Source organism: Lissotriton helveticus, chromosome 9, assembly GCF_964261635.1.
Source record: "Lissotriton helveticus chromosome 9, aLisHel1.1, whole genome shotgun sequence".
Lineage (NCBI taxonomy): Eukaryota > Metazoa > Chordata > Amphibia > Caudata > Salamandridae > Lissotriton > Lissotriton helveticus.
In genome coordinates, this window is record NC_136070.1 from 692,218,546 (window position 1) to 692,795,261 (window position 576,716).

General features: G+C 46.1%; 1 protein-coding gene across 8 annotated transcripts; it reads right to left on the reverse strand.

The window, feature by feature from the left end:
- Positions 1–26,020: 26,020 nt before the first annotated feature.
- PELI3 (pellino E3 ubiquitin protein ligase family member 3) lies at positions 26,021–332,180 on the reverse strand. Of its 8 annotated transcripts, none has more exons than XM_078660792.1 (8): positions 331,953–332,180; positions 249,838–249,993; positions 79,979–80,108; positions 76,730–76,831; positions 64,523–64,720; positions 60,350–60,538; positions 27,568–27,612; positions 26,021–26,632 (listed from the first exon to the last, which is right to left on the reverse strand). In XM_078660792.1, the coding sequence occupies exons 2-8, from the start codon at positions 249,990–249,992 to the stop codon at positions 26,066–26,068; spliced, it is 1,386 nt and encodes a 461-aa protein (XP_078516918.1). In that variant the 5' UTR covers position 249,993; positions 331,953–332,180; the 3' UTR covers positions 26,021–26,065. The 8 variants fall into 8 exon arrangements, with proteins under 8 accessions (XP_078516918.1, XP_078516916.1, XP_078516915.1 ...); XM_078660790.1 differs by having other exon boundaries at positions 79,967–80,108; XM_078660789.1 differs by having other exon boundaries at positions 79,937–80,108.
- Between the last annotated feature and the right edge of the window lie 244,536 nt (positions 332,181–576,716).

Genomic DNA, 576,716 nt, shown 5'->3' on the forward strand with positions numbered 1-576,716 from the left:
CCCCCGGTCAAGAGATCTGGGTTAAATCCATCATTCTTTTGCTCACCATGCCACCCCAGTTTAGACCTGGCCATATGCAAATCAGTCTTGACCCTGTGCCTCATGGGAACAGCCCAGCCCAAACTGCCAAGCCAGGTCCTCCCTGGACCGGAAACAAGCATCCTAGGACCGGTTTCGGGGTTTCACCTCTCTTCAGCCAGGATATCTTGATTTCAGTGGCACAGTGAACCCAGGACTCACGTCTGGGCAAACCTGGCGCACTTAGGGCGAGAAAGCAAAAGACACACATACATATACTGAGCCTAGCTTTAGTAGTAGCATAAATAAAAAGTATGCACAATCACTACTGCTTAACTAAGCCTGATGCCAGAGGCTAACTACAGAAAAGTAAAAACTCACTGCTACAGCTTACCTCTGCTTGAACACAGATAGCCCATTGAATAATTATCTCCTTGGAGCACAAGGGCTCTTAATTCGTCATTCATTATGATATTTTAGGGCAGGTCTAGGTAAATATTTACTGTGTTTTCCACTGGGATATCAAAAAAGTCTGGGCACTATATTTTGTGCATGTGATGGTAGATCTGGGCAAATTATGTTTCATTTGACTTTATTCTGAAAATCTTATAATACAAAATATACTAATCAATTTTCAATTCCCCTTTTGAAATTGCAGAAATTCAGGCATTCAGGGCCAGCGTTCAGTTTTCTCCCTCTGCACATTGATAAGTGGTGTTGTTTGGCTCCATGTCAGCGTCGCCTGCTTTGGAAGTGACATCACATGACCATAAAGACGCCACCCCAGTGTGCTGCCATTAATTTCTTTTGTGACGATTCCCGCACCAAGAACACAGAGCCATGTAAAAACTTATGTTTCTGTTTTGACCACTGTGCAGAGTCTAACAAAATCTTTTGAATGAAGAGCCCAGTTTACAAAGCAGAGAGAAGGGGAGGGTAAGAGAGAAATCGGTAGTCAGAGTCTCTGCCAGAAAAAGCTTTACTGAAGGTAAGTTACTGGTTCTTCTGACTTCTAACCGCAAGATTCCTCACCCTGGAACAAATACCCAAGCAATACGTCCCTGGAGGTGGGTCTGCGAACTGGCTTAGACCAAAAAGTCCTGGAGGACCAAATAGACGAAAAGCCCATCACGACGGACCTGACTGTCCAAGCAATAGTGCTTTAAGAATGTGTGGAGTCGTCCACGTGGCAGTGCAGCAGATATCTAGGACAGGGACCCAGCATTCTAACGCAGTAGTGGCTGTCTTGATCCTGGATGCTGGCTTGGCCCTGGATGAGAAACCTGGGAGATGGTCCGTTTCTGCACAGCGTTGCCCTTCTTTGTAACGATGAAACCAATGACGAGTTGTTCATCCACCCAAAGGTCTTTAGTGCAATCAATATATAAGGAGAGCCCTCTTAGGGATATGATGGAGTCTCTCCTCCTTGGAAGGATGAGCTGGAGCAAACAAAGCAGGCAGAGTGATACTCTGCCTGATGAGGAGGTATGTCAACAGGTTGGCACCTTCCTGAGAGCCTCTGTGCAGTCTTGAAGCACAATGCAGCTTGATTATTGTATCACCTTCAACCTGTATGTAAGAGTCGGAATGCAAAGTGCTTTTGTGCATAAGACTGTTTTCTATCGCATTTTTTAACAGCGGTCTTTTATGTAGAATCTAACACATTGCACCTATGAATAGAGAAACATATCAAAGAAGGCATATTCTCTAGTAAAGCTTCTACCAAGGATACAATTAGTTTCACCAGCAATCAGTTTATGCTATTATAGACTTTTGGTATGAAATGTATTGTTGATATTATCAGCTACTCTGTTTTAAGTAACTCATTTCTCTTCATCTAATAATTATTTTCTCTTTAGTTGTTCGACAAAGTATTCGGCTTTAAGGTTATTAATTGGATTTGTCTCTAATTCTTCATAACAATGTATTCGCTGCCTCATCGCTTACTCTAGTTTGACTTTTGTTCATCAAGAGCACATTGGCTTAAGGCTTAATTATATCACTCATCTTTTTTACGCCTGATGGACATCCTCTACTCATTTTGATGGCCTTTCTCTTCCATTGTGATGCGTAAACAACTTATTTTCCACTGCTGATTCATTGCAGATATCAATTACCAGTGTCTGAAAGCTTACTGAGCAAACTCTTGCCCTCTTGTATACTTTAGATGGCCATTCATTTTTTTTTAATTGGATGATAAAACGAGCAGTCCATCCACACAGTAAGTAAAGTAGGTATAACAAGATCTCCATCTTAGCAAAAAACAAAATAGGAGACCGGTCAGAGCGAGCAGCACAATGAGCAAGTAGAGCTGCACAACATGTATCAAATGGAATAACAAACAGGCCATTCTCTGTTCATATGTACAAGTCGATCTTTCTCGTCGCAGTCTCTACGTAGCTTAATATCCTTCACTACCAGTTCATGAAAGATATCTATAGCCTTACCCTTAGATAAAGTGGGATGTAATCCTACATCCAGCCCCCTTTGTTTTCCGACATATTTTCTAGCGTCTCATATTGTGTCTTGTGTGAGTGTTGAATCTCCAGCACACATTTGTTCTCCCGATGCCTCAGATCTTCTAAACTGCTAACTGAGTCAGACATTGTCTTTTTATTCATCTGCAGAAGGTTGAGCTTGAAGGAATTACATAATTTAATCTCCCTTATGCATTGATATGAATCAATTTGGATATTCGCACAGCTGAAGAAGGTAAAACGGCAACCAAGGAGCTCACATTTTATGTTGCTCCGAAGTCTTCTTGAGGTGTTAATAACAGTTTTTTTCTGTTTTTGACATGTCTCTATTTCTGTTCATTCTTGCCTCTGTGATGATGTACTTAGTCTCTGGGGTGGCATCATCCTGTTTCCTCTGGAATTCCTTCCTTGTCTTGCTGGTAATCTTTTTCATGCCTCCCATTCTATCACCCCCTCCACAGGGGGTGGCATTTCTAATTAAACATTAACTAACAGCCACTGGCTGATTCTCTATCTGAGCTTTCCCAAAAAAAAATCCTCTTTTAGTGCACCCTCTTGTTGGTCCTTTCCTTTTGATTCTTCCCATACAAAGCGATTCTCAAAGGTGTATACATGTCCACAAGGTAAATCAGTCTAATGTCACAAAAGTTTTATTATTATTTCTCCGTCAAATACTTAAAAGCTTATTCAAATTATCCGATATTTTGTTTTACCTTGCTCTTGTTTTTTTGCTTTCAAATCTGTTTAGAGGAGGACCACGATTTGCTCTTGTATTGATATGCTATTTTGAAATGTTTCTCAGTGCTTTGAATGGCCGCTTACGGTGCGTTAAATGGGAATACAGACGTGAAGGTACTTACTCTACAGAGCTGCTTGTTCCTATAATGTGCTGGTACTTTCTCAATAAACTCATTGTAGCGGTATTAAGAAGTGCAGGTACTCTGAACTGGGACAGTAACTGCCCATTTAAAGCACTGGGTTTTGCTAACAGCTTGAATGCACTCCTTTATTTCAGTTGAATCGGGGATTGATGAGATTAGCTCTAGATACAAATTGCATTTTATGCAATACCACAAACGTCCATTTTTTAGGTTATAATTTTTGATGTGCTCGAATGCTTCCAATTTCTTTTTTTCTCTGGTTAAGCATTTATCAAATAGTTGGGTAGCTACCTCCACCGAAGATACTTCTTTATGTGGAACATTTGAAGTCTATTCACTTCTAATGACAGAACGTATTTACTACTTGCCAGGTTGAGCTGCAGTGTTACCCTTGATAATTATGTAGTTCAGTTCTGGTAGCACTGGGCACTGGAAATGATACCATATGCTGTCAGTTAATTCTGTTTACCATTCACTGTTAACTGCTACTCAGATAATGCACTTCATCTTCATAAATGTGTTTACCACTTGCTCGGCAGCTCCTCCCTCGCACGTTCCCATTTTATGTGTAGCTCGTACCCAAATAATGGACAGCTCGTATTAGTGCTTATCCAGAAAATAGTGACAAACTCTTACTGGTGGGCTGTCCCTGCTGTGTTCTCTGATCCTCCTCATACACGTGCAATGACTGCCGCTCACAGTGTCCTTCCCGTTCCTGGTGATCTGCTGAGGGAGTGAATACTTTTTTAACCCGCATACCTTGTGAAGACCAAGCCTCCCCATTGCAGCGGACTCGCTGGTGTGAGCGCGGCTTGCAATCGGCAAGACCTGACATCGCTCCCAGCTGGAGTCCACTGGGTTGAGGCTCCGAGGCAAGTAACAGCGTGAAGGGCACCGACCGGGGGACTGCGAGGACCAGCATTCCACAGTCAGCTCAGCTGGTTCCTCTTCCCCCGGCGGCCACGCCCACCGCCTACACGCATTTAACTGTCATCACGCCCCCCGCGACGCGGGACGCGCGTGGGACGGAGCTCGGGGCGAAGCCCGGGCAAAGGGGGGGCCCTCTACGGCCCTCCAAGGCCAGACAAGGCTCGGCTTGGCCGATCGCTTAACGTTTTCCATCTTGTATCAGGGATCAGATTAGCTACACGTTCCACTATATCGTCCCTGAAATGTCAACACCTGCCGATGATGATCTTCCAACTAGGGTAGGTGTTTCTTTTTTGGGCCCCCTGGATAAATACTTTACAAGAGCTGTAGCCGATGTCGATAGGGACTTGGCCCTGGCAGAGCGTAGAGCTGCTCTCAGGCTCTCTATTGAGCAACTTAAAAGCACTGCATTAGACCCTTCTCTTAAAGTTATCCCTGATTCGCATTTGCACAACGCCTCCAGGGAAAACCCCGACGCTGACCTGTTTAACACGCAAAATATCCCTCTAATTTTTCAGGTCAGCTCGTCCCCAAAAAATTACACATCTACTGCCAGTCAACTTGAACTATCTATCTCCAGCACAAATCAAACTATGGACCTCATTGACCTTGTCACCCCTAAAACTCTCAAAGCCCCTGAACCTGTTAGTTCAAGCACTACAGACTACAGAAGTATTAATGCCCCTGGATGTCGAACAGCTATCTTCAACCCAAAATCCTTTCTCGCAACAAAAGGGCCCAAAGACATCGACGGTAAAACATTTTCGAAAACAGAAACTTTTTCGCTCACCCCCGAAAAAACGTAGGAAAAGAGGTTTGGGAAATATAGATGCCTTCGCTCGCAAAAAAATGCCTTCCAAGGATCTACTTAGGAAAGAACCACTTCAAATAGTGGAAGGGGCGCCAAATGTACCCGAAAACACACTTCCCTCTCATACTCCACCTCCCATAAAAGATTTTGTAGATGCGATGGAGCACTTATTGAAAGCACTACTACTCCCAATAGTCGAGAGAGTAAAGAGACTAGGCGATCAACTGGATACTCTTATTAAAGGTTCAAATTTAAAAATTACAACTAGTAAGGTTCAAGTCAATTCATTATACACAAAGGAGGCAGAGAAACCATCTAAAGAGGCCAAAACAAGACCTACACCAGTTCCAAATATTTCCACTGTACAACCCTCTTCTGGAAAATTGAACTTAGTTAATAACATTCCAGTCGCCCAGAAAAACAGCCTATTAATCGCCAGCCCTACTCTGTCCAAATAAATTCGCTTATGGAATCAGCCAGAACAGGGTTTAAAAATCCCGCACGGGATAAGAATAAGGCCGATTTTAAATCTAAAAGACCTACATATGAAAGAAATGTGGATTTACCACCGGCAGCTTCACACAATGTTATTGTTTTAACGGGGGTTTTGCCCTTACCATCAGGAATGTATGAACACCATACCAGTCTAAAGAATAAAGTCATTTTTTGGCTAAAAAACAACAGGCCATTGCCACCTCATATAAATGGTGACATTATTATGGTGCGAAGAACAAATTGGGTCGGCATACGTCCCAAAGACATAGAGGGAGACGTAGTAATTATTACTTTTAGAGACCCTAGAATCATCGCGCATATAAGGGACTGGTTTACAGGCCTAAATAGTGGCCCGATTACACCTAAAGAGGTATCATACTTCTACCCTGAAGCACTTATGTCTAGAAAGTCGAATTGCCCTAAATCGCATTATGACCTTTTTCCCAACCAACAGCACCAAAGATTACCCTATAGCACTTATCCTTCTAGGCATGGTATGATGGAAAACTTACGCCCCCCACCTTCTACACACAACTTTGCTGGATACGGTCAATATTTTCCCCCTAAAACCCCCACCTGGAACCTACCTTGCTACAATTATTATGAATCCCTTGGGGGCCTGGACGAAAATGAATGACTCTCCTCATCTGGCACTCCCTCCAACGTACCACTCACAAATGGATCTTTGGGGTGTAGTAACCGAGGAGAAAGGAGGCTTGTAAGGGATGCTATTATCACTACCGTCCCAACAACCATGTTTCCTCTCGCTCAACAGCCAAACATCACAATCAATTCCTCCATCCAGCTGGAAAACCAGAAACTATCTTCTAACTTACAGATACTTAGCTGGAATGTGGCTGGCATCTCCTCAAAAATTACTCAACCAGGATGGCTGGATGTGGTAACTTCCTGCTCAGTTCTGTGCTTTCAGGAAACCTGGGCACAGACCCCGGTACATTTATTGGGCTATCAGACCTTCCACTCGCCAGCGACAGAGAGCAAGCATGGTAGACCTAGGGGGGGCTTGACTATATATGTTAGTGTGGGCTTAGGATTAAGGATTCGGAAACACCTCCTTAGGGATTCCTACCAAATAATCCTCTTTGAAATGGGCCCTTCCTTGACTCTATTAATAATCAACTTTTATAATAATATGCTTCCAGAGGGGTTGGAGAAAGTACTAAATGACCTGTTCAATGTCGTTGTTTCGATAAAAGAATGGTGTGGGGGTGAGTGTGCGACTGCTTTCATGGGTGATTTCAACTGTCATATTTGCCAAAACACTCCAAGAGGCCCTTGCGATCTTTCTCCCACACAGGAAAATGAATTTGAAGTTGTTATTTCAAATCACTTCCTACACACCAAAACAGGGGAGGCATTAAACAATTTTATGGCTTCTTTTAATTTAGTTTTTGCAAACAACATATGTTCTCCACCGAGACCTTTTAAACCCTCCTTTCACGGACGAGGAGCAAATTCTACTATTGACTTTGTTCTTTTTTCAAGGACACATGCTCCCCTCATATCATCCTGGGATACCCTTGATCACCTATATGGTGACCATTATCCACTGACTCTATCTATTGTGGTACCATCTCCAACACTTCGCCACAAATACCCTTTAATAACATACGAGCAACCCATTAAAATAGGAGCATTAAATGGCTACACCCTAAAATGGGAAAAAATTAACCCACTGAGCCTTCTTAAAAATCTTTTAAAGTTGAGGTGGGAGGAGGTACACACATGTTTGTCCCTGACTGAACAGCCCCAAGTAATCCTTGAAGCTTTCCTGAAAATACAGGAAAGTTTAAAAAAGCTACTTACCCGCCAGTTCAAATCAGGTCCCATTGCCCCCAAAGGGTGGTTCGATAAAGCCTGCACTAAAGCACAAAAATTACTGAAGAAAGCCTTACACTCGAGCCCAAAGCTGCCCACGGAGATACGTGAGGCCAGACTTCAATATCGCCTAGCCATAAAAAACAGGAAAAGAACTCTGAAGGCGGAAGCCTGGCAGACTTTGCTGACAACCTGTGGGAACCGTGACTCCTCAGCATTTTGGAAATTCGTTAATGCCCCACTGCCATGGGTAAACATTCCTGCGAGGAATTTGGATCTTGCTATTGACGGAGATACCTACTTTCAAAAACTATATAGTAGACCTATTTCTCTCAATACTTCTTCATCGGACTCCACTCCTTCCTCAACCCCTACCACAATGGCTTCAAGAAAGGGCACTTCCAGTATTGTTTTTACGTGTGAGGAGGTCATGCTTGCAATAAGGGAGAGCCCTTCCGGAAAGGCACCTGGGCCAGATGCCATCCCAGCGGATGTTTTCAAGGCGGAGCCAGACTTTTGGGCCCCAGTCTTAACCTCTGCCTTGAACTCAGCAAATGCGCATGGCCAAATACCCACCTGGACAGAGGCAATTGTGATACCCATTTATAAAAAAGGAGATAGGCATCTACCATCTTGCTATCGGCCCATCTCCTTGATTGACTCTCTAATGAAGGTCGCGGGCCGTATAATTTTAAAACGTTTACAGAACTGGTCTGAGGAGGATGATGTTCTTTCAAGACTACAATATGGTTTTCGAACTGGAAGGGGCACGGTGGAACAGAGCCTCAATTTACATCTCCTTATGTCCAAATATGCGGAGGTAAAAAGGGGCAATCTTTACATAACATATATAGATCTAACCTCCGCTTTTGATTGTGTGGTCCATGATCAGTTATGGAAGGTTCTTGAGCAGATGGGGATAAATCCATCTATCCTCGACTTCATCAAAAATTTGTATAGAGATGCGGGGGCCAGGGTGCGGTTTGGTCTGAGGGGGGAGTGCTCTCCAAGGTTTACCATCACCAGAGGGGTGAGGCAGGGGTGCATATTAGCCCCCCTGCTTTTCCCTCTCTATATAAACGCCATCGGAGATCACTTGAAAAACATCGAATGTGACTACCGAAAGTGGGAGGACATGCCGTACCAATCTTGTTGTATGCCGACGATGCGGCTATTTTATCTCAAACACGGCTGGGCCTACAAAGAGCTGTTACTGCTTTTTCAAATTTTATGCAGGGAAGGGTTCTGAAAGTGAACATTGGCAAGACTTTTTCCATGGTATGCAGTAAGGGATTAAAGAAAATCCCATGTCCCATATTCATTGAAGGCTAAAGAATAGACACAGTTGATCATTTTCCGTATCTGGGCATCTGTGTCCATAGAAAGGAGATATGGCAGGCTGCCGTTAAAGCTAGGAAACTTGCTTTTGTTAGAGCAATTGGGGCGCTCCGAGATTTTGCCAGCAAAATAGGGGGGAGACCAGTAAAACAGCTTATTATTATCTATAAAGCCAAATGTGTCTCAACGGCAATCTATGGGGCTGGTCTGTGGGGGATTGAGAATATATCATCTATCCAAATAGTAGAAAACCATTTTTTAAGGTATCTACTAGCAACACCGAAATCAACATCAGTTTATATAACCCACATATAGTTAGGCCTACCATACATTTCAGATGTAATTAAAGTTGAGGCACTTCTCTTATGGCATAAAATCTGGTCCACACCGGAAGCTGCATTAAATCGAGAAGTAATTTTGGACATTCTTAAACTAGAAGGGGCAAAAGACACGAAATGGCTGGCATACGTAAAAAGTGTTTTTTGTGAAATTGGACGCCCAGATTTTTATACTGACCCTATGTCTTTGGAGAACATCTCTAGGAAAACCCTGAGAAAGATCTTAATGGACCATCTGGAAGCCAAGAGGTGGGCTATCCAAAAATTAAATAAAACAACTTTGGACTTCCAAATGATTACTTTAAATAAGGGTCTCCAATTGTATCCTTCCACTGATTTTTCTTATTTTTCTTACTTTTCTAGAATGCTTCTTACCAGATTTAGATTGGGCTCCTTCTATCGTCTAATAACATTCCCTTCTTGTAATAATTGGTCTCGAAATCTGTGCACCTGCCCTTGTGATGACCTTTCTCCTCAATCGAACATTCATTCCATATTATTCTGTACATATTATCTAGTTCCCAGAACATTTTTATTGAGACCTCTTTTGAAGAAATGGGGCTTGAGGACTTGTAGAGATGCCTTTGTTCGGTTGCAACAGTTGGAGGACAAAGATGTCATATGCACTATGGAACAGTTTTTGAAATTGCTGCTCAAATTCAGGAAATCTTTATGATAGCCCATGTATTTTTGTGTTTTTAAATCAGTGGCTGTTTTCTACTTTTTAATATTTTTATGATGATTGTGTTTCAACAAAATGTAATGATTGCTTTTATGATATCCTTTGTGAATATCGAATAAAGCTTATTTTGATTTGATTTGATTTGACTGCAGCTACATCTTTTTGTTCAAATCTGTTTTTATTGTGAACACAGCGATAAGCCTACAACCCCTCATCGGGGCCGGCCGCGCAGATAGAAATCAATAATAGGAGTAGGTAACCAGGTGGGGTGGAATCCTTAAACACAGCGCCCTGCCTACAACCCCCAGGGGGCCGGCCGCGTGGCCTAAGGGAGTAGAAAGCAAGAGGTGGCCATGTGCTGGCAATGTGCCATAGTACGGGGGAGGCGCGTATGGGAAGGAGAGCAGCGGTGTCACATTAACAAAGGCCCGACAGGGGCCAAACTGCCCCAAAAGGGGGGCGAAAGCCAGAGTGGCAAGGCAAGGAAAAAGAGAAAGTCGGAAGAGGAAGAGCAGGGGTGAGGTGGAGAGGGGCCAGGGAGGTGTATCTGCGGTCGCCCACAAGAGGCATAAGACGCAAACCAGCATTGAGGGAAGTGACTATGAGCCTAGTCTGCTTGGGTCGGCAGGGATGAGGGCGTCCTCAAACAATTGCAAAGCGCGGAGCCTGGGAGGCATGTGGCGGGCATAGCTTATGGAGCACAGGTGACGCACGAGGGGTTCCCACACTGCCTTGAATCGCACCCCCCTTGATTGTATCCGTGCCGTGAGCAGCTCCATGGTCAGGACCTGCCAGAGGCGCACGAACCAGGAAGCTATCGGCGGTGCCTCAGTCCGCTTCCAGTATAGTGCAATGAGTTGTTTGGCAGCGCCTAGCATGTGGAGGGTGAGGATCCAGTCGCTGCGCGTGAGTGCTTTAAGTGTGGGGGGTCGTATACCCAGCAATAGTGTGCAAACCTCCTCAGGGAGGGGAAAACCCAACACCTCCTTAATGTGACTGAGGACCTCCTTCCAAAAGACAGCCAGGGCAGGGCACGACCACCAGATGTGTATGAAATCGCCAGTCGCAGTGCCACATCTCCAGCACAGCGGTGAGGAGGCAGGGAACATTTTGCTTAGTCGCAGGGGGGTGTAGTACCATTGTGTTAACATCTTGTATGCATTTTCCCTCTGCGGGATGCTGCGGTAGGATTTGGGGATGTCGTTCCAGAGCCTAGACCACTGAGATGGCGTGATCTCAGTGCCAGTTGCCGTCTGCCACTGCCTTTGGTAGGGATGCGCAGGCGGAGTGGTGGGATGCTGCAAGATGTTGTAGATTTGGGAGATGAGTCGTTTCAGTCCCCCGAGGGAGCGTGCCAACTTTTCAAATGGAGTGTGCGCCCTGGAAGCGGCCTGATACATGTCATCTCCCGAGGTCCAGTGGCGCAGCTGCGCGTACTGCAAGCTAGCAGTCGAGGGGAGGTTGAACTCCTCTTTGCAGTCCAGCCACGATTTAGGCGACCCACAAAGAAAAAGATCTCCTGCAACCCTGCAGTCTCCTTGAGTCCAGCTCTCGAACGCCCGGGTCTGAGCAGCAGGGGGAAAGTGCGGGTTGCCGGCAATGGGGGTATGCGGAGAGGGGAACGTGGTCAGACCTTTGGACACTGCCACTCTGTCCCATACTTCAAGAACCGTCCTCGTGGGGACCGCCATGTATGCACTTCTGGAGCGCGCCACCCGCGGTAACCAAGGCAGGTCCCATATGGTGCGCCCCGTAACCACTCGGTCCATGTGGAACCAGTGCTTGTCGCTTTCGCGTGCACCCCATTCTATCACGAACCGGAGATGGGCCGCCCAGTAGTAGTGGAGAAGATTCGGGCAGGCTAGGCCGCCCCTGTCCCTCGGCTCCATGAGGACTTTCTGTGAGAACCGGGGTCGTTTGCCTCCCCATATGAAAGACGTGAGGTCGCGTTGGAGGGTCTTGATGCAGTGAATCGGTATCGGGGTGGGGAGGCACTGGAAGACATATAGAATGCGGGGGAGGATCGACATCTTGACCGCGTTGAGCCGCCCTAACCAGGAAATCATCAGGGGTTTCCATTTCCGCAGGTCCGCCAGGACATCCTTTCGGCAAGCAGCCCAGTTTTTCGAGGACCACGAGTCGAGGCGAGGAGTGAGGTCCAGACCCAGGTATTTGATGTGTTCATCCGCCCAACGGTAGGGCGTGACCTCCCTCAGCAGGCAGACCTCCTCCTCGGGGATGGTGAGGTTAAGCGCCCAAGATTTGGTGTGGTTAATTTTAAGGCCAGACGCCCGCTCGAACAGTGTGAGGGCGTCGTGTACCGCTGGGAGTGAGACTCGAGGGTTCGTGAGAGTAAGGATCAGGTCGTCCGCAAACAGCGCTACTTTGTTAGCACGCCCCCCGTGGGGGATGCCATGGATGTCAGGGGTACGCCTAATCAACTCCGCCAGTGGCTCGACCGCCAGGGCGAACAGGAGCGGCGAGAGCGGGCATCCCTGCCTCGTACCCCTGTGGATCGAGAGCGGCGGTGTCAGTTGGCCGTTGACCCGGATTCTAGCCTGTGGTCCAATGTAAGGGGCCATGCACCTGGAGATCATGGTAGGGCCAAGACCCAGTTTCTCAAGGACCGCCCTCAGGAAGGTCCAGTCGACCCGGTCGAAGGCCTTTTCCGCGTCTAGCGAGAGGAGGCAGGCCGGGATTTTCCAATGGTGTACCTTTCCCACCAAGTGTGCCAACCTGCGAACATTATCGGCCCCCTGGCGGTCTCGTATAAAACCCACCTGGTCCGGGTTCACCAGACCCGGCATATGTGGATCCAGCCGTTTGGCCAGGATCTTAGTGTAAATCTTAAGATCGGTGTTAAGGAGGGCGATGGGGCGATAGGAAGCACACAAGTCGGGGTCCTTCCCAGGTTTGGGGATCAAGGCTATTTCCGCCAGGCCCATATCGGGGGACGGGCCGATAGCGTCAGAAAAGGATCCATAGAGGCGCAGTAGATGTGGGCGGAGCTGGGTCAGGAACAGGCGATAGAAGGCCAATGGCAGGCCATCCGGCCCCGGGGTTTTCCCCACGGGGAGGTCCCCTATAGCCTCTGTCACTTCCTCCTCCCGCAGGGGGTCCTCCAACGTGGCTGCACACGCCGGGGACAGCGGGGATCCCTCAAAGTTCGCGAGCACGGCCTCCCGCGCCTCCGCAGAAGTGGGCTCCTCGGCGTATAGAGAGGAGTAATACTCAATGAACGCAGCCTGTTTGGCCCTCTCAGAGGTGGCACGGGTGCCATCCTGCCGCTTGACATTAGCGATGTGGGCCCTAGCGGCGCGCGCCCGCAGTCTGCCTGCCAGTAGGCGACCCACTTTGTCCCCTCCCTCATAATACCGTTGCTTGAGCGCCAGCAGGGAGAATTCCGCCTTGGTAGTGCGCAGGGCGCGAAGTTGTCCCCTGAGATTGGCAAGGGCTCTCTTTGTCGCCCGAGTGGGGGCGTCCCGATCCTGGGCCTCCGCCAGCTTGATCTCGCTGGCCAGGTCAGTTTCCAACTTGAACACCTCTTTCCTCCGTGCCGCCGCCAAGGAAGTGATGTGGCCCCGAATGGTGGCCTTGAAGGCGTCCCACACCGTGTGAAAGGGCATGTCAGGGGTGTCGTTAACAGTGAAATACGAGTCTATGGCGTCACGGATGCTGGCAACGTCATCCGGGTCTCGAAGGACTCCCGGCGGGAGCACCCACCTGCGTTCGCGAGCGGCACGAGCCTGGGGGTCCTGCAGTAACAGCTCCACGTGGGCGTGGTCCGACAGGGAGATGTCGGATATAGCAGCAGCTAAGGAGTCTCGGGTCAGTTCAAGAGAGGTAAACAGATAGTCGATACGGGAGTACGTCCGGTGGGAATGCGAGTAGAAGGAGTAATCTCGGGACCCCGGGTTATGGTAGCGCCATATGTCCACGAGACCCAGGTCCGTAAGCTGCGTCTTGAGGGTAGAAGACATCGCTCCCGCGCCGTTAAAGGGGGCGCCCGCGCGGTCCAGCTCGGGGTCCCAAACAAGATTGAAGTCACCGCCCAGGATTGTATTAGCGTCGCCCATTGGGAAGTGTTCCCGCAATAATGTCTGGAGGTACTTGTCCTGCGACTGGTTGGGTGCATACACACACCCTAGAGTGAACTGTGCACAGCCTATCTGTACCGTGGTTCGGAGGAAGCGCCCGTCAGTGCTTTTAAAGGGTTTCACGGGTCCCCGCCTAATGCCAGCCCTACAGAGGATTGCCACCCCCGCCGTCTTGGTGTCAGAGGATGCCCAGAACTGTGTGGGGTATCTAGGGTGCGTCATGCGTTTGATGTCTCCCCTGAGGAGGTGTGTCTCCTGGAGGAGAACAATGTCGGGGGAGTGGTGCAGGAGATAGCGCCATACCTGCCTTCGCTTGTTGGGAGAGTTGAGCCCCTTGACGTTAAGGGAAAGGACCTTCAAGGGTGCAGGGATGTTTGCTGTCATAGCGCTAAGGGGGTTTGGAGTCGCACAGATCCCGGCCTAGCAGACCTCCCCGCGAGCGGGACAGCAGAAGCGTCAACTCGTCGCCAGCGCGGCAACTCCCGCAGGACCCACCATGCCACCCCTCCGCAAGCGCGGGGAAGGAACAGGAAGAGGGGGATGTGTAAGGGGGAAGTAGGAAGAGAGGAGAGAAAGAAAGAAGAAAAGGCGCAGAGGGGGAAGAGAACCAAAACAGGCCAACGGGCCCAATGTACAGTGTCCCAGGTACCGGACATCCTCTACCCGAGGGTTAGGATGAACTCAGGAATGTCACTTCCTACGGGACAAAGGGAGGGAGCGGAGATCCGGGAAAGTAGTGTTCAAACAAGTCGTCTCAGAGCCCGTCTACCCCGCTGCTTCAAGGTAGTTCGGGGGGTGCGCCGGGCCGTGGGGTCCATTCGGCCCGGTCAGGCACCCACAGGGCGCTGGAGCTCGGCGATGCGGTGCTCGGCCTGGAAGAAGCGAAGAGTGTTGTCCATTTCTAGAGCAGTGGGATCAGGCCACCGTGATGAAAGAGGGCAAGACCAAGCGCCCAGCTGGCAAGCGAACGCCCAGGGTAGCATGTGATACAACAGCAGCGATCAGCAGCCATCCGGCGTTGAGGGGCGATCCCCACCCTCCGAGCCAGAAGCGAGGAGCTGGGAGGCCTGCCCCTCGCGGTCGCCCTCAAGGGAGCGGATGTGTGCGATAATGTCCTGTTTGGACTGAGAAGTAGAGAGCGCGTCCACCGGAGGGGACCTTCGTCGGGGGCGCACAGTGGACCAATCTGGGCGCGGGGGGCCCCTCTCCGAGCGGGGGGGGCGAGTCGGGCTGTGGTCCGGGGACTCCGGCATGCTTAGCAGGTGCGCCGCTTCTCGGTAGGACCGGAGAGCCCTACGCTTGCCCTCCCACTTGAAGATGAGAGCAAAAGGGTGGCCCCACTGGTAGGGGACGTTGAGGGTCCGGAGCCTCTCGGTGATCGGGCGAAAGACCTTTCTCCTGTGGAGTGTTGTGGGGGCCAAGTCTTGGTAGATCTGGATTTTGTGGCCTTCGTACCGCAGGTCCGGATTGTCCCTAGCTACCTTCAGAATGGCCTCCTTCTCAGTAAAGTAGTGGAGTCTAGTGACGATGTCAGGCAAGAGGCCCGCTTTTCCTCCCGCTCCAAAGACCCGGTGTGCACGGTCGAGGCGCGGCGGGGGGGCGTCCTCCTCGCCCCACACCGCTTGCAAGAGCAGGGCCACATAGGCCATGGTATTAGTCCCCTCTTCTCCAAGTGGCACGCCCCGTATGCGGAGGTTGTTGCGTCTTCCCCTGTTTTCCAGGTCCTCCTGCTTAATCTGAAGCTGGATGTGTTGTTCCTCAAGGGTCGCCACTCTCTGCCAGATCTGCTCCAGATCTTCGGTGCGGGAGTCGACCGTTTTCTCCAGGCCGTCGACTCGATCTCCAAGGTCAGTGACTTCCCTGCGCATTTCTTTGACGCAGGTGTGGACCTCCGTTCTGAGGGATCCAATCTCCGTCTTCAGATCGGCCATGAAGGAGGTCATGAAGGCCTGCGTCACCGGTGGAGAGTCGGACGGCGGCGGGGGTTTTCCCCCTGACGCCGATGAGGGGCCTCCGGAAGACGGCGGGGAGCCCGCCTTGCCCCACATAGAAGCTACTGATGCCCCTCTGGTCGTCGTGGGCGGGGGTTCCAGCTTGGTCCCCTTGCCGCGAGTCATGATCCACTCAAGGCGGCACGGGGCAGTGGGGGACAGGATCGGCTTCCACGCACAGTCGCCGGGTCGAGGTGGGGGTTGCTTCGAGGGAGGATGCACTGGTGCCCTGCGGCGTAGCTGCCCGGGTCCCACGATCTAGGGCCCAAGGTCACGGTGCAGGAGATGGCAATGCGTGCCGCTGCCCACGCTGTCTGTAGCCAGGTCCGTCCTCTAACAAGGCGTGGGGCGCACTCAAGTTGAAGGAGTCCAGAATGTGGTGGGGCCGCCGGAGCGGGAGCAGCGACCGGGGAGGCAAGGTAGCAATGAGGCAGGATAGACGTTAGGTGCGTGATGACTACAGGTGTCCCACGGCAGATCGCGTCTGGGGCCCACAGGCGGGGGCCTCCCGAAGAGTCCCGGCCAGGCTCAGTCCCCTCGTCCCACCAAGGTCAGGGCCTGTTCCCAGAGCAGCGTCCAGCCAGCCCCTCCACAGCAGTCGAGGAGTATCCAGGAAGGCCCCCCAGGCGTCACAGCTCCCTAGCTGCGGGAGGCCCAGCGCCGGGAAAAGCAGAAGGCAAAGGCTCCCGGGGTCCCCGCGTGGTCGCGGCAGGTGTGCCCAGTCTGCGGCCCACCAGGCTTGGCGGGGCCTTAGCAGGGAGGCGGTCAGAAGATTTGCCCAGAAGATATGGGGCTCACCAAGGCTCAGGGTCCGCTTGCACACTGCCAGTGAGTCCAGGGCAGCCGGGGGCACTCCAGCAAGGATCGTCCGTCAGCGGGATCAGCGGGATCAGCCCTCAGCCGAGGGGGGAAAATGGCGGGTAGGCCAACCGCCAAGCCCCGCAACCGCCGGACCCCCCGGGAAGGCAGCAGGGGGGGGGAAGGAGGTCAGCGCGCTGCAGCTCACCGGGTGGGTCCAGCGACGGGCGATGGAGCAAGGGCTCGTGGGCAGGGTCCGCTGGCAAGTCCTCGGGTCTGGGCCTGTTCTTCCCGCCGAAGCCGGGGGCTCGCGTAGGCTCGGCGTCCAGGCCGCCGCCGTGTGCTCCGCTCGTGGCAGCCCGGCTTCAACAGCTCCGGCGCGACTCCGCCGGCGACAGGCTGGTTCCGCTGGTGCAGGGAGCCCCACGGGTGGGAGCAGGGGTGCTCCGGAGTCTCACCCGGGACGCAGGGTCGGGCCTCCCCCCGGGCGCCAGGCCAGGCGCGTGAGCGGGGGCAGGTAGTGCAGCCAGGGGGGTGTTGTAGCTAGTAGGCCGGAGAGGCGTCAGGGGGGCGATGGCGGCAGGCGTCCCACGGTGGGCCGGGCTTGGTGCCCAGTTGGCCGTGTCAAAGAAGGCCCCCGGGATCACCCCAGCTGCAAGAGTCCCAGGAGCAGGGGAGGGTGACGGTGGAGGCCCCCGGAGTCCCCGTAGGTGCGCAGCAGGGTCGCCAAGTCAGCAGCTCACAAGGTCCGGCAGGGGCGGGCCGCGTCGAAGAGGGAGCCAGGGGGCGAGGGCGGCTGTGCTGAGGGCCCCCAGGGCGCAGGCCTCACCGGTATGCAGCGGCGGGAGTTCTTTTCAGTTCATCCACCCCGGCAGGGATCTTCCGTATGCTGGGGCCAGTCCCCCACCAAGAGGGCAGAATGGCGGGCAGGCCCGCGGCCGGGCCTCGATGTCCCCGGGTCCCCGGGAGATGGTGCTCACCGGAGGAGTCCGATGGTGGGCGGGGGGGCCGCGGCCAGGGCCCGCAGGCGGGAGGTCTCCGGCAATCCCTCTGGGTCGGGCCTGGTGCTCCGGCTCAAGCCGGGGACTCGCGTGGTCTCAGTGCCCGGGCAGCTGCTGTGTGTCCCGCCTTCGGCAGTCCGGCCCCGACAGTACCGGCACGTCCCCTATGGCGTCAGGCTGGTTCCGTTGCAGTGGAGCCACAAGAGGGGTCAGGGGTGTACCGGTGCCTCACCCGAACCACAGTGTTGGTCGTTGCCGTGGGGGCCGATCCAAGCGGCCCGGCAGCAGGCCCCGTTGTAAGATGGCGGCTAACGGCCGGTCTCAGGAGCTCCGGATTTTGATGCCGCTGCCGCGTGTGGACTTCCAGCCGCAGATCACCACCAGAGAGGGACCTCAACAGGTCCAGTGGTACACAGAGGGTCACCAGGAGTGTGTGCCCCCCGAAAACTACGCTAATACAGGCTCGAGAAAGCAGCGGGGCAACGGAGCTCGCTCGAGACACGTCTTCTCACATCGCTGTCTCGGCCACGCCCCTCCCAGCTACATCTTTTAATTGGCAACCTTAGAGAAAACCGTGTCACAGATGTGGCAATTCTTCTGCAGAGAAGGCGCAGTGTGTTCTAAGACATACAAACCACCGTAACATTTTTTTCTAAACATAGTCATTCGCTAATAAAGTTATTAAAACACTGGATTCGTTCTAATCTTGAATATTTATTAGTAAGGATGAAACAGCTTTATGAACTTAAAGTGGTGTTGCTTTCTCGTTATTTCATTTCAGAGGGAATGCCCCCATCAATGTTTGTTGAAGTGCCTGTGCTGTGCAACTCTGCATAGTCCAAGAAAAGTGCCATCCTTCAGTGCTCACTGTGGTTGTATCAAACTAGTGCAACTCTGCACAGCATAAGAAAAGTGCCATCCTTCAGTGCTCACTGTGGTTGTATCAAACTAGTGCAACTCTGTTTAGCCCAAGAAAAGTGCCATCCTTCAGTGCTCACTGTGGTTGTATCAAACTAGTGCAGCTCTGCACAGCCCAAGAAAAGTGCCATCCTTCAGTGCTCACTGTGGTTGTATCAAACGAGTGCAACTCTGCACAGCATAAGAAAAGTGCCATCCTTCAGTGCTCACTGTGGTTGTATCAAACAAGTGCAACTCTGTTTAGCCCAAGAAAAGTGTCATCCTTCAGTGCTCACTGTGGTTGTACCAAACTATTTTTGTGCAAAAAAACAAACAAAAAAACCTTACAAGGATCCATTAGAAGTCATTCAGATTATTCAATGTTGTCATTCATATCAACACTCGATTCAATAGCCTTCTTGGCTTTCCTCAGGGATAAGGCTTTTTAATGGCTTTCTGTAGCTACTAATTCCTTGTTAACCAACACATAGCTTCTGCACCTTCTACATCATGAGTTTCATTGTTTTGTTTTTATATTGTATACATTTTCACAGAAGTAACAATATATTTAGGTAAAAATGTCAGATAAAACATAAAATTTTAAATTAAACAATTTACTGAAATTCGCCAGTTATAGTGAAATCAAGTAACTATTACTTGCATCCTCACCACGCAGAGTGATGTCATCAATGTTGTAATATCAGTTGTCATCAGTAATGTTCTTAATGATGTCACAGAACATGTCATGAGTTTTGAAGTATGGGAGGTCAAAAGCAATGCATGGCGAGGGCACAAGTTATAGTTGCTTGAGTTAACTGAATTTTTAAACTAACTATAATGTTACTACATTAACCTTTGTTTTTTTCCAGTGAATTTCTTATTTTTTAGATATTATTTCCATACCTAGCTTTTACTGTCACTTTCATCTGTTGTTTCAGTGTATTTTTAGTTTTTTTAACATTAAGATTTCATTACCATCCATAACTTTAGCACTTTTTTTTAAATGTTATGTTATAACATAAAGGTTCACCTAAATATGTCACTTTAACCTTTATGTTTTTTCAGTGAATTTCAGATTTTTTAAAGGGAAAGTAATATTTTCCTTTTTAATAATAACATAACTACAGCCTTTGTTTTGTCCGTGAAATTTTAGGGCTTTTAACATGAGGTAAGACTTTATTACCATATATAACTTTAGCTATTTATTTATTAAAGTTTACCTTCAGTAATGTTTTTCTGGTAGAGACTATCTAACCACAGATTCTTCACCTTAGAATATCCCCAGGAGGTAGACTGGTTCTGGAAAATCTTGAACAGTCACTCTGCACGCCGATAAGTGGTGTTGTTTGGCTCCATGTCAGCGTCGTCCGCGTTGGACGTGACATCACGGTGCCCATAAAGACGTCACCCCGGTGTGCTGCCATTAGTTTCTTTTGTGACTATTCCCGCACCAAAAACAGAGAACCATGTAAAAAAAACGATGCTTCTGTTTTGACCAGTGTGCAAAGTCTTTTGGATGAAGACATTAGTTTACAGAGCAGGGAGAATGGGAGGGTCAGTGAGGAATCTGCAGTTAGAGTCTCTGCCAGAAAAAGCTTTACCAAAGGTAAGTATCTTGTACTTCTGATAGAGACATTTAACCGAAAGATTCCGCACCCTTGAACAGATGCCCAAGCAATACTTCCCTGGAGGGCGGTCTGCAAACTGGCTTAGACCAAAAAGTACTGGAAGATCAAATGGACAATAAGCCCAATACGACGGACCTGACTGTCCAAGCAGTAGTGCTTCGTGAATGTGTGGAGAGCGTCTACGTGGCAGCTCAGCAGATTTCTAGGACAGGGACCAAGCACGCTAATGCAGTAGTGGCTGCCTTGGTCCTGGAGGAGTGAGCCTGGGAGATGGTCAGTTTCTACACAGTTGTGCCTTTTTTTGTTACGGTGAATCCAATGATAAGTTGTTCATCCACCCGATGGTCTTTGGTGCAATCAATTTATAAGGAGAGTGCCGCTTAGGGTCTAAATAATGGAGCCTCTTCTCCTCCTTCGAAGAAAGAGCTGGAGCAAACAAAGCAGAGCAAGAGGAAAGAGGCACAAGTTTGAAGGACCAGCTTGTCCAGGAAGAAGTTGGTGTGGGGAGGGGGAACCGACAGAGCCTTAAGCTCATTGACCCACTTAGTGGATGAAATTGCCATCTGGAAAACCATTTTGTTGGTTAAGTTCTGTAAAGAGCACTCATGCAGGGGTCAAAGGCAGAACACATGAGGTAAGTAAGGATCAAATAAAGATCCCATTGGGGCATCCCCAAGGGAGTACGTGGGAATAAATGTTATAAACCTTTAACAAAATGAGTCACAACTAGTGATTGGAACAAGAACGGTTGATCAGGCAGCTGCAAAAAAAGCCCAAATAGCTGACCAGTAACCCTTAAATGCCCAGGGCACTGCCTTGTCAGGCTTAAGTGCACACAAACAGCAAATCTTCTGCCAAATGTACAGTGAGGAGTACACATGGCATGAGGAACACCAGGCCACAAACTGATCCCAGACAGTTTTAGTGGATGGACGCCTGGCTGCCAAGATGACATCACAAACTTTGAGAGCGAGATCAAAAATCCTCAACTGTTTCCACTCAATCTCCAAGCAAGAAGGTGGAGTTTGCGCAGGTTCAGGTGCAGAACCCTGCCCTGTACCTGACACCTGCCCTGTTCCTGATAGGAGGGCAGATGCTCATGTTTAAGAGTTCGGGATAACATATTCTCTGTGCCCAATCCAGAGCCACTAGTATGGCTTTGGTTCAAAGCAGATCATGTTTCAGAACGAGAGCTGCTTTGAAAACTCCAGCATACAGAAGTGCAGATACTGCATGTTCTCATCAGTGGCCAACAGACTGTGTCAAGGTTCTTCTCAGTCCCAGAAGAGACCTTACACCACCTCCTGAAGTAGATGTCATTCATGTTACACAAGGCATCCGCAAATGTGTTTGTCCGCCCTGGTGGTCAGCGACCCCGCCAGGTGCTGTATGACAAAGAAGATTGTTGGAATACCACATGGCAGTGGTGGTGTCCGCAAACACCCGAACCAGCTTTCACTTGATGGACTTTTCACAGCCAAGAAAATATCCCTCAACTTCAACAAATTGATGTTGAGTTGAGACTACACCGGAGACTAGAGTCCCCTGATCTCTACCAGACAGCCACCTCCAACCCAGAAGTGAGGCATCAGTCACCACTGTGAACTCTGGTGTGCAAGGGAAAGGCGTCTGCCACTGATCTTTAGCAGTTCCCTCCGATATCTGGACCAGGCCGGAAAGACTTCCCTGATACTGCGCCCACTGGGACTTCAGGTCCCACTGCAGAGCCCGCATATGCCATCTCGCATTATTTACCACCAAGATGCAGGAGGCTAAGAGACCCATTAGCCTCAGAGTCAGTCTCACTGAAATCCAAGATAAAGGCCAGAACACAGGAATCACTGCGTGTATATCCTTAACTTGCCGCTCCAGAGGATAGGCGCAGAACTGCACTGTGTCCAGAATGACAATGATGAAATGGAGCATCTGAGAATGGGTCAGGTGTGACTTTGGCAAGTTGATGGTGAACCCCAACAAAAGCAGGTTTGCCATAGTCCGGAGTTGGGCGACAACTGCCTGGGGCGAGTCCACCTTTAACAGCCAGTTGTCAAAGTAGGGGAACACTGGAACCCCTGGCCCATGCAGACGTGCTTCAACCAACGCCATCACTTTCATGAACATCTGACGGGCACAGGTGAGGCCAAAGGGGACCACAGCAAACTAGAAATGCTTGTGGTCCACCATTAAGGCATTGTCCCAGCATCAGGAAACTCAGGATAGAATTGAGCAGGCCCTGACGCCAGCTCCGCAGGTAGAGAGTGGAAGTATGCTTTGACTTCTTCTGCGTGAGCTTCTTCGACTTACCAGACTCCAACAAGGAGGTCCTGGAGTAGGAAGATGATCATTCGCAGGAGCAGCTTTAGGAGTGGCCCAAGGTCTTCCACAGGAACAACGTGGAACATTCTTTTGCCACACCACCAGGAGATTTGTTGCTTGCTTGTGAATTACCTTCCGGTACATTGACTCACAATCGACAATGGCCGTGGGTCGTGTTCCAACCCCAGGCACCAGAAACACACCAAGTGGGGATCGGGCAGAAAGTTCTGCCTGTGACAATAACCCCAAAGCTTGAAACCTGAAGGTTTCACCGATGACATGTCTAACTCACTGAGAGCAAAAGCTCAAATTGTTTCACCATCAGTAGAAAAACGTTGGTCAAAAAATGACCATGGTAGCACTCCAGATTCGTGCTGTTGGCCTGGAAAGAAAGGAACTGATATCAGCGCGCTGGGGTGGTGCCTAAGGGGACTGCAACGCCGCTTCAGAAACAGAGCAGAACGCTGTCAGCTACTGGCATTCAGAGGTACTGCTCAAAACTTTTTCAGACCCAGTCTGACACCTGGAGAACACTGTAAGGTAAGGAATCTGTGGTTGTAAGTCTCTATCAGAACGTTATGTCTCAACTGAAATTTACACCAAACTATAAAGTCACTTTAACCTTTGTTTTATTCAGTAAATTTCTGAGGTGTATTTTTAAGGTAAAGTAAGATTATTTCCATACCTAGTTATAATGTCACATTAACCTTTTGCTTTTTTAATGAATTTGTAATTTTTTTTTAACGTAAAGTAAGATTTTATTACCATACATAACTTTAGCAATTGCTCACCGCACATGGCCTTAGGCCGTGCGCAGCACAGGGTTGGCTACAGGGTCTCTAGTGTGACCTGGCACTGCTCCCAACCCCTGCCGTGCAAGGCCTTTGGCTGTGCATGCCAATAGGGTTGCTAGGGGCTTGGCCTGCGGCACGGTTAGCCACAATTGTATAGGCCCTGCACCTACTGTCCCACAGGTGGCCAACCGTCTCAACCAAAACAGACACCCAACTCCCCCTTTTTTGTTAGAAATTGTTTTCTAGATCCCATGGGATTCTCGCAGGAGCCAGGAGGACGAGCTGTTATAGTGCGTGAGTCTAGGGACCGGCCCTGTAACCTAAGTGGCACCCGTAAAAAAACATTTTAATTTTTTTTTATTTAGGGGCTCCTTTTGGGACCCCCTCATAAGTTGCAGGGGGTCAGGGTACTCCTACTCTAACCCTTACATCCTACTGTATTTCATTTTCAGGACATGGGGACCAAGTCCCCAAGTTCTGTAATGGCAGCTGCAACATTATTGTTCAGGTTTCGGCCTCCAATCAGAGCATGAGTTCTCGTGGGATCCTCTCTCTCCCCTGAGAGCGAGGAGGCCAACTGGAAAAAAGTCCCCATGTCCAATTGGATCACCTTGTTTTCTAAAGTTGTGTGCCCACATACACAAACATAGATATCTATACATTATGAGACTTAATTTCTCAAAGTCTACGGAACAGATTTACACCAAATCACAAAAATCATGCTTTCTGAGTAAAGATGTAGCTTTCTACCAAATCTGGTGTATTTCTGTTCAGCTGTTTTTGCTGTGGGGCTTTCACAAAAATTGCAAGGGAAACTGCATTTTAGGACCACCCCTTTTTCTCTGCCCCTTCTAGTCAGACCAACCTAAAACTTCCAAGGAAGGAGCTGAGGTGGCTGAACTTTGCTTTTAGAAAGTTTTGTAAAGATTTGTCAAATGGTACAAAAGTTATTAACAAACCCAAAAATTCAATGTTCTATTGTTCAAAAGAGGTAAACAAACTACAATGATGACCTCTCTTGGAATATGGCAACACCAGGGGTTTCTTTTGCCACAATGCTGACAACCAAGTGATCCAATGAAACCATGCAACAGCCGCTATGAAGTGCCATTTCGGAATTCAGGAAGGCAGTAAATGCTGTAAGAAGAAGGTTATTTGTTGGGTTCAGGAGACCACTGCCCCACTCATTAAGGGTGTTGCCATCTCTGCAGACCAACACTGGTGCCTTTTGCTCTGCCTCTTTCCCCCAGGACTAGGTCAGGAAGTATAAAACTGAGCCTGAGCTTTGGCCAGAAGAGGACCATTTTCTGGTCAGGGAAATTTTATACCCCTCTCCAGCTAAGTTCAAACATAGGCGCTGCCCAGAAAAGCATATTACTTTTATTTTGAGAGTTTTATTATACAGTTTAGCATATTATTAGTTGTAGCAAGAGGATATCCAGAATTCCCACAGGATCATGCAACTTAATGCGAGTGAAACGACAAAATCTAACGAAGTGTGAAATGCTTCCAAGACACTGAACTAAAATAAGATTTTATTATGATTCTAAAGAGGACGGGCTACTTCCAACTAATAACTTTTGCAAAAGAAGACAACAACTGGTAATACTACAATACAAAACTTCAGGTATAGTCCAGGAACAAAATCCATTGTAAAGGGAATTGGACTAACATTTAAAACAACTGCACAGAAAGTTCACACAGCTAAATTCTAAAGGAACTGGAAAAAAAAACTTCTACATGGGGTAACAATCAATGATGCTTATTTTGACTGTATATGTCCATGAAATGTATGTAGTTACATTAAATTTTGCCCAAAAAATGAGTATCATACCATATCTCATACGACTGTCTACAACTGTAGAATAACAGCTTGGAGTAGGCAAACCACTTTGTGGTTTAAATTAGTTCTGCAAGAAACGCTCCTTTTGGAGTACTTTTCGCCTGAAATCAATTTTACATTCTAGGGTTACCTTGGAAAATGCATTTTTATGTACAAATAGTTTACAACACAAAAGTATCTACGTTTCTTTAGCGTACATTCACTCATATTATCTGTGCTTTCACTCAGTAGGCAAACCAATGGTGGCATTACCAGAATTCTCCTGGCTGGGAAATAATCTTCAAGTATGCTCCAATGCAGAATATGCACACATTTTAAATAAAATTATTTCACAACCCTGCTGAAAGTTTAAAAACTTAATTGCCTCTCTGAAAGTCTGGAATTTATTCTGCCTCTATGGGGAAAAGAGTGTCTAACCTCTTGTGTCTGACCTCTCCCTGTTGAGTGAAAGCAGTTGGTGCTCTGCCACCAGAGCTGCTGTGCTTACCTTTTCCCACCACAGGCTGTCTGAGCTCTTTTAAACGTGCCGCAGGTCTGACCATTTCATAGTACCAAATCGTAGAATCCATTTAATTGAACTTCAGTTATGAATTTTCTACCCTATCAACAGTAGGAATTCTGTATCACAAGCTGCAGTTCTGACTGCTCTCAAGTATCAGCAGCAAAAGTTTAACTAGAGCTGTACTTCTTACCTTGCCTCATTTGAAGTAAAAGTGGCTCTATTATAATGGGCTGTACTGTAGATCACTCCCTATTTGGAAGTCTGAGCTCTTTTAACATGAGATGTATTCTTCATCTCTTGCCATTTGAAATATCTTCATGAAATAAAGACACAAGTAGAATAGCTTTCTTTTCTCCATTTATTTATGTTCTTTGCTCTGCCTTCCCCAATTAGTCGACAGGCCCCTGAAAGATGAGTTTGATCTGTCCTTGTTCCCCTGTCAGCCAGGTCCCGCAGAATGGGCAGGCAGCGTGGAACGCGTGTGTACCATGCGGCAGTGGAATCTGGGACCAATATTTTACAGTCCTTTCTGAACAGACATGCCCACAGGGGCAGAAGGCATGGGATGGCTGCCCGGCATCCAGGTACAGCCCAGCTTCGCAGCCCAGCCAAAGGGGCACATAGGGACCCACACGACGGCACATCGGGCACTCCCGCTCGTGTTCTCCCTTCTCCTTCCGAAACCCCCAATTGTGATAGCCATGCACGTGCCCACAGTTGACATATGCCCATGGCTGCTTCTTTTCAACAACTTCCCTCTGTGCCAAGCTGGGAAAGACAAGGGTATTGAAACCCACAGGGCACTGGGGCCGAGCCGCGTTGATTTCTTGTCGAAGGGTCTCTAGTTGTTTCAGTGTTGGAGTGCGCTGCAGGCCTTCTGTTGTTCTCCAGAGCAAAGTGGCGCCGCATAGGTCAATTAGGGAGCCATCCTGGAGGACGTTGGACTCATTTTCCACCTGCAAAGTATACAAACAGTTAAAAGTTAATTTCAAAGAATCCCCGAGAGATTAAAGGTCAAATTACAAAATTAGGGAAAGGTAATTAAACATTTTAACATACATAAAACATGTATTCTCCTTGTAGGCAACGTCTGCTATGGCCTCAGAAACAGAAGTGCCTGCCAGAGTGAAGTCGGGCTGTATCTTCAGAGTGGTAATGAAGAACCTAAACTGAACTTGCAAGTCCTCCTGAATTGAACACTTTGCCTATCCTTTGGGGGCAAGAAAACCTAACCTTGGTGTGACCTCTAAATGGAAGACCATGATTTAAAATGAATATCTGTGCCTTGAATTTAAGCTCAGGGGCCCTAAATACCAAAATTACATTTATGACCCAATGAAAAAGGAAAATAAGCTACTCTTTATTTAGGTACCCCCTAGTTCTAGAGTACCCAATATTGTTTCAAGTGTGCTGGATCCATATCAATTTTTCGTTATACCCACAAGAAAGATTTGCTTATTATAACATTGTTTACTAAGTCAATGGTTATGTTGAAAATCTAGCATGGCTGCTCCCCGTGAACACCAATATTGTTCACTTGGGCCATTAAGCAGAATCTCAATCATATTTCTGTTGCTACTTGAGTGTTCTGGTGATGTAGCCACAGGGAAAGGGAGAAGCAGCTTAGATCACCAAGATTGGTAAACCTTCATAATGGTCTTTCAGGTGTTGCAGCCAGAAGCAGAATGAGATCAGAGAAATGGATGTATTCTTCTACAAATGTCGCACTGTAGGCTCAGCTACTGTATATGGGATAGGTTTATACATTTATTCTTCCTTTCACTGCGACAACACAGAAGCAAGGCACTGCGTATCCTGGAGGAAATCAATTAACTGTATTTCAGAAAAGTAAATAAAAAGATCTTCACTGTACTAATGAAAAATTACTCACTTCTAATCCTAAATCTCCACCGAAGGTATTCTCTCCAATATATCCCTGTGAATAGGATTCGTAAAAAACTCTTAAAGTCATACAACTGTAGTTAGAACATAATTTAGAAGAGAAGTCTACATTTCAAGAAAGCCTATGAACCTGAATTGGTCACATAGGGTACATTAGGTTGCAAAAAACACTTTATGCAAAACCATAACAAAACAGAAAAAGAAAAAAAAATGTTGTTCCTTGCAAAGACTGTTGTAAAAATGAATAACATACTGCTTCTTTCAAGAATTTCAGAGGTTGGACTGTCCCATCATGTTCAGGAGGATCTGTGAGGCAGTTTGTTTTTGAAGATCAATATGAGGAAGGACCAAAGAAGACTCATGTGCCATCCAAGTTCTTGGACTCAAGCAGAATGTTCAATATTTATGAACTCCGAGAATAAGATTGGTGGAGAAGAAATGGTTACCTACTTGTAGTCCTGGTTTTGCATATCTTTTGAGAACTCCAGTGTTGTTATTTCTCAAGCAGCTGTGGACTTGCGGCTTTAACAGCGGTAGGAATAATTTCTCTTTGATTTATTACTTTAGACCTGGCATCAATGGAACGGCCTTTGCGAACTCAGTTGAAGCCTCTTCATTATCACAGACACCGATGTCTGGGGTGCTTCCACAGGGATATTCAATTTTGAGACTCTTCTTACAAGTACATCATGGAAGGTGCTTATGTCCTCCATTGGAGAAACCCTTATTGAAGAACTTGCTGGAAATGTGAGTGTGCATGAAGACCCCTGAATCCCCATCATATGAGCACAACTAAAGTTACATAGGTGAATAAGTGTAAGGGGAGTCTGAATCCCCTAAATAAGAATAAGGATTTTGAGGTGCAGCATGGTGATAGCGGCTTATTTCATACAAGCAACACTGATGCCTGCTGTAAAGCCATTTTTGGAAGAGGGAGGTTAAGCAGCCACAATGACCATCTGCAAAGGGTCTTCAGCATGGAAGACAAAATGCTGAGGTCACAAGGGTTAGGAGACAGTTCTCCTACGGGTGATAGTTTGTCTTTTCTTAGGTAGCTCAGGAGAGAACATTGGTGAAGATTGTGATATTGATCTGGGCAACGAAGAGCGGTAATGTGACATTGGTAGCAATGCAATGAATGTTGAAGTGGAAGGGACTGGATAGTATGGCTAAATGGTGAAGGAGATGCTGTTGTGCATCTGGAAGGCTTCTTTGGTGATTGTGATGCTGTTCTGAGCTTTAAGAGCTTTGGCACTGAAGTCTTGATAGAGTGGTGGTGGTGATTGTGCCTCGTCATTGATGTTTAGCCAGTTTTCGACAGCAAGCATGTCAGGCTGAGGCTATTGACAGCAAAGCCATGGTCTTTAACAACATTTGCAAATGTCAACTGGGCACATGTCGATGATGCTTTTCATTTTTATCAACTTTTCCAGACCTCGGAGCATCCACCCATATGGATCATTTCACCCTCAGACAACAATATGGCATATTCTGCGACAGGTTAAAATCTTACCCGGTGGAGCCTGATGACTTCCCACTCTTGTCGCTCGTGCTCTCGTCAATAGATGGATCTGCGCTAGTATCCAGACTTTACCAGTCTTCCTTGGCTGAGATATTGGTGGGTGCAGAGGGTACACAAACTGACTGGGAGCCCGATTTAGTTCACCCCATACTGGACAAAGTTTTGTGTTTTTGCTGCACTCAAACAAAACTTGTCTCTCCAAACCACTTGTATAAATTGCTGCATTATACATGCCAACACCACGCATACACTACTACACATGGCATAGCAAAAATGTATACCACGCACTCGAATAACTGACCAAAGTGCGATCTTACCCAGGGCCGGACTGGCTACCGGGCAGTTGTGTGTGCTGCCGAGCAGAGGGCTAATTTCTCTGTGGTGTGGGCTTATTTCGTTGATGGGGACCTGCGTGCGCTTTGAAATAAAAAAAGCTAAACGATTTTCGTTTTGCACACACAGGTCCCCATCAACGAAATCATCCCCCTGCTCGGCAGCACACACAACTGCCCGGTAGCCAGTCCGGCCCTGATCTTACCCATACGGACTTTGCACACCTCACATGGAACTGTCCTGTCATTTAATCATATTGGACACAGGTTCTCGCATCGATTTCAAGGATGACAGAGCTTACTGCTGAACTCAACCCTTTGCTGGAATTGTTGGGTTATGTAAAGCCTCTGCTGCTTAATATTAGGTACTCTACTGCCATTGCGTTGTTGCTGGCCAAATGCTGGATCGCCATATTTTGGGGTAGTAGAGGAGCCCCCACTAAGGATGCCTGATTAATGGACTTTTTTTTCCCTTTTCAAAAACCTTTAGTAAGGACCAGCAATATACGTACATTACCATTTACTGCCTACAACCGTTTCACAGCCGGCATGGCAACATTCCATATATAAAAGATGGATAGGTATCGGGGGTAGGGGGATACACAGTCAGCCGCCAACAACCCCTTCGGGCCGGCCGCGTCAGTGGGAGTATTCGACATTGAAGGTTGAGTCATCATTGCGAGCATATATGGTATTTATAACAATAATGCATAAACAAAGGCGTGTTGCAAAAGAAAAAGAAGGAAAAAAACAACCTAATTTCACTTATATATATCACATGTCAGCAAAGTCGTAATCGTGATGAATAGGTATCGTGGCCCATGAGTGCTATATCCGCGGCTTACACCGTCTCAAGCCTACTGATGTACGGCAGGTGCCCGTGTTGCAGGGGGGTGACCGTCAGAGAATAGATGATACGTATCATTAGGAGTTCGCGCTATTAGCCGCAGTGTGTTCTATTAAATAGGTCTGCAGCGGACCCCATATATCTCTTGGACGTGATGAGGTGGGTTGGAGTTCTGCATATATGTGCAACTGCTCCTGGCAGCATACCAGATCCTGGAGCCAGTCCTTAAATTTTGACGCTCTCCCCCTCCCCCATCTACAGGAGATTTTCCTTTTTGCAAGTAGTAGAGCCATGGAGGTGTATTTCCGCATTTTAGCAGCAATGGGTTCGGTATACCCCAAGAGAGCAGTGAATGGGTCAGTAGGTACATGCAAGCCAGTCATAAGGTCCAGCGCAGCAAGCACTTCTGCCCAGTAACGCTGTACAGGTGGGCAATCCCAGGCTAAATGTCTAAAAGTCAGCATCACCCCTGCCACACCGATCACAGCGGTCATTATCACGTAATTTCAGCCTGTACAGTCGAGCTGGCGTGTAATATAATTGGTGTAAGTATTTGTAATGTATCATCCTAAATCTGCTGTTGGAAGATATTTCACCCGTCTGTGCACAGCAGTATGACCATTGCTCCTCGGTTATAGGGTGACCAAGGTCTATCTCCCATTTGCTCTGGGACAGTGGTGGATCGTACACTCTATTGGTTTGGACGGTGCGATACAATTTGGACAGCACATGTTCAGGGGAGTCCTGTTGTAGTAGGATATGTAGCGGGGGCATCACTGGAGGTTCTAAAGGAAAAGAGGGTGTGGCAGTTCACGTCCTGACGGAGTCTGATGTAATAGAAGTGATCTAATGGAGTGGGGTCTGCGTCTTTAAAGAATTCTTCGCTATTACTGAACTTCCCAGCGGTGGATAGATGTCCCCAGGTATGTATGGAGAGTTTACGAAGAAGCTGTCGACATCCGCCCTCCTGTGTGACTGGGAGGTCCTGTCGCCCCTGAAGGGGGAGAAGAGGAGAATATAGTGGTGTGCAGTTGGTCTGTGTAGCTAGGTCGTGCCATGCGCTAAGTGTACATTGAACGGTGGTGGATGCATTGTGTCTGGGGACCGCAGGAACGCTGATGTAGGCCGTGCTGGGGGTGGGACGCATGTATCCATGCTCAATCGCCAGGTGAGGCATATAGGGGGGGCTTCATCCAATATATGGCAAAGTATGCCTGCGTGCAGCTGAAATACAAGTCGTAATCGGGTACAGAAAACTCTCCCGCTTTATAAGGGCGCGTGAGTGTGTCCCATCTGAGTCTGGCCTGTTTCCCTCCCCATAATAGTCGTATCAATTGGGACTTCATAGCAGAGAAAAAATGTCGGCTAGGGGCATACGGGATATTAACAAATAAGTATAGGAGTTTAGGTAGGATAACCATCTTAATCAATGTTGTCCTGCCGGCCATGGATAGAGGTAGCGCAATCCACCTTGCGATTTTATCGGTCATGGAGTCTAGAGCCTTCCCGTAGTTAGCTGTCATAAGTTAAGCACGTGACCGGGACACAATGAGGCCCAGGTAGGTGAGAGTGTCATCGCACCACTTAAGGGGGAAGTCCGGGGTGAATCTAGTGGTAGAGTCAGTAAGTGGGTAGATTTGGGACTTAGACCAGTTGATGTTGACCCTTGATAGTTGTCCAAATATGACAAACAGGCGCAGTATAGGATTCAGACTGACGTCAGGATTACGTAGATATAGAGTAATATCGCCGGCGTATAAAGAAATGAGAATCTGCCGCTCTGGATAGACGATAGCATGATCTCGATAATGTTGCCTGATTTTCGCAGCGAGAGGTTCTACAGCCAATGCAAATAGAGGGGAAAGGGGACAGCCCTATCTTGTGCCCCTCGCCAATGGAAAAGAGGAAGAGCGCATTCCATTCACCATCACAGTGGCGCGCAGCCCAGTATATAACAAGTTTATCCAGGCCAGGAAGGGGGGGGGGGGGAACCCATGCGTACTAATACAAAGGAAAGGTAGTCCCACTCTAGGGAGTCAAATGCCTTTGTGGCATCAAGAAATATGGCAGCCACATTGTCCTCAGGATCGATATCGTGAAGTAAGGCAAATAGGGTTCTCAGGTTATGAGCGGTACTCCTGGTCGGGACAAAGCCCGATTGGTCCGGGAGGACCAGTACTGGCATCAAATGGCTGATGAGGTTGGCAATTAGTTTGGCGAGAATTTTGGCATCCACGTTTATAAGGGAGAGGGGCCTGTATGAATCCAATTGCGTGGGCGATTTGTTCGGCTTGTGTATTGATATAATAAGGGCCTCTTGCATTGTGCGGGGCAAGATGCCAGACTTGCGGGCCTCCTCGAACACATGCCGCAGCACTGGAATAATGAGATGTTTATATAATTTATAGAATTCGGCCGGAAGGCCGTCAGGCCCTGGGGCTTTGGTTGATTGTAATTGCATGATAGCCGTGATCATTTTGTCATCTTCATGATGAGCTAGTAGGAATTCCCTTTGGCCATTCCCTAACCAGGCTATGGCAGTGTCGTCAAAGAAGGATTCAAAATCCACTGGGGTGTGTCAGTGAGTAGAGTATAAACCCTTATAAAATTGCCTAAATGCCGCTAGAATGTCCAAAGAGTTGCGGCGTAGCAAGCCGTCTTCGTCTTCAATTTCCAGGACTGTGTTCGTGAAGCGGGGTGGGCGGATAGAGGAAGCTAACCCTCTTCCCGGTCTTTCGCCCTCTCCATAGCACAGGGTTTTCGCGTATTTCCCCCTGAACTTGCACTCACACTCTGCAGTTTCTTGGTATTCATTAAGGAGTTCATATGTTCGTGCTTGTAATGTGGGAGAGGGTGTAGACTGGAGGGTAGTCTAAGTGTGTTTCAGCTCTACCTCTAATTTGTGGAGTGTGTATCTTATGTCTCTCAGTATCCCGCCACTCTTTGCGATGCAGACGCCCCTGATGGTGGCTTTAAAAGCCTCCCATATGGTAGAGTATAGGGGGACAGAGCCTTCATTATGAAGGAAAAAATCTGATATTTCTTGCTTTACCTCATCTTTGAAGACAGGGTTAAGTAATGATTATTGATTGAGGCGCCAGGCTAGGTTACGGGGTTCTTCCTGCGGCGGGGTAAGCGTCAGCAATACTGGAGAGTGGTCCGAGTATGTGCGTGATAAGTAGGCGGTGTGTGATGTCCAAGTCGCTAATCCCCGGTAAACAACCTTTACCACAAAGTTTTTACCACGCGGTACCTTTACCACGCGGCCGTTACAACGCAAGTCGTTACCACGACTTGCGCTGGAGGGCGCTGTGGGATAAGGAATTTTATAAATTTATATTCCAACACCTTCCCTACTGTTACTGGGACTGGTGTTGGAATATAAAATTATAAAAATCCTAAATCCGCGCCCTCCAACGCAAGTCGTGGTAACGACTTGCGTTGTAGCGGCCGTGTGGTAAAGGTATGCGTTGTTACAACCTGCGTTGTAACAACGTACATCCTAATCCCCTATCCACTAACCAGTAATCTATGCGCGACCAGGAGGCGTGTACAGAGGAGTAGCAGGAGCCCTGCCGTGTCGCTGGATGGTGAGTTCTCCACGGGTTCGCAAGTCTGTGTTCCTCCACTATATCTCAGAGGGTTCGCTGCGCAGCCGTGTAGTGATGCGACTGGGGGTGCGATCTGTCCAGGCTGGGGTTAAGCGCAACATTAAAGTCTCCACCCCAGAGTAAGTGAGTGGTGTCTACATCTTGTATCTTTCCCCACAACACTCTAAAAAACTCCGGATCATCTGAATTTGGGCATAGCACGATACCATAGTAATGGACTGCCCCAGTAGCCTCCCCCACATAACAATATATCTTCCTTGAGGGTCTGCGTATGAGCCGATAGGAGTGTATGGGAATGTATGCCGTACTAATATAGCAGTACCCCGAGCATATGAGGAGTAACAGGAGAATGCTCTGTGAGCAGCCCAGCGGGCAGCGAAGGTAGGGGAAGAGTTAGGGGATAGATGTGCTTCTTGTAGCATAGCGCAATGAACATTATGGCGGTCTAGATAGGCAAGAATGTGACAACGTTTACGGGGTTCAGCTAAGCCGCGCACATTCCACGATTGGAAGTTATATTTAAGCACGGTGGGACGAATCTCTGTCATGGTCGCAGTAAAAGAATACGTGATGGGCTATAGTGTGTGTAGTGGCATCTGGATAAATTAAGCAGTGGAATCGCGACGAATGTTGGAATAAAAGGAACTTGAAAAACAATACCCACTCTCCCCCTCCTCCCACAACGGCAACCCCAACCTGCCTTGCATAGCAACCTCCCCCCTCCCATTAGTCCCACAATTCCCAGTCCCAACAGGGGACAAAAAGAAAACATTGCAACCATGTCGCACAAAGTCACATATTAGGGTTTACCTGGTGGATGGCTTCAAGAGGGCAACCAGGTTCTCCTCGCGAAAGGCGAGGGTGTTCGGGTGGATGATGTGCAGGTCCATCCAGAAGACTGAAAAAGTGGAGATGAGTGGACGGAGCACGCCTAAAGCAACAATGGGTATCCCATGCATGGGTCAATTTAGACATTGCAGGCCAAGCTCGGGAACCGTCCTCTCACCTTGGGCCAAAAGGAGAATGTGGCCTGGTCAGGTGATGTGGGCCTCTTACGATACCAAGGGTCATGTTTTTACCGCCGGGGGGGGGGTGAGGGCCGTTGTTAAAATCCTGCGCATGATTCGTACTTCCTGCAGCCAATGACCGAGCTTTCGGTTAGGTGCACAGTGCCCTTCGTGGGAAGTCCCAGCCGCAGAACTTTGTATGGTCATTTACTCAATGTCCGATGCTCTCCTATTCTCCTCCGTCATGGTTTCATGGCCTGGGCTCCCATGGTGCTAGAGTTAGTCACATCATGAAAGGGGAGTTAAGTCCATCGTCTTGAGTGTGCACACGACCGTCACTACTACAGCTGGATTCCCAATAAACCGCCTTGCGGATGAGGCCAATCGAAAAGGGAAACTGTACATGTGCAATGATAAGACCAATTAATCAATGTCCGCTGCATACCTATTCTCGTCTTTTTGCCTCGTAGGAGAGGGGCGCCCCTCCGTCAGTTTAGGTAGAGTTTTGATGAAGTCCTGAGCATGTTGCGGATTTGTAAAGAAGCGTTGCTACCCTTGGGCTGTGACTTTAAAGCGGGCCGGGAACAACATGGAATAGAGGATGCCAAGCTGCTGAAGTTTCCTTTTGACTGGAAGGAATTTACGCATTTGCTCCTGTACTGCCATGGTAAAGTCGGGATATAGGGAAATCTCCGACCCTTCATGAACAAGGCGACCTTTCTCTCTGGGGAGGCGGAGGACAGTGCCTCTGTTGCGATAGTTTAGCATTTGAGCTATTATGGGGTGAGGGGGAGTGCCAGGGGGAGGACGACTTGCCAACGTGCGGTGTGCCCTCTCGACCACAAAAACTGCTAGGAATTCCTCCCTGCTAAACAGCGTTATAAGGAGGTGTTCCACGTAGTCTTCCATTTTCCCGGTAGCAGTTGACTCCGATATCCCCAGAATGCGGAGGTGGTTTCTCCTTGAGCGCGATTCCAACTCCTTGTTTTTAGCGGCAATCACCCTCAGCACCTTCTCCATTTCGAGTGTGCGAGTGTTAGTGGTGGCAGTGGTGTCCTCTAGATCCGATATCCGCCTCTCCGCTTCTGTCAATCGGTCATCATATTTTTCTACCCTATGCGTGAGCCATCCATTCTGGCAGACATAGATTCCATTTTGGATTCAATAGAGGTCAAGCTCGACTGTATCGCAAGGAGTAGTTCTTTTAGGTCCGCCGTTGATGTGGTCGCAGTTTCAGCTTGCGCGTCATCATGTTCCGTCTGGGATCGGGGGGTCTTTCTGGAATCAAAGTTGAGCTTTGGCTGCTTATTGTCAGGTTTCCCCATCGTGACCAGACGGGAGGATCTGCGATGCAGTGGGACGTCAGGGGGATCCGAATCCCCCGCTACCAGCGCGCCCCCGTGGGCACAGGACAGTCGGCCTCCGGTGTGCGTCTTTTCTGTACGGTCAGTAGGAACCTCTGGTCCCTCGCGCCCTGCGCCGTAGGCCGCCACCAGTTCGTCTGCCCCTTCAGCTGGTCCTGCCAGGTCCCCGGCGCCGGTCCAGTAGCCACAGGCGACAGCTGCCGCGTGTTGGTCGCACTCTTCGAAGGGTGCGGACGCCCCCGCCACCACAGAAGCCCACAGTGCCGAAGCGATACGTCACGTCAGGGCGTCTCCTCCCAACCAGGAGCACAAGTATGCAGAGCCGCCACCATAGAAAGGTCCAGCTAAGTGTACGCACAGCGCAGTAGGTCACAGATGGGGGTCTTTCAGAGCGACGATCAGACCAGTTGGGACCTGCACTATAACTGGAGTGTATCGGGCCGTGTCGCTAGGCCCAGGCTCAGCTCGACTGCAGCTCCCCGCAACGGGTACCCGCCTCCACGCTCCTTGCCTGGCAGCAGCAGACTAATTGAACAGGTGTGGTCAGTCCAGGCTTCCCAGACTGCGGCAGCTGGAGGGGATCACAGGCAGTCAGTGCGGGCCGCCGATCTCAGAAATGGGCGCTAGATGACAGTCTGTTGTGTTAATGTCTAGTTGTTGTTTCCCCTTTGGTATATATATAGTCCCTTGACAGCAATGACGTAGGGTGAGAAGCACTGGGTTACTAAAAGGCCCGTTTTTCCATTAGCGCTTACAGTTATATTTGGCAGATTAGTCCTTTGCTAAGAGCACTTTCCCCGACATTTCACAGTTAAAGCCAGTCATGCATCTGGTCTCGCCACCTTCATAACGTGTGCCGATGCTTTTGTCACATTTACATTGACATGTGCTGTGCATAGACTCGATTACAGCCCTTTTCCCAAGTTTTTGCTCAGCATGCACTAACTGTAATTCCCACTATCTTCAATTAATCTTCCTTTCGGCAGTCTGTTTTTCCCGTTGTTCCCCCGCAGTTTTCAAATGCCATTCATGTTTCCTTCTCTCATGCGTGGATGTGCCGGTTCGCTGCTGCTCCGCATTCTCCGCGGCACCCGTCCTCCAGAAGTCAGGCCTCGCACATCTAGGTCGGATACCCGTCCCGCTGCCGGTGAAGGGTGAGCCGGCGGGCTGCCTCTCCAGGCCCGCCCACGCCGCCAGCAGCCTCTACCCCACCGCAGCGTTGATCAGCCACTTCGGACAGACGGGAGCGCACCAGGCCCGTCAAGCAGCAGCGGCAATGGGGTGCAGCCGATCCCCGGAGCGAGCCCTCACAGACAGTCACCACAGCGCGGATCTCACTCGCAGTCCTCCCTCAAGGCAGCAGCGAGGTCTTCGGAGCAGCGTCCCTCCTCCAGGCCGGCAGGGAACGGCCCCAGCTCAGACACTCCTCTCACGCAGCAGAGAGAGCCAGGGAACCACGTAGACGGACGGAGGGCAGCAGGACCAGTCGCGACTCAGCAGCAGGGGAGCCGTCCGCCGCAGCAGCCACTCAGTGGGTGGTAGTCTGCAGCACAACGGCAGGATACAGACGGAGTGCCGATCCCGGGCAAAAGCGTTTACCACTGAATCCTCTCCCTAGGCAGCCAGCTCCGTCGTCATTTCGGGAGCAGGAGCTCAGCAGTCCTCGCCGCAGGCCAAGACCCTCCAGGTAGGAAGAGACCGCCTTTCCTGGACCCAGGCAATCCTTGAAATGTTATTCATGCATATGTGGCCAGTAGTGCTAGGTTTTAGTGCTGGATGGCCAGGATATTAGAAGGATTTGGGCCTGAACTGCAAGAGCCTCATATGAGCGCGGTCATCTTGCTTGGCGCCCTGTAGCGCCCCCCCTGCCTGATTAAAGGACTTAATTTACTGGGACACCACCAGCGAAGTCCATGCCACATTGCAACAGCCAGCGTCCAGATGCAACGACATTTGGCAACCTTTACATGATCATCTGCTAACTCTGGAAGATGAGATCTCTGCAGAGGTGCTAAAGTTTAGACCCACACCCATAGTTCGACATGTAATCCATGAGTACTAGCTCCCTCTCATCTGAACATGGACGCTCAGCCACACAGTGTCCCTTCTACTGTTTATATCTTGCTTATATTGTACCCCATGGACATCCCAGTCAGCACTCTGTTCCTTTATTGTTACTCTGGCGCACAATGTGTGTCTTCAGTAACCTTTTCTCCCCAGTTCTCCTTTTTTGGGTTCTTTGGAGTTGTAAGCACTGTCTCTATGGAAAAAGAGACTCTAGTGGGCTTGTTAGGTCTTTTTTTTCGCCTTTGCCCTTAAATCTTCCAACTTGCCACAGAGTCTTATTACCTATCTATTCTTTAGTGTGCTCTTTGACATTTGGTTTTCAAAAGTCACAAACGTTCATGAAGTAAGAGGAAGCAACAAATATCTGTGTGGGGCTGAAGCAGCTTTCTTTCGCCCTTATAGAGCACTTAATACAAAAACATGGAATTATGACAGGAAAATTCCCGAAGAAACAATACATTAATATTATGGACATACATTATTTATTTATGTTTGTGTGTGTGTATGTGTTTGTGTATATATATATATATATATATATATATATATATATATATATATATATATATATATAAACACACGTTATTTATGCGTGTGCACCCCTTTTTATGTCAACTGAGGTTTAGGGGCCATGGTGAGTGTGTGCTTAACCTTGGCATAGCTCATCTGAATGCACTTAACTATCCAGCACGCAATGCCTTTTTTGGAAATGGCATGTCCCATGTGGGGTTTTGCAGATGCTATATAAACCAGAGTAGCATTTCCATAAATCTTAGTTCCATCACTTTAGGACACAAGCGCTCTCATGACATATAGTGTATGAAGGACTCTTTCTGCAACAGACTCTGGTTGTCAAAATAATAGGCAGTTTAGTAGGTCTGATCATTCGGAAAGGTGAAACAATCTTTGGGTGAAATTGGTGGCTGGTACGAAGAACTGCGATGTTTATAAACTTGATTAATTTGTCCTTGGACTACAAGAGCTTAAATCTTGCTAATGTTTCTAAAGGAGCTGAATGTGGTTATGAAAACCACCTTTAAAGACAAGAACTGTAATTTACCTGAGTTTAGGGGTTCAAAACGAGGACCCATGATTAAGGTGAGGACTGCACTGAGGTTCCAGACAGATGCGGGGGAGTCTTTGGAGTATTACCCTCAGGTTAACTTCTATTAAGACTTTATTGACTGGTATTTTAAACAGGGAGGAGTGATGTCTGTTTTGAAGGGAAGCCACCAAGGTAGTCAAGTGTCAACATTAGAAATGTAAGCAAGGCCTTCCTTGTATAAGTGCAGAAGGTAAGAAATAACCTTGACGGCCTGATAGGCTCCTTCAGAGGAGAAGTCCCTGGAAGGCTTTTCACTTCCTAAGTTTCACATCAGGCAGCCCACTTGTGGATATTAGGGGAATAATCCAACACTGAAACTATTCAAATGTAGGATCTAAATTCACATGTAAGCACACCAATACACTCAGTCCTTTATCTGTGGGATATGCTGACGATCAGGAGCCGGCTAACCTTCTCCTGAGCCTTCACTGCTATTCAATTCTCAGACAAGTTCTCCCTTGCCAGGCTTCTGGGCCCCTTTCAAAAATTGAAAGTAGGATTCTGCAGGATAGTGCTGTGGTTTGTGAAAGGTACTGTCATGCACGCACCTTCTTGTCTCGGAAGTGTCCTGGAGTCACGATGCTAAGCACCCAGCCTCCCCCGTCACCCTCCGGGAGCCAGGAAAAAACACTGACACCCAAAAAGTAACAAGGGGGAAAACAGGGGAACAAACAAGGGTAGGAAGGGAAGAAAACTAACGCTCCACAGTCTTCTTAAGGTCAGAAGATGATCTATCGTCTGAGACTGCTTCTGTGAAAAATAAATAACAAAGAGTGAATATCCCCTCCCTTAATGTTCCCAAATGTTTGTAAGCTAATGTAATGTAATGTTACCTTTGTGACAGTGGAGGGAGAGACGATACAGAAATAAAGTGGTAACAACTGGAACTCCAATACCAATCTTGGTCTGTTATGTCCCATGTAACATATATCTACAATGCAGGAGAACACTGTGAGTAGAGTTATGTTATGTTATGTTACTGTTTGTTTTGTAGAGCGCTCAGCTACTCCAAAGAGCGTCCCGGCGCTAAAGATCATCACACCAAATACCAGCAACTAACACAAAGCCATGACGGCACCAGAATTAACCATAACAGCATTACAGGGCAAAAAGATAAGTTTTAAGTCACTTCCTGAAAACAGAGAGATTGGTGCACGTCCGCAACGTCAGGGGCAGAGTGTTCCAGAGACGGGGTGCAAGGTAACTGAAGGAACGACCTCCACTGCGAGCACGCTTCACTGTTGGGACGATAGCCTTCGCCTGGGCAGCAGATCTCAAAGGTCTAGATGGGAGATAGAAATTGACCCTTCTCTGCAGATATTCAGCGCCGAAGTTGTGAAGCGCCCTAAAAGCTGTAATTAAGGTATTGAAAGAGATGCGCTTACGAATCGGCAGCCAATGCAGAGAGACAAGGAGATTGCTGGCCCTGGCTCTTCTAGTTAGACCGAAGATTGCCCTGGCTGCAGAGTTTTGAACTATCTGCAGACGAGTCAGCAGATATTCAGGCAGACCTAAGTAAAGGATGTTAGCGTAGTCTAGGCGCGAGCCTATTAGTGCTTGCACCGTGATCTTCTTATGCTCAAAAGATAGATAAGGCAAAAACTTACGCAACATCCTTAAGATGGCAAAGCACTTCCCAGTCAAGCCAGCAACCTGGGCTTTGAAGGAAAGAGTGTCATCAACCATCATACCCAAATTCTTCGCTGTGACCGAATCGCTGGCAGGGGGAGACATGGCCGAAGGCCACCATTGCTTCCATCTTGGGTTTGCAGGACAGCCAAAGAACAATATTTCGGATTTGTCGGAGTTGCATTTGAGGCCACTTTTTCCGAGCCATTCAAACACAAACTCCAAGCACTTCCGAATGGCTGCTCCATCGAAGTCACAACCCCTGTCACAAGTGAACAGGAGTTGTGTATCATCCGCATAGGATATGATCTGGGCCCCTAGCTCCTCCACCCGTGCCGCCAGAGGTGTAAGGAAGATATTAAAGAGGGAGGGACTGAGTATGGAGCCCTGCGGGACCCCTATCTCAAGCTTCGGCATCAGGACGGAGAAAGGGGGAGCCCAGATCGTTTGTCTCCGGTCGGCCAAAAAAGACTGAAACCATGCAAACACCGTTCCCCGCAGCCCAATCTCCCAGAGTCTAGTTAGGAGGAGGTCGTGGGGAACGGTGTCGAAGGCCGCCGACAAATCGAGCATGATAAGCAGGGCCTTTCCACCCCTGTCGAGGGTTTCCTTCACAGCCTCGGTTACCTCAAGTAGAGCGGTTTCGGTGCTCAGGTTAGATCTAAATCCAGACTGTGACTGGTGTAAAAGGGAGTTACCCTCTAAAAAGTTAGTAAGGGTGGTGTGAACATACTTTTCAGTAACTTTGGCCAGGGCAGGAAGCAGCGAGATTGGCCTGTAGTTCGAATGCAGTTTGGCGTCTGCATTCGGTTTTTTAATGAGGGGAAGAACTAGGGCCTGTTTCCACAAGGAGGGGACTTTGCCCGATTTGAGAGATGCATTAATGAGAGGGTTGATGATCGGGTTAAGGGCAGGTGCCAGGGTCGCAAGACACTTGGCAGGACAAGGGTCCAGTGGAGAGCCAGATTTCAGGCCAGATAAAAGATCAAGCGAGGTCTGAGGCTCTAAAGGAGGAAAACAATGCAGGGTAGGGCCCAAAGAATCCGTATGCATTGCCGTTGGGCATAACCAGGGGTTAGAAGGGCCGTCGATCGCTGAACCCGTGCTCAAGATGTTCTGGGTTCCTTGCAAAGCTGACTGGATGGTGCGGATTTTATTAGTAAAAAAAGCTGCAAGCTCCATGATCCAAGGTTCCGAGAAAGCAGACGCAGGAGTGCAGCAGGAGGGAGATGTGAATTCTTTAACAATCTTAAAGATCTCTTCGCAGGAGCTATCTGCTTCCTCGATCCTTTTAGCTAAAAAGGATTTTTTCTCTAATACGATCTCCCTATGATATTCTTTCACTGCTAATCTGTAGAACTGCTTAGCAGAAGTATCATAGTGCCTCCTCCAAATTCTCTCCAGCCTCTTGCACTGCCTTCTCTTAGCCGCCAAGGCAGCAGAGAACCACAGGGCTGATGCTCTTGTCAGTTCAGATCTAGCCTGGCGAGGTGATGCCAAGGCTTCCAAACGTGCAGTGAGCCAGTTCTGAAAACACACCACATCGTCCTCCAAACTACCCGTGATAACACAAGGATGGGTTTCTAAAGCCTGGGTGAGCATGGCCGGGGTGACTTTATGGAAGGCTCTAGAGCTACGAGCAGCTAGCCGCTGCGGAATGCGGGCGGTCACTGGCTGATGTACTAATGTGAAATCCGCTAAGAAATGGTCCGACCAGAGTACTGGGGCAAGGGAGGAAAGGGCCACCGGAGCGGTCGAAAAAATTTGATCTAGAATATGCCCCTTCTCATGTGTAGGTGACTGCAGGTACATATGAAGTCCCACCGACGATGTCATATCCAAGAATTTTTGCACTTCAGGATCCTCACCCTTATCCATGTGGATGTTAAAGTCTCCGAGTATTAGGCAAAGTTTTGTCCTAAGACTCAGTGTGGAGATGATCGATAGCAAATCCTCCGTGAAGGAGCCAAGAGGGCCGGGTGGTCTATAAAGCAAAAGCCCCAAACAAGATTGATGGGGGGATAGGGCCAGGGAGAAGGCAAGGATTTCACAGACAGGCAAATCATCAGTTGACAAGATGGTACAAGGAATGTGCCTCTTAATGATAAGTGCTACTCCGCCTCCCCTTCCCTTGCATCTATCTCGGCGGAAAATAGCATATGAAGGAGGGATGGCAATAGCCAAATCAGGTTCCGAACCCTCACCAAGCCACGTTTCTGTGAGAAAGAGACAATCTAAGTCATCATGTGATAAAAGATTATGGATGTCGAGAGCGTGCTGAGGAAGGGACCTGGTGTTTAACAAGGCGCATTTACTACCTAATGGAGGGAGCTTACCCGAGCAGGGATTAATAGGGACCGGCACCCACCCACACGTGGGGCACGTAGTGATGTCCCCGGCGGAATAGGGGATAGCTCGCTGGCATGGAGCCGTGTGTGTATTGTAAGACAGAAGGTCATCTCTAGTGTACATAAAGCAGAGAACTGAATCAAACAAACAGGACTCGCTCCCGAGCGCCACCGGGACGCTGACGGGCGCAGACGGGCCGACTCAGGCGAGACTCCGGCGCAGGGACAGCGCCCCCGCAAACGCGACTGCTAGCGCGGTAGACCACTGATTCCTTATATCTGGTACACTAGAGCGCTCCCACCACTCTAGCCCCCACTCAAGATGGCCGCCGAGTGCAGAAAAGCCTGACCCCGGTTTGAGGCTCTAACGAAGCTAGCGCCGTGAAAGATGAGCGAAAATGCGTGCAAATATGTTAGAAGTATGCTGAGTGCATTACAGAATGGAAATACATCAGTTTTAAAAATCGCTAAAATTCTCCAAAAACGATCCGTTTTGTTCACGGAGCGCAGGATAAAATACACGTGCTCTGTGCTACACCAATGTCAATTCTAACTGGTACAGAGGATAGATCTCGCGAGCGCAGCTTCAGGGCTCCTTATATCTGGTACACTAGAGCCCTAGAGTCCAAACAATACTACTAACTACAAAATCTCTACTATCTCTGCAACTCACCGATAGTATATTACAGAACGCTTGTACCAAAAGAACCCAAAGTTCACCCTGAACGTTAAAGTAATAATCAAGTAAACACCACTCCAATATGAGCGGTAAGAAACGTGGAATAGAATTCAAGCAGACAATATCCACAAGATAGCAAAAACCACTATTTAAGTCAAAGCGGTATAAACAAATAGAATACTAAACAATAAATAGGGTTATAGCCCAGAAGCAAGTCGCTTCCTAGGACTTACGATATCAGGAACGGAATACAAGAACTCGAGCGGGGACGAACTCCAACCCCAACGACCCGCTAGCTCCTCGGACGCCTTCACCGTGACCCGGAACGAAACTGGATACAGCTGGCTAACGCGAAGCACTTCCTGAGTGTTTGGGGCGGGTTTAAGTCTCGCATCATGTATCTTCTACGCCTGCGCGAACACTGTGCATGCACCATGGACCCTGTATAACATTTGCAACCATTGCCAACCACGTTCTCTCTAGCAGTGGGCTGCAATACAATTCTGGAAATAAAACGGGCTCGTCTGTCTCATGGTCTGCTGTGCACACGACAGGCATGACAGGTACAATGAGAATATTTTGTCAGTGCAAAGAAGCAGTCGTGTTACATAAGGGGAATAGATAATGCAGCATGTGCCACTAAGGCACTGGATGCAGCCTCATGCAAACCTATTGCTTAGAGGGTGCAAATATGGTGATGGGTGTCCTCTTTGGGAATAGTACTGTCAGATGTACATGGATTAAAAGTACTTGTGCGAAGATACAGTATGAGTGAACTGAACATGCAAACTTGTCAATAAGAATATCTAATTAAAAAACAGAAAGAGACACAGGAGTGAGAGATCTGTTATTCCCAGCCTCCTTACACAGAACTCTAAGGTGAACACCCGCTCTGTCTTTCAGCCTTCTGTAGGACATCTGTAGGCAAATTCACATCCTTTAATAGTGTGAGAAGCCAAAAGGCAGACCAGGCAGACCATTGTTGTTGGCCTTCTTGGATATTTTCTCACCACACACACACATGATGGACACTTTTATACTCATGCAACAAGAACAACTGATGAACAGAATGCCGAACAATGTCAAACATTCAGCCCATTACAGAGATCTGTGCCTAAATCCATAGTTTGTTTTGCTCCCCGTGCAATTGCATATGGACCTAGCCATATGCAAATCAGCCTTGACCCTGCTCCCTATGAGAACAGTCCAGCCCGAACTGCCAGGCCAGGTCCTCCCTGGACTGGAAACAAGCATCCTGGGACCGGTCTTGGGGTTTCACCTCTCACCAGCCAGCCAAGCTTGACTCCAGAGGCATGGAGAGCACAGGACCCACGTCTGGGCATACCCGTCCCACTTAGGGTCGGAATGTTTGCCTTGTTCAGCATTCCGTCCATCATTTGTTCCTTTTGCTTTTGTCGCCCTAAGTGGGAAAGGCATACCTAGATGTGAGTCCTGTGCTCACTGTGTCACTGGATTCAAGCTAGCCTGGCTGATGAGGGGTGATATCCCGAAACCGGTCCCAGGATGCTTGTTTCTGGTCCAGGGATGACCTGGTTTGGCAGTTCAGGCTGGACTGTTCCCATGACGAGCAGAGTCAAGACTGAGTTGCATATGGCTAGGTCCAAACTGGGGTGGCGTGGTGAGCAAAAGAACAATGGATTAAACCCAGATCCTTGTGACAGGGGGGTGAATGTTTGCATAGTTCAGAATTCCGTCCATCACTTGTTCCTTTTACTTATATACTCACAGAATGATATTAGTCACCATCATACTGTAAAACTATAGCCACTACACACAGAACAAGAAAGACTGTGGCGCTAACATGGGCAGGTGGCACAAGCAATTGTCGTACAATAACCGTTGCCTTGTTTTTTTTCTCTTTACTTATTGATAGCAGCTATCACAGCACCAGAAACGAATGAAGCATGATTATCTCGATATTATTTGGTGCATGTACCAATACTGATGACATTGTTTTGTACATCATATGTTACTCAAGGTTCTTATTCCCAATTTCATATGAAGGCTGTCATCTGGAGAGATTTTATATTCTCCCAAGAATTAATTACGCTTCCAGTACAGCAGCCAGGTTTTGCTTTCATTCACTGTATATGAGTGTGCGGAGCATCCTGTTAGCGCTTCTCAATCCCTCTGTACGGACTCTCCATCTTCAAACAATTTTTCACAGGACAAGCCCTCGCTAGAACTACAGGAAACCACATACAGGTACATTTGTGTCTCCAGTTATTTGCTGGATGTTTATGGAAACCTATTATCTCAAGCAAAAGGTTTATTTACAGGTGCAGATTCATAATCTTTTGGCATCTGTGGACCCCATCTGAATCACTACTCGAAGCCAAGGACTCCAGCCTTAGTACTTTCCATGATTTGAACCTCAAAACAATCCACAAGAATACAATAACAAATATACATCAAACAAGTACACAAAGCTTTTCAAAATGTAGTTTTAATCCAAAAAAACGAAGCAATGGGCTACATTCAAGCATGCCACTTTGTCTTTTTTTGTTTATGATGCATGCTCTCCTTGTGACTGTGTATACCACGGTTTCAATCAACGCCACCAATTATCCATAAAAGGGGCTTCTTTGGAACAATGCATTTCCCCATAGACACACAAAAGGTAAAACCCTCTGATATCTTAGGTCCCCGATTCTGTTTTAAGATTTGCAATCCAAATGTACTAAAGCATGTGAAAGGATTGTGCTGTAAGACATCTTGAGGAAGCCTAGAGTATTTTTTGTTTCGATTCTAAAAGCTGCTAAGAGGAAACAGCAGCTCCCTTCAACACTGACACACATTTCATTTTTAGACTGTTTTAACATGCTAACACACACACACACACACACACATATATATATATATATATATATATATATATATATATATATATATATATATATGGTCAGGATTTGTGACACTGACGTAAAGGATATTATTGTTTTTTTCAGATATTTGAAGCATACATGTATATTACTGTAGAATCGTAATATACAATCGTAATATAATAGCCCCATCGTACCTGCTGTCTGCCGCTGTGCCCTGTTTCCAGCTGTCTTCCGGGGCCAGCGAGGGGAAGGCAGAGCAACTGGACTGTTAGTCCCAGCATTCCAAGCGGTGCCCGAGCCACCAACGTCACCTTAACGCGCTAGGAGGCGCTTAAATCATGGCCGGGCTCCCACCGCATGGGACGAGCGCGTACTTGTCCGGGCTGTGCCCATGCAAAGCCTGGGTCAAGGGCGGGCCCGTCTGCACCCGTACGCGGCTGGTTAAGGCCGGGCCCCCCTTCTCGGTCAGGGGCGTAACAAACGACCCCGCAGCCCACGCGGTGCGGGGGGGCCTCACTCTCTACAGTTAATGAAGGGGGCCCCAGGGGGCCCCGGCCCTTTCAGCTCTTCTGGGAGCTGTGAGAGAGGCTTGCGCTGAAGCAAGCCTCTCTCTCTCTGCGTCTGAAGCAGGTGCAGGCTGTCTGCAGCCTGCTCGGAGTCCCTCGCCCCCTCCCTCTGACTCAAGAGAAACAAAATATCAATATCCATTGTTTCTCTTCAGTCAGAGCCGGAGGCAGGCCCGGAATGAGGGTGGGGGTGGGGGCCCAGAGACAGCAGTCTCCACTGCTCCTCCAAGTCAGCACAGAGCCAGGCCCCCACTCTCTCCTCTCGATAAGCAAAGCCCACCCCACAAGAGAAAAGAAGAGACAGGGACAAGGATGGGGTGGGGGCCCCACCCCACAAGAGAAGAGAAGAGACAGGGACAAGGATGGGGTGGGGGCCTCAGAGAGCAAGTTCAGGAGAGAGCACATAGCAGTGCTCGGGACCCGGACATGGGTGGGAGTGGGGGCCCCCAGAGAGAGCATTCTCCAGGGCAAAGCTCACATGAGAAGGGACGAGGCAGCAAAATGGTGCCCTCAGGTAAGCACTCTTGTTAGAACACACCATGGGCGTCCGCAGGGAGAGAGGAAGGGGGGCCAAGAAGGGTGCAAGGCAGAGGGGGAGAAGGGTGCAAGGCAGAGAAGAGAAGGGTGCAAGGCAGAGAAGAGAAGGGTGCAAGGCGGAGGGGAGAAGGGTGCAAGGTGGTGGGGAGAAGGGTGCAAGGTGGAGGGGAGAAGGGTGCAAGGCAGAGGGGAGAAGGGTGCAAGGCAGAGGGGAGAAGGGTGCAAGGCAGAGGGGAGAAGGGTGCAAGGCAGAGGGGAGAAGGGTGCAAGGCAGAGAGGAGAAGGGTGCAAGGCAGAGGGGAGAAGGGTGCAAGGCAGAGGGGAGAAGGGTGCAAGGTGGTGGGGAGAAGGGTGCAAGGTGGTGGGGAGAAGGGTGCAAGGTGGACGGGAGAAGGGTGCAAGGCAGAGGGGAGAAGGGTGCAAGGCAGAGGGAAGAAGGGTGCAAGGCAGAGGGGAGAAGGGTGCAAGGCAGAGAGGAGAAGGGTGCAAGGAAGAGAGGAGAAGGGTGCATGGTAGAGAAGGGTGCAAGGCGGAGGGGGAGAAGGGTGCAAGGCAGAGTGGAGAAGTGTGCAAGGCAGAGAAGAGAAGGGTGCAAGGCAGAAAGGAGAAGGGTGCAAGGCAGAGGGGAGATGGGTGCAATGCGGAGGGGAGAAGGGTGCAAGGTGGTGGGGAGAAGGGTGCAAGGCGAGGGGAGAAGGGTGCAAGGCAGAGGGGAGAAGGGTGCAAGGCAGAGGGGAGAAGGGTGCAAGGCAGAGGGGAGAAGGGTGCAAGGCAGAGGGGAGAAGGGTGCAAGGCAGAGGGGAGAATGGTGCAAAGTAGAAAAGGGTGCAAGGTGGAGGTGGACTAGGGTACAAGGGGAAGGGGAGAAGGGTGCAAGGGGGCGGAGAAAGGTGCAGGAGGGAGGGCAAGAAGGGTGCAAGGCAGAGGGGAGAAGGGTGCAAAGGGGATGTGATGAAGTTAAAAATGTGCCCCCCCTGGAAACATTTCTGCGGATGCCCATGGAACGCAAGGCAGAGGGGAGAAGGGTGCAAGGCAGAGAGGAGAAGGGTGCAAGGCAGAGGGGAGAAGGGTGCAAGGCAGAGGGGAGAAGGGTGCAAGGTGGTGGGGAGAAGGGTGCAAGGTGGTGGGGAGAAGGGTGCAAGGTGGACGGGAGAAGGGTGCAAGGCAGAGGGGAGAAGGGTGCAAGGCAGAGGGAAGAAGGGTGCAAGGCAGAGGGGAGAAGGGTGCAAGGCAGAGAGGAGAAGGGTGCAAGGAAGAGAGGAGAAGGGTGCATGGTAGAGAAGGGTGCAAGGCGGAGGGGGAGAAGGGTGCAAGGCAGAGTGGAGAAGTGTGCAAGGCAGAGAAGAGAAGGGTGCAAGGCAGAAAGGAGAAGGGTGCAAGGCAGAGGGGAGATGGGTGCAATGCGGAGGGGAGAAGGGTGCAAGGTGGTGGGGAGAAGGGTGCAAGGCGAGGGGAGAAGGGTGCAAGGCAGAGGGGAGAAGGGTGCAAGGCAGAGGGGAGAAGGGTGCAAGGCAGAGGGGAGAAGGGTGCAAGGCAGAGGGGAGAAGGGTGCAAGGCAGAGGGGAGAATGGTGCAAAGTAGAAAAGGGTGCAAGGTGGAGGTGGACTAGGGTACAAGGGGAAGGGGAGAAGGGTGCAAGGGGGCGGAGAAAGGTGCAGGAGGGAGGGCAAGAAGGGTGCAAGGCAGAGGGGAGAAGGGTGCAAAGGGGATGTGATGAAGTTAAAAATGTGCCCCCCCTGGAAACATTTCTGCGGATGCCCATGGAACGCATACTACTCTGTGAGGGAGAGTGGAGAGAGAGAGAGTGGAGAGAGAGAGTGGAGAGAAACAGTGGAGAGAGAGAGAGTGGAGAGAGACAGTGGAGAGAGAGTAGACAGTGGAGAGAGAGTGGAGATAGACAGTGGAGAGAGAGACAGTGGAGAGAGAGTGGAGAGAGCATGGAGAGACACTAGAGAGAGAGAGAGTGGAGAGAGAGACAGTGGAGAGAGAGAGTGGAGAGAGAGCGGAGAGAGAGAGTGGAGAGAGAGCGGAGAGAGAGACAGTGGAGAGAGCGTGGAGAGAGAGAGAGGAGAGAGAGTGGAGAGAGAGAGTGGCGAGAGAGTAGAGAGAATAGAGAGAGGGTGGAGGGAGACAGTGGAGAGAGAATAAGTGGAGAGAGAGAGAGAGTGGAGAGAGAGTAAAGAGAGGGTGGAGAGAGAGTAGAGAGAGGGTGGAGAGAGAGTGAAGAGAGAGAGTAGAGAGGGAGTGGAGAGCGTGTAGAGAGAGAGAAGGGAGAGAGGGGGGAGAGAGAGAGATAGTGAGAGAGTGGAGAGAGAGAAGAGATAGGGGGAGAAGGGTGCAAGGCAGAGGGGAGAAGTGTGCAAGGCAGAGGGGAGAAGGGTGCAAGGGGGATGGTGATGAAGTTAAAAATGTCCTCCCTGGAATCATTTCTGCAAATGCCCATGGAACGCACACTACTCTGTGAGGGAGAGTGGGAGAGAGAGAGTGGAGAGAGAGAGAGTGGAGAGAGAGAGTGGAGAGAGAGTAGACAGTGGAGAGAGAGTGGAGATAGACTGTGGAGAGAGAGACAGTGGAGAGAGAGTGGAGAGAGCATGGAGAGACACTGGAGAGAGAGAGAGTGTGGAGAGAGAGAGACAGTGGAGAGAGAGACAGTGGAGAGAGAGCGGAGAGAGAGACAGTGGAGAGAGCGTGGAGAGAGAGAGAGAGTGGAGAGATTTGAGAGAGAGAGTGGCGAGAGAGTAGAGAGAATAGAGAGAGGGTGGAGGGAGACAGTGGAGAGAGAGTGGAGAGAGAGAGAGTGGAGAGAGAGAGATTGGAGAGAGAGTAAAGAGAGGGTGGAGAGAGAGTAGAGAGAGGGTGGAGAGAGAGTGGAGAGAGAGTGGAGAGAGAGAGTGGAGAGAGAGTGGAGAGAGAGTAGAGAGGGAGTGGAGAGAGAGTAGAGCGCGAGAAGAGAGAGAGGGTGGAGAGAGAGATAGTGAGAGAGTGGAGAGAGAGAAGAGATAGACAAAGTGGAGAGCGAGACAGAGGAGAGACAGTGGAGAGAGAGACAGTAGAGATAGAGTGGACAGAGTTGAGAGAGAGAATGGAGAGAGCGAATGGAGAGAGTGGAGAGAGAGTAGAGACTGACGGACTGACTCAGAGACTGAATACTGACTGACCGAGAGACTGACTGACTGTCCAGGATAACTATGATGATCTAGGCCGCCAGAAGAGCTGTGCATCTCCCCAGTACCCATTACTTGCCATCTTGAGTGATATTGCCAGCGACAAAGGAGGTAGGATTGTCTAGTGGGGTGGACTGGGCTTGTCTCATGACTGCTTATGACTGTTTGAATCTGATAACACCCCGATAACATTGCTCGTGGCTGATTTCTCGTCCAGAGGATCTGCTTTATTCCCTCTTTTACCAGTGTCTACCGGCGTCCAGTTTTACGTCTCTATTTTCTGATTATTTAGCCATGGTTAGGCGCAAGGTTTCGCAAGTTACAGCCTTGGTGAAGGGAAAGACTGGCTCCTCTGCTACGGTTACCACTATGGATTCTTTCTTGCAGAGGGCTGCAGCAGTGATAGATAAGGAGATCGAGCTAATGAATAGGCGCCACTTGAGGTCTCCGATTAGTATCTCTCATCTCCCCCTCATAGATACTCTTGCAACTCAGACAGAGGGTGATTATGAACTTCTGAGCCAGTCCAGTAGCCCTGGGATTTCTGCGGTCTCACAGTTTAGCGCTGGGGAAACTAGTTTGGTGATTGCCCACTCAAAGCAAACGCCTACGCCTAGGCCAATTCTTCTCTCACCTATAATATGCAACTAGAGGGGTCATGACCCTACTTCTACACAGAGAAATGCTATTCACACGATCAGTAAGCCGTTGGAAGCATCTTCAGCCTGTAGAAGTCAAGATGTAACTCTGTCAGCTAAGGGAACATGTGCTTGGGCGTGGGCTCTAAAAGGAAAATTCAATCTTCGGGGGGTAAGGCGAAGAAACCTAAACCTAACATGGTCTCTAAGCCCCCAGCACCTGCTACAGCACATCCTATCGCCATCCCTGCCTTGGATCTACCTGGGGCACTGGAAGCTTTCCAGGGAATGATGACCAGCATGCTGGACTCAAAACTGGGGCCCAGCCTGGAGAGGATGATTCAGAACGAGAAAATCTTAGGATCTCGAAACATGAACATGAATGACATGCCGCCTCTAACAGGAGCGCCGAGTGTCGACTTGAACCAGAGATCTGCACAGAACTCTGATATGAGGACAAACCCAATGGACTCCATCTTGGACCTGTCACAACCACTACCTCAGAAACAAAAACAGCCTGTAGTATGGGGGGGCCTGGAGCAATAAATCTAGATGCATGCGAGAAGAGGGATATCCCCGTACAGGCTAGAGCCACAGATGAAAGTCATTGTTTAAGGGCCGGGAGGTTAATCAGCAGAGAGGCTTAGCCATCGAATCTACCTGTAATTGATCTACCAGCTGAATCCACCTCTTATGTTTTAGTCCTAGGGAATGTCCCACCTCTCCACCGGGGGGTTAACGAAGATTACGGGCAGTTAAAAAACAAAGTACTTCACTGGCTATCAAACAACACCACCTTGGGGGCACGAGTGGCTAAAAATATCATGGACCGCAGAGTTAGCTGGATTGGTAGTTCTTGTAAAACTGTAACGGGCGATATTGTCATTATTAACTTTGATAGTTTTCACCTTGCTAGTAGGATACTGTTCAGGGACACACACCCCGCTTTTACCAAACCTGGATCTGTCATTAGGGCCCTACCATTGGATTTTTTGAACAAACCCGACCCCCCTGGGGATATTGATAGGAACATTTCCAGGGAAGCTCCCCGTGGTGGGTGGATACACAGATTTCCGCCTGCATTCACGCAACTGCCTACACCCGCAGTTCATGCTACAGGTTGCCATTAGCAGGGTTGGAGGAGTGTGATTGACTCAGGAGCCTTTCAATCTCTGGCATCTATCCTGAGGTAAATAGGCAGCACTCACCAGTGGTAGTTGAGGGGGACTCTTGCATGTTTGCTAACAATATTCTATCATGGAATATTGCGGGCCTGGCTAACAAGTTTCACAATCCAACCTGGTTGCAATTCGTGAACCAATTTCCTGTGATTAATTTACAGGAAAAGTGGTTGGTGGATTGTGGTTTATTTTTGGAAAGTTATAAATCTTTCTTTGCGCCTGCTTCCCCTTAGGTGAGTGGAAGACCTAAGGGTGGTCTAGTTACCTACATATCCCTGGCAGTCGACTGCCATATTCAGGTTGTGCCGTCTTCAAACGCAGGTATACTGGCATTGTTATTAAAAAGGTGGGTTACTAGATTGAGTCTTATTAATTTCTATAATTGTGTGGCATGCCCTTCAGATAAATGTAACATTACAGCCTAGGATACATTTATAAGGCAGTTCTATGGTTCCATTCTACACAACCTCCTGGTCCTCGGTGATTTTAAAATCCACCCTTGTGGAGTCCCAAAGACAACCTGCATTGCTGAGTTAGGTTGCCCTCGGATGAAGGGGTTACTCTTGGAACACCTTGCTCAGGGGGCACAATTAAATAATTTACTAAATGAATTTGATATGATGTGCCTGATGTCTTACTCTGACCCGCATAGGACATTTCCCATCCCCACCTTTAAAGGGAGAGGTGGAGGGTCTTTTATAGATTACATTTTAATTTCATCATCTTTACAAACGTTATTCTGTGGTTTCAACATCGTGGAGAGTGACTACAGTGACCATAACCCACTCTGTGTCCAAATGTGTGGTCCGCTTTTAGCACGAATTAGCAGCGCGGCAAATAAAGGTACGCTTTAGACCAACTGATGGCACACGTCGGCTTAAATGGCCCCAGATTTCTCCAGATTACTTTTATCGTGCAGTAAGAGAGTCCTGTGCTTCAGAGATAGCGTTGTGTACCTCTGTAAGTACATTCCCTGGTGATGTTATTAGTTCCTACAATTTCATCTCCACCAAGGTTGGTGTACTTTTAAACGCACGGGCCCGCAGAACAGCGTCCTCTACCCCTAAAATGGTTTCATTCTTCTTGCTCCCATGCTGTGAAAAAGCTGAGGGAAGCCCTGTTAGCGAAGCCGAGAAGTCAATCTCAGGTTAGCACGTGTTGCAAAGAATATAAAACAACATTGGCCAAACGGAAGGGAGTCCTGAAGGAGGAGGCTTGGAGGGAGTTGATTGAGTCAAGTACCCTCAGGAATAGCTCTAGGTTTTGGAGCATTGTTAAGAGACCGCTCTTTGAATATGAATCTGGGGGGGCTCTTGATTCGCATATTACTGAGGAGGAATGGGTGCTCCAATTTTAAATCAATATTTGAAAGCCCTATGGAGCAATCTGGTCAGGCATATCGTGATATGAATGCCTCTGTAGTGATCTTTGAACAGGGAGAGGTTGAGGCTGGCATTGCAGGTTAACCAGCAACAAAGCCCCAGGACCAGATGGTATTCCCCCGGATTTGTTTAAGTATGATCCATCTTTTTGGGCACCGGTCCTCGTGGCTGTGTTTAACACAGCTGCTTCGAATGGTTGCCCTGAGTCCTGGGCTACCTCTACTATAGTCCCTACCTTCAAGAAGGGTGATTGTAATAGCACTTATTGCTATATGCCAATCTCTCTTCTTGATTCCGTGGTTAAGGTTGTGGGCCGTGTACTTTTAGAAAGATTATCCACCTGGATGGAGGAGTTTAAGATTTTGTCTGACGTCCAGTATGGATTTCGTCCTGGGCGATTAACCATCACCCAATACCTTCATTTTACTATGTTTTTAAACAAATATACAGTTGCGCGCCCAGGCACCCTCTACCTAGCCTTCATGGACTTGTCCACCGCATTTGATTGAGTGAATAGGGTTAAACTGTGGCAGTCCATTAGGGCTATGGGGGTAGAGAATAACATTGTTAATTTTTTAGAGGACCTTCACAAGTCAACCAAGGCCAATGTTGGATTTGCCCAGGACCTCCGTGTCTCAAGGGATTTTGAGATAAAGAGGGTTGTACAGCAAGGCTGCATTCGGGCTCCATTTTTGTTTAATTTTTATATTAATGAATTGGATAGAGTTTTAAGAGCTACTGGGGTAGATTATCCACATGTAGGGCGGCGTGGCCTTCCAGTCCTACTTTATGCAGACAATGCCGTCCTTTTATCGAGAACTGCTATCGGTCTACAGTCCTTGCTAGATGCATTTTCAAACTTCATGGTGGACCACCTATCAATTAACAATTTGAAATCATATATAATGCATGTTGGGTCTCGACCCTAAAAAAGTTTTCAATTTAGAGTCGGCCCTGCTTAAGTCCCCCCGCACTGATGTTTTTTCATATCTAGGGGTCCTTATGGATGATCAAATAAAATGGGGGACTCTGATTTCTAGGAAAAGGGGGGATCTGGCCTGTGTGAATGCGGCAATTTTGCCTCAAAACTAGGGAAGCGACCAATTGCAGCTCTGCTAAAAGTGTACCAAGCGAAAGTTGTGGCTATAGCTAGTTATGGAAGTAAAATATGGGGCCATATCGCTGCAGATTCTCTCCAGGTGATCGAGAATATTTTTTTGAAGCGCTTGTTGTGTGTGCGTGGTCTGTCAAATTTGGCAGCCCTCGAGGAATTGGGGGTCCCCTTTCTAAGTGATACTCTGGCACTACGCCCACTTGTGTTTTGGTTGAACCAGGCTTTATCTCTTAATCCTCTCATTTTAAAAGAGTGCATGTCACTCAATAATGTTCCCGAATACCGTGGCTTAGTTATATTAAAAGCAGCCTCGATGGGTTAGGACGTGCTAATCTATATTCTAACCCTGAAACCATTGTAAAAAAGGACGTGGAATTAATCAGGGAATCCTTTCTCCCATTAAGGAAATTGGAAAGGGATGAGCGGGAAATCATGAAACCGAGTGTTCACACTTTTTTAATGCTCAAAACAACCCCTTCTACCGAGCCTTACCTCCTGGGGTCTTTGTCCACACATGAGCGGTTTTTACTGACGAGGTTTCGCATGAATCTTTTTCACCTCCTGCTAGCCAGGCCCAAAGGGTGCAGTAGAGGTCAAGTGTTAGCACCCTGTGGCTTCGATGGACAGTCTCCACAGGATTTGCTACATTTTATGCTTTTTTGTAAAATTTTTGCGATCCCTCGAAGGCATTTTTTAGTCCCTATTTTAAAGAGGATGAATTTTATCCAGGCACGTCCTGCCCTCCTGTATCTTCCACTGTTGAAGGAGGATTGCATATTTTTTATTGTGGGCTACCTTAAATCCACCATGAAAACCAGGGTTTGCTTGGACATGTAGCCATTTGCTTGATGAATCACCAGGGTCTGAGAGGTCGAGGAGGACTAGCTCATCCTCGAAGGAAAAATCCAACCTAAGGGAGATGCTTTTATGGCACTATGCACTTTATTATCTTAGATTAAAATAGGAGGTTGTGCAATGTTTTTTTTTCATATTTCATAAAGTGTGTTATTTAATTAATTAATGTTTTATTGTATTATGGATTTTAAGCAACTTTTATGGCTTTATCTATGTGAAACCGAATAAAGTTTATTTGAATTTACTGTAGAAAGAACACTAGCTGAGGCTCTGGTGATACAATGGATAGGTATTGTTGCTTACTATTGGGGATTTCCTCACAGCTCATGGCAATTACATGCTAAAATTACTCCTTATTGTTACAGTGATTTTTTTTCTCACCATTTAAGCACCACAAAATCTCAGGAAAAGAAAATCCCTGCCAAACTGACGGTCCAGGTCTGCAGTTTTTCTCTGCTCATTGCCCAACCACCCTAAATTTCTCTTGGTATTTTGTTGTCACAAAAAATTTCAGAGATTCTCGTGGGCGAGATGGGAGTATCATCCAGATCAAGTATAACCCAGAGGAGGTATCTAAACTCTGGCATCTCTACAGAGAGGAGAAGATGAGAACACCTCAACAAAAAGGCAGAAACAAACAATTGAAAAATGTAGAAAACCGCCCTCAGACATCAAATATGGGTAGAAATAATCCAGATAAACAGATTTCAGTTCAAAATGCCTTATTTTTAAGAGCTTATCCTCCAGATCAAGGATAACCCATAAGTGGCATCTAAACTCTGGCATCTCTACAGAGAGAAGATGAGAACACCCCCCAAAAAAGGCAGAAACAAACAATTAAAAAATGCAGAAAACTGCCCTTAGACATGTATACTATATTAATTAATTTGTACTGTAGGATAATTGAGTTATGGATTATGGATTTTACTAATGCATTTTTTATTTTACTGTTTACTGTGGACATATACCTTGATGGTTTGTAACAACCAAATAAAGTATATATATATATATATATATATATATATATTTATTTTTTTTACACACTATCCTTCCCGACAGGAAGAAAAAATGGGCCGCACTCCTGAAGTACTATTTTAGAATTTTGGTTTATTTTTTATCTTACTCCTTCATTTTTAAGGGTTTCTTTAGCGAGATCAGATCGTGTTTCGGTATCCCTGATACCTTGCTCTTGATCAACTGATCACTTGCCAAGTTTCTATTCCAATATTGAGATAGACATCATGTTCCTGTTTGTGTCACAAGTGCCCCTTTGCATTCTGGACAATGTAGTTTATTATTCTTTCATTTGAAGTGAATGACTTTATGGTGACTTGCATATTTCTCTTCTCTTCTCCTGGTTTTACAATTCCTTTATTTTCCGGCATATTCTGTTCAATTTATCTCACATTTTGAGTTTTCAAATATCTATTTTTTCTTTTCTTTTTTTCACTCTTTGTTATTTTTGCTTAATACAACTTTATTTGTCCTTGTGATATCCCATTCTTGGGCAAGCCATCCTCAGTTTTTTGTTTCTGTTCTCTTTGTTTATTGTTTTATGCCTCCTGTTTTCCTTATAACTCCCGCTCTATCCCCCTCCAGTGGGGCTACTCCTGTCACCCTCCTTCATTTAAGTTTGTAAGAATTTCTCTTCAGCATTATCGAGGATTCCTCTTTTCTTATAAATGTATGTACATTTCCTCAGATTGATTCAGGCCGTGCAGGCTTAATGTCAAGTTTAAGATATGGTGTGATTCTTTCTGGCGCAATACTTTTTCTCTATCACCACCACGTTCTCTTTTTGGGACTGTCTCAATTCCAAATTCCAGAATTTTAATTGCTTCCAATCTCCTCAATGGAATTGCTCCATATGTTTTGAAACAGCGTTTGTACGGTCCTTATGCATGGTTGCCCTCACATGCTCCATTATTCTTTTCTTCAGCTCACAGATGGTACTTCCCACGTACCTCTGTGGGCATGGCATTCCACTACATATACCGTACATTGTCTTTTACAAGTGATTAGTTGACGGATTTCCCACATTTTATTGTTAGCCATTCTCACTTCTTTTGTTTGTTTGGCTATTTGGCACATTTTGCACGAATGGCATTTCAGGAAGCCCCTTGTTTTCAACCACGTTTCTTCCTTTTTCTTGCCTCTTCAATGACTGTGAATAAGTTGATCCTTTACATTGTTTGCTCTTCTATATGCACCGTGGTATGTTTCCCCACTGATTCTTTCACAGTATTGTCCAATTGGAGGATTTTTCAGTTCTTCTTTAGAATTTTCACAATTTGATTACTTTCTTGTGAATAATCCATTATCAATCGGTTTGGCTCTGATTCATCCTTCTGTTTTCCACTCTTTTCCACTAGGCAGTCCTCTCGTTTTCTTCTGTTTGTTCTCTCCCAGCATTTATTGACCGCCCCTGGATTGTATTTTCTTCTTTTAAAGCGTTCTGCTGTTTTTTCACTGTGTTCTCTCCATTCCTCCTCCTCGCTACAAATCCTTTGAATTCTTAAGAATTCCCCATATGAGATGCTGGAAATTAGAGAGTGTTGGTGGAAGCTAGTTGCCTCCAGAATGCATTCGTTGCTGTGTCCTTCCTATGCAGCGTTGTTTGGATTTGGTTATCCTTAATATAAATTTCAGTATCCAGAAATACTACTCTTTCATTGCTTATTACATAAGTAAATTTCAGATTTTTTGTGCAGTTGTTGATGACTTCAAAGTATTCCTGGAATTCTGCAGTTGTGCCATTCTAGATTATAAGTATATCGTCAATGAAGCTTTTCCAACTGACGATTTTCTTCAGTGTCTGATCATTCATTACATTCCACGCTCTTTCTTTTTCCCACCATCCCACGGCTAAACAGGCGTAGCTGGGACTGAAAGAAAATCCCATTGCGGTTCCACTGTTTTTGCAGAATATTTCCTCGCCAAATACGAAAACATTTTGATTGAGACAGATGGAGATCATGTCTAGCAGCATTTTGTTTTTGTTGTGATTACTGTATTTGATGTTCCTATCTTGCAGGAAGTAAGTACATGCCTCGATCCCAATGTCATTTCCAATGTTCGTGTAGAGGGATATAACATCCATTGTTATTAGTTTGTATGTTCCCTGCCATGGTGTATTTTGCAGTAGTCTCAACAAATCACTTATATCCTGTACATAGAAGCTCAGTTGGGCCACATAAGGTCTAAAAAAATAATCAATGAAGTTAGCTATTGGCTCTTAGAGATCCAGTCGATTATTGTTTACCTATTGTGCCCCCATTGTGCTGTGATGCGAACATGAAGAGAACCCATGACCATATAAACAAATATGTAACTAGAAACATATACGTTTTTTGAACTTGCAAATTACAAAATGACATTGCCCATTCAGGGCTATATGAAAATATAGTAAATTCTCGAAGCAATATCACTGATTATTATTAGCCCATTTGGGGGTACAATAGGTAAACAATAATCGACTTAAGGCACATGCCCATCTGTGGGCAGTAGTAAGGTATAGATGTATTAACATTTGTACATAGTTGTAAATAATGGCAGTTATGAATTTATCTGCTGGATATTGGTGCCGTAGTGCAGAACAGGAAAGTACACTATGAAATTATGTTTTTCAATGTAATTTTGCATGTTCCAAGATGGTGCTGAAAGATTTGTGTCTGTTTTCATTATCAATGTATGTGTCAGAATACAAGAAAAAAGTTACATAAATTCAGGCTGTTTCCGGCGCGCCAAATCACCATCGAAAAAGGAGTCTGTTGAAACGCGTCTGGTTGTGTTTGTGAGTCGAAATAAAACATCTATGGACTTGCCACCTTGAGTGCTTTTCCTTTTTGAAAGTAAAGAAGGCTGGAAGCTGATATATATATATACACACATATATATATACACACAGTCAACACACAAATAAAATGAGGAGAGGGAAAAATAGACAAAACATTACAGATAGTCCATACCATGCTACATACCAGCTTTCCTCTCTGCTGAGCTGACCGGCTTTCCCGCAGAGCATACACATTTCCACAAACAGATATCTCCCTCCACACGCCCGGCAAGGAGTCTTCCGAAAAGCCACCAGTGGGGTGCATCACCAGAACACCGTTAGTGGTTAAACCATCCATCAAGCCATCCGGAGTCCGCCATTTTGCTGCCCTCTCCTGCCAATGATTGTAGACACCAGTGTGACATCACAAGTTAAAGGATATTCAAAAAATAGAACTATTCATACCATTAAACTAAAACAATCTTCTTCTCTCCATTTCTACAACACACGTCAGCAATGGACAGCCAAACATTTCTCACTGTAGGAGTGTACACAATGATTTCTAATTTTGTTTATGAAGCATTAAAATTTTTGAACTTCAGTTCATGTTTTAACTTATTCCACAAAAAAATATTCAAGTCCATCTATTTACATTTTGGAAACCGTAGGTTGTAAACATTTTATGAATGTTCTACCCTAAATATTTTGAACTCTTTATTTTCACAGGTATCCTTTTTGTAAACTGTTCCCTATTTGGGAATATAACATATTTATAAGTACTTCCTGCTAATGAGAATATCAGTTCCACTGGCGGGTGGGGAGTTGCGAGAGGGACCAAGGGGGAATCAGACGTCTGTTTTTTTCTAAAATGTGGACTATGGATGAAAAGAACTAAGCGTTGGCTCTGCCAAACCAGAAGACAATATGCCCCAGAAGACTTGCAGTAGTGAGGAAGGTAAAGCTGGTCAAATACAGCTATACAAATCGCCTGCTCCTCTTTGTCTTGCCTCCACTAGACATACCTTAATTAGTTTAGGACTACGGTATCAGTCAGGACCTGCTTTTTTACTGAACATAGAATACATTTCTGAACATGTAAACAATCAACCTCTAAGCTAAACTGGCTTTCATCTAGTTAGAAGGCAGCACCAGTTGGCTCTACTGACGTACATTGAACTGGTGAGGCTACAGGGGTCGAAAAACAATTATGAGGGAAGATGAAATCCTAATGGGTGTGAAATTCTGTGCTTCTCGGCACCCATGATGGGAAAAGGGAAACATCATTGGAACAACTATAGGCTCTGGTATTACACACATGGGTTACAAGTGAAGGACTGGTCCAAGAAATACTTTTTGTGGCGGGTGTAAGAGGGTGAAAACGTACTTCTACCACGCCCTGTCTGCATCAGGATACCAACGTAACCCATGGTCCACCCGGATAACAAAGCATTTGGAGCAGGTGGCACAGAATTTAGGGGTTCTGACAACCTTTGATTGTGGCTCTGCTAATAATCTAACCAACTATCACTGAACAACACAGCCTGAAACCTATGCAAATGTACTGTATCATGTAGGCAAAATCATACAGTCTAATTGGCACTTTGACAACTGTGAGGTACAAGGTCTTTTTGCCTGATTAACAAAGTATGTTGATTAGCCCTGTTCAGTCTCTGGCGCCAACAAAGACCTCTTTTGGGTATTTAAACTTAATTTCATGTTATTATAAAGCAATCGTTAGGATTACAATCTCAGTGAGACTATAACATCTGCTGATGTTTAAGCCTGTACGGATATGAAGAAAAGTCTGAAGAATTATCAAAAGAAATCTAAATCAATATTTTGTTATTTGCGACTGGCTTTAATCCGCAGAAAGATAAAATGGTGCAATATTTGAAACAAAGGAATGTGTCACTTTTTTTAGGCCCAATCAGGTACCTGTAAGTCTCCTACTCTCATCTTCCTTTGAAGAGGAAGAGTAGTAAATCAATAGCAGAAAATGAGCCTACAAGCAATGAAGGAATTGTGGACCCTTTTACTCCAAGAAATGAGACCTATGTAGTAGCAAGAAACTCTGGATGGTGGAAATTCTTCACCACTAGAGTAACCCAAAACTATCCAGTTCTCTGACTTTAGCAATATGAATAGGCAAGAGACTCCTACACGGATTTTAGTTTAAACTGCAGATAAGCAATGCTACTACATGAGAAAATTGATGGGGTTATAACGCAAATCCAGGAAACTAAATAGTAGTCCTAGCAAATATGCTTCTGACCTGCTGATGAAAGTAGAGTATTTAGATCAACTTTAAAAGCAGATCTTATGGCATGAACCCACTCACTCAACGAGTGGAATAAGAAGGGTGTCTTAAGACAGACATCTAAAACAAAAGCGTCTCATGATTTGACAGTGGCAATCCGTAGAGAGTAATGGGGTGTACCATGCAGATGCATGGGAGGGGGCATTTTGAGGAATGCTAACCTATAGCACTGTAAAGATGGTCTTAAAAGGATGGGTGGTTCATCTAGCCTTTGAACGTGTAACCGGCAGGTCACACCAGATGACAGGGAAGATCCTTTAACGAATCGAACCATCTTACTGGCCACTGATAGTATAGTATGCACCAAAAAGGAAATATTGTTCACATAAAGAAATATTTTCAACTAAATAATATAAAAGCCAACAGTTGACTACAGGATTTTGGAATAGGGGTTAAAGTAGTATCCTCGTCCCTAACCTTCAATCAAGTGTAAGTCACTCTAAGTAAAGAAAAAAGAGGGTGCTTCTGGTCTGATATTGATAAACTTACAAAACGAATCAGCTATACAATTCCAAGTACAAGAAAGACCTTATGTTAAAGATTTCCATATATTATTAGGAAGAGGGAGATGTAATCTCTCACTTAGGATACATTCCTGAATAATCCTATTTCAGACACTCTTAGACCTCTAATTTAAAAAGTGTGCTGGCAATCATGCACAAGGAAGACTGCAGCCAGTAGGATGTGTAGATTGCTAGCCTTTTGGATAATAGATTGTACTGAGCTTCACTGCAACTCTGCAGCCAAATGCCTCTCAGATTCCTGCTTTCACATCTCGATGTTTTCATTTTGGCAACCAAGAGCAAAGAGAAGACAAAGTCAAGCACAGGGGAATAGGTCTAGGAAAGCACACAACTGTGTTCTATGACCTTACCTATAGTAGAAAACCCAGCCAGGATTTGAATACTACCAAAATTAATATGTATCAGGAAAAGTATATATAATGAAATATCAGTCACGTATATCTATATATTTGTTGGTCAATCTGAAAAAGTATTAATCATAGAGGGCCCCTCTGTTAAATGAAGGGATTTTTCTTCCCACTTAGATATTTGTTTGGAAAACAATACGTTTTCCTTAAATAACCCTCAACCATCAGGGCAGCCCCTTGGTGACACAGGCCTGCGCTCACCTTAAAGCAAGGGAGTAGCATTGAGGCAAGTGTGACTACAGGAGTCCCTTCCCCCGTATGGTCTCATGTTGCAATTAAGAGGCAACTAATATGTGATACTAATCTATCAATATATTTCCTCCTAACTATTAGGGTTTGTAAGAGTGGTACCAGGGAACTCACTAATCTTTGGTCCTGAAGAATAGCCTTGGGGTAGGGTTAGAAACATGTCGACCAGCGAACCAAGGCCCATTAACTCCTTCAAGTTAAATTTGTTTCCATATTTTAACCATACCTGATAGAGGTAATAGTAAAGAATCTTGTTTTCAATTTTTCCTCTACCTCCCCCTTTTTTGAAGCAGTCAGAAAAAGTGACTGGATTTTACTATTTGGTGGAGTGATGTGTCCAACCACTATCAACCGGTGAGTTTATCTGCAAACTTCATTTATTTGTCTTAATGATACCTTTTTATTCATGAATTTTCACTTTTTGTAGAGGAAAGTGCAGGACTATAGTAGCTTTATTGCCTTATGTCAGGCTGTTATGCTATAATTGGTGCTGATCATAAAGGCATACATTTAGAGCTTCATGAAGTCATATATGGGGATCACTTGAAGCCATTGAAGATTACTGAAGGACTCTTTTTAATGCTGGGATCATAAACACTAGACCCCTCCCCCCCATCAACCAAAAAAGGATCTGTAAGATGTTAAGCATTATAAAGTAGATGTGTAATAGACGGTACAGTCAAACCCAACATTCACAGTCTAAGTATGGCCTGACTGTAGTTTGATTGCCTCAAATTAGATGAGCACAATTATCATCAACCACTCTTTTTATTTGAACCATAGTTCCATTATATGGCTCACCACTTCTAACATCTCAGTGAACATCACTGCCTAAATCGTTTGTTATTGGTGGCTTTGTGACACTTTAAGGACTGACTTACTCCAAGGAAGATATTTCGTGAGGCATCAAAGCCAGCCGCATAAATCCTGGCTGTGTAGGGGGGACCACGTTCGCAGATGACTCTGCAGGCATAGCGGGAAATGGTGCTCTGGGCAGACTGACCATCACTGTTGCCGGTTCCCCCAGGTGCTGTGTCCGTGACCACAAAGTCTATCATGCTTTCTGTGGATCTGCCAATCTTTAAATGAAAAACCAAGAATGTAGAATGAAAAGTTAAGAGATTTTAAAAAAAGACACAATGTTCTTTTTATTGGAAGTATTTACTTCACTGAGAGGCCAAACATAAAAAGATTCTCCAAAAAATGTGCAAACCAGAAACTGTATGCTAAGATAATATAATGCATATACAGTGTAACACTGAAGATTTAGTATTTTTAAACTGGATTAACATAGCATATAACATTTCATTATATGCAACTAGTAATCTATCTGAATGATCGAAAGTGGAGTGCTACAATCGTTATAAGGTTTCACTTCAAGTTGGCTACTCCCTGTCAGTTACCAGAACTAAGTGGATGCAGTGCACTTTTTATCCCCATACATTTCCATCCGCAGTGTGGATTTAATTTGCTTCTTTCCATTAAGATCAAAATGGTGTTCACACCAGCATCCTGGACATTCACATATTTTTCATAGGTAGGAATTCTAGATTTACCTAAAATTGTGCTGTACACAAGTCGCTCATATATAAGGAGTTTTGCCTTCCAGTGACAGAAAGTAGAAACTGCAGTCAAAATGAACATAACTCACACAGATATATGTCACAATCACATATGCTTTCACAAAGCATGCCATTACAAAGCGGGCAATACAACGAACGTGGTGTTACCACACGTTCAATTACAATGCAAGTTGTTACAAGAACTTGCCTTAGGGAAGCGCTGGACTTTGGAATAGTATATTTTAATATTACAACTCCAGTCTGTGCAACAGTAGGGAAGGTGTTGGATTTAAAATACAACAACATGTTCCCTAATGCAAGTTGTTGTAACGACTTGCATGGCAATGGAACGCATAGTAACAATGCGTTCGGTGTATTGCCCACGTTGTAATGGAACTGCATAGTTCGGGCTGAGTAATAAAGGCTGTTTCCCAACTCACACTGTTCTGACAGTAAGAGTGATAGGATATGCTCTGACATAAAGGATAAAAGAAAGGTGAGATAAAAATCAAACAAAAATAAGTATGAATCCCATTGGAACATACATGTTAAATATAATTCAATAACAACGAATTGGTGTTATGAATGTCAATACCCTCAGGCATCAGTTCCTAAAGAAATTAACCTTTAGGTACATGCAGATTATAAAGAAAATCAATTTATCACAGTAAAACCTGTCTTAAATTTTAAAAAAGGAAAACGAAAAAACTATTCAATCACTATTGTATGTTATACACATATTGAATAGCGAAATGTGAGTTAATGGAACATACAAGATGGTGCAAGCAACCCAGTGCAAGTGTAAAGTTAAACATATTTTAGTTTAAAACATAAAATAAAATTTGCGAAACAAGAGAAGAGCATTTCTACTGCTGGACTTTTTTTTTTATATAGATCGATTTTCCTATTCTGTAACTAGAAAAATTAAATTTTCGAAGTCATAATCAGGACTGGTGTTGTATTGGGGAAAAGATGACTCCACAAGGGGAAAGCATTCCGACAGGAACGGTTTATTTAAGCAACCACATTCCAGCTATACTCTACCAGTAATAGTCCAACTGTCATATTTGGAATCTTAAACCGTCTCGCGTTCGTAGCACGAGACGAGCACAACCATCAGGAAGAAAGAAATGAGGGATGGGGGAACAACAACATAATAGAAAGGGGCAAGTTCAATATAATATAATGCAAACATAACACGTGGCAATATTGTCGATGTAACCACTCATCTACTAGTTTACAGTGATCCTTGAGCAAAACAAAAGTATTTCAATTGAGCCAATATCATCACAACCGGACTAGTAAATTTAAATGTTCTGTGCCACATTATGAAATAAACTATTGCTAATCTTGCCGCTGAATATACTATGCAGAAAAAAATACTTTGTCAAGGAACTACATCTTTCTGCAGAGAATATAATTTGAAGAAAAGCAGGTACATCGAAATATGTCCTTACTGTTTGGGACTCGTAAAACTAAATGACATCACTTGAAACATATAGCAAGTACTGGGCACACGTGAGATATAAATAACTTCAAGTAATATGGTCTTACGAGACAAAAACAAAGGACACCGGTTGTATAGTGAAAACAATATATTGAAATTCATATAAGGCTCTCCTGATCACTCAACCCCAATACGGCCCGGAGCAACCAGCTTCCCACAGGAGACCCGGCCACAGTCATACCCGATTGTTCCCGCGCAAGTCATCCGTCCTTTGACCCTTGCTGCTCATTTCCATCCAGATTGCTACAATTTCACCGTTACCCCGATTTGAACACACGCCGCTCGCAGCCCTGATGAGTCACAGACACTGTCCTGTTGACGAAACACGTGTCGGCTGGCGTTTGTAAAACAAAAAAAGAAAAGAAGACTTATATGAATTTCAATATATTGTTTTCACTATACAACCGGTGTCCTTTGTTTTTGTCTCGTAAGACCATATTACTTGAAGTTATTTATACCTCACGTGTGCCTAGTACTTGCTATATGTTTCATATGGTGTTCTGGCATCTCTTGCCCGACCGCCTTTGAGTGGTTTCAAGGTTTTCCTCTTTACTGGTAGCACCGTCCAACACATCTCCTTTCTGTCCATCATCACACACCACTACTGCATTGTGTGAGCGCCCTACACTGTACAATCCAAACCTTCAGCCGAATCTGTCTAAATGACATCACTTGTTACAAAAAAAATAAAAAAAAATAAAGGAAAAATAATTCTGTTGCCAAAAAGAAAAGTATACATGTTCTTCTCTTATTTCTCAAATATTTCTATTTGAATGTGGTTCTAAAGAACAAGTTACTTACCTTTGGTAACTGTCTTCATGGTGCATACTATATCCCACCACAGATTCCACACATCTAGAATATCCCTAAGCTCTATACTGGATTTGGAAACACAATAGTGCTCCCAAGCACCTGTGCGTGGCGCAGTGCTTCTGACCTCGGTTACTTTCTTCAGTCTGCCCGTGCCCTTGGACGCTGAGCCCACAAACCAATCAGAGTACCAATGTACGGTCTTGCTTGAGACCTTTTTAGATGGACAGAAACCATTCCACAGAACAGGGAGGTGGGAGGGCAGTGAGAAATCTGTGGCTAGCCAGAGTATCCGCTAGAAAGAGAGTTACTAAAGGTAAGAAATATGTTCTTCTGTGGGATACCTCATATTCCTCCCTTTTAAAATAGACACTGAAGCAGTACTTCTCAAGGTGGAGGGTCTGTGGAAAAGGCCCAGACCAAAATTTCCTAGAGGACGGTTGTCAAGGTAGTATTGCATCATGAATGTGTGTATGGATGCCACGTCGCAGCCCGACAAAATAAGGCCACGTTGATCACCAGTTTGTCTGGGAAAAGGGTGGTGAAGGCTGCTGCACTAAGAAAGTATGAAGCTCAGTAATTCGAGAGCTGAAGTAATCACAACAAGAAACATAGTCTTCAAAGTCAGAATACGCAATGAGCAGCAGTACATAGGCTCAAATGAAGTACCCATGAGGATCATTAGGACCAAACTGAGGTCCCATTGTGGCATCACAAAGGGTTTGGAGGGAAACATTTATAATAAACCTTTTAGAAACCTCATCACAACAGGTGATTTAAACAAGGACATCTGGTCCGGCAAATGCAAAAATGCCAAAAGGGTGCCCGCTGCAATTCCTTGTGGGGTCAAAGACAAAACAAAGGATAAGACATCTGACTGTTTGGTCTGTAATGAGTACGTGTTGTGGACACCACATCAGTCCCCAAATTTGTCCCAGTGCTTGCTGTAATTGCACTTAATAGAGAGGTGCCAAGAAGCAAGGAAAAAATCCGGAACCTCAGGAGGACGATCAAATGCAGTCAACCGCTGCCTCTCAATCTCCACCCATGGAGGTTATGTAGATTGTGAAGACCTGTGTGTAGAATTGCTGCTCTGACAGATCTTTTCAAAGTGGAAGCCTGATCAGGGAGCAGATGCGCATGCCAAGCCTTTTAAGTACCAAGTTCTCCTGGCCCCATCCAGAGCCACTAGGATAACTTGGGATTGGTCTTTCCTGATGTTCAGCAGAACTCAGGGCAGAAAACAAAGAGGTGAAAGGGTGTACAGGAGTCTTTTGCTCTAGCCTGAATGTATCTCCTATAGCGAGTGTTCTTAGGGAATCCATTGCACAGAAGATTGGTCACTGAGTGTTTGACTGTGCCTACCTTAACTCACGGGTAACATCTGTGGGACTTCAGGATGGGTCTAAGAAAATACACATCATGCAATTCCAGGGCTATGGTTCACTCACCCGGATTCAAGGCAAACAGAATCTGGGCAACTGTGAGCATGTTGAACCTGTCCTTCAGCAGCAAGGTGTTCAGAGGGCAAAGTTCTAAAATAGGACAATAGCCTCAGTAGTTCTTAGGCATGGATAAAGAGAGGGAGTAACAACCAGTCTCTATTTCTGAGGCTGGTAGCCTCTCTACGCCCCTTTTGGACAACAGAGCCTGACCTCCTGCAAACAAAATGGTCATGTGCTCCACTGAAAGCAGTTCTGATGTGGATAAACGATGCAGTGGGCTGGAATAGAGGGCTGTAGCCCTGTTGAAATATCTGGAGGATTCATTTGCCACCCTTGGAGAAAGTACTGGATTCAACCTCCTACAGGATGGTTGTGTGCCACTAAGGGCAAACTATGGTGGCTTGCAGACTGATTCCACAGGGGAGGGGGACTGGTAGGATCTCTGCCCTTTGGGTCCTGCACGTTGAGTGCCTCAACCCCATCCCCACCATCGAAGGGACTTGGTCATGTGTTTTGGGGACCCCTGGCGATGCCTATACACCCAACTTCACAGATAACCTAGAAGGGTCAAAATTGTTGAGGGAACTGTCTGGCAAACGTCGAAAGGCCCGAAGTACGTTCTGTGACCTTACTCTCCTTTTTTTTAATTGTTATTTTAATGTTTAGTAAACAAATACAGGAACAGATAAAGGGGACAATACAGCCCAGGGGAGGGAAGGTAATCGAAAAACAGAATCTTCAGGGGTGAATAGATAAAAAAGGGGGATACTAATGCCAAGAGGGGTGCTAGTTATACAGACAGATATTTTTCCATGTTGACTCCCAGATGCAAGTACATGGTATTACGCACATAAAACGCTAAATGTCTTTCTCTGTTCTAGGTGGTCGCAGCAGCAAACAATGTACACATAATAAACATTTTGAGCATCCCCATAAGAAAAGGAGGGTCAAGAGGGAATAATAATAGGGGAGGAAGAGTAGAGGGGCAATGTGAGGGGGGAGAGAACCGCATTAGTGTTCTAAGATAACTAGGCGTAACAACCTAAGAGGCCATGACTGCTTTGAGGGGATACTGGGGTGGGGTGGGTGGAGGGGCGTTGGATTGTGTAGATACGTTCCATGTATGGCAGGTTAGAACCAGACCGGTGCCCCTATTTGGGGCGGTTCTTGCTACTGATCTGAAACATTTGTGGGCGTCGAATCAATTATGGGTGCAGGGGAGACGAGTTGTAGCGGGTGTAAAAAGAGGTGGAATAAATGCCAAATATCGTTGGGCCTTGAGGGAAGGGGCTGAATCGAGGAGTATATCTCAGTGTGCATATCACAGTATGTCATGCTGCTGAGCCATGCTTCCTTCGTGGGAAGTTGTCTAGTGCCCCAGTGTAGTGCAATTTCTCTTTTTGCTAACAGTAGTGGTATAGCAGTGAATATTTGGTGGCTGAGCGGGATATCAATGACAATTTCTAACAGGGCTAGTTTGGGGAGGGGGGGGCATCATGGAGGTTATATCTGAAATCACTTAAAATATTGTGGTCCAGTAAGCGGATATACAGGGACAAGTCCATTTCATGTGAACGAAGTCGGTGTCAGGTAAAACGCATTTTGGGCACTGGGGTGATTTGGAGGGATTGTATCTGGTTCGCTCAGTCAGTGTGAAGTATATTCGATGAATGAATTTAAAATGAAGCAGTTTGTGTCTGTGGTTGGGAGACACCCTTTTAATTTGTTCAAGGCTACATGTCCATTCCCTATCGGATAGGGGGTGGTCTAGGTTCTCTTCCCAGCGGCGCTGAGCCCCTCTGTCCCTCACATGTTTGAGTGCCATACATGCCCGATATAGTTTAGTGACAAGATGTGAGCCGTCTTGATCAGTTATTAGCAGTGTAAGAGGCGTAAACACCTCTGGAAAGAGGGAGAAGGAGGGAATCATAGAGCGGAGAGCAGCAAGTACTCTGGTTGCTATGTAATTGTCCATGTAAGACTTCTTGGTCTGCGTTGCCAGCTCAGTCAGTGATACTGCGTGGTCATTGGGGAATAAGGACCCAATAGTGTGATGTTGTAACTTACGTAATGTGCGCTGGACCACTTTTTCAGTTTTGGGTGGGATAAGCGGGTTCTGTGGTAAAGGGAGGTTGGGTGAACATAAGGAGCCTGAGCCTAAAAGTAGGCTCAATTTTCTCCAGGCCCAGCAAGTGGTAGCTAAGGGTTGTATGTCGCTAGGATCCAATCGCATGCCCATTGGGAATATTGCTACCAGCGGGGTTGGCTCATACAGATCTTGCTCGGGTTTGGCATTTGGTATGCGAGCGTCAGGATAGAACCCGTGATAGGCAAATTGGGCTTGTGCGACTAGATAATATAAATGTAGGTAGGGAAAACGAATCCCCCTCTCTTGTAGGGGAGGTTCAGAGTGTCCCAGGCTAATCGTGGTCTCAGTCCCGTCCAGACCAGGCGGATCAGCAACCCATGGAGATGCAGAAAAAAGGCTTTAGTTAATGGGATTGGTATATTGGTGAATAAATATAAGAATCGGGAAAGAACGTTCATTTTAATGGGAGCTATGCGGCCAGCCATAGACAGTGGATGCTTGATACAGCGTTCCACTTGCAGTGCAAGCCTGTCAATGGCAGGCCCATAGTTTAAACCTGACGCTCCTTGAAGCATTCCAGGGCAGAAACAGCCTTCTCACCAAACAGATGAGACACATCGAAAGGCACATCCATAAGGGCTGTATGGTCATTTTCATGGAAGCCCACAGACCTCAGGCATGCATGGTGATGGAGCACCACACTAGCGCCATCTGCTCGTCCCAAGCAATCTGTGGTTTGTAGAATAAATTAGATATTTGACTCCATCCTGAATACTTTGAGCCAGGGATCTCCGACACGATCTATCCGACCATGTGTCCGAGGGCTTATGTGTAACACCAATAATCAGGCAGCTGACTCTGACGGGCTCTCTGGCCAGGCTGGCCCACAAGAACATTTGTTTCCCAAATGCCTCGATCCTCTTTGATTCTCTGTCCAGGGGTTGTGGGGACAGGATTGGGGATTACCTTGCTGGTGGCAGCCTGTACCACCGGACTGTCAGAAGTAAATGCTGGGTCAAAAACTCTGGGTTGCCTGGTGCCGATCCGTGGTATTTGGCTACCTGTCAGTTAACCACTGGGCAAGAACAGGGTTTAACCATGTTCCAATTAATGTGTCAGTTAGGGCTATATTAAACCATAGTGAGGACTCAAATGCCTGTCCAGGCTACAGAACATCTGTAAATACATTAGTTTTAACTTCCTAAGAGGGGATTTAGGTCCAACACCTTCATTGCATGTTTAATCACTAACAGCAAAGGAAACACTTTCTTCTGTTGGTGACTCCAGTGGGGAATCAACCCGGTATCAGTGGAAGTATCAAGCTCACTGACATCTTCTAGATCATGAGAGGGAAATTCATCCCGATCATGTCCATTGCCATTCCCAAGTGTGGGTTGGCTTTGATGCGAGTCGGAGCCAAAAAGCAGATGGAGAACCTGATTGCAGCTCTATTGTGTCTGAATCTGACTGTTTGTGGACCAGGTGCATCAGAGATAAATCAAGACACGACCTTGGTCGACACTGAGACGAGTTTGGTTCAAAGTTAGACACCGATATTGGTAAGGTGCACATCTCCAGTGCCGGTGGTTCAGGGTCTGTGTCAACATTGAAGGGACTGACGAAGATTGTGGCGCAAAAGTGGAAATTGGCTCCAGAGACATGATGGAACCAGAAGCAGGTTCAAGAAGCACAGACGGGGGGGAGGAGCCTAGCTCGCGTCCGAGATGGCCGCGTTTTAGCTCGGCTCCGTTCGCCTGCCTGTTTTAATCGTCTATCCTGTCGTTATCCTGCCCCGGGAAGCCCTCTTTGCTGTGCTGTAGTGCGAAGACGCCTTGCAGGCACTCACCCTTTGCTCCGGTGGTCCTGGGTGCCGTGGATCCTGTGCGGCGCTCCCGCTCGCTTCGGAGCCTCCGGGGCGGGCTGGCCTGGACCTCTCGGCGGCGCCCGGACGGGACGGAGCACGATGATCAGCCCTTGATGGCGCAGTGGACGTGGTCGTGGAGGCCGTTGTGCGTGTAGGCCGGCTGTGCTTGCTGGCCGACTCCGGTGGGCCGGAGGCCTTGGGTGGAGGCGCTGCCGTCCATTGGCTGGGCTACTCGTATATCTGGCTTGCTCCCCCTTTGTTCTCCGGTCCGGCCATTTTGATTTCTTCCGCCCGGACTCGGAGAACGGGACCGGCGGCACTGGGGAGCCGGCGATTACCCTTCTTCTGGTGGCCCTCCTTCCTGCCCCGGGATGCCCTGCCGCCGGTCGGCTGGTCTTCATTTGTCTCGCTGCTGCCCCGACGGAGGTTGCCGGCTGCCGCGGCCTCGCCGGGCTTCCAAGATGGCGGCCGACCCTGAGTGTCTCAGCCGGGCCTGGACGAGCGCTGGAGGCCCGCCGCATGGCCCGGGTGCCGGATGTGGTAAAGGTTCTCCTACACTTCTGGATATCCTGGATGCCCTGCACTCCTGGCGAGCTTCTGTGGCTGCACCCGTTTTCGCTCTGGAGGCGGATCCTCTCTTTGGGCCGTTTGGGCCCCCAACATCGGGGGTGGCCTCACCGTTGCTGGGTGCGGCTGGAAATATCCTGGGAAGTATGGCCCCGGCGACAGCCGCGTCTGTGGGTGTACGGGGTTCCGTTGCCCTTCATCGTCCTGTGCGGTCTCCTTTGCCGCTGGTCTGGGGGCCGGATTCCGTCTGGCCTGGACTCGATGACTCTTCCTGCCCCTTCTCGCCTCGGCTGGCCGGCCATGGCTCCTGCGCCAACCCAGCTGGGTCGGCCTCGCTTGAACTGTCCCTGGAACTGTGCCTGCGATGTGTGCGATGTACCATGACTTTCCTGGATCTTCCGTGTTTTACTCCACGTGCCTTATCCGGACTGCCGTCAGATCTCCCTGTTCTATGCCTTCGGTTCTTCGCGGTCTGGTTCTTGTTGGATCGGACGGCTATGACTTTGGACAAACAAGGACAGGGTTGATATATATTTGCCTCTATGTGCGGTAGTCTTGTATTGGTTGGATGATCGGCATGTTACGGTATGATTATGTGTGACTTTAAGGTGCTCCTGGAGTGTATCCTGATAATTTTGACTTCCCGTGGGCTCTGCCCTTTTTCTCAGGCGGGTGGGTGGGTGCAGATAATACTGTCCCTTGGCCCTCTCCCGTGTGTGATTCCTTCCCTTTTCCTTTCCCCTCCCCCGTTTTTGTCCTTTGTTTCCGTCCTGTCTTTGCTCTTCTATATTTCGGGTTCTAATTAGGGCGACAGGCACGCTGCCGGGGGGTAGGCCATAGCCTTCTGCAGGGGTGCAGGGTGGGCTTGTGGGGTGGGCGGGGGGGTCTGTCATTTTGGGGGGTCTTTTTCCTCCCCTTTTTTCTCCCTTTTTTGTTCTATGGCTCTTTAGTATTCACTGTTTCGGGACTCTGTCTCGTCATGTGTCCCCCTGGTGTATTTTTGATGCATTTACCTTCCGGTCGTACTGTGATTGTGGTTCGCTATGTGTTCTATCATCAACCTTTAATGTATGCTGTGTACCGGATTCTGTTTTCCTGCCTGTCGCCGGGGGGCGCGTGATTGGGTAGGAGTCCCTTCTCTTTCCTTTTTCTTCCTTCCCCTCCCTTTTTGTGAAGGGTTTCTTTCCTTATGTTGGGGTGCGTATCGTATTGTTTTTTTACGGTGGGGTCCTTTTTTTGTACTTAGGTTTGTCAAGTCGGGTGGTTGCTGTGGTGGGTGGGCGCTGGACGGCGAACGCCATTGCCTCTCCTTGTGGTCCTCCGATTGGGCTTGTACTTATTGCTATGTTTACTTCATGTTGGTTTTATCCTGTATTTTTATGATCGCCGGACCGCGGCTCACCACGGCCCCTCCCTTGTTGTTGGATTCACTGCCCGTCATGATCCTGTACTCCCCGCCCTGTTAAAAAAAAGAAAATTACCCTTCTAATTTCCTGTTCCTGCTGATTGCTCTATGGCTTTTGGTGTATCTCCTGTTTTCTTGCCGTCATATCCTGTGTATACTTTTATATTGCTACTTATGCTTTCGCTATGTGGTGGCCGGCCCGTTGGGTTGTAGGCCCGTATTTGTGAGCACTCTTTGTACAATAAAGGTTTTAAAAAAAAAAAAAAAAAAAAAAAAAGAAGCACAGACGGCACTGAGGGCGAACCTGCAGGCAGGAATCCAAATGGAGGCCGTTGCAGGTCCTTGTGGACCAAATGTGCGCCACAGCCGAAGATGAGCAAAGTGGCCTCCCTAAAGGCTTCAATTTTCTGCAATGTTTAAGATGATCTGGAAAACTCAAGACTAACTGCGGAATGGGCTCTTCAATGGATCGGGAGAGAGACAGAGTAGCACGTTGATGCCCTTGTATCTCTCTGGAAATAAGAAAGTGGTTCATTGAGGTAAGAGTCCTGCTTGGCTTCCTTTTGTTTCCTCTTTGACTTCACCTTGGTCTAATCAAATGACTTTGAACACAATGAAGACCATTCACTGAAATGAACTCGGGATCAGGTCTGCTCTCTCAACTTAGAATGATAAGGGGACTTACATGGATTCTTCTGGTAGTTAGTAACATGCAGCTTTGCTTCATGGTTCCAGATCACCTTTGGATTCTTGAGGGCACATTCCTGAAACAACTTAAAGGCATATACTGAGCCTAAACACCAAAGGCATACCTCATGTGGGTTTGTCTCAGGCATTTGTTTGTGACAGATCCAGCAAGGTTGCCATGCTGCAGATTTAGGAGGGGACATTATTCCGTTGCACACTGGATGGAGGATTCTTGAGAAGAAAATCTTATCAAACTGACAAAGAAAAAAGGAGAGCAGAGCTCTGGATCTGCATTTGAAAGGGTTGATAGAAAGGAACAGACATCAGAACACAGGAGTAGGGCTTATAGGCAGCTCAGTTCATCACTTCTGGACGGAACAAAGCCTACGCAGAGCCACATGGTGCCACCTAATGGCACGCGATAGCATTGCTAGGTTAAAGTTTGCGGATCTAGTCTGATGCCTGAGGATATTCTTAAGGTGAGGAATCTGCAGTTAGAAGTATCCATCAAAACTAAATATACTCTTATTTACATTTTCACTGGTTGCACAGACCAACTTATATGTTTGATCACACTTAATAGCACCACACAATATGTGTACATCATAGAACTGTCTTCTGTATGAAAAATAAACCAGAACATATTTTATTATATTATATAGCTTAAAGGTATATATGTAAAGCAAACAAATATGTTATTTGTGAATTACAATGAAGTTGTATTCATACAAGTAAGCCTTTTTTGTTTTGCTTAATTTACCAGGTTTCCCAGGGGATAGAGGACTGCCCTATATTCTTGGCAGAAGATACAAAGGCAGATTCCTCTTTTATAACCATCGACGAGGGCTCCCATATGCTGCTGGCTGGCAAAAAAATATTATATTTTTCGAGTGTATTCTTAACATATATCTAAAATATAACCTCATGAAAAATAGTATAGCAAACTCTCAAGTAGGTATAAAAAGCTTCTGGGTATGCATAAACAGCTTTATTTGTAATGTTCTGGATTTAGATCTCAACGTGGCAACACCCCACCTACCTCCATATGCTGTTGCTCCTCTTTTCCACTGTTGAACACAAAAGCCACAGGCCACATATAATAAAGACACACAGGCCTACCAAGTGTGATCATTACAATTCTTATCTCCATACCTGAAACATGTCCGTCTCATTGTCATGCGTGTACTCCACGATTACAGAATGACTGCGGGATAATGTGTACGAGATGCTGTGCTGTCCTTTGTTGCTCAGCGCCTGGGGCAGAGAGCACAGAAAAAAAGGATAGTGCCTTAATGGGGTGGGGATTCAGTGTAGGAATAAGTATAATTTATAACAAGTCGCTGGATCCATCAGCTACCAGGCCAGGTCCATCTAGCAAGGTTGGTACATATAAGGAACTTTATGTCTCAACCTTGTTCACTGATATTGCAAAATGGAGGCAAACAGCAAAGATGTTTCCTCTTAGCCTGGTCCATAACAAAAGCCAGAATACAATTCAACCGCAAGTGGTGACCATGAATTTGCCTGGTTACAATTAATTAAGGTATTATACGTATACTTAGTAAATGAAAATTTAATTTGAACAATGAGTCCTCAGACTACAGAAACTAGTTCTATGAAGGCCCTGTTGGGGGTGACAAATTCTACAAGTATGAAATGTACAATACAAACTAGGACATACATATCCCAGTGATGACATATGAATGCCAACTCTCCCACAAGTCCATTTGGTTCACCTTGTGGACAAATTCTCATGGAATGTTAAACTCAGGAGTGTCCACCATTAGTCCATGAGTGCCTGATCAATGGCACATTTTCAGGATACCCCCATTATATAACGCTTGGCATTTAGATGGATTTTAGGTACGTGTAATTCATGTATATATATCCTGAAAATCTGTCATAGTTATAAGTGGACTGGAGGGGAGAAGCGGGGATGCCATCACTGTAAAAGCATTTGAATATTGGTATGAACACACATAAACTGAAGAACATGAGTAACAAATGGCAGTGACACGAAGCATTTTAAATGGCTATTAAGTGTCCATAAATAACAAACTAAAACAATGTAATTGCTTACACAAAACACACATATATCCTACAACAATACATCAAATACGGTCAGAGAAAATCCAAAGATTCACTGGCGACAACATAAATTCATATGGTATGTAAATGGAATGTTCTGGAAAAAGTTAAAGGAACAAGCTGAGGCCTTCTCAGGGAAATGGGAATGTGCGCACCCCACAAATGTTTACTGCATCTTATCCCAGTTAGAAAATGCATTGACATTTGTATGGAATGCAGATCAGGTGTGCACACTTCATGCACATGTCAAACTATCGAGGTGGCAATGATTGTTTACACAGAAGCACTGGCGAGGAAACACATGAAAGCATCTGTAAAATGGATGCAACGTTTTTTAGGTCGAGCTTGGGCAGTGCATGCGCTGCGAGCCATGTTGTATTGAGTTAGGGATTCGAAGCTCCGCCCATATTTTTCATTGACTTGTGTCCTTGTCTTTTGTAAATGCTGGCTTCTAATTCCTTAATTGCCTAGTTAGTCCCTCCTTAGTACCGCCTTGTCTTCACTTGAAACCTCCATGGCAACTGGCCCTTTTACTTCTGTTGGGACACGGTATGTTTAATTTGGTCTGTTAGCACTATTTTCTTTAACGGGTTTTGCCCTACGGCAGGCACGATGTGCTTTCCTTACATTCAGCGCGCCATGCATTCCAAGCAGCTGGGACAATTACCAGTTGTTTGCATAGGCAATTTACTGCTTCAAATGCGTTTCGAGTGGCTCGCTAACTGTGCTAATGAGAAGCAGAAGAGGATACCACCTGGTGTCTTGCTGAGGAACCTGGTGTTGGGAAAGCCTGGGCGTATGCCTGCAACACATTGATGAAAGGTCTAGCCACGTCTGCTGGATGTGACTCATGTGGCTCAGCGCTGAGGAAAAACACAGACAGTGGGATAGGGCGTCTGCTAAATGTGGCATGTGCGGATCGGGAGTCAGTGGGTCGAAGCTTAAGCAAAACACCAACAGAGGGTTAGCCTAGGAGGGTTACACTTACTTAAAGCAGTGTGGGGAAACATCTTTATGAAGCGCTTTGTGGAGAGCCCCGTGTTTGGTACGGCCTGCACGTCCCACGGGGAGCACTAGTTAAATGCAGACAACAGAACACTTACACTTTCGGAGGCAGAGAGCACAGCAGGGGTCACGGGTGATCGCTTCGGGGCCTCACCACTTACTTAAAGTTGTGCTCAGAAGTCTGTACACTAGTTGTATGAGGAGCGGTCAAGTAACGTCAGGAACCAAGCATTTGCAATGCAACAGGTCTCGCATTTACGCGACTTTGACCTTTTGGCACTGTAAATGACAATGCTTTTTATTTATGTTTTGGTTTTTAAAACATAAATCAAAGACATTGTCATTTACAATGCTAATAGCTTAAACTCTTGCAAATGTGAGACCTATTGCATTGCAAATGCTTGTTCAGTGTAGCATCCATTTTTTAGATGCCTTTTCCAGCACTTGCACTGCAGTGGTGCTAGGAAGTTAAACAGCCAATTTTAGATGTAACTGACTCCCTATTGCATTCACATGGAGGCGGAATGACACATCAGACCATTCAACAGAAAAACGGGGCGACTAAAATACTACACTGGGCTGAATGTAGATATGATTGACAGTGTCTCAAACCAATGGCTGATGACTATTAAGCAGAGTAAGGTGATAGCCAAAGGAGGCTGAGCCAAAGCCCTTTAAAGTACCTATATAGTTCAATATGTTCTCCATTAATAGGGCACAAATACAAAATGGCCATGGTTACACAGATTTAGCAACAGTTTTTCCAATTGGAGGGTGCTCAGCTTGACCAGCCACGCTTTCATGTACCAGCATTAGTGATTTGAAATATTGGGCTACTGTAGAATGTGATGTTATAATCAAATCGTAGGAAACTTGGGAGAAGATCAGTGAATAAAATGTTCTGCTAAACTCACTGTGGTATCCATCTGATGACTTGCCGCCATAAAGACTAATGTAAGGTTAAATTCTGTTGGATATACTTTTCAAGTAAAGCAACCGGTTAGGTTAAGTACAAGTGAAAATGATTTGGAAATACCTTTGAAATTCATGCACAAGAGAATAATTACTTCTTAGACTATCTGAGAAAATCGAAATAATTTGTTTACCCGCAATACTTCTTATGTTTGTTTGCAAAACAATTAAGACAGTTAAAGAATGGTACTTTTACATTCCCGGCGCTGCATCAGTTTAATACAGTAGCACTTTTGTCCAGTACAGTCCAGTTGTAAGGAAACACATGCCCACAGAGTCTGAAGGGTGACATACAGGGGAGAAGTTGTGCATGGAAGAACTGACTTCAACCCTTGCCTTGGACACCAGTGGCGTGGAGATGTGGTGGATGACATCTGGCTTCACCCCATTTGCCTTGGGTCTCCTTGACAGTGCCAAGCGACTGCGACGTCGACCTTTGTCCCCATTCGCCAGGGAGCCATTGTAGCTATGAAAGAAAAGAGACTTTTCAGGACAGTGCTTTTTCGTGTGTCACCAGCATAAACTTTTATATATAGTTTGCCCTGAAAATAAAGCAGCCATTTTGACTTCTGATATACTGGTGAAACGGCAACACTGCACACACACAGGTTTAACGTATTCATTTGTAAAAGATCAATCATTTCCCAAAACTTTCTTTAAGGGGGCATACAGAGTCTTTTCTTGCACATGGGCAATATTCGCAATACTCTATAAATATCTACCAGCAATCTCTAAAGAGAGGATACAAACTCAGACACCGACTATACCCAGGTTGTATTTCAAACACGAACACTGGCAAAGTCAACAGGTCTGGCTGCAACAAGTGTGTGAATGTTTTTTAATTTAGTTTTGTTCACAGGTATAATTTTAAAACAAAAATTGTTCAAATATAAAAATAATGGAATGGCTGGCCATCCAAGCAGATGTGCGTGTAATCAGGTTAAATGCAATCACTCACAGTGTAAGACAGCTAATTGATGAAGTAAGCTAAAGTGGTCTGTAGGTCAGACCTAAAAATGACATTCCCCTTAGTTATGCATTGACAACTGCCCAACACTTAAACTGTGACAGCACACTTCCCTTGTATTCAGGGTTAGGGTTAAGAAATCTCCTACTGAAGGAGTTGAACGTGAACTGAAAGAGAACCACGCTTCTGGAAAAAAAAAATAGGGAAAAGGTCAACGAATAAAAAAAGAAACAAGCAATGTGAAAATGTGCATCACCAAACTCCAGTCTGTTACATCTGGTCACCTGCCTATTTACAGGTGGCAAGAATATAGCCTTATAGCCCGCCGTAGAGGGCTATACCGGCTATTAAAGGCCCTCTCCAGCGTTAAAGGCCCCGAGCCGAAGGCGAGGGCCTTTAACAAGGGAGAGGGACTTTAATAGCGGTATAGCCCATCTACGAAGGGCTATAAGGCTATTAGAACATTCTGTCACTAGAGGACAGAATGCTCTAACAAAAAAAACAAAGCCTTTTGAAAGCGTGAGGGAATTGGAATCCCCTCAGGCTCCCTGAAGACTTTGTTCACAGCCAGAGCTGTGAACTAAGAAGCATTGGAATGTTGGCGCTCCAGGCTTATACCAGCCATTATAGGCCCAGAGCACTCCATTGTTTTCAATGGAGCTCCCAACATTCCAATGTTCTAATAAGGCTTCACCCAGGTAGCCCATCAAAGTATATGTGAGCACATCATTAACGAAAAGCAAGGGCTCAGATGTGGTTGTATGTTATTACAACGAATTCCGTTGCAACGCATGCCTTTACCACGCATGCGTTACAACGGAATGCTATTTCAACAAATAACCTTTTCCTCTAATTGTTCGTGGTGACGTCATACGTCGTTAAGAGGAAGCGGGTTTCTTTCTGTTTCCTCTTAAACGACGCCGAGTGACTTTAGGTGAGTTTCTTTTTCTTAGGGGGGAGACCCCCCAAACCCCCTTTTTTAATGTTAGCCTTTACCACACATGCCTTTACTACGTACCTCGTAGTAAAGGTATGCGTGGTATTTTGTGGTAACCACGCATGCGTTGTAATGCATGCGGGGTTAATGTTTCCGTGGAAACGGCCGCGTTGTAGTGGCCGTTTCCCCTCAGATGTGGATGGCCCAGGCTGCAGGATCTCGGTTAGGACTTTTTTTTAATCTTAACTGAAGGTAGCTGTAATTCTCGTGCCTCAGCTATCCTCCAGTTCATCGCCGCAAATGAGGCACTCTCTTTGGTTGGTGGCGAAGTGGCAGGCCAAGCCCTGTCTCTGATGACGTGTCAAGCCAATTGGTGTCCTGTAAATCAATGTATAAGGCATCATCATAATTATAGTGAGAGGGAGCAAGCCATAGCCGTCACCATCATTATAATCTTAGGGTACCTCCTACTCTTGCATAGAATCAGAGTCAGAAACAAATAGCCAATGGAGCATCTGCTAGGTGCAAATTGGCAGATGCACTAGGTCAGAATCAGGTTGTGAGATGACTGGTTGTGCTTTTGTTATTTTGTAGTGCGAAATGGGTTGGGCTTGAGCTGAAGTTGGTTTGGGATCAAACATTGGCATCAGCACTGGTTCCACTTTTGACACTGGTGATGTTATTCCCGGTGTTAAAGCAAAAGAGGCCGCCATCAATCGTGGGGCAAGAGTAGAAGTCTGCACTGGAGTCGGTAAGGGCCCGGTGACGGGTTCAAAGGGGACAGACAGTGCGAGGGGTAGACCTGTCGACAGTAATCTAGCTGTGAGCCTGTGTTTTGTGGGGTCCAAAGGCACATCAGAGGGATCCAGTAGGGTACCAAAAATTTACTGCATTGCCTACTTGTGAAGGATTGACAACGCCCTTGGAAGTTTGGGGTGTGTGAAGACCAGCTGAAGCTTTGGTCCTGTGGCCGGACTGGTTGGTGATACCCTTGCTACTTTCTTTTGGAGTCAGAGTGGCGGGATGGGGTCGAATCCTGCTTCGCTTTCTTACACCTGCACTTGGACTGACCAGACAACTTAGAGAGCGAAGTCGAGCAGTTACAGGAGAGGCCTGGGGCCCAGGCCTGGGTCTGTGCTTTGGATCAGGAACCAAACTGACTTGAAGGATGCAACGTCTTGTGTTTGGTGACATACAGCTTCGCATCTAGGGCTCAGATTGCCTTCAAGTGCATGAGGGCCCACTCATTGCACTACTTAAGAGGCATGGCCTGAGCCCCAGACACCAAAGACACAACTTGTGCGGGCTTGTAACCAACATCTGCTGGATGGGGAAATCCTCCCTATCACACTGGCTGAAATCATTTAGAAGTCGTCAGAAAACTGACTATGTTGGGAGCACGGCTCCGACTTCCTTTTGAAGAAAGCAATTGACGTAAGCACACAGGAGTTGTGTGATCCGTCACTTCCAGGGCAGTGAGGAGTCAAGATGGCGCCATACTGCGCTACCTTGTGGCGCAGGGGAGCACTACTGTGGATACAGTTTTCTAGATCCTGTTTGGCGCCTGGGGGATTATTCCAAGGAAAGGAATCTGCAGTGAAAAGTATCCATCATAAAGTTGTCTTTTGTGAAAGACCTATCCAGTAGCAGTGCTGGGAAGATGGATTTCGGGGTTCGATGTTTCAGAGTTTGTGCAGACTTTCATGGAAATTAAAGGCAAAGAAAAAAGATTTTCAATGCACAGGATGGTCTGAAGGACTACACAGTATTCCAATAGTATTGGATGATCATGTGTTTGTGACTTATTTTTCAGAGGCTTCTGTCCTTTTTTAGGTTTTGCCTAGCAAATGCGTACGAAGTGCGCATGCGCTAGGAAAAATCTTATGTTTTTCTCTGTGGGGTCGGGTATCCGCCCCCTCCTCCCATTGGCTAGCTCCATAAATGGAGGCTAGCCATTGGGAGACGGCTCTGTCCGTCAATCCCGGACCAGATTCGGGGGCGTTCCCGAGATTTTTTCTCTCTCCACCCACTTCTGATCGTCATCGCGGCGGTGGGTGTGTGTTATTTTTTTTTTTTGAGTCGGCCTGTTTTCTTCTTTTTCCAAGTGTTTGTTGTTGGAGTTGGCTGCAAGATTTGAGTTCCCACGAAGCGATCAGGTAAGGAGCATTTTCTTTATAAATGTGTTTTCCCTTAGTATGTTTACGTATTTTGACGTTTTAGAACTAGCTTTCACTCCTAATGTGTATTTTTTCTCTTCCGTTTGTAGGTTCGGCGTGTCGTGTGACCTTAGCTCTCCTCCGTCTCGCTCCCCCCCACCTCCCTCCGCCCGCAGCTCTCCTCTGTGACTGCCAACTCCCTTTAACGCTGTTAAAAAAATACACGCATTTGCAGGAGATCTCGCGTCTGACTCGCTGCCTTTAAAAAACAATTTGGGTGCTAATAGCACGTAATGCTAAGCGGCTTCCCTCCCTACCGGGCGGATGTTTGAGCAATGGCACCTCTGAATTACCTTTTGGGAAACAGGGTGGGGGCGATCGCTCCTCCAGAGGGCCCACTGGACGGGAGATGGGCCGCTGGTGATTTCCAAAGAGCGGTCTTGAGTGTTTCAATGACTTGTGCATTAACAGTTAGCGACTCATCGGCCGCGCTGTTCTCAGCTTTTGCTCCTTTTAACATCTGAAAAGTTTGTGGTGCGACCAGGTCTCGGTTTGTGAACTGCTGTGAATTGTGTGTTTTTTTCGCTGTGTTCTTGTGTGGTTTCGGTTTGAAGGCTTCGGCCATCTTGCTGCGGATCTTGCTGCGGATCCTTGACACCCCTCTTTTTCTTGTCGTCCTGCTCAGGGGAGAAGCCCTTCCAGTGCGAGTTCGAGGGCTGCGACCGACGCTTCGCCAACAGCAGCGACAGCAAGAAGCACATGCACGTGCACACCTCGGACAAGCCCTACCTGTGCAAGATGTGCAACAAGTCGTACACGCACCCCAGCTCCCTGCGGAAACACATGAAGGTGCGAGCCTCTGACTGCTGTGGGGAACTGCTGTGCCGCCGATGAGGGGGGTATGACTCCTGCCTGTGGCAGTGGGGTCTCGCATGGCATAGGGGTATAACTCCCTCCTGGGGTGGTGGGCTGTTATGGGACGGGCATGCAGGCCTTGGATTTGAGGGGAGGTATGACCCCTACCTGGGGCAGTGAGGGCAGGGGGCTCTCATGGCATCGGAAGGACCCTGTAGGCCTTGGATGTGAAGGGGACTCTTGGACGCCCTGTCCCCCGCCGCCGTGTCTGCGGTGCACAACGTGGCGGCCAGCGGGGTTAATGCGGGGCACGGAGGCCTCTCCTCCAACTTCAACGAGTGGTACGTCTAGGGCGAATTGGGGGCGGGGGGGGGCTAAACCCGGTCCAGGACTCAGGCAGGTGGCCCCCTGATTAGCCCCCACTTGATTAGCCTTTCTCCCCTTCCTTGCCCAGCTGCAGCGAGACGGTTGTTTACTTATATTTTTGGCACCATAGTTATATTTCAGGGACTTGTACTGATCGATGGATTAGACCATCACTTCGTATTTTGTACACACGTTAAAACTAGCTGATTTTCTTAGCTGGGGCTAGCTTGGATGCGTGGCTTTGTGCGTTTTTTTTTTTTTAATTACATTTTTTTTGTATTTTGGCAGTGTAAGCCCGTCTAATACCAATTATTATTATTTTTTTTAAACTTGTTTAATGCCCCGTTATTTTTAGGTACTATGCCGAACAAGTTATTACCGGTGCACATGTGTATCGACCTAGGGAGGCTGAAGGATGTGTCGCTCCTTTCTAGTTTAAAATGTATGACCTACAGGTCCTTGCAAGTGTAGACAGCTTAATGTGTTCAAACCCCCTCCCAACCTCACGTGTTGTATGAGTCCCAGGGTACCTCAGCGGGTTGAAAGCCCATCTTTTATACTTCTCAGGGGTTACCATCCTGGCAAGGTAGGTTGTGCCTTCCATGCGAAGTGTGGTACGTTGAGTACTTGTAAATGCAGCACGGGCTGTGCCCGAGCGTGGTAAAGGCGATCTACCCAAAAAACATTTGTCGACACTTTTTGCCGAAACTTGTTCACCCAAACCTTCCGAGTGCAGTCAGTGCCTGCAGAAGATGTTCTACTCTTTCCGACTACGTGTGTGTGTATACGTGTGTGTGTATATACATGTGTGTGTATATACGTGTGTGTGTCTGTACGTGTGTCTATACGTGTGTATGTAATTTTGTTTGCTTTTGACTGAAGCTGGGATTTTCTAGGTGGCTGCATGTTATTGGGAGCACTCAACACTTATTCTGCCTTGGTTTTCAAAATTGATACCAAAAGAAATCGCCCTGCTCAGTCCCTTCTAGGTGGCAGATCATCAATTCAGATAAAGCCCCATTTTTTTATTCATTTATTTACTCTTTGGCTCGGGAGCCCTGGGGAGGAGACTTCAAAACAAAGGTCTCTCAGGGTCGGAATGTTCTGATGCCTGGGAAAAGCCACTGATCTCTGGCTGCCTGGCCAGGTAAACTGCCAATGGTTTATGAAGAACCATGTGTGTGGGGGGTGTGTGTGGGGTGGGGATGTGTTTGTGTGTGTGTGTGTATAGATAGATAGTCGTGTCCTCACCCCCCCCTCCCCACGAGGACGTACGCACCCCGATGTTCATGCGGTGGGGGGGGGTCGGCATCGCAAACCCTCCAGTGCTCTAGTCCGGCTACATACCACCACCACCTTACCTGGAGATCAAAAGTCTCATTTCTCAGCGGGTAAAGGGGCGCCCAAGGTACGGTATTTGCACTGAGACTTGATGTCCTCCCATTTCATAATGCACTCGAGATTTTAAGCTACCTCACTGGCTTGTTTCTAGAATGCTTTGAAGCGCTGAAGGGGGTATTGGACTGGCGATTTCTTTGCCTATTTTTTTTTTTACCGCACCCGAATACTTTGCACCGTGAGGGGAAATTTATTTAAAAAGGCTGTTTTTACACGATAAATTAATCGTGGACCGCGAAGGTGCGGCTTGAATATGCTCTACCACGTGTATCTGCACTGAATTACTTGGTGAGAGTATAGAAAAGTTTGCGGTCCTTTTTTGTTCTAGGAAGGTAGAATGAGTGGTGTGGCACAGCCGTCACACATGCGTAATGTGTAACCCGTAGAGAGTAGAGACCCTCGCCGGGAACAGGCGCAGCCCCTGTCCTTGCCCTGCACGGATGACCTTGGGCGCTGGCACCGAGGCCAGTGCCTCCTGCATCAGTCCTTCTTGGATACAGCCCCCGCTCCTGGGACGGGAAACCGCCATTGTGCACTGACGACTACACCAGGGTCTCACCTCTCAGACAGGCGAGTTATGCCGCGGATTTACTTTGTGTGGCTATTACCCCTTCTTCCCCTAACGCTTGAGGCACTTGCGCGGTTTTACCAGAGGACGCATCTTTGTTGTGTGCTTAAGTTTTCTTCTCGGGCTCTGCCGCTTTCTGTGGCAGCGCTGACTGGCGGTGCGAGGAACGCTGGCTCAGTTAATAGGCTGCCTATGGCGCTGTAGAGTGGCAAGTCTAGGCACTGCATTGTGCTGTTTAAATACACTGGTGTGTGTATGTATGTGTATATGTGTGTATATATGTGTGTATATATGTGTATATATATTATATGTGTGTATATATATATATATATATATATATATATATATATATATATATATATATATATATATATATATATATATATATATATATATATATATAATATAGGCTTTTGGCGCTTTTTATGTATGCACCTGCACCGGACCCTGTTTTCGGATCCCGGTAGCTCTAGGGTTGTTGCTCTTGGACTAGGGTGCCATTGGTTTTTCAATACATGGCGGCGTTTGGTCGCTGTTAAATACGATTGCTCTTGGCGCAGTATTGTACCCGTTGTAGCTAATGGAGCTACAGTCATTTTTATTTTTACTCTGTGGCTCTAAGCATGTAATGCAGTTTAAAACAAGTGGTTGCACTTGGGCTCTATGTTGGGGGTACCGTGTTGAGCCTGGGGCTGCTACTGGCGCCGAATGTTGTGCTATCCCTCCATCCACCTACCCCTATCTCTTTCCTCCTCTCCATCCATGCTTCCCTCCGTCCACCTACCCCTACCTCTCTTTCTCCTCTCCGTCCATGCTTCCCTCCATCCACCTACCCCTCTACCTCTCTTTCTCCTCTCCGTCCATGATTCCCTCCATCCACCTACCCCTCTACCTCTTATCCTCCTCTCCGTCCATGCTTCCCTCCATCCACTTACCCCCTACTTTTCATCCCCCTCTCCGTCCATGCTTCCCTCCATCCACTTACCCCCTACTTTTTATCCCCCTCTCCTTCCATGCTTCCCTCCATCCACCTACCCCACCATCCATGCTTCCCTCCATCCACCTACCTCTATCTCATCCTCTCCATCCATGCTTGCCTCCGTCCATCTACCCCTCTGCCTCTCATCCTCCTCTCCGACCATGATTCCCACCATCCACCTACCTCTCTCTCTTATCCTCCTCCTCATCCATGCTTCCCTCCATCCACCTACCCCTATCTCTTTCCTCCTCTCCATCCATGCTTTCCTCCGTCCACCTACCCCTACCTCTCTTTCTCCTCTCCGTCCATGCTTCCCTCCATCCACCTACCCCTCTACCTCTTATCCTCCTCTCCGTCCATGCTTTCCTCCATCCACCTACCCCTCTACCTCTTATCCTCCTCTCCGTTCATGCTTTTCTCCATCCACCTAACCCCTACCTCTCATCCTCTTCTCCGTCCATTCTTCCTTCCATCCACTTACCCCCTACTTCTCACCCCCCTCTCCTTCCATGCTTCCCTCCATCCACCTACCCCCTACCTCTCCGTCCTCGCTTCCCTCCATCCACCTACCTCTCTACCTCTTATCATCCTCTCCGTCCATGCTTCCCTCCACCACCTACCCACCTACCCTCAATCAATCAATCAATCAATCATGCTTTTGTGTAGCTCGGCTACTCACCCGTGAGGGTTTCAAGGCGCTGACCCATCTACCTCTTATCCTTCTCTCCATCCACCCACACATCTATCGCCCATCCTTCTCTCCTCCATCCCTTCAGTCTGTCCTCTTTCCATTCATCCGTCTATCGACCCCCTTTCTCTCCATCCACATGCGTATCTGTCACAACCTTAATGCTCACCTTCCACCCCCTCCCCCCCTCTCCCCCTCTCCCCTGTGCTCTCTTGTAGCTCTTCCCATAGCCCCATCATGCAGTTCTCTTCCACAGACCTGCCTCTCCGACTGAAGTCAAAGGAGCTGTAAACACCCCTGTAAGTGCCTGACACGACACGGGACATTCTAGTAGCCCCCCTCGCCCCCCCCCCCCGGCGCGAGATACTAACGTGAGAGGCGGGTTGGTGTGGCCGGTTCATGGCGCCCCCGCTTTGATGATAAATATCTATTGTGGCGCTGATAGTCACTGCCTTTGTCACAGCAGCCTCCAAGCACGTGCCAAGTGTCGGGCTCCTCGAGGGTCTATTGGCACAAGGGCTCCCCAGGGGTCCCCGCCTGGGCCTCTCCGTGCGGCCTCCGCACCTACCCCTTTAGCAATGTATCAAAGTGCATAGCAAATGTGTGCGTGTGCCTGACCATTAGCGCCCCCCTAAGGTTACCAGGTGACTCCAGCACGCTATCTCGGATTTAACAGCCTAATGCATTCTGGGAGTTGTAGTATTTATTTCTAGTCTAACAGTTGTCTCCGCACCTGGAAACAATGTTTTGTGAAAGAAAAGGGGTGGAACACTGATGGTGACATGAGGTGATCTGCTCAGTTTAGCCCCAGGGTCGGATTGGGATTGAAAGTCGGCCCGGGCACACAAATAACCCAAAAATCGCCCCCCATTTGCATAATGCCTTTCCTCAAATCACTGCTTCAGCGCAATTGCATTAAAAAGGAGGGGGGGGCTTAAAAAATGCACGCATTAGTTTACACTAGTGAAACACATCTGAAAACAAGTGAGGCCACTTCTACTGAGGCCCCCTGCTCTGCTCAGTATGTGCATACATTAATTGGCCGGCCAGCGAGACAAAGGGAGTGATACCACTGCCTGTTGCTAAACCGGCGGTGGGGGACCGGCAGTGTGTGGGGGGGCTCGCAGTGTGTGGGGGGGGCTCGCAGTGTGTGGGGGGGCTCGCAGTGTGTGGGGGGCTCGCAGTGTGTGGGGGGCTCTGTGTGGGTGTGTGTGGGGGGGCTTTGTGTGGCTGTGTGTGGGGGGGGCTCTGTGTGGGTGTGTGTGTGGGGGGCCTCTGAGTGTGTGTTGGGGGGGGCTCTCTGTGGATGTTTGTGTGTGTCATTTGCGAGAGATAAAGCTAGTGGCATTGTAAATGACAATGCCATTTATTTATGTTAAAAAAACCAAATAAAAATAATGTCAAGAGCAATGCCAATAGCTCAAACTTTAACAAAGGCAAAACCATTGCATTGTAAATGCTTGTTGTATAAATGTCTCTGTTGTTTGCTGAATATTATAGTTAAGAAAGAATGCATTATTCTCGTCTTTATGTAACTTTCATCATCGGCGCCAGCTAGTAAATTATACATACTTTTGAACATTTGACAAAATAAATGATCAATTTTCCTTTTCAGTGGGAGGGGGAGGGGTCGAGGGTTCAACTGGTACATAGAGGGAAACGCTTGCACAATATCTGCAGAATTGTTGGAAACAAGATTGAATTTACAAGGATGTACATTTTGTTTGAGAATTGAAGGGGAGATAATCATAATTTGGCACAAATTTCACCTTCTGCTATGAAACTTAGCACTGAGAACCATTCTACTCATCAGTTCTTGTTGTAAAGTAGATAATTTATGCAGAGTGGCTGTGGCGTGTCGTTTAATATGATGAACCAAACTAAAAAACACCGATGTGACCAGATTCACAAACACCTTACTCTTTTGAGTATGTTTACTCTAGTTTGGTATTCACAAACTCCAAGCACAAGTTACTACTACCACCCCAACAAAAAAAAACAGTAGTAAGTCCAGGACTACACCTGGCCAACCACTGATACTGCAAAAACCTCCCATAGAAAAAAAAGTACAGTTTGTGAATATCTAAAAGTAGTAAACTTGCACAAAAATCTAAACTTACTCAAAAGTGCAGTTTGGGGGTGTGTGGTCTCGCTAAACATGGAATGAGACGCACGCAGTGGGAGCTCCGGTCTGCCGCTGCCTTCTTAAGCTTCTACTGCAGAATCAAGGCTTTCTCGGCGGCGCTATTTGGGGTACCTGGGCGCCGGAGGTGACCGGGAATCTCTTGCCCGTTTGACACATGACTGCTGCTGGAGGTGCCCTTAGCGGCTTTGGTGCTGAGGCCTGGCTCGAGTGCCTGTGGCCGCCATTTTCTATCCCCCGGGACTCGGAGCCCCCCCGGACAGCAAGGCTCTTCCTTCGTCCTTCCACGATACCCCGGGGAGCCTTACCTGTTTTCCTAAGTTCCGGAGCTGAGGTCCAGCGGCCCAAATCCATTGTTGGGACACACAGAGGGTGTGTTGCTCTACGACTGATGTGAGGGCAGCCATCTTGCGCCTTCCATCTTGCGCGAGCACCCGGGCAGCGGGCCCCTCGACTACCTCCCGCCGACTCTCAGTGACGTCGCTTGGTATGCCTGGGCGCCGGAGGTAACTGGACATCGCTTGCCTGTCCGGCACACTCATTGGACTGCTGCTGGTTATTTTGGTGTGGGAGCCTGCTCTGGGTACACGCGGCCGCCATTTTGTGTCACACGGGCTGCAGCGAGTTCCTGGATAGTGGGGGCCCGCTACTGACTTTCAGTGACATTCTGAGGGACCCTGCCTGACTCCCTGGGGACTGGAGCGAGGTCCTGGTGGCTCGGCCCTATCCTTTTGGCGCACCGATGGTGTGTCGCCCCGCGGCCTTTGGGAGCACCGCCATCTTGGGCCTTCCAGCACGGGGAGGGAGAAGGGGCTGCAGAGCCTTTGGCAGACTTTCTGACACAGAATCAGCCCTTTGGAGGCACTGAGTGGCTTCCTCCCGCGCTGAGGTGAGTGGCGACTCCCACCGGATTCCTCACCTCGGCCTATCTCTTCTCTCTGCCTCTAGCCCGCGCCACACCAGGACCCTGGACTGACTTTGCAGCTCCCCCGTATCTCCTTCTCAAAGGCCTGCTGGAGGAGCATCTCTCAATACCGGCAAGCTCTTGAGGCATTGGATTTTTGCTGAGTCCTCACCTTCTGCCTGGGTCGCGTCTGCTGGGGGGCCTCCCGCTCCTAGCTTCCTGAGCCCTGCTGCCGGAGCGCGCTTGGGCTTCTTAGTACATCACATTGAGGGCCTGGGTGTGCTCTTCCCGCGCACCCTTGCAAGTGGCCTCCTCCTCCTGCTACATACCTGGCTCTTGCTTCTATGGGGCTGGGGAACCACAGCATCTGCTGAGGTTTCATGTAGGACCCACTGGGCTCTCTCCCTCATCCCACCAGTGACCTCGGCCTCCTCACGTGGCTCGGGAGGGGCCTGGGGGGGAGCACCAGACTCTTAAGGGGACAAGCCCTCGATACTCTCCCCTTTGCTGCGGATTGCCATGCTCCTCCGTACAGCGGCTGCCTTTACTACATACGGGGGAGACACCCGGCCTCCTGTTACACTCTTCTGCCCTGGCTCCACATTCGGCACGTGGGTACCGGAGGGGTCATGCCACGCTCTAAGGCTGGGAAAGACACGGCCGCACCTCCGAAGGACAACCTTGTGATGGTCCTGTGGAAAAAACCTGGTTCTACCTCTACTGCGGTTATGTCTTCTTCGACTGGGGGCCCCTCCGACCCGGTTAAACTGAGGTACAAACCTGCATTAAGGAACACAGGAGAGACGTGACGAAAATTGGTGGGAGAGTGGACGACCTTGAGAAGACACTCGACGCTCGCATGGAGGATCAAGAGCAACTCTGGCAACGAGTGGCCCTCTTGGAGGAACAACATATTGAGCTCCACATTAAGCAGGACGACTTAGAAAACCGGAGCCACCACAACAATCTGCCCCTGAGAGGTGTCCCGGCAGGGGCAGAGGGCTCTGGCATTATTACTTTAGTTGCTGATCTCCTACACAACATCAGAGGGGATGACGATGCCTTTCTGCCTGCACTTGATCAAGCTCATTGAGTGTCTGGTCCTTCTGGTCATTCCGGTCTGGTCCCTGATATATTGGCCAGGGTCCACTTCTTCACAGAAAAGGAGGCCATCTTAAAGGCAGAACGTTCCAAGTCGGAGTTAACCTGCAAGGGCTCTCCTATACAGTTATTCCATGACCTAGTTCTGACCATGCTTCGCCGCCGCAGGGACTTCAAACTTGTCACTGACAAACTTCGAGAATTGGGCGTCCAATACCAGGGGGCCATCCTTTTGCACTCATCTTTCAATGGGAATCTAAGAGCCGGGTGCTACGATCCTTTCAGAGGCCTCCCAACTGCTTCACCTCTCGATCACTTCCCCGCCGTCCAGGCCTTCACGACTGCCGCCCTTGGGCCGAGAGCTTGCAAAGCCACAGTGCGCTAGAGTGCTTAGACCGTGGCACCTGTCTAAATGAGGGGAACTCTACTCTTCCCAAGCTAAACAGGACATCATCCAGCATGTTCGCTCCCTGGACGGGGGGTGGTCCCCGCCCCTGCTCTCAGCCTAAAGAGAACTGAACGATTAGCCATATTTCAGAAGGACATAATTCTTCTTCATCCTCTGCAGTTCCCCTTTTTGGAGGGAGGGGATATTTTTGCTCCCATGTGTGCGGCATATCTCAATCGAGGGCTGTTACTTGCTGTATTGGCCCCTCTCTACATTGCGCCGGGCATTGCGATATATACCTGTTGTGTTTGCTTTTTATGGGGGTTTGACGGGGGAAGTTGTGTAGTGCTGCCATATAATCTATTCTCCTTACTCGTGATGTCGCCTGTGTGTAGTCTGCCCTTACCATGACTGCTGTACCCTGCTTGAACTTTCTCTCCCTTAATGGGAAAGGTCTCAACTCCCCCAACAAGCGCCGCCAGTTTTGGCGTAATCTATTACAACAGAACCCAGACGTTTTCTTCCTACAGGAGACTTATCTGTTAAAGGCAGACGTTCCTTGTATGGCTCATCCTAGATATTATCTCCAATACTGGGCATCTGCACCCACCAAACAGCTGGAGTGGCTTTCCTCTGCAGGGTATATATTCAACAGGGGGTCCCCAAAGTGGTCTGTGGCAAAGAGGGTAGATTCCTTAAATTGGAGGTCAGGATTGGGCCGCGGACACTCACACTTTGCAATATTTATGCTCCAAACCAAGCGCAGGATCTCTTCATCAGGGAATTCCTACAGGATCAGATAACACATGATGACCACCAGATTATCCTGGGGGTGATTGCAATCTGGTATGGGATGCGGACTAGATCGTAGTGATGGCTCGTTTCATGGGGTGGGGGCCATGTCCTCTTTGAAAAAAAACCTTACTGATCTTAGCTTAATAGGCATCTGGTGCTACTACTTCCCAGCCGTGCAAGACTACTACTAATATTCACATGTCCACTGTTCCTATTCTCGCACTGATTATCTATTTGTTTGGCACTCTCTGATACGTGAAGCCCTTTCGGCGTCTATGTCTGATATTTCCATCTTGGACCATGCCCATGTGGAGCGTCTGTTGCACAAACACACATCCCACTCACATCACCCTCCAAGTTGGCGACTCCCTCCCCAGGTTCTCCGGGACCTCATGGAAGTATCTATTTCTTGTTCAATGACCTACCTGAAACTGTTTCCCCCGTGGTCTGGGGTGCTTTTAAAGCCACGATTTGGGGTCGTATCACCTCTATAGCGATAGCTCGGGCAGCTCGCCTCTTTGAGGACACTCTGTCTCGTGACATAAAAACGCTAGAAAAACTGGATCAGGGACATCCTCTAGCCCTCCACAAGCGACGCCTAGCAATTCTCCGTGGCCAGCTATGGACCCATAGAACTAACAAGGCAGAGCATGCTCTCCTGGCGTTGAAGCAACAATATTATGGGGTGGGATAAGTTGGGAACGGTTCAGGCTCGTCGCCTCCGGAAGCGGGCCGCAAAGGCACACATTGCTAAAATAAGATCGGATGACGGCACGTGGGCTACCACTGAAGCCGCTAAACTGAAAGCCTTCCACGACTACTACTCATCTCTCTACGCACGGGATCCATCCAACCTGGACCAGATCCTGGCAGTGCTGGGGGCATGTAATTGGTCCCCGATCGGCCGACACCATGCACAACTCCTTGAGGACCCACTTATGCTGGAGGAACTTACTGGTGCTCTAAAAGGACCTCCCTCTTGGTAAATCCCCGGGTCCGGGTGGCTTCCCGGTCTCCTTTCATCACACTTTTCTTCAACAGCTTCAAGAGCATTTACTTCGCCTTTCGAACTCATTCTCAGATACTGGAGGGCCCTCCGCCTCTATGGCGCTGGCCGAGATCGCACTGCTTCCCAAACCAGGGAAGGACCTCACATTAGGTTCCTCTTTCCGCCCCATTGCGCTTTTAAACACGGACCCTAAACTCTATACCAAAATTCTGGCCAAACGACTCAACGCGCATCTACCCAGGCTTATTAAGCCAGATCAGGTTGGCTTCATTCGCCATCTGCAGGGGACAGACAATGTGCGGCGCATCGCTCACTTGGTTGGGAAGGCTCACCACTGGAACATACCTGGGTGCTTATTGTCACTCAATGCTGAAAAAGCATTTGACCGGATGGATTGGGCCTTTCTCCGGGCTGTCCTGCATAAAATAGGGCTGGGACCTCGAATGATTGCTAGGATCATGGCTCCCTACATCTCACCTCTAGCCCAGGTACGGGTCAACGGCCAACTTATGGGTCCCATTTCTGTCCATAGGGGCACCGACATGGCTGCCCTATATCCCCCCTATTATTTGCACTTGTTGTAGAGCCCCTCGCCGTCATGATACGCCAGTCTCCTGGTATTATTGGCATCACTCTTGGAGGTGTGGACCATAAAATAGCTGTGTTTGTGGATGACCTCCTCCTCACATTGTCCCGCCCGTGAACTTCTTTACCCACCCTTCATGGGCAGCTTCAGTCGTTCAAACTTGTTTCGGGCCTCAAAATCAACCACGTTAAATCGTGGGCATTGAATCTCACAATCCCTAAATCAGAGATCCCCGTGCTCCAGTCTCTTGTCCCCTATTAATGGGCTTCCCATTCCATTCGGTACCTAGGTCTCAACTTGACCCCTAACCATAACAAGTGGTCGCAAGCCAATTGGCAAGAATGTAAGAAGGCCGTTGTAGAGGATTTGCGCACATGGAAGTTTCTCTCCCTTTCCTGGCTGGGCCGCATGTACACAGTTAAAATGTCGGTGCTACCGAAAATATGATATCTCTTCCAGACTTTATCCACGCCTTTCCCGCAGCACCAGATTCAGAACCTTCAGCGTGAACTTACTAACATCTTTTGGGGGGGGCATCGGGCACGCTTCTCTAATAAAATACTTTTGCTACCGCAAGATGGGGGGGCTGGCTTGTCCCTATTTAAGGGAGTATTATTGGGCCTCTCAGCTTTGTTTTATTTTGGAAAGGACTGCCTGGGAGAGCGAGAAGGTCTGGTTTCATATGGGTAGGCCGGTGGCCTGCAGACCCATATGGGAACTTGCCTGGCTTCCACGGGAGTCCCGACAAAATCTGTACTAGATATCTGGGATAAGCTAGCATTGTCCAGTGGTCTCACTTCTTTCCCATCTCCTCACACCTATTGCACGCAACCCACGCTTCCCGCCTGCTTTGTATTCACACTCCTTCTTGGCCTGGTCAGAAAGGGGGTGCTGGACACTCCGAGAGCTTTTTAAGGGGAATTCCTTTAAATCCTTCAACCAATGCAAATAGGACTTTAAGCTTTCCGAGGGGGCTAGACTACAGTATCTTCAACTTCAGCACTGGGTACAGGTGTCATCCTCCCTTTGCAGGACTGTCAGAGGATTTAAATGGGCACATGGGAACAGATAAGGAAAACAGTGCACATAAGTGGCAGGTATACAGCTTCACATTTCATATATAATAAGAAACAGAGATCTTAAAAGGCTCTAGGTTACCAACAGTGAGCGAAAAATGTTTACAAAAATTTTCAAAACTCTTCAGCCATAATAATGCAACCTAGGATCAAAGGTAAGGAGAAGACAGACAAACCAATCTACAAGCAATAATAAGATTGCCCAAGTGAAGGTGAGTCAGAGACAAGGATTGTACAGATATACAGCATGTGAGTAAAAAGATGTAAAGATGTACATAATCAGGCTTTAAGTGTCACACAAAGAACAAACAACAGAGCACCTAAGTGAGGTCGCCAAGTTCTATCTTGTACATGTAATCACTTAATTATGCAATTTTCCATCTGATTCTCCAAAACCAGCAGTCCTCGCAGTAGCGAGCTGCAAATCCCCCACGTTAATTAAGCGATTTAGATACCATACATCCACCTTCTCTAAGGGATTTAATCATTTTGGGGGTTGGAATCAGCTAGCTAACCCAATGACTCCCAACCAGACTTCTTTTGACAACAAATACTACTTGAAAATTATCCTATCTTATATTCATCAGTATCCCAAAATGTGTGTGGGTCATACTTGGACTCATTTTCCCAGAACCCGGATTAAACTATAACCTCTGAAGGCAGGTGTTATTCACTCTTTCATCTGAGTTATGTTTACAGTGCTAGGGGTGCGTGGAAGTTGACAAACTTATCAGAGAATCTTGTGCTCTTGAAAGTGAAAACTAAGGGTGCATACACAAAGATTGGTATTGTATAATGCTATCAGCCAAGCAAATATCGGTATTTTATTAACATATGAGTAAGAAATATCGTCATTTTGAGGAATATCTCAACAATGAATATTAATTTAAGAGTGCAAGATATATCCCAAACTGTTAATCACACATCACTAACCTAGAAGGCTGAACACTTCCAGTTGCATTGCTGCATAGTTCCATACAATACCTGTTGCATAACTGTAATTCAGGAGACTTCTAAATTGGTACCTCGTTTCACAGCACTTTTCCCAGCCACCAGTTTTTCTTCTGCACCTCAATTGCAAGTAGCTTTTATACCTTTTTCCCCATCTGAACACTACTGCAGGTGGGTGCATTTGAGCTCAGAACAGTGTTTGGCACTTGAAGCAGGAGGCAATGCTTCTTTTAAAAGTATTAGAATGTAATGAAGCAACAACCATTGTAACTTTTGAATTCTGCAAGTCCAAAGCTGCATAAGGTCAATATGCAGAGGCCTTTCAAAGACGCAGGCACCGCAAAAATTCAACAGAGAATTGTAGTGTCTTGTGCGTTAAACTCTTTTGGCTCCTGAGGGACTCCGTAGAACTGTGACATAAGTGTTAGAGTGGAATGCATTGATGACTGATTTAGAAGGTTTAGTTTGCAGTCACACGCAGACGAATAAAGATGAATAAGGAAAATGCTACTTACCCAGTATGCATCTGTTCTTGGCATGTAGAGCTGTAGAGTCATATGCTGTGCACAGATCGCCATCTAGTGTCAGGTCCGGATGTTTGCACTTTGTTTTTCTTCAAAGAAGTTGTAGGATTCTCATGTAATGCTGTAATTTTCCTTTTCACCTTGTCCCGAGCTGCTCAGACAGTGTGAGTGTTCCGTGTAGAATGTTGGTGTGATTGACATTAGTGGAATGCTTGGGTGCCTGGTGTGAGTGTTGTCAGTTGGAAGATGGACTGAGCAGCTAGCAGGCTGCTCCTTGTGGGGCTTGCTGTAACTACTTAATAAATTACGTGAAACTCAACTCGGTTACGTCTACCATGTCTCCTGAATGCGTGGGGAAGTCTTTCCTGTCACAAGGTAGGTGACTCCTCTTTTCGGTGATAGTGCGCATGGGCGTTGACTCCATTGTTAGATTGTTGTCCCACAGAGGGTGATAATGGAGTTAGTGAAAGTAGTAATAAGAGATGTACATGAATGCATGTATCTAAATAAGACATTACTGCAACAGGTGTAGGTACCCGGGGAGGCGAGTGGGAGCATATGACTCTACAGCTCTATATGACAAGAACAGATGCATACTGGCTAAGTAGCATTTTCCGTTTGAGGCATATGAGCTGGAGATCATATGCTGTGCATAGACTATATTGCAGTCATCTCCCAGAGCGGTGACTAACCTGTATCTATTGCAGTAGTCTGAAATAGTGTACATAAAACTGCCTGCCCACTCTAGCTTGCTGTTTTGCTAACAGATCTACGCAATAATGTTTTGTGAATGTGTGAGGTGCAGACCATGTTGCAGCTTTGCATATGTCATCTATGGGTGTATTCCCTAAGAATGCCATAGAAGCCCCCAGTTTGCGTGAAGAGTGTGCTCTAGGGGGAGCTGTTAACGTTTGTTTTGCTTTTGCATATAATATTTGAATACACTTGACTATCCACCGTGCAATACCTGATTTTGATATGGGATTGCCTATGTGTGGCAGAGCAGAAGCGACAAAAAGTTGATTTGTGTTACGGAAAGGTTTTGTCCTTTCTATGTAATAAAGCAATGCTCTCTTCACATCCAATTTGTGTAAGGCATGTTCTGCCACTGAATCTGGTTGAGGGAAGAACACCGGTAACTCAACAGATTGATTGATATGAAAAGCAGAAATGAATTTAGGAAGGAATTTAGGATTAGTCCGAAGAACCACTTTATTTTGGTGCATTTGTAAAAAGGGTTCTTCTATACGTAATGCCTGAAGCTCATCCACTCTTCTGAGTGATGTGATAGCAGCAAGGAAAGCAACCTTCCATGTGAGAAATTGCAGTTCACGTTTGTGCAATGGTTCAAAGGGTGGACCCATTAGTCTGGTGAGAACAATGTTGAGATTCCACACTGGAGCAGGTGGACGTCTCGGGGGAATGACTCTTTTGAGTCCCTCCATAAAGGCTTTGATAACAGGCACTTTAAAAAGCGATAGATGTTCTCTATTCTGGAGGTATGCAGCTATTGCAGCCAAATGTAAACATATGGATGTGTACGCTAAATTGAATGTTCTAGATGTAGCAGATAACATATAATGTTTTGTACAGAAGCATCAAGTGGGTTAATGTGGTTGTTATACAGTATATCAGAAACCGCTTCCTTTGATGCATAGCAAGCTCTTGTGGTAGGACGTCTAGCCTCTTTGATAATATTTATGCAGTCTGGCAGTAAATTAAGATAGCCAAACTCTAAGACTGCGGGAGCCAGATCGCCAGATTGAGTAGACTGGGATCTGAATGTCTTATGTTTCCATGGCTCTGTGTGAGAAGATTGGGTGTAAGACGTTGTTTCTGATGAGGAACAACTGAGAGTTCCAAAAGGGCTGAGAACCAAGGCTGACATGCCCATGTGGGAGCAACTAGGATTAGTGTCAGGGACGCTTGGTTGAGTTTCCAAACCACTAATGGAATGAGTGGGAGGCGGAAAGGCGGAAAAGCGTAAGCAAATATCCCTGACCAATTCATCAATTGTGCATTGCCTTAGGACAATGGGTGTGGATACCTGGACTCAAAGTTTGTGCATTTAGAGTTCTGGTATGTGGCGAACAGGTCAATGTGACAGACTCCCCAACGTTGAAAGTATGGAAGGAGGACCTGAGGGTGGAGTTCCCATTCGTGTATTTGCTGTTTCTGCCTGCTGAGGAGATCTGCAATCTGGTTGTTGACTCCTGGGAGATGTTCCGCTAGGAGATACATTTTGTGTTGAATAGCCCACCTTCAGATGTCTTAGGCTAAGTGGGACAGTTGGAGAGAGTGCCCCCCCCTGTTTTTGTATGTAAAACATAGCTGTCATGTTGTCTGTACGAATTAGGACAGCTTTGCCCTCTAGGTGAGTTTAAAACGCTTTGAGTGCTAGGAATATTGCAAGAAGCTCTACGGGATTGATGTGGAGCTCCTTCTGAAGGTGGCTTCACAAGCCTTGCACTGTCTGCTGTTGTAGATGAGCTCCCCAGCCAGTGAGGGACGCGTCCGCTGTCAGTACTATCTGTGGAATCGGGGCTATGAACGGCTGTCCTTTTGATACATTTTGTGTGTTCCACCACAGCAGAGAGCGATGAGTACAACCGCTTACCAACACTAGATCGGTCAACAGACCTTGTGACTGGTTCCACTGACTGGCTAAGCATTCTTGAAGTGGACGCATGTGCAGTCCGGCATGAGGAACTATCATGATGCAGGATGACATCATTACCAGTAGCTGCATGTAAGTTCGAGCTGAATCCAATGGCTGGGTTGAAAGAGGAAAACTAAAGCCTGAATATTTCGAATTCTGGCTGAGCTGGGAAAAGCGAGAGTTTTTGGAGCATCAATTGTGGCGCCTAGGTAGTCCTTTGTATTGGTTCGTTGGAGATGTGACTTTGGCACATTGATTGTGAACCCTAGTTGATGCAGTAACCGAATTGTCCTGAAAGTGTGCTGCAGACATTGTTTGTATATGTTGGCTTTGATAAGCCAGTCTTCTAAGTACGGGAAGACGTGAATTTTTTGTCTCCTTAGGTGAGCAGCTACTACCGCCACACACTTTGTGAAGACTCTGGAGGCGGTATTGACTCCGAATGGGAGTACCCTGAACTGATAGTGTTGACCCACTACCACAAACCTGAGGAATTTGCGATGAGCAGGGTGAACTGGCATATGAAAGTAGGCGATTTGAGATCTAGAGTAGATAGAAAATCACCTTTTTGTAGTACAGAAAGTACCTGTTGAAGTGTCACCATGTGGAAATGGTCTGACTGAATGTACCGGTTGAGTTTTCTGAGATCTAAAATTGGTCTGAGAGAACCGTCTTTTTGTGGGAATTAGGAAATAAAAGGAGTATACGCCCAACCCGTGATGTTGGGGCGGCACAGTCTCTATAGCCCCTTTTAGAAGTAGAGACTGAACCTCTTGTTTGAGGAGGTGTAGATGGTCTGGTGATAGTTTGTGGGGCTTTGGTGGAATATTTGGAGGCGTGTTGATAAATTCCAGGCAGTAACCAGAACAGATAATTTGGAGTGCCCAATTGTCTGTTGTTATTGATTGCCAGATTGGTAGAAAATCTGACAGTCTTCCCCCGAAAGGTGTTGAGTGCTCGGGAGAAAGTGGAGGCAAGTCACTGCTTGTGTTGGCAGGGGAGGTGCGTGTGTTTGAACCCCGGCCCTTACCCTTACCGTTGTTACCTCTGTAACCTCCTCTGAAATAACCCCTAGATGAAGAGGGTTGGTTATTGCCCTTATAGGTGGAGGTAGCCTCTGATGAGGTGTTCGTGGAACCTTCTCAGTAAAACGAGCGTCAAAAGAAAGCACAACCCTGTGGACTGAAGAGCTCCCACAGATTTGGCTACCTCAGTGTCTTTCTTCATTTTCTCAAGTTAAAGAATCTACCACTGGGCAAAACAGATGTTCCTTATCGAATGGGGTATTTAAAATGGAGGTTTGAACCTCAGGTTTAAAACCAGATATACGGAGATAGGCATGCCTTCTTAGAAGGACACTAGTGTTTATAGCTCTAGCAAAGGTGTCTGCAGTATCTAAAGAGCATCTTATTTGATTGTTAGCAATAAGTTGCCCTTCATGAACCAGATCTTGTGCTTTTGATTTGTGTTCCTGGGATAAATATTGTATTACTTATTCCATTTCATCCCAGTGTGCACAGTCATATTGTGTTAACAGTGCCTGAGTGTTGGAGACATGCCAGAAATTGGCTGCATGAGAAGCTACTCTTTTCCCAGTGCGTCAATAGGTTTTGATTCCTTATCAGGAGGTGGAGCCTCTCTGTTATCTGGGAGTTGGCTCTTTTTCTTGCATTGGAGACAACCCGAGAGTCTAGTGGCATTTGTCCCCTTATATATACTGAGTCCGATGGTGCTGGCTTGTACTTTTTGTCCACTCTAGGGGTAAGAATACGAGCTTTAACTGGGTCATAAAAATGCCATCTACATGCCTGACCATCCCTTTAAGCACGGGTAGTGTATGTAATGACTTCTGTGTGGTACTGAGGGTTTCAAAGAGGATATCCTCTTCTAATGACTCCTTATGTAGCTGCACCCCATGGTAGTTGGCGGCTCTACCCAGTAACTCAATGTAGCCTACACTATCATCTGGTGGAGAGGGTTAGGTAGGGTACAGGTCTGGACCATTGCCTGTGGGCGAATTGGTGTTATAATCTTCCCATGGGTCTTGTAATGGCTGATCATCATCCCTATCCTGATCATCCTCCCTATCATCATGGTTGTCAGGTGTATGTGGTGGTGAATGTTCAGGTGAAATTGGTTGCAGCTGGGTGATGAAGGAAGAATAGGTGGAGGAAAAGGAAGAGGGGAAGGGTTAGTTCCAACAGATCTCTTCTTTAGAGGGATTTGATATTCTTCTTCTGCATCAGCCCTTCTTTTGAGAGTCACTTTAGTGGTGGTATGGCCAGACTGTGGATGGATATACAAAATCTTTTGTTTCTGATCCGGTTTTTCGGTTGGGGCCTCGAAACTGGGCTTTGCAGTTGTTTTTTGCATTTATGTCTGTTTCGGCGCAAACATTTTCAGTGCTGCAGTCGAAACTGCTGATGCCTTCGGATCCGACAATTTTTTGGGGGCCGAATGGTGGGGGTGGGTGCCGGACTTGTGCTTCGATCCCGAAGGTCTGGGCTTCAAACTCAGTTTGGAGAAGTCTTTTCGGAGCCGAAAGGCTTTTTGGAAGACTTCGATGATGAGCCAGAGGGCGGGGCTTCAGAAGGGTGATATCGGTGCCGACTGGGGCCCTAGTTGGACCGGAGCCTATTTTTTACTGTGAATTGTCTCTTGGGACGAGGGGGGAGCTGTACTCACAGTACGCTGACTCTGTGGGATATCTTCCTCTTGGTCGGAGTCGAGTTCTGAGATAGCGATTGGTTCCTGCTCCTCTTCGGTTCCCATGGCCTCGCCGGTCTCTTCGTCGGAATGTTGACCAAAGATGTCCGGAATGGAGCTTGTATGCTGGCTCTGCATGTTGCGTTGTCAAGCCTGACGATCGCGGAGTGAGTTCTTGGAGCAGAAAGCCTGGCAAGCATTGCAGTCTTGTTCTCTGTGTTCGGAGGACAAACACAGATTACACACTTTGTGTGATTCGGTGCGCGGGTATTTCGTGTGCCACCGAGGGCAGAATTTGAAGGGAGTTTGTTCGATCGACTGCAGGTAGGCCCGACGGCCTTCCACGAACTTCCGGATCGAAAGATTATTTGATGTGTGGTAGAAAAGGAGACGCGATCGAAAGCAATACTATTGAGGGTGAGTATCTTGCGCGCCGAGGGGAACCGAAGGAACAGTGTTGAACCGGAGTGCAACGATAAACGTCCGAGCCCGATGGCTGAAAAAACAATCTAACAATGGAGTTGATGCCCATGTGCACTATCACCGAAAGAAGGTGTAACCTACCTCATGACTGGAAAGACTTCTTCGAAGAAAAACTAAGTGCAAACATCCGGAACCAACACTAGATGGCGATCTATGCACAGCATATGATCTACAGCTCATATGCCTCGAACAACTAAGCTCCGTATGTGGCGTAGTCATTGGCGGGTACCTTGAATGGGGAAGACGCTACAACTTGCGACAAGTTACGGGATAAGTAACCCGAAGATCGACAGTGCTCTCCCAGAGAGTTTGCCGTGGTCCGAGCAAACTGCTGGTGCGTGCCACACATGTTTGTTGCAGTCGATGCATGGAATCGATGCTTAACTCGTGTGGAGTCAAAACTCCAGCAGCTGTAAAGAAGTCGAAAACAACAAACGCATTGCAAAGAAATCTACAAATCATTGACCAAATACCTGCTTGCTAGACCGTACATTAACATACTGTGCTACTACGCAATATACAGTTATACATAATCCGCAGCGTTAACGCTAAAGGCCGTTACAACCAGGTTTTCAAAGAGCAGCTATTAATAATCACAAGTTGCAAGATAACATTACACTTTGAAAGTGGTGAAGACAAAGTGCACGCAACGAGATGTAAAAGAATAAAACAATTGTTTACTCACCAGAACGTGAGTAAAGTGAGCCGGTACACTCACAAGCAGATGCCACAATGGAGGCAAAAACCGATGCTGTCGTTTCAAAAATCATCAATGAAGATTCAGAGGCCAGCACATCTCAAGGCTGTAGAGATGGCCCACATAAACTGATTCAGGATGAACTGCTGAGGGAGGTGAAGAGAGATCCACCTTCAATATCAACCATTCCCATAAATGGTTCAACGCTGACGCTTTTCTGAAACCAACACCACCGTTTGATATCGCCAAAAACGCAAAATACTGACAAAAGATGGACTGCTTGGGTAGAGATCTTTGATTATTTTATTAATGCACTTAAAAGACTGATTACAAAAAGATTATCAAGTATCTCAAATAGCTTTTAGGTGATGGGGCAAAACAAGTGATATAGAAAATGTTGCAACCTGACAAAGTTGTCACATATCAAATAAAAGGAGTGTTGAATCCGATGCCAAATGTTGATTACGAACCATGCATCTTCAACCAAGAATGGCAGAAAGTTGATGAAACCATTGACAAATTTGTGGAGAGACACGATACACTCATCAAGCATGGTAAGTTTATTGATTTTAATGGTGAGGAAGCTTTGTAACTTTTTCCGGGGTTGCTTGTCCAAATCATTCAGGAGACAAATGCTGAGAGAAACTCTTAGTCTGGAGTGAGTGTTGATGGCTGCCAGAGCTGAGGAGCGAGCTGAAAGACCAGCTGCTGAAATGGAGGCCAGAGGTGCCCAGAGTAAATCAGCCATTGCCTGAAGAACACAAAGTGATGTCTAAACGTAAAAAAGAAGCTGTGTTGTAGATGTGGATTCTCGTTTGCACACAAAGGTAAATGTGCTGCTTTTGGACAGATATGTAAAGGCTGTGGGAAGGAGAACTATTTTATGACAGTTTGCAAAGCGAAGGAAAAAGTAAGTGCGCCATGGCGCAAAGACAAAATGGCTGCCAGAACGTTCCAGAAGCAACATCCGACGTACACCCAAAAGGCCAAGCGGCAACATCAGTTGAGACAAATCGTCAATGATTGAAGTCAATCGTCATCCAAAGCATAGTCAAACTGTTCTTCTGTATCAGTATCAAGTGAAAGTAATGGAAATCATTGTGCCATGTCAGGAAAGCGTGTGCATGTTGGTTTGGCCGCTTGTGAAGAAAAATGACAGTCAAAGAAAGATCAACATGCCAAAGCACCAAAGTCATTCAAACATTGTCCGAAGATAACACTGAAAGCAAATGGTTGTTCGATACCTTTCAATATCAACAGTGGTGCATCGATAAACATTATCCCTGAGAAGAAATACAATGAGCTATTGCCATTGCTGCAACTTATGCCATCGAAAACCAAGGTAGACACTTGGGCTGCATCGAGCGCTATTAAAAAGTCAAGGTTCATTTGTAGTAACAATGAAACACAAGAAAATGAAGGTGCAAGCACCCATCCAAGTGCTTCCATGCATGGGGTCAAGTACCTGTCTACTCAGTTTCAGCACAACACTGATATGGAACTGATTTCGGTGAATTACAACATGAATGCTCACCAAGGAGTAGTAAGTCAGTTCCCTTCGTTATTTCATGGTTTGGAAAACCTTAGACTATGAAATAAAGTTGCATATTAATGAGGAAGTCGGTCATGTTGCTCAGAGACATAGAAAGATTGCTTTTCATTTGCAAGAACTTTTGAAAAAGAACTTGAAGCATTACTTAAGCATGACATTACTGAGCGTTCAACTGGTTCAATGCCATTGGTTTCTCCCATAGTGGTAGTGCCTAAAAAGAACAGTGAAGGAGCTGTATGCATATGCGTAGACATGTTTCAGGCAAACAAAGCACTTGAACAAGAACGACATCCACATTGACATTTAACTGACATGATAACACAATTAAATGTTACAAACGTCTTCTCTCACCTTGATTTAAATAAAGAATATCATCAGTTAGAACTTGAAGAACATTGCAGGCACATTACAACCTTTTTCACACATGTTGGTCTGTTTCGATACAAAAGACTATGTTTTGGTGTGTAATTTGCTGCTGAACTGCTTCAAGATGTCATTTGACGTAGCATGTAGCCTGTCATGAATGCATTCAAATACAATGATGACATATTGATTTTCGGAACTACACAAAAAGAACATGATAAAGCTCTTACACAAGTGTGTCATTTCCTTGCTGAAGCAGGTTGGACTTTGAATGCAGACAAGTGTGAGTTCCATAAGACAGAGCTGAAATTATTTGGCAATATCTTTTCTGATGGGGGTATGGTGCCAGATCCTGCTAAAGTAGAAGCGGTATCACAAGATGTTTCTATGGTGCGTTCATTTCTTGGCATGGACAACTAAATTTTGTAGCTCACGCCAACCAAACGGTGGCGAATGCTCATCATAAACTCAGATTAATTAGGAAAATCATCCCCTTTTTGTCGGATAGCGCAGGAAAAACAGTAGTGAGCACATTGGTGCTCTCTTCGCTTGATTACTGTAATGGTTTGTTTGTTAACGCACAAGCACGGGTTATCTCTAAGTTACAAATGATCCAAAATGCCGCAGCAAGACTACTCTCCAAAACTCCAAAATTTAATTCAGTCAGTCATATAATAAAAAACTATCACTGGCTATCAATCAAAAATCGAATTAAATTTAAGTCACTCTGCTTAGCATTTAAAGCTATCCATAACCAAGGTCCTGGGTTTCTACAAACTCAGCTCTCCATCTATCGCCCTTCAAGACCACTGAGATCGATGTCATTGCATCACCTAGCGGTTCCACGCACTAGGACGGTCACTTGGGGAGACAGGCGTTTTACGGTATCTGCAGCCAGACTCTGGAATTCGCTCCCATTGACAATCCGAACTGCACAATCGCTCCTTCAATTCCGGAAACTGGTGAAAACCTGGTTGTTTAATCAGTAATAGGTTTGTCTCCAGATGTTGCTACCTCAGAAAAAATCCTATTTGGTATTCATAGCGCCAAGACGCCCGCGGGCAAATGTACGCGCTCTATAAGTTATATTAATAAATAAATAAATAAATGGGCAGTTACTGTTACAGATACCTATAAGACTTTGCAACTCTAAGTGCTCTGTTGAGAGACTTGATGAAAAAGAATGTTTAATTTCATTGGTCACATGAATGTGAGAAAAGCTTTAAAAGAATTAAACAAGCCATTTAGAATGCTACGGAAATGGAGTTCTTCAATCCTAACCTTCATACAGAGGTTATTATTGAAACTAGCCCCGTCGGTTTTGGCACTATCCTTGCACAGCACAGGGAACACTTGAATGCTTAAAGGCATATTGTGGCATATACAAGTAGATGTTTGTCTCAAACAGAACATGCTCACTCACAACCTGAAAAAGAACATTTTGCTGTGGTATGGGCTGGTGAACATTTCCAGGCGTTCTTGTACTCAAAGCCTTTTACGCTTACCGTCTATAAATACTCTATAGTGCATTGTCCAAGGAAAGATCAGAGCCCTGTTGACTACTTTTCCAGAGTATCTATAAAAGATCACAGTACTCCATCCAAGACAGCTGAGGCCTATATCAATTTATTTAAAAAATAGAACACATCAACTGCTATTTAGATAGCCCAGATTTTCCCTGCCATGATAGTGACATGTTAAAGTTGAAGGATATAATCACACATCAGTCATGGAACCAACACCCTTGAGAGCTCACCAGTGATGGTAAATATAAAAAAACAAAAATGTCAAGGATTAACGGTCTATAACTCAGGAAGGAGTTATCCTATGAGGGTCGACAATTATGATTCCGGAGAGTCAGAGACAGAAAATAATTGATGTGGCCCATAAAGGACCTTGTGGAATCGTTGCCACTAAACAAGCTCTCCAAGACAGTGTCTGGTTTCTTTATCTTGATGACGGTTGAGAAGGAATTAAAAACTTGTCATCTATTCAAATGCCTTTCTTCAAAAACTACGCTCAAAGCCAAACCACATCAACTACAAATGCATGCATCGGAGCGAACAGCCATTGACTTTTTCGCTCCACTCGACTATGGACATCCCCTGCTGGTGATTATGGTCCAGTATTCCCGATTTCCATTAATTGAAGAACTTTCGTCTACGAAACAAGAACGAGTTGCGACAAAGGGTGTGGCAGCCATAGTGAAGTTTGATAATGGCCTGCCTTTAAATAGTCAAGAGTTTACAGATTTCTTGGAGCATTTGAATATAAACTATCAAAAGAGTATACCTTTGTGGCCGCAGGTCAGCGGACTTGTTGAGCAGTTTATTAGTACACAGAAGACAGTAGTGCAGCCTGTTAATCTTGAGAGCAGTAAACACCAAATTGCCTCAATAGACCAATCAGAGAAAGAGAGATGAGAAAGCAACTCAAGAGAAAGACTTGGTGAACAAACAAAAGATGAAAACAGATGCTGACCAAAAACAACATGCGAAGAGCCCCATCTTTAGCAAACAAGAACGAATGCTCGCATGACGGATTGGGAGAAGAAAATCTGATGTGCCATTCAGTGCAGAACCTTTTCAAGTGGTGTCTACCAGGGGACACATAGTGGCTGCCCAGCGCCTTGGGATGTCTATTAGCAGAGACTCTTATCACTTCAAATAATCGTTCAGCAGATGCAACTGTTGAAGGAGAGACTGGGTCTGAACCATCAGTGACTACTGTTACATCTACGCCGCCGACAAAGATCCTGGACATTGGTGATGACAGTTCCCAGTTTCAGACAAGATCAGGTTGAATAATTTAAACGCCAAAAAGATTGACTGAAGAGATTTAATTGTATATGTCTATCTATATATTTTGTCAAAAACAGATGGGGAGATGTAGTGTCTTTGGAGTTAGAAATTATGCAACCCTTTTGGCTCCTGAGGGACTCTGTAGAACTGTGAAATAAGTGCTTGAGCGGAATGCACTGAAGGCTGGTAAAGAATGTGGAGTTCGCAGTTACACGCAGACGAATAAAGACATGTAAAATTAAGCTTTGTGTGTGGCGTTGTCATTGGCGGGTACCCTAGCTGGGGAAGATGCTACATGAATGAAAAACTCCTTATAGCTGTAGCAATGTGAGCAAGAAATTTGTGACAAATTTGCACACACAAAGTCTGTACAAAATGAAACACAAATCATTCACTCAGTTCTGAGAGATGAACTATAATACTCTGTTAGGGGCCGTGACCAAGATGACGGTGAAGTCGGACACATAAACTCTAAGTCCCCCATGGCCCGCCGAGCACTACAATTATCCTACTGAATGGGCAGGCCCCTACTGACCTCTTCACAGCGTCCAGGGCCGTGAGCTGCCCCGGTGGTGCTGCGACTGTTGGCGGTGCAGGTAAATCGCAGCACAATGGAATTGGTCCTCACTGCCAGGGGGAGCAACAAACCTGGCAACGGCAAGGCCTTCTACATCAGTCACTGCAGAGAGTGGACTAGGCCCGCAAGCCCTCTAGCGATTGCAAAGCCTGGAGGGAGGGAAATGGTGACCCTTACACCAGCCACAACAGACCTTGGGGCCCAAGGAGGTTAAAAGGACGATACTGCTGGGTCTGCCCAGGCAGTAAGGCACTTCCACCTATTCCCCTGGTTGCGGCTGCAGACCCAGATTGGAGCAGCGGATCTCCTGGATGGTCTCAGCAGAAGGAAAGTGAGCTCCCCTGGATCCTCCTGCAGACAACCATGCCTGTCTTCTCAAAAGGCATTTGCTGCCCTTGGACTATGATTGGCCCTTCCTGAGGCAGCTTCACCAAGTTAACGGTCACATAGTAGAGAGGTGGGACATGAGAGTAAGTCTCCTGAAGGGGTGTGGGGACCATTGGAGGTCACCGAGAGCAAGCTGCGAGGTGGCCAAAAACGCAAAATACTGACAAAAGATGGACTGCTTGGGTAGAGATCTTTGATTATTTTATTAATGCACTTAAAAGACTGATTACAAAAAGATTATCAAGTATCTCAAATAGCTTTTAGGTGATGGGGCAAAACAAGTGATATAGAAAATGTTGCAACCTGACAAAGTTGTCACATATCAAATAAAAGGAGTGTTGAATCCGATGCCAAATGTTGATTACGAACCATGCATCTTCAACCAAGAATGGCAGAAAGTTGATGAAACCATTGACAAATTTGTGGAGAGACACGATACACTCATCAAGCATGGTAAGTTTATTGATTTTAATGGTGAGGAAGCTTTGTAACTTTTTCCGGGGTTGCTTGTCCAAATCATTCAGGAGACAAATGCTGAGAGAAACTCTTAGTCTGGAGTGAGTGTTGATGGCTGCCAGAGCTGAGGAGCGAGCTGAAAGACCAGCTGCTGAAATGGAGGCCAGAGGTGCCTAGAGTAAATCAGCCATGAGTATAAAAAGTAAGCCAAACCATTGCCTGAAGAACACAAAGTGATGTCTAAACGTAAAAAAGAAGCTGTGTTGTAGATGTGGATTCTCGTTTGCACACAAAGGTAAATGTGCTGCTTTTGGACAGATATGTAAAGGCTGTGGGAAGGAGAACTATTTTATGACAGTTTGCAAAGCGAAGGAAAAAGTAAGTGCGCCATGGCGCAAAGACAAAATGGCTGCCAGAACGTTCCAGAAGCAACATCCGACGTACACCCAAAAGGCCAAGCGGCAACATCAGTTGAGACAAATCGTCAATGATTGAAGTCAATCGTCATCCAAAGCATAGTCAAACTGTTCTTCTGTATCAGTATCAAGTGAAAGTAATGGAAATCATTGTGCCATGTCAGGAAAGCGTGTGCATGTTGGTTTGGCCGCTTGTGAAGAAAAATGACAGTCAAAGAAAGATCAACATGCCAAAGCACCAAAGTCATTCAAACATTGTCCGAAGATTACACTGAAAGCAAATGGTTGTTCGATACCTTTCAATATCAACAGTGGTGCATCGATAAACATTATCCCTGAGAAGAAATACAATGAGCTATTGCCATTGCTGCAACTTATGCCATCGAAAACCAAGGTAGACACTTGGGCTGCATCGAGCGCTATTAAAAAGTCAAGGTTCATTTGTAGTAACAATGAAACACAAGAAAATGAAGGTGCAAGCACCCATCCAAGTGCTTCCATGCAGGGGGTCAAGTACCTGTCTACTCAGTTTCAGCACAACACTGATATGGAACTGATTTCGGTGAATTACAACATGAATGCTCACCAAGGAGTAGTAAGTCAGTTCCCTTCGTTATTTCATGGTTTGGAAAACCTTAGACTATGAAATAAAGTTGCATATTAATGAGGAAGTCGGTCATGTTGCTCAGAGACATAGAAAGATTGCTTTTCATTTGCAAGAACTTTTGAAAAAGAACTTGAAGCATTACTTAAGCATGACATTACTGAGCGTTCAACTGGTTCAATGCCATTGGTTTCTCCCATAGTGGTAGTGCCTAAAAAGAACAGTGAAGGAGCTGTATGCATATGCGTAGACATGTTTCAGGCAAACAAAGCACTTGAACAAGAACGACATCCACATTGACATTTAACTGACATGATAACACAATTAAATGTTACAAACGTCTTCTCTCACCTTGATTTAAATAAAGAATATCATCAGTTAGAACTTGAAGAACATTGCAGGCACATTACAACCTTTTTCACACATGTTGGTCTGTTTCGATACAAAAGACTATGTTTTGGTGTGTAATTTGCTGCTGAACTGCTTCAAGATGTCATTTGACGTAGCATGTAGCCTGTCATGAATGCATTCAAATACAATGATGACATATTGATTTTCGGAACTACACAAAAAGAACATGATAAAGCTCTTACACAAGTGTGTCATTTCCTTGCTGAAGCAGGTTGGACTTTGAATGCAGACAAGTGTGAGTTCCATAAGACAGAGCTGAAATTATTTGGCAATATCTTTTCTGATGGGGGTATGGTGCCAGATCCTGCTAAAGTAGAAGCGGTATCACAAGATGTTTCTATGGTGCGTTCATTTCTTGGCATGGACAACTAAATTTTGTAGCTCACGCCAACCAAACGGTGGCGAATGCTCATCATAAACTCAGATTAATTAGGAAAATCATCCCCTTTTTGTCGGATAGCGCAGGAAAAACAGTAGTGAGCACATTGGTGCTCTCTTCGCTTGATTACTGTAATGGTTTGTTTGTTAACGCACAAGCACGGGTTATCTCTAAGTTACAAATGATCCAAAATGCCGCAGCAAGACTACTCTCCAAAACTCCAAAATTTAATTCAGTCAGTCATATAATAAAAAACTATCACTGGCTATCAATCAAAAATCGAATTAAATTTAAGTCACTCTGCTTAGCATTTAAAGCTATCCATAACCAAGGTCCTGGGTTTCTACAAACTCAGCTCTCCATCTATCGCCCTTCAAGACCACTGAGATCGATGTCATTGCATCACCTAGCGGTTCCACGCACTAGGACGGTCACTTGGGGAGACAGGCGTTTTACGGTATCTGCAGCCAGACTCTGGAATTCGCTCCCATTGACAATCCGAACTGCACAATCGCTCCTTCAATTCCGGAAACTGGTGAAAACCTGGTTGTTTAATCAGTAATAGGTTTGTCTCCAGATGTTGCTACCTCAGAAAAAATCCTATTTGGTATTCATAGCGCCAAGACGCCCGCGGGCAAATGTACGCGCTCTATAAGTTATATTAATAAATAAATAAATAAATGGGCAGTTACTGTTACAGATACCTATAAGACTTTGCAACTCTAAGTGCTCTGTTGAGAGACTTGATGAAAAAGAATGTTTAATTTCATTGGTCACATGAATGTGAGAAAAGCTTTAAAAGAATTAAACAAGCCATTTAGAATGCTACGGAAATGGAGTTCTTCAATCCTAACCTTCATACAGAGGTTATTATTGAAACTAGCCCCGTCGGTTTTGGCACTATCCTTGCACAGCACAGGGAACACTTGAATGCTTAAAGGCATATTGTGGCATATACAAGTAGATGTTTGTCTCAAACAGAACATGCTCACTCACAACCTGAAAAAGAACATTTTGCTGTGGTATGGGCTGGTGAACATTTCCAGGCGTTCTTGTACTCAAAGCCTTTTACGCTTACCGTCTATAAATACTCTATAGTGCATTGTCCAAGGAAAGATCAGAGCCCTGTTGACTACTTTTCCAGAGTATCTATAAAAGATCACAGTACTCCATCCAAGACAGCTGAGGCCTATATCAATTTATTTAAAAAATAGAACACATCAACTGCTATTTAGATAGCCCAGATTTTCCCTGCCATGATAGTGACATGTTAAAGTTGAAGGATATAATCACACATCAGTCATGGAACCAACACCCTTGAGAGCTCACCAGTGATGGTAAATATAAAAAAACAAAAATGTCAAGGATTAACGGTCTATAACTCAGGAAGGAGTTATCCTATGAGGGTCGACAATTATGATTCCGGAGAGTCTGAGACAGAAAATAATTGATGTGGCCCATAAAGGACCTTGTGGAATCGTTGCCACTAAACAAGCTCTCCAAGACAGTGTCTGGTTTCTTTATCTTGATGACGGTTGAGAAGGAATTAAAAACTTGTCATCTATTCAAATGCCTTTCTACAAAAACTACGCTCAAAGCCAAACCACATCAACTACAAATGCATGCATCGGAGCGAACAGCCATTGACTTTTTCGCTCCACTCGACTATGGACATCCCCTGCTGGTGATTATGGTCCAGTATTCCCGATTTCCATTAATTGAAGAACTTTCGTCTACGAAACAAGAACGAGTTGCGACAAAGGGTGTGGCAGCCATAGTGAAGTTTGATAATGGCCTGCCTTTAAATAGTCAAGAGTTTAGAGATTTCTTGGAGCATTTGAATATAAACTATCAAAAGAGTATACCTTTGTGGCCGCAGGTCAGCGGACTTGTTGAGCAGTTTATTAGTACACAGAAGACAGTAGTGCAGCCTGTTAATCTTGAGAGCAGTAAACACCAAATTGCCTCAATAGACCAATCAGAGAAAGAGAGATGAGAAAGCAACTCAAGAGAAAGACTTGGTGAACAAACAAAAGATGAAAACAGATGCTGACCAAAAACAACATGCGAAGAGCCCCATCTTTAGCAAACAAGAACGAATGCTCGCATGACGGATTGGGAGAAGAAAATCTGATGTGCCATTCAGTGCAGAACCTTTTCAAGTGGTGTCTACCAGGGGACACATAGTGGCTGCCCAGCGCCTTGGGATGTCTATTAGCAGAGACTCTTATCACTTCAAATAATCGTTCAGCAGATGCAACTGTTGAAGGAGAGACTGGGTCTGAACCATCAGTGACTACTGTTACATCTACGCCGCCGACAAAGATCCTGGACATTGGTGATGACAGTTCCCAGTTTCAGACAAGATCAGGTTGAATAATTTAAACGCCAAAAAGATTGACTGAAGAGATTTAATTGTATATGTCTATCTATATATTTTGTCAAAAACAGATGGGGAGATGTAGTGTCTTTGGAGTTAGAAATTATGCAACCCTTTTGGCTCCTGAGGGACTCTGTAGAACTGTGAAATAAGTGCTTGAGCGGAATGCACTGAAGGCTGGTAAAGAATGTGGAGTTCGCAGTTACACGCAGACGAATAAAGACATGTAAAATTAAGCTTTGTGTGTGGCGTTGTCATTGGCGGGTACCCTAGCTGGGGAAGATGCTACATGAATGAAAAACTCCTTATAGCTGTAGCAATGTGAGCAAGAAATTTGTGACAAATTTGCACACACAAAGTCTGTACAAAATGAAACACAAATCATTCACTCAGTTCTGAGAGATGAACTATAATACTCTGTTAGGGGCCGTGACCAAGATGACGGTGAAGTCGGACACATAAACTCTAAGTCCCCCATGGCCCGCCGAGCACTACAATTATCCTACTGAATGGGCAGGCCCCTACTGACCTCTTCACAGCGTCCAGGGCCGTGAGCTGCCCCGGTGGTGCTGCGACTGTTGGCGGTGCAGGTAAATCGCAGCACAATGGAATTGGTCCTCACTGCCAGGGGGAGCAACAAACCTGGCAACGGCAAGGCCTTCTACATCAGTCACTGCAGAGAGTGGACTAGGCCCGCAAGCCCTCTAGCGATTGCAAAGCCTGGAGGGAGGGAAATGGTGACCCTTACACCAGCCACAACAGACCTTGGGGCCCAAGGAGGTTAAAAGGACGATACTGCTGGGTCTGCCCAGGCAGTAAGGCACTTCCACCTATTCCCCTGGTTGCGGCTGCAGACCCAGATTGGAGCAGCGGATCTCCTGGATGGTCTCAGCAGAAGGAAAGTGAGCTCCCCTGGATCCTCCTGCAGACAACCATGCCTGTCTTCTCAAAAGGCATTTGCTGCCCTTGGACTATGATTGGCCCTTCCTGAGGCAGCTTCACCAAGTTAACGGTCACATAGTAGAGAGGTGGGACATGAGAGTAAGTCTCCTGAAGGGGTGTGGGGACCATTGGAGGTCACCGAGAGCAAGCTGCGAGGTGGCCAAAAACGCAAAATACTGACAAAAGATGGACTGCTTGGGTAGAGATCTTTGATTATTTTATTAATGCACTTAAAAGACTGATTACAAAAAGATTATCAAGTATCTCAAATAGCTTTTAGGTGATGGGGCAAAACAAGTGATATAGAAAATGTTGCAACCTGACAAAGTTGTCACATATCAAATAAAAGGAGTGTTGAATCCGATGCCAAATGTTGATTACGAACCATGCATCTTCAACCAAGAATGGCAGAAAGTTGATGAAACCATTGACAAATTTGTGGAGAGACACGATACACTCATCAAGCATGGTAAGTTTATTGATTTTAATGGTGAGGAAGCTTTGTAACTTTTTCCGGGGTTGCTTGTCCAAATCATTCAGGAGACAAATGCTGAGAGAAACTCTTAGTCTGGAGTGAGTGTTGATGGCTGCCAGAGCTGAGGAGCGAGCTGAAAGACCAGCTGCTGAAATGGAGGCCAGAGGTGCCTAGAGTAAATCAGCCATGAGTATAAAAAGTAAGCCAAACCATTGCCTGAAGAACACAAAGTGATGTCTAAACGTAAAAAAGAAGCTGTGTTGTAGATGTGGATTCTCGTTTGCACACAAAGGTAAATGTGCTGCTTTTGGACAGATATGTAAAGGCTGTGGGAAGGAGAACTATTTTATGACAGTTTGCAAAGCGAAGGAAAAAGTAAGTGCGCCATGGCGCAAAGACAAAATGGCTGCCAGAACGTTCCAGAAGCAACATCCGACGTACACCCAAAAGGCCAAGCGGCAACATCAGTTGAGACAAATCGTCAATGATTGAAGTCAATCGTCATCCAAAGCATAGTCAAACTGTTCTTCTGTATCAGTATCAAGTGAAAGTAATGGAAATCATTGTGCCATGTCAGGAAAGCGTGTGCATGTTGGTTTGGCCGCTTGTGAAGAAAAATGACAGTCAAAGAAAGATCAACATGCCAAAGCACCAAAGTCATTCAAACATTGTCCGAAGATTACACTGAAAGCAAATGGTTGTTCGATACCTTTCAATATCAACAGTGGTGCATCGATAAACATTATCCCTGAGAAGAAATACAATGAGCTATTGCCATTGCTGCAACTTATGCCATCGAAAACCAAGGTATACACTTGGGCTGCATCGAGCGCTATTAAAAAGTCAAGGTTCATTTGTAGTAACAATGAAACACAAGAAAATGAAGGTGCAAGCACCCATCCAAGTGCTTCCATGCAGGGGGTCAAGTACCTGTCTACTCAGTTTCAGCACAACACTGATATGGAACTGATTTCGGTGAATTACAACATGAATGCTCACCAAGGAGTAGTAAGTCAGTTCCCTTCGTTATTTCATGGTTTGGAAAACCTTAGACTATGAAATAAAGTTGCATATTAATGAGGAAGTCGGTCATGTTGCTCAGAGACATAGAAAGATTGCTTTTCATTTGCAAGAACTTTTGAAAAAGAACTTGAAGCATTACTTAAGCATGACATTACTGAGCGTTCAACTGGTTCAATGCCATTGGTTTCTCCCATAGTGGTAGTGCCTAAAAAGAACAGTGAAGGAGCTGTATGCATATGCGTAGACATGTTTCAGGCAAACAAAGCACTTGAACAAGAACGACATCCACATTGACATTTAACTGACATGATAACACAATTAAATGTTACAAACGTCTTCTCTCACCTTGATTTAAATAAAGAATATCATCAGTTAGAACTTGAAGAACATTGCAGGCACATTACAACCTTTTTCACACATGTTGGTCTGTTTCGATACAAAAGACTATGTTTTGGTGTGTAATTTGCTGCTGAACTGCTTCAAGATGTCATTTGACGTAGCATGTAGCCTGTCATGAATGCATTCAAATACAATGATGACATATTGATTTTCGGAACTACACAAAAAGAACATGATAAAGCTCTTACACAAGTGTGTCATTTCCTTGCTGAAGCAGGTTGGACTTTGAATGCAGACAAGTGTGAGTTCCATAAGACAGAGCTGAAATTATTTGGCAATATCTTTTCTGATGGGGGTATGGTGCCAGATCCTGCTAAAGTAGAAGCGGTATCACAAGATGTTTCTATGGTGCGTTCATTTCTTGGCATGGACAACTAAATTTTGTAGCTCACGCCAACCAAACGGTGGCGAATGCTCATCATAAACTCAGATTAATTAAGAAAAACATCCCCTTTTTGTCGGATAGCGCAGGAAAAACAGTAGTGAGCACATTGGTGCTCTCTTCGCTTGATTACTGTAATGGTTTGTTTGTTAACGCACAAGCACGGGTTATCTCTAAGTTACAAATGATCCAAAATGCCGCAGCAAGACTACTCTCCAAAACTCCAAAATGTCATTCAGTCAGTCATATAATAAAAAACTATCACTGGCTATCAATCAAAAATCGAATTAAATTTAAGTCACTCTGCTTAGCATTTAAAGCTATCCATAACCAAGGTCCTGGGTTTCTACAAACTCAGCTCTCCATCTATCGCCCTTCAAGACCACTGAGATCGATGTCATTGCATCACCTAGCGGTTCCACGCACTAGGACGGTCACTTGGGGAGACAGGCGTTTTACGGTATCTGCGGCCAGACTCTGGAATTCGCTCCCATTGACAATCCGAACTGCACAATCGCTCCTTCAATTCCGGAAACTGGTGAAAACCTGGTTGTTTAATCAGTAATAGGTTTGTCTCCAGATGTTGCTACCTCAGAAAAAATCCTATTTGGTATTCATAGCGCCAAGACGCCCGCGGGCAAATGTACGCGCTCTATAAGTTATATTAATAAATAAATAAATAAATAAATAAATGGGCAGTTACTGTTACAGATACCTATAAGACTTTGCAACTCTAAGTGCTCTGTTGAGAGACTTGATGAAAAAGAATGTTTAATTTCATAGGTCACATGAATGTGAGAAAAGCTTTAAAAGAATTAAACAAGCCATTTAGAATGCTACGGAAATGGAGTTCTTCAATCCTAACCTTCATACAGAGGTTATTATTGAAACTAGCCCCGTCGGTTTTGGCACTATCCTTGCACAGCACAGGGAACACTTGAATGCTTAAAGGCATATTGTGGCATATACAAGTAGATGTTTGTCTCAAACAGAACATGCTCACTCACAACCTGAAAAAGAACATTTTGCTGTGGTATGGGCTGGTGAACATTTCCAGGCGTTCTTGTACTCAAAGCCTTTTACGCTTACCGTCTATAAATACTCTATAGTGCATTGTCCAAGGAAAGATCAGAGCCCTGCTGACTACTTTTCCAGAGTATCTATAAAAGATCACAGTACTCCATCCAAGACAGCTGAGGCCTATATCAATTTATTTAAAAAATAGAACACATCAACTGCTATTTAGATAGCCCAGATTTTCCCTGCCATGATAGTGACATGTTAAAGTTGAAGGATATAATCACACATCAGTCATGGAACCAACACCCTTGAGAGCTCACCAGTGATGGTAAATATAAAAAAACAAAAATGTCAAGGATTAACGGTCTATAACTCAGGAAGGAGTTATCCTATGAGGGTCTACAATTCTGATTCCGGAGAGTCTGAGACAGAAAATAATTGATGTGGCCCATAAAGGACCTTGTGGAATCGTTGCCACTAAACAAGCTCTCCAAGACAGTGTCTGGTTTCTTTATCTTGATGACGGTTGAGAAGGAATTAAAAACTTGTCATCTATTCAAATGCCTTTCTACAAAAACTACGCTCAAAGCCAAACCACATCAACTACAAATGCATGCATCGGAGCGAACAGCCATTGACTTTTTCGCTCCACTCGACTATGGACATCCCCTGCTGGTGATTATGGTCCAGTATTCCCGATTTCCATTAATTGAAGAACTTTCGTCTACGAAACAAGAACGAGTTGCGACAAAGGGTGTGGCAGCCATAGTGAAGTTTGATAATGGCCTGCCTTTAAATAGTCAAGAGTTTACAGATTTCTTGGAGCATTTGAATATAAACTATCAAAAGAGTATACCTTTGTGGCCGCAGGTCAGCGGACTTGTTGAGCAGTTTATTAGTACACAGAAGACAGTAGTGCAGCCTGTTAATCTTGAGAGCAGTAAACACCAAATTGCCTCAATAGACCAATCAGAGAAAGAGAGATGAGAAAGCAACTCAAGAGAAAGACTTGGTGAACAAACAAAAGATGAAAACAGATGCTGACCAAAAACAACATGCGAAGAGCCCCATCTTTAGCAAACAAGAACGAATGCTCGCATGACGAATTGGGAGAAGAAAATCTGATGTGCCATTCAGTGCAGAACCTTTTCAAGTGGTGTCTACCAGGGGACACATAGTGGCTGCCCAGCGCCTTGGGATGTCTATTAGCAGAGACTCTTATCACTTCAAATAATCGTTCAGCAGATGCAACTGTTGAAGGAGAGACTGGGTCTGAACCATCAGTGACTACTGTTACATCTACGCCGCCGACAAAGATCCTGGACATTGGTGATGACAGTTCCCAGTTTCAGACAAGATCAGGTTGAATAATTTAAACGCCAAAAAGATTGACTGAAGAGATTTAATTGTATATGTCTATCTATATATTTTGTCAAAAACAGATGGGGAGATGTAGTGTCTTTGGAGTTAGAAATTATGCAACCCTTTTGGCTCCTGAGGGACTCTGTAGAACTGTGAAATAAGTGCTTGAGCGGAATGCACTGAAGGCTGGTAAAGAATGTGGAGTTCGCAGTTACACGCAGACGAATAAAGACATGTAAAATTAAGCTTTGTGTGTGGCGTTGTCATTGGCGGGTACCCTAGCTGGGGAAGATGCTACATGAATGAAAAACTCCTTATACCTGTAGCAATGTGAGCAAGAAATTTGTGACAAATTTGCACACACAAAGTCTGTACAAAATGAAACACAAATCATTCACTCAGTTCTGAGAGATGAACTATAATACTCTGTTAGGGGCCGTGACCAAGATGACGGTGAAGTCGGACACATAAACTCTAAGTCCCCCATGGCCCGCCGAGCACTACAATTATCCTACTGAATGGGCAGGACCCTACTGACCTCTTCACTGCGTCCAGGGCCGTGAGCTGCCCCGGTGGTGCTGCGACTGTTAGCGGTGCAGGTAAATCGCAGCACAATGGAATTGGTCCTCACTGCCAGGGGGAGCAACAAACCTGGCAACGGCAAGGCCTTCTACATCAGTCACTGCAGAGAGTGGACTAGGCCCGCAAGCCCTCTAGCGATTGCAAAGCCTGGAGGGAGGGAAATGGTGACCCTTACACCAGCCACAACAGACCTTGGGGCCCAAGGAGGTTAAAAGGACGATACTGCTGGGTCTGCCCAGGCAGTAAGGCACTTCCACCTATTCCCCTGGTTGCGGCTGCAGACCCAGATTGGAGCAGCGGATCTCCTGGATGGTCTCAGCAGAAGGAAAGTGAGCTCCCCTGGATCCTCCTGCAGACAACCATGCCTGTCTTCTCAAAAGGCATTTGCTGCCCTTGGACTATGATTGGCCCTTCCTGAGGCAGCTTCACCAAGTTAACGGTCACATAGTAGAGAGGTGGGACATGAGAGTAAGTCTCCTGAAGGGGTGTGGGGACCATTGGAGGTCACCGAGAGCAAGCTGCGAGGTGGCCCCTGATACAGATGGGATCCACACCAAAACATACTGGTAAATTTGATCAGATACTACAAGCAATCCAGTACTCCAAGACCCGGCTCAAAGGTGATACTGATGTGGTGGTACTGAATGTAGGCCTTTTGCAGGCAGACAATAGAAAATAGGTGGACAAAGTGGATACAAATGAATCCACGCCTACAGTTGACTGACTGACAGTTAAGGAGCCCCAGTCCCAAATGGTAGCTTTACATGTAGTGGTCCGGCACTTAAAATCCCAAGCTGAAAATGCAGAGGGACGCTCCCGGCACAACAATGTCAGGATTATTGGGCTTCCCGAATCGGATGACGGCCCTAGCAAGGAATTCTTCCTAAGAACATGGCTTCTGTACACTCCCCATGCCAGTTTTGAGAGTCCTACCCTCTGGTGGCATTCATTCCTTGTGCGCGGAATCTTATTTATCTACTGGACAACAACTGATGCCAACGGTGTATAATGTGCTGACATGGCAGGGATGTGGAATTCCTATAGCCCGACGCCCAGGACATATTATTTGGGGTCAAGGGCAACACGTTTTAATGTGTACTTTGTCCTTGGGACAAGTAGGCCCAACCTCCTGCAGCACAAACCCTTTGGCTGCCAGTTTGCAGTGCCACATTAAGGGTCAGGGCACTGCCTGTAGTTAAGTTAATATTTGTGTGCATATTTTAATGCTGTTCAAACTTGTAAATTCTGACTGCACTACTGACAGGGGTTCCAGTATAAAAATGTGTACACAGGGTTTCAAAGTTTAGCAATATGAGGCTATGCGTAATGGTCCCAGAATGCTCTCTGATTATATGCAAATATTTGCAGAAGCTTGGAAGCAAGATTAATGATTCTTTGCTTTGAATATAAAATGTTCCTAAAAAACTGAAAGTAGGAAAAAAACATTTTGCTAAACTAACTTAAAATTTCAGGTACCCTTTCATTACAGCATCATTTAGTAAAATGTGTTGATGCATGCTAGTATTTCTAAAAAATATTTATATTTGAAAATCAGTGTAACCAGTTTCAATAAGATTATTGAAAACATAAAAATAAACAAGCTTTGGCAAAGCCAGGAGGTCTGAAATTGGTGGTCAGCTTTTTAGTTTTGGCAATGCGTGACTTGTTTTGCCATGGTTTTTGGAAAACCTTATTGATGCGAGCGCTGCCGTACCCTCACCATTATCACAAACATTGGCAAAAGCAAAAATTGTTTTTTCTCTCAATAAAGCACACACTACCACATTAGTTATTGGCACTGAACAAAACTAGTTCGTGTGCCGATATGCTCCTTGTGAAAAGAGCAGAATGCGGTCACTCACAGTGAAGCAGAGAGAGAGGGAGAGAGAGACTGACCCAAACAGAGCCCTTGGTATACGTCCTTGCATTAAGTGCAGCTTTATGGCTTTCGTGAATTTACAGAAGTAGGGCAACAAATTGTACTCCTAGAAAATATTTGTGAACTGCATTTTAGCATGAGCAAATATGCATGTGTAGATTTGCTCATGCAAAAACCTGAGTGTTTGCAAGTTCATTTTTCCTTCAACTACTCTGGAAGAGGGTTTACGCCTGCCATTATCAAGAGTAAATTTCCAACATTTCTCAGTATGAGAAAAGATTAGAGAAGAGTTGTTGAAAACCCTTAAACATGCAAGTTAGTAGATTTGCACAGGCTCAAACGGGCATTCCAACCCTGGAACTATTGCTTACCACTACCTTCAGTCCAAGTATGTAGATCTGCCGAAACGTGGTAACATAAAAAGATTGCTATTATTCAAATACTACTATGGTATGAGCCCTGGCATAATCCGAGAGGCTATAGAACAGCTCTTATATAATGAGATTGCTGCCATAATTTGTCACCGCACTACATGGGACAAGTGGATTTTGTTACAGGACAAGTAGATTTACGAAGCAACCTGCCCCATGGACAAGTAGATATTTTAATAAATTCCACACCCCTGCATGGAAACTATATGTGTTGCCAAGCCTGCAAAGTGCCACAAAATATATAACTATGAGACGTAGACACACACACACATAGTGTACATCCGAAAAAGACACATTAGAAAAGCTCTGAACTGCAAACATTCACTAAGAGGTAGAGGGGTCACTTGATAGGCACCCCGTATTCTGCATATGCCCAAGGTGTTCTGGTGTGGGTATCTCCAGATGTGCCAATGCATATCCAGTCTATATGTACAGACCCAGAGGACATGTTTGTTGTAGTAGAGGGCACGCTGCATGGGGAGCGAATTGTGTTGGTCACTGTCTACGCTCCTAATAGTAATCAGTTTGCCTTCTAGTTCTAGATTCTCTCAGCCTTCCCTGATTAACAATCTGCAAGCACTCTGCCCTCTGGAAGGGGATTTCAATTGGGTCCCTCTTCTCCTTTGTACCTAAAGCGCAAGATCGGCGTCCTACTTTCAGGGTTGGACCAAGAGATAGGGCCTTCATGATGGCTGGAGAAGTACCCACTCGCATGACAGGAAGTTCAAGTATAACTTAGATGTACATGAACTGCAAACATGCTTAGATCTCTTCCCGCACAATTTCAGGATGACGGCAGGGTGCAGCCTACTGAATACCAGCGTTGAACTTGGCACCACAACCCTCTCAAAGTAGTATTGAGGTCGAATAGGCTTAGACACTCAAATACCCACATGGAAATTAAATATCTGCGCGCTCACTGACCCACCATTCAGACACGCTGAGCAAAGCTATAACAGGGTAATTCACTGAAATCGAGGGCACTACTAGCAATGCGACTGTAGCTGGGAGGCAAAGAAAGGGGTGCTTCGTGGGATTTACATTAAGACCACATATGGGGTTAAGTTAGGCCCAACTAGTTAAATCTTGGATACAAAAAATGCAATAGGCAGGGAGGAGTTATGGGTTGCACAGGAGCTGTCGACCACTGGCCCTTAATAACCTTAGGAAGAGGCATTAAGATTTGACCTTGAGGCTAGGAAGGGTGTACCACAAAGCCTACGTGAGGCAACAACATGCTGAGGATGAAAGAGCCGGCAGCAAATAGATTTTGAAATGGCACCAATAGGTGCAACTAGCCTAGTTAATAGATCACTGTCAACATGAAGACTGATATCAATGATGCATTTGCAGACTACTACTGCACCCTATAAATAGCATTCCCTGATTATGACTGAGCTGAACTTTGGACTTTTCCAGACTACCTATCATTGCTATGCCCTGCCTGAACCTTCTACAGAGGTCTACACTGGATGCACCCCTTCCCTTGACAAGGTATGGGAGGCAAATTGATCAGATGACATGGAATAAAGCACCCAGTACAGACAGGTTCCCATCTGAATTCTATGCAACGTATAGAAGTGCACCAGCCCGTAAACATCTTAATATGTACACATACTCCAACCAGATGGGCATATGGCAAGTTCGCTGCATGAGGCACGTCTATTGGTCCTTCCGAAGCCCCTGGGAGGTGCTCTTAATGTAAAATCCTATCATCCTCTGGCAATGGTGAATCTGGATTACAAAATCCTGGGGAAAATACTAGTGAACAGGCTCCTCACTGTGGTGAAGATCATACATCTTGACCAGAATAGCTTTGTTCCAGACAGAAATATATTCCCCAACCTATGCTGCATTTCACTATGATAGACAATCCCAATTACATAATTCCTGTCACACGTTGCATTGTCTGAATAGCAAGAAGGCCTCCAAATCCTGGGGTGGCCTTACCTCCTGACAGTTTTAGAATGCTTGGAAGTAAGACCTAATTTGTGATAGTGGCTACAGCTGTTATATACAAGCCCGATGGCAGGGTGATAACAAAAACAATTCTCTATCAGCAGACGTACTTGGGAACTGTGCCTTTGTTGTCCCTCACTTTTTGCCATAGCTATGGAACCACTGGCCTATCTACTGCGTAGTCAGGAAGTAGCCTGGGGAATATGTCTATGAGATAGCTGCCAGATAATCTTGATTTATGGGTCTCCCCGTCCCGAGTGGGCAATACAGTGGTTTACAAGATGGTGATACTTCCCAGATTGCTCTAGGTTTTCTCACTATACTGGTTAAAATCTCCAAGAAAATCTTTACTGACCTGAACAAGGTACTGGCTAAACTAATTGGGGGTATGGTAGGTGAGTGGCCACTATGAAGGATGATCTGGGCGTCCCTAATTAAGAATTGTGTAATGCTGCTGCCCAGGCTGCGCCATATTTCTGACCTGGAGAGGGAAAATGTTTTCGGACTTACTGATCCCAGAACTGCTGCATTGGTTGCTGGCACCGGGGGTGGGAGGGGAAAGACCTGAGGTCCGGGGAGAAAGCTGGTTACTGTGGCAACAGTACATACATCCCAGTTACTGTAGGCATGCGCTGGGCCTGAAGCTTTGGTCTACTCCACCATTCCAATTCTTAACTAACACGCACAACAAGATGCCTTGGTTGAAGGCTGGCGTGCCTATTTTGGGTGATCTCTACATACACAGGACCTTTCGCACTTATCAGGAACTCTGAAACAAATTCAAACTGCGCCCACCTCACTTTTTAACGTATAATGCACTAGTGACCGTGCTAAGAAAGAAGTGGGGGGCAGAAGGCTTAGAATCCCCAGAGATCCCCATGCTCCAGTAATTGCTCACTCATGGTCAGGTGAGGAGAGCAGTTGCAACATTGTACAGCTTACTGCAGACTCTACATGCCACTTAAACTTTGGGCTTGCACGCCAGCTGGCAACAGAATATCGGAGCAGACATTCAAGACAGGCACCGGACCAGAGTGCTGGAATTTGTACACTCAGCAAACACCAGCCTGAAGTATACACAATTCAATTACCTACACCAGACTTACCTTACCCCCAAATGCATAGCCAAAATGTATGAGGAAGCAGATGATAGATGTCCTTGTTGCCAGAATTCGCAGGCAGAATTTTATTGCATGATGTGGTAGGGCTCGTAATTTTGCAGTATTTGGAGAAAGTCCTGAAGGCCTTTGCAAAGCTGGCTGTGAAAACGACAGCCCTGGAACCAAAGTCCTGTTTGATGGTTCTAATGCCCCGAGCAAAGGGATCCAAATACCTCATGAGGTTTATCGACCTGGTCCTTGTTTTGGCCAAACGTCACATAGCAATGACATGGAAATCCCTCAGGGCCTCCGACATGAGCTTATGGTTGGGGGATTTGCTGATGTGGACCAGGGCTGAAGTGGACATGCTTGATGATTAGAAGGGGGGGGGGGGGGCTGGGGCGTCGGGCAGGCAAGTATACCCTGTAAGACACGTTTGTACTAATGCTAGAAGTTCAATTAGATACCCAACCCTCCCAAGCCATTCTACAAAGAGCTACTGGTCAAAGTGTTGTGGATTTGTGATCCCTCTGGGCTCATTCTCTCTTACTTCAGAGCGCAGTGATGGTAAGCGGTGTAGTCCCTGGAAAAAGGCTGTAGACTGCATGCTTTGGAAGTTGGGGACCTCAGCGGCTGTAGCATTGTGAGAGGGAGGGGCTGTGGCTGCACAAAAATAATGTATTAAATTATTGCAAAGCACAAAATAGTAGCCCAGAATTGCATTAGGTGGAACTTTTTGCTTTGATTGCCTATAATGTTTTTTTTTTTTAAGTTCAAAAATCTTTATTAGTGTACATATGTGAAAAAAAACACAGCTGTTTGCCTACAACCCTGAGGCCGGCAGCACGTGATAATCCACCAATCCCCAGAATAACGCAGCCCTTCAGCCGACAACCCAAGGGTCCGGGGCGATTTTGAGATAGGCATACTGAAACGCCTCTCATACAATAGTTATAGAGGGTGGAGCAGTGGTAGAAAACTTCATTTTTATAACATAAAAAAAAACAGTATAGGTAAAAGAAAGATAAACCAAGAGTAATAAAGCGAGTACATTTCTGCATTCTTCATCCATGAGTGCGTGCCACGGTCAGTGAAGCAACTAGAGTTATCGAGTCTTGTCTTTTAGGGTATAACAGAGTAGGAATACAGTGTTTTAGGGTTCCAGTAGTCGGGAGAGGAAATCATCACATCTCAATACAACGTATCCACATCAGTGCTCTGTAAAAAATCAGTCAAATAGCTCCAATAGTCTTTAGGGCGTGACTTGGCTGGCAGTTCTTCTTCATAGGTAAGCAGTCTATCTTTACAGTAGGCCATATCTTTCAGCCATTGCTTAAGATTTGGTGCTGCTTTGCCCCCCTCAACATTTAGATACTTGCCTTTTGGCTATTAAGAGGGCCACTGCGCAGAATTTACGCTTCCCAGCCTTGACATTCGATAAAAGCCCCAAGAGGCACACCCTCATGGAACAGTCAACGTCTACATCTACCATGGCACTTAGTGTATCTGTTATTTTCACCCAGTAGTCATGTATTTTGGCGCAGTGCCATGCTAAATGGGCAAAATCAGTCTCCCGGGCCCCACATCTCTTACAGCTAGCGTCTTCCCACAGCCCATATTTATGCAGTCTCAGTGGAGTGTGGTATGTTTGGTGCAAGTATTTTAAATGCGTGATGCGTAAATTACAATTTGGCGTTAGCAATTTGAGGAGCGTGCACGCTGCAGACCAGTCCACCTCTGATAGCATATCTGGCAGAATGTCATTCCAGCGCTGCATCGCTTTGTTTGAATTGTATAGGATTTCACTCTGGGCTGCTGTGTACAATCTCGATACAAGGTGTGAAGTGTTCGAGGATGTTAAAATTAGTTGTAGCGTATTTAAACTAGGTGGTTCTGCCGGGTAGTCTGTGTATAAATCTCGGATCGCCCTTTGTAATCTATAATAAGTGAAGCGGAATAACATGGTGGGGTTACTGATATAAGACAAGTCGTCTGGTTGACGAAAGGTCCCTTCGCTATATAGGTCACCAAATGTATCCACACCTATACGCCTCAGAAGATCCATACCGACTTTTTCAGTGGTCACTGATATCTCGGGGTGATGATGAAGTGGGAGCGCCGGTGCATACAATGGTAGCTTATGCGCTAGTCGTCCCAGTGTGCGCCACCCATGCGTAGTCGCGTCTATGGTGTTGATATCCATATAGTGTAATGGAGGTCGCTTGTGTGTGATGATTGCTATTAATGGTATCGAAAAGCCATCTCCCTCTTCAACCGCTGTGTGTGTGAGATAGGGGGTGGGATGATACCAGTGTGCAGCGTATTGTGCTTGTGCGCACTGGTAGTATAGGAAGAAGTCCGGGATACAGAGGCCTCCCCTTTCATAGGGTAGTGTCAATGTACGTAGTTCTATGCGCGCTTGTTTACCCGCCCAAATTAGTTTCAAAACTAATGAGGTTATGTTTTTGAAAACCGTCTTCGGCGGTGGTATCGGTATGTTATTAAATAAATACAAGAATTTAGGAAGGACATTCATCTTTACGATTGCAATACGATCAGCTAACGACAGTGGGAGCTGAATCCATCTACTGACTTTCTCCTCCAGCTCAGAGAGCACTCTGCCATAATTGGCACGAATAACCTCCTCGGGGTTCCGGCTGTACCAAATTCCTAAATACCTAGTGGGGTCAGTTTGCCAATCTAGGGGAAAATCTGGGACATGAGGTGTCGTGGTATCAGTAAGAGGAATAATTAAGGATTTATCCCAATTAATTTGCAGTCCAGAGTGTCGTCCAAATTTGATATATTCTCTCAATAGGGGGCTTAGGGTTTGTTCCGGGTCGCGAACATATAAAAGCATATCGTCTGCATATAATGATATGTGTAACGGCCGTCCGGGGAAGTGAAGTGCTGAGTGATTGTGTGTCTGTCGAACTATGCAAGCCAGTGGTTCAAGGGCAGCCCTGTCTAGTGCCCCTTGCTATGTGGAAGGGTTCTGATATATAGCCATTTACACGGACTCTTGCCACCGGATTTGTGTACAGTAGCGTTATCCAAGTTATGAAACGTATAGGAAATCCCATACGGTGCAATATCGTTTGTAGATAAGACCATTCAATGGAGTCAAAGGCTTTGGCGGCATCAAGCATCACCGCCGCAGCTTTGGTGTGGGGATCGTGATAGTGAGATAGCGCAAAAAGGGTTCTCGTGTTGTGTGAAGTAGCTCTCGTTGGTATGAACCCTGCCTGGTTGGGCAGGATCAAGTTCGTCATCAGCGGTTGCAATCGAACCGCCAGGAGCTTGGCCAGTATCTTTGAGTCCACATTAAGTAAGGATAATGGCCTGTATGACTCGCACAGTTCCGGGTTTTTGCCGGGTTTCAGGAGGGTGATCAGCACGGCTTCGCGCAATGAAGGGGGTAGTATTGCTTGATCGAATGCGGCTCCGTACATAGCTACTAGATGAGGGGCTAACAGGTCTACATACGTTTTGTAGAATTCGCAAGTGTACCCGTCGGGTCCCGGTGCTTTTCCATTAGGGAGAGTGTGGATGATCTCAGTCACTTCCTCCACTGTTATAGGTTGTGATAAATATTTCCTTTGGCGATCGGATAACCACGCAATTGCGATGTCGTGCAGGTATCGAAAAGTTTCCTGTGGAGGTGCTGTTTGTTGGGATGTATATAGAGTTGTATAGTTATGCACAAAACTGCGTAATATTCCCTCAGGTCGCGTGTGTAGTGTACCTTCCTCATCCCTCACTTGTATTATGGTTTGAGGCCTTCTCCCTTCACATATTTTCCGTGCCAGTACCCTACCTGGCCTCCCACCTTCTCCAAACTGTCTGGCTATCGGCCTTTTGGTTATATATTTTAGTTCATCTGCCGCATATGTCTGGTGTTCAGTGTAAAGCTGCCTAATCTCACCCAGCAGTGCAACATTGCTAGTACGTTCATATTCCGTTTCCAGCTCCTTCATTCGGTTTTCGAGCCTGGTGATTTGAGCCCTGATGTCCCTCAGGATCCCTGTCGTTGTGCTTATGCACACACCTCTTAGCGTGACTTTGAATGCCTCCCAAAGTGTACCAGGGTCGTCAACTGTGTTAACATTTAATTGGAAGAACTCTTCGATAGCAGTAGATATGGCATCCGCGTATAACGGATCTAAGAGGGCTTCTGCATTAAAGCTCCAGCTGAAAGGAGGAGGTGTGTAATGTGGTACCTGCAGAGTTAAGAGAATCGGGTTGTGGTCGGACAGAGTTCTGGGAAGCGTTTTCATCATTGTGGTCCATAAGACAGTGTTGTCCGACCCTAACCAAAAATCTATCCTGGACCAACTTCCGTGTGCCATGTTAATGTGCGTTGCACCGGGTACAGTAGGATATTTAACCCTCCAGATATCCTTAAGGGATAATTCCTCCATGATATCACATACTTTCTCCCTCGCCCTTCTATGCGGTTCTGAGAAAGTCGAAGAGCGATCTAGAGCAGTATTTAGTGCTATATTGAAATCACCCTCCCAGATGATATTCGTGTCAGGGAATTCAAGCGGATGAGACCATATTTCATGAAAACTCAGGGGAGTCAATATTTGGCCCATACACATTTACCAAGGTTATACGCTGTCCTCGCAGCATACCTGATACAATCACATATCTACCTTGTGCATCTATGATAGTACGGACAATTTTGTAGTTGACACCTTTCCTGACTAATGTCATAACGCCTCTTGAGTAGGAGGAGTAATCAGCAGAGTGTTTAGATTCCGCCCATCTCGCCCCGATGTTCCTGCATGAGTGTGAGCAATGTGTGTTTCCTGCAACAGTACTATATCTACTTGATTCCTATCTAGCCTAGCGAATATTTGTCTAATTTTCTTGGGATTAGTAAACCCCGCACATTCCACGTTAAAAGGTTTAAACTGTCTTTACTTGACGTACCTGTTCCCAATCATAAAATACAGTTGGCTACAGTTCGACTTAGCTACTCTTAACGTAGTGTGGTGTGACATCGTGCTAGTAGACTTTGACCCTTGTATATGCAGCACAACATGGAGGTCAGCAATGCATCTTAAGTGTTCTGGCAGGTCCATAAAACTTAAACCCCAACTAGCCCCGAACCCACCCACTCCAGCATCCCAAATTTGCCGAAGCCATGTCTCCATCTGAACATCAACTAGGAACATAACTGTTTGGGGACCGCCCATTTAGAGGTTCGCCCAGAGCACACTACACCATCCTAGCTAAAGGATGGGGGCAGATTGATAATGAATGAACAAATCACATATGGAACAAGCTAGAGTAGTTGTGAAAGGTATGATCAATAGAACGTTAGCCATACATTAAAGTCCAGGAATGTAGCCTTAGCGCGTGATGGCACGGGGCATGTCCCTGCCGCTATTTACCATGCTTGGTCCCATCCCACCCAGGTCTGCCATCAACACCAGCATGACGTGACACCCGGTAAAGACAGCAGGCGATGTACAACTCCTCCCAGTCTGTGGCCTAGCAAAACATCATTACAGCAAGTAAAGTCCATGCTATGTCTCTTTGAGTCATTGTATGATGCGCTTGCTAGAAGCCGTTAAACAGTTCGAGCTGGAAATAATGTAGTTCCCCAGAGCCGCCAGTACGCTCAGTGTTAGTGCATTTCGCGCTACAAGCTCTTACCTTCAATCTGAGTCTGGTTGTCTGTCTTTTCGTTCCCCCCTTTTACCCTTATTCGCAATTTTCTTGATGAAATCCGAAGCAGCTTTGGGGGTAGCGAGGAACACCGGTTTGTCCTCCCATGTGATTTTCAGACGCGCTGGGTACAGCATGGCATAGGGTATGCGTAATTCACGTAGTTTAGCCTTTGCACCGTTGAACTCACGCCTTGCCTGCTGCACTGCGACTGTATAGTCTGGGTAAAATTCCAGTTTATTCCCTTGGTGATGAATTTCCCCTTTTTCACGTGCTAGTCTCAGAATGTTATCGCGATCCCTGTAATTTAGAACACGAGCCACTATCGGCCGTGGTGCCGCTCCCGGTGGTGGCCTTGGAGCCAAAGATCGATGTGCTCTTTCAATGATAAAGATGGGGGACAGTGCGGTCTCTCCAAAGACGTCCTTACATAGTTGCTCGATGTAAATCTCCATACGTCCAGTGTTGGTGGATTCTGGCAGGCCGGCTATGCGTATGTTATTCCTACGCGAGCGTCCTTCTAACTCCTCCGCCTTTGCCTTGATAACGTCCAGCACCTTCTCCATCCCTGCGCATTTGGTTGTTGTAGATTTAGACTCATCCTCCACGTTAGAGATTCGGGTTTCAGCTGTGTCAAGTCTCTCACCTTGTTTGTCTAGTTTGGCAGCCATGCTATCCATTCGCCCCGTTAGATGGTCTCGTTTGCCATTGATATCTTGCAAATTCATTTGTATGGCTTTAAGAATGCTCTCCAGATTGCTACCTTCCGCCGATTCCGTCTCCAGGTCTTCCTCTGTAGGCCTACTCTGGCCCTTTGACGGTTTACGCGCTTCAAAGGTGATCTTGGGCTGTTGTCTATCTGGCTTACCCATTGCCAACAATTGAGTAGCTGTTTCACACCCCAAGGATAGTAGCCGTGACACAGAAGTAGTTCTACGCGTTTCCAGTACGCTGAAATGTAGCAGCTAATTTGCACGTGGTCTCAATGAGCTGAAGTCGAGAGGTCTGAGTTCGCCGTCGCGGATCTTAGTCCCCCAGAGTGGCGACCTCTCGGTTGGATGTGTATGCCAAAGGGACCCCCTCTGTATAATCGCGCTGTTTGGCTAATGACGAGTGTCTGCTCAGCTATTCACCACCTCGGTCAGACTGGAAGCGTGACCGTTGCTGTAGTGCCATCTTGAGAAGTCCACCATATCGCAACCCTTTCTCCCTCACTGAACTCCGGTTTTGGCGCGTCTAAAATCCTGGCAGGTTTGGTGTCAGAGGGGTAACGGAATGTATGAATTGTCTCCTACAAGGGAGCTCCTGAGCGTAGGGATCTGCAGTGATCAGCTCCAATTATAAGTTATTAGCTAGGAGCGTACAGGACCCACAGCACGGAGCTTGCATGGTATTGGTGCAATTGCCGATGGAGCCATAAGTCTGCAGTCTCGGTGCGCTGGCGCCGCCATGTTGATGCTTCACCGCAGGGTGCAATGCAGGATAGTGCAGAGCGCGGGCGAGAGAACACGGAGGATCTAGGACCAACAAGCATGCATCTTGCACATGTTTAAGGTGCACTGGTTGAGCGTTGGGTTGAGGGTACTTTCACATCGCCAGTCGGACACGGGGGTGTGTGTATGGTCCGTTACCAGCAGCCTGGCATAACAGGCGCCGCCATTTTGAGCCCCGGAGGTCTCCCTCACCAGGATTCCGATAACTTCTCTGCATGAATTAATAACCGGGGGCTCCGGTGAGTAATCGCGCGTTCCTTAAACTAGCCTAATCTGAAGCCTCCGGTTCTGACATAGAATTAAAAATATCTTAAGTATCGTAAAGGAAAGTTTCAATTCTTTTAAGGACGTAGAGGCGAGGTTTAGCCCACTCGATTAAGGGTCCCTCCCAGAATATCTTTGTACGTGTGGTGAGTAATCATTATCAATCCTCTTTGTTGCTTGCTTGAACTTTAATATTTTTCATATTCTATGCTTGTTGAAAAATCATTGTTATTGAAAATGTCCAAGTTGTTCCATATATTTCGAAATCTCAACCCATTCCCTACTTGACCTAGATTTGGACGCCAATAAACAAGACTTGCAGGCTGAGGTCGCACGAAGAAAGAATAGGGTAGAGCGTCCTCAGGGGAAGGTCACCAGCCATCCTGGCTCAGGATTGAACAATGTGTTGTTGGACTTTTCCTCTCTCCATTTTCCCTTGGGCTCATGGGAAATGTAGTTTGTTATGTTCTTTGTTAATTGCTGCTGGGGTAATAAAGTAAAGAAATAACAGCCTAATCCTTGCCTCCGCGTCCTTAATAGAATTAAAACTTTCCTTTACGATAGTTAGAAATCTTTTGATTATAGGAGATTACTCAAATGTGTTCACCCTGAATTAGTTTATAACCAGAGATTACCTTAATTACTGTATTCTTTAGATACAGATTACAAAAGATGGTTATTCATATTACATTATACCATATCAAATACTTAGGACATCATTTGACAAGAGGATTTATCACTATTGCATTACCTGCTATTAGATCAAAGAAGGTATTCAATGATACAAAACTATAAGCTGCACTTTAGAATAGAAGTAAATTACTTAAATTATTTTGCTCTTTGCTGGATTATTTTGAATGTTGATTCTTTGTTAGATCACAAAAGGAGATTCTTCCACTTATTGCCCTTAACCGCTACACCCAACCCCCCCACCCCGTGATGAGCCCTTGTTTTGGCTATTTTGGGCAGCTTGTGCATAGGGCTCCATAACTTTTTTTCCACACAAGGTATACATGCCAAAATTGGGTCCTTTGTTCCCAACATCCTTGGGATTCTACCAGTATCCTGGGCTTATGGATCTCTCTATAGGGCGCTGAAAACATATGTCAAAATATAGATAACTTTTGAGGTTCTTTGGACAAACTGAAAAAAAGTGCTCTGAATAAAAGGGTCTGTTTTTTTCCTCCTAAAAATTGCATCACTGAACTGTTTGCTGTACTAAAGTCGCTCTCTTCCTTCTCAGCTTTCAAGAATAGGCAACGCTGACAAAAAAAAAACACGCACAAAAAAAAAACTTATTTACCACCGTTTTGACATTTTTCTAAGTGGTAGCCCATTTTTCCTATTTATTGTGCTCTCAACCTACTTCTAGTTTGTGGTGGAAACCAGTGTGAGACTCATGGGTGATCCAGAAAAGCTATAGATTTCTGAAAAGAACACAAAATTCCAAATTTAGCAATGATTCATATGTGTAGATCCCTTAATTTTTTCCCAAAGAAACTAATTACTGAAATAAAGAAATATTGAAAATGAGTACCAAAAAACTGCCATTTGTGACATTTTCTTCTGTAACTTTTTGTCATAATGTCCGATTTACAAAAGTAATATACCATTACGTCCGGTAGATCCTGCTGGTGCAGGATATATAAGGTTTGTAGGTTCTCCAAGAACCCAAGGTACCCAGAGCCAACAACTGAGCTGCACAAAACAATGTTTTTCATAGTCACCAATTCATATGGTGAAATATGTAGCGTGAAAAATGGGTATGAAGGAAACCTATATATTTTTGAAATGGGTACAAGATATGGAGTTTAGGAGAAGTGGTTATCTGCACATCTCTGAATTTGTGGGTACGCTTAGTAGCATATGATTTAAAGGGTATTTTTCAAAATGTCTTCTTTCTTACACACTGTCTAACATTTGGAAGACACAAATGCAGTGAAATCCAACTGGCAATAACAAATTACTATTCTATGCTGCCACGTCTTCCGACAAAAATGATACTTCATTTTTGTGACTAGGCTTAGTACCCACAACAGGAAAAGGGCCAAAGCACAACATGGACACATCACATTTTTCCACTGAAAACTGGTCTTTTTTTCTAATGTAGATAGCTGTAGATTTTAGGCCCTAGCTCAGCCGGCATCTAGGTAAACGTAGCATACCTGTACGTTTTTTAAAACTGGACACCTGGGAGAATCCAGGGTGGGGTGACTTGTGTGGCTCACACCACGTTTTGTTTAACCCCGTATCCCTTGCAAACCTCAAACCTTCACTTGAAAAATCACATTTTCCTCATATTTCTGTGATGGAAAGTTCTGGAATCTCTGGGGAAGCCACAAATGTTCTTCCACCCAGCATTCCCGTACGTCTCCTGATAGAAATGGCACCTCACTTATGTGGGTAGGATTATTGCCTGTGACAGGATACAGCCCAGAGCGCAACATGGATACATAACATTTTTCCCCTAAAAAATACCCTTTTCTTGCAAAGTAGGTAGCTGCGTATTTTGGAAAGGACTAGTTTGTTCATTTTTTAGGTGGTGGGGCTATGGATAATTTCAGCATGGAAAACTTGCATCATTTTCTTTTTCACCAAAAGAAAAATTTCCTGGTGGACTTTACACCCCACTCTGAAGGGGTGGGGTTTACATATTTAGTGCAGACGCCTCAATTGGGACAAACCTCCTACCTGCCCCTAGGGGGTAGGCAGACCAACTGGCATTGGTGCAAATCCAGGACGGTGAGTGTAAAAATTCAGGACAAAATTCAGGAAAAAAATTCAGGACAGAAGGTAAGTTTTACAGACACTCCAGAGGAGGTCGCGCAATAGTATATAAGTAAGCTCATCCATATCCAAACATATTGAAAACCTATTCATCATGTATCCTTCCATCCATCATTTCACTCATCCATCCCTCCATCCCCCCTTACACTCATCCATTCATTATCCATCCACCCTATCCATCCAGCCATTTACCCTTTCACCCATCCTTTCATTTACTCATTCAGTCACCCAGTCACTCATCCTTCTACCCATTCACCCTTTCAGTCATCCATTCATCCTCCCTTTCTCTCTCCATCAACCCTTTCACTTAGCCATCCTTCCTTCCATCCATCCATCCACCCACCCATCCATCTACTCATCCACTCCTGAATCCATCATTGACCCTATCGCTCATCCATCCTTTCTCTCATGCATCTACCCTTTCACTCCTTCACTCATCCATCCTTTCTTTCATCCATCTACCCTTTCACTCCACTCAGCTATCCATCATTTTGTCCATCTACCCTCCCTTTCACTCACTCATCCATCCTTACATCCACGCTTTCACTCATCCGTCCATCCATCCATCTTTTCACTCATCCTTCAACCCTTTTACCCATCCATCTACCCTTCCACTCATACATCCATCTATTTACCTTTTACCTCATACAGCCATCCTTCCACTCACTCACTCATCCATCCATCCTCTCGCATTATCCATCCATTGCAACTGTTCATTCATCCGTTAACTTTTTCACTAATCTATCCAGCCATCTACCCATCACTTCACTTTCTCACGCGCCCACCTTTTCATATTAATTATGAGCTTAGCATTTGTCTGTAGAGTTGCAGACAGAAGAGGCACGTCATGAACCTCACTGTTGCTGTAGTTCCTAAAGCAAGGGGAGGGGTAGGGGTAGGGTTCACTATGCCGCTGCACATAGGCAATCTGAAAAAGTTGAAGTCATGAGTCAGGCATGATGCACAGTGCCAGGCTATGTGGTGACTGTCACTTGCTGTTTGCTGGCCGGAGGCGGGAGAGCCCTCTGTGTGCTGTTTGTTTTAAAGACTGCTCCCTCTTTCTTTCCTGAAGACCTCGCGGTACCCGCTGCGCGGGTCCCGCTTCGCCCGTGTGCCTGGGCAGCTGCTTTGCTTTCCGGTTTGCCATCTCCTGGATTGAAGGCGGACAACAGGGCTGCGAGCGCCAGGTGAGGTACAGGGACTCCATTGCCCAGGAGTCCCTGCGCTGTCATCACCTGCACCTGGTCGCTCTCCCTGTTTGTCCCGCCCCTGAGCGCCGAGTCAAAGGCGCCTGTGGACCACTGTCCTGTGGGAGTCACTTGCTGTTTGCTGGCCGGAGGCGGGAGAGCCCTCTGTGTGCTGTTTGTTTTAAAGACTGCTCCCTCTTTCTTTCCTGAAGACCTCGCGGTACCCGCTGCGCGGGTCCCGCTTCGCCCGTGTGCCTGGGCAGCTGCTTTGCTTTCCGGTTTGCCATCTCCTGGATTGAAGGCGGACAACAGGGCTGCGAGCGCCAGGTGAGGTACAGGGACTCCATTGCCCAGGAGTCCCTGCGCTGTCATCACCTGCACCTGGTCGCTCTCCCTGTTTGTCCCGCCCCTGAGCGCCGAGTCAAAGGCGCCTGTGGACCACTGTCCTGTGGGAGTCACTTGCTGTTTGCTGGCCGGAGGCGGGAGAGCCCTCTGTGTGCTGTTTGTTTTAAAGACTGCTCCCTCTTTCTTTCCTGAAGACCTCGCGGTACCCGCTGCGCGGGTCCCGCTTCGCCCGTGTGCCTGGGCAGCTGCTTTGCTTTCCGGTTTGCCATCTCCTGGATTGAAGGCGGACAACAGGGCTGCGAGCGCCAGGTGAGGTACAGGGACTCCATTGCCCAGGAGTCCCTGCGCTGTCATCACCTGCACCTGGTCGCTCTCCCTGTTTGTCCCGCCCCTGAGCGCCGAGTCAAAGGCGCCTGTGGACCACTGTCCTGTGGGAGTCACTTGCTGTTTGCTGGCCGGAGGCGGGAGAGCCCTCTGTGTGCTGTTTGTTTTAAAGACTGCTCCCTCTTTCTTTCCTGAAGACCTCGCGGTACCCGCTGCGCGGGTCCCGCTTCGCCCGTGTGCCTGGGCAGCTGCTTTGCTTTCCGGTTTGCCATCTCCTGGATTGAAGGCGGACAACAGGGCTGCGAGCGCCAGGTGAGGTACAGGGACTCCATTGCCCAGGAGTCCCTGCGCTGTCATCACCTGCACCTGGTCGCTCTCCCTGTTTGTCCCGCCCCTGAGCGCCGAGTCAAAGGCGCCTGTGGACCACTGTCCTGTGGGAGTCACTTGCTGTTTGCTGGCCGGAGGCGGGAGAGCCCTCTGTGTGCTGTTTGTTTTAAAGACTGCTCCCTCTTTCTTTCCTGAAGACCTCGCGGTACCCGCTGCGCGGGTCCCGCTTCGCCCGTGTGCCTGGGCAGCTGCTTTGCTTTCCGGTATGCCATCTTCTGGATTGAAGGCGGACAACAGGGCTGCGAGCGCCAGGTGAGGTACAGGGACTCCATTGCCCAGGAGTCCCTGCGCTGTCATCACCTGCACCTGGTCGCTCTCCCTGTTTGTCCCGCCCCTGAGCACCTCCTCTCCATAACAGGAGTGGGAAGAGCCGCTGCGCGGGAGCGCGCGGGAGCGCGCCCGGGACAAGCCCGGGACAAGGGCGGGACCGTCTGTGGCCGTCAGGGGCCGAAGGAGGCCGGGCTGGGCCCACTCTCTTGGATTTCTTGGTTCGGGACTATTACCTTTTAGTTTATTTATTGACTCAGATCCCCCGGCAGAGTGGAACTCACTACGAACACCATGCCATCCCCGGTAAGAGAGAGCACCCCATCGAAACCAGTTGTAGCCAAAAACCGGACTCTCGAAAAATACTTTACCCGGCAAGCAGGGGAGGGGGATAAAGAGTGTAACCTGTCTAGGTTAAGGGCCGAACGGAGACGCTCAATTGATAATATGAAAAACACCCTCCTGGGAGATCAAGTCCTTACACCCAGGGAAGAGCTGTCTAGAATTGATGATGTCCCATTATTATTGAGGGATTGTACTAATATCTCACCAGGGGCAGTTATAAGTTCAGCGCCAGGCAATAGCCCGAGTCCTATTAGGTTGAGAATTGATTTAGTGTCCCAACTTCCCCCGGCCCCTAAACCGAGGAAAGCTACATCTAAACCGTCTAACATTCAAGTAGTTTTTGGACCCCCCCCCAATAAGCGCAGGAGGAAATCTAAGGGTAACCAAGGGAAGAGTCAACCAAAGGTTTTACACTCGGACTTTGGCAAGTCCCTAAAAACCCCAATGCCGGTAGGAAAACCACCGGTGGTCTTAGACCCAAAACCCATTGTTAAGGATTCAGCTCCTGGTACGATAAAAGACACAGGAGCGGTTATTGCTAACATTCCCTTGTCTGTTGTCCCGCTTGGAAATGTAGAATTCCTGCTAAGGTCCCTGCTATTGCCGATCAGCGAGAGTATTAAAAAGATAGAGATCAGACTAACCATTTTGGAGGCGACATTAGGTAGTCTGAAAACTCAAGCTGGCCGACAGGGAGCGCAATCTGATCCCATTCTCCCTACCGTAGTGCCCCAATTGACGGCAAATAGCGTTGTTACTCCAGTCCCTTCACAAGCCGTGAATGTGGCTCCCTCACAACAACAACTCCTAAGACTAAAGCCTGTCACATTCAAACCTCCCCCTGCCAATATGCCCACCCAACCGCCAGGACCTGTTCCCCCGGCACAGCCGGTAGGTAATACTATCCCAACCCCATTAATGAAGCTCACCCTGAGACCACGCAGACCTAACTTACCCCCAGAGACTAACGCTTTTACGGTAGTCATGGCGGGTGTCCCCCCACTTGAGGAAGGGGAAAGGGAGGACTTTTGTGCCCTGAAAAGTAGGGTAATCAAGTGGCTAAATATAAACAGACCCCTTCCGACACATTTCAATAGTGAAATAATAATGGTAAGAAGGGTACCATGGGTGGGGAGAACACAAAAATCTATAAAAGGGGATTGTATACTAGTGAGTTTTAGGGATACAGGCACGGTGGAGTTTATATGTCAGGGTAAAAATAGCTCGAGGGAATCTACCATCCAGACCCTCCATGTGTCGTTCTTTTTCCCAATTAACCCGGGCCCATTTCAGCAACCCCAAACCCATGATACTTGGGAGAGGGTTGGGAGGAGGGGGAGACATCAGGCCTTACACCCCAGACCGATAGTTGGCCGACCGGAACAACCCTTTTATACTCATAACCAGTTCAACTGTTTGTATGGACTAGAGGGGGTCGACTGACATACAGATAATACCTCCCATGGCTGTATTAAAAAGGGCGACCTGGCAGAAACATGGGAGGAGCTAAGTTTAAAGGCTGTACAAACTTCGGCGATTGGCATGGGGGATTTAATGTGTGTTGAACCGGAGGCAACAGTTAAAAACAACATAGGAGGGGTACCTGAACAGGAAATTCAAGGGCAATTGTTGGAATTAAGATCAAGGGATCAGGAGGGAGTGGAACGGAGGGGAGCGGAGGTGAGACTTATCTCATGGAACATAGCTGGCATAGCGGGTAAATTTCACAACAAGGAATGGGCTGAGTACATTAGGAAATTTAATATCATATGTGTACAGGAGACATGGGCAGTGGAGAATAACTATCACTTGCAGGGTTACAAGTGTTTTTTTGTTCCTGCGAGAAAGTCTAGTTCTGGGAGAGCTATGGGTGGCCTGTCTCTCTATGTAGATCTAGATCTTCCAGGCACTTGGTCCTTCCCAGATTGGTCCTCACACGGGATCCAGGCAGTTCGGTTTCATGGAAAGGGGCTACGGTTTTCTGTTTTTAATTTGTATAATACCGAGTCAGCAAATAACCTCACCCCGGTACTGACTGAACTCGAACAAAGGCTGGGACAAGAAATCGCATCTCAGAACAAGGGCCCATCCCATGGGTTGGTGGTGGCGGGGGATTTTAATTGCCATCTCTGTCCTGCATTAGTTAAAGTAAATACAGATTGGGAGCAATGCCCAATTCAGAAGGGGCCTCATTTTTCTCACTCACCTACTGGAGACGCTCTTAGGTCACTCCGGCTGAAGTACGACCTAGAGCATACCATCAATATGATAGGCCCACAGCCGGACGGCACACTCCCACCAACCTTTAAAGGCAGGGGCTGTTCATCTATTATAGATTATATTTTGGTCTCGAGATCCCTGGTCAACAAAGTAATTAGTGCAGGGATAGATTGGAACAGCTTCAGTGATCATAACCCGCTTGTTTTAATGTTCATATATAGGGCGGGACGAGGACCTAATGTCCACCACTTAATAGGGGAGAGGGTCACTGACCAAGGCAGGAGACTGAAGTGGTCTAGAATAGATGGGGCAAAATTTTATAAAAACTTGAGCAACATGGGTCTCCGGGCCATAAATGATTGCTTGGATCTGGAAGTACAGGGCGCAAGATTATTAGAAAAGTTTGAGCACATTGCAAATCTGATAGATGGGCTACTGAGGACCAATGTGCCCATACGTAACCTGGTTAATCCCCGGTGGTTTGACCAGAATTGCTCTAAAGCACTGAGGGAACTGAAATGCTCTCTTAAGTTAAAACCACGGGACCCACAAAAAATCAGGGCAAGCAGAGATAAATATAGAAAAGAGACCAAAAGGAGGAAACTTGCTTTGCAGGCAGATGCCTGGGCAGATCTGAGAGAGGCTGGGGAAAGAAGGGACCTAGCGGGGTTCTGGAGAATCATCAACAATCCGACCTTTTTAGAAAATGATTCTCCAGAAATAGGGACCAATATCCTACCGGAGCAGTGGGTTACCCACTTTAGGAGTCTGTACAACCATGATTCAGGTAACTTTGTAGAACTACCAGCAACTCAAAGCCATGCTCTACCGGCAGTGTTTACTCTTAAAGAGATCACTGTAGGGATGGAAAGCCTAACCAAGAATAAAGCCCCGGGTCCGGATGGAATTCCCCCTGACCTCTTTCTTAGTAATATAGACCTATGGGCCCCCTTGATGACTAGGGTTTTAAATGCCGCCATCTCCTGTGGTCTCCCCCCATCATGGTCCAAAGCGATTATTGTGCCAATTTTTAAAAAGGGCAATAAGGACGAGCCTAGATGTTATCGGCCTATCTCCCTGATCGACGTCTCAGCCAAACTTTTGGGAAGGGCAATTTTGAACAGATTGTCAGAGTGGACCGAAGAGAATAACATCTTTTCGGATACCCAATACGGGTTCAGGGCAGGGAGGTCCACCAGCGATCAATGCCTGAACCTATATATGCTGACTGCCAAATACACTCTGGCCAGTGATGAGCCCATTTACATGGGATTCATGGACCTGGCAGCAGCATTCGATCACGTCAATAGAGGGAAGTTGTGGGACATGATGACAGGTCTGGGGATTGAGAGCGGTCTAATTACCATTTTAAGAGAGCTACACACTGACACCACGGCCACAGTAAGATTTAACAGGGAGGGGGGATTGTCTGAGTCCTTTCCATGCAAAAGTGGAGTCAGACAGGGTTGCATCCTCGCCCCTTTTTTGTTCTCCCTTTATATTAATAATTTAGAACAATCTCTCTTGGGTCTAAAAGCAGATTCTCCAAGGATTGGGTCGCGGCAAATCCCTGTCCTGCTTTATGCAGATGACGCGGTCTTGCTCGCGCGTACACCCCGAAGTTTGCAAATTTTGATAGATGGGTTCGTCAACTTTATGAGTGATTTGGACCTATCTGTCAACTTAAGCAAGTCTTATGTGCTCCTGGCAGGCAAAAAACCCTCCTCTAAATCAGTTTATACAATAGGCACCCACCGCTTAGAGGAGGTTAAAACGTTCTCCTATCTTGGAGTAACCTTTGATGGTCTTCTCCAATTTAAGTCCCTGGTGGAAGAACGCTGCAATAAAATGATTGCCTCCAATGGGGCTATAGCTGGTTATGGCAGGAGGCTGGGCAGGTGGAGCCCGGAACAGATGATGATCCTGTACGACTCTGTAACATGTTCCAAAGTAAGCTATGGGGCAGAAGTCTGGGGCTTTGTGAATACGGCTAGAATTGAACAGGAAGAGAATAGACACATGAAATCTATCCTGAGGGTACCACCCAGTACTGTTGGATATATTGCTCATAGGGAGCTAGGGAGGCCATACCTGGGGGACTCATTAAAATTGAGGCCAATTGTGGCATGGCTAAAAATTTGGGCAAATCCAGACGCATATTTAACCAGAGAAATTCTACTGGATTGCCTGAGTAGGACTCATTGTATGCGCATCCCCTGGCTCAAATATGTGAGAAACACTCTTGAAGAGTTAGGGTTCGGAAATTTTTTCAGGAACCCCACAACCATCTTAGCACAGCACAAGAAACAAGTAGGGGAAATTTTCCTAGAGCGGAAAACCCAATGTCGTGCGGAGGTTGAAGGAGAGAAAAAGTCCGTGAGGGCTTACAACTTGATCAAGAGTGTGGAGGGTATGGAGCCCTATCTGTATCTTGTACATAATGCACAGGACAGATTCCTTATGTGTCGTTTTAGACTGAACTTACTTCCTTTTATGTTGGCCTCTCCACCAGGTTTTACCATGTCTATTGAGCAGAAGGGACCCTGCGGCTGCGACAATCGGTCTCCGCAGGACTCCCTTCATTTTACTTTGCTTTGCCCCTATTTTTCTATGCCCAGGCGCAGATTTTTAGTAGATATACTAAAAAAAGCCAAATTGGAACATGCCATGGATGCTTTAGTTTATTTGCAACAAGCTTCTGATCCGCTAACCTTATGTTGTATTATGAATTTTATTAAGGTGGCGGTTCGTTTAAGGATGACGAAGGGAGAGGAATGAACGACCTGGGATTTTATATTTTAAATTTATGGCCCTGTATGTTGGGATTTTTATTGTATTCATGCACAAGGATCTTGACAAAGATTTAATGCTTCTTTTAGCTGTGTATATATTTGTGTGTTTCTATGGTGTCATGATTTTGATTAAGATTTAATGTTTTTCTCATTTATGTATATATATGTGTGCTTTTATGGTGTTTTCTAAACACCGAATAAAGATTCTTGAAATGAAATGACTGTGACATGGTGTTGTTACCAGGGCTTTAGGTGGGATGTAAAAACTGTGAGTTCTCTCCAAAGAGGGTGTTTGATGTAATTTAGGGCGTGGATTAAAACACCTGAGCTAAAAATCTTTGCTTAGTAGTGTACTGCCCGACTGGTATTTTGCCTCTTCTCTCATAGGACCAGATATATAACACAACAAGTAACGTTACACCTGCAACAAGCCATAACTATAGGCTCTGTCAATGGTTGTTAGTTGCATAAAATAAAGAAGCAGCAACCATGGCTTCGTTGAATATAATATTGAAAATGACCAGTTCAAAAATCAGACTGTGGAAGAACTCCAGCCCCTTCTATTTAACCTTTTTCACTACCTGCTTTTGATGGACTGAATTCTCACGTAGCAGCATTGGCGTTTTTGCACATTTCTTCCATCTGACAAAATGCCCTGCCCTAGACGGAGGCTGGGGGAGGCCATAATATGCTTTAACAGCCCAGACTGGCCCATTGCCATTCTGTATGTGGCAATCATCAGCCGCATACAGAATGACAAAGGGCAGGGTGGAGCTGCTCTTGTGCTCCGAGGAGGAGTATGAGGGGGCCTCAACAGGCAGTTGAGACTTCATGCAGGGGAACAGTGCTGTTCCCCAATGCCCAAAATTACGCACAAAGGAAGTCTGTAAAAGGGATCCTCGCGGACAACGGATGTGAGGTCCAAATTAAGGACGGTCCGTGAAATTTACGGACGGTTAGTCACCCTACTAGGGGGGCGGAAAGACACTATTGCCCCTTCTGTGGAGAGGTATGAATTGATGCCAGGGTAGGCCGCACCCTCGTTTTGTTTTGGCTCTGTTTTGAAATGCCTGGTGTTTAGTGGGCTTTCTGTCCCCCTGGATGGGAAAGTGGGGTAGAGAGTCTATTGGGCTGCGTGGTAGGGGAGAGCATGAGCCCATGACCAGGAGGGCCACCCTGTCAACCTCCCCCTCCAACCCCACCCCCACTCCCATCCCTGGGCGGATTAGGGGGTAGAAAGATTGTCGCCAGATTTTGTTTTGCGGGGGCATGACCATGCCTATAGAGGGCAGCCCCCTTGTCTATATTTATTTTTATTACAGACCCTGGTGTCTAGTGGGCTTTTTGCTCTCCTGGGGGAACAATCAGGTGCAATTACACTCATCCGTCCTTCAATGGGGGGGGGGGCAGAAAGACTGTATGTCTTCTTGTTGGGGTGGAGGCATGGATATGTCTATTGGCGCAAGCCCCACCCCCATATTTAAAAAAGAAAAATCCCTGGTGTCTAGTAGGCTTTCTGGCCCTCTGAGTTTTGAGAGCATAAGCCCTTGCATAAGGGGCCGCACACCCTATCCCTGGTGCATAGTGCGCTTTCTGGTGGCGATCCTAAAGCAGTAATCGACTGGTTAGAGCTACCAGCGGAAAGAGGAGATTCTCTTCTTTACAACAATACATCTCCCAAGAAAATCATTGCTCGCATAGGCCTCCGAGCACTGATTCAGTGAAAGTAAAATGAGCCCATTGGCTTGTTTTACTTTCAATTTACTGCAATGATGTCAGCATGCCCTGCGTGATGATTGCTATTACAGTAAAGGACACGCATTGGCAGAGCCAATAGGTCTCACCAATTCAAGAGCTATTGGGGTTGTGAATGTTAATGTTTTTTAACCACATGTATAGAACATGTCTTTACAGCTGACTCTACCCAGTACATATGCTGCTGGATTATAACTGATGCCCCGGTTACTTACCGGTAATCTTCATTACTCCGAGTATAGTCTTCCTCGCCACATGACTTACATAGTGAGCTTCAGCTCCACACCAGAACCCTCCAAAGCAAAAAGTTAGCCTCCCATGCCTCCCATCCCTTCCCAAGATGGCCGACCCATTACCACCTGACCTCTATAAGAGGCGGGCCGGCCCAACCCATCAGCCTGAAACCACCAAGCACAAACATGAAGCCGATAGCCAGACAGGGAGGGAGGGATGGGAACTCATGTGGCGAGGAAGACTATACTCGGAGTAATGAAGATTACCGGTAAGTAACCGGGGCATTACCTCCTCGTTAGTCTTCCTCGCCACATGACTTACATAGTGAGCACATACCAAAGCCAAGCGGCTTCATGGAAACACACAAGAAACCAACAGATCAGAAGGGGATGACCACGAAAGAGGGCAAACCCAACAGACCAGCACGAGTGGAAGGACCACCCAGGAGAGAGGCAACCACGAGTAGGAGAACCAACCCGGGACCGAAGACACCGGGAAGGCCGAAAAACAAACCGGACCCCAGAGACACCGTCCCAACCAAAGGAAGGCAGAGAAAGGCACGGGACCGGACCGCACGGAGCCAAAAAAAGGCAACAGCAACCAGGGCCAGAACAAAATGAGTAGGCCCAAACAACACACCAGGGCCGCCCAACAGGCAGCACAAAGCGAGAGGGGAGCAAAAGACCAAGAGAGGAATAAGAAAAACAGGGAAGCGGCACCAGAGCCATCCAACAGACAGGCAAGAGCCGGAAGAATGGAAAAAGGGCGTCGAAAAGAAACAGAAGGGGAACAACCCCCGCCACACAAAGGACCCCTGGAAGGGACCGCGACTCCAAGGAGAGAACCCAGGCAGGCACCAGGGAAAACGCACCCAGGAAGGAGCCGGAAACGACACCGAAGAGACCCGGAGGAGAACCAACTGGGCAAAGGCGAAAAACGGAAAACCCACAGGCCCGCCCACGGCCAGAAGGGAGAAGAAGAGGCAGAAAGAAGCCAACCAGCCAGGCACGGGAACACCCCGCACAGGGACCAAGCAACCGGCCCAGGAAGAAACACAAGGGAGCGAGCCCCCGAAGAGAGCACCCAGGCGGGCAAACAGACAGACAGCCAGCCCACAACCAGGCCCAGCCCAGCGAGACAAAGAAGAACCGACAGGCACAGGAGTGCGGCAGCAACACACCAAAGGCGTGAAGAACAGAAGGGCAGGGCGAAGACGAGCCCAGGCCATGACAAAACACCCAGAAAGCCACCAGAGCCAACAGGACCCGGGACCCCAAAACCAGGGGAAAGAAACGAGGACACACCCACACCGGAAGCGCAGGGCCCCGCCAGGAAATCCCAAAGCACCGCCGGAAACAAAAACAGCCAGCAGGCAAAGGGACCCCAGGAAGGTCAAAGCCGGGAGCCCAAACGAGAAGGCCGAAGAGCCAAAAACAAAAACCGGAGACCCAAAGGAAGCAGATAGGGCCAGACGGACCCAGGAGACTTCCGAACCAGGCACAAAGAGAGGCCCGACCCACAAATCACCGGAGGAGAGGCGATGCAGAACATGAGCACCCAGGGCCAGAAAAGCCGCAGCTAAAAACGACCCAGGCACCAAAGCGCCAAAGAAACAAAAGGGGCGAACCCCGCACACACCCCGGTGCACGAGGCAGGGAACAAACTCACCACAGGGACCAACAAGCCCCAGCAAGGCAGGAGAAAACCCCAGAGAAGCCAAGGAACGGCAAATTAGAAGCCAGACGGGAAAAACGACCACAGGGAAACCACCGACCCAGCACAGACCGGGAACCCAAGCATGGCCAGAAGAAGGCACCACCAACACACGGGCAGGGGGAACCCAGCACACCCCGGAGACAGAGCGGGAAGAGTCGGGGGAAAAAGAACCAAGAAAAAAAAGACCAGAGGCCCCGAGACCAACAGGAAGGGGAGGATCATCGCAAGGACAGACAGGGGCAAGAAACCACCGCCAGATCACAAGACCCAAACCACGACCAGAGGAAGGCCCCACCAAGGCAGACAACCCCAACTGGACAACCCACGAACAGGACCCGGAGAGAAAGCAGCAGCGAAACCGCCAAAGCGACCCCGCAACAAAGAGGCAGGCGCCTAAACCCCAGACCGACCAGGCAGGCACCACACAAAGGAAGCAGAGACACCAAAGGGCCAAAGCACCAAGGGTACTGAAAGTCCGGAAGAGAAGGAGCGCAACAAACACCCGACCCCCAGGGGGCAAGGAGAAGCAAGGAGACAGCAGGAAGTCGACAGGAAAAGGGCGCAAGAGGCGCCCGCCGAGACAGGGGGGAGCGGCAAAGCAGCGGACCCTGACAAGACAAGGAGAGCCCACCAGGAGCAGAAACAGCCAGCAAGAAAACACTGACGCAGCCCAGAGACGGACGGAGAGACCCCAACAGCAGGAAGCCCATAACAGACAATCCGCAGCCCACAGCCCCCGGAAAAACCCAGAGGACGGACAACAAGGAACCAACCAGGACCGACCCCACACCAAAACAGCGGGGACAGGAGTCCACAGGACAAAAGGACCACAGGCCCAAAGCCCGGAAGGCACCGCAAGCACGAAGCAAAAAGGCCCCACAACCCAACGCCATAGGCGCCGAAAAACAAGCAATCCATAAATGCACCACACAAGGACACACTCAGAACAACGGCAGGGACCGAACCCCGGCCCGAGAATGGCGGGCACCACTCAAGGTACAAGACACACCACCGAGCCAAAGCACCACGGACCCAAGCCAAACCAAGGAACCCTGCGAAAAAAACAGAGAGAGCAACCCACCGGGAGACTCCAAACACGGAACGCCACACGAAAAAGCGCATTAAACCAAGGGCAGGGACCATGCAAATCCTTACTGGAAAAATCCAATACCAGGAAACGGGCCGCTGAAGCGAGCACAGAGGAAATACGGAACGCACAACGAATACGCGTGTCATCCACAGGCAAACCGGCAACCCCAGGGGGCAGCCGAAGCGAACACGTCCGAAGAGCACCCGCCGAGCATGCGAACCACACACGAGGAAGAGAGCGCAAGGGGAGCCCGGCAAAGGAGCAGGCGAAAAACCCCGTCCGAAAACCAAACGCCGGGGGACATGGGCACAGCAAAAGCGGGACCCGAACCCAGGATAGAGCACCAGCAAAGCACTGTGCAACCAAACCCAAAGGGACACACAACAGCGACCCCAGAAGGAAGAAAGGCAGAGAGAGCCCGCCAGGAGCAGAGCCTGTGACCACGAGGCCGAAACACAGGCCCCCACAGAGGAAGCAGTAAACCACAGAGCCACCAGCAACAGTCCCAACAGAATGCGAGAAGCACCCCCCAAAGGAGCCCTAGCAGGCAGAAAAAGAACAAACACCGGAAAAGCCCAATGCCGCGCCACGAACAGCGAGACAGCAGGAGCGGCAAACAACCAACCTGAGGAAGAGCAGCCACCACAACCACCAGGACACAGCGCCAAACCAGGGAACCAAGCAACCAAGGAGGAAGCAGAGGACCCCCCAAGACAGAGCACCTACAAAGCGGAGCACAATCAGGAGGCGAATACCCAGCACAAGTGATACCAGAGTAAAAAAACACACAAGGCCAAACACAACGAGACATGAAGCAGGCCACAGGAAGAAGCGAGGTGGCCACCCAACCCCAGGAGCAGTGCCACAAGCAGCCAACGGAGCCCATAAAAAAGCGACAGCAGAGCGCAAACCCGTAGGAGGCCCAGCAGGGCCCAGAGAACGAAGTGGTGAGCCCAAAACACCCCAGACTAAGAAATCCTCGGAAACAACCTCCGCCGCAGGAGGAGGGAAGGCCAAGTCATCCATGACGTGGGAAAGAACTACACGAAGAGCCTGACCCTGGATGTAACGGCCATGGAGATCTTCCTCCTCCCCCACCGCATCAGAGACAGGAGAGGTGTCCCCGCGAGGACGCCCCGGCGAGGAAGGGCCCTGGGCACCACGCTGCGCAAGGGCATCAGCCACCGCAGACTGTATCACCAATTGCAGGGACTGCGCAGAAAAAGGCAAAGCAGACACGGAGGCAGCCACCGATCCCGCCGTGACAGAATCCTGACCCACAATGCGCGAGCAAAGACCACCCGCAGAAGAAAGCGGAGAAAAACACAAGGGCACCCAGGCGCAGGAAGAATAAAATAGCCAGAAGGGGAGGCGTCTAAAGACACAGCCGAAGGCATTAAACCCCACACGCTGCACCCGGAGCGAAACCCCGCCCCCAAAAGGCGGGCCGTGCCTCGGGCCAATCACAGCGCGGCACAGAGCCGCGGGCCGAAGGCTTGAAAATCCCCCGAAAGGCGGCAGCGTCCAGCGCCGTAAAATGCACTTCCCGGAGAGGCCAAGAGACCAGGACGGGCGCGAAAGGTAAGCGCGCAAGCCCCCCTTCACCCGGCACGCGAAGGCGCGAGACCGGGAACAGCTGAAAAAAATGCAAAACTTGCACCAAGAAGCGCTCTGAAGCCCCGAGCGGGGCAGCGGCCACGGGGAGTACAGAGAAAAAACTATAATCAAAACACCAGGACGCCTGATGCAGACCCGAACCCAGGGACGCGCAGGCATGAAGCGGCACACAGCGGAACAACAGCCGGTCCCGCGGCCCACTTCCGCCAAAATGCAAGTGACCGGAGCCCCACAAAAAAAGCCAGGAGCCAGCGCCGGTCCACAGAGCCCGAAAAAAACGGGCGAGGACCATAAAAAACGACCGGAAAAAGGAAGGGGTGAACACCCAACATCCCTGGCCGCCTCCCCCCCCCCCAGACCCCTGGCACGCTAAAGCAGCACCTAACCGGCCCCACAGGACTGGGGGAGGAAGAAGGGGGGGTATTGAAGTCCCAGGTCCCAGGGTCCGCTAAGGCAGGACCTCCAACCCAAAACCCATGGACCAGCTAGAGCAGGTCCAACTTACCTGAAGACGCATCTGGAGAGTATGACGCGCAGAACAAAAAAAACAGGCTGATGGGTTGGGCCGGCCCGCCTCTTATAGAGGTCAGGTGGTAATGGGTCGGCCATCTTGGGAAGGGATGGGAGGCATGGGAGGCTAACTTTTTGCTTTGGACGGTTCTGGTGTGGAGCTGAAGCTCACTATGTAAGTCATGTGGCGAGGAAGACTAACGAGGAGGTAATGCTCGGTGTAAACTGGGCTTTTCCTATCTTATAGCGGAGAAGTGCTTCACACAGCAACAGGTGTAATAAAAAGCAGGCAGGCAGACGGGCGGGCGGGGAAAAGTTTAACACAATCAAGGGCAGGGGTGGGGGAGGGAGGGTAGAGAGCAAACAGACTAGGGCAGAGAAGTGAAAGAGAAAAGCAGCAACACAGATAAGGGAGGCGGCAAAGCTGGCATTACACCTGCGACTGCAGCTCCCAGTCAGCCTACAACTCTGCCTTGAATGTGAGGCCCGGGGCAACAAACTTCTTTGAATCTCTGAAAAGGCTGTAACTCGCTGAGAGCTGCTCGGGCAGGAGTCAGTGAGTGGGAGAGGAAGGGAGAGGAAGCTGTTTAAGCAAATCTTTGCTAATAATCCGCGGTAATCTTTCGCAGTAATAAAACAAACACGAGAAGAAAAGAGGCAATTACACCGTACATCACTGAAAACAGCGAGACACACGCATTAGAAAGCACGTCTGGACAAATAATAAAAACATTTTACATAATGCAACCAGGGAACGCTCTTTATTTGGAAACTCGCTCTGAGCAAATGCTGAAGTGTTGGTGGAGTTTTGGAAAGTTTTATCATTGGAGCCAAACTTTGTTAGTGAAGCTACTAATTGCTCAAAAACTCTTTTCAACACGGTCAAAGTACTGGCAGGATCCAAAACACTGGCACCAGCACCTGCACTAACCAAACAAAAATGCGATAACCTTGCATCCTTCTTTGTACACAAAGTTCATAAAATATATCAAGACATAGTGCTAAATCAGGTCAATACCACCCTGGCAACCGACCCTGTCCACATACAGCTCGCTAGCACGCCACCTAACAATAGCTCCTCTCATAACCCTGTGGGAAAAACGACACCTCTAAAACACACCTTGACAAACTGGCCCGCTCTCACAGCCGAAGATCTAACAACACACCTGAAAAACATCAAATCAGGATCCCCTAAAGATCCCCTCCCTACATCAATACTGAAACAGTTAAATGCCCCCTCACAATCAGTCATCACCAACCTACTGAACACATCCCTGCAGGAATCGTCCATCCCTCCTGAGTGGAAACACGCTATGATTCACCCACTCCTGAAAAAAGCCAACGCAGACCCCGAAGAACCTAGCAATTACCGCCCTATATCATTCCTCCCCATCTTCTCAAAGATTCTTGAAAGACACATACATAAACATCTTAACCATTTCACAACAGCACACAATCCACTTCACCCTTCCCAGTCGTGTTTCAGAGCTGGCTTCTCGACCGAGACCACTCTAGTAGGAGTCACTGAAATGATACGGAAACATCTAGACAACGGAAACACTGTAGCGCTCATTTTGTTAGACTTGAGCGCTGCTTTTGATACCATATCCCATGAAGTCCTCTTAAACACACTACACTCTCTAGGTATTAGGGACTCAGCTCTCCACTGGCTCACTTCTTTCCTTGATCAACGCACCTTTCAAGTCTTTTCACACTCTGTCTGCTCAGAAACATTTTCTTTCAACCATGGAGTTCCTCAGGGCTCTATCCTGAGCCCCCTACTGTTCAATCTATATCCCTCTGGCAGAAATCACAGAAAAGTCAGGACTCTCTTTCTTCTCATACGCCGATGACTCTCAAATCATCTTTTCACTTTCCTCTCACAACAACAACGTCCCCTCAAACCTCAAAACTGGTCTCACCAACATAGCTCGCTGGACGCAGCAAAATTTCCTTAAGCTTAACGGCGAAAAAACTGAGGTCTTAGTTCTAGGAAAAGAAAAAACATTGTGGAACCCCTCACATTGGCCCCCTGAAATGGGTCGCCTCCCCACTCCAGCATCCCAAGTTAAAAATCTAGGTTTTTTAATAGACAACGCACTCAGTATGCGCCCACAATCCACCAAAGTTGCAGCTACCTGCTTCACCATTATCAAATAGTTTAAAAAAATCTGCTGGATGCTACCTGTGTCTACCAGAAAAACAGTAGTCAATGCGCTAATAACATCTAGACTTGTCTATGGAAACAGCCTATACCTAGGAACAAATAGATCTGTCATCCATAGACTGCAATTAGTACAAAACGCTGCAATCAGACTCCTGAGTAAAGTCTCAAGAACCTCCTCTATCACAATTCACAGACGTAAACTAAATTGGCTCAAAATAGAGAACAGAATCAAATTTAAAGCCCTGAGCTTCATGCACAAAATAAAGAACAATTGTGCTCCCCGTTATCTTCAACACCTTGTCAACCCATACCTACCTTCTCGCAATCTCCGCTCCGCCACCCACGGGAGATTCGTCGTACCGAAAGTCAAGCGAGTTAGGATGGGGGGGGGGGCAAAGCTTTTTCCCACCTAGGACCGACAACATGGAATTCAATGCCCACAACCCTTCGCAATGAACCAAACTACGCAAAGTTCCAAAAAGCTCTGAAAACCTGGCTTTTCAATAAATAAACATCACAACCATCTGTAAACCTCTGACATCTCCGTACCTTGCGCCGGGAAACCCTAATGTGGGTAGCTGTTGCGCATTACAAATTAAATAACTAAACTAAACTAAACTAAGTGGTTGCTATCAACAACAAACGTAATATGATAACACTAACACATTTCTATTCAGGCACCTATGTGTTCTATGTAAAATATAGTTCCCTTTTCATTTTGGGCAGCAAGTGCTATTTGTGATTTAACCACTTTTTTTTAAATGCATTTGGTTATGTACATGCTCATGCATTTTAGTGGTATGTGTACAAATATGCATAATTTACGCTAATGGGCTATGTGTAAACATGTTTACAGGTATGTTCTACACGGGCGGGGAAGAGCGAAGGGAGGGTAGCAAGGGCGGTTTCTCCATTAGGGCTCAGGGGCTGCACCCCTCTGAAATTGCTGCATATTTACATAAAAACATATTATATAGATCGGTTTATTTAGAGATAAGATCGTATATCTAAACCAATCAATGTTTTCAAGTCTAAGCTGTCTGTCCCAGGCTGCCTGCCCCCCCTTATTCTGAAGCAGGAGATGGAAGCCAGGCAGTAAATCAACTTTCTGAACTGTGACGCATGACGGAGGGCTTACTGTTCTAAAGCCGTTCATTGCCTTTGTAGTCTTTGGCAGTATCCACTATAAGCCAGTGATGCTTTCAACGCCATGGTTTCGGGCACTGTAGTCTCCTTACCTGCATGAGAGCAGTTGTCTGTCATTCACAGGCAGAGATCCCACCCTTTCCCATTCTTCACACATAGGAGTGAATGCAAGCACATATGTTTGGTGACTTGTTCTCTGTAATTGTATTAGAATGCTAATCTTCGGTTATGTATATGGTGCTGGGTCCCCTTGCCACGCTAACCTCCCCCATTGTGACATCCCAGGCCCTGCCAGCACGTCACTGGCCCAGTTAGAAGTAGAACATCTGTATTTGTTCCCAGCGAAATTGATCCAAAAGACGAGCAGGTCAGGGTTCTCTTGCCCTTGTGAAGTTGATCCAAATATCTGAGTCAAGTGTAAAGAGAGCAATATGTGCTTACAGTAGACAGTTATCTGCGGTATAATATTAACACTGGCCCTATCTTCATGCCCTTAACAACATTCATTCCGAAAACATGGATTGATTTACGAACAATGATTGTTAAAAATGTTAAGGCAATGTATGCCAACAATTTAGTTCCTCACTTCTTTCACATTACTTAATCTTGCCTTCTTCAAAAGTTATTGATTTAATCATATTGTGTTTCTGTATTTTTTTCGTGCTTACTTTGAACCGTGCCAAGTTTTTATGAGAGGCTTTGATTGAGAGATTTGACACTGAAGCCAAAGCAAAGTGCCTGTAAGTGGGTTGGGCTCTCTGCAGAGAACAATGGTCATGCATTCTAGTTGCAAATGCAAATCTGTGGGAATGTGTGTGAAGGGGTGCCGAGATGGCAAAATATTTACAGCACAAAAGCAGAAGGGGATAAATTATAAATGTGAGTGAGTGCAGTGTATGATTGGAAGTGGTGAAGGGAGGGAGATGCGAGGAAGTGCATTCAGGGAAGATTGAAAAGAAGGTGATTAAGAGGAAAGAGGAGGTTGAAGCTGTGCCGATGGATGAGATGTGAAGAGAAAAAGGGCCTATATATCTAACATAAAGTGCACATAACTGAAGGCCAAAACTCCTTCACAGGTCTCATTGCCATTTAATTCAGACTCACAATTTCAGAATTGAAACTTTTCTAATATTAATAAATCATTGTTGTTACTCATTTATCTTTAACAGCTAACAACCACTCACAAAGACAATCGCACGGACTGGTTTTAGGAGTATGCCAGTTGTTGTGTTATTTATCTAGATGCATTTACATCTCACAGAGAAACCAAAATACAGGTCATGTGGCACACTATGGGAATCACAGAAATGTATATTACATGTTCCTTTATAGAGAACCATCACTTTTTTCATCCCACTTAAAGACCTGTCAGCACATATTTCTATATGACTGGTTGCAGCCAGCAGTGTGGGTGCTACCCGAAGCCTGGTTAGAGCATTTTTTCTAGAGTTGATGCTGCGTGCAATGCAAGACAATGGGTACGCACACACTTTAAAGGGCTGAAGTTGTCATGCTGTACAATTTGCACACTAGAGTAACTGTTGAACATATTAGTGCAGTAAGATATGGTGGGTCAGTTTCTAATGTGTTTAATAGTTCAAGACTATACGTCCCCACTGCTCTATGCTTTATCATTAAATTAATACTTTGCATGAGAAACAAGGCACAGCGCTACAGCTACTGTTTATCAACTTCTTCACCGGACCTGTCATCACAGCTCGCGGTACCCGCTCCGCGGGTCCCGCTTCGCCCTTGGGGGCTCATTTGACAAAGAACAGCATCCGTGGGCTACTGCTCTGTTTGGGAGGTAGGGACAGCGGGGAGGCGTGCAGGGCTGCGAGCGAGTGCGGGCGCAGGACTTCAAGTCCCAGGAGCGCCCGCCAGACCCAATTGTTAGCACCTGGGCCGCTCTCCCTGCACGCTCCGCCCCACCATTTCCCATTCACCAGCACTTAAGCCCCAACGCGGTCTGACACCGTCGTGTCACTACTTTGCATGAGAAACAAGGCACAGCGCTACAGCTACTGTTTATCAACTTCTTCACCGGACCTGTCATCACAGCTCGCGGTACCCGCTCCGCGGGTCCCGCTTCGCCCTTGGGGGCTCATTTGACAAAGAACAGCATCCGTGGGCTACTGCTCTGTTTGGGAGGTAGGGACAGCGGGGAGGCGTGCAGGGCTGCGAGCGAGTGCGGGCGCAGGACTTCAAGTCCCAGGAGCGCCCGCCAGACCCAATTGTTAGCACCTGGGCCGCTCTCCCTGCACGCTCCGCCCCTCTCACAAATAGCCAATATAAACAAGTGCCTCTACCCGCTGCGCGGGAGCGCGCGGGAGGGCGCCGGGAGAAGCCCGGGACAAGGGCGGGCCCGTTTTAGCCCGTTCGAGACCGTGAGAGACCGGACCGGGCCACCTCTCTTGGTTGTGTGGTTGCTTTATTGTATTCTAAGCATCAATTTTTATCGACCATTATTTTGACCAGGGCACCCTTTTGAATAATGTCTACACGTGTAACTCAAACTGATTACAGGGATAAATGCACTGCTGTGTTGTAAATTAAGGTTAATTCAATTGTTTACTAAGTTTGTTGGTGCACCAGAAGGCAACGTCGAGGGTCCAACGACGTTCATAGTACAACTCAAAAAAGTGGGTCTACGCTAGCGGAGATGGCGGTCGCAGCTTGCTAGAGCTCCCGCCGGCCCGCCATTAATCCTTCCTGATATCCTGGTCCCCGACCCCAGAACCCACAGCCACAACGGGGCGGTGATTGCCGAGAACACCTGGACTCCTCCGGTGTGCCCAGCAGAGGTCCGGCGTCCCGGAACGGGACGGAGCCCCGAGGTGCGAGGTGCGGCCTAGTGGGCGGAGGTGCAGCCGGGACCTCGATTTTGGCGCTCCCCGGCCGGGGAGCGGTGCATAGCCGGGCCTGGTGACGGCCGCGACGCCCGGAGACCCGAGGGGCTGGGAACGCGGGAGAGTCTCTGTGCTCCCTCTGCCGGGGCCCAGACCTGCTCGGAGGAGGAGCCGGGGCAGCGGTCGACCGAGATCGGCTGGAGAGGCCTGGTGGCCCAGGCGCAGCCGGGGGCCCGATTTTCGCGGCCCAGTCCTGGCCGAGTTCTGCAGACGAGGCGGAGGTTGGGCGCCCTGATACTCCTGAACGGCGGTGCTTGACCCTCGACGTGGGCGGACAGTGGAGACGCTAGCAGCAGCCGTGAGTAGTGCCCCCCCCCCCCCCCCCCAGGCCGAGGGAGACGCCAGCGCTCTGGTGCGACGTAAACAATAACTATCCACCCTTCTGGGGGGGGCTGCTGCTCAGAGGTGACCCTGCTCCTTGGCGGACGCTGGGACCGGTCGCGTCCTGACCGGGTCGTTGGGTTGCTTCGAGGCGGACCAACCGGGACCTGCCTCGGGGCCAGACACTGTCCTCCCTTGCCCTCCGTAATTGTCCACCCTTCTGGGGGGGGCTGCGGCTCGGAGGCGACCCTGCTCCTTGGCGGTCACTGGAGCCGGCCGCGTCCTGACCGAGTCATTGGGCCGCTTTGAGACGGATCCACCGAGACCTGCCCCGGGGCCGGTCGTTGTCCTCCCTTGCCCTCCATAGACCTTAGCGGGAGCGGTCGTGGCTCGGCGCCTCCTTCCATCGTGAGTTTTCCTTTTGCTTTTTGGCCCTCCGCAGCCATGACCAGGGGAGGTGGTGGCCCCGCCAAGCAAGTGACTATCGACAAATTCACCGGGCCCAGTGGGGGCGCTGGCTCATCCGGGGGTGCTCCGCCTGGAGGGGGGCCAGACAATGCAGCCCTTATGGCGGCCATAACTCACTCGAGGGACATGCTAGACGCCAAGATCGGGGCAGTGGGCGCAGATGTCACCCTATTACGCCAAGACCTGAGGAACGCAGTGGCGCGCATCACAGAAACCGAATCCAGGGTGACGGTAGTGGAGGAAGATGTAACTACCCTTAAAAAGAGAATGGCGGCGATGGAATCGGCGCAGCGAATCACGGCGCTCCGGGTGGAAGATGCCGAAGGGCGGGCGCGCCGCAACAACCTCCGCTTTGTTGGCTTTCCGGAGCGCTGTGAGAAGGGCAACATGGAGCTCTTCCTCACACAGTGGCTGGAATCGTGGATGCCCCCTGGGACGCTGTCCACTTGCTTCGTCATCGAGAGAGCTCATCGCGCCCTGACGCAAAGGCCACCTGAGGGCGAGCGGCCTAGGGCGGTGATCGCCAGACTACTAAATTACCATGACAGAGATGCTGTGTTGAAGGAAGCTAGAATCAGGGACGCCCTCCTCTATGAAAATCATAAGATAATGATTTTCCCTGACTATACCAAAATGGTGCAACAGCAGCGTCATTCCTTCATGGCCGCCAAGGCGAAATTGAGGGGTCTTAAGCTCCAATATTCCCTGTTGTATCCGGCACGCCTGAGGGTGATTTTTCAATCGCGGACATTGTTTTTTGATACGCCGGAAGACCTCTTCAAATGGACGGATGAAACAGTGCGGGTTAGACCAAACTCGCAACCGGGGCTCAATCCGGGCTCTCCAGAGGGCTCACCACGGGCTCAGCAAGACCAGACGTCGAGGAGGAGGGGCCGAACCAAGCGATCCAAATCGCGCAGACGTGCGGCCTCAGTTGATGGCACGCAGACCAGTGGCAGGACCGAAGACTCCGAACAATCTGGGACAGACCACTGAAACATTCCAAGGCCCTGCCTTTCCATCTCTACTGTCACGGCTGTGACTTCTGATTGGACTCATCGAGTCGTCTGGGCCTTGATGACTGCCCGGCACTGTTGCCGCCATGGGGCAGTACTTTGTCTGTCCTCTAATTGAGAATGGGGCTGTGGGGTGGGGGGTCGGGGACTACGTGATGGTGGCTACCACTTTCCCTCTAGAGAGAGAGACTCTGTGGGAGGGGGAGTAAGCTTCTTGTTCCGGTTGGGAATGTTGGGATCCATTGGTATGGGTGGGCCCGGGCCCTATGTTCTGGTCTCGGGACCACCCATGCCGCGACAGGTACTTCAAGGTTCTTTGAGGTATAGGGTTGGGGGTGGCGGGATGAGGGCGGTCGGGGTTAGGGCCGCTGAGTTGGGGACGGGGACTGTTTGGGGTTGCGGGACCGTGGGGTTGGGGACCGTTGTCCTTGGGGTTGACAGGGCTATGCATGTGTGGGTTGCTACGATGTTCCATATGATGTGTGGTGGGTGGCGCGGGAGTGGAGTGCTCGGGTGTTGGATCTTACTGGACCATGGCTGAGCCGGTTCGTAGACTTCCTGTAGATACTATACGAGTGATTACGTGGAATGTCAGGGGGCTTTTGGATAAAATCAAACGTGGGGCTGTGTTACGCTGGGGGAAAAATGAGGCTGCAGATGTCCTTTTACTTCAAGAAACACACATGATGGGTACAAAGGCTCTGGGCCTACAGAGATTTGGATATCAACAGGTCTTCCATGCCGGGTTCTCCAGGGGGTCCAGAGGAGTCGCCATATTGCTTCACCGCAGGGTGGCTTATATCCACGAGAAGCAGTGGGTAGATCCTCAGGGTCGTTACCTGTTTATTAAGGGCAAGGTGGGTACGGAGTCGGTGGTGTTTGGCAGTGTTTACGCCCCCCCCCCCACTCCAGTGGGCCTTAGCCGAGAGACTGTTTGCTGTATGGGAGGACATCTCGGGACCCTTAGCAGTGATTGGGGGAGATTGGAATGATGTGCTGAATGTAAGCGTGGATCGCCAGAGGCGTCTAGGGGGAACTGAGCTCCCGCCCCCCTCCCCTTCGCCCTCCAGACTGCGTGCAATGAGTGAGGGGTTGGGCTGGGTTGATGTGTGGCGACATATGCACCCCACGGCCCGGGACTATACTTATGTCTCGGCTGTACACGGCTCCTTTTCGAGGCTCGACTGTGTGTTTGTGCCTCGGGACTATTTGAGCAGGGTGAAGGGCGCGGACATCTTACCGAGAGGCCTGTCCGACCATTCCCCCGTCTCGATTGGACTGGAACTCCTTCGGAAAAGACAGCCGTTTCGATGGAGGATGTCCTCGTGGCATCTCCTTCAGCCGCCATATGCTAATCATTTACGTGAAACGATTGACCATTTCTGGCGGGAAAATCTAGTGGAGGGTGCTGATGTGGAGATGGTGTGGGAGGCCATGAAGCCTACTATACGGGGAGCAGATATTGCATGGTGCTCGGCGGCCCGTCGGAAGCGTCGAGAGCAGGTTGCAGAGGCGGCTGTACGGGTAACGGCTCTAGAGCGAAAAAGTCGTGAGGGTGGTGATGCCATCGGGCTGCGCCTGCTGCTACAAGCACAGCAAACCTACGGGTCCCTCCTGATGGATGAGGCCAAGCAGGCGTGGCTGGCCACCAGAAGTAGGATATATCAATGGGGGGACAAGTCCTGCTCCATGCTGCATAGATTGTGCCAACAACACTTTCAACCCCTCCTACTGCCCGGTCTCACGAATGATGGTGGGGAGGTTATAACCGATCCACATGAATTGGCTACGAGTTTTGCCGTGTACTACTCCACCCAGTATGCCCCGCGTGACCGGTTGTCGGATGGCGCCTTGGCCCGATTCCTTGAGGAGCTGCCGCCCGTGCCGATATCTGATGAGACTAAGACGGCCCTGGATGCTCCCCTCACAGCTGAGGAGTTGGGAGATGCTTTAGGGCAACTTAACACTGGCAAGGCCCCCGGCCCAAATGGCTATCCTAGCGAATTTTTCAAGAAATTCCATGTTCAGCTTGGATCTTATTATCGCCGGGCGCTGGAAGCGGCGCGTACCAGAGGGGTGTTGCCCCCAGATTGGCGGCATGCCGAAATAGTGGTCTTCCTGAAGCCGGGCAGACCCCCGGACAGTCATGACTCATATAGGCCCATCTCCTTGATTAATGTGGAGGCCAAGATTTTGGCCAAGGCCCTGGCGAACCGCCTAGCTCCTCTTATCACCGACCTGGTCCATCCTGATCAGGCAGGTTTCATGCCACACAGGGCGACGCGACATAACATCCGTCGCGCTCAGGCGGCGATTGACGCGGCTGAGACTCTGGGGGACCAGGCGGCGCTGTTGCTGGCCGACATTAACAAGGCCTTTGACTCTGTCAGCTGGTCGTACCTGTTTGCCTTGCTGCGCGGCCTTAACTTGGGCCCGGTCTTTCTGTCATACGTCCGGCTCCTCTACACCGACATCACGGCCTCGGTGCGGGTCGCCGGGGCTGTGTCCGAAACGTTCCATATCGGCCGCGGGACCAGACAGGGTTGCCCTCTTTCCCCCTACCTGTTCGCACTGGCCATGGAGCCCCTAGCTGCCAGAGTGCGCCAGGATGCGCTGATACAGGGCTTTCAATGGACTGCCACTCTGTCTGACAAAATAGCCCTGTATGCGGATGACGTCCTCTTTTTTCTTACCGACTTGCAGCGCTCGGGCCCGCGTGTCCTGGAGGTGATGCAACAATTTGGGGAGGCCTCGGGCCTCTATCTGAACCTTCATAAATCCACATTGTGGGTGCTAGGAGGGGGCGCCTTGGCGGACCCCTGGGCCTCAGGACTGCGGGTGGCTACGACCGGGCTGAAATATCTCGGCGTGTTTCTGTCGGCCTCGGCAGCCACTGCTTGGGATCATAATCTCATACCAGTCTGGGAGAAGGTACAGTCGGACGTTAAGACTTGGTCTCGGATGCCCCTGTCCATCTTTGGCCGCTCTGCCATTTTTAAGATGGTGGCGCTACCACGCCTCTTGTATCAGCTGCAGAACCACCCATATCCCGTCCCACCTCAGTGGTTTCGACAGGTCAACTCTCTGCTGGGCCGCTTCCTGTGGGCCGGAGGGGCCGCCAGGGTTGCGTTACGTACGTGCTTTTTGTCCACCTACGGTGGGGGCTTGGCCACGTCGGATCTGCAGTCCTACTATCAAGCCGCACACCTCCTCATCCTAAACGACTGGTGGTATAGCGATGGCGAAGACCCAGCCTACGCCCTGGAACGTGCCTTGATGGGCGACAACTCGCTCCACACCATCCTCTATTCACCCCGGTTGCGTCGATCTCTACCGAGGGTTACACAGCTTGTCTTTGCGGTGTGGCGGCAGGCCCTGCGACGCATGGGCTGGTGGGGCAGACTGACCGCGGAGACGCCCTTGTGGCGTAACGGCTTGTTACCGGAACTGTCTAAGCTATCAGGTTTTGATGGCTGGGACGCAATTGGTATTTCACAATTAGGCCAAGTGATGTCTGGCACAGCCCTCAAATCCTTTCAGGCCCTTAGCGCCGAGTTTGACATGCCCCAATCTCAATTTTTTCGATATTTGCAATTCCGGCATGCGCTGCTGCCCAGTCTCACCGGCATCGACTCCCTTCCTGACTTCAGCCCGATTGAAGCTAAGGTATTCATGGGCGATCTGGGAGACAAAAAAGTTTCACGCATTTACCAGACAATGGTCATCCATTGCTCCTCCACCCTCCTTCCACTGAGGGCGGCCTGGGAGGTGGACGTGGGTCAGCTGGATGAGGATGATTGGCGTGAGGCCTTGGAATCCCCGAGGGGTGCGGCCATTGCCGTCCGATTCCGTTTAATCCAATTCAAAATCCTGCACAGAGCCTACTATACCCGCGAGCGTTTGTGGAAGGCGAGACTGATAGAGTCCCCGGACTGTCTGAGATGCGGGCTGGAGAGGGGTACGTTGATCCACACGTTGTGGTCGTGTCCTAGATTGGTTGGCTTCTGGAGAGGTGTATGGGACTGCTTGTCGGAAGTGTTGGGATGGACCCTCCCTCGTACCCACCGTCTGGGGCTGCTACATATTCTAGAGGGGGTTGGTGGCAATGTGTACAAGAGACACCTGCTCCTCCTGGGGCTGGTGGTGGCCAAGAGAGACCTAGCCCGAGTATGGAAGGATGTGAGACCCCCCCCCCTGTGTGCGTGGAAAGCTGGCATGGACTTCTGCATGGGTCTAGAACGACCGATCTTTGAGGCCCGAGGGTGCCCCCGTAAGCACTTTAAGATATGGAAGAGATGGGCGGACTACAGGGACCTGTTGCTAGACCCCCCAGTGGAACCAGAGGAAGATCTTTAACTCCCTGTGGCCGGACGGCCCCGTTCCCCCCCCCCACACACACACTTACCACTTTGAAAATTTTCATCGACACCGTCCATGCACACATGCATAGGGTTAGGGTGGGATCCAGGGGAGGGATCCGGGAGTTGGGGATGAGTGGATAATTTGGTGTTAAAGACAGAGATGATCGTTTCTTATAACCTTGTGCTGCAATGATTGTTGACTGAATACTCAATTCTATTTTCTTGATTGTATCGGAATGTCTGATGGTACCTTCCCGATTGTGGGGGTCCGTCTTATTACATATGCTCATCTTTGTCAATAAACTTGTTGTGAAAAAAAAAAAAAAAGTGGGTCTAGAGATACTCTAGAACCATCCCTTCATGGGCACTCATGTATTTGTCTCCTGTATTGTAAGAAGACTTCCACTCTGAAGTTGAATTCCACTGTTAAATGTTTTAATTTCAGTCACATTCAATAAAGTTCATTAATTTTCTTCATTTATTTCCAACATTTCATGATAGTTATCAGCTTATAGGGTTTCAGACATTGTCATCATGATGTATCCAATGCATTTCGGGCATGTAGTAAAATGCCCTTCGTCAGGGAAAATGACACTGTCAAAGATAATGACATATAATCAATGTTCTGATCAACTGTTATGCTTAAATAATGACAACAATAATGTGGCAAATAGGCAATTTATGAACGAAAGAAAGTGTTTGTGTGCCAAGTGCTCAGTACGCAGTTTGTGATGGTGAAATGCATGCATTGCGAAAAAAACGGTGAAAAAATATATGTAACTCACATGCCCGGAGTTTCCCGGATGGTAGTACAATCTGAAATAAATGAGTAAAAAGCGCAAGTCTTAGAACCTCCGTTTTTAGACAAATTACACTGGAGTAATCATCCGCTAGCGTGTGCTCGTAAGCACATCTACTAACCTTAGTATTTCGAAATGCCGGTTCGGTATGTATCCTCTCGTCGGTACGAGCTGGTACACAGTTCAAAAATATCTGCGTTTATTTCAAGGAAGAGTTCCGGTCATGTGACCGGAGCCACACAACAACGATGGAAGACAGACTATGCCGCGTGTATATTCATGCGTGCAATAACAATGTGCACGGTTATCGTGTTCTGGCCAGAACAAAAAGAAGAAGTGGTAATAATATTTGCATAACACGCAATCAATTACAAATTGTAATGATTATGAAAAAAATTACTAATAATCAAAAAAAATTCGGTGTGATCAGGATTCGAACCTGAAGGTTCAGAATCATAGCAAGGTGTATTTGTGTGTGTAGCCATGACGGAAGCTAATGAGTAACAAAAAGTAAGTGTGAGTGTAAATGTCATATACAGAAACAACACTCAGTATTAACAGGAAAAAACAACAAGAGCAATTTACAAAGGTTCATAAATAACATGCTAGTTCTATTCTTTCATTGAGCCCCATTGGCTTCTGGGTCGACAATTTCTGTATCCAATAGTTCTCTCTCATCAGTAGGAAATTTGTATTGTTTCTCCCTTCAATTTTTTGAACAGTTTCCAAAATTATGAATTTAATTTGAGATATATGATGCTTTTCTTCTGTGAAGTGCAATGCTAATGCAGATTTCGTGTTTTTTAGTCGAATGTTCGATCTGTGTTCAGTTAACCGCACTTTTATGCGTCTTTCAGTTTTTCCCACATACATTTTGCCACATGGGCACCTAATACCATATATCAAGTTGCTCGATTCGCAGGTGGCATTAACTCTCAGTTTAATTGGGTACCCTTTGGAGGGATGACAGATTGTATTGCCTCGGATCACATTGTTACAGTTACCACAATTAAGACATGGTTTAGTTCCTGTGAATTTAGTATTAGCCTGTGGTTTCTGATGCAGAATTTCTCCCAAATTTTTTGATCTAGTAAATGCAAAGATCGGAGGTTCTCTGAAAGATTGTTGAAAATCCGGCTCCATGTTAAGGATTGACCAGTGTTTCATTATCGCTTGTCTGTATTTGTTGCTTGAGGTAGAGTATTTAGATACTACTACAATTCTTGTCTGTTCTGGTTTGGTTCTGGTAGTAAGTAACTGTGTTCTTTCAATTTGTTCAATCCTCTTTCTTGAATCATCTACTAGTGATTGTGGGTACCCTCTGGATGTGAACTTGTTGGTCATTTCACTCAATCTGATGTTCAGGGTGTTCTCGTCTGAAGTAATCCTTTTAACTCTGGCCATCTGTGAGAATGGTAAATTTTTTATGAGATTAGGTTGATGGAAACTTGAATATAACAGCATGTTGTTTCGATCTGTTGGTTTGACATATAAGTCGGTCACAAATCCCTCTGTGGTTAAAGTTACTTTTACATCCAAAAAATTCACCGTCGTGTCCGACATGGTCCATGTTAATTGGATTCTTTGATCGATACCATTAAATTTGGTTAGTGTCTTCTGTAATTCATCTTGTGTGTTTGTCCATACTATAAAGTAGTCATCAATGTATCTAATCAGTAGTTTCAAATTTTGTGACCATTCATTATTGGAGAAAATATGAAGATTTTCGTACCATTCCATGAATATATTCGCATATACTGGTGCTGCTGAGTTGCCCATAGCCATGCCTGTTAGTTGTTGATACCAGGTTTCGTCAACCTTAAAATAACTATGGTACAAAATAAAGTACATCAATTTCATCAAGAAAGTTTGAAAATCCAGGTCTAAGTCTGAATTCAAAAGAGCAGATTCAATTGCTTCGATGCCCATGTAATGGGGGATGCTGGTATACAAACTGCAAACATCGGCTGTACATAGAATTAATTTCTCAGTTGGGTCCAACTTTAACTGTTGTATTATCTGTAGAAATTGAGACGTATCTTTGACATATGTCCGCATTGACTGCACTATCGGTTGTAAATATCGGTCAATCAGTTGGCCAATTGGTTCATGCAGACTCCCTCTCGTGGATACTATAGGTCGCATAGGTGGGTCATTGATGTTTTTGTGGATTTTAGGTTGCATCCGAAGTGTAGGGCTTTTTGATATACCAGCATCCCCCATTACATGGGCATCGAAGCAATTGAATCTGCTCTTTTGAATTCAGACTTAGACCTGGATTTTCAAACTTTCTTGATGAAATTGATGTACTTTATTTTGTACCATAGTTATTTTAAGGTTGACGAAACCTGGTATCAACAACTAACAGGCATGGCTATGGGCAACTCAGCAGCACCAGTATATGCGAATATATTCATGGAATGGTACGAACATCTTCATATTTTCTCCAATAATAAATGGTCACAAAATTTGAAACTACTGATTAGATACATTGATGACTACTTTATAGTATGGACAAACACACAAGATGAATTACAGAAGACACTAACCAAATTTAATGGTATCGATCAAAGAATCCAATTAACATGGACCATGTCGGACACGACGGTGAATTTTTTGGATGTAAAAGTAACTTTAACCACAGAGGGATTTGTGACCGACTTGTATGTCAAACCAACAGATCGAAACAACATGCTGTTATATTCAAGTTTCCATCAACCTAATCTCATAAAAAATTTACCATTCTCACAGATGGCCAGAGTTAAAAGGATTACTTCAGACGAGAACACCCTGAACATCAGATTGAGTGAAATGACCAACAAGTTCACATCCAGAGGGTACCCACAATCACTAGTAGATGATTCAAGAAAGAGGATTGAACAAATTGAAAGAACACAGTTACTTACTACCAGAACCAAACCAGAACAGACAAGAATTGTAGTAGTATCTAAATACTCTACCTCAAGCAACAAATGCAGACAAGCGATAATGAAACACTGGTCAATCCTTAACATGGAGCCGGATTTTCAACAATCTTTCAGAGAACCTCCGATCTTTGCATTTACTAGATCAAAAAATTTGGGAGAAATTCTGCATCAGAAACCACAGGCTAATACTAAATTCACAGGAACTAAACCATGTCTTAATTGTGGTAACTGTAACAATGTGATCCGAGGCAATACAATCTGTCATCCCTCCAAAGGGTACCCAATTAAACTGAGAGTTAATGCCACCTGCGAATCGAGCAACTTGATATATGGTATTAGGTGCCCATGTGGCAAAATGTATGTGGGAAAAACTGAAAGACGCATAAAAGTGCGGTTAACTGAACACAGATCGAACATTCGACTAAAAAACACGAAATCTGCATTAGCATTGCACTTCACAGAAGAAAAGCATCATATATCTCAAATTAAATTCATAATTTTGGAAACTGTTCAAAAAATTGAAGGGAGAAACAATACAAATTTCCTACTGATGAGAGAGAACTATTGGATACAGAAATTGTCGACCCAGAAGCCAATGGGGCTCAATGAAAGAATAGAACTAGCATGTTATTTATGAACCTTTGTAAATTGCTCTTGTTGTTTTTTCCTGTTAATACTGAGTGTTGTTTCTGTATATGACATTTACACTCACACTTACTTTTTGTTACTCATTAGCTTCCGTCATGGCTACACACACAAATACACCTTGCTATGATTCTGAACCTTCAGGTTCGAATCCTGATCACACCGAATTTCTTTTGATTATTAGTAATTTTTTTCATAATCATTACAATTTGTAATTGATTGCGTGTTATGCAAATATTATTACCACTTCTTCTTTTTGTTCTGGCCAGAACACGATAACCGTGCACATTGTTATTGCACGCATGAATATACACGCGGCATAGTCTGTCTTCCATCGTTGTTGTGTGGCTCCGGTCACATGACCGGAACTCTTCCTTGAAATAAACGCAGATATTTTTGAACTGTGTACCAGCTCGTACCGACGAGAGGATACATACCGAACCGGCATTTCGAAATACTAAGGTTAGTAGATGTGCTTACGAGCACACGCTAGCGGATGATTACTCCAGTGTAATTTGTCTAAAAACGGAGGTTCTAAGACTTGCGCTTTTTACTCATTTATTTCAGATTGTACTACCATCCGGGAAACTCCGGGCATGTGAGTTACATATATTTTTTCACCGTTTTTTTCGCAATGCATGCATTTCACCATCACAAACTGCGTACTGAGCACTTGGCACACAAACACTTTCTTTCGTTCATAAATTGCCTATTTGCCACATTATTGTTGTCATTATTTAAGCATAACAGTTGATCAGAACATTGATTATATGTCATTATCTTTGACAGTGTCATTTTCCCTGACGAAGGGCATTTTACTACATGCCCGAAATGCATTGGATACATCATGATGACAATGTCTGAAACCCTATAAGCTGATAACTATCATGAAATGTTGGAAATAAATGAAGAAAATTAATGAACTTTATTGAATGTGACTGAAATTAAAACATTTAACAGTGGAATTCAACTTCAGAGTGGAAGTCTTCTTACAATACAGGAGACAAATACATGAGTGCCCATGAAGGGATGGTTCTAGAGTATCTCTAGACCCACTTTTTTGAGTTACACGTGTAACTCGCCATATGGCAAAAAAAGTTAAAAAAGTCACGGGACCTCTGGATGACTTTATCACAAGGACCAACACAAGCATTGATAATGAAATTTCCAAACTCCAGCATAGAGTTTCCTTGGAGCTGGAGGAAGCAAGGAGACTTTCTATTGATCTAGGCTTGGCCAAAAAATCTTCCTTGGGGAGCATTGCCTTAGCTAGGACTCCGGAACGCTCCACTGTTGCCAGATCACTTGTTATTCCGGTTGAGGTTCACCCTGTTCCCGAGGAAATCTTGCCATCTGTTAATGTCTCACTGGACTGTTCTGAGGAAACGCCCGAAAGGATGATACCCGAAGTATCACCCAAAATGGATATGACACCGAAGGACAATGCTGCCAAAGACATCAAAGACATTGAGGACATCAATAAAGTTTTGTATCCCATTAAGGTAACACCTATACTAAAGAGAAAATGTACGTTTGGGTCAACGTATCTTAGGAAAAAAGCTAAAGTGGCGCAAAACCAGTGTTTATTAGCCGGGTCAAACCTGAAGGGGGGTACGAATGATCCATCTTTTCAGTCCTCACCCAGTATAGAGTTGTCTAAAAAATGTAATGTGAAGGAAACTAACAGTACAGCAGATGTCATTAATATTGATGCGCAGGACGCCGCAATGGCAGAGAAAACAGATACACCTCTGCTAGAATCGGAGGGGGGAGGGAGGATTTTGTTAAAACTGTATGGGAGACCCTAAAAAAGTTGTTAAAGCCACTTGAAATTAGGCTATCTAGTATTGAAAATCAACTAATGGAACTGGAGAAAAGTATTATCACCTTGTCTAGTATCAGCTTAGACACTTGTAGTATAAAATCACAGCCTCCAGATGCTGCCACTAGCAGCTCTTATGTTTCCATTTGCCCCGTGCCTATTACAACAAATATGGGTGTCAAACAAACTACTATAACAAGTGTTCCTCAAGTAGCTGATCGCGGAGTGACCCAAGTTTTTACTTTCTCTGCTACCCCTTTGGTTCCTCTAAAAGGTAATAATGCAAATACTCAGAACGGTAAAGGTCCTGCACTTGTAGCAAATACAGGAACTGTGGGTACCAAAAATGTGTGTCCTACTAAATTGACTGTTCCCAAATCCCCCGTTTGTGCAGTATCTACCCCTAGGGTGACCTCATCGAGCAAAACAACAGAAAAGACTATTCAAAATGTTCACACCGCCCAATCTAGCAAGATTCCTAGGGGGGGATTTATAGATCTTCCACCCGATGCAAGTCCTTTTGTAGTTGTACTAACCGGGGTTCCTGAGTTAGATAACCAATATGAGGAGAACTTTTTGTCTTTGAAAAATAAGGCAATACATTGGTTAAACGAGAATAAGCCCATTTCAAATGATACTAAAAGTAAAATCCTTATGGTAAGAAGGGTACCGTGGATTGGCCCCACACATAAACCATCATGGGAGACTGTATTGTTGTTTCTTTTGAGGGTTCTCTTACCGCCCAATATATTTGCTCACAACCCGTTTATGCAGGCACATCATCCATTGAAGTAAGGCCCCTAACATTCTTCTATCCCCCCTTGAGGCATGCGAAAAATGGAGGTAACTGGACTATGGCTAATTACCGCCCCATGCCTGAAGTTAGGCCCCTGACGCACTTTTACCCTCCTTTGAGGCATGTGAATAACGGAGGTAACTGGACTACGGTTAACTACCGTTCCATGCCTGGTATGCGACATGGCAGACATGGCACTGGGATTGGGTGGAATGGTGCCTCTACCTATAATAGATTCAGCCCTCTGGATGGAGTGGATTGACTCCCAATACAGAGAAATGGGCCCCCTAGCGGATATACCAGTGATCGCCTAGTTGATACTGATAGTATCTCTAATAAGTCTGTCAATACAAAAGCAATGACTCGTGTTGGAGAGGGTGTTAAGGACTGTCAAGCCATAAACGGGGCCTTAGATATGCAGCACGGCACTGCGTCTAGTATGAATAACTGTGGGGATAAACAGATCGTTCCAGCTGATGCTGTATCTGATTATGTATTGGACCGGCCATCTGATCCAGTCCTGTACCATGGAGATGGAACAGTCAAAGACCCAACGATAGGACCAGAATTGGCTATAAATCCTATCTGCAGTACAAATGGGGCAAAATCTTCTTTGCTTATTATCTCTTGGAATATTGCTGGGGTATGTAAAAATCTGAAGGACCCAGAATGGGCAGAATACATAGACTCCTGTGATTTTTGCTTTTTACAAGAAACCTGGGCATTAGATATACCCCACAGGATGGGGTATAAAACTTATGGTATTGAGGCTGTCCAAGCAAGTAGGGGAAGACCCTCGGGGGGTCTTATCATATGGGCCAAAGTCACGTTGAAGATTAAGATCGAAATAATTGACACAGGCTCATTAGACATCCTGGCTTTGAAAATTACATCTGCAAAAAATGAAGAATGTTACCTGATTAATATCTATAATAGACCTTCCATGCACTCTAAAAAATCCCCCACTATCGAAGTCTTAGATGGCTTCTTAAAAAGGGTGGTCAGTGAGGTCCCAGTAATCATGGGCGGAGATATTAATTGTAACTTCGAACCCGTCCTGGGACTTGTGGACATTCTAGAGGAGGAAGACCTTGCTAATAACATCCCCCAACTTGAGAGCACAAAATTTGTTAATTGCTCTGTACTGGTCGTACAATTGGTAGGTTTAACAATCGATCATAATCTCAGAGCATGTAATGGTCGTTTCCCCTCTGATCTGTCAAAATGTCCCACGTTTGTAAGGTCCAATACGACAAGTAACCTGGACTTTATATTTGTTTCACTATGCATTTGGCAATATATGTTGGATTTTGTGGTGTCTATTAGGGGTGAGAGCGATCACTACCCACTGGAATTATTGGTTGATGGTACCTTGTTCAGTGAAATACCTTCCTATGTAACAGCTGAGGTTCCAAACCTAAATTTATGTGATGAGCACCATGTCAGTAATAATAGGCGTGCGCTGAAATGGTGCCAAGTTCTTGATCACGAAAATGCACTGGCAAATGTATACTCAACCTTTGACTCAATCTTTGGGTCCTTAGATGATCACTCCTTCTTGCCCGAATGCTATGATAGTTTCATCGAACTCCACCATGTATTTTTTGAAAAATTAAAAATATGTCTGACAAAAATGCCGAAAAAAAAACATCAAAATGTGAGAATGGGGTGCCATGGAAAACTATGGTATGACAAGTCTTGTAGAGCAGCCAAAAGGGATTTATTGGTGGCAATAAAAAATAAATCGAAGGAGGATGTGAGAGTGGCTAGGGAATTCTATAAGTCTACCCAAAATAGCTCAAGAAGAAGATGGGAGGAGTCAATTTGGGCAGAGATGCTGACTGCAGCAAAGGCAAAAGACAATGTGGGGTTTTGGAGGTTGGCGGCCAATGGGTCCCATGCAGGTAGAGTTGTGAAGGATGTTTTTTTAGATGAGTTGACCTGGGTAAATCACTTCACATCTCTCTATAAACAATATGACAATGGGACAGATGTTACAACTTGGTCTTCTCCACCAATTGAGTGTATGAACTTCACAATCAGTGAGACAGAAAGAGCCATTGCTGACCTAAAAAGTAGCAAAGCCCCTGGCCCTGACAAAATTCCAGGTGATTTGTATAAACACGAGGTCGAAGTTTGGGCCCCCTATATAAATCACCTGTTCAATGCCCTGTCTAGCAATTGTCAATTTCCAGACAGTTGGCGCGCTGCGGAGGTTGTTCTTATATTTAAAAAGGGAAGTAGGTCGGTTCCATCGAACTATAGACCAATTAGTTTGATGGATATTCTGCAAAAGCTTTATTCCAAACACTTATTGTTTAGAATGAATGATTGGATTGAGGAAAATGCCATACTTACCAAATTACAAGCTGGGTTTAGGGGTAAGATCAGTACCATAGACCAGGTGTTTAGATTTTGTTGTTTATATTGGAAGTATGTGCTTATTAGGAAGGGTCGCCTGTATGTCGCCTTCGTGGATTTGAGGGCGGCTTTCGACCTTGTTCCTCGTAATTTGCTCTGGAGGACACTCAGTGAAGCTGGTTTTCCTGGATGCCTCCTGGCCCAAATAATCCATCTACATGATAGGAACCATGCAAATATCAGGTGGGGACCATGTGGAGAATTGACACGCGATATTCCCATAGAGCGTGGAGTACGCCAAGGATGCGTCCTGGCACCCACTTTATTTTCGCTCTTTGTAAACGACATCCCTGATTATCTGAGCAGTAGTCCCAACGATTCACCAAAACTTAGTGGGGAGTTGGTGCCGGCACTACTTTTTGCGGACGATACCATCTTGGTATCACAAACCAAGAAGGGTCTGCAAACCCTTCTGAACTCCTTCAGCATATATTGTATAAAGAAGGGCCTAGAGATAAATATTAATAAAACTAAATGTATGGCTCTAAACCCACCCAAGCCTGACAGGGGGACCTTAAGTTTGGATGGCCAAACTTTGGAAATAGTGGATAACTTTTCCTATCTGGGTGTAGTGTTAGATTCGAATCTAACCTGGAAAAACCAAATAGAAAAAAGTAAGATGTCATATGCCCACAATGTAAGACCAATTATCAGTAAACTAAAAAATTGCTCAAGTAAAAGTATTACTCCAGCACTTGAGCTATTCAAATTCAAAACACAGTCTGCTGCCCTTTATGGGGCAGAGATATGGGGAGCGTGGTCGAAAGATAGCTTTTACGGCCCAGATAATAGATTCATGAGATCAATCGTAAGGGTCCCTAAAAGCACCCCCTTGATTCCACTTCAAATGGATTTGAATTTTAAAAGAACTGATAATTATGCTACCTTAAGACCACTAATGTTTTGGGTACGTCTATGGTCAACCCCTGAACTAATTGATTATAGGAAAGGACTCCAGGAGATATTGGGTCTTGATTCCCTGCATTCCATTGTATGGCTTAGGCATGTAAAAAAATGGTTCTTTATCCTGGGCTTATCACAGTTTTGGGATTGCCCGGAAGGGTTACCGTCCAATGCAAAATTCATGGTTAAACACATATTCTGGTCTTTCATCACAACTCGTCTAGTAAGCGGTAACAGTATCGGATCCCTTACCCAAAACTTCCTAAAGTTCAAGGAAGAGCCTTTTTTTGAGACTTTTCTGGACGAGATTGAGCCACCGCTCGCTAAGTCCCTATTCTTGAAGTTTAGGTATGGGAACCTTATGACAAGTTGTAATGTTGAACGCTGGACTAAGAAGAATGGGGACGGGGTTGACCCCACATTAGGGAAGTGTGTAATGTGCCCAGGCTTGCACATGGAAGACGAGAGACATATCCTTTTTTTCTGCCCAGCGTATGACAAAGCAAGAAAAAAATGGATCAAAGCCTTGTGCAATATCCTAGGAATAAGAACATGCTCCCAGGCGTATAGGATTGCAAAGACAAATACCCTACAAATTGTCGTATTTAGCATTAGCAAATTTCTCCTGTCAGTTTACTATGCAAGAAGGAAGGTTGGTCAACCATTATGAGCAGCTAAATTATGTAAATATTTTGTCAATTAATATGGTGTATGATGTTGTACTTTGAGGAAAAATGTAATTGGTGACACAATTTTTTACTATGTATTTTACTGGAAATGGTATTAGCATTTTATAATAAGATGAATTTTAACCTGTATATGCAATTTATTTGCAGTGTGCTAGGCCGTTGTTTTATATGCATCTTTTATGGCTGGAAAAGTCGAAATAAAGATCAAATTGAATTGAATTGAATTAAATTAATATGAATTAAAATGCATAATTTGCAAATCTTTTTTTAATTTCTTTCTCAGGAAAATAACCCACCCTGGACACTAGGTTTGTCCATTAAACATTCTGCCATCACCCGCTATATAAACGTCATGCCCAACGTTTACGCCCCATCACTTTCAAAAGTCACCAGCTGCTACTGGATGGCAGCGAAGAAACAGATGGGGCCAGAGAGGTTAAAAGGAAAAGCAGCACCAATGATAAGGGAGAAGGTCTGAAAACACTAGTACTCCTATGGAGTGCTTGAAAACAGAAAAAAATGCTCGAAAACCTGGAAGCAGTGTAAGGAGACATGTACTTTGTCCATGCACTATGGTAGGCCAAACACAAGAAGAGGGCATGACGCCCGCATGCCAAGACAATTGGCATCAAAGAAAATTATAGTGACGCTGAAGTTCACCAATGGTAGGAGATGGGCAAGTCCATAGATAAAACACAACACGTCTCTTCGAGACAGACCTAAAAATGCACTACTGCCCATTATTTGGGACAGCGATTCTAATGTCACTTAATGTGATGTAATTTAGTACAAGGATAAAATGTTTGTGGTGTTGATTCTGCCACTGTAATATTTTTGGTGAAAGGAACTACTGCATTGACCAACATACATGTGATCCGACCCTCGTTGCACAGTCAATTTTAGACATTACTGTTTAAGTTTGCTGCTACCCTAATCAAAACTACTCACTCATTACAGTGTATTTTTACTGAAAGATTAAATTAGGTCAGCATTTCAACATTGCAGGACCCACATTCTCCAACCCGTAACAGTTCATGCATATGCACAGCAACTTTTACACAGCATCCTCAGTATGTGTCCTATACTTTTACAGACCAATTTACAAGCAACAAAGACCCTTTTACCCAAGCACTGTAAACGGCGCAAAGAACCCGACTCAAGTCGGAAAGCTCCTCCATCTCGAGATTTTATAAAGCGCTATAAAGATGCAGCCTGGCCGCACCTAAAGCCCTTCAAGCATGGTAGAAGGCACAGAAAAGGTATATAAATACCTTCACAACATACATGGCAACAGGCTGAGTCAGGCGGGAGAAACTGAATCAAGATTTTTGAAGCCAAAATGGCTTTATTTTGTCTGTCTCCCACCTTAAATTGCTTCTACTTCAATTTAAGTCAATGGGAAAAATACATTACTCTGATTTATTTTTCAAAATGTCTCTCTTTCCCCTTTTAAAATGTATTCTCTACAATAAAATACAATGCATGCTTGTGGATATATGGAAGGTATCGGGGTGGCAAAACAAAAATCAAAGTTTTGGCCTATGATGATGTCAATGTGGAACATCAAACAAAACTGTAAGGTGCAACTGATTCAAATATTTTGTCTGACACCCTTTCACCATTCCTAATGGCTACCGTTTGCTTCCTTGAACAAGGTATGCATTTGATTACTAGTCAATGCACCATAAAAAAGAAACTACCAGCAACCAATTTATGTAAGTTACCCACAGTTTTATATATTTTAAGCACTTAAATTCAGAGTGGAGATGGGTAACTTAAATGTTCTGTTTGCCAGGCAGCAGATAAAACAGTTGAAAATAGCTTGGCTTCTATTAAAGGCATCACCCTAGTCAATTAAATATACCAGAAACTACCAGAATACAATCATATGTAGGCTAAAAGGAGGGAGATATATATGCTAACAATTATTTACCGGGTACCAAAGTAGACATAGTACAGGGATGCATGAGGTTATATCAGATGCTGTAATAGACTGTATCTGTTGTCTGTGCCCTGAAATTATATATACAAAATGCCAATAAAAATAAGTAATAAAAAAAGGTATGCTAAATGTTTAAAGTTATGTGCCATGAGTCATGGCTACAACACCCATATCAACGTCCTCTGCAAGCCTTTAAATGTTCTGATACTAATAATTAGTATACACTAACATGGTTCCAGAGAGCATTTCAATTTGTAAATTAACATATTGCAGAATCAGTTAACAGATTTGAGATGCATCTCCTTTCATTTGATTTCTCCTAATTTTTATCAAAACATGGAAAACACATGTTTAAATGCAATTAAATAATGCTACGAGCCAGGTCCACTCGCTGGTTCATTTCCTTGGGCCTCATAGTGCTGGGCTATAGCTGAAAGGACCATGGGAGAGTGGCCAGGTCGCTAGGGTTGTGTCTAGTCAGTATAACAGTCATGGATAGTTCATGCCTAAAACTGCATTAACGCAACAAATCTCAATACGACTTCTCAATCAATCAATCAATCATGCCATTTGTATAGCGCACTACTCACCCGGGAGGGTCTCAAGGCGCTTGGGGGGAGGGGTATGCTACTGCTCGAACAGCCAGGTCTTGAGTTGTTTCCTGAAGGCGAGATGGTCCTGGGTCAGCCGAAGGTGGATGGGGAGGGAGTTCCAAGTCTTGGCAGCCAGGTAAGAGAAGGATCTTCCTCCGGCAGTGGCTCTTCGGATGCGTGGTACGGTTGCGAGGGCGAGGCTGGTGGACCGTAGCTGGCGGGTGGGCGTGTAGAAGGTCAGGCGGTCGTTGAGGTACTTGGGGCTCAGGTTGTGGAGAGACTTGTGTGCGTGGGGGGAGGAGCCGGAACGTGATCCTCATGTCGACGGGGAGCCAGTGCAGGTTCCTCAGGTGGCTGGAGATGTGGCTGCGTCGGGGGACATCCAGGATGAGTCGGGCGGAGGCGTTCTGGATGCGCTGGAGTCTTTTCTGTAGCTTGGCTGTGGTTCCGGCGTAGAGAGCGTTTCCGTAGTCCAGTCGGCTAGTGACGAGTGCCTGGGTGACAGTCTTCCTGGTCTCGGTCGGGATCCAGCGGAAGATCTTGCGAAGCATACGCAGGGTGTTGAAGCACGATGAGGAGACGGCGTTGACTTGTCTGGTCATCGAGAGGGAGGGGTCCAGGATGAAGCCCAGGTTGCGTGCGTGGTCGGTTGGCTTGGGTGCAGTGCCCAGGGCTGGGGGCCACCAGGAGTCGTCCCAGGCGGAGGGCGAAGATCCCAGGATGAGGACTTCTGTCTTGTCCGAGTTCAGTTTCAGGCGGCTGTCAATTCAATTCAAAAATCTTTATTCGATTGTAGATTTTACAATCATAAAAGTACAATTCATAAGTACACAATTTTTAAAAACAATACCAAACAATACGTACCATAAGGCAAGTGAAAGACGCAATATACAGTACATAAAAAAAGAAGGTACAGCGGGCACTAAGGGCATGAGCAATATAGGGTTAAGAAAGATACATAAATTACTATATTGGTTAAAAAGACACCTAAAACATTCACAGCAAGATTATCCGTCCATACTTTTCCTAAAACTAATGGCTTTTTTAAAAAAGTTACAGACATATAAAGTACAATCACAATTCAGTAGTTGTAGGTAGTAAAGTGCGGGCTTGATTTGGGAGAAATTCAGTTTTATAAGGCACGGTTTAAGGTATAATTTCCGTGGGATAGAATAATAAGGGCAAATGAAAAGAAAGTGTGCCAAGTCTTGAGGAGACTTACCGTCGCAGCCACAAGCTGGCAACACTTCACCCCGTTGAGCCCCACTTGGTACCGCTAGTAGAAGGTGATATAGATCGAAACGGAACCTTGTTAACAAAAACCGTTCATAACTAGTCATAGGCCATGTCAAGTAAGGCTCCGTTTGTGGACAGGTTTTAAGTAATAAGTGTTTCCTAACACTGTCCTTCTGTATCTCGACCTCTTCTCTGTCAGTACATCTTACCAATAATATGGCATTTTTTACCGAAACAACATCAGGTTTTGTAATCAAGTTAGGGGCATAAAACAAGTCAGAGCGGTCAATTGCCGACAAACAATCCTTTATGTATTTTACCCACGGAATTTTAAACCTATCGTCTAACAGTAAGGCCTCTTTCAGTAAGGCATGTGTGAGTGGAATGTCGGTATTAAGCCAACAATTAAGCCAACACAAAACCGGATTTACTGCTATTCTGTCACCTAGATATGGGACCCCCAGCTCCTCGTGTACAGAGTAATTCCCAATACCCCTTGGTAGCCTCAGTATCTTTTTCAGGACGTTGTTTTCTGCAACCTCTAGATCTTTTATCCTACGGTAGCCCCAGAGCTCACTACCATAACAGGCAACAGCGACGCTTTTTGCCTGGTAAAGTTTCAGCAGTGCGGCCGTAGGGCAGTTGCCGACTTTTTTTCCAAAGCCAAGAATGGCCGAGTTTACCCTTGTTATTTCGCCCTTCTTTTTGGACACTGCGGGGCCCCACGTTAGTTTATGATCTAAAAGGACCCCAAGGTATGAGAAAGAGTTAGTTAAAGGGATTTTTTCTCCGTTTATACTAAAGGAGTCAGTTTTCCGAGAACCCTTTCCTGTTTTCATGACGTAGGACTTGGAATTGTTTATACTAAGGCCACGTGACTCCATGAACTTAAAGAAGGAGTTTAATAATTTTTGGAGACCGATTGCCGTCCTTGATATAAGAACGGCATCGTCTGCATAGAGTAGCACAGGCACCCCCTTGCGTTCAACAAGGGGGTAGTCTGCTTCTATGTTTAGAAGAAATTCCTCCAGTTCATTTATATACAGGTTGAAGAGAAATGGGGCCAAAATGCAGCCCTGTCGGACTCCCCTATTTATTCTGAATTCGTCCGTTACTTTAAGATCTTGAGTGTAACGGACGTTAGCTTTAGTGTCCGAATGCAGGTCGGCTAGGAGGTTGACAAGGTTCCTCTCTACTCCCATTCTCAACAAAGTGGCCCATAATAAACTTCTGTCCACACAATCGAAAGCGGACGACAAGTCCATAAATGCCATGTAGACGGTTCCTTGTCTAGCCAGGGTATATTTACTTAAAATCAAGTATAGGTTCAGACATTGTGTGATGGTCGAGTGGCCAGGTCTGAACCCATATTGTATAGGTGACAGAATATTTTTTTCTTTAGCCCATGTAGATAACCTATTAAGAATTACCCCCCCTACCACTTTAACTACTGAATTTATTAAAGATATCGGCCTGTAACATAATGGACTGCTGCGATCGCCCTTTTTAAAAACGGGGACTATAGTCGATAGACCCCACGTTTTTGGGCACCCCGTTGTCACGGCTGCGTTAACTACCGCCGTGAGGACGGGAGCCCAAAAGGGGATACTAGACTTAAATAGGTCTGGTGGTAAGCCATCAGGGCCCGGGGCCTTGTTACTGGTCAGACCCTGGATCCCCCTCTCAACCTCATTTACTGTAAAACGTAAAGGGGTTACAGGTAATGTTAAAAAGGCGTTTTCTACCCTATGCTCATTACTCATAAAGATTGTACTAAAATGAGACACCCACTCCCCTTCTGAAATGCTTGTACCTAGGGCTGTGTCATTTGGGTTATCAAACAAAGGTTTGTTGATAAGTTGCCAGAACTTGCTGCTGTTCCCCAGCACTGTGGGATCTAGGAGGGATTCTATCATATTAGCCTTAATTTCCTTTTTTCTTACGGCTAATGCTTTCCTATAGGACATACGAAGACTTTTTATCAAGTCAGGGTCTCTAGGTTTAAATTTTAGGGCATTCTTCAAGTCTCTGCTTGCCTTTGAGCAGTTGTGGTCAAACCATTTAACATATGTACTGCTTTGCCCCTTTGTTGGTGCTGTTAACATGGCGCCAATTTTAGAAACCAGTCCCATGAACCCCGACAAAATATTCGTAGAGGATGAATCGAAAGATGAGCATGCTAACAGCTCCTCCTCACATGCACTATTAATTTTAGAATATAAATTGTCTTTATTTATCGTCGTCCATTTAATACGGCGTCTGCCATTTATACAGCTCAGAGTGCCTCGATCAATGCGAGACGGTCGTTTGGTGAGTAAAAACCCACCCAAGCTAATAACTAGGGGGTTATGGTCACTATATACAGCGACGTCTTTCATCCCTTCGTGTAGGCAGGTTCTGGCGGTGTCGGGGTCTCTGGTGAGGGAGAGGATCAGCTGGGTGTCGTCGGCGTAAGAGATGATGTTGAGGTTGTGCTGGCGTGCGATGGCTGCGAGAGGTTTCATGTAGATGTTGAAGAGGGTGGGGCTGAGTGAAGATCCTTGCGGGACGCCGCAGATGACTTTGGTGGCCTCGGAGCGAAACGGGGGGAGGCGGACTCTTTGTGTTCTTCCGGCGAGGAACGAGATGATCCACTCCAGTGCCTTCTCTTGGATACCGATGTTGCTGAGGCGCTGGACTAGGGTGCGGTGGCAGACAGTGTCGAACGCAGCGGAGAGGTCCAGGAGTGAGGGCCACTGTTTCCCCCTTGTCGAGCAGGGTCCGGATGTCGTCGGTGGCTGCGATGAGGGCGGTCTCGGTGCTGTGGTTGGCTCTGAAGCCGGACTGCGAGGGGTCGAGGGATCCGTTTGCCTCGAGGAAGGCGGCCAGCTGTCTGTTGACGATCTTCTCGATGACTTTAGCAGGAAAAGGGAGGAGCGAGATGGGGCGGAAGTTTTTGAGATCAGTGGGGTCCGCTGTAGGTTTCTTCAGGAGGGCGCTGATCTCGGCGTGCTTCCAGCTCTCCGGGAAGGTGGCGGTGTTGAAGGAGGCATTGATGATGTTCCGGAGTTGGGGTGCGATGGTGGAGTCGGCCTTGTTGAAGACGTGGTGTGGGCAGGGGTCGGTCGGTGATCCGGAGTGGATGGTATTCATCGTGCGGGCTGTGTCTTCGGTGGTCACCGTGGTCCAGGTGCGAAGGGTGGCGGTGGGGGGCATTGGTTCGACGGTTGGGTGCGTGGGTGGGGCACCGAAGCTGTTGTGGATGTCGGCAATCTTGCGGTGGAAGAACGAGGCGAGGGAGTCGCAGAGGTCTTGTGACGGAGTGATGTCGTTGGTGCCGGTGCTGGGGTTGGAGAACTCCTTGACGATAGTGAAGAGCTCTTTGCTGTCGTAGGCGTTGTTGTCCAGTCGTTCCTTCAGGGATTTCTTCTTGGTGGTGCGGTTGAGCTGGTAGTGCTTGCGGGTAGCGTGTTTGAGGGCGGTCATGTTGTCGGTGGTCCGGTCGAGGAGCCAGGCTTTCTCGAGGGTGCGGCAGGTCTTCTTGGAGTCCTTGAGGTCGTCGGTGAACCAGGATGCCTTCTTGCTTCTGGGTCTGCTGGGAGGGTTCTTTAGTGGCGCGAGGTCGTCGGCGCAGGCGGTCAGCCACTGTGTGAAGTTGCGGGCTGCTTCGTTGGGGTCCGTTGTGTTGGCGGGTGGGCTCTGGCTGAGGGAGGTGGTGAGCTGGTCTGCGGTGATCTTGCTCCAATTCCTGTGAGGTACCTGTTGCGGGTGGTGGTGGGTCGTGGATCTTTTGAAGCTGAAGTGGACGCAGCTGTGGTCGGTCCAGTGGAGTCCGGTGGCGTGGCTGAAGGTGATGTACTTGCTGGAAGAGAAGACGGGATCAAGCGTGTGGCCGGCGTAGTGGGTGGGGGTGTTGACCAGTTGCTTGAGTCCGAGGTTGGCCAGGGATATAACAATATATAAAACAAACTATCTGTGCCTCATCAGCTAAGTAAAATCTCTCAAATTGGAAGTGCACAAAATCTAAAGACAAATGGTGTAAGCAGAGGTCTTCAAATTGGGGCAAGGCTTCCCTGGTAGAACTCAATTCATCATAGAGGGGCATCAGCCTCAGCAGTGGCTGAGTTTAATTCAAGGATTCCATCCTTCACTGTTGTGTATACTTTAGTGAGTCACCCTAGGTCAGACGGGTATGCCCACACATGCGTCCTTTGCACACTGTGTCACTGGAACCAAGCTATACCTGGCTCATTATCCTTAACTAGGGCGGCTACTGTCCTGAGTTGCTTGTGTTTTGGGTCAGGGAGGACCTTGTCTGGCAGTTAGGCTGGACTGTTCCCACTGGAGCAGGGTCAAGATTGATTTATTTTATTTATTTATTTATTTTCAAAGTTTTATATAGCGCGAACAAGATCTTCGCAGATAACTGAGCGCTTTACATAGAGGGGTACATTAGGGAACATTGTCAAACAAATAAATCAATAGATCACACAGTACAAATCGGTGGCTGCAAAGCCCATCACGTGACTAATAAGACAACTCATACAAATAAGTAAATGGGTCAAACATGTAGTACAGATCGGTGCAGGGTGTTAACAGAGTTCGAGATAATAGTTCAAGTGTATTTAGCCATGAGGATAGCTTTTACTTCTTTTTTAAAGAGTGTAGTGGAAGAGATAAGCCTGGTTTCGGGAGGGAGTGAGTTCCAAATCCTAGGCGCCATTCCTGAGAAGGAGCGCTTGTATGTTTTTTCCTTCCGGAATCTTCGAGGTTTCAGCAGAAGATTGTTTGTGCCTCTCGTGTTTCTAATTCCCCCAGAGATTGTCAGTTTCTGAGCGAGGTAGTCGGGTGAGTTTAGGTGTACCGCCTTGTGTGTCATGCAGGCTATTTTCAGATGTATTCTGGCTTCAAAAGGCAGCCAATTCAGGGATTTCAAGTCAGGGGTAATATGGGAGTGCTCTTTTGACCCAGTGATGAGTCTCGCTGCAGCATTCAGAGAAGCTCTTAGTGGTGCGGTTGTAGTTAGGGGGAGTCCGCAGAGGGCGGTGCTGCCGTATTCAATTCGTGGGATGACTAGCGCTTGTACTGCGGTTTGGAAGTCTTTGGCCGGGAGGTAGGGTTTAAGTTTTCTCAGAGTATTGATCTGGAAGTTCGCTCCCTTTGTTGCCTTGCTGATATGTTGCTGCATGTTGAGATTGGTGTCGAGTGTTATGCCTAAAGATTTTGCTGAGTCCACGATGGTGGGTTGGACATTGAGTGCGGTTAGGAGTTTAAGCCAAATTTGAGTGGTGGATATCTTCGCTGGAGGTGAGATCAGAAGGAACTCTGTTTTCAGGGCATTGAGTTTGAGGTGATTATCGGCAAGCCAGGATTGGGTGCATCTGATCTTTGAGTTCAGGAGCAAGATGTCATTGGGAGATTGTAATTTGAGGTAAAGTTGGGTGTCATCGGCGTACATGTGAAAGTGTACATTGGATGCTTGTAGCAAGGTGGTGAGAGGTTCCATGACTAGGTTGGACAAAGTTGGGGATAGAGAGGATCCTTGGGGGACGCCTAGCGTTACAGGTATTGGCGAGGACATCAGGTTGTTACTCTTGAATTTCTGCGACCTGTTGTGAAGAAAGGAAGTGAACCACTTGAGAACAGTTCCAGATAAACCCATTCTTGTGTTCAGTAGTTCTAGTAGATTCTCATGTTTAACGGTGTCGAATGCTGAAGAGAGATCAAGAAGGATGAGGAGGCAGGTGTCGTTTTGGTCTAGCATTTGAAGTGCGTCGTCAATTATGTGAGTCATAGCAGTTTCTGTGCTGTGTCCTGCTCGGAAGCCTGACTGGTGAGGGTTGAGGAGATCAAATTGCTCAATGTGTTTGGTCAATTGTAGTTGTGCGCATTTTTCCAGCAGTTTGGCGAGAGTGGGAATATTGGTGATGGGACGGTAATTGTTGAGATCAGAGGGGTCGGCTGTAGGTTTCTTTAGTAGAGGTGTGACCTGACCAACTTTGAGGGAGTCAGGTATGCTTCCTTGTTGGAGAGAGCTGTTGATAATTTTAGTCCAGAGAGGGAGAAGCAAAGGGGTAAAGTCTTTTACTGCGGAGGCAGGGAGGGGGTCCGTGAGGTGATTGGATGGTTTCAGGGTGCTGAGCAGTTTGCCAATTTCTTCTTCCGAGTATGTGCCGAAGGTTGACCATGTAGCATTGTTTTTTGGTTCAGTGGGTGCTAGGCATTGGGGTTTGGAGTAGAGGCTTGCGTCAATGAGGAGACCGCTTTTTATTTTCTCAGTTTTTTGGATAAAGAAAGCAGCGAAGTCTTCACAGGAGGGTGCCTCACGCCTGGTGTTGAGTGGTTGGGGTTGCTCCTTGGATTGTGAATTGATTAGCTCAAACAGTTTTCTCGGGCGGTTTTTTGCTTGGTCGAGTTGGAGGCTGAAGAAGTCTGATTTTGAGCGTTTTATTTTCCTGAAGTAGGCGTTTCTCTTTTTCTTCAGATCTTTTAGGTGCATTGCAGAGGGAGCTGATCTCCAGGTACGCTCTGCCATTCGCATGTCTCGTCTATCCTCATTGAGACTCCCGTCGTACCATGGTTTGGAGATTTTAGTAGAGACTCTTTTCAGCTCCATAGGTGCAGCCTCATTAATTATAGAGGTCATAGCGTTGAGATAGTGGTCAGTCAGAGTTTGGACGTCCGTAGCGCCTGTCGGTGGGAGTAGGAGATTGCAACTGTTAGGGGGCAAAGAGCCTGGGTTGAGCTTTTTCGAGTCTCTTTTCCAGGCTTTGGGCTTGGAGAGTTGAGCCGGGTTAACTTTGACTTTTTCATTGATAAAGAATGTGACAATATGATGATCTGACCAGTCACAGGGTTGGATGGACTCGAGTTGGATAGATTCCTCTTTGGAGATGATCAGGTCGAGGGTAGAGCCTCTCTCGTGGGTCGGGCTGTTGCATATTTGGGTGAGGTTAAGGGCATCGAGGACATTTTTAGGACTATTTACCACTGCGTCGTTCCAGTGGAGGTTGAAGTCACCAAGGTATATTTGGGTGAGTTGCCGTCCGGAATTGGTTGAGATCAAATCCATGATTTGTTGGGTAAAGGTGAAGTTGTCCCTGGGTGGGTGGTAAATGCTGTGAAGAGAGCATATCGGTTTGCCCTCACTAATAATGTTGAGGCAGATGTATTCCCAGGATGTTGGGGATGATAGGGAGGTGGAATTGACTTTCTGAACAGAGAGGTTGTTCCTGTAGATGCATGCGATTCCACCACCTATTTTGCCTGTTCTGTCGAGCCTGATAATGTGGTAGTTGGGAGGAACCAAGATGTCCATTATAGGTGTCGAAGATTCAGTTAGCCAGGTTTCAGTCAGGATGATTAGGTCAAGGTCCCGCGATAAGAGGAGGTCAGCAATGGCGGCGGAATGTTTCTTGGCTGATCTGCAGTTGAGAAGAGTGCATTTGAGACGGGGTGTGTTGAGGGTGGTAGATGGTTCTAGAGAGAGAGGGACTTTTCTAAGGTTATTGGGGATGGAGAATCTGCTGTTTAGTGTGGGTGGTCTAAGGGGATTTGAGTGTATCGTGGGAATGTTGAGGTGTGGGGTGGTTGTGTGAATTTGGGGGGCTGGGTCATAGGAGCGGACAAGGGTGAGTGTGTCGAGGTCAGAAGAAGAGTTGTGGGTGCGCCGAGGGCGGTTGTTGCGATTACGAGCTGGGATTGAGGTCAGATTGGGGGATAGCTGAGTGAGAGAGTTAGTCGGAAGGGTGGGGGACAAGTTGGGCGGGGAGGTGTAGTTGTGTGAGGGGTTGCAGGGGCGATGCGGGGGACGAGGGCAGTTACTGCGCCTATGAGCAGGGATTGACGCCCGGTGTGGGGCGTGTTGAGTGAGGGAGTCAGCCGGCGGAGTAGGGGACAAGTTGGGAGGGAAGGTGGAGGTGGGTGAGGGGTGTATGGGGTGTGTAGAGAGTAGTTCTTTGATGGTGTGTATGTCTTCTTTGATCTGAGTGAGGGTGGCCATGATGTAGTCCATCGTGGGGTAGGTGGTGGAGGTGGGGGTGGCAGTCAGGGGTGATTGGCTGACAAGGGAATTCGTGTGCAGGTGGGAGAGAGGGCTGGTGTTCGAGCAGGTCTGCGTTGTGTTGGTGTGCGGGATGGAGTTAGAGAGGCGAGAGGTTTTGGGCGGGAGGGGTGTGGATGAGGTAGGGAGGAGGTTGGTGGTATGAGTGAGGGCATTGGTGGTAGGCGGGGGGGTCAAGGTGTAGGCTGGGAGACTGATAGCCGTGGTGGGGGTGCAGGGAGGATAATGGGGCTGCGAGTAGGAGGGGAAGCAGGATTGGAGATGATCCTGTTGAGGGGAGGGGGAGTTAAATTAAGAGCGGAGGTATGTTCTGCGTAGTTGGTTAAGAGGGTAATGGGGACTGAGAATGGGGGATAAAAGGAGGGATTTGTCGGAGTGCGTGTTATTCTGGTGCTGGACTAAGTTAGGTGTGTTATGGGTGGGAGCTGTGCTGTCAGCGGTGAGCGGGGTGTTAATGCCCGCTGTAGGTGTGATAGGAGTGTTGAAGGTATGTGTGGAGGTCCGTGAGTTGGTAGAAGGGGCGGGGTGTGAGTGGTGTATGAGGGGGAGCGATCTGTGTTTGTGCTTGAGTGCTGAATTGGGATAGTGGGGTTGTGGGTGGGGGATGGGAGGTCAGGGGTGGTAGGTGTGCCTCTGATTGAGGAGTATGTAGCTGTGAGGTCATGGTTGGTGGGACTGGAGGAGATATGAGAGTTGGTCCGTGAATTGGAGAGGTGTTCTTTGAAAGTGGGGAACAAGTTGTCTAGCAGTTCCAGGTTCCTGTCTGTGGCTTGTGATAGGACAATCCCGTTATTGTAAATAGTGATGGTGGCTCTGCCTGGAAAGACTTGGGATGGTGTGATGGAGAGAGTTAGGCTGTGAGCGGATTTTCTGGTGGAGGAGACGGTGAGTAGGGTGAGGAACGCTTTTCTCCATTGAGCTCTGCATATGGCTGGGTCCAAACTGAGGTGGCATGGTGTGGAAAATAACAATGGAGTGGGATGCAGCCTGAGTAATTACCAGTTGCTGTGATAAATTCAAGCATTCCATCCATCACTTTTTGCATACATTTTTTGTGGACAGTAAAATACAGCCATAATTTGAGTGCATTGGACCCATAACACCATGAGGCCACAGTCCCACTGCACTTGCTGCACTATTGATAGCTATGCCCTTCAGAGGTGCCTCCTGCCCTGGGCCTTGAAGCCATAAACCAGTGCTGCAAGGATCAGAACAGCAGGCTACCTCCCTTGGGCCTATTAGCATTGGACCATGGTTGGTAGGTATTGGGGAGAATGGAACTTTCCTGACCTTCGCAACTCTGGATCATTGCTGTGCAGCACACAAGAGAAGGGACCAGTGGCATAGTAATGTAGCCATGGACCACAATGCAATAAAATGATGCCAGCCAGTAAAACATAGCCATCATCTGAGTGCATTGAGTCCCAAACACCTGTGAGCCCTGGTGCCACTGCACCTGCTGTACTACTGATACCTACACCTCTGAGAGAGGTTCACAATGAGCCTCTCAGCCATACTCCTGCTCTGCTAAGCTCACGGACTGAAGCCTCATCCCTTGAGTGTCCAACCATGGCTGGCTGCAATGCCCTGGGGAGGGATGGACTCTCCCAGGCTTCAAATCTCTGAAAAATGGCTGCAATGCCCATAGAAGAGAAGGAAGTAGCACATCAATGGTGTCATGTGTGCTGGTGGAAAGTAAAAGCACCCCCTCCCTCTTGTCCACTGGCTGCACAGTAAAATAGAGGCATCATTTGGGAAAGTTGGGCACTTAATACCCCTTGGCTCAGTGCCAGTGTATCTGTTCCACTACTGATTGCTATGCCCCCGAAAAATGGCTATGCCTGAGCAGAAAGGGAATGTGTTTGGTCCCTCTAATTTGCATGCAATGTGAAATCATAGGAAATGACATCACAGGAATTGGACCTTGACATCGACCTATGCACAGAGCCATGGTAAAGAGCTGTAAGACAGTTTTAATTGGGCCCAGGGGAGGGGCCCACACAAGGCCTCCTGCGCCTTTCAGATATGGTGTAGCACTGAAAAGATTAGGGGGGAGCACACAAACCCTTGGGGCTCACAGCATCTAAGCATGGCTGCAAGGCCCAGGGAAGAGGGGCCCTTACCATGGCCTGGCAACGCTACACCATGGCAACAAGGCATAGGTTAGGGACCTCCACTACCCTAGGCCTCGCATCCTCGGTCTAGTGCTACGAGCCCCAGGAGAGTAGACCCAGGCTACAGAAGGCCTCTACCTTTGCCCTCACAATACTAGTGTACACTACAAGCCCAGGGGAAGAGTATTCCCTTCCATGGAACCCCCCACCATGATTCATAGCTATGAGACCCGTGGGAGTGCTGTCCCATCCAATAGACTCACAGCTATGATGTGGTGCTGCAAAGCCCATGGGATGTGGCTCCACTGCCCTGAGGTTCAGATCCATGATCTGATGCTGCAAGTCCGAGGGAAGAAGAGTCCCCTTCCCTGGGCCTCACAGTGATGGTCCCTAGCCATTGCTGCAGGAGCCAAGTAGGGTGGCCAATTTTCTATTATCACTTCACATGACAACTTATGCCTTTGAAGAAACACTAAATGTGTGAAGACACATTTTGTGAGCAGAGACTTCAGAAGATGTTTATTGGAGAGCAGGGCAACTAAGAATAACATGTTTGGGGTGCCTTTAGAAATCCCCCCTCCATAACAGGTCATGTAACAAGATACCACAACTGGAGATTGAGTTCATCGAGCAGGATTACTCTTCATACTATATTAGAGTCTAATCCCTTTACCACCTGCAAATTGTAAGCGACGAGTTTAGAAAGTGAACTCTGGTATTCAAACAGAATGAAATAGTCTTGGGCTTTGAAACACCAGTGGTAAATATCAGTATCTACTATGCATACTGTCCAATAATAGGTACCCACTGCCACAGGACTTGGTCCAACTGGTACGTTTTAACCATGGAACTATGATACTTGGCATCTATGTTCTAAAGCTGAGAAGGGTTGGTAACAGAGTGGCAATTCCCTGGAAGGGGCATCCCCTTCACCTTGCCATCGGAATCATTGACTTCTCAGTTGTATTCTAGTGGACTAATTGGAGATATGGAACCAGGAGGCACATTTTTTAATCCTGGCCTCCCATTTGGCCAAATTGTGTGTTCGTGGGGAATCACTTTTCTGAATGTATTGCCCGGACCACTAAAATGATGCGATTGTGTGGCCGCATTTTTTGCTAAATTATAAATTTGCCGCATTTTCCATATAATCAATTATCTGCTGCATAATCTGCAGGTTTTAACAAAAACATTTTTTGTTTCTAGCTCAATTGGTTCAAAAGTTCCTAATAACACAACTACACATTTTGATGCGCAGCCGAAAATCCTTTGCAAAGCTAGACTGGTTACCTTTCTGTGGCTTATTGCTACATTTGGATGTTAAACTGGTACTAATTAAGTGCAAAAAAAAAAACGGCTTTCCCAAACACCTCCATTTCCGCTCGGCTTACAATCCGAGGCACCGACGGGCAGGTGAGTCCCCCGTTTGACCGCCTTATTTTAAGCAGTTAGCCCCCCCTGTGGGGCACAGCCGAGTTTATTTGCACTAAAGAGACAGGTTAAGAGTGAGCTGGTTTGACTCCATTATTTGATCAGACTCTGTTGTTGAACTAGGACCCTGTTGGTCTATGTTCTTTTACTGTGGGTGGCCTGGGGTTTTCTACCCCGGGGTCACTTATGAAGACCTCCCACTAATGGCTATATATTGTGACCTCATGGTTTTTTGAGGAGTCCGACAAAAGCAATTTTAAGGCACACTTATGTGCCTCTAAATGTGTTCTATGACATGTGAAATACTACAGCATGCGTATTTTTTTGAATAAATAAGTCCTGCGGGACTAGCAAAGTGGGTCATTTTTTGGTTTGACAGTTGGGTTTCTATCACACGTCTGTTGGTTTGGTGTGTAGAGCAATTGGCTTAGACACAGGAGAGTTGTATGCTTACTGTGTCTTTTTTCTACACTGTAGAGCGGGGCCTCATTCTCCCGAGCGGTCGCCGGGTGAGGTCTTCACCCACACAAAGCTGGGTGAGTATCACCGTGAGGAAATGCCTCCGGTTGATAAAGCTATTATGCCTTTCATAGAATGCTGAATGTAAATTATTCATGCAGGTGTGTGTGTCTATACAGTTTTGGTGCACTGGGCGTATGTATATGTGTACTTCTGTGTTATTGTAAAACATTCTTGTGTTTTAGGAAGAAGACATGCTTCTCTCCCTCCGGTGGGCATTCTACTGTGAAAGTTCCTGGAAGATATGTAACTTTTTAGTATATCTGTGATTTATTATTTTCTCATTCAACACATCACTTATAGTTGCAGTAGTTATTCTATATTCATGGTCCTGAAGAAAGCCGGGGCAATGCCCCTTAGGCTGAAACATGTCGACCGTTCTGTAAAGCGCCAACAGGGTAGTCTTACTACCTGGCGTGATTTTAACCTTTGACACATGGACCTCTGTGTGTACGTCTTCCAGAGCCTGTGTAGTCAATTTGATTCATCACTGTTACCTAAGCACTGCATTTCATTAGCACTACCTTATCATGGACACCATGGCTAGTTCACTGACATCCATTTCCACACTGGCACTGTATGGTCAAATGTGATTTGGAAAGATCAGCAATATCCCACATGACGCAAACCCCACTATATGAGTGGTCTGATGGGATTTATTTTCTAGCTTTTGTGTTCAATGATATGTGTCCACATATGCATCCAACTGGTCCACTTTCGCTAGTATAGCTACACACCGTCTCCAGACCTGGTCTGCTCTCTTGTGTGTTTTGTACTAATTAAGTGCAACCAAAGCCCAGGCAGTATTAATACGTGCAAAAAATGACAACGTAGTGAAGTCACACTATCATAAAATGTGCTGCATTACCCAGCATAATATGCCTTTTATTAGTGCATAATTTACTCACCCGTGCCACATAATTTGACCCTTACCTGCCACAAAATTCCAGTGGCCCTGCTTATTGCTCTGCTGATCTCTTTTTGGCAAGATTTGGAGTATTTTGATTCAATGTAAAATCTGCTAGTCACTGAGATTTTTAAAAATGTACTGACTATTTCCTGAGAGAAGGAAGCTGCCTGCTCATATGTAATAGTCACCTAATTGCAGTACAGTGGTGAATATGCAGCCTTTGTACCAAATAGCAGTGTACTGCAGTCCTGGGTCTACTAATTTAACAAGCTGTTTGATCCTAGGCAAATAACAGTCTTCCTGTGCCTCACCCACTGATCTGACAATATAGCAGCACTTTGAAACAGGCTTAATGTGAGAAATAGACACGAAAGGGGTACTTCCTGGCTGTGGCTCAGCTCGAGGTCCAGTTTGAACCACATGTCCATGAAAAGCTGAGCTTTCATGTGACTTCTGGCTGCCACCCTACGTCTAACCTAGATGTGGCATCACGGCTAGAGCTGCCAAATTTGTTACAGGGGAACCAGGTTCCAGTCTTGTCGTCTGCTCAAGTTAATTTGATTCTCAGAAAATCAATTCATCTCCCTGTGCATAAAAAAAGAATGTGTCCTTGTGTAAAGTAACTGGTTTTCAAGTAAAGTGTGCCAATACCTTCGGGTCGCAGTTGCGCTACACGATACTGCAGAAAATGTGTTTCATTCCTGATTCAAGGCTGTTTGCACTCAGAATTGCAATTTGGCTGTTTTTCTGTCCCGTTCTGTTCTGTCATGTCCCGGCTGGTACAAAAATAGGCAAATAACCTAAAGACATTATTTTTAGCCCTTATCTGTACATTATCAAAACAGCAAATATAAACAGGAAACACATTTCCATGTTTTCTAGAGCTGCGTTCGATCCCTGAGTAATAATTAGGTAAACAAAGACTGAAACATCTTGTTACAAATCAATACATACAATTTTCTTTAAAGTGCTATTTAGTATTATGTATCGGTCTTTGCAGGCTCCTAAAACAACAATTGGCCTGGATTTTTCTCTTGGAAAGGTGACAACCCCATTTTCATCCCAATAGTTGGTGATCCTGAACCTGCATAGCGCAGGGCCGCTCCTGTGCAGCAACGCCCCTTCCCAGACACTGACAAGCATCTCTTTCACAGCTCATCAAGGACTGAAAGAGGAAGTAGCCTTGCAGACTGCGGTGTCCACGATTGCCAAAGAGGTTTCTTACAGAGCTGTATTTTTTTAAATTACAAGTAGAGGGAGGGAAGAGAAAAAACAGATGGAGGCAGGGGGGTTAAAAAGAAAAACAGCACCACGGATAAGGGAGACGGCCTGAAAAGACAAGAACTTCTATTGAGTGCTTGAAATCAAAGAAATAAATAGTTCAAAAAACCAGGAGCAGTGTAAGGAAACATATACTTGGGCAGTGCTCGAGTCGGGGTACCACGTGGGTGGACGGCGTCCCCCTACTTATTTTACCGGGAGCTCAATAACTGGAGCAAATGGAGCCACACATTCACTCTATGGCCTCTCTGGGGCGAGATCGGAGCTCATTCAGAACGCTGCTCACGCGCTGGCTTCTTTGATGCAATCGCTTCTAAGGGATGAGCGAGGGGAGGCAATAAGTCTGATGGTGCAAGCCACCTTTCGTGACGTCACTTCCTGTTGGGACGTCAGCATCCCCCCACTTCTTTTTTTAGGACTTGTGCCCTGTACTTGGGCCATGCCGTATGGAAGGGCCAAACACAAGGTGGGCATGGCCAACATGGGGGACGAGTTCTGAGAGCGTTCCGTCAATTGCCCCCATAATCTGACATATTTCTAACTGTCAGGTTCAACGTGGCTCTTTCCAGTCTGAAGAGTGGGCATTGGAACAGGGGGTGCCACAGGGCTCTGCCTTAAGTCCTACCCTTTTAAACTTATATATGCCCCCCCTGGCTGAGTTAGTTCAATCGGTCGGCGTAGAGATTGTATCCTACGCTGACGATACACAGCTTCTACTCACCCTCACGCAAACGCCGGCTGCTGAAGCCAATAACTTCAGAGCCTGTATGCAAGCACTGGCCACTTGGATGGACACACACTGCCTTAAACTAAACGGATCCAAGACAGAAGTCCTGGTGGTTGGTGGTGATCAACGGCTTTGGACATGTGATTGGTGGCCAAGCTGTCTAGGCGATATGCCTACACCATGTACTGAAGCCAAAAATTTAGGGATTTGGATGGATCCCACACTCTCTTATGAGGCACACATTAACCGTCTAGTAGGCAAGTGTTTTGGAGTCCTAAAGACTTTTAACAAAACCTTAGATCTCCTTCCTTTGGAGGCCCGGCGCACTATGATCCAGGCACTGATAACGTCACGCCTCGATTATGGAAATGTCCTTTTCCTGGGAGCTTCTTTTAAAAGCATTGGAAGACTCCAAATACTGCAAAATGCTGCAGCCCGCCTAGTGCTTAGACTCCCTCGAAGAGCCAACTCTAAAACCACTCTGGATGCCCTCCACTGGCTCCCAGTGAAAAAAAGGATACAGTACAAAGTACTCCTAATATGTCATCAGATCATCTGGAATAAAGCCCCCAGATATCTGACAGGTCTGGTTACCAGGTATGAACCACGTAGATCACTCAGATCTAGCGGTATGGGCATGCTTAGGACCCACCGCTATAGGAGAGAAAAAATGGGAGGTCGGTCCTTCCGAGTGGCGGCTGCAACAGCATGGAATAAACTTCCCAGCCATCTCCGCCTGGAGCCTTCAGAAATCATTTTCCGACGGCAACTAAAAACTCATCTGTTCTCCTTATAGCCTATTTAATGCCCCTTGCCTCGTACTGTCTTCTCCTCCCTTATGAGTTTATCGCCTCTTCTTTAGCGCGGGGACACGCCGTGATGGCGTACTATTTCTTCCATGCGCTCTATAAATGTCTTTATTATTTTTTTTTCAGCCGGCAACCGTTGCTGGAAGACGGTGACGTCGCATCAGTAAACCCCCAGGAGGTCTGTGAGAGTGGATGAAAGCCCAGGAGAACGTGCAATGCGGGCTATGGAGGAGCGTTGGTGAGCCCCGGAGAGACAGCGGCTCGGCTGAGCGACTGGGCCGGGCACTGGTGATCGGGCCTAGTCCCTGGCACTGAGGGAGGACTACGCAGTGCCCTTATCACAGCGCAGTGGAGGCATAGGGGGCTGCTGCTGCTTTCCGGGGCAATGGGGAGGCCCCGCAACTTCTACTGTGCAGATTAAAGGCCTGGCAGCGGCCGGAGGAGCATCGGTAAGCGGGGGAGGGGCCACATCACGTCTACCATGAGACACGCTTGGGCAGAGGCCGAAAATCAGGGCCCGGGATCTTGGTGCCAGCTGTGTCCCCCCCAAGTCGGTCGGGGTGATGATGCCTATGGGAGCCACTTGATTTCAGTCCGTGGAGTGCGATGTGGGAACAGAACTGTAAGGAGCTTGGGGACGATGCCCTCTTTGGAGCTTTGGCCACGGGGGGTTGGGTGCTGCACCCTTGTGCGTTGGCAGAAGACGTAGGAGTTCTCACGGCTGGACTAGAGCTCGCACTGTTGGTGCGTGGCCCCTACAGGGAAAGAAGCAGGGCCACCCAGTAGACGGTCTGGAGGTGTTGGTGGCTGTCCAGAGGTGGACATGGCAGGGAAAGAAACACAACATTACTCAGTGTGACATGAATATAAAGGAATCCTCTGGTGAGTGATCGTGTGGTTCACCCTATGTCACAGTGCAGCTGGCGCTCCACCTGGAAGCTTGTTTCCGGTACAGCATTCCGTCCATCAATTGTTTCTTTTGCCCATGTCTCCCTAAGTGGGAAGGGTATGCCCAGACATGGGTCCCGTGCTCACTACACCATTTGGATTAAAGCTAACCTGGCCGATGAACAGTGATGCCCTGAAACCGGTCCCAGGATGCTTGTTTCCGGTCCAGGAGGACCTGTCTTGGCAGTTCGGGCTGGACTGTTCCCACAAGGAACAGGGTCAAGACTGATTTGCATATGGCTGGGTCCAAACTGGGGTGGTGTGGTGAGCAAAAGAATGATAGATTAAACTCAGATCCTTGTGACTGGGGGTGAATGTCTGCATTGTCCAGCATTCCGTCCATCAATTGTTTCTTTTGCATATGTACACCTGGAAGCGGTGGCATCGCCGAGAAGGGCGCCAAATAAGAGTAAGCGTGAGTGGCGCAGCAAGCTGCGGCCTACCGTTGTGGACTGTGCGGCCTGGTGGTGAGCCTAGGAGCGCTGTGTGGTGCCCAGTGGGACGATCTGGGAACCAAGCTCGGGGCTTCCACTATAAAGGGGTGCACCAGAGGGGCAGGGTCGAGGGCCTCCTCGCAAACACCGGGTGCAAGTGATGCTGACCCGCCACAGTCGGTGAATGAGCGAATGGCTCCAGATGATCGGCTAGACGCCATTTTGCAGGTTATTGAATGATCTAGCGCATCCATGGAAGCCAAGTTAGACAAGGTGGCGCTGGACCTCAACTTGCTGCACGCAGATAATTGGAACTTGAAGGACCAAGTAGTGGCAGTCAAACAAAAGATTGCTGAATTGAAACCACCTATGGAGTTTCAGGAGAAGCAGCAGAAAGCCTATGAAGCCCGGATTCGGTATCTTGAGGACCGTATTGAGGATGCAGAGGGCCGCTCGTGGCGGAACAATGTTTGATTGATTGGGCTGCCTGAAGGTGCTGAGGGCCAGGACGCAGTTGCCTTCCTGGAAACTTGGCTCATGACCATCCTGCCACACTCTTTCTTCACCATAGAGCATGCTCACCGGGTCCAGGGCAGGAAGCCGGTTCCCGGCGACAGGGCGCGCCCACTCATTTTCAGACTTTTACATTTTAGGGATCTGGATGTGATCCTCCGGGAGACCAGGAAGTTGGACGACATCCATCATGAGAATGTCAAGGTGCTTTTCACCCGGACTATACCATGAAGGTCCAGCGCAGAGGGGGTCCTTCCTGCCCGTCAAGCGGCAGCTCCAACAGCTCGATCTATCCTATTCTCTGTTGTTTCCGGCCCGGCTCCGCGTTGTTTCGGATGGGAAATCCAGATTTTTTTATACAACTCAGGATGTCTGGGACTGGCTGGAGACATCAGGCCTGTACTCTGGTCCAAGGCCTACGGCTTGGACTGGGGAAGGTGGTGGTAGAGGACCCTGGCAATGGCGACCTGGCAGGAGGTTCACTGAGTCTGCAGCGGCACCAGGACTGGACCAGATCCATAAGGAGCGACAGGAGGTGGTGTGCATTGCCGAAAAGATGGCCAAAGAGGACAAAGCGGACACTTCCTTTCATTCGTCGGGGGAGTGCTCCTCGATAGCGGACTCATCTGACAAAGCGAATATGAGAATCCCGGACATTACACCGCAGGTGGCGGATAGTATCGTATGAGCATGCCGGTTATGGAAGTATATTTTTTAAAGGCTGCGTTCCTGATGCTGTGTGGGTCTCTATCTATTGCCAATTTGAGGGTCCTAATGTGACTCAGGATGAAGGGTGCTGGTCTGATGGGGGTAACTCTGCGCCTTGCGGCGGCACTGGTGCGGACTTTTGGATCCCAGCTATGGCAATGCCTGGTTAACAGTGTGAGGGGGACTGTGTGGGTCTACCATGTATGGTTGCAAGGTTAACAGTGTGAGGGGAACTGGGTGGGTCTACCCTGTATGGTTGCACAAACACCCCTGTTTGCCCAACCTTGTCAGGCTGGTAGGACATGCAGCTGGGATGCTGTATGAAGTGTTTGGATAGAAATATCAATATAGGACTAGCTACGTTGTATTTAGTGGAACTCAGAAGGTATATCTGCGGGCAAACCCTTAGGTTTGGACATGAAGCCCTCACACACCAACCTAGTTGGTGTCATGCTTCATCATCGGGCCCACCACAGTGACACCGAATGTGTCCCGGGTGTGCTGCGACTCCAGATTACTGAGGAGCTGGTATTCTTGCTGAGTGTGCAGTGCTAGTGAGAATGAGAGTGAAAGGTTAAAAGCTATACAGGTGGTCCCAGTTCCCGAGGGTAAAAGGTAAATTTAATACCTGGGCCCCTGTTAGCAAGATAAAAAGGCTGTGGACGATGTGGAGTGTATTAAGAGCTCCTACGTCCTTGTGGTCTACATGTTTCAGCCAGGCCTTTTGATTAAAACTGGCTTTCCTCAGGACCAATGAGTATGTGTGAGTGATGGTAAACTATATTAAGTGACAGTGTGTGATAAAAAGTGTTGCACTCGCTAAGGTGCCGTACGTGTAAGAGGGGGATTCCCTCTACTTTACTGTACATAAAACACAAAGACAATACAGACATACAAGGAGAACCAATGAGAATGGTATATACCAAAACACAACATATGGCCGACTTCTAGTGTGCGTGAGCGACCTAGAGCGGCAAAGAACTTGGCCATGAGTGGTTGCCAGGTACCATCCTAACTATGACCTTTTACAACGTTTAGGGTCTCCTCTCCCTCCCTGCCAAGTGACCCATGAGGCTTTAACAGCAAGTAGCAAGTGTGAGGAATTATGTACCATACTTACCTGTACCTCACGCTATGCTTGTTTCGCTGTGTAGCCCACCACTGCCACCGCGTTTAATATTCTACCGCCATAGTTCACCTTAGCCATGGCAACCACTCATGGCCAAGTTCTTTGCCGCTCTAGGTCGCTCACGCACACTAGAAGTCGGCCATATGTTGTGTTTTGGTATATACCATTCTCATTGGTTCTCCTTGTATGTCTGTATTGTCTTTGTGTTTTATGTACAGTAAAGTAGAGGGAATCCCCCTCTTACACGTACGGCACCTTAGCGAGTGCAACACTTTTTATCACACACTGTCACTTAATATAGTTTACCATCACTCACACATACTCATTGGTCCTGAGGAAAGCCAGTTTTAATCAAAAGGCCTGGCTGAAACATGTAGACCACAAGGACGTAGGAGCTCTTAATACACTCCACATCGTCCACAGCCTTTTTATCTTGCTAACAGGGGCCCAGGTATTAAATTTACCTTTTACCCTCGGGAACTGGGACCACCTGTATAGCTTTTAACCTTTCACTCTCATTCTCACTAGCACTGCACACTCAGCAAGAATACCAGCTCCTCAGTAATCTGGAGTCGCAGCACACCCGGGACACATTCGGTGTCACTGTGGTGGGCCCGATGATGAAGCATGACACCAACTAGGTTGGTGTGTGAGGGCTTCATGTCCAAACCTAAGGGTTTGCCCGCAGATATACCTTCTGAGTTCCACTAAATACAACGTAGCTAGTCCTATATTGATATTTCTACATATAACCAGGGGACCCGGACTGGCTTACCTAGTCCTCTCTCTCCCTTTTGATTTGCTGATATTTGGCAGCGCGCAGCTGCGAGAGACACCTGATACAAGATGGCACAAAACACAGGCCTAACCTTCACCGAGGAAGACGTCACTGAAATCCTCGATGACCCCACACTCTTGGCAGATTTCAACACAGCAACAACAATAGCGCAAACTACAGACTGGGACACTCTTACTGAGAAAAAGCGTAACAGGATACGCACCATTTTGCATGGCGTTATCCTCGCACAATATCTAAGGACCAATACAGCGCCTAAAGGCTTACTTGTCACCAACGCCCCAAGAATATTCCTTGACGATGTCACCTTCAGGAAAGACTGGGCCCAGATAGCCTGGCACTGCACCAGGGACTGGCTCATCCCGATAATAAAAACTGCCAAACGTCTTTCAGACGCAGTTATAATAGAGATCCAAGCTACTGAGACTCATTTCAAAACTACTCTGACAGGATACAAAAAGAAATTGGAAGATCAGAATCGAGAGATGAACGATTACAAAGAATACCTAACCCAAACCAAGATAAAGAAATTTGAAAAGGACCTCAAAAATTTCAGCTATCTAAAAACTTATCCTTATGCTGATGATGCGTATACTGCACCCACAAGAGGCCAGAACACTGATAGCTCGGGCGACAACAGTTCCATCTCTAGCGGCTCCAGCAATGGATCCTACAAAACTAGAGGGAGAGGCCGTGGAGGGAAACAACAAACACAACCATGGCAAGGCCCCCCACAATTCCAGAATTTCGGACCTCCTCCGTTTGGACCAATGCCTCCATACTATGGATATCCACCATTATACCCGCCTGGCCAGATGCCATACTACCAGAACAACCCAAACCAACGGTATCCTTTTTTAGGCCAAGGCCGCAGACCTCGTGGCAAGAGAAGGAATCCGCCACAGCAGGTACAGTGGGCGCCCCAACCAGCAAAGTGGTCAACAGAAGAAGACCCGGTCAGTGCCAACACAAGGAACAAAGCCAAAGAACAAGCGGGCCCGAGCAAATGACTGAACCAACTAATACTGGCACCCTAGTATTCAATCTTTCTGATATACCCCTCACCAATGAGGAAACCAATGTCCTGAACAAAGGGCTGTCTTTTGTTCCGACCACCCGACTAGATACTTTCAAACTCCACGTCGAACTGACCGAGTTTTTCAGAAAACTGAGGTTAAAAGCGTTTTTTGAGAACAAAGAGAAACCAACTGACCCAGAAATCACTAACGAAACAGGGCTGAAACTCAAATCCAACTTCACCCCGCCACCTGCCACCGTGCCAGTAGAGATCAGCACCTTCGAGTTGGCAGTATACTCAGAAGTCGAGAAATTACAACCCCAAAACCATTTCAATAATCTTTCGTTCCGAGACAGGGAAATCGTCAAGAAACTCCAAAATGACCCTACTCGCATTATAAAACCAGCGGACAAAGGTGGCGGGATAGTCATTATGAACAAAAGCGACTACGACACAGAATGCCGCAGACTTTTAAGCGACACTCGTAACTACAAGAAATTACAGAGAGATCCATCTAAAGATCTACAAAAAAAGATCATAGAACTAGTGCAAGAGGCTTCTGACGCAGAATACATCTCTAAGCAAGAGGCTGAATATCTCAACACACGTGATGCGAAGGTACCCTACTTCTACATCATGCCCAAGGTGCACAAAGGGGTCACCCCACCACCGGGCAGACCTATAGTGTCAGGGATAAAATCCCTCCTAGAACCGCTGTCACGGTTCTGTGATCACTACCTGAACCCGTTAGTCCAGAAAACTCGATCCTACATCCAAGACACAAAGCATCTCCTTAACATCATCAAAGATGTTAGTTTCGACAGCGAAAAACACCTTTTGGTTGGATTGGACGTGGAGAGTCTTTATACGAGCCTCCCCCAGGATGCCACACTGAAGGTACTCCACGATGTCCTGATGGAGATTGACTGGCAACACCACACACCTCGTCACTTCATTCTGGACTGCGCCACTCTGGCATTAAAAGAGAACTATTTCAAATATGAGGACACATTCTTTCTACAAACTAATGGTACCTCGATGGGCAGTGTCTTTGCGCCGAGCGTGGCGGGGCTATATGTCCACCATTTTGAACAGACCAACATCGAAGCCCCCACGAACCCCTACTCAGCGAATATAACAATTTGGCGTCGATATATTGACGATATTCTCATTGTCTGGGAGGGCAATGAGGAGACACTGAAAGATTTCCTCACGTGGATCAATAACCTTGATCCATTCCTCAAGTTCACCTGCACTAGCAGCCCTACGGAACTAGCGTTCCTAGACCTCAACATAAGAGCTGATCAAGGGGGTTTGACGACAACCACCCATTACAAACCAACATCTAGGAACTCCTTGTTACGCTTTGACAGTTTCCACCCCAGACCCTTGAGGGAGAATCTGCCTTTTGGGCAGTTCCTGCGCATACGCCGGAACTGCAGCAACCTCCGTGACTTCAAACACCAGTCCAAAGCCTTGGTCCACAAGTTGGAAGACCGTGGTTACCCAACTAGAATCATTTCGAAATCCTGCAAGCGAGCACGCAACCAGAACAGGGAGGCCCTCCTTGAAACTGTTGTCAGACCACCAGAAACTCCCTTGATGACATGCGTCACCACCTACAATACCGCCTCAAACCAGGTCTCCAGTATAATTCGCAAAAATTGGAAGATCATCAATTCGGGCACAAGGAACTGGGATCCCCCCCGGTTCGCATACAAGAGAGCACAAAATCTGAGGGACCAGCTGGTTTCCACGAGACCCAGAAAGACACAACCTACAGGCCAGACAATTTTGAACACATGGGGTCTACCTGAACTAACAGGCCACCAACCGTGTTACAATTGCAGCGTCTGCCACCTGACTACCCCTTCCAAAACATTGTCACTTGAAATTGGTAAAACCTGGACACAAAGGCAATTTACTAATTGTAACTCGTCTAACTTAATATACCTCATCACCTGTCGCTGCGGTCTGAGATACATCGGTATGACTACCAGAAAAGTCAGAACCAGGATGACCGAGCACAGAAGCACAATGCGCTGTGGCAAAAATATCAGCAAGCTAACCCAACACTTCATCGTGCAAAATCACACTCCTAACGACTTCACCTGGACAGTCATCGAACAATTCGCACCTTCGTGTTGCGATGAGAAAACTCTGCTCTCTAAAGAGCAACGCTGGATTTATCGCCTTTCTACCCATACAGAGGGGCTCAATGATTCTATCCCGTGGAATGCTCTAGCAAGATAAACGCTTCTATGTAAGTGGTCCGTGTCCCTGTCTGCGCTCAGACTCGTGGTCTGTCCCTACTCTGTAGTTGCCCTGTTTGCCCAGATGCCTCCATTCGCTATTGTTGCTTTTTTAACTTCATTGGTCCCTCACGGGCCTTTTTAATTCCCCCGCATGGCGCACGCACTAGAGTGCACATGTTAATATCAGTGCTGTACCACTCCGGGTACCGAGGCACATGCGCGAATGAATAGTGCTAATGCCTCCCATCGCGCATGCGCTACAACCGCCCATTGCGCATGCGCAGCGCTAGTGCCGCTAGCTACCAGCGCATGCGCACTACTAGCCAGCGCGACCGCACCCTCTCCCCTCTCCAGGTGATACCAATTGAACCGGCTACTTAAGCCCTTACCTGATCCATGCACAGTTCACTCGGGACACTGGAGCAGGACGATAGGTCGCAGGAGCACGCTGATCGGAAATACCGTGAGTAAACGAGTGATCTCTACACGACGCTCTGGGTAAGCAGCATTTTCTCCCCACAGGTACCATCCTAACTATGACCTTTTACAACGTTTAGGGTCTCCTCTCCCTCCCTGCCAAGTGACCCATGAGGCTTTAACAGCAAGTAGCAAGTGTGAGGAATTATGTACCATACTTACCTGTACCTCACGCTATGCTTGTTTCGCTGTGTAGCCCACCACTGCCACCGCGTTTAATATTCTACCGCCATAGTTCACCTTAGCCATGGCAACCACTCATGGCCAAGTTCTTTGCCGCTCTAGGTCGCTCACGCACACTAGAAGTCGGCCATATGTTGTGTTTTGGTATATACCATTCTCATTGGTTCTCCTTGTATGTCTGTATTGTCTTTGTGTTTTATGTACAGTAAAGTAGAGGGAATCCCCCTCTTACACGTACGGCACCTTAGCGAGTGCAACACTTTTTATCACACACTGTCACTTAATATAGTTTACCATCACTCACACATACTCATTGGTCCTGAGGAAAGCCAGTTTTAATCAAAAGGCCTGGCTGAAACATGTAGACCACAAGGACGTAGGAGCTCTTAATACACTCCACATCGTCCACAGCCTTTTTATCTTGCTAACAGGGGCCCAGGTATTAAATTTACCTTTTACCCTCGGGAACTGGGACCACCTGTATAGCTTTTAACCTTTCACTCTCATTCTCACTAGCACTGCACACTCAGCAAGAATACCAGCTCCTCAGTAATCTGGAGTCGCAGCACACCCGGGACACATTCGGTGTCACTGTGGTGGGCCCGATGATGAAGCATGACACCAACTAGGTTGGTGTTTGAGGGCTTCATGTCCAAACCTAAGGGTTTGCCCGCAGATATACCTTCTGAGTTCCACTAAATACAACGTAGCTAGTCCTATATTGATATTTCTACATATAACCAGGGGACCCGGACTGGCTTACCTAGTCCTCTCTCTCCCTTTTGATTTGCTGAAGTGTTTGGATGACACCCCTATGTTCTGGGGGTTGCCCTTATTTGGTTCTTTTTGGTACCTTTTCTTGTGGGTGCTTGTGGGGGGGTGGGTGGAAATGATGTGATGCATATCCGTCCGCCTATTACTGAGGTCCGGACGGGGAGGTGGGGTGGGCACTGGCCACTGGTGTTTGCTGCTTTTAACTCTGTCATGGGGCACGTGATCCTTACCTGCAATGTTCGGGGTCTCCGTACGCCTCCCGTAGGTATGCAGTGTACTCCTATTTGAAGCATCATAACGTGTACGTGGCGCTACTGCAGGAGACACACCTTAACGCTCTGGAGGTTTCCCGACTACAACGAAGATGGAGGGGTAAAATATAGGCCACAGATTATTCTCTGTACGCTAGGGGAGCCCTAATCTGGGTGCGGCCTGGGACGCCCTTTGCTCTGGATGAGGTTCTTACTGATTGGGAGGGCAGGTATGGGTTGGCAAAGGGTAAACTAGATGGACGCCGTGTATTATTGGGTAACATGTATGCACTAAATGTGGATCAGGGTAAATTCTTCATTCAACTGTCTCTTGTTCTGGGAAGGTGGTGTGGGATCCCGTGGTTACTGGGTGGAGATTTTAATAGCGTCTTAGATGTGGGGACTGATAGATCCTTTCCCCACTCCAAGGGACAGCAGCCACGGCTAACTCTGTGGTGCTGAATGGGTGGGCTCAGGGCTGGGGACTGGTAGACGTCTAGAGACATCATCACCCGGGGGAGAGGGTGTACTCATTTTTCTCAGCACCTCACAATCTGCATGTCTGGCTTGATAGGTTCTTTGGGTCTACCTGCCTCCTCCCATACACCTTGAATTCGGAATACTGGGGACGCACGCACTTCGATCACAGCCCCCCACTTCGTTATGTTGGCCTGGGAGGGCGGGATCCCGAGAATCCCTACATAGAGGCTGCAACCGGCCTTGCTGGAAGATGCAGTGTTTTGGGAGTCTATTGGGGAAGCTATCAGTGAATATTTTATGCATAACGTGGGCACTGCCACCTCTCTGTTGGTAGAATGGGTGACGATGAAGGTTACCCTGAGGGGAAAGTGTTTGGGGCTGGGCTGTGGGCTTCGACAACAGGTGGCGTTGGATTTGCTTGAGTTAGAGTGACGTCTGCTGCAGCTGGAAACAAGGGCGGTGATGGTTGACGGCGGATTGGCTAATCTGGAGGAGGCGCGCATGAAACATGCGGAACTCTTGGACCGACAACGCTGCCTTAATTTTGCTGTGCACTCCGCGTCTGTGCACGCTAAGGCCGATCGCTTGGCCCCCCTCCTCGCATGGTTAATTAAACAAGAACAATTGGGGGGGAGGGTTAATCACAGCTGTTCACTCTCGGGACGGGGATCTTCGATATACAGAGCTAGAAATCCATAATCAACTGTCTGTGCATTTCACCTAACTGTATAAGATGGGGGCGCTGAATTAGTTTTTGGACAGCCTCTTTTTCCTAGTTTTATCGAGCAAACAACGGATGGAATTAGACACCCCACTGGTTGTGGAGGAAGTTCGGGTCATGATTGGGGCGTTGCCGTCTGGGAAGGTCCCTGGCCCGATGGTTTTCCACACAAATTCTATAAATCGTACACAGACTCTCTCAGTCCTCAGCTGCTTCAAGTTTACAAGGAGGCACTCGAGCCCCTTGCCCTCCCGGCCTCGATGACAGAGGCTACGTTGATCATGCACCCTAAAGCAGGCAGGGACCCCACTTCTATGGGGTCTTATAGACCCTTGGCGCTCCTGAACGGGGATTACAAGATCCTAGCTGGTATTCTGGCTGGTAGATTAGCGCCATTGATTCCTCAATTGGTTCATCAAGACATAAATGGGTTTGTACCAGCCCGCAACACATCCCTTAATATACGGCGGCTGTTCAGGGTGATGTGTTGTGCTACGAAGCACTGGCTGATGGCCAGTTGTGTTGTGCTAGGCCAAGAAAAGGCCTTCGACACGGTTGAATGGCCTTTCATGTTTACTGTGCTTCGTCGTTTCGGGCAAGGGCCTTATTTTTAAGGTCTTGTCAAGCTCCTACATGGCTCTCCCACAGTTCGACTGCGGTCTGGTACTCTCTTCTCCAACCCGATATTGATAGGGTGGGGGACCCACCAGGGGTGCTCACTCTCCCCCTTAATTTTTGCTTTAGTAATCGAACCATTGGCAATGGCGCTACGGGCCTCAGCGCTGGACTGGGGGATACGTCTTGAAGACCGTATCTATGCAATTTCGCTTTACGCGGATTACATTTTGCTATATGTCAAGGACAATCTTGACAATCAATCCCTCAAGTAATTCCTGCAACACTATGGTCTTTCCCGTCCATATCTGGGCTGAGAGTACATTGGGGGAAGTCATGTTTGTATCCTTTCCACCCTGCTACGGAAGACCCAGGCTGGGAGGTCGACGGGACAGTAGTGGAGTGGCAACCTGTGGCATTTAGATATCTAAGGATCCGCATCTAGCACAGCAATCAAGATCTCCTAGATAGTAACGTAATGAGGGCAGTTACAGCGCTAAAGTACCAGAATGAATTTTGGAAGGTCCTTAAGCTTTCGGTCATCGATAGGGTGGAGTTAATGAAAATGGTCATGCTGCCACGTCTTTTTTATTATTTTGCTAATTTGCCACTCCATTTACCTGTGTCCTTCTTTCGCACTCTGGAAAAGATCGTCCGTGATTTTGTTATGGAACAATTCACGGTGCAGGATGGCATTAGTGAAGTTGTACCTTACTCGCTCAAAGGGGGGGCTGTAGATCCCTACTTTTTAGCGTCACAAATCCTGTGGGTGGCGAAATGGGTAGAGAGGATGTATCTTTCTGACTCGGCTGAGTGGGACCCCCGTACTTTCGGGACAGGATTCTTTCGCTCTTCCACCCCTGAAATAGCTCGAACAAGCCTCTCCCTTTGCTAGTATCGACGGTGCGGAAGTGTTTCCACAGGGCGTTACGTCTCACTAGGCACATCACACCGTATGCGCCAGCAGTACCTTTATTGGGTATGCCGACTACGCAAGGACGCTTGCGGAGTACGGACCTTATCGACTGGGAGGGAGCGGGCATCACCACCATTGGGGACCTCTACGGAGAGGGCGTATTGCGGCCCTTCCTAACTATGGTAGATGAGGACAGGGTTTCCCTGTATCAATTTCCAAATCATGCCCTCTGGACGGCAGCAATGAGACGCTGGTGGGGAGACATCACGCAGGAACCCCCGATGCAGTTTATGATGCAATACGTGCACGTTTTGGGTCAGGGTGCCACTTGATGAAGTGGTTCAAGGAGTCGATCTGGGAATATCAGCAGATTTACCACAGCTACAAGCCAAGTGGGAGACTGACCGAGGGGGGTCCTACTCGGAGAAAGAATGGTCTGTGGTACTGGGGCTTATCTTTCCCCAGACAAGATTAATCGAAATTTCCATAGACAGGATGCATGTTGTCCGCGCTGCAAGATGGCGGATGCGGATCTGCTGCATATGCCCTGGGCTTCTTCTGCTTTACGGGCTTCTTGGGAGGGTGTGTTCGGGGCATTGGTCACATGAACGGACAGGGAAGTATCGAAAACATTGGAGACATGCATCACTGGCGTCTTCCCCAGAACCAAAAGGCATAAAGCGTCCACCCGATTTTTGGATTTGGGTTTCATTGTGGCTAAGCAACTGATCACTCGCCGTTGGAAAGCGACTGAGCCTCCGTCGACAAAGGCCTGGTTCCTCTCCATGTTGAATTGGGCGAAGGCTGAAGCGGTCTCTTTGGTTCGAGAGGACACGATGGGATTACGTAAATTCCCTACCTCAGCTGCATGGAACACTATGCTGTGCGTACTACAGGGGCTGTTGCTACCGGATCACCAAACAGACGTCCTCACAACAAATACGTAGTGCTCTCTTTAGTTGGGTCTGTGACCTGTGCTTCGAATTACTGCATGGACGGAGTCCCTCCCACCCCCACACCAGACGGTCATTTCTACTCAATATTAGGATGTGCATCTATAGGATGGCTGTTGGGACCCCCCTTTGGGTTCACCGGGATCTGTATTCCCTTCCACACCTCTCTACGGCCCTATTTCCCTTCCCATCCCTTTCCCGATAGTTTTTCCCATGTTAGGGGTTTGTTTTATACACAATTGTTTGGCGTACTAACTGGATCAATGTGAATATGCGGAGTGAAGCCATAAGTACTGAATTTTTGTGATAAAAGAGTATTGTTTAGATCCAGTCTTATTGTATCATAATGTGATTGTGCATTATTCTGAAATGTGGGTGGAGGTCATATGATGGATGGGAAATGTCATGTGTAAAGCATATACATGCAAACTTGATAGATGTAACTATGCTAATGTACAGCTAATTTGTAATTCTTATTTACCTACTGGCTTTGAATGGTGTTTTCTAAGATGATGAACCACTTTCTATCTATGTTCACAATGACAAAATCTTTAATAAACAGATCAAACCAAAACAAACAAAACCCGAAGGGCCAAATACAAGAAGAGGGTATAACGCCCCCATGCCATGACGAATGGCATCAACGACAATTATAGCAACGCTGAAGTTTATCAATGGTAGAGATGGGCGGGCTGTAAACCCACAGACAGAACACAACACGTCTCTTCAAGTCACTGCATGCTCTGTCTAGCCAAGACCTAAAAATAAATACTCACACAGCTCTGGAAGCTCTTCCCGAGCAGCCAGAGGTCAACATTAAACAAAGGAATCCTTCTGGTGCAGAGCATCAGAGGGGCCATTATACCCCTCCCTAGTGTCGGCCAATGGCCAACAGACGCACTGGAGAGGTAGTGCGTGAGCCAGCCACTAGGGTTAACTGGATTACAAAACGAGTTTACATTAAGTGTGTTAATTTGCATTAGAATAAAGGAGCTCACTCCGATTACTTAATCCAGAAATTAACTAAAGATGGAAGTAATTCCAATTACTTAAACCTTTATCGAATTACAGAAGATGACTAACTGCTTTACCTTTTGTAAGATTACACTAATTTCTGCACTTAGTCTCGTCCTCAATCTCTACCTCTTCCCCCACCATAACCCACAGGCAGCAACACAAGCAAGAAAGAGCATTTCTCTCTTTCTAACTTCCCCTACTTCACATTCAGCGTAAGTACTACACTGACATAAAATTTCACAAAGAATACAGCTCTGTTTTTTTGTCTATGCTCAGGGATATGGTGACAAAGGAACAAAATGGGGAACAAATATTCACATACAAACACAAAGGATCACTGTGTCAGAGGGAAAGCCAAATACACAGAATAATGTCACACAGTCCAGGTCTTGTTTTAATTCTGGCATGCTTTGTCTGCCATGTGCTGAGTTTTCAATTTTGCTATATGAACTGCGAGTAGCGCAAGGGAGGTTTCCATAAAAGAAAGCATTTATGTTAGAACACAGAGAAAGCTCCAATAAATGTGTTTTACCCGACCTTGCGTCTTGAAAAAGTTTTAGAAGTTTGATGAGAGATTCTGTAAAACAGGGAGTAAAATCGTATCAAGGAGAATTTATTTACTTGATACTCTAGGTCTCTATGAGGGAAATTTATATTCAAGCCAAACACTGAATGCATAGTCCAATCACATATGGGATTTCATAGCACTTTTAGAGATATTATTGTTTAAAAAATCAAGTGTCGATAGGCACAAAAACAGAAATTAGGTTCTTTTTTTTCTTTAAAACAAAATCTAATTGTAAATGGCAAAACACCCTAAACTGGAAACAGATTTCTAATCCAACAACAGTAATCCTTTATAAACGAAAGCCATAGTGAAATAATGATAAGTGTGCTTAGACATCCGTGAAAATATAATACTGCTCTGTTAAGGCATGGCTCATTTCCACTGTGCCATGGCGTTGCCTTGACAGTTGGTATTCAGTGGATTTCTTGCAAGACAGAAGGGTATAAACACTGTAAACTGTTGCAAAGTACGACAGGTTGTTGATGGAGAAATAGGGTTACATGGAAGCCTCTTTGATAGTCATAAACGTGGTTGATTCACAAAGAGCATCTGCAAACGTGGTAGAGGCTCCTCAGTCGTGGCGGAGTCTCCGCAGTCATGGCGGATTCTCCAAAATGAGAATTGCAGTGAAAAGATTCCACCACAAGTACGGAGACTCCACCACTAGTGTTTTTGTGAATCAGGCCCACAGGCCATAATGGCAGGTAATCCTGCGAAGAAGCAACAAAAACATTGAAGACAGGAACAGGATCACCAACCAAAAATTGGGTTACCAACTAGGGCTCCTCCCCTGGATTTTGAATTGTGACAGTGTTGTCAAGTAAATGAGTTGACCAGCCTCTTGTGGGTGCAATGCAAATCCCTGAAACAGCAGCACTTTTCTGTTTGTTGTTTTCAGGTCTATGATGGGCTTCAGTTTCTTCTGTATACCTTGATTTTGGAGCATAAAGTCAAGGGAATAGCTCAAGAAATTAAATTCTGCCCAGCATGGATGCCACTGAGTGAGTGAGAAAATCATTGCCTTCCATCAGTTCCCCTGATGGTATTTCTACTCAGCCTTGCTCCCTGGTTAACCCCTTGGTTAAGGATCCTGTCAGGGTTTCTTAATCTAATCACAAGCAAGATCAGACTACTGCTACACATAACCTATATAAGCAACATGTAAGAAATCAGAGGGAGGCGGCAACCCCAAAAATTTAATTTTGGGGGTACCTAGCAGGCTCTAAGATGACAAGAGAAATTAACAAAGGGATCTCGCTTTGATTATTTTCAGAATTTGGTATGGCTCATCAAGACAAACTTTGACGATCTGGGGAGCAATATCTCCAAGACAGAACTGCTCTTGAGCAATCTGGGAATTTCCTTGGCTGCAATTCATTAGCTCCTAACACCCGCCTAATAAACATAGTGCATCTTCTGTAAAGCCCGTTGTTAACTCATGTGCTCTTTCTTAAGCTCTTGCTCATATATCTAGGCCTAGTCCATCCCAGTTAGGAGATGAGGGAATGGGGGACAGGAGTCAAGGTGTGCTTGCCTCCCTACTATCCATTCTTCTGGCATCCTCCCTGTCGCCTTCTGTTATACAGCCTGTGTCCCAGTCATGAGGGGGATATAATTCTACTGATGGTCCTATACTCTGGTACATAATTAATCTTGAGCTCTGTGGTAGATAGGGAGAGGTCGCCCTACAACTTTAGAGTCCACAGTGGGCATTCTCCCATGTAAGGATGTTATCCAAGGTCCTCCAGCCTAAACTCCTTATGTTTTGGTCCTAAATCAAGAGACCCTTGAGAGTTACCAGCAACTCAAAAATAAAGTTACACATTGGCTGTTCGGCAGAGTCTATTTAGATTCTCTTTTTGTAATGGCATCCTTATGGCACGGTGGGTGAGCTTGATTGGCCCTTTGGAAAAAACTGCTGTTGGCGAATGTATTATTATTCATTTTTATAAGGCTTGGCGGTCGAGTGACATTTTAACTAGGACTACTGATGGTCCCCCCTCTAGCAGTAATATCACTCTCCTGCCTTTGGGTTTCTTTTACAAACCTCCTTTTTTATTCTATGAGAGGAGGGGTGGGGCGAGAGCCGCAATGGCCCTACAGCTGGCAAAATCTAGTTATCTCCTTCAGCAGGCTCAGAACCCCAGTCTACCTCTGCATTATCATTTTGAACCCCTTAGTGAGCTAAATACTCAGGACTGACTCACTCCTGGGTAGGATAATTCTGCAACAAATCATCAGTTACGCACCGTTAGTACCCTCAAGGTCTTGAGCTGGAACACTGCTGGGTTAGGGGCAAATTACCTGCAGAGGAGTGCCTCACCACACTCAGCTCTCCTGACATTGTTTACAGGAGACCTGAAATGTTGGGAATAGTCTTCTGCTGGATGGCTTTGCCACGTTTGCTTCTCCTGCTACTCCTTCCCCTCATTGTAGGTTAAGCTACTTTTATAAATTTGAGCCTCAGCTGCAAAATGGAGGGCATCACTTCTCACTCACCACATAATCTGGGCACTCTTAATCTTTTCCAATTCTCTCAGGGTTCTGGTGGCGAATATATACATACCTCAACCTTAGCTAATGAGGAGCACGAAGTGGGTAGTGAACTGAGTAATTATTTGGATGACTATGTAGCAAATTCAGCTTTGATGTTGAAGGGTGACTTTAACCTGCACCCTTGCCCGATTGCTTCTTGTATGAGGACCATGAAAATGATCTTTCTGGTATGGATGAGGAGCACCTTAAACATTCGCAACAGGAGGACCTTCTTAAAAGCTTGACCTTAGAACATACCCGGGTTAATTTATTTAGCATGGAGGATCTCAACCGCACAATACAAATTCCAACTTTTAAGGGGGCAGTGTCAAGCTCGATAAATTACTATATTTTTGTATTGTTTTGTCTATTCCCTGCTTTAATTAAGGCTAAAAAAGGTGGCCCCTGCAACGTGGTTTGATAAGGCATTTTACAGGCCCATAGGGCGCTTGTGGCTTCTCTGCAAAGGCAGCCCTGTATATGTGAGGAGGTGAGGATGTCCAAGACCTCTTATTGTATGGCGCATTACGTAAGAAAGACACATTTTAAAAAAGAGCTATGGCACAATTTACTGGAGGCATGTGACCCACTGGACTGTGCCACGTTCTGGAAAGTTGTGAACGATCCACTGCTTGACCCTGAGCAGGAATCACTGCAGACCCTCACTATCACTCCCCAGGCTGGGTGCAATAACTTTGAGGCATTTATGATTCCGAGAACGATAAAGATCTACATGGCAGTGGCTGCCAGGTTAGTGTAGAAGGGGTACCGGGGGGTCTGTTTAAATCTAAGGTTGATCTCCGGGCCCCTATAGTGACTCAGCATTGGGGGGGGGGTTAAATCTAAGGTTGATCTCCGGTCCCCTATAGTGACTCAGCATCTTAATGCAGCCATCCGTAGCTCGCTTCCCTCTAGTTGGCGCCAATCTGTTATTGTGTCCATTTTAAAAAAAGGTCTGAGATCAGATCCCGCCTGTTATCGTCCTATCTCCCCAAAAATATCAATGATCTATCAGAGATTTAATATGAATTCTGGGCAGGGTGCATGACTGTCAAACAGAATCTGAATCTCTTTCTGTAGATCTCCAAATATACAAGGGTGAAGGGAGGGGAATTAATTTGACTTTAATGGACCTCAGCTTGGCCTTTGACAGGGTCAACAGAGCGAAGTGCTGGACCACTCTGGGTTCTATGGGGGTCGCCCCTGTGCTGGCGCCTTCTTGTGTGATCTTCACGAGGAACTTACTGCGGAACAAATGGAGAAGGTACCAAGTGTTTTAGTTTTTAATAGGGGGGTGCACCAGGGGTGTATACTGGCCCCTTCCTTTTAATTCTTATATCAATGTTGTGTAGTCAGTTCTCTCCTCTTAGGCGCTAGATGAACCGAGTGTGGACAGTCATCCTCTGTCCCATCTCCTATAGGCGGTTGATGCTATCCTAATAGCACGTACGGCTATGGGACTGCAGCACCTTCTAGATCAGTCTGTCTCCTTTATGGATGACTTTGATCTGTTGATCCACTACACCAAGTCCCATGTCATGGTGATTGGTCCCAGAAATACCAGTACAAGAATATTTGTGATAAAGAATAATCTCATCAGCAAAGTTGAGCACTTTAGGGATCTAGGGATACCAATGGACTCCAACCTTACATGGCAACCTCTGCTTAAAAAAAAATTAATGATGTTTAAAAGGGCAATTTATGCCATTAGCTCGTTTTCTAGAACCTTAGGTCAAACTCATATAGAGAAAATACTCTAAGTCTAGAAGGCCAAATGCATTTTGAAAGCTAGTTTTGGGTGTGAGATCTGGGGTATGCATCTATAGCTCCATTACAGATATTCGAGAATATCTTTCTGAAAGATGTTTTAAAGGTCCCTCAGGGTACCCCTAGTGAGGTGGTGCATAAGCAATTGGGCATGGGGTATATTTCTGATTCTATTGGTTTACGTACCCTGCTTTTATATTTATCCATTTGGCTAAAGGAAGACTAAAACTCAATAGAGCTATATTTCATGACTGCTTAAACTTGGACAATTTGACTGGAATTCCCTGGTTAACATTTATTAGATGTAATTTTACTGCTTTGGGGCATCCTGAACTCTTTGTAGATCTGAAAGGGATTGTGGAAAGGGATATAGTTTGGTTGAAGCAGGCGTTCCTCTTTAGAGTGGCAGCCAAGAGAGAGGCCTTTGCTCTAAGCAAGCATATGATGACCCAATTTGTTGTGGTCAAATCGGTTATTAGGATGGAACCTTATTTGAATCTGGGGATGACAAACTACCACGACAGGTTGTTAACCTATTTTAGGTTAAATGTGTTACATCAGCTCTTACTACCTAAGGGAGGCTGGACTAAAGCATCAGAGTTTCAAGCCTGTACCTGTGATAATATTTCCATCCCAGATACTCTACACATCGTTATGATTTGTCCCAGATTAAATAGCTCACGTTACCAGTAAATTCGTCTGTTACTTATACCCATGAATTTCAGACAGGTGAGACCTTCTCTTTTGTTCTTATAACTGTCACAATCGCCTAGGATCTGTTACTTGGTGTCTCGCTTTCTTTCTGTTATATTTCATTGGCACTTAGTATTTCTATGTGATGTTTTGAATAAGCCTGAGCCATAGTTAGCAACCTAGCATTTGTTTTGTGGTGCTTATACTGCACTGAATTTTACTACGTTAGGGCTAATGTATTTTATTTTGAATTCATGTCATTGTGATCTGGTATTGTGGATATCTGTTTTTATTCAGATAACTTTTTTCTCTTTTTATGTGGTTTTAATGTATTGTATGAACTTTTATGATTTTATGAGAAAATTGAATAAAGATAATATTGATTGATTGAGCGAATCATGCAATCTCTACCCTTTAACCAAGCTCTGCTAGACTTATTCCCCAAGGAAAGTTTCTTTCTTCTTTTACTTCTCTTTTCTACTTTCGATTTTGCTTTCCTTCCATACAACCATCTTTGTCTCCTTTCCTTTTTCCATCCATCTGTCCTTGCTTCTTTGCAATCATCTTTTAGCTGTTTTTAGCACTCACTTCACATGATTTGCCTCTCACAAAATTTTTTTATTTCTCTCTGTAACCATGTTTGTTCCTTTCCAACCACTTGGCTCCCACCACACAACTGCCATGTTACCTTTTGTCTTGCTCTGTTATTCACTGGCTTCTGCTTCTGTCTTCTGACCTGGAGTTCACAGTTCAAAGTAAAAACTGCTATAAAAACAATTGTATCTGTCCATAGACACCTCCGCTCAAGTTGGTGTGCTCCACGATGACTTTGATTAAGGTACCGAACTGAGCCCCTTCCTATTTTTGAAATAAGGAATATGTTACTTCCCCTGTAAGCATCTGTTTGTATCATGATTCACATGCTCTGCATACTCCTGCCATGTAGTGTTGGATCTGGAGCTATGCAAGTTGTTTTTTTTAGAAGTCTTTCGAGTCACGAGGTCGACTGACTGCTCCTCTTGGTAATACACATGGGCATTGACTCCATTGTTAAATGGTTTTCCCGCAGGTGGGCAAAAAGGAGTGTAAAGTGTGTTTAAGTAATGTGATGACCATGTTAAATGTATAAACAGTGAAAATTAGTAACTGTAATAACCTGCAAAGGCCACAGGTGTCCAGGAGGAGGGTGGGTGCATGTAAATCTACAGCACTACATGCCATGTACAGATGCTCACAGGGTAACATATTCTTTTCAATGGCATGTGTGGCTGTAGATACACATGCTCGGCATAGACTGTAAAACAGTCCTTCCTTATAAGAGGTAGCTAACTTGTGTGGTGTGGCCCATGTAGCTGCTTTACATATCTGCTATGGGAACATTTCCTAAAAAGGCCATGGTTGCTACCTTTTTGCGAGTAGAGTGTGTTCTGGGAGGAACAGGTAAAGGGATTTTGGCCTTAGCATAGCAAGTCTGAAGGCACTTTACTATTCATCTGTCTAAGCTTGATTTTGATATAGGGCTCCTTTTGTGTGGTGGTGAACAGGAGACAAAAAGTTGTTTAGAGTTTCTGAAGGTATTAGTTCTATAGAACATAAGCGCTCTTTTGACATCTAATGTATGAATAGCTCTTTCCACAACAGAATCAGGTTGAGAAAAAAAGACTGGCAATTCAATGGATTGGTTGAGGTAAAATTGGGAGACTACCTTAGGTAGGAATATAGGACTGGTGCGGGGAACCACCTTGTCTTTGTGTATTTGGAAGAATGGTTCTGGAGCTCACTAACATGTCTGAGTGAAGTTACGATGACTAAAAATGTCAACTTCCAAGATAGGAATTGAAGAGGGCATGAGTATAGGGGTTTAATAGGAGGACCCATGAGTCTTGTGAGTTCTACATTAAGAATCTATTAATGTGCATTAGGAATCCTGGGTGGAATAACGTATTTAAATCCTTCCATAAAGGCTTTGATGACTGGGATTTTGAAGTGCGACAGGTTGTTTATTTTTCACATAGGCAGTCACAGCAGCTAGATGTAAGCAAATAGAAGTGAATGCTAAACCAGTCTTTTGGCGGTACAGTAGATGGTTTGTACTGTAGCTGTCAAAGGGTCAATTTATTTTGAGTTGCAGTAGCAAACAAAAAGTTTCCATTTTACTGCAAAGCAGACCATAGTGATAGGCCTATGTGCTTCCTTAAGAATGTCCATACATTCTGCTGGTAAGTTAGGATAACCAAACTCTATGACCTCAGGAACCCAATTGCTAGATTGACAGTTTTGGGATCTGGGTTTGTCAGTGATTTTGAGTGAGTTTGTTGGGGAGCTTCTCATGTGGAACTACTAAAAGGTCAAGTAATGTTGTGAACCAAGGTTGATGAGCCCAGGTGGGAGCTACTAGGATCATTGTTAGAGAAGTCTGTCTGAGCTTCCAAACCAGAAAGGGAAGAAGAGGGAGAGGCAGAAAAGCTTAGGTAAATATTGTTGACCAATTCATCCATAGTGCATTGCCCAGGGTACCTGGAGGCAAAGTTTGAGCATTTTGCGTTTTCTGCTGTGGCAAAAAGGTCTATTTGAGGAAACCTCCACTTTTGGAAGTAGGGTCGGAGGACTTGTTGGTGGAGTTTCCATTTGTGGACTTGTTGCTGCATCCTGCTGAGCAGATCTGCAAAGTCCTTGACTTTTCTAGGAAGGTATACCTTTAAAGGGTGAATGTGGTGATGTAGAGCCAAGTTACAGATGGTCTGAGACAGGTGTGAGAGTTGTGTAGACTGTGTCCCCCTTGTTTTTTGTAGCCAATACATGGCTGCCATACTGTTGATCCGGACTAGGACAACCTTGTGAGTAAGGTGAGGTAGGAATGCTTCAATGCTAGGTGACCATCTTGAAGTTCCAGGAAGTTGATGTGGAGAGACTGGTGCTTGGCATTCCATAGGATCTGCACTGGGAGATCTTATTGGTGAGCACCCCATCCCATCCATGATGCATCTGTCGTGAGAGTGATGTGGAGAATAGGGTCGAGAAAAGGCCACCCATTCAACAGGTCGTTGGTATTCCACCACTGCAGAGAAAAGTGAGTGTGGCGATCTATCAACAGTAGATCTATCAACTGACCCTGTGTCTGAGACCACTGGCGAGCTCCAGGGGTCTCCAAACCTTTCTGCACTGAGAGCTAATTATGTTCAATGAAGCGCATTGAGAGCTACTAATATTATTAGTATTGTATAATCTCAATTTTGTTATACATATATTGATTCAATCAAAAAAAGTTTTCTAATTTAATAAGCTGAGCTGCACACAGGTGAGCTACTCAGAGGTAGCTGGAGAGCTACAGTAGCTCACAAGCTACTGGATGGAGACCTCTGAGACATTCCTGTAATGGATGCATATGCAATCTTGCTTGGGAAACTCTGGCAATGCAGGAAGCCATCATCCCTAGTCGACATATGACCATCCTCACTGTGAGTTGTTGGTTTGTTTGAAACTGGGCCAGTAGTGCCTGAAGGTTTTGAATTTTCACAGGACTGAGGCAGGTTAATCTTATTTGTGTGTTTAGGATTGCCCGTAAGTATGGTTGAACTTGTAATGGTTTCAGGTGAGACTTGGGAATGTTGATAGTAAACCCTAAACTGTGGAGAAGATCTATTGTCATCTGAGTGTGTTGTTGGCACTGATGAAGAGTGCTGGCTTTGACGAGTCAGTCGGCCACGTATGGAAATACATGGACATTTTGTCTGCGCAGATGCGCTGCGACCACTTCTAGGCATATGGTGAATACTCGAAGTGCGGTGGTTACCTTGAATGACAGAACTTTGAACTGGTAATGTTTGCCCGCTATGACAAATCTTAAGTATTTGCGATGAGCTGGGTGTTTTGGTATGTGGAAGTAGGTGTCCTTTTGGTCTAGTGTTGCCATAAAGTCGCCCTGTTGAAAAATGGGAATGATGTCCTGTAAGGTATCCATGAGGAAGTGTTCTGATAGGATGTACTTGTGTAAGGGCCTCAGATGTAAAATTGGCCATAAAGACCCATCCTTATTTTGGGATTAGGCAGTACAAAGAGCATACCCCTGAACCCTGATGTTGAAGAGGGACAGGTTCTATAGCACCTTTGAGGAGGAGAGATTGTACTTCTTGTTTGAGTAATGTTTCATGCTTAATTGAAGCTCCACGATAACCTGGGCGACGGAAAAAAAAACACGGTTAGCAGGTGTTTGGAGGGCTCCCATAGCTTTGTCCGTCTCAGTATACTTTTTATCTTTTCTAATGTGGAGTCCACCGGAGTACCAAAAAGATGATCTTTATCAAAGGGCATGTTTAACACAGCTTGTTGAACCTCAGGTTTAAACAGAGAGATTCTAAGTCAAGTGTGTCACCGAAGTAAAATACTTGTGTTGACTCCTCCAGCTACAGTGTCAGTAGCATCTACAGCGCACCGTATGGTGGTGTTAGTAATAATTTCCTCTCAGAAACGAACTGTTAGCCGTGTTTTTTTCTGGGAGATATTGAAGTTGCTCTTCCGTTTTGTCGCAGTGGGCTGGTCACAGCGTGCAAGGAGAGCTTGCGAGTTGGCAATATGCCAAAGGCTGCCACTCTTTTCCCTGCTGCATTCATTCATTTACTCTCCTTTTCAGGAAGCTATGTGTCTTCATTGGCTTGAGAGTTGGCACGCTTGCGTGCTGTGGTGTTAACTAGGGAGTCTGGTGGTAACTGTCCTCTAATGTAAATTGCGTCAGATGGTGTGGGTTTGTGTTTTTTATCTACCCTTGGTGTTACAACCATAGCCCTAATAGGGTCCTTAAATATGTCATTAGTATGCCTAAGCATGCCTTTTAACACCTTCAGTGCTCCCGTTGGCCAACGGCCGACGGGAGCACTGAAGGAATTGGCAAAAGAAGAGGGGAGTGAAGGAGTAACTGCTTCGTTCATGCAGGCATGTTACCCAGTAGCTACACTGAGCTTATCTTCTCTAGGTAAAAGGCTACTTCTGATGGCCAGACTGTGGCTGTTGAGGTTGACACTAAGAGGATTAACTAAACTGATGTTGATTTTTTTACACCCAGGAAAGGAACGAAATTCATGGTTCTCCTTTTTCTTTTCTAAGACCACTCATCCTTCCTATCATCTGATGAAACTCATATACAGCATAAGCACAAAATAGTAAAGTACAAAAAATTATTCAGAGCATCAAGTACTAGGATGGCCAAGAGGTGTAAAGATGGCAAGCGAAGCAGAGTCTATGGGTATAGCCATACGTTGCCATATCAGGAATACAGGTTTTAATACTGTTAGCCTCTATTGAAAAAAAACTCCCAAGCACTAATGCTGGAAAAAGCTGCATAATTGACCGCTTTCATAGACATAACATATATCCAACACATTTTCTAACCTCCAGCATCAAGCCATCTGCTTTCTTTATAAAGTGGAGCATTCATGTGCAGGTCTAAACTATGTGTTCCACTTTGTCCTTTAACTAAGTAGTAAGGAAGTTAGAAAAAATCCACTGTTGGTCCTGTATACAGAGGAAGCATGCAGAGCAGTGGCTTAAATGGGGCAAGGTATCGTAAAGTCTTGAAAATAAGCAAGGGCTTCTCTTGTAGAGTGCCCAACAGAATATTCAGTTTGGTTGCTCCAACATCAGAAAGTTCTGAGAAGTTCAAATATTCACTGATAGATTGACCTACAGGTATGTCATTAGAATTCCAGAGCTGAGTTTCTTACGGAAGCCTGGAGGTAAAAGACAGTCTGGGTAAATGTGATTCACTCATAGTGGACCTCCGATCAGTGCATATATAATTCGGCGGAGACCTTAAATACCTAAGCTTAGTAGGAGATCTTGGACGAGATGGCTATATCAGTGGTCAAGCAGACCCTAAATGATGCAGAGATCTGGAACTTCTTGGTACTGTCATGTCCTTTAGGATAGCTCTGCCATGTACACCCCATTTTACATACATTATCCCATCCACATGACTATAACGATTCTAAACAGGTGACCTTTTACCTAATAGCTTGTTCCTGTCTCTTCGACACCTGACTCTCAATCTTCTAACTGAATCCCTGTAACCAACAACATAAACATGTCCCCAGGCACAGCAGGTTTATTCTGTATAAGGGTCACCACTTTTTTCATCCTTGGCCAACAGCCAGCTGTGCATGATCACACTTGTTTAGAAAAGCATTGGTGATTTTTTTCAAAACATTTATGATTGTTTTCAAAACATCCATGATTATTTTAAAAATATATAGATTCTAGAGAAAACCCTAGAGTGACCACTTTAAGTATAAAAGACCCTCACTCCCCCCTACAAATTAGAGGTGAATTCCCTTCAAGCTGAGATGGGGTCCTGCATGCCGAATCTTCGACACACAGCAGTCTGACATTCCTTGCGGGTTGTCATCCTCAACGCAGAGACGGGTCCTTCGTTCCAAACCATCAGGTGAGGGGCTGGTTCTTCCCTAGGGATTTCTTGGCTGCAGATACCCATAGCTATACGCATATACACCTACACATCCAGGTTAGGCTAGGTACATTTAGGCAAATTACTAAGGGTGTGCATTTTAGGAATATGCAAGTGCTACTGCTTTTATCTGAACTGCTTATGTTCATCTTATTAGTACTATGGTAGAAATGTATCTACTATTCACTATATTGGTACTAGCAATCTCTTTTGTATGCTTCTGTCTCCTAATTGTCGCAGCACATATGTTTTGCACAAGTCTGTCGCTGGACTAATAGATTCTTATTGAAACGTCCCAATCGCCATCCTGTGTATTTCCTGAGAGAAAGCAAGCACGAGTGTCTGAGCAAAATGTACTGTACTGTTTTCCATGTTCCCTGAGGAATCAGGGTTGTCATGTTCAGTGGTTGCCAGAGACTACCAACACCACTGTAGAATACAAGGGGGTGGGGGCGGGGGTAGTGACACTGTAGAGCTAGCTGGTCTAATGGCTGGCACATCCTGTGGGGGTGTCCTGAAGCGATTGGGACACCAAGCCCTCAGTTTAGGTCATCCAAAACGCGCAAGTCCTGGGGGACTCCTAGGAACTACCCAACAGTGTGGAAGAGTGTGAAGAAGGTGCATTGTTCTTTCTTTGATAACCTTCCTAGAAGAAAAACAATTTGGTAGGAAGAGGTGGCTTCTTTGGCACAAATGAAAATGACTGCAATAATGGCGGTGTTTCCATAATCTTTCTTTTTACTTACAAGTTGACGTTTCAAGTGAGCATAGAGAATCTGAAGAGTATTCATGGGTTGACTTTGGAACTTATAATGTTGTCAAAGGTGTTAGGGTCGACGGCCTTCTCAATGTTGAAGGAGGTTCTGATATCAAAGGGACATCCAGGTAACCAGGAAACTTGACCACATTGCACCGTTGAAAGTAATCAGAAAAAGAGGCAACCCTTCCGCGCCCTGGTACACGGAAGCATTGAAAGAGCTGAAAAACGTCTGTAAAAAGGCGGAAAGGCACTGGAGGAAAAACTACTTAGAGCAGGATAGATTACCCTGGAGGCAGACAATTATTCAGTACAAGACAGAGATTACCACAGCCAAAGCAAACTATTTTGCAGATCTAATCTTAAAAAGCTCCAACAAGTCACGTGACATCTTTAGGATAGTAAAAGACCTGTCCCATCCTGAATGTGCTAATAGTAAAATCAAGCCCTCACAGGAACTATGCGACGGTCTGGCCTCCTTTTTCCAGGAAAAAATCACCAAGATAATTGATGGCATGAAGGACGCCCCCACTTCCCTAGTGCAGCGTAACAGCAGCATAGAGAACGGGAAGAAGAGTGAAGGAGAGGAAGGACACCCCTTACCAAAGGCTATCCTGGATAAATTCGAGACTCCGACAGAACAAGAATTTGCGCAAACAGCCCTCAATATAACATCGGGATCCCCACTGGACCCTCTACCTCACAAAATAGTAAAGGAGTTTGGAGATTAATTTTTTCCAGTACTTCGTCAGCTGTGCAATCAATCCCTCGATACAGGTATTGTTCCAAAAGAATGGAAATTGGCAGTTGTCACCCCCCTGCTGAAAAAATCTAACCTGGACCCCAATTGCCATAAGAACTACCGACCTATATCGCTCCTGCCGTATCCAATTAAGATCATGGAACGGCTGGTCAGCAGATCACTGTCCCTCTTCCTGGAAACTAACAACATCCTTGAAGAGGAGCAATTTGGTTTCAGACCAGCCCATGGGACCGAGTCAGCTCTGCTGATGGTCCTGGATAACCTGCGAATGAGGGCGGACAGGGGAGAATCAGCAATCTTAATTTTGCTGGACCTGTCCGCCGCATTCGATACGGTGAGTCACGACATCCTGCTGACAAGGCTGAAAGGCTTTGGAGTCGAGGGAGCTGCGCTCGATTGGTTCCGCTCTTATCTGACGGACAGATGGCAGGCAGTAGCACTCCCTCCATACCAGTCTGAGTTTGCTATAGTTCCACACGGGGTCCCACAGGGGTCTGCGATTAGTCCGATCCTTTTCAACGTTTATATGCAACCCCTGATGGGCATCATCAAGGCTCACGGCATTAGCGTGATCAACTATGCGGATGACACGCAGCTGATGATCTCTCTTGATGGTGCTCATGCAGACTCACTCGAGACCTTCCACACCTGCATGCTGGAAATAGCATCTTGGTTAAATAGTAACTCACTACAATTCAACAGTGGCAAAACCGAGATAATGCACTGCAAAGTAGGTAGAATCGCTAGAAGTCTGCCTACTGACTTTTGGCCTCTGGAGTCAGGGGAGCTACTAACCCCAGTAAAATCAGTGCGAAACCTAGGGGTTAGCTTTAATGACAGCCTGAGTCTAGAGACCAATGTCAATAAGCAAGTAAGCAGCTGCTTCGCCTTGATGCGAGGCCTTCGAAAGCTGCTGCCTCTCCTACCAGCACAGACTAGAGCCACCATAGTCAGGAGCACTATTCTCAGCCGCCTGGACTATTGCAACGCTCTGTTACTGGAATCTCCTGCTTACTTGATTTCCAGACTTCAGAGCATCCAGGCGGCAGCAGCAGAAATGGCACTTTCCCGTGGACGAAGATCCTCCACCACTCGTGCACTGGCTGAACTACACTGGTTGCCCGTACATCAGAGGATCCTCTTCAAATCCCTATGCACTCTTTAAGGCAGTGCATGGGATGGGCCCATTACCATTACAAAACAAATTTAAATGGTATGAACCCACTCGGACCCTCCGATCCTCTTCCACTAATCTCATCAGCATACCCAGGATCAGGAAAGCCACTCATGGTGGCAGAGCCTTTAGTATAGCGGCAGCCCACCTCTGGAATAGCCTCCCTATTGCTATTAGGAAAACAGACGAACTGATGGCCTTTCGAAAAAAGGTAAAGACATGGCTCTTCCCTAAAGTGTAATTGCCCAGAAGCAAACTGACCACCCATCCTACCTATAATACACATTGTTTCAGCTATATTCTCACAGCGCCAGGATGCCCGTAGGGTTGCAGAGCGCTTTATAAATACCATAAATAAATAAAATCAAAGTCTAAGGTGACTTACACCCTGATTATCAATATCAGTAGTTTCCAATTTTAAATGCAGACTCGAGTCACTGTGGAATTGTGCCATGGTGGAATGGAAATTCTAATCTTTCTGACATTTTACTGTCCCCATGACCATTGGCTTGCATAAGGATAATCTTTATGGGCTGTTTTACAACTATAATTGAGTATGAAAAGATGCAGGAAAAACATAAGTAATGTGTAAGGGCAGTACACAGTGAAGGAAAGACAGCGCAACATGAAATTATTCCTGTCTGTTCTTTCATACTGTCCCCATAATCTTTATTCATACAGGCCTTCCGGTATTATCTTTAATATTTATATTTCTTTTCCTCTCTCCTCTCTCTGGGAAATTCTGTGCTTTTAAATTCTCTGTCCTTAATGCAGCAATCAAACTATGGAGTATCAATTAATGTGATATGTATTGTTTAGAATATTTGTGTATATTATCTGTTTTTTAATGTCCCATACTGTCTTATAACTTGCCTGTTCCCATATATATTTGAGTTATTTGTATTTGTTCTGGGTCATAATCCACATTGGTCTCAGTGTGTCTATATTTAATGGTTATTAAGTCGAGTGTGTCTTTTTTATCGGAGTGGGCATATGGTTTTTCACTAGTGAAGGGTAATTGGTCTTTAGAGTATTCTTTGTTGCATGTCTTATGTTTGGGAATTATATTTATTGCCTTTGTCTTCTGTTTTGTTTATGGATCCCCTGTGTTTTATGTATTTAAATGTATTTGTATTTTTATGTATTGCACGTTTGTCATATTACAGCCCTGAAGAAGTCCACCTTTTGGACGAAATGCATTGGCTGTCATCACTGCACATATGTGAAACTTTACAAAAATAAGAACAAAGGAAAATAAAGCCAATAACCACATATCTGTTCTTGGTTATTTTGCTGGTGCATCTCTATGTGTTGAATTGCTAATGTGTAAGGACACCAAGATTTTAGTCAATCAGTAGGCATTGAGAACAATTGTACATATTTTGATCAAATTTTGATCATGATGCGAAATGAGGGACAGATGACAATAAAAAATAAGAGTAGATTGAGGTGAGAGTCAGTAGAACTACATGGGGTATGTGCAAGAAGTAAGAACCCAAGCATGGGGCTGCTAAAAAGAAGTATTAGCTGTGTGCGTATGCTCATCAACAAGGAACTGTTAGATATTTTGTCTAAAATGTTTGCATTATCCCTTCCAAAAATCCCAACGTTGATGTTAACAATGAAGAGTTTTCATGCCATTTGATAATAGGCCATTCCAAAACCTAGTCATTAGCAGTTGTTGCGACATTTCAGGAGTGTTCCCTTCGGAATACATTCAGCCTGCCTAATCTTTCAGTATCTGCTGAGCAACCTGTTCAGAGTCTAATCCTAAAAGACTCTGGTGTCACCATGTATGCTGATAACGCTTAGTTTTATCTGATATCCTCCACACCCAAGCCATGACCAATCAACACCAATGTCTCATACAATGTAAAATGTGAATTAGAGACAATTTACGGCTTCTTAAATCCCTAACTCTATTGAACTCTAACAAAAAAACAAGCTAGGGCCTTCCATTTTCAATGCACTAAATCAAGATGGCTTCCGTCCAAACCCCTCCCCTTCTGTGAACTCACTGGGGTTCAGATTGGACTATAACCTCTCCCTCATCCCACACATCGACAATACTGCTAAAGCAGCCAATCGTCACTCGCATCATTTCAAGAAAATTCAGCACTTGTACTCAAACCAACACCTTAAAATAACTAATCATGTACTTGTAATCTCCGGAGAAGATTTTGGCGAAGCCATTTTAGTAGGTATACAAAGAAATTCCATTACCCCTTACATAGCAGTCCTACAATACCATGCCAAATCGATTAATTCAGAAGATAAATTTGCCTGCATAACCTTCATAGAGAGACATCCACTGCCTCCATAGCGCAACAGTAATACAATTCAAAATCCGCTCACTTGTTCCAAAGCCATACATGACGTCTCACCACCCCACATGTCAGAATTACTTAACATTTCAGGAGGATCAAGAGGACAGAGCAGTCAAAGCACCTAGCTATTGGAAATGCCGAAATTCATAACATCTAGAGGTAAATATCAACAGATGGGGAGATATAAAAATATTAGGCTAACAGGACAACCAAGATGGAGTCACACAGACATGCAATACGAGCATGCGCGATGACACATAGAAGCACACAGGTTAGTCAGTAACTTACACTTACACTACTCCTTCGGTACTTTGTTAGCTAGTGCAGCACCAAGATCAAGGGGGAGCAGATAACTAATGTCAAAGAAATCACCAATTCGGGATAGTATTGGAAAAATGCAAAGGTCAAAGACAGGCTGTTAAGAGAAGCAAATATCATCTGGAGAGATACTGCATCTACTCGATGGTCTCGGCCTTCTGTTCCTTCTTCAGCTCTCTGTCAGCACAATTACCAAACTCAGGCCGCACTGCAGGGAAACATCTCTCACATAGCCCTGCCTAGTCTAAGTATCCCACTGAAAGGAATAGAGCATAGGTGGCTGCATACAATTTTGAGACACCAACAATATACCACGCTGCGAGAGGGCACTCCAATAGCTGTTTGCATGCTCTCCAGGGTGTGTTTGCCTCCATCAGTGCAATGCTACAAATAGATGCTTACAGCGTAAGTAGCATTTCTTGTTCATAGTATGTGTGCTTGTGCTTGTACTTGCACATGCTCAGCACAGATTGTAAAGCTGTGCCCAGAAAGTGGTGGTTAGCATGTGGAAGCAGATGTCTGAAAGAATGCTCCTAACATTTTCTGGCCAACCACAGTCTTTTGACGGGCTAAGACAGCCACACAATAGCACCTGGTAAAGGTGTGTGATGTCGACCAAGTGGCTGACTTACAAATATCCACTAGTGGAAAGTTTTCTAGGAAGGCCAAGGTCGTTCCTTTCTTACTAGTGGCATGCACAATGGGTGGAATAGGTTGGACTCTCTATACTATCATAGCTAGAGAGGAGTTTCAGGGAATTGGCTATGTGCCAATGCGTTGCTGTCCCAACTGCTACCCTCTTACCCGCTGCATCAATCTTTTTGCAGTGGCCAAGGCAGAGGTAAGCTTGAGGTTGGTGGTACCACTAAAGAGGAGGGAGACACCTAGCCCTTGACATATGCAGGGTCACCAGGGGAGGGTTTTAAAAAAAATTCTTGACGGTTGGGGACCCTATCCTTTTAACATTGGCAAGAACTGCACGGTTCACTTTTGATTTGGGAGCGTCTCCAAGTGGAAGTTGTTCTTACAAAAGGCTGCAGCGCTCTGAATTACCTCATGATCGACCATTACTTTATCAGCGAGTAAGGCCCTCATTTGCTAGAGCTCCAAGTTAAGATCACCTTTAGGGGGGTGGGGAGTCTATATTATAGTCATTCCAGGTATCATACCGGGTCCTGGACCTGATGGATGGACATAAAAGTCAGAAGGGCCTGGCTTTGAATACGAAAAAGGGGTCCCCTCTGGCAGCTCTGGTGCAAGCAGTGGGGGTGGTATCGGTGTCAGAGTTGTGAACAAGGGGAGTGGCGATGGAGGGAGAGGTAGGCTTTGTGGCAGAGGAAGAGAGCTATTGGCTCTCTCTTTCCACTTTTTAGATGCCGGCTCAGTGGATAAAGATTTGGAAGAAGGTTATCCTTTGAAGGCCAGTCTCCTCTTTCAAGGAAGGGGTTCTGGAGGCGCTTGTGCCGAAATCATGTCCATAACAAGGTGTATGAACATGCGCTTCCACCGAGTATCAAGTTCTTTTAGTAGTCTTTTTCAGGATTGGAGCCTCAATATTCTCTCCTCCAAGTGTTGATGGAGACTTTAAGGTCAGCTTCTACTTTGGCATCGCCAAGACTTCAGCCTCGAGGAAAGTTTCAGCACTGACGGAGTCTTGTGCACAGGCTTAGGTGGAGCCTCTAGTGCTTGCTTTGTGTGGACGATGGTGATTGGCGTCTTTGGAGCACCTCAGGCTCAACCATTGATGATGGCCAATGCCCTGGTGTAGAATATTTTCCCAGTGACGACCGGAGCCCAAATGTAGAGGGGGCCTTTGGCTTGGCTTTTATTTGCGTCTGTGCTTGGGGCCCAATGTCTGACTCCTGTGGGAGTGGTGCTCTACCTCGGCGTGGGACTTATTTTACGCCCTAGCTTACTGGAAGGATCCTTAGCGACTGATGGCATAGTCTCATCTCTAATAGAACAACACAATTGCCAATGCTGAGACTGACTAACCAAATATTTCTAATCATTTCATGAAAGAAAACGTGAAATGTTGCTTTAAAAATTGCAACTTAGTCAAATGTACCTTATTCAATATTCATTTTAATTGTTCAAAACATTTTTTTTCCCAAAAAGAACAACATGATATAAAAGTGTATTTATGTACGTAACCAAACAACACATTGGAGAACAAACCAGTGAAAAAACAATCTCAACACCTTTCATTTAGCCAATTTCACACTCATGTCACAAACATCCATGCATACATCTCAAAAAAGAAGAAAATAAAAAATGAAAAATTATATATAAAAAAGAAGAAAGGGAGGTCCCTTTAACACAACTACGTGTGTAACACAATTAATGTACCATATGTCACAAATTTCAACAAATCAGAACTGTAACAAGGAAACTTTTTCCTTTATGTATACAAAGAAACTTTTTTTGTGTGTGCAGGGACCCCGTTGGTCGACGCGTTTCGAACCCCAGCTGATTAATGGGTTCTCCTCAGGAGCAATAAATGTCTATAAAAAACAGAATGACACAATTTTAGACTGACTACGTTTAGCAAAAACGATATCCTTAGATCAACACTGCGTCCCCCTAGACGCCTTCATACCTGAAAGTCTCCAGCTTATATTTGTACTCCAATTATGCCACGCTCCAAGTATCATATCATGACCACACTAAAAAGAGGAGAAAGTTTGAAAAAGCTCAGGTGACAGCATGTAGCGGATAAAGACTACCTAGACAAAGTCGCGAAAAGAAGCTAAACAGCTCCATTGGAGTGGCTTACCCAATGTTCAAATGCGGTGCTTGCACAGATTCCTGCCGAGTGTAGGCGGTTTCTTTTCGTCTGAATTGCTCGTGTTCTCAAACTCTAATGTTAAAACAAGGGGTCAATTTACTGACAACCCACAGGAATGACACAGCTGCTACGTTGACATTTATACCTCATCTGCGCTTACCGTAGGTATATCTGTTTGCTCTGCTCAATGGTTCTCAAGCGCGTCCCTCGTTACTTGGCAGTCTTCGTCTCTCCTGTCGGGGACAGAAAACATTCAGCGTTTTAGTTGAACTGGGAGCTGCAACGAAACTGATCAAACTTGCAGCGCTGCCGCCTTACCGAGCGGATGTAAGTTCCAAACGCCACTGAATCCACTTGCTGTGTGTCATGGAAACGCGATGTTCAGTGTGCATCGTTATACTTCCTGTTTCCTCGCGGGGTTGCCGCATGGGATGCTGGATGTGGTAGTTTGTTCACTGGATACATTGACTGACGGAGAAATGTACTGATAATTTGGCACCACAGACAGGCAGCTTCAATGGGCTTCAGCCAAAGGTACGCGGAAACAGAACAGGTGCAACCACGATATTTTTACAGCGGTTTGAAAATTTCAGAAATTTCATTAAGCCCGTTCGTGGCAGTATTAAACTTCATAATAAGTAAAGCTTCTCTTTGACTTAGGCGTGCTTCAAGGTCCCCCCCTCGAGGATCCTTTTCAATTTTGGATAGGACAGTCCACTGGAATTCGTTCTCCTTGTGATCTTTACTAATCCAGTGGTTCACGAGTGGCGCATTCACGACTTTTCTCCTGATGCGGGACTTATGTTGTGTAATGCGCTGTCTAATTTCCTGGGTTGTTTTGCCAATGTATAGGTTTGGACAGGGGCACATGACACCATAGACTACGTTCCTGGTTTTACAGTTGGAAAATGATTCATGTTTCCAATGGATATTCTGGAAGGAGAAAGTTGCACTTTCTATGGTTTGGTCGCAGCATGCGCAAGTTCCACACTTATGGTGTCCAGTTATAGGTTTCATACCCAACATGCTCCTTAATGTTGGTGCTGGATTCACAGGTAATGCTGCACGGACAATGTGGTTAGCCACACTTTTTTCTTTGTGAAACGCAAATAGTGGGAGTGCTTCAAAGTCTTCGTGTAGGTTCTTAATCAAATGCCAATTCGATGTAATTAATTTTTTAAGCTGATGGGCATTTGGACAAAACGTAGTTACGCATACAGCTCTTTGAACAGCCGGTTTGTTTTTCTTCTCTAGCAGTGTCTCCCGAGGTGTCCACCATGCTCTCTTGATTGACTGTTTGAGTAATTTTTTGGGGTATCCTCTTTGTATCAATCGATCTTTTAATTGATTTGCATGGAAGAAATAGTTGTCCTTGTTTGAGCAATTTCTACGAATCCGTAGAAACTGTCCATATGGCAGATTTTGTCTAAGGCTGCGCGGATGGTTGCTACTAAAGTGAAGAGCTTTGTTTCTATCCGTCTCTTTCCGAAACAAAGTTGTTTCCAATTGCCCGTCCGATGCTACCACCTTTACATCCCAAAAATTTATGGTTGTATTAGACGCCACACAGCTGAATTTAATCTCATTTGTTCTTAGATTTAGCCATTCCACAAATTCATCCAGTAGTTCATGAGTGCCTGTCCAAATTAGAAATACATCGTCGATATATCTCATAAAATTGGAAATATGTTCAATAAATGGATTGTTGTTATATATGAACTTATTTTCATATAATCCCATGAACAAAACTGCCAATTCCGGCGCAAATGGGCAGCCCATGGCTACTCCTCGTATTTGATAAAAGAATTCAGAATCGAATGAAAAGTAGTTTTTTTGTAATGCGAATTTTGCAAGTTCCAGAATGAATTCTGTCGGTACTCTCATAGGTCGGTCCCTGGTGTTCAGAAAGAAGGATAACGTCTCTAATGCCTGATCCTGGGGGATCTGTGTGTATAGTCTCATCTCTAGGCATTAGTGAGTCTTACTGTTCTTTGCTGCCGAAGGGATCTCCTCTGTCGAAAATGTCTGGGGTCACCAAGGGGCTGTATTAGAACATTTTCTGCTGTGCCCAGCGGTATTCCCTTCATTACCTCAGTATCTTTTTGGATTGGAAGGCAAGGCACAATGCACAAGAAACATTGTTGTGGTACAAGCCTGAGTTACATGCTCCGTGGAGGTCTGCACACAGGCATTTAGAATAGCAGCAAGAGAAATTCCGAAAAAAAGTTGATGCTATAAAAAATTATTTTTGTCCTGTTTCTCAATTCTACCAATTTTGTAATAGTAAAATATGCTACTATGGTGCCAATTCATGATAATTCAAGGACGACATAAGGGGCCAAGTCCTAAACAACCCCCTGATATGAAGCAGAATCAAGACTGACTTGCATATGGCTGGGCCCAAATTGAGGAGGCATGGTGTGCAAAATAATGGTGGACTGGGACACAACCTGAACGATTACCAGTGGCTCATGTTAATTCAAGCATTGCATCCATCACTTTTTTGTATACTTTTATGTGTTGCCCTAAGTGGGATGGGTATGTCAAGATGTGGGTCCTGTGCAGGCTGTGTCACTAGAATCAAGGTATATATATATATATTTTTATTTTTTATTTTATTTGAGTTTTATATAGCGCTGGCTAGACCCAAAGGCATCAGAGCGCTTTACATAGGGTTCCACAAAGTTAAAAAATTACATCAGTTACCAGTTACATCAATTACTGAAGAGCGGAAGGGCTGAAGAGCCCATAATAAGGGCGAAGAGCCCATAATAAGGGCGAAACCGGTTCTGGGTTGCATGTGTTCCGGTTCAGGGATGACCTGGCCTGGCAGTTTGGGTTGGTCTGCTCCTCTTGAAGCTAGGTCGAGACTGATTTGCCTATAGCTGGGTCCAAACTGAGGTGGCATGGTGTGCAAAATAACGATTAACTGGATGCACCTCGAGTGATTACCAGTAGCTGATATTAATTTAGGATTCCATCCATCACTTTTTGTATACTTTTGGGAATTAAGCCAGTCGTCAAATGTTTACTGACAATGTCAATTGAGAGCCCGCAACCATGATGGCCGCCTGAACCCTCGGCTCCGCCGACCCTCTCGCTTTCCTCCCGTGTCGCTACTCATCCTGCAAGCCATCCTGCTCCTCAATCGATTTTTCGGATCCGGGAGGTGACTCCGATCTCGACGCTGTGCTTCCCGGTGTGCTCCCAGCGGGGGAAGCGAAGCGGCGCCCTTGCTTCCTCCTTTGTGTTCAATGGCGGCGACCGGGTCTCTCTTCCTCGGAGACGGTCGACCCTGATTACAACACCAGCGGCCATTGCAAATGTGTCGGAGCGGACCGGTGGATAGTAGCTGCTGCGCTGTGCTTTCTGCCGCGGTTATCCCGTCTGCTCCGCAATTCTTCACGCTCCGAGGTCAATGCGGCTGTGAGTGATACACAGTATCCTTTCCCCAGCTCGTAGGAGACTTTCCCAGCTTTCTCGATGCCCAGCGCTGTGGTGGGTGCCATTTTGTATCGAACACTCGACATTTGAAATTGGCGACCCCGGGTTGTTCCCGAGTATACGATCGGACCCCGTCGCTACACTGGACTCGTGTGGGTGTTGGAATGGAGTGTGCTGCCCCTGTGCCCCCGGCCCGGCTCTACTGTACGGAGTGGTGGCGAGTTGATCGGCTGTCCGCAGGGGCTGTCGGCGGCCAGTCTCGAGGTTTCCTCCATGTCTGTGTGCCTGGCGTGCAGGGAGCTGCTGCATCCCCTTTTCCCGAGGAACCATTGCGGATTGGCGATGTTTTGGGGGCTTTAGGTGAATTGCGAGCTGTCTTATGTGAAAATACCCGAGAGCTGGGGAACCGATTGGATGCCCTTCTGTCCACTATGCCCTCGACTGGCCACGTCTGCTTTCGAGTGCGGGGCACTGTGCCACACCCTGTAATCGACTGCCGTGGATTGCCTACCCAGATGTACACGGAGGCACTGAAGGTCCAGGATCCTGATTCTGCCGCGGAATTAACTGTAGTGGTTGGGGAGAGCCCTGATGTTCGTGGACTTCTGCGTTGGCTGGGGAATCGTCTCCGGACATCATGTCCGGCAGCTCCTTTGTGGTCTATTGGCGTGACTCACTATCTTCTCCTGGGACTGCTATTACTGCTTTGGCCGGCCTATCTCGGAGGATTGTTACTATGTGTTGTTTCCTTTTGTGTTAACGTAGCACACTTGGTTTCGAGTTGTACAAACTTTGGTGGACGGTCTCCTACTCTGCTGTGGTCATCCTGTCTGCCCGCTCCGTTCATGATGGCCACTATCCGGCTGGACTTTGTCGACACATCGGACCGTAAGGGGCAAGGTTGAAGAAGTTTTCTCCTTTTGATTGCTGACGCTCGCATTGCTGGGACTATAATGTACACACGGGGTAGCTACACGTTGATTCTATGTCGGTTTGGGGGTCCGAGGATGGCGGCCGTGATTGCACATGTTGATTGTTCTGAATATATGCGTTTGGCCCTCCTCCGGTTCAATATCATTCCTCTTTTTCTTCTTTCTTTATTTTTCTTCTATATTTCGGGTACTCTTTTTGGGGCGACAGACACACTGTTAGGGGGGGGTTAGGCCATAGCCTCTGCATGTGTGTAGGGTGGGGGGTAGGGGAAGGGCTTTATTTTGTCCGTTTTTGTTTCTATGGGCCTTATTTCTCTTTACGTGCTTATCTTTTTCTCTCTCCTTTTTCCTGGGTCAGTGGGATCGGTTGGGATTAGGTGGGTAGCGATTGGCGTGCAACGTGTTTTGTGCCTGTTTATCCTTTTGTTCTGTTCTTATGCAGCCATTTTGATTATGTCCTACTGCTTGCTCGGAATTCTTCTGGTGAACGCTGCCCATTTATGTCCTCGGTGGACTGTATGTACTCTGATCCTTCTCGTTTTGTATGCTTTCTTATAAATTTAATTACAAAAACTTTAAAACAAAAAAAAAAGACAATGTCAATTGAGTCAATGGATGCTGGATTCAAGGGGAGCTGGCAGTCAGAATTATAAGGACCAGACTCCCTTGCCGCCAGCAGCCAGAAAGTGGAACCAAAGCACTCTTAAGTGTGACTCTTTCTCCCGCTGCACGGGACGTCAGATACCTGGGGAGCGGGCTGTCAGGAATACAAGGCCCAGACTCCCTTACCGCCAACAGCCAGGAGGTGGGACCAAAGTGCTCTTAAGCGCGGCTCACTCTCCTGCAGCACGGGCGCGTACGGGCTTTGTTGGTAGAAGAACCCAGCCACGACTGGGCCCGTCTGCGCCAGAAAGAGGTTGGGCAGGAGAACCCCTCCCAGCTTAATTTTAGGAGGTCATCCCCCCCCTTGCACCAACAGATGGAAGGTATTTACAGCTGATCCTTAGTGTGTCAGTGACTTTCTTATCTCTTATTGTTACATGCTGTCATTAAAGTTTCATACGTATATTTGGAATCACTGCGGTCCACCGTCATTTGGACAGGATGGGGAAAAGGAAACTTCCAATTCTAGAACTACCAATGACTCAAACACCACTACTCTGGATTAGAACTATGGCTATGGGGGTTATCATGAAGGAAATAGACCAGGAAGAGCGGTTTCTATCGCTCGAGGAAAGTGAGCACCTGGCCACCATTCTTGAGCTCAATAGGCCAAATGCAACTCGCTTAAGAGAGCCACAGGGGGGGGGGAAATAGGTGCCAGAAATAAGGCCAACTGTAGTGAGTGTGGCCGTCTTGTTAAAAGGAAAAAGAGGAAATGCCCGTTTGGGCAAACAAACTGTGCCAATGGGAGCCCTGGTGAGACAGTAAGGAAAAGAAATTTCAAAGTCTCGCCAAAGTGCTTGATGGGTGACCTTTTTATAGATATCTCGAAGTTGATGGTGGGAAAATTCATGGAAATTGCAGAATCATGCTTAGTTCTCCTGACAGAGACTACAAGGCTAGAAACAGCAACTGAAGAAATCATTAGCAAACTTGGCCCTATTGATTTTCTCCAAAGCTTCCTTCATCATTCAGGGATAACCCGTGCCCAACCTGACACTGCAAACTCTCCCCAACACAAGGAAATCCAACAATTTCCGAACAATTTACTTTCGTCCCTAAGGTTACATCTCAGATGTAAGTTCACAGCCTTAACTCTTAGGGTCAACAAGGGGTCCAGCTGGCCCAGTCTGCAGCCGGAAAGGGCAATTTAGATAAACAAATAGGCAGGCCTGATCTAAGGCGTAGCAGCAATTTACGCACCAGTCATCAATATGATCTTCCTCTCTCAGCGACTATAGGAACCTACTCTTCATTCGAAGTGTGGACTGGATCGCCCTAGTGTCAAGAAAACCAGGGGTGATTGTGTGGTCATCACTTTCAAATATCCACATCTGGCATCTTAGCTTCTTTTTAATAAGACTAGCTACAACATCCACATGCAAATTATACTGCTAATGGTCGTGCCTATAAAGATAGGCACCTTCTTCCAGACACAAATCAGCTATATTTTCTATGGTGCCAAGGTTTGACCCAAAAGAATCAGTGCATGTGAAAGTCTCAAATCTTTTTTCTCTGCCTGCCAATCTGGTTGATCCTAACTGACTGACCCTTAAGGTTACCTGAGACAAGGGGCCCTTATTGAAGGACCATGCCAATACAGCACAGTCCACTCCTAAATGATTCAGTGGGAATCTACAGACTAGTCTGCTGCATCTTAATGTCAGTGGTCCTTACTAGGATCTATGGGCTAGTATTCTTTAGTGTCCAGTGGCCACTCCCAGTCCTCCCCAAGTCCTAGCCCATTGGAACAGGGCATATGCTCCAGCCTGGATGGCATGGTTCCAGTCGGGCCAGAGTCGGCGACGCACATCCAGCTCTGGTTCGGGGATAAGGATGGGGATGGTGCTGACGGAGAGCACCAGGAGTGTCGACAGCTAAGCTGGTGCTGGGGAAGGTTGAGATGGTTTGACCTGTGCCGGTCCAGATCCATCTGTGGATCCACGAGGCCTGACAGGCGCCAAGGGCAAACCCGCTAGCAGAAACTAGTAGGGGCCCCTTCCTAACCCACAGGGCTCGAAGATGCTCCACTGGGAACGTGCCCTCAAATACAAGATGCATGGCCTTATAAAATGAACAACGTTGGTTGGGGTTCGATCCGGCTCCCGGAAACTCAGGAAGGTGCAGAGACGGCCAGGTGCAGGCTCGTCCGTGGAGCCAGACCTCGAGTGTCGATGCTCCTTGGCCTTAAAGTTAATTGTAGTAAAACGTACCTCTTCCCGATCTCGGCCAATGGGGCCCCCCCGCTGGATGGTGAGATGGGCATTAACTGGCCCACACAACCTTTAGATAACTGGGAATTCAGGTCTTCCAGTCGCTGGATGATCTTCTTGAGGGCAATTTAGGCAGAGCTCTCCGGTCCCTGAGGCCAAACGTCTCCTTCTAGTGCATGCTGCAACTGCTGATTATGGCCCGGGTCTCCCTTACTAAAATGGTCATGCTGCTCTGCCTGCTGTATTTCTTCACTAATCTCCCCATAAATGTCCCCGCTTCATGGTTCCGATAATTAGATGTTCTATTACGAGACCTGATTTGGGAAAAGGGGAGGTGGCGAGTTGCCCTGTCGATCTTACATCGTCCTTCTGCAGAGGGAGGACTTGGAGTACCTAATTTCTAGCTTTATTTTTTCGCTTCTCAGTTCCAATGGCTGGCGCAATAGTTGGCAGAAGAAGGCCCACTGGGTACTGATCTTACTGACCAAGGGGTCCATACAGACTGGTTACTAGCACAGATGTAAGATGCTGGCATTACCATCCCCCACCTATCATTGTTGCAAACCACAGCTTTACGCTGTAGGAAGCGCTGTTCTTTCAAAGTAGGAAAAGCTCCCTTATATGCCCCCTACTTGCCACTAGTGGGCCTCCCACACAGTAACCTCAAGACGATACTAACCCCAATACTGTTGATACTCTGGACTGAAGCTGGACTGGAAAAAGTGGGAGATTGCTACAATCAGGTAAAATGGTTTTATTTATCGCAGCTAGCGATGACCTGAACACCCCTGACGAAATTGCGTACCTGTTGGGAGACCATTCGGGCCAGAACCGTTACAGACCCGGTATGGTCCAAAATCCTGGCATACCCCAGAAAAGTCTCACATAATACCAGGTTGAAGTATACACAGTTCAACTACATACACATGACGTACATGGCGCCTCATAAACTTCAGCTTACTTTTGGAGGCACTGGATGTAAATGCCAAATATGTGATCATGTGGATGCGGACTTCATATATATGGTTTGGGACTGCGCCCCAATACAGCGGTTCTGGGAAGAAATATTGCAACTTACGGGAAAAGTGTTGGGGCGACCGCTGGAGCCAACAATAGGGACGTGCTTGCTGGGGCTTTTATCCCGCCCCCCCTAAGAGGAAAGCAGGAAATTGATTCTTTGACTGGGCTCTGGTGCTAGCCAAAAGACGGATAGTGCTGGCCTGGAAGTCTGTCTCTGGACCAGCAGTAGAAGCTTAGAAACGAGACGTCAATCAGTGGGCTGGTGCAGAGAGTAGGTTACCAACAAGGGAGGAGCTGCGAGAACTGAGGAAACGCCCTTTTGCGGACCTCTGAAGAGAAATACTGGAGGCATGGGAAAACCCAGAAAGGGATACACTAGACAAATGGGGAAGCGGGGAGAGGACTCAGATGAGTGGCAAAGAAGATTAAGGGGGAAACGTTTTCAAATAGCACTGCGTCGTCCCACATAGAACCATTGCTGCAGACAGACACTGCTTGTCCATAGCCAACCCGCGAGACTAAATGTGCGCCTCCGCTTTCACATTCAATCTGGGAGCATTGTGAACTCAGGAACTGGCGGGTGGAGGACGGCCCATGGAGAAGGTGGCACACGTAAACCCTCCCCCCTGCCCCCCCCAATTTGTGAGACCTCACTTAATATTACCTATGTGACTCCTAACCCCACTGCACAATCTGATACTTAATATGTTTTATTAGTTAAACAATTTCCTTTTTGTTGATTAAAAATGTGGGACATTTATAGAATGGCACACAATGCGTGACTATATGTATAGTGAAAATTACCATCTCCTTAACTATACAGGCAAAATGAGCTTGCAGCAAACGTTATTACGCTTTACATATATCTAAACTAATAGACTACCCTTCCTATGGCCTATCTGAAATGTAACTAAAGGACACCTGTAAAGAATGTATGCATGTCATAGAAGAGCTGAACTAATAAGTTGAAAAACGTGTTGAACAATATGATAATGATTAGATATTAAAATAAATGCCAATAAAAATATATTTTTAAAAAAGAGCGTCAATGCACCCTCATCTCGTCGGATGACTTCGAGTGATGGGGCGAAGTCGAAGAGCTCTGCGACTTCTTGCTCTTCTTTTTTCGTGGGACTTACTGGAATGGGATGACTTCAATGAAGATCAATGGATCTGCGAACGATTTTGGTATCGTCCTCTCGATCAGGATCGAGACCATTGCGGCACCGCACTTTGAATGGCAAAGAGCTTAAGGTATCGCTCCTCCTAGGCCTTGGGGTGCATGGTGCGACAATCGATGCAGGTCTTGGAGTTGTGGTCTCATTCAAGGCACCAGATGCAATGCAGGCCTGTCACCACTATTTGTCAGAGACAGGCGCTGCAGGGCTTGAATCCAGCCTTCCTCGTGGACCCCGCTGCCACATCAGGAGACAAGTTTAAAAAAAACTACAACAAAAAGTTGAAAAAGGGACTAAGGGCAGCTCTAGCTGGATCTATGCTGACTGGCATGAAAAGAAATGAACTGATGTCATATAGGCCAGGACATGTCACTTACAGTGCGGACGAAGCTACCTACTGGCATGCAGGGGTACTGCTAACGAAACATGTCCAGAGCCAGTCTGACGCCTGGGGATAATTTTATGGAAAGGAACCTGCGGCTAGAAGTCTCTATCAGATCATATAATTTGCTTGTGAAAATGTAATCGTCATACCACTTCTGAGTGGGCATTTCCTTGAAGAGACTATTTCATTATATGCCCTCTAATAATTGATCATACACAAAAATTAAGTATACATATATAAGTAGTACATTGGCTAAGTGTATTTTGAACCAATTAGAGTCATAGGTGGATTATAAGACATTCGTTTTAGAAAGGGCAGTTAACCAGGTGGTCCCTGATGTGCAAAAAAAAAAACGATTTCATTTAATTGTTAAAATAATTAAGCAACATATTCTCTTACCAATGAAGTTAGAAAAAACAGTAGGGTGTGAGGGTCACACTTGATATTAATAACAAAGTGCAGTAATTTAAATTGCATATAAATGAAATCAATAGTCCCTTAATTTACCGACAAAAATTACAATTTTAAAATATTAAATAATTACACATTAATTAAATGAATTACTAATTGCAGCATTTAAAGGTAAGAGTTTTAGAGTTAGTTTCAGGGACAACTTATAAATGTATTAAATCAATCTAAAGTACAATAAAATAAAAATAAGAGATTTTAAGGATTACAGTTTAAGTTAAGAAGATGGTTGATTTAAGTATATAAATATTCGACAAAATTAACTGGATGAAATAGATAATATTGAAATAACTAAAACAAGGAGATTGAGATTAGGAGATTGTAAAAATAAGGAAAAACATACCTCTACAAAGAAAAGGCAGATGAGGAAAAATCTGTGAGGAAATGCCAGGGAATAAAATGCAGTGAAAGTAACTGTACTCATTTACTCAATACACCAATGAAGCAATTGTAGGAAAGTAGTATCTGCTTCTTATAGTTACCCCCACTTTTTGCTGATGTCACACTGTTTTTGGCTTAGTCTGACCGGGATCCTGCAATCCAGGACCCCAGTCTATCTGCCTTCTCCCTTAAATTGCAATGCATGTACATTAGGTACACTCCAGATTGGATTCTGGAGTACCCTTATCAGTCCCTATTATATGGTACACCATGTACCCAGGACATAGATACCCCAGAGGCCTCCCATAGGCTGAAGCATGTATTATGCCACCCCTGAGAGGCCATCCAAATAGACACGACAGGCCTGCTACTGCTGACTGCGTAAGATGGTGCTTGCACCCTCTACTGAAATATAGGTTCGCTATATCTATCTAAATTACAACACTTAAAAATCTATCAGTCACCCCTATGGCAGGCCTTAATAATCCTGAAGGCATGGTGCTGGGTTTTACGTGAGAGGGTTCACCTGCATGAGCAAAGCCACTCTGCAGCCTTCTGAGACCATTCTCCGGGGTTGTCTGCAATGAAGCCAGAGACATATGTTTAAGGGCATTGTAACCTCGCTGTAAATGCTAACTTTAAAACGGATGCTTAGAAACATGTTGTGTTTAGTGTCAAACACCTTGGAATCACACCTCCACACCAGTAACTGGTGTGGGAGGTATGATTCCACACTTCCAAAGGGACATATGTGGGTTACTGGTCTACCCGGTATGAACTTTCTCGACCTGGGCAGTACAAAATGGATGCTGTCAGCCACAGACACGATTCTGCACTCCTGCTGCTGAGCCAAGCTTGTGCAGAGGAAGGCATGACAATAGGCATCCTGTCACAGGGAGGAGTAACCATCTCCCAGACAGGATTAAGGGCCAGATGTAGGTAAATACCATTTACCGATTCTAAAATACCGAATTTTACCGATTCGGTATTTTAGAATGGGTAAATGGTATGTAGGTATTCATTCGGTAATTTTTACCGAATCGGTAAAATTCGGTAAATACCGATTTGGTATTTACCGAATCGGTATTCCCCATTCATTCCTATGGGCCAGGCCCATAGGAATGAATGGGGAATACCGATTCAGTAAATACCGATGACATTAGAAACTCCTATGTTCCAAAGGGTTTGCTAGAAGTCTTCTTAGAAGTGTCCTGAACTTGTAATTTTCCAACCGCGACTTTCCCATAGAGTTGTACATAGCACGTGTCTGTGTTTCCTCACAGCACCCGTACTCCGTGGGCTCCCTGTGTCACTCCACTGGGTGGTTCCTTGGGGTCCCAGCGATTCTATGTGCTCTAGGCACTGTGTCTAGTCAGGTTGTTGTTGTTATACCATTTTTTTAGTATATGGTTCAGTCTCCCCCAGGAGCCAGCTGTGTACTGTGCTATTTACGAATGTTCCATTGATTCAGTATTGTGTGCTTTGTGCCCTAGTCTCGTAGAGAGACTAGTAGACAGTGTTATATTAATAAATACATATTTTTATTTAACCCATTCGATGCTGATGACGGCCCCCAGCCGTCATGCATCACGGGGCTCGTGTGCTGATGACGGCTGGGGGCCGTCATGATCCCGCCCACTTCGTAAAACGCCGCACAGGCGCAGAATCGCAGCCGCGCCCAAGGGGATAAACACTGTGTGGTTCTCCTTTCATTTAGTCATTTAGGAGGTAATATTCTGGTAAAACAAGCTGCTTTTCATTCCTTCAAGATTAAGCCTGAAGGCTGCTCTCCATAGCTACAACAACGAGAAATCCCACCTAGTCTCTGCTCTATGGCAGCATATGAGTAACGAGACCTACTGTCCTAGAATTTGTGATATTTAACACAAGGACCATTTAGTGATGCTGGAGGCAGTACAACATCATATTGATACACACATATATATTTTTCGTAAGGGGAGTTCTATGTCAAACAATTATGACCAATTGTGGATTTTTGTAAAATTGTGATATTTTTATTCGTTAAAAACATAAGAGGGATATCCTCAAACAAAACCACAAAATGCAGTATACATTGTTACAGAATGATTAAAAACATGTTAAAAGACATTTTTTATAGTGACATCATAGAAAAACCAAAGAAAAGTCGACGCGGCGTTTCGGTGCTTGCATGAAGATGTGACACCTTCTTCAGGACGGTTAATCTTATCAAAAAAAAAAAATATTCTTCAAATAAGAGATCACTCCTTTTTGTTTCAGGGAAAGTGCTCTTATGGGCTCTTATGGGCTTCCACTTTATCCCGAATTAAAAATGGCACCTGTTGTTAAAAATCAGGGCTTGTAATGAAGCTGTATGGATAATGGCCACCGTATCTTTTTCTTATAATGCATTTTGTGGTTTTGTTTGAGGATATCCCTCTTATGTTTTTAACGAATAAAAATATCACAATTTTACAAAAATCCACAATTGGTCATAATTGTTTGACATAGAACTCCCCTCACGAAAAATATATATGTGTGTATCAATATGATGTTGTACTGCCTCCAGCATCACTAAATGGTCCTTGTGTTAAATATCACAAATTCTGAGACAGTAGGTCTCGTTACTCATATGCTGCCATAGAGCAGAGACTAGGTGGGATTTCTCGTTGTTGTAACTCTGTAAACCCCATCCCAGATAGGATTAAGGGGGAACTCCCTGTTTTGTTTTTGATGCTCTCCATAGCTACCACAAGGATAGCTTTCAATAAGGTTCTCTTTGACCTCATACAGGGACGTGGAATTCCTATAGACCAACGCCCGGCACATATTGTTTGGGGTGAAGGGCAACAAGTTTTCATATGTATTTTGTCCTTGGGACAAGTAGGCCCAACCCCCTCCAGCACAAAACCTTTGGCTGCCAGTTTACAGTACCATATTATGGATCAGTTAAAGGCACTGCCTGCAGTTAAGGTAATATTTGTGTCCATGTTGTAATGCTGTTCACCACCTGCATTTATGGTTCATTAATGCAAAGGATTTAGTATTAGGGTGAGCACTCTAAGTAAATGTTGTAAGCTAAGACTGCACTACTGACATTGGTTCCAGTATAAAAATGTGAACACGCGTTGTCAATGTTCAGCAATATGAGGCTAGGTATACCGTCCCCAGAATGCTCTCCATTTCTTTGCAGCATCATTTATAAAATGTTGGTCTATGCTAGTATTTTCCAAAAATATTAATAATGGAAAGCCAGTGTAACCTGTTTTAATAAGATTATGGGGAACATAAAAAAACAAGCATTGGTAAAGCCAGTAGGTCTGAAATTGTTGGTAAGCCTTTTGGTTTTGTCAATGCGTGACTTGTTTTAGCATGGTTTTTATAAAACCTTACTGGTGTGGGAGCTGCTCGGCCCTCTCCATTATAACAGACATTGGAAAAAGCAAAAAAGGGTTTTGGTCTCATAAAGCACACATTGCCACAGTAATTCCTGGCACTGAACAAAACAACTGTGTGTCGATATGCTCCTTGTGAAAGAACAGAATGCTGTCACTCACAGTGAAGCTAGCCGAGAGACAGAGAGAAAAAGACAGCACTGTAATAAACACAAAAGGTCATTCATGGTTTACGTCAGACCTAATTAGGGGCCCAATTATTAAATAAGTCTCAAAGGGGCACCCATGTCCATGCATTAAGTGCAGATATACGACTTTCATGAATTCGCAAGAATTTACAGAACTAAGCCAAGAAACAGTACTCATACAAAATATTTGTGAACTGCATTTTAGCATGAGCAAATATACAGGGGTAGATTTACAAGTTCACTTTCTCTCCAACCACTTTCTTTACAACTCTGGAAGAAGTTTTATGTCTGCCATTGTCAGAAGTAAATTGGCAACCTTTCTTAGTATGGGAAAAGATTAGAGAAGAGTTGGTAAAAATCCACAAAGCATGCAAGTTAGTAAATTTGCACAGTCTCAAAAGGGCATACAACCCTAGCACTGTTGCTTACAATTACCTTCAGCCCCAGTATGCAGATCTGCGGAATCGTGGCAACGTAAGGAAATTGCTAGTAATCAAACCCTCCTATGGTTGCAGGCCTGTTTTAATCAAAGAGGCTATTTCAGAGCTCTTATATAATGAATTGCTTCCATAATGTGTTGCCTCATTACATGGTACAAAAGGAACAAGTGGAATTTGCTACAGGACAAGTAGATTTATGAAGCAACCTGCCCTATGGACAAGTAGATACTTTATTAAATTTCACATCCCTGCTCATAAATCATAAGGATCTTGTGTACTGGTGCACGGTGCCCACTTTAATTAGGGGATAGCATATACCACTTTATCATTGGCAGGGAATGAAACGCAGAGAAAGTAACTGTTCTCATTTACTCACTACACCAATGAAGCAATGAAGTGCCTCAGGGGATTAATTTGAAGTGCAACAGTACTTGTGGCCAAGAAGAATTTGTGGTAAGTGGCAGAATCCACCAGATGCTTTTGTGTACAATCACTACCAAAGGACAAAAAAATAGACCTCACGAACACATTAAAGACTGTATAGTGCAACTACCAGGCTGGTCAAGTCCCTTCATGAGCACAAGATTCATACTGGTATGCCCCTCACAGCACCAGCGTAAATGGGTAAAAACTGACCTGCAAAGTGTAGGTTTACTGTCATAGAACTTGTGAATGGATGTATCTACCCTCTCAGAAGTCTCCATCATTATGTGCACATTCACAGAAGACTCCTTTGTTTTCTGTGTCTGCCTGGCACATTATGGCCAGCAAGCTCTAATTTAAGCTCTACATCTGGCCTACTTTGATCTAGGTATCTCCAACTTACTTAGCTATCATATGGCATCCCAGCCTAGGCATCTACTTAAGACTAAACACTGAAGACCACCGGCTCTATCCCTAACGCCTTTAGGCAAAGTTTGCGCTTTACAAGACTATTATTCATTCATTCATCTACAGCAGAGGGTGAACAATGCTAAAGGTGACTCTCTATGGCAATTTCTCAGTTTGGCCAAGTTCAGACAGTGGGCCAGAACCAGTCCACACCTACAGAGGTAAAGCCAACTCTTGCTCCAACAAAAGCATCCAAGAATTAATGATTTTCTCATCTACTCTGTCTCATCACAGCACCCTCTTCTCCAATTCGTTGTAACAATCAATGCACAATTGCCTACTGAGTCATTCCTGTCATGTGTGTCTTATTGTATTTCAAGTCTTCTGGACCCTGTTGCATAGTTATCAATGCCATCTATACCCAACTGCATTTTTAGTCATCCTGTCAAACTCCATTTAATCATTGAAGTCATCTGTGCATTTTTGGTTTTTAGAGCCACCTGCGCCCAAATACATTTGAGGCCTTTATTGCAGCCAAATGCTTTTCGCGTCATCGGTGGTCAACTACCTTTGAGTCATTGGAGTTGAGTTGCATTTTGAGCCACCTTTGTCTAACTGCATTAAGGGCTCCATTACGATGGCGGGCAGTCCGCCCGCCACCGTAACGGAATGCGGGACCGTCCACAGGGGGTGCGGCGGTCCCGCACCTGAAATTAGGATGCCACCATGGCGGTGGCAAACCCTATTCCCAGCATTGTGGCGGGCAGTGCAGTGAGCTGCATGCACAACGTGACAGGCACCGCGCGTTGCCTGCCACCTTGTGCATGTAAATGCATGGAGTACCCTAGGCACCCCCCATATGCACCCCCACCCCCTCCCACTTTCTGGGGGCCCGCTGCAGGCCCCCAAAGGCAAAGATCACATGCCTTTCTATGTTGCCGCCATGGAAAGGCTGATCTCCGCAGTCATCGTAATATGGATGGTGGTGTCTTGCAGACACCGCCACCATATTAACCATGTTTTCCGCCGGTCGACGAGTCGACCAATGGAAATGCGGCGGACAGTCCTTCCGTCCGCCGCGGACCCCCCAGCCATCCTAATATGGCGGGGGATATTTGTGTCACATTTAGGCGTAGATAGGGCCTTAGGCATACATCCAGGCATGAATGTGGGGGTCTGAATGAATGTGAAAGGCAGGTTGCACTCCATCTCCCATAATCCTTTGGGCACCACCTGGCTTTGAAATCGCAGAGCCTGACATAAGCACCTCCCACAGGCTATTAAGTGCTTGTCAATTTAGAAAGCTACACGCCGAGAATTCTGCCTCTCTGAAGGACTGTGCCTTCTTATCTAGGACCAGTATTACACTGGTGTTGTTCGCAGTGTGGGACGCTTCGTTCCCCTAATACGAAGACAACTGGTGTTTCCTGATCTATTTCCTGCCTCACACGCGCTGTGCGCGTCTCAGAGCCGTTTGGAGCAGCTGTTCATGATTAGCTCCGTTTTCACCCGCTTAGAGGAATTCCAGCTCCCTCTCGGCTCCAACATGGGTTCGCGTTCTTAGCAGACTGCAGAGCCCAGGTCAACTACATTCTTTTAGACACACGTGCATTGTGCGTTCAGACCCGTTTGAAAGGCTTGGATTTCCTTTACCTTAAATCCCCCGCTGTCGCTGGCTTTCCGAGGATACAGGCGCTGAACCACATCAAGAGCCGCTTGAAAGGCTCGGATTGCGTCAATCCTACGTTTGTGCGTATAAGAATCATGCGCCTGTGTATCTTCTGGAGCCGTCAAGGGGATCGGTGCCTGTGCAGGGTTTATCCTCATATATTCTTTGTTTCTTTTCACGAGCTGAAACCACGCTGGTTCCTCCTGAGCTACATCTTGGAGTAGAACTCCCCTGGGACTGCACGGCTGAGGACTTACCTGTAAAAACCTTCCATGAACTCTTTCAGCTAAGTACTCTTCTATGTTCCATTACCTGTAGGCCAGAATTGTGCTGGAAAGAGCACTGGTGCTGCGTACTGTATTTGTAGGCACGGTTGAATATATGTATTAATGTGTGTGCTGTGCTTATATTTTACTACAGGGAGTAAGGGGGTAGTTGGTTGGAGTGACAGGAGTGAGGTCTACAACTCCGCACATCCCTCCTTCCGTGATTTCACAGGTGCATCTTTATTGTTTCCTTTGTCCCATTTTTCCCTTTCCCCTATGGTGGAGTAGTCTGTTGAGTGAATATTACATCCTCACGGGTCACTCCATATAGGGGATAGGGTTACATAGCTTCATTCATCGCTCCCGCCATATCCGGCTTCAAAGGTTAGTGGTACACTGTTGGGAATCCGACACTTTGTAGTGTGGATGGCGGGCGGATCACCCCCGCTGGGCCAGCTGTGACCACCACCTGCCCGGCGAGGGCAATCCGCCCACCATTATTTTAAGTCTTCTCTGCCAAATTTCTTTCTGTTCACCTGTTAGCAATTGTATTATGAACCATCACTACACAGTTGAATTCAAAATCATCTGGCAGAGTTGCATTTTGAGGAATCAGTGAACAACTGAAACACCTGTGCCCAACTGCATTTGAGTAATCTCTGTCATTTGCACCCCATTACATATTGCATCATCTATGTTAACTGTACCAAACTGACTTTTGGGTAATCAAAGCCCAGTTGCATGTTGTGTCTTCTGCACCCAAATGCATTTTGAGTCTTCTGTGTCTCCAACTGCATTCTGAGACACGAGCCTTGTTGAACTTTGATCCAGAACTGAAACGCATAGGTATTCCACCATTTCCATTAAGTCAGACTCCATCCCACAAGACCAAAATCCATAAACACCCTGAAACACAGTGCCTACAGCCTCATTCCTATTGACAGCCATGATACACACATGCCTAAACACCCCCTTGCCTTAATCCTAGAATGTTCATAAATACACACACCACCACAAACGTGCAGTTGACATTTCTGCTCTCCTGAAACACAACCCCTGTGGCACTCTTAATCACTGCGCCCTGACACAACCCCGGGTCTACATCCTTCACAAAACATCCCTGTCAAGTCTAATCTATGAAACTCTTTAAGGAACCTCTCCTCGTCCTAAAAGCTTACATCCCATTTGTTTGGACTTGTGAGCAACTTTGCATTAACCTTGAACTCCAAATCCCTGACCATATTGACTAAATGAATTTCACAAAATCCCTAATGTAAAACCAAAAGTCAATACATCATGCTCTTCACAAGACCAACATTTAGTAGTGCAACATCAGAAACATGAAGACTTGTAATGTCATTATCTCACCCATAAACCTCATATTCCTCAATGCTGACCACTCCGCAATTCACACATTCAAAGACAAAACCAAATATTGCTTCAAGACCACTGAAGAAGCTGAAAACAAAACCAAAGTATGGTTCAGATGATCAAGCATTGTATTCATCAATTCCCGCTGCTCATAAGCCCTCATTGTTACAAGAAATCAACAAACATTAACCAATAGTAGTAAGATGCAACACAAATCTTGACGTTGTCAAAAAACCCAACTGCACCCTTAACACTACCCTGAGCATTGCTTCACGCTAACATCATCCAACTCTCAAGTCTTATCATAAAATAATGACACTCCCTTCCTTTCTCATAAATTTGCTTTCACAACAGCTTACACCCTACTTGAAAATCATCTATACCTCTCTCAGTTGGGGCATATTCTTTCCTTTCTGAAAAATGGACAAACCCTCCTCTTCTTCAAAAAACGCAACGTAGACCCAGACTATATGCACAGTTAAAACTGCATTACTCCATCCTTCACATGCTAGCAAACTGCATTTTCAGAAACACAGATATATATATATATATATATATATATATATATATAAAATCACAACCTCCTACAGGCCTACCAGTTAGGTTTCTGAACCTTCTGTAGCGCAGAGACACTTCAGGTTGACAGCTTTGGTTAAATCGATGATTAAAGTGACTCTTGCTTCACCATCAGACACATGGTCCTTCTAAACACCATCGACCCCATATGTAAGCATCTCTAGCATAAGCCTTTGCTTCTTTGGCTTCTTTCTATCCATTCAAGCACAAATATATTAAGGATCAAAAACGCGTCTCACATTTAAAAGATTACTTTATCACAGATGAACGAGAATGTAACAGCACACCGTTTCTGTCTTTTCATGTGAATCAGGTAATTTTATTCAGAGAGCAGTCTGTGGATCAGCCAGCAGATACTTGTATGAGTCTGTGCAAAATAGGGACTGCCTGGGAGTGACACATGTAGAGTCTGTTTTTGTCCTAAAACTGTGCTACCAGAAGAACTGTGACCGTATGCAAGTTTTCTTTTCCACTGGACAGTAAAACATTTGATTTGGTTCTGTGCAAAGAATACTCAATTGCACAGTGTTTGCTAAATAAAGAACATAATCTGCGCTATTAAACTTCCAAGCGAATGGTCTACTGGGCCACGAATAAATAAGCTGCCTTAACACTCGGACTCTACTTTTGAATCTACTAGGATTTACTGACATCACATAATTACCTGTCAACTGTTTGCTGCTCTCTACATTCGAATTAACAGATCACTCGATTTTGGCAGCACACGTTTTTATTTGTGAGTTGTCATTTTACAAATCTCTGACATTAGGTCTGTCTATTTGGTTCAGTTGAATAACAAAAGGATTACACGTCGAATACTTTATTGTAAGATCGGTTAAGTTATAGACCTTCAGAGCTGGCTATATAATTTACATTTTTCAAGGCCTAAATATTCATGCATATCTCTTACCCTTTTCTTTTAAGTATCACGTCCTCCCAAGTTTTAACCTTACTTAAAAGATTATAAGCTTTACCTGGAACCTTTAGCAGTCTTGCAGGTTGATTAAGAGATCACCTACACTAGTATGTTGACAAATATCCATATCTCGTTTGAAACCTGGCATCGAAGTCGCTGCCTGGTTCCTAGTCTATTATTAAAAGCCTGCTGTCTTCTTCAAGCCAGACTTCAACCAAGACGGAGGAGTAAGATGCAACCACAGAAAGATATGCACTTGGATGTCTTTTCCCCTCTCCCTCACCACAAATGCCAAGTCACTGGATTTCACACACCAACGTCTGCCTATGCACTTATAACACCTATAAGGGCACGTAACTCTGTTGCCCCTATAAAGTGATTTGCTTCCGACTTAGTGCTAAGGTCATACAATAGAAATATCCTTGATATAAGATCTAATGAATAAATACTTCCACACTACTTCTTGTCCCTTTTTAGATATCCCAATTCAAAGATCCAAATGCAATAACTTGTAAACTATTTTGGGGTTTTTTACCCTTCACTGGACTGAATGTATTGCTAATGTGGTTTGCATTCTATTTCTTGGTCATCCAAACTGTCTCTCAAATGTTGTACATAATACAGTACTCATTAATTTCCCAAAATAAGTGTTAGCCTTACACTATATATATGAATGCAATTTACAACAGACTCGGACTCCACAAAGTCAATGATGATCGTTACCCCAATACGATGAGTTCACCATATTTCACCGAATCCTTATTTAAAATGAAGGCCTCCCCTGGAGACGAGAAGATCTGGGAGGCTTTGGCACAGGTGCGGCGGAGATCCAGGGTCTGTGAGGACACCGCGTCAGCCGTGCTCCCTTCCAGAACCATCCTGCAAGAAAGGGAGAAGATGGAGAAGTTACACATGACACTAGAGAAGGAAAAAAGAGTAGCTCCATCTAACAACCTCCCTCCTTGGTCTGTGGGGAAAAGGATGGGGCACTTCTGTGTCTAGAAGAATGGCACTACCATTTAATGCAAATTATCCACTACTTCGCAGGAAATTTCTTAAAGCAGGAAAACAGTACACTCGCTCAATAGAAACCTTTTACTGTCTCCAGGGTAAAAACGCGGGTTCATTTTATGTAATCTTTAAACTGTCTCTGTAGGGAAATTGGGCAGAATAAAGGGATGGTTCATAGGGTGCCACCTCTCCACTTACTGTGGAACATAAAGAGATGGATCTCAGATGAAAGGCACTGTTTATCGCATGCTCATCCACCTTGGGCCCCGAGATATAAAAAAAAGGTCTGTGTGATTGCTGCTATCATTCAATTGCCCCGTATTTAAAATGTCAGGTTAATTCCATCCACACTTTGAGTGATCAGTGTAAGAGAGGTTTAGAAGGCTGCTAGCACAAGCACAATTGTCCCGAAAAAAAATTGTTTATCCTTTAACATCACTGCGGGATACAAATAGAGGGTCATTTCCTGCCAGCCTTCCCTTTTAGATTGAAAAACTAAGGAGTTAGGCCAATGTAAGGGGTGAGGTAGGCTGAACCCTATTAAATATTAGCTAATAAGCCTTCCCTTTTAGGCGAAAAATGCTGAGCAATTTCTTGCTATCGCCCCAAAGTCAGTACGTATAAATTAAAAAATGCAGCCCCAATTAATGCCATCCCTCAATTCACTAAAATATAATAAAGATTAGTTATTTCATACCACCCATTCACGCTCTCTGGGGTAAATATGGACGGTCACTGCATGCTACTTCCCTTCAATCTCTTAAATTTTCTGTTATTCACTGAAATCCATGCACCATCTTTAGTTATGAAACAGGTGGGTGATATCATGCTGGGTTAAAACAAAAGCTGCCTCATCCATGCTATACTTTCACTGTGTAAAGGTAAAAGGTTTAATAAGTAAAATCCTGGCCTCTAGATTGCTCCCGCTCATGCCCAAATTAGGTTACCCGGACCACGCACGGTTCATACCTGGCAGTAACACAGCGCTGAACCTCAGACAGCTCCTCTCCATATTAGAGTATGAGGCCCATGACCACGGCAGGGCAGCGCCCTTTGCATGTGATATCGAAACAGCCTCCGATAGCCCAGAATGGAGGTTCCTTTACGGGGTTTTGTCCAAAATGAAACTGGAGCAGGGATTTTTAGCATGGACTAAACTGTGGTACATAGAGCCCACAGCCGGAGTTTGAACAGGGCGGACAATATTGGAGTTACAAAGTAGGCCAAGGAACGCAACAAGGGTGCCTACTGTCGCCTCTGTTGTTTGCCTTGGCAATGGAGCCATTGGCCTGCCTGGCACGAGAAGAGGTAAGATATATGGGCATCCAAGTTGACAACCACAGACACCAAATACACTGATGACCTCATATTATTTCTCAGGGACATAGAGGTGGATCTGATTGGAGCCAGGCCTATGCTATGAGAATTTGGAGTTTGGCCTAGCTTAAGAGTAAATTTGCAGAAATTGCATCTTTTTCCCTTAGAGGCCGACGCTCCCTGGCCAGGTGGACTAGGGAACCTTTGCTGGGAACCTGACTTTCTACCATAATTAGGGGTAAAAATATATTATGACAGGCAGAATTTACTAAACGGTAACGTGGGTCTGGCTATCAGATCCTTACAAGCTTGCACCGAGTTTTGGCGAACGCTCCCACTCTCGTGACAGACAGAGTGGCCCTACTTAAAATGGTGGCAATCCCCAGTCTACTTTATTTCTGCACAGTACTGCCGATCTGGATTCCCAGAGCAGTCTTCAAAGAGCTTGATTCTTTAGTCACGTTGATCCTTTGGGGCTCAGGACGCAGACTGGTGGCACTAGCTAAACTACACTGCCCATCTAATGATGGAGGGCTGGCAGTACCAGAATTCGAATCCTATTATCTAGCAGCCGTACTCAAGTGGTACACTCAGTGGCTTGCGAGTCGACAAACACCGACTCGAACAGTGGGGACGTTTGTCCAAAATCTTCCCAAGTTGATGGGAGCTTTTCTGAGAACTCTGCGGATCTCAGAAGGGGACACACCAGAATTCAGGTTGACACAGCGCTGCTGGTCCTGCTGCTTGCAAAAAACACGCACACGGATCCCCTACTCCCCGGCCATATCCCTAAAGATGTTGACCTGCCTGCTTACCACATGGTGGAAATTGGGAGGACCTGACTGAGAGGGTGGAGGCAGGTGTGGAAAAAGTACAGGACATGTTTCACGATGGTGCGCTCCTCCCGTTTTAAGAATTTAGAGAAGAATTTGATCTCCCTCAGGGGCATTTATTCCTGCATAGAGCAGTAATAGTGGTACTCCGCACACACTGGAAGACCAGTATGTCAGAACCACACTAACACAACACTTGTCACTATAAGATAAGGGAGGCAGTCACCTTCCTCTATAGAGCGATACCCAAAAACACACTACAACCTCTAGAGATGCTGAAGGCACAGAGGGAGACAGATCTGGGAATCCCCACACCAGAAAAAGACTGGGGCAATATCTTGGCGAGAGTACCAAAAGTAACCAGAAATGCATGATTCAAGCTGATTAACTACTTTTCCATTTATAGAGCACACTTGACTCCAGGTCATATTGCCAGGTACTTCCACGCAGAGGGAACGGCCTGCCTGAGATGTGGGGCCATAGAAGCATAGTTAAAGCACATGATCTGGGACTGTCCTTACTTAGTACATTATTGGGAGGAGGTCACAACACTGATAGCAAACACGATTTCCAGGGAGGTCTCCTGTACTACGTGACACTGCATACTGAACTGGTTCCTTCACACTGCCAAAACGAAGGTCACAGTAGAAGCCTTTATACTTGCAAAGCCCAAAATAACAAGAAACTGTAAAACCCCTAGAGGGCCCAGAATAGCTGGGTGGCGGAAAGAGCTAGAGAAATGGGCGGTATAAGAAGAGGAAGTGCCACTTAGAGAAGCTAGGAGGGGCATTCGGAGTATTGACGTAGCGCAGGCTTGGGAGGTATTAGTGGACTCCTTGAAGGACCCAGAATCAGATACTTGGAATGCTCTTTGCTGCATATTCGGAAAGCCGCCAGCAAGAAAGGAAGTGAGTCGTCGATTGTGGTCACCCCACTCCTGAAGGCTGCATGGCGCCGACCCCCCCTTCCGTCCCGAGTGCCTAGCTCATCCCCACACGACTGATGGCTCATACTGTGTATGCTCCTCCTCTGACTGTAAGAGATATACTGAAAACAACAGATTAAATGACCAACAATAAGCTAACCCTCATTACATTTCCTTTGCAAAATGGTATCAACTCATGTTAAGGGAAGGGGGAAACTTACGTTGCAATGAAAATACAGTTGATATTGTTATTAAGTAAAAGCGATGACAACTCCATTGTAAAAATAAGGCCTATTAGGCAAACTTGTCAAAACTGGATGCAGGACTATTGTCAAAGATTTCAATAACATTTGTTTTAAAAAAGTGTAAAAGGTTTAAAGACCTGTTCATGCCTTAGGATGTAGCCAGACAAAAGCGATAACAAGTACAATTAAATTATAAAACATAGAAACAACATAGCGCAGCTTACCTTCCTGAGGACAGAGAAGACTACAGGAAGACATATGTGAGGGTTAATTTATTCTATTTCCAAAATAAATTGAAAACAGCTTAAAGCTATTGGAATCGAAAATCCTTGGTGTAGTGAACCTTTGTCGGAGGTGCCTCATAAATAGGGACTGGGGCGAGGAGGACTCTGAATCAGGGAAATGAAGATAATCAGTAAGTAATAGAGTAATTCCTGGCAAATCCCTGAGCAGGGATCCAAATTCAAACTACTGCAAGAATCACAAACAACCCATTAAATTCACTCTTGGCAAACTTTGGCAGGGCAAAATTCACCAATGGAATTTACTAGGAAGATTGGGGAAGATAGTTGAGAGGTTCTAATGCACAATAAATTCTCTACCTCATCGCCCCCCTTGCACTTTCCTTCCTTACTCATTGAGGCAGTCCTGTCTCACCAGGCAACCAATAACTACGTCCAATTAAATTAGAAAGTCCTCTCCTCTCCCCTCCACTCCTCCTGTTCTGTTTTGTCTTACTTGCATGGAAGCGCCTTTATGCAGGGTGAATCATAAATCGTCAAGTTAGTAGGACGAGATTGCTGCAGTCAAAGCAATGGTGTTTTATTTTATTCAGGGTTTGCGAGGTACCCTCTACAGCCCATTGTGTTTTCCTGCAAGGAACAGCTTGAATGGGGGCCTGCAACGCAGTCCTGGCAACTCTCCCTTTGGCTCAGTCTTGATGGCGTCCGGCCGGTCCTGAATGGCTAGGGCTATCCTTCTCTGTGCAGAGGGGTGCTTGGAATGCTCTTTGCTGCATATTCGGAAAGCGGCCGACAAGAAAGGAAGTGAGTCGCCGATAGTGGTCACAACTTTTCTTGATGCTTATATTGTTACTTATACTTCTAATTAACATGTTCATTCATACATATAGATGTCTACATCTATTGGTTGATCGTGGATGTGCTTACCTGGTTGGTTTGATTTCCAGGATTAGACTTCCTAATGTAACTAGGTCTAATTTTGTGTGTCTTGTGCTATTTGTCAGTATGGAAGGATGCCAGAGGAGGTCCATGTCGTCCTCCTCCTCGGTTGAGGGTGGACTCATTCCAGCCAGGCAGAATAAGTCTCCTGTGTCTCCCTAGCCTATGGTGGATGACTGCCTTGACGACGGCAGAGAAAGTACAAAAGATGATTGATGCAGTATTAACAAAAAGCTCTAAATGACAGAGAGAAGACACATAAAGGCTTTAGAAGTCATTCTACTGAATCTTCCTCTACATCAGATGATGACATACCCTCAGGAAAATACGACAAAAAGGGAGGAGATTCCAGAAATTCTCAGCCACATCAGGCACAGTTTGAGGGGGTTCAGCCATTTCCGGGACAGCATAAAGAAAACATGCTGTTGCCTCAATATATGAAACCACCAGTGGTTTCGATGCCACTGAATTCTAAGTTCAAATACATGATTTTTGGGAATGGAAAGAGCTAGAGTGGAAGTACCCAGGTTTCCTGAGAAGCTTTATATTCTGGATGACACAAACATGACTCTGCCCAATACTCTAGATGTGAATTCTATTTTGGCAACCCTAATTGGAAGACCCTCTTTAAACCCAGAGGAATGTTCTCTTTTTGATGCTACTGACAAAAAGGTAGACAGCACTTTGAAGATGGTGTTTGCAGCTCAAAACCTTTCCTTGAGATCTAACACTTTTGCAGCCTATTAAGGTTAATCTTTAATTAAGGGTTTTGATGGGCTGTCAAGAGCCATACAAGGTGGCAAGGATTGTTCAGATTTGCTTGTTGCAATGGAGCACAAGGCAAAATTCTTAGAAGACATTTTTTCTGATGTCCTGAGAACAGCTTATGTAGCTCCTACAGCAGTAGCTGCATCCTGAAGAAACATATGGATGAGTGAATTGAGGTTGGGTGCATCAGAGAAGATGTCTTTATTGAAGATACCCTTAATGGCAAGGAGCTGTTTCGGGAGAAATTAGATGAGACGATAGCCAACGCTTTTAAAGGATGCCCTTCTTCATGAGGGCAAATCATCCTCATCTTCATACCCTCACAGGTCTTTGGGTCATTCCTCCAGATGGTCTCACGAGAAAGCCTAAAGATCTCCTTATCGGAGAAGGAGATTTCAGCCAAAGAAGCAAACAAGGAAAATTGATGCAAGGGAGGATCTAAGAAAGGTCCTGACTAGTCCAATTCTGTAGCTCAATGGGATTCGGTTGGTGGAAGGATTCATCTATTTGCAGATGGCAGAGCTCAATACATTAGCAATCAGTGGGTCTTAGGATGCCAACCAGATAGATTTTTCCAAAATCCCACCAGGTATGATTCATACACCTCTACAGAAGAACCCAGGAAAGTGCAAAGCTCTAATGACAGGGGTTCTGGATCTTCTAAAAAGAAGACCAGCGTACAGGTTCCTCAGAATATGGAAAAGGGTCTTACTCCGATCTATTTCTGGTACAAAAAACATTCAGCTCCTTCAGGTCGGCGTTCAACCTAAAGAAAGTGAATAACTGGATCCGGACAATCAACTTCAAAATGTTAACTCAAAAGTCAATGATCCCAATGATAAGAGGAGAGGTTCTTACTACAATAGATTTGCCGAATTCCTACCACCATATCCCTATTGTGACAGAGCATCAGATGGATTTGTGCTTCGCAATAGGGGGACATAATTTCTGAATTGTAGTTCTTACTTTCAGTCTGACATCTGCATCAAGAGTATTAACAAAAGGTGCTGGCTTTGCTGGTCACCTTGCTTCATCAAGAGGGCAGTTTCTTTCCCCCTATCTGGACAACTGGCTAATGAACACGGTTCAGAAGAGTTGGTCCAGCTGCACACTCCAGAGCTTTAAGCTTTTTGCAGCACCATAGATTTCTCATAAACCGGGAAAAATCACAGTTAGTTCTGTCTTAAGACCAACTTTTTATAGGAGCTAAATTCTGTACAGACCAATATTTGGTTACTTTGGCTCAGCAGGGGATTACAAAGATCCAGTCATACTTAAGAACTCTCCTTGATGAAACAGCTCTCAACATTTACTCATGTATTCAGGTTCAAGGAGACATAGCGTCCACCATCTTTCTCATCCCTTGGCTCGGTCCCACTTTCAGAATCTAGTGAGATTAATTCTAATCCTCTATCGATGAATCTGGGGCAGAGGGTCAACTGTCACATGAAGTGAGACTACATTTTCAGTGGTGGCTGATCCCATCAAACCTGTCAAAAGGGGTTTCACTTGAGTATCATGCTCCCTTGGTCATCACACCAGTATTATGGGTCCATCATGGGACCGATTTCGGGGTAACACCCCACATCAGCCAGGCTAACTGAAATCCAGTGGCATAGCAAGCAAGGGACCCATGTCTGGACATACCCATCCCACTGAGCAGGGGCATTCCCTCTTCAACAAATGTCTGCCGCCATCCAGCAATCTTCTCCCGGATTGTCAGGAAACAGGAGTTACCAGTATTTGACTTTTTCACAACCAGTGCACATGCACTGGTGGACAGGTATTGATCCAGGAGGAAGGAACATCAGGCAAGGGTGCAGATGCTCTTTCCTGCAGGTGACCCCCAGGGCTTCTCTTTGCTTTTCCTTCCTTTACTTTTCTTTTGAAGTTTCTTGTAAGGGCAGGCGGAAAGGAGGGACTGCGATATGGGCCTGCTCATTTTGGCTTCGTCTCCTGACATCCTTAAAGAAGGAGGAATGAAGACTTCCGACCAACCCATCACCTAAATTTTTTCCAATTCTACAGCAGGAAGGTGGAGGAGACTGAGAGTATATATGGGAATGACAAGAAGAAGTCTTCCTAATCTAGAACCTACCTTACAGGCATCCAGGAGGCCTTTGACTTTGAACCCTTACTCCAGACACTGGTTTTCATTCAGTAAGTCGTGTGGGACAAGACAGTTCATTTCATCCACTGGGGTCTTTTATCTGCAAGATGGGCTATTTTTGGGTTAAGAATTTCCACTCTTAAGATCCAATGGGCCTCTATTAGACTATTCTGGTCCTCCTGTCGAAATCTGCTTGATTCTGAGTCTTTGGTGCCTGGTATTTGTAAAGGGTAAATAAACATTCATCCTGATCCTCCTTGTCAGCTTCTTTCTTGGGCTCTTTTTCTGGTTTTAGAAGTACTAAAGTTCTCTCCTTTTGAGCCTTCAGTACAGGTGAATTAAAAACCTTATCGACGAAGACGTTCTTTCTAGTAGCAATCACTACAGGTAGATGACTGGGGGAGTTAGTAGCATCATCATGCAGTCACCCTTTTTGTCAACCTTTTTTAAGACAGAATCATCTTGCATCTCATTCCTTTATTTTTACCAATGGTCTGCTCTACTTTTACCCAACTCAAGTTTCTAAGGAAGAAGAGGTTCTTCACAATTTCGATGCTAGGAGGACTCTCCTGATCTATCTTGAAAGGATAGCTGATTTTTGAATGTCAGAGTCCCTATTTGTAAATTTCTGTCCTGCTGGAAAGGGTATAAACCAGCAGTGGCTTCTTTAAGTTGTGGGTCAAATCTCTAATTGTTCTAGCTTACAAGGCTAGAGGCCATTCCTTTCCAGAGGTTGTAAAGGGAAAATCTGCTCGAGGAATGTCTGCATCCATCCATAGATTTGCAGGGCGGCGATACAGGCTTCACCATCCACCTTTGTGAATCATTGCAGGATTGCAAATAAGATGGATTTGGACAATGTGTTTGGTTCATGAACCTTATCCTCTATCGAAGTAAAAGAGGTGGTTCTTTTCTGGGCTGGGGTATGTGTCTTTAATGAAAAGTTTTTGTGTGGTCAAGCATACACGTTTAAGCTGTTCTGGGTTTTTGTTTCTTTTGGTGCATCTCATTGAGTAAGCAAGGAAAGCGAGGAGAGACGATGAAGTAATACTTCAATTACTTACTGGTAATCTACTTTACTCCGAGTCATTACCCTCGCTTTCCTTCCTTAGGTCCCTCCCTTCCTCCCGATACTCCAGGCCAAATACAACAAAAGCGTGCACAATTTGTTTCATGAATGGGAGGAGTGGAGGTGAGAGGGACTTTTGTCTTTAATTTTACAAGGCTAATATTGGTTGTCTGGTGACGCAGGAATACCTCAAGGAGTAAGGAAGGAAGGGGGGAGACTCAGAGTAATGCAATTACCGGTAACTGAAGCAATACAAACTGAATTTTGCACGTAAGTCACCATACCACATTCTATTCCTAGAGAAAAACTCATAATATTTTCTGCACGCAGAACGTACCACAACTCAATCCGTCAGCATTGGAAATCAGGGCCTATTATACCCCGCTTAGATGTCTGACAAGTTGTTCTGTTGTTCACTGGGTGGGGTGGCATCTGTGTCATTTCATTCAGGTTCTCCTCTATATCTGGGGAAAAAGCAATCACTCATTTCATACAAAATCCCACGCCTGTCACTGCCAAGTAAAGACTCAGAAGTATTTCATCCAAGAAACCAAACGCCATCTTACAGGAAGGATGTGGAGCAGCTGGCAGAGAAGCTACTCAATAGCTGGAATACGGGTTTGACTCTGCGTCGTCTCATCATCCTGTGATTCTGGGCAAATCACTTATTCTCCCTGTGCCCATGGACAGTGCTTAGATAACCCTTATGGGTGATAAGCCGCACTATATAAATCTAACATCCAAACTCCACTTCTGATTCGTCTGAAACACAGATCTATACCTTCTTTTGTGCCTTTCTCTTCTAATATATATACCTGGGTTTGCCTCGTCTTTTGATGCTGCGTGACTGCTGCATGACGTCCTTCTGCCGAAAATATTCTTCAGGATTGCTTCCCTGAATTTGGCAAACCCCTCCACGCTTGGGCTTTGAGGTTTGAAGCAGCGATTCCAGTCTTGAAGTCTTCTTGTTCCACTCCGGGAGGAGTAACCAAATTGCCCCGGGAGAGTGGAAGTTCCGTCTTCAGAGTGGGGTGGGGAAGTACGTCGTAGCAGTTCTGGTTCGAAGGTCGGCGTTCGTCTGGCGTTCGTTGTTCCCCAAACAGGAGTCGCATCGATAGTACCTGCCAAGAAGCCGGGTCCCACAGTAAGTCCTGTGTGGTGTGTGCTTGCTCCCGTTAGTGACATTGTGATTTAACGGGAGCATTGACTGTAACATCTTAAGCTCATAACATCACCATGTCTGCCGACACGTTACAGGGGCGGGTTGCGGCAGCTAGAACCATGTTCACCGATTCCCCGGCTGGGGACGGAGCAGTACCAACTATTTCAGCCACCCCCCATGAACCGCACAGCAATATGAAGGATTTGTTTAAAACGTTGGAGAAAGCGAGTAAAGCTGAGCAATCCAAGTGGTGGGAACATTGTTCGCTGACTGGGTACTTAGAGGTTGGCCGGGTCCCGCGGGGATTGAGAATTCTGCTAGCCACGCCCTACGAGAATCCTGACCCGTGTATGCTTGTCGATTGGGCAAAATGCAATCTTGAATCTTCCAAGAAGCTCATGGCAATACTGGTTATAATACGCAGAATCTGATCAAGCTAAATTACTTGTGGAGATTGATAGACTAAATGAGGAAATCGACAAATTGCCCAGCACACCGCAGTTAGCAAAATACAGGGACGATATGCTTGTACGGTTGAAAAGAGAGGAAGATGTGATAAAGCGGCGCAAAGCGTATAAGTTCCAAAGAGACCGACTTGACTATGAGCATGGTCAAATTTTTACATTTGCGAGAAAGTACGATCACATTAAAGCCACACATACCACCAAACCAGCAAGCTCCCTTATGTCTAATCCTAGAACAACAGCGGTGACAGCTGAGACCTCATCCATGTCGGGAGGTAGCTCTAACATCAACAGTGAATCCGACAATGAGCTGGTCAGATCACAGAGAATGGGGTTTCGCAAACTCACCTTAGCACAAGAATTGGAGGTAGTCCAGCGGGATCGCAAGCAGACTCTCCGTTCAGGTGTCAAGGGTGCAATCACAAGCAAAGCGCCAACGCCAAACGGGCAGCAAGGAGGCGCTGCAACAGACAACGCAGGCACAACAAACAAACCAATCAAAAAACAACGCAAACAGTGGAATCGCAGATAAACCCTGCAACAAGAGAACCTCCCACAGTTATCAATCTTACCGATCTGCCTCTTACAGACAAGGAAAACTCATTGCTGGCCTTAGGCCTCTCATATAGCCCCAAAAGCAACTTTGATTATGCGGGCACAAAAATCAATTTGTACAAATATGTGCGGAAACTCAACCTGCGCAAATATCATTGCCTACATAAGAACTCACAACCTACCTCTATTGCTGTGTCATGTTCTCAATCTCCTACAATGTTTTCACCTGAATCTAATCTATTACTTGACCTGTTGGAAATGCAAAATGAATCGACAGTGCCAGCATCTATCCCGGGCTCGGGCATGATGCCAATAACGAATTTATCTACAGTCACTAACTTTAAACCTAAGTCCAAGTTTTGCCCTTTGATGATCAAAGATAACATTGACCAATTCCATGACAAAGTTTCCCTAGAACTAAGGGAACTCTTTCTCAAGCATAGCAAATTCTCGAAGAAACATCACTATCGTGATTTTGAATACCATCGACTAATTAGAAAATTGAAAAGCAACACTAATATTATCGTGAGGGAATCCGATAAAGGAGGAAATGTGGTGCTCTGGCCTCGCCAGATGTACATGGATGAAGCACTTGGACAATTAAATGACTGTACCTGCTACCGACGGACAGATGCCAAGGAGGTACAATTGGCTAAGAACAACATTTATTCCAAACTTATGGCATGGAGAAGTACCGGTGTTATAAGTATGGATGAGTTCAAATTCATTAAAAATGACAATCCTGTTACACCTGTAATCTACTTCATACCGAAGATCCACAAGAAATCGCAGTCACCACCAGGGCGTCCCATTATATCTGCTTGCAACAGTATACTTGAGAATATCAGTAAATATGTGGACTTCTTCCTCCAAGAGTTTGTTAGGGCATTACCCTCATTTGTGCTCGACACTGGTGATTTTCTCAAAAAGGTGTATGATGTGGAGTGGAAATCTAGCTATTTGTTAATATCCTTAGACGTTTCCGCATTATACCCTAGCATCTATCACAAGGATGGGCTGAGAGCAGTCCAACATTTCCTGGGATCTAGACCTATGTTGTTTAATGATCATACACGCATGATAGTAGATATGATCGAGTTATGTCTTGAAAACAACTTTTTCATGTTCGGGAAGCAGTTATTCCAACAGATAAGGGGTGTGGCAATGGGGGCCTGCTTCTCTCCAAGTTATGCCTGCATACATATGGGATACTGGGAGGAGCAGGTCCTCTTGCCTAACTTTGCGGACACTATGAATACCAAAATTGTAAAATGGTTAAGGTACATAGATGACCTCTTTATCATATGGGATGGCTTGGAAAATGAGGCAGTTGAATTTATTGATAAACTGAACGTCAACACTCTTAATCTTCAGTTCACTAGCCATATTAGTGACAAATCCGTTTGTTTTTTGGATGTAGAAATCTACATCAGAGAGGGGAAACTTGAAACCAAACTTTACAGAAAACCTACTGCAGGTAATAGTGTCGTCCATGCGAATAGTCACCATCCTGCGCATCTCATAAGGAGTATTCCTTATGGTGAAATGCTCCGCATCAAACGGATTTGTAGTTCAGAGCTTCACTGTAGAGAGGCACAACTTTTATGTAAAAGTAGATTCAGGGAAAGGGGTTACTCTAATGAGGTAATTGAGAAAGCTATGGCAAGAGCTAACTCACAAGACAGAGTATCCCTATTGCCCAGCACTACCCACAATACAGGAACTCCATTTTCTGCTACAGGATAGAGCAAGAAAGGCGCAGGCCGTACTGCCCATAGTGAAACTAGGCTTGTTTTTACATTTAGCAATCAACATCGGACTTTCAGAAATATAGTCAAGCGTAACTGGGCACTTATCACAAGTGACCCGGTTCTGAGTAATCAGGTCTCTAGTGTGCCCAGCATAGCCTACAAGCGAGCTAGAACTATGAGTAACTGCTTGGTGTCTAGCAGCCCTGAGTTGAGGACCACAGGCTTGTGGTTAGACTCTAGCAAGGGTTTTCTTAAATGCTCGTCTTGCAAAGCATGTAGAAATGGAGTTAGTCGGACAGAATATTCTACCCCTTTCAGTGTGACTCCTACCTCCATCAAATATAAACTGACGTGTCGCACCGAGTACGCAGTGTATGTGCTGGAGTGTCCCTGTGGTCTACGTTATGTGGGCAGCACAAGACCACAGGTACACAAACGTATTCTCCAGCACCTTAGGGCCATTACCAACGGCGACACTGCGTACCCGGTTGCGAGTGTCAGGCTCCGCCTATGTCTCTTCGGAGCTGTGCTGAAAGACCCACACCTTCCCCCGAAGAACTACCCCAATGTCTGGATGAGAACACAGACCACTAAGGCAGTTTCACCGGGGAGGGAAAGGAAGGGAACAGCGGGGAGGCAGATATGCAATGACAAAGAACAAGCTATTAGAATAAACCCCCCCCGTACCCACCTTACTCTAACACTCCTCCTAGTTAAACACAATGCATTTACTACGTACACTTCCTCATACCTGTAAAGGAAAATAACGAGGACTAGTGCGAGGAGAAGAGGCTTGAGGTGGTACCAGGGATTCTGCTCAACTGTATAAGACACAAAAGAACGTGCATGAAACCCTGCTTCAAATAACCACTATGCTATATGCTCATCACGCTCCACACATACCATCTCATGGATGCACACACAGCAGTAACATAATCCCTTGAACTCGATACCTCTCACTCGTTTCTCCTGCTTGGAAGAGAGATAAACAGGGTTGTGGAGAAAACATATAAAGCAAACAGGGTTAATTTTTCCTTAACGTTGTTTGCATACTAGAAGCTTGTATGCCTCTGTTTCAGTGTTAAACAGTCAAAATGTCTTAGTAAATCCGGCTATCGATATAGCCACTCGGCAACACAGCACAACTGCGCCATGCAATGTAAAAAAGAAACAATCCCCGGTCAGGGTTATCACTGTTTGTCTGAAGGGCTCAGACCATAACAACTCTCTCAGCCGAGAGAAACACGGGGACTTTGTGACACACGCCAACAGCGTGTTCGGGAGTCTGGAGCTCAAACAGAGCCTCTTGAGAGATCCAGCGCACAAGGTAACAAAGATCCGAGAGCTTACCGCAACCTCAGCTTACCGCCTACACCTCAGGAATATTCTGAATTATCGCCGCCGCCGATGGTTCCTGCGCGGTCTTTATTTCCGTGTTTACGGCGTGTTCGGTGTCTCTTGCGTGAGGCGGTTCTTGGCATGCCGGAAAGTGTGGTTTTAATCCCGATCCTCGGAGGTCCGCTGTTGTTCGGCGGTGCTCTGCATACGGAGAGGGTGTCGTGGCTCCCTGCCTCATTGGGGCGAGGTCTGACAGTACATCCCCCCTCACAAGGGGCACCGACCCTACACGGGTTTGTCCGGACAAGACCTGTGGAACCTCGCCACCAGCCGGGGGGCGTGCACAGCCCCGGCAGGCTCCCAGGAATTTTCTTCCGGGCCGTAGCCCTTCCAGGAGATCAGATAGTGCAAACGCCCCCTCACCCACTTAGAGTCCAGGACCCCCTGCACCTCATACTCCCTGTCATGGTGAATCCAGATGGGCAAGGGCAACCGACGCTGCCGGCAACGGGAAGGCTTCAAAAGGGATACGTGAAACACCGGGTGCATCCTGAAATGCGCAGGCAGGCGCAATCGTACAGCCACTGGATTCACATGTTTCACGACCTTGTAGGGCCCTATGAATCTCGTATTGAACACGCTGTGTTTGCTGAATCTAATGTGCTTTGTGGACAACCACACCATATCACCATTCTTGTACACCGGACTAGGCCTGCGGTGTTTGTCTGCCTGCTTCTTATAACTAGCCTTGGCCTGCATAAGATTCTTGCGTGTGGCGAGGAGCACCTTGCGAACACGCAACAACCTTTCCCTGACGTCTGGCAGCTTACTGCACGTACTAGGCAGTAACAATGGGGTGAACCTGGGATGGTGCCCATAAGAACAAAAGAAGGGGGTATGCTGTGTGGACGCATGCTGGGTGCTGTTATAGGTTCGGTTCAAAAACTTTATTCGATTCAAACAAAGAATCATAAAAGTATACATTTTTAAATTACAAAACATGATTACAATTTTAAAATGAACCATCTATAATATACACATTAAGAAAATTAAAACATAAGTTGATGCATTCCACAGATCATTTGTCAGGATAAAGACATACAGACAATAGGACCCATACTAATCACCCTAAGTCAGCGAGTATTATTATTACACACAATAGTTATAATTGAGTGGCCATCATACAACAACAAGTAAATACAGGTTCCCACAACAATGTATAAGTCTAAGGCCAAGTTAGCCATACCGTTTCCTAATCTGGAGTGACACTCGTATAAAATTTAACATGGCGGAACATACTCCAGAAGATGATAGCGATAGCAAGTAGTCATAACCTTCTTTATAAATACATGGTTGCCGCCCCTTCAGGATGGGCTTGATAAATCTGGTCCTTGGTTCCTGATATAAAGAACAAAAGAGGACAACATGTATGGTACTCTGACTAACTCTGTTATTGCAGGGGCAAGGGTGCAGCCTCTCACACCAACCCCCTTGTTTTGGAAAGGCAAAAAGAAAATGAAGAATATTTAGCCTAAACCTTGTGAGATAAAACCGCCATTGCACATGGGTTGTAAAAGTTAAATAAAACTGGTGCTGTAGTTTATCCACACAACCTGTTGGCCTAACCGAACATAGTGTGTTTAAGGATTTCCGGTAACTTATTTTAATTTGGGCTTTAATGTCTCCCTGGATATTTTCAGGGTTGTCATAAACATGACCCAAACCTATTTTATGAAACATATCATTGACATATGACAACCAAGGGATCTGCTTTGCATTATCAAGACTCTTACAGTCTAGGAGAATATCTCTAGAAAGCTGGAGGTCCTCAGATAGCCATATTTTACCCCATAGTAATAAAGGCGAGAGACGAATGATATCAGTCACATAACTCATTCCCATTTCATCATGGCAGAAACTATTTGATGAACCCGATGGAATTGATAATACACGCTTTAAAAATTTGTTTTCCATGACCTGTATCGTGGCAGGGCTTTCAGTCCCCCATACCCCTGCCCCATAAGTGGCCACAGATAGGCATTTAGATCTATACAGGGTTTTTAGGTGTGCGACCGGTTTTTGACCCAGCTTACCACCAAAACGGAACAGGCCCTCTATGGATCTACTGGCACTCTGAGCTCGAGCCTTCATTAATGGGGCCCAGCTCAGTTTGTTATTAAAGAGATTTCCCAGGTAATTAAAGTTGTGTACCTTTTCAATGGTAAAGTTATTTACCATGAACTTCCTGGATTTTGACCCTTTTGGACCACAGACCATTGCAAAAGATTTTGCAAAATTTACCTTCAGATCCAGGTCCATCATGAAGGTATTAAAGACATCAAGACAAATCTGCATACTATTTCCTGTAAGGGTCATTAGTACCGTGTCGTCGGCATAAGAAAGCATGGGAATACTCCTACTATTTACCTTTGGAAAGTCACAGCAGTGATCCAACAAGTACTTCTCCAGGCCGTTTGTATATACTAGGAACAAGAAAGGCGCTAAAATGCAACCTTGTCGCACACCCTCGGTTGAGGGAATAGATTTTGTTTTTTCCCCCCCTGGTCCGAACCTTATAGCCACAGTTGTTGCTGCATGCAATCTGCGGAGCAATGTAACTAAGGGTTCCAAAAAGCCCATGTCATCCATCATTTGCCACAGCTTGCTTCTACAAACAGTGTCAAAAGCACTTGACAAGTCCATGAAGGCAAGGTGGATGGAGGAATTCTTTGCCTTCATGTACTTGCCTATAATTAGTGCCAAATTCAGACACTGTTCGACCGTCCCTTTTCCTCTTCTAAATCCATATTGGGAGTTCACAATAAGGCCCACAGAGTCTGCCCATGTTTCCAGTCTGACCAGGATAACCCTTCCCAACAATTTGCATGATGCATCGATTAATGATATAGGGCGATAGCATCGGGGATCACACCTATCACCCTTCTTAAAAATCGGCACCACCACTGCCTCCTTCCATGATGCAGGGATTCGGCCTATAACAGCTGCCCTAAACACATTCAGTAACAATGGTGCCCATACATCAATATTATGCCTAAAGAAGTCCAGAGGCACAGCATCAGGACCAGGAGCTTTTAATAGTATACCTTTCCTCAAGGCCTCCTCCACCTCTTGCAATGTAAGCGAGGAACTTAAAGAAAAAGCTGTGGATGAGGCCACCGACTCCCTAGTGACATCCAGCAAGCCCAGAGGTGATATAGCATTTAGGTTAAAGAGTTTTCCAAAATGGGCTTCCCACGATTCACCAGTAATCTGCATCACTATATTATCTTTACTATCGCTCATAAAAAGGGGACGATTTACTACTTCCCAAAAAAGCCTACTATCTTTTAGCTCTGAGGCCTTCTCTAGATCTTCCCAAGCAAGGTTTTTTAAGTCCTGCTTTCTTTTTCTAATAGCCTCTTTATAGGCCATTCTAGTCGTTCTTACCAACTCTTTATTCCTTGGTTTTTGTTGTAGTGCCATTTTTAGGGATTTGTGCGATGCAGAGCACACGGCATCAAACCATCTAAAGCCCTTTGGTTTATTTTTCCCAATTGGTTTTTTAAGATGCTCTGCCACATGCCCACATAAAATGTCAAAATTCCTAATGACCTTTTCAGGATCGGATGTTGGCGATAAACATGACTCAATTTCAGAGCTATGGGCGTTTAAGATCTCTGCCTCTAGGCCTACAGCATCTATTTTCCCCCACTTCAGGATGACACCTTGATTCCTGTTATATTTTATGGGTTGCTCCCAAACTGGATGTTTTATAGTAACAGGACAACACAAAGATAACATTAGGGGGTTGTGATCACTTGCAGCGTTTGCAATTACCTCAAGCTTGTCAACATAATGGAAGTAGCTACTGGACACAATGGCAAAATCAATGACACTCATCGAGCCTCTAGTTCCCTGAAAGGTTGGTATTGGTGATAAATTAGGAGCAACCCAAGGCTCCACTATGCATAGATCATTTAAAACATTGATGTTATTTAGTGCGTTCCCCTGTGGTGTGTGCTTAAAGTGTATCAGGGGTTGTTCATTTAGATCCTCCAAACCACACACATTTGAGCCACCAAATTTACACAGCGAACTATTGAAATCACCAACCCAAATGATGAATAATAGAGGCCGGTCACTGCGTGCCTTACATATTACTTCCTCCAGGCTCATAATTATGGATATCTCATTATCATCAAAAACATTGTGATACCAGTTGATCAGTAACAGCCGCTCAGGGAACAGATTTTCCAACAAAAGCAATTGGTACCATGGGGTATCCACTATCTTAGAAGTTACCAAATTATTCAATTTAAGGGAAATTGCTGTCATTATCCCACCCTTTGCCCTCCCTGCTGGTGATGGCACCGCCAGAACATTAAACGGTTGAAAGCCATCAATGTCCTGGGCCGTTCGGCTCCATGTCTCCTGAAAACACAGGATATCATGGCCGCCCACATAATCCAACCAAGCCTCATCCTCTAGTCTACCAGCAAGACCTGCGATATTCCATGAGATTAGGCACAGCCTTGGTTCCCCCAGATTGTCACCCACAGGTTCTGGTCGAGTTGCCAAAACTTGTCCGGGGGCAGATAAATTCGGCTCACAATCTGAAATAATAAGAACCTCTGGCTCTAAAAGGTTAATAATCTGTGCTTCACAGGCTGAGACATCCTCCACAAAGGTATCCTTCCATCTTTCACCCTCATTCTCCCTCAGGCTCAACTCTCCTATGGGTGATACATTTTCCTTTTGGCTGTCTGATGGTCAATCTAACCCCTCCATTCCCACTAGTGAATCAAAACGATTTCTTAGGGGAATATTATTACTTGGAATCCACCCTAGATATTCCTCTCCCTGAAATCTCATTCTTGGGTAATTGTAGGGTAGTTGCAAAAAGTTATTACTTGGCGGCCCCCTAAAGCATCCATCACCCTGGTACCTCATTCCAGGGTGACTTTGGGCCGGTCGTGCAACAACATTACTCTGTGTCCACCCAGGATGTCTTTCACTCTGTAATCTTAACCCAGAATAATTATGACATAGATTAGGGGGAACATGATTCAGATTTGGGTAAAAGTATTCCAAACCTATACATTGAATATCCCCCAGTCTGCCAAACCTTGGTTTACGGCAAATCAAGTCTTTTACCCAACTGTCCCTAAAATTAATAAGGATACAATCCCCCTCTAGATCTTTCTCACTTGGCCCCACCCAGGGGACCCTTCGCACACTTAATATTTGTGTTTTAGAAGCAGGGGGAAGTGGCCTATTGTTATTAAGCCAGAATGTTGCTTTATTTATAAGGTCCTGACTTGATTCCGGTTTATTTGGCGCAACTACTGGGACTCCTGTCAGGATTACCATAAAAGGGGCAGAGTCAGGGGGTAGGTTTACACAAACTGGTTTATTTAGAGGGGCTATTTCACTAGGAACTATCGCTCCCCGCGATGAAGTTGGTTTGGGCCCAGAAGTGACTGCCTGCTTAGATGTAGTTGACTTAGATGTTGATGCTATGGCTGCTACAGTCTTAGGCTGGGAGCCCACAGTAGCCGCCAGTGTAGGTTTAGTCAAAACTGTTTGTACGGAAAAAAGACAGAGCAGACAGGTGGATAGCCCAGCTCACGCTTTCGGATGGTACACACACCACTTCCCCCCAAGATAGAGTCGACCAACTGGCCTCACATTACGAAAAGGTATACACTACACATAGCGGAGTGACGGAAGAAGACAGTACAAGGTTCCTACATGACGTACCACTTACGACACTATCGCAAGAGGACGCCCAAACCCTGGAGGACGACCTGACGACAGAGGAACTGGGAAAGGCACTCGCAGCCCTACACACAGGCAAAGCAATGGGGCCTAACGGCCTACCGGTAGAACTATATAAATCAATGGCCCGACAACTCCTCCCTCACATGCTCCCCATGTATAATGACTGCCTAGCACGAGGCGCTTTAACGGAAGAGCAGCGATTGGCCACTATTATCGCTATTCATAAACCTGGCAAACCACCTGACCAAACGTCCTCATATCGTCCGATATCACTAATGAACGCTGACGCCAAAATCTTGGCGAAACTGTTAGCACTGCGACTACAACCACACCTCACTACCTTAATTCACCAGGACCAATCGGGCTTTATGCCCGGTAGAAATACGTCGCTCAATCTGCGACGTCTTAACGGAGTGCTTCACCGTGTCCCACTACTGCAGGAAGACGCAGCCATTCTATCCCTGGACGCAACCATGGCGTTCGACCTCGTCGAGTGGCCTTTTCTTTTTGCAGTGCTCCAAAAGATGGGCTTTGGCCCCAAATTTTGCAACTGGGTCAAATTACTTTATACAGGCCCCCTAGCCCAGGTAGTTGCCAATGGCCACACTTCCCGCACGATTACACTGGGTCGCGGGACACGACAGGGGTGCCCGCTGTCCCCGCTTCTGTTCGCGCTCATTTTAGAACCGCTAGCGGTGATAATCCGCACGGAACCAATGATCCGAGGGATCACATGGGAACCAGGCTGGGAAGACCGTATTTCCCTATATGCCGATGACGTGCTGATTTACTTAATGTCCCCAACTACATCCCTGGTCACACTCCTGGCAGTCCTTGAGACATATAGAGAAATAACAGGATATACGATTAACTGGACGAAGTCGGTTCTATACATCCTACACGGTCAAATGCCCTCACTGCCTCCCACTTGCACGGTACAGACAGCGACCAGAGGGTTCCGATACCTCGGAATATTTGTCACGCCGAATGACTCCATTTTTATGGAGGAAAATTTGTCAAAACCCCTGCAGAGGCTCAAGGCTGACGTGAAACATTGGCGCTCCCTACCGCTGACATTGTTGGGAAGGGCAGCACTCTTTAAAATGCTCTCACTTCCACGATTTCTCTACGCACTACAAAATACCCCTTTTCTGATCCCGCCCTCATATTTCAAAGCCATTGAAGCAGAAATTTCCTCGTTGTTATGGGACGGGAAACCGGCTCGTATAGCCCAGACCAAACTTGTCCGCAGCTGGTATGACGGAGGGATCGCACTCCCAAATGTTAAACTATACTACTGGGCTGCTCAGCTAACAGTTATTAATCAATGGCTACACACTCCTCAACAGGAACCAGCCTACAGCCTTGACAGAACTATCCTCCCCGCAGATAAACTGATGAAAGCCCTATACACCAACAAACGCAGCCATACCCTCACGGGCCCAACGGCCCACACTGTCAAGATATGGCACATAGCACAGAGAGCCCTAGGTTGGGAGGGGGTACTCACGCTTGCCACCCCGCTTTGGGACATGCGGAGACTTGGTACATTGGCGAACACTAAAGGCTTTAGGCAATGGGATCTAATTGGGATTTCCAAGATTGGGGATATGTGGCACCGGGGAACCATCATCACATTCGAAGCCCTGAAAGAAAAATATGGGATGGCAGATGTGGAGCTTTATCGCTACACGCAAATCCGACACGCACTGCAAGGGGCCATTCTGATCGGTACCACACTGGCCGACTCTTCCCCCCTGGAGGATAGGCTTCTGACTGAACACCTCCAACAGAAAGCGATATCACTCACATATAATAAACTGTTAAACAACCTTCGGGACCCCACGGTAATACTTCGGAGTAAATGGGAGGTGGAACTAAGAGATATAGACGATGAGGACTGGTTGCATGCTCTGGCTTCTCCAAGAGACGCCTCGATCCCTTCCCGATTGAAGCTTATACAACTAAAGATACTACATAGAGTATACTACTCACGCACCCTCTAGCACAAACTGGGACACATTTCGGAACCTATCTGCTTGAGGGGTTGTGGTCTACTAGGAACATTCTACCACATACTATGGGATTGTCCTATAATACAAACGTACTGGGCACAGCTTATGTCTGAGATCTCCGAAGCCAGTGGGGTGGACCTACCGCCAGAACTAAGATGCTGCATACTGAATATCTGGTCACCCACAGATCTTAATAAAGGGCTGCAGACATGGGCTACACTAGGCATGGCTCTAGCTAAACGTAACATCGCTAGGAAATGGGGGTCTAACCTGATACCCACGAGAACGCAATGGGGGAACGATATGGATGCGGCGATGGTGGCAAAAAGGGCGGTCTATATCCATAGAGGTTGCCCCAGAAAATGGTCTAGAATTTGGGGGAAATGGAATGAATATAGAGGCAATTTATGTGAAGGCCCACGAGAACTATCTGACCCCGAGATGAGTCCATAGGATGGAATTGGACTAAGTTATTAGAGCATATATTTCTGTTGAGTACCAGGGGGGGGGGTGGGACCTGGAAGAAATGAGATACAAAGGTGTTACTGATCTATCTGTTAGTTGACGCAATAGTCACGAAGTCATAACACGTTAAAGACTACCACCTAATGATACTACTATCTACCGGTCATTATATGTCGTGAAATCAAATGTATATTGCCATCTAAGATGAAGCGAGAAGAGATGTACAGTACTGATAATTGTTTTGAATGTTAATTGTCTATCTATGTGAATGAACAAATGCACTGCCATATGTATATATTGTGATGCATAAAAAAGCCAATAAAAACTGTTTAAAAAAAAAAAAACAGTTTGTACGGGGACTTCCTGGGGGTCCGCAATTACAGGGGTTTGGGGCGCTTTACTTTGATTTTTCGGACCCCCCCTTCTTTGTTGTAATACGATTATCCAAAGTCTCAAGAGGTTTACTCTTATCGGCCAATATTTCAAGAGATTGAGTATTACTTGATATAAGATGTTCTAATTGATCCAGTTTTAGGTTAACAATTTGCGTTCTCTCTAAAAGGGGCATCAGAAGGCTTTTTACCAGCTTCTCAATATTTACCAATAGTTCTTCATTATTATTTGGGCAGGAAAGGGTTGCATGTCCAACATCCCCAGGAGGAATTCCCTTTTGTCTAGCTGAATTTGCTAAAACTCTTAATGCATTCGTCTTTGCTAATTTAGCTCTGCTTCCCTTATTATGACCCCCCCCTCTTTTCCGTTTACTAGTTTTTATAACTACTGGGTCAGAGTCTAGAACCTGGGGTTGCGAAGGAATAGGCCCTGTGGCACTCAAATTACAATGTTGGGTACCTTCCCCCGTGGTACTTGATGATATACGGCCTTCATTTGGACAATCCACTATATCATCCATAGGGGTTGGTTGGGAATCAGGAATTACTACAAATATTGGACTGGCTTCCAAGTCATTAGCTAAACTCTTTTCGGGAGTAGTTGCAGAGCCAATCCGCCCCAAGGAAGAACGTTTCCCTGTTACTAAGTCTAGCGATAAACGCTTTTCTGTGAGGGCAATTTATTTTTCCAATATCCCTGTTGCCCGAATAATAAAGTCATCTAAAGTTCCAGTTGCTTTAACACTACTTGTTTTTACTATTACCTGCCTACCCTTCCCTGATCGTAAGGACATCATATAAGGTTAAGAAGTACAATTTATAAAAGTAAGACAAAGCGATAGGTCTAAACCTAAACAATAACCAAAATAAATACCTAATAACAATAATTAAAACGGGTACTTTAAGTCCTCGAATCCACGAAGAAAGAGAATGGGCCCGGCCCGTCCTTATTTGCCCTTGGACGGCCTTAGACGGCCCGCCCTTTGCCCGGGCTTCGCCCCGGGCGCTCCCGCGCGCTCCAGCGCAGCGGTACTTGGGATCAGTAATGAAAGAGAGGTGAGGCCGGGGCGGGGCAGGCAGGGAGAGCGACCCAGGTGTTGCGGGTCTCGACCTCACGCAGGGACTCCTGGTACTTCGAGTCCCTGCGGGTCAGCTCGCAGCCCTGCAGTTCCCCACACACACGCTCTCTAGCACCAGAGTCCAGGGCACTTCAGATTTAGACGTTCTTCGGACCAAACGGCGAGGTGCTAAGTGCAATCCGGCGAAATCCCAGCTCTAGGATAAGGGCAGGCTCGGTCCGTGAGTCCCAAATGACATATAAAAAGATCCCCTGTTATAGGCGATTTCCGCCACCCACAACCAATCCACCCAAGCATCCGAGTTGTTTTGAACATAACAACGTAAATACTGCTTCAGTGTTTGGTTTAGCCTCTCGGTTTGCCCGTCAGTCTGCGGGTGGAAACTGGTGGACAGAGAGGACGCTATCTGTAACTCCGAACACCAGGTCTTCCTGAAGCGAGCAGTAAACTGTGCCCCCCTGTCTGACACTATAACCCTCGGGAGACCATGTAGTCTTACAACGTGAACCAAGAGAAGGTGAGCCAACTGACCAGCTGTAGGGACCTGCTTACAAGCTACGAAGTGACCCATTTTTGTTAGGTAATCCACAACCATGATGATGGTGGTGTTCCCCTGGTCTTTGGGGAGGCCGACTATAAAGTCCACCAAAAACCTCTCCCAAGGGTATTCCGGCGTGGACATAGGTTGCAAGAGCCCCTGCGGTTGCTGTCGATTGGACTTCATCTGGGCACATGTCGTACACTCCATCACCCACTTCCGTAAGTCCGGCTGTACCGAAGGCCACTAGAACTGCCTCAACACCTTCTCCAACGTTTTCACGTACCCCATGTGTCCCGCACAAGGGGTATCATGGCACAAGGAATACACAAGTTTTCTTAAAGTGTTTGTAGGAACAAGTACTTGGTTTCCTCTCATGGGTACTCCGTGTTTTATCTTCCATTCAGGATGATGCCTGATCCAGGTTTTCCACACACAGGATTGTATACCATTTCTCACTCCTGAGAGAAAATCCCTGGTTTGCGTAACGCATACCACTCGGGAGGGTTCAATGATCGCTCTGTCCGGTTTCAAGGTATGCATCGTTGGGTGTTCTTGTCGGGTCAAGGCATCCGCCTTTTTGTTGTTCGAGCCTGGTCTGAAAGTGACGATAAACCGGTATTCCTCGAAGAACAACATCCACCGCAGTTGTCGCGGTGTGAGATCTCTTGAATCCCGCATGAATTGTAGGTTCCGATGGTCGGTATACACAGTGACCAACTGTTTCGCACCCAACAACCAATGCCTCCATTCCAAGAAGGCATCCCGGATGGCCAACAGCTCCTTTTCAGCGATCGTGTAATTGCACTCAGCCGTGCTTAGTTTCCTAGACATAAAAGCGATGGGGTGCAGCACGCCGGTGGCTATGTTTCTTTGAGATAGTACTGCACCAAGCGCAACTTGTGATGCATCGGCTTATACGATAAACGGCAGTTCGGGACTGGCATGGATTAGATTCGGTGCCGTGGAGAAGGAGGTCTTCAACCGCTCGAATGACTGCTGCGCTTTCTGATCCCAGACAAAGGGGACGTTCTTACGTGTAAGTCGGGTTAACGGGGCCACCATTCCGGAAAAGTCACGGATGAAACGCCTATAAAAGTTGGCGAACCCTAATAGGCTCTGGATGTCCTTGACGTTACCGGGACGTGGCCAGTCTTTCACCGCCTTGACCTTTCTTTCTGCCATCACTTGTCCCGACGGGGTAAGCATCACTCCCAGAAATTCCACGGTGGTAACGTGGAATTCGCATTTGGTGATTTTACAGTACAAATGATGGGACAAAAGGACCTGTAATACTTGGCTCACGTGTTCCACGTGTTCCTCCATGGTATCCGAATAGATCAGGATGTCGTCAATGTAAACAACCACATGATGGTCCAAGTATTCTCGTAGGACTTCGTTAACAATAAATTGAAATGCGGCCGGGGATTACACAATCCGTAGGGCATCACTAGATACTCATAAAGCCCGTACCGCGTCTTAAATGCTGTCTTCCACTCATCACCTTGTCGTATTCTGACAAGGTGACAAGCCCTTCTCAGATCCAGCGTGGTGTACACTGTGGTTGATCTTACTTGCTCCAATAGGACCGGAATCAATAGCAAGGGATATTGGTTTTTTATTGTGATGGTATTCAGTGCCCTGTAGTCAATACAGCATCTTTTCTCGCCATTGGCCTTAGGGATGAAAACCAACGGCAATGCTGCTGGGGACCTAGAAGGCCTGATATATCCAAGGGCCAGGTATTTATCCAGATATGCTCGTAGTATTTCGTTCTCTGGTATCGTGAGGGCGTAGATTCTGCCATTGGGCACCACTGCTCCTGGAAGAAGGTCAATCCGGCAGTCATATGAGCGATGAGGAGGAAGCGCCTCTGCTTTAACGTCGCTAAACACCGCTTCATAAGCTGTGTAACAAAGAGGGAGGGATACGTCTTTTTCAGCGGCAGCGGCGATTTGCATTACCGAAGCCAAAGCCCGCGAAGGGTCTATCCTTTCATAGCAGCAACGGTCTTGGCAGTAAGCGGACTGGAAAAGAACCGTGCCGGAAGTCCAATGTATTTGGGGTTCATGTTTTTTCAACTATGGAAGTCCCAGGATGACCCCGTACTGGGGTGCTTCTATGATATTGAACGACATGTCCTCATGGTGTGTTCCTGCATAGGAGAGAACATATTCTGGGGTGTGATACACTATGGGCCCAGCCTTCAGCTCTTTGCCGTCAACAGCGTATACCGTTTCTGGATGTTCTTTGGCGATCAGACGTACTCCTAGGCGTTCGGCTTCCGCGAAATCCATGAAACAACCGGTAGCGCCAGAGTCTACCATCGCTCTGATGTTCCTTTCCTTTCACGCGATTACCAGGGACATGTCTAAAAATAGGTGATTCTTCTCGGGTTCTTTTCCTGGCGTAATGGAAGGGATGGTTTTCCTGCTTGATGGATCCCCTTCACCCACCTTCAAGCTTTGTAGTTTTCCTGTTCCTTTTCAGTGATTCCTGCTGCAGCCTGTCCAGTCCTGCTCCTGCTTGGTTTAGGTTTCACAGGACATTCCCGCAAGAAATGTTCCTTCTTCCCACAATATAAGCAAAGTCCTTGTTTCCGGCGGTAGTTCTTTTCGCTGAGCGTCAACGAGGCACGTACTGCTCCTATATCCATCGATCCGGCACCGAGGACGTCTTTTCCCCGTGCCCTGGGTGTTCGTAGGGTAGAACAGGCCGTTCTTTTGTCTTGTGATCCCCCTTTCTTTCTTTCATCCGGTGATCCAGGCGTAATGCAAGCTCAATAAGTGCGGAGCAGGTACGAGGTTGTGGATCAATTTGTGCCAACACATCCTTTAGGTCATCGTTCAGGCCTTGGTAAAAGAGGGCAGACTGTTTGACTTCAGGCCAGTCCGTTTCCGCCACAAAACGACGGAAGTTATTCAGATACGTAACCAGGTCGAGCTGCCTTGCTTCAATTTCAGAAGGTCCCTATCAGCCGTAAAGGTCTCAGCCCATCTATCAAATGTTTTTTCGAATTCGGCACGGAATTCATCCCATTCGTATAGTAAAGGGGCATCTCTTCTCACGACAGGGACTGCCCATTGGGCTGCCTCACCCCCCAAGTAAGAGATCAGAAAGGCCACCCTGGCTTGGTTGGTGGCGAACATCTTTGGTTTGCACATAAAGTGCAGCAATACCTGTGTCATAAACACCTGTACTTTATTGTTGTCCCCATAAAAACGTTCAGGTGGGGCTAGGGGTATCTGAGCGGGCATCTCCACTATCACTGAGGTAGAAGGGACCTGACTCCCCCTCCCAGGGCCTGGGGCACTTGAGTTCTGTCCATTCTAGCTTTTAATTGGGCATTCTCGGCTCTGGAAGCCGCCACTTCTCTATTGGAGGCTGCTAGTTCGGATTGAACCAGCGCCAACGCTGCCAGTACATCATCTAGAGTGGTCATGGTATATTCCAGCACAGCCAAGAAGACAGAATATTCTTGGGCCGATAATGCTGTCAGGCTCTGCCTATGTCTCTTCGGAGCTGTGCTGAAAGACCCACACCTTCCCCCGAAGAACTACCCCAATGTCTGGATGAGAACACAGACCACTAAGGCAGTTTCACCGGGGAGGGAAAGGAAGGGAACAGCGGGAGGGAGATCTGCAATGACAAAGAACAAGCTATTAGAATTCAAATAAAACGTACCCACCTTACTCTAACACTCCTCCTAGTTAAACACAATGCATTTACTACGTACACTTCCTCATACCTGTAAAGGAAAATAACGAGGACTAGTGCGAGGAGAAGAGGCTTGAGGCGGTACCAGGGATTCTGCTCAACTGTATAAGACACAAAAGAACGTGCATGAAACCCTGCTTCAAATAACCAGAATGCTATATGCTCATCACGCTTCACACATACCATCTCATGGATGCACACACAGCAGTAACATAATCCCTTGAAATCGATACCCCTCACTCGTTTCTCCTGCTTGGAAGAGAGATAAACAGGGTTGTGGAGAAAACATATAAAGCAAACAGGGTTAATTTTTCCTTAACGTTGTTTGCATACTAGAAGCTTGTATGCCTCTGTTTCAGTGTTAAACAGTCAAAATGTCTTAGTAAATCCAGCTATCGATATAGCCACTGGGCCACACAGCACAACTGCGCCATGCAATGTAAAAAAGAAACAATCCCCGGTCAGGGTTATCACTGTTTGTCTGAAGGGCTCAGACCATAACAACTCTCTCAGCCGAGAGAAACACGGGGACTTCGTGACACACGTCAACAGCGTGTTCGGGAGTCTGGAGCTCAAACAGAGGCTCTTGAGAGATCCAGCGCACAAGGTAACAAAGATCCGAGAGCTTACCGCAACCCCAGCTTACCGCCTACACCTCAGGAATATTCTGAATTATCGGCGGCGCCGATGGTTCCTGCGCGGTCTTTATTTCCGTGTTTACGACGTGTTCGGCGTCTCTTGCGTGAAGCGGTTCTTGGCATGCCGGGAAGTGTGGTTTTAATCCCGATCCTCGGAGGTCCGCTGTTGTTCGGCGGTGCTCTGCATACGGAGAGGGTGTCGTGGCTCCCTGCCTCATTGGGGCGAGGTCTGACAGCGAGACACTTTGAGGAGGTACACAACAAAAATTCGGCTGATTTGCGGTATTTTGTAATCGACACAGTTCCTCCTCAGAGGAGGGGAGGTGACAGCGAACAGCTGCTACGGAGATTGGAAACCCGACACATAATTCTTTTAAACACCAAGACACCTAATGGTCTAAATGCGGGGGAGGACTGCCATACATATCTATAAGTACCATCTATGATAATGTTAACGGTCCACATGGGAATACAGTAGCTGTCTCAACCTCAAATAATGTTTACAGTAAATTTTTAAATTCACTTTCATGAAACTCACATTTATATAGGGTAGCACTCACTTTCAACTTATGCCAATATTTATCTTGTGTTTTTACTCAAGCGTTTCTTGCACATTTGTAAGGAGTAAGTCTTTCAGGGCCCACTAACAAGCTGGTGTGCAAATTCTTGGTTCAGTTTTAATTAGGGGTGTCAGCCATATACTATGGTGTTTTTGCTACATATGTAGAAAGTATCATTAATTTTAAACATATTTATTGATTTATTTATTTATATGTTTTGTATACTATTTTTCCTCTTGCTGCTATATTTATGCTATGTGTATTTATATATTTATTAATATTTATGTATTTATATATTTACATGTTTTTGTTGAGATAAGCACCTCTTCTGGACTACCATAGTTTGAACCAGATCTAACATAAAGCAACTCTTACAATTGTGCTTACCTGCATTTACGCAGTCATTGAATTGTGACAGTATGTCTTCTATGTCTTTTGTGAAACACAACTTACTATTGGCACATGTCACTTTAAAAGGAGCACCCCTGCCTCATAACATTGTCATGTGATCAAGGTCTTGTTTGACCGAAACGCGTAGTGGCGGTGTGGTGAAGAGAGAAATAAGTCACTGAGCACTACTACCTGGGTTTGCCTCGTCTTTTGATGCTGCGTGACGTCCTTCTGCTGAATATATATATATATATATATATATATATATATATATATATATATATATATATATATATATATATATATATATATATGAGGTATGTAAAGCTCCAGATGTCCGCAAGCGCTGCAGTCGACCGCACAAACGAACAGGAACCAGCGAGACCCAAGTTCAGGTGCAATATATATATATAAATATACACACACTGCCATCGCACTGATCACTCAACTATATTTTTTAAGTTGCAACTGGTGGCATTTTCTACTTATTGGTGCCGGAAAATTATTCAAAATAGACAGCTTTTAAAAGGAATATAAATATCAGTCAGAATTAGAATAGATGTAGTAGCAAAGCAAAGACTTGGAGGATACCTTTTGGAGGAGCAGGCTAAAGTTGCTAAAGAATGAGATCTGTGGGTAGCGACAGCATTGACCAGAAAGAGCATTACCAAAAGTAAGTAACTTGTTTTTCAGATGGATACTTCTAACTGCAGTTTCCTTACCTTATGGATCAATACCAAAGCAGTAGTTCCGCAAAAAGGCAGAAAGTTTGAGATGTGGACTTTACACATGAACGTCCTGCGGGACCGAAGAGGCATAATGACCCTCCCTTTGGACAGAGTCACTGTAATAATGTGTGGGGAAAGTGTGGATGGAGGCCCATGTAGCAGCATAGTTGGCGTCCATACAAGAATACTTCAAGCCTGGACTGTAGCTGCGATCTTAGATCTGGTGAAAAGAACACAAATGCCATAAGGAAGCTCCCTCCATGGCCAGTGATCCAACTGGTGTAGTCTCTCCCATTCCTCAGATGGATGTGGCAGATAGAAAACCAAAGGGTGCATGATATGACTGTCATACATGCAAGGACAACAATATCTTTGGGATAAAGGATGCACAAGTCCAAAGCACTAATTTATCGGGGTGTGCCCCATAAGTGCCGGCAGCTCACTGACGCGTTGCATGAAAGTGACTGCAATGGAGAAGCCAGTTTTAAGACTCGCCAACGTTGGAGTTCAACTATGCATACGTTTGGATGGTGTCCTGTTTTATCTTCGTAGATGTGGAGGTCTCAGTAACGGGCCCAATGCTTTTATTGGATGACTTTGGGGATGTCTCAGGACTTAGGTTGAATTGGCCTAAATCATGTCTGTTCCCCCTGGCACTGAGTCCCGAGTTGCATAGGGATGCCCCACTGGGACCTTGTCTTCAGTGGTGCCTCGACACCTTTAAATATCTGGGTGTCCAAATATACCACTCGGAAAGGAACATCAAGGAAAGCAATGTGGAGAAAGAACTGCGTTACTTACCTGTAACAGCAGTTATCCAGTATTGGTGTCTTTCATAGATTCACATGCCTGAATCATTCCCCGTCGTCGAGACGGGAGCCTCCGGTACATAAAAAAGTAATGTCCTATAGACATACATAGAGAAAATAGGCCTAAGGGTCTCACCTTAGTAGCCTTTCTTTGTCCTTATGCAAAAAGGACCAAACTCTCACAGTCAGCCAATCAGCTCCGACCTCCCTCTAGAACCTTCCTGGGAGGAGCCTCAGTCCCTCAGATTTTCGTACGCACTCAGCTAGTTAGGCGTAATATTGTGAGAGAGGGATGTGAGACTTCCCAGGGGAGGCGGGAGGGTTGCATGTGAATCTATGAAAGACACCAATACTGGATAACTGCTGTTACAGGTAAGTAACGCAGTTCTTATCCAGTATTAGGGGTGTCTTTCATAGATTCACATTCCTGAATCAGAGTAGCTAGCAATTAGAAAGGCACATTCGTGATGGAAAGGTGCCCTGCAGGCATGTTAGACAATGCACACATTGTACTATAGCATGTAAATAGACAGCATAAGCAGAGCATCACAATAGCAGAGAATGTGCATACCTGGATGGCGGGATGAGGGAAGGCTCACCTCACTGAAAGAGATGGCGTAGCACCGCCTGTCCCACTGCTGCATCCTTCTGAAGTTCGAGATCCAGGCAGTAGTGTCTGGAGAAGGTGTGCGGTGACTTGCAGGTCGCCGCTCTGCATATGTCCAGGATCGGCACTCCAGCGAAAAGTGCTGCTGACGTGGACATCGCCCTGGTGGAATGTGCAGTGACACGATCAGTCAAAGGCCGTCCGGCCTTGTTATGACAGAATGCAATCGCTGAGGAAATCCATCTCGAGATGCTTTGCTTCGTGAGAGGCAGGCCCATTCTTGGATTGCTGTATGCCACGAATAGTTGTGAAGATTTTCTGAAGGCTTTGGTTTTATCCAGATAGAACTTTAGACATCTCTTGAGATCTAAAGAATGGAGTGCTCTTTCGGCTGCGGTGGAAGGGTTTGCAAAGAAAGACCTAAGGACTATTGGCTCATTGAGGTGAAAGTCCGAAGGCACTTTCGGTATGAACTTTGGGTTCGGTCTTAACATCACTCTGTCCTGTCTGAATTGCAGGTATGGATCCTGAATGGACAGGGCTTGAAGTTCGCTCACTCTCCTGGCCGATGTTAGAGCGAGCAAGATCGCAGTTTTCCATGAGACGTATTTGATGGATGCCCGATGAATGGGTTCAAAGGGATGCCTCATAAGTTGGTTGAGAACTAGGTTCAGATGCCACATTGGGGGGACTTTCCGAGGCCTCGGAAATGATCTATAAAGCCCCTTCAGGAATTGTTTGACAAGTCTATTGGACCACAGGGAAGGTCCCGTGAAAGTTCTGGTGAACCTCGATATAGCTGCTAGGTGGACTTTTATGGATGCATGTGCCAGTCCTGATCGTGCCAAGTGCAGCAGGTATGGCAATAGCTGTTCAGGAGTGACGAACAGCGGTTGCAGGCCCTGGTCCGAACACCAAATGCAGAATCTTTTCCATTTGAGAGAGTAGGTTTTGTTGGTACTGTCTGCTCTCGCTTTTGCCAGTATATCTCTGCAGTCCTGCGGGATATTTAGGCCACCGAACTCTCTGTGCTCAGGAGCCAGGCCGATAAGCTGAGCGATTGCAGGTTCGGGTGTTGCACCTGCCCCTTGGACATCGTCAGGAGGTTCGGGTGCTGTCGCAGACGAATCGGTGTCTTGATAGAGAGCAGAAGTAGATCCGAGAACCAGTGTTGTCTCGGCCAGTACGGGGCAATCAGGATCAGGGTACAGGGCTCCGCCTTCATCTTCCTGAGGAGCCTCGGGATCATGGGAAACGGAGGAAAAGCGTACGCAAACACGCTGAACCAACCGATGGAAAAGGCATTCCCCAGTGATCCCTGTTGGGGATGCCAGCTTGCGTAGCTTGGGCATTTGGCGTTCCCCTTGGTGGCAAACAGGTCGATTCTTGGGACTCCCCATTGAGAGAAGATGTGAGTCAGCGCGCTGTCGCTCAGTTCCCACTCGTGGGAGAGTGATCGTTGCCTGCTTAGGGCGTCGGCGATGGTATTGTCCTTGCCCGGCACATAGTCGGCCTTGAGTGCGATTCCCTGCAGCACTAGCCAGTTCCAGATCTTCTGCGATTCGCGTGATAGAGAGAGCGAACGCGTTCCTCCCTGTTTGTTGAGATAGGGCATCGTCGTGGTGTTGTCCGTTTTGACGAGCACTGGGGAGTGCCGGATGCGTGGTAGAAAGGCCTGTAGTGCCAGATACACGGCTCTCAGCTCCAAAAGATTTATATGAAGCTGTTTTTCCTGAGTGTCCCATTTGCCGCTGATCCGAAGGTCCTGAAGGACAGCTCCCCATCCCTCCAGGGAAGCGTCCGTGGTGATCACCAGAGGTGTTGCCGGAAGGAGAAATGACAGTCCTACGGTCAGATTTTTGCGACGCCTCCACCAGGTTAGACTCTTGGTCATTTTGGGTGTTATCCAGACAGTGTCCTCGAAAGAGCCAGTACTTTGAGTCCATTGGCTCGCGAGCGCCTCCTGCAACGGGCGCATTCTGAGTCTGCAGTGAGGGACGAGGAGTATACAGGAGGACATCATGCCCAGGAGGGATGTATAGGTCCTGACCTTCAGGTGTGTCCTGTTCGCCACAGCCGTGGCCAGGGACAATATCTTGTCTGTCCTTTCCTTCGAGGGAAAGGCTCTTGCACACTCTGTGTCCAAGGTTGCTCCGAGGAAGGTAATTTTTGTCGTAGGGACGACACAGGACTTCTTGAGATTGAGGGTTAATCCCAGCCTCTGAAAAAGATTTGTGCAGGCGTTGGAGGATTTGGCTGCGTCTTCCTCCGAGGGTGCTTTCACCAGCCAGTCGTCTAGGTAGGGGAAGACCTGGTGACCCATTTGACGCAGGAAAGCTGCCACTGGTGCAAGGCACTTCGTGAAAATCCGCGGCGCGGATTTGAGGCCGAATGGTAGTACCTTGAATTGATAATGTTGCCCTGCCACCTCGAACCTCAGGAATTTTCTGTGACACTTGAGGATGGGAATGTGGTAGTAGGCATCCTGGAGATCCAAGGATGTCATGAAATCTCCTTTTTCTAGAATGCCTAGTATTTCTTGAATCGTCACCATCCTGAACGATTGGCTTCGTAGGAAGACGTTGAGCGCTCGGAGGTCCAGAATGGGCCGCCACTTGTCCTCTTTCTGGTGTACAAGAAAGAAGTGGGAGTAAAAGCCCTTCCCCTTCAGGGGTGCCGAAACGCGCTCGATAGCTCCTTTCTTCAGCATTACAGAAATTTCCTGGAGAAGCAGGCGTAAGTTTTTGTGTGCCCGCCTGCGAGGAGGAGTCCTGGGAGGGATGGTGGTGAATTCGAGGGAATGGCCAAAACGTATAATTTGGAGAACCCACCTGTCCGTGGTTATGAGTTGCCAATTGTTGAGGAAATGGGTCAATTTTCCTCCAATTTGTAAGGATGGATAGGGTGGCTGGACTGGCTGGAGTAGCTTGTCACTGGCGGCCGCCAGTGCCCCTCTTTGTATTCTTGCCTCTGAAGTTAGATCGTCCATAGGATGATTGACGGCCTTGAGGTTGCTTGTGTTGGTATTGACCTTTGTTAGTATAGGAGTACGAGGACCTATTCTGATAGGAACCTCGATACGAGGACTGTCCTCTGGATCTGTTGCCTCGAAAGGACTGGTTCCGGGACTGTAAGGTACCCAGAGCCCTTGCCGTATCCGTGTCCTTCTTCATGGTTTGCAATGCCTCATCGATTTTGGACCCAAAAAGGTGCTGGCCATCGAAGGGCATGTCCAAGACCTTGGACTGCACCTCCTGGCGGAACGACGTCGCTTTAAGCCATCCTTGACGGCGTAGGACCGCAGCTCCAGCAAGTTGACGAAAGCCAGTCATGGCTGCATCGATAGCACAGTCTATTATTTCGGCTGCCGAAGATTGACCCTCCACTAGTAGAGCCTGGACTTCCCCATGGACTGAGTCCGGCAGGTCTGACAAATATGGGGCTATTTCTTCCCAGAGTTGGCGATTATAACGCCCCAACAAGGCAATGGAGTTGGCTACCTTGACGGTCATGGCCGAAGTCGTGGTGAACCTTTTGCCGATCGTGTCCAGTTTTCTTCCTTCTTTGTCCGGAGGAGCGGACAGCGGGGAGGAAGGGTTGCGTGAGTGTTTCTGGGCCGCTTGTGTGACCACTGAATCCGGTTTAGGGTGCCCATTTAGGCAAACCGCTGCAGACAGTGGGGCTTTGTATTTTTTGTCTAGGCGCGGAACAACCGCAGACACAGAAGCGGGCGTCAGCATTATCTTCTTGCCTTGTTCCCATAGAAATTCTATTATTGGAATAGATTTAGTCGTCTTTTGAGTCTGCTCCTTAAAATCGTGTAGGAAGCATTCAGTTTCTGTGGATTCGATAGCCATATGGAATCTCTTCGCCGCTCTTTCCACAATTTTATGGAAGCCGCCTATGTCTACCGGCGGCGAGTCCGCATGGCGCGGTTGGGGCGATGCTGGTGAGGACGCCACATATTCATCCTCCTCATCATGGGAAGAGTGGGCCTCCTGGACCTCTCCTTCCTCCAATTCTTCCTCCTCCTCATCCTCGTCTGACGACACTACCTCCTGAGGTTGAATCTTCTCATGGTGGGCCTGAGGGGGAGGTCGAGACGGTTTTGGGGCTGCCGCTGGGTTAGGAACGATAGGCGGCTGATCTCTACTGTCAGCGTCCGGGAAGCGTTGTTTGTAATCCTGTACAAGGAATTTCAGGTCGTTCACCAGAGCAGCAGGTAGGCATATCATGGGGGTAACCTCCGTGCTGACTTTAGTGTGGACGGAGTGCTCCTGGTAAGAGAATTCCTCTAACTCCTCGTCAGTGCTTTGGCATTTGACATGTAGGTCCGAGATGGAAGTAGCGGGGCCCAGGTGGTCATCCTCTTCTGAGTCTTCACTCTGGAAGATTTCGTTAGGCGGGTGCATCTCCACTTTGCTTGGAGACGTGGTCTCCGGCGTAATATGCGGCTTAGTAGACTTGCCCAATGCAGGACTGGAGGTGGAAGCCGTCGAAGGCGTCGTCGACGGTGGTAGCGTGAGGGATGACACCTCCACGAGCTTGGTTTTCTTCCATGTGTCTGGAAGCGTCTTCGTCGACGACGAGTCCTCCGTCAACGGCAGCTTTAACTTCGTCGACGACGACGACGACTCCTCCGTCGACGGCGTCTTTAACTTCGTCGACGACGACGAGTCCTTCGTCGACGGTAGGGTCCTCGTCGACGGAATCTCCGTAGACGGCAATTTGGTCGTCGACGACTGTGACGTCGTCGGTGCACTCGTCGACGGCGAGCCCGTCGTCGATGTCGTTCTCGTCGACGTTTTCGTCGTCGACGTCTTCGTCGTCTATGCCCTCGTCGATGCTGTCGTCGTCGGGGCTGTCGGTGGTGGGTTCGTCGTCGACGTCGTCGTCGTTATCGTCGTCGACGGCGTAGTTTTCGTCGACGGAGTAGTTTTCGACGTCGACAGGGTCTTTGTCGTCGACGATTTCAGCAGTAAAACGGAGGAAATAGGTCTACCTGTCGATGACGATGATGGAGATGTTATCGTCGACGGTGAAAGAGACAACGCTGACGTCGTCGACACCGTGGTAGTTACTGAGGTAGTCCTCTGGGCAGGTCTGCTAGAAGCCTGAGCAGGCTTTTTAACAGTCTGAGTATCCTTAACAGACACAGAAGATGTCGTAGATCTTGCCTCTGAAGACTTCTTGGCTGTCTTCCTAGGAGGGGTGTCTGAGGGGCCAGGGGAAGTTACCCTTGGCCTCTTTTGAGAGACTGCTGAGGTTTTAGAGACACTACCTTCGGAAGATTCCAGAGTGTCTCTGTCCTTGAGTCTGTCGAGCCAGATGAGAAGGCGGCCTTCCCTGTCTCTCACGGTCTTTCTAGGGAAAGACCTACATATTTTGCAGTCTGCAGGGACGTGGTCCGGATAAAGGCAATATAAGCATAAGGTATGCTTATCATCCACATGGAGCCTTTTCTTCCCACATGAAGAGCAGGCCCTGAAAAGGGCTTTCTTCTGGGATTCAGACATCGAAGAAAGCAGTGGAAAGCAAACACTTACTGCCTCAAAGTGTTACTGAAGTAGTCCTTGAAGATTGTAGAATGAAGATTCACTTTTCAAAGGAAAGTAGATGATTTATAAGGAATCCTGAGAAGAGCTCAGGCTGGAGACTCCCTAGCACAACGTGCGGTAGAAAATCTGAGGGACTGAGGCTCCTCCCAGGAAGGTTCTAGAGGGAGGTCGGAGCTGATTGGCTGACTGTGAGAGTATGGTCCTTTTTGCATAAGGACAAAGAAAGGCTACTAAGGTGAGACCCTTAGGCCTATTTTCTCTATGTATGTCTATAGGACATTACTTTTTTATGTACCGGAGGCTCCCGTCTCGACGACGGGGAATGATTCAGGCATGTGAATCTATGAAAGACACCCCTAATACTGGATAAGTGTGGGTTCTGTCTGTAGGTTTCTGCCCTTCTGGCGATCATTGCCAATGTCCCCATTGAGTTGAATGGCGATCTCCAAGATGCTGGTGCTACTCTGCTTACTTTATTTTTTCCTGTACTTCCGATATTTCTTCCCAAAAGCTTTTTCCATGAGCTGCCTGACCTCTTGCTCGAACAAACTGCTATGGAGTGAGGGCCACATACTGGTCACACTTGCCACACTCCAATGACCTCTAACCGAAAGCCGACTTGGTGCACCTAATTTTGAGCTGCGAGGACAGTCTCTGACAATAGGAAAGTCCCTTTGAGGAGCTCTGGAATTTCCTTTACTGGGGGCAGTATTTAAAAGCAGGCCAAGTCAGACGTAAAAGGCAAACCAATACCCTGCAGACTGTGAGGTACTCCAGTGCAGAATCCATCTTATCCCTGAAGTGCCTGGCTCCAACACAGGCCATACCCTTCAAGGAGGCCTGGGCATCCGCAGAAAATCTGGTCATCCTCATCCAAGCATTGTAGTATTGTAATGGCCATATTTATGTGCAGGGAAACAAGCTGGAATCTGGGGTCTGTATCCCCACTCAGAAATCCAACCAACTGTATTACGGGCTGAGGTGTTCAGAGTCATCATAAAGTTCTTTTTATCCTACTTCCTTATCCTGGCTCTTTCCCATTCTCATCTTGTGGATGGTTCCATAGCATTGGATAAAGAAAAAGGAGGGAGGAATAAGAAGGCAGTTTTAGGTGGCAAGGTATAGACAAAAAGTTTGTGGAGCACCTCAGGGCCTAATTTTGCATCGCATAAGGAGGCAGCCTCAGGAGCATAGTGACAGCAGATTGTATAGTCACAAGAAATACGTTTTTAACAGGTACATCCCTGAAGAAAGCCTCTGAAGCAGCCTTAGCCTGATCGAGTGAGCCTTGACACCATCTTACGGTTTGCTCCATGCAAAGCGTGGAAATTGGTCATGAACAGTGTTACCCATTTGGCAAAGATTGCCATATCAACCTCTTAATCGGGTTCACTGCCTGAAAAAGATCACACCAATGGGTTCAAAGAACTGATGTCTTGAGTTTAGTCCAGATTAGAGTACAGTGCATGTTTTAGGTCCAAGTTATGAACAGTCTCCTACGCCAAGAAAGCTTCAGGGTGTGCAAAGAAAGTATGGAGAATGATTACCCCTTTTAGGTGTAACTCTATACAATATTTTCAAACAGAAAGAGGAGTTTATTCCTGTGAGCCACCATAGACTTGTGAAAGCTTGTGCATAGCTCTGCGGCAGAAAGGGGCTAAAACTCCTAGCCAACATTATAAAAACTACATAAGATTTACTATGAAAGGTGCATCAATTTGCATTACGCCATTGGCTCAAAAGGCTTTTGCATTAACTTGGTAAGAATCAAGTAAATTAAAATCACCAGAGACAGAGGTTGCCATACCAAGGTAAATGCTGCGTCATGTATATCAGCCTAGTTGGTTGAGGAAATTGTCTCCGCAGACCTGTTGCAGTATGGGCCAAAGGCCACAAGATAGATGTTGGATGAATCACCCGAGTTCCTGCCTAAGCCAGGTGGTGAGAAAAGGACACCTCTTGGAACAGAGGTCATTCCTCTGAGGAAGGGGAATGCTTTTCCTCTGAAGAAGGTGAATCAATTCTGAAAACCAGAACAAGCAAGGTGAAACTGGAGCCACCTAGGACCACCATGCAACTGAGCCCCCCCCCCCGACTCAGTATGAGAGAAATCTGTTGAAAAATGTACAGAAAGTTTCCGCTAAGTCCATCATCAGTCTGTTCCACCAAGGGAACCAGTTCTCTCCCCATCCAAGAGACAAACTTATTGCATTGTTGTTTTGGTGAGTCACAAAAACGCCTATGAGAGATTAAATCCACTCCTGGAAGATTTGAGTCAAAGACGTCTTGTACGATCTCTCACTCTTATGATGAATAGAGACACCTGCTGAGGTTGTCTGCTCTGGTGTTCTGGATGCTGTAATGGTAAATCCTGGATACAGATGTACTGAAGCCTGTGTTGGGTGTGACATCATCTTTAGATGCTCTGAGTCTGAACGATCAGATGAATTCGACTTGTCTGCCATGGAATCCACTACCACTAAAGAGGGACTGCTGTTGGCGAGTGTGTCCTGCAGAGATGGTACCAGGTTGGGCTTCTATGAGTCAAATGGCTTTATCAGAGAACCCAGTGCTGAGTTTCCTTTGTAGAGGGAGTGAGCTTCTAGGCATCAGGTGGGGTCACGTACTTGTGGCTACAGCGTTCCTCTGGTGTCAGGCAACCTCCCAATAGAACTATGGTGGGTCACCGAAGTCAGCTACTTCAGAGGTGGCTGGTGCTTCCTGGTGCCTTTACTTTGTTTTATGCTTCCTATGATCTAGATGGACTGTTTGTTTCTAATAGAACCAGTGACTTGCCTGCTGTGCTTATTTCCACACTGTATCACACTGTTAGTTTCCTGGCCTGCACTCTAGTCTTCAACATTCATCTGTTTAGCACAGGATCCAGGCTCCACTGCAAAGGCAGTGAAGTAGTCTGAAAAGGAGTTGCCAGACTATGAGAGCGAACGAGACTGCTCACTGGAGGAATTGGGTTCGATTTAACAGTACCAACCTCCAGATTCAGTGAAGCAACAGGGGACCATGGCCCTGGGCCTGCACGAGTTTTTGGGGCAAGAGATGTATATAAAAGGGGATCTCTGCTACTGTGTGCTTTACACCCTTCCAGCTGGATAATTTCTTCAGATACTGGTGAGGGGGTAGATGTCCTTACAACCTAGTGCTTCCACCATCCCAGATATTACTAACAATAGGTTCTACAGGGCCAGTGAAGGTGACATCGATAGTGGAGCGTAAAATGTTCCCAGTGGATGTCTCAGTATCTGACCATAAGAAAGAATCCCCGGATCAGGGCCCTGTGGGAGAAACTCTGCATTTACTCATGACTCTTTCCTGGTGATGAAATCCAACATCTATTTCAGCATTGGTGCATGGTTGCTCTGCAAAAATACTATGCAGTTGTGAAGGAAATTGTATGTAACTTTGTTTTTGTACACCAGAAAAACGTTTGTGAAAGAGTGCTTGTTTGAATTGTAATGGTCAATATAGTGCTTAAGGATGGTGCTGGAAGGAAGCACTATAGATAGAGGTCGAAGATGGCAGCTCTCAAGGACATGCCCAAGTTAAAGCTAGAAATCGAATTGTCATTACCAGTTCACCTTGGAACAAAGATATGTACATGTTATACCCTACAATGACACGGCAGAGATCCAGTGAAGTGTGACGAGTACAATGTAAACAATGTATCTGAAAGGTGTGCAGCATTAACAAGAATGCTTTATTTATAGAAGATTCATAAGAAAAATCCTTCAGTTTCTAAAGGAAGAGCTTATAGCATAGGCATAAGAATGGTGGAATTAATTACAATGGTGGCTTCTACTATGGATTTTGTACTTGCTCGAGAAACTGTAGTAATTGAATGAGTAGCCAACTCTATATAGGGCCCCAATACATTTGGACTGTAAGCGAAAGGATTGCAGTGAGGTAGACAGTGAGGCACTTGCCATCTGCCTTGAAAAAAATATATTTTAAAACGTTCTTATAAAGCGAGACTACCTGAATAAGCAAGGCAATAAACGAGCAATTAACAATCAAGTATTTGGCAAGTTACCTGCAGAGCATTGAAACTAAGTTGCAGAAAGAATATGTATATATTACAGGTACTGGAAAGGACACCAAGATAGAATGGTATGGGTTGATGAACAGATAAACCCAGGAACATGAACATTTCAGACAACCCTACATATTTGATGATACCGTGAAGGACTGACAATTAAAATGGGATGCAGTGGTTCTGTGACAAATCATAGATGTTCCTTTTTGATATTGTATAAATAAGGTTAATTTATTTTGATCAATGAAACATGGATTGCATTTAGATCCCTTGTCTGCAAATGTATCACATATGGATAGGTAAAAAAGTTTGACTGGATCCAGCCCTCATGGACCGTGGGGTTGCACTGAAAGCATTGTAACTCTGCTGTGTGGGAGCCATGTTCAATCATCCTAAACAGCAACATTTTAAGCTTTACAAAAACTGACTTTGACTTGTAAAAAAAAATCAATGACACACTAGGAGTTTTCTCCTAAAGTGTAAGGTCATGTCTATGCGTTCCTGTTTGAGACCACGGTGGTCCCGAACAGGATTAACATATGGATAAACGTAAATCCTAAATAACCACCATATCTGTGGAGCTATCAATCTAAGGTTTCCATTGAAGGATTAAGTGGAGGTCCCAGTAGTAGAACATGATTGTTCCACCACTCTAAATAGAGCGAGAGTCAAGAGCTTGGCGAACAGGGTACTATGTCACATGTGTGGTGGAGTAATCTGCCTGCCAAAAGCAAAATAGGGCAATAAATACAGTAAATATATATTTTTTAAATGTATGTAAGAAAGGGTGCTGGGTATGGTTAACCTGTACTTGTAAACCTGGCATCACACCTTTTGGTAGCTGATGGCTGCCTCGCTGGGTGCGGGTCGGCCTCTGCCTACAGACTAGATCTTGCTACGCTGGGCTTCTTGCATATTATAGAGCTTCTCTATGGTGCAGCCTTACCTAACACGATGCCTGGAGTGACTCGCCTAGCGTTTACAGGATGGAGGGCAGCCCAGAAGCATGAGGGATGGTGGGCGAAACTTACTCAGCACATCCCACTGTGGCACAGCACGTGGTTGGGGGAAGTGGTGGAGGGATTAGCACACTGGGACGCCATCTGCATCACACCACTAGGGGATGTTTGGGCGGGTACACATATGCTCTCTTTTCAAGACCTCCAACAGACCTATGCTTTGAACAAAACGCAGTTCCACAGGTTCCTGCAGCTGCGCCATGCCTTGCGGACACACAACCCTCCAGATACCAACATCCCGGAATTCAGCCCCATTGAAGCTACAATTAAGAAGGGGGCCCTAGGTAAGGGTGGGGTGTCCCAGATTTATCGTACCCTGATCCTTAATGCCCCAGGGTCGTTAGATGACCAGCGATCCCGGTGACCGGAATGGATAGGGCTTTTAGAGGAAGACGACTGGTGTGATGCACTGATGGCTCCCAGGGTTCTGACAATCTCATCCAGGCTTCACTTGGTACAAACGTACTATCTTCATTGTGCCTATCTCACCCCTGCCAGACTGGCCTGCGTGGGTCTCACGGCAACTCCTGCATGCTATTGATGCTCCCATGAGCCAGCAGATTTTTACCACATGGTATGGACTTGGCACGTTATATCACACTACTGGGAGGCGGTGGTGGCAGAGCTTTTTGGGACTGACTTTGGAACTTTCCCCATTATTGATCCTTCTAGGGACGGACACAGGCATGGGGGATTCTCTGCTGAAAGGAGTTTACTTACTACGTACCGTCTTTTTGTAGCTAGAAGAGACATCGCTGCACACTAGAAAGCCGCTAGGTCCCCGACACTGGAGCTGTGGCGCTGGGGGATAGACTGGTGTGCGCAACAGGAAATGCCTGTGTTATGAGGCCGGGGGGTGTCCCACCAAACATGCAAAGATTTGGAGTAAATAGCTTGAGGCCTCAGCCGGGAATGCTCGGTTGGTGTGAGCTGCATCATTACTATGCTTACAACATTCTTCAATGTGCAAGTCTAGATGATAAGGCCATTTTGCAATCATTTGTATCCGTCACGGGGTTGGGCACTTCGTGGACTAACATAGTGATTTGTTGTGATACTTATAAAAGAATAAAAAATTATTTATCAAAAAATAAAATGGATGTAATGACACTTACAAAGTCCTGCTTCTCATTCAGCACTCAGAGATACCTTAGAATTGAAACAGGAAATAATGCCCTTCAAAGCCAAATTTTCAGAATGTAATATGTTTACACTCGTATTGTATATTAGCAAGCGCTGCTGCATATTATGATAGATACTACCCACTTCATTGGGAGCATTAAGGTAGATCCTGCATGGTCGGTCACCTGAACATATCATTACACTGACAGAGAACAATACACAACACTCAAGCACAATAATTTTATCTGAGAAAGCAGCAAAATAAGAGTAAATTGTTTTATACAATGCTACACACACACAATAAAAACACTTTGAAGCATAAAAAGACAGGCAGAATCCCCGGGAAAAATAGAAAACTTGCACGGAGTGGCTGTGCTTAGAAATCATGGCTGGATTTGAAACTGCAGAAAAAAAATCTGATTGCAAAAATCAAGGAATGTTTTGCTAACAGGAAGCAAAGAAATTAGTAATAGAAGCCAGCCAGGCTATTTCTCAATGTCTCTCCCCTGATGGTGACCCTAGTAAGATCCGAGATAACTATATAGCTACATGTAAGACAGCTACCCAATTGCTAATTAATACCAGACCAACTTAAGATCATAAACAGCATCCTTGGTTTAATTGGGACTGTACTACAGCCTTAAAAGCCCTCAAAAAAGGCACCAAAATAATCCCAAGCAATAGTGAGGCAGTAAAATCAGCCAGAAAATTTTATTTTAAAAAAAGCGCTAGAAATTAGGAAAAGGGAAATCAGTGACAAAGCAGTGGAAGACTTAGATAAAGCGTCCCACCTAAAAGATAGGGTCATGCAGGCATATTTAATGGCACCTTTTCTGTTTTTATTCAATATTAATACTTTAGACAAAGCCCTGAGTTTATATTGTGGTGATGCTCCTAGATTTGCCTCTCGGCCGGTCCCAGTTCGTTTATAGGCAGATGACCCAGGTTTAAATTCACAAACAGCAAATGGCCTCCAAAAACTTTTAAATGGTTTTAACAGTTTTATGACAAATCCAAGTTTAAAGTAAAAACCAGAAATCATTTATTTTAGCTTGTGGTCCAAAAAACACCAAAATAAAATCCTTTTTTATTGGTGAAATTCCGATTACTAAAGTTTTATAGTTCAACTATTTAGTTATTCTGTTTGATGCAAACTTGTCATGGGATGGTATGATTAAATAGAGAATTCCGAAAATGGGAGTAGTGTGCTGATCTATTTTTAGATTCGCAAAACAACTGGAACACAAGCCAATAAAACAGATGGTCCAGCTACATAAATATAAATGTCTGGGAGGGGGAACATATAGAGCTGGTGTGTGGGGTCATGAAGCACCAGCAAGAATGCACACCCTTGAAGATAAGTTCCTCTGCCAGATACTGGCCATCAGTAAATCGCCCCAAAGCTTTAGCTCCCACAGTAAATTAGGTACGGGCTATTTGGAAGACAGAGTTAAAATGCGCCCCCCCTTTACTCTGTGATAACATTTGGTGTACCCCACAAGCAAGCTTTTCAGAGATATTCTGAGCGTTTGCCAGAAGCTGGAAAAATAGATACTCCATCCCTTGGGGAGCATAAATTAGGAGAAGCTTTAATAACATGTGCCTGACCAATCTCTTTGGTTTTCCAGATAGTATTGGTCCCCAGGCTAAGGCCATAATTAAGGAAACATTACTCAGGATGAATGAAGAGATTAGAATTGCAAGATCAAGCCATTCAATTTCACTTCTCAACTATTTGTCCATTTGCACATTGCCTGGGATAGAGCAGTACCTAACCTTGGTGGAAAAACCCAAACACAGGTTTTACCTCACGAGGCTCAGGTTACATTCAAATCATTATCTGGTTGCTTTTCCGAACTCTGGGTCCTGGTTTGAATCTCTTCCAGGCTGCCCATGCAATAACTCTTCAGCTCAAACCTTATGCTTTTTTGCACTCTATATCAGCAGCTTGAGAAGACGTATCTTACAACCACTTTTAAAGCACGAGCACTTTAGATTGTACAAAGAGGGGCTGATCTTTTTAAAAAGCTTAAAAACTCCCACAATTTGCTTATCTGTCCTTAACTATATTGACTGCAATAAAATTGAGGAGGAGATATGTTTCATGAGAATATTTATTTATTTTAGCCCTGATGAGATCGTCAATAGTATTTAAATGAATGTCAGTCTCCATGGGTGATCATAATGCAATTTTTATATAACTTGTTGAATCTATACACAGATTATATTTTATGGTGTTTTTAAATATGTGCTAATTTGTATTTTTTTATCCTGAAATATCATATGATGTATTACGTATTTGAAATCTGTATTTTTATGGTCATTGTTATGACTGAATGCAGACTATTTATCTGACTGACTGACTCGGGTAAAAGACAAAAACAGGTATCCTCCAGCTGGCACAGGAAAAATGCACTGCCACGCTAGCTAAAAATTCCATCATTTTCTGATAATTAAACTGCTCACCACATGCAAACACAAGAAATCAGCAGAGTACCTGAGCTGTGCTTCAGAAACAAACCCACAAGCTATGTACTTGATATAACATTGCTTTACAATTAGGTCTAGATTCTGTACATTACATAGAGCGATTGCAAGCTGTCCGAAGTAGCCAATAGTGATTTTATTGTTTCCAATGATTTCTTTTACCGCAATTCGTTTTGCCAAGAGCTTATGTCAATCTCAAAACTTTCTATTTAACAGAGCATGGCCTGTACCCAGTACTCTAAGATGAAAAGGGAGGGTGTCTTAAAAGCGCAACAAAACAATATTTATTTGTGGCCTTGGGCTCCGTCAGGCTTATCCCAAGAAGCCAATTAATGGAGGAAAAGGGGGTAGTCTATGTAACCACAGAGGTCCTTGCCAGACCCGGATACAAGCCACTTGTCTTTGAAAATTAGGTAATTAAATATAACTTTCTACACGGCGAGAGTTCCTGAAATAAACAAAGCAACAAAAAGATCCATTATCCAGTATAGATGCAGATTGCCAGAGGACAAGAAAATGCTATTAGAGGTCTCTCAGGAGTCAGAAAGGGTGGTCTCGCTGATGGGTACTGAAGGGGCAATCCATCTTCGGTGCATTTATAGAGAAATCATATTTGAAGGTGGAGGTATTTCCAAACTTGAGTGCATCCAATTTGCGCAGAGCTTAACTCTTAAAGTTGTGTTTCTGCCAGAGACTCGAGGTTTTTGTGCAACATATTTGGACAGGCCAGACAGTAATGCATGTAGCAGGCGTATACATGAAATTACTAAGGCTTGAATAGCCAATTTAAGGTCGTTCTGGAAAGAAAGGTTTCAAACTACAGAGCGGGGTTGACAGGAATCTGGCACTGTTGGTCATCCCTTTGACATATAGATCAAGATGGGGTAATTTGGTGAGTTGAAGCCATGAAATTGTGCCAAGATGGTAATTTATCTAGTTTAACTTGTGTTTTTCAGTCAGTGGGCAATTCCTGACATGTGTTAGGAGGAGAGCAGGGTATATTCTCTCTTCTGTGGTTTCAGGTTCAAGCTGGTCGTTTGGTTTTGTATTGCTTTAAGAGACGAGGATAGGACCTTGAGGCTCATTGAACATTACATTTTCATATATAACCGTGTTTCACAAGTGTATATTATAGGAATAAGATTCTCTGTTTTGTTAAGATAGTGCCAAGTGGCTTCACAATAAAAACAAAGGCAGGCAGGGAGAATGGAGCCTTGAGGGACTCCATACAAGATTATGATTTCAGATGATATAATGAGGACAACCAAAGAGTCTTTAGAACACCACAACACATCTTTCCCCTTTAACAACTATTAACAAAAATTATAACTAATCCAAAGATAGAAATCACCTCAATGCGAACTGGTTATAGAAATTGAGAACTACAAATACTGTACTCCAATATAATAAACAGGAATCAGAGTTTGGCAAGAAACAGAATGTAAATATTCACACACATTAATTAATTATTTAGTCCAGTGAATTGAGTTCATGCTCTCAGCGGTCTGGTCACACTCTTCTTACCGATGTTGACACGCATGCTCCCTCCATTAGATTCCAAATGATTAGTTGCATAATTCACATCCACTCTAGTCAACTGACTAGCACTCCACACTTATTTTTTAGAGATCTTGAGACCTTCCCAAACCATGCACAATATATCGCCTTACAAACGTGGACACATGGCCGTTTCCATCATTCTTGACCACTCTTCTTTATTAAACCCTAATTACTCTACTGCCAACACAGCAGGCCTGCCATCAAACCCTTCCTTATCTTCTTTTTCTTACCACAGTCTAGACAGGTAATCTGCACTGCAGCCACATTTTTTACCCCAGGTAAGTATTATCCAGTATTAGGGTATATTTCATAGATTCACATGCTTGAATCAGAATAAAAAGCATAAATAAATAATGAGCACATTTCGTCATATACATGAACCATACATCTACAAATAGCCATAAACTATTTCCTGAGAAATGAAAATAAAAGCATACATACATGCAAATGAAATACGCATGTAAATATAAAATAGCAAATAGACTTCAATCTTGGCATAACAAAGAAAAAGAACAGAGAAATGTGCCATAGAAAAAAGTTTGGAGGGAAGGAAGGAAGGCTAACGTTTATTGGAATAGAGGACGTAGCACCGCTTGTCCCACTGCAGCATCCTTCGTCAATTGGGAATCCAAGCAGTGGTGAATGTAAGCAGCGTTTTCCAGGTTGCTGCCCTACAAATGTCCGTGATGGGCATGCCAGCAAGTAATGCCATACATGTAGATACTGCCCTAGTGGAATGGTCACACAATTTTGACTGTAAAGGTTGACCAGCTTGTTGGTGACAGAAGAGAATAGCACTGGAGTCCATCTAGATATGCTCTGCTTCGTAAGGGGAAAGCCTTTCCTGAGTAAGCTGTAGGCCACAAAGTTCTGGTTAGACTTGCAGAAGGATTTTGTTTTGTCTAGATAAAATTTAAGGCAGCGTTTCAAGTCCAAAGAATGCAGAGCTCTTTCAGCTGCCGTTTGAGGATTTGGAAAGAAAGTCTTTAAGACAATCGGTTCATTAAGGTGAAAGTCTGATAGGACTTTAGGTATAAATGTCGGGTTGGTATGTAGGATCACCCTGTTGTTACTGAATTGAAGAAATGGTTCTTGTATTGTGAAAGCCTGAAGTTCACTAACTCTTCTTGCGGATGAAAGGGCTAGTAAAAGCGCAGTCTTCCATGAGAGGTATTTTATGTCAGCTCTATGTATCAGCTCAAAGGGTGTTTCATAAGTTGAGTAAGTACCATGTTGAGTTGGGGGGAAAGTTCTGAATAGATCTTTGAGAAACTGTTTTATCAGTCTATTTGACCACAAAAAGAACCTGTGGAAGATCTTTAAAAACAGGAGACTGCAGCCAAGTGAACTTTGATGGAAACGTGAGCGAGACCTGAATTTGCCAGATGGAGAAGATATGGCAAGATCTCCTCTGGAGAGGATTTAAGGGGATGCACTTTAGACGACCCATACCAGACGCAGAATCTTTTCCAATTGAAAGGATATATTCTGTTGGTACTGTCTGCTCTCGCACAAGACAAAATCTCCCTGTGCTCTTGAGGAATGTTTAGGTCTTGAAATTCCTGGAACTCAAGAGCCAAGCCGATAATCTCAGAGAGCCAGGATCCGGGTGCTGAACTTGTTCCTGGTTCATCGTGAGGAGAGAGGGAAACGGTTTCAAAGGAATTGGTTGCTGTAAGGAAAGGATATGAAGTTCTGTGATCCAATGTTGGCGAGGCCATAGTGGAGCTATTAGAATTAGTTTGCAAGGTTCTGCTTTCATCTTTTTTAGAACCCTGGGAAGAAGAGGAATCAGTGGAAAAGCGTAGGTAAATACACCGGACCATGCTATTGAAAACGCATTCCACAGAGATCCCTGTTGGGGATGCCAGATTGAGAAGTGTTGCCATTTGGGGTTGTCCTTTGTGGCAAACAGGTCCAATGCTGGTTCTCCCCACTGGGAGAAGATTCTGTTGAGAGTATCTAGGTTCAAATCCCTCTAGTGGCAGGTTGTCTGTAATCTGCTTAACAAATCTGCTATTATATTGTCCTTCCCCGGAACGTATTCTGCTCTCAACGAGATTCCGTGTTGAATTGCCCAGTTCCAAATTCGTTGAGATTCTTGGGAGAGGGAGAGAGATCAAGTTCCTCCTTGTTTATTTAGATAGTGCATTGTCGTGGTATTGTCTGTCCTGACAAGCACTAACAAGCCTTGTATCCTGGGAAAGAAAGCCTGCAGGACTAGAAAGACCGCCCTCAGTTCCAAGAGATTTATGTGTAGACTCTGCGGGGAAGATGACCACTTCCTGCTGAAGCTCCTGAAGGAAAGCCCCCCAACCTTCCAGAGAAGCATCTGTTGTTGGAACCAGAGGAGAGGCTTCTGGAAGGAAAGGTAAGCCTTGAGATACATGGCGATGACGAGATCACCAATTTAGTGAGGCGACCATTTGTGGAGTCACTTGTATTTTGGAGTCGAAGGATCTGTTCACATGAATCCACTGAGCGGTCAAAGCTTCCTGAAGAGGACGCATGTGTAGACAGCAATAGAGAATTATAAGAATACAAGAGGACATCATTCCCAGAAGGGATTTATATAGGTGAACTGAAAAAGGCTTTCTTTTTTGTATGCGGCCTGCTAACATCAGAAGTTTTTGCTGTCGTTCTTTCGTTGGATAGACCTTTTTACGGACCGTATCTAGGACAGCTCCCAGGAACGTTATACGTTGAGAAGGCTGTGGGACTGACTTGTCTGGATTTAAAGTGAGACCCAATTTGTTGAAAAGCCGTAGACAGGCTTTGGAAGACTTCTTCACAGCATTGAGAGAGGATGCTTTGACGAGCCAGTCGTCGAGATAAGGAAAAATCTGGTGATGTTGTCTGCGATATGCAGCTACTTAAGCAAGACATTTTGTAAAAATGCGTGGGGCCAACTTGAGTCTGATTGGTAAAACTCTGAATTGATAATGCATGCCAGCTACAGCGAACCTTAGAAACTTCTTGTGCTTCTTGTGGATAGGTATAGGGAAATAGGCATCTTGGAGGTCCTAGGATACCATGTAGTCGTTTGAATTGAGAAGCTGCAAGACTTCTTGAATGGTGACCATGCGGAATGATTGTTTCTTGAGGAATTTTTTAGATTTCGTAAGTCTAAAATTGGCCTCCATTTCTTTTCCTTGTTGCGCACTAAAAAGAAACGGGAATAGAATCCCTTTCCTTTTTTATGAGAAGGAACCCGCTCTATTGCTCCCTTTTGGATCATAGATGTTATTTCCAACTGTAAAAGGTGCAAATGTTTGAGAGCCAGAGGTTGAGGAGGAGTTGGCGGGTGTAGCTGTATAAATTCTAGGGAATGGCCAAATTGTACTAGTTGTAAGACCCAGCGACCTGTTTGGATTTGTTTCCAATTTTGACGGTTATGGGATATTTGTTCCCCTACTTTGGGGGGAGGAGAAGAAATTGTAACCGGCAGAAGAGAGAGGTCATTGACGTCAGGCAGAATCTTTTTTGTAGTCTAGCCTTTCCTTGAAAGAAAGATTTACTATAGGCAGTCGCTGTTGTCTCTGGGCAAACTACGTCCTGTATTGCTGGCTAGAGGAAGTATACAAAGAATACCTATACTGCTGGTAACCTCCTCTGTCGGAAGATTGACTTTTACCCCATGCACCACGAAAATGGGTACTTCTATACTTGAGGGTACCCAAGGCTTTGGCCGTTATCAGTATCTTTTTTGATTCCCTGAAGGGCTTCATCAATATGCTTCCTAAAAAGCGTGTCCATCATAAAGCATATTAAGAATCTTGGTCTGGACTTCAGGCCTGAATGTTGTAGCCTTAAGCCATCCTTCGCGTCTTAGGACCGCAGCTCCAGCTAGCTGACAGAAACCAGTAGACTCGATGTCCATCGTGCAGTCAAAAATTTCTGAAGCGGAGTGTTCACCCTCCAGTAACACTTTCCTTGCCTCCTCCTTGATGTATTTTGGGAGATCATTGAGGTAAGGAGCAATGTCTGACCACATTTGCCTGTTGTAGCGTCCCAGTAACGCTAAAGAATTGGACGCCCTGACGGTCAACACAGACATGGTGGAAAACAGTTTTTATATGTTGTCTAGCCTTCTACCCTCATTATCTGGTGGAGCTGACAGTGGCGCCAATGGATTTTTTGACCTGGCTTGTGCTGCCTGAGTAATCACAGAATCAGGTCTGGGGTGACTTATAAGACAGGCAGGAGCGTCGTCAGGAGCTTTGTATTTTCTGTGAGTCTTGGTAAGACTGGAGGAACTGTAGCAGGGTTTCTCATTATTTTAATGCCTTGGTCCCAGATATAGTCTATAATAGGCATAGACCTGACAGATTTCTTAAAAGGTTCCTTGAAATCGTAGAGGAAACAGTCTTGTTGGTGAGATGGCATTGGAAGTTCAAAACGACTGGCTGCTCTCTCTAAAAGATTATGGAATCCTCCTTTATCCTCCGGAGGACAATCTGCCTGAGGTGGAGATGGTGATGCTGGTGGAGGGATAATATAATCGTCCCATTCGTCGGGAAGTGATTGGGTATCTTGAATTTCTCCTTCTTCTTGTTGCTCTTCCTCCTCTCCGCCTGTAGAGGGAAGCAGCTGCACAGGTACTTAACCTAAAGGAAGGGATGGAGATTGATCTTGCACCACAGGAGGTGGAAAAAGCGCTGGTGCAGAAGAAGATGTAGACGTCAGGAACCTCTTTTTGTAGTCCGATGAATTGTAGGTCCCTGTTCCTGTCATCGCCACTCTTCTGTGTGTTGTGGACTAAATCCAAGGACTGTTGTGCAATTGTCTCTGTACATGTGCCTCTCTTATCCTTGGTATATATGTTGTATTCAAGACCATTAACGGTGGCTGGTCTTTAGAGGTGGGCAATTTGTGAGAGTCTGTATAGGAAACCTCATTAGGGTTCCCCTACCATTTTTATTTTTTGGATAATATTGGTAGTGGTGCGGCAGCATACACCCTGCCTCCGAGATTCTGTGTGTTAAATGAATTGTAGGCCCGTTATCAGAGCTGAGAGAAGACAAACCATTTCTGGTTGTAGTTGCTGATGACACCTTTGGTACGGATAGAACAAATGTTCATCAAAACATTGATCCTCATCCTCAGAGTCCTCTTGGTATTTGATGTTCAATTCAGAGAGACTTCTTGCAGCTCCGAACATGCTATCGTCGTCAGAGTCCTCACCCTCTTCCAAAGATGAGTTGGCAATAAAGGTTGAACCCTACTAGTTGATGTTAAAGAGGGTGTCAGTTTCTCTTTCATAGATTTATGTTGGGAAAACTGTTTCTGCTTTTGATTTTGGTGTCGTCGACGAGGTCGTCGTCAGTACATATACTGTCTTTGAAGAACCGTCGACGGGCATAGGTATGGAAGTCTCAGACGAAACAGGTGTAAATGACAGAACTGCTGCCAACGACGCACCTCTTGCTGTCGATGACGAAATAGGAGACACCGTAGATGGAAGGGTAGTCGACGGTAGACTTGTCGTCAACGCAGCCACCACCGTCGACGAGGCACTCGTCGTCATCTTCGTCGCCGAGCTAGCCATCGATGCTATCTTCGTCAACGACAATGATATTTTGACACTTTTTATCATCAACGAAAAAGGGGCTTGACCCGTCGACGAAGATGTCGTAGTCGATGAAATAGACGCAGACGAGACCGATACTGTTGCCATGCTTGACGACGACGAAGTCACTTCGATTACAGTATCTGGAGTTCTTGGGGTCGCGTTACCGCCGTCAACGAGCTGAACGTCGATGGGGTTGAGGAAGGTTTCTTGAAAGCATGTTTTACCTTCACTGGAGGAGTAGGAGGGGCCGAAGCTGATTTCTGTGTGGATTTTTTGGCAGAAATCAAACTTTGAAAGGAAAGAGACTCCTTGGAAGGCAACTCCTAGTTCTTAGAAGCCTCTGAAGACTTGTTGTGCGTGTTCTTTGGAGGTTGCTGCGAAGAATGACCTGGAGAGACGTCCCGAGGTTTTTTTTGAGGCGCCTTTGAAGAAGGTCTTGACGAGCCTTCACTGTCCCCAGAAGATACCGGGTCGTCCCTGTCTTAAGCTTCTGCAGCCAAATTAAAAGCCTTCCCTCACGGTCTTACATGATTTTGAAGAAAAGGTACGACATACCTTGCAGTCCTTTGGTTTGTGATTCGGATAAAGGTAATAGAGGCAGTCCTTATGAGAGTCATCGATGTGTAGCCTTTTCTTTCTACAGGTACCACAGGGCCTAAAAATGCCTTTTTTAAGTGTGGCTGGCATGAACAAATTGGAGAACTTCACTCAGACAATGGAAATAGAGAAGAAAAATACCTTGAATCCAAGAAAATATCTGTATACAAGAAAAAATGAGGAAAACTAAGCAGAGCTCAGTGGAGAGTCCCTTAGCACGACGTGCGGTAGAAAATCTGACGGACTGGAGCTCCTTCCAGGAAGGTTCTAGAGAGTGGTGTCAGCTGATTGGCTGTTCTCTTGAGTTTGGTCCTTTTTAAATAAGGACTTGGATACGTTACTAAATGTAAGGCCTTAGGCCTGTTACCTTTTATGTCTAATGTGGCATTACCTTTACAAATGTACGAGGACTCCTATCTCGATGACGGGAAATGATTCAAGCATGTGATGAATCAATGAAAGATACCCTAATACTGGATAACCTTCTTTACAGTCTACTCATAACTTTCTATATCCTTCACAACACCAACATATCATTTTGAAAATAAAAAGTATGATCTAACCCTTCAAATATCATTTGCAATACTTGTTGAAAAAATGCTGCCACTCAGGCTAACCCAAAAGGCATGCAATAGCAACAATATGGACTCAAATGTGTGACTAAAGTAAAATATTATAAATCTTAGTTGAGTTCCACGTGATGGTAAGTTGATGACAAATCAATCACACTGAAAGCTTCAGGCCACTCCAGCAGTCTTTTCCTCTTCTCAATATTAGGAAGGGGATGTCAGGCAAGCCAGATGTTTTCATTTAGATCTCTTGTGTCCACGCACATCCTCAAATCACATTCCCTTTGGTCACCAAAACTACAGGAACTAACCAAAGTGAAGACCGTACTACTTCTATGATTCCATCGTCATCATTCTCTAAAGTTCTTTGTTTCAAAAGGATGAGCATCAAATTCGGTGTCATCTTACTTTGGGTGCTACAGGCACTGCACCTAGCTTCAATTTTATCCTGTCTTCATGTTCTGGGAGAAGACTGTGTATGTGGCAAGGGGTTGCCCTCAGAAATGGTCCCGAGTGTGGGCTAGATGGAATTCATACCGGGGGGATATTTGTGCTGCGCCAACTGTTCCTCCAGATTAGGATCCAGCATCACCCATGAGTATAAGACATGCGTTAGTGCTGATTCACATGCTTGTGCCAATAATTCAATGTATCTGCCATATTCAAAGAAAAAATTATACTCCCGATTTCTTGTTTAAGTTTGTCTTTAAAATAAATAAAAAGATAAATAAAAAAAATAAAAAATTATTCTGTGACCGGAGTTTTCTTGAAAGCCTTTCTTAACACTGAAAACCTCTGGAACCTCAAATGCACATATTAAGATCATGCCTTTGTCAATTACTGTGACTTGATAAACAACATTCTGATCTCATGTTATACCTAACTCACTGCAATGTCTCCAGCCCAACAAAATAGGTTCCTCACACACAATGCACATTTTACCCACAGTACTGCACCTTCTGTACAATATCTGCATCCTAACCATGTAAATGCCTACTCTAAGACCCAGCTTTTCTATTTCTAACGCCACAAATTGAATGTACTGTGCACATCTTTCATTACTTAAGGTGTACAAAGACCCTTGATCTGCAAAAACATTGACTCCTCTCACAAGGAGGATTCTGTTTTATTATCTCCCGTTTCCAGTAGCAATGACTTGGTAGATCATTTTAATAATTCTCTTTCTTCTAACATTTCTACTATTTCCACTTTAAGAACAGCTGAATTTATAAACATGAACTTTATTTAAAATAAAATCCAGATCATAAGACTCTTCAATGCCATCTAGTCCTGCAAGCCCCTTTTACAGTACACTTTTTACACAAACATATATCACAGCAGGTGATAACTGCATAGTTATGACTTTGTTTTGTTTGTTTGGTGCCAACTACTTACCGCAAACAATCTAGCACCACCTTAGCCTGCACACCTTAGATATGACATATAAACATTGCACAGATATGATGGGGTTGGAGGGTCTACAGGGGTGAAATAAAAGGTGTGTTTTCTGTTTTAACTCCCAGAGAAAACCTTGCTTCTACCTACTGAAAGAAATGGTAAGCGCATTTACACCGAACTTGACATAAAACTAGAACTTTACTCAGAATAATGCCATTGGGTGGTTTGGTCTAAATCCATTCAGTAGTGTTTGAGATAACTGGATTTCAATCCAGGAAATTTTGTGTACTCTTGTCTATTAATTTGCAGATTATTATTAGCACAATTGGATCCCTGAATTTCTCGCCCCTGATAAAAAAACTACATTTGAAAAATAAAATACAACACCAGAATTGAGCATTTTTGTACCTTTGCCCAATACAGGATTTACAGCTCCTAAGACGTTTTGAGCAATCTGTCAGCCACAGCCACTGAAAATACTGACTGCTGCATATAATACAAGAAACCAGGCACTGAATAGTTTCCTGAAAAAAATCACAGAAAAGGGTGTAAAGTGGATGCAGGAGCATCCCCTGAGGATGTATGGTGTTTCAGCGAGACAGACAAAAAACTATTTTAAATTACCACAGTTAAAGTGAATTGATGGTTATGAAATCAAACTGAAAACCCCCTGAAACTGGCCTTTTTTTAATATCCAGCAACATTAATCACAACTCGTGCTCCTGAAAACTATAACTCATCTCCTACATAAACTCTCACATGATGTGAGAGGAATCAACACAAATTAAACGAATGACATCATTGGTGATATTACATGTCACCTTACCAATGACATTATTGATGAAGTCACTACGGATACAGTAACATTTATCTGTTTTATATATGATCTTATGTAATATAATATTCAATGCCCGCATAACCTCTCTAACCACTGGGTAGATTTGTTGTTTTTGGTGTAAACATGGACCATCGATATAAAATGGGCATGGGTGGGGCCCCCAATAACAGCATTCCCATTATTCTGCCATAATTCATCTATTAATCTCACAGTCTAACAAAGTGCAATGGATACGAATATAAATTAACGTTGCAGAAAACTACAGTGATCTTTAAATGCAATAAACTGATTGAATGAGAAGAGAGTGAGAAATATAATCTATTAAATTGTATGTGAAAAATCTGATTTTCTCAACTTTCCACACAATGAAGGAACAGATGACCCAGCCAGAAAGAACATTGCCTTTAGCATCTGTTATTGTTTCAGAAGACTGGTAAAGACAACATGTTTCTAGGGAGCCATTTGACATTTTTTGCAGGTAGGCAGAGATGGTCCCTTGCCGCTCTCCACTAGAAATCTGACGGTGCCCCGGAGGTGACAGTGACAGACTGACTGCATTTTGCTAATTTCATGCTGTTTTCTCTGATTTGGTCAGACAACTTGGACTAAAGAGGTTTCGTATATGATTTGATTCCTGATCCGCATATGAGGGAGGATATAGAGAAGTGTCTCCAGAATTTGTCCTTAAGAAGCTTCAACTAAATAATTCAGGTGTGAAGCTTTGCCGATAATTCTAACAATTGGTTTATGCCACTGTGACCAATAACGAGACATAAACGTGTAACCATCATCATCTGGCGACAGTTTTAGTAATCCTAGTTAGACCAGACAATTGATTTGTGTTTATCACATGCTACTCGCGATACCCGTTCTTCAACACATGTTCATCATCTGAGCACTGCACTGCACCATTCAGCTAATACAAAACCATTGATGTTTAAAAACATGTTGCTGATCGTCAATCTTGCAAAACAATAACATGTTAACAGTAAATTTCATGTGACCTGTCATTTGTGTTTTTTAAAGTGTTGAAAAACTGAATTTGAGGATCAAAAGTAATTAATTCCTATTTCTCACTATAAAAGTTGCTGTGGTTGAACTGCATGGCCATTTTCATTTAAAAACTTTTTTTAGAACCCTGTTTCGGTTATTTTGAATGCACCCAGGTTCAGAGATTTACAGGGTAGGCTCCAATGGTCTTTTATATGCAATGGATGAGAGGCATGAAGGCCTAGAGTTGAAACACCAATTAAGGGCAGAAAAAGAAGCCCGGGGATCCCATCTACACCTACTTTGATGCTATTGGTCATGACGTAATAAAAAAAAGACCACCAGAAGGATTTCCACATAACGAGTTTTGATTCACTTTGTTGACTGAAACACTGTTATTCTGTAGAATAAGTTGCCATCTCCATTAGATTGTTGTGAATAAGGAGCAATAAAGCAGTTATGAACCTGCTAAGCCAATGAGAGAATAAATGATTATTTTCTTTTAATCCTTTTAATCTTTTCAATTTCTTTTTTCCTTAAATTAAGGACAGAATAAATTATCAAAAAATAATGTGTATTTAGTTGGGATTTTAGGTTCCAAGAAGTATCCTTTTACAGTACAGGATTCAGATTACTTATGTAGACAGAATAGGATTGCCACCTCGGCCAGTTTTTACTGGCCTGGTCAGGGTTTTTCTATGGAGATCAGCGCAAAAAAAGGTGGCAACCCTAAGACAGGAAGATAGGCAGAAAAACAAGTGGGGGGAAAGGTAGACATGAAAAAGAGAAAGAGGGACGAGAGTGAGTACCAGAATGTACAAAGAGGAGTGTAAAATTCTAGCACCTCATTTTGCCAGATACGTGCATCACCGAAGAGACTGCTCTCCTGTCCGAGCTCATAACTTATGTGCCACATGAAGGAAAGCTCTGCTAGAAGAGACCATAGCTTGTATGCTCTAAGCAACCCAACCTGAGAGATGGTGCAGCTGTTGTAAGTCAATCCATAAATGCAGTGTTACTCAAAAGATAACTTTGCTATGGGAGGTCGAAACCTTCAAGGTTTTTACATCTGTGTTGCAGTTCAGCTAAGAACGAGCACCTGAAAATGCTGTGCAAGTTCTGAAATAGCTCTGTGTCTAACACTCATAACTGTAAGATATGTATACTATGAGGAATAGTTCTGCTATTTACGGCCATATTCTGTGAGTTTTAAGTCCTATGAGAGGTACACCTGCTGTCTAAAGAAACAGTCTGTGGCCCGTGTTACAGGAGGTGTAGCCCTACTGACCAACGGGTCTGTGTAAATTGAAAGATGACTCTTCTACCTGAGTGAGGCCTGAGCTTGTATGTTATGTTTCAGCTAACGGATTACTCTACTGGAAAGATGAACATTAAAATTGGATGTAGCCTGTAAGATAAATGCTATTATCCAAGACTTTGCATTCTGTGTTCCCTGTCTAAAGCCAAATGTTACTTGCCTATTTCACTTGAAAGATAGCTCAGATTTGTAAGTTCTGAGCCTGTAAGGGTTATGCAACTTTAAGTATAGGTATGATGTCTGGATGCCAGTATGTGTAAAATCTGTACATTCTGAGAGGTTGCTTTGCTATATAACCTAACTTGTGTAATAAGATCTATGCAATATGAGGGATATTTCTGGTGTCTGGGGCACCTCTAAGTTCTCTTTCACCTGCCAGATAGCTCGGCTACGTGATGCCTGAGCTCTGGGTGTTCTCTTTGCAGGATAAGTTCTGATGCCTACAGTCAAAGACTGATCCATAGCACTTTTGGAAAAGTTCTGCAGAGTACGACCTGAGTCAGTGAGCTTTGTGTCATCATAATTCATCAATTACTTGTTTTTTGGAGGGATACGAGGTGACAACCTTTATCTCAACAATACATTTCCTGTGAGTCAGAACATTGCCTTTAAAAATCATGCATTTGCACCTGATAAAGTATTGCATATTTCACATCAATATCAGAGTTTATTTATAATGACTCATTAAATCACCTTAAAAGAGTAGATTTGCCTGTACATCATACATAAAAACCGGTTAAACACTTTAAAATAGTGTACAGTCAACTGTTTCATGAAGTTTACTACACAGTTCTAAGCATCAGGGATGTAAAAAGGGCTAATATAATCATTAAAGGTCGATGGTATGATAACCAGATGGTTAAAACAATTTCGCCTCCATAAGATATATTCAGGGACTAAAAAATAGTATAAGTGCGGGCCAACCGTTTACGTCAGCATCGGAGATTTTTTTTGTCACTGTTGCCTTGTTTATTGTGAGTTTTACTATTCTTCCAAAGCAACAAGGAGTGAATAGCACATAGTGAAGTCTAAGAAGGTGCCAAAAACTGCCTATGGGAATACCACAAAACATATCATTCACCATGGCTGTTGCAATTCCTCTACAGTATCTTTGCATTCAATGTAAAGGTTACCAAATCGATTGCAGTTGAGTCTGTCAACTTCATCGGATGCCCCCATGCTTTACCTAAGCGTTAGAAGATATTACTCAGAGAACTATTGCAGATACTTTACACACAGTGGTTACTACTCTTTGGTGTTCATACTCTATTCCACATATTTATATGGTGCACTCAACCTAGTGAGGTGTCAGTGCACTTCAAAGAAGGAACAACATGTAGAGATCTACATCTCTTCACGCAAGTGTAAAGATTTGGGACTCTTCACGAACATGAATCAATGAACTTTGAGCTATGTTACATTTGGCACCAGCAATGGGTGTGAAATACCAAGTAAGACAGAAGTTAACGTCAGTGGTAGGGGTAACATAACTGGACAAGAGGAAGTTGAAAGAGGAGGTAAAGAATGGCCGATGATTAAGGAAGGGAATCTTAATAGGAAGAGGGCAAAAATAACTAGTACACAGGTAGAGGTAAGGAAAAAAGAGGTAGTGTGGAGGGAGGATAAGATTGGAAAAGAGAAGAGTCAGAGACGATTTGGGAATGGAGGGCGAGGACAAGTAGGAGGTGAAAAACAGCATATGCAAAGTCAAGGAAGACAGAGAGGGCAAAAACAAGGGAGAAATGAAGAGTGGTAGTTTAAGAAGCAGAGTTAACAAAACAAAAGTCAGAGTAGAAGCTTTCCATTTCTCCTCTGCCTGCTTCTCTTCCTTTTTGTTCGACATGTTAATATTATGGGGCCCATTAGGATGGCGGGCGGATCGCACCCGCGGGGTCGGCGGTACATCAAAGACCTCCCGCCATATTATGATGGCTGGGGGTCTGCGGCAGACGGAAAGACCGTCCGCCGCTTTTCCGCCCAGTCGACAAGTTGACCAGTCGGTAAAGGGTTTAATATGGTGGCGGCGCCTGCTAGACACTGCCAGCCATATTACAATGGGGGCGGAAACATGCCTTTCCGTGGCGGCATTGCAGCCACGGAAAGGCATGCAGTTTTCTTACAGGGCCCGTTGCAGGCCCCCAGGGACTCTGGGGGGTGCACATAGGTACCCCCCTGCATTGTCATGGACATGGTGGCAGGCACCTCGCGGTGCCTGCCACCTTGTGCATGACAATGCACCGATCATTCCCAGTATTGTGGCGGGCGGTGGCAATGGAAGATGCCACCGCCACAGTGGCTGTGGCATCCTAATCGTCGGGGCGGGACCGCCACGCCACAGGCGGTTGGTCCCAGCTATGCTAGGGTGGCGGGCAGACAGAAGTCCGCCCGCCATCCTAATTGCCCCCTAAGTGCTTCTATAATTATTTGTATGATGGGTAGTTTGTATTAACAACATGTACTCCTTAATATATGAATAATACTATGCACTCTTCTTTATTCAAAGCTTGAACGTAATACACATGTATGCGTCATGGTCATTATCTAAAGGTTTATATTATCAGTATGTCTATTTATTACCAAAATTATTACTATTCGGGGGGAGTGGCTTGCAGCCGAGCATGGCGGCAGCCTAGAGAGTGAGCTCCGTAGTTAGAGCGGCCTCTCCACAAATCCGTGCACTTATCCGGCCAAGTCAAGATCTCTATTGGAGGGACCCGACGCCCGGAACCGGGCAGAGTCGGCGGCAGCAACCGCGTAGAGAATCCGACGCCGGATGGAGAAGTTCTTGCTGGAGGTGCCTGTGGCCTGAACAGTGGCCGAGATCCAGGGGCTGTCCTCACCGAAGAGTCCGACCGGAAGTGGAGAGGACGTGGACGAGACTCGCCGGAAGCGCCCGGCTGGAACGAGATGAGGCTGCGATGACCCCAAAGACTGCCAGAAATGCTAACCGGGACACTTTGGAGAAGCGGAGTCAGCAGTAGAGGGAAAGCGGAGGTGCCGCTGCAATTACAGTAAGCCGGACTGCGGGCTGTGATGCATGAAAGAGACGGCTGCAGAAAGGAGCGGGCCGCCATCTTGATATAGCGCAACCAACTATAAGATCGGGTGACTTCTAGCGCCCATAGTGGAAGGCGGCAACACATGTGTGCACCGTGAGCAAACTGCCCAGGAAAGATATTGCCACTTTGATAACTGCCCCGGGAGCGACTCGAGTAAAGTGAGCGAGTCCCGTGATTTCACTGCCACTTCAGCCGTTAGACCCGATTGGGGTCCGAGAGTTGAAAGTTGAGACCCGATACTGGGCACCCTGCCACTGAATTACCCCGGTAGGCCCCCAAACTGCACAAGAACGCAGCAGGTGACACCGAGGTGCTGAAGAGACCTGATGGCTGCCTGGCCCCACTGGCGCTGCAGTGCACCGACCCAAAGACAGGCTCCGGAGGAATACGGTGCAGCGACGACCGCTTCAAGGGCACACACGTTCCCGCAGTGAGTGGCGGACGGTTCTGCCGAACTAACTAAATCCTTGAAAATAGCTACTGCTGGAAGTCGGCCCGCACACAAGGTTCCACTCTGGCCCCTACTTAAACCGGGGGGAGCACGCCTGCAACAGCTGACACGGCAGCATGATGCCTGCATTGTGATCACCAACGTGCGGGGCGGGCGCCTGGGCAGCCGCAGATCCGATGCACAATAGCTAACATCGGCCCGGCACGCCTGTGACCGGCAGAGGCATAAATCGCACTGAGAGGCCTTCCACGGGAGTGATACGGGGCACAACGTCAGTAAATAAGGTGACAGTGCGCCCGGCGCTGACTACACGGCTTGCCAGTTACAGTTTGCCCGTGAATAGGGGCCCTCAGCGCTAGGATTCCCCGCCAGGTTGGAAATAAGGAGTGGCACCACCACAGGGGCTGAAATGAGACGCTGCAACACCTGCCTGATAACGACTGAGTGAGCAGTGTGTACCCATTGACTGTAAGTGCAGCAGGGGAGTAGTAGGCTACATCCCGGACACATAATAAATTGGTTCAGAATTCCTCGGATCCTCTTCCAAGTTGCCACGCATAGGGCGAACACTACGACGAGCGGATCGGGACGCGGGGGCTGCCAGCATGGCGGGCAAGGGCACAAAAGGTGGCACCATGCAGACCCGTATTGATAGATACGCCTGTGATAAAAGCACTTCTCCCCCAACTTACGGGAAGACACCAGCCGGTAAATCAACGGACGGACCGGGTGGGAAGAAGGCAACGCTGGATGACGTCATGAAGGCCTTGACGCAAGTTCAAGCGACAGTAGGCTCCATCTCTACTGAAATCACTCTCATCAGGGCAGACTTCCACAAAATGTCCGAGAAGGTGAGCTCCATGGAGGTGGTTACGAAATCTCTGGTGGAGGACGTCTCAGAGCTGCAGACGGCAATGGAGCGTATGTCGGCGGAGAATAAGGCATTGCGAGAAAGACTGGATGATCAGAAAGGATGCTCCAGGAGGAACAACATCAGGATCCTTGGGATTCCGGAGTCTGAGGGCACTAGAGCAATGGACCTCTATGTAAAGAAGCTGATAACAACGGAACTCCAGCCTAAGGCCCTGTCCATTTCTTTTCCGTTAAGAGAGCTCATCGAGTCCCGGGGGGACGGCCAAAACCGGGCGCGGCCCCGCGACCAATCCTGGCTAGGCTGTTCAACTTTCGGGACAGAGACGCCATTCTGCAGGCGGCACGAGTATCCCCACCTGTCAAAATCCAAAACTCCACGCTGGCCTTTTTTCCGGACTATACAGCGGAGGTCGCTCGCCGTAGGAGGACGTTCCTGGACGTGAAGAAGGAGCTTAGGGCGAGAGAAATTCCGTACTCGATGCTGTTCCCAGCCAGGTTGCGCATAGTGGCGGACAACAGGACCTGGTTCTTTGATACTCCTGAGATAGCCCAAGACTGGCTGGAAGGATGGAGGCCAGCCACTCAACCACGTCGTTCGAAAGAACTCCAAGGAATCAGGGAACAGGAAATTATCTGAACTCCCAAGCTTCAGGGTGTGAAATGGAGGAACGCTCGCCAGTAAGAGAAAGTGCAGATGAAGATGCGGACAAGGAACAGTAACCACCCGGTGAACGCAAGACACTGACATGACTAAGCAGACTGCCTAACGAACTGCCACTGGACACTGGGCTGAGGGCATCCAAGGAGAGTGAGAGAGGCCGCCGACTCCGGAGAGTCCTTCGCCCCAGCGAGCAAGTATCATTTGTGTGGGGGATGGGTTAAGCACTCTGCTAAGTTGGGGGGGCGGGCGGTTCCAAGTCCGTGTAGCAGGGGGACAGGGAAGTGGGGAGTTAAGGGAGGGGTTGTTTTCAATGTTTTTTAATTGTTTGACTCATGGAGGTTGGGTATGGCATAATGACACCGACACATCGGCCAGCACACGAATGGTTCAGGGGTCTCACTCCATAGCGCAAACATATCTTCCACTACAGGATGGAAATGGCACACGGGATGCAGGCTGATACCCTGGATGGGGATCTTCGCACAGGGCCGGTAGCACCACTGCAATTGATGTCTTGGAATGTGCAGGGGTTGGGAGATAAGATTAGGCGGGGGCTGGTTCTGCAGGGTATTCGAAGGTTGGGGCCCGCTTTAGTTCTTCTTCAAGAGACACACCTGGTGGGCACAGCCAGTCGAGCACTAGACAGACGGGGTTACCATATGATAGTGCATTCAGATTTCACCTCAGGTTCACGCGGGACGGGTATATTGATGCGGAAGTCATCCCCGTTCATACTACAGAATACTACAACAGACGGCCAGGGCCGCTTTGCGGCGGCACACGGACAGTGGGAGGGCAGACCGCTAAACATAGTGTCTGTTTACATTCCACCAGCACTCCATACGGTTGCCCTTCCGGACCTAGGGAAATTCCTCCTGGAGCTCCCGGAAGGAGACCTTATTATAGGAGGTGACTTTAACGCAGTGGCACATAACGTGCAGGACAGATTCCCGGTCCGAACACAGACCTCGGGCCCATCCTGCTTCAGTGAGATTCTGGAGGCACAGGGGCTGATAGACGTCTGGAGGCAGTTACACCCTAGTGACCAGCAATACACCTACTACTCCACTGTTCATAATAGTCTGTCTCGTATCGACTATTTCCTTGCCTTGGGCGACGGCCTCCTCACCATAGGTGACATACAGATTAGGCCAAGGGGCATCTCGGACCACTCTCCGCTCACATTGACTTTGTTGTGCCCAGAAAGGGCTCGAAAAAGAATATACCCTATTTTTCCAGGCTATATCCAAATACCGTCCATACGTAAGGAATTGAAAAAAGTGACTCAGTATTATTTTGCGGAAAACGCGGCTTCAGTAGCATCACCTTCGATCTTGTGGGAAGTCTACAAAACAGTACTAAGAGGACAGGCCATCACGACCATAACGGGACATAAGCGTACACAAAAGAGGGAACTGCTGGACTTAGAATTAGAACTTAATAGAGCAAATGCGGCACACATGGCGGACCCGACAGCAGACACGCTGCACTCGCTTCGGCTCTGCCAGCAGCTCCATGATGACCACCTGAGACGACGGAGAGTCGAGAACATTGCTGCAACAGCACACAGAGTCTATGACATTGGGGATAAGGCGAGTAAACTCCTGGCCTGGCTGGACAAAAAGAAGGGAGGTAATAGGAATATTCTGCAGTTGCGGGACTCCGATGGGACGCTACACACACGCCCATTGATGATAATAGAGGCCCTAGCTGACCACTACCAGGAGGTATACATCCCGGGTGTTGAAATAACACAGGAAGCGGCGACAGCGGCTCTCCACGGTGTGCCGACCCAGACCCTACCGCAAGAGGCAGTAGATGAGCTGGAAACTGACCTATCATCGGAAGAGATACAGTTAGCCATCAATGCGCTCCACTCCGTTAAAGCCCTGGGCCCTAACGGGATCCCTATCGAGTGGTACAAGGCAATGTCTGAAACGCTAAGTAAACCTCTACTGGCCATGTACACAGAAGGTCTGGAGCGGGAGATCCTGCCCCTTGACCAGCGTATGGCTACCATTGTGGCAATCCCAAAACCGGGCAAGCCGCCCACTGAGTGTACGTCCTATCGCCCCATATCACTCCTCAATGCCGAGGCCAAAATTCTAGCGAAACTACTGGCTACTAGACTAATGCCTCACCTCGCGCACTTGATCCATCCGGATCAATCGGGCTTTATGCCGCACAGGAGTACGGCGTTGAACCTCCGAAGAGTGCACGGAGCGCTGGCGCGAGCCCCATTATTAACGGGGCCGGCAGCCATCCTGTCGTTGGATGCCAGGATGGCGTTCGACATGGTGGAATGGCGATACTTATTCGCGGTACCTGCCCACATGAGCTTAGGCCCCAAATTTATCTCCTGGATACGGCTCCTATACGCGAGCCCGGTGGCACACGTGGCGGCGAACGGCCATATCTCCCGCGAGATACCGTTGGCAAGGGGGACAAGGCAGGGATGCCCGCTCTCGCCTTTATTATTCGCCTTAGTCCTGGAACCGTTGGCCACTATCATTAGGGCTTCCCCGCTACTGAGAGGAATTCGCTGGGGAGACAACTGGGAGGACAGGATCTCCCTTTATGCTGAAGACATGCTAATCTATTTGTCAGACCCAGAGAGGGGTATCCCGGTACTTCTGGCACTGTGTGATACAAACGGACAAACCTCCGGACACACGATTAATTGGACGAAGTCGGTAATTTACGAACTTAAGGGTCCCTGGCCGGATCTTCCCGCCGACTGCCCGTTGGCGGTGGCAGGCACCTCCTTCCGATATTTGGGGATCCACATCACCCGCGATGACAAGGTCTTTTCTGAGCTGAACTTGCTGCCATCGCTTACTCGACTTAGGTCTGACGTGAGGCATTGGAAGGCCCTTCCTCTGACACTGCTGGGGCGTGCAGCGCTGTTCAAAATGATGGCGCTGCCACGTTTTCTTTATGTATTGGAAAATACACCAACTCTAGTGCCGCCCTCATATTTCCGGAAAGTAACGGCGGAGGTGACTGGTTTGCTGTGGGGCGATCGCCCAGCTCGTGTAGCGCACATGAATCTCATCCGTGGCTGGTACGACGGTAGGATAGCCCTGCCGAATATACACTTATACTACTGGGCGGCGCAACTCAAGGTTCTTAACCAATGGCTGCATGCCCCACAGGACGATCCGGCCACCTCGCAGATAGAGCCCAGCTGGGCACGCACAGCCTACTGGCCCCGCTGTACCACAGGGGACTAGCAGCGAAACTGACGGGCCCGACCAGGCACACAGTGGCGCTATGGCACAAAGCGCAGGCGAGGCTCAAGTGGGGGGGTGTTATAACAAAACTTACACCTCCATGGGAGACCAAGGCGCTAGGTCATTTGAGACGTAGTAAGGGGTTCACTCAATGGGACAATATAGGCATCTCCACGGTAGGAGACATGTGGACAAAAGATGGGGTAATCCCCTTCGAACACCTCCAACAGCAGTATAACCTAGGCCCTAATATAACCTACCGCTATATCCAAATACGTCATGCGCTGCTGGCGGCGATCGAGACGGGTGCGGAGGTCCCGGAATCCTCCCCGTTGGAGGACCGCCTGCTTACTGACTATATACAGACTAGCGCCACTTCCCTCACATATCGAAAGCTACTGAATAACCTGCCTGACCCCTTATTTACACTGAGGGAGAAATGGGAGGGCGAACTGGGTGAAATGGACAAGGCGGACTGGAACGCTGCGATGGCTTCTCCGAAGGAGGCGGGCATATCGGCTCGATTCCCGCTGGTGCAGTTTAAGATACTGCACCGGATTTACTTCACGAGGGCCACCTTACACAAACTGCGCAGAGCTGACCACCCATATTGTCTCAGGGGCTGTGGGGGGGAGGGTACACTGTTGCATTCACTTTGGGAGTGTCCGACTATTTCAGAATAAACTTCACTACTTTAATTCCACGCTAGGTTACACAGCAGGTCACAGGGAATACATCAGCGTTTTTAGCTATTTGACCCGGCCTGGTCCCCTGCATGCACGCGCACACACATCATATCATTCGTATGGACCAATAATTACCAATATCAGCAGATATGTTGAGAATTGCTGTGACATGTGTACAGATTCATCCACTGATAACTCTGGGAAGATGGCCTATTTATCGGCCTGTCTTCGATCTGTGTGAAAATGACAACATCACGAAATACTGTCACAAAATGTGCTGCATTACGCAGCGTAATTTGCATTGTCTTGCTGCATAATTTATTCAATTGTGCCACACAATTTGGTCCTCTCCTGCCACACAATTCCAGTGGCCGTGAACAGTTGTACTGTCTACCTAGCCCCCCAGTCACCCATCACGCTTTCCACGTGCATATCTTTGTGTTCTTATTTATTTAATCAAACTCGCATTCCTTGTTTTAAAAGCAGTTTAAGGCCTACTGTGATGTCTGCGCTCCTTCAGCCGCCTTTCTGCTGCCAAATTTATAGGATGCCGGAGTCGTTTTTCCCCCTTTCGAGTACCGCCGGCCTGCGACCAGGAAGTCAGGCAGGCCGGCGCGACAACCGGAAACAGGAAGTAGGAGGGCGGGAGCCTACCCCGCCTCCCACTGAAGAGCCGCGATTGTTTGGAGCACCGGAGCAGGCAGGAGCCTACCCTGCGCCCCGGTGCCGAAGGAGGGAGGAAGAGTCCTGCTGCCGGGCCCTGCAGCTGAGGAGAGCCGCCGCACCAAGGAAGCCGGTGAGTGGGTTGCTGAGCTGCGAGGGCGGCGGGGCATGTGTGTGTGTGTGTGCGCGCGCGCGTGGGGGGGGGTGGCGGCTGTGTATGTGTGTGTGCGTGCGTGTGTGTGTATGTGTCTTGGAGTGCGTGTGTGTGACTGTGGGGGAGGGGGGGTGTGTGTGAGCGAGTGTCTGTCTGTATGCGCGCGCATGTGCACGGCGCGGGACGGGACGTGCGCGTTCGCGCACCCAAATCCAGGCAAAAGCTCGTACCACCCTCTTGTCCCTCCTTCCCCCGTAACAGACAACATTAGGTCTCCAGCTGGACACATGCATCCTTCGGATGCATTACCAGCTCGACCTAAAAAGTGAGCCTTCAATATAGTGCTGGGAGCGTGTAAAGTTCTTAGCCATGTGCAATTTTCGGTGCCTCTTTGGACCAACTATGCCCACATTTATCATACGTACTTCAGCTTTGATTCCTTTTATCAGACTAACCAATAATAAAATGTCATCATGATACAATATGCTAGCTTACAAACTCTCACAAAGCTCACCCTTAGAAGCCATTCATTAACAGTTTGAAAGGATTAAAGTAACCTAAATGTAGAGTGCGCTTTTTAACCCAAAGAAAAATAATTTGTATCTTTACCAACAGCAGCAGGGAAGACAAAATGTGTTTCTCCGTGCCAGACACACTCCTCTGGGAGGATCATTTGCATGAACAATCTAAATCCTATTAACTGGCTTTTAGGTAAAATTTTGGTTAGAGACAGATCACTTGCACGACCAACGTAAATACTATTAATCGCCCTTTAGGTAAAACTGTGTTTAGAGCCACATTACTAAACACAGAATGGGAAAGAGTGCTTGACATATTCCTTCCTACAATGCCCTGCGATCCATCAGACTTCTTCCTCGCCAGTGACCAAAAATAACCATACATGACATAGGGGGAAAATACAATAATCACCATTTCTTCCCTCTCTGTATGCATCCTACCAGTTAGAGGGGCCTGTTTCTCTCAAAGTTTCTCTCCTCTCAACAACATTCTAATCTAGACGACTAAATATGTAGAAAGATAACAGGAGATAAGAAAAGGGGAAAAAGAAAGGGCAATTGTGGGATCATGAAACTTAAGGACAGGAAGGAAGGAAAGCAGAACTAAGGATATATTACAATAGACATGTTTGGAATTCAACTTTAGATCCACCCTCTTCTACTGGCTTCCTTCAACAGTTCACCCCTTTCCCTTTGCCCATAACTTTTATGCATGGCTGATGGGGGCATCCTTGAATTATACTGAGTGCCAGTTGGAGACTCTGTCCATTACAGAGGATGCCTGAGGGACTTTCCTAAGCTCGACCAAGTCCTGGTGCCCGCTTCCTAAAAAGCACTGGAGGCAAAATACTCTACAAACAAAACTCTTTAGACTTTCGCCTAGCTGTTTGCATCTCTTTCCTGAAGACCCAATGACTAGCATGTTCAATGTGTGCCAGCTGAAATTGCCAATTAACTAAAAATGCTGATTTAGGCTGTTCGATTGACTTCTGAAATTAAGAGTCAAGTCAGTCTGGAGGTGGTGCTATTATGCTGTTTGCTACCAGTGCCTAGTACCTCCCCAAAAGAGCTTAGCATCTCCAAAATTCCTCAAGTCCAGTGCTAAGTTACAGCAGTACGGTGCTATTGTACTCACGCTCAGAGATATTGGTGACATCCGAGGTGACACAGATCCTCCATCACAAGCCAAGCACAGAAGCACTACGTATTGGTAAAAAGAAACAATTGCACCAATTCCGTTAAATCAGCACCTACTACATAGGAAGCACCAAGAGGGGCAGTTATTTTACCACGTCTGATTACTTTTAAGACCCAGATACCATAATACACTTTTGGAAGGTTTACTGACGTTATATCAACCTAAAAAGTATACAAGTAAAAAATATTGAGGTAAAAATATAGAATGCATAAATATCGACTCCCTACACTTAAATAGGGAAGTACAAAAATAGCGGGGGAAAACTGTTGAGGTAAAAAATATAGTTGTACAAAATATCGATATATATATATATATATATATATATATATATATATATATATATATATATATGTATGTATATATATATATATATAATAAAATAATAAATATTAAATAATACAATTAACATTTAAAAAATTAGATTGAATATACATTTTAACAAATATGAAAAATCAACGTAATTAAAATAGGTTAAACACATACTTAATAATTATATACATATATATGTATTTTAAAACAATTAATAAACTATTCATTTTATACTTTTAAAATTATATGCAATTTTACAAATATATATATATATTTATAACAATAACATAAAATCTAACACAAAAACATTCTATTATAAATTAAAACACTAAACTATTTAAAAATCTTTCAACTTAATTTTCCCACTCCAGTCAGTGCAACAGTAGAGAAAGTGTTGGATAGCGGAGGGGTAAAAATTACTATTCCCACTCCAGTGAGTGCAATAGTAGGGAAAGTGTTGGATAGCGGAGGAATAAAAATTACAATTCCCACTCCAATGAGTGTAACCGTAGGGAAAGTGTTGGATAGTGGAGGGGTGAAAATTACTATTTCAACTCCAATGTGGGCAACAGTAGGGACAGTGTTTGATAGTAGAGGGGTAAAAAATACTATTCTCCCTTCAGTGAGTGGAACAATAGGGAAAGTGTTGGATAGTGGTGGGATAAAATGTACTATTCCCACTCCAATCAGTCCAACACTAGGGAAAATGTTGGATTACAGATTTATATTCCCACTCCAGTCACTTCAAAATTATAAACAAACAAAATAACATTAAGAAACAATATATATATATATATAATTGCGTTAAAAATTTAAATATATTTAATATTAACAATTAAAAAAATAAGACATATTCTAATGTTAAATACATATGACAAATACCTACAAATATTATATTAAATAAAAGAAAATTACTTTTCAAACAAATATTTTTATTTGGAAAATATTCCGAAACATGAATTATTACATACATTTAGTTTATTTATTTCCTACCCTATAACACAGCACAATTCACAACCCTCATCTACATTTTTTAAAAGTGTATTTCCATAAATAACATAATTCATTACCAATTAAAGAAATATTATTATTAAAAAACAGATTAAAACTCACACAAATTATGTAACTTCCCACACTTTACCCCTATAATCCCCACAACCCACACCTAAAATAATTACACAATTAAAACTTATTTTCAATTAAGAAACTAATAGTATTTAACAACTAATTATAAAGTAAGCAAAATGTATGTACTCCCCACCCTTTACCTCTATAAAATTAAAACCCACACACGAAAAAATAAACAATTACCCTAATTAAATATCAATTAATTAATATTGATGATCAACTAATTATTAATTAAACATACATTACTTCCCACCCTTTACCCCTATAAACCCCACAACTTGCACCTAAAATTAATTACACAATTTTCATTTTTTATTTTTAAATATTATTAATTAAAAATAAATTACTTCCCACCCTTTACCCCTATACTCTACAACCCGCACCCCAAAAAATTATACAATTACAATAATTAATTAGCAATTAATTAATGAAATATTAATTAACAACCAATTAATAATTAATTAATTATAAATTACTTCTCACAACTAACACTATAAAATCTCAATTAAATAAATATCAATAAATTTAAAAAATCATAAATTTATTATGATTAATTTACTTCCCACCCTATTCCCCTATAAACCCACAACCTGCTACGGAAATAAAAAACAAAAAAAGTGATTAAAATAAAATTGATAACTACTAAAAATGTAACACATATATTAAAAAACAAACTATTCTTATACAAGAAAAATACATCACACACATTTAACCCTTTCTGTGCATTGGACGACCCCGGCCCCGACGTGCGTGTGCAGAGGACGGCCGGGGGGCGTCCGAACCACGCCCACCCATTATTTCACCCGCACCGGGGCGGAATTCGCGCTGCAGTCAACGGGTTAAAATATATACTAAAATGCATAACACTAATTTAAAAAATCGATATTTTAAACAACTATATTTTTGCCAACTATATTTCTTACCTTAAAATGTATATTATTGACCACAATATTCTTGCTGTCAATATTTCTGACTCACGATATTTAGGACTTGATATTTCTTTAGTTCGACATTTCCAACTCGATATTCTGTCTGCACACTCTTTTGGAAAATGTTAAATCTCAGAACATGAGACGGAGAGTGCAAATAGGAAGAGAGTGCAACTGAGGGACAAAGGGCCCGATTAGGATGGCGGTTGGACTTGCGTCCGTCCGCCTGCCACCCGATCGGAAACAGGACTGACCAGCTAGCTGTTGGCGGTCTCTACATAGGGAGTACGATGCGACCGTCCCGACCGTCTGCAAGGCAGTCGCACCGCGTATTCTTTGCATTGCGGCAGGTGCTGCTGGCTGCAGCACCCGCACCAATGCAAACAAGCATTTGCAATGCAATCTGTCTCACCTTTGGGCCTTATATGTATTTAGCTATGCAGCACATTAGCCTGGGTGCTGAAACAGCTACTGTTCTTTAACATGGAGGGAAAGTAAGCACCAAACAGTGTGACACCCCGGGTATGGCAACACATGGAGAGAAATATTGCCTTTCAGCAGGAAACGGTATAGTCCAAAGCTCTGTTTTTAATTTAAAATCAGGGCCTTCAGTGGTCATATCACTGAAAATGCAAGATTTGAAAAAAATATTATTGTCTACGGGTGCTCATGGAAGACAATTTCTATGGACTGGAATCTAGAGAATGCAAAAGTGATTCTGGTATTTTACTGACCTCTGCTGGTCGTTTTCTATCAAGAAAGTTAAATAGAGGCTGTTGCCAGAATTTTTTTTAAAAGAAAGTCCCTCAGCAGAAAGCAATTCTGGTATGTTACTGACCTCTACTAGTTGTTTTCTATCAAGCAGTTAAATAGAGGCAGTTGAACAAGCAGAAAGCAATTCTGGTATTTAACTGACCTCTACTGGTCGATTTCTATCAAGATAGTTAAGTAGAGGCAGTTGAACAGAAAAAAAGTCCCTAAGCAGAAGCAGACAAGTCCTAGGGCTGATCTCCAGAGCCCACAAAGTACATTCACATATAAGTATATACTAAAGTATATACAAGAGGTCTTGAATGCTCGACCTAAAAATGCACCCTGTACATATCCCTGCACTACGTGGCAGGCCATGCGGTGCCTGCCACAAGGTGCAGGGATATGTAGGGGGACACCATAGGTGCCCCCACGTGCCCACATATGAGAGCCGGGGGAGGGGGGCGGCTACGACCCCCAAAGCCTCTTTCTACCTGCCTGTTCATGAGGGGTTAACCACCATGAACAGGCGGGCGGAAAGGGACATAATAATCCCTATGGCAGTGTCTGGTAGGCACTGCCACCATTGGAGGGAATACAGCCATCTCCGCTGCACCGGCGCACTCAATTAGCCGGTCGGATTTGTGGTGGTCGGTCTTTCCAACTGCCACCCATTCACCCGCCACCCATCCACCCGCCATTGAAATATGGCGGGCAGACATGATGGGTTCAATGGCAGTGCGACCGCCACCAATGGGCTGTCGGTGGCGGTCTCACCGTCATCCTAATCGGGCCCCAAGTTAGTACACAGACTAAGCTGACACACCCAGAAGAAACATGTTACCACCCTAGTGTATCACTTGCCTAGCATAAGCTCAGAGCATGGTTATGAAGACTATCCTACCCAAGACAGTTAAACACATTGTAATATTCCACGTGCTAATATTGCTCAGTTGTTTTTTTTCATTTCAACTGGCAGACAAAGAGGTCTGAATATTTAAACCTTTTAGAAACTTGCTTGATAGTTGATTCTTAATTAAAAAGTATTCAGATTTGCTAACAAAATTGGGATAGACATGTCAGTTTATTTTCATATATACTGCATTATCTAGGGCATACGCGGACACACTGACCCAGCCACTCTTACAGATATACCAGGAAGCCCTTGATAAAGAAGTCCTCCCTCCTACCATGAGACAGCGGGAAATATGTAAGATCCTGAAGCCAGGTGGTGACAGCTGCGAACTCCGACCGTCCAAGCACCATGATTAACAGGGACGCGAAAATACTATGCAAGCTCCTTGCTTCCCGCTTGGGACCCCAGAAGCCGCACCTCGTGCATGAAGATCAATGCGGCTTCATACCGGGCCGCAACACTACGATGAACTTGCCTCGTCTAACGCCTGTTATGCAGGAAGTGAAACATCGGGAAGAGGAGATGGTACTCGTATCGATAGACGTAGCAAAGGCGTTTGACACAATAGATTGGGGTTACCTCCTACAGGTCCTCAAAGCCGTGGGGTTTGGACTCCAGTTCTGCTGCTGGGTCAAAATACTGTACACAGAGCCTCTGGCGCGGGTGAGACTGGGAAGGGCTCGGTCCGAGGAATGGCCTCTAGAGCGAGGCACCCGTCAGGGGTGTCTGATTTCTCCAAGTCCTCTTCGCCCTAGCCATCGAGCCCCTGGCGGTGCGCGTCATCAGCGTGGGAGACACGACCCATATTGTTTCCCTGTACCAGGATGGTGCTCTTTATTACCTAACATACCCCCGAGTGTCCGTAACCAGCCTCCTTCATCACCTGCTTCGGAGAGGTCTCCGGCCTGCGAGTCAACCGAAACAAATCGTTGATTTTCCCCTTGTTGGGAATAGCCGCTAGCCCTTTGGAGGCCCTTCCAGACTTGGAACTCAGATGGGAACGAGCTCACTTCCGGTACCTCGGGGTCCAGATTGCTCTGGACAACGCCCAGTTAATAGCCCTAAACCTGGACAGGGTCCTGACGGCTCTCAGTCACTCTGTGACTTTTTGGAACACTTTACCATTGTCCCAGATGGGTAGACTCGCAGTGTCTAAAATGGTGATGCTACCCAGGTGCCTATACGCACTTCAGAACTCACCCTGTCCGGTTCCGGCACGAATCATTAAAGCAGCTGAATACAATTCTTACATCACTACTGTGGGCTGGACGGCGTTGCAGAGTAGCTCTACCACACTGACACATAGATACGAAGGCGGACTAGAGGCCCCACGCTTTGATTTATACTACTTTGCAGCCCAACTCCAGCACGTGTCCTGTGGTTGGAGAAAGCGAACAACTGGGAAAAGCGGCTTCTCGCGGGCTGGGTAGACCCGGAAGCCCTCCAAGTGGCAATGATGAGGGGGAGGGCAGTAGAGGGGAACTTGCCATACATGGTGCGTCAAACTGCGAATATTTGGCAGCAATATGTAGAAAAGGTGCCCCGACAGGCGCCGTTCTACAGAGAGATTCCCATCTGGATATTGGCCCCAGTCAGGGACATGAGCACCCACATGTCCTTTCAAGCTTGGAGAGAGGGCGGATGTCAGGTCCTCGCGGATCTCTATCCAAGCGAGATGTTCCTAACGTATGATCAGGCCTGTGACTGCTTCGCCCTTGGGCAGGGTCACTACTTATAATACAGGGGGATCCAGGAAGTAGTAAAAATTACCTGGCCTCAATACCCAGACATTCCACAGCCGAGAAAAACCCTGGATCAGCTCCATACCTGTGGCTCCGGACGCAGAAGGATATTGCTCCTATACAAGGCCATGAGACCGGACTCGGCTGCCCAGCCCCTGTTGTCACAGGCAGCATGGGAGCGGAACCTAAATGTGCAAATAGAGGACGGGACTTGGACGGCCATCTGCGAACTTACACACACAGTCTCATGCAACGCCAGGTTTAAACTGATCCACTATAACTTCCTACACCGCACCTACCTTGCCCCGGCGAAACTGCGCGCATCTCAAATAACAATGATGGCAGGTGCCCCAGCTGTGGCGCAGAGAAGGCAGACTTTCTGCACTTGGCATGCCCTGAGAGGCAGCAGTTCTGGGCGCAGGCGAGGAAAAGGTGCGAACGAGCACGGATCTCTCCATACGAGAAGAACCAATCCAACGCTTGCTGGCCCATGTACACAAACCTAAAAATAAAAAAATTGCATATACACTGCTGCAGCTCATGGTGGTCCTGGCCAGACGTAGAATAGTTATAAATTGGATGGGGCAAATAAGCCTGGATGTAGCCGCATGGATACGAGATGTCAGAGAGTGGGCTCTAGCGGAAGAAACACACATGGAATTAACTCGCAAGGATGATAATCCACAGGCAGACCTCATGGAGTGGCGAGAACTGTATAGCTTGGCCCTCAACTCCGGGGCGGAAGAGGGCGCCCAGAGTGACACTGCATCTAGTGGGAACTACTCAGATGCGGGGGAAGACCGGGGTGGGGAGGATTCAAGGGGTCAACTGCAATGATGCCCCCCCCCCCCGTGTTTACAGTGAACCATGATAACGCCTAAAATGTATTTCTCATGGTCAAGTATACCACAGCTTTAATTTGGGATCGTGCCCTGGGCTCTTCAGGGCTTATACTCAAGATACCTATGATCTACTGTATGCTGTAATGTTACATTACTTACATGTTCATTAGATTTAAGCTTTGGTTTTAAAAACAAAAAACCCTACAAAACTATTTTGCAAGACAGAACACGATCCAGTTATTTCAGTATACTGAGCGAGGTATCAGAAAAGCATAATTTAAAACAAAAACATTGAGTTGGATTGCACATAAAATAAAAAATCCCATGAATTTCCACAGAGGGGTTCTTGTGCTCTAAAATATAAAAAGTGGTAAATATACTTTTCTATCATGAAAAAGCCAACTCATAAGAGCTAACTTAGGGGTCCATTGCTATGGCGGGGGGACACCGTCGCCCGCCACCGCAATGGCTAAAGGGACCATAGGTGCGGCGGTCCCGCCTTTCTCATTAGGATGCCCCTGCCACACTGGCATTTCTTACATTGTGGCGGACGGTGCTGTCAGCAGCACCCGCCGCAATGTAAGAAATGCGTGTCGTGCATTTGCATGCACAACGTGACAGGCACAGCGTGGTGCCTGTCACCTTGTGCATGCAAATGTAGTGTGGTACCATAGGTACCATCCATGTGCACCCCAACCCCCCAACACCCTGGGGGCCCGCAATGGGCCCCCAAAAGCAAAAACCGCATGCCTTTCCAGGCTGATCACCGCCATCATCCTAATATGGATGGCGGTGTCTTGCAGACACCGCCACCATATTAAACATGTTTTCCGGTCGGTGGAAGAGTCAACCGGTGGAAAAGCCCCATCCGCCGCGGACCCCCCAGCCATCCTAATATGGTATGGGGTCTTTTAGGTATGGATGGCGGGCGGATCGCCCCCGCCGGGGCAGCAGTGGCTACCACCGGCCCGGCGGGGGCGATCTGCCCACCATCCTAATGGGGCCCTAAATATTTAAAGCAGTTATTTCCCAAGATTTTGAAATCAAACAAATGGAAATGTTGTATGAGCCTGCAATTCAAGAAGGAAATAACAGAGAAAATGTATTGCACTACAAGAATAAAAGATGTCATAAAACATGAAAATGGTTTCCTTGGTCTTATCCTCACACCAATACAGGTCATCTTCCCTCAGCCACAGGGTCTTTAATCTGGGATTACCAAAATAATAATATTCCTGACATTATTTTGCAATATCTTGCAGTTTATACTGAATGTCTAAAGTCACCTCTTTGTACATCCTGATATCTTCAGGGAACAGGTTAATACCATCATTCTGGGCACTGAATAGAAGCTACAGGAACCAATACAATAACCCACTGATTTTGTTTTTATTTGTATTAGTTTTTACATAGCATGAACATGGCCCGAGGGCATTACTCTACTTCACATGAGCACCATCTTACATTATGCATTTTTAAGCGCAGTGAGAAGAAGGGGATTTGCCCAGAACCGCAGGTTTTGAGCCTAGGCCGGAACTCGAATCTGGCTGTTAAGGTTACATTGCCTCTCCTGGGTCCTTATGCACTGGCGAATTAAAACATGGTACCAAATGCTAAAATAAAAATCGTTTAGCACTTTCAGTCATATGGAGTAATTAATCATTCAAAGGACGTTTAAACCCTATTAGTTACGTTATCAGTTATGTTAGTCATGTAAATCGCTACATACATTTCAGATGATCACTTGCGGCGATGTTTTCACTATGTCTGTGACTTCAGTTACAGTATACACATTACTGACTAAATAGGCTTTAACAGGTCACAAAACATTCCACTTGCTCACACACCAATTGTTCTGTGATATTTAAAAACAAGGGTCCGCAGCTCTGTCACTGTTGATTCTTATATTAGGTTGGTGAAAATAGCAACAGCCAAGTTATGAAAAATCCCCAAGCTGGAAATTTTTCAGGCTCGCCCAATCAGTTAAGCCTAAACTTCCAAAGTTCCTCGGGTTCTTTGTGCCTCCTAACATTATCATGTCCTTACGTTCCTGGCCCAAAGTTGTCTGAAATAATCAGAGAGCAAAAAACAAATACTACTAATATATGCCCCAACTGTCAAGGCAAATATGCATCTTACTGAATCTGCCAATCATAAACACCCTGCCTCTTAGTTACAAGCACAGCACTGTTATAAGACAGCTTTTTTCAGTTAATGAAAATGTATCTCCTGTACCATATATTAAAAATTACAGTACAAAAACAATGGTGATCTTGAAGTGTCTCTGCAACAAGTTTAATATTAATAAAATGTATTTTATAGGCAAACGTTTTGCTTTTTAAACCACCCACTGCTGAACAGGTCATCAATAGTGCAGAACTAGGGGTCAGCACCTATAATAGAATTTAAAAAATGAAAAACTGTTGTAATTTAAGAAGATATGCGTTTAGCCTGTGGTATACCTGTGTGTTCTAGAGAGGCACATTGTAAATATGTATGCATATAAAAGCTTAAATGGCAACACTATACTCTGAATTTCTTTGGGTTCTAATATAAACTTGTCCATCTAGAATTACCCTCACTAAATAGTATACACTGCTCTCGTGGGAGATTTTTGCCCTGATGAAGTCTCCACCGAGCAGCAATTTGGGGGCCGAAACACATCACTATTTTGTTCTGCTAAATTTTGGAATGGTCTTGGACTGGATGCTGTCAAAGATAATAAGCTTTGCTAAAGCATTTTTTTTAGGCAATTAACATAGTTGCCCAGATACATAATTACCACCACGATGTTTGAACCATAATTGTACAACATATTCAATATGTGCCAGTGGTCAATGACAGAAACCCATACATCATATAGTCCAAAGTGTTTTCCCTGAGTCATATAGAGTTAATTTTCGGAGGCATATTTTGAATAACTGAAAGTAATTATCCTTGTTAAAAGCAATACATTTTTAACAAAGAGCAGAATGTATACTGTATCATATTTGCAAATGTATCTTTAGGACACATAAAGATACATTTGCAAATATGATATGTTAGTTTGGTAAGGCTTATTCTCATTAAAACCGAAGCAAAACCATGCACCAATCCCCTGCCAAATGGACAGGACTAGCAGTTCTTATCTGATGGGATCACACTGCTGAGAGAGAGAGAGAGAGAGAGAGAGAGAGAGAGAGAGAGAGAGAGAGAGAGAGAGAGAGAGAGAAATTCTAGCCTGCTAGCTTCCCCGAGGGTGTAAAATCAGGCGATCCTAATCTTACAGGTTCGTGGATGTACCAGCATGTCTCTTGCTCAAGGTACACAGATTACACAGGTCATGCTATAAAGAAGATGTTCCTCAGATTATAGTTATCTCTTACGTTCAGTAAACAGACAGCAGTTTGCTGTTTTGTAATGCAGTTCCTAAAATGTTAGACCTTGCCTGAGCTCTTTAATTAGACACGCTCTATCATGTTAAGATTTATAGACAGCAACGTTTTCTACAATGGTGCAACTCTTTAAGCCTCAGACTTCAAACGAATGAGCTATACCGAGGTAAAACAGCACCTATTGCCTCAGGACGTAAACAAATAAACAGTCCTTCATGGTACAAAACACATACTCGCGCCTTAAACAGGAGAGCGGCCATAAGGCTTAAACGTAAAGGTCCACTCTCCGAGAGCAGAAATATTGCTCAAATTACACAAAAGGTATGGCTTGAGGCCTTAAGAGTATGCTTCACGTGATGCAGATCTAAACTGCCCAGAACTTAAACAGTGGAGCTATCCTTCAAGGAGCACAGATTCTAAAAATGCACAATGTTCAGGCAGCAGAGCTACCCCTAAGATCCCCAATTTCACACGTGTTGGCCTCAAGTGTTAAACTGTTGTTACAGGGTTGGACTGGGTCTACAGTCACCCACAATCTGCCTCTTCCTCTAAATCAACAATGCACCCACTACTCAACAAGCTGCTGTGATCATCCTGATAAGCAACTCCTGCGCCTGTTAGTTGGTAGTTCATCTACCAATGAAATAGCTTAAGTGTGTTATCTTTCACTTCCATTTCCAAGAGATAAATAACTCTATTTTGTAATGTGCAAAAGTATTTTATTATCAAAACTCCAAAGCAAGCCTAAACCAGGGATAGCTGGAGATGTTTGTTGATAGAGGCCTAAAAATAGACAGGGTGTCGAAGACGGTGATGGGCAGGAACAAAACACTTCTAAATACAACGCTATCTGTAAGACTACTCAAGCATTCCTAAACTGCCTCTTTTCTATAATACGCAATCACCCTCAGTGTTTGCCTCTTCCACCAACAAATCTGTCTTCTGGGGGCACAGATATAGGAGGTGGTTGTGAGTTTGTGAATGTGCCATTATGCTCAATTCTCCTGGAGATTCTGGCCAGTTGTGCGAGGGGGGGAGAACGACGAGGGAATAGACATTGGACCTGTGCTCTTATTGAAATGCCCCCAACTTCTGCCCTCTCACAGACACCTTTCACCTGTGTGGCCGTCTCATGTCAAGAAAAAAAACACACCTTTCTCTTTCATGGCTGGGGAAGGGGTGCTATTTTTATTATTTCTGGGCATGTTGAGAGGCTAGGGAGCTGGGGCTCGATGACGGGTTGGGAGCACGGCAATGACCTACTCAATTTGAATGCGTAGGTAATACAACCAAGGCGTGAAATGAAAGGTTCACTACCAGGAATAACTGAAACGGACCAGATGTGTGATGGAAAGAGGTGATAAACGGGGTGACGAGTGAGCTGTCCCGCATTCCCCTTTTGGGGAAAGGGAGGCCGCGAGACACATCTGATCGCACAGTGAGTGACGTTACCAATGATCTAACCTCAGCCATGTTGCAGCTGTTGACGTCTAAAATGCGTATACGCTGTCAAATAATGGCATCTGGCGTTTATTTTATTTATTTATGCATTTTTATATAGCGCGGACTTTACCCGAAGGCGTCAGAGCGGCTATATACATTTGATAAGAACCTAGCAGCGTAGGGAAGGCTTCGTCCTCCCCACCTCTCACATAAAAAGATGCAACCCATTCCTCTTCAAGAACATACATTTCTAAATACTTATTTTCCTACAAGTAGATCAACAACATGACTGAGGTGCGGCGCCAGCCTTCTCCATCCGCGGTAGCTAGGCGATGGCGGACCGGAGGCAGGTGGCGCAGCATTTTCTGTCCAAGACACCCACCTCGCCACCCGATGCCGCCTTCCCGTCCGCGGCGCCCCTGCTTCGCTATTCGCTTGCTCCCACTCCGATGGCAGCGGCGGGCCCGAATCCGCCGGTGGGGTCTACGCGGGAAGCGGGCAGGAGGGATGCTCCCGCATTGCTGTTTCTTGCTCAGCGGCCCCCGCTTGCATGGTTACGGTGGGTCTCCCCGGAGCCGTCGGCAGGGAGAGGACCGAGGAGGACTGCCTCTCGCGCCCTCCCTCGCACTCTATTGGCTACTGGGGCTTGAAGGCGGTCCGGGATTGGACTCGCTCTTTGCCTGTTGGGCTCCATGGCTCCTCGCGCCCCCGCCCTCTGTCTGATGGATCGTGAGATGGAGGGGGGAGCGGGCTCTGTTTTTGTTGCTATGCAGGTGAGGCGGCACATGGAAAAAGCTGGAACGCACCGAGGCGCGGGAGGGGCGGGCATGGGCGCTGGAAGGAGTTGGAGCTTATAATAGGGATGGCGAACCCATGGGAAAGGAAATAAGGCAGCTCGCCTACCTCCTCTCCTCCATCCACTCTCTATTTTTTTTTCTTTCCATTCGTTCTTTTTTCGCAGTTTCCCTTCCTCTTTTCTGACTCCCTAATTCTCGCTTTTTTTCTCTCGCTCCTCATGGACCTCTCCTAATTCCTTTATCATGTTTATTTACCTCTCTCCGTCGTTCCTCCTATTTCTCCTGATCATGCCCTTTTATTCACCTCTGTTTATTTTCCTGTACCTACATTTGTTTACTTCCCTAATGCCCTTCTGTAACTTCCTCTATTTCTCTCCTCTTTTTAAATCTCCGCCTTTTTGCAAAATGATCTGTGGCCCCCCCTGTCGCACCCAACGGACTGCAGGGACCCTACATTAATTTAATACCTCAATTCTTGCATCTATTTATACCTCACCTAATGCTCCTTTATTTACTCCTAACTTATGCCCCATTCCTAGCCTCTTTGTCTTTTCCCGTTCTTGCTCTATCTGACGCTCTTGAGTTCTCTCCTATTGTCTTTAAATCCCCTTTAACTCTTTCGGAACACCCTGCCGCACAGTTTCCTTATTTCCTTTGATCACCACGTCTCCCCACTTTATTAACAAATCTCTTTTTATCTCTGTGTGGCTATTCTCGTGTTTTTCTGACTTTCTCTTCTCATCTACTGGTTCGCCAACAATGTTGTTTTCATTTTCTTTCTCTTTGTTTGCCTTTATAATACTGTTCTAGCTCATATTTTTGTTTCTCTTTAGACTTTCTCTGTCTCTTTTTTGTTTGTCTCAGTCAATCACCTTTCTTAATTTTCTGTTGAACACTCTCTTTTGTTTTCATTGAAACCAATCAAATCGGGCTTCCGCAGTACGACCTACAAGCTTTGCCAACAATTGAACTTACCAATTTCTAAGTATTGGAACATTTATACACTACAGTCTGAACGCCTGATATCGTTATAGGCTAACAATTATTGAACCGCTCTTACTGTCTCCTCTTTTGAGATCTCGGCTATGTTGTCGAAAAGATCTTCAGTTCTGACAGTACCAAAACTTATTGTAGGTGGGGTTTGCGCCTGCTCATTGCTTACCATTGATTGACTGTCTTATCAATCTCATTTGCTAGCTGCTTATTCAAATGTTGTATTTACTGTTACTCGTCTTGTTTCTCAACCCTCGAACATAGCTTCTTTAAGATCTTTTTGGTTGCTTAACTCGTATTCTTCCACTTTTCACATTCAGCAAACAATATTTTCATTTTTTCTTTCAGCTCTTGATGGGAGTTTATGTGTTTTCTTGCGCTTTCTCCTTATGTGCTGCTTCCCCTCACATTCTGCAAAGCTGTCTGTGTTGCTAGTCTCCCGAAACTCATCTGTTGCTTACCCTCCCACCCCACTCCTCATGTCCTCTTTGTTCAGCTTGTGTGTTTTTATCTTAACATTGAAGTAATACCAGTTTTAACCAAGGAGCACCCAGTGTTGTGCTTCAGTGACGCAAAGCGAATGCCCCAATTAATGGCACAACCTGAAGATATGGATACCTGAACAGGACTCTTCACATAACTAATCTTGACTTTCTGCCAAAGTGACCATGAAATACCCTAAAGACTGAAATACAATGGATGTTCACACGCCTATATATGGAAATGTCAAGGCATGCCCGTTTTAGAACACATTAATGTGCTTTTAGAATTGTTAATGTATTGTCTTGGTTCATTTTATTGCATGTTTTTACGTTTATGGTTTTTATTAACAAATAAACTAAATTATTACCAGTTGCTTGTTGACATATTTTTTTTATGAAAGGTATCTATAATTTACTAAAACAAGATAAACTAGTGCTTAATATTTAAAAAGTGGGTTGTGGGGGTTTACCGCCCACCTCATTACAAATAGAAGAAATATTTACTACAAGATAAACTGGTGGAAAAAGTGGATGGAGCATGCTGCCTAAAAAAGTGGAGCCCCATTATTTCTTAAAATAGCAGTGACTCACTTTTTAGGCATCACACTCCATCCAATTTGTCCATCAGTATATTTTGTTTTAGTAAATTTGCTTTGTATTTTTATGTTGAAATTTGTTTTTATTTGTTTTTGTAATAGAGAGCCAAAATACACAAGAAGAAAGCAAGAGGGGTAGAAATGAAATTAACAAGTCAAGAATCAATAGAAATATGAAGGTAAGTGGTGGTAGTTAGGAGTAGATTGTGAGGGAATACAAAAGATATAGGCTGAGGAGCAGCTAGCTATAAAATCGGTCTGGAAGTCAGTAAGTCAGTGACTGTACATTTTGTGCATGTCTCGGACGTGAATCTAGTGTGATGCCCGATATGAGAGGGGGTGGGCAGAGAGGGAAGGAGGAGTCATGTGTATCAGGCACGGGGTTTAGCAATCCTGATATTGCATTGGTGCAACCTGTGATTGGTGACTCTAGGATGGTGAATTACGCATAAAGGCGTCTAGCGTTTCCCAAATATGTTGAGAGGTTACAGGGCAGCCTTTAGTATTAGATAGGTTTTTTTTTTTTTTTTTAAACGCAAAAACAAAACAACATCCACAGCCGCATTGCAATGTATACACATTCTACAGGTTTCACATATTGTTCCACAACAACAATCTAGCAATTCAGAAAGCAATCTCAATATATGAAGTAAATTCCAGCAGCATTTTACCCACCTAGTAGAATACCGGGCAAATGTGGATGGAAACATAGGACATATGAAAGAAACCCCTGTGTAAACAAGAAGAAATACAAAAAAGAATAATAAAACAAGGAAAAAGAAAGAAAAAACAAAAAAATATCATTTCCAATCACAATACAATGGCATAACTATAGATCAATCACTTTGCGATGCAACTCCCCAAGTGCTGCTGTGGCAATCACCTCACTCCCAATGTTGGACCTCCCCACCCTATACAGTCTGCAGGGCCACACCCTCCCCACCCAGAGTCATTCTACTCCCCGCTCAGAATGTGCAAGCAGATACAATCGTAGCGGCTCCCAAATATCCCTCGGCCTAGACGATAGGGGCAATTCCTCCGCATATACGTTGAGGTTATCTCGACAGTACACCAGATCGGCCAACCATGTCTTCAGGATAGGCCGCTTCCCCTCCCCCACGTGACCGCGACTCTCCTAGCGGCCATAAGCAACGCCAATCATACTAACTTTCCAGTCGCCCCCCTTACATGCGACACACTACAGAGAAGACACACCAGCGGTGTACAAGGAAGGTCCACAGTGACCATCTCATGCAAACTATCCATCACAGCATTCCAAAATTCAGCTACCGGACGGCAGCTCCACGCAAAATGCAGGAAATCAGCATCACCTTGTCCGCACCTATCACAATTCTCTGCCGCGCGGGAGTGTAGTACACTTGATGTATATATTTAAAATGAATAATCTTAAGATTGCCATTCATACACACACTCCCAGTCAGTCCGCATATGTGCTTCCAATTATCCTCAGAGATATCAACACTCAGACAAGTATTCCACCTAGCCCAGCTTTTATCCTCACCCAACACTGTTTCGTCCTTAATAAGTTTATATATCTTAGAAAGTAATCTCTTATTATTGGGTACGGTAATAACCGACTGCAACAATGCCAAAACCGGAGGCTCATTCGGAATTGTGACATAATGCTCCCGGCCGCCCTCCGCAAGCGATGAATCGCGAAGCGAAATAACAGTGATTGATTCTCGATGTGAGTCAAGTCCCCTTGCTCAAGAAAAGTGCCATTGGGATATACATCCCGCATATGAGTAATGCCCACCTCCCTCAACACCCTCATAGACGGGGCCTCGTGTGTGACCGACAATTGCGCATGACACTCTAGGCGCATTGCAGGCGCATACAGTGGTAATTTCTGTGCCAACTTCCCTATGCGCTGCCATGCTGATACCGTGGCATCTATCGCATTGATTTCCGATTTCGGGGTACCACGCGAGCCATGCGTGACTATGCTATGTAAAGGGACCGGAGCAGCATCACCCTCCTCCACTGCAACGTGTGGCGTGAATGCATGCGGCCTATACCAGTAATACAGATATTGAGCCTGCGCACTTAAGTAATAGGTATAGAAGTCCGGGGCCGCAAAGCCACCGTGTTCATATCCTCTGGTTAGAACCGACCACTGCACTCTCGCCGCCTTACCTCCCCAAACCAACCGCAGCAGATGACCACGAAGTGTCTTGAAAAAGGACAGATTTAGTATTATAGGCACGTTCACAAACAGATAAAGAAAGCGGGGTAGCACCACCATTTTGACAAGAGCGATACGATCTGCAAGTGACAACGGCAGTAGCATCCAGGTTTCAACCAAGTTTTCCAAATGCGAACAAGCTGTGCCATAATTCTCCCGTATTACAACTGCCGGATCGCGGTGCACCCACACTCCTAGGTCCTCCGACCACACTAATGGGAACTCGAGATCCGGTCGTGTGGTCCCAGCCGTCAGTGGAATGACAAACAACTTCTCCCAGTTATTTGCAATCCAGAAATGCGTCCAAACCTCACATACTCCCGCAGTAGCTGCGCCAAATACCGAGATGGTTAACGGACATACAACACCATGTTGTCAGTGTATAAGGAGATAGACACCGGATGACAATTAAAACTTAATGCAGTTGCCCTATGGCGTTGCCTGATGACACAAGCAAGTGGTTCCAATATAATGGCAAACAGCATGGGCGAGAGGGGGCAACCTTGCCGAGTTCCACGCTCTACACCCAGCGAATCTGATGTCACACCACCGACCCTCACTCGCGCCGAAGGTGCCGTGTAAAGCACCGTTATCCACTGAAGAAATAGTGGGGGGAACCCCATGCGACGCAAGACGCCATGCATATACGGCCTTTGTAGGAAGGTGGATACCTGGCTATGGTTACCCCAGATTTTTTGCCTTGTGTTTAGCTGGTTTTCGGCTTAGTTGGCCTGGGATCCTGCTAATCAGGGCCCCAGGCTACCTGCTCTCTCTTTAAATGGACTCCATGTACTATAGATACATTACCAATTTGGTACTGTACACCTTATCAGCCCCTGTACAGTGCACTATAGGTGCCAAGGGCATAGGTGCATCCAAGGCCTACCAGGGGCTGCAGCATATCTTTTGCCACCCCTGGCTGGCACTTAAATCGATACAACTGGCTGTTCACACAGCTAGGGCAAGGTGGTGTACTCACCCCTTGCTTAGATATAGTATACCTATGTCTAAACCTATATCTGGACACATAGACACCTATCAGTCACTCCTATGGCAGGCCTTTACAGTCCTGGAGGCAGAGTGCTTGGTTTTATGTGAGATGGTGCTCTAGCATGAGCTGAGCCTGTCTGCAGTGTTGGGACCAATTCCTTAATGCTGTTCCAGTGATATTGCCATACCATATACTCTTAAGTGCATTATAATCCTCGCGGTTATTGCAACTCTGGTTTGGCTTTATCCAAACATGTCGTGTTTGGTGTCATACACTTTGGAATACTATCCCCTCGCCAGTCCTGGTGATGGGGATAGCATCCCACCCTTCCAGAGCGAGAAGACATGTTACTTTACTCAAAACGCGGTTAATCCTTAACAGAGCCCCAGCATCACAAAATGGACGCTGCTTCCACAGACACATGTCTGCCCTTCTGCTGCTGATCGAAACTTGGCAGAGGACGCCTGGACGAAGGGATTCCTGTCACAGGGAGGTGTCACACCACCCCAGACAGGAGATAGTGGATTGTAGCAGGGAGGGTTGAAAGAAACTAGACACTGCCTGGGGCGCACAAGGTGTCCCTGGGCAGATTCCAGTCAAACCGGTTCTGGGACACTCCAGCCCCAGTCCTGGCATGAAACTGGACAAAGGAAAAGGGGTGTAACCACCCCCTTCCTGGGTCCCACCCATAGGAGGGACCTAGCAGGTAATCCAGCCCCTTGATTTGACTTAAAAGTAGGAGCTGTGCAGATGCACATCAGATTATCCTGACTGAAACTTTTGAAACGAAACTCTGGACCCTTCGACATCCCACTCGACGTGGAAGACTGAAGAATCTCCTTTGTGGTCAAGGAGTGACCACCCTGTGCAAACAGGCACCACCCAGCACCTCGATGTTTGCTTTGTTGCAGTTCCCGCCGGAACTCGAGCGACAGAGATCGACAAGACCCAGCGTGCCTGCCTTCTAACAGCCCAATCCACAGTCCCTGCAGAGCTGAGACCCGTGGAGGCGACCTGAAGCGTGGGGCCGGCCATCTTGGAAAAACTACGAAGCGCTGACCGTGCAGCATCCGAGGCTCCCTCGAAGCTGTGCATTGGAGTTTGAGAAGATCCAGCCCCGAGCAGCTTTTGCACCGAAGCTCACCCCTCCACACTCTTCGAGTGCTGCGTGGGGCCCTTTTGCATTTTCCTGCTCGGCGCGTTGGTCCGGTCGCTTGCCCGTTGGCTAGTGGCCCCAGTACCGACGAACCTTTGAATTTGCTCTGCTAGTCTGGTTGCTCCAGACTGGTCCTCGCTCCCCTGAAAAGGAGCACCCGCTCAGACCTTGCTGGTCCGAGTAAGAAGCGATCTTCAAATCCTGCGTGGGTTGCATTTGCCAAGGCCTGTTGACTCCGATCTTGAAGCCGACACCACCGACAGCGAGAGCCTTCATGGGACAGCTCGTGATTTACTCCAGGACATCCTCGGTGCCCCAGAGACCACGTGGCAGCGGAGACAAGCTTTACGACATCAACCTAATTGCGCCCGACATTGCCTGGTTCCTTCCTGGTTCCTTCCTGGTCACCGGTTAGTGACCCAGACTCTGTCCCCTCTGCTTTCAGGTACACTACAACTTCGATCCACCCTTGGATTGCATCGGACACTTCTCTTCTGGACGCCTGCAGCATCTTCATCTCCAGGCACCCTAGATCTTCGTGACGAAACCCGACACATCTTTGCACCTGTGCACCCGCTTCCTGTGGGTGAGGTAACTCTTGAACACCGGTGCTCCTGTAGTGGTTTATACCTCTAGTGTCTAAGTCTAAAGTTTTGTCCTTCTAGTCCAGTCGGAAGACTCAAAACTGTAACTCGATAACTTTTACGCACCATTGACTTTGCATTGGTGCATGCGTGTGCTTTCTGCACTACACCCGAATCCCGCGGGCTACTCCCGTCCTAACTGCTGTTAGTCCAGTGTAGTCCTAGCGATTCCCAAGGCCCTAGGCCTTACCCCTGATCGATTAGTGATTGTTATACCACTTTTTTGATATATGGTTTGAGTGGCCACCGGCCTCATCCATAACTGTGCAACTTGTGTATGTTATACTGTGCTTTTATTTAAACGCTTGTGCTTCAGTGCGCTGGGACGCTTTCAGGCAGCCATGCGCTTTACAAATCCAATTTCATTTCATTGCTCATAAAGAGTAGTGGGGATTATTCTAAGAATAAATACATATATTTTGATAATATATAACTTGTGTGGTGTCCTTTCATTTGATATTACAGGATTGCATATGGTAAAACAGCTGGCTTCACATGTCCTCTTGAGTTAAGCCTTTAGGCTGCTTAGTCCATGCTACCTCTAGGATAGCTTGTCTATAAGGTTGACTTACGACCACCACCATAAGGGATTGTTTGGACTGATACAGGGTGCCCACAGAACTGTGGACATCATACATCAGGCCAACTTCTCACATTGGCAGCAGCGAGAGGATTTGAGCTTTGCTGTTGTTTTACCTTTGCAATCTTATATCAAATTGAAAGATCACATTAAGTACAAGAGGTACATATAAATAAAAGCTTAGCATATTTAAGTTCTACTGAACTTAGTAGTTGTAGGTAGAAGGGCTTAGCACACCCTGACTACAACTCACTAGCAAGGTACAGTAGGAAAACACTTAGTGTAGGTAAGTGAATCACTTACACCTCACTAGAAGTCATGTCTGGCACAGGTAAAGCTATAAGCTCTCTACCTGTGAGGGTTGACCCTCCACAGGCAACCTTCAGCTATGACAAACTCAGTCACAAGGACTTGGGTGCCTTATGCACTGCAAGGGGGCTGAGAAAGGGTCACAACCCCACCATTCCCATCCTGATAGCCATCCTACAGAAGGATGCTCTTGAGAAGGCTAAAGTAGTTCCCTCAGGGTCAGGAGAAGGAGTGAACCCCATAAATACTGAGAACACCACCCCAGAGGAAGAAGATGAGGAGGTGAACCCAGACTCTAATGATAATGATTTAGATCATGATCAAGGGGTTAGCCAGGTACCAGTTGGAAGGCTTAGCCAAGCCAATCTGGTCCTACATGGGAATGGAGAAGGGAATCACTTCCCCAGACCCAATAGCAGAATTCTCCCAGGCAATAGGAGAGAGAGAACCCCTTCCAGGGATTCTCACATTTCTAGTGCCTCAAGAGAATCTCAGAGGGGAATGACTTCTACTCAGAGGAAAGAGCATAAGGCCAGGATGAGAGCTGTTAAACTCCAAATAGAGGGAGGCAGTAGCCCTGGCCCAAGCTAGGCTTGCTTTGGCAAGAGAACAGAGATTGAGTGGGGAGACTCCCACTGGTGGCAGCAATATCCCAAAGGATAAAGACAGGTCCTATGACCATAGAAACCTGAGTAAGATTGTGCCCCCCTACAGAGATGGGGATGATATCCACAAATGGATAACTGCTCTGGAGAGGGCCTGCATGGTACAGCAGGTCCCCCAAGAACAGTGGGCAGCAATCTTGTGGCTCTCCTTTTCTGAGAAAGGGAGAGATAAGCTCCTCACAGTTAGATCTGAGGATGCTAAAAACTATACAGTCCTGAAGAGTGCTCTCATTGATGGGTTTGGCTTAACCACTGAGCAATACAGGTTGTTGTTCAGGGATACCCAAAAAGCTCAGACTCAGGACTGGACTGATTTTGTAGATTGTGCTACTAAGGCTCTGGAAGGTTGGCTACATTGCAGCAAAGTACATGACTATACAGGATTGTATAATTTGATTATGAGGGAGCAGATCCTAAGTAATTGTCAGAACCAGCTTTTACACCAGCACCTGGTGGACTCAGATCTGACCTCTCCACAAGAATTGGGTAAGAGGGCAGACAAATGGGTCAGAACCAGGATTAGGCCTAAGAATCAGGGTAATGACCAAAAGAATGATACTTCCAAGGCTCAAGAGAAGGGTGGGGATAAATCTAAAGAAAAGTCTCCCACAGGGCCCCAAAACTCCAAGGGTGGGGGTGGGTCCCAAAACACTTCCTCTGACCAGAAGAAACCTTATTGCCATGTCTGTAAACAGCCTGGCCACTGGAAAACTGATAGCAGTTGTCCCAGGAATAACAATAAGGAAAACATACCTCCAAGTAAAGCTCCAACACCTCCTGTTACTGTCAGCAGTAATCCCCCAGGTGGTGGGAGCACCCCCAAGACTTTGGGTGGGTTTACGTTTGGAACTCAGGTGGATTCTGGCCTAACCAGGTCCCCTAATCCAGATACTCTTGTCTATGAAAATGGCATGGGGTTTGCCAACTTCACTGATTGCCCAAACACTTTGAGCAAGTATAGACAGGAGGCCATCATCAATGGTCAAAAAGTTGAGGCCTACAGAGACACAGGGGCTAGTATCACTATGGTGACTGAGAATCTAGTCCCCTCAAGGCAACTTTTACCTGGTGCCACATATCAGGTGACTAACATTGATGGAGTGCAGAAAAATCATCCCATGGCAGTAGTAAATCTCAGCTGGGGAGGTGTCACTGGCCCAAAGAGAGTGGCAGTGTCATCAAACATGCCTGTAGATTGTCTACTTGGGAATGATTTGGAAATCTCAGCCTGGGCTGAGGTTGAACAAGAAACCCATTCTAAAATGGTAAATCTCCATGGATAGGTTAGTGGGGCTGTGATGGCCACAGCCCCAATCCAAGATGTCCTTCCTGAAAAGGTTGGTAGGGTTGTGCAAGACTCAGCCCCATCTTCAGCAGAATCCCTTCCTGAAAAGGTTAGCAGAGCTGTTATGGTAACAGCCCATACCAAAACTGAGTCCCTTCCTGAAAAGGTTGGTGGGGCTGTGATGGCCACAGCCCAAACTCAAACTGTTTCATGTGTTGTGAAGCCTGAAACTATGGATCACTCCACACAAACAGAGAGCATTGAGGAGGAAGAGAAATCTCCCTCCCACCAGACATTAGGAAAAGATCAGCCTCCTCAGGGAACTGATCTTACCCCTTGTGAAGAAACTGCCCCAGAGGTAGTCAGGCCTAGCCTGGCAGAGCCCCTGATGTCAGTGGACCCTTACAAGGTGGGACCCAGTCTGGAGCACCCTGCCTCAGTCAGCCCAGGGCTGCAGAGGTCAAGGAGATCAGTGAGCCCCAGAGGGCCCCCTGTCAAATAAAACACCCCCATCAGCAGATTAGGGGCACCAAAGCTAGCAGCCCTAGCAAGGTAAAAACTTTAAAAGTTCCTGAGGGATCCCCCTTACAACTAGTTAGGGACCTCTCCCAAATGGACACTATTGGGCACAGCCAAACCTGGGACCCCAAGGCCCCTAACCTGACCTGTCCCTTCAGTAAGCCAACAGAAGGGACCCAGCCTCCAGCTGTAGGCAGCCAGAGGTTGACCCTGAGAGCACAGTGCAACTCAGTCAAGGAAAGAAAGGCACACATGGTGGAAGATGATTGGAGGAAGCTGAGCCCTACCTTAGTGGAGCCTCACTTCAGTACTCCATCTCAACACCAGCCTTTTACTTTGCCAAAACACACCACAGGTAGTGATTCCCTATGGTGGAGACCCTCTGATACCCCTAGGGTGAGGGATTGCTTAGTGGACCATGAGACAGGGGGTAACCATGCTAGTGCAGGTACTTCCTTATATGGCCAATTAGGCAATATAGGCTTACCTGGTCAAGGATAGCCTTATCTCCTTTCGTTTGGGGGGGGGGCTATGTAGGAAGGTGGATACCTGACTATGGTTACCCCAGATTTTGTGCCTTGTGTTTAGCTGGTTTTCGACTTAGTTGGCCTGGGATCCTGCTAATCAGGGCCCCATGCTATCTGCTCTCTCTTTAAATGGACTCCATGTACTCTAGGTACATCACCAATTTGGTACTGGACACCTTATCAGCCCCTGTACAGTGCACTATAGGTGCCCAGGGCATAGGTGCATCCAAGGCTTACCAGGGGCTGCAGAATATCTTTTGCCACCCCTGGCTGGCCCTTAAATCGACACAACTGGCTGTTCACACAGCTGGGGCAAGGTGGTGTACTCACCCCTTGCTTAGATATAGTATACCTATGTCTAAACCTATATCTGGACACATAGACACCTATCAGTCACTCCTATGGCAGGCCTTTACAGTCCTGAAGGCAGAGTGCTTGGTTTTATGTGAGATGGTGCTCTAGCATGAGCTGAGCCTGTCTGCAGTGTTGGGACCAATTCCTTAATGCTGTTCCAGTGATACTGCCATACCATATACTCTTAAATGCATTATAATCCTCGCGGTTATTGCAACTCTGGTTTGGCTTTATCAAAACATGTCGTGTTTGGTGTCATACACTTTGGAATACTATCCCCTCCCCAGTCCTGGTGATGGGGATAGCATCCCACCCTTCTAGAGGGAGAAGACATGTTACTTTACTCAAAACACCCAAGTAAGAGGCTGGTTCCACGCCTCCCTTGATAGCCTCATTCCCCTAAAAAACCGGGAGATCAAAGACAGGCCAATAGGCCATGCCCCTTGGTACACCCCGGAACTCCGTGACCTCCGCAAGGAATGTAAAAAAGCGGAAAGATCGTGGAGGAAAGACTGGCTGCATAGTAAAAAAGACACTTACAACACAGCAGTCAGACGCTATAAATCGGCCATCAAACTAGCCAAGTCCTCCTTTTATGATAATAGAATTAAAAACGCGTCCAACTCTACTAAGGAATCCTTTCTGATAGTTAAGGAACTACTTAACATCCCCTCTGCTCCCGCAGCCTCTCCCCCCCCACCGGACAGATGTAAGGACTTAGCCTCATTCTTTGACTCCAAAATCACGCGGATCTTGGAATCCCTCCCCCCTATCAGCCCCCCCATCCCGGTGGAGTTTGACGCCCACTCTACCAGCCCGCGGCTGTCCTCCTTTAGAGAAGTCTCCCTCGATGAGGTTACTAACACGCTGGCCAGAATGAGAAGTGGATCCCCCCTGGACCCAGCACCCGTCAGATTCTTAAAAACGGTGTCTCGCAGCACCTCACCTATCATTAGGGATCTCATAAACACCTCCCTGGCCCAAGGCATAGTGCCTTCCTCCTGGAAGGGCGCAGTCGTCAAGGCCCTGCTGAAAAAATCCGACCTCAACCCGGACGACTTGGCCAATTACAGACCCATTTCGCTTCTCCCCTGTCTCAGCAAACTGGCGGAGAAACTGGTCAATGTGCGACTCTCCCAATTCCTCGAGTCGAATAAAATACTACGGCAGTCACAAACCGGATTCCGGCCAGGCCATGGCACAGACACCGCTCTCCTCTCCGTCATCGAGGAGGCTAGGTGTATCCTGGACTCAGGAGGATCAGTGGCAGTGATCCTCCTGGACCTCAGTGCCGCATTCGACACTGTGGACCACCGTGTTCTGCTCCACCGACTGGCTAAGGCAGGAGTTGTGGACACCGCACATGCTTGGATCAAATCCTTCCTCACGGGACGCTCATTTCAGGTGTGGGACGGTAACTCCCGATCAGACCCCCTCCCGCTCACGCGTGGTGTGCCCCAGGGGTCCTCGCTCAGTCCCACCCTGTTTAATGTATACATGGCCCCGTTGGAGGACGTGGTTACCCGCTATGGGATAAAAATAGTTAATTATGCCGACGACACGCAACTCGTCGTCTCCCTCTCCCAGTTGGACAAGAACCCTGAAATCCTACTCAACTGTCTGCAAGACATACATACCTGGATGTGCGAATCCGCGTTGAAACTGAACGGGACAAAAACAGAAATCATGCTGCTGGGCAACAAATGGTCTGTTGTCCCTCCCTCAGCCTGGCCAGACTCCTTCGGTGACATCCCCACGCCCAAGACTGAAATTAAAACACTGGGTTTCTGGCTGGAGCAGGACCTTTCCTTGAAGACCCAGGCAGTTAAGACCGCGGGCACATGCTTTGGGCTTCTTCGCTCTATTCGGAAGATCCTCCCCCTCTTGCCCCCCCTGTCCAGGAAACTTCTGGTACAAGGGCTCATACTATCTCGCCTGGACTACGGCAACGCCGCATATCTCGGTGCTCCTGAAACCACCCTGACCAAACTTCAGCGCGTACAAAATGCCGCGGCGAGACTCATTCTTAAACTTCCCCCCAGAGCCCATACCACACCGGCCCTCAAATCGCTGCACTGGCTACCGGTCCGTCAGCGAGTGGAGTTTAAGGCCTTGTGCATCACGCACAAACTCATTAATGGGGGTGGACCTGCCACCCTCAAAGATATGATCACACCTTATAAAGCCCACAGAAACCTCCGCTCGAACAACGAACATCTGGCCACAGTCCCAAGATTCAAGAAGGCGCGCACAGGTGGACGACGCTTCTCGGTCAAGGCCTCCTCCACATGGAACGCTCTCCCTCGTCTGTTGCGTGTGGAACCCAGTCACACGCTGTTCCGCAAAAGACTCAAAACCCTCCTCTTCCCTAAATAGTTCCTGGCTCTCGCCCGTCCCGGATTTTACAGTATTATAGCGCGGGGATGCCTTCGGGTCACCAGGCGCTTTACAAATCTCAAATAATAAAAAAAAAAAAAAAACGCGGTTAATCCTAACCAGAGCCCCAGCATCACAAAATGGACGCTGCTGCCACAGACACATGTCTGGCCTCCTGCTGCTGATCGAAACTTGGCAGAGGACGCCTGGACAAAGGGTTTCCTGTCACAGGGAGGTGTCACACCACCCCAGACAGGAGATAGTGGATTGTAGCAGGGAGGGTTGAAAGAAACTAGACACTGCCTGGGGCGCACAAGGTGTCCCTGGGCAGATTCCAGTCAAACCGGTTCTGGGGCACTCCAGCCCCAGTCCTGGCGTGAAACTGGACAAAGGGAAAGGGGTGTAACCACCCCCTTCCTGTGTCCCACCCATAGGAGGAACCTAGCAGGTAATCCAGCCCCTTGATTTGACTTAAAAGTAGGAGCTGTGCAGATGCACATCAGATTATCCTGACTGAAACTTATGAAACGAAACTCTGGACCCTTCGACATCCCACTCGACGTGGAAGACTGAAGAATCTCCCTTGTGGTCAAGGAGTGACCACCCTGTGCAAACAGGCACCATCCAGCACCTCGACTTTTGCTTTGTTACAGTTCCCGCCGGAACTCGAGCGACAGAGATCGACAAGACCCAGCGTGCCTGCCTTCTAACAGCCCGATCCACAGTCCCTGCAGAGCTGAGACCCATGGAGGCGACCTGAAGCGTGGGGCCGGCCATCTTGGAAAAACTACAAAGCGCTGACCGTGCAGCATCTGAGGCTCCCTCGAAGCTGTGCATTGGAGTTTGAGAAGCTCCAGCCCGAGCAGCTTTTGCACCGAAGCTCACCCCTCCACACTCTTCGAGTGCTGCGTGGGGCCCTTTTGCATTTTCCTGCTCGACGTGTTGGTCCGGTCGCTTGCCCGTTGGCTAGTGGCCCCAGTACCGATGAACCTTTGAATTTGCTCTGCTAGTCTGGTTGCTCCAGACTGGCCCTCGCTCCTCTGAAAAGGAGCACCCGCTCAGACCTTGCTGGTCCGAGTAAGAAGTGATCTTTGAATCCTGCGTGGGTTACATTTGCCAAGGCCTGTTGACTCCGATCTTAAAGCCGACACCGCCGACAGCGAGAGCCTTCGTGGGACAGCTCGTGATTCACTCCAGGACATCCTCGGTGCCCCAGAGACCACGTGGCAGCGGAGACAAGCTTCATGACATCGACCTGATTGCGCCCGACATTGCCTGGTTCCTTCCTGGTTCCTTCCTGGTCACTGGCTAGTGACCCAGACTCTGTCCCCTCTGCTTTCAGGTACTCTACAACTTCGATCCACCCTTGGATCGCACCGGACACTTCTCTTCTGGACGCCTGCAGCATCTTCATCTCCAGGCACCCTAGATCTTCGTGACGAAACCCGACACATCTTTGCACCTGTGCACCTGCTTCCTGTGGGTGAGGTAACTCTTGAACACCGGTGCTCCTGTAGTGGTTTACACCTCTAGTGTCTAAGTCTAAAGTTTTGTTCTTCTAGTCCAGTCGGAAGACTCTTAAAACTGTAACTCAATAACTTTTACGCACCATTGACTTTGCATTGGTGCATGCGTGTGCTTTCTGCACTGCACCCGAATCCCGCGGGCTACTCCCGTCCTAACTGCTGTTAGTCCAGTGTAGTCCCAGCGATTCCCAAGGCCCTAGGCCTTACCCCTGATCGAGTAGTGATTGTTATACCACTTTTTTGATATATGGTTTGAGTGGCCACCGGCCTCATCCATAACTGTGCAACTTGTGTATGCTATACTGTGCTTTTATTTAAACGCTTGTGCTTCATTGCTCATAAAGAGTAGTGGGGATTATTCTAAGAATAAATACATATATTTTGATAATATATAACTTGTGTGGTGTCCTTTCATTTGATATTACAGGATTGCATATGGTAAAACAGCTGGCTCCACATGTCCTCTTGAGTTACGCCTTTAGGCTGCTTAGTCCATGCTACCTCTAGGATAGCTTGTCTATAAGGTTGACTTACAACCACCACCATAAGGGATTGTTTGGACTGATACAGGGTGCCCACAGAACTGTGGACATCATACATCAGGCCAACTTCTCACAGCCATTCCACAGAATCAAACGCTTTGGCAGCATCCAATAGCACTGCCGCAGCCTCCAGAGTGGGCTCTAGCACATGAAACATGGAAAAGAATGTGCGCAAGTTGTGCGAGGTGGACAGTTCAGGTACAAAACCCAACTGATCTGGCAGAATTAATCCGTGCATCAGGGGTTGCAGCTTAGTGGCTATGATTTTTGCCAATATTTTGGCGTCAATATTAATCAAGGACAGCGGGCGGTAGGAATCACAACGCTCCGGGGGTTTATCTTTCTTAAGCAACGTTACAATTAGTGCCTCCCTTAGAGAAGGGGGTAGTATCCCCGCTTCGTAAGCTTCCGCATATACTTCCAGCAAGTGCGGCGCAAGGATATCCGCATACTTCTTATAAAACTCGACCGAAAGCCCATCCGGCCCCGGTGCCTTACCATTAGCAAACGCCGCTATTGCTAACCTGATGTCCTGTTCATCTATGGGAAGACATAAATACTGACGTTGCGTATCCACAGCCATGCGCACGCAATGCCAACTAAATAGTCATCAAATTCCTCAGTAGATAGTGTACTCTGTGTGCTATACAGATCAGCATAAAATAAACAAAATTGTTCCGTTATATCCTCCGGAGTATAGTGCGAAGCGCCCGTTTCATCCACTATTCTATCCACATGCTGCTGTTCTAGTCTTGCTTTAATCTTGAATGCCAGTGTCCGACCCGGCCTGCCTGCTTCACCATACTTCCTTGCCACATGCCTACGTGATATATATTTAATTTCTGCCTCCGCCTGTGCATCATATTCCGTTATCAATTCCTGTATCTTAGCCATTGTAGACAGGTCCGGTCGATCAGCATAATCACTCTCCAGACCTCGCAATTCTGTCTCAAGTCTCTGCAATTGTGCTCTAATATCCCGGAGTATGCCTGCCGCCGTTCCAATACACGTCCCTCTTATGGTGACCTTAAAGGCCTCCCACAGCGTTGCTGCTCGATCGACCTTACCCTTATTCAACGTAAAGTATTGCACGATAGCGTCATGTATGGTTTTGTCATATATAGGATCTAGAAGTGCCTCAGCCCGCAACCGCCACGTGAAAGGACGATGTATCCCTACCGGATTTTTCAATAGCAGGCGCACCGGATTATGATCCGATAACGTACGAACAAGCGGCACCACCTCAACCACCCACTCCATGAGCTCATCACCAATTAGCCAATAATCAAGTCTCGACCAACTGCCATGCATAGGCCTTGAGTGTGTTCCCTCCAGTCGCTCCAGATGTCGTACTCTCCACACATCACGCAGTCCAAACTCCTCCATTGCCCGCAAAACACTCGCGGCAACTCTCGGGGTGCGGTGCGTTGCCGGATTAGACTTATCCAACTGCGCATCCAAGTACGTATTCAGATCTCCCCCCCAAACAACAGGCGCGTCTGGCCACCGCCTCAGCTGATCGCAGATATGAGCCACGCACGCCGGGTCATCCACAATTGGACCATACATATTCACTACAATAACCAACGTGCCACACTGCTTCCCGCACAGCATAGCACATCGCCCCTCATCATCCGTATAAGTGTGTAGCATCTGAAAGTCAACCCCTCTTTTAATCAAAATCAACACTCCCCGCGCATAGGAGGAGTACGAGGCAGCAAGATGGAAGTCCGCCCATCTACCCAGCGCCCCACACAACACATTTGGAGCCAGATGCGTCTCCTGTAACAGTGCTACTTGTATCCCATGCCTGTTCAGATACGCTGACAACTGTCGCCTCTTTTTAGGGGAGTTGAGGCCACGAACATTCCGGGTTAACATTGCGCAATTGTCAGCCATCAGACATACTATGTCGCTTAAATAATAGGGCATGCCACAGAGCCACCTGGGAGATTACGCAAGCAACCCCCAACCAGCACCAGCACCTTGTGTAGCAATTGCCACCTGTCGCACCTGTGATGGATCTCAATGTACAAAAAAAAACGAAAACATACAGAGACTGCATAAAGCCCACTTCCCTCCACCCACCACCCACTCCAACCTCCCAATCAGGTCGAGCACCCCCCCCTCCACCCTTCTCTCAACAACCATACGGGTAATACCCACTGCGGGAAGAAGCTCAGCAGCGTTTACACGCACCGAAGTGTGGCGGCTGGAACCATTTCTATCATAGTACCGCTAAAACACTCAGAAAATAATTTGTCGAATAATAGTGCATCGTACTATCCTGGACCCCCAAGGGAGAAGCAACTGCAGCAAGAAAAAGACTCCCGTCTGCCCCCCTCCGCCAACCAATTTAAACAACAGTGCGGCGCCAAAGAGTACACTCATGAAACATTCACCAAACATGTCAATAGCCAGTCCATCAATCAGCATCATCTAGTCCAGACGCCGCCTGCTCGGCAGACGACCGTTGCTCCCGTGGCTTGACCTTGCTGATGTGTTTCGTAAATTTCAATGCAGATTTAGCGTCTGTAAAAAAATGAAATTGTTCCTCATGAGTTATTTTCAGCTTTGCGTGGTAGCGCATAGCGTAGGGTACCTTCGCCTCCCTAAGCAGCTTTTTCACTGGGACAAATTCTCAGCACGCAGACTGAACAGCCGGGGTATAATCAGTAAAGAAGGAGAGTGTGTCGCCCTTGTATACCACCGGTTCTTTTGCTCTTGCTTACCTCAGGATAGAGTCTCAGTCTGCATAATTAAGCAGTCTGGCTATGATCGGCCGAGGTGGCGCACCCGGCTTCGGCCTGGGCCCCAAGGACCTATGAGCCCTTTCCACAATCATCACATTAGATAGAGCAGTCCCAAAGAGTTCACGCAGCATGCCGTCAATAAAAGGCTCCATCTTGGGTATAGGCGTAGTCTCCGATAGGCCAAGAATTCGTACATTATTGCACCTAGATCGCGCTTCTAAATCCTCCTTTTTCGCACTGATCACCCCTAGGATCTTTTCCATTTGGAGGATCTGCGTGCGAGTCTCAGCCTGTAAGTCGTGACCATCGGACATCCTATTCTCCAGTACATCCAGTCGGTGTTCGTGTTTGTCCACCTTCTTTTTCACTACATCCAGTCCAGTCGCCAATGCATCTATTTTACTGTCTATGGACTTCATCCCTGCGCGCAGCTCAAGGAGTATCGTGCGGTTATCATCCTCAGTTTCCTCTGGCATAGATAATGCACCACCAGCTCCGCCTTGTTCGTTCCCACTGTCCACCCACCGTGTCAGTCGCTTGTTCTTAAAGGCCAATTTAGCCTGCCTTGCCCATGTCTCCTCTCGACCTTACCCAGTGATCCAGGAACTCTTTGCACCGTAGTGATCTATAATTAGTGCAAATGTCTCAACTAGGTAGCCCTCCACAGCCCTCCACAACGTCTGTGGACCGTTTCCCAGTGTTCCCGCCCGGCCGTGAGCTCTGGGCCGCCAAAAACAACCAGTGTCTTTTAGTTTCGTGGCTTCGTTCAGTCAAGGAGGGGGTCACCTTCCGCCGTCAAGCCGCCACCTGAAAAACACCAGCAGTAGCCAGCCACAGCACCTCCCAGGCTCTCCAGTGCCCGCAGTCCCTGCTGGACCACTACCGCAGCCACCCACTCGCCCCCGGCCTAAGCTAGCCCAGGGACGTCGTAGGTCAGTTATGCGGAGGTGCCACACAGATCCCGCCGACTCCACAGAGCCCAAACAGGCACCGCAGGTATCGCCAGTCAGACCACAGCTCCCAAAAGCCCCGCCACACAGGACCCGCAAGGCGCCACCGCCCTTCTTTGGCAGTATGCCCCGCTAGCCCCACGCCGGCAGGCCTAGCGAACCCGGTCTCGACCAGCGCCCCACTCACCAGCCTCAGCTACTGGACACTCCGCTCCACTCCGCTCCCACTCCTCTGTGTCCGCAGAGACGCAGCTGCAGGCCTCCAGTGTCTCGCCGCTCAGTAGTCTCCTCACCAGGCCGCCCGCCGCACCACACCCAGCCGAAGCCGGGACTCACCAGGGCCCGCACTCAGCGCCCGGCCCAGCTCAGCTCACTCGGCCGTACAGCACCTCCCGGCCTCTCAGACCGCAGCAGAGTCCCCACAGGGCAGAACGGAGCAGCAGCCACGTCCCCTGGGTCCCATTAGCCGACCTCCGGGTCCGTCGCGACAAGAATGCAAGGCTCCAATCCGCACTCACAGCTCCGAGCATGGCGCCACCATTTTGACCATTGTGCGCAGTCCGCTGTTGTCCGGAGTTTAGGGCGACAGCACGGGTCTAAACGTCATCACACCACCTCAGAATGCGCCGCCACCCTCCCGGGCCCCCCGGTGTGGGGTCAGCTAGTTTTCCGCGGGTTCAGGATGGTATTTGCCCGGTAGAAGATTCCGACGCGCGGAGCTCCCTTACAAGGCAGCCATTCCGCTACGCGCCGTAGCCACGCCCCCTAGTATTAGATAGGTTTATGTGTGGGCTTCTCAGGTAAGTTACCCAGGCCCACTAAGTGTGATACTTTATTGCTAGACTTCCATTCAAAAAGTATAACTTCGATAGCAATGGTGAGTAATAGGTTAAGTAGGGAGAGATCTGCATTGGAAAGATCTGTTGGGGGATCTGCCAGATGTGGTCTCAGTACGATGAGTGGAAAGGACAGCGGAATATTTGTTTTGAATATTTTTTGTAATTGTTTGGTGATATCTTGCCAGTATGAGTGTAAGTGCAGGCAGGAGAAGAACATGTGTTCTTCATCTCCAGGGGATGAGTCACATGCCCAGCATGTGTGTTGGCATCCTTAAGTTTTAGGCGGAATAGTTTTATGGTTTTGTTTTACTTTTGTATGTATTATTTCTTTTTATTGTACATGTGATCTCCACCCCTACCATCTCAGCCAGTATACCTGTTATCTGTAACCAGTACTTTGCTATAGGTTTGCACAGCCAAGCGAGGTGGATAAAATCTGCAACATCCACATCCACTTTACAACGTTTACACTTTGCATCCTGCTGCAGCCCAAACTTATGTAATTGTTGTGGGGTGTAATAAGCCTGTTGCAGGTATTTAAAATGTATAATCTTTAAGTTACAGTTAGACGTAAGTTTATCTAATGACTTGTAGCATGTTTCCCAGTCTTCAGGCCTGAGTTGTGTGTTCAGTACTGTATTCCATTTTTCTCTGGCAATGTCTATTGGGGTAGACATTTCTTTTTGTGCAGTTCTGTACAGATTAGTTATCAAGTTATTCCTATCTTTACACCCCAGCATGGTTTCAGCAACAGTAGCTCTGGCGGTTCCCGCGGGAAGCTGGGATATAGTGTGTTCATGGCAAGTCTTAATCTATGGAATACATATCGTTGCATCAGGTCACCCAGGTGGTCGTTGGTAAATGTCTCTAGTGATAGGAACTCGCCGGTGGGGAAGACATCCCATATATTGTGAAGACATGCCTCTTGTAATATCGCTAATGCTCCTGTTTCACTTGTAACCGTTACTGAGGGGTGACACAGTAACAGTAAATTATGTGCGTATATTGGCAATTTCCCTGCTCGTGCCGCTAGCGTGTTCCAGGCTCTGATTGTGCTCTCCATTGGGCTGGCAGCATTGAGGTTCGACACCTTGCGCTCATGTAGAAGCACTGCATTGATGGGAACGGAGTGAGCATCATCAGCCTCCACCGCCACATGTGCAATAAAGTTTTGAGGTTGATACCAATATATAGCTTATAGCTAAGTGGGCTTGGGCACATAAGTAATATAAATATAGATCCGGCGCGTTAAATCCACGAGGGCGTATGGACGAGTGAGGCTCTGCCAGCTAATTCTAGATTGCTTGCCCGTCCAGGATAGGGTGACCAAACAGGATTGCAATGTTTTAAAAAATGCCAGTGTTAAAGGTATGGGAATATTGACAAAGAAACAAACATTTAGGGAGAATTACCATTTTTTTAATGCTATTCTATCGGCTAACGATAGTGGAAGCCATATCCATTGCACTATCTGGTTTTTAGTTTGGTGATGGCAGTACCATAATTCAAGTCTAAAGTGGCCAAGTCCTCATGGGTAACTTGGACTCTAACATGCACTACTATGTGTGATGTGCATGAAAATCAACTCTGTATACCAATTTTTCAGATTTTTCAACAATTTTTTACTTGAACTCATTTAGCATTTAAAAATAATACAATTCATATGTCTGAACAAAAATGCAAGCAAAAATGTATTAAATTTAGAAATACAACGCCCAATGCATTTTGGGACGAGCTGTCCCTTCATCAGGGCAAACCTGTGGATTTAAACGGAAACTCATAAATTGATGTGCAAATCAAGTAATGAATGATAATAGTCTACTCATAAATACTTCGTTTGTTACAACAATCATAATCTCATAGTGCCAAACACCGAATGTTGGTCTTTGTGTCTCTAAATACCCTAGTGATACCCCATGAGTGGCATGCTTTTAAGAATCACTTATATCTTGCGAGATGACAGAACAGAGTTTCCTGGGCACTCCTCCAGGTGACCTGACATCACAAACGTGAAACGTAATATCTTAATCTGTTCTAACTCATAAGAATCTGGGTCATATTTCTCAATTGCTTAAAATCCTGGGTACCTTGAAAAACCAAGCAGGACTTCAGAGACACCTGTGATTGTGGTGTGCTGTTGATCAGTTGAAATAGTGAGACCTGATAATAAAAAAACTATAATGTCACTTCCACTTGTGTACTCTGCTGAACCTTCTCATTACATTCTGTTAGCCCTCTCCCATCTCCACGTACCTTAAAAAACAGTATCAATCCTCTCTTTGTTTGTTCCCAAAAGCACACCATAAGATGTAGAACTGATCTTGATCCTTAAATGATATAGGCACCCTATCGTTATTACTCCTAAACATTTTACTGAAGGAAGTACTAAACTTACACAATGCCCCTCAAGTTGCTCACCTTTCTAAAGATCAGCTCTTGTGTTTCATTCAGCACTAGTCGCAACGATGTGAGAAACAACCGCTTCAAAAAACTGTAAAAGTTAAACAGCTTCCATTACTCCTCGGGACTAACTGCAAATCAGTTCTCTCTATACTAACACGTTTTGTTCTCTACGCTTCCACTCCTTCTGATCTCCGCACAGTACACTTCCGCACCGCTATTCAAATGCATCTCCGAGCTCGCCAGCTGCTAATAGTTTACGGTCCTTAATCTCGCGGGAATACCGTCTAGACGAAAATACGGGCCATCTTAAAACGGCCGTACGATGTAGTCTCCAGATGCCTTCGGTTTCCGCGGTTTTTAACCTGCATGTGTTGAACCGGAGGCGTAGCTTACAAATGTGTTATCACAATAGAAAAACGAGATGCTAATCCGAAAACCTCCCGTTCGCGACTCTTGACCTCAGACGCCATCTTGGAGTGGTGTAGTTAAGATGAAATGTGTGGTTGGAATCCAGATAGTGCACATATATGACAGTTCATCATTTAAAACGAATACATTTATACAACAACTTATATCGTATACTTACAAGTAACTCAAAGCTCAATCTTAAAATAATGCAACATTTCTCTAATACATGCCAGGGACTCAATGCTCATTTTGTTATAACACATGCTGTAACAAGTTGCCCACGTTCATGTGTATTAAATCTGGAGTATGTATTGATGTGATAACCATGAGGTGTGTAGGTGTTTCAAGGTGGCGGTGTATATGGGGGAGTTTAGAGGTTTGTGATCATTGCTCATGTGAGTATAGAATTATAAGAAACAGGCCATTTCACATGTATCATTGAGCCCGTTGGGCATTAGAGAGTTTAGCCTTTTTATCCAAAAAGCCTCTCTCTGTAGACATTTTTGGGAATTATCAATGCTTTCTGAAGCTGGTACTTGTTCAATGATTTGGAACTTCAGTTGCGAGATGGTGTGTCGACTTTGCTCCCAGTGTGTGGCAAGACTTGAGTTAATATTTTTATTTCTGATTTAACTTTTGTGCTCGGTCAAGCGCACTTTCATTTTCCTCTCAGTTTTCCCGATGTAAAGTAGTCCACACGGGCATTTTATTGAATATACCACTTTTTGGGAATTGCAATCTGTAGTACCAGTCAATCTTATTTGTTCTCCAGTTCTTGGGTGTATTAGTGTTTCTCCTAGAATCACGTTATTACAATGAACACAGTTCCACATTTTTTGTACCTACTTTGCCTGCTGGTAACCTTTTTCTTTTTTGAGATGATAGGAGCTCATTTAGGTTACGTGCTCTCGAATATGTGAACAGTGGTTTTTCATGAAATAAACCATTGAAGTCTGTATCTGATTCCAAGAGTTCACAACGGTTGTTGATAGTAATTTTTATCTCTCTTGAAGCTGTCAAAAACTTCGACAGAAAGACTACCCTGTTAGATTTTTTTTGGTTTCTTTTGTAATAATTGCACTCTTGGGGTTGATAATGTTCTGATCATGTGTTTGTCCAGTAGTTCTTCAGGATATGCTCTGGCCATATAGTTAGTTTTTTTACTTTTCAGAGTTTCCATGCATGTATTTATTTCATATGATATCTGTCTGGTTGTCAGAAATTGGGATACTGGTAAGTTCCTTATTAATGACAGCCGATGAAAACTTTCAAACAACAATGAATTGTTCTTGTCCGTGAGTTTTTTGTGCATACGTGTGAATATTTAATTGGATTTGAGTTCTATCCATACATCTAAAAATGCTAGTTCACTTTTGTGGATAGTATGTGTGAACTGTATCCTGGGGTCCTTCATGTTCAACATTCGTAAACATTCTGTCAATGATTCTTCAGAATTTTTCCAAATGAGGAATATGTCATCTATGTATCTCCGAAAAATGTTGGCCCTTCTTGCCACATCGAGTTTGTTAGGATGTGATCATGCTCAAATTTGGCAATGAACGTATTCGCGTAAGCTGGCGCTCCAGGAAATCCCATGAATGTTCCATTCAGCTGAATATAGTACGCCTCATTCCATTCAAAATAGTTGTGCTGTAAGCAATATTCCAGTAGTTCTAGCATAAAACCTTTTAAAGGGTCTAACCTTTGTTGCCTAAGTAAGGCCCATTCCATTACCGCCAATCCGCTTAAATGTGGTATACCGGTAAAGAGTGCCATCACATCTATTTTGCATAAAATCCAAACTTCAGTTACTTCTTCAGGGATAGTCGCTAAACTGCGCAAAATGTATGTTGTGTCTTAAACGTATATGGTGCAACTCTGTACAAATGGTTGGAGTTGAGCATCTATGTATCGTCCTGGACCTTCAAATAGTGACTCAAAACCTAAGACAATTGGTATGAATGGGGGATCCACTAGACTTCTGTGTATCTTAGGCAGCATGTACAGTTTCGGGCGTCTCGGAAATCGGTTCATGCAATATTGCTTGTGTTGGAAGTGGAGGTCCCTGTCGCTTACCGCTGCCACCAAATGCTGGAGGCGTGCGTCCCCGACCCCTCGCTTCAAGGTTATGCTAAGTAAGCACACCGTCTGAGATTGCCCTGCTTACCCCCTTAGTAGTTTGGCACGAGCAGCCAGGCTTATCTCCAAGGCACAAGTGTTCAGTATGTGCAACCATGCTCACAGTAACCCCATAATGTCATCACAAATAGACTCCACACGAGTATTGATAAACTTAGTTTAATCTTTATATAAGCAATTATACTATACGACCACACAATACAAAATCAACATATAAGACTGGTTAGTATTCTTTCCGGTGGGTTGGTAGGTTCTAATCCCAACCACTGCTTCTAATCAACAGTTAAGCTCACTTCTAACCGTTTCCAAAAGGTAAGGCAAGTCGTATTGCTAGAATCACACACATTGCGAAAGGAAACAATACTGCAATTCTTAAATATATTCTCTTATACTGTGAAACAGAGAAACAATGCCATACATAGCGCCACATTCATCTACTTTGCAATTGAAGTAATAATGCAATGCGTATCACCACCAGCATGCCCTGTACCAGGGAGAAACAAAGCAATGGTCCCGCTACAAACCTGTACGGTGCAGTGAAGAAATAATACACTGTGCCATGTTATACTCAGATACTGTGCACTGAAGAAATAATGTAATGCGCCACGTTACAATCAGGTAATATGCAAGGGAGAAATAACGCAGTGCGTAGCGCACAAAGCATACATTTCATCAGGCACAAATGATGTCAGGCGTCATACGACAGTACGATAGTTCGTTAGCAGCAATAATGCAAAGTATAATACAACAGTTGTACGTGCTCCGTTAACAGTGCCCCCGCTATGGATCAAATGATGACACAAAAAGTACTGCTTCCCACTCCCGCCCCAGTACTGCCCCATCTTGGGTCAGCACGGGCCGGGATCCGAGCCGAAGCAACAACTCGCACAGCTGACTGAAGCGGGAGGCTAAGAGAGTGTCCCTCTGGGCCCCTCACCCCACCCCAGGTGTTGATCCACGTTACCTGGGGGGGGGCGCGATCCCACTCCCCTTCCAGATGTTAGCGACTTGGGCCTTGATCCAGAACTCCGTCATGAGCTGCGGCAGACTCGGGCCGGCGGCTCAAATCTTCTGTGGCTGCCGGTCCGGGCCGCTGCTGATTGACTCCGAGGTTCCCAATGACTTTTCCCTCACTCCGGCGGTCTCAGTCCACACCAAGACGCGCCTTCAGCACTGTGGAGACTTTACTTCAATTATGTGCACACCCTAACCAGGCACTCCTCACCAGCACCTCAGGTTGCACTTCGACACACACAACATGCGTCCGAGACTCGCCTCTGCCCTGGTGCTCACGACGATCGGCGCTCTTCACCAACTCTCCGCTTGCACCTCAACACGCACCCTGCGCGTTCGAGCCCCATCTCTTCTCCCGGTGCACACGATGTCCAGGCGCTCTTCACCAACGCCATGGCTGCACCACGACATGCACTCAGCGCGTCCAAGACTCACTTCTTCCGTTGGTGCACATGATGTCCAGGTGCTCCTCACCAACGCCCTGGCTGCATCACGACACGCACACTGCGCTTCCGAGCCTCGCCTCGTCTCCCTGTGCACACCACGACCAGACGCTCCTCACCAATGCCTTGGCCTGCACCACGACACACACTCTGCTCATCTGAGACTTAGCTTACTCCTGCATGCCCACGATCACAAGGCACAACTTCTGAGGGTCTCAAGGGGTAAAAAGCACGCGCACACCGCGTTGCTTGGGACTTCTCCAGAAACTTTTATGATCCTGTATTTCCAAACAGGGAGCCAGCTCACCTCGGGCCCTTGAGGTTACAAGACACATCACAAAGCACAGTCATCTTAAAGTAGGGGGACCCAGCGCCTCCAAGCACAGTCCCAACAGCCTCTTCCTTAGTTAGAACAGCAAACTGCAGACCAGCCCCAGATCAGGAAGCAAGGATTGGTCTATCCACAGCAGTCTCGTCAGTTGTTCCTTCTTTAGCAGAGGTTCCTCTTGACCACAGAGTGGGTCCAAGCCTTTTCAGTCTCAATCCATATCTGTTTAATTCCAACCTTCAGGGGCTTCAGCTCTCCTAGTTATACCCCTTGATGTCTTTGAAGTTTGTATGTGCGCAGGGGTCCCGACCCCTCCCTAAATCAGTTCTGGGTGTCTCCCTCCCAGTGTCACCTTTCTCCCTTTAGTACTGGGGGTCTGGATCCTTAATCACTCAGCAGGAGATGGGTCAATCGGTTTATAGCACCAGCCCCGTCCGTTTCACCCCCCCCCCCCCCCCCCCCGGGCTTCTCCTCTCCCTACTCTCCAGATGCAGGGCAGCCTGGTGCCATCTCAACCCCTCCCTGGGTCATGACCTCTCCAAGCACCTCTCACCTTTCAGTTCCAGACAGACAATCCACATTTCAGAGACATACAGGAATGCTCAGAGCACAGAACTCAGCCACTTTCCAAAAGAGTGGTTTATAAACACACAGTGACAAAACCACTTTCACAGAAAGGTGCATTATGACACTGTGAGTCCATACATACCAAACTTCACCTCTCCATTATAAACTGACAGGAAGCTAGGCTATCAAACACAACACCCAGCCTTCTCCATTCTGTCCTATGGGCAGAATGGCATTTCAGCAGTGAAAAACGAAATGAAGAGTTTTTCACTGTCAGAACATAATACACAGCTCAGTTTACGTTCTGCCTTTTATCTACACTGTACCCTGCCCAGGGGTTACCTGGTGACTACCGCAGGGGTGCCCCATGTGTATGTAAAAGGAAAAGTCAGGCTTGACAAGTGGCTACACTTGTCAGGTATTGGGTCAGTTCAGCTCCCTGTTCACCCTCACCCCAGAAGTCACCCATTGGTGCGTCCATGATGTGGACAATGAAGACAGTCTGCCTGTGAAACAAACGTGCTAATTTAACATTCTGCGCGCAGGCCCTACACTGAAGGCCTGAGTTCCCTTTTCTGCGCGCCCTTGCATTACTAGCCCTTGCACACACAGTGTCTATCACTAGGGGCTTTTACTAGTAAGGCAAACATACCATCAGGCCCGGACTGGCCATAGCGGGCACCGGGCAATCCCCCGGTGCGCCGCACGGGTGGGGGTTGGTTTTGGGCCCGTGGGGGCCGTTTTTGGTACATTGCCGATTTTGCAGCATAGCTGCAAAATCGGCCCTGAACTAAAAACGGCCGAAAACCGGCCCGGACAAAGAGCTCGGCGGCACCTACAACTCCCCGAGTCAGGAGAGGGGGCCGACCGAGCACTTTGCCAGGGCCGGTTGTAGTTCCCAGTCCGGCCCTGCATACCATTCATGGCCAACCAATCACATTTCATTTTACATAGGGAACTCCTGTACTTTGACACTGATCAGCAGTGGCAAAGTACCCAAAGCATCTAAATTGGCATCTCTAGGTCAGGAAAACTGTCTAGGGGGAAAGCAAAAAGTTTAGGGAATTTTAACCAAAAAGGCCAAATCCTACACAACCCCCTCCCATCCAAACGCCAGGGTACACCAACCATTACTTTGATGGACTTCCTGGCTTTGGATGATAGAACCAAGACGCAGGCCCTCTACCACAGGGGCACCCCCCTGTTCCTCACCTTCCTACCCCCAGGGGGACTTCTTGATCAATACCCCCTGAGCCAACAATACAGTTCCATGGATCCCTCCCTGCTAGGGGGACCCCTCCAGGGGTGATGGACCCATGCCATCCCCCCCCTGGAGTGGTACCCTGGAGAGACCCATCGGTCAGGATACTATCTCCAATTATCTTGTCCTCTAGGTTAAGAGTGGGCTTACCTTGGTCACTCCTAGGGGACCGAGCCGCACTGGCTGGACACTATCCCATTGGTGTCCCCACTGGGGAACACAATCCTCTCTTAACTTTCTATTTATTTTTCCGGGCCAGCCACTTAGGAATTGCACTCACAAACTTCAGGACAGCAGGAGCTCTGGCTCCAGACTCCCCATGCCCTACTGACACTAGCCATTCTTCCCCACACTGCTGGCAACTAGGCACGAGGTCTCCACCCAGGGGCTATCCTACGACCCCCCGGTTAAGGCAATCTGCCAGTACCCAGATGTAAAAATAAATGTACTGAGGTACCGAGCAGCTCCTAGCCGATCCACGAGCTCATCAGCTCTGGGGATGGGGTGCGCGTCAGCCTTCGTGACCGCATTGAGCCCACAGTAGTTCACACAAAGCCGAAGTTCGGAAGTGGCACCCGGCGCAACAGCTTTTGGTACTAGGAGCACTGGGCTGTCCCAGGGGCTGCTGAATGGCTCAATCACCCCTAATGCCAGCATCTTGGAAACCTAAATCTTGATGCTGTCCCTGACCTCATCAGCTACCCTGTAAAATGTTTGTTTCACAGGCAGACTGTCTCCAGTGTCCACATCCTGGACGCACTAATGGGTGTCTCCTGGGGTCAGAGAGAACAGGAAGCTGAACTGACCCACTACTTGGCGACAGTCCCTCTGCTGTCTTGGGGTCAGGGTAGGGGGGAGGTACACCTCATCCACTGACCCATCCTTCTCCTTGGCTGACAGGAGGTCAGGAAGAGATTCACTCTCCTCTTCCGCCCCTTCATCTGTAGCCAAGAGCATGGTCACCTCAGACCTCTCAAAGTGTGGTTTGAGGCAGTTCACATGGAGAGCCCGCAAAGGATTCCTAGGAGGCTGTAAATCCACCAGGTAGGTCACTTCGCTCCTGTACTCCACCATCTCATAAGGCCCAGTCCACTTGTCCTGGAGTTCACACGGCACCACTGGTGCCATAGCCCACACTTTCTAACTAGGTTGAAACTCAACGAGAGTGGCATTTTGGTCATATCCTCCTGTCTCACTTCCAGGTTGATGGAGGATCACGTTTTACCATATAATTTCCCAACATAGCATTCTGCTCGGCCCTTGCAGCATGAAGGTCCCTGTATAGGCCCCACCAACTAAAATCTGGAAATATGCTATTTTGACAATTTTTTTCACCATACACAGTCAGTAAGTGATGGCCCACACATCCCTCGTCACCCCTGCATATAGGCCCAAGCCAAAAGCCCACTGCCTCATGTTACCATCTTCAATAACTAAAATCTACTAGGCCCCGATGTTCTTGAACATGCATCTCTTTTTGTGCTCAACACGGCGAAGCAGCTTGGGCAACCACAGAACCACAGAAACTTCCCACAGGTACCAGAACAGCGCATCACACCCACACACGGGACCAGCTGGTACATCCTTGATATTTCATAAGTATTTTTTGCTTCATTTTTTTAGTATGAAACTTTCCAAGCTTGCTCAAACAAAACCCAAGACGGCATCTTGCAATGGTAACACCTGTTTTTAAGTTTCGCTCTCCCTTATATTTATCGAGACATTTACACTAGAAATATTCTTTGTTTATAATTTGCGGTCAAGCATTGCCGACCACTTGCTCAAACACCCGACCATCTGGGCTGCCACTTCTGTATTCTCAGGACTTTAGCAACACCACTGTAGGCATGCGGTCAAACACCTGCGCCAGCACATACGCCAATGCGGTTTAACCGTTCTGCTTCAGGTATATAGGTCCTGCACCCCACTTGGAACTCAAAACTCTTCTGCAGTGCCATGCACAAGCGTGGGTTCTCTGGCCGGCTGTTTATCTGAATTGGGACCCCTAAGCCTGCTCTCAGGTGGTAAAACCCAATCTAGATGATTTTTTATCTTTTTTGATCTCCTCATTTATTCTCGGTTTTTCATCATCACCCAATTCCTTGCATTTAGTTTATGTTTATGTTTGGGTAATTTGTTTCGCCCCCAAATACCCTGGGGTGTATTGGTGCATATGGACTTAGAATCCAGGCAGAAAAAAACGCTACAGGGCGGTTATTGGTTAAAAAGCCAGGTTTTTAATTGTTTATACCTTAAAATTGTAATTCTTGCATGGTTGTTTTTCTCATTTAAGTTTGCCTTCTAGACTCTTGCGCATTATAAATGTTTACTTGTGTTTTATTGCTGACGGATTGAAGTCAGGTTTTCTAAATATTCTTTTTTTTAAAATTCTGTTTATTGTTTTTCAGAAACAAAGAAAGTACAACCATTTGAAAATGGCAACATAACAAATACCAGTACATTTCCGCATTCAGCATCCCAATATGTATGATACAGAGAGGTCATTGTTATAGTCAGTACAGTTTACATGCTAGCAGTACGTTAATGCACATGTGTCAAGGGTTCCACCTATTCAAATTGATGCAAGATGTATTAGCATTCACAATGTGTCAGAGGCATCATCATTCTGCAGATATGTTGTTAAATAAGTCCAATAGTCTTTTGACCTAGATCTAGCCGGTAGTTCCTCCTCGTAGGTCAGCAGTTGAGCTCTGCAATGCGTTAAGTCTTGCAGCCATTGTTTCGTGCCCCGCACTTTCGTGCCTCCCCAACATTGAGATATTTGCATTTTGGCCAACAACAGGGAGACCGCACAGAACTTACGCTTCCCGGCTTTGACCGTGGTAAGAAGACCCAATAAGCACACCTTTATAGAGCATTCAATCTCTACCCCCACCATTTTCTGAAGCATTGTGGTTACTTTCCCCCAGTAGTCCTGTATTTTTGGGCAGGACCAGGCCAGATGCACAAAATCTGCCTCCTGTTCCCCACATCGTTTACATCTAGCATCGTCTCGTAACCCAAATTTATGGAGACGCGACGGGGTGTGGTATGATTGATGTAGATACTTTAGATGGAGGATGCGCAAATTCCCATTCGGAGTGAGTAACTTAATCAGTGCGCATGCGGTGTACCATTCTTTTTCAGATAGTGGGGCTGGTAATGCCTCATTCCAGCGTGTCCACGCTTTAGTGGAAGTGAATGGGATCTCGCTTTGGGCTGTTTTGTACAATCGTGAAACTAGGTGTGTTGAGTTAGAGGAGGTGATGATGCACTGTAGTGTTTCCAAGCAGGGGGGTTCTGTCGGATAGTTCGGGTATAGATCACGGACGGCTCTTTGTAATCTATAGTACGTGAAACGGAACAGTGTGGTTTGGTTGCTAATGTAAGATAAGTCGTCTATGTGTCTGAATACTCCGTCACAGTAGAGGTCTCCAATTGTGTCCATGCCAGCCTGTTTCAGGAGCCCCATACCTACTTGCTCACTGGTAACCGAGATCTGGGGATGATGGTGCAATGGCAATGCTGGTGCATAAAGCGGAGTTTTGTGCGTTAACCGGCCTAGTGATCTCCAAGCGGCCGCAGTCGTGTCAATCGTGTTGATATCTGCCGAGTGTAGTGGTGGGCGTTTGTGTGTGCTCATCGCTGTCAGTGGTATTGGAAAGGCGTCCCCCTCCTCAACCGCTGTATGTGTTAAATAAGGAACAGCGTGGTACCAGTATGTAGCATACTGTGCCTGGGCACAGAGATAGTATAAATAGAAGTCTGGTACACAAAAGCCACCTTTTTCATAGGGTAGGGTCAACGTTCGTAAGTCTATGCGTGCTTGTTTACCCGCCCATATGAGTTTTAGAACCAGTGTGGTTATGTTTTTGAACACCGTTTTCGGGGGTGTGATCGGTATATTGTTAAATAGATATAAGAGTTTAGGCAGGATATTCATCTTTACTATGGCAATACGATCTGCCAAAGAGAGCGGCAGTTGTATCCACCTGTCGATTTTCTCTGTCAACTTATCCAGGACTCTACCATGGTTAGTGCGGATAATCTCCTCAGGGTCTCTGCTGTACCATATCCCCAAATATCTGATCGGGTCAGTTTGCCAATCCAGCGGGAAATCTGTTAAGTGTTGTGCCGTGGTGTCAGTGAGTGGGATTATGGATGATTTATCCCAATTGATCTGTAGGCCAGAGTGTCTGCCGAATTTGATGTATTCGCGTCGTAACGGGTTCATATTCTGGTCGGGGTCTCTGATATATAGAAGCATGTCATCTGCATACATGGATATATGCAATGGCTGACCTGGGAAGTGTAGCGCTGAATGATTATGTGACTGTCTAATGATGCATGCAAGGGGCTCCAGCGCAAGGGCAAAACGCAAGGGTGACAGAGGGCATCCTTGCCTTGTGCCTCGTTCAATGCGGAAGGAGTTTGAAATGTAGTAATTTACACGTACTCTGGCTACAGGGTTGGTGTAAAGAAGCGTAATCCATGTTATGAATCGAGAGGGAAAACCCATACGTTGGAGTATAGTGAGCAGATATGGCCATTCGATCTAATCGAATGCCTTGGCGGCATCGAGCATAACCGCCACCGCTTTAGTGTTAGGTGTTAAATAATGGGACAATGCAAATAACGTTGTGGGAGGTTGCCCTTGTGGGTAGGAACCCCGCTTGGTCCGGCAATATCAATGTAGTCATCAGTGGCTGTAACCTGACCGTCAGAATTTTGGCCAGAATTTTGCCCAGTATTTTCGAGTCTACATTTAGTAGGGATAGAGGTCGGTAGGATTCACAGAGATCTGGGTTTTTATTGGGCTTCAGGAGTGTTATCAGTACAGCTTCTCGCAGCGACGGAGGCAATGTGGCTTGATCAAATGAATTACCGTACATGGCGAGTAGATGCGGTGCTAAAGTGTCTACGTATGTTTTGTAAAATTCACATGTATACCCATCGGGGCCGGGTGCCTTACCATTGGGGAGTGATCGGATGATGTCTGTCACCTCCTCTACTGTGATGGGCATCGCTAAATATTCTCGCTGCTTATCTGATAGCCAGGCAATGGCAATGTCGAGCAAATATTCGAATGTTTCTTCTGGGGGCGGTGTTTGCTTGGATGTGTACAGTGCGCTATAGTTGTCGACAAAGCAGCGGAGTATGTCCTCTGGTTGTGTCAGTAGTGTGCCCTCGGTGTCACGTATTTGTGTTACAGTTTGTGGTTTCTTCCCCTCACAGATTTTCGATGCAAGCATCCTACCTGGCCTTCCACCCTCCCCAAACTGCTTGGCTAGTGGCCGTTTAGTGACATACTTTAGTTCATCAGCTGCATACGTTTGATGTTCGGTGTACGCCTGTCTGAGGTCGCCTAGTGTAGTAACATTCTTTGTCCTTTCATATTCCTTCTCAAGCGTTCTCATTTTAACCTCGCATTTCGTTATCTGATCCCTGATATCCCTCAATATCCCCACCGTGGTGCTAATACAAACTCCCTGTAATGCCACCTTAAACGCCTCCCAGAGTATGCCTGGGTCGTCAGTCGTCGCTACGTTAAACTGGAAGTATTCTTTGACAGCCGTAGCAATTGTGTCTGCATATAGTGGGTCCAGAAGTGCTTTAGCATTAAATCTCCAACTAAATGGGGGAGGTGTGTAGTGTGGTATCTGTAACTGTAACATGATCGGGTTATGGTCCGATATAGTCCTAGGTAGTGTAGTGAGAGTGTTTGTCCAAAATAATACATTATCAGAGCCCAACCAGTAGTCTATCCTGGACCAGCTACCGTACATTACATTGACGTGAGTGGCGGTGGTCACTTCCGGGTTCCTAACTCTCCAGATATCTCGCAGGGAGGCATTATTCATTATGTTCCATATCTTACCTCTAGCCCGTTTATGTGGTTCCATGGAGGCCTCGGAATGATCTAATGTGTCATTCAATGCAACGTTAAAATCTCCCCCCCCAGATAATGTTTGTGTCAACGAATTCCAACATATGATTCCAAAGCTCCTGGAAGAATTCAGGGAAGTCTATGTTTGGGCCATAAACATTTACCAGTGTCAGGTGCTGTCCACGCAGTATCCCTGAGACAATCACATATCTACCATTGGGGTCTAAGATGGACCTGTCGATTTTGTAGTCAACACCTTTCCTGACTAGCGTGATTACCCCCCTGGAGTAAGAGGAATATGTGGAGGAGTAACAGGATTCGGCCCATTTCGTTCCAATCTGTCTGCACTTAGTTGGAGCTATATGAGTTTCTTGCAGTAGTGCGATGTCTATATGATGTCTATCCAACCCTGCAAATATCTGTCTAGTCTTTTTAGGATTAGTGATGCCCCGCACGTTCCAGGTCAATAGGTTTAGAATACTGTTTCTAGCCATAACTTAGCTTTTGTGTGAAATACAATTGTACAAATCTCATTAGAAAGGCAGGTGACACAGTACTCATCACATGGAATCGACGAGAATGCTTAGTCTGTACTTGATACACAATTCGGGATTTAGCAATGCATCTCAAATGCCCTGGTATTGTCTGCTTAACAAAACCCCAATTTGTCCCATACCTACCCACTTCAGCAACCCAATTTTGCCAAAGCCATGTTCCCCTAGTAACTTCCACGGAAACCATAACTTTGTGGGGATCTCCCATGTGGAGGTCCGCCGCTTATACACTTTCACCACCCTACTGAAAGGATGGGGGCAGATCTTATAATATAAGTGCAGTACGTAGGTTGAAAGTTGAAGAAATAATCCAACAACAGACGAATAGGATACGCTCGGGACTCCGTCCCTATCAAAGTTTGCGACTTTGTCCGTGTGAAAAACACCCCTTGACAGTCTAGAGTCACCACCCAGTAATATGTGCATCATGCTGTCTCCATTTTCACCCTCATATCAAGGCCATACGTGACCCATAGTATGAGTGATAGGGTGTGGTTATGCGAGTCATGAAAGTATGATGATGCAGTGGAGTACCTCATAAATGTAGCCCAAGCAGGTATTGTCCTGTGGCCAGCGATTGCTAAGTGTACATAAACTGTCATGTCCGTCAGCTTGACTCTGGAGAGATGTAGTTCGATAATGTATCCCGTACCTGGGAAGGTATACATCCCACATCGCAATTTAGCAGTTCGTCACCTTACCTTTACTCAGAATCTGGTTGTCTCTCCCTGCCGTTCACCTTGTTACCCTTTGACGTCGCTCTTTTGATGAATTCCATGGCAGCTTTGGGAGTTGTCAGGAAGACCGATTTTTCTTCCCACATGACTCTTAGACGTGCTGGGTAAAGCATGGCGTAGGGTATTTGTAGGTCCCGAAGCTTGGCTTTGGCAGTGTTGAATTCTTTTCTCGCCTGTTGCACTGCGTACGTGTAGTCTGGGTAAAAGTCTAATTTATTACCTTGGTGGGTGATGTCGCCTTTCTCCCTCGCGAGGCGGAGGATGGTGTCCCTGTCTCTGTAGTTTAAGACGCGGGCGATTATGGGTCGAGGAGTCGCGCCTATCGGAGGTTTGGGCGCTAGAGACCGATGTGCTCGCTCAATGATGAAAATAGAAGACATGGAATCCTCACCAAATATGTCCTTGCATAACTGTTCGATATATGTCTCCATGCGCCCTGTGTTGGTGGTCTCGGGCAGGCCTGCGATGCGTATGTTGTTTCGACGCAATCGCGCTTCCAACTACTCCGCCTTAGCCTTGATGACTTCCAGCACCTTCTCCATGCCTGTGCATTTGGTGGTGGTGGAGTGTGTGTCATCTTCCACTGTGGATATTCGTTTCTCAGCGTCGTCCAGTCTCCCCTCATGTTTCTCCATTTTGGCAGCCATACTATCCATACGTCCTGTCAGGTTATCTAGTTTGCCGTTGATGTCCTGAAGGTTGGTTTTAATGGCCTTGAGAAAGTCCACCATATTGCATTCTTCTGAACTCCCCGACGCCGTGTCTTCTTCAATTGGTTCCGCCTGCCCTTTTGGGGGTTTGCACGCTTCAAAGTTTATTTTGGGTTGTTGTCTGTCCGGTTTACCCATAGCTGCCAAGTATTGGTGAGGTGTACAACCTTTACAACGCAACTTTTACCACGCAGTGCCTTTACGACGCAACTTTTACAACGCAAACCATTACAGCGCATTGCACTGGGGGGTGCTCTAGGATAGGGAATATATTTAATTTACTATCCAACACCTTCCCTACTATCCACGGGGACTGGAGTTGGAATAATAAATTAAATAAATCACTATCCAGCGCCTAAAAGCACTATGCGTTGTAATGGTATTCGTTGTAAATACCGCGTTGTAAAGGCATGCGATGTAAAAGTATGCGTTGTAACGTCATTCATCCATTGGTGAAGCACCAGTTAGTGCTTAGTGGTGATCCGGCACTAGTTTTCTCGTAGTTAAGTTTCGGGAGGTGTGGAAGTCCGGGTGGTGGTGTTGGCCGCTCCCAGTCACCGTCCCAGAAATACGCACAGACCTCGACAGCGTTTGTCGCCTCCCAAGATCTTGATCATGTATGTGGACTACGTAGATTGGCCAACGGATAGCAGTCCCTGGCGTGGATACGCGAGATCAGGCCACACCACGTGTGTAGGGGATATACGCCTGGTGAGTTCACGCCACCCGGCGTAGTAAATCACTCTCCGCCTGTGTATTACACCCTCGAAGCCCGCAGCCTCCACCTCAGCGCTTAGGTTATTAACTTGGAAATAGAGCCGCAGGTCCTCTCGCAGTGGCGTCGGGTCGGAAGAAGAACGGTGTGGAAGCCGGAGGCTGTCTGGTTAGTACTCGCTGTGGTTTACTGCCATCGGAGCGTTAGGGGAGGATTATGGCGCGAGTCTGGCGCTACAGGCAAAGCGGGGGTAGGAGCGTGTCGAGGGACTGATATAGGTCTGCCAGAGTTAGTAGCACAGACTGATTCCTTCTCGAGGCACTAGCGCACTATATTGCAGGATATAGCAACTTCCAGCAGGAGTTCTTCGTGAGGTATGGGGGCCGCCATCTTGTGATTGTATATTTCCCACAGTGAGATCACACATGCAAAAGCCATAGCTGTGGCATAAAGACAAAATCCCATGGAGATAACACGCTTGTGCACTTTAGAAGCGCTGAAACACTCATGACTCGTACCTTGGTGTGCATGCCTTCATAACTGCTTTTGGTGCCTGTTAAGAGTGTTGTTGCCGGAGTGTCGGCACCGCCATTTTGCGCGCTGGGTATTTGTCGAGTCAGCAGCCGCGGGCCGTGGAGGGAGTTACGGTGGGGCAGGGAGGCGGGGAGGGGGAGGGCCAGGGTGGAGGGTGCTAAAAGCAGGCATATGGATCATTGCAGGTAGGTACACAATTTAATTAATAAAACGAAATTCGTAGTGCGCACAGTATTGCTTTTTGCAATGCAGTGCGCGCTACGAATTTCGTTTTATTAATTAAATTGTGTACTTACCTGCAATGATCCATATGCCTGCTTTTAGCACCCTCCACCCCGCCCCTCCCCCTCCCCGCCTCCCTGCCCCACCGTAACTCCCTCCACGGCCCGCGGCTGCGAGTCAGCCTCACCTTGTACTCTGATATCCTGGATTTCCAATTCGGAGCTGCTCACCTCGTTTGCCCCATTGCCAGAAACGGCCAGTGATATTGCTCATGGACTTTTGCTGTGTGCGGCGAGTGCTGGCATCTCAGTGCCGAGATGGGCGGCAGGTTGCCATGTTGCCGCCGGACCTCCGTGCGCCGTCTGGAGTTCGTTTATCCAAGTAGGAGGCTTGCCGTGATCACTTAAGTCGCTCCGGTCGTGCAGTTAAGGCTCCTGTTCAGCGCCACATGTGTCGGTCTCGGTAGGATGTCGCTTTAACAACCAGAAAACGTTGTTGTACGATCCGCCCGGCGGAGCTGCTCGTTTAAGCAGCCATCCCGCTGTGCGCCCCCTAGTGCCTCCCCGTTTTTCTAAATATTCTTCCTACGGCAATGAGTTGATGAATATACTTTCTGCTGTGTTTATGATTTGATGAATAAAAGTGCCACTTCAACGTTATTTCTTCATCTCACATCTGTGTTCATTATTCGTAGATAAGCAGTGTGACGGTGGCCTGTGTCCACACCAGAAGAGCAAATTATTACCCTTTATCAGGTGGCGACCACGAAGAATTCATGCTAGACTGCTCTTGTCTGCGGTGGATCTGGAATACTCCAGCATATTGCCCACGAAAGTCCTGTCTCTCCCCACATCCGGCCACCGGGTTAGTCAAGGATATATATATATATATATATATATATATATATATATATATATATGTTTTTCCTTGAGTTGTCCTGGTCCCTGGTGTGTGGTTGTGAGGCGGGGTCTCTGGGGTCTCTCCGGCTGACTCCTCGATCCCCTGTAGCGGTCTGTTTGGCCACGATTATCACCCTCTATCTCTCTGTGTGGTCACCATTTTCGCCTTTGTTTCAGATAGGCACAGTGTCGGTTTCTACGACACACGTCATGTGCTTACAGTTTTGTTGTGGGTTTGAAGCTCTTGGTTTAGCTTACACCTCAGGTTTGAGTCCTGGGGGGGTTCTCGTTTTAACTTACACCTCAGGTTTGAGTCCTGGCGAGTTCTCGGTTTAACTTACACCTCAGGTTTGAGTCCTGGGGGGTTCCCAGTTTACCTTACACCTCAGGTTCGAGTCCTGGGGGTTGTGATTGCATAGAAATGTCCTTGGTTTGACTCCCAGTGAGTCCGACTTATCATTGTATTTGGCTTTCTTGTACATCTGTCCTTCTCACTATATTTCAAGCACTTAATATTGACTACAGTCATACCCGGCAGATCACGCTCTCAATAGCACCAGCATTTTCTTACCCCCTTACATCAAAAACATGTGCCCCAAAACATAATAAAAAATAGTATCTCCTGCTACACTTCTGCACCACCTACTCTTCACGACTAAAAGTCCCATGCAGGCAATATACTAAGAGAGAATATTTGGCATGTCAGCTAATTGGATCTACGTACGTATTCGCCTCTTATCTCCAGGCTTAGAACTACCCACCACGTTCACCTCTTCCTGGCCACGAAACCCATTACAAAGTAAGATTATTATTGCCCTTGCCCGCCACAATCTTGATTTCCCTGATTTCTCCCCTGAGGGAATATACTGAGGACGTGAGGAATTGGATTTAAAACTGATACTTTGTTTTATTATTCTTGACGCCATAGGAGACAAACTTATAAAAGAGCTATATCCCAACTTCCCAAGGAACTAGTTGGAGAAAACTGAGACAGGGTGCCTTAACGTTCCCAAGTGTCTGACAACAGAATAGGAACAGGGAGCAGCAGGCCCCTCCGGCATTTGACCGAGTCCACTACAACAATTGGAGAATGCCCAAGGACATTAACAAAAGCCTGGAGAACAGTCCATACGAAAACGCCCGTTTAGTTCCTATATTCCCAATAGGCTCTGCGCATTGGAATAATATAAACAGCAGTGTAGACGTAGGACTGAGGTCGACTAGGTCTCTACTGACTATATTAGACTTAATTAGTTTTGCCAGCTAGCTCAGAGGTCACTAGAAACTTTCTCGAATAAACAAGGAGGAGTTTAACTTCCCTGGATAGACAAGAAGGGATTAGCTTCTGACAACCATATAACATGACAACTTTGCTCCCTCAGAATAAGAGTGTATCTCTAGAGTCGCGAGAAAACAATAGACAGCTATTTCGCTCAGTCAATCGTGCATACTTAGTTTCACCAGAGTGCAGAGAAATAGAGAGACGAGCGTTTTCAATAAAAGGTGTTATTTATTGAGCAGTCTTCTTTCTCATGCAAGAGAAATGAATTGCCACAATTGCAATACTTATAGTAAAGTAAAGTGCTTACAGTAAAAGGAGTATTATGAAATAATGATGTAAAAGCATTGATATGGTTTCTAAGCCATATGATACTTTAAAATAGATAAAATATATACATACATAAATACATTGACTAACGTACTCAACTGGTGCTTCTAATCTACGCCTACCCCGGTGTACCTGACCTAAGCCTAATACGTGGGAAGGAGTAAGTAAGTAGCAGTTTAAGTTAAGTTGGTTTTGCCAAGAATCTGAGTCAAGAATTCTCTTTAAGGGTTTAGTCAGCTCTGTACCAGGGTAATAGAAAGCAGGAGGTCTGGTATCTCTCTCTCAGGACTCGATATCCCAGCAACCCGCAAGGGCGGCTGAAAACACCGGAGCTGGATTTTCTCGGCTGGAGAAAAAGACAGCATCTTTCTCAGTGCGTCAAAAGGGAGGAGCGGCGTCTGTGGGCTCTCGCATCAGCTGGGCTCTCGGGCAAGTAGATAGCCGCTGTGCTCCAAACCACCGTGTGTTTGCTTAACAACGTTGGTATATTTATACCTGAAAGGTGCCGGGTTTGACGTAAGGTTGGACATAAGACGTCAATAAAAATGTCACTAAGAACTGGCCGTTCTTTCAGTGCTCACAGGAGTTCTAGGACAAATCAAAACAGAAGCGTGGGGATTTCCCAGGTTGCTGGAGGTTTGCTTTGTTTAAAGAATGCGTTGTACTCTCTAGGAGTCTGGGCAAGTAGCCTTGCTTAATTTGGACTGGATGGGCTAGGACTAAATATGGATATGATTCTTATGCCTTTATAAGGATATTATTTATTATAGCCATACAAGGGCATAAATTAGGAATATTGAATTAGGGTCCTAGATAGAAATACAACACCCACTCCACGATCTAATGTCCCTCATTACTAAAACTAAGCAATAGTAAACATATAATGGTGCATGTGTTTTCCAACCCACCCCAAAATACATAATTCGCATTTAAAATGGAATATGGTAAATACACGAAAATGAGTATTGGTACTGTACGCTTTTCAAGCAGTGGTATCATTCAGTTAAAAAATGCATATATATATCAGCTTAATGAATTGCGAAAATTACACATGAAATGGCACTTAATACAGAAGAGAAGGTCAAGACCATTCCATCACATAATAATACAAATGCTGTACATGTGCTAGAGGCTGAGGTAAAATATTGTCTCTAGAGTTCCTAAATTAGAAACTCTGTCCTCTAAGAATAGTTCTACTTTAAGCAGAGTACTCTGTGCCAGAAGAAGGTAAATATTTTGGAAGTGAGAAAAAAATAATTTCGCTTTCAGGGGAAAATATAGTTCCAAATGTTTTCAGTAGCTTTTGTTTATCAAAGCTGAAGGTCAAATTCAGAGTTCAGGGAACGCTGTGTGCTTGTTGCTTAAAAAGTTATTCTTTCTGTTCAGGGGAGAACATCATTTCAGACAGACTCGCAAAAAATTGGTCTACGACATCAGGTGAAAGTTCGACCAAGTTTGAAAATGCTGAAACAGTGCATGTGTGAGAATGATTGCTATCATCGATGTCAGGATCAGCAATGCTCACAGAAGGTTGTACCTGTGTGATGCTGCTCTCATCTCGTACTCCACTGCCACATACTCGTAGTGGAGAAGTCTCAACGAATGCCGTCATCAGAATGGGTAGCCGCTGGGGACAACACGATGCATGAGCCGTTACAGGACCTAGCAAGGTATCTGTATCCATTGGTACTGCTGATGGTAGTGTAAGACAGACGTCCAACACGCATTCTTCTCCGCATAGCATACATCGAAGCACAGGTAAGATGCAATTTTGCCAGATAGGTCTGAATGAAAGAAACCAGGTCATATTCAGATCTCTTAGCCGAGCTAATCCGAGGACTTTAGTTATGCTGTCCCGATAGCGTATAGCTAGGATCGTTTCTTCCATCATTGCTGGAGTCTTGTCTGCGACTTGGCTTGCCATATCAGAGCAGAAGGATCAAAAATAAAATTCCTGCCACGAGTCCCAAAAGTAGAGGTAGGCCGCCAAAGACAGAATGGACAAAATTGGGAAAAATGCCCAGAACTGTTTCGAAGGGTGTTAACAGTCCCGAAAAAATTGTCTTAAATACATGTGCGATGCCACTGGTATCTGACATGTTTAAGATTTGGCTTAGCATTTCTACGAAATGCACGGGGCAATTTGTTGATAAAAGGGTATGTATCTCTGCCGTTGTTCTTGCAACTTGCAGATCATACGTTTCTTTGGACGAGGTCAAAGGCACAGTTGTCTGTAAAAGAATAGACTTCATTCTGCTTAAAGTATCAATTCGAATAGAAGAGATATTCAAATAAGGTCATATTGCCGCCTCCAGGTCTGGAGTGCTGTTTGGATACAATACTTGCATACAGCAAGTGACCATGGAACTAACGCTCACGAGATAGGCTTTTCCTGGCACCATGCCACAACAGCTGTGGTCATTTATTAGAATATAGCTCCCGTTAGAAAGCTCTCTAAAGAATGGCTCTATCTGTGTTGCAGGAGTGCCGTGCAGGTGACATGAAAGGTTATTCGAAGACCCTTCGCAGGCCCCATGCAGGTTAATACCATGACACAGAAGTGTACCGCTTAGTGATCGTTTACAATTTTTACCACTAAGAAATACATTCTTTTTCTTTTCACTGTAACATGTGTGTGTATAAGGTAATTTCCATGTTGACTTGATGTACCCTTTACCCAACTTTTCATACTGGCCCGCTGGTATATACTCTTGGCAATATTTAAATTGGAAAGTTGTTATCGGGATTGTAATTATTCCGTGTATTATCCATTCAATGACCGGTCTTTCTGACATTGTCAATGATAATCTCTCAAGTTTTTCAATGCTCCTTTTTGTGCCAAACTGATTTGTTTATCAGTAAGGTTAAAGATAGAGTATAATGACGTTGGATTGTGTTTTACTGCATCAGGACCCTCTTTGCAGGCTGCTTTCCCCCTCGGACCAGTGCCCACGTCTTGCGGAACCCGCTTTGCGGGTCCCGCCTCGTCCACTGGGTGAGAACAAACGATTGCCAACAGCTGGGCGCAGGGAGCGAGACAGGGCTGCGAGCGCATACCGGGACTCAATAGTCCAGGAGCCCCGGTTGCAATCAGGCCGTGTCAGCTGGCCCGCTCTCCCTGACCGCCCCGCCCAGCACACCCCGCCTGAAAAGACTGTGTTTCCTGCTCTTCTGGGATTGTGTTTTACTGCATCAGGACCCTCTCTGCAGGCTGCTTTCCCCCTCGGACCAGTGCCCACGTCTCGCGGAACCCGCTTCGCGGGTCCCGCCTCGTCCACTGGGTGAGAACAAACGATTGCCAACAGCTGGGCGCAGGGAGCGAGACAGGGCTGCGAGCGCATACCGGGACTCAATAGTCCAGGAGCCCCGGTTGCAATCAGGCCGTGTCAGCTGGCCCGCTCTCCCTGACCGCCCCGCCCAGCACACCCCGCCTGAAAAGACTGTGTTTCCTGCTCTTCTGGGATTGTGTTTTACTGCATCAGGACCCTCTCTGCAGGCTGCTTTCCCCCTCGGACCAGTGCCCACGTCTCGCGGAACCCGCTTCGCGGGTCCCGCCTCGTCCACTGGGTGAGTACAAACGATTGCCAACAGCTGGGCGCAGAGAGCGAGACAGGGCTGCGAACGCATACCGGGACTCAATAGTCCAGGAGCCCCGGTTGCAATCAGGCCGTGTCAGCTGGCCCGCTCTCCCTGACCGCCCCGCCCAGCACACCCCGCCTGAAAAGACTGTGTTTCCTGCTCTTCTGGGATTGTGTTTTACTGCATCAGGACCCTCTCTGCAGGCTGCTTTCCCCCTCGGACCAGTGCCCACGTCTCGCGGAACCCGCTTCGCGGGTCCCGCCTCGTCCACTGGGTGAGAACAAACGATTGCCAACAGCTGGGCGCAGGGAGCTAGACAGGGCTGCGAGCGCATACCGGGACTCAATAGTCCAGGAGCCCCGGTTGCAATCAGGCCGTGTCAGCTGGCCCGCTCTCCCTGACCGCCCCGCCCAGCACACCCCGCCCCATAAGACTGTATAAGGAGCAGCTTCCCGCGCTGCGCGGGAGCGTGCGGGAGTGCCCGGGGCTAAGCCCGGGCAAAGGGCGGGCCGTCTGGGGCTGTCCGGGGACGCCCGAGGACGGGACGGGCCACCCCCCTAACATCGTCATCCAAGGTTCGAAGGTAGGATCCCAACACCATGGCTGCAAACTGTGATAACTCTAGCACTGTGGGGACCAGCAAAAGAACACTAGACAATTATTTTACAAGGGCCTCTGTGGATTTGGACAAGGATGACTCTTTAAGTGAGCGTAGGATCGAACGTCGCCGCTCTATTGAGTCCCTGAAAAATAGACCACTGATCGATTTAGCACCTACACCTATCCTGTCGGATACCATTACCGACACCCCCTGTGAAGATCCATTGTGTTTGGACAAATTTCCTCTACTTCTCAGAAGTACTCCCCCGCCCATTGGCTTATCACTCACGGACTCTCCGCCTATCGTTTTGCCTTCATGTGTACTAACCCTAGGCCCAAATGTAGAAAATGCATCCTGCATTCCTGCTAGGGAATTGCCTAAAAAGTCGGGCAGGAATTCTAATACGACTAAAGACCTAGGACCACCGCCAACTAAAAAGAGGAGGGGGTTAGGTGCTCCCCAAAGGGGAAAACTCAGCCACTCCGAGTTTGGCAAAGCACTAAAAACTAAGACTATCGGCGCTATTGTAACTAAGGCCTCTGTATCAACTGATAAATTGTTAATAGTTGTATCTACCCCAGACCAAAATGTTACATTGTCTGATAACAATGAAGGGAGGGGAAGTGGGGTGGGCTCCGCTTTATGTCAAGAAATTTCTCCCCCGACTGACTCCCTGCCGAACACTGTTGAGCAGTTGCTTAGATCTTTTATGTGCCCCATACTCGATATACTAAAAAGGGTGGAACATCGACTAGGTAATCTGGAGGTATTGTTTGCTGGCAAAGACAGGACAACCCTTCCTATGACCACTCCAAGGTCCCCTACCGCGCCGACAAATCCACCCCAGATTCCATCTGTCCCTGCTCCTACCCTCGCCGCTCCTAACGGCACTAAAAAATGTAATAATGGAGCCACTAAACCTTCTGGTAACAACACACTGAGATCTGTAGATCCTCCCAAGACCCTTGCTAAGGCTAACACTGAAGCTAGCAAGTCCCTTAGTATCATCCAGCGGAAAAACTTGGTTCCCCAACAGGCTCAGACTCCTGTGGTAACAGTTGTAAAATCTATAGCCCAGGATGTAAGAGAATCCCAGAAGGGTGTTGCAAATCCCAGTGCTAGGAGCCAGCAACTGGGAAGGGGGAGGTCGAGCATGCCCACCAAGGATAAAACAGATGGATACAATGTTGAACTACCCCCCGATGCCCTACCATTTGTAGTCGTACTTACAGGCGTCCCAACCCTAGAAGCTGGCAAAAAGGAGGGCTATCCCCAACTCAAAAATAAGATTCTGCACTGGCTAGGACAAAATACACCGCTCCCTTATTACATCGATGGAGAGATAGTCCATGTCAGGCGCCTCCCCTGGCTGGGCACAAGGGAAAAAAACATAGAGGGTGACATTGTTGTAATCAATTTTAGAAACCCAGAGGCAGTTAGATGCATACTATCAGGGCCCTCTGGGAACTCAAATACTGCCATAGCCACATACGATCTAACCTATTTTTATCCTAGATCGTATGCGACTCCTGCCCTTTTCCCTGGGGGGCTATCAGACCCTTATTGTATCAGGAATGTCCACATGCCCTCCCATAATAGCCACTGGAGCCACTTTCCTAGGCCCCTGCCCACTAGAAACACCTTGGGGTGGAACTCAGTCCCTGCCGGTGGCCTTAGCATGTTTTCAGGGGGGCTAGATCACTCGCATATGAACAGGAACATGGAGCACCTGATTCCCTTTACCCCATTGGAAATCTCCAATAGATATGGCGCACTTTCCTGTTTTGATGGTTGCGACTGACTCTATGCTCTTGCTACCCCTCCTATAATCGGCCCAAGGGTGGGCGGGGGGGAGTCAGTTAGGGAGGATACTCCAAGTAGGATAAAGTCTCCATCAACATCCTCCCAATCTGGCCCTCCCTCCTCTAGTACATATGAGGCCAATTGCACTATTCCTGTCCACGATTCTTCCAAGGGACAGATGAGACCTGAAGTAGACGACCCAATTGTAGAATCTGTTTCACTCTCCAATCACCCACCTGACCAACTGTCCAGTAAAAATAGTAACCTAGCACTCCTAACATGGAATGTGGCGGGCCTGTCGGCTAAACTAGATAGCACCGATTGGTGCGATTTTGTGGATAATCATGGCATCTGTGTATTCCAGGAAACATGGGCCATGAATATCCACCACAGAATGGGTTTTGCTACATATGCTGAGCTTGCAACCAAAGGTTCCAGAGGTAGACCATCTGGTGGCCTGACTATATGGGTGGGTGTTCACCTCGGGTTTTCGGTCAAAAGGATTAATACCTATAGCCGTGATATATTATGCATCCTGTTAACCCGTCCAAATACACCTAAAATAGCAATTATTAACATCTACCTACGCCCTGTCCAAAGGGGAGGATTTCACAGACCCTAGAGTCTTTAATTGCTCTATTGAACAGTTTCCCTAGCAAGATTAAGGTGCTAATGGGGGGAGACTTCAACTGCCACTATGAACCTCTGGGGGGGTATCTCAGATAACTTCAGATGAGGACGACATCTATCAGATTCCATCCCCCAATGTTTACCAAACCAAATCTTGGACACCTATGGCTATGCAGCTCACCTCATTGACGTACACATTCTCGCTTAGAGCCTGTAATGGTCGCTTTCCTGGGGATAGCCCAGGAAAGAGTACCTATAATGGAATGGGTCATTCATCAATAATAGATTATCTCATGGCTAGCCTGTCTCTGTGGCCACTGATTCGACAATTTTATGTACACGATCGTTCAGAGAGCGACCATAATCCTCTGGTAGCAGTCCTGGATCTGCCACATCCCGTTGGAGTGCATCAAGAGAATGATATGGCCTCCAGTAATATTAGGATCATACAGGGTGGCAAAAGAATCCGATGGGCCTCTATTAAGTCCTCGCCGGATAATTTGGCTTCACTGTATAAAAGTGTCATCCCTCACCTCGAGCGGTTGATAGCACTGCATGATAGCGTCCCAAACTATGATAGAGGCGCTAAAACCCTAGCCATCCATAAAGAATTAATAACGGTCCTGGCAGATAGTTTCCACAAACCATCAAACCAGTGCCAGCGGCAGACACGGGACACTAATCCTTGGTACAATCAGTCCTGTAGGAGGGCGAAAATGACTCCAGTACTTGCTCTTAAAACGGGCAATAGAACTTCCATCATGAATGCAAGGAATGCCTATAAGACTCTCCTTTCTCATGCAAAATCTGAATGGGAAACAGAGAGATGGTATGCAATTAAACAGGCATTAATTGCGAAAGATGCCCGAACCTTTTGGAATTTGGTCCACACTGGGAAACAAGAGGGCAAGGTAAAGATCGATCCTAACATTGCCGAGGAAGCCTGGTGTGCCTACTTTAGTGACCTTTATTCTAGTCCCGCTACTCAAAACAAAGTCCTACCAAGTTCGCCCTCGATAATGGTCCCGGGATGCCACCCTCCCTCATTTACTTTGTTGGAAGTCACATCTGCGGTTCAAGCACTGAAATGTAACAAGGCCCCAGGGCTGGATAAGATCCCTGGTGATCTTTTCAGGGACGAGCTGAAGATCTGGGTTCCTTACTTGACCGTTCTATTTAACACAATCCTAGACGGACAAGAAGCTCCAAGTACCTGGCTGGCTGCCGAAATAATCCGGATCCATAAAAAGGGCTCTCCGCTGGCCCCGTCAAATTATAGGCCAATTAGCCTCATTGACGTTACCCAAAAAATGTATGCTAGACTGCTCCTACAACGCCTGCTAGATTGGATCACCGAGAACAAGATCCTCTCCCACCTGCAAGCAGGGTTCAGAGCCAAAACATCAACTATCGACCAACTACTACGGCTCCAGGTTCTTTACTGGAAGCACGTGGTCTTGGAAGGGGGCAGCCTGTACCTCACATTTGTGGACCTCAAATCCGCCTTTGATATGGTGGACAGGAACCAACTGTGGAGCCTATTAACCACAATGGGGATTCCCCAATATTTGTGCCATCAATTTAAAAGACTCCATGAAGGAACCTTTGCGAAGGTACGATATGGCAAATTTGGCCAGCTGACACGAGCTTTTCCAATCGAGAAGGGAGTTAGGCAGGGGTGTGTACTTGCCCCTACCCTATTTTCTCTCTTCCTAAATGGCCTCGTTGATGACTTGACAAGTGTAAATAATATTGACGCACCAAACTTAGCTGGTGGCAAATTTCCTGCACTTATGTTTGCGGATGACACCCTGCTGCTCTCAAAAACACCAATGGGGATGCAGCGGGTGTTAGACCAATTCACCGAATTCTGTAGGAAAAGGAATTTGGTGATCAATATAGACAAAACAAAGTACATGGTATTTAATGCCAGCACAGTTAATTGCCCTCGCCCAAAAATGGATGGACGAGCACTGGAAAGAGTAAATAATTTTACCTATCTAGGACTGACACTAAATGATAAAATGGGTTGGGATACCCAAATGTCTAGGGCTAACCTAGGGCTTTTACAGTCTGCGGGGGGATCTTAAAAGTGCAGAAATCTTGTGTCCATAAATTAGTGAGCGCACCGCTGGAAATATACAAGGTTCAAGCCAGATCTTCCACTCTCTATGGGGCGGAACTCTGGGGGCATCGACCAGCGAGTGAGATTAGCACAACAGAGAATAATTTTATCAGACAGTTGCTCTCCTTACCTAAAAACACCCCACTAATTCCATTGAGGCTGGATTTAAACCTGAGGCCAATCGCAGATGCAATTGCCTCACGCCCGCTTCTCTATTGGCGTAGATTGTGGAGTGTCCCGGAGCTCGAGTGCTATAGAGAGGAACTGAAGATTGTGATGGCCTGTCCGGGTGCAGGAAGGATTAAGTGGCTATCATTCATAAGTGGGCAGGCGTCTAGGATTGGCATGGAGAATCTCTGGTCTAATCCGGAGGTCGCGTGCCAATCCATTTCGAGGCGAACCCTGGCAGAGACCATAAAACATCATAATTTACACGAAGTTCTTCGATCAGTGAGGCCTTCTAGCCTTACTGATAGTTTTCTAGATTCCAAGAACGCTTACAGCTTCGAGCAGGAACTAGATACTATAGAACCGATCTTAGCTAAGAAACTGTATTTACAGTTCAGATACGGCACACTACCCCTGCATTCTTACACAGATAAATGGAAAGTGGGTCCAGCCCGCTGCTGTCCTGGTTGTGAGGACCCAAATGAGTCGTTAACGCATGTGGTTTTGTTCTGTCCTGCTTACTCCGCTAGCAGAAAGAAATGGATTATACAGCTATGTGTGAATTTAGGAGTCAGGAATTACTTAGAGTTTTTTAGAATTTTAAAATCTGACACTAATGCACTGATAGTTACCGCTATTGCTAAATTTCTGTTTTCCATGTGGTTAACAAGACGGAGAATGGTTCGGAAGCAACAAGGTACCCTGGCTATAGATAGATAATCAGTTTCAGGGCCACTTGGGCTTCCAATGTGCTCTAAATTTTTAACTCATGTATGTATAAATTATTGTTTTAGTATTATAATTGCTATCCCATAACCATATGTTAACCTATAGATTGTATACATGAAATGAGATGTAACCTGTGTATTAGTTATCTTTTAAACGTATTTTTCTTCTTCTTGTACTTTTATGGTTCATAAACAACCGAAATAAAGTTAACGAACGAACGATAATGACGTTGTGTTGATTAAACGCCATGGTACGTAGCCTGAACGCAGATTTTGCAACGTCCAGCCAAGCTGTACAATAGAACGTATTTGGGACTGACCATGTTGTAACATTAGTAAGTCCTGCTCTATTATATCAATAGCAGATGATACAATACTGTCCAGTGAATATATTCTGGAGGACAGAGTCGTTAACCCATTGTCCACAACAGAAAGTGATTTTTCCAAATGAATACGATCAATTTCTCGTATTTTTTCTGCTGTTTTAATTTGCATTACTTTCCAAGCTTTGTTGTACGCAGCGTATATACCGGCCACTATGAAACGTTTTTGACGCTGTTTGCGTGGTCCCAGTATGAAATCACGCAAGTCAGCACCGTCTTTAAGTAAAGTCAAGTGTCGCTTAATTTCAGCCAGTGTGGATTTCTGTAGCCATTCGAGGCAGAGTTTCCCTACACTGTATGTTGTAACTATCCCTGGATGTTGTCTCTGGGAGTATCTAGGGTCTGGCCTCTTCAGTTTTAACCCCTGTATTTTGTTCAGGAATCTATCTTGACAGTTATTTGTGTCTGTGGGCCAGATCAACCATTTTTTCCAATCAGGATGTGTTCTGTTTTGGTATAAAATGTGGGATACGTCTATCTCCATATCAGTAGTGCTATTACTATCAGGTATGGGCTTTGGAATAGACGGTTTGTTTAAGTCTTTAATTTTGGCTAGGCCAAGACAGGTAGTCTGTTGAATGGTGTCATTCAAGAATATTAATTGTTCTGGGATCATGCAGGCTCTAAATAATGCTTCTAAACCTTGGACCTGCCATTCTTTTGTACCCCAGATGGTTTTTGTTTCAATGTTGTTTTTCCAGAAATCAAAACCAAATGTAATCATTTTTTCATAAAATGTTTCAGAATAGATCAATTTAGTATTTGTCAGCATTGTTTTCATTCCTGTCTTATTTAACATTTTAAAATAAAACATTTCTGCATCACTTGTGTTAAACCCTGAGAAGTATGGGAATTTCTCATAAAACATTTTTGAGCTGCTTTTAGGCGGTGTTGCACAATGTTCCCATTGGTTATAATTAAAAACATTTCTAGGTTGTGCAGATTTATGCAAATAGTGATGGCCAAAGTGATTATAACAGTACATTTCTTCATAATTTGATGAACCCTGTAAGTAATCATGTTCTGTAAATTTTGCTGACATTACTAAATCTGACATCATATTATTTATATTTTCAAAGTCCCAATCATCAGAGAAAGTACTTGGTTTTACAAAGTCACTTAATGAAACTTTAAACTGATGTAGATATTTCAAGAGCTCAATCGGGCCACAAATGTCAAATTCAGTTCTGTCCCATGCTACCCCACCGGGTATTGGATTGGCTGTGACGTTCACTGATGATAGTTCTCTTTTCTCGATGTGAGATGACTTGTGAGGTTTTAGGACCAAGTTGATGTTCTGACTTGCTGTGTCCATTGTACTGTATTTTCCTTCAATGAATTTTCCCAAACAAAGAACCATGATGAGCCAAAGTACACCTAACACAATCCAAAATTCAATCCATGGAGAAATCAGATAGGTTTCTTTGAGTTGATGAAAGAGTTCAATTACTTTGTCTTTGAAAGTTTTTGTTGCTGGCGTTTCTTCAGGTTCGCTTGGATCTTCAGAAAAGTCATCGAAATTGATGAAGTAGCCAGATGCAGTTCTGTCAATTGTTGGAATTGCTTCCGGATTTTCATTTGCTTTTGGATTTTTCTTTGTTTCATTAGCATAGTCTGAGGCTACATCGTTGTAGACTGGTGTTTCTTGACGAACTGTTGCAATTTGGGTTTCAAGAGCCATAAGTTCCATGGCTTTGTTGCATAGTCCTTTTTTATTCACTGCAGGTTTATCGAATGCGATTAGTCTCTCAGTTTGAACCTCTTGTATTGTAGCAAATTTTGGTACTCTGCTATTTCTTGGGAGTCCACTGGGCCTACTACTTATTATTACCACCACTAACCGTATTATTATTCACCACTAACCGTGGTGAGATTAATTGAAATAAAACTGTAACCCATAAATGGGTCGGGTCTCGTTTCTTACCCTTCAAAAATGGAAAAACAATAAGAGGAGGTCCATAGGTACAACTTCCCATCAATTCTCCTGTAAAAGAAATGAACCTAGAGTTTATCTAGGTCTAATAGTTGGCAATTCTCTAACCATGATCAGTGTTGAAGAAGGGATTGTTTACCTTAATATAGGATTCTCTCCTCACTTAAGTTGAGAGGGCACAGATCCTCATGTATACATCATGGCGGAGTAATCTACAAATAATTTATGGTAGTATGAGTATACAATTCACCCTAGATACAGCATAAAGGTGAAAGCTCATTCCAAAACATTTTTACCTTGATATAATTGTCGTTCGATCGAATTCTTATTTGAGGGGCTCCTGTAGGTAATATCAGGTAGCTGTATACGGAGACACAATAAGGTCTCACTTGAAATGTAATATAATTTATTATACAGCACAGAATCATTTAGAATCGATCAGTGCAATTACCTTCTTAACGCGATTCAGATAAACAGGTCTTGATTTGAAATGGGCTCCTACTCATGAGTAACTGCGAAAAGGACTTAATGGTGGTTGAATATCTAGTAGAGGGAGAAGCAGCAGGCGGTTGAATGCAGCAGCTTTTTTGATCTATTAAACACGGCTGCAACGATTCTAAAGCGTAATTCCAAAGTGCGTTTCCGCTTAGACCCGTTTTTTTTTTAGGGCTTTAGTGTATGGACGTGACCAGGAGGAACCACGTACTAACAAGGACTGAATGGATGCCGAATAGCGCTTAAAGGCTTTTTTGATCTATTTAAAGCGCCCCTGCAACTAATGAAGGGCTTTTGTTAAGCTCTTGAAGACGCAAGCTGTTTCTGGCTGGTGTGTAAGAGCATTGGAGGCAACAAACGCTCGATTGACTGTGCTGTGCCCAGTTGAAGTGCCTACTCATGATATAGTGCAAAAACCCTAGGACTTATATGTCTGGATGCAATAATGTTTTGATTACAGAAAGTTTAAAAAGGTTTGGCTAGGTACTCAATATGGCAAATCAAAGGTCCGGTATTGATTGTCAAATAATGTGAATTTTTTCTGATCACTATTGTGAATTTTCCTTTCTATTTATCTGTCTTACACTTCTGATCACGCTTTTCTTTGCACGCTCCTTTTTTTGGGCAACCACCCTGTTTTTATCTACTCTGAAATGATATATTGTGTATAAAATGAACTGCTAAAAATGAAAAACAAAAATTAAAAGTTTTTCTTTAACCGTGGTGTAGGTTTATCTTGTGGTACTAAGCAACTTGAGTACAATAGAGCAGACTGGTTGTGGTTTCTCTACATAAAAACTGTGTGCATCATAATTGATTAAGTCAATAATCATAATTAATAGGTTTAGGACCATTGTTTTTTCTATATTACTATATACCCAGGTCCCTACCTTATGGGTCACCCCATTTTTCTTAATGGTTACTACTTATTATTGGCCACATGGTTGTGGTTTTACCAGGTCGATGGATACAACTCGGTTCTCCTTTTTACCAGCAAGGGGCGGTAGTACAACTGATCTTGTTCCGCTGACAGCTAAGACAGGTACTGCTTTTCTGTATGAAGGCCCAAATTCCTTCTTTACCACGATCTTCTCTCTGACCAGATCCCCAATCTTTGGAATCCAGACAGGTCTTGCTGGGACAGGTGGTTTTTCTTCAGCGGCTGTTGGCTGTTGTTTTAATTTTATGTTACTCAGGATTCTTCTTGTTTCATTTAAGTCCTGTAAAACAGCCAAACGGTCTTTGATATCAAAGCATTTTTCTTCTACCACTGAAGTGTGACTGTCAAGGTCCTGAATGTGCATTCTAGTACCGAACAATAGTTCGAACGGACTGAGACCTTTTAGAGAATTTCTTGGCAGATTATTAAGACTATGTTGGACACTTGTTAAATGTTGGACCCACCCATCACCCGAACCTAATACCCTCGCCGTTATAGATTACTTTATGTTTTTTCTTTCCACTACCGCATTTCCCTCAGGATGGAAGGGACAAGAGTACCGCAATGCAATGCCCATGCTGGTCATGGCCTCCTTATAAGCCCGAGAGCTAAAAGCAGGACCCTGGTCAGAATGCAGCATGCCAATTGCGTATGTGCTGATAAAGACTCGCAAATCTTTTATAACAGTTCTGGCGTCAGCCGACCGCTGGTGTCTACATTTTAAGTGAATCTAGTCTTAAACATATATAGGACACATTTCACCTGCTGGATTTTTGCGTATAGATAGCCTTATGCTTTCTAAAAGAAGGGTCCTGGCATTACTCCGGTCGGTTCGCGACTGCGATCTCTGTTGCAGTTTTGACAGCCCATTGCAAATTTGTAATGTTGCAGGCTCATCCCCGGCCACCAGTATTCTGATCGTAATTCTTTCTGAGATTCCTTGATCTCTCGGTGCCTTAGACCCAATCCCATGTGTGCGTCTGCTATTAAAAAGACTCTCCTGTTCGTGTTTGGAATTGCTCTATCCCCCACTCCAGGGATTTGAGCAAAAGGAACGGAATTTGCATCAATTATGTATGTATTACTGAGTGGATAGTTCAGAGGTAATGCTGCATAGTCGCCTTTTAAAGACGCTTTTACCGCCAGCATAGTTTCTCCGTCTATGTATTTTTCTGAACGCTTTTTTGTGGCTACGGAAGCCGGTTGAGCTGCTTCCGCTGTGGCTCTGTGAGCCAATGAATTCCCTGCAACGTGAACGCCATCACGTTGATGACTCAGTGTATGTATCACGTGAGTCTTTTGTAGTTCTTTCTGCAAAAGAACTACCTGTTCCCAAAGCTTTTTATGCTTTATTGTGGCACCTGTGTCATCTTTGTAACCGTTTTGAATCCATGTCTGTATGTCATTATTGTAAGACTTGACGTAGTAATGCGAATCGCACACTATTAGTGTGGGGAATTCGCGATCGGCATTTTCAAGCGCCATCTTTAAAGATCTTATTTCAGCTCGCTGAGTTGAGCAGTTTCTGAGTGATTCAGTTTTGGTAATTAATGGTCTGAATTTACCAAAGCGCCAGCGACCTTTAACAATCGCGGACGCTCCGTTGTAAGATTTTTTCTCTACATTGTAGTGTTGTGCAAATCTGTCCATGTAGATTACACATGTGTATTGTTCGAGAGGCAGAATTTGGATTGGCAGAGGATATTCTTCTTCATATTCTAGATTTTCTAGTTTTTTCATTTTCGGGTCAAAATAGTATTTCACGTCTTCTGCAGCAAGAGAATTTTCCCATTGTATCCATTTTGGATCTAATGCCACAGCAGTCAAATTGCGTGGGCTTGTTAATGCCTCAAGGGCTGATTCTGCTGTTAAAACAGTTACCCTTCTGCCTTGGGCTTGGGCTCTTTCTTTTGCTACAGCAGTTTGAACCGCTATTAGAATTGTTTCAGTAGAACTGAATTTCATTTCAGCTTGTGTGTACAAGTGTGATTTGTAAGCTATTGGTACCGTTTCTCCCTCATTAGAGGTCAGGTACGTGAATCCGCATCTTCCTGGGATGACTCGGATTACAATGTTGCGTATGTTTTCGCGAGTTTGCAATTTTGTTTTAGCTAACATGTCTGTTTGCAATGATCTTAAAATTTCTGTGTGTTTCTGAGTCCAATTGATTGGTTTGAAACCAGGTTTTATTGATTCATAGACAGGTTTAACCATCTCTGCATAATTTAGAATGTATGTTCTTCAGAAATTCAGGAAACCTAGTATTGATTGTAAGTTCTTCAGCGTTTTAGGTGCTTGGAGTACAGCACACTTCTCTAAGAAGTTGTCTGCTAGGCTTTTGCCTTCACTTGATAATTCATATCCTAGAAATAGGACAGTTAGATGGGCAATTCGTGACTTTTTAAAGTTGAATTTGTAACCCTCAGCTGCGAAACCAAGTATTATGGTGTTCACTCTTTTCAAGTGAGTCTCCAGGTCATCATCTGTTAGATAGATGTCATCGACATAAGATAATGCTTCATCATCATATATTTGTAGTAACTCTGTTACTCTTGCTGAGAATAATCCTGGGCTATTCTTGAATCCCTGTGGGAGTCGACAGAAGTGTTTTTGCGACCCCATTATTGAGAAAGCGGTCAAATACCTGCTTTCAGGTGCAATGTTTTGACAAATGAATCCATTAGAGATGTCTAATGTCGTTTTATATTTTTTGCGCACGATGTTATTCAGTGCTGCACTGTGTGAGTTTTGTACTGCAAAAGTTTTGCAACAGTAGTTTAAGTGTCTGTAGTCCAAAACTAGACGATATGAATCGTCTGGCTTGGAGACAGGAAAACAAAGGATTGTTCATTTGTGAGGTGCATGTTTCAATCACCCCCTGGTATTCAAGTTGATCTAAGATCTCCCTGACTTGCTTTTTAGCTTCTTGTTTAACTGGGTACTGCCTTTGTGCAGTGGGTTGACTTTTTAACTGGATTTTGTGAGGAGGAGAGTCCTCATCCCATCCTACATGATTTTTATATAATGCAGGAGTTTGGGCTACTGCCCATTTTCTTGCAAGTGTATATTTTTTATGAATTGGAATATGATTTGAGAAGGCAGGCATAATCATTTCTTCGCCATGAGGGCACTCCCTGACAAACTCTGGTGGCCAGTCTTTCTCAGCTAACAGGATGTCATAGCCTTTCGAAGGGTTATCCCAAAAGAGACCCCTTACTTTCCTAGTCTTGTTCCCCTCTATACACAGTGTTATTTCGTATATTTTATGAGGTTTGCTAACTCTGGTATCTGCAGTTTCCACCTGAATGTATTCATTCGTATCCACTGTCTCCAGAAGATTCATCAGGATCTTGCGAGCTATGATCACTTCTGCTGCGCTGTCTAGCATTGTCTGGGCCCACTCCCCGTTTTTCAGTTGTGTCCTCAGTATCCTCGGCATGTTTAATTATTTTAATACTGGCTACCTTCTTTCTTGGAAATTGTAAAATTTTTTTACTTTGATGAGCAGGTTCCTTGTCTTTGGACTTGACGTGCTCTTCCTTGTGTCCTCTTCTTTCCGATTTCTGTGAGGAAGTCTGAAAAGATCGAGAGGGACGTGTATCAATATCTTGATATCTATCAGGTTTTCTTAATTTATCCCTATCTCTAAGGTTGTATCTTTTCTCAGAGGGCTCCCTCTGGGGGGACTTGTTTCCTTGGTCCGGAGATCTTTCTCTCCGTTGAGGAGACCTTCCTCTGGACTGGAATCGTTTTTCTTTGGGAGTGGATTGTTTATTACCATCCCAACTCTTTTTTGGAGTATTTAGATTATTTTTAATAAAAGTTTTTTCAGGATTTTCAAGTAGTTGGGGTTTTACTGGTTTCCCACCCAAACTATCTCCACCTAGTTCTTCATAGGATTTTTCTATGATTCTGGCAAGTTCAAAAGGTTGTTCTGCTATATCTGTTTCTTTCAATTTCTGGCGGATCGCCACAAATGCTGCTTCTCCTTTTATGTTGGCTAATAATATAGCCGAGACCTGCTTGAAGTCTTTCAGTAATTTCATACCCAGAGTTAAAGCAGGTTCTGGACAGTATTCATTTTGAATCTGTCTTAGCACATCTGGTATAACCGCCATGGACGGAACACCATGTGTTTTTGTGTAAATGGAAGCAAAGACTGTGCCCCAAGTGTCACAGTCCTACACATGTGGTGCGATCCCCATTGGAAGACAGATAGTTAGAATTCTATGTTTCTCAGTAAGAGTAGTATCAGGAAATACTGCCTCTATTTGAGTGATTTTTTGTGCTAACCAGAATGGAATTTGTTCCTGTTTTGAGGGTATTTTACCAAGACATGATTGTATGTTCTGTGGTGTAATTTTGTTTGTGTTCCCCTGATGAGGGGTCAGCTGTGGAATGTTAATAGCTGGTTGGACTGTTGAAGTCCGCATTACATATTGGACTAATTGTCTGTGTATTTTAATTAGTAGTTTTAGCTGGGCTAAAAGTTCTGGTACTGACATTTTATCAATGTCTGGATGTGGTGTGTAGCTGGCTAGAACCGGCCACGTGGCTCCTGGTCTACCTAGTGGACCTAGCCTGGTGATGTGATTTTGATGTTTTAGGGCGCCTTTAAACCAGAGCAGGTGCTCTTGGTAATTTAGTGGGATTTCAACCTCCTCGAAAGGAGTGTATTCATCCGGAGGTTCCTCTATTTTGTAATAGTGGAATTCTTTTGTTACAGCGTTTGCTGCTGGAAAGTATATCCATGAATAGAATACCTCTGTCTGCCGATATTCATGGGCCTCTACCACGAATATGACTGTACCACCTCGTGATGTCAGTCCATTTTCTATAAGTTTAATAGTTATAGTTCTTCTTATATTGACCGGAATGAGTATAGCATTCAGGTCTTCTCCTTGGAGACTTGTGTCATCCGCTATAAGTTGAGCTGCTAAAGCATCTCTTTCTTCGTCACCTTCCGGCATTTTACTGACAGAAACTTTCTTGTTGCAGATCAAGTTTCAAGGGAAACAAAGATTAGGTGCACAATATTTTGGAACACTGTATCCTTCAACGTTGACTAAACCAAAAACTATACATAGGAATCTCTTCCTACTAAGTTCCGGAGGATTTTAACCTTTTACCCACTCCAGACATCTTTTGGAGTTTTTATGGGAAAAGGGTTCTGTGTGAAAAAGCACGACTGAGTTACTCTAGTGTCTTGCGTTAGATTTATCGCCTTACCAAATGTTGGGCGCCATGTAGTGTAGTTCCTATATTCCCAATAGGCTCTGCGCATTGGAATAATATAAACAGCAGTGTAGACGTAGGACTGAGGTCGACTAGGTCTCTACTGACTATATTAGCCTTAATTAGTTTTGCCAGCTAGCTCAGAGGTCACTAGAAACTTTCTCGAATAAACAAGGAGGAGTTTAACTTCCCTGGATAGACAAGAAGGGATTAGCTTCTGACAACCATATAACATGACAACTTTGCTCCCTCAGAATAAGAGTGTATCTCTAGAGTCGTGTGAAAACAATAGACAGCTATTTCGCTCAGTCAATCGTGCATACTTAGTTTCACCAGAGTGCAGAGAAATAGAGAGACGGGCGTTTTCAATAAAAGGTGTTATTTATTGAGCAGTCTTCTTTCTCATGCAAGAGAAATGAATTGCCACAATTGCAATACTTATAGTAAAGTAAAGTGCGTACAGTTAAAGGAGTATTATGAAATAATACTATAAAAGCATTGATATGGTTTCTTAGCCATATGATACTTTAAAATATATACATACATAAATACATTGACTAATGTACTCAACTGGTGCTTCTAATCTACGCCTACCCCGGTGTACCTGACCTAAGCCTAATACGTGGGAAGGAGTAAGTAAGTAGCAGTTTAAGTTAAGTTGGTTTTGCCAAGAATCTGAGTCAAGAATTCTCTTTAAGGGTTTAGTCAGCTCCGTAACTGGGTAATAGAAAGCAGGAGGTCTGGTATCTCTCTCTCAGGACTCGATATCCCAGCAACCCGCAAGGGCGGCTGAAAACACCGGAGCTGGATTTTCTCGGCTGGAGAAAAAGACAGCGTCTCTCTCAGTGCGTCGAAAGGGAGGGTCGGCGTCCGTGGGCTCTCGCATCAGCTGGGCTCTCGGGCAAGTAGATAGCCGCTCTGCTCCAAACCACCGTGTGTTTGCTCAAGGCAACGTTGGTATATTTATACCTGAAAGGTGCCGGGTTTGACGTAAGGTTGGACATAAGACGTCAATAAAGATGTCACTAAGAACTGGCCGTTCTTTCAGTGCTCACAGGAGTTCTAGGACAAATTAAAACAGAAGCGTGGGGATTTCCCAGGTTGCTGGAGGTTTGCTTTGTTTAAAGAACGCGTTGTACTCTCTAGGAGTCTGGGGAAGTAGCCTTGCTTAATTTGGACTGCATGGGCTACGACTAAATATGGATATGATTCTTATGCCTTTATAAGGATATTATTTATTATAGCCATACAAGGGCATAAATTAGGAATATTGAATTAGGGTCCTAGATAGAAATACAACAGTAACACCAGCCAGCCCTGATACAGATGATATACTTCACCCACTCTGACGTACGTCATGTAAATTAGAACAAATAAATGACAAAATAACAAACTCTCAGAAGGACGCGCCTTGCACCATCGAACTGCCAGGCAACAATAGATACTCTACCCCGACCAACATTACACACATACACATCTGGGGATACTGAGGGTAATGGAGGATTGTGCCACAGTGGACTTTCCCCTTGGCACGACGCAGCTGTGTCAGGACAAACGCACGCAGTTGCTTCAACTGCTCCGACCCACACCGTACAACGAGCACGGTCCTTAGAGAGGACTGCAGCGGTGACAGGTCTATTGGATCCACTGTGTGCCACAACTGTGACAGACCCCTTCGCCCCCTAAGCACGGAACTCCGAAGTGCAGGTGACATAGGCGCAAGAAGGAAGACTAGGCTAACAGAGCCAGAGAACCTCAGAGTGTTAGGATTGCACGGACGCCCATACAACATTATTTATGATGTCACCGGCTCTGCCTCTATGCGCACCACTAGAGCAAGGAAGTATAGCAACATGTATCTCAGCAGACCATGTGCCCTGCGAAACAACGGTCTAACACCCAACGAGATAGTGATTCTAGGTGTAGGCTCAGATTATTCTGTCAATCCCTTCACAGATGATTTAACAGGTTGGACAGAGTCCCTGGCACTACAGATGCTCCCGGGGCCAAGAGAAGGGTCCTTTGAGCCACAGCACATGGCAACAGCAGTAGAATGCATCCTACAGGGTGCAGGAGATGAAGATTGGGATTATTCCTATAAGCGGGCCAGTCTAAAAATTTGGCAGAAATAAGTCAGACAACATGACCTCACAAGGCCAAAAGCACAAGATGCAGGAGTGACACACCAAATGCCACTATTGTATAAAAAAGCCACTGACCCGCCCTTCTATATCTCATGGTCTCACATGGACACGGAGAATCTCAAAAAGCTTCTCCCACCCCTCACTGAGGGTGCTGGCAAATGGATAGCAGCCCTGGAAAAAAAGACTACAGGGAGTAACGTAGAGATAGGTGATATGAAGAGTCTGCTTATCTCCATCATGGGAGAAGAAGCAGAGGACTTCTTCAAAAGCGTCAGTGGTAACCTAATTACCATGACTGAGACGATGTATGATGGGGAATCATTCGACAAAATAAGAAAACAGGTCTGAGCCAAACTGCGTATAAAATATCCAGATGTCCCCGACGCTGGCTCCCTCATGTTGCTGACAATGCAAGCGAATGAGGATCCAATTAACTTTATCTCAAGAATTAAGGAAAAATGGCATCAGGTGTTAGGAGACAAATTAAACGCAACAGAAGGGAACAACAGGCTTTTCTACCACATGGTTAAGAGAGGACTGCCTGAGGACTTACAGGAAAAGTTGGATGGAGTTGTAGCTATGGAAGCAAAAGCATGGCCTGAGATACAGGATCACATTATACATTTCTGCAAAAAGAGGCAAAAACAGGAAAAGAGCAGACAGCTAGCTATAGAGAACGTAGCTGCAAAATTAGTGCAACAGAAACTTAATAAGAAAAAGGACACCCCAGACACAGTCATGTTAGCTGCACCTGTCAGTCAGATGATGGCAGTCACCACATTTCCCCAGGCTGCCGTGAATGCACTCGCAGGCAACATACAGCCGGCCCCACAACAGACCCAGTCACAACCTGCCGTACAATACGTACAGACCCAGCCACAACCTGCCGTACAATACGTACAGACCCAACCACAGCCTGTTGTACAGTATGTCCAGCCACAGCCCCCGTATATTACATAGCAGCACAACCTGCCTACAGCAATGACCAGCAACATTATTACACCAACAACAGAAACAGTGCCAACAGAAACACAGGTATGCAGGGAAGAGGGAATGGAATGGGACAACAGAGGTTCCCACTACAGCCAGGACAGAACACTTGTTTTTATTGCCACTAAGTAGGCCACATGCAAAGAGAGTGCCGTACTAGACTTCGAGACCAAAGCCAGGATTCTAGGGGTCCCGCTCAAAAGGGACCACCACGATTCCAACAACAGAAAATGCATCCACAGCCCCTACAGCCCCAAATGCTGTACACCTACGCCCAACCCGCCCAACAGCAAAACATGTAGCAAGTTCAGCTCCAAGCACCCATGATGACCCAAGTTCAACAACTACTCCTACAGATGCAAGCTCCTATGCCAAAGCAGCAGCAGACACCTACATACCAAGTGACACCCCAAACGCAAAATGCTGTGCCCCAAGGAGACACAGTGATCACCCCCAGCAATCCGTTCACACAAGGCACCATCCAGCAATACCAAGCAGGAGGATACGCCGGTTAGGACAGCCCACAGACAACTCTTGTGTGCCTGGTTTTATCATGCACCATGACCCCACCGTCCTGGTCACTATAAACAACAAAACATACAGCTTTCTCATTGACACAGGCGCCACGTACTCCTGTATTACAGGCAAACCTCTGCCCATTTCAGATCAGATAGAGGACACACAGGGATTCTCTGGGGCAATAGCAAGGGTCCCTTTCACCAAGCCAGTACCCATACAGATAGGAGACAGTGTGCTGACACAACGGCTGCTCTATTCACCACACTCTCCAGTGAATCTCTTAGGGCTTGACCTTATGGCGAAATTAAACATGAGCATCCACTTACATGAGAAGGGAGCAATGATCTGCTCTATACCAGGTACACCCTTGGCAAGGATGATGGCACTCACTGTTGACTCCTCCTTAAAAGATCAAATAAGAGCCCGTCCAGTGGATGAATAAGCATTCTCCACTGCGGTACACATCAATGTAGCTAACACACCAGAGCTGCACGACCGCACTGTCCAGCTCCCAAAAGAGTTTCTCTTTCGCCCACAGTCCCGGAATTCCCAAATATCAGACAGGAACATGATCCTAGACATACATGTTCTTGAAATTACATCCACATCTGGGCCTGCATCATTTTCATTGAGCCTGAACAATTGGTGAGAAACATTTCAGATGAGCAACTCTTTGGCGATCCTGAAAAATACTTGAAAACAGAGATCATCTATATGAATGAAGTGCCCCTCTCAGTAACAGTGGACATCAGAACACTCACTGCCCTAACAGAATATGACTCCGTACGTGAAGCAGATTTGGCCCAAGTTCCGGCACATCTGTGGACTACGGACCCAAATGACGTGGGCCTTATCCACTCTGCCGCCCCTTTCACAAAATAACACTGAAACCAGGGGCCTTCCTACCTAGAATTAGACAGTACCTGCTATCAAAGAAAGTAGAGGAAGGCATTGCCCCCACCATACAAGCCTGCTGGATCAGGGAGTCATCTACCCTTGTATTTCTACACGTAACCCGTGCCTTTTCCCGGTGCAGAAGGGGAAGACTAATCAATGGCGTCTAGTACTTGATCTTCGCACAATTAACAACATAGTCATACCAGAGTTTCCCATCGTCCCAGACCCTTCTGTCATCCTCACAAATGTACCCCCGGATGCACAGTACTTTTCCGTGATTGACCTGAAAATTTCATTTTTCAGTGCCCCCTCCACCCAGACAGTCAATGCTTATTGGCGTTTACATACAAAGGTGTGCAAATGACGTATAGAAGGTTAGCACAAGGTTATTGCGAGCCCCCCCAGCGTCTTTAACAGTTTTGTCAAAGAAGATTTATCAAATTTCCAATGTGACAGCACATTGCTGCAATATGTCAACGACATTTTGCTCTGCATTCCCACAGAACAGCAATGCAGAAAGGACATCACTTTTCTGCTTACTACCTTAGCACACGGAGGTTACAAAGTAGATAAAAACAAACTTCAGTATTGCCAAAAAGAGGTGCACTGTCTTGGCCAATTACTGTCAGCATCAGGAAGACGAGCACACCAGATAGAGTTGAGGCAATAAAATGCACCCCTGAGCCACAGACAGTCAAGGACATGCAGAAATTCCTCGGATTAGTGAAATATGTCCGCCTGTGGGTCTTTGATTTTTCAACAATAGCTGCCCCTTTGCTGACAGCAGTTTAAACGGCCAAAGACAGATACAACAAGATAGACTGGACACCTGAGATGACAGCATCCTTCAAACAGTTAAAGATGAAATAATGAACGCACCAGTGTTAGGCTCACCTGACTACACAAAATAATTCTACCTGTTCACTCATTGTGACGGCCAAGTCATGACTGCTGTACTTACACAAAAATATCCCATGGGCCATAAGCCCATTAGCTACTTCAGTGGCATGTTAGACTCTGTCATGAAAGGTCTTTACCCAAGCGAGCAAGCTCTTGCCGCAGTAGCATTCACTGTAGACAAAAGCAACCCCATTGTCATGGGATCCCCGTTAACACTGTACATTGAGCACGCCGTCTTTGCCATAATTCAGAAAGCCAAGACAACATTATTTTTTGGGGGGAAACTTTTTATTATCATAAGTGCAAAATAAAAGAAGCATTGCTGGTAACACTTAGCAATATTCATTGTCATTTTAAATTCCTTACAGGTTATTTAAACAGGTAATACATTATGTACAGTTGCCTTATTTGGTAACTTAAACTTCACTCATCTAAGTGTCTGGACCCCCGCTCTTGGGCGTGTATGTGGCACTCTAATTGTCCTTGTGGGCTGGTCGCTTAAATCTGTGTCTGATTCCTCCGCCGGGGTGGCACAGATATTGCCGCGGAAAGAATTCCACTTGCCCCACACCCGCTCCTACTTTTTGGGACACCCTCTGTGTGTGAAGACTGCCTTTTCGGCCACCATTGCTCTATCCATGTCGTGACACCAGTGCTGTTGTAGGGGGGCAGTGGGCGCACTCCAATGTTGTGCGAAATTACGTTTAGCAAGCGTAATCCCAAGGGTCGCCCAGTTCTGTGCTGCGAGGTTAAGGTCTGTTGGCTCCCATATATTGAGAAGGCACCTTCTCGGCTCAGGGGAAACTTCGAAGCCACACACCCGAGTAATTGTCTCCATGACTGCCTCCCAATAGTATGTTATGTTGGGGCAATCCCTTAGTGTGTTGTAAAACGTGCCCTGTGTCCCGCATCCCCTCAGGCAGAGAGGTGTCTCAGCCCGACCGATTTTATGGAGCATGGTCCTAGTGTAGTACATCCTGTTTAGGATCTTTAATTGCACTAACTGTAGTCGGGACGGAATTGCCACCTCTCGAGGGGATGCCAAGGCTTCTTGCCAGTCCTGGTCGTCCATGTCCCCCAGGTCAGTCTGCCATTTGTCTCGAAGGTGTGCGTGGGATCTTTCTGATTGTTGATTAGTTTGCGATAGGTGAGAGAAATGGCTTTTTTAGTGAGATGGTCTGTAAGGAGGCGGTCCTCAAGTGGCGATGATTCGGGGAGATCGGCGCCTCTTGGTATGGCCCTTGTAAGTGCGTGCTTAATTTGTGTATAGCGAAACTGTTCTGAGTTAGCCATTTGATACGTTGTTCGCAGTTGGTCAAATGTCACTACCTCTCCCTTCTTCCAGAGGTCCCAAATTTTCAAGATACAAATAAGGTCCCATTGTGCAAAACCTTTACTGTAGCTGAGCATACCTAGTCCTGGCGTGTCCCACAGTGGTGTGAGTTGGGTGAGGACTCCCTCCCAGCCGAGCACTCGCTGCACCGCAAACCATATATGTACTGTGTGTCCAGTGGGGCCGATCCGGGCTTCTTTTTTATTCTTGTTGTAAAGCGCCACCAGGTGTCCGTCGGCCCCAAGAGTGTGTCTGTCCAGCCGGAGGGCTGGTTCCTCCTGCGGGGCATGCAGCCAGTGGTTTACTACTATAAGTTGTAAGGCCCAGTAGTACAGTTGTATACTGGGCAGGGAGATTCCACCATTGTACCAGCTCCTAGTGAGTTTAGTTAGGGCTATGCGGGGCTTTTTCCACCCCAGAGGAGCAGTCCCAGCTCAGCCTTGATGGCTTTGAAATAGGAGTTTGGGACTGGGGTAGATGTATTTTGTAAGGTGTACAGGAACCGCGGGAGAGCCATCATCTTGAACAAGGCTGCACGGCCCAGGAGGGTCAGGGGTAGTGTATACCAATGTTTTACATCATTTTTAAGTCTCAGGAGAGGGGACACGAGATTTCGCTCATAGAATTGAGTATGGTCTGGTGTAATGTGGATGCCCAGGTATTTAAAACTGTCTCTCCCAAGTTGTATCGTTACTCCCCTGGGCAGGCACGGGGGGAGCCAAGACAACACAAAGAGTGTCAGGTTACGAAGTCATACTGTCACTGCCTTCCCTGAAAGATGCAAGTGTCACACTGTCAATCCTGCCACGTTCTTTGCCCATCCCATTGCAGCTTCAGATGATGACACCCATGATTGTGCCACATACTCTCCAGATGAGTCAGGAGCAGCAGAGGAGGACCCCTTGCCAGATAGCACTGTATATTTTGTTGACGGGTCCTCTACCATTGACCAAGAAACAGGGTTCAGGTACACAGGAGCCGCAGTAGTTACGTCCCAACAGCATGAGTCCTCTGATTCCCTAGACATTGTACAGGAGATTGCATTACCTCCGCATTACTCAGCCCAAGCAGCCGAGCTAGTGGCACTCATTGCCGCTTTGAACAATGGGCTGACAATCGCATCACCGTTTACCCAGACTCTGCATATGTCACAACAACAACACACTCTAGCATCTTGCGCTGGTAAAGGCGTGGATTTCTTAAATCAGATGGGACGCCTGTGATTCACAAGCAGTTGTTAGAAGAACTAATTTAAGCCCTCACACTGCCAGCCAAGGTAGCTGTAGTCAAATGTGCAGCACACACTAATGGACAGGACTTTGTCTCCAGAGGTAACGCTCTGGCAGACTGGGCAGCATAAGCCGCAGCCTGAGGCGCCCCACCTGTAGCTGCACCAGGTGCTCGGGACGCCCCTCTCTCACACGCTCAGGACGCCCCTTTCCCACATGCTTAGAACGCCCCTATCTTACTTGCCCAAACAGTAACTCCAGCTGAGCCGACAGAAGGAATAGTATCTCCAGCAGCGCAGACGGACATGGATGAAGGAACACTTGAGACAAATACCCCTTACATTATCGACAACACGCAACAATATGATCACATTGCCCAACTACACCTCAGAGAAATGCGAGAAAGTGCCCCACATCAAGAGAAAGAGTTATGGAAAAAGAGGGGAGTACAGCAGGACGCTGCTGATTTCATTTACAGGCAGACCATGACTGGAAAACCTGTCATGCCACAAGCCTTACTGCAGGTGGCACTGGATGTGTAGTGGTACTTGTATAGCGCACAAATCACCCATGAGGCATCTCGGTGCCTGTACGAATACCGCTGAGGAACCCTTCCTGGCCTTTCCCTGTGAAGTGCCCACTCCTGGGCAACCCCAAGGTGAAGCCAGGCATCCTAGCGTTGTTGGGGCTGTTGTGGAGATTAAGCAAGCTATTGCCCAGAGTTGCAGAGTGGGACCCATGATTAGAATAGGCACCGAGGCGAGAATTATCAGGTCCGAGGAAGTTGAGCCCAAGACCCGCCGAGGTGGGAATTGAACCCTGGTCCCGGGCTAGACTTCTGCATCAGGGTCTGCTGCTCTAACCATTGACAAGTAATCAAAAGAAGAGTGACCAATACAGGTAAGGTGTATACAGAGAGAGACGGGTGTCGCACGTGAAGTTTGAGGCCAGTTGTTAGTGATCCGATGGTAGGACCAAAATTCAAGAAAAAACACACTATTTTTTCAGGAAACCCTCACTCACCCTAGTGGTGACATGCTTCATCATCGGGTCCACCGGGAGAGATCGAGTACCTCCCCGGTGTGCTGCGACGCCAGGAGACTGCGGAGCTGGTTCTTGTGAAGATGAAGTGTGAAAAGTATTAAAAATGTCGAAGGTTGTACCAAAAAACTTTATTCACTGGTTAACCTGACATATTAAAAATATATGTGAAGGGAAACTAGCCAATTACTTTATACTGGTGTTTACCCTGTAAAGAAGGTCAACATGTTTCTGCCCATTTATGTGTATAAATTTACTGGGCTTTCATCAGGACCGGTAAGAGAGTGTGCCAATGACAGGAGGGGCACGCTAAGGCCCGCCTTGCCAATGGTCGTGAAAGTTAAAAATAGCACTATGTGTAAAATTGGTGCACAAAGAAAAAGAAAAACAAACTCGTAAGTAGTGGGGTTTTACCTCTTTTGTGAGGAACCTAGGAGTTTGTAAAGAAATAGATCCACGCCCCATAGAACACAGGAGGGGGGTGGGAGCGACAATGGCACACCGCCCGCAACGCTCGGCACCCGCTCGGCACCTAGCTTCACCCTCGCTGGATCTCGCTCTAACCATTGAGCCACACTTCTCCCTGGATCAACTACACCCTCTCACACATATCTCCCGAGGCAACATGTCCACAAAGTTTGTGGTTCTGAAATTCTGGACTCGTGTAGTCATTCTGGACTCGAGAATTAAAACTTCGTCGAAACATAACGAATGTGGTATCAGAAGACCGAGAATGACGAGTACACTATGTACAAGCATTCCCAGCATATTCGAGTGACGATTTCACCTCGAAATCGTCATTATCGTTTTGAACCCTTGGCAGCCATTTTGTGTGTTGCCCTTTACATAGGCCTTAATCCAGCCAGATTCGATCCCAAAAGGACACGTACACCTTCATCGACTTTCCTATGACCTGTGCAAGTTGGAACCATTGCCCCAGGCCGAACTCGTTAGGTCAGTTCCCCTCCCAGTGGCCGAACAAGATAGCATCAAGGCTCAACAAGCCATAAAACCATTTTCAGCGCACACACCTGCCGTATCTTGCTCTCATCTGTCTCTGCTCTTTTTGCTTCACTTGCTTTATGGTGGGGAGGTGCCCGTTTTTATTGGGGGTCCACCGATATCTGATGAAATGCTGGGCCTTACCGGGTGATTTGTTGTAGGCAGCACTAAGTGAAATATGGACATGTCATCATGACTCTGCCTTTTCTTTGTACTAGAAATATGTCAATGATTTACTGCAAAACCAAGAATGTTTGCCTGAAGCTTAAAATTCTGTATAAGAAGAGAAGCCTGATTTTGTAAATTCGAGCAGTCTCCTGAGAATATACTTCCCCGTGTGTTGTACTTCTAGGACACTTGTTACCTTGGTTGCAGCCAATAAAATCGATCCTTGACTTCACCTAGAAGACTCTGAGTTTCTGTGGTCTGAATCAGGAAGGACTCGAGGTCTCTGGGTGTACCCTGACACCGCTGGGTTGCCGGTTCTGTGCCGGTTTCTAGAAACCCAGTACCTCAGCTGGCGCCCAACATTTGGGGTGATTCCAGTGGTACCAGCCCAGCCAGAGGTTCGTGAGGACCTTCGTGTGAAAATTCCGGAGGACGGCCAACCACCTCATCGACCCCTGCATGTCGACGTGGTCCGAAGGTCTTTGCTGCGAGGTTCCCCACTTCCCGGCGGCTACGAAGGACTGCTGCCCTGGCTATCGCCCTGATTTGGACCCTTGAAGTTTGGTATAGCGAAACACTAAGACGAGTCTTCTGGTGACGTCATCGATATCTCAGTTAAGTATAAGTGGAGCGTCTCCCAGTCCTTAGTTGACTTTGATTTGGAGCTTGCAAGCGCCAAAGCCGAAGGACTCGTGTATTCACGAGAAATATCGTAATCGATAATCCTTTGAAGTTTGGAGCTAGACTAGAGAGCGAAGATGCCTAGTCTTAGACTTGGAAATTTGTTTTGTCTTGGGTGTAGTAATAGGGACTCCCGACTGGAGGACTCATGTCCGGTTCCTCCGGTTGGAACTCCAACTTACGAGTTATATGTCAAACACGGAGTAGGCCCAATCACATACAATGAAGTATGGATCAAATACACCAGAAAAGATGGTGTTTTAAAATGGCTCCAATATGGTAGCTTTGATACCGAAATCTTAGATAACCTTGAAGTTAAACTTTTCAAAAAGAAAGCCCGGCCGGCGATGTTGACTCTTTCCGCCTATGGCGTAAGGAGGCCAAGCAGAAGGAAATCAAATTAGCAAAGAAAAATAAGAGAGAAGGGGGAATTTCAGTAATGCAAGCTGCTATGCAGTTTAAAGACAATGAAGAAGAGCAGATGAGTGAGCAGTTGCACAGGCAAATAGATAAATGCTATCCAGTTTTGCCGTCTCTTCAGCAAGAGGCAGCAAAAGAGCGTGAAAAAGATCCATTAATGTCGCATTTATTAAGTTCGCCACCCCCCTATGCGCTAAATGCCACGGCACCCCCGCAACCTTTAGATGTGCAACCTGTAATTGCTGTGCCTCCTGTTCCTCCGCAGCAACCACCAGCTGTTCTCCAGCTGACTCCTGTCTCTATGGTGCAGCCTCCTCCAGGCACACTGACCACATCTGCTTCACCTGTGTTTTCTACAATTTTGCCTAGTGTACCCTCTACTTCTCCTAATGCTCCCTCTACGATTTTACCTAGTGCTCCTTCTATTTCTCCTGAGGCCTCCTCTGCTATTGTCTCTGCCCCTGCCCTATCTCACCCCGTTTTTTCCACCCGTTCTTCCTTCAGTTTCACCTTCCGTTCGGCAGAAAATGGCCAGCACTGTTACTAACCTTTTCTCACCTCTTTTCGGGTCGCCTACTACGACCCCTAACATGGGACGCAGACAGTTGCGAAGTCGACTGCCTGACTATCAAGAAAGAGATTCACTGAATCGTTTAGCACGTAAATGGGTTATGGATACTGTAAAGTATGATGTAGAGTCTGTCATGGAAGTCTTCCATCAATGGGAAGCACCGACGCAGAGATATGTTTTTGAACAGATGTGTGTTTTCCTTTGTGAGGATTTGGAAGACAATGATGAGGAATGCAACCCGCAAGAGTTGTGTCGTGTACGGTTCAAGTTCGGAGAGGGCATGATTGTAGGTCCCAATGTCGAGAAAGCGGTTGAACTATTGTTATCATATCGGAGTAAGGGGAGCAGTTCTGGGTCACAATCTGAGCCTGGTGCATCTCGTAGGAAAAAGGCGCGACAATACCCGATGAGAGAAGTTCCCCCACAATGGAGAGAGGGCGACACAACTGTTAACCCACCTATTCTGCCACACTTTCAGCGTGTATGGGTACATGTCCCATGGAAGCGAGCTGAAGTTTTAGCACTCAAACAGACATTACCTGATCCGCGTAAAAATCCTGCAGGGTATTACAAAGAGTTGTCACAGACTGCTGGATCATGTATAATGAATTTAGCCGATATCGATATGCTATTTGGGAACGTTGTTCCACAGCCTTTATGGGGTAAGATTCGTCATACAGATCATGATCAGGAATTAGGTGACTCATGGGCTAATATTGCTGCTGCAGATGCCCGACAAGTTGGTGGTGCTAAGCCTGAGCCTTTAGTAGCCGAACTTCCTGGTAAAATAGTTGATTACATGAAAACGATAATGCCTGCAATACGTGTAAATTGGGATAAGTTGTCTGCATGCAAGCAGAAGAAAGAAGAAACTGTCTCAGATTTCTTCACCAGGTTTGAGGAGACATTTGTCGACCACAGCGGTCAAGATATGACCACAGAAGGTGGTCAGAGATTGTTTGTCGATAAATTTGTGCATAATCTACTTCCAGAATTGTGTAAAAAGTTAAAGGATTCAGAAAGTTCTTGGGCAGTCTCATCTTCAGCGCAGATATTAGCTACTGCACAATATTACGAGAATAGAGACAAAGACGAGAAAGATAGAGCAGAAAAGAAAACTAAGGAGTTGAAAACGAAGGTTTTGTTACAGCAAGCATATCCGCCACGTGGTGGTGGTAATCAAAATAATAGTGGCCAGAATCACTACCAGAATAATTTTCAGCAGCCTCAACAGTATCAGAGGAACTCGCAAAGAGTCGAGTATACTCAGCCACGTGTCCCTGTAGGTCCCAACCAGTGTTCGTATTGCAAGGAAGAAGGTAATTTCAAGTATAGTTGTCCTATTTTGTTACAGCGTGCAAATGGTGCTTCCGGTGTAAGAGGTCGTGGTGTTCAGCAAGCGCCTAGAGGTAGAGGACGTGGAAACGTCCCCCACAACGCACGTCCCCTTCCACCCCAAAATTCTCTGAATAGGTTCGATCAGCAGAACAACGCATCTGACAGGACAGCTCAATACTATGTTGATGATTACTATACAGAAGATGAGTATTTGGAAAGTAATAATTGCTAGGACAGCCATAGACAAAGAGAGGGAGTTGTTTCAGTTCCAGTAGATCAGAGTGGACCTTACATTGAGGTGATTACATCAGGTGTGTCAGAGCCTTTTCTGTTGGATACTGGTGCTACAAAGAGTTCTATTATGCACTCCAAACTCCCTGGCGCACCTTTGTCTGGCGAAATGAACGTTTCTGTAGTTTTTCTGGCGCCCCAGTTAGAAACCCGATTTCTGACCCTCTGTCTCTTTCTGTTGGTCCTTGCGAATTCGAAGCACCCCTTATTCTGACAACAGGTTGTGGTGAAAACTTGCTAGGATTGGATTTGTTAAAAAGACTGTATGCGACTTTGTACTGTTCTCCTTCAGGAGTACAACTTACCTTAGGTAAAAAGGTGGTTTCTCCTATGTATTTGTCCAGGGATAAACTTCCAGCAGAATTGTCATTTCTTCCAGATATCCTTTGGGCCGCTGGTCCAAATGATGTGGGTCTTTTAGAAATACCACCATATGTTGTAACATTGAAAGCCAATGTTCAAATGCCTCGAATTCCCCAATATAGGATATCTAGTGAGGGTGAAAAAGCTTTGCTAGCGATCGTTTACAAATTGATTGAAAAGGATTTGATTGAAGAAACATGAGGCAACGTTTGCAATAGTCCTGTTCTACCTGTTTTAAAACGAACTGATCCTTCTCAGCCACCTGTGTACAGATTCGTGATTGATCTTAGAGAGGTGAATAAAATAGTTGTGCCACAATTTCCAGTTGTCCCCGACATTACCACATTATTGACTATGATTCCAGCATCTGCCTCTTGGTTTTCGGTGATTGATCTGAAGAATGCTTTCTTCAGTATTCCGATTGCTGAAGAAAGCAGGGATATTTTTTCCTTCAGTTTAGGAGGTCGCAGCTTCCGCTTTAATCACGCTCCTCAGGGCTACTGTGAAAGTCCATCAACATACAGTCAAGCTCTAAAAACACAGCTTGATACGATTGTTTTACCTGAAGGTGCTATTCTTGTACAGTACGTCAATGATTTGCTTATTGCTGCAGATACTGAGGAAATTTGTAAGAAAGCAACGATGTCATTATTGCGCCATCTGTGTGATCTACATCACAAGGTGTCACTTTCCAAACTGCAATATTGCCGACAAGAAGTGACCTACTTAGGTCACCTCTTATCGAAGGAGGGAAGGAAACTGACCCTAGAAAGAATTCAGGCAATAGCGAAATTAAGTGTGCCAAGAACACAGAGAGAAGTGCGTGCTTTCTTGGGCATTACGTCGTACTGTAGACAGTGGATTCCGAATTTTTCGTTATTAGCCAAACCCTTGGTGGCATTAACGTGTAAAAATACACCCAATCCCATTCCTTGGTCTGAAGAGTGTCAGAAAAGTTTTTCTGAATTACGCACAGCATTATGTTCGGCTCCTGTGTTAGGTACCCCCAACTACAGTAAGCCTTTCACATTGTATGTCCACGAGAAAGAGGGCTGTGCATTGTCAGTGTTGACTCAGTTGTTTGGAGGTAGGCAGCGTCCATGTGCCTATTTTTCGTCGACTTTGGATCTGGTAGCTAAAGCATTGCCAAGTTGTTTAAGAGCCACAGCAGCAGCAGCTGTTTCTATTCGACAGTCTGCTGGTTTAGTAATGAACAATACACTAGTCGTGATGGTCCCACATGCAGTAGACACATTGTTAAATAGAACCAAGACACAGCACTTAACTAGTGCTCGATTGTCCAGGTACGAATTAACATTGTTAGCGAGTCATGTGCACATAAGAAGGTGCAGTACTTTAAATCTAGCCACATTGTTGCCAATTACAGAGGAATCAGGTGTTTCAGAACAGCACAATTGTTTTCTTAGAACAGAGGAAGAGACGAAAGGGAGAGTAGATCTATCCGATACTCCTCTTGCTGAATGTGATGGTACATTGTGGGCGGATGGTTCATGCTTCAAGCTCCCGAGTGGTGACACGACTGCAGCATATGCTGTCACGACTTTGCATACAATTGTTGAAGCTGCACGTGTCCCACATAATTCAGCTCAAGCAGCAGAATTAATTGCACTTACAAGAGCATGTGTGTTGTCTAAAGGAATGAAAGTGACTATCTACACTGATAGTCAGTATGCATTTGGTGTGGCTCACAGTTTTGGACGATTGTCGAGAGAACGTGGGTTCCTGACTTCGCATGGAGCTAAGATTCAGCATGGTCAGTTGGTAAATGAGCTTCTTGAAGCACTGACCTTGCCTCTGCAAATGGCGACTGTGAAATGTAGTGCTCACAAGAAGGTGACTGATGATGTTGGTCGTGGAAATGCATTTGCTGATGAGATCGCGAAAGAAACGGCAAAGAATGTAATGAGCCGAATGTATGTTGCAGGCCCTGCAAGATGGACTGGTGATGTTGGAATGTGTGAAGACACAGTAGAGAGTGTGAAGTCCATCCAAGCTGAGGCTACAGAGAAAGATTTGAGCACGTGGAGAGAAAGCACTGGTAGAATGGATGCAAATGGTTGTTGGATTGAATTATCAGAACATCAGAGATGGTTGTTACCAGATGCATATGTGCTCGCAGTGGTTACAATGGCTCATGGAATGGCTCATATCAGCGTAAAAGGGATTTGCGAGTTGCTGGCTCCAGTATGGCAAAATTCAGGAATTCCCAAGTGTGCAGAGAATGTCGTCAAGAATTGCATGGTATGTCTGAAGCACAATCCTGGTAGGGGAACCCCAACTCCAGCTGGTCATTTTGCACCTCCTACGTATCCGTTCGAGGTTTTGCAGCTAGATTTCATTCACATGGAGAGGTGCAACAACTTGAAATACGTACTCGTTGTTGTTTGTGCCTTCTCGAGATGGGTAGAAGCATATCCCTTAAAAGACAATACTGCCTTATCCACAGCAAAAGCCCTTGTGAAAGAGTACTTCCCCAGGTTTGGAATGCCTAGAATGGTCTGGTCTGATAATGGAAGTGAATTTGTGGGTCGTGTGATGAAGAGAGTGTGTGAAGGGCTGGGTATTCGGCAGAAGTTCCACGCTGCAAATCACCCCCAATCAGCTGGATTAGTAGAATGCTACAACGGCACTTTAAAACTTAAACTGGCCAAAATCCAAGCGAGCACAGGTCTTAAATGCCTGATGCTCTACCCTTAGCACTCCTGTCCACCAGAATGACTGTGCATTCGCGAGTGTAACTTAGCCCTTATGAGATCATTTTTGGCCGGCCAGCCAACATATGGGGAGTGCCTAGACCCACTAAATTCAGGGAGCTTGAACACCCTGTTTTACTTGATTATCTGTATGAATTGACGGCTAAATTGCGTATTTTGCATCAACAGGTTCACGACACCCTGCCTCCGGTCTCTGAGACTCCGGGACATCAGATAGACCCTGGATCCTGGGTCTTGGTCAAGAATTGTCAGAGAACTAAAAACGACCAGCCCAGGTGGACCGGACCGCACCTCATCCTTCTTTCCACCAGATCAGCCGTTCGGGTGGAGGGGAAGGCCAACTGGGTCCACGGGATCCATTGTAAGAAAATCCCTTTTCCTCTGCCTTATGACCAGTGGGTCCAGAAGGGTGTCGCTGACTCAGAACCTGAAACCGTGCCACGTGTCGTACCCTTCAGTGATGCACGTGTAAAAAGAACTGACTCTGCACGAGAAAATGAGAACATATCGCACAAAGCTGTGCCACCATCCAAGCGATTGAACACTACAGAGCCTGAACTTTGGTTCCAGGATCAAAGAGTACCTGGAAGACAACGGTAATATTTGAGACCGAGAAATACGAACTAATAAAAGCAATTTCTTTTGCAATTCGAGACCAAGATCCATGGACTAATAAAAATTCTTTTTCCTCCCAAACACCATTTTTTTTGGAAAGTGCAGCTCTCCCATCTGAGAAAACGTGCTTGTTTTTGTTTTTTCGAACCGCCATCCGGGTTCCGCTGCTAGGGCCGCGATTGCTTAAAGTCTTTTGAGTGCAGCTGACGACGTTAGGTCGGCAGTTCTGGTTGGTCCAAGGGAGTTGCCCTAGACTGACAGAAGCATTCTTTAGCAGAATCAACCTGCCGTCGCGGGCAGCACTTTAGAGAGGATTGAGTTTTCCGAGATGGAGAGATCTGCCAAACCAACGAACTTTAAACGCAGATTATGTAAAGTGATGACAAAGAAAAGCTTTTTAATACTGTGCATTTGTATGTTATTCAGTATGATGATATTTTTAATAAGTTACGTTTTATTCTCTTTTCGTGTAACATTTGCACCCACTGCATCACCCATACCTCCTCCTACTGTTTCCTCTCATTCTTTCCACCCTCTTCCTGACCATGAATCCAATAGGAGATTGGAGTTCATTAATAACCCCTTTGTTCAGCTCTTGCACCAACACCAACTTGTAATGAACATAACTAACTGTTGGGTGTGCGGTCTTATGCCTCACACAACGGATAAAGGTATCCCTTATCTGGTCCTGCCATTTAGTCACAATGGTTCTGTATGGGCATATAGGACAATGTTCATATATGCACACGAAATCTACCCCCTACGTTCTGTAACAGACAATCCTAGAAAAAGTGCTCTAGTCAAGGGTATAGTAGACATGATTAAGGAAGGTATTTCTTATGAGACTATCCCGAGAGATGAGACACTAGTATACACAGGATGGAACATGACTGGATATGGAGCTACTCTGAGTGAGAAACAGCAAGCTAAGAGATCTTCCCCGATTTGGATTGTACCCCATCAGGGTCATCTGTGTCTGCAAGGTAATTGCACAAATCCCAGAGCTCAGTTAGGGAAGAGTATCTGCACTAAAACGTATGTTTTTGCAGCCCAGACTTCCCCCGCGTTTTTAGCAGCTAAGGGTACTTATTTCATCTGCCATGATAGAGCCTATACATGGTTGCCCCCTGACTTTCGGGCTCATGTTTTGTATCATTTCTGTTGCCTCCCACCTACACAGCAGCGGCAGATTACCACAGGACAAGGATAGTTAGAGGTGTCTTGAGTACAGAAGACACCGCAGGTCAAGAATTTGGGGACTTTGCAAAGGGTTTTCTGCCGTTCTGGGGATCCATGGCCAACAGCAGGAACATAAGGCAATTGACAAGGGTAGTTGAATCCACCGTGATTGAAACTGCTGGTGCCCTTAGTAACTTGACTGCTGAGCTCCAGTCGGATCGACTTATGACCCTTCAGAACAGGGTCGCTTTAGATGTCATACTTGCAGACCGAGGTGGGGTATGCAGATTGATCCAATCTAGTAGCTGTGTTTTCATCCCAGATAACGCTCCAACAGTGTACCAGGCCATCTCCAAACTACATAAGATTTCCGAATCTATTCATGTGGATAAAGGAGATTGGTCGTTAATGGGATGGTTCTGGGAACTGATATCCGCCTGGGGATGGAAAATTCTGATGGTCATTGGGATGGTCTTAGCCATTCTTTTCCTGTTCTGTCTATGCGTGCAGTGTGCTCCTGCAATATGTGGCCTTTGTGTCACATCATGTGTAAGGAAGCCTGTATCAAGAGATGAACTGAGTACTAGAATGATGTTACAGCAACATCTCAATGACTTTAAAAATATAGATCTGGACTCAGATTAACATGAGGATAGATTAATTGCCTATGTAAGGGCAAAAGGAGGGTTTGTGGTTCTGAAATTCTGGACTCGTGCAGTCATTCTGGACTCGAGAATTAAAACTTCGTCGAAACATAACGAATGTGGTATCAGAAGACCGAGAATGACGAGTACACTATGTACAAGCATTCCCAGCATATTCGAGTGACGATTTCACCTCGAAATCGTCATTATCGTTTTGAACCCTTGGCAGCCATTTTGTGTGTTGCCCTTTACATAGGCCTTAATCCAGCCAGATTCGATCCCAAAAGGACACGTACACCTTCATCGACTTTCCTAGGACCTGTGCAAGTTGGAACCATTGCCCCAGGCCGAACTCGTTAGGTCAGTTCCCCTCCCAGTGGCCGAACAAGATAGTGTCAAGGCTCAACAAGCCATAAAACCATTTTCAGCGCACACACCTGCCGTACCTTGCTCGCATCTGTCTCTGCTCTTTTTGCTTCACTTGATTTATGGTGGGGAGGTGCCCGTTTTTATTGGGGGTCCACTGATATCTGATGAAATGCTGGGCCTTACCGGGTGATTTGTTGTAGGCAGCACTAAGTGAAATATGGACATGTCATCATGACTCTGCCTTTTCTTTGTACTAGAAATATGTCAATGATTTACTGCAAAACCAAGAATGTTTGCCTGAAGCCTGATTTTGTAAATTCGAGCAGTCTCCTGAGAATATACTTCCCCGTGTGTTGTACTTCTAGGACACTTGTTACCTTGGTTGCAGCCAATAAAATCGATCCTTGACTTCACCTAGAAGACTCTGAGTTTCTGTGGTCTGAATCAGGAAGGACTCGAGGTCTCTGGGTGTACCCTGACACCGCTGGGTTGCCGGTTCTGTGCCGGTTTCTAAAAACCCAGTACCTCAGTTACAAACAGACTGGTTCATTCCCAATGCCCACGAGCAGATACAACTCTTTGTTAATAAATGCCTCATTTGCCAACAATATTCATCAAACCCTACTCTCAAAATAGTCGCCTCCACCATCCTCAAACCCTCTGTCCCCTTCAAGGAAGTCCACATCGACTATGTCGATATGATTGATCGATGCTAAAATTACCGATATCTCATTGTGGTAGTATGCCCATTTTTGCTCTGGATCGAAGCTGGATCATGCGCCCACTGCGATGCCAAAGCAGCAGTCACATTCCTGATCCGTGATGTCATTTCCCACTGGGGCGTCCCAGACGCCATCCGGACTGATAACGGAAGTCATTTTTCAAACGCCATCTTTTCCTCCCTCACAACAATGCTAGGCATCAGGCACATACTAACATCCGCCTACAACCCACAAAGCAACGGCATTTGTGAGCGCCTCAACGGCTTGCTCAAAAGTAAAATAAGCAAAATAAGTGCAACAATCTGTAAAAAATGGCTCTAAAGCCTCCCACTTGCCCTCTTCTCAATAAGAAACTCCCCAAGTTCGGATCACCACCTCACGCCACATCAGCTTGTCACCGGATGATCCATAAATGTAGCGGTCCTTTCCACCAGGCCCAAAACAGATAGTGAGTCATCCTCTGAGATTGGTAAAGCAGAACTCTACGATTACTTGTGCACACTAACACGCGCTGCGCAGTTCCTTTCTACCCAGGAAGAGAAAGGAGAAGGGCCCTATCGATCCTGAGCTCCCACCGATCCGTCCAGAAACACGTCAGGCGCTGGAACGACCCTAAATCTGAGGGCCCATTTGCCGTCATTGATTCATCACCAACTGCAGTCCGAATAGCTGAGAAAAAGGCATGGATCCATTGCCGCAACATCAGACTCGACCCTGCACCTCCGCAGCACCAGGCAATGGACTGAAAGAAGAAAATGACATGCCCTTGGTCCATCTGAATGAGGACAGCGGCTTCCCTTCCACTGTCGATGAAGACTAAGAAGATACTCACGTGCTGCTCTATGAGTACAACAACAAAGGGAGATTGCCAATACTGATATGTCCTTTTTAGAACCGTTAAATGCACCAAAGTACAGACGCCAGTTCAATACTTGGGGTGGCTACAGAATAGCTGTTTATTTCAAAAATTATTCAAAGATAGCACTAATTCAAATTTTCTTGTGCTTTTGCAGGTTTTATAAACACACATATAAAATTGGGACACCAAAAAACGATATCAAATTCTTACACCATGCACATTGAACTGGCGTCTGTACTTTGGTGCATTTAACTGTTCTAAAAAGGACATATCAGTATTGCTAATCTCCCTTTGTTGTTGTTTTCATTAGGCTCAGCCTTACGGATTAGAACCAGCCCTATATTGTTATTAGCTCCATGAGTACAGCAGCCGTGATGCAAAGTTATGTATTTTATCTACATTAATGTTATGTACCATTGTTGGAGTGGCACTAGCAACATTTAATTGGTATATCTTTTTCCTTGCTATAAAAAGTTATTTCAATGCAGGTAGCGATATTGCCATTGCACCTACAACACCACCCAATGTACCTGCAGTCACCCATACCCTTGACCTAACAATAGGCCCACCGCTTTCAGAACTCCAACACGATACTACCAACAACTCCTGCAGGCAGACAATGGCCCTGCACAGAACAAGTATATTAGTTTTTGCGGTTCCTCGGGTCTATACACCGAAATGGCGCACCCCTACGAGGTCCAAACAGACAGCAACAAGTTGGGCCTCTGCACTCCACGACACAGTTGTGTATATTGCCGACCAGTATCCCATGCCTGCCTCCCACTCCCCAGGTCCTGACCAGCCAACAAGTGACCATGTGGCCCATAACTCCTTGCTAGATAACATGTGGTACAGGGACAACGATAGTAAGAAAGGTCACGCAGGAGTCGTGTTAAGTGTGTGCCCACATCCCGCATGGTGTAGGCGCAGACAAATTGGTCTTTCCCCAAGAATTGCCAAAAGTCTTCTCCACTTATTCCTCTGCCACATACATGGCCAGATGCAGCTCCTATCAGCAGAACTTGTGTTTGTAAACACCACGAAATGGGACCATAATTATGTCACGTTCAGGGTTGTGACGGACGAACGAGAATTTGAGAGGGAAATGGAGGTTATGTATTGGACGAGAATGTATGGCTACGTAACAAAACATTGGGAGCGTAGCTTTAAGGTCCCAGGGATACTTCATCTTCCCATCGCACAGAATAACAAGTGATCCATGAGTACCTGGGAAGGGCACCGGCCAAAACGCTTGTCAGACCAGGGCTGCGCTACTCTTAAAGGCCCATATTTATTTTAACAATAAATGGCAGGGTCCACAGAACTTGACCTGCAGGGTAGCTTCCTTAGGAGCACCTGTTGTACAAACAGACTGGGAGGACGGTATAGATTGGGACGTTGAGACTGAGTGCTTAGAGGTTTGGGTAAAGGAAACTAGAAGGTATACATATGGTAAAGGCACAAATTATACATGGAAAAAAGCATATATGCTAAAACAGCTTCTAGTTTGTTTCCTAGGCAATGGTACAAATTCCTGTGGGCAGCAAGACTGGCTGCAATAACACCATCTTTAATTCGGACCTCCAAGATGGCACCTCCAGCCTCATGGACATCTATTGGGCATGCGGAGAACACCTTTATCTCCAGTTGCCTCCCCACTGGAGTGGCCTATGCACCATGGTCACAATGCACAAACTGCATCTGGGTGTCCCACCATCCAACATTTCCCATGTGCATACTCACCCGATGACAGGTGATGTCACATTGCTCCACCGCCACCGAAGAAGTGCTCTGTACTTTGCTAACAACGCCTTTAGCCAAATTCCTCAGGAATGTTGCCTTTTCAAGATGCCCAGGAGTTCTTTGGAGGTCTGTGGCCAATATGACAAACATCAGCTAATGCCCGATGGTTGCAGGTGACCCACTATGAACTTATGGGGCTTGTCAACAACACCCGAGATGGGTTCAACGCCATGAAAGAGGAACTACGCCCATTAAGACTCATGGTTCTAGAACATCGCTATGTTCTAGATCAACTGACTGCTATGGACGGAGGAATCTGTGCTAAAATAGGAAAAAGCTGCTGCACATGCATACCATCGAATGATGCAGACAACGGGACTCTCTCCAAGGCTATTGAGGACTTGGACAATCTGGGGAAGAAGATGCATGAGGAGGGAGGTGCCGAAGCAGAAGTCTTTAGTAATTGGTTTAACTTTGACTGGATGCCTTCATGGCTGTCTGCTATCTTGAAAATGTGTCTACCTATCTGTTGCGTTTTGATGCTACTGTGTTGTTGTGTACAGGTCATATCAAAGGGTTCAAGAAATTTGGCACCAAAGTAGTGGGTATGAATTTTGCTAGCACAGGGATTTACCAGAAAACACAGTATGAGGACATGGACCGTGTTCCAGGGGAAGGGAACGGGGTACAATTAGAAATTAGTGAGTTCACAGCACCTGTCGCTCATTATGACATCCCCCAGGTAGAAACACCTTGAACGAAGGCCCTGCAGCTGTTCGATATGAATGTCTGCTTAATAGGTCAGGTGCAGAATATGCCGAAATACTTATTAGGTCAGATGGAGAATATGTAGACCTAGGGGAACAACAACAGGGCGGGTTCAAGTGCTATGTTAACGACATGCCCTGGATCTCCCCACTAGCAGAAGGACCACAAGATACTCTATAAAAAGTGTGTTAAAAATGAACAAGAGGAGGGAAATGATGGAGGATCACGTTTTACCATATAATTTCCCAACATAGCATTCTGCTCTGCCCTTGCAGCATGAAGGTCCCTGTATAGGCCCCACCAACTAAAATCTGGAAATATGCTATTTATACCATTTTTTCACCATACACAGTCAGTAAGTGATAGCCCACACATCCCTCGTCACCCCTGCATATAAGCCCAAGCCAAAAGCCCACTGCCTCATGTTACCATCTTCAATAACTAAAATCTACTAGGCCCAGATGTTCTTGAACATGCATTTCTTTTTGTGCTCAACACGGCGAAACAGCTTGGGCAACCACAGAACCTTTCCACAGTTACAAGAACAGCGCATCACACCCACACACGGGACCAGCTGGTACATCCTTGACTTTTCATAAGTATTGTTTGCTTCATTTTTTTTGTATGAAACTTTGCAAGCTTGCTCAAACGAAACCCAAGACGGCATCTTGCCATGGTAACACTGGTTTTTAAGTTCCGCTCTCACATATATTTTTCGAAACATTTACGCTAGAAATATTTTTTGTTTATAATTTGCGGTCAAGCATAGCCGACCACTTACTCAAACACCTGACCCTCTGGGCTGCCACGTCTGTGTTCTCAAGGCTTTAGCAACACCACTGTAGGCGTGCGGTCAAACACCTGCGTCAGTACATACATCAATGCGGTTTAACCGTTCTGCTTTGAACAGGTATATAGGTCCTGCACCCAAAAAACAGAAGGTTGCCCAAACTGAAGAAGCCAAACAAGATGAGTTCACCCATTTAATCCAAGGGTACAGTCCATCAAATACTCCCAGCACAAATACATAGCCAAACGCGTTTCGGGCGTAACCGCCGCCCTTGATCACTGGCAACTGGAAAAAGCGGTAAGTGAACCACATGCGTACATTATACAGTCCCGCCCCAGGGGGCGTGTACTTGGTTGCATGCTGGTCTTTGCAATCCACTATACATTCAAACCACTGTGGGTCCCGCCATATCCAATGTAATGTTCAACCTGACCTCTGGGCTGGCACTTCGGTGTTTTCAGGGCTTTAGCAACACCACTGTAGGCGTGCGGTCAAACACCTGCACCAGTACATACGTCAATGCGGTTTAACCGTTCTGCTTTGAACAGGTATATAGGTCCAGCACCCCACTTGGAACTCAGAACTCTTCTGCAGTGCCATGCACAAGCTTGGGTTCTCCGGCAGGCCGTTTTTCTGAATTGGGACCCCTAAGCCTGCTCTCAAGTGGAAAAAACCCAATCTAGATGATTTTTTAAATCTTTTTTGATCTCCTTATTTATTCTCGGTTTGTCATCCTCACCCAATTCATTGCATTTAGTGTACCTTAACATTGTAATTCTTGCATGGTTGTTTTTCTTATTTAAGGTTTGCCTTCTAGACTCTTTTGCATTATAAATGTGTACTTGTGTTTTATTGCTGACGGATAGAAGTCAGGTTTTCTAAATATTCTTCCTACTACTAATGAGTTGATGAATATACTTTCTGCTGTGTTCATGATTTGATGAATAAAAGTGCCACTTCAGTGTTATTTCTTCGTCTCACATCTGTGTTCATTATTGGTAGATAAGCAGTGTGACGGTGGCCACACCAGAAGGGCAAATTATTGCCCTTTATCAAAGTTCGCCTAAGCGAGCTGCCTGAAACGCCTAATTTGGTTCCTGAAGGCCAGCATGTACCTTTATACATCCTGGGGGTGGTTACTAGGAGCCTTCTCCCAGCCCTCCTTCACCAAACTCAGAGGTCCTCTGACCGGGTGCCCATTCAGGAGCTCAAAGGGACTAAACCCCAATGACTTCTGTGGCACCTTCCTATAGACAAACAGTAGGCATGTCAAGAGTAGGCATGACAAGAGAACGTCCCACTTACGATAAATGGGTTCTTCCAGACCCATTATCATGCCCTTGATGGTCTGGTTAAACCTCTCAACCAAACCTTTGCTCTGGGGATGGTAAGGTGTGGTGAACTTATAAGTTACACCGCACTCCTTCCATAGAGATTTCATATACCATGATATGAAATTAGTACCCGTGTCGGACACCACCTCTCTGGGGAACCCCACATGGGAGAAAATCCACATCAGTGCACGGCCCACCACGGGGGGCCGTCACCATTCGAAGAGGGATGGCTTCCGGGTACCGGGTGGCATAGTCCACCAAGACAAGGTTGAACCTGTTACCCATGGCCATCTTGAGATCCAGAGGCCCCACAATGTCAATGCCCTCCGTCTAAAAGGGTGTGCTGACCACAGGGAAGGGTTGAAGGGGAGTCTTTCGCTTCCTTCTACCCTTACCACTCGCCTGACAAGTCTGGCAGGTCCTGCAATGAATATCAGAACTCTTGTGCATCTGGGACCAGTAGAAGTAAATGTAAATGTAAATGTAAATTGATACTTGTATAGCGCACTACTCACCCGCAAGGGTCTCAAGGCGCTTGTACGAATACCGCTGTGGAACCCATCCTGGCTTTCCCTGTGAGGTGTCCACTCCTGGGCACCCCCAAGGTGAGGCCAGGCATCCTTAGCGTTGTGGGGGCCATTGTGGAGATTAAGCAAGCTATTGCCCAGAGTTGCAGAGTGGGACCCCATGATTAGAATAGGCACCGAGGCGAGAATTATCAGGTCCGAGGAATTTTTGAGCCCAAGACCCGCCGAGGAGGGAATTGAACCCTGGTCCCGGGCCAGACCTCTGCATCAGGGTCTGCCGCTCTAACCATTGAGCCACACTTCTCCGTGGGTGACAAGCCACTCAAAGGTCTAGTCATGCCCCAAATGTCCCGCCAAAGGTACATCATGAGCCAACCCCAATAGGAAGGCTCTGAAGCGCTGGGGAACCAACAGCTGGGGCTGACTCTGACTCAGCCACCTTTGGCTCACTATACAGGAGATCATTTCCCCAGTAAATCAAGTGTGTTCCCGACTGATCATATGCTGCCTGGTTTGCTGCCTGCTACCGCAAACCGACAAGAGAAGGGAAGTTCTTCTGCTTCTCATAGAATTCCTCCCTGGAGGCCCCCCATCCTGCTGCCATTTGGTCAGCCCTGGTAGGTACCCTAGTTCAGCCACTTCTTCCCCGTAGGCTCCAGGGCACTCAAAGGGTGGGAACTGGGAACTGTGGGGGCCGGTTTCCCGCGCCCCCTGCAGCTTCTCTTACTGGCAGGGCCACTGTTTCAGGCTCTCGGTTCTCTTGAATACCTTTACTGGCTACCATAGGCTGAGTGGTCACACAAGCACACTCAGGTAGACCCAACATCTCCAAATGTGCCTGGCGCTCCACCTCCTTCCAGGAGGAACTCTCCAGGTCATTCCTGAGCAGACAGTCTACAGGCATTGACAGACTTACCACTTCCTTCAAGGAACCTGAGACCCCTCCCCATTCAAAGGGAACCAGCACCACCTTGCAGAGGCGCACTGAATTGTCTGATGACATTACAGGGTGAAGCACATCGAGAATTACTTGCTCTTCAGGCACCCACTAACACCTGACAGATGTCAAACTAGCTCTGGTGTCCCTCAGAGCCTCCACCCTCCGACCATTGATGGTCACCCACTGCCTGTATTTTTTAGTATTCTCAGGCAGAGGGATTTCCTGGACCATCTCTTGGTCTCCCAAGGAGACCAGGGTCATAATTGGTTGCTCCTCCCCATTCCAATGACTCAGTTCCTCCCCCAACGCTACACTCACTAAACCAGGTGTTGGAGCACCAGTGGGTACAGATGACTGTTTGGAGCATTTAGGGGAGATATGACCCACTTCCTTACAGAAGTAAAACGTAGGCGGACCTCTGGGCTCCTTCTTGCACTTGAAGGCCCAGGCCCTCTTGGCCTAGGGAGACTGGGACCCTTTCTTGGGGTAACTACCTGGGGGCCCTTTAGGGGACTCCTTGTGGTTACCCTTGTCCTTCCCCACCTTCGGCGGGGGACCCTGCGCACTCTTGGCAGTGGTACTCCTAATCCCCTTGTGGACCCGGGTACTAGTCCAGCGATCCTCCTCCTCAGCAAGCTTACTCGGATCAATCAACTTACTATCCAATAGATGCTGGCGCAACTCTGGAACACACAGGCTTCTCAGGTGCTGCCAACTGATTACATTTCATAATTCCTTAAAATCATTGACTTTGCTGCCCAACATCCAACCATCCAGTGCCCACAGGTACTCATTCACACATTCTACCCAAGCACGGGATTCTAGTTTCTTGGAGGCCCTGAACTTCTGCCGGTATTGTTCAGGAGTGAGCCCATACCTGAGGCATAAAGCCTCCCTCATGTTAGCATAAGTCAGGGTTCCCGTCCTCTCTAAGGGTGTTAGAACTTCCTTCCCTGAAGCCTCAAAGTGTTTCCATGGGCCCGCCCGAATGTTTATCAGGTACCTCATTCATCCTTAGTGCGATCTCATATGCCGTAAACCGCGCATAAATGTCATCACCCCTCTGGTAATCTCGCACTAAATCCTTGGGAATGTACACCTTCCCTCCTGGCGCTGGTGGTGCTCTGCCACCATTCGATCTGGGCTCAGCTTGTCTACCCTTAATGTCCAGTTCCCTCATGCTTAATTCATGAGCGAAGAGAAGCCTTTTCTCCTCCAACCTGAGAGCGTTCCTGCTCTCCTCTGCTGAGTTTTAAGTTTTAACACCTCCAACTCATGCAGCCTGACCCATTTTCTTCCAACTCATCTGGTGAAAAACTACTCCCTGAATGGCTACTACCAGCCCCTCCGGCTGGTCTTTCCACTGGCAAATCCTGAGGACCAAATCCATTCCCTGGGTCATCCTCATCCACCTCACCATCACCTGTCTACTGAGCCTCTTTGGCTTCCCACCATGCCCTCAAGGCCATCTGCAGCCATTCCTTCTTGGCGCTACTTTTCATAGGACATCCCAAAGCCCTGCAGAATTTCCTCAACTGATTAACCTTGTAGGTAAACAGTGCCTCAATGTCAAACTATAATTCTGTAATCTCAACCTCACTGGATATCTGGCTCTCCCCTTGAGTCATGATGTGTGGATTAAAGGTTACACAACACTAGAACTACAAAATCAAACACAATATGTGGTCTACAATCAAGTTATGATGAACACCAATTACTGTGAGTGATTTTGCACACACGCGTTTACTTTCTATTAGGATCAAATCCCACCGCTGCCACCAAATGTTGGAAGTGGAAGTCCCTGTTGCTTACTACTGCCACCAAATGCTGCAGGTGTGCATCCCCGACCCCTCGCTTCAAGGTTTTTTTAAATATTTTATTTATAAATTTAGTTGCAAAACAGAAACATACAACACATAAATAAATTTTGTGCAGAGGCACAGTACACATCAGTAAGGTGCATCCAAGACAAGCAGCGGGGAACAATGAGGAGTGCGTTTGGTGACATGAAGATCCAGGAATGATAAAATAGCAGCCCCAGAAAACCACAGGGTCACGTCCACCCCAAAGGGCGCGCGTAGATGAACAATAACCAAGAGGGACACAAGGTCACAGGGAATCAATGGGAAAGACAGTGAGAGGCTCAGCGCGGACCAGCACCGGCATCTCAGCACTATGACCCCCAGAGTCAGTACCCTCCCCCGCGGAACGCTCATGAAAAAACAACAACGGGGAGGCACATGAAACAGCAGAGGCATCAGGGAGATAAGGTAATGGGGAAAGTCACTGACCAATATCGTCGGCCGCCGCGGGCACAGGGCTGGCGGGGAGCACGGGAGAGGCAGCGCCGCTGGAGTGAGAGCAGGAGAGGAGATAGGCAACCAAGGGGCCCCATATGTCTACAGGGCGGGACCTGGAGGGCATCAAATCCCAAAACTCCGATAAAAGCATCTGACAGCGGGAGGCATCTTCCAGCCAACTCGCAACCTTAGGAGCTGGCCGCCGACCCCAACACATAGCCACTCTATGCCTGGCCAACACCAAAAGCATCGCAATCAAACGGCGAGAAGCATCAGGGCAAAATCTTACAAAAAAGGAGACACAGGAGAGGATCAGGGCACACAGTGATTTTATAGATAGTGGAGCAAACCGCCTGCCAGAACTCTTGAACCTTAGGACAAAGCCATTCCAAATGAGCAAAATCCGCAGCTGGGGCGGCACATCGCATACAAGACTCCTCAGGGATAAGCCCGAGCAGGTGGAGATGCACGGGAGTGCAGTAAAACCGATGCAAGAACTTGAAGTGAATCAAGCGGAGCCGATAGTTCGGGGAGAGCTTTTTAGTTTGACTACAACAATAGAGCCAGTCGGCTTCCGAGATGTCAATACCAAGGTCTGCACCCCACGCTTCGCGCGCCCGGGGCGAGGAGAAGGATAACAGGGCAAAGGTGTATAGTTTGGTGACTAACTTGTGCGGCGACGCGGAAGTATATGCAAAATCCAGGGCCGGGAAAGTAGGGGGGGATTGCGGGAAGGTAGGATTCAATTTTCAGCTGGTAGCGCACAACTGATAGAACAGTAGCGTGTCCTGCAGCAATGGGGATTCCGGAAGTGAGTAAAAGGAATTCTCCGGGTAGAGATCTGCTAAAGTCCTCAGGCCGAGCCGCGCCGCATGACACAACATGCTAGAGGACTGAAGGGGTGGGAAATCCGGGTGATCTATAACGGGCATAGCATTGGTAGATAGGAAAGAAAGACCAGAAAGCCGGCTTAGAAAGGACCATGCCCAGCGCAGCGTCTCGACCGTATCGACCTCCGTCTGGGGGCGCACCGCAGGAGCGAACAGCGCAGTGGTCAGTGGCCAGTGGGAAGCAACATCAGTTTCCACCTCTACGTGGGGTTGATAGGGGGTGGGGTGAAGCCAAAAATGAAAGAAGCTGGTGAGAGCGCACAGGGCGTAAAGGTGTAAGTCAGGTGCCCCCAAACCGCCGGCAGACATTGTAGTGTAGTTCCTATCTTCCCAATAGGCTCTGCGCATTGGAATAATACCTACAGCAGTAAAGGCCTAGGCCAGACGTTAACTAGGTCTACTACTGTCGATACTAGACTTAAGTTTTGGGTTTGCCAGCGTAGCTCAGAGTTCGCTAGAAACTTTCTCGAATGTTCAGGAAAGAATTAACTCCCCTGATTAGACAAGAAGGGATTTAGTTTCTGACAACCATAGAACATGACAACTTTGCTCTCCCCTAATCAAGAGTGTATCTCCAGAGTCGTGTGAGCACAAGGCAATTATTTTACTCAGTCAGTACGTGCATTCTTAGTCTCATCAGTTTGTAGAGAAAAGGAAGAGACGGGCGTGTTCAATAAAAAGGTGTTATTTATTGATCAGTCTCTTTTCTCGTACAAGAGAAATGGATCGATATTATTGCAATACTTATAGTTAAGTAAAGTGCATACATTAAAAGCAATAGTATAAAATAATACTGTAAAAACATTGATATGGTTTCTGAGCCATATGATGTTTAAAATGATTAAAATATATTTACATACACATATACATTTGACTAAACGTACTCAACTGGTGTTTCTAAATACGCCTACCCCGTGTACCTGACCTAAGTCTAATGCGTGGGCGGGAATAGAAAGTTACAGTTTAAGTTAAGTTTGTTTTTGCCAAGTGAATAACTAAAGAATTCTCTGTGAGGGGTTATTCAGTTCTGTACCTGGAAGTTAGGATGAATGAGGAATGGTATCTCTTTCTCTGCTCTCGATATTCCAGGCTGCCTGCGAGGGCTGCCCGAAAGCGCCGGTGCTGGGTCTCTCGGCAGGAGATAGCAGCGCGTCTCTCAGCGCGTCAGGAAGGCGGGGCTGCTGCCAGCGGGGTCTGCTCTGCTTCTGGGCTTCGGCAAGTATGGCTGCTCCGTCTCGTCACCACGCGTGTGTTTGCATAGGGCAAGATCGGCAATATTTATACCTTAAAGGTGCCGAGATTGACGTAAGGATGGACATAGATGCGTCAATAAAGATGTCATACGACTTGCTCGTTAGCACATTCTTTTACTGAAGTTCTCTGTGAAATCAAAACAATGGCCGCACGGATTTTCCAGGTTGTCATAGGTTTGATTTGTTATGAGAACGTCGTATGCCTTATCAGGGGCTGGAGGAATGTCGCTTGTCTAATTAGATCTCAAGCGTTATGACCTAATCAGATAACACGTTCCTGTGCCGTAGTGTGACTGCGTCAGATAACGGTATCTGCATCATGGGGGCTTTTCTTGCCTCATGGGCTGACTGTTAGTTAACTTGATAGTTAGTTTAACCAGAATAGGGTCAGGAATAGTGGGATCGATTCAGAACCTATAGGAATACATGACACCCACTCCACGCTAACTATGGTCATATTTACTAATCTATGCATAGTATAACATAGTACAACATACTATAGAGTATAGTGTATACCTCACCACCCCAAAATACATAAATGCATTTTGAAATTTTCAAATATACTGAAAAATTGCAGTCATATATATTGTATGCACTTAAGCTATGAATTAAACGCTAAAGTAAACACGCATTTGTAGACATTATTGCTTATTTGGTATATGAGAAATACACATGAAATGGCTCTTAATATGGCTATACAGAAAGAAAGTTCGAGACCATTTCATCACATGATAAAATATTTGTGAACATACCAGCGGGCAACTAAAGTTTATAAAGTATCTAAAAATAGAAATCTTAGTTCTCTAGGAATAGTTTCTTACTTTAAGCAGAAGATAAGTGTCCCGAAAATTTTGTAAAAAATAATTTGGGGCTGCTAAAAAATTGCTGTCCGTGAACTGGTGGGAAAAATTGTTCATGTGACTTTATTTTTAAAGTTGAAGGCCGAATTCAGGGAACGCCGTGTGCGAGCTTGCTCAAAAGTCTCTATTTCTGTTCTGGAGAGAACATCATATCATTAAGGCTTTCGAAAAAACTGTCAACAGCTTCATGGGAAAGTTCCACTAAGTCGGAAATAGGTGTAACCATGCATTCGTGCGCATGATTGTCTCCATTGACATTCTGATTCGCATTGCTGACAGAAGGTCGTACCTGATTAATGCTGCTTTCATCTTGAACTTCACTACTCTTCAATCGTAGTGGTGAAGACTCCACGAATGCCGTCATCAGGATTGGCAGCCTTTGAGGGCAGCACAAAGCGTGAACCTTGGTAGGAACCAACAATGTATCTGCATCCACTGGCGCATCCGATTGTAGCGTCAGACAGGTGTCTAACACGCATTCTTCTCCGCATAGCAGACATCTCAATACAGGTAAAACACATCTTTGCCACATTGGTCGAAATGATAGAAACCAAGTCATGTTCAGGTCTCTAAGCCGGGATAGTCCCAGGATTTTTGATATCCGGTCCCGGTATCCAATGGCTAGGATTGTATCTTCCATTGTCGCGAGAGTTTGATCTGTGACATGGGTTGCCATAACGAAAAATAAGGACTAAGAATAGGATTCCTGCAATTAGTCCCAGGATCAGGGGAAGTCCGCCAAAAATCGAATGGACGAAATCTGGAAAAATACCCAGTATGGCTTTGAATGGTGTTAATGCCATCGAAAATACTGTCTTAAATACTTTTGAGACCCCAGTGGTATCAGAAATATTTAAGATTTCGCTCAGGATTTCCGCGAAATGTACGGGGGAATTAGTTGATAATAATGTATGTATCTCTGCAGTCGTCCTTGCGACTTGTAGATCATACGTTTCTTTTGATGACGTGAGCCTTGTAGGCGTCTGAAGAAGCACTGTTTTCATTCTGCTTAAAGTATCTATTCGAATAGAAGTAATTTTCAAACTGGGCCATGCCCTTGCCTCCCTGTCTGGAAAGGAGCTGGGGAACAAAGAACGTCCACAGCACTTGACCTTCGCAGTCGTAGTGACTAGATAAGGAGTCCCGGGCATAAGACTACAACATTTGCGGTCTACAATAAGAATGTAACTCCCATTATAGAGTCTTTGAAAGAATGGTTCTATTTCGGTTGCAGGTGCGCCTTGCTGGTGACATGAAAGGTTGTATGAATTCCCTTCACAGGCTCCATGCAAACTAATTCCGTTACACAGAAGCGTGCCGCTTAGTGACATAGCACAATTGTTGCCACTAAGAAACACTTTCTGTCCTTTATTACTGACACATGCATGCGAATAGGGCAGGTTCCAAGTTGTTTTAAGGTACCCCTTTCCCAATTTCTCGTACATGCCAGCCTGTATATATTTTTGGCAGTATTGAAACCTGAAGGTTGAGATTGGAATATTTATGATTCCGTAGATTATCCATTCACTGACAGGTCGTTCTGACATTGTCATTGGTAATCTTTCTAGTTTTTCAATGCTCAAGATTGTATAATCAGCACCCTTTTGCGCCATACCGATTTGTCTATCAGTAAGGTTAAAGATTTGGAATAGTGACGTTGTGTTGATTAAACACCAAGGCACATAGCCTGAACGCAGATTTTGTAACGTCCAGCCAAGCTGTACAATAGAACGCAATTGTGACTGACCATGTTGTAATAACAGTAAGTCTTGCGATAATATATCGATTGCTGACGACACAATGCTGTCCAAAGAAAAAATTCTGGAGGACAGAGTCATTAACCCATTGTCCACTACAGAAAGTGATTTTTCCAAATTAATACGGTCAATTTCCCGTATTCTCTCTGCTGTTTCAATTTGATTAACCTTCCAGGCCTCATTGTATGCTGCATATACAGAGGCTGCTATGAAACGCTTTTGACGCTGTTTGCGTGGTCCCATTATGAAATCACGCAAGTCAGCACCATCAGTAAGTAAAGTTAGGTGTTGCTTAATTTCAGGCAGTGTGGAAGTTTGTAGCCACTGAAGGCATAATTTGCCCACACTGTAGGTTGTTATTATCCCTGGGTGATGTCTTTGGGGATATCTAGGGTCTGGCCTGGTCATTTTGAACCCCTGTGTTTTATTCAGGAATCTGTCTTGACAGTTATTTGTATCTGTGGGCCAGATCAACCATTGTTTCCAATTAGGATGTGTTCTGTTTTGGTTTAATATATGGTTTACGTCTATCTCTTCATCTGTATCAGAGTTATTGCTAAACATTGTTGGCTTTGGAATAGACGGTTTATTTAAATCTTTGATTTTGGCTAGGCCAAGACAGGTGGTTTGTTGAACAGTGTCATTTAAAAATATCATTTGTTCTGGGATCATGCAAGCTCTAAACAAAGCTTCTAAACCCTGTACTTGCCATTCTTTTGTACCCCAAACACTTTTTAAATCAACATTTTTGTCCCAATAATTAAATCCTAAAGTATTCATTTCCTCGAAGAATGAATCTGAATATATCAACTTTGTGTTGGTTATCATGGTTTTCATCCCTGTCTTGTTTGACAATTTATAATAAAATGTTTCAGCATTACTTGTGTTAAAACCTGAAAAATATGAATATTTGTCGTAAACAGTTCTTGAGCTCCCTTTTGGAGGTGTTGCACAATGTTCCCATTGATTATAATTTAAAACATTTCTAGGTTGTGCAGATTTATGTAAAAAATGGTTACCATAGTGGTTATAGCAATACATACTATCATAATTTGTACAACCTTGCAAATAATCATGTTTTGTAAATTTAGCAGACATTACTAAGTCAGACATCATGTTATTAATGCTTTCGAAGTCCCAATCATCAGCAAATGAGTTTGGTTTTGCAAAGTCACTCAAGGAGATCTTGATTTGGTGTGGGTATTTCAGGATCTCGACCGGACCATAAATTTCATAGTCAGTGTTGTCCCAGGCTACCCCACCAGGTATAGGATTGGCTGTGAAGTTGGCTGAAGAAAGTTCTCTTTTCTCGACGTGTGAAGATGTTTGTGGTTTGAGGACCAAGTTGATGTTCTGACTTGCTGTGTCCATTTTAGCATATTTTCCCTCAATGAAGCGTCCCAAAGTTAATACCATGATGAGCCAAAGTATGAGGATAAATGCACCAAAACCCACCCAAAATTCAATCCATGGAGAAATCAGATATGTTTCTTTCAGTTGGTTCAAAAGTTCCTTAGCTTTGTCTTTAAAGGATTTTGATGATGGCTGTGTCTTTGATTCACTGAGGCTTTCAGAGGAATCATCGAAGTTGATGAAGTAGCCGGATGCAGTTCTGTCAATTGTTCCAATTGCTTCAGGATTTTTGTTTCTTGCATTTTCACTTGGTACTTCATTATAGATTGGTGTGTCTCTGCTAAATGTTTTTATTTGGGTTTTCAGAGGTCTGAGTTCTATTGCATCGTTGCATAGTCCTTGTTGTTCTTCTGTAGGCGTTTCGAATGTGATGAGCCTCTTTGTTAGGACCTCTGTACTGGTAGCAAACCTTGGTGTTCTGCTACTTATTGGGAGTCCAATTGGCCTACTGTTTGTTATCGGCCACATGTTGTGGTTTTACCAGGTCGATGGATACAACTCGGTTCTCCTTTTTACCAGCAAGTGGCGGTAGTACAACTGATCTTGTCCCGTTGACAGACAAGACAGGAACTGCTTTTCTGTAAGAAGGCCCAAATTCCTTCTTTACCGCGATCTTCTCCCTGACTAGATCCCCGACTTTTGGAATCCAGACAGGTCTTGCTGGGACAGGTGGTGATTCTTCAGTGGTTGTTGGCTGTTGTTTCAACTGTATGTTGCTCAGGTCTTTTCTTGTTTTGTTTAAGTCCTGCAAAATAGCCAAACGGTCTTTGACATCAAAGCTTTTTTCTTTAACCACTGAAGTCTGACTGTCGAGGTCAGAGATAATCATTCTAGTTCCAAATAATAATTCGTACGGACTGAATCCCTTCAGAGAATTTCTTGGCAAGTTATTTAGACTACGTTGGACACTTATTAGATGTTTGACCCACCCAGCTCCCGAACCTAATATCCTTTCCATTATAGATTGCTTTCTGCCTTGGTTTTTTCTTTACACCATCCCGTACCCTCAGGAAGGAAGTGAGAAGATTCCCGCTGGGCTGTGCTCATTTGGCCATGTTTCCCCCCCGGCCGGAGGGCTAGAGTGAAGACTATGGTCAAACGTAACATGCTCTTAGCGTATATGCCATTTAGACTCGCAAATCTTTGTATAACAGTCCGGACGTCAGCCGAGTGCTGGTGATCTACATTATAAGTGGAAACTAGCCTGTATATGTTAATCGCAAGCCCTGCTTTTTATTGGTCATATTATCTGCCTTGATACGACGAGGTATTAAACTGTTTCTCTCCCCACTGCGATCTCTGTTGCAGTTTGGGCAGTTTTTTACAAACATGGTGTAATGCAGGCTCATGCCTGGCCACCAGTACCGTGATTGTAATTCTTCCAGAGAATCTTTCAGTTTGAGGTGTCTGAGACCCTTGCCCATGTGTGCGTCTGCGATTAACAAGCTTCTCTTGTCCATGTTTGGAATCACTCTATCCCCCACTCCAGGGATTCGAGCAAAAGGGACGGAGTTTGCATCGATTATGTATGTATAATTGAGTGGATAGTTGATCGGTAACGCTGAGCAGTCGCCTTTTGATGACGTTTTCACCGCCAGCATTGTTTCACCGTCAATGTATTTTAATGTACGCTTTTTTCGATCTACGGGAGCCGGTATAGTGGCTGCCGCTGCGGCTGTTTCAGCCAATGAATTCCCTACAACGTGAACGCCATCACGCTGATGACTCAGTGAGTGTGTCACGTGAGTCTTTGGTAGTTCTTTTTGTAAAAGAGCTATTTGTTCCCAGAGCAATTTCTGCTTTATTGGTGCATCTGTGTCATCTTTGTAACCGTTCTGAATCCATGTCTGCAAATCCTTGTTATATGCTTTGACGCAGTAATATGAATCTGACACTATAAGTGTCGGGAATTCGCGATCCGCATTATCCAGCGCCATTTTTAATGCTATTATTTCAGTTTGTAGCTCTGAATTAGTTTCTACTGAGTGTGATTTTGTTAATAGAGGTCTTAATTTCCCTCCGCGCCACACTTCTTTTGTAATCTCACATGTGGGGTTGTATGCATGTTCTCCCCAAACGGAGGGTTGAGCATGTCCGTCTGTATAGATTACAAAGGCGTAATGTCGTAGAGGCAGAATGTCGATTGGCAGAGGATACGTCTTTTCATATTTTAGATTTTTTAATTCTTCTAGTTCTTTAGAAAATTGTCAACCAGGCTATACTTGATCATTCATATCCTACGTATAAGACCGTTAAATGGGCAATTCTGGATTTTTTAAAGTTGAATTTGTAACCCTCTGCTGCGAACCCAAGTATTATGGTGTTCACTCTTTTTAAGTGAGTATCCAAGTCATCATCTGTTAAGTAAATGTCATCGACATAAGATAACGCTTCATCATCATATAGTTGCAGTAATTCTGTTACTCTCGCTGAGAATACCCCCGGGCTGTTCTTGTACCCCTGGGCTAACCGACAGAATTGCTTTTGAGTGCCATTTACTGAGAATGCAGTTAAATATCTGCTCTCTGGTGCTATGTTTTGACAAAAGAATCCATTGGAGATGTCCAAGGTTGTTTTGTATTTTTTGCGCACTATGTTATTCATTAGTGCAGCACTGTGTGAGTTTTGCACTGCAAAGGTTTTGCAACATGTGTTAAGGTGTCGGTAATCCAAAACTAGACGATATGAATTGTCTGGTTTGGAGACCGGAAACAAAGGATTGTTCATTTGTGAGGTGCAAGTTTCAATCACCCCCTGGTATTCTAGCTGATCTAGTATTTCATTTACCTGTTTTTTAGCTTCTTGCTTAATTGGGTACTGCCTTTGTGCAGTAGGTTGTGATTTTAACTGGATTTTGTGAGGAGGAGAATCCTCATCCCATCCTACATGATTTTTATATAAAGCAGGTGCTAAGGCCACTGCCCACTTTCTAGCAAGTGTGTATTTTTTATGAATCGGGATTTGATTCGAGAAGGCAGGCATAATTACTTCTTCGCCATGAGGGCACTCCCTGACAAACTCTGGTGGCCAGTCTTTTTCAGCTAGAAGGATATCATAGCCCTTGGAGAGGTTATCCCAAAATAGTCCCCTTATTTTCCTAGTCTTATCTCCCTCTATACGTAATGTTATCTTGTATATCTTGTGGGGTTTGCTAACTCTGGTGTCTGCAGTTTCCACTTGAAGATATTCATTCGTGTCCACTGTCTCCAGATGATTCATAAGGACTTTGCGAGCTATGCTCACTTCTGCTGCGCTGTCTAGCATTGTCTGAGCCCACTCTCCGTTTTTCAGTTGTGTCCTCAGTATTCTCGGCATTGTTAACTACCTTGATACTGGCTACCTTCTTTTTTGAAAATTGTAATTTCTTTTTTTGTTGAGCAGGTTCCTTGTCTTTGGACTTGGCGTGCTCTTCTCTTTGTTCTGATCGTCCTCTTCTTTCCGATTTCTGCGAGGAAGTCTGAAAAGATTGAGAGGGACGTGTATCAATGTCTTGATATCTATCAGGTTTTTTAATATTATCCCTATTTCTAAGGTTATATCTTTTCCCAGAGGGGTCACTCTGGGGTGACCTGTGTCTCTGGTTCGGAGATTTCTCCCTTCGCCTAGGAGACCTTCCTCGGGACTGGAATTTCTTTTCTTTTGGATTGGATTGTTTGTTTCCATCCCAGTTCTTTTTTGGTGAATTATTATTAAAAAAATATTTTTTCTGGACTTTCAGTCAGTTGCGGTTTTACTGGTATTCCACCTAAACTATCTCTACCTAGTTCTTCATAAGATTTTTCTATGATTCTGGCAATTTCAGCTGGTTGGTCTGCTATATCTGTCTCTTTTAACCTCTGGCGGATCGCCACGTTTGCTGCTTCACCTTTTATATTGGCTAATAATATAGCCGAGACCTGCTTGAAGTCTTTCAGTAATTTCATACCAAGAGTTAAAGCTGGTTCTGGACCGTATTCATCTTGAATTTGTTTTAGCACATCTGGTATTACCGAAATGGATGGAACACCGTGCGTTTTTGTGTAGATTGAAGCAAAGACTGTACCCCAAGTGTCACAGTCTTCTATGTGTGGTGCGATTCCCATTGGGAGACATATAGTCAGAATCCTGTGTTTTTCTAGCGGGGTGGTGTCAGGAAACACCGCCTCTATTTGGGTGATTTTCTGTGCCAACCAGAATGGTATCTGTTCCCGTTTAGCCGGAACTTTACCTAGGCAGGATTGGATGTTCTGTGGTGTGATTTTATTTGTGTTCCCCTGGTGAGGGGTCAGCTGTGGAAGTTTAATCGCTGGCTGAATTGTTGAAGTCTGCATTACATACTGGACTAATTGTCTATGAATTTTTAGTAACTGTTTTAGCTGTATTAACAGCTCTCCAGTAGACATTCCTTCGATGTCTGGGTGTGGTGTGTATCCGGCTAAGACCGGCCACGTTGCTCCTGGTCTACCTAAAGGACCGAGCCTTGTAATGTGATTGTTATGTATTAGGGCGCCATCAAATAAGAGCAAATGCTCTTGGAATTTGAGTGGTACTTCCACCTCCTCGAAAGGAGTGTAAATGTCGGGTGGAACCTCTATTTTGTAATAGTGGAAGTACTTTGTTACAGCATTTGCTGCTGGAAAATGTATCCATATATAGTATACCTCTGTCTGCCGATATTCGTGTGCCTCAATTACGAATATGACTGTGCCACCTCTAGGTGTCAGTCCATTTTCTATAAGTTTTAAGGTTATAGATTTCCTTTTGCTGACCGGAATGAGTATTATATCCGCGTCTGCATCCTTTAGTGCAGTATCTGCTGCTGTTATTTCAGCTGCTAATCTAACTGCCTCTCTTTCTTCATCACTTTCTGACATTTTACTGTCAGGATGGTTATTTTGTTTGTTTGCAGATCAGGTTTCTTATGGAACAAAGATTAGATGCACAATATTTTGGAACAGTGTATCCTTCAACGTTGACTAAACCAAGAACCTTACATAGGATTTCCCTCCTGCGAGGTTTTGGAGGATATTACCTTTCACCCACTCCAGACGTCTTTGGAGTATTTGGGAAAAGGGGTCTGAGTGAGAAAGCACGACTGAGTTACTCTAAATGTCTTACGTTAGTTTTATCGCCCTTTCCAAACGCGTTGGGCGCCATGTAGTGTAGTTCCTATCTTCCCAATAGGCTCTGCGCATTGGAATAATACCTACAGCAGTAAAGGCCTAGGCCAGACGTTAACTAGGTCTACTACTGTCGATACTAGACTTAAGTTTTGGGTTTGCCAGCGTAGCTCAGAGTTCGCTAGAAACTTTCTCGAATGTTCAGGAAAGAATTAACTCCCCTGATTAGACAAGAAGGGATTTAGTTTCTGACAACCATAGAACATGACAACTTTGCTCTCCCCTAATCAAGAGTGTATCTCCAGAGTCGTGTGAGCACAAGGCAATTATTTTACTCAGTCAGTACGTGCATTCTTAGTCTCATCAGTTTGTAGAGAAAAGGAAGAGACGGGCGTGTTCAATAAAAAGGTGTTATTTATTGATCAGTCTCTTTTCTCGTACAAGAGAAATGGATCGATATTATTGCAATACTTATAGTTAAGTAAAGTGCATACATTAAAAGCAATAGTATAAAATAATACTGTAAAAACATTGATATGGTTTCTGAGCCATATGATGTTTAAAATGATTAAAATATATTTACATACACATATACATTTGACTAAACGTACTCAACTGGTGTTTCTAAATACGCCTACCCCGTGTACCTGACCTAAGTCTAATGCGTGGGCGGGAATAGAAAGTTATAGTTTAAGTTAAGTTTGTTTTTGCCAAGTGAATAACTAAAGAATTCTCTGTGAGGGGTTATTCAGTTCTGTACCTGGAAGTTAGGATGAATGAGGAATGGTATCTCTTTCTCTGCTCTCGATATTCCAGGCTGCCTGCGAGGGCTGCCCGAAAGCGCCGGTGCTGGGTCTCTCGGCAGGAGATAGCAGCGCGTCTCTCAGCGCGTCAGGAAGGCGGGGCTGCTGCCAGCGGGGTCTGCTCTGCTTCTGGGCTTCGGCAAGTATGGCTGCTCCGTCTCGTCACCACGCGTGTGTTTGCATAGGGCAAGATCGGCAATATTTATACCTTAAAGGTGCCGAGATTGACGTAAGGATGGACATAGATGCGTCAATAAAGATGTCATACGACTTGCTCGTTAGCACATTCTTTTACTGAAGTTCTCTGTGAAATCAAAACAATGGCCGCAGGGGGAGGAGCCTAGCTCGCGACCGAGATGGCCGCATTTTAGCTCGGCTCCGTTCAACCACCTGTTTTCTTCGATTATCCTGTATTTCTCCTGCCCCGGGAAGCCCTCCTTGCGGTGTTTCGGTACCGCGGGCACTTTGCGGACACTTACCCGTTGCTCCGGTGATCCTGGGTGCTGTCGATCCTGTGCGGTGGTCCCGCTCGGAGCCTTCGGGGCGGACTGGCCTGGACCTCCTGGCGGCGACGGGACGTGGCGGAGCGCGATGGTCGGCCCTTGCTGGCGCTGTGGATCTGGTTGCGGGGGCTGATGTGCGAATAGGCCGGCTGTGCCCGTTGGCGGACCCGACTGGCCTGGGCCTCGGGGTGCGGACGCTGCCTCCTGCGGGAGAGCCTCCTCATTTATCCGGCTTGGTCCCCCCTTTGTTCCCCGGCCCGGCCATTTTGGATTTTCCGCCCGGGCTCGGAGAACGGGGCCGGCGGCACGAGGGGGCCGCCGAACATCCTTCTTCTGGTGGGTCTCCTTCCTGCCTTGGGGCGCCCCGCCGCAGTTCGGCTGACCTCCTTTTGCTTTGGTGTTGCTCCGGCCGGGGCCCCCGACGACCGAGGGCTTGCTGAGCTCCTAAGATGGCGGCCGGCCCTGGGAGTCTCTGCCGGGCCTGGGCGAGCACTGGGGGCCCGCCACACGGCCCGGATGTCGGCTCTTGTGAAGGGTTTCCTGCACTTCAAGTTGTCCTGGATGCACTATACTCCTGGCGGACTTCCGTGGCTGCGCCTATTTCCCCTGTGGAGGCGGACCCACTATTTGATTTATGCGGGCCCCCATCGTTGGATTTTGCTTCCTTGTTGCAGGGTACGGCTGGTGTGCTCCTGGTCTCTGTGCCTCCGGCGGAGACCGCATCCTTGAATGGGAGACTCTCCGACGCCCCTCGTCGTCCTGCTTTGTTGCCTCGGCCGCTGGTCTGCGGTCCGTTTGCATCCTGTCCAGGCCTCGATGATCCTTTCTGTTTCTCATCACGTCGGCTCCCCGGCCGGGGCGCCTGTGCCGACCCAGCTGGACTTGCCTCGTTGGACTTGTCCATAGAACTGTGCCTGCGGTGCGAAGATTGTACCGTAACTTTTTTATATCCTCCGTATTTTCTTTCATGTTTCTCCTCAGGACTGCCGCTGGATTTCCTCCTGAACCCTGTGTCCCTCGTCGTTTGGACTTTGTTTGTTTGGATGATTACAACCTTGGACAAAAGCGGACAGGGCTGAAATGACTTATTATATGCGGTAGTCTTGTTTTTGATCTATGACCGACATGTGCTGTTGTGATGTTGCGTAACTTCGTGGGACTCCTGAAACTTATCCTGATGTTGTTTAACTTCCCGTGGGCTCTGCCTCTCCCCTTTTCACAGGTGGTGGGATGGTTGCAGATAATACTGTTTTTTGCCCTCTCCCGTGTGTACTGTTCCTTCCTTTCCTTGGCCCTTCTTTTTTGCCTTTGTTTCTACCTTGTTTCTTTCTCCTATATTTCGGGTTCTATTTAGGGCGACAGGCACGCTGCTGGGGGGTTGGCCGTAGCCTTCTGCAGGGGTGTAGGGTGGGCTTGTGGGGTGGGTGGGGGGGTCTGTTGCTGTTTTTGGGGGATCTTTTTCCTCCTTTCTTCTCCCTTTTTGGTTCTATGGCCCTTGTGTATCCCTTCTTTCGGGGCTCTGTCTCGTCGTCTGTCCCCCTGGTGTCTTTCTGGGGTATTTTTCCGGTATCACGATGATTCTGATTTGCTGGGTGTGTTTTCTGTATTTTTAATGTCTATTTTGTACCGGGTTATTGTTTTCCTGTTTCGTCGCCCGGGGGCGGGTGTTTGGATAAGAGTCCCTTCCTTTTCTTCTTCCCCCTTCCTTTCCCCCCCCCCCTTTATGCGGGGTTCCTTTCTTTTATTGGGGGTCCGTTTCGTATTGTTCTTGTATTTGGGTCCTTTTCTGTGCTGTTCGGTGGGACAGGTGGTAGCTGCGGTGGGCGGGCATTGGACGATGTGTGCGATGGCCTTTCCTCATGTCTGTTGTTTTGACCGGTGCTTATTGGTATGCCTATTTCGTATTTGTTTCTCCTGTGTTTTTTACGATCATTGTATTGCTGCCCGCCGCGGCCCCGCCCCTTTGGTTTGTCTTTAGGCCCGCCATATTCCTGTACTCCCTAACCCGTCCTTTTAAAAATAAGAAAACTACCTTTCTAAGTCTTATCTCCTGTGTTTGCTCTAAGATGCTTGTTATTTCTCCTGTTTCTTTGCCTTTGTATACTGTGATTCTCTGTGCATTGCTCCTGACATTCGGCTCTGTGGTGGCCAGCCCGGTGGGTTGTAGGCCCGTATTTGTGAGCTCTTTCTGTACAATAAAGGTTTTCAAACAAAAAAAAAAAAAAACAAAAAAAAAAAAACAATGGCCGCACGGATTTTCCAGGTTGTCATAGGTTTGATTTGTTATGAGAACGTCGTATGCCTTATCAGGGGCTGGAGGAATGTCGCTTGTCTAATTAGATCTCAAGCGTTATGACCTAATCAGATAACACGTTCCTGTGCCGTAGTGTGACTGCGTCAGATAACGGTATCTGCATCATGGGGGCTTTTCTTGCCTCATGGGCTGACTGTTAGTTAACTTGATAGTTAGTTTAACCAGAATAGGGTCAGGAATAGTGGGATCGATTCAGAACCTATAGGAATACATGACACCCACTCCACGCTAACTATGGTCATATTTACTAATCTATGCATAGTATAACATAGTACAACATACTATAGAGTATAGTGTATACCTCACCACCCCAAAATACATAAATGCATTTTGAAATTTTCAAATATACTGAAAAATTGCAGTCATATATATTGTATGCACTTAAGCTATGAATTAAACGCTAAAGTAAACACGCATTTGTAGACATTATTGCTTATTTGGTATATGAGAAATACACATGAAATGGCTCTTAATATGGCTATACAGAAAGAAAGTTCGAGACCATTTCATCACATGATAAAATATTTGTGAACATACCAGCGGGCAACTAAAGTTTATAAAGTATCTAAAAATAGAAATCTTAGTTCTCTAGGAATAGTTTCTTACTTTAAGCAGAAGATAAGTGTCCCGAAAATTTTGTAAAAAATAATTTGGGGCTGCTAAAAAATTGCTGTCCGTGAACTGGTGGGAAAAATTGTTCATGTGACTTTATTTTTAAAGTTGAAGGCCGAATTCAGGGAACGCCGTGTGCGAGCTTGCTCAAAAGTCTCTATTTCTGTTCTGGAGAGAACATCATATCATTAAGGCTTTCGAAAAAACTGTCAACAGCTTCATGGGAAAGTTCCACTAAGTCGGAAATAGGTGTAACCATGCATTCGTGCGCATGATTGTCTCCATTGACATTCTGATTCGCATTGCTGACAGAAGGTCGTACCTGATTAATGCTGCTTTCATCTTGAACTTCACTACTCTTCAATCGTAGTGGTGAAGACTCCACGAATGCCGTCATCAGGATTGGCAGCCTTTGAGGGCAGCACAAAGCGTGAACCTTGGTAGGAACCAACAATGTATCTGCATCCACTGGCGCATCCGATTGTAGCGTCAGACAGGTGTCTAACACGCATTCTTCTCCGCATAGCAGACATCTCAATACAGGTAAAACACATCTTTGCCACATTGGTCGAAATGATAGAAACCAAGTCATGTTCAGGTCTCTAAGCCGGGATAGTCCCAGGATTTTTGATATCCGGTCCCGGTATCCAATGGCTAGGATTGTATCTTCCATTGTCGCGAGAGTTTGATCTGTGACATGGGTTGCCATAACGAAAAATAAGGACTAAGAATAGGATTCCTGCAATTAGTCCCAGGATCAGGGGAAGTCCGCCAAAAATCGAATGGACGAAATCTGGAAAAATACCCAGTATGGCTTTGAATGGTGTTAATGCCATCGAAAATACTGTCTTAAATACTTTTGAGACCCCAGTGGTATCAGAAATATTTAAGATTTCGCTCAGGATTTCCGCGAAATGTACGGGGGAATTAGTTGATAATAATGTATGTATCTCTGCAGTCGTCCTTGCGACTTGTAGATCATACGTTTCTTTTGATGACGTGAGCCTTGTAGGCGTCTGAAGAAGCACTGTTTTCATTCTGCTTAAAGTATCTATTCGAATAGAAGTAATTTTCAAACTGGGCCATGCCCTTGCCTCCCTGTCTGGAAAGGAGCTGGGGAACAAAGAACGTCCACAGCACTTGACCTTCGCAGTCGTAGTGACTAGATAAGGAGTCCCGGGCATAAGACTACAACATTTGCGGTCTACAATAAGAATGTAACTCCCATTATAGAGTCTTTGAAAGAATGGTTCTATTTCGGTTGCAGGTGCGCCTTGCTGGTGACATGAAAGGTTGTATGAATTCCCTTCACAGGCTCCATGCAAACTAATTCCGTTACACAGAAGCGTGCCGCTTAGTGACATAGCACAATTGTTGCCACTAAGAAACACTTTCTGTCCTTTATTACTGACACATGCATGCGAATAGGGCAGGTTCCAAGTTGTTTTAAGGTACCCCTTTCCCAATTTCTCGTACATGCCAGCCTGTATATATTTTTGGCAGTATTGAAACCTGAAGGTTGAGATTGGAATATTTATGATTCCGTGGATTATCCATTCACTGACAGGTCGTTCTGACATTGTCATTGGTAATCTTTCTAGTTTTTCAATGCTCAAGATTGTATAATCAGCACCCTTTTGCACCATACCGATTTGTCTATCAGTAAGGTTAAAGATTTGGAATAGTGACGTTGTGTTGATTAAACGCCAAGGCACATAGCCTGAACGCAGATTTTGTAACGTCCAGCCAAGCTGTACAATAGAACGCAATTGTGACTGACCATGTTGTAATAACAGTAAGTCTTGCGATAATATATCGATTGCTGACGACACAATGCTGTCCAAAGAAAAAATTCTGGAGGACAGAGTCATTAACCCATTGTCCACTACAGAAAGTGATTTTTCCAAATTAATACGGTCAATTTCCCGTATTCTCTCTGCTGTTTCAATTTGATTAACCTTCCAGGCCTCATTGTATGCTGCATATACAGAGGCTGCTATGAAACGCTTTTGACGCTGTTTGCGTGGTCCCATTATGAAATCACGCTAGTCAGCACCATCAGTAAGTAAAGTTAGGTGTTGCTTAATTTCAGGCAGTGTGGAAGTTTGTAGCCATTGAAGGCATAATTTGCCCACACTGTAGGTTGTTATTATCCCTGGGTGATGTCTTTGGGGATATCTAGGGTCTGGCCTGGTCATTTTGAACCCCTGTGTTTTATTCAGGAATCTGTCTTGACAGTTATTTGTATCTGTGGGCCAGATCAACCATTGTTTCCAATTAGGATGTGTTCTGTTTTGGTTTAATATATGGTTTACGTCTATCTCTTCATCTGTATCAGAGTTATTGCTAAACATTGTTGGCTTTGGAATAGACGGTTTATTTAAATCTTTGATTTTGGCTAGGCCAAGACAGGTGGTTTGTTGAACAGTGTCATTTAAAAATATCATTTGTTCTGGGATCATGCAAGCTCTAAACAAAGCTTCTAAACCCTGTACTTGCCATTCTTTTGTACCCCAAACACTTTTTAAATCAACATTTTTGTCCCAATAATTAAATCCTAAAGTATTCATTTCCTCGAAGAATGAATCTGAATATATCAACTTTGTGTTGGTTATCATGGTTTTCATCCCTGTCTTGTTTGACAATTTATAATAAAATGTTTCAGCATTACTTGTGTTAAAACCTGAAAAATATGAATATTTGTCGTAAACAGTTCTTGAGCTCCCTTTTGGAGGTGTTGCACAATGTTCCCATTGATTATAATTTAAAACATTTCTAGGTTGTGCAGATTTATGTAAAAAATGGTTACCATAGTGGTTATAGCAATACATACTATCATAATTTGTAGAACCTTGCAAATAATCATGTTTTGTAAATTTAGCAGACATTACTAAGTCAGACATCATGTTATTAATGCTTTCGAAGTCCCAATCATCAGCAAATGAGTTTGGTTTTGCAAAGTCACTCAAGGAGATCTTGATTTGGTGTGGGTATTTCAGGATCTCGACCGGACCATAAATTTCATAGTCAGTGTTGTCCCAGGCTACCCCACCAGGTATAGGATTGGCTGTGAAGTTGGCTGAAGAAAGTTCTCTTTTCTCGACGTGTGAAGATGTGTGTGGTTTGAGGACCAAGTTGATGTTCTGACTTGCTGTGTCCATTTTAGCATATTTTCCCTCAATTAAGCGTCCCAAAGTTAATACCATGATGAGCCAAAGTATGAGGATAAATGCACCAAAACCCACCCAAAATTCAATCCATGGAGAAATCAGATATGTTTCTTTCAGTTGGTTCAAAAGTTCCTTAGCTTTGTCTTTAAAGGATTTTGATGATGGCTGTGTCTTTGATTCACTGAGGCTTTCAGAGGAATCATCGAAGTTGATGAAGTAGCCGGATGCAGTTCTGTCAATTGTTCCAATTGCTTCAGGATTTTTGTTTCTTGCATTTTCACTTGGTACTTCATTATAGATTGGTGTGTCTCTGCTAAATGTTTTTATTTGGGTTTTCAGAGGTCTGAGTTCTATTGCATCGTTGCATAGTCCTTGTTGTTCTTCTGTAGGCGTTTCGAATGTGATGAGCCTCTTTGTTAGGACCTCTGTACTGGTAGCAAACCTTGGTGTTCTGCTACTTATTGGGAGTCCAATTGGCCTACTGTTTGTTATCGGCCACATGTTGTGGTTTTACCAGGTCGATGGATACAACTCGGTTCTCCTTTTTACCAGCAAGTGGCGGTAGTACAACTGATCTTGTCCCGTTGACAGACAAGACAGGAACTGCTTTTCTGTAAGAAGGCCCAAATTCCTTCTTTACCGCGATCTTCTCCCTGACTAGATCCCCGACTTTTGGAATCCAGACAGGTCTTGCTGGGACAGGTGGTGATTCTTCAGTGGTTGTTGGCTGTTGTTTCAACTGTATGTTGCTCAGGTCTTTTCTTGTTTTGTTTAAGTCCTGCAAAATAGCCAAACGGTCTTTGACATCAAAGCTTTTTTCTTTAACCACTGAAGTCTGACTGTCGAGGTCAGAGATAATCATTCTAGTTCCAAATAATAATTCGTACGGACTGAATCCCTTCAGAGAATTTCTTGGCAAGTTATTTAGACTACGTTGGACACTTATTAGATGTTTGACCCACCCAGCTCCCGAACCTAATATCCTTTCCATTATAGATTGCTTTCTGCCTTGGTTTTTTCTTTACACCATCCCGTACCCTCAGGAAGGAAGTGAGAAGATTCCCGCTGGGCTGTGCTCATTTGGCCATGTTTCCCCCCCGGCCGGAGGGCTAGAGTGAAGACTATGGTCAAACGTAACATGCTCTTAGCGTATATGCCATTTAGACTCGCAAATCTTTGTATAACAGTCCGGACGTCAGCCGAGTGCTGGTGATCTACATTATAAGTGGAAACTAGCCTGTATATGTTAATCGCAAGCCCTGCTTTTTATTGGTCATATTATCTGCCTTGATACGACGAGGTATTAAACTGTTTCTCTCCCCACTGCGATCTCTGTTGCAGTTTGGGCAGTTTTTTACAAACATGGTGTAATGCAGGCTCATGCCTGGCCACCAGTACCGTGATTGTAATTCTTCCAGAGAATCTTTCAGTTTGAGGTGTCTGAGACCCTTGCCCATGTGTGCGTCTGCGATTAACAAGCTTCTCCTGTCCATGTTTGGAATCACTCTATCCCCCACTCCAGGGATTCGAGCAAAAGGGACGGAGTTTGCATCGATTATGTATGTATAATTGAGTGGATAGTTGATCGGTAACGCTGAGCAGTCGCCTTTTGATGACGTTTTCACCGCCAGCATTGTTTCACCGTCAATGTATTTTAATGTACGCTTTTTTCGATCTACGGGAGCCGGTATAGTGGCTGCCGCTGCGGCTGTTTCAGCCAATGAATTCCCTACAACGTGAACGCCATCACGCTGATGACTCAGTGAGTGTGTCACGTGAGTCTTTGGTAGTTGTTTTTGTAAAAGAGCTATTTGTTCCCAGAGCAATTTCTGCTTTATTGGTGCATCTGTGTCATCTTTGTAACCGTTCTGAATCCATGTCTGCAAATCCTTGTTATATGCTTTGACGCAGTAATATGAATCTGACACTATAAGTGTCGGGAATTCGCGATCCGCATTATCCAGCGCCATTTTTAATGCTATTATTTCAGTTTGTAGTTCTGAATTAGTTTCTACTGAGTGTGATTTTGTTAATAGAGGTCTTAATTTACCTCCGCGCCACACTTCTTTTGTAATCTCACATGTGGGGTTGTATGCATGTTCTCCCCAAACGGAGGGTTGAGCATGTCCGTCTGTATAGATTACACAGGCGTAATGTCGTAGAGGCAGAATGTCGATTGGCAGAGGATACGTCTTTTCATATTTTAGATTTTTTAATTCTTCTAGTTCTTTAGAAAATTGTCAACCAGGCTATACTTGATAATTCATATCCTACGTATAAGACCGTTAAATGGGCAATTCTGGATTTTTTAAAGTTGAATTTGTAACCCTCTGCTGCGAACCCAAGTATTATGGTGTTCACTCTTTTTAAGTGAGTATCCAAGTCATCATCTGTTAAGTAAATGTCATCGACATAAGATAACGCTTCATCATCATATAGTTGCAGTAATTCTGTTACTCTCGCTGAGAATACCCCCGGGCTGTTCTTGTACCCCTGGGCTAACCGACAGAATTGCTTTTGAGTGCCATTTACTGAGAATGCAGTTAAATATCTGCTCTCTGGTGCTATGTTTTGACAAAAGAATCCATTGGAGATGTCCAAGGTTGTTTTGTATTTTTTGCGCACTATGTTATTCATTAGTGCAGCACTGTGTGAGTTTTGCACTGCAAAGGTTTTGCAACATGTGTTAAGGTGTCGGTAATCCAAAACTAGACGATATGAATTGTCTGGTTTGGAGACCGGAAACAAAGGATTGTTCATTTGTGAGGTACAAGTTTCTATCACCCCCTGGTATTCTAGCTGATCTAGTATTTCATTTACCTGTTTTTTAGCTTCTTGCTTAATTGGGTACTGCCTTTGTGCAGTAGGTTGTGATTTTAACTGGATTTTGTGAGGAGGAGAATCCTCATCCCATCCTACATGATTTTTATATAAAGCAGGTGCTAAGGCCACTGCCCACTTTCTAGCAAGTGTGTATTTTTTATGAATCGGGATTTGATTCGAGAAGGCAGGCATAATTACTTCTTCGCCATGAGGGCACTCCCTGACAAACTCTGGTGGCCAGTCTTTTTCAGCTAGAAGGATATCATAGCCCTTGGAGAGGTTATCCCAAAATAGTCCCCTTATTTTCCTAGTCTTATCTCCCTCTATACGTAATGTTATCTTGTATATCTTGTGGGGTTTGCTAACTCTGGTGTCTGCAGTTTCCACTTGAAGATATTCATTCGTGTCCACTGTCTCCAGATGATTCATAAGGACTTTGCGAGCTATGCTCACTTCTGCTGCGCTGTCTAGCATTGTCTGAGCCCACTCTCCGTTTTTCAGTTGTGTCCTCAGTATTCTCGGCATTGTTAACTGCCTTGATACTGGCTACCTTCTTTTTTGAAAATTGTAATTTCTTTTTTTGTTGAGCAGGTTCCTTGTCTTTGGACTTGGCGTGCTCTTCTCTTTGTTCTGATCGTCCTCTTCTTTCCGATTTCTGCGAGGAAGTCTGAAAAGATTGAGAGGGACGTGTATCAATGTCTTGATATCTATCAGGTTTTTTAATATTATCCCTATTTCTAAGGTTATATCTTTTCCCAGAGGGGTCACTCTGGGGTGACCTGTGTCTCTGGTTCGGAGATTTCTCCCTTCGCCTAGGAGACCTTCCTCGGGACTGGAATTTCTTTTCTTTTGGATTGGATTGTTTGTTTCCATCCCAGTTCTTTTTTGGTGAATTATTATTAAAAAATATTTTTTCTGGACTTTCAGTCAGTTGCGGTTTTACTGGTATTCCACCTAAACTATCTCTACCTAGTTCTTCATAAGATTTTTCTATGATTCTGGCAATTTCAGCTGGTTGGTCTGCTATATCTGTCTCTTTTAACCTCTGGCGGATCGCCACGTTTGCTGCTTCACCTTTTATATTGGCTAATAATATAGCCGAGACCTGCTTGAAGTCTTTCAGTAATTTCATACCAAGAGTTAAAGCTGGTTCTGGACCGTATTCATCTTGAATTTGTTTAAGCACATCTGGTATTACCGAAATGGATGGAACACCGTGCGTTTTTGTGTAGATTGAAGCAAAGACTGTACCCCAAGTGTCACAGTCTTCTATGTGTGGTGCGATTCCCATTGGGAGACATATAGTCAGAATCCTGTGTTTTTCTAGCGGGGTGGTGTCAGGAAACACCGCCTCTATTTGGGTGATTTTCTGTGCCAACCAGAATGGTATCTGTTCCCGTTTAGCCGGAACTTTACCTAGGCAGGATTGGATGTTCTGTGGTGTGATTTTATTTGTGTTCCCCTGGTGAGGGGTCAGCTGTGGAAGTTTAATCGCTGGCTGAATTGTTGAAGTCCGCATTACATACTGGACTAATTGTCTATGAATTTTTAGTAACTGTTTTAGCTGTATTAACAGCTCTCCAGTAGACATTCCTTCGATGTCTGGGTGTGGTGTGTATCCGGCTAAGACCGGCCACGTTGCTCCTGGTCTACCTAAAGGACCGAGCCTTGTAATGTGATTGTTATGTATTAGGGCGCCATCAAATAAGAGCAAATGCTCTTGGAATTTGAGTGGTACTTCCACCTCCTCGAAAGGAGTGTAAATGTCGGGTGGAACCTCTATTTTGTAATAGTGGAAGTACTTTGTTACAGCATTTGCTGCTGGAAAATGTATCCATGTATAGTATACCTCTGTCTGCCGATATTCGTGTGCCTCAATTACGAATATGACTGTGCCACCTCTAGGTGTCAGTCCATTTTCTATAAGTTTTAAGGTTATAGATTTCCTTTTGCTGACCGGAATGAGTATTATATCCGCGTCTGCATCCTTTAGTGCAGTATCTGCTGCTGTTATTACAGCTGCTAATCTAACTGCCTCTCTTTCTTCATCACTTTCTGACATTTTACTGTCAGGATGGTTATTTTGTTTGTTTGCAGATCAGGTTTCATATGGAACAAAGATTAGATGCACAATATTTTGGAACAGTGTATCCTTCAACGTTGACTAAACCAAGAACCTTACATAGGAGTTCCCTCCTGCGAGGTTTTGGAGGATATTACCTTTCACCCACTCCAGACGTCTTTGGAGTATTTGGGAAAAGGGGTCTGAGTGAGAAAGCACGACTGAGTTACTCTAAATGTCTTACGTTAGTTTTATCGCCCTTTCCAAACGCGTTGGGCGCCATGTAGTGTAGTTCCTATCTTCCCAATAGGCTCTGCGCATTGGAATAATACCTACAGCAGTAAAGGCCTAGGCCAGACGTTAACTAGGTCTACTACTGTCGATACTAGACTTAAGTTTTGGGTTTGCCAGCGTAGCTCAGAGTTCGCTAGAAACTTTCTCGAATGTTCAGGAAAGAATTAACTCCCCTGATTAGACAAGAAGGGATTTAGTTTCTGACAACCATAGAACATGACAACTTTGCTCTCCCCTAATCAAGAGTGTATCTCCAGAGTCGTGTGAGCACAAGGCAATTATTTTACTCAGTCAGTACGTGCATTCTTAGTCTCATCAGTTTGTAGAGAAAAGGAAGAGACGGGCGTGTTCAATAAAAAGGTGTTATTTATTGATCAGTCTCTTTTCTCGTACAAGAGAAATGGATCGATATTATTGCAATACTTATAGTTAAGTAAAGTGCATACATTAAAAGCAATAGTATAAAATAATACTGTAAAAACATTGATATGGTTTCTGAGCCATATGATGTTTAAAATGATTAAAATATATTTACATACACATATACATTTGACTAAACGTACTCAACTGGTGTTTCTAAATACGCCTACCCCGTGTACCTGACCTAAGTCTAATGCGTGGGCGGGAATAGAAAGTTATAGTTTAAGTTAAGTTTGTTTTTGCCAAGTGAATAACTAAAGAATTCTCTGTGAGGGGTTATTCAGTTCTGTACCTGGAAGTTAGGATGAATGAGGAATGGTATCTCTTTCTCTGCTCTCGATATTCCAGGCTGCCTGCGAGGGCTGCCCGAAAGCGCCGGTGCTGGGTCTCTCGGCAGGAGATAGCAGCGCGTCTCTCAGCGCGTCAGGAAGGCGGGGCTGCTGCCAGCGGGGTCTGCTCTGCTTCTGGGCTTCGGCAAGTATGGCTGCTCCGTCTCGTCACCACGCGTGTGTTTGCATAGGGCAAGATCGGCAATATTTATACCTTAAAGGTGCCGAGATTGACGTAAGGATGGACATAGATGCGTCAATAAAGATGTCATACGACTTGCTCGTTAGCACATTCTTTTACTGAAGTTCTCTGTGAAATCAAAACAATGGCCGCACGGATTTTCCAGGTTGTCATAGGTTTGATTTGTTATGAGAACGTCGTATGCCTTATCAGGGGCTGGAGGAATGTCGCTTGTCTAATTAGATCTCAAGCGTTATGACCTAATCAGATAACACGTTCCTGTGCCGTAGTGTGACTGCGTCAGATAACGGTATCTGCATCATGGGGGCTTTTCTTGCCTCATGGGCTGACTGTTAGTTAACTTGATAGTTAGTTTAACCAGAATAGGGTCAGGAATAGTGGGATCGATTCAGAACCTATAGGAATACATGACAACATGGGCAAAGTCAGAATATCATAGGCAACCCTAGGTTGCCGCCCCGCCCATTCCAGCGAGATGACCAGATAACGTAGCTTGCAAAAGAAATGGGAAGTTAAGGGGATAGGTATGTTGGAGAAGAGGTAGAGGAATTTAGGGAGGACCACCATCTTGGCTATAGCGATGCGACCGGCCAGGGACAGCGGCAGGCGGCTCCATACAGGGATCTTAGATTCGAGCCAGTCCACCGCGCGCCCAAAGTTCGACCTCCAAAGTTCGTCCAAGTCTCTACTCAGCCAAATGCCCAAGTAGCGCGTGGGACCGGATGCCCACTCAAACGGGAAATCAGGCGCGAAGGGGAGGGTGGCATCCGTCAAAGGGAAGAGAACGGACTTACTCCAGTTTACCTGGATGCCCGAGAGCCCTCCAAATCGAATAACCTCCCACACCAAGGGACTAAGGTTGTCCTGGGGATGACGGACATAAAAGGTAATATCGTCCGCATACATGGAAACTAGGAGGGAGCGGGACGAAAATCCAATACCTCTGTGAGTGTGGTGCTACCGTAACCGAGCGGCCAGGGGCTCCATCACGATGGCAAAAAGCATGGGCGATAACGGACACCCCTGACGGGTACCTCGAGTAATGTTGATGGGGTCGGTCACCTGACCATTAATGCGAAGACGGGCGGTGGGGCTTGTATGAAGGAGCTTAATATTACGCAAACAGTGGGCGCTGAATCCCATATGCGGCAGGATGTAAAAAAGGAAGGGCCACTCCAGCGTATCAAACGCCTTTGTGGCGTCAAGCAGGGCAGCCACGGCCGGAAGATTAAGATTAATTTGATACAAGACAGAAAAGATAGTGCGCAGATTGTGGCACTACCCGGGATGAAACCAGATTGATCGGGGAGGGCAATGATGGGCATTAGTAAAAGGAGACAAGAAGCAATCAATTTGGCGAAGATGTTATTGTCAATATTAATAAGGGAGAGGGGACGTAGGAATCGGAGCGGTCGGCGGGCTTGTCGGGTTTAAGGAGCAAGGTTAGTGAAGCCTCACGAAGGGACGGCGGAAAGATGCCCGTGTCAAAAGACTCATTATACATAGCCGCCAAGTGCCATTCCAAAATGGTGGTGAACGATTTATAAAACGAGGCAGGCAGGCCGTCAAGGCACGGTGCCTTGTCAATGGGAAGGCTGCTGATGGCTGCCAAGATTTCCTCCCTAGAGAAAGGCTCGTCAAGAAATTTACGATGGTGGTCTTTGTGCCAAACAAGGGCAATGGACTCAAAATATTGATCAAACTCCTCTGGGGACGGAGGGGGGCCGGCAGAGTAGAGCTGGGAGTAGAAAGCGAGGAAACAGCACTTAATTTCTTCCGAAGAGGTGGTTTGGTCCGGACCGCCATCACTGAGGGCTGTGATACAGGAAGCAGTGCACGGAAGGCGCAGAAGGTTGGCAAGGGTGCACCCAGGGCGGTCCCCCTCTCCAAAGCGACGGGAATGACCCTCCCTGCTGAGGAAGGACAGCTCACAGCTGGCCTCATCCGAAAAGTCGGAGTGTTTTTGACGCAATAGCGCCAGCGTCTCGGGGCTGGGGCATGCCGCTTGGGCGACATCCAAGTCCCGAATTTCCCCCTCCAATTTAGCCAGGGTGGAGCAAATGGAGCGGAGTACGCCCGCCTGTTTGGAAATACATTCTCCCCGGATGAAGGTCTTGAAACCCTCCCATAGGGTGGAAGCAGAATCGACGGAACCCAGGTTAAGATCAAAATAGTTAGTGATGGCGGTCTGGATTTCATCACAGAACACAGAGTCCCTAAGGGCATTAGGAGAAAGACACCAGATAAAGGCTCGACGCTGAGAATTAGGAGGCCGGAGGGGGACCTGGACCGGCCCGTGATCGGAAAGGGTACAAGCCATATGTTGGACCTCAGGACAAGACGTCCGGCGATGTGAGCCAAAGATCGATCCTCGACCAGCAACCCCTTGCACCGGTAATGCAAGTGCCTTCACGAGTGTTAGGGCGGAAATGACACCAAACATCATAAAGCGAGTTGTCGGTTAGGATAGACGTGATAGCAGTGGCGGCGCGTGGGTGGGACATGTAAGCGCCAGAGCGATCCAAGGTCGCAGAGAGAGTAACATTAAAATCCCCGCCCCAGACGATGGCTGCGGGACCGCAGGAGGATATAAGATGCCAGATGCGATGAAAGAACTCTGGATCGTCAGAGTTCGGGCCGTAAACTGCAGCAATGGTAACAGGTTGAGCCAGTAGTAAACCATGTAAAACAACATACCTTCCCACCGAGTCAACGAGGGCTCAGGAAGTCTGCCAAGGGGGGCCACGACGGAGCAGAATTGAGACACCCCTACCATAGGATGAGTAGGTGGAAGAGTGGTATTCCCCCCAGTGGTGAGATTGAAGTTTGGGGACCGAGGCGGGAAGCAGGTGCGTCTCCTGTAAAAGGGAAATGTCCACCCTGTGGCGCTGTAGATGTGCATGCATCAGGCGAGACTTACGATGATCATTCAGGCCATGGACATTCCATGTCCAACAGGTGAATTCAGCCATAGGGAGCGTGGCGGGAAGCAGCATTATGCAGAGCGCGCAGTAGGCGGCGCAGTCTTACACAGCACATATGTGATAGCGGGGAAAGTGAATAACAGCTGGGGGAGCGCATATACGGGACCGGCACAGGGGAGTAAAAACCACCCTCAAGCGATTTCCAGCGACCAAGTGGCATCAAAGGGCAGCATAAGTTACTAATGGGCCAGCATGATTTGGAGGAAGTCACGCAAGAGAAAAGGACCTCAGCAATCTGCAAGCTGGACAGCAGGGGGACGTGACCCATAGGACAGTAGGAGCACCTATGAGGAATCGAATGGAGCTGCAAGACGTAGTTGGGAGGCACCAACTAGAAAAAAACATAGAACATATCACCATAGAAGAGTCGGGTCCTTACCAATTACAGGGTGATAGTGACCTGCAACGATGTTGCACAAATAGCACAATAGAGCAAATTATGAGTGCAAATAGACAATGGCAACAAAGTGGTGTAGCGAGTTTCGTATCATGTCAGAAAACAAACCAGAAAGAACCCACCCACCAAACCCCTTCCCTCCCAAACCACCCCCAACAACCCACACAAAAAGAAACCCAACCACCCCACACCCACACCAACCCCCCAATCAGGCTGAGGATAGCACCCACACCACCCCGGGAACCCACGACTTGGAGGGGGCAACACATTACGAAAAAAGGGAATCATCCCAGTGAGGGCATGGCAGGACTCAGCAAACACCCCCTCATAATAGCAGGGTGGCCAAGCAAGAATGGAATGGTGACATCAAGAATAGAGCACGTGTGTGACAAAAAGACAACCAAACAGTATGCACACAAATCAAATCAAAAGGTTTATTGCATAATTAATTAAAATTATTACAAATTTCACATGGTAAAATAACATTACTAAATAAAATGTCCAGGTCTTCTTACTGCTCAGCGTCTAAATAATCATGTAAAATACAATTTTTTAAAAACTTTCGCCCCGGGTGTCTCAAGCCGTCTCAGAGTGTTAAAGAGTTTTTACAATTTGTAACTTCCGATAGGATAGCTCCTCAGTGTTCCCCTGCTCGACTTGACTTAGGCATTTTCTCATCTCTGCCAGGAATTTGACTCCCCGGCATGCCAGGATTATGGAGGAACCTCCCAGCCAGCTTGTTACTGCGTGCCTGCCTGATCGAATGTTTAGCTCATTAAAAATGGGTTTCAAATGTCGTCGCCTATGAGCCATGAGAGCTGGACATACACATAAGAGATGGACTAGAGTTTCGGTTTTGTAACCGCAAAGACGGCATTGCTCCGTCTGTTGTGTGCGTTTCCAGGATGGTAATAAATCTTTCGAAACATGAAGACCCATCCGGTAGTCTGTAAATGCTCTTTTTAAATACCCGCTAAAATGAGATGAGAGATAAGCTTGAGGTGTTAATGCAGTAAAGGAGTTGATGATGGTCCATCCATGCCGACGTTTTGTAAGAGTATTTTTGTCCTCCAAAAAGGATTTCCTTTTTGCTGCTGCGTTAGCTGATCTACCTAAACCTACTTTGTCCAACCCGGTTGTCCATACTAATTCCAGATCCAGCTCTTTCACGCTGGATTTCAAATGCGATCCCCAGATGCTCGGGGATACGCTGTCCGCCTGTTTTTTTATTTCTTCCCAGCTCAGCCAGTCCATTGTGTCTGGGTCTGCACAGCGTAGTTTGTGACAGAGCTTCACAAAGCCGCTCATGCTCCGGAATTTCTGATTTTGCAGTCCAAATTCAAGCCTGACTTGCGATGCTGAGGCGGATTTTGGGAGGTTAAAAACAGCTTTGTAGATTTTAATCTGTAGGTCATTTAATAGATCGGCCTCCTTGCCGCACCAAGTAACTAAACCGTAAGATAGGGTAGGCATGATTTGGGCTGCCATAACTTTTAATAGGTGCTTGTAATTAGGGCAATCCATTTTTGCTTTTAGTAAACGGTAAGCGAAAATTAATGATTGAGCTTTGGCTTGCATTGCTACTTTGTGATCCTTATGTTTTGCTCCTTGTGATATTACTATTCCAAGGTACTTGTACGACCCTTGTTCTTCCACCGTTTCCCCATTCGCCATCCATTTGTACTTGAGCTTTTGTGGATCTACTAGCCGGACTACTTTTGTTTTTTCTTTGTTTAGTTCCAGCCTTTCCTGTTTCAAATAGGATGTTAGATTATTTATTGCTCTTTGTAGGCCGATAGGTGTTTTGCTCAGCAATACGATGTCATCTGCATATTGTAAAAAATGTATTGGGTTATTGGCCAGTAATGGTGGATGACATTCAGCCGATTGCAGGACACTTGTGATATCAGAAAGGAAAAGGTTAAAAAGGGTAGGGGCCAACACGCAACCTTGTTTGAGGCCTTGGTGTGTTGAAATACTCGAGGTGGTGCTGCCTCCATTACCCAATTTCACTCTAGCCCAAGTGTTTTTATATAGGACTTCTATTGCCTTTAAAAGTTGATTCGGCAAGCCCCAGCTCCTTAACTTTCCCCACAGGCGCTCTCTATTCACCCGGTCGAATGCGGACTTGATATCAATAAAGCATGCGTACAGCCGAGCTCCCTTAGTTACCGCAGTGTCCATTAGGAGTGACAGACAAGTTAGGTTCGTTATCGTTCCCATTCCTTGCCTGAACCCTGTTTGAAACTTGGGAATTATGTTTGTGAGTCCTATCCACTCTTGTAGCTCTGATAGAATGCAAGAGGCGTAGAGCTTGGCCTCCACATCTATTAAGGATATCAGCCTGTAGTTTGCGGGGTTGCGGTGGTCTCCATGCTTAAATATTGGGTGAATAATATTACCTTTCCAGGAGGCAGGAACCTCAGCTTGTTTATATATGTGATTAAAAAGAGGCGTTAAGGTATCTGACCACAGGACCGGGTTGTGCTTGAAGATCGCGTTTGGCAGCCCATTCGGGCCAGCTGCTCCTTCTGTCTTCAGTCTTGATATTATGTTTCTCAGTTCGTTTTTGGTGGTTAAGTCAACCATTTCAGTGGGCCCCTTAAGTTCCTCCATGATCTCGAATTCTTTATATTCCTTACTCTTATTTCCGTTTTTTTCCTCTTCGTTTACCTGTGTCGCCCATGAGCCGTTAATGGTGCCTGTGCCTGTGTCACAGTACAAGGTTTGCAAATGGAGAGCCCAAGTTTCCGCTCCGACTCCTGCTTCCTGTTGGAATATTGCCCCTTTATTTAGATCGTTGATAATACCCCAGAAGTCCCGGCTGTTTGGCTGTTTTCCCGCACTTAGAAGTTTGGTCCAGATTGTTTCCTTATAAGAGGACTTCGCATCCCTCAGTGACTTCCTATAGGTACTCCTTGCTTCCTTCAGATAACGTTTGTTTACTACGACCCCCCTTTTTTTTTGACTAGCAAATGCTCGGACCTCTTTGGCGAGCTTTCTTTTTTTTGATCTTAGGTCCGTGTTGAACCATGGATCCTTCTTGGTGTTTGTATTACGCTGGTTCCCTAGCTTAGCTGGAAACTTTTGTAGTAGAACCTGAATCAGTTGCTCCCAGTTGGATACACATTCTTCCTCTTTTTGCGGCCAAATCTGGCACAAGAAGGATTTTACAGTGTCCAGAATTTTTTCCAACCCTTCCCCGCGCCATTTTAGTTTTTTTAAGTTGAATTTTGTTGCGTGGTGTAGAAGAGAGGGCAGGCTTGGTGCCAAGGTAAGCGCGATGTTCAGTCTTGCTATTTGGGGAAAGTGATCACTTTCTACGCGTTGGTCAATTTGAAATGATTCAATACCGGCAAATAGCTCCTTACTTACAATTGTATAGTCAATTGTTGAATGGGCCCTGCCGCACAGGTACGTAATACCTGCCGGCCTGTCCCCCTTTGTGTTGCCATTCAAAACTGACAGTCCTAGATCCCTTAAGGTGGTTGTTAACTTTTGTCCACCGCTACTTGATGCAGTTTTTGCCTTTCCCCGGTTTTTTCCAATGAGATCTTGGTTGAAGTCCCCAGAGATAAACAGTGGGCATCGCTTATAAGTACTTTGCATCACTTTTATCAATGATATTAAGTTTGCGTGTTTTTCTTTCTGTGACTTCCTATCAGGGTGGATGTAGACATTGATTATTATAAGTTGCCATTGTTGAGTTCCGGTTGGCGGGGTTTCGAAAATTCTGATAACTTGGGCCCAGTTAAGACCCACGTTCAGCTCTTCTGTTTCCCAATTATATTTTTGGGCTACGTAGGTTGATAATCCGCCGCGGGGATGCCCAAAGGTTGAAAATCTTTCAGCAAATATGTAATGTTCTTTAAATCCTGAGATTGAGATAGGTTTTAGATTCCATGACTCCTGAATCAGGATTACGTCTTGTTGTTGGAAAAAGGCTTGCGTTTCGTGGTCGTGAGCCATTTCTTGGAAACCATGGACATTCCAGGAACAAAACGCGACATTTGGTGGCCTTTTTAACTTCTGAGGAGGCTTCCCGTTTTGAATTACCACGGACAAATTAGGCTCTGGGTTAGGTAGGTTTGTTGCACAGTGCCAAGGGTATCCAAGACCAATCTATTTTGTCCAAGCCATGAAGACCAGCTGTTTGCAGGTTTTCTGACGAGAGGATCCTGGACCTTGTGCTTGGCGCTGCAGGCGAGGAAGCACGGGCGCTTCGCAAGCATGTGCTTTGACTTCCTCTATTGCAGTTTCTCATTTTTTGATTGCGTGTATTATCTTGTAAGGGATAGGGGTACCTCGGTTGTTTGTGTTGTGCAATGGATATGCCCCATATTTCGAACTGGGGTCTTGCAGAACATATCTTGTCTACCAGGTCCTTTGAGGCCCAAGTTGTTACGGTTTCCTCAACATCCGCATTGTGTCTGTTTGGTTGGAATTCGACGACTGAAAGGTATGCACACTTTCAGTCATTGTCATTCAATCGACCGGCTGCTTCCTGTGTAGACTTCGGATGAGAGGATCTGGATTCCTTATCAAGTCTTTTGGCGAAGGGAAGGGCCTCACGTGGGTCAGGAAAAAACAGAGTCTTGGAGCCCTGTCGGACCCGCAACTTCGCCGGGTAGGCCAGAGAGTATGAGACCCATGCTTCTGAAGGATGCGCTTGGCCAGCAAGAACTCTCTTCTGGCAGATTGAACAGACAGGGTGTTGTCCGGATAGAAAGATAGTGTATTGCCCTGGTGCGTGATAGTGCCCTTGTCTCGAGTAGCACGTAGAATGGCATCGCGATCACGGAAGTTCAAAATGTATGCCACAATAGAGCGGGGAGGCAGGCCAGGGCCAGGGCGCGGGCCAAGGGAGCGGTGGGCACGTTCCACGACAAAGAAAAGGGAAAGGACATCTCCGAAGATCTCCCTAAGGAGGTGTTCTATAAAGTCTTCCATCTTGGAGATATTGGTGGACTCGGGAAGGCGAAGGTTACTCTGACGGGAGAGGGCCTCCAAATCCTCATTCTTCTCACGGGTGACGGCCAGGACTTTATCCATCTGGAGTAAACTCTGCCTGTCCTGTGTGGCCGCATCTTCAGCGTCGGAGATTCGAGATTCCACGTGGAGGAGCCTGTTGTCGTGGGACTCAACTCGTGCCTTCATGGAGTCGAGGCGGGCGGATAACTGCTCGAGCTGGGACGCGATGCCAGTAACGATCGACTTGACCTCAAGCATAATCACCTTCAGATCGTCGTCGCGGCCAGTGGGGAGCTCCAACATCACAGCTGAGTCGGCACTGTCCGAGCCCGCGCCGTCCTGACATGAGGACCTCCGTAGTTCAAAGGCAATCTTGGGTTGCTTAGGATCCGACTTCCCTATGGCGGAGCACTATTCCAAATGGGCCCCAAGGCACAAAGAGCGGGCGAAACGCCGGCAGGGCTGGGAGGTGAATGGACGGAGGGGGGCCAGCAAACTCGATCCCCGCCGGCGGGCACGAAGCTCAGGCCAGGGCCAGGAATGGGGAAAGAGGCCAGGAGAATAACCTTAGTCCAGACGCCACAAGCAGGAGGTCGAAAACTGAGGCACAGCGCAGCGTAGGGCCCCCTTGTCAAGACCAGCTGGTGGCAGGCGTAGGGCCTCCTTGTCGAGACCAGCAGGTGGTAGGCTGCAGGGCCCAACAGACAGCCCTGGTGCAGAGAGGAGTCCTTGGGGGGTGGCACGCCCCCAAGACAAGCAGTAGGAGGCAAACCAACCAGGCCCAGGCAGTCGAAGGGCCCAGGAACAACCAGCAGGCAGAGCAGCCGAGAGCCAGAGCACCAGGAAGAGGCAAGGTGGCAGTGGGTGAAATTGGGCCAGCAGCAAGGCGCAGCAGCCGACAAATGACAGGGCACAGGAGCACCAGTCCGTGGAGGGGTCCTCGCAGCAGATGTGAGCTGTCCCGTGCACAGGTGGACCCCCAAGGCACTCCCGAGGATGAAGGGTCCCAGGCCTGAGGATCCAAAGCAGGCGGGGGCACAATAGCGAGGACGGAGAGAGGCTGCAGCCGGCGTAGCGCTCCGTCCCCGAGAGCAGGCCCCAGAGCCGGGAAGCAGGAGCGATGGCACGGAACCACAGGGGGGAGGTGCCCCAGGCGGCCCGGCAGTGGCAGTAGGCCAGCCCCGCAGCTCCAAGCAGCAACAGCCCAGCAGATCGCGGCGGTTGGCCCCCACCGGAGAGGAGGAACCAGCGAAGGGAGCTACGCCGGAGTAAAGCAGCACCCCAGGCCGCAATCCAGCCGCAGCATCACACGACCTGGCCGCACAGCAGGCGGCCTCCTACCCCACCAGCAAACCCCTCCGGCGGTGGTCCGACTCACGGCGGCAGATGGAGCCGAGGATCAGGGCGTCGGCATCACAGCGGAGACACCAGGAAAGTCGCAGCAGCTCCAGCAGGATCAGAGGCAGCCCCACGGCGCAGGAGACCAGCACCAGCCACGAGGCAGGAATCCCGACCGGAGAGGCACGTAGAGGCACAGGAGCGGGACAGGCAGGAGCGCAGTGCACCCCCAAGGCAGAAAACAGCTGGTAAGTGCGGCGATGGAGGGGATGTCACCAGGATAATGGCGGATGATAGTGCTTAAAGATTACAAGGCACGAATTTTCAGTATATGCAACCATGCTCATAGTAACCCCATGATGTCATCACAAATAGACTCCACACGAGTATTGATAAAATGAGTATAATCTTTACATAAGCAATTATACGATATGACCACACGATACAAAATCAACATATAAGAATGGGTAGTATTCTTTCCGGTGGGTTGGTAGGTTCTAATCCCAACCACCACTTCTAACTAATAGTTAAGCTCACTTCAACCCGTTTCCCAAAAGGTTAGGCAAGTCGTATTGCTAGAATCACACATGTTGCAAAAGGAAACAATACTGCAATCGGTAACGATATTCTCTTATACTGTGCAACAGAGAAACAATGCCATACGTAGCGCCACAGTCATGTACTTTGCAATTGAAGGAATAATGCAATGCGTATCACCACCAACATGCCCTGTACCAGAAAGAAACAAAGCAATGCGTCACGCTACAATCCTATATGGTGCAATGAAGAAATAATACACTGTGCCACGTTATACTCAGATACTGTGCACTGAAGAAATAATGCAATGCGCCACGTTATAATCAGGTAATATGCAAGGGAGAAATAATGCAGTGCGTAGCGCACCAAGCAAAAAGTTTGTCAGGCAGAAATTAGGTCTGGCGTCATACAACAGTTCGATAGCTCATTAGCAGCAATAATGAAAAGTGTAATACAACTGCTTCCCACTCCAGCCCCAGTACTGCCCCGTCTTGGGTCAGCACGGGTTCGGGATCCGAGCCGAAGCTACAGCTTGCACAGCTGACTGAAGCGGGAGGCTGAGAGAGTGCCCCTCCGGGCCCACACCCCCCCCAGGTGTTGATCCACGTTACCTGGGGGGGGGGCGCGATCCCACTCTTCTCCCCGATATCAGCGACTTGGGCCTTGATCCAGAACTCCGTCACAGCTGCGGCGGACTCGGGCCAGCGGCTTAGCTCTTCCATGACTGTCGGTCCGAGTCGCTGCTGATTGACTCCGAGGGCCCCAATGACTTGGCCCTCACTCCGGCGGTCTCAGTCCACACCAAGAACCGCCTTCAGCACAGTGGAGACTTTACTTCAATTTGGTGCACACCCTAACCAGGCACTCCTCACTAGCACCTCAGGTTGCACTTCGACACGGGCACTGCACGTCCGAGACTCGCCTCTTCCCTGGTGCTCATGATGATGCGGCGCTCTTCACCAACACTATATATTAAAATTAGAATTAAGACTGTCCTACTCAGCCCACTTATTGGGTATTAACACATACCTCACAAAATTGAGAATGTGGTTTATCAGTTCGTAATCAAATATCAAACCAAAGAAACTGCCCTGTGAAATGACATGGAAAGCATATATTATTTGTTGATGGTCATCACGCTAATCTATTACAATTTAGGAAAAATGTGTATATATATTTTTTATATAAGGTGTTATTTTTACCTCATTATCAAACACCAATTCCTGTTGTAGGGCAGAGTTCTTATTCATTAAATTTGCATGTGGTTCTTTCCTTTGAAATATTTTCACGTGTTTTTGAAGAATTTGTGCCTGAAAAAACATTATATATGATAATATAAATGTTCTTCCATTATCAAACAATTTTTTTTCATAATTAACCAAAGGGTTAAAATTCAGAAGAGCACTAACGCTATACTACAATCTTGTTGAGAATGAACCCTATATTGTGATCCATGGGTAGCTTCCAATCTATTTATTATATACAGCTCTGTTCTATTTACCTCTATCCATTCTCTAGTCCAACACAGAGCTACAAGAAAAAACACAGCCCCAATTATTCTTTAACCAAATACTCCTAACGTGGGTTCTAAGCTCTAATCAATGACCCATTCTATTAAAACAAACCCAGGACATTCACAAGGGTCTGTTCATCCATTAGTTATGCTATGACTAAAACTACGACCTCCGATACCGTAACTGAATCAGAAAGATCTAACGCTCCGCACACCACGTATCACATCACTTACCGGGATAATGAATCTCCGTGTCCTCAGGTAAAATTTCCAACCTCATAGGTGACGCATTGAGTGCCTAAATGCATTTATATACCCTCCCGATCTAATGCGATAAGCGCCCCCAAATCAACCCATCCTAGATTTAGAGAGGGGTGAGATGGTTAACTCTATTGCTCTCGAATGCTCTAACTCTTCAAGATTGAGTACTCAGGGTGCTGCAGGGGGTTATTCTCCATCATTGAACTCTAATTCCCCTATTGCACTTGGACTGCCCCAAGCCCAAATTCAATCGCCCATTGCAGCTCGTACGGCCAAAGGCGACCGAGCCACAAGATCCAAAATGCCATCAAAGAATATTGAAGGGATAGCTGGGGCATGTCTACAAGGGCTGGGCCTTAATACAGAGGGTGGACACGGGGAACCCCCGGCAAAGCGTACTAGGGGTAGTCTAGCGTCGAGGGGCAAAAACAAAGAGAAAGGAAAGAGTAAGCCACCCAAAGGGAAGCCATTACTAAGAACTGACATTGGCTTGCCCTCATTTGTTAACGCTAATGTGAGCAAGCCGATGGACCCTGGAGATAGTCCAGATCATTGGAAGTGAATGGAGACCTTAATCTCCACCCTTATCGCACCACTCTGGAATAAACTAGGAATAATTGAAGAAAAACTTGTAATGCTCTCCAAAATTGTTGAGGTGAGACCAATTACTGGTGTAGCGAGGATGGAAGGGGGAACCCTGGATCAAGGGGTAGCGGTTATCCCGACGAGTAGTGGTTCCATTGGGGATCAAAACCAGGTTATGACCCAAGGGGTAATTAACAATACTAATGGAGAAATGCGTATATTAAGTCCGCAATCCCAGCATTGTAAGCTTAAATTCTGAGGGGGCTTCCTGCCAATCGAGTGCGGCACCTCAAAGCACGGGAGGCAGGTAACCTTTCCGTGTCTGGGTGGTCAGAATCGGGTAGGTCAAAATCTCCATATCCCGAAGGGACCACCGAGGGTCTTAACTGTTGCCCCTGCAGGTTCTAGTAAGGGCCCGAGTACTATCAATAATGCGCCCTTTAAGCCAGCGCGAGACATCTTGGATTTGCCCCCGGCTGCTAGCCCCCTGGTCGTGGTCTTGGCCGGCGTTCCGCCGCTGAGAATCGATCAATCAGAATCCTGGACCCAATTAAGAAATAAAACCGTGGACTGGTTATCTAGATTCAAAGGGTTCAGGGTGGCCTTGACCAACAATATTTTGATGGTGCGTAGAGTTGCATGGGTGGGGCGGTCACAAAAAAATATAGGGAGGGATTGTGTTGTAAAGTTTCAAACCCCTGCAGTTGCCCAAATGATCCTTGAAACTCATGATGATTACCCACTTTCTGCTACTTCTATTGCTGCCCTTCCCCTGGGCTATCTTTACAGGCCCCGAGTCAGATCCCAGATGGAGCGCGTACCTTGTATCCCTGTCTCGAACAGATTTGAGGCCTTATCTAATTTAGATGAGCAAGGTTGACCATTAGCAAATTGATTGGTTTCAGTGGACCCATTAGTAAAGGGGGATACTATAGAGGAAGACATCTTTCTTCCTATAATTAACATGCTACCTTCTATTATACATTCTATCAAAGAGTCTGGCCCCCTTACTTAGGGACCTATTGAATCTAATCCTACCTTGCATCTGTCTTGTTCTCCTGGACTAAAATCCTACCATGGAACATAGCAGGTCTTCGATCCAAAAGGGGGGATGCAAACTGGGAATCTTTCCTTGCTAGTTATCACAATATTGCCCTACAAGAAACATGGGACTCAAAACAACCGCACTTTCTGGATGGGTTTTTGTCATTTTGTAAATATGCAGTTCCATCTAGAAAGGGGAGATCTAGTGGGGGACTTTTGCTGTTAATTAGTCTAAAATTACTGTATAGGGCAAAGGAAATTGATATATGCTCACCTTATATTTTAGTAGTGGAACTAACAGGGAAAAATTTACCTAGCTTCTTAGTGGTGAATTTTGTATAATTATTTTACGAGAAGTGATGAACTTGAGCATTTAAGACGCCTCGCTGCCTTTTTGGATGACCATGGGGCTAAGGCTGATAGGCCCTACCACTTACTAATCCTTGGGGATTTTAATGTTCATGCATGTCCAATAAATTGCGTGTCAAGACTAGAGGAGTTGTATGGCCCGCAGGGGTTAATACATTTTGAACATACAAACTCTGGGTCTTTTCTAGAGAGTGTTTTATCGGCCCATAATCTGATCTGCCCTTTGCAGTTGGATGTTCTAGCTCCCATCTTCACAAATATACGGGCCAAGGGGTCCCAAGCATTATTGATTATATTTTAGTCTCTGGATTGTTGAAGGACTTACTAGGCACTTTTTGTGTAACCTGATGTTGCCTGAGTGACCATAACCCTTTGACCCTGGTCATTAACATCTCTGTCACAGAGAAGGTCAAGTCCCTGGTTCATATAACAAACTCCAATATTGCCCCAAAAGACCCAGGTCGTAGGCTAAAAGGGGAGGTAATTATCCCAGATAGGTTCCTTGAGAATCTGCATAAAGACTGTGTGGAGGATTTTGGAGTTTGTATGGACCAGCTTTATGATCCATTAACAATCTTGGGTGCATTTTACCGCATCACCAAGCAGGTAGCGGCTCATTTTATGGTCCCATGCAAATTAGGGCCGAAGAAACATAAAAAATGGTTTGACCAAGCCTGTGTTAGTGCGCACAGGGTCCTCTTGGAGGAGCTAATTGCGAATCCAAGGGATCCTGACAGGGTTAAACAAACCAGGAGGGCTTACAAAACTGCAGTACAAAGAAGAAAGATGCAGATAAGAGAAATGGCATGGTACGAACTTAGTGAAGCGAGCGTTTTGGCCAATAGCACCAGATTTTAGTCTATGGTAAACAGCCCCACTTTTGACGAATTCGCTAATTCTGTTAGTGATTGTCTTATCTCTCCAGAGAGGTGGGTTCAGCATTTTGGGGGCTTTACAGTGACTTGAGACAGGGAAATACTAGTTGGCCAGGAGAATTAGTCTGCACCCCAAATCCCCTTTCGTTCTCAATGGACGAAGTAAGTGAGGCAATTATGTCAATGTCAAAGGGGAAGGCACCAGGCCCTGATGGGGTGCCGGCTGACCTTTACGGGGCAGATCCTATTTTTTGGGCTAATATCTTAACTTTTGTTTTTAATGGTGCAAACCGGGTCGGCTTTCCCCCGTCTTGGGCAAAGGCGGTAATCATCCTGATTTTTAAAAAAGGGCTCAAGAGATGATCCGGACAGTTATAGACCGATTTCACTCTTGGATTCAGCAGCCAAAATAATGGGGAAAGTTGTTCTTGCCCGCCTAACAGAATGGTTGGATAAAAACAGCATCATCTCTGACCTTCAATATGGATTTAGGGAGGGTAAGGGCACAATGGGACAATGTCTTAATTTACATTTAATTATAGGGAAGTACACGATCGCAAAGCGTGGGGATCTCCATTTGGCCTTTATGGACCTAACAACAGTTTTCGCCACCACAGCCGCTGTCCTTTATGATGAGAATGGCGCCTTAACTGAAGCATGGGCTGTCAAAAGAGGGGTGCGACAGGGGTGCACTTGTTGTTTACACTTTATATCTATAAACTTGGCGACGCCCAGTCTTCCTCTTGCAAAGATGTCCCAAAAGTCGGTTCTAAATCGATTCCTGCTTTACTTTATGCCGATGATGCGTTTTTGGTGGCAAGAACGTCGCAAGGTTTGCAGTCTCTTTTAGATTGTTTTATTGATTTTATGGATTCTCTAGATTTAATTACAAATCTTAAAAAGTCACACTCAATGTCTATCGGCACAGCTAGAGCAAAGAAGGCTACATTTTATTGTATGGGGATGGATCTTAGAAAGTCCCCGCCTTCCCTTATTTAGGTGTCCTCTTTGATGAAAGACGCTTGTGGTTTACACAGCGTATCCACAAAAAGAACACCCTAGCTAGAGCTTCTGGGGCTATCTTAGAGTTCTCTAGAAGATTTGGCTCCAAACCGCTACCGGCCCTCATGAAGATCTATAATGCCAAATGCATCCCTATGGTAACTTATGGGAAGACGTTGGGGGATATATAGAAACCGGGGAAATTCAGGCAGTGGAAAATAATTTCTTTCACAAGCTGCTGTCGGTCCCGGCCTCTACTCCAATTTTTAATGTTCATGAGGACCTTGGTGCTGGTTATATCTCGGACCAGATTGCGGTTGCCCCTTTATTATGCTGGCTGAGAATTTGGGCGCAGCTGCCCCCCAACCTTAATCAACTGATCATCCAAGATTGCGTTTCCTTGGACAAAGGTTTAGACATACCCTGGGTTCGTTATATTAAGACCCAAATGGAATCTCTTGGTTGTCCTGACTTATTTCTAAGCCCTAGAGCAATTGGTAAGTCAGCTATTCGAGGACTAAAGCAGCATTCATTCAAAATACTTTATTCGGCTTTAGAGATAAAACCATAAACGTTCTACAATACAATGCATTCATTTAACAAATACAGAAATTCCATAAAAGAAGTACTAAAAAGCCAGTTACGGTACAATAAGGTTAAAACATAGTCACCAAAGCCATATTAGGAAATAAATACAGACTAAATGAACAATGTGCAAAATACAGACTCGTAAGGTAAAGGATGATGAGGGAAAGGATACATTTCAGTGCTCCATACATAATCTAGATCGCAGGGCCGACTTTAAAAAACCCACTACAAAAGGAATACAGTCTGGTTTTAATAATTGTAAATAGAAAAGAGCAGGATGAACCTGGTTAAAATGTAATATCTTTAATATTGAAGTTTAAAAAATATCTACGGGGAACAGTGTAAAAAGTGCAGAAAAATACAAAGTGCAGCAAGTCCTGTGGAGACACTCCGTCGCAGCCACAGGGTGCTAGCACTTGTCCTCTATAACTCACCTTTGGAACAGCTAAAAGCAAATGAAAATAATCAAAACGAAACCTGATCAATAAAAAACGCTCATGGATAGACAATGGCCACAAAAGATATGGGGCCAGATGTAGGTAGCCCAATACCGGTCGGAAAAGGCCGAAAATACCGATTTTCGTCCGTTTCCGACCGGTATTGGGCTATGGAGATGTAGGGGCTCAAAAAACATACAGATTCGGTAATTTTACCGAATCGGTAATTTTACCGAATCGGTAAAATTACAGAATCAGTAAATTTACCGATTCTGTCTATTTTACCGATTCGGTAAATTTACCAATCGGTAAAATTACCGAATCTGTATTTTCAGATGTAGGTAGCACTTTGAACAGTGCTTCAGGCCTTTCAGGATTCGGTATTTACCATGTAATACAATTGCATGGTAAATACCGAATCCCTGTGTACATGCACATCTGTGCATGTACACCTGTGCCATGTGGCACACAGGCATGCCCTAAGGGCATGTATGTGTGCCACCTGGCGCACAAGCCAGTTACAGGGGTGCAACAGGGTGTCAAAGTGACACCCTGTCCCCTTTGCAATTCGGTATTTTTACCGATTCGGTAAATACCAATTCGGTATTTGCTATTGAATCCTATGGGCTTCAAGGCCGATAGGATTCAATAGCAAATACCGATTCAGTATTTACCGAATCGGTAAATACCGAATCTTACCGATTCAGTAAATAATACCGAATTATTACCTACATCTTATTTACCGATTCATAAATACCGAATCGGTAAAATTCGGTATTTATGAATCGGTAAATGAGATTTACCTACACCTGGCCCTGGTTCCATAGTAGGGGTTGTTTTTAGCATCACAAATTTGCGGACGCTTTGTTTTCCCAGCTCGGTATGGTCTCGTGCAAGCTTCTTTATCGTCATAAAGGTCTTCTTGACATAATCCACATCCTCCATTGTAATGAGATCAGGTTTTAAAAATAAATCAGACCGCCCTAACTCCACTAAAGCAGCAGTTCTTGGAAAGATCGATGTCTATAAGGGAGGAAAGGGAACTAGCTAAACCTAGGGTGAGGAGTTTTGTCATGTTGAGTCTAGGTAGCCAGTTGCAACCATATTTAACATATATAAATAAACCGTATCACCTGTTTGCTTTAATTGGATTTAAGCACAATATGGTGCCCTGGTTACTAGCCTTCCCTAAAGGGTTTTTTAAAGAAGGGACGCTGGGCCCTTGTCCCTGTGACAACTTCTCTGAACAGAATACACTACATATGATTTTTTGCTGCGAATACTATGTTTCGTTACGCAGTAAATGTATCATTCCTCTGCTAAGAGGGCATAATTTTGAGGAAGATAGGCATCTCCGGTAGTCTGTTTTGGGGTTGCAAGTTACATTACTGGAGCAATCAGGTGCAGGAATAGATTTACTGTATCATAGTGTGGCTTTGTTAAACTTGTTCAACCTACTTTTTATAAAATTGTTGTAAATAATGTACATTTGAACAGGACAAGCTTTTTATATCATTTATTTAAATACCAAGGATTGCTATGTTTGGTGGATATGCCTTATCATTTGATGTCCCATGGAGAATCATGTTAAAGGGGCGGGATTTGGAATGAATTTTCTGTACAAATGTAAAATGTTTTAAGGTCTTATGCCATGTGATGTGCACTTTGATGGTTTTAAATTTTAACCGAATAAAGTAACTATTTGAGACAATGAACGAATGTTAAGTATTACCGTTGACGATTGTCTGTGGTCGATTCCAACTCTTCGTGGTTCCGATTGGAAATCAACTTCAAAACAAAAAAAACAAAAAAATGTGTGGCTCAGAGAAGGCCGAAACATGTTGATAAAATAACACAATTTCTCAGGTGGTATGGATACTAAAAACCCTGCAAATCTCCTATCTCTAGTTTTAATCCTACATGGGGAAGTTAGGAATAAAAAGTAGATGAACATCCACCTAGTTAGTTTTAATTATCTTTTTGTTTTGAGAGGATCCCAATCCCAGTTGGGGAAAAAGGGTGGGATATCATCCCCTCAATAATTGTGGTTTTTTGATAATAAAAAAAAATGGGACTCCATCAGATGACGTTGGTCAGCATCCTGATGTTGATGTGGCCCTATGATGAAGCGTAACACTATCTAGTGTACGAGGGCAGTATTGAAACCAGTTGGTCTTCCCATATGAGTAGATAAAAGCAGCAGCCAGGGACATGTCACTTTCTTTACAGTAAGGTATCACACTTTGTGTAGCAGTGGCTTTGTAAGGAAGAACACCTTATACCCAGGCCCCCTGAAATTATGCTTCAGAGGAAGGCCAAATAATGCAGGAGGGTTGACTGAATTATATGGCCGGAAAAGGCAACATATGTGGTGTAATGCTGTACATTTTGTGATACTATTAGTTTATTATTTTGTCTTTTTTCTACATAGTAATACTATCTGAGAAAATATTTAATCCTAATAGTAAGAATTTAACACCCAGATACAGCAATAAGCAGCTGAAAAAAGACCAGTCAAACTTTGTGATGGGCCTTCCAAGGTGCAAGAACATGTGTCACACTGTCTTTAGAAACGTTTGATGTGTTTTAGCTAGAAGCAATTTTTTTGCAAAAATCTGCAATTTATGAAGCAGAAGATGGAGTATGTGGCAAATGCGTCAAATCTATCATGTAAAAATTATCCGCAGATTCGCATAATTCGAGTGGCCCTGCCTATACCTCATGTCCTACATTTTTACTTTAAATAAGTATACCAAACCTAATCTAAGAAAACTGTAAACAGAACTATATTGACTTCTTTTTCATAGCGCTTCAAAACATATGCTGTTTCTATGCACTGAAAAGAACAAGTGCTACTTTTACTCAGTTTAGAATACAATATGTAATGATCTCAAATGGTTTGATCACTGAACTGGTCATACCGAGATTTGAACTTGCGACCGAGTACATCAGCATGTGATTCAGCAACAAGCAACCTAGGGGCAGATGTATCATCCGTTTTTTTTGTCGCAAACGCTGAGATTCGGAAAATACCAGCGTTTGCGACAAAAAAAACAGGATTTGGAATGTATCATGCAAAAAGCCTCGCAATATTAAGGAATCGCAAATTTAGCGATTCCCTAATATTGCCAGGCTTTTAAGAAATGGCAAATTGCGATTTCTTATTTGAAATGTATTAAGCATTTCAGTGTTGCGATTTTTGACTAAGAATTCGCAAATTACCACCAACTTGTAGTTGGTGGTAATTGCCGAATTCTTTTCAAAATGCACTTTTTAAAAATTCTAAAGGTGCCATATGACGCTCATACATGCCCTTAGGGCATGTATGTGCGCCATATGCGCACACATGTCAAATTCAGGAGTGCAGCAGGGTGTCCTTAAGACACCCTTGCACCCTTGAAATTATTCTCAATTTGCGATTAGCAAATTGCTAATCGCAAATTGAGAATAATTTCACATTCATTCCTATGGGCCTCCTGGCCCATAGAAATGAATGGGAAATTATTCCTTAATTGCGATTAGCAATTTGCTAATTGCAATTAAGGAATTTTAAGAAATCGCTAAAAAATAGCGAATTTCTACATACATACCATTTTGCACTTCTCAAATAGCGATTCCTTAAAAATCGCTATTTGAGAATCGCAAAATGGTATCTTGATACATCTGCCCCCTACTCACTAAGCAAAACAGCTACTGTGCACATATAAACAAAACCCTATTACTAAACTGGACCAGGAGGCCTCTTACAAGTTACTTGCAGAGGAGGAAGCTACGGTAGGGACCTGGAAGACATCACCTCAGAAAATGTGTGTTTTGAAGATGGTGGATTGGTAAAGCATGGGTCTAGGAAGAGGTAATTGTTAACTTTCTTGTTAGCGAGAGAAGTCGAAAAAGAGCTTTGAGAGACATTTATGGCAGGCGAGGAAAGTCAAAGAGCTTCAATTGAGATATAGAATGTGAAAAATACAGGGAAAGTCAAAGCAAGATGGACACATGATTTTCAGAAAACTGTTTTTGGAAGTGGGTGGATCTTGAAAAAGGAAGATTTTACAATAATAAGAACACAACTGCCTTGAATAAGCCTCCGCAAGAAGTAAAATGATTGGACAATTCTCATTTATCCAGCACCACTAACGAGTGGATTATACTGTTAATATAACACATTTCCGTCTCAAGCCTCTTCCATATTAGAATCCTAATTATTGTCTTTTTTTTCTATTTCTTCCTCTCTGCTACTTACACACATTGGGAGTAAAGGGCAGAAGAAGCCTTCAGGGGGAACATCCACTTGGCCGTTTCAAAATCTTATGAAATAAAGCCTTTTCTTCTGTGCAGGTTTACTGTCCTGCAGTACTTTTAGGTTTGTTTTAACGAAAAACAAATACTGCCCTAATGTGCTACGTGTAAGTGGGTGTCCCTGAGGTAAATATGTAAAGTCACCACATGGACTACCCTCATGCCTGTATTCAACAGCGTCAACCTCACGTGGACCTCAAACTTTGATATAACAGAAGTGATTTTTGTAGTTGACATTTTCACTTTGCTTGAACATGTTAACAGTGGGGTTTAAAACTGAATCCTACGCTTTTACATTTTGTTTTCCTGGAGGCAGGCTTCAAAACGCCACACTAATATAGCATGCTACAATATAACAAACGTGTGAAACGTCTTTAACAATTCTCAAGTGAAGTGTGCCCTGCTCACATCTCAGCTTTGAATAACCCATTTCAAAGTTTTGGTCCCTTGGGGTTACTTTTATTCAGACTAATGGGTAAACTTAAAAAAGACTTTGGTAAATATGTCAATATCCCTTGCCTGAAAACACTATTTAACCTCATAAACGTCTGTTTTCTACTGCTTAATAAGGTACTCTTACCGGTTCTTCATCCATTTCTTCACAGAAGTGAAGATGATGAGCAGCTACTCAGATTGAAGCTAGGCAAAACAATATTACTGCTTCAGCAGCAAAAGATAAGTGCTGAATAACGCGGGAGAAGCCAACAAAAGTGTTTTACCTCTACCATTCAAAGAAAACCTCGAATAATGAAAACTCTGAAACAGAATGACATCTCAGAGATTCTAGCCAACTTCTCATGTGAGGTCACAATGGGACAGCCCCAACTTGCAGCCATGGAAGCAGGTGTCCAGAGCCAGGCTGCATAATTTCAAAACAAATCCATTGGCCTCAAGGGTATGAGTAAATAAAAGCTTAGACATATGTTTTGCCTTACGGGTATGAGTAAATAAAAGCTTAGACATATGTTTTAAGGTTAATGGTGACTGCTCATTTGTGTGATATGTTTTTAATCATGTTTTCTTCTGTTGCTGTGTAGAAACCTGTGATAGAAAGCATATATTACCATGGCCTTGTGAAAGGAAGTACGACCCAAACTTGAGGTGAGTCAGAGGAGGTTTAATGTGGTCCAACCTCAACAGCTCCCCGGCAGCAACTGCCGTGAACAGAACTTCCATTGGGGTTCCACGCAGGGAACATTCCAATGGAGAACACCAGTAAAACCCAACACACCTCCCCTTCTTCACAAAAGAACACAAAAGTAAAAATGAAGATAAACAATAAGAGAAAACAAAGAGAAAACAACAGGTAAATGGCAAGGCAAAACAAAATCACAGTAGAACTATAAATAAACAATAAAAATTACACTCTAATGTATAATCACGTGCGTATGAGTCAGGCTCGGCAGACGAGATCGCGTGACGTCACCGGAGACAGTCGGATGACAGCGCGAGAGCACAAATTTGGGGAACAAATCGCAGAAGAGGCACAACACCACCAAAGTACCTCACGGAGCACAGCAATTGCTCCGAAACAACTCCTGAACATTAGCAGAGGACAACGACGACAGGGGCCCGGAACAGCAACATCAAACAACATAAACACCGGAGCTCCGAAGACTCGCTCAGGAAGAGCCCCATCGATGGGAAGGCTGGAGGTTGGAGCGACCAGGATCGTCGCCAGTGAAAGGAAGTACGACCCAAACTTGAGGTGAGTCAGAGGAGGTTTAATGTGGTCCAACCTCAACAGCTCCCCGGCAGCAACTGCCGTGGACAGAACTTCCATTGGTGTTCCACGCAGGGAACATTCCAATGGAGAACACCAGTAAAACACAACACCTTGATTACACAACCCCATCATTTCCCAACTTAAAAACAAAATTGCAGACATCTGGCTGGTTTAGGGTATAATATTTGAAGTGAAAAGCAGATGAACACGTTAAATTCACAAAAAGTGTATGAACAAATGAGAGAAATATTTTTATATAATATTTATGAGACATGATCTCATTGCAAGGTCCCTTTTAATTTCATGGGGCAGTGTTACTAGCCCCATCAGAATTATTAGGTTCACTGAATCACAACTGTTTTGTAATATATTTGTTGTAAACTGAAGATTTCAGAAGCAAGGTAAGTTCAATGTCTTTATTCTGTCATCCACTAACCGTACATGGCAAGCTGTCCAAAATTCCACTGTGAATTCTCAACAGGGCCGTACCAACAGGGTACAGAGGGCGGGGGAGGAGGGAATGTACCAGTGGGAAAGAAAGGAGAAAACAGCAGGGAGGATGAGATAAGGGGAAGGAGGAAGATTACAACACATTTCCCTGCGGAGGGTAAAAAAAAGAAAACACAGGAGAGAGAGAGCGAGAGATGCTAGGAGGAAACATAGCAGGGGAGAAAGTAACACAGGAACCCTAGGCCAGGAGGGCAGAGGGCACCCAGAAGTGGAAGGAGAGAAAACCGGGAAGGATTATGATGAAGACACTTTGACTACAAACTTCATGCAAGACAGATCCGGAGATACAGAGTTGGCAATCGGATCTCTTCCCCTGATGGAAGCAAAAGGGGTTATTCCCGTTATCAAGTTGGAAGAGGTGTGAGGTGCCCAAATGTTTTCTCTTAACATTACATCTACATCCACATTGTTGGTACAAGCTTGATGAATGATATTTTTTATCCAGAGTATTGACATCCTAATGGGGTCATTGTCTCCCTGGCTTAGTACAGTAGATTCCTCCTGCTTGATTCCCAGCTCAAAAAGGAATGTCTTAATTTCCATAGATGAGAATTGGATATCCTTGTCAGTGACTATGCAAGCAGGCACACCTTCACATGCGAATGAATCTTTTAAGAAGTCAATGAGAGTTTTTGTCGAGACATGTGAGACCCACAAGTATTTGATCCAGTGAGAAGTGTAGTCCATGAGTACCATGAAAAACCTCTTCTGAGCTCCTAATTGTCCCGTGGTACCGATTATCGCTAATGCCAACTTAGTCCATGGAGTTTTAGGAACAGCTGTGGGATTATTAGACAGGTCACAATTATTCTTAGCAGGCCAACTTTTAACAACATAAGATCCAGATACAGCATGAACTTTCTCTGCCACCCCTTCTTCTACAGGGTTTTTGGCCATTAGTTTAGAAATGGTGTTGTCTCCCGTAGGGGGTACGTCACAAGCTATGCTAATTACATTTTGGTTTACTTCAGTGAACAGATCAGAATAAATGTTTTTATCCTTGATGGTTTCCTCCACCCGCTCAGCTACAAGAACTTGATCTTTATTGGTAGTGTCGAGAAAAATCCCCAGCGCTCTTTGATGGTGCCACCCTAACAGGTTAGACCCTTTGTTTACCACATACACTTTGCCCCATGTGGTTCTACCGTTGAATTTAATACACATACTCATCATCCCTACTAAAGGAATATTCTCATCAGCATATCCTACAACTGAAATGTCAGGTTCTAGCAATTCGGGAGTGGAGGTATCAAAAATGTAATTAATGACATCGATATTGAATAAGGTAACCGGGGCACATGACTAGACGGTCCCTAGCTTTCACTTGGAAAACGTATTTAGGGGCTAAGTCCCCTTCCCTATGTACTACTTTCACTTGACAGTTTTCACTATTGTTACACACTCTACCTAGGTGCCCCTTCTTGTTACATTTTACACATGTGACATTGCGGGCAGTACAACGCACATCATTGGCCAGAGGGTTACTACTGCCACATCTATAGCATTTCAACCTTTCCTTTTCCTTGGCCGATTGGTTAACCTTGACTTCTCCAGGTCTAACCTTGAACACCTCAGTATCTTTGGAACTGGCCTGTGCAACATCACTATTGTGAACATTGGCAACAAGCTCACTAGGAATCTTCATCTCTTTGTACACTTAGCAGTGTGTTCTACAGAGACAGCTATATTGACCGCTTCTTTTAAGGGGGGGGTTTGCCAGGAGCTTTTCTTGAATGCGACTATTGTTAGTGCACCTGACTAGTTGGTCTCTGATGAGTGAATCGGTGAGTTCACCAAAGTCACATAGTTACGTCAGGCCTCTAAGTGCCGCTATATAATTGATGACAGATTCCTGTTTGCCTTGGATGCGGGTAAAGAACTTATGTCGCTCCAAAACTACGTTCACCCTGTCACCAAAATGTGCCTTTAATTTTAAAAAGAGTAATTTTAAACTCATCTGTATCATCCTCATCCTCTTCTAACTCAGGTTCAGGTAAGGTGTCATAAATCTTCCTACCTTGTATACCTAGGTTATGCAACAATATATGTTGTTTGCGGACTGCCGAATACCTTTCACCTCCTATGGCTATGAGGTAAGATGCGAATATATTTATCCATTCCTTCCAGTGAATTCCTGGTTCTCAGATCTCATTTAGGAATGGAGGAGGTTGGTTCATACCTTGTCCAGCCATAGTGGAAGGGGAAAGCTATGCTAGGCGCTGCTAGTGGGATAGCAAAGGCAGAGGTAAAGGCAGGGACGCTACCTAGGGGAAATGGGAGGGGCCTGCTACACGGATCAGGAGAAGAATAAGGAATATTTAATGCTATACGTAACAATTACAATTGAGTTAAGTACAATATCAGAACCTCAAAATATGAAAGAAGCAGCCACCTAGACTCTAATTTACTCTAAATGACTGAAGTGTGCAAACAAACTTATCATGGAAAATGGTACTCAGTAAGCACAATATTATAAATACTCTCTAAATACTGAGGCATGCAGGCAGAATCATATACAGCAGAGCAGTAGGATAATACACTTTGGATGTGTAAGGAGACAGTAATAGGGTAAGGCAAAATTGTACAGACTATGTAAAAGGAGAATACAGAGGGAAGGGAGAGGTAGAGGTTAAGCCACCCAATTTAGGTCCAAAAGTCCAGCGATTAGGTGTCACCGTGAAAATTCCAATAAAATGGAATAGGAAGGTGTGTGTATCACCGTAGTACTCGTAGTAAGTAACACACTAAAAGTGAGGAAGAGGGCTATTCAACAATATATGTTGTATGCAGAGTCTTGATGAGCAAACCACCCCAGCACCAAAATGGATAGTCTTACTTGTAATTGTGATGGTAGTAAGCGCAACAATTCCGGATGTGCTCAGAACACAGCAGGCTGAGGAAGGAGCACACGGGAACTGTGGGGAAAGGACGATGAAAAACTGCAGCAAATTGGAAAACCGGCTCTGGAGTTGGCGGATGAACTAACTGGCAAAAACAAACGCTGAAGACCAGCTGAGGTGGCACGAGTTAACTTGGAGAAGCTTTAGCCTTAAATGATAAAATGAAATCCAAGTTGAAAGGTGAAAATGGGTGTGCGTAACATCAAAGAAACTCAACTGCAGGTGTACAGACACTCAAATGTGCCCCCTTAATACAAGCGCAGACTTCAGCAACATAAATAGATTGAAGGGTCTTACATAGTATTGCTGGAAACTGACGAGCTTGAATGAGCTTGGGGGGAAAAGGGAGGCTGGCAGTGACGAAGAAAATATTCATTTAAGCCCGGCCATGAGGTGGCTGGTGCGCCGGGAGTCTTTTTTTTTTCCTGTCAGGAAGCTGACAGGCCAGGCTGCGAGGTGGCTGGTGCGCCGGGAGCGTCTTCCTCAGAGGAACTGACGATCTGTGGTGAGCCGGCTGAGGAAGGCGAAATACCGTGGCGCGTATCACGGAGCGTTGGTGGGAAGCAGGCTGCCTCAGAAGGAACAGCTGAAGCGCATTGAAGACACCGGCTGGGGAGCCGGACGAACTGCAGGTTCTGTCAAACTCAGGCCGAAACACTCTGGCACGTCTCTCGGAGCGTTGGTGGGAAGCAGGCCGCCTCAGGTGAACAGCTGAAGTGCAGTGACAGACACCGGCTGGGGAGCTGGAAAGAACAGCAGGTTCTGTCAGACGCGGCCCCTCTCGATAAAAAGATGTGGCGTAGCACAGACACGGCTGTGGCACTGGAATACTTGCCGGGTGGAGGCAGAACTTGTCACCAGAGCAAAGACTCATCCCCAGTAGCGCGATATAGCGCTGAAGGCAGACACGGTAGAGAAGAAGGCACACAATAGGGTACCTTACACGGTACTTCGAGGACAAGCGATGATGAACGACAGGGAACTCCAGCGGACTTCCTAAAAGCAGGGACAAGCATCCACGCTCCCTCAAAAGACAGACAAAATTACTTGCACGGCCAGAGTGCTGCAGGATCCCGAATCACAACAGACCCCCTGTGAGTGTTAAGAATGCAGAAACTGCCAGCTCAGAGGAAACTCTTCAAATAGGACGGGAAAGCCCACAGAATAGGGAGAACTCTTCCTAATAATAGGTACAGCATCAACAGGAGAACACTTCGGGGTAGGCACAGGGATCTTCTTAATAACACAGGAGGATGCCTCTATGGTACCCAGAACCGAGCATCACTAAGTAGAAGATCAGGAATCCCCCGCAGAAGTGCAGGAAGGAGAGAGCATTGAAAGGGGAGATGACAGTAATGGCCCCCTTCACCAAATTGTCACCAGTGTTGTAAAATGAAGATTTCAGAAGCAAGGTAAGTTCAATGTCTTTATTCAGTCATCTGCTGTCCGTACATGACAAGCTATCCAACATTCCACTGTGAACTCTCAACAGGGATGTACCAACAGGGTACAGAGGGCGGGGGAGGAGGGAATGTACCAGTGGGAAAGAAAGGAGAAAACAGAAGGGAGGATGAGATAAAGGGAAGGAGGAAGATTACAACAATATTTCTATATTTTTTGCGCACATGCGCTCTCGCGCTCTATACCTTATTGCATGTGTTCAAAGCATATTACTGGTTCTCTTGCACATTCCTCTACGGTACAGATTCAGTATTGGATCGTCCATGAGGAGAGAGCGTTGGAGAAAAGATGCTCCTGCTTTGGTGTTTCAACTTAAAATAAATCTGTTTGGAAATGTATTTTGTCTTCTATGAGTCTTTAGAAACTGGCGACGATCAGTGTTGCAACACCTTGGAACGAACCCACAGCTTTTGGATTTTATCTGGATTTTCTAAATCATTTCTAGGAGGAGCGCATTCGTACTTATGCATACAGTGCTTCGCGGTAATTTGTCGGGACGCCTCTACCCGTGCCTATTTTACTATCAGGACCTCACAGAGGGACATTTCTACTATGGCTCTCACTTACAAGTTACTCTCATGGTTGATCTTGAGCACGTTTTAAATGACGAGGCCATTCGTTGGAGAAGAATTCCAAGCCGTTCGCCGCCATCAGGAAAGAACGTCTAGTCAGAGCGGCCCCGTAACCAGCATCATTAAGTTCTTACGTGGGGTCAAAGCGCCTGTCACGTAATGTGCCGCCATTTTGGTATTTATTACAGGCGGCACAGCGATCTTTGCAGGTGTTTCACAAGTATGGACGGCATAGTGATATTTGTTGCTTTCACACAAGTGTTACTGCTTTTGGATTTATGAGTTTATAGTGTTCTTTTGCATTGCAGAGTAATTCATTGCACATTACAAGGTGAGCCTTTACATTAACGTTTTGCCTTTTAAGCAATCCTTTGCTTTACTATACATTTCTACTGTGTAGTGTCAATAATTTTGGACATTGGATTTCCTTCTACAATCAACACACATTGGTTGGGCTACAGTGAACTAGTCCCTTGTGGGTGAAGAAGAGATACTGTATTCTAACCCTTCCACTTGTATAAGTTACTTACATTACATGACTATGCAGAATTTTTCCTTGCAACCACCTCAAGCATTTTGACCTGCAAGGGGCAGCACATGCATGAAATGGACAGAATGGAAGTCATGTTTTGAAATTTCATCTATACTTGACAAAGAGGTGAAAATGTCCCCAGAAAGGAAAAAAAGAATTTTCTTACATTCAATGCGTCCAGGAGGTTTAAAGGCTTACAAGGAAATGACAAAAGCTCTTAGGGGTGGTTATAGTAATGTATTCCAGGCTATTTTATAAGATTTTGACAATTGTTTTGCACCCAAAGCTTGCATAGGAATAGTAAGGTATATGTTTTTTCATAGGTAACAGGAATCAAATGAGTCTAAAGATGAGTATGTTGCTGCATTGAGGAAGTTAGCTGATGACTTCAAGTTTGATCATTTACAAGACCAATTCATTTGGGATCAGGTAGTCATTCACACAAGAGACCCTGCCATACAAGAGAGGTTATGAATTAATGGAGATTCAGAGCTAAAAAATATACTAGCAATAGTGAGGAAAGCTAAGTTGCCTAGTCGTAGTGCAAAAGTCCTCAAATCAGATACTAGAGTAGAATTAGAAGAAATGGTTAGCAAAATAAGAAATAAAGAATTCACAAAACACAGCAAAGAAAGTCCTAAGAAACAGGATTACACTAAGAAAGGGAACTTTTGGTTTTACCGTTGTGACAGTAGCACACATTTGGCATCTAGCAAATTCTGTCCGCTCAGTTAAACAGAAATATTCCAATTGTAATATAATAGGTCATTTTGCAAAGGTGTGTAAAGTCAAATGTGTGGATGGAGATGTTTTAAGCTCTAGTGATGAAGAGTATTTAATTAGAAAACGTACTACTTATGATTGTGATGACCATGATGATTTGCAGATTTATGATTCTAAAGAGTTACTTATTATTGATAAGTCAATTGAGAATAAGACATTGTGCTCTATGTCAATAGGAGGTGTAACTGTGTAAATGTATGTGGATTCTGTTTCTCCTTACACAATTGTAGATGAAGAAACAGTGAAGAGTAAATTTGTGAATAATTTAGCACATAGTTTACTACAATCTGATATTTGCCCTGAAGGATTTTCTGGGGAAAAAATGATATGGTAAGTTACAGGAAGTTGCTATTCAGGTTTAAGGGCGGAGAATCCTACGGGAAACTTTATGTAGCTAAGAAAGGTCCAGCTGTCTTAGGGTGGAGAGATCAGGGTAATTTAGGAATTATCCTGAGGCCAAATAATCTTGATCCAGGCAATGATTTTGGATGATAATGAATATCTGTGTAAGGAAATTTTGACTTATTTCCCTGAAGTGTTCAGCAAGAAGATTGGCAAACTCAACAACAGCAAACACCGTATTGTTTTGAAGTCTGATGCATGCTCCAAGGTTCACAAAGTAAGACACATGCCCATACTCCTTAGAAAAGAAGTAGCAATGGAGTTAGAGAAATTAGTAGAAGCTGATATTATTGAACCAATAGAATCATCAGAGTGGATTTCTTAGATTGTCGTAGCCCAACGCAGCAATAGCAAATTGAGGTTGTGGATTGAACAGCGTCATCTAAACAATAACATACTAGTAGATTGGTTCCCACTTCCCAAAATGCCAGGTGGTTTTCCACCATCTACTTATCGGCTGTTTATCATCAAATGCCACAATGCGAGGAAAGCAAATCCCTTATAGCATTAATAATCCCAACAAGGTATTTTCAGTACAAAAGATTACCTTTTAGTCTAACCTTAGCAGCAGCCATATATCAAAGAATTATGCATCAAATATTTGGAAAATATGAGAATGTACGCTGTTTTCAAGATGATATTTTCATTTTTGGGAAAGATAAGGAAGAACACTATAAGGTTTTTTAGAGGTTTGAAGACATTGGAAGAATATGGATTAACAGTAGAACACACCCTTTGGACCGCGCTCACTGACTTTAAGAAAGCCGCAGGGTTGTAGGTAAACTGGGCCAAATCCTCAGTTTACTCCCTGCCTCCGGATGTACCTCACTGGGAGGTCAGTGTGGGAGATGCCACACTGTCCTGGATGGGAGATGCCCCAGGATACCTGGGAGATAGAATCTATCATACACCTCAGGATCTCCTGGAGGGCAAGCTCTACCGGGTCCTCCGAGAGCTAAAAAGCCAAGTCAACTTTTGGCGCACGCTGCACCTTGCCCCAATCACAATGGTACCTCTATCCAAAATGGTCTTGGTGCCCCGGCTCCCCTACTATTTCGTCAATGTCCAGGTTATCCCCACGCTCCTTTTTTCAAGAGCTGGACTCGTTACTGATCTCCCTGATCTGGGGGAAGGACCGCCGTAGAATAGCCCTGACAACACTGCAGCTGCCACGAGACGGGGGGTGCTGGGAGCCCCGTCCTTCGAGGCCTACTTCCTCGCAGCGCAACTGCAATGGCTATCACGATGGACAGCAAGCCGAAACCTGGGGGAAACTGAAACACAAACAGGAGCTTTGTCAATTCTGGAACTGACCCGGATGCTCCTCCCGGGGACCAAACCCAACTCGGCGCACCGCCTATTGGTCAAAGTGGCCAGATCCTGCCCCCTACGAATGCAGTGTCTATCCAAGGCGATGCCCATATACTCCCCATTGTTGCCGCTAGCGGGCCTCCCCAAGGGGAAAGGGTACTACGCCACGGGTGAACTGCAAGTGTGGACAGAGCTCGCGCTCACTGAGATAGAAGCCCTGTTCACTGACGGTCAGCTGACGTCATTCGCAGGATTGAATGAAGAGAGTGGGATTCCTGCCGGCCAGTTCCTCTTACATCGACAACTGGTGGCCGACTGCAGAAAGACGTGGACCTCATGGATGGAGAACCCAAGACACACCCCGTATTGCATACGCTCCTAAACATGGGGACGGGGAAACACCTCATCACATGGATCTATAAATCCATCATGGAACTTTCACGTGCACCCCTAACATGACTGCGACTCCACTTGGAGGAGGAATTCGGCAGGGCTCTCCATGACAAAGAATGGCTCACAGCACTAGAACACCACATAAAAGTGTCCCGCAATCAAAGGTTCAAAAACATCCAATTTAACATACTGCACTGGGCATACCTCACCCCGGAGCAGCTTAAGCGCTTCTTTCCAGCGACACATTTTGACTGCCTCTGCTGCCACACCCATGAAGCCCCATTCATCCACATGTTCTGGACCTGAACCACACTACAAGCCCTTTGGGCAACAGTGCACACAACACTGCAGACGGTCACAGGCCTGGCGGAACTCACCACGAGGGAGGCATGTGCCTTAGGCATCTTTAAGCAGCACAAGCAGAGAAAGGTAGAGACCAGATTTGCATTACTAGCAATACTCCTCGCAAAGCGAAGCATTGCAATGCACTGGCGCTCACCGGGCAGTCCCCCAATAGCTGCATGGTGGGGCGGTTGAGAAGCGGGCGCGGCCGAGGAGGACATCATCAGACAGGAAGAGGCGTGTGGCGCGCCACGAAACCCCATATCGATGGAATGGTCAATGCTCCTAAATAAGTTTGTACAAACACAGGCCACCCCGTGGAGACTCCACAGGCCATCCAGACGGAGTCAGGACCAAATACACCTCGACCCTCACAACACCCCCCTATAATAGGCCACCTCCTCGACCGCCCTGAGTAGATCACCCTGCTAGCGCTGATGGGAAATCACTGCTCGCTGATAATGGACCTGCGAGGAGAAACGCACCTATTCCCGCCCCCTTCTCCCCGAGTTCTATCTCCCCAGTTCGGTTGTTCATATGGATCATCCCCTTGCACCGTCACACATAGACAACATAGGTCCAACACTCACTCCCGGGGAATGGTTATTCCATAAGACCCCCCGACATCCCCAAACAGGCATGCATCTAGGCGTGCCCCAAACACGAGGAGTGGCACACCCCTCAATGGACACACAGTTATCCACTCTGAAAATGTTGACAATTAATGTTATGTTAGGATAAATACTATCAACTGTTATATAACCTGTACGATAACTATAAAATCCAATAAAAAGGCTAACAAAAACAAACAAACAGTAAAACTCACCAAGTGTAAGATTGCTGTGAAATCCATAATGTAGCTGGGTCATGTTATTAGTGGTGAAGGTGTCACTACCAAACCAGTTTTAGTAGAAGCCATTAATAATGCTCCTTATACTAAGAACAAGGATAAAGTGAGGTCCTTTATGGGTTTGGTGGAGTTCTGCTCTAAATTCATGATGGATTTTCCTAGAGGATATTTGAGAATAGACAATTACTTAAAAATAAAACAAAATGTTTGTGGACTGATGAATGTAAAAGGGAATTTGAAGACATTAAGAAAGCCATTGTTGACGCACTGCCTTTAAGTAGTTTTGATCCTGAGTTAGACAATTTAATCACGGAAGATGCGAACAACAAAGGATTAGGGGGTGTGCTTTCCCAAATGAATTCTGAGGGTAAGGGATGTATAATTGAGTATGCCTCACGTTCATTATACCCTACTGAAGAATGATTCGCAGTAATAGAAAAAGAAACTTCAGCATGTATATGGGCGTTAGCACATTTTTGTGCATTTGTGTGGGGAAAACCTTGTACAGTGAGAAGCGACCATAAACCCTTGGTCAAATTATTAACCACAGAAGGTTTGTTTATGTCAGGATTGCTAGGATGTCATGGTAATTACAGGATTTCATTTACAAGATTGTCTCTGTCCCTGTTTTTTTTTTATCACAAATGCAGACAGACCTGCAAGATGGTTCTGATCATGAATGAGAAAACATGCAAGTAGCATTAAGTCATGACCAGGGGCTTTTTAAATTTAAGAAAGAAGATTGGAAAAAATGATATGCTTTGGACAGTAATTTGCAACAGCTTATCAAATACTTTGCACATGTATGGCCTAGGAAACTTTATGTACCTAAGGATTTAAAACCATTGTGGTAAATACTTGATAAATTGTCAGTGTTCCAAAAGAATGTCCTAAGGGGTGAGAGAATAATTCCTCCTTCATCGCTCAGAATGAGCATTGTTAACATGTGTCATGAGAAACCTAGTGGCATTGTTAAAACAAAATAAAGAGTGAAACAGTGGTACTGGTGGCCGGGCATGGATATGTGCATTGAGAGGGCTGTGAGGAGCTGTGTATGGTGCGTTAACTCTGATAAGTCATTGCTTACTTTAAGACCAGAAATCTGTGAACCTACCATTCCCAGCAAACCATGGCATTCTGTACCTGTAGATATTATGGTACCTAACGGTATTTAGAACAAATATACTTTAGCACTCATTGATGTATTCTCGAGGTGGCCTGTGTTAGAGACTGTGGACAAGGTAAATTCAGAGGAAGTATTGACAATTCTGAACAAGGTATTTAATGCTGAAGGATTGCCATTACAACTTATTAGCGATAATGGTGTCCAATTTAAGTGTAAGTTAGCTAAAGATTTTTTTGAGAGGGTAGGAATCAGACATAGGACTACTTCGTTGCAGAATCCAAGTGGCAATGGTATGATAGAGAGAGTCAACAGAGTTCTTAAAAATACCATACAGTTAGCAATTAAGAATGATGGTCATTGGGAGGTGCAAGAGTTTAAGACACTATGGATGTATAGGACCACACCACATGAAGCTTTAGAAGTCTCACCATTCGAAGTTATGAGAGGAAGAGGTACCAGAACCAAGTGCAATCCTGAGTGGTTATTTCAGACACCTATGTCCACAGTGTCTGTAGACATAGTAAGGTCTAGAATTGTGAATGAGCATCTCAAGTACAGGTAAATGTTTGACCTCAAAAGATAAGCAAATGTTTGTGACATCGGAGAAGGTTTCTGGGTTAAAGTAAAAAAAACCTTGGAAGGTAAGGAAGGGGGAAAGTCAATTTTTCGAACCGCTAGGGTTGTTAAGTTTTTACGCAATGCGGTTCAATTAAGTGACGGTAAAGTTTGGAATCTAAAACACATAGCTGTATTGAGGGGAGACAATAGTTTATTTGTGGGAAAAAAATACTTGATGATTATTTCGAACGAAAAGATACAGAAACATTTGACATAGAGAATATGGGTAATGAAGAAGTACGTAGGACGCAAGAATCGACTGAAAGTAGAAATGTTGGTTATGAAGATGTAAATAATGACAGTGTTGCTGTGTCAGAGGATCGCAGTGAGAGTGGTGAGAAAGGTGAGAGAAGAGAAAAGAGAACAGAAGCAAGTAACTCTGAGTCCGTTATTATGAATGGAAGTGTTGCTAAAGAAGGTCATAATAGATGGTTACCACGGGGGGCGTGGCTACGCACGCGACCGGCATGGACGCCTTCGGGTAGAGCTCCGTGCTGAGCTCCCCTTCCCGGTGCAGTTATCCTGCGAACCGCCGTCCGCAGTCGACCCCAAACTACCGGCGCTGCAGTGGGGGACCATCACCAAGAGCCCCACCGACTTTGGAGCCGATCGGAGCACCTGACCTGCGCCGGGAGATTTACAGAGACGCAGCCGCGCACGCCGCTCCCACATCCGGCGTGCGCCCAGGAAAGCCCGAGGCTTCACCACTTCCAACAGGCCCGGAAGTGCGGCCTACCTGCGACGCCCGAAAAAAACACCACATTGACCAACCCGAGACAGACCCCAACACACGGAGAGCACGGGCAGGCCGTGCGGCCGACAGAGGTGAGCGGCAGAGGCCTAGGCAGCGGAGGTGGCTGGGACCGGGAAAACGGCCTGGGCGCGGAAACTGGTGAATGCCCCTGGGGACAGAGTACACGCCCGCCGCCAGACCGGGACATGGGGCGCCCCGCCCGAGACTGGGGGAAGCCCGGACGAGACGGAAGAGCGAACAGGACACTTGCGGCGCCCTTCCATCACCAGTTGAGCCCCACGTGGCATGCAAAGGCCTGAGGAGCCCGCCGGCGTGTCCGTGATACTCCTGAGGGGAGGAATCAGATTCTGTGCTACACACCCACGAGGCGGTGGTAACCCACCTGGCGCTGGACACTGCAATATCTGCACGCCGCGACCCAGGGTCGAGCGGCTACCCTCCCCCTAGCTGCAAACTCTTCGGGACAGTCCTGACCATTCACGGCCTCGAGCTCTGACTCGCCCATCGACGACGGGTCTAGCTGCTGTGGCTGCGTCCACGCCACGGCACAGATGTCTAACGGACCTAGAACCCGAACCGGCACCGGTGGTGCCAACTCCAAGGGCAAGATGGATAAACCTGGGAAGAGCACTGACCCGGATCAAACGACGGCGAAACTGGACACCATGCTAGCGGCCATGGAAAGACTGGAAGAATCCATCCAGCTCCCAGCACCTCACTAGCCACCAAAATTGACAGCGTGGTCATAGACTTGACGCACCTGAGAGCAGACCATAAGAAACTGATGGACCGCACCGCGTCACTGGAAAACGATGTGAAGGAACTTCGACCCCAGACCAGCCAATCGACCAAACACGTCCAAGACCTACTGAACAGGGTGGAATTTTTGGAAGATAGGGCTGAGGATGCAGAAGGCAGGGCACGAAGAAACAACGTGCGCCTAGTAGGGGTCCCGGAGAAATGGGAAGGAAGGAACCCGGAGGATCACATGGAACGGTGGTTGCGGGGCCTACTACCGGAAGGGGCACTCTCGCCGCATTTTGTGGTAGAACGTGGACACCGTGTCCCTACTAAGCCACTAGCGACAGGTTCCAACCCGAGGCCCATGCTGCTCCGAATACTGAATTATAGGGACAGAGACTCCATCCTGCGGGAAACTCGCAAACTCCAGGAGATCCGGATTGAGAATGCGTCAGTAATGTTCTTCCCAGACTACACTGTGCAAGTACAGAGACAGCAACACGACTTGCTGGCAGTGAAAAAGCGCCTAAGACAACAGGGCCTGCAGTACACTCTGCTGTTTCCCGCAAAATTTAGAGTGGTAGCTGGAGAGCGAACCCACTTCTTCACTGACCCAACCGAGGTGGAGGCATGGCTAGACAGTGGCACGGACACGGACCCCAGGACTGCGGCGGGTCCCATGCCCAGGCGACAGACCGGAAGCGCCCGGAGGAGACGCAGACCACGCCGAAGAACACAGTCCGGTGCGCGAGGAGCGGAGAGGACCCCCCCCCCGGGGGACGCCATGCAGCAGGAGAAACAAGACGCCCTCCGTCTGGTGATGGAATTAAGCCGTTCCCCTGCACAGAGCGAGACAGCAGGTGGCAGCCAACAGGACCCTCCAAGCGACGATGAAGCCATCTATGGCATACCGGATTCACAAGACTCGGAGGAAAGACCGGCTGTCACGCCCCAGACGGCGGAATATATAAGTTGAATGCACCACACGGCCTGCTCTCCCGGGAACATGTGCCGTAGGGCACCTCGACAGGCGTAGAGGAGTGGACGGACAAGGACTTTACCCCGTGAGCGCGGGGGACACTCTCAACGTCAAAGGGCGGCGTCGGCTCTGCACGCGGTATGCGGCGTGGGTGGCCGCCTGAGGCCTCCCCAGTGACCATGGGCCTCGGGCACGACCCAGATGCCCACATCTGGCCGACACACGCACCCGGAGAAGACATTGCTGGCAGCCGCCACCCCGGGACACGTAAAGTATAGCGAATTGATGCATGTGTGTATGGGGGCCCCTGTATGCAAAGATGGTCTAGACCGCCACATACCTCCCGGGAAGGTGGAGGGCCTCCATGCAATAACTTGGTTGGTTTGATACCACGGTTACGGTGCGCTTTGCACACCCGCCCCCCTTTGACTTAGACTTTGTTGCTCTCCTCGAGAGTATGGACGGGAGCACGTTCCGCACCCGACCTTTTGGTATTCTATGTGTTCACCATGTTCAATGGTTCATTGTTTCTTTAGTCATGATTTTCCCTTTCCCCCCCCTCTATTGCTGTGGTATGTGGCCACAGCCACGCTACTGATGTGTGGTGCTGAGGGCAATTGCTCGCTGAACATGTGGGACTCGGGGAGGGATGTTGGGAGGGCGGGTGGTAGGAAACTGTTGAGAAATTGTAATGTCTGCCATTAATATATGCACGTGGAATGTCAGGGGCATGCACACACCATCCCGACGCTACCAGATCTACTCATATCTCAAACGCCACCACATTCAAATTGCCCTCCTACAAGAAAGCACCTCAGCGACTCGGAAACCTGCACTTTACGCCGCCGATGGCGGGGGCAACTGTATGCCACACGCTACTCATCTTACGCTAAGGGGACGCTAGTGTGGGTCTGACCAGGCACTCCATGGACGACGCTGGACGCGCATGTAGACCCCGGGGGGAGATTCGTAGTGGTTCATGGCAGGTTAGACGGGAACCCACTGGTGCTGGCCTCGGTGTACGCACCCAACATGGGCCTGGCGGCTTTCCTTGCACAGTTATCTACCACGTTAGCTCCCTGGCATGGTATCCCGTGGGTGCTGGGCGGGGACTACAACAGCACATTGGACTCGGCCCTAGACCGATCTCACCCCCCGCCACCCAACTCACATGCGCAGACTGCTGCGGGCACTCTTCAGGCGTGGTCCACACAATGGGACTTGCAGGACGCGTGGCGCAGTCGTAATCCACACACCAGAACCTATTCGTACTATTCTGGGGCACACACTCTACACGTGCGTCTAGATAGGTACATGGTCTCCAGTGAGATCCTGCCACGTATCACGGACACCTGCTATATGGGTCGCACACACTCTGACCACAACCCTCACACCCTGAGTCTGGCATGGGACCACCCCCGACCCCCGATACCTACCTGGCGGCTACAACCTGACCTACTATTAGATGGCCATTTTCGAAGCTCCATAAGCACACAAACAGCGCAATATTTTGAGGAAAACGCTGGCACGGCATCAACCCCGCAGGTTGAATGGGACGCGTTCAAAGTAGTCCTCAGGGGGCAGTGCCTGGGCACACAGGCTCTCTCGCGCCGTCAGTTAGAAACAGATCTGAGGCACCTGGAGACAGACCTGTTGCAGGCGGAACAAGAAGCTGCTGAAGGCGAGGACGCTAGGTTGTTAGAAGCGCGTGCGGAACATGACAGACTGCTAGACAAGTTGAAACATGTTAATTACACGGCACATTCGGCCCGCACACACCACACCGGCGATAAGCCCGGCAAACTGTTGGCTTGGCTGATACAGCGTGAGGAGCGAACGTCACCCGTGACTGCGATACACTCGCCTGCTGGCCCTGTGGTATACACCCAAGCGAAGATCCACGAAGCCTTTATAGCGCACTATCAAGTGCTGTATAGATCACGCCTACAACACCCGCACCCGAACATCGCCGATTACCTTGACGAGATCACAGTGCCTGCCCTCGCGGCGGACCAGCGTGACGACCTTGGGTCAACAATGGTGTCGGACGAGCTGCGCGATGCCATGTTTGCCCTCTCGAACGGCAAGGCCCCCGGACCGGATGGGATACCGGCCGAATATTATAAAGCGTGCTCCGATATATTGATACCGGAGCTCCTCAGAGTGTACTCGGCGGCTCTGGATGACTTAGCCTTGCCCCTGTCAATGAATGAGGCGACACTGGTGTCACTTCTCAAGCCTGGTCGAGATGCCACACTCCTAGGATCGTACAGACCCCTAGCGCTCCTGAATACGGATTACAAGATCCTAGCGTCGGCCCTGGCCAGACGACTGGCGCCACTGGTGCCCTCCCTGGTACATAGCGACCAGAACGGCTTCGTACCCGCTAGATGCACCTCCCAAAATATCAGAAGGCTGTTTCGGATTCAGGAATACGCGGTGGAGGGGTGGCCGAGATCAGGGTGCTTAATTCTTGACCTCGAAAAAGCATTTGACTCGGTCGAGTGGCCTTATCTGCTGGCAGTGCTACGTAAGTTCGACCTAGGAGACGAATACATCGAACTGGTCGGACTGCTGTACAGGAACCCCGAGGTACGCGTCCGCACGGGTAGGCTCCTGTCCGACGCCATAAAGGTCAGACGTAGCACCAGGCAAGGCAAGGCTGCCCGCTGTCCCCACTACTCTTCTCGTTGGCAATAGAACCCCTCGCTGAGATACTGCGCAGCAGAGGTGCGAACTGGGGCATACCGCTAGCAGACGGCACGCACGTTGTCTCGCTATACGCTGACGACTTGCTCCTGTATTTCAGAGACCTCGCCAGCTTGCCACCGGAACTCTCAGACATCTTCCGAACCTTTGAGACCATGTCGGGTCTCAGGGTGAACTGGGTCAAATCGGGGGCATACTCATTCGCTCCCGACATCCCGGACCCCGGAATCAGAATCAATGGCGAACAGCTGCCGTGGCACGCTACCACATTCAAATATCTGGGGATATACATGTACAGAACGCTCCCGGATATCCTGGATGGCAACCTGACGCGCGCCGTCACGTCCATCAGGTCGCAGATAGCCTTTTGGAAGACTCTCCCGCTCAATGTGCCGAGCAGAGTGACATTGACGAAAATGATAGTGCTACCCAGACTCCTATACTACTACGCCAACATCCCAGTATACGTCCCGGCCGCGCATTCAAGGAATTAGAAACAATGATCAGGGAGATGATCTGGAACGCCGGAAGGCCCAGAGTGGCACTGAGCAAATTATACACACCAGTCGAAGAGGGCGGCCTCGCAGTACCAAACCTAGAGCTCTACTACCTAGCGGCGCAACTACAATGGGTGACGGCCTGGCTCTCAGGCAGGAACCTGGAGGATATGGCCACAACCACGGACACGCTGTCCCTCCTGCAGATACTCACTATTCCACCCGCTAGCGCGCACGAAGAACCGACCACAATTACATGTAGACGTAGCTGTGAAGTGCTTCACCAGAAGCCTACGACTCACTAAAAATGTTAGACCATATGCCCCAGTGCTTCCGCTCCTGGGTACCCCTAAGGCAACAACCGTTGTCACGGAGGCCGCACTGGAACACTGGACACGCTCGGGAGTAGACACCATGGCAGACTTGTATTCCGGCGGAACCCTAATCCCCTTTGCGACACTAGCCAGCGACACGGGCATCCCGGCGGGACAGTTCTTACAACACGCCTCCATAGTGGCGGCATACACACGACGGTGGGGAAACATCACTGATGAGCCCCCCACACATCAACTGATACAACACCTGCACGTCATGGGGAATGGTTCGCATGTGATACATTGGCTGACTCAGGCGTTATTGTCACACACACAGCATACTCTACAACCTCTGCGTGCCAAATGGGCGACCGACAGGGGGAGGGACTGGACGGACAAGGAATGGGCGATGGTACTAGCAGGCCCCAAAAATATTCCCCGCAACGCACGCTTTAAGATGATTCAATTTTACATATTGCACAGAGCATACCTCTCGCCAAACAAAATCAACCAATATTTTCCCAGATGCCTGCTACACATGCTGTGGCAGTGCCCACGGATACAAACATACTGGCGGTCGGTGCTGCTGATTCTTGAGCGCTGCACGGCCATGCTGATACCGCACACATGGGAGGCATGCCTATTGGGCCTCTACAAGAGGACCACCCTTAATAAAGTCCCCTCCCGTTTTTGGGACCTTGGCCTCCTTACAGCCAAAAGACTGCTTACCAAACATTGGAAATGCACGACTCCACCCCTAGCACAACACTGGCGCGCCTCCCTGGACAACTGGGCAAGGGCAGAAAGCATCATCCTCCGCAATGAGGAGACAGCAGGTTTGCAACAGTTCCCCATAGCAACTTTATGGGACGACACACTCAGCTCCTTCCACAGGGAATGCCAATCACAGGGAGACCTCACACCTGACAATTCCCCCAGAAGGGATGGAGATGCAATAGACGAGGCAGCCGATGTGGACAACGGCCCTGACGCCCCTGGCTGAGATATACATACACCACCAGAAGGGGAGACTGCCACGCCCCCAGATGACACCACACTCTAACAGGCGAGATGACACCCTCCACACCTCCCCCACATCTCGCACCTCCTGCGTACATCCCCACGCCCTCCTAGAAAAGGACAAGCAGCAACGAGCGCGCCTGATGACCTCCCTGAGACCCCCTCATATCGCGACGCTCCCACCACGACACACACGGCACGTCACCGAGCTAGATGACCACAACCCACCCCTCCCCCTTCCCTTTTCCCATATTCCCCCTACGGAGCGAACGAGGCTGGAATGACGACGGTGAGACCCCACCATGACTCACTAAGTGTCGGCCAGCTGCATTGCGAGCAACGTCCCACGACCATGACCTGCATCCTTGTGATGCAGAACCGTGGCAGATATGCTTCTAACTTCCCCTCTCCCTCTGAGTAATTAACGAGGGATGTCTGTACACAGGATGGTCAGTGCCGCGTCTATAACAGCCTCCAACGACACCTTGCCCTTATACCATCCCACTGGACATACACCCGCTACACGCGATGAGCCACAATTGCATGATATGTCCCTCTAACACGATCACCCAAAGCCATCTCTATTCTGGCTGATGGTTAAGTGACTATGCGAATGCAGACAGCACATTCCAGTGGGGAGCGCAGTGTGGAGCTGTTGTCCGTTTCATGTAATGTCTTTCTTCTTTTCAGCAATGACGGTTAAGGAATGAGAAGATTGTAATGTATAATGCTGTTTCTGTACCTGTTCATTGCTGCACACCGCAAAAATAACCTCGGCTTTACCCTCCTCCAATTATAGATCTGTATTGTTACCATATGTTGAATATCAATAAAAATATTCAAACAAAAAATAATAGATGGTTACCACAAGGCCCAAATGGAAGTCAGATTTTGTATTTGAAGATACTATGGAATAATGTTTTGCATGTTTATTTTGTTCTTTTCTCTTTTCCTTTTGTTTTGTTCGCAAAGGGGAAGATGTGGTGTGTCAAATCTTTAACCTCCCTAACACATAACAGCCATTCCCCTCAGGCTTCAGAAGAGAAATGTAACAACTTAGCCTCCTACTTCTCCAAAAAAGTCATGAATATTTACAGCTCCTTTCAGAATGGGAATGGAACTAACACATGCCAGGATGGGAATGGAACTACCACTGGCCAGGAAAGGGCTCAGGGGTGGACTTCCACCCTGACGGCCCTCACCTGCTTCCCATCTACTAACATAAATGTTGTGAGATCTCTGATGGAAAAAATCAAATCAGGCTCACCATTAGACCCAGCCTCACCACATGTGCTTGGGAAGGTTATGGAGGCCTTGCTCCCATCATTGGTCGAAATCATCAAAAGTTTGGAAACATGCGATAATCAGACCCCTATTAAAAAAGACAATCTTGATGCGGCTGATCTAGGGAACTATCGCTCCATATCACTCCTACTACTTATTGGCAAATTAACAGAGAAACATGTGAAAGGAGGATAACAGAGTTCCTGGAAACTAATTGTTGCTTTCACCCCACTCAGATGGGCTTTCGTCCGCAGCACAGCCCAAGATCAGCATTGCTGGTAGCGGCAGAAGAATTAAAAATAACCCTGGACCAAGGTAGCTCAGCCGCTATACTGCTTCTTGATCTTAGGGCAGCATTTGATACTGAGGACCACTCAATCCTACGAAAGAGGCTGTGGGAAAGTGGCATCCAAGACAACACCCTGGAGTGGCTGTCTTCCTTTTTGGAGGGTAGAACCTTTCAAGTCATGGAAGCTAATCTTTTCTCCAACCTATGCAACTGACTTGCGGGGTGCAGCAGGGCTCCTTGCTTAGCCCCACACTGTTTAATGTCTTCTTGGGGCCGCTGGCACTAATAGTCCAGGAGTTCGATATTTCTATGATATCGTATGCAGATGACGCACAATTGGTGGTTTCTCTCGATCCCAGTACATAGGGTGAAGCAGACTGTTTAGCGCCATGCCTGGAAAGAGTGGTGGAATGGATGACAAGTAGCTGCCTTAAGCTGAACGGGGATAAAACCGAGCTCATGGTGCTTGGAAATAATGTGGTCCCCAGGCCTATGATCAGGTGGCCTATTTGTCTAGGCAGCCCATCAGTTCCTAATACGCCTATCAAAAATCTCAGCTTTTGGCTCAACAGGGAACTAACTATGAAAGCCCAAATAAAGCAGGGGTGCTTGTTCACATGAGGAGAGTCTTAATCATTGTATACCAGTCCCCTTCCTTTTTTAAGAGGCTACCTTTGTGTTCCTTTAGGTAGCAATCATGTCAAGCATTTAGATACTTTCCCTAACTATGTGGTGTAATACCAATGTGCCTTCAAAGCATCTTCAGTCTGCAGGTGAAGTAACACATCTCTGAGACACACATCCAGTTTGACAGATAGGATTGGAGCCAGAGAGAGGTATTGCACTTGTGTCTTCCTAAATTAGTGTAAGTAACCTTCTCCCTAGTATTTGCTTAGTGTAGAGCTGCCACTGGTGTGGCCTTCACATGATGTTTGTAGTATCCAGATTAGCTGGTTGCCATGGGGTTGGTTCTAGAATGTAAGTGGTTAGACGGGTGACAGTTGGTAGGAGTACTGGGAGGCATAGGAGCGCCTCTCTCTTGCTCTCTCAATAAACATCTTTCCTACCTCAATGGCTGAGCTACTCTCTGCAAATTTGGCAATGAGGATGGGATCTGGAACTTTCTGAAATATTCATTTGTCCATGGGTGTCCTGTGTGTGTGAGAGAGCAAGCGAGCAAACAAGCAGGATGCCTGGCCACCAGCTTCAGAAGGAAGGAAGAGTAAGGAATATTTTTCCCATATCCAACACTCCTCAGTGAGCCGTGCGTACTAGGAGAGCCTAGGTGTTACTGAGGCAGGTTGAGTTTTTGGCCATGAAGTAGGATTTTGGGCTGCTTGCGCGTGCATGTCCTGCAAAACCTCCCATTGTGCAGGACTGCAACTGTTTAGCACACGTCCAGCAAGCTGACCACTGTGTGCCGTGCTACTCTAAAAAAGCCTTGTGATGAATGTCAGCACACTACACAAGTGGCGCTGTGTGAGGGACGTTGAGGTGTGGCCATTTTGGATTGGGCTTTTGTGTACTGCCGCCTATTACCGCTCATTTCCCTTGTGGACACGAGCGCCTGAGTCATTCAGGGGTGACAACACCACTTCTGCACATCTATCGGTGATGCACACACCCTTATCGGAACACCTTAATCCTACTGGTACTTCGTCAGCATATCTGTCATAGATGCACACACCCTCTTCAGAAGGCTCAAATCCTTTTGCATGTTATTTGGGTGTTTACGGTGATATACATACCTCTATTTCCAGTCAATTGGCAAAGGTCTGCAAGAAAAAGAAAGTGGAGTGCCCCTGTGAAGTGTGTGTTGGATAAACCTGATATGAAGCAGGTAGTGAGGAATGAATCATTGTGTGATGACAGCATCCTAAACTTTGATGACACTATTTTGGAGTTTGATGGCATTGATAAAAAGAAACCATCATGTAGGATGAGGATTGGCAGAGTGAATAAACAAATTGTGGCGGGCTCTGGCTCGCCATATACTATAGTCCAGCATTCCGAATGGAATGACAAGTTTGCAAGTGTCCTAGGTAAGAAGGCACCCTGGGTGTAAAACTCCACTCTGCTCGCAGAATTTGCTGATTTTTTACAACTCTGCATTCTGCGTAAAACCCAGAGTTTCCGGAAAACCATGCACTCTGCAACGGAGCGGAGGTTTTTTTGTGTTCACGCGCCTACAATGAATTTTCGTGCATACGGGAGTGACCTACCGGGTGCCTGCGATTGCAGACGAGATTTCCCAAGCCGGTCGCAATCGCTATGAGAGTTGCTAGGTGGCCGCATTGTCCTGCGGGAGTTTGCGATCGCGACCACGTCAATAGTAGCCTGGCCATGTGGTTGGTGGCCATTTTGTAAAGGCAGCCAGGTTGCTTTTGCCATAGGCCTGCATTGTCTGTCTTCCCTTTCTTGTTGTTGTGGCCTGGCCATGTGGCTGGTGGCCATTTTGGAAAGGCAGCCAGTGTGCTTCTGCATTAGGCCTGCAAGCCTTCTTTGTGGTGGCCATGCCTTCCTGCTGGTTGTTGTTTTGCAAGCAATTTTTTCTTCTTTTAACCAGCAAAAAATGTAGCAAAGTTCACTACATTTTCTAATGAATTTGCAATATTATTGAGTTGAATTGATTCACTATGTGGCCTAGTCTGTCAATGGGTTTTCCACCCAATAGGCCCAGAGCTACTCATGGGTGCATGAAACCACTGGTCTGTGGTGTTTGTTCAATTTAAACATCATTTAGGGCATGGATGGCATTGGATTGAAATGCAAAAATTTGTTTTTTTAACTTTTTGGGGGTATTTCACTTTTTTTCATTTGTGTTAAATAAATGCCTTTGTTGGGTTTGTGTGGTTGTAACTTGCAAACCTTTTTTTAGCCCTGTGGATTTTCGTTTTTAGCATTGTTGTATTAAAGCTGTGTTGTTTAGCATGTCTCCTTTGTCTGGCCAGTGTTTAAATGTGTATGTAATAGTGGGCCAGCATTTGCCTTGGCTGAGCCTCCCCATGGGGCATGGGGTACTTTTATAAAGTCTGTGTCCAACTCCATATAGATCTGCTTGAGTTAATTTTTTCCAGGACTCCTGCTTGTTGTTGTTGTGACTTGTGAGTGGCCATGTGGCTGGTGGCCATTTTGTGGTGGCAGTTAGTGTGCTTTACTGCTTTTGCCATAGGCCTGCATGTCTTTCCTTTGTTCCTCTTGGCTTATTGTTTCCATTCATTGTCAGCTCCAGCTCCCTAAATGCTGCATCCCACGTGATGCACAATGCCAAACCGGGTCTGTTACATTTGTAATTTTGTTGTTGTTCTTCTTCTTTCCTATTCTTCCTGGGTGTATTGTACAGTACACCATGAAAGCCCTTGTTGTTGTCAAAGTCTCACAAATAGCTACACTGTATTGTTATGTTTTTTTAAATAACTGAGATAATACATTTAATAATAATAATAACACTAACAAGCGTGACCACACACTAAGTTATATATTATATTTGTTTGTTTGTATTAGTAGTAAATGAACCACAACAATGAATGCCACATTTCACTGATGTTCTTCTTGCTTCTTTGCTTTTAGGTACACAAAAGAGGAGAAGACACCATCAGCCATTGTTCTGCCAGACAGAAGTCCTGCTGTGCACGACATCATGTGACGTGTGACATCTCTTCAACTTGTGCCACTGCATGCTGCTGACATCTTCAAGATGGCCCCAAAGAAAGGTACCAGGTCCAGTACCAAGAAAGTTGGCAGTGAGAAGAAAGCACTGCCACTTACCAAAACCAGTATGTTGTCGGGGTCTTGTCCGAGGTCAGAAGAACCAATATCCACGGGAGAGAAGATTGTGCCTCTCCACTCACATAGGGGATAGCCACCTCTAGCCAATTAGGCACACCAATGGTAGACTGATACCCTCAGGGAGTGAAGAGACCCAGAAGGACGACCAGAACTTCTTGTAATAGGGAGGAGGGATAATCAGTAGATCGGGTACTCCTGCATAAAACAGACAAAACAGCATACACTATGGTTACACTAAGGACAGCTTAACAGGCATAAATATAGGACAGAAATACATGTTAAGTACTCAAATTATATGCTTCCCCGTACTCACTTCTGAAATGTCAGTCTCAGAATTAAATCAGGTCTCTCTAAATGAAAGGCAAAAAAAAAAAAATAAAGGTAATCTCCTTCCTTACCCACACTCCCCGTGAGTGTAAGCCATTAAAGAAACTGGAAGTCCTCCAGCAGTCTGTGTATCCCACTAGACTGCTTTGCAGAAAGTAGCATTCAATCTTTCTGAAAGACGCGAACAGGTTCAGAGGGATACAAAGTATCAGCCGTACTCTGCCTGCGCGTGTTATAAAAAAAAAACGACTTCCATTGCTCACTGCACGCGAATACAACAAAATAACAAGGAGAAGTCACTAGCGTAATAGCGCTATTCGCGCGCTACTCGCAAGGGACATAACAGTCTGTCAGACCAACAGAAAGTGAGATTTAAAAGTGAGGAATCAAAAGAATGCACAGAGTTCGATAGCGCTTAAGTAAAACAAAAGGGAAGACAGTCTCCAGCGCATTCTCGCGCTCAGGGAAATCCACAAGACTGTAGAGTGCAACAGGTCCTGGCGTGAACAAAATAAACAAAAATGGGAAACAGGCTTCAGCGCGTTTTCGCGCTCGCGGCAATAAGGAAGACAGAGGTATTCAGCACGTCCAGACTGAATAAGGGTAGATCAGGGATAAAGATCTCATACAAAAACGCTTTAGGCAGGGGGAAATCACCAGAAGCACTGCAGCACAGGTACTGGAGAAACAGGAACTCACAGACAGGAAGGCCGTGGTCGTAGCAAAAACGCCAAGCACCTGTGACTGTGAGCTGGCAGTTTATATGCTGCAGATGTCACCTGACCTTAGACTAGTGCAGCATAGGAAAGCATACAATCTGGTAGCCGTTGCAGTACATTATGGGATTGGTAGTTTTTGGCTGCTATCAAGCAGGGACAATGTACAAGAAGCCTGATGAATAACATATGTCGTACAAGAACTTTTTGGGGAAATCAGAAATTGTGTCTGCCGTTGCTGTGTCCCGGGAGCAAGATGGTAGCAGCACCACCGCATCAGTGGACCCACCCACCAAGCTATGCCCAAGCCCATGTCTGTCGCAGAGGCAGCCAGTCTAATCATGAGTCCAACGCCGATGAGCAGTGATGTTGAAATTGACTTGTTGTTATCGCAAAGTAGTACCCAATCAATGCAGGAAACTCCAATAAGTGGGCAACAACAGCCACAACCACCCTCAATAGCATTTGTTCCTCCCGAAGTAGCGGCAGTTCAGGAGATCGAGCTACCTGCAGAGGAAGAAGGAGAGCAAACCACTCTTTTAGAAGATCCATTGTCTTCCAGATCCCCAGCAAAGAAAAGGAGGGTTAGTGCATCAACTTCTTCTGCAAGCCGCTCTTCTGATGATCTAGTTTCCACTTGGAGGCCACCTCTGTCTGAGAGTGAGACATGCCATGAGACAAGGCTACGGAAAAGGAAGGTTCCAGAATGCCTTAGAGTTATGGAGGTAGATGTAGAAGAGGAGGATGATGACAAGCCCGTCATGATGGACATTAGTCCCGTCCCAATTGAGACTGACATTACCCCATCCCAAATTGCTGTGAGGGATGTGGCATGGATACCACCAACACAGATTATACCACCAAAACCACCTCCAGCTTCCATATTTCGCCATTTGCGACCTACATCCACCACAACCACCTCAGTAGAAGTAGGTACTGTAGAGAGTCAAATGTCAGGCCCACCTATCAGTTCATCTGACAATGCAAGTAGCACCCGCAGCGCCAGAAAATTGGCCTCCCCAGTTTGGGACTTTTTTCGGTTAGCAAAAGGTGAACACTGCAATATGCTCCATTTGTGGACAAGGTGGTAGTCGGGGTGCACTCGGTACAAAATATGGTATAGGAGACCAAACAACCCATCTGAGAAAACACCACTTGATCCAGTGCGAGGCGCTCCTTAGCAGCCCAAAAACTGCACGTGTTGTTGGTGGAGGGTATGAAGAAGAAGAAAATCCGATCACGGTGGAAGGTGAACAAGAGGGAGACATTTTCTCTGTTACACAAAGCAGCCCTGTCCCCAGCAGTGCAGTGGTGGAGCCCACATCATCAACAGCAACATCGCAATGGCACAAGAGTCAGGCTGAGACACCAAGGGGTCCAAAGCAAGAGAGTACCGCAACGAAAAAACATGCATTGAGCATAATACCTGGAGCACAACACCTGGTGTCAAGACGTCACATGCATCAGTTGCACCAGAAAAGTAAAAAATCCAGGCTACCCTTCTCAGCATGTTTAGGTCGGAGGGGCAGTACGAACACAACCACCCAACATGAAGCTGGTTAAAATGTTAGCTCTGAACCTCCTCCCGTATTCTTTTGTGAAAGGGGTGGGTTTTCTTGAATTTGTGGCAGCCATCTGCCCCAAATGGAAGGTTTCCAGCCGGTTCTATTTTGCCAGAGTTGCTGTTCCAGTACTACATCATGACGTGCTGCAATTGATTGGACAAGCTTTGCAGCAGAGTGCTGTTCACACTATCCATCTAACAACAGACATATGTGGACCAGTTGCCAAGCCATTGATTACATGTGCATCACTGCACACTAAGGGCCAGATGTAGGAAGCGTAATTCCGGTCGGTAACGGCCGAAATTACCGAATTTCGGCCGTTACCGACCGGAATTAGGCTTTTCATATGTAGTTGGCTTCATTTCAGATTCCGTAATTTACCGAATCGGTAAATTACCGATTCTGAAATGTAGGGAGCACTCAAATGAGTGCTTTTCCCATCTTAGGATTCGTTATTTACCACCAACTAGAAGTTGGTGGTAAATAATGAAAACCTTAGAAAAAGCATTTTTTTTGCTTTCTCAACAGTGCCATGTTGCAGACATACATGCCGTTAGGGCATGTATGTCTGCAACATGTGCACCCATACACATTTGAGGGGTGCAACAGGGTGTCAAAGTGACACCCTGCCACCCTTCAATGTTTCCCCCATTTACCGAATCGGTATTTACCGATTCAGTAATTGACATTCATTCCTATGGGCCCATAGGAATGAATGGCAATTACCGAATCGGTAAATACCGATTCGGTAATTATCGAAACTTACCGATTCGGTAATTATGTAAGAAAAATTACCTACATCCCATTTGCCTGTTCTTAAATACCAAATCGGTATGATTCCATATTTAAGAATTGGTAATGCCGTTTCCCGTACCAGGTAAACAGGCATTCTTGTCTCCAACTCACAGGCAATCTTTGGTTTCTTAATCCTGATACCCTCTTGGTTGCCCATCTTACAGGTCTAACCGAGTGACGCACACAGCCCATTATTCCGGTCTTAGCACAGGCTCACCATAACTGAGAGAATTGTCTCAATACGCTACTCGCTTAAGCATACCTGGTAAGAATTGTTCGACTCTAAATTCTGAGCCACTCCACCCTCGGGTTAGTCATGTAGCTTATGCTACCTCTTGTTTAATTATAGATTGATGCCCGGGCCCTGTTGATCCACTACAGAGGTCATCCAAATCAGACCGCTACTACTGCGCTCTGCTTACTGCCAATACAGGTAATATGCCATCAGGAAGTGCCTCCTCTTGGCCACTGATTAACCTTCCCACAGGTCACTTGAACGAGGATATTTACACCGTGTGGCTAACGTCCCAGGACGCTTAGACTATAGGCCTTACCCGGATAATCTCTGCCTTAAGCTTTTTTAGATGAAATCCTTCGCCTTGGATCACACCTTACGCACAGTTCACACCCCATTGACACTATTATGCACTCTCCCTTGGCTCTTCACAAATGCACATTGTGTTGTTGGCGTTTGCGTGACACTAACAGCACTTCACGCACGTGTGTAAGATTTCACGATAAGTATGGCATGGTCTATAAGCAAATGCAATACTATGCAGGTCATAGGGCTAAAACTTGTTCTTTGTTCCCTTGCCTCTCTTCTTTACAGTCTTGTATGATCTGGCATACATTTCTTGTCCTGATGATGATCCCTTATTAATTGTAGGATCGAAACGCCGTCGACAGTCTATGTAGTGACACATAAAATACTAATATTTAAACCCAATGTGTATACTACATCAGGTTAGCTAGAGGAATTCAACTTGTAACTAGCTCCTCCCTTTACCAATTGCCTGCAACTTCTTACCCCATGTTTTGTTGTATATGTTGTATGTACTGGATACAGGACTGTATCCCACTCTATTACTGTTCACTTCATTTGTCTGCATATGTCTACATTGATTAAATCAGTGCCCGGCTGGACACTTTTTTCTTATAGTACAGATTGTTGTCTATAATTTGCATCGCCTTCTTTGATCTCCATATATTGAGGACCGTTGTTGTTTGTAAAAGTAATATAGTTAAGGCCATGGCCGATGGTGGCTATTTCAGGGTCCTGTGTTTGGCGCACTGCATTAACATCATTGTTCAAGACTTTCTGAAAAAAGAAGACTGAGTCAGCAACTTACTGACCACCTGCAGAAGAATCTACACACATTTGAGCCATTCTTTTAAAGACCAGACACAGCTGAGGATCATTCAACGTGATAAGAGAATGCCAGTTAAAGCACTCATCCACGAGATGCCAACATGTTGGAACTCAACTTATAACATGCTTTAACATCTGTTTGAGCAGTACAGACCAATCAAGGAATTTGTCATGCAAAGAGGAGATGCTACTGTGAAAGGCATAATCATTGAGATGGACCAATGGGGCCTAGTTAAATGACTGACGGATGCTACTTCCTTTTGAGATCTTCACACGTGCAGTCATCAAGGAGGACTGTACTATGGGACAAGGTAACCCATTGTTGCACATGCTACAGGAACAGCCGAAGGGGGTGTCTGCAATGTATGCAGGTGTGGAGGAAAAAAAAGAAGCATATGAGTTGGTGGAGAGCTTAACCCTTCGCTTATCTAAAAATACAAGGGTGCAAAGAGGCATTGTGTCATCCAACCATTACATAGTGCCACAATTCTTGATCCACGGTACAAACCATGACTGCACACTTTCATTCGTTTTTCAGACGGGATGTTGCTAGCTACAAAACTTGGATAGCTGTGCAAGCCAGTCAGCTAAAAAACGGCAGGGAATTGGAGGCCCGCTCCTCCAGGGCACAACAAGTACTGCAGGTCAGCATTCAAGTTCGACTTCAGACCCTGAGGGCAGTACGGTTGGCTCACTGCAGCCAAAACCACCAACAACACCAAAAACAACATCAACAACAAGAACAGGAGCATCAGACTCAACGTCGGCAGAGGAATGGTTTCTACATTAAGCCCAGTGCTGAGGCAAAGGCAAAAGAGGCTGAGCAAAGCGGAGCACCCATGAGCATTGAGAAGATGGTCCAGGCCTATTTGGATGACCCAACAGAGGTCTACTTTGATCAAAACCCATTGCTGTATTGGTATGGGAAAAGGTGCCAATGGCCAGTGCTCAGCAGACTGGCGATAAACTATCTGGCTTGACCTGTCGCAAGTGTCTCTTCTGAGCGTGTTTTCAGTGCTGCTGGTGCCGTTCTGACAGTGAGAAGGACCAGTCTCTTGCCCCAAAATGTGGAGAGGTTAACCATGTTCAAAATTAATCAGCACTTTATACCACCGTATTACACCATCCCTGAAGTAGCACAGCAGAAAGATGATGACAGTGACTCAGGTCATGGAAGTAGTGTGTTAGGTGACCTACTTCTGGGTGAACCACCAGAGTTTGAGGACGAGCTCTACTTCCCTGACAACTAGATCTTCGAGTTACTTTCTCTCTTTGATGTCCAAAAAAAGCCCCCCAAAAAGATATAGCTACTGAATATTTTCTTTATTATTTATATGTGTCACTGTCTTTCTGGTTTGAATCACAACAAATCCATCACCACCGTCTTACTCTTTTATTGCCGGATTAGAGTTGCAACTGTGTGCAGTCAGTGAAGAAGGAAGTCCACTTCTCAGAGTCCTGACTCACCCTAAATCCATTTCCCTCAAGCCAGACACTGGATGAAGAATAGTACAACAAATGTGAAATGTGTGCACACCTCGAGTCCCACCAAACTGACTATATATCTATCCTCCTTACCAAGCCTAGAGGGACTGCCCCGGAAGAACAGGTAAATGATGGCATGCATTGTACACTGACTCTGAGTGATTGGTGTTTGTTGTGCATGATGTCTACTGATATTCTAATCTACACACATAAAAGTGACTGAAGTCAATGTTTCCCGTCTTGTTGTTGCTTGATCACATATGTTTCTCTATGCTCAGGCCGCACACAATAGCAGGGAATTGTAGAAGAGCCATTGTTCCTATCTCTTACTACCCTGTGATGCAAGGCTTGGTGATAACTGGTGTGCCCTTACAAAGGTTTATGGTTATGGTCCTATGCTGAGTAAATAGGAACAAGATCCTCTTCAAGGGATCATCTGAAAAGATCACCTTCTTTTTCTTTACAGGTACTTGATAAACTGTATAGTGGTTATATACTTACACTCCATCCTGTCACTCATAGGATTATCATTTACTTTCTCCTTCCCCGCTGTCCCCACCCTTTCCTTCCCTCATCAGTGCTATAACAGCATACAGACTTGAAGCTATCGAGATGTGGGCCATTTTTGAGCATCGTTCCGATCCCGTGGAGTTGGTGACACGACAGACTGCCTGTGTGCCATGGCTCGTGGTGAGCTTTTCTTGATTTGTTCTCCTGAGCCCGAGAAATGACAGAGACGCTGGTCCATAAAGCAGGTTAGTGGATACCTGGTGTTTGAGCCCCAAGGTGTGGGTTCCATTTGGTAAGTTGCGGTACCATGGGTAGGGTGGTGAAATTGGCGGAGACCTCGATCCTCAATTCCCCGCAAACATGAAGGAGGCTAAAGTCAGGCAGAGCCTGACTGTGAGCGGGGCCGGCCGGCAGGAGAGACAGAGCCCCATGGGCTCTTCCTGCCCCCAAGAGGAAGTCAGGCGTGATAGCGCCTGGTTGTGGGCAGGGCCCGGTATAAGGTGGAGCTGGCACCTTGCAGACACCTACAAGCAATCCCCAGAGGTGGCGAGAGGACCGGAAAAAGCAGAGAAGTCCTGCGTGCTGAAGAGGGACGGATCCGCAGGAAGACTCGGATGACACCGCAGCTCTGCACAAAATCGGTGCTGCTCAAGGCGGGTGAGTGAGCAGAGGGCCCTCACCCCTATCGCCCCCATTGTGGAGCTGACTTAGGCCATAGGGCTGTTTTTCGTGAGGGGGAGACCGAGTCGGAGTTTCCCCTCCACCTAACTCGAAGTAGCCTTTTGGGTGTCTTTGCGGACTGGACGGAGGACCCGGGCCGAAGCAGTGGGCCAGCGCTCTGGGGGTTGCATCTTCCAAGGAGGAATCCCGAGGAGAGGGGTCAAAAGGCCCGTGGGTGAGGCCTGCAAGGGAGCACTAGTGTGATTTCCCGGAGAGAGGCGCCCCGGGAAGGAGGGGCTCCCAAGGCACTGTTGGTTCCTAGAGTTTTACACACAGCTGTACCCCCAGTTAGCGGCAGCTGCAATGTTGGGGGTATTTGGTGTCTCAGGAGAGACACGGGTGGGTTACACCCTCGCCCCCCCCATTTCTGGTGCCAGCCTATTGGGCCTGCACCCGGCTGCAGTGGCAGCTTAGAGCCCTGACTATTTTGGACATAGGGCATGTTGGGGAAGTTCCAGATGGGCCCCCGAGGAAGGCCAGTTGGCCTGTGAGCACCTGAGGTGCTGGTAGGGTGCTGGTAGGGTGCGAGGCCCTAATGTGGTGCATAATGTGTTTATGCCTGATGTTATTTTGCCTAATGTGTCTATGCTAAGTGCTACTGAGGTGCACTGCTAATGTAGGATATATGCCTAGGATGGTTTATACCTAATGTGTTTTATGCGTAATGTGTTTATGTCTAATGCTGAGTACAGAATGTTACCAGTAGTTGCTGGTTGCATCATGTTTACTACTTGTGCTTTCTAATGGTTCCGACAGTGGCCCGATTGGCCCTGTCATGTATATAATCCCCTATAAAGTATAACCTAGTGCCCAGACGCGGAGGACTTCCCCCACGCAACGCCGGGACCCGAGGCGCGGGCGGGAGGTCAGAGGGAGCTGGGTGTATCCTGGTCATGACAGGCTGCCTTGAGACACTAGGGTACCACGGTTGCCCGGCCCCGTTTGGCCGTGGTGGAAGAGATTGCAGCCACACATCTCCCGGGTGCATCACTGCAGTGTAGAGGGGACCCTCCTGGACGCAATAGGTCTTCTCAGTGGGCCCCGTCTGCACGGCGCCAGGCCGCAAGGTGCGCAGCGGGTGAGCTGAAGCCGGCACTCCACAATTAAGCAGGCCTACAAGTCAATAGCAGCTGGGGCGGCACCCGGGGCCCGCACTGATACGATCTGAAGCTACGAAGGGGCAAGGGACCGCGATGGAATGACATGAAGGGGCTTCAATGACCTTGGGACTGTGAGGCCTCACCCAGGTACATTGACAGGGATACACGACAATATCCGCCTTCCCCCTTTCCCTCCCTCAGCGAATTCGCGGCAACTGTGGGCCCTAAACTGCCGGTGGCATAACCTCTGCCCATAGTATCCGTGGGGCGGCAAATACTAAAAGCGGGTATCCTTCACCATCGACAGTGCCTACCACAGGTGAACCCCAATAGACAAGGCAAGACGACAACAAACCGCGGAAAGCGGAATACAGGAGTCCACCGCCATCCAGCCCCGTGTCACCTGGGCGCAGCCCATGGGCTAGCCTGCCAAAGATAACAAGGTACAAAGATAACATGGTATGTCAGCACATAACAGGAGCTTCGCAAGCACCGGTGACCGACCTCCCCGTACCCTAAGGCCACCCAGTGAGAAGTGGAGCCCTCCCACACAGAGTCCATGTCCAACAAACTGGATAAAGTCCTAGCGGCAATCGAACATTCAAGAGTGACCATGGAAAACCAATTTGGAGAACTGGCCACGGACCTTAACCTACTTCGGGATGACCACAGGATACTGTCAGACAAAGTCAAATAGGGGGAGAAAACGCTCCAAACCATAGAACCGCAAGTACAGCTGCCCCAAAACACCATGAAAGACTTGCAATCTAGGGTGCAGATCCTGGAAAATAAAGCGGATGACCTGGAAGGACACTCCCGCCATAGTAATATCCGCATCCTGAATCTGCCAGAGGGGGCAGCAATTAAACCGTTCACCCAGGCAAAAGACTTGACCTCTTTCTTTTCTGTAGAGAGAGCACACCGGATCCCGGCCCGCAAACCACCACCGGGGTCACCGCCCGACCATTTTTACTGAAACTGCTCCATTACCAAGACAGAGATACTGTTCTTCGGGCTGCTAGACAGAAAGGGCCACTTTGAGTGGAAGATAAACAGGTTATGCTGTTCCAGGATTACTCCTATGCTGTCCAGCTACAAAGGTACAAAATGTGAGGTGGTCAGCGTAGTGTTAGTTTAAAAAAACTAAATAGTGGACCATTAATAAATTTAAGAGATGCACGTGTATTCCTAAGAAGGAGCCTGAATTTAATTTCAGTAATTTGTATCAATACATACTTCTGTATCAAAAACATTTTCTTGGCAAATACACAGTAATATTATGTACACTATTATACAGTGCCCACAAGTGCAAGAAAAAGGAGAGTAATTAGAGTAGGATAGGTGTGATTAGGTCAGTGAGGGACAGGGTAAAGGCGTTGTGGTAAAAACACAATTCAGTAACAAATGATGGAACCTTTACAGTCTTTTATCGATCATAAGTAGGGGCAGTAGAGTCCCTGGCGATACGTTTAAGTCGAGAGGGCAAGACATGGGGTATTCTGATAGCAGACAAGGTACATTGTGTCTCACTGTATGTACACGACCTCCTGATATATGTCAGAGACGTCACAAGTGACCTCACCTCAATCTGTAAAACGTTGCGGGACTTTGCGGAGGCCTCCGGCCTCAAATTCATTTGGGACACATCCACAATTTATCCATTGAGCCCTCATTTGGCCCCTCCTGACATACCTGTTGGAGCTCAGAAACTTACCTGGAGTGCTGCGGCGCCTAGATATCTGGGGGTGAGGCTGTACCACTCTCCCGAGGACCTATATGAAGGGAACTACCACAAGGCGTTAGCGGGGATACAAAAGGCGGTGAGCTTCAGGATACCCTGCCCCTGGCCCCCATTGGACGAGTAGCTCTCGCCAAAATGATCATGGTTTCCAGACTACTTTATCAATTCACCAGTCTCCCAGTAATACCACTGCACCCTTGCTTTTGGGATCTGGATACACTGCTCGCCGAGTTGATATGGGGAGGAGGTCAACATAGAGTAGCTTTAACCACATTGTACTTACCCACGAATCAGGGAGGGCTGGGAGCTCCATCCTTTGAAGCATACTTCCTGGCAGCTCAACTCCAGTGGTTATCACACTGGACGGCAGAGCATCATATAAAAGAAACAGTTACTGATGAGGGTCGTATACCCCTTTCGGCAATCCGGAGATTGCTCTTGCCAGGTACCGCGCCATTGCGCATCTACCCCCTACAGGTGTTCATAGCCCCCATGTGCATGCTGAAAATCCATCGCACGAGGAAAACCCGTATACTCACCTCTACTCCCACGGGTAGGGTTCCCCCGACAGGATAAATACTATACCACCCGTGCCCTTCAGGTATGGACCGAACACTCAGTAAAGGAGGTAGAATCCCCGTTCGAAGTTGGACAGCTTAGGACTTACGCCTAAATAGCTGAACACTGCGACCTCCCGCCGGGCCAGTTCCTGCTGCACAGGCAACTCTTAGAAAGCGGCTGTCACTACTGGGATCTAAATGAAGTGGAACCTCCGACACACCCGGTGCTACACACAATTCTTCATATGGGAGCGGGTAGACATTTAGTTACCTGGCTCTACAAAGCTGTTCGGGAACTGATCCTCAACCCTCTACACTCATTACGAGAGACGTGGGAAAATGAAGTAGGATGGGTATTTAATGATAAAGAATGGGAGGCAGCACGAGAATATCCAAAAAAAGGTCTCTAGGAATGCGCAGTTCAAGAACATTCAATTCAATATCCTCCACAGATAATACCTAACACCATACCGCCTACACCGTTTTTATCCTGACACACACTTTGCATGCTCCCGTTGCCAGACCCCCGAGGCGGACTTCAAGCACATGTTTTGGGATTGCCCCACTATCCAACAGTACTGGGTGAAAATACACTGGACACTCCGAGCGACGACCAACATTATGGCCATGTCCACATGGGAAGCATGTGCCCTCAGTATGTTCCACAGGTGGAAGACCGAAAAGGTGCAGAGTCGCTTTGCATCCCTAGCCATTCTCTTAGCAAAAAGGGGAATAGTCATGCACTGGCGGGCCCCAGCGGGCCCCCCAGAAGCAGCCTGGGTAGGCACCATGAAAAAGTGGGGTGCGACGGAAGAAGAGGTGCTGAGGGATGAGGAAGTGATGGGAATACGTAAACATCCCATATCTCTGAAGTCGGCAAAATTATTATATCAATTCACACATGAAACAACGAAAACGGAATCACCTGCAGCCTTTTGATCTTAGACTCCGCCTCTATCCCCATGGGACCAACAGTAGACAGTACAAGGCAGAGCCCAGACACCTAAGGCCGGCGATATGCCAGGGCCACACTAGGTGGTCTCATACACAGCGCTACGACGGTCTACCACCAACCCCCACACGCACGACACGCACCATGAAATGAACCCACAACGAACCACACAAATGATCTATACATTCCAGCAGCTCCCCAACATCTTCCCCAGTTCACCCCCAAAGGTAGTAGTTATGCTTCTTCATTGGCAGTTCCGAAACATATGAATTTCAAACGGGTACGCATTCATAACATTTTATAAGTGATAGCACCAAAATTTAAATTTGGGGATACAACATCAATCCACGCTCATGGGAAACTAACCCAGCCAGGTTCCAGAAAGAATACTACTGCAGAACCAGAGGCAGGCAAGAGGGTACCTCCCAGAATATTTTACTGTGCCTTATCTATGGTGTTTGCTAGGCAGTAATGTTGTACATTCTATTCTCCGCAGTTATTTTTCATCTGTCTACCGACGGATGTCAGTATGTCATAACGGTATTATGTGTCAACTTGTAACATGAAATGCTAAATCCCAATAAACAAATTTAAACAAAAAAAAATGTATAACCTAGTACCAACTGGCACAGTGCACATTTGTGATTATTTTCTAATGTGTTTATGATAATGCAAAGGTTATTTTTTGTACAACCTTGTGTGGAGTTTCCTTTGTGGTGTGCCTAGTGTGTTGCGGCTGTGTGTGTGTGTTGCGCAAATGCTTTACACATTGCCTCTGGGATCTACTACATGGAGTGTTACCCGTTAGATTTGTTGTGCCAGGAGACGTAATGGGCGGGGGGAGGGGTTGGAGGGGGGTGGGATGGATCACGAGCTTAGTCTAATATATGATTAATAATATACGGCTTGTGTATAACTTGATGTATTGCATAATGATGATTACCTAATTGATGCTTTCTCGCACACTTTACACGAAGACTATAAGACTCTTTTTTTCCTGATTACTTCAGACATTGTAATTGCCAAGCCGGTATAATTTAAGCCGGTTGGGGAATGTTAGGGGCGAAAATTAAAAGACTGTATTTCGTAAATGATGAACATGATAAGATATATGACATATTATGCAGTCGCAAATAAAAAAGTTTAAAAAAAAAAAAACATTGCCTCTGGGATAAGTCTGACTGCTCGTTCCAAACTACCAAGGGGGTGAGCTGGGGTTATCTTCAGTGTGTAACGCCCTTGCTCTGACTAGAGTGGTGGTTTCTGCCTGGCTTAGGCGCTTGCCCTAGCCAACCAGATATCCCATGACCATACCATACTCGCAGTCAGTCAGTAGGATCGGAGCTGATTGATGGAATTACTCAGGGCATTTCATGAAGTGGCCTAAAAGGTAAACAACACCAGAGCTACATGTCTGTGTAGTGGTGGAGGCAAGTGTGGTGGTGTGACTGACAGTGGTGCATTGATTTTGTTACTTAATTTGGAAAATCCCATGTTACTGTGTGTGTATGTGTGCTCAGTGCTGCCTGGCTCAAATTCTAAGCTAAGTGGAGGTTGGGTGGGTGGGCCTGCTCCTGTTGTTGGAGGTAACTGCTGGAAACAGACATGATTTAGCCATGCCACCTCTGAAAGTCTTCTTGTTGCACTCTCCCTTAATTTATGCAATTTAACTTTTCTCCTTGATTTTTCAATATCTACAGGCCGGCCTTTACCCTGGGCTATACTGGAAAAAACACCTCACACTTACCTTACCAAAGCGCATCGGCCAGTGAAGGAAGTGACACGATTTGGCCACCTGGGTCACCACTAACCACCACTCAGCCTTCCATGTTAAATGAAGAGTCAGAGAAACAGTGGAGAATATAAAGCAATAATCATTTATTGTATATGCTCAGAGCGGGTCCCCATCTGCACAGTCTCGAGAGAGTGCCACAATGGGAACTAAGTAACAATAAGCATAAAGATACATTATATGCATTGCATGGTCAACCCATAACACTCCCACAGTGGAATTTTCCAAACGGATGTGAATAAACAGCGCAAAGGAGAAAAAAACGGGTTCTACTCTTGTATCTTGTACGGCTCAGAACACTTTCAAGGCAATTCCACCCTGGGCTGCGATCAAGCTGCCAGACAGGTGGCAGAGGGCCTTTGCTGAGAGAAAGCAATGCTCTGGCACGGACAAGTCTTCGTTACAGAAACAAAACTTATCAAGGGGCATTTCTGGGAATTGAACAGGATTGGTTTCGAACATTACATGAGAAATGGCAGAGTCGAAGAAAATGGCGAAGCGAATGCCAACTTATACATGACCTTAAAGAGCATCAGTGAGCATAATCTAACACTAGTCAGTCACCCAAGATTTACGGACAGACAGCCCAAGGAAGGACCAAGAGAAATGCTGAGATGCAACTCCAAATTTGGCAATAATTATAGTATCCTTTTCATTTGACTCATTTTGTTTTTTCAATCATTATGACTGTGTGTGTTGTTGTTTATGTTTGCTTATATATTTGACTCCTACAGATATTTTTAAATTTTCTTTGCTATCTTTCAAAGGAAGCCCGGTACAACATCAGAACATAAAATGTATGTAACTAGGGTCTCTCTGGGGGCAGACAGGCAAGGCAATTGCATAATAATTAATAATATACCGCCCTGTACTAGTCTAGTACTACACTCATCAAGTCATCATCATCATGACTGCATTTCCTTTTTCTCCCTTAACAGATTTATATGATGGTCGGCTGCCAAGATTGTGTGTGCGGTCCATGTGTACTATTTGTCTTTGTCAAACCTTTCCCTCAAATCCCCCTTCCCAACCATTCATCAAACCCTAAACCTCTTCTGCCGACTTTGTGATTTATATAGAGGTGTGACTAAATTAAATTGACACCAATTATTGATCACACACTTGCTGGGGCGAATGTGGTGAAGTCAACACTAACTTAAGGCAGGTCGAGGATCTTCTTCTGCTCTAAGCATATATATTACAGCCCACACTGGTAATATTAGATTGCCCACCCATGCACACTATTCACATTTTTCTTCCAGAGGAACATAATCCATCATAATAATAGAATGGGTTGCCAGCATCAAGTCATCAATCATCCTAGTTCCAGCACTACAGCTTACGAAGCCGCTTGTCTGCTACATAGCTCGAATCGACTTCAGTTTGTAACTTGTACTAGGCTAGCCCTCCAGGCATTCTGGTTTTTTTTACTTTAGCATTGCTTATCATCAGAATGGTTTCTTGTTTGGCAGTCTTCTTGTATACTGTACTTCTACTACTCGTTCCTGAATCTCCCTCAGGTGACTGACTGTCTTGTTTTCTTTTTTTACAAAAGCTACTGTCAGTGTCTACTACTACTACCACCACCATGGCACCTTGGGAAAGCAAACCATCACCATGCAGCCATTGCTTCGCCTAAAGATAAACATCAATCACAGGCAAGAGAAGAAGTTCTGGGAGGCATAATGTATATACTATGGAAATTAATTAATTCACACACCCACACCCTTCCGAGTCCGTAGGGGTTTTAGTTGCAGGCTGCATACACTAGGAGGAGAAATTCACAGTACTAGTAGGACAAGTCACAAGTGAGGGTACCGCATCTATCTGTTGGTGTGTTACACTATCGGCAGATTTCAATCAAAAACTGGCTGCGGCCCTGCAGCAAAGGAAACAGTGTGAAGTAAAAGAGTAGCCCCCCTCAAAAGATTTACATCATATGTAAGCTATAAATATATTGTATTCCCCTTGCAAATAAACTAACTAGAATGAAAAAAAAAAACAATATCTATCATTAAGAGTCCAATGTCCATGAACTGCTCAATTTCACTTTAACCCTGACTACTACAACCAGGCAGATGATATCTGATATGAACGATTACATATGGGAAGACATGAGGTACTATTATTGTTTGATTGTGTACCGTGCAGCCGATAGGCCGCCCATGGCTGACACGGTCGAAATGACATAGGTAGGGAGTGGGCCTCGGAGACGGTGGGAGGCGATTAATAATGGGTGTGTATGTAAGGTGATTTTATGTAAATGGAAGAACGCCTCTGAAGTCTCCTTTAGGATGTGGCGGGAATGGGTGTCTTGCATTAGAGGGGTAGATAATAGTGCCTTACATTCCTCCCCCTGGCGTGCTTCCACTAAGAAACTTTGGAAATCCCTTGATGCCTCCTCCTTTTCATTCGATCCCCCGTAGAGACATCTCTTAGTGTTCATACTTGCCTGTATATTGAACTGTTGTATGTACTACGAGGTATAATTGAAGGCTTGTTATCCCCTACAAAGAATCATCGCGATACTACCAAGAATTTGGATGTAGGTTGTACTCGACATTTTGGCGTTAAGTACCCTATTATGTGTTTTAAATTTGCATTTTTTGATCATATTTTATTTTATTTTATGTATTTTATTTAGTCATTTCATATCATTGTCATGGCTGTATATTGCCTATGCATTGGTATATATACTCATCTATGTAATTTCATCTTCCCCATTATCAGTTATGTGATTCCATTGCCAGCCACCGCATTCTTTATCTTATATGTCTTCAGTATTATTGTTTATTGTTCATTTCTGTTCTTTTCCTTTAATAAAGATGATTTAAAATTTTTAAAAATAATGGGTGGGTATTGGTACATACATACACAATATATATGTTGTGCTTGCAAACTACTGTGAGTCAAGGGAGTATTCTGAAATACAACCTTGAATTAAAAAACCTTGAAAAAAAAGTGTCCTTGTTTCTTCTCAGCGATTTTTCCATATTTCGTTGTATTGCTCTTCTAGCATTATTTTTTTTTAATTCTAATATTCACCCTTGGCTTTGGTACTCTGGCACGGTTTATTTCTCTTTTACATTCTCTTCATCCATTGACAGTCTCCACCTATGCTATGATTGAATACCATCTAGGCATCCATCCATTTAAAGTAAACATGGCTATCATTCTTCTTAATCTCTCAAAAAACCCTTCACCAACAACAAACATTTGTCATTTTTTTTAAACCACCATCCATGCATCCTTGCTTGCCTTTGAGTTTGACCCAGCAAACCACCCGGAGGATTCCTATCACCCATACAGTTTTACCCACCCAGGCAGGCATCATTTCCTTCACTTTTCACCCATCCTTCAACCACCCATGCATCCTATCAGCCACCTATGCATCCCGGGTCCCCTTCTTTCACCCACGTATCCTTCTCTGCCTGTCATATATTGCTCTATTGTAAGGTTAAAAAACTTTAAGTGATGTAAAATCTGTCTGGGCAAGTTTGTCTCATGATGTTTCTGTTTTTGAATGTATTGTCTTTGTTTTTTATTACATGTAAAATGTGTCATTTAATGTAGTATGGTGTATATATTTTGATCATTTTTGGTGTTCTTTGGTCAAAATCAATAGGGTTTTAATTTTTTGTCTGTGCAAGTTGTGGTTGTGGTGTTTGTAAAGATTTATATGTGAAAATCACATAGTTCTAGTGAAAACAAAAGAGAAAAAATGTTTTCTTAAAAATATAATAAAGTATATTGAAATAGAGGTTGCTAGTCACATTAAGTGGATCACTTGTGCCCAAATAAAGGATTAACGTAAGAAATATCAGTATTGGCAGGTTACTTGTTGGTTTTTTGGTTATTGGGCTCAGCCTTACTGATAAGAGCCAAAACCCGTTGTTGTTAGTTTAGTCATATATTACATGTCATCCTTCCTGCCTCCTTCCATCCTTCTTTACCTTTTCGTTCAACCCATCCATCAAGGTCGTCTGACTCTTAGTCTTCTTCATAAAACTTTCCTAACTAGTTGAAGTCAGATAGAAGAGGATACTAGTTACTCATATTCTGCCGCTAATACTATTGCTAATGCTAAGTAAAGGGTGTCTTCTTCAACCGTTGTTCAAAACAACTCAGTTTTTCTCAATAGTACAGTGTACACCCTTGCAGCGAGTGTGTATTGTCAATAAGTAAAGAATATAACTTACCACCGCCCACCACGGCTGCTGGCTCACCCTCTGCAGCCGCTGCATCTGCTCTCTCCTGGCTGGCATTGCCTTCCCCGCTGGCCACGGCACTGGTAGTCGGGACGCCTAGAAAAAACATTACACAATTTTTAGATGTCATATACGCCTCCCCCTATTTATTTTTTTCACTAGCAAGATTGAAAATACAATACATACATACATCACACACATCACTAGTACAAATCGGGTTCTAGAGTAGAGTTGACAGTATGTCCCATCCTATCAAAAATAATAAAATATATGGCTGGGCATTTTGTTGGGGCCAATTTTCAAAAAGCCTCTCAGTGAGAGGACAACCCAAAGGACTGGACTCAGTGGCTAGAGCTAATGGTGAGTTTGAAAACTTTTTAAAAAGAGAAAGAGTGGCCAACTGGGCGGACAATCGGACATGAGGTCTCTCGAGTCCTCTCTCTTGGTTGGAAAATATAATTATGCCCTCATACTTCTTATCCTTCTTTCCAGCCATGGTGCACAGTAATCAGTTGTTCACAATCAGTTGCAGCTAATAATAATAGTACTAGGCCTAGACGAGAAAACGTAAAAATACACTACTTTGGGGTGTCTAACGTGACCATCATTTTATTTACTGATGAGCATGAGAAAGAAAGTAAAACAAATCCTTCTAATCTCAACAAACATGCATAGAATACCTTAGTTGGGCATGCAATCTGCACAACAGAGTAGTAGTACTAGTAGTAGTGAAGGTCAGACCAATGTGTTCTCTGAGTCTTACAGTAGTAGCACCACTAGGCAGGCCACAAAATATAAGGGGAGAGGGAAAGCTACCTGAAAAAACAGAATACAGCAAGCTACAGACAGACTACTAGTAGTACAGAGTCAGAGGCAGTTAGATTGATGTAAAAAATAAACCAGACACTAGAAATATAAATAACTAAGTTGGTAGGTAATGCAGGGATAACAAGAATTTAAAAACAGATAGAGCGAAGAAGATTTGGTGAAAAATAGAAACGGAAAAAATAAGGACCAGTAAAAGTTAGGGAAATATAATTATTAATATTAACAACAGGAGGACTTACGGGGGCCAGCAGCAGAGCCATATGTAGTAGAGGAGCGATCCTGGGCAGACTCCGTCGTCTTCTTGCCCCTGGATGCTGATCATGTAAGACATAATAAAGAACTCAAAATTGATTGGTGTGAAACAAATAATAAATATTAAAAATATCGCCCCAAAAAGATTTTTTGACAGGAAACGGCGATTGCAATAAAATTGACCAATCTAGTCAGATCGACTAGTAGTAGTAGACTAGTATCGCGGTCGTGGACGGTCCCATCTCTTTATTATTCCACTGTTCCATTCCAATTCCAGAATCTTGAAACTAAGTACCACCTAGCCTGCCTATTCCAAAGACTTTGAAATAAATTGCCAACAATTATATTTGCTTCTTCCAAGTTCTGTACTCATTCGAAATCACCAATGAATCAACCCCCTTTGACTGGCCAATTCACTAAGTCTGTATTAGTCCTCAAAAATGCATAGATGGACGCATGCATATTGCATACACCAAATTGTTGTTTGGTTGCTGATGCTGAGTTGCTATATAATTCACTCACTAATAAACTACAAAAGGTTCTACTAAGGAGTCAGCAGCACGTGACGGATGACACGTCATACGGACCACTAAAAAATGACCAACTAATACTAAGTAATGAACTATAACTACCTACCTACCATTATCTTAGTGACAGGACAAAGGAAAGGAGTCTCTCTAGTCTGCATTACGTAACTTAAGTTCTCTAACCTCTCTTACATAATCAACCCAAGCGAGGGCAAAATTGCAAACAAGTAAGATTAGTAGCGCCGAGCACGTGTCTAGAAGAATAACAATCACATAATATAAGATTTTTAAACGTAACTTACCTGCATGTAAGCAGCAGCAGCATTCTTGCTATTTGGGAAAAAAATAATATTTGCAATAACACAGAACAGAACACACAATAGTAATAAAAATGAGCTACTCACCAAGCCCCATGACCTCAACACCTAGCAGGTCCAGCAGGTCCTGTTCCCAGTTCAGGATGTCGTACCACCGGTAAGTCAGTTGGTTGTGGGTGTGGGTTGTGTTATTCATGTCACCTATGTACAGCACCTTGTCACTGATCACGACCAGTCACTAAGTGCATCACCTACCACATGCTGCATTGTATTTGTACATTTTGGACAGCCAGTTATTTAGTTATATTTCTAAAAAGTAAACAATTCAAAAAGGAAGTTTTCCTCTGAACTAAATTGTTGTGTATTTTACTATACTACATTCAATGATTAATGTAATGTCATAAATCATATTGAGTACACTTGATCTATTATGCGTGATTCTCAACCGAACCATTGTTTTTTCTAGTATGGAGGAGGAGCTGCAAAAAATTGTTTCCAGGGGTGTTTTCTGGTACAGCTGGGAAGATGAGTGGATTCATGCACAAAATTGTGTTGAAAAAGTGGGCGGTACCGGTGTGTCATAAAGTAAGAAATATACCCCTAAGTGTGATAGGGGTTTTACTGGAAATCTTGGATAAATTGTAGAGTAATGGAATTATTGAACCACTGGGAAGTACAGCGTGGTTAGCACCCTTAGTTGTAGCTCCGAAACCTAATGGACAAATAAGATTATGTATCAATCTTAGGGATCTAAACAAAAACATGGTGGTGGATATGTTTCCACTTTCCCGGATCAATGAGCTTTTGCAAAAACTAAAGGTGTCAAGTGGTTTTCCACGATCAATTTAATGTCTGCTTATCACCAGATACCCCTTCACCAGTCTAGCAGAAGTTTGACCTCAATCATCACACTGTTTGGGTGTTATAGATTTGTGCGCATGCTGTGCGCTCTGGTGTTGGTAGCAGCCATATACCAGTACCTGATGCATTTGTTATTTACGGACCTCGAGTTGAGTAACTTATTTCCAACATGATATACTCATAATGGGTAGAGAAAAACGAGAACACTATCACAGGTTGAAGCTGGTTTGGGAAAGATTAGCAGTAAAGGGGTTGACTGCTGATGTGAGGAAGTGCAAGTTCGTCATGAGGTCTGTGACATACCTAGGACACGAAGTTGGTAGAGAGGGTATTACCCCTAAAATAAATGATTGAATCAATCAGTAACATGCCTGTACCAACTTCCAAGGAAGAGGTCATATCATTCCTTGGATTATCGAAATTTTATTCTACGTTTGTGAAGAATTTTACAATGAAACCACATGGGTTGAGGCAATTATTGAAGGAGCAGCAAAGAATTTAAATGGTGTGAAGAGTTGCAATGAGGACTTTGAAACTATTAAACAGGACATTTGTGCTGCAGTCCTCTTGCAAGGGTTTGATACGTATACCCACAGTGTTGTGACTGCTGATGCTAGTGGCAAGGGACTGGGTGCTGTGTTGACACTGATTTCTTCTGATGTACCATGGTGTATGCTTCTCGATCCCTATATCCTACTGAGGAGAGGTTCTCTGATTGAAAAGAGAAGAAATGTTGGCAGTGAAGAAATTTAGAGAGTATTTGAGGGGTTCTAGGTTTACATTACGCACAGATCACAAGCCCCTTGTGAAGGTTTTCACATCTGGCGGTGTGGTTAAGGCTACACCTCAAATCGCCAGAATGATCTTAAGACTGCTTGATTTTGCCTTCCTCCTGTATTTTTTCTGACCTGTGTTGGTGGTTTTCTGACTCTGCCGATCAGTGCTAAAGTGCTTATGCTCTCTTTTGTAAATTGTGGTATGGATTAGTAATTCCAAGGAGTGGTTATTTGATTTACTTGTCAGACCCTAGTACAGTGCACCATGTGTGCTCAGGGCCTGTAAATCAAATGCTGCTGGTGGGCTTGCAGCACTGATTGTGCCACCCACAGAAGCAGCCTGTAAACTGTGACTCAGGCCTACTATTTCAGAGCCTGTGTGCAGTCTGGGACTGCCATGTCGACTTGGCAAGTTCACACACTTGCCAGTCCCTAAACCTTCCCTTTTCTACATATTAGTCAGTTCAGTTCAGTAAGCTTTATTCGATTATCATAAAACAATCATAAAAACACATAAAAGCATTAAAACATGAATAATTCATTACAATTAATTGGCAAAAATCATGACATTAAAATCAATGGTAAAATAACATACTCTTCCTCGCAGCAATTGATCTTAAGATATAGGTTGCAGTAAAAAAACAGATATCTGGCTCATGTAATAAAAACAGCAAACTCATAGCAGCATTCACAGTTAAAGTGCCGTGCTTTTTGAACAGGGGTTTAAGGAAAGCAATACGGAGATGCAAATACAAATCACACATGAGAAGAAAGTGCAAAGTGCTCTGTTTTGTGACGCCGTCACATGGACATGGGGAAGCAGGATACTTTTTAATACATGGAAATGCAACCAAATGATGAACAATGCTTAGTCTCATTCTCGTAAGAACAAATCGGTGTGAAGTTCTAGTTACCGTACTTAGGTATTGTTGGAAGCCCTCAGTATCCACATATGATGTATAAAATGTATAAGTTGTTAACTGCCCAGTAATGTTTTGGCGATCATGAGCGTTCTTCCTCAAAAAAATATGTTTTATTTCCTTTTTGGGGATAACACTTGCACCGCTGGGGTTTTCCATAATATTTATTTTAAATATGTCCTTAAATGTTGACAATATATATTTGAGCCATGGGATCTTTAAACAGTTGTCTAGGCGAAGGCAATCATTGATGATACTTCTGTTAAAGATAGTTTCTTCCTTCATCCAAATAGATCTCCATACCAACAATGGTCTCAGCCCAATTATATCCGTCAGATGTTCCAGCCCCACTTCATTATGTATTAACTCAGAGGAGGCTGACGTGGGTAAACAGAGTAACTTTTTAAGAAACCTGTGTTCCTCTGTTTGTAAATCTACATGACGGTAGTGACCCCAAACCCCTGCTCCATAAAGTGCAATCGATGTGAATCTAGATTGGTAAATGTGCAACATATTGCGAATTCGACGAGCCCCAAGTTTAACAGCAAATTTAAAAACTCCGTAAGCACTTTTAGTCAATTTGGTCCTAACATTCATTACCTCCTGTGTCCACATCCCATTACTAGTAAAGATTATACCCAGGTAGCAGAACTTCTCAACAGTTAAAATTTTTTTGTTGGTCTACATAAAAGGATTTCGATTTTCCTGAATTTCGGCCACAGATCAGGGCATATGTTTTAGTTTTATTAATCTGTAACTTTCTGCCCTTATTGAAGTCTGTGAACTTATCAATTAACCTCTGTAGGCCTAATGGTGTTCTAGAGAGGAGTACCGCGTCATCTGCATATAGCAGCACCGGTACATCCTGTCCCTCCACCTGGGGTGCATCGGACTTTACAGTTTTGAGTTCAACATCATTTGCGTTAATAAAAAGAGTAAAGAGGAGTGGCGCAAGGACGCAGCATTGCCTAATACCTAAATTAACCTTGAATTTGGAGGTACATTCGCCCGATTGACCATAGCGCACACATGTGGATAATTTAGTGTAAAGCCTCGCAAGGAAACAAATAATAGACTCTGGGGCACCAAGATCTAATAAAATCGGCCATAGCAGGGCATGGTCTACTAGGTCGAATGCACTAGTTAGATCTGAAAAGCAAAGGAAAAGAGACCCTTGCTTTGCACATGTGTATTTTCCTATTAAAAGGTCCAAATTAATGCATTGTTCCAAAGTTCCCCGCCCTTTCCTAAACCCATTTTGGGACTGAGCTAAAATCCCATTATCCTCAGCCCACTCTTCTAGCCTAACTAACAAGACCCTGCTCATAATCTTGACAGATGAGTCTAGAAGAGAAATTGGTCGATAATTTTTGGCTTCGGATATATTTCCTTTCTTAAATATGGGAAGGTAGGTGGTACAGTTTCCATTGCCGCAGCATTAAATACTCTGGTCAATATGGGGCCCCAGAGTGCCGGTATGGCTTTGTACACGTCTACTGGTACGCCATCTGGGCCAGGTGCTTTCCCACCCTTGCTACTCCTGATGCCTTGTTCAACCTCTGCAGGTGTAATATTAAGAGGGAGAATTGGCCAGGTATCTATATCCCTAGAGACTGTTAAACCACATCCCCTGGGTCAAAAATACCAGTAAAATGTGCTATCCATGCTTCGCTACTAACATGGGATGTTAAGTCAGGGGCATCCTCATTTCTTAGAAAAGGGGAGTTAACTATTTCCCAGAACATCTGGCTGTTGGATGTATCCACAGCCATTGTTAGTTTCTCCCAGGCTTCTTCTTGGAGCTCCCTCTTTCTTCATTGTAATTGTTCTTTGTAGGCTAATCTCAGGTTACTAACATTCAACCTGTCCCTATTACTGCTTGACAGAGCTTGCTTTAACTGTGACAGGGATTGGGTGCAGGCATGATCAAACCACCCTTTGTTCTGCACTCGTTTTTTCCCCTTGGTTATGGTCATGATGCTCTCAATTATTCAGTTTATCTTACTAAAATGCAATAAAATACACAACGGGTCGGCATAGTCATCCAAACATTCAAAGATCTCGGTATGGCATGCCGTAACAATATTTTTTTAAACCTTGTCCGAGTTTTACCCTTTCCACTTAATCCTAGTACCATTAGGTCTACATGGGGTTATATTGTCTACTATGGTTTGGGTTACTTGGCCTCTATGTCCCCAGATACTTAGTGATAGGGTAATATAGTTATGATCACTGGTGAATAGATCTATTATCTCTGGGGTAGTACAGTAAGCACTAATGTTTACTGATGCCAATACATGGTCAATAGTAGTGCAGGCATTCCTGCCAGTGAATGTTGGTAGGGGATTACCCTCGCCGTCTCTTGCACACTGCAGAACCTCCATGTCAAATTTAACCATAACAGAATTTAACATCTCTCCATAGGTGTTATGCAAGGAATGCACACAGTCGTCACCCAAATCATTACTAAACCCACAGACCTTGATTGAGGACAGAGGACACGTGGATATATTGAAATCGCCCCCCCAGATAATATCAAAATTGACAGGTTCATCGGTGCACAATTTATCTAATACACTCTCCAGTTCGATAACCACTTTATGTCTTGTAGAATTAAACAAATTATTGTAAAAGTTGATTAACAACACATTACGGCCATTTTTATGGTGTAGCCACAAAACTTGGGAATGACATCCAATTATTTTATACATTTTAACTTCAACCGGCAGTTTGACAGACAAGAATATTAAAAGTCCCCCTTTTGCTCTGCCAACGGCTGATCGCAAGGCTGGTAAATTAAAAGAAACACATCTGTCAAAATGAACATGTTCCATGCACCATGTTTCCTGGAAGCATAGAATATCATAACGGTTAACAAAATCCTTCCAGCCTAATGAGTCTTTCTTCTTACTCCACCCTGCTATATTCCATGTAATTAGGCTATACCCATGATCATTATCTCCCTCCCTGAGACTAGCTACTTTACTCATCGGGAACGGAACACTGATTGCTTTAGACGTACTAGTCACTGCCTGGGATGATACTTTCGCATAACTTTCCAGGGGGTCGCCTTGTAAATTGCTAGGGCTAATCTCTTCCATTGGCGTATTAGCCCCAGGCGGCTGCCTACCTGTGTAGGTAGCAGTCTCCTATCTGTCCCACAACCCCTTGTAAATTTATACTATCCAGATCCACCATACCTATGTTATGGCGGAGGAGATTATGTCAATCTATCTCCTCTAGAGATGAGAGTGGCATAAATCTGTTAAACGTTGGGATAAAGGGGTACTGTGGTGTAGAAGTAGGCAAATTTGATCTCCTCGGGTTCTGATCTAAAGTCACGGATCTATCTACTATTAGATGTCTGTAGAAAAACCCAAGTGGTAGTAGTGAGATACTTTCATCATTGATAGACCGAGTGGATACTCTTTCCAGAACTGTCCGGGCGTAATGGGGATTTTTAAAATTAGCAATTACACAATCCCCTTGAAAAGATTTGCTTGATGGACCAATCCAATTAACTCTCCTTGTCGTGAGAATTTGGTCCGCACAAATAATAGGAAAGCCACAGTTACGGTGAAACCAGTCTACAACCTTATTTTTAAGTGAATCATGCGTTTCTGTAATGCTCGGGCTAAGTGGTGGAACATTCGCCAATACAGCTACGTAAGGGCAACATGCTGGGGGAAAATTAATTGATCTAGATCTAGATCTTTTTTCTTCCTCGTGTTCTTTACCTAAGCTGTTTATATCTACCTGCGTCGCCTCCTTATTCTTCCCGGGGCAACTATTCCCTAGCGTTTCCTTACACTGTCCCATGCTGGTTAGGTTGCTTCTTGCATATTGTATTCCTGGAGTAGGACTGTTAGTTGGCCCTACCATTCCAGTCATTGCACAAATACCCCCATTCCCTTGAATGACTACTTGTCCTTGTATGCACTCCGGTTTCCTAATTACATTCTCTATCGGGTTTTTTTCTAACGTGGTAATTATATCCTTAAGTCTAACGACTTCGCCTGTAAGTTGCTCTATTCTGTCATCTAGGGGTTTGATGTGTATTACCAGTGAGCGGGTTACTTGTGCTATAATATTACTAACCTGGTCATCGTCAAAAATTCTGTCTCTCGTTTTAGCTTCCATTATAGGTTTTGGGGTGGGGACATTAATGCCTTTCTTGACTGGTCCCTGCTTTTGCTCTTTTGGCTGAATCTTTCTACAATTCCGTTTTCTTTTGGGAGTAGGGGCCCGTTACTTATTGAGCTACTAAGTATTTAGTCAGGTTCAGGGTCACATACGACATCCTGGCCCGGTAAATTCGTATCAAGAGCAATTAAAGGGGGTGTATTCGTCAAAGAACTAGACTCCGGTTGAGTGGCAGTCAGGGTTAGGGGGTCGGGTGCAATGCCTAATCCCAGCGAGAGTCGCTGTTCCACTCTGTCTATCTCCATATTAATAGCACTGACTGCCTTTACAAGGTAGCAGTCTATAGTAGTACCGGGTGTCTCGGAGACACTATTAGTTCCCTTAGTTAATTTGCGTTTCGTCATGTTTAGGTATTAAACAATATTGCACAGTTAACCTAAACCTATCCCTTCACCAAAAATTATTTGTGAGGGATGTACTCTTTTAGATTGGAACCAAATTTAGTAAATGAACAATATGAATGCTAATATATCGAGGCTTACTGATCACAAATTATTAGGCCTCATTGGACCTTACAAACACATTAAAAACACCAAAATACTAGATATAATTATATTACTGTACTAATATTTAGCTGCACCACTCATGAGTCCTGAGTCAACATTGTGAGATCAGCAAAGGGGTGTGGCCCAGCCCGGCCTCTTTTGGCCCCTGACGGCCACAGATGGCCCGCCCTCTGCCTGGGCTTCGCACGGGCGCTGCCGGCGCACATCCTGTGCTGCGGGAGGCGCGGTGCGCTAATATGGGCTGACGTCGGCGCCAAGCTGTGACGCTGTCTGCAGGGCTGAGGTAGTACCGGGAGTTGTAGTCCCCAGGAATGCCAGCCGGTCGCCTTCCTCGCGGCGAAGAGCCTGTGCGCAGTCTGGGACTGCCATGTCGATTTGGCAAGTGCACACACTTGCCAGTCCCTAAACCTTCCCTTTTCTACATATTAGTCATTCCTAAGGTAGGCCCAAGGTACCCCTGAGGGCAGGATGTATTGGATGTGAAAAGCAGGGCATGCCCTGATATATGTGGCATTTCCTGATAGTGAAATACTGCCAATTTGTTTTTTCACTATTGCAAGGCTATCTGCTCACACAGGCCAGAAGGGCAGTTTGATTATAACTTCTTATAAGCATAACTGACCCAGGGAACATGATAGAAAAATAAAGTTTAATGTGCCTGAACTCAGCATGTTAAAGTGCATATTTTAGTGTGGGTGATTTTAACATTCTGTGTTTGAAAATACCACTTTTAGAAAGTAGATATTTTCTTGCCTAACCATCCAGTATGCCTCTGCTAGGTTTGTGTATTGTATGCCTGGCTTGTGAGTGACAGGAGCTGGAAGAGGGCTGTGGCTCAGCAGTCTGATGAGTCAGGGCTGGGCTGAATGGGACCTGATTAGAGTACGGGTAGGAGATTTCCTTTCACATGCCTGGGCCAGGTCTGCTTTCAACAAAGCTGTCTCCACCACCTGCCAGGAAGCTGCACCAGTGAGGACAGAACTGGTTTTGGCTGAATACAGACACTCTCTGCCTTCAGAGACAAAGGATTTATGTGTATACAAAGGGGGACACGGACCCCAGAATTTTAAATCCCTTCTGGGAAATCAAGAGTAACCTTTGCCAAGGAGAAGAAACCGGAGAAGCTAAACAAGGATTACTGCTCCTGTGCTGTTTGCTGTTTGGGGTTGGCCTGCAGTGGTTACTTGTTGCCAAGGAAAGGAGAAAAGGACTTTGCTGTTTGCTTTGCCATCTTGAGGAAGATCTCCAAGGGCTTGTAATGAGCTTGCCTCCTGTCTGAAGAATCAGGGACACAAAGACTTCACCATCAGTGCCTCCTGAATTTCCTTGCTGGGAATTCTAACCTACAGAGAGGTGCCTGCAGCTGTTTAGGACCTCTAGAGACTGTCACTGGGAGCTGGATGCTCAAAGCAATAAAGAAGAAGCTTGTCGCATCCAAACCGAGACCCGAGGCATCGCCGAGCCACGGGAAGAAGCGTGGCACATCTACACCGAGTCTCGACGCATCACCGAGGACATCGTCGCAGCGCCTGCTGTGCGGCTGCAAAAGTACACGCATCAGACCGGATCGTCGCATCACATCGAGGCGCCATCTCGGCGCATCACAACCAGAACGCAGTAAGAAACTGACATCCCCTCCTCTCCGGTAAGGAACAGACGCATCACCTCCCCGGCGCTGCAGTAAGAAACCGACGCATCACGTCCCCCGATGCAAGGAACTGATGCATCACCTTCCCTGCAACACTTTTGTTTGTTTTGCATGAGGCATCTAAGGTACTTTGTTCGAAAAGTGTTGCATTTACAACTTGCACTGAATTGAACTATTTCTACCATTGAAGAGCCTATTTTAGTACTGTATTGTGGATTTTTGTCGTTTGGTCTTGTTTAGAGAAAGAATACTTATTTTTCTAAACTGGTATTGTGTCCATTTGTATTGTTTGACTGTGTTATTGTATGTGTTCACAAATGCTTTACACACTGCCTCTGAGATAAGCCTGTCTGCTCGTGCCAAGCTACCAAGGGGGTGAGCAGGAGAGTATCCCCCTTTCCCTGACTAGAAGCAAGGGTCCCTATTTGGACAAAGGTGCAACCCTTTGCCAACTAGAGACCCATATTTCTAATTGTCCCCCTTACCTTTGAGAGGACATTATGTTAGTGACTCGGATGAGTATAGTGTTGCTATGATCAACAAGAACAGTGAGGCAATTGTTGGTGATGACTGGATTTCTAGCTATGATGAAGATGGCACTTTAGTGGTAGTAAGACAGTGTATTACGGATGGTTCATCTGACAAAAGAAAATTGCAAGAAGAATGCAGAAAGTTTTGGGAACTCAAAGATGAACTATTCTTAAGCTATGAAGGATTCATTTTGAGAGGTGACCCTGTGGTGCCCCCCAAAGGTCTAAGGAAAAGGGTTTTGAGAATCACCCATGAGAGATATTTGGAAATAGTCAAATTGAAGAGAAGAGTGAAGACTTTATGTTGGTGGCTAGGTGTAGATGCTGAAATCGAAAGGTGTCCATACTGTGTTAATTTAGATAACGCCCAGTAATTTTTCCGACTTTCTCTAGGAAGTGCCAAGTATCCTGGGAATCCTTGGGTGGACCCGAGTATTGATGTACTTGGGCCAATTTTAAACTCGTGGGGTGTGCCTCAATACGTAATTGTTCTCTTAGATCTGTACTCCAGATGGCCAGAATTTGAAGTGTGTGACAAGGTAGATTCAACTACAGTAGCTTCCTTCCTAGAGAACATTATCTTCAGGGAGGGAATTCCCAAGTCCCTGTTGACAATAGACCGCAATTTACTGCTGACAAATTGGTGAAGTTTCTATCCAAGAATGGCATTAAAGGAAAATGCACTCTGGTTTATCACCCTGCTGGGAACTGTGTTGTAGAATGATTTAGTAGAGTGATTATAGGTAGTGTACAAGCTGGCATTAATGCTAGCTAGGACTGGGAAAATAAGTTGTGGGATGAGGATGGGCGTGTGTTGAGAGATCCTAAGTTGTCCGAGGATACTGGCATTCAAGGTGATGGAATTATACTCAGTGATGAGTGTAACAATGGTGACAACCATGACAATAATTTGGTTGGAAATAACTTGTTGAAAGCGTCTGCTCAGTCAAGGAATGAGGAGATAATTGGGGATGTACCTGCAGAACCTGGTGTTTCCAATCACATAGGGAAATGTACTCTTCTACTGAAGGAGTTTCAAGATTTTGTAATGGGGTGAAGTGTGATGTTTATGTTTTTATTTTTGTAGTATTATTTCTGTTTTCTTTCATTTATTTTAGAGTTATATAATTTTCTGATGCATTCTGTATTATATATCTCGTATTATTAGGGGCGTGGCTATGCAAGATGGCCGACTGAATGCGCTCCTAAGAGGCTCTTGGCCAACCCTGGAGAATCCCTCAGAATCCTGCCTGTAAACAGCCTATCCTGCCCACTGGTTTATAGCACACACCTTTGCCGCAACACTGCATCCTGAAATTCTGCTGCACTCATTGTGGGGACGGTCCTGGCAGCGGTGGTAGTTGGTGTCTTGTGGCGACCTTGGAGGCTTGAGTCGGGCGGGCCTGAAAGCATCGCATCTACTGGGGCGGACTGGTACCCTTCACAGCAGGGGTCTCGCCCTGGTGCCAGTGGGAGTGTCCGCTGGCAGAGATGGCTGACTGCTGACGGGGTGAATGTCACAGGGGGCAGGAGTGAGGCCTTGGCCTGCACCGGATGAGTGCTCCTCTGTGCTACGTGCGGCCCGCTATAGGCTCCTGAGGTCCAGGCTGTGCAGTGTTCGGAGGCCGGCACCCCGATCACCAGCGAGCAGGTGGACAATGAGGGGTGCCGCTGTTGCCCTGCCTGCATCTCTGGAGTTACCACGTGGAGGTAGGCGGCCCGCTGATCGTGGGAGGCGAAAGACATCGGTGTTCTGCCCGATCGTACCCCGGGGACTGAAGTTAAGGCATCAGGGGCCAGAATTGGAAAGGTTCCTGCGGAGGGACGGACCCGATGCTGCTGCCATTGTTGTGGCCGTATCGTCCAAGCAGCTCCTGGGTTTGCCCACATCTGCTGGAGCAGCGGTGGTGATGTGACTGGGCCAGGCCCTGATGAGACTCTCCTGCTGTGAGCAGCTGGAGGAGAGAGGCTGAGCCGCGACAAGTTGCTGCTGAGGGGTGGCGCTGCTTGGGCGGCCCCCATGGAGGCTGCCCTATGACCATGTACTTTCTGCCCCAGGATCACCGACCCATGATGTGTGGGGGCCACCGCCACCATGTATAGTGCTGCCATCCTCCAGTACCCAACCATTGCAATCCCTGAGCCTCGTGGTAATGCATCAAAAGTCCGGGAATTAGTGGGGGCGTGGCCAGGCCACGGACAAAGATGGCCAAGCGGCAGTGAAGCTCCGACTGGTTGCCTAGTATTGATCTGGCTGTCCCTGCAATAAAGGCTTGTTATGATACCGCTCCACACGGTGTTTAATCCGCAGCGGCGGTGAAGATTTTGTCCCCCAAAACCATCTAAAAGTGCAGAAATTGTCTCCGGTAACTGAAGGGGCGGTAACGGAGTTGGCCTGTGACGCGCCCTACTTGGGAGCTCAGTCCAAAATCAGCGGGATCGCTCTGGCGGAGCACTGAGGTCCCCACGAAGAACTACAGCCTTTGGTGAGTGCTTGGCTAGCTTGCCCCCCCCCACTCTAACGGCCCCTTGGCAGCTGTTGTGGCTGCCCCTCTATGTATCATCTGGCGTGGGGGCTGCGCACTTTTCAACCAACGCTCCCGTAGGCCCCCGGGGAGACAGGGTCCTCAGGCGTGCCAGGGAGGCAGCTGCTCGGCTGTGCACCTGGGCTGTGGGAGGGGGATTGGAGCGCTGGGGTCCCCCGCGGTCCATCGGCTGCAGGATCGTTGCATGGGAGAAGTTTGTTGAAGACAGGGAGACCACATGTGGAGCCCGTCCTCTGCCTCAGGGAAACCTCTGATTGGGGACACTGCCCAGTCTACACCTCATGTACATCGATGGGCGCCGGCGAGTAATACTCCGACACCGAGGGTAGGCTTACCCTCAGCTGTACCTGGGATCGCTTTGTGTTCGTTGGGTAGACAAGACCATTCCCATGATGTGCGCGCCCTCAGCCCACGGTCTGCTCGCAGAGTGAGGCCTATGACTATCCTGTTGTAAACATGCATACAAGCCCTCACTTGGCGGGGGAGATCCCATCGGGATACTACCGGGTCCTGTTCTCTATAGGGTTCTGTCTGGGGCCAGCTCTACCATCCGATCACCACAGCGGAAGTGTGGTTGCCAAAACGCCCACGCCCAGCTCCACTCAACTTGTGGACCAAGGTGCCCCTCGGACTCTCAATTTGTGAGCACAACAGCGCTCCCTCCTCTCTCTCCCTGATCTTGCTGCAGTGAGTAGTGGCGACCACGGCTCCTGATTGCAGGCGAACCGGCATGGGCAGGAAAGACCCAAAGCAAAGAGTTCTCATATTTCCCCTTGCCACAGACAAAGTGCAGGACAACAACGTCACCATGGCAGATGGAGACCGGGGCTCGGCTGCTGTGCCGGGTGCATCCTCCTCTCACCCTGATCTACTGGCAGAAATCAGGGCGGGATTCAAACTGAGCGACAACAGATTTGACAAGCTCAATAAGCGCCGGCACTCCCTTGGGGCCAAACTGGACATACATGATAAACGATTGGACACAGTTGAAGGTCGCATTTCGAATCCTGAAGACGGCGAATCAACGAATCAACGAAGCGACTGGACCCTATGGAATTTTTTTTGAACGATATCGCTATCAAGTATGAAGATTTAGAAGCTCGCAGCCGCAGTAACAATCTCCGTATCATTGGGGTTCTGGAGTCAACAAACACGGGCAGAATGGATACCTTCGTGGAATCGCTGCTGAGGGACATTTTTGGTTCGGAGGCGTTCACCCCCAGCTTCGTAGAGGAGCGGGCGCATTGATCCTTGGGCTCACGTCCAAATCCTGGGTGCCCACCTCGCCCAATTATTGCTTGAATAATTAACTTCTGAGACAGAGACACGGCTCTGCGCCTGGCCAGAGAGAAGGGGGCGCTCAAGTGGGAGGGATCCTCCATGTGGTTATTCCCGGACTTTCAATCATGGTTCACGAAGCCCACCGCAAGTTCACTGGTGTCAACGGACGCTGCAAAATCTTGGCTTCTGATATGGCATGCTCTTTCCAGCTTGACTGAGGGTAGATGTAAATGGTCGATCCCGCATCTTTGATAGCCCCACGGATGCTCAAGCTTTTTGCAAAGCCTATAAAAACTCTGATACTCAACGAAGAGATGTTGACAATGACTCTTCCCCTCTTCACAGCGGTTCAGTGGCCAGTGTTGAACTTTTCTGCCGCAAATGGCCCTTAATCTGTTTCTGTACATTTTCTGCCCTTCAATTGCAACAGCATTAATGATATGTAATACTTCTGCTAGCATGGTAATTGTGACAACATAAATACGTTACTATTTTACACTGTTTTAGCTAGCTGGGCGCCACTGGAGCGTTGCCACCCCCCTAGGTGTGTAGCACACTGTTGTAGTCTCGGATTATAATGCATCAGTTCTCGACTCTGACCTACCAATTGGGGTGTTACCAGGATGCATTCGTTTATTGGTTAATTGGGTGTTTGCCTTGCGTACTGGGATGCGAGGTTGGGAGGGGGAGCGGGAGGGGGGGTGGGGACATTTTTCAAATTGTTTGTTGCTATTTCTTTACCAGCTCCAAATGTTGCATTCCAGTTGCCACTCCGCACGCCACTTTCCTTCATTATTTCAATACATGGCATCAATGACAGCTGTCCCTGGTTTGGCTACACAGTAAAAGTTGTATCTCCTAACCTGGAATGTCAGGGGTCTAAACAATCCTAAAAAATGTAAACACATACTGCATTATTTACAATGGCATAATGTGGATGTAGCCTTCCTGCAAGAGACAGATTTACCTAGATCTGACTCCTCTCATCCACTCATTTTGCGACTGGATGGGGTGCACACAGATATTTCTCCAATTACAGCACCTATGCCTGGGGCACAGCGATTTTAATACATAAGACTCCCATTTTCCTTAACTGACTGCCACAATGATCAAGAGGGTCGATACACAAAAGTGGTGGGCAGACTGATGGGCCACACTGTTACTCTTGTATCTGTATATGCCCCGAACACTGACAGCCCTGAATTTTTCCAAGAACTGGACGCTGCAGTATTACGTATGAGTACAGGCAGCATACTACTGGGGGGGACTTCAACTTACTCTTAGATCGTAACATTGACTGCTCCTCTAGGGCGGGGGTTTCAAAACCAAGGGCTTGTCAGATGTTGTTGGACACGTGCGAGGCATTCCAACTATCTGATATCTGGAAAGTCCGCAATCCGGAGAACCCGGGGTACACTCATTATTCATCCCAACATGACTGCAACAAGAATCGATTTCTGGTTGCTCGCCCCGCTCCCACGCACATGGTATAATGCAATGACGATACTTCCCTGGACTTACACCGATCTTACCTGTCTATTACCCTGTCCTTTTACAACTAAGTTTTCCCAGACTGGAGGGACATGAGTGTCAGTGGCCATTCTCGAGCAGGGCGTTGAATGATGATCTATTTGACTCTGATATTCAGGATGCTATTGAGGATTATTTTGAACTGAATACGGAGTCAGTGGACACATAGGCGACACTATGGGAGGCCTTCAAGGCATATATCAGGGGCATTGCCATTTCAAAACACACTGGGGTACTGAAAGATCTGAGGAAAACTCTAGCAAACATTGAGCAGCAATTGACTGCTGTGGAAGCTGCTATGATAGATTCTCCCAACACTGCTGAGGGAGAGCGATCCCGCTTAGCGTTGCTGTTAGAGTTTCGGGTAGCAGCACAAAGAAAAACACATTTCCTAAGCAAATATGTAATAGCTCGCAAGTATGGCGAAGGTGACCGACCGGGGCGCACACTAGCACAATTACTCAGACCTCCATATTCCAAATCATACATCACTACCCTTCGCTCCCGAGCTGGGGTCACTTTTACGGACACAGCTGACATCCGAGATGCATCCATGGCTTATTACGAGCAACTGTACACTTCCAATCTTGTTCACACCATTACGGACCGAGAGGACTACTTTGCGGAGATTGCGATGCTATATATGGATAAATATATGCAAGATATTCTCGCAGAGCCATTTTCAAAGGAAGAAATAATAGATGTGATTGATGCATTGAGCGGTACCTCCGCCTCTGGCCTAGATGGTTTCACGGGCGACTTCTATAAAAATTACAAAGATATACTGGCTCCTAAGCTCCTTGAAGTCTATCATGAATCCCAGGAACAGAACCAGTTGCCACCAACTTTGAGAGAAGCGGTGTTTGTTTTATTACCCCAATCCGGCAAGAATACCCCACAATGCGGGGCGTATAGACTGCTATCACTCTTAAACTTTGATTATAAAATTTTGGCGAAAACAATTTCAGTTCGCCTTGCCCTGCTACTAGATAAAATGATATCCCCAGTTCAATCGGGGTAGATCTAGCTCCCTAAACCTACGTTCTTTCTTCGCAGTCCTGCTCAGAATTAATCCGGCCACACCAGCGGCGGCGGTGCTGTTGGATGCAGAGAAAGCATTTGACTTTTTGGGATGGCATTTTATATGGTTGGTTATGCGCAGGTTAGGTATGCCCTTTGGGTATGTCAATCACACTGCACTGCTATATTCAGCCCCCACTGCTAGACTGCGTTTAAATGGCACTCTTTCCCGCCCCATTACCCTGTCCAGAGTCACGAGACAGGGCTGCCCCTCATCTCCACTGTTTTTCATTCTGGCTATGGATCCACTCATTAGACTCTTCCAGGAACGCCATCTACATAGGGGGATCCAATATAATGCTGAGAGGTTATGACCCTCCCATATCACAGAGGAGGCTTGGGAGTCACGAATTTTCAGTTATATTATTTAATCTCACCGTGCAGCTATGCTTACTCCTGGTTCCACCCTGACACCAGGATCCCCTACTTAAGACCTGAGGCAGATTTGGTCCTACAGGACACATTAGACACGGTGTTGCCCCTGGGCTCTCCACGCGACCCCCTAGATATCCAGATGGTCTCCGCCACCAGCTGGGCCTGGCATAAATTGCTCAGGGTGCTGGGATCGCCGATGATGTATTCAATGAGTTTACCGCTTCCTAACAAACGCTGGATACCAATTACTGGGAAAAGAATAGTGCAGTGTACCCTCAGTAAGTTTGACATGACCAAAATAGGGGACCTCTACATAGAGGGCCAGGTCTTCTCAGTCACCGATGGGGACAAGTTCCAAGAGGCGTCCTTCATGGACAAATTTGTGCTTACCCGGTTGCGAGCCGCCTTAAGAGCTAGGGTTCATGGTTTTCCCATTGAGCCAGACCCTCTCATCCCTCTATCCACAGTAATAGAGAGCGACACAGGGGACCATTTAGTTTCGAAACTGTACAGGGCATGTGTGGAGATAATTTCAGTCCACAATGCCAAGATACGGGCCGCGTGTGAGGCTGATCCCGGCACCCCATCACGGATGACCAGTGCTGTTTACAAACTAAGGAGGTGCCATAAACTTCTGCCCTTTAAATTCTAAAGTAGAATTTACATTACACCAGAGATGTTACATAAAATAGACCCTGATAGACCCCACTGTTGCCCAAAATGCAATGCCCCACATACAGACTTTGCACATTTGGCTTGGACTTGTCACAAGATTGGCAAAATTTGGACGGACATGTTTCACACACTGGGAGACATGGTTGGATTTGATATAGACCCAACACCTGCCATAGCTTTGTTGGGATATGTGAACAACATCCCCAAATCGGTCCGGAAATTCACTGCCTTAGGGTTGCTGTTGCACTCAAATGGGGGTGGAAGGCAGTGCCGTAATGCAAAGACTGGTTAACTAGTCTGGCATATCGCAACATAAATTATGATTTAAATGCCACCACGCTGCCCAGTACATCCCGTCTGGGGGATATTTGGGGGCCATTTTAAACAATATACTACCACACCACTATCACAACCCAACCCCGTTCCCCTAATGGACTGGAGCCTGCTGGTATTGGCTGACTTCGGACACACTGATTGCAGAGCTCACGTCTTGAATTTCTCAGTTTAGCATGTACATGGTTTCTGCACTATGTTCTGGCTGTGATGTTGAGATACATTGTTGAACATGAAACTTGTTCGGGATCTACACTATGTAAATGAAACTCGGTTTGTAGCCAGTGCACACAGGTTAGCGAAGTCGGATATCATGAAAAGTAGATGCAGTTGTAATGTAGCAGGGTGATCGTAACTGTCTTTGTAATGGAGCTGAAAATGGTAAAGTGCGTATTATGAAACTGGCAAATAACGTTTTTTTTTTAAAAGTCTCGGTAGTAAAAAGAATCCCTATTTGTGTCTGCCGTCGGATGAGGCAGGCTTTCTTCATTAAAACACATACTGCTGGTGGTGGTGTATTCACATATCAACTAATCTCTCAATAGAAAGGGAAAACAGCAACACACTTACATGTAGGTACCTTCGAAGCTCTGTCTGCACGTCATGGATTTGGATTTGACTGGCCTGTTGCACATAAAAGGCTCACTGGAGCTGCAAAGTAAGTGACTGGGGCAACATTGAAAACCCATAGGCTTTCTCTGTGGTGGTTGTGGGACGTGTGCTGCTGGGCTGGGGCTGGCACCTGGAGATTGATCCTTCTCGGCACTGTGAGGGAGGGAACTTTCACAATTGGAGTGCAACTATCTGTCTTTGGCTGCATTCCTTTACACCCCAAGAGCGATGGGACACAACCTGGGATTGCTGCTAGTGAGGGCCGAGGGAGTCCGAGTCCACGCAGAGACTCTGATCCCTAAACACTCATGGGAGGAACAAGAAGGTGGGGGCCACCCAGGGGAACTCCATGGAGCATTATACAACGCTGGCCTCCAACTCGCAGCATGCTACGCGGCATACTCTGGCCGGGGAGACCAGGATGGTGAGCAGATGACAGCAGAGCCCTCGAGTTGCTGTAGGCTATTCAGGGCTCTAGGGTGGCCTAGGAGAACAAAATAGATGGTGGCACTGGAAGTCAATCTCTTGTGCACTGATCTCCGCAAGGTCTCTGAGAAGGTCCGCTTGACGGAGGTCTCTGTTGAAGAACTACAATTCAAAGTGGCCACTTTGAAGGAACAGGTTGCAGCGGAGTCGTCTCAGTCTGGGTCCCTGGAGGCTGTTGGGCGCTTCCACTGCTATAATGTGCGCCTACTGGGGTTTCCGGAGCAAGCTGAGGGGAGCAAACTCTGAGCAGTTTGTTGAGGCTTGGATATGAGGCACCTTGAAACCCAGCGGGCTGTCCCATACTATTACCATTGAGAGATTGCACATTGCACTAGAGGCTCCACTGCGGCCCGGTGCCCCGCCACAGGACATCTTTGACTACATTTTAAATTATAAGGACAGGAATTGTATCTCAGGGCGGCTAGGGACACGGATACTGCCAAATATGAGATTACACCAACTTGGTTCACGCTGCCCAGAAAACTTTCCAGGAGGTTAAGGCCAAGCTTGGATTGATGGCCCTCCATTACCTGTTGCTGTATTCAGTTAGGTTGAGAGTGCTATCCTTGAGGCAAGTCCCACTTTTTTATACTCTTTAAGACGTGTGGTGCTGGCTGGTGTCTTGGGACAAGGTGCCCAGGGAACGCTTAGGTCTGCTGGGGTCCTGGAACTCAGAGGTTGTCTGCTATGGAGAACTCCAATTGGAGAGTGGGAGAAGGGCTAGAAGCTGACCCAATGGTCTCCTGAGAAGGTTGATTCTGTTAGGGTGGAGATTCAAGGGGATGGAACGATGGCTCTGGCTCGTCAGGATCGGCAGTCGGAGTCTGGTGTGTCTTCACCAATACAGATGGAGGTCACGATGCAGGTCGGGCCTGAAACTGGAGGTGGAACTTAATGCAGATATTGGGCTCTGTAATACTGTGTAATGGTTCATTTGGTTTTTCCTTGCAGAAAGGACCTGTTTTAAATTCTATACTTACATCTTGAATGTTAGGGGGTGGGGATATGCTTACATGGGTTTGTTGGATTGCATAATAATCAATGGGGGAGTTTGCTAGGTTTAGGCTCTATTCATGATTTCTTGATATTCTGTGTGCAGGACATGTCAAAGTGGGTAGCCTCTCCACGTTGGTGGTAGGCAATGGTGGGGGGGGGGTAGGGTTAGGCTGTGGGTCCTGTCAGCAAAAGTACAATGGGATTTGCTGTGTGAAATGTTGTTGTTCTGCTGCGTGTCTGGGGTGGGGGTTTAAACATGGATCCCTCTGTTTGGGGTTGTTTATTAGCAGTTACTCTGGAGTGTGCAACACAGCAGTGTGAATGTTTGCTTGTCTGGCAGCTCCGAAACTGCCCTCATCGCTGCCACAGATGACATCAGGATCCTACTAGACAATGACGAAACCACGGCCCTCATCCTCCTGGACCTGTCAGCCTCCTTCGACACTATCTGCCACCGCACCCTACGCACACGCCTCCACACGCTAGAATCCGAGACAAAGCACTGGACTGGACCACCTCCTTCCTCTCCGGCAGAACCCAGAGCATCCGCCTCCCCACTTTTTGTTCCCAAGCCACCAAGATCATCTGCGGCGTACCCCTAGGCTCTTCCCTCAGCCCGACATTGTTCAACATCTACATGGCACCAATCGCTCTCGTCGCCCGACTGCACAACCTCAACATCATCTCCTAAGCCGACGACACCCACCTTCAAGAAGAAATGAGAGCTGTCGCGGAGTGGATGAAGATCAGCTGCCTGAAGCTGAACTCAGACAAGACGGAAGTCCTCATCCTTGGCTCCACCCCCTCGGCGTGGGTCGACTCTTGGTGGCCGACCACACTGGGTGCCGCACCAACACCCACCGACCACGCACGCAACCTAGGTTTGGTCCTCGACTCGACACTCTCCATGACCAAGCAAGTCAACGCAGTCTCGTCCTCCTGCTTCAACACCCTCCGCATGCTCTGCAAGATCTACAGGTGGATCCCCACCGAAACAAAAAGAATGGTCACCCAGGCCCTCGTCAGCAGCAGGCCAGACCACGGCAATGCCCTCTACGCAGGAGCCTCGGCAAAACTCCTGAAATGATTACAACGCATACAGAACGCCTCTGCACGCTTGATCCTCGACATCCCTCGCCGCTGCCACATCACACCCCACCTAAAAGACCTGCACTGGGTTCCCGTCAACAAGAGGATCACCTTCAAGCTCCTCACCCACACACACAAAGCACTCCACAACACCGGACCGACATACCTTAACAGCCGACTCACCTTCTACACCCCGACCCACCAGCTCCGCTCCGCCGACCTCGCCCTCGCCACCGTACCCTGCATCCGAAGAGTGAACACCGGCCGCACATTGTTCTCCCACCTCGTCGCCAAAACCTGGAACTCCCTCCCCATCCTCCTACGGCAGACCCAGGACCTACTCACCTTCAGGAGGCTACTCAAGACCTGGCTTTTCGAGCAGTAGCAGCACCCCTTCCCTCAGCGCGTTGAGACCCTCACGGGTGAGTAGCACGCTTTACAAATGCTATGATTGATTGATTGATTGATTGAGATAGACGATCAGGGAGGTGAGGGCGGGCAAGGGGCCTGGTGTGGTAATCTGCTGTGCTTATGGTTGAGCAAATTAACATTTCTACATGGAATGTTCAGGGGCTACAATGATACTCCAAGCATTATGGGGTCTACTAATTTCTTAAACCCCATAACATTCACATAGCTTGTCTGCAAAAGATGCATCTGGGGATTGAGGAGGCGCAGAAGTTGCAAAAAATTGGAGTGGTCAACGGTTCTCTTGTTCTTATTCTTCTTACGTCAGTGGGTGGTCATCTGGGTGGCCCCTGTAGTTCCCTTTAGGCTCCCCCCCCCTTAGTGAGGCGGATGTGAAGGGGCGGTACCTCCTGATTAAAGGCACCCTCTATGGTAAGGAGATCACTCCGCTGAATTTGTCTGCCCCCAATGTTGACGACTGATGTTTTTTTGAGGAGATGCATGACTTGTTAGCAGACAGTGTAGGTTATCCCAGAATCTGGGTGGGAGACTTAATTTAACTATGTTCTGGATGGGGTGGGGATCATTACCCACCCAGGTAGGGTACCAAGCCACTAATGGTGTGCCAATTGATGAAGGTGATGCAGAATCTTTGTCTCTTGGATGAGTGGCGACTATGGCACCCAGACCGTCGAGAATATACATGTCACTCTCGAACCCATAACACTTACAGTCGGCTGGACTGTTTCTTGGTGGGAGGTTTGGATCAGTCTCAGATAGGCACGGTGGCCCATATCATGCCCTGACCTTGCTGACTTTACCCTGGGATGGGAGGCTAAATGGGGTCTGGTCTTGGCGAATGCCCTCAGATCTCCTCACGGATGTCATGTGTTGGGCAGATTTGCAGACTGCTCTGGAAAATGATATGACCGAGAACTGGGGAACCATGGATACCAGGGCAATCATGTGGGATGCACTAAAAGCAGTGGTCTGGGGGAATGCATAGGGAATGTATGTGAAGTCCGTAGGCGACTAATAGCAGACTTGAAGACCAACAAGGGCTAGTTGGCTGATTTTCAGAAACAGGAGGTGCATAAGGCAAATGTGTATGTGATGACTTTAGTGGTTCATAGGGAGTTCTAGTCACTCTGGGTTATATTAGACAAACCTGCACTCACATCCTACTGTCAGATGTTCCATAGGGAAAGAGATAAATCTGGTAGACTTCTTGTTACACACACAATCTGCCACTGCATAAAAACCGGCCTGTTCTCACACACGCATGAGGGCAGTGAAGCATCGCTCCCTTTTACCCAGTATGGCACGGCCTGGGCATGGTTGGGGACGTGGTGGTCAGAGACTATTATAGCATTCAGGGTATGGACTGTCGAGAAGTGGACCCCTTTTGGCTTCGAACCGCTCCTGAGGAATCATCGAGCTGACACTTCTGGCATGGTTCGTCAGACGAGAAACAGAGATACCCCCATCTTATCCATACAGAATGCGCAGGGTTACTTACTTACTTACAGACCCGGCAGCAGGATATCCTATCGGCCTTACTGGACCACTTCAAGCTGGCATATAGAGTAAGCCCGCCGGACGTTGAGGGGGGACAGAGAGGTTTCTGGGTAGGGTGGTGCTTACTCAATTGCAGGGGAGGTCATGCAGGACTTGGAGGAGAATATCTCCATTGAAGGATGTGGGTGCTGCCATGAAGGCACTTAGTAAGTCCAAGACTCCAGGCGCTGATGGCTTCCCGGTGTAATTCTACCACGCCTACTCTTCCGTCCTCAAGGAAAAACTATTACAGGTCTACCTGTAGGCAGGGGAGAAACTTATTCTCCCATCAACTATGTGAGAGGGAATAGTGTGCTTGATGACACCTTGGATGGAGAAGGGGAGATGGCCTTGGTCTCCCTCGATCTTGAAAAGGCATTTGATATGTTAGAGAGGGCTTTTTTAATGGCAGTACTGTGGGGCATGGGGTTAGGCCCCAACTTCTGTACTTGAAAACAACTTTTTTTATACACTGAACCTATTATACCTGAACCTATTATACGTATCAGGGTGGTTGGTGAACTCTTCAAAGCCTGGACAGTTGGGAGGGGCACTTGCCAGAGGTACCGTCTCTTGCCCCGATTATTTGCTTTAGCAATTGAGCTCCTTGCGATATTACTGCGTATGGAGCTGAAGCCCTGGGGGATCATGTTGATGACATGTTGGTCTATGTGTGTTCGCCGTTGTTAAGCACCTTTGGTGAGGTCTTGGGGCTCAGCATTAATGTCTGCAAGTCACTCTTGTTCCCACTTGGGTGCCTTGATTGGGAAGCAGCTGGACCAGCTGCCAGACATTGGTCTCCAGTGGGAATTGGAGGAATTTCGATACTTGGGAATTTGGGTCACACACACGGAGGCCCAGCATCAATGCCAGAAGGTTGATAGGGTGCTGCCAGGCTTAGAGAACTCCTTTAAATTTTGGAATAGGCTTCCTCTTTCGGTGATGGTAAGGGTGGCCGTGGCTAGAATGTTTTTACTTCTTCGCTGTCTGTACCTAGTTCAGAACTCTTTGCTCCCGCTCCTATGGGCGAGTAAGTGCAGCAGCTTGGCGCTAGCAACTCTAAAGAAGGATTTGGAGGATGGGGGATTAGCGGTCCCGAACATAAGGTTCAACTGTTATGCTGCACACTTGCAGCTTGCAGCTAGATGGCTCACAGAGTCTAATTATTGGGAGAAACTGTTCCTGGGGACTGAGCTCAGAGGCGACACTTTGCCACAGATGCTGACGAGAGGGCGCAGGTCGGAGTTTCCGATTCCGTACTTGCTGAAATACACAATGGAAATCTGGGAGATGGTAGTCCAAAGGTTCTCCGTAAATCCCTCTTCAGCAGGGAGTTAAAACTGTGGGATCTAGATCCATTTAGGAATATTGACACAGCCATGTCTATAGAGCAATGGAGGGAGGGGGATCTGTACCTAGGAAAAATGTTTATTTCCTTTCAGGATGCACAGGACACTTTTGGGATAGGACCAGCCCATTTCTTACTCTATGCCAAGTTGGGGAGTGTGGTGAAGGAAATGTGGACTCATTTTCCTGCTGCACCTCGTCCCTCTGGGGTGCTAGATGGTGTTATCGGGTAGGAAGAGATACATATCTTAGGGCTAAATGTAGGTAACTTAGAAATTCCCCTTTCCTAAATACCGAATTTTACCGATTCGGTATTTAGGAATCGGTATTTCAGATGTAGGTAAGAATTCGGTAAAAAATACAGAATTCTTAATATTCGTTATTACCGAATCAGTAATTAAGAATCGGTAATAACGAATACCTACCCATTCATTCCTATGGGCTTGGAGGCCCATTAGAAAGAATGGGAAGGCATTCTTTATTACCGATTCGGTATTACTGAATCAGTAATACCGGGAGGTATTTCAAGGGTGCCAGGGTGTCCAAAGGACACCCTGTTGCACCCCTGAAATGTGCATGTGTGCACATGTGGCACACATGCATGCCCTAAGGGCATGGATGTGTGCCACATGGCACATTTCAAAAATAAAAAAAGTGCTTTTTCAAAGGAAATCGCTATTTACCACCAACTTGGAGTTGGTGGTAAATAGCGATTCCTTAAGGCTGAGGTGCACTGTTTTGAGTGCTACCTGCATTGCATTTAAGGAATCGGTATTGCCGATTCCTTAAATGCAAAGCCATAAGAAATCGGTATTAAGGAATCGGTATTTAACGAATTTCACCGTTACCGACTGGTATTGGGCCACTACATCTAGCCCTTAATTACTCTCTTTTACAGAGCCTTTAGGAGTGCCATGCAACCTCGACAATTTCCTGCATGTGGGGCCTGGGAGAGAGAGCTGGGTATGCCCATCTCAGATTGGGTGAGTGCATCTGGTATTTTCCGCACTGTGTCCTGTAACAACAGATTTCAGCTTCTGCATTTTCTCTTCCCACATCGCACTTATATCACTCCATATAGTCTGAATAAAATAGATCTTCCTAGGGGAGCTACATGTACGCTATGTGGGGAGATCGGGCCACTTTCATGTATTTTGCATGGGACAGCGATAATGTCCGGGAGTATTGAGAACAAGTGGTGCCACGCTTAGAGACAGCTACCAGGATTTGTATTTGGCTGATGCCACTAACCTGTCTCCCGGGAGTGGTAGTGCGACCAAAGGTATGCAAAATCCTGTATAAACTTACCCAGTTGGCTTGCTTGCTAGTGAAGAGGTGAGTGGTCATTAGGTGGATGGGCACAAGGGTCCCACTGTTGACAGATTGGTAACAAAATCTTCTGGAATGTGGGGTGGCGGAGGAACACCACATGAGAATATCTTGTACTGATGGGGGGGGGGGGGGGCAGCCAATGCCATAATGCTGTGGGCTCAGTTGCTGGGTATGTTTCAGGTGGACAGTGATGTGTCTTCCGAGAGTGGCTCTAAAGTAGGGGATTGATCGGGAATAGTATTACTACGTGTGCCAACTTTCTGATGATCAAGTGTGTACTAGTGCTTCCTTGTATAATGCCTGGCTAGTTGCATTGTTTCTCTGTATGAAATGTTGATTATTATCAGACCGGTGGATAATCCCACTCATGAATACTGCATACTCGCTGTTTGTAGCAGCCTCTAATATGCATATGTCATAAGAGTATGTATGAACTGTCAACACAGTGTATGTTTTTTGTTTGCTTGAAATCAATAAAATATAGTTTAAAAAAAATGTATCTGGTATTATTAAGAGGGAGGATGTGTGGTATCCAGGTTAGGTTCTAGAATGTAAGGGGTTAGGAGACTGACAGTTGGCAGGAGTACTGGGAGGCACAGGAGCGTCCTCTCAATAATCATCATTCTTTACCTCAAGGGCTGAGCTACTCTACAGTGTCACCTTATCTAATCTGTTGCCTGCCAGAGCATGCCTGTATGATGCATGGACTGAGGGTAGCACATGTGGGAGTTTGGCTGTTGACACGAAATGGGCTTTCTTGATAAAGTAGCGGACTAGCCACTCCAGCCTGGCATTCACATGTCACAGAGATATATGTCAGCTTGTTTCAGGTTTAATGCCTCATTCATACCATAGTAAGGCTGTGTACTAATGCAAGCGATCACTGTAGCAGTTACAGCTCAGTGATGGTTCAGTAACACGCCGGAATTTCCTGCCTGAGTGTTGTGTAAAAATCACAGAGGCATAATATACTCCAAGGGGGATCTAAGATTGTAGTATTCTTGTACTCATGTGTTATTATTCTAATCATAATGCTTTTGCTATTAATGTAATGCAATATTGTGTGCGTTTATTCCTACTCTACACAAGTTAGATGTGTAATGCAGGTGGTTGTTCAAAATTCCACAGTTGCCGGATTGCTGTTGGGAGATGTATTTAATTTTCAATACTTCTGACCCACTGTGTACTCTTATTCTACTCCTGTGCCCCTGGAACACTATTATTTTGGAGACAAGTTTGCAGATATACACCTATCACCCGAAAAGGTGAAGTGCTCCATGCGAATTATGATGGAGGAGGAGGTATGATCCTGTTGTTTCCGAAGCCCTACAGAAGAGGGAGAAATTCGATGAAAACGAATGCAGTATGAGGAAGAAAATTAAAAGAAAGATTGACTGAAACTAAGAGCATTGCATGTTGGCCAGTGTCATGACATCACAGTCAGGCAATCAAGCAAGTTCGGTGACCCAACAAAGGGCAGCGTAGCATACGCTTTGACATAAGCACATGCCCAGTTTATTTGGTGGCCTTTCTGAAAGATGCCAGTTGTTAATATTACTGAAAAAAATGCATGGAGCTGAATAGAATGAGGAGTGCAGGCTCAGAATAATGATGAATGCTGGAGAAGAGGTATACATTTGCAGTGATAAAACGAAGAAACCAAATGTATCTATTAAAGAAAATAAGCATTTGCAATGCAATAGGTCTCGCATTTGCTGGACTTTCAGCTATTGTCTTTGTAAATATAAAAGCAGGCGCCGTGCTGCAAAAATAAAGCGCGATGCCCATGTTGTAAATATGAAAGCAGGAGCTGTGCTGAAACCTACAGCCCAGCACATGTGTACATAAAAGTTATGCACATGACGCGTCCATGAAGCGTGCACTATGACTAATAAAAAAATAATATTAATAAAAGCGGGTGCCATGCTAAAACATGAAGCGTTGCGCCTGTGCATATTTAAGTTAGGGTGGGGAGCAGGACGGGGATGGAGTCAGATGGAGAGACGGGGATGGGGGGGGGGGCTCTGACGTGAGAAAGAAGTGGGGATGAGGCAGTGGAGGACTAAGATCGAGTTGTGCGAGCCACACAGAAGAAAGGCGCAGCCGCCATTGTTCAAGCTGAAGTGCGGCGTGCGGCGCTTATGAAAATAAAACATAAGACAAAGCACTGCAGCGTTGTGCTACACTGCTTTAAAAAATATATATTAGGTAGTGTGCAGTGTGAAGATCGAGTTGGGAGAGCCGCACATAAGAAAAGAAAGGCGCAGCCACCATTGTTAAAGCTGAAGCGTGCTGTGCTAGTGGAAAAAAATATAACATAAATGGAGGCTTAAAGAAAGCATAAGATAAAGCACAATGTGCAGTGTTGCTTTAAAGAAAATATATTAGGGCACGTGCAGTGTTAAGATAGAGTTGAGTGAGCTGCTCAGAAGAAAAGAAAGGCACAGCCACGATTGTTGAAGCTGAAGCAAAAAGATAAAATAAAGTGTGGCAAGCTGCGCTGCTTAGTAAAACAGGTGGTTGCAGGAGAGCGTGCCTTGCTTTAAATAGGAGAAAGTCATTTAAGAAAATCGCACTCACAGACTGTAAATAAAACATACCGAGTAACAACACTTGTTACAGGGGCAGTCCTCATGGGCGATTACAACAGGAGAAGAAGAGGTACCAAGGAGGGACTATTAAGCCTATTCACGAATCAAAAGTCATCATTTACAAAGGAAAGTAAGAGGAACCAATTGAAGAGATGGGCGGAAAATGGGCAGAGCTTCAAGTCCATACCTGAATACAGCATGCCTCGAAGAGACAGTGTAAGCCCTGACTAGGCGAGACCTAAAAACGGGTTAATACTGAAAAAACATTGCACAACACCAAGGTTACCAAAGGTTTCTTTTCAGGCAATCAGATATTCAGCAAATAGAGGTTGCTCCAGCATGACTTCTCCATAGAATGTGCAAGTCCAGGCTGGGTTTCTTCGGCATCCAAGAAAAACAATAGTAAAGTGGAAGCAATGGCAAAGGGCTGTGAAAATTGTTAGGTGGCACAAATGGGAAAACATTTGATATGGAGTTATAACAATATGAATATACTTTAGTAAGTAAGGTCAATCTAGATGTAAGATGCCAAGATGGCTAAGAATATCACAGACATCAAATACGTCTGCCAGCTTCGCTCAGATGTGATATGATAACGCAGCAGGGAATACAGTTCTCAAGAGTATGACATTAGAGTCTACATTTTTATAAAGACATAGTGACCAGCTTTGCACATTTACTCCTGCAATGCCAGACTGAAGCAGCTCTGTTGTACTACGAACATTGATGCAACAACATAAGCATCTAAGTCAGGAATGTTCAATGGCTTTATCTCTTCCCTCATTCAACAGGCTTCCTCTTAGACTGCTCAGAGAAGCGTTTGCTATTATCTATTTTCTCTTATTTTCAGCTAAACAACTTCTTTCTTCCAGGTACAGCTAATTCTTATATCTCTATTATTCACTGTAAATGTGAATAACAATTGTCCCTATCTAATCTCGCATGTAGAGTCTACAGTTTAATCTTCCCATACAATTAATCAACTCAAACATGTTCCTTCTTTATCTTCTTATATATCATAATGTCTCACCGGGTGCGGCTGGTGGAATAATGTTCACTTTCCTGTCTTTAATAACATTTAAATTCTCTGCCCACGCTCGTGAAAATTGTCATTTTATGGCAAGCCCAGAAGATAATATTGTGCATGTTCAAAGAGCCTTTCAAGTCCATATTCATCACATGGCCTCTTTTCCCCAAATAATATGTTGCAAACACACAGCATGTGACCAATGAACTACTCTCAATATTTCACTGAAAATGTATCATGATAAGAAAAGACTTACTTGGCATTGCACCAAGTGCACAATGTGGCCTAAGCTTTGCCGTGTCCCCCCCAGATTTCTCCATAATTTTTTTACCCATCTTGCTGTTGTTCGTGTTGATACCCCCCGGTTGGTCTGAACCCTGTCGTTCTCTCATTATACTTTTATTTAAAGCTCACTAAGTACCATTTTGGGTGCTCCTCAAAACAAGGCTAACATATTGACCCACTCATTGCCTTTGTTAATTCTGTCACATCATTATCATCAAGATCAACCCTGCCCAAATATCACATTAACAAATTCACCAACATTACTGTATCAGTCTGCATGGGATCTACACCCCTTCACAGACACCAATATACCCATGCCTTCATGCTACTTTATACTTTCACTGTTTCTGGAGCCAAGACTCTCAGAAAACCTGAAGCCTTCTGCTAAAGGCGCTCACACTCCCTGATCTCTTGATATCCTACAAAAAAGGTGGGACAGGACACCACTTTCGACCAAAGGATGGTTTCCCCCTGCTAACTCCAGTAATCATTCTCTCTTGACTGGAATAGATAATAGCTCATGTACACCAGCTGGGAAAACATCACATTCTCCCAGCACTTTCAAACCAGTACTTCCTCCAAATATTCAGCAGTTTGCATGTTGCGCTCAGTCTAATGCTGTACAAGTCGAAACACATTTGTTTACAGACTTTTCTGTCTCCATATTGAAATTCCCTCGTTTCTACACTAACCTCCTATCTTTGGGTGTATGAGCTTAATGTTGCTCTAAAATCAAAGCCACATTTGCATACCTTGAAATCAAATCCGCATGTGCGTTCCCTAATATACAAGTTTTTTCTGCCTCCATCTTCTATTCAATGTAGCATTCACCGCAACACCTTTAATCGGTGTCTCTTCTACCATGTCTAAGACTCATAGCATTTGATCCAATATTTTAAATATTGTATTCTCACACTGCTTCAGTGATCTTTCCAATCCTTTTCCAGAAGGCATTCCAAGTCAGAATAAAATAACTACTTCTGAATCCAGATTCGGGGTTGTATACACGTTGACTTAAATTATCAGCCTTGAACACTCTACCCTCATAATTGACCATACTTCCTTTGATAAAAGCTTCAAAATCTATCTTCTAATGCAATTTCATACATGTTTCTCTACATTGAAAATACTTTTTTACTCTTTCATCCCTCTTCGGGCACCCCATCTTCATATGCTGCTATGGACACCTTACTTCCGCACGGTCCTATGATTACCCATCTCTGATAAATCACAACATTCTACTTACTCTTCCATTCACACTTTACTAATTTCCTCTCTTTAGCCACACACCCTGTCTCTCCTTCTGAAATAGACCAACATTCTTTAGCCAAGGACTCCCATATTTTCCACTTTGCTATGACTGTTGTCCAAGCTTTTCTTATTGATGTCTTTATTTCATTATTTAGCAGCTGTCTAATCCCTTCCACCTGTACTGCCTCACCTGTTACTGAGCTTCCTTGGCCCTCCTTGTCAGACAAGGTCTCTTCAAGAACCTTACTTTAAAAAAATCCCTTTTCTTACTAAAATTACATTAAATCCCATTGACCTAAAATGTTCCTAAACATTTTGTCGAATACTTAACAGTTCAAATGCCTCACTGATGACTTTTACTCTGTTGCGTCAGCTGCTCTTATGGTTCTGGACACAATATTGATGGACTGAATGCGGACCAAATAAAAACTTTCACACCCAGTCAAGAGATCGGGGTTAAATCCATTATTCTTTTGCTCACCATGCCACCCCAGTTCAGACCCAGCCATACGCAAATCAGTCTTCACAGTGTTCCTCATGGTAACAGTCCAGCCCGAGCTACCTGGACCAGAAACAAGCATCCTAGGAATGGTTTCGGGGTTTCAGCCCTCTTCCTCCAGGCTAGCTTGAATCCAGTGGCCTAGTGAACCCGAAGCCCACAACTGGGCATACCCGGTGCACTTCGGGCGAGAAAGCAAAGGACACACAATTGATGGACAGAATTCAGAACAAATCAAAACATTCACCCCCAGTCAAGAGATCTAGGTTAAATCCATTATTCTTTTGCTCACCATGTCACCCCAGGTTAGACCGAGCAGTATGCAAATCAATCTTGACCCTGTTCCTCATGGGAACAGTCCAGCCTGAACTGCCAAGCCAGGTCCTCCCTGGACCAGAAACAAGCATCCTAGTACCGGTTTTGGGGTTTCACTCCTCATCGGCCAACCTAGCTTGAATCCAGTGGCACAGTGAGCCTTGGACCCAGGTCTGGGCATACCCGGCACACTTAGGGCGAGAAAGCAAAAGAACACCCAATTGATGGATGGAATGCGGAACAAATCAAAACATTCACCCCCAGTAAAGAGATCTGGGTTGAATCCATTGTTCTTTTGCTCACCATGCCACCCCAGTTTAGACTCAGACATACGCAAAGCAGTCTTGACCCTGTTCCTCATGGGAACAGTACAGCCCGAACCGCCGAGCCAGTCCTCTCCGGACCATAAACAAGCATCTTAGGACTGGTTTCGGGGTTTCACCCCTCATTAGCCAGGCTAGCTTGAATCCAGTGGCACAGTGAGCCCGGGACCCACGTGTGGGCATACCCAGTGCACTTAGGGCGAGAAAGCCGTGGACACACAGTCAATGGAAGGAATGCGGAACAAATCAAAACATTCACCAACAGTCAAGAGATCTGGGTTAAATCCATCGTTCTTTGGATCACCATACGACCCCAGTTTAGACCCAGCCACATGCAAATCAGTCTTAACCCTGTTCTTCATGGGAACGGTCCAGCCCGAAATGCCAAGCCAGGTACTCCCTTGACCAAAAACAAGCATCCTAGCACTGGTTTCATGGTTTCACCCTTCATCAGCCAAGCTTGCTTCATACCAGTAGCACAGTGAGCCCGGGACCCACATCTGGGTATACCCGGCGCACTTAGGTTGAGAAAGCAAAAGACACACAATTGATGGACGGAATGAGGAACACAATTGAAGGACAGAGTGTGGAACAAATAAAAACATTCATCCCCAGTCAAGAGATCTGGGTTAACTCCATAGTTCTTTTGCTCCCTTTGCCACCCCAGTTCCGACCCAGCCATATACAAATCAATCTCGACCCTGTTCTTCATGGGAACAGTCCAGCCCGAAGCTGATTAACCCACAAAAAGATTCAAGGGAGTGACCAAAATTTACACCTGCAAGTCAACCATAGAGATAAGTGCATCAGAAGGTTAATCCAGGACTCCAAGCCCTACTCTTTATGACTCTGTAATCAGCCCCATCTCTCTTCCTGAGATGTGCCCAGGCCCTTCCCTTGGATCTATCAATGAATCAAAGAGCCATTTGAAATGCACAGAGAGAGCCTGACTCTCCCATCCTCCTGTGCATGTCCCTCCCAGCTTACAGGAATGCAGCAATACACACAATTGTCAGGGCGATTCTTCTACTCATGCTTTCCACCAGGCAGGCATGGGCTTCCCAAAAATGGAATCCAAGGTATTCCATGTAATGTACCAGTGCAGGCACACTTGCACTCAGTGTACATCAAGAGGACTCTTACTGCACAGCACTGTTATCCTCATGTATTATGCCAACACCAGCATAACTACATGCAGCAAGCGCATTCAGTCTGTGCACACTGCTCAGTACTGCTGCATTTCTGTATTTTAATACAGTATGTTATTTTAAAAACACACACTGTAAGCATACACACATTTACCATGCCTGCACTGTACCACACTTCATCCCTTGTGTACTGTACTTTTTGCAAGCACACTACACTTGATGTTTTCCTTATAAACACTACGGGCCAGATGACTAATCCCTTTTGTGAGTCGCAAATGACATTTTTTTGCAACTTGCAAAATGGAATGTACAACAGTGTCTGAGGCACTGTTTGCAATCCACAAATGGGCAAGGTATCTGTCTCATTAATATTCATCAGTTAGGTCGGAATTTGCGACTCATTGAAAATGTCTGGCACTCACAGGGATGGTGCCTGCTAGGATCAGAAGACCACCATGTCTGTGACTGCTTTTTTAATAAAGCTGTTTTTTTATTCAAATGCAGCCCGTTTTCCTTAAAGGTAAACGGGATGCGTTTCAAAAAGAAAAATGAAACGTTTCAGTTTCATTTTTTAAGAGCAGACAGTGGTATATGTGACCACTGCCTACTCTTAAAAAATATTTGCGCCCACATTCGCAAAGGGGAAAGGGTCCCTTGGGTACCCTTTCCCCTTTGCGACTGGTCTACAACCAACTTTCCATTGGCAGTAAAATGCGAATATTTTGCAACCGTATTTCGGTTACAAAACATTCGTACATGGCACTCCGAGGCGCTATTAGGAAGGGACCCCCTATGCACGTCCCTTCCTAATAGCAAGTTGCAAACCCTATTTTGAGAGTCGGCAACAGGTTACAGACTCGCAAAATAGGGTTTGCACATGCCACAGACCTATTTAGCAGTTGTATATGTGGCCCTACATATTTTCAAACCAAGATTTAAGACTAACAGTAGCGTCGATTTGGATTGATTTTTTAGTGCAGGTAAATTAATTCACTTACATACAATTTGAAAACACTATCTAATAAACCTAGATGACTTCTTCAAGCAGGTGACTAAAAGTTTGTGTACTGGCTTCTACAGCGTTGCTGTTCTGACAAATGATTCTTCAAAGTAGAACAGCTGCTTCATGCTTGCCTCTTAGTGTTCTCTGCGTCATCTTGAAGATGAGAATTCCAGCTCAGTAAAATGGTCACTGTACTCCAGTGTCCTCCTGCTGCATCATCCTCGATGACGTCACTCTGTAATGGTCACTGGAGTGCAGAGCCACATGTGTTCTTTCACCTGCAGTTCATCTGTTCTGAAAGGCCTCTCTTCCGCAGTACCTACATTCTGATCAACTTTGTTTCAAATGCCTCTTCTACCAGATCTCTTCAAGACAGAATTCATGCTGAAGTTGTGCTTTAGAGAACAAACGAAAACTTTCAGGATATAAATGAAATGGGGATATAACCCACGTTATTTGCATTATCACACTAAAGGTTGCTGAGTTTTATCACCGGCAACCAACCTACTTAAAGGTGACTTTAGCTGCCAATTTGGATAGTCTTGCACATCACAATTAGGAGCCTTTGCTTCAGAAAATCAAAATAAATATCTGAAACTGCCTTTAAGGAAAAAGGGCGGCATTTAAACAAATTTTACTTTATTTAAATTAGATCATAGATCTGGTGCTCTTTTGAACCCAGCAGGCCAGCATCCATGTGCTGGCATCCAATTGGAGTATGTAAACTCGTGTGACCTACCCCATTAATATTCAAGAGGTAGGTCAGATTATGACCCAATCTAAATAGTCATTTTGAGAATTGACCCAGTAAGACAGAGGTCAGTTAGAAAAATCTCATTGGATTCGGAAAAAGTAAGCGTGCAATTTGTGATCATTTTTTGTGACTCAATATTAGCACATGAGGCCCAAAGTGACATCCACCAGCTGCCATAGCAATGGATACACGTAATGAAGAAAATGTTTTTGTCTGTCTGAACTGTGTAAAGACAGCGGTGCTGTTGGTGGAAGGTTGCAAGATTGGAGGTCTTTGTTTCAATTAGCAATAAAAACCAGAACCTGTCCAGACCGAGCACTAAAGTGAATAAAACACCTGGGCAATATGTTTGACACAGACTACTCCTTCAAAACAAAATACAAACATAGTGGTCAATTTACATCTGTGTTTGCTGATAAGAATCTTATTGCTACCGGAACCCAAATATTGCCCAGAACTTACCCATACTCTGGTGATTTATAGAGTATACTATTGTAAAACAATATTCCCGAGGCCTGCCTAAACACTCGTTTACTGGACCTATAACTAAAATGTTGGATTTGGCGAAGAAAACTCTGGGTAGGAACATGCCAGTCCTGCCCCATAAGGCTTCTATTATTGACCACTGGATATAAGGATCAAATATCAAAGCCATCAAGAACAGAGGTCTGGGCTCCTTCGACATCACTCCTCATTTTCCTATAAAGACAGATAAGCATAATCAGGCACAATCATTCCACGAAAGTTTAAAGGGTGACCATTTGAGATCACCCACTAAGAGTAAAGAATGAAAACTTTGAAGTGCTCGCTATCCATCTTAGCAGAACCATCTCCTCCGATGCAGGAAAGGGCAGAAACCATGTCTGTGCCCATAGATTTGTTCCCACAGCAGAATAAAAATCCAAGTCTCTGCCTCATTAAACTAGAAAGACAGCTAAAAGGACATGAATTCCAGTATACACCTGTTGGGATGAAAAAGTCCTCTGTGTGGTACTGAAAGAGGACCCCTGCCCTGAGCATCCAACTGTACTGTTGTCTGGATCCCTAATGCTGATTTTTGCTGCTGTAGGCAAACCCGGATCATGTGTGTGCGCCATGACAGAGGCCTCTCTTCTGGATTACAGTCTTGTTGGACCTGGAGTGGAACTCAAAGCGCTATACTTATACTGGTGGGGTTAATCAGCATGAGCACGGTAGTGGCAGCATACTGCGTAGGGATCAGTAGGAGTGAACAGGTACTTTTTAACCTGTGTCACTGGAGCAAGGCCTACAGATTCACTCACACTTTAAAGTTTCACTGCTGTGTGTTTAACTCGCCCCTTGGCCTACATCAGTTAGATGTACAGTGAGTGCACTGTAGGAGTGGTGACTCTGCACTGGTTGTATGTATGCTTGGGAAGGGTACAGAACAGAAACAGAGCAGTGCTGTGCAGTGTGTGAATGGTGAATACATATACTGGGTACATGTATACCTGCGAGGATTACATTACATGAGAGATGTGATGCTGTGCAGTGCGTGCCTGGTGAATGCATGTACTGGGTTTATGTGTACTTGCGATAAGTACAATACATGAAGGGTATAGTGTTGTACAGTGTACATATGGTGCGTGTGTGTGCTGGCAGTGTGTGCAAAATACAAAAGGCTACAGTATTGATAGATGCATACAGACTGAATGTTTGTTCTGAATGTAGGTGTGACGGGTGGCACAATACTTGGAGGTAACAGTACTGGGAAGTGTGTGTGCTGTGTACATTCACAGAGTGCAAGTGTGCCTGTAATGGTACAAATAGGACCCTGGGTTTCATTTTGGGAAGCCCAGGCCAGCCTGGTGAAAATGTGAGACATTTGAGGACTCCCTCCAGACAGATTTGCATATTGCTGTATTCTTTTGAGCTGGGTGGGACACACGGAGAAGGGAGAGAGAGACTCCACCTGTACACTTCAAGGGATTTTCTTTGATTCAGTGCAAGATCACAAAGAAAGGGGCTGGGCGCATCTCAGAAAGGATATGGGGCTGATAAGGGAATCATTAAGAGTGGGGCTGGGAGTCCGAGATTAACCTTTTGATGCACATATCATAGTGACTGACATCCAGGTGTGAACTCCAGTCACTCCATGGCCAGTGTTGTAGAACTATCAGCCTCGGAGTCTCTCCTGCTATGACAGATAGTTTTTCAAGAGGAAGAGGGAGAGGAGAAGTGTGTACTTCCAAAGAAGCAGAACCCCAACATAAAACTTCAAAAGCCCAAATCCTAAATCATGTTTGGTGTCTGAAAATGCGCTATAAGAAGTAGAGGTTGAGACCCCAATAATTATCATCTGACAAGCAGCCAGACAGGCTACGTGAGGAGAAGAAGCTCTGCAGGACTTTTGCCTGTGACCAGGACCGAGGGTCTAGGCCTACTAGTCTTCCTGCTGGGTTAAAGGATATCACCGAGGAAAACCAAGACCACCTGCTGTAGAGCACAGGTGCCTGCCTGCTTGCCAAGAGCAGTGCGTCTTGTGAGGAAAAGGAGAACTTTGGAGGGAGCGAGTTCCAGTCTGGAGCCCTGTCGAGTGGACTCTCTGTGCAAGGTGTGAGGAGATGGATGCTGCACCCTCTACTACATCATCTCTGCACTCCTGGCTGGCTTCCCTTGTGTTTTCTTTACTGCTCCGCAGATGATGTCGTTTTTTAAATGTCTGAAATAAGAACACTAGTGATTCAAAAAATATGCATCTCTTTCTTTCCACCAGGAAGATCATAATGAGCCATATTCACAAAGGTAAACTTACACTTTTGGTGTAATTTACTATTTTGTTTGCTATTTACAAACCGCAAGTGTAGTTTTACATGTAGTATCTTTATGATTGTGGAGAACTCTGCATGATAAAAGATAGGACAGTCACTGCGGTCGTAAAAATACTACACGTAAAAATTACACTTGTAGTTTCTGAATAGCAAACATATAGTAAACTTACACCAAAAGCGTAAGTTTACATTTGTGAATAAGGCCCAAAATGTCTATACCAAATCCTCCAATACTTTTCACATATGGAAGACCCATATTCAGTTTCAATTTTCCATTGATTACATTTATGGTTCAGAAATCCAATGAGTTTCACATAAAAAAAAATAAAAAAATGTAAAATATATCATATCATACTGTTTTTAATAAAAGAATAAAATATGTATGGGGACGTAACAGTTATAATTTCATAATGCAACACAAAATTTAAAAAACAGTATTTAGGAAAAAGCAAAAACTACTCCATTTGGGGCCAGATGTAGGTAATTCATATTTACGACTCTTAAAGTCTTAAAGGGAGAGGTGTGGCGCCGCGGCCAGGGCGACTGACGCTGGAATCTGGGGATCAGGGTTCGATCCCCGGCTCCGGCGGCAGGTTAGCCCAGCACCATGTGACTCTGGGCAATACCTTGCTTAATCTTCCCGACGGCCCCCAGCGCCTAGAGACCCTAACGGGTGATTGTGCGCTATACAAATGTGGATTATTATTATTAAATACCGAATTTTACCGATTCGGTATTTAAGAGTCGGTAAATATGAAGGGGGGAGATGTAGGTATTACAGATTCTGTAAATACCGAATCGTTAAGATTCGGTATTTACCGATTCTGTAATTACAGATTCGGTATTTCCTATTGATTCCTATGGGCTGTGAAGCCCATAGGAATCAATGGGAAATACCGATTCGGTAATTACCGAATCAGTAAATACCGATTTTTGCAAGGATGCAGGGGGTGTCACTTTGACACCCTCTAGCAACCCAAATACTGTCATGTGTGCCATGTGGCAGACAGACATGCCCTAAGGGCATGTCTGTCTGTCACATGGCACAGGTGTGCATGCACACATGTGCATGCACACCTGGATTCGGTATTTTACCACCCAATTGGATTGGGTGGTAAAATACCGAATCTGTAATGGCTTTGGGACTCTGAAGAGTCCCACCTACATATGAAAGATTCCGAATCGGTAAAAATACCGATTCGGTATTTTACTGATTCGATAAATTTACCGATTCGGTAAATTTACCGAATCGGTAAAATATGCCCCCTGCATGCCAAATCTTAAATACCGGTCGGTAACGGCCGAAATCGGCCGTTACCGTCCGGTATTTTGGCTCCTACATCTGGCCCATAGTCACAAAACATAATGTATAAAGTGCAAGTGTGCATATGTAGGAACCTTTTCAGATATGGAAGACCCATATTCAGTTTCAATTTTCCATTGATTACATTTATGGTTCAGAAAACCAATGAGTTTCACATAAAAAAAATAAAAAAATGTAAAATATATCATATCATACTGTTTTTAATAAAAGAATAAAATATGTTTGGGGACGTAACAGTTATAATTTCATAATGCAACACAAAATTAAAAAAACAGTATTTAGGAAAAAGCAAAAACTACTCCATTTGGGGCCAGATGTAGGTAATTCATATTTACGACTCTTAAAGTCTTAAAGGGAGAGGTGTGGCGCCGCGGCCAGGGCGACTGACGCTGGAATCTGGGGATCAGGGTTCGATCCGAATTTTACCGATTCGGTATTTAAGAGTCGGTAAATATGAAGGGGGGAGATGTAGGTATTACAGATTCTGTAAATACCGAATCGTTAAGATTCGGTATTTACCGATTCTGTAATTACAGATTCGGTATTTCCTATTGATTCCTATGGGCTGTGAAGCCCATAGGAATCAATGGGAAATACCGATTCGGTAATTACCGAATCAGTATATACCGATTTTTGCAAGGATGCAGGGGGTGTCACTTTGACACCCTCTAGCACCCCAAATACTGTCATGTGTGCCATGTGGCAGACAGACATGCCCTAAGGGCATTTCTGTCTGTCACATGGCACAGGTGTGCATGCACACATGTGCATGCACACCTGGATTCGGTATTTTACCACCCAATTGGATTGGGTGGTAAAATACCGAATCTGTAATGGCTTTGGGACTCTGAAGAGTCCCACCTACATATGAAAGATTCCGAATCGGTAAAAATACCGATTCGGTATTTTACTGATTCGGTAAATTTACCGATTCGGTAAATTTACCGAATCGGTAAAATATGCCCCCTACATGCCAAATCTTAAATACCGGTCGGTAACGGCCGAAATCGGCCGGTACCGTCCGGTATTTTGGCTCCTACATCTGGCCCATAGTCACAAAACATAATGTATAAAGTGCAAGTGTGCATATGTAGGAACCTTTACACAATTGGTTATGACATAGTGCAAAATCTGCATAATACTTTATCCCAATTAATATTCTAACAACTTCCTTTATACAATTCAATTACCCTAAGTTTCAATTTATAATGTGTTAAATATGCTACCCAGCAGGGACCATGTTTGACCTACCAGAACTAAACATATAGTGGGGGGCAGACAAATAACACTTGATTTAAATTTTGCCCTAAATTTCAGTTTATATTGTGCAAAATATGCTACCCATCAGGGACCATGTTTAACCCCTTGGCTGCGGCGGTAATTCCGCTGCAGCGCTAGGTGGGAAGGGGGGGGCCGCGGGGCGCCGCCATGCTCGTGACGGAACCACTCCGTCACAAGCCTCGGGCGCGCTGTGCTTGTGACGGAGTGGTTCCGTCACGGCCCCGCCCGCTCAATAGAACGCTCAGCGCAGGCGCGAAATCGCTGCCGCGCAGCCGTGGCGGCGGGGCCATGACGGAACCACCCCGTCATTAGCACAGCCCATCCGTGGCTGGTGACGGAGTGTTTCCGTCACCAGCACCCAAAGGGTTAACATACCGGAACTAAGCACGACATTATAAATCTCACTAAAGAATGTTTAAAAATTGTTTGAAAAAGCAATTTTTTTTAAAATCATACTAATTCGGGGGGGGGGCAAAAAACAAATCCTGGCCTCCACTGCAGTGGTGATGTTATGCTTTAAATATACAGGTCTTAATGAACGGCGTCGTCGTGGTTGTAATGGGGGACAGGCAAATAATATATGATTTAAATCTTGCACCCAATTTCCCCATAGGTCACAAAGTCAGTTTTCCTAGGTAATCCCTCTCATGCCCCTGTTATAATTTGCAGAGGGAGCAGATTCCTCCTTAACAGCAAAATGCTTCTACGCACTCCGTGGGGGAGATTCCATACGACAAACAATTGTTTTTTTTTTATACATACTACTCCAACCTATTGTGTCATTTCTGGAATGCCCTTAACACAAAGTAATATCTTTCTTGCGACTGACTTCGTAAATTATTTTTGGGGATTAGAGTTTTCAATACAGGTTTTGGGTGACAGCATACACTACTGCACCCGATTTCAAATAAGTCTAAGGCTTTCTCATAGTTTCTCAAAACAACGCTTTATCCCTTCAAGCTAAAAAAAATTCATGTCTTAACGCCGCCCGAATAGAACTTACATCATTTTCCAACAAAGCGTTACCCCCCCCCTTAACATGCAGCCATGGCAAACACGTAAATTGAGAGAAGCCCATGCTGACTGCACTGTTCAAATTACAAGCTTGGCGCCAAATGCGCCTTTCCGCCTTCTCAAATAGGTCCCACTGCTGTGCATCCACCGATTCACATTCATAGCTCAATGCTGGCATGATTTTGATTTTATAGACAGATCAAACATGTGCAAAATGTCTTTGCCCACAACATTTGTATAGCCTACCAAGTGCAGAGACCTGGGATATAGCTTTACTTCTGCACTGGTCAATGTGATCACTGATAGAGCACTTGCTCAAGAAGATTCTTCCCAAATATGGGCACTGCTTAACTACATCAAGTTTGTTTTTTCCTAAAAACTAATGGATATTTTTCCTATCCCTACATCCCGAGACCTAAAAACCATGATTTTACTTTTTAAAATATCTATTTTTAAAAAGTGATCATCAGAGTATTGGCCTAGCTCGTTAAGTTGCCTTTGTAAACCTATTGGAGTTAAATCCAATAGGATAGCGTCATCCACATAAAGTAGACAACACAGTTCCACAGGACCTAATTTTGGTGAGTCTCCTTTACAATGCCCTAACCGGCTCAGCAAATCATTGATGTACAAAGAAAAGAGGAGAGGGTCTAATAGGCACCCTTGCTTCAGCTCATTGTAAGTTTCCACTTTACTTGACAGACCCTGGCTGCCTCCCGTCAGCCCCTGTGTCCATGTAGAGTAATGCAAAGCAATGATCATTCTTAACAAATGCCCCGTAATCCCCATTGCGGCCAGTTTCCTCCACAGCGTCCCCCGGTCAGCTCGTTCGAAAGTCGTGGAGAAATCTATAAAAGTGGCATATAAGGCCATTCCCTTACCAATTGGATATTTTTAAATCAAGGTTTGTAAGACAATGATGTCATCCAAAGTGCCACTATGCTTACGGAACCCCACTTGCTCTTTGGGTAAAAGGTCATTATCAAAAGCTCAGTCCTGGAGGTGCAGAAGTATGCTCTTGGCAAACAGTTTTACGGTTGCGTCCAGTAAGGAAATCTACCTGAAGCTGGCAGAAGAGGCCTTAGGGCACTTTTTATATAGTGGAACCACTATGCTTCCTCTCCAAATGGACGGAATAATCCCGTACATAGCAGTAAAAAAACACGGGTGAAGGAAATGAGCCCGTGCCAAACTATCTTGTTTAATGATGGCTATCGAGAGATCGTCCGGGCCATTCGCACCAGAGTACCTCGTCCCTTTAATAAAGCTGTCTATTGCCTTACAGGAAGAAGGGCCATAGGTATTCACCGGGGAAGGCTCAGGAATTGACTCAGAATTAAACCTGCTTCTAGTGTTTATTGCATATAACTGTGAAATATGTCGTGTCCATTCTGCATCAGATATTAAGATGGCTTCTGCCTTGATTCTACTATCACAGAATTCAGCAATTAGAGCCCAATATTTACATGAGTCAGCTGAATGTGCTACCTCTCTAAATTCAATCCATTTGGAATCCTCCACCCCCCATGCCACCTCTCCCACCACGATCGGAGGCCTTCAGTCTGGTTCTTACCAGCTTTAATCTGTTAATTTCCCTTTGCCTAGACAATGAGGCCTGATTAAATTGGTCCCTTACTAAAGCATTCAGTTCCTAATTTAGCTTTTTTACCTTCCACGAAGTAACCATCGGGAGGTAAATGCAACGGAATCGTTTTTTACTTCCACATGATCTAAATGCTTCTCAAACCTCCTAATGGGATGGGGGGGTGAGGATAGCCAGCCAACATGGCGGACACAGACTCCTAGCGCTTCGCTCGAATGATCCCCTGAATATCCTGTAAAGGGTGCTAAGCTAACCAGTCCAAGCACTATATGCTGAGAGCTCCTGGAGCGCTCAAGACCCTAGGCATCGCTGGATGTTGGCAGTTTGCCACCGAGCACAGGCTGGGACAGCATGGGTGGCCTCGTGGACGGGACGCCCGCTCACTGCGCAAGCCGGAGAACACGCCGGCATCCGCGGTCTTCCCTGAAGTCGCCTGGAGGTGTCAACTCGGGAGAAGGGCAGAAACAAGCAGACAAGTGTGGAGCCCAGGATCAACGGCGACCCATGGGGTAGGGCCCCACGAACCGGTGAGGTGGAGAATCCGAAAGCACCCGGATCGCGACAATCTGAAGCCATGGAGTGAGAGGACCTCACCTCATTTGCGCTGTGACCAGTCCGAGAGGGGCACAAGTTAAGGACGTAGCCGGCCACGCTGTGCCAGCAGCATAAGAACAGTCATGGGCCGTTGCGACTGGGGCGGCCCCTAGTGTGAACGTTGTTGGCCCCCCGGCTCACCCACTGCAAAGGCCTACACAGAGAGAAAGCCGGGAGACACGGTAGAGGCAGGAGGGGGCAGGGCCCTACAGCAGTGTATAAGGAAAACTAGCAGCTGTGTGCTGACGTGAGGGAGCGGCCCAAGGAGTAGAAAGGTAAAAGGGAGAGCATACCGCCCCCATCCATACATCCCACGTCCCTGCGGAGAGTATGTGGCGGCAGGGGTTATGAGGAGCTATTGAGAAGAGACCTGCGCTGCTGCTAGAGGACCAGAGAGGTACCGATCAGTACCACAAGCCGGCAGGGCAGGTGTGGACAAGTCATGGTGCCACACGGACGACGGTGAGGGACGAGCCTGATTCCCTGATCCCCGCGGGCAAGGTAAGCGGCCCACGCCAGAAGCACAGTGGTGCAGGACTGATCGGGAAGGAAGCAACCAGGTGGCCGGAATCCCAGGGATGGTGCACATTGCAACGGAGACATCTTGGCACCCTGTGGTAAGATAACTGCAGGATCAAGTATCCTCACAGCTCATCCCTCACTCTCGGATTGCTAAGGGGCAAAGGATCACTAAACGCCTTCTGACCGCAGAACATGGAGAGTTTCCTCATAACAGGCCTCTGCAACATCACAGAGACTGCAGCAACTATGGATAGCGAAGTACTGGCAGAGTAAAAGTGCTGGGGTACCACACAGGGGCGACCAGCAGGCATGTAGGCAGCAGGCACCACACAGCAGCATGCCTCCCCAGGCCTGGCGTGCCCCTCGATCGAGGATCGCACAAGGAGCGCCAGGCAACCGCATGCCATCCGTGCAAACGCTGGTCATGGGTCACATGCGGACTAATGCGCAACCAGCTGCCGCAAAACCAGAGGCACAGGATGCTTGACAGTCAACATCGGAACAGGGGACAGAGTCCATGGAACTTTCCCAAAAAATTGACTCTGTCCTGAACGCAGTGGAGAAACTGGGAGCCGTCCTGGAACATACCTGCACCGCACTAGAGACCAAAATAGACGGAGTGGTGTCTGACTTCAGGCTACTGTGAGTAGACCATCGCAAACTGTCAGATAAGGTACAAGCCAATGAGCAAACATTGCTGGAGCTGAAACCGACCACCAGATGTCATGCAGTAGCCCTACATGACCTTGTGGAGTGGGTAAATACACTGGAAGACAGGTTGGAGGACGCGGAAGGCCGATCCTGCCGAAAAACATCCGAGTGGTGGGCCTGCTTGAAGGAGAGGAGGGACAAGACCCTGATGCATTTGTCGAGTGCTGGTTGAGAGAATCGCTCCTGTAGGACATGCTATAGGCTCAATTTGTGGTGGAGTGTGCCCATGGTGTGCCGGCTCGCAGGCCACCACGGGGAGCCAGACCAAGGCTGTTCCTCTTCAAGCTGCTGAATTAACAGAGACAGAGACGTGGTACTAAGTCAGGCCTGCAAACTGAAGGACATTAGAATTCAGAGCAAATAATGCTTTTCCAGGATTATACACATCAGGTACAAGCAAGAAGAGGGTCCTTCAGTGAGGTGAAATTAAAGTTTTGTGACTTAAACATCCACTATTCCTTAATCATCCCTGCCAAATTACGAGTTGCCACGAAAGGGACTGCTCACGTCTTCGATGCACCATCTGAGGTCTGGGATTGGCTGAAAGAATCTGGCCTACTGACGGGGCCCAGGCCTGCCATGGTGGAGCAGCTCCCCCAACAGGGCAGAAGAAATCGACACCGGGGAGGTGGTGGAGACTCCAAACAAGCAAGAGCTCAAGTAACGAATTCCGAAATAGAGCAGAGACAATTGGAAAAGCAAGAGGCCCTGCGTGTGGCTGCAGCAATCCATAATAAACTGCTGTCCTCTGATCTAGAGACATATTCCGTCCCCTCCCTGAGTGCGTCTGGGTCGTCACCAGCCAGATCTGATTTCCTAGACTCTTCAGCTGCCAGATATAATCTGAACACTCAGTAACATATTGCCTGAGTAAAGCTTTATTAAATGTTCTGTTGCTATGTCGCGATACTGATGCAGCCCGCTTTGACATTCCCGCACTAGCGTGCAGATGTAGCCTGTCAAGAGCAGGGTGGGAACCAACATACCAGTGCAGCATGTTCTCCCTACTCAGTTACTTCTAGGGTGTGGTGGCACCCTACGCCCAAAAGGAGCTACCATTTATTTAGAGATTACATTGAGGGAATGTCCAGAATGCATAAACCTGTAACACACACCCGAGCAGTTAACCACATCTAACAAGCTAGTTGGCACGGTTGGGCATTGTAGTTTGAACGAACAACAACCATGTGTTCGGCCTCATAAAGTTACGTAGCACGCAGTTGTGCAACCTTATTTAGATTTTGCGTTTTTTCTTGTTTCACACTCCCTGGTGGTTCCTAGTAATAAACTGACACTCAACAACGATCCAACCCCCCTCGATGCAGAAGGGCACACTACTCGGTAATCGCACAGACTAATATACTTACTTGGAACGTGAGGGGCATGCATACACCTCCTTGCAGATAATCTGGGTACTCATACCTTCAACGCAGACCAGCTACAATAGCCTTTTAGGAGACCCACCTCACCCACGTAGAGCCTGCCACCTCCACAAATGCTGGAGAGGGCAGGTATACAGCACTAATTATTACTCTCAGGCACGCGGACCGCTTATATGGATAAAGGCGGGAGTACCCTTTGTAGAGGAGGAGGTAGACACACACCCAGAAAGCCGGTATGTATTTCTGAAAGGCAGGCTGAACGGGCAAATAATCCTTATGGGATCTATATACACACCAAATGTAGAGCAGGTCGCGTTCCTTGTTAGGCTATCTAGGGTATTAGTTAGATGGAGCGGACTCCTTTGGCTCATAGAGGGAGATTTCAATTTAGTGCTAGACACAGACAAAGACTGGTCATACCAGCCCCTGTCAAGAACCACAGCGACATCCAACGTACACACACTATCAGAATGGCTTGCACACCAGTCACTCTCAGACATATGGCATGCCCTCCACCCAAACACGCGTGTGTACTCGTTTTATTCTTCAGTATATGGTCTACATGTTCGCATAGACTGCATAGTTGGCTCACAGGTCCTATCCCCACTCGTCAAGCACATTGAGTGCTAGGGCGAACGCACTCAGACCGCAACCCACAGCTTCTGCACTAGAAGTGGCTATCCTAGACTACTTTGAGAGCAATAGTCAGTCAACGGGAGACACACTCACAGAATGGGATGCCTTTAAGGTAACCCTCAGAGGGCATTGCCTGGGTGCTGCTTGGAATATACAGAGGCAACTGGATGCTGCGCTAAGCAGAGTAGAGTGCCAACTCCTGGGGCAGGAAATAAACAAAGCTGCTTATTATAAATAATTATTTTGCCTTATAGTGGACCGCCCTTTTATTAACCATTAGTTTTAGAGTGGTTGGAATATACTATCCTAAAGTATTGTTGACAGGATAATTCGTATATTGTTATGGTATTATTCCATTGTAACCGTTTATTAAATACTGTTTAATCCTTCCTTGACCGAAAGATGTATACACTACGTTCAAAGATGGCCACCAACGCAGTGGTGAGGCTTGGATAGCTGTATTAACAGAACTCATATAAGTGCTCGAACAGAAACCTTAAAAATGTATGTTACACGAGCCAAGGTATAATTAAACGGACATAAATTGATTTCTATCAAGATGTAATGTGAGTCCGCATTTGTATTATCGGAAATAAGATGACAAGTAAAGATGGCCACCACAAGAAATAGAGTCAAGGGCAGAGGTCTGAGGTGTGTATGACCCCATAAACACTTGGGGTCACAAGTGAAAGATCCTGTAGATGACCGCGAGGAAAAGGCGGTCCAAACGAGATACTACGAGGCACATTTAGCCGATATATACGCATTATAGCTGACCGCTAGAGATTGTTACACAGGGATTTTCAATCGGAGCAAACGCATCTATCCGAATGCAGTGAGTGTTTTATGGAAACCCTTCCAGGGGGTTCGTAATGCAGGGTGGGAGCATAACATCTCTATCTCTATTAATAACAAGATCAAACCTGTGAGTTGTGCATGGTAACCCATCCAAGAGTTCTTAATTTAGTTTAGCATGATAAAATCTTGGGAGATTTAACGTTGATTAAAAACAACATCAATTTTAATGAGAAGATGCATTATCAGAATAACAGTTGTTGTTCGATGGGTTGTAACTTTTATTAAATTAAGTCAGAGAAATTAATGCTTACGTTATATGTGGTTTTTATATTTTTTTATATCTAACTGACATTGAGACAGAAAACAAACATAAAGGTGGTTCTGGAAAAACTAGTTATTTGAGCAAAGAAGTTAAGGAGTCCCATGTCAGAACAGTGAATTGTTTAAAAACCACAGCCTCAAAACAAACTCTTTAATTCAAGGAATAAGCCATAAAACTGAACCTAAGTGTGAGCAATTAAAGTCATCAATAACTATTTGTAATAGTATAGGGCCATTATAGCAAAGGTTTACTAATTAAATATATAATATTGCAGATTGATAGTATCACAGGAGGAGAATCCCCTTTTACATAAGGATCGAACTCTAATGAAGAGAAACACCATATGAGATGAATCTCAATATACATAATTAAGATACATTTTAAGTAAGTAACTGCCTAGAAAGACAGTGGGAAATGTATGATAATGAAAGAGATGCACGAAAGGTAATTTATGCAAATAGATCTGTGGCCCCCTTTTTTGTAATGGTTTTTATGTATTGACTTGAGTTTTAGTATATTTGATGGTGTACATATGATTATTTTGTCAATAAAGGAGAAGATATGTTTACTAAAAATAAAGGTTACAGTTTATATGCTTTGTATGGAAGAGTGTTCATGTTATATGGTAGCAGCAGTCAATTAAAGAAATAACATAGGGAACATTACCTTGCTACTGGTTAAAGCAATACAGGACATGGTACGAGGAGATGTAGATGTACCTACTAGAGTTGGTGAGGAAGCGCAACCGGAGAGCGCAACCGGAGAGCGCAACCGGAGAGCGCAACCGGGGAGCGCAACCGGAGAGCGCAACCGGAGAATACACAAACTCATTATATGGTGACGAATGTAGGGCTACATACTATTATCTGGCTTAAAAATTGACACAAGGTCACAGAGAAAGAAGGTGCGTTAACATTTCCATGCTATGGTACTTTTAGTTTAGGAATAATTGACCATTTGAGGGGAAAATTGCTTGCAATGAAACTATTAACTAGACCCACACCTTTTGAAGCGCCTAATTCATGGGAACTAGCAGCGCATGAAAAACAAAGAGACAAATATCAAGGGAGGATGAAGAAAGTGATGAGTGCATACACAGACCTGAGATGGCATGAACAACAAAAGAGATGGAGAGTAGACATGGTTGAGGCAGCGAGATTATACCCTGCAATAACAAGTGAGGGAAATGATGCTGAGAGAAGGAGAAAGGAAAAGAAAAATGAAGGAGAGGATGTTACGTGGTTGCCAGAGTCATTGTCGACATCTTTAAGTTAGCATGGGCCCGGTAGCCATGATGCTGCTTTTGTGCATGATGCTACATGTCTTTATTTTTACGAAGTTCTGTTTCTGCCTCTCACATGAGAACTCTCTGCTATGCTTGTTCTCTGCCTGTTCCTGGAGTTTAGTCTGAACATTGTGAGCAAGGTCGATAAACACTGACTTGTTATTCTGTTTAGTCAGGCGCTAGCACTTAGACAAAACATACCGATTCAGCTGTTTTTGCTGAAAGCTCGTACTTTGATATTATGGGAATGCACGTTTAGGTAAAACACACTTGGAGAGGAGCGTGGAATTCTTATAGCCCAACGCCCAGGACATATTGTTTGGGGTGAAGGGCAACAAGTTATCATGTGTATTTTGTCCTTGGGACAAGTAGGCCCAACCCCCTGTAGCACAAACCTTTGGCTGCCAGTTTGCAGTACCACATTGTGGCTCAGGAAAGGGCACTGTCTGCAGGTAAGGTATATTTTTGTCCATATGTTAATGCTGTTCAAACTTGGATTTATGGTTCATTAATTGAATGCCTTTATTATTAGGGTGCGTTTGCTCTAAGTAAATGTTGTAAGCTCTGACTGCACTACTGACAGTGGTTCCAGTATAAAAATGTGTACACACGTTTTCAAAGTTTAGCAATATGAGACTAGCCAGAATGCTCTCTGATTTGATGCAAATATTTGCAGAAGCTTGAAAGCAAGATTGGTGATTCGTTGCTTTCAAAATATAACGTACATAAAAAATGAAATCAGGAAAAAAAAACATTTTGCTAAACTACTGTAAAATTTCAGGTACCATTTCTTTGAAGCATCATTTAGTAAGGTGTTAATGCATGCTTGTACTTCCCAAAAATATTCCTAATGGAAAATCAGTGTAACCAGTTTTAAATAAGATTATGGGAAACAAAAATAAACAAGCATTGGCACAGCCACTCGGTCTGAAATTGGTGGTCAGCTTTTTAGTTTGTTCAATATGTGACTTGTTTTGGCATGATTTTTGTAAAACCTTATAGGTGTGGGAGCTTCCAGGCCCTCACCATTATAACAAACATTGGCAAAAGCAAAAATAGTTTTTGGTCTCAAAAAGCACAAGCTGCCACCGTAGTTAAAAGCACTGAACAAAACTACTTTGTGTGCCGACATGCTCCTTGTGAAAGTGCAGAATGCTGTCACTCACAGTGAAGCCAGTTGATGCAGAGAGAGGGAGAGACAGAATTTCAATAAACACAAAAGGTCATGATCAACGCCAGACCAAATTAGGGGCCCAATTATTAAAGAAAGTCTCGAAAGTGCACCCATGGTATATGTCCTTACATTATCAATCAAAGCATTTGTATAGCGCGCTACTCACCCGGAGGGTCTCAAGGTGCTTGGGGAGGGGGGTCCGCTACTGCTCGAACAGCCAGGTCTTGAGCTGCTTCCTAAAGGTGAGGTGGTCCTGGGTCATGCGGAGGTGGGTCGGGAGGGAGTTCCAGGTCTTGGCGGCGAGGTAGGAGAAGGACCTTCCCCCGGTGGTGACTCTTCGGATGCGGGGGACGGCGGCGAGGGCGTGGCCGGTCGATCGAAGCTGGCGTTTGGGAGCGTAGAAATTGAGGCGGCTGTTGAGGTATCCTGGTCCTTGGTTGTGCAGGGCTTTGTGTGCGTGGGTGAGGAGACGGAAGGTGATTCTCTTGTTGACCGGGAGCCAGTGCAGGTCTCGCAGGTGTCCGGAGATGTGGTTGCGGTGGGGGATGTCCAGGATGAGCCTTGCTGAGGCGTTCTGGATCCGCTGGAGTCTCTTCTGGAGTTTGGCGGTGGTTCCGGCATAGAGGGCGTTGCCGTAGTCCAGTCGGCTGGTGACGAGGGCCTGGGTGACAGTCTTCCTGGTCTCGGTGGGGATCCACCGGAAGATCTTGCGTAGCATGCGTAGGATGTTGAAGCACGACGAGGAGACGGCGTTGACTTGTCTGGTCATGGAGAGGGATGAGTCCAGGATGAAGCCCAGGTTGCGTGCGTGGTCTGTTGGTTTGGGTGCGCTGCCCAGGGCGGGGGGCCACCAGGAGTCGTCCCAGGCGGAGGGTGAGGATCCCAGGATGAGGACTTCCGTCTTGTCCGAGTTCAGTTTCAGGCGACTGTTCTTCATCCATTCAGCTACCTCCTTCATCCCTTCGTTTAGGTTGGCTCTGGCGGTGGCGGGGTCGTTGGTGAGGGAGAGGATCAGCTGGGTGTCATCGGCATAGGAGATGATGTTGAGGTTGTGCTGTCGTGCGATGGCTGCGAGGGGACTCATGTAGACGTTGAAGAGGGTTGGGCTGAGCGAGGAGCCTTGAGGGACGCCGCAGATGACTTCGGTGGCTTCTGATCTGAACGGGGGGAGGCGGACTCTCTGTGTCCTTCCGGCGAGGAAGGAGATGGTCCACTGCAGCGCCTTCTCCCGGATTCCGATGTTGCTGAGGCGCTGTACTAGGGTACGGTGGCAGACGGTGTCGAAGGCCGCGGAGAGGTCTAGGAGGATGAGGGCCGCTGTTTCTCCGTTGTCGAGCAGAGCTCAGATGTCATCGGTGGCTGCGATCAGGGCGGTCTCGGTGCTGTGGTTGGCCCTGAAGCCAGACTGTGAGAGGTCGAGGGATCCGTTCGTCTCGAGGAACGCGGCCAGCTGCTTGTTGACGGTCTTCTCGATGACTTTTGCGGGGAACGGGAGCAGCGAGATGGGTCGGTAGTTCTTGAGGTCGGAGGGGTCGGCTGATGGCTTCTTTAGTAGGGCGCTGAGTTCGGCGTGCTTCCAGCTCTCCGGGAAGGTAGCGGTGTCGAAGGAGGTGTTGATGATGTCCCGCAGGTGGGGTGCGATGACAGCGTCGGCCTTGTTGAAGACGTGGTGAGGGCAAGGGTCGGTCGGAGATCCGGAGTGGATGGTGTTCATCGTGCGGATGGTGTCTTCGGTGCTGATCGGGGTCCAGGCGCGGAGGGTGGTGGTGGGGGACGGTGGTTCGGTCGTGGCGTGCGTCGGTTGAGTGCTGAAGCTGTTGTGTATGTCCGTGATCTTGTCGTGGAAGTAGGAGGCGAGGGAGTTGCAGAGGTCTTGCGAAGGGGTGATGTCGTTGTTTCCGGCGTTGGGGTTGGAGAGCTCTTTGACGATGTTGAAGAGTTCCTTGCTGTTGTGTGCGTTGTTGTCCAGTCGTTCCTTGAATGCAGTTTTCTTGGTGGCGTGGATCAGTTGGTGGTGTTTTCGGGTGGCGAGCTTGAGGGTAGTCATGTTGTCCGGTGTTGGGTCTCTGCGCCAGGCTTTCTCAAGGGCTCTGCAGTTCTTCTTCGAGTTCTTGAGTTCGTCGGTGAACCATGGGGCTTTCTTGCTGCCGGGTCTGTTAGGTGGGGTCCTCAGAGGGGCGAGGTCGTCTGTGCAGTCGCTGATCCACATCATGAGGTTGGTGGCCGCTTGGCTGGGGTTGGCTGCGCTGGTGGGTGGGTTCTTGCTCAGGAAAGTTGCGAATTGATCGGCTGTGATCTTGTTCCAGCTTCTGCGTGCAACCTGTTGCTGGTGGTGGTGGATCGTGGTCCTTTTGAAGCTGAAGTGGACGCAGCTGTGGTCCGTCCAGTGGAGTCCGGTGGCGTGGCTGAAGGCGATGTCCTTGCTGGAGGAGAAGATGGGGTCGAGAGTGTGTCCGGCGTAGTGGGTGGGGGTGGTCACCAGTTGCTTGAGTCCGAGGTTGGCGAGGTTGTCCAGCAGGGTGGTGGTGTTGCGGTCGTTGTTGTTCTCCAGGTGGAAGTTGAGGTCCCCGAGGAGGATGTAGTCAGCGGAGGGGAGGGCATGCGGGCTGACATTATGCGCAGCTATACGGCTTTCGTGAATTCCCAAGAATTTACAGAAGTAGGACAAGAAATAGTACTCCTAGAAAATATTTGTGAACTGCATTTTAGCATGTGCACATGTGTATGTGTGGATTTGCTCATGCGAAAATCTGAGTGTTTGCAAGTTCACTTTCCCTCCAAACCACTTTTTTCCCAACTCTGGAAGAAGGTTTACGCCTGCCATTGTCAGGAGTACATTTCCAACATTTATCAGTATGGGAAAAGATTAGTGAAAAGTTGTTGAAAACCCTTAAAACATGCAAGTCAGTAAGTTTACACAGACTCAAAAGTAAGTATGGGTGAATTTTGCGGATCTGCGGTCCACGAATTCGCAAAAAAATCCACGAATTCACGGATTTTCCCGCGAACTCGTGGATTTTTTGCGATTTGCACTGGAGTACTTTCTACTGGCTAATCCAGTAAGTGCTACCTCGTTGGGTAAATGTATAGTGCTTTTCCTACACTGCACCTGTGTAAAGGGCCAGATGATTTGTCTCCACTGACCATGTGTGCCTGTAACTTTGCCACCACGCCCAAAGGAGCCAAGGTCCCTTGAGTGAGCTGTCCATCATAGTTGGGAAAGGGTGGGAAGACGTTTGATACCGCTAGTGTGTGGTGTGGGGCCAAACGGACGGGGCTTCTATGCGTGTCAACATGCCTCTTGTGTATAAAGGGTCATAGAGCGAGCAGGGCAGCAGGTGAGGAGAAAGCAGCTTCCTGGTCACAGGAACTACACGGGGATTGCGCTCAAGAAACTCATGGATTCAAAGACCTCCCTCGAGTATTACAGCTAATTTTCGAACGTGCTCACTAATGTTTTGGGCTGATTAAAACGTTACTGAATTTGAGCTTCGGGCACCTGCTATATCTGTAAGTGCTTCCTGTTGAGGTTTAATTTTTGTGACAGGAGCCTCGTGCCAGAATTAATCCTGCCCTGCATAGTTATCCACGAAGATGCCACCGTTTTGTGCAATACCTCTACTCAACTGGAGTATTTTCTACTGGCTGATCAGTAAGTGCTACCTCGTTGGGTAAATGTATAGTGCTTTTCCTACACTGCAGCTGCTTAAAGGGCCAGAAGATTTGCCTCCAGTGACCGTGTGTGCCTGTAACTTTGGTCCCTTGAGTGAGCTGGCCATCAAAAAAACAAATCTGCCCGCGAGCGAATTTGCGAATTTTGCGGCAATTTCGCGAGATTCACGGATCGCGAAATTGCCGAAAATCCGCAAATTTCGCGAGTGGAACGGATTTTTGGTCCATGCTTACTCAAAACGGCATTCTAACCCTGGAACTACTGCTTTCCACTACCTTCAGCCCAGTATGTAGATCTGCGGAAACGTGGCAACATAAGGGCATTGCAAGTGTTCAAACACTACTATGGTATGAGCCCTGGCATAATCAGAAAGGCTATATCAGAGCTCTTATATTATGAGATTGCGGCCATAATTTATTGCCGCACTACATGGCACCAAAGGGACAAGTGGATTTTGTTACAGGACAAGTAGATTTATGAAGGAACCTGCCCCATGGACAAGTAGATATTTTTTTTAATTCCACACCCCTGTACCCCTGTACGCACCTATGATGTATAAATATGATCTATGGCCTGGGGTATGGGGTCTATTGACAAATACTACTACTACTTCACAAGGGGAAGGTGGTTAGGCTTTATAGCCCTTTATCCACTGTCTTTATAAAATGGCATCTCTCTTTATGAAAGATGCCTTGCTGCAATGCTAACTGTATTGATATTATGCATTTTGCTGCTGGTTGTGGCACGTATACTGCATTTTAGAGCACGTTAGTTAAAATAAATATTTAAACTATGTTCGTGCCTCTGTCAGATTTTATTGTGGACAAGTACGAGAGAGTGAGCGAAAAGGTGTGTCTTGTTACCGCAATTCCTGAGAGATCCGGTTGTGTTGTGTTCTGGGGTTTCTAATCATTGGTTTCTCCGTTTGTGAGTAAGAGAGCAAGTGAGACACTATAGCTAGTCGGTCCTGGGCTCGTGGGCACTAAGGCGGTAGGAAGCGTACCCCTATACACCGAAGTCTCATAATCCTGTGCATAGTTTTAGGTATGCCCAGAATCCCTGCAACAAGGGGCATGAGGACAGTGACAGTGATGCAAGTGACAGCCTTCTGGATGGACTGCTAGCCGAATGTCTAACCCCATATAATCAAGCACACTTTGGAGGTGGAGGAAATATGAGCGATTCTGGTAGTTCTGGAAGTGCTTCAGCACCGGTTGCTTCTAGCTCTGGTGTTGTCGGGGTTATATCAACTGGCACGGTTATCTCAACTGCCACGGCCCAAACTATAGCAAACTATAGCAGGAGTAAATATGGGAGTGTGTGTCCCAGGCTCTTCAGGAAATTGTAATCCCAATTGTCCTCAAAACATCTGAATGCTCTTACAGTACCGGTTACTATTGGTCCTATAGTCCCTATGTACGATCCCAGTCCTCCTGGGAACGTAAGTCAGAGAATGCCTATTTCTACAGAAGCCAATATATCAGAAAGAGGAGTAGATAGCCAGAGAATGCAATTTGTCCTGTTGATTCAAATGAATGCTAGCTCCGCGAATGCAGATCCTTCAGTAGTGCAGAATGAATTCAGACCTGTAAGTTCTTTTCCTGGATTGGCAGGTATGGATTCACCTGTATGGGAAACTTTTCCCAATGTATGTAATAGGACATCAAAGAAAGCACTACACAGAAAAAGTCTTCTGAGGGCTATCATCAATTTGATGACCAAGATCTAGAGCAATGGGTGAAGGACATAATAATGATTCAAATGAAAATCAGAGTGCAGAGGTGAGTCATGGAACTATAAAATCGGCTATAAACGTAGACTTGATAGATGTGGTTAAATTAAACACTGTGTTGGGTGAATTGATAAGTGGGAGCCTAGGGGCACATGCATCATTGTTTTTTGCGGTCGCAAAGTGGCAGATTCGCAGAATCTGCCCCTTAGCGACTGCAATTTGTGCATTTAGGAATCATCATCCCGGGTGCAAAAATCTCATTTAAGTAATCGCAAAATTTGTGATTACTTAAATTGTGATTGAATTTAGGGAATCGCAAATTGCGAGTCCCTAAATGCAATGCAACAAAAAAAATAGCGATTTCGAAGTGCATTTTTCAAAGTTCTATGTTGCACACAGACATGCCCTTGGGGCATGTGTGTGTGCAACATGTTTTTTAATTGCACTTTCTGGGGTTCTTCAGGGTGTCCTTTTTTTTAATTTGTTTATTGAATTTTGCAATACATTACAGACATGTTTCTCAATGTTACTGAAGATTAAGATTAGAAAAGAACACAAAACAACCAAAAGGTACCAGTGCTGCCATCCTCACATATCGTCATTTTACATGGTGTACATATTGGTTACATTTTTACATCAAAAACCTGCTATAGGCAATGGGTGTGCATAAACGTCATAGCATAGCCTACAATACATACTGAAGGCAACGGAATATACTGACAGCAAGGTATCGTGTACTGTTACCATCATTTCTCACCCTCTTTCAGCGATTTCAATTAGCCCCACATAACTAATCAATGCAGCACAATATGGAGGCCTCACCCCTCACAACATTGACACTACAACACCTATAGTTATCAAGTAATTTCCGGAGTCGTGCTGTGTGTGGGGGAGCTCTCTCTGGCGCGTGACCATTATAGAAATGGTTCCCATATATTTTTGGGTCTAGAGGCTGGTGGCATAAGTTCCCAGTAAACACCTAGTTGGGTATGCCCGTAGGTGACATCAGATAGCCACGCGGCAAGAGTAGGTACCCTCCTCCTGCCCCATCAGAGAGAAATCTGCCTCCGAGCGTACAACAGCAGGAGGGCATGTAGCTTACGCCTCTGGGGTATGGTGTCCTTCACTAGGCCAAGAAGGCCTAAGATTGGGGAGGCGGCATCTGTCCTCTCCACAATCTGGTTCACTGCCGTAAAAATGTCCAGCCAATATTCTGACAGCTTGGGGCAGTCCCAGGCCATGTGTAAGAAGGATGCAGGTTTGAAACCACATCTCCAACATCTCTCATCATCTCTCAACCGCATTCTATAAAGACTAACTGGTGTTCTGTAGTATCGATGTAGAAATGTAAAGTGTATGAGGTGTAGTTTATAGTTTGGGGACAGTTCTAGCATTTGTCTACAGCAATAGTCCCATTGTTCTTCCAGCAGTGGGGGTCTAGTTCACTGTTCCACAACTGCAAGGATCTGGGCTGCGTGATCGGGACCTGACATTGCATAGTGGTGTATAGGCGAGTTACCAATTTACGTGGGGAAGATCTGGCTAAAATGTTTTCTAGTGCCTGGAATGTTGGCGGTGCCTCTGGGAACCCCTCCCATAGTGTGTGGCATGCCGTTTTCAGTTTATGGTAAGTAAACCTTTCTGCGAATGGCAATTCCTGTTCATTCCCTCCCGTGGGCTGGGGCCTAAAAGTGCCTTCAGGGTACAGATCGGCAAAAGTCAGTAACTGTGTGCCCCCTATTTCTATCATCCCGCCTTCGTGCTCCAAACATGGCAGAAGTGGGTTGTCGCATAAAGGCATGGACGGCGCGTAAAGTATCGGGAGATTTGCACGTTTCTGAAGTTCCCGCCATGCCCACGGTAGCATGTCAGCAGTGTCAATATCTTGTCGTGGACGCGTCGCATTTTTATAGATTGCTACTTTTAGTGGGGTTGGCGCAACTGCGTCGATTTCAACCGTGACATGTGGTTGGTATGGTGTCGGGTAAACCCAGAAGTGTAGAAACTGGGCCTGTGCACATAGCACGTAGAGTCGCATATCAGGAGCACCAAAGCCTCCCTGACTTAGCAGACGAGTCAGGAGGTCCCATGACACTCTCGCCTGTCCACCCGCCCACACCAGAGACAGCAGTTGGGAGCGGAGGCATTTAAAAAAGTGTTGTGTCAGGGGAATAGGTATGCTCATAAATAAATACAGAAATTTCGGCAGAATGACCATTTTTGTCAATGCCACTTTGCCTGCAATGGATATCGGCAATTTGGACCAGATTGCCACTTTTGTTTCCAGCCAATTTATGGCCCGCCCAAAATTCAGGTTCCAAAGGTCCTGTAGACTACGGCTGAGCCAAATGCCCAGGTATTTGACTTCCTCTACTTCCCATCGCAGTGGGTATTCCGACAGCACCTCTGGGGTCCCATCCATCAACGGGAATATGACCGACTTCCTCCAGTTTATGGTAATACCAGATAATCCGTCAAATTTAATAAATTCCCGGAGCACTGGGTCTAAGTTCATTGCAGGATTTAGGATGTACAGAGTGACGTCGTCAGCGTAGAGGGATATTAAAAGGCTTCTAGTGCTAAAACCTATCCCCCTAGCTGTATGGTGTTGGCGTATTCTGGCTGCGAGGGGTTTCATGGCAATGGCAAATAATAATGGCGAAAGGGGGCAGCCTTGTCTAGTGCCTCGGGTGATTCCAAAACTGTCAGATATCAAGCCATTTACACGAACACGAGCCTGTGGTTTGTCATAGAGCAACTGAATGCGACGGATGAAGAGAGGACTGAAGCCCATGCGTACTAAAATCCTAAAAAGGTAGGGCCATTCGAGTGAGTCGAACGCTTTCGTTGCGTCCATAAAGACGGCAACTGCCTGGACACTAGGGTGAAGATAGTGCAGGACTGAAAAAAGTGTCCGAAGATTATGGGATGTTGCGCGCCCCGGAATGAACCCCGATTGGTCCGGGAGGGCCACCATCGGCAGTAGCGGCTGCAGACGGTTCGCTAGTAATTTAGCGTAGATTTTAACATCCACGTTTATTAAGGATAGCGGACAATAGAAGTCCAGTTCCTTTTCTTCTTTATCAGGTTTCAACAATGTCATTATTAGAGCCTCGCGCATGGAATCAGGAAGGGTCCCAGCCTCCAAAGCCTCGGAATATACTGCCAACAGCTTCGGAGCTAGTTCGTCTCCATATGTTTTGTAAAAAGCCGTTGTTAGGCCATCTGGCCCAGGGGCCTTGTTTAGTGGCAAACTTTTTATTACTTGTTTAATATCTTCCACTGATATGGGGAGATCCATATACCTCCTATGTGTGTCGTTGAACCAAACTAGTCCTACTGAATCCAGAAATTCTTGTAGACCCTCTGATTGTGTTGAGTGAGTTGCTGTATATAAGGTAGAATAGAATGAAGCAAACTCCTGTAATACTTCCTCCTGTCCAGTAACAGTGGTACCATCACGTTTTGCTATCATATGTATGAATGTCGTGGAGTGAGATTTACGGATCATGCCTGCAAGTGTTCGGCCTGGCCTATCCCCCTCACCATAGCGCCTGGCCTCAGCATGCTTCCCCAAAAACTTAAGCTCCCTCTGCGCCTCTTTTGCAAATTCCAATAGTTTACTTTTCAGCTCCGCTGCCAGGTCTCGGCAAGCTCCAGAGCAAAATCGCTGTTCCAGGTCCCTGATCTGACATTCTATTTGTGTTATAGAGCTTCTGATTGCTTTCAAAACTCCTGCTTGTCTAGCTATACATTTCCGTCTAATTACCACCTTAAAAGCATCCCATAATGTTGCCTCAGAGGGAACCGATCCAGAGTTTAATTCAAAGTACTCGACTATATCGTTTCTAATCTCTTCTTTGAATGCTTCATCCAGCAAAGCATGAGGGGGAAGTCGTCAGCTAAAGGTCCGTGTTGGTGAATCTGGGAGTGACAATTGAAGTAGGCAAGGGGTATGGTCTGACAAAGAATGCGCAAGGTGCCGCACCTCCAGCGTCCAGGAGGCCACATCTGTTGACACCAACCAATAATCTAACCTCGACCAAGCAGCATGTTGACCCGAGATACATGTACCCTCTCTCAACTGGGGATGCCTTTCTCTCCAAATGTCAACCAGGGCCCCCTCAGATATAAGGTCTCGCAGTGCCAAACTGGCGTGTGGATGCAACGGACGTGGCGAACCCCGCCTATCCAGGGTATCATTAAGCACTGCATTGAAATCTCCTCCCCATATTACTGTATGACACTGTGTGGAGGCTATCCGCGCCCATACATCCCTAAAAAAGTCCGGGGAATCTACATTCGGACCATACACAGCCGCCAATACCACCGGCGTACCCCCCAATTTGCCCTGTAAAACAACATATCTCCCCTCTGGATCTGTAGATACTGCGGTTTCTTTCCAGTCTAATCCTCTTCGGATAAGTATAGTAACCCCCCGTGCGTAATTAGAGTAAATTGCAGAGTGAACCTCTGCCCATCTGGTATGCCTCAGTTTCTGTGATGGTTGGACATTCAGGTGTGTTTCTTGTAGAAAGCATATATCTATATTATGCCTCGCCAAATAAGCATGAACTAGCCTAGCTTTTCTGCCGTCGTTGAGACTTCTGATATTCCATGTAAGGATGTTAAATGTTACCGTGCGTACCTCAAGAGTAGTCGTGTGTTAAAGGCATAAAAGTATCACACCCAAGCATTCGATATCTCCTAGTGTAACCAAATAAAGTGCAGAGAACATGCAGTCCAGTACGTACCAACCGAACAAAACTCCCTTCCCCACCCACTCCAACACCCCAACCAGGTTCTGTCTAACCCCCCAGCACCACTTCGAAAACAAACTGTAGCAAACATAGGGAAACTTCCCGTGGGGGCATGGTTCCGCCGGCGTACACCCCGTGGGCACAGGGTGGCTAGGGAATTACATAAGTGCGCCCGTGGAGTTGCCCCCCAAGCACTAATGAGCAAAGATTTCACATCTAGGCAGATTGGAAAAAGGGGGACACTGCCCCAAAGAACAAGTATTCTGCACAATGGGCGGGCAACAGAACAGTTCAAAAGGGACAATTGACAGTTAAGGAGCGTAGGTGAATAAAACACATCCCAATTAGTAAATTAGCAACCGTTTGGATGGACATTGTAAATGCAATACATCAGTCATTATCACTAAGGTTATCACTGCCCCTCGCTCCATTGGTGCTTGCTGTCGCCGAGAACGGTGTGGACCTGCAGACATTTTTGGCACATTTAAGCGCCGACTTAGCATCTGCAAAGAAATGGGCCGAGCCATCATGAGAGACCTTAAGTTTGGCTGGGTACAGAAGAGAGTAGGGGATTTCCGCCTGTCGTAAAAGGCGCTTAGCTGGAAGAAACTCTCTCCGAGCAGCCTACACCGCTGGGGTGAAGTCAGGGTTAAAGGAAATGTTATTGCCTTTATGGGAGATCTGCCCCTTCTCTCTCGCCAGGCGTAGTATCAGGTCTCTATCCTGGTAGTTTAATAATTTGGCTAGGATTGGTCTCGCGTGCCTCCTACCGGTGGTTTTGGGCCAAGTGCTCTGTGCGCTCGCTCGACCACGAACACCCGGGATAAGTGGGGATCAAAGAGCTTGTGCAGCAGGTCCGCAATGTAAGTCTCCATTTTAGAGATAGCTGTAGTTTCAGGAATTCCAGTGACTCGGAGGTTATTCTGTCGCAAGCGCGCTTCCAAGTCATCATTCTTCGCCCTTATGACAGATGGTAATTTATCCATATGTAAAAGTTGTTCTTTTGTTTCAGCTTTGAATTCATGAAACTCCGTTTGTCTATTTTCTAAGCAATCCAATCTCGTTTCGTGTGTGGACACCTAGGTTTTAACAGAATCGAGTTGGGAGGTCAGTGTATTCAGCTTGGCATCGATGTTTCTCAAACCAGATCTCATTTCCAACATCAGGGATCTAAGGTCCTCCCCTTTATCATCTGTGGCCTCCTCTTGTCTCGTAGCATCGGATAGCTCATGTTCCTGCTCAGCTTGCCTGGTGCTCCGCTTATTGTCAAATGTTAGTTTAGGCTGTCTGGCATCTGTTTTACCCATCGTGCCCTCAGCCTGCGAGGCCTTCATATTTGGTATGGACTATCTGGAGATGACAGTGCAAACGTCACGCGTCACAATACTGGGCCCCCAGCCAATCACCAGTCAGAGTGATCAATATGTCGCCGCACGCACCCGTAATTCTTCAGGCATCCTTTTTTGGGTGTCGTCTCAGCCTTCGGGCAACTAGGTCCATTGTCAGCACCACAGCCCCTCACACGTCAATAGTGCATCCAGTGGCCGTGCGCCCCGGCGTGTAAGAGCTTTCCAGCTTCGCAGATAGGTTTAACAATTCGTGCCAAATGCGGGCCGTGTGTCGCCCCTAATGACCTCGGTCACTTCGCATCTACAGATTGGGGTGTAGATGGGGCAAAGCCGTAGCAGCACCAGCACAGCGTATGTATCCAGAGGGCCAAGGCGATGCGTGATCGCAGCACAAACAAAATGGAGGCGTGCCCTCGTGGCAGTTTAATAGACAAAATGGCGGGTGGCAACTTTATATGTCCATACCTCACTCCACTATCCCGGGAACACTGGGTCGGCACTTGCAAGAGTCACTTCGCTTCTCCTTGGCCGCGCAGGAGTGGAGCAGCAGGATGTCAAGCCCCCTTGAGTAAACCCCGCGCTTTCCCTCTGTGCGCGGAATGTGCTATCTCGCGCCTCTACGCGCTAGGTCACACAATCAGCTCTCCAGCAGCACCTAAGTGCGACCTACTGTATCGGCATGCACCGTGGTGGTATCCGCAGATATAGCCCTATGGATGGAGATTGGTGAAAAGCCGTTCAGCTCTGCCGGCTGTCCCGCTATCACATCTTGCCGCCTCCTCCTCAGAAATATGCCCCGGTCACCCGCTCATTCACGCCTCAGCCATACATCCGAATATACCTGGGGTTGTCGTATATTGTCCGCCGCTGCCTCATATCATCGGGCCGCTCTGATTTCCCGGCTGCACGAACCCTCCGCTTTTGCAGAGTTTCAGTCGCTTCAGACCCCAGAGCGCAGCTCACTCGTGGTCAGGCCCCACCAACCTCGGGCTCAATTTTGGTGTAAGCCCGGGCTCAGAGATGTAGCAGACGGGCTGTAGCGCAGTGCAGGCCCGGTCCCCTCTTCAGCAATCACAGCACGCCAATCGTAGCTTCACTCCTGAATCCAACCGGATCGCTGTGTGCCCGGCAACTCAACAATGTATGGCAGTGCAGTTTTACCTCCACATCAGCGCTTTAGGAAGGATTAATTTAGGATTTTGTTCCCCAGCCGGCGGAGCTCGCTAAGAAGCGGCCATCTCGCAGCTCGGCTAGCCACATTGATTCCTATGTGCCTTTAGGCCCATAGGAATGAATGGGAAGCCATTCCTTATTTGCAAGTCGCAAATAAGGAATGTGTAGGAATTGCAATTTTTTTTCCGATTACTACATGCATAGCATTTTGTGAATCCCAAATAGCGAATCGGTAAAATTAGCTATTTGGGAATCGCAAAATGCGGGCTTGATGCATGTGCCCCTTAACCCGTTTACTGCGGGTGTTGGCCAACGCCCGTCGCAAGCACTACCTCAGTAGTGCTGCGCACATCCGTTGGCCGACGTGGCCCGCGCGGTTTTTAGAACGTTCCGCACTGCCGCGGAACGTTCGAAGCAGCTAAGGCATTAAAGCTTAATCAAATAGATATCTATCAACAAAATTATTTGTTATTCATGAGTAAAGATGTCACTAGGAGAGCTAGACAGGTTCACGAGAAATTGAAATTATCCGAATCGGCTCAGAGATAAGATGTTGATTTAGAATAAACAAAGGCTTTACTGAAAAATCATAAACATGCATTTAGTGATTAGGACATAGAGAATTTGAGATTACGAGGATTGAAGACCCAAATCCGAGAATTAATTCTAAATATTCAGATTTCGAATACATTGGACAAATGGGAAGAAAGGTTAGCAAAAAGAAAGGGTTCTAAAACAACAATGGGAAAACCTCCTCCTTTGGGAGAAACAGGAATGAATGTCAAGGCTTTCCCCTTGTGGGATGTACTGATTGGAGGTTATGTGTATGTACCCTAGAGCAGAGGGAACCTTGCGGCATTTTCCAATGATTTCCTGAGGTTGAGAGAGAAGCCTGTGGAATGGTACGAACAGGTTGATCAATTAGTGAAAATCTCGAATGAGTAATGGATTGATCTGAAAATGTTGGTCAAGATTGTAACCCCCAGTGATTTGTGGTCAGCATGTAAAATAGCTACAGGATGGCTCAAAGGTGAGCCTGCAAGAGATCCAGTGACGCATGGTCCGTCACCTATATTGATGAAGAAATATGAGCGGGTGATTACTTGGTTGAAAGCTAAAGTACCACAGGAGGATAATGATTGCGTAAAGATTGATAGGATGACTCAAGAACCTAAGGAGATGATTCCTTTTTTTTTAGTTTTATGAAGGGTTATTGCAGGCTTTTAAGCAGTATAGTGGGATGGACACCTTAGAACCCAAGGATATGGGACAGAATATGTCCCAATTTGTAACTGGGCTGAGACCTGAAATTAATATGATGATACAACAACATTTGATTTGTTTGCAGAATAAGTCAGTTGATGAAATTCTGCATTATGCTAAATATTGTTGTGATGAGATTGAGATGAAGGACAAAAAGAAGGAAAAGCTGATGGTAAAGCAGATGAAAGCTGCTCAAGGGGTAGCCTTATGTAGGGAATACTGTCTATGCAGGGAGTCTACCAGTCTGGGTCT

Coding starts and splice junctions, on each gene's coding strand:
- PELI3 (XM_078660789.1), bottom strand. CDS start 249,992: ATGGTTCTGGAAGGGAGCACGGCTGACGCGGTGTCCTCACAGACCCTG. Junction 80,109..249,837: donor GGTGAACTCATCGTATTGGG/GTAACGATCATC, acceptor TTTCTTTCATAG/CTACAATGGCTCCCTGGCGA. Junction 60,539..64,522: donor CACGAAATATCTTCCTTGGA/GTAAGTCAGTCC, acceptor AATCATTGGCAG/GAGAGGGCAGCAAAATGGCG.